Source organism: Homo sapiens, chromosome 7 (genome assembly GCF_000001405.40).
Source record: "Homo sapiens chromosome 7, GRCh38.p14 Primary Assembly".
In the NCBI taxonomy this organism is placed as follows: Eukaryota; Metazoa; Chordata; class Mammalia; order Primates; family Hominidae; genus Homo; species Homo sapiens.
The window spans coordinates 5,433,450-5,859,434 of record NC_000007.14 but is presented as its reverse complement, the minus strand read 5'-3'; the positions used below and the strand labels follow the sequence as shown (position 1 = coordinate 5,859,434).

At 50.1% G+C, this 425,985-nt stretch overlaps 4 protein-coding genes, 2 long non-coding RNA genes, 3 other non-coding genes and 2 pseudogenes across 24 annotated transcripts, besides 103 other annotated features; 6 read left to right on the top strand and 5 right to left on the bottom strand.

The window, feature by feature from the left end:
- Positions 1–4,999: 4,999 nt before the first annotated feature.
- ZNF815P (zinc finger protein 815, pseudogene) lies at positions 5,000–36,275 on the bottom strand (annotated as a pseudogene). Its single transcript, NR_023382.1, is given in 7 exon segments — positions 5,000–5,328; positions 9,919–10,871; positions 11,834–12,669; positions 18,579–18,745; positions 19,360–19,486; positions 25,867–25,908; positions 35,909–36,275. The product of NR_023382.1 is annotated as a zinc finger protein 815, pseudogene (transcript).
- Positions 27,515–28,015: an enhancer, noted in NCBI's record as "H3K4me1 hESC enhancer chr7:5871051-5871551 (GRCh37/hg19 assembly coordinates)". NCBI's record gives its function as "activates a minimal SCP1, AML or CMV promoter by ChIP-STARR-seq in naive H9 embryonic stem cells {active_cell/tissue: H9 hESC(naive)}" and the evidence as "EXISTENCE:reporter gene assay evidence [ECO:0000049][PMID:30033119]".
- Positions 36,407–36,686: an enhancer, noted in NCBI's record as "active region_25612". NCBI's record gives its function as "activates an Ori minimal core promoter by ATAC-STARR-seq in GM12878 lymphoblastoid cells {active_cell/tissue: GM12878}" and the evidence as "EXISTENCE:reporter gene assay evidence [ECO:0000049][PMID:35858748]".
- Positions 77,772–239,388, top strand: RNF216 (ring finger protein 216). Of its 10 annotated transcripts, XM_005249785.3 has the most exons (19): positions 78,560–79,450; positions 81,807–81,948; positions 92,496–92,540; positions 98,297–98,432; positions 106,456–106,589; positions 117,620–118,462; positions 120,083–120,159; positions 128,618–128,720; positions 129,839–130,003; positions 133,997–134,111; positions 138,263–138,402; positions 142,669–142,719; positions 144,245–144,382; positions 146,572–146,720; positions 147,596–147,674; positions 206,925–207,022; positions 218,059–218,281; positions 235,310–235,379; positions 236,256–239,388. In XM_005249785.3, exons 4-19 carry the CDS (start codon positions 98,366–98,368, stop codon positions 236,573–236,575), a joined length of 2,772 nt encoding a protein of 923 aa, XP_005249842.1. In that variant the 5' UTR covers positions 78,560–79,450; positions 81,807–81,948; positions 92,496–92,540; positions 98,297–98,365; the 3' UTR covers positions 236,576–239,388. The 10 variants fall into 10 exon arrangements, with proteins under 10 accessions (NP_001364085.1, NP_996999.1, NP_996994.1 ...); NM_001377156.1 differs by lacking the exons at positions 78,560–79,450; positions 81,807–81,948 and adding an exon at positions 77,772–77,894 and having other exon boundaries at positions 117,791–118,462; NM_207116.3 differs by lacking the exons at positions 78,560–79,450; positions 81,807–81,948; positions 92,496–92,540 and adding an exon at positions 77,772–77,894 and having other exon boundaries at positions 117,791–118,462.
- Positions 77,974–78,363: a silencer, noted in NCBI's record as "silent region_17930". NCBI's record gives its function as "represses an Ori minimal core promoter by ATAC-STARR-seq in GM12878 lymphoblastoid cells {active_cell/tissue: GM12878}" and the evidence as "EXISTENCE:reporter gene assay evidence [ECO:0000049][PMID:35858748]".
- Positions 122,564–123,063: an enhancer, noted in NCBI's record as "H3K4me1 hESC enhancer chr7:5776003-5776502 (GRCh37/hg19 assembly coordinates)". NCBI's record gives its function as "activates a minimal SCP1, AML or CMV promoter by ChIP-STARR-seq in primed H9 embryonic stem cells {active_cell/tissue: H9 hESC(primed)}" and the evidence as "EXISTENCE:reporter gene assay evidence [ECO:0000049][PMID:30033119]".
- Positions 123,064–123,565: an enhancer, noted in NCBI's record as "H3K4me1 hESC enhancer chr7:5775501-5776002 (GRCh37/hg19 assembly coordinates)". NCBI's record gives its function as "activates a minimal SCP1, AML or CMV promoter by ChIP-STARR-seq in primed H9 embryonic stem cells {active_cell/tissue: H9 hESC(primed)}" and the evidence as "EXISTENCE:reporter gene assay evidence [ECO:0000049][PMID:30033119]".
- On the top strand, positions 147,525–147,595 carry MIR6874 (microRNA 6874). Its single transcript, NR_106934.1, has one exon. It is a non-coding gene; the product is annotated as a microRNA 6874 (primary transcript).
- Positions 150,729–150,798: an enhancer, noted in NCBI's record as "active region_25611". NCBI's record gives its function as "activates an Ori minimal core promoter by ATAC-STARR-seq in GM12878 lymphoblastoid cells {active_cell/tissue: GM12878}" and the evidence as "EXISTENCE:reporter gene assay evidence [ECO:0000049][PMID:35858748]".
- Positions 156,286–157,485: an enhancer, noted in NCBI's record as "BRD4-independent group 4 enhancer chr7:5741581-5742780 (GRCh37/hg19 assembly coordinates)". NCBI's record gives its function as "activates an origin of replication core promoter dependent on BRD2, P300/CBP, MED14 and CDK7 cofactors, and independent of BRD4, by STARR-seq in HCT116 cells {active_cell/tissue: HCT116}" and the evidence as "EXISTENCE:reporter gene assay evidence [ECO:0000049][PMID:35650434]".
- Positions 157,949–158,228: an enhancer, noted in NCBI's record as "active region_25610". NCBI's record gives its function as "activates an Ori minimal core promoter by ATAC-STARR-seq in GM12878 lymphoblastoid cells {active_cell/tissue: GM12878}" and the evidence as "EXISTENCE:reporter gene assay evidence [ECO:0000049][PMID:35858748]".
- Positions 162,349–162,849: an enhancer, noted in NCBI's record as "H3K4me1 hESC enhancer chr7:5736217-5736717 (GRCh37/hg19 assembly coordinates)". NCBI's record gives its function as "activates a minimal SCP1, AML or CMV promoter by ChIP-STARR-seq in naive H9 embryonic stem cells {active_cell/tissue: H9 hESC(naive)}" and the evidence as "EXISTENCE:reporter gene assay evidence [ECO:0000049][PMID:30033119]".
- Positions 162,850–163,350: an enhancer, noted in NCBI's record as "H3K4me1 hESC enhancer chr7:5735716-5736216 (GRCh37/hg19 assembly coordinates)". NCBI's record gives its function as "activates a minimal SCP1, AML or CMV promoter by ChIP-STARR-seq in naive H9 embryonic stem cells {active_cell/tissue: H9 hESC(naive)}" and the evidence as "EXISTENCE:reporter gene assay evidence [ECO:0000049][PMID:30033119]".
- Positions 163,980–164,219: an enhancer, noted in NCBI's record as "active region_25609". NCBI's record gives its function as "activates an Ori minimal core promoter by ATAC-STARR-seq in GM12878 lymphoblastoid cells {active_cell/tissue: GM12878}" and the evidence as "EXISTENCE:reporter gene assay evidence [ECO:0000049][PMID:35858748]".
- Positions 173,728–173,807: a silencer, noted in NCBI's record as "silent region_17929". NCBI's record gives its function as "represses an Ori minimal core promoter by ATAC-STARR-seq in GM12878 lymphoblastoid cells {active_cell/tissue: GM12878}" and the evidence as "EXISTENCE:reporter gene assay evidence [ECO:0000049][PMID:35858748]".
- Positions 176,730–176,779: an enhancer, noted in NCBI's record as "active region_25608". NCBI's record gives its function as "activates an Ori minimal core promoter by ATAC-STARR-seq in GM12878 lymphoblastoid cells {active_cell/tissue: GM12878}" and the evidence as "EXISTENCE:reporter gene assay evidence [ECO:0000049][PMID:35858748]".
- Positions 176,910–176,959: an enhancer, noted in NCBI's record as "active region_25607". NCBI's record gives its function as "activates an Ori minimal core promoter by ATAC-STARR-seq in GM12878 lymphoblastoid cells {active_cell/tissue: GM12878}" and the evidence as "EXISTENCE:reporter gene assay evidence [ECO:0000049][PMID:35858748]".
- Positions 178,913–178,972: an enhancer, noted in NCBI's record as "active region_25606". NCBI's record gives its function as "activates an Ori minimal core promoter by ATAC-STARR-seq in GM12878 lymphoblastoid cells {active_cell/tissue: GM12878}" and the evidence as "EXISTENCE:reporter gene assay evidence [ECO:0000049][PMID:35858748]".
- Positions 178,974–197,003, top strand: RNF216-IT1 (RNF216 intronic transcript 1). The gene is made up of 3 exons (NR_046834.1): positions 178,974–179,081; positions 192,731–192,825; positions 196,870–197,003. It is a non-coding gene; the product is annotated as an RNF216 intronic transcript 1 (long non-coding RNA).
- Positions 179,073–179,172: an enhancer, noted in NCBI's record as "active region_25605". NCBI's record gives its function as "activates an Ori minimal core promoter by ATAC-STARR-seq in GM12878 lymphoblastoid cells {active_cell/tissue: GM12878}" and the evidence as "EXISTENCE:reporter gene assay evidence [ECO:0000049][PMID:35858748]".
- Positions 219,210–220,074: an enhancer, noted in NCBI's record as "H3K27ac hESC enhancer chr7:5678992-5679856 (GRCh37/hg19 assembly coordinates)". NCBI's record gives its function as "activates a minimal SCP1, AML or CMV promoter by ChIP-STARR-seq in naive H9 embryonic stem cells {active_cell/tissue: H9 hESC(naive)}" and the evidence as "EXISTENCE:reporter gene assay evidence [ECO:0000049][PMID:30033119]".
- Positions 222,522–227,148: an enhancer, noted in NCBI's record as "VISTA enhancer hs1623". NCBI's record gives its function as "enhancer in: midbrain (mesencephalon)[4/5] | branchial arch[5/5] | facial mesenchyme[5/5] | other[4/5]" and the evidence as "EXISTENCE:transgenic organism evidence [ECO:0001131][PMID:17130149]".
- Positions 224,180–225,099: an enhancer, noted in NCBI's record as "H3K27ac-H3K4me1 hESC enhancer chr7:5673967-5674886 (GRCh37/hg19 assembly coordinates)". NCBI's record gives its function as "activates a minimal SCP1, AML or CMV promoter by ChIP-STARR-seq in naive H9 embryonic stem cells {active_cell/tissue: H9 hESC(naive)}" and the evidence as "EXISTENCE:reporter gene assay evidence [ECO:0000049][PMID:30033119]".
- Positions 231,566–232,237: an enhancer, noted in NCBI's record as "H3K4me1 hESC enhancer chr7:5666829-5667500 (GRCh37/hg19 assembly coordinates)". NCBI's record gives its function as "activates a minimal SCP1, AML or CMV promoter by ChIP-STARR-seq in primed H9 embryonic stem cells {active_cell/tissue: H9 hESC(primed)}" and the evidence as "EXISTENCE:reporter gene assay evidence [ECO:0000049][PMID:30033119]".
- Positions 242,934–243,673: an enhancer, noted in NCBI's record as "H3K4me1 hESC enhancer chr7:5655393-5656132 (GRCh37/hg19 assembly coordinates)". NCBI's record gives its function as "activates a minimal SCP1, AML or CMV promoter by ChIP-STARR-seq in primed H9 embryonic stem cells {active_cell/tissue: H9 hESC(primed)}" and the evidence as "EXISTENCE:reporter gene assay evidence [ECO:0000049][PMID:30033119]".
- Positions 250,434–250,987: an enhancer, noted in NCBI's record as "H3K4me1 hESC enhancer chr7:5648079-5648632 (GRCh37/hg19 assembly coordinates)". NCBI's record gives its function as "activates a minimal SCP1, AML or CMV promoter by ChIP-STARR-seq in naive H9 embryonic stem cells {active_cell/tissue: H9 hESC(naive)}" and the evidence as "EXISTENCE:reporter gene assay evidence [ECO:0000049][PMID:30033119]".
- Positions 251,563–251,857: an enhancer, noted in NCBI's record as "tiled region #1133; HepG2 Activating non-DNase unmatched - State 18:Pol2, and K562 Activating non-DNase unmatched - State 14:Gen5'". NCBI's record gives its function as "activates a minimal TATA promoter and a strong SV40 promoter by Sharpr-MPRA in HepG2 and K562 cells {active_cell/tissue: HepG2 | K562}" and the evidence as "EXISTENCE:reporter gene assay evidence [ECO:0000049][PMID:27701403]".
- FSCN1 (fascin actin-bundling protein 1) lies at positions 252,780–266,619 on the bottom strand. The gene is made up of 5 exons (NM_003088.4): positions 265,667–266,619; positions 256,022–256,178; positions 255,818–255,939; positions 255,405–255,572; positions 252,780–254,163 (listed from the first exon to the last, which is right to left on the bottom strand). Exons 1-5 carry the CDS (start codon positions 266,496–266,498, stop codon positions 253,961–253,963), a joined length of 1,482 nt encoding a protein of 493 aa, NP_003079.1. The 5' UTR covers positions 266,499–266,619; the 3' UTR covers positions 252,780–253,960.
- Positions 254,970–255,822: an enhancer, noted in NCBI's record as "H3K4me1 hESC enhancer chr7:5643244-5644096 (GRCh37/hg19 assembly coordinates)". NCBI's record gives its function as "activates a minimal SCP1, AML or CMV promoter by ChIP-STARR-seq in primed H9 embryonic stem cells {active_cell/tissue: H9 hESC(primed)}" and the evidence as "EXISTENCE:reporter gene assay evidence [ECO:0000049][PMID:30033119]".
- Positions 255,823–256,676: an enhancer, noted in NCBI's record as "H3K4me1 hESC enhancer chr7:5642390-5643243 (GRCh37/hg19 assembly coordinates)". NCBI's record gives its function as "activates a minimal SCP1, AML or CMV promoter by ChIP-STARR-seq in naive H9 embryonic stem cells {active_cell/tissue: H9 hESC(naive)}" and the evidence as "EXISTENCE:reporter gene assay evidence [ECO:0000049][PMID:30033119]".
- Positions 261,886–262,101: a silencer, noted in NCBI's record as "fragment chr7:5636965-5637180 (GRCh37/hg19 assembly coordinates)". NCBI's record gives its function as "represses an EF-1alpha promoter that drives an FKBP-Casp9 reporter gene in an ReSE screen in K562 erythroleukemia cells {active_cell/tissue: K562}" and the evidence as "EXISTENCE:reporter gene assay evidence [ECO:0000049][PMID:32094911]".
- Positions 263,721–264,296: an enhancer, noted in NCBI's record as "H3K27ac hESC enhancer chr7:5634770-5635345 (GRCh37/hg19 assembly coordinates)". NCBI's record gives its function as "activates a minimal SCP1, AML or CMV promoter by ChIP-STARR-seq in naive H9 embryonic stem cells {active_cell/tissue: H9 hESC(naive)}" and the evidence as "EXISTENCE:reporter gene assay evidence [ECO:0000049][PMID:30033119]".
- Positions 264,671–264,830: a silencer, noted in NCBI's record as "silent region_17928". NCBI's record gives its function as "represses an Ori minimal core promoter by ATAC-STARR-seq in GM12878 lymphoblastoid cells {active_cell/tissue: GM12878}" and the evidence as "EXISTENCE:reporter gene assay evidence [ECO:0000049][PMID:35858748]".
- Positions 264,874–265,449: an enhancer, noted in NCBI's record as "H3K27ac hESC enhancer chr7:5633617-5634192 (GRCh37/hg19 assembly coordinates)". NCBI's record gives its function as "activates a minimal SCP1, AML or CMV promoter by ChIP-STARR-seq in naive H9 embryonic stem cells {active_cell/tissue: H9 hESC(naive)}" and the evidence as "EXISTENCE:reporter gene assay evidence [ECO:0000049][PMID:30033119]".
- Positions 265,011–265,100: a silencer, noted in NCBI's record as "silent region_17927". NCBI's record gives its function as "represses an Ori minimal core promoter by ATAC-STARR-seq in GM12878 lymphoblastoid cells {active_cell/tissue: GM12878}" and the evidence as "EXISTENCE:reporter gene assay evidence [ECO:0000049][PMID:35858748]".
- Positions 265,561–265,640: a silencer, noted in NCBI's record as "silent region_17926". NCBI's record gives its function as "represses an Ori minimal core promoter by ATAC-STARR-seq in GM12878 lymphoblastoid cells {active_cell/tissue: GM12878}" and the evidence as "EXISTENCE:reporter gene assay evidence [ECO:0000049][PMID:35858748]".
- Positions 266,351–266,910: a silencer, noted in NCBI's record as "silent region_17925". NCBI's record gives its function as "represses an Ori minimal core promoter by ATAC-STARR-seq in GM12878 lymphoblastoid cells {active_cell/tissue: GM12878}" and the evidence as "EXISTENCE:reporter gene assay evidence [ECO:0000049][PMID:35858748]".
- Positions 267,151–267,230: an enhancer, noted in NCBI's record as "active region_25604". NCBI's record gives its function as "activates an Ori minimal core promoter by ATAC-STARR-seq in GM12878 lymphoblastoid cells {active_cell/tissue: GM12878}" and the evidence as "EXISTENCE:reporter gene assay evidence [ECO:0000049][PMID:35858748]".
- Positions 267,461–267,510: an enhancer, noted in NCBI's record as "active region_25603". NCBI's record gives its function as "activates an Ori minimal core promoter by ATAC-STARR-seq in GM12878 lymphoblastoid cells {active_cell/tissue: GM12878}" and the evidence as "EXISTENCE:reporter gene assay evidence [ECO:0000049][PMID:35858748]".
- Positions 272,186–272,685: an enhancer, noted in NCBI's record as "H3K4me1 hESC enhancer chr7:5626381-5626880 (GRCh37/hg19 assembly coordinates)". NCBI's record gives its function as "activates a minimal SCP1, AML or CMV promoter by ChIP-STARR-seq in naive H9 embryonic stem cells {active_cell/tissue: H9 hESC(naive)}" and the evidence as "EXISTENCE:reporter gene assay evidence [ECO:0000049][PMID:30033119]".
- Positions 275,064–275,153: a silencer, noted in NCBI's record as "silent region_17924". NCBI's record gives its function as "represses an Ori minimal core promoter by ATAC-STARR-seq in GM12878 lymphoblastoid cells {active_cell/tissue: GM12878}" and the evidence as "EXISTENCE:reporter gene assay evidence [ECO:0000049][PMID:35858748]".
- Positions 276,545–276,704: an enhancer, noted in NCBI's record as "active region_25602". NCBI's record gives its function as "activates an Ori minimal core promoter by ATAC-STARR-seq in GM12878 lymphoblastoid cells {active_cell/tissue: GM12878}" and the evidence as "EXISTENCE:reporter gene assay evidence [ECO:0000049][PMID:35858748]".
- Positions 284,137–285,248: a transcriptional cis regulatory region, noted in NCBI's record as "candidate enhancer chr7.769 targeted for multiplex CRISPR interference". NCBI's record gives its function as "positively regulates FSCN1 gene expression with high confidence in K562 cells {active_cell/tissue: K562}" and the evidence as "EXISTENCE:mutant phenotype evidence [ECO:0000015][PMID:30612741]".
- Positions 284,198–284,765: an enhancer, noted in NCBI's record as "NANOG-H3K27ac-H3K4me1 hESC enhancer chr7:5614301-5614868 (GRCh37/hg19 assembly coordinates)". NCBI's record gives its function as "activates a minimal SCP1, AML or CMV promoter by ChIP-STARR-seq in naive H9 embryonic stem cells {active_cell/tissue: H9 hESC(naive)}" and the evidence as "EXISTENCE:reporter gene assay evidence [ECO:0000049][PMID:30033119]".
- Positions 288,904–289,892: an enhancer, noted in NCBI's record as "H3K27ac-H3K4me1 hESC enhancer chr7:5609174-5610162 (GRCh37/hg19 assembly coordinates)". NCBI's record gives its function as "activates a minimal SCP1, AML or CMV promoter by ChIP-STARR-seq in naive H9 embryonic stem cells {active_cell/tissue: H9 hESC(naive)}" and the evidence as "EXISTENCE:reporter gene assay evidence [ECO:0000049][PMID:30033119]".
- Positions 295,999–296,524: an enhancer, noted in NCBI's record as "H3K27ac-H3K4me1 hESC enhancer chr7:5602542-5603067 (GRCh37/hg19 assembly coordinates)". NCBI's record gives its function as "activates a minimal SCP1, AML or CMV promoter by ChIP-STARR-seq in primed H9 embryonic stem cells {active_cell/tissue: H9 hESC(primed)}" and the evidence as "EXISTENCE:reporter gene assay evidence [ECO:0000049][PMID:30033119]".
- Positions 296,525–297,049: an enhancer, noted in NCBI's record as "H3K27ac-H3K4me1 hESC enhancer chr7:5602017-5602541 (GRCh37/hg19 assembly coordinates)". NCBI's record gives its function as "activates a minimal SCP1, AML or CMV promoter by ChIP-STARR-seq in naive and primed H9 embryonic stem cells {active_cell/tissue: H9 hESC(naive and primed)}" and the evidence as "EXISTENCE:reporter gene assay evidence [ECO:0000049][PMID:30033119]".
- Positions 297,050–297,576: an enhancer, noted in NCBI's record as "H3K27ac-H3K4me1 hESC enhancer chr7:5601490-5602016 (GRCh37/hg19 assembly coordinates)". NCBI's record gives its function as "activates a minimal SCP1, AML or CMV promoter by ChIP-STARR-seq in primed H9 embryonic stem cells {active_cell/tissue: H9 hESC(primed)}" and the evidence as "EXISTENCE:reporter gene assay evidence [ECO:0000049][PMID:30033119]".
- Positions 297,183–297,477: an enhancer, noted in NCBI's record as "tiled region #4030; HepG2 Activating DNase unmatched - State 1:Tss, and K562 Activating DNase matched - State 1:Tss". NCBI's record gives its function as "activates a minimal TATA promoter and a strong SV40 promoter by Sharpr-MPRA in HepG2 and K562 cells {active_cell/tissue: HepG2 | K562}" and the evidence as "EXISTENCE:reporter gene assay evidence [ECO:0000049][PMID:27701403]".
- Positions 298,217–298,718, bottom strand: LOC100288712 (S100 calcium binding protein A11 pseudogene; annotated as a pseudogene).
- Positions 300,817–301,365: an enhancer, noted in NCBI's record as "H3K27ac-H3K4me1 hESC enhancer chr7:5597701-5598249 (GRCh37/hg19 assembly coordinates)". NCBI's record gives its function as "activates a minimal SCP1, AML or CMV promoter by ChIP-STARR-seq in naive H9 embryonic stem cells {active_cell/tissue: H9 hESC(naive)}" and the evidence as "EXISTENCE:reporter gene assay evidence [ECO:0000049][PMID:30033119]".
- Positions 300,896–300,965: an enhancer, noted in NCBI's record as "active region_25601". NCBI's record gives its function as "activates an Ori minimal core promoter by ATAC-STARR-seq in GM12878 lymphoblastoid cells {active_cell/tissue: GM12878}" and the evidence as "EXISTENCE:reporter gene assay evidence [ECO:0000049][PMID:35858748]".
- Positions 301,046–301,275: an enhancer, noted in NCBI's record as "active region_25600". NCBI's record gives its function as "activates an Ori minimal core promoter by ATAC-STARR-seq in GM12878 lymphoblastoid cells {active_cell/tissue: GM12878}" and the evidence as "EXISTENCE:reporter gene assay evidence [ECO:0000049][PMID:35858748]".
- Positions 301,336–301,655: an enhancer, noted in NCBI's record as "active region_25599". NCBI's record gives its function as "activates an Ori minimal core promoter by ATAC-STARR-seq in GM12878 lymphoblastoid cells {active_cell/tissue: GM12878}" and the evidence as "EXISTENCE:reporter gene assay evidence [ECO:0000049][PMID:35858748]".
- Positions 302,636–302,895: a silencer, noted in NCBI's record as "silent region_17923". NCBI's record gives its function as "represses an Ori minimal core promoter by ATAC-STARR-seq in GM12878 lymphoblastoid cells {active_cell/tissue: GM12878}" and the evidence as "EXISTENCE:reporter gene assay evidence [ECO:0000049][PMID:35858748]".
- Positions 302,636–303,527: a biological region, named in NCBI's record as "H3K27ac-H3K4me1 hESC enhancer GRCh37_chr7:5595539-5596384".
- Positions 302,682–303,527: an enhancer, noted in NCBI's record as "H3K27ac-H3K4me1 hESC enhancer chr7:5595539-5596384 (GRCh37/hg19 assembly coordinates)". NCBI's record gives its function as "activates a minimal SCP1, AML or CMV promoter by ChIP-STARR-seq in naive H9 embryonic stem cells {active_cell/tissue: H9 hESC(naive)}" and the evidence as "EXISTENCE:reporter gene assay evidence [ECO:0000049][PMID:30033119]".
- Positions 303,006–303,295: a silencer, noted in NCBI's record as "silent region_17922". NCBI's record gives its function as "represses an Ori minimal core promoter by ATAC-STARR-seq in GM12878 lymphoblastoid cells {active_cell/tissue: GM12878}" and the evidence as "EXISTENCE:reporter gene assay evidence [ECO:0000049][PMID:35858748]".
- Positions 303,446–303,615: a silencer, noted in NCBI's record as "silent region_17921". NCBI's record gives its function as "represses an Ori minimal core promoter by ATAC-STARR-seq in GM12878 lymphoblastoid cells {active_cell/tissue: GM12878}" and the evidence as "EXISTENCE:reporter gene assay evidence [ECO:0000049][PMID:35858748]".
- Positions 303,446–304,373: a biological region, named in NCBI's record as "H3K27ac-H3K4me1 hESC enhancer GRCh37_chr7:5594693-5595538".
- Positions 303,528–304,373: an enhancer, noted in NCBI's record as "H3K27ac-H3K4me1 hESC enhancer chr7:5594693-5595538 (GRCh37/hg19 assembly coordinates)". NCBI's record gives its function as "activates a minimal SCP1, AML or CMV promoter by ChIP-STARR-seq in naive H9 embryonic stem cells {active_cell/tissue: H9 hESC(naive)}" and the evidence as "EXISTENCE:reporter gene assay evidence [ECO:0000049][PMID:30033119]".
- Positions 303,896–304,255: a silencer, noted in NCBI's record as "silent region_17920". NCBI's record gives its function as "represses an Ori minimal core promoter by ATAC-STARR-seq in GM12878 lymphoblastoid cells {active_cell/tissue: GM12878}" and the evidence as "EXISTENCE:reporter gene assay evidence [ECO:0000049][PMID:35858748]".
- Positions 305,220–306,065: an enhancer, noted in NCBI's record as "H3K27ac-H3K4me1 hESC enhancer chr7:5593001-5593846 (GRCh37/hg19 assembly coordinates)". NCBI's record gives its function as "activates a minimal SCP1, AML or CMV promoter by ChIP-STARR-seq in primed H9 embryonic stem cells {active_cell/tissue: H9 hESC(primed)}" and the evidence as "EXISTENCE:reporter gene assay evidence [ECO:0000049][PMID:30033119]".
- Positions 312,168–312,667: an enhancer, noted in NCBI's record as "H3K4me1 hESC enhancer chr7:5586399-5586898 (GRCh37/hg19 assembly coordinates)". NCBI's record gives its function as "activates a minimal SCP1, AML or CMV promoter by ChIP-STARR-seq in naive H9 embryonic stem cells {active_cell/tissue: H9 hESC(naive)}" and the evidence as "EXISTENCE:reporter gene assay evidence [ECO:0000049][PMID:30033119]".
- Positions 317,472–317,521: an enhancer, noted in NCBI's record as "active region_25598". NCBI's record gives its function as "activates an Ori minimal core promoter by ATAC-STARR-seq in GM12878 lymphoblastoid cells {active_cell/tissue: GM12878}" and the evidence as "EXISTENCE:reporter gene assay evidence [ECO:0000049][PMID:35858748]".
- Positions 317,612–317,661: an enhancer, noted in NCBI's record as "active region_25597". NCBI's record gives its function as "activates an Ori minimal core promoter by ATAC-STARR-seq in GM12878 lymphoblastoid cells {active_cell/tissue: GM12878}" and the evidence as "EXISTENCE:reporter gene assay evidence [ECO:0000049][PMID:35858748]".
- Positions 324,988–325,857: an enhancer, noted in NCBI's record as "H3K27ac-H3K4me1 hESC enhancer chr7:5573209-5574078 (GRCh37/hg19 assembly coordinates)". NCBI's record gives its function as "activates a minimal SCP1, AML or CMV promoter by ChIP-STARR-seq in naive H9 embryonic stem cells {active_cell/tissue: H9 hESC(naive)}" and the evidence as "EXISTENCE:reporter gene assay evidence [ECO:0000049][PMID:30033119]".
- Positions 326,067–326,116: an enhancer, noted in NCBI's record as "active region_25596". NCBI's record gives its function as "activates an Ori minimal core promoter by ATAC-STARR-seq in GM12878 lymphoblastoid cells {active_cell/tissue: GM12878}" and the evidence as "EXISTENCE:reporter gene assay evidence [ECO:0000049][PMID:35858748]".
- Positions 326,377–326,456: an enhancer, noted in NCBI's record as "active region_25595". NCBI's record gives its function as "activates an Ori minimal core promoter by ATAC-STARR-seq in GM12878 lymphoblastoid cells {active_cell/tissue: GM12878}" and the evidence as "EXISTENCE:reporter gene assay evidence [ECO:0000049][PMID:35858748]".
- Positions 327,417–327,696: an enhancer, noted in NCBI's record as "active region_25594". NCBI's record gives its function as "activates an Ori minimal core promoter by ATAC-STARR-seq in GM12878 lymphoblastoid cells {active_cell/tissue: GM12878}" and the evidence as "EXISTENCE:reporter gene assay evidence [ECO:0000049][PMID:35858748]".
- Positions 328,457–328,786: a silencer, noted in NCBI's record as "silent region_17919". NCBI's record gives its function as "represses an Ori minimal core promoter by ATAC-STARR-seq in GM12878 lymphoblastoid cells {active_cell/tissue: GM12878}" and the evidence as "EXISTENCE:reporter gene assay evidence [ECO:0000049][PMID:35858748]".
- Positions 328,834–332,287, top strand: ACTB (actin beta). Its single transcript, NM_001101.5, has 6 exons — positions 328,834–328,911; positions 329,772–329,900; positions 330,035–330,274; positions 330,716–331,154; positions 331,250–331,431; positions 331,544–332,287. Exons 2-6 carry the CDS (start codon positions 329,778–329,780, stop codon positions 331,685–331,687), a joined length of 1,128 nt encoding a protein of 375 aa, NP_001092.1. The 5' UTR covers positions 328,834–328,911; positions 329,772–329,777; the 3' UTR covers positions 331,688–332,287.
- Positions 328,887–329,796: a silencer, noted in NCBI's record as "silent region_17918". NCBI's record gives its function as "represses an Ori minimal core promoter by ATAC-STARR-seq in GM12878 lymphoblastoid cells {active_cell/tissue: GM12878}" and the evidence as "EXISTENCE:reporter gene assay evidence [ECO:0000049][PMID:35858748]".
- Positions 328,887–330,207: a biological region, named in NCBI's record as "NANOG-H3K27ac-H3K4me1 hESC enhancer GRCh37_chr7:5568859-5569728".
- Positions 329,183–329,880: a silencer, noted in NCBI's record as "fragment chr7:5569186-5569883 (GRCh37/hg19 assembly coordinates)". NCBI's record gives its function as "represses an EF-1alpha promoter that drives an FKBP-Casp9 reporter gene in an ReSE screen in phorbol 12-myristate 13-acetate-treated (for megakaryocytic differentiation) K562 erythroleukemia cells {active_cell/tissue: K562(+PMA)}" and the evidence as "EXISTENCE:reporter gene assay evidence [ECO:0000049][PMID:32094911]".
- Positions 329,338–330,207: an enhancer, noted in NCBI's record as "NANOG-H3K27ac-H3K4me1 hESC enhancer chr7:5568859-5569728 (GRCh37/hg19 assembly coordinates)". NCBI's record gives its function as "activates a minimal SCP1, AML or CMV promoter by ChIP-STARR-seq in primed H9 embryonic stem cells {active_cell/tissue: H9 hESC(primed)}" and the evidence as "EXISTENCE:reporter gene assay evidence [ECO:0000049][PMID:30033119]".
- Positions 329,847–330,056: a silencer, noted in NCBI's record as "silent region_17917". NCBI's record gives its function as "represses an Ori minimal core promoter by ATAC-STARR-seq in GM12878 lymphoblastoid cells {active_cell/tissue: GM12878}" and the evidence as "EXISTENCE:reporter gene assay evidence [ECO:0000049][PMID:35858748]".
- Positions 330,208–331,077: an enhancer, noted in NCBI's record as "NANOG-H3K27ac-H3K4me1 hESC enhancer chr7:5567989-5568858 (GRCh37/hg19 assembly coordinates)". NCBI's record gives its function as "activates a minimal SCP1, AML or CMV promoter by ChIP-STARR-seq in naive and primed H9 embryonic stem cells {active_cell/tissue: H9 hESC(naive and primed)}" and the evidence as "EXISTENCE:reporter gene assay evidence [ECO:0000049][PMID:30033119]".
- Positions 330,208–331,126: a biological region, named in NCBI's record as "NANOG-H3K27ac-H3K4me1 hESC enhancer GRCh37_chr7:5567989-5568858".
- Positions 330,857–331,126: an enhancer, noted in NCBI's record as "active region_25593". NCBI's record gives its function as "activates an Ori minimal core promoter by ATAC-STARR-seq in GM12878 lymphoblastoid cells {active_cell/tissue: GM12878}" and the evidence as "EXISTENCE:reporter gene assay evidence [ECO:0000049][PMID:35858748]".
- Positions 331,078–331,948: an enhancer, noted in NCBI's record as "H3K27ac-H3K4me1 hESC enhancer chr7:5567118-5567988 (GRCh37/hg19 assembly coordinates)". NCBI's record gives its function as "activates a minimal SCP1, AML or CMV promoter by ChIP-STARR-seq in naive H9 embryonic stem cells {active_cell/tissue: H9 hESC(naive)}" and the evidence as "EXISTENCE:reporter gene assay evidence [ECO:0000049][PMID:30033119]".
- Positions 331,287–331,336: an enhancer, noted in NCBI's record as "active region_25592". NCBI's record gives its function as "activates an Ori minimal core promoter by ATAC-STARR-seq in GM12878 lymphoblastoid cells {active_cell/tissue: GM12878}" and the evidence as "EXISTENCE:reporter gene assay evidence [ECO:0000049][PMID:35858748]".
- Positions 331,347–331,406: an enhancer, noted in NCBI's record as "active region_25591". NCBI's record gives its function as "activates an Ori minimal core promoter by ATAC-STARR-seq in GM12878 lymphoblastoid cells {active_cell/tissue: GM12878}" and the evidence as "EXISTENCE:reporter gene assay evidence [ECO:0000049][PMID:35858748]".
- Positions 333,096–333,405: an enhancer, noted in NCBI's record as "active region_25590". NCBI's record gives its function as "activates an Ori minimal core promoter by ATAC-STARR-seq in GM12878 lymphoblastoid cells {active_cell/tissue: GM12878}" and the evidence as "EXISTENCE:reporter gene assay evidence [ECO:0000049][PMID:35858748]".
- LOC221946 (uncharacterized) lies at positions 333,890–345,581 on the bottom strand. The gene is made up of 4 exons (NR_126168.1): positions 345,237–345,581; positions 337,806–337,950; positions 337,589–337,721; positions 333,890–335,092 (listed from the first exon to the last, which is right to left on the bottom strand). It is a non-coding gene; the product is annotated as an uncharacterized LOC221946 (long non-coding RNA).
- Positions 334,056–334,105: an enhancer, noted in NCBI's record as "active region_25589". NCBI's record gives its function as "activates an Ori minimal core promoter by ATAC-STARR-seq in GM12878 lymphoblastoid cells {active_cell/tissue: GM12878}" and the evidence as "EXISTENCE:reporter gene assay evidence [ECO:0000049][PMID:35858748]".
- Positions 334,426–334,485: an enhancer, noted in NCBI's record as "active region_25588". NCBI's record gives its function as "activates an Ori minimal core promoter by ATAC-STARR-seq in GM12878 lymphoblastoid cells {active_cell/tissue: GM12878}" and the evidence as "EXISTENCE:reporter gene assay evidence [ECO:0000049][PMID:35858748]".
- Positions 335,296–335,345: an enhancer, noted in NCBI's record as "active region_25587". NCBI's record gives its function as "activates an Ori minimal core promoter by ATAC-STARR-seq in GM12878 lymphoblastoid cells {active_cell/tissue: GM12878}" and the evidence as "EXISTENCE:reporter gene assay evidence [ECO:0000049][PMID:35858748]".
- Positions 335,456–335,555: an enhancer, noted in NCBI's record as "active region_25586". NCBI's record gives its function as "activates an Ori minimal core promoter by ATAC-STARR-seq in GM12878 lymphoblastoid cells {active_cell/tissue: GM12878}" and the evidence as "EXISTENCE:reporter gene assay evidence [ECO:0000049][PMID:35858748]".
- Positions 335,746–335,915: an enhancer, noted in NCBI's record as "active region_25585". NCBI's record gives its function as "activates an Ori minimal core promoter by ATAC-STARR-seq in GM12878 lymphoblastoid cells {active_cell/tissue: GM12878}" and the evidence as "EXISTENCE:reporter gene assay evidence [ECO:0000049][PMID:35858748]".
- Positions 335,986–336,425: an enhancer, noted in NCBI's record as "active region_25584". NCBI's record gives its function as "activates an Ori minimal core promoter by ATAC-STARR-seq in GM12878 lymphoblastoid cells {active_cell/tissue: GM12878}" and the evidence as "EXISTENCE:reporter gene assay evidence [ECO:0000049][PMID:35858748]".
- Positions 344,410–344,995: an enhancer, noted in NCBI's record as "H3K27ac-H3K4me1 hESC enhancer chr7:5554071-5554656 (GRCh37/hg19 assembly coordinates)". NCBI's record gives its function as "activates a minimal SCP1, AML or CMV promoter by ChIP-STARR-seq in primed H9 embryonic stem cells {active_cell/tissue: H9 hESC(primed)}" and the evidence as "EXISTENCE:reporter gene assay evidence [ECO:0000049][PMID:30033119]".
- Positions 344,996–345,582: an enhancer, noted in NCBI's record as "H3K27ac-H3K4me1 hESC enhancer chr7:5553484-5554070 (GRCh37/hg19 assembly coordinates)". NCBI's record gives its function as "activates a minimal SCP1, AML or CMV promoter by ChIP-STARR-seq in primed H9 embryonic stem cells {active_cell/tissue: H9 hESC(primed)}" and the evidence as "EXISTENCE:reporter gene assay evidence [ECO:0000049][PMID:30033119]".
- Positions 344,996–345,629: a biological region, named in NCBI's record as "H3K27ac-H3K4me1 hESC enhancer GRCh37_chr7:5553484-5554070".
- Positions 345,460–345,629: an enhancer, noted in NCBI's record as "active region_25583". NCBI's record gives its function as "activates an Ori minimal core promoter by ATAC-STARR-seq in GM12878 lymphoblastoid cells {active_cell/tissue: GM12878}" and the evidence as "EXISTENCE:reporter gene assay evidence [ECO:0000049][PMID:35858748]".
- Positions 345,583–346,169: an enhancer, noted in NCBI's record as "H3K27ac hESC enhancer chr7:5552897-5553483 (GRCh37/hg19 assembly coordinates)". NCBI's record gives its function as "activates a minimal SCP1, AML or CMV promoter by ChIP-STARR-seq in primed H9 embryonic stem cells {active_cell/tissue: H9 hESC(primed)}" and the evidence as "EXISTENCE:reporter gene assay evidence [ECO:0000049][PMID:30033119]".
- Positions 345,626–405,010, top strand: FBXL18 (F-box and leucine rich repeat protein 18). Of its 6 annotated transcripts, none has more exons than NM_001363441.2 (5): positions 345,626–345,778; positions 353,805–354,023; positions 357,404–358,947; positions 367,986–368,204; positions 404,848–405,010. In NM_001363441.2, the coding sequence occupies exons 1-5, from the start codon at positions 345,761–345,763 to the stop codon at positions 404,933–404,935; spliced, it is 2,088 nt and encodes a 695-aa protein (NP_001350370.1). In that variant the 5' UTR covers positions 345,626–345,760; the 3' UTR covers positions 404,936–405,010. The 6 variants fall into 6 exon arrangements, with proteins under 6 accessions (NP_001350370.1, NP_001354710.1, NP_001354709.1 ...); NM_001367781.1 differs by lacking the exon at positions 404,848–405,010 and adding an exon at positions 377,504–383,638 and having other exon boundaries at positions 353,921–354,023; NM_001367780.1 differs by lacking the exon at positions 404,848–405,010 and adding an exon at positions 377,504–383,638 and having other exon boundaries at positions 357,409–358,947.
- Positions 345,640–345,699: an enhancer, noted in NCBI's record as "active region_25582". NCBI's record gives its function as "activates an Ori minimal core promoter by ATAC-STARR-seq in GM12878 lymphoblastoid cells {active_cell/tissue: GM12878}" and the evidence as "EXISTENCE:reporter gene assay evidence [ECO:0000049][PMID:35858748]".
- Positions 347,270–347,329: a silencer, noted in NCBI's record as "silent region_17916". NCBI's record gives its function as "represses an Ori minimal core promoter by ATAC-STARR-seq in GM12878 lymphoblastoid cells {active_cell/tissue: GM12878}" and the evidence as "EXISTENCE:reporter gene assay evidence [ECO:0000049][PMID:35858748]".
- Positions 348,261–349,199: an enhancer, noted in NCBI's record as "H3K27ac-H3K4me1 hESC enhancer chr7:5549867-5550805 (GRCh37/hg19 assembly coordinates)". NCBI's record gives its function as "activates a minimal SCP1, AML or CMV promoter by ChIP-STARR-seq in primed H9 embryonic stem cells {active_cell/tissue: H9 hESC(primed)}" and the evidence as "EXISTENCE:reporter gene assay evidence [ECO:0000049][PMID:30033119]".
- Positions 363,518–363,616, top strand: MIR589 (microRNA 589). Its single transcript, NR_030318.1, has one exon. It is a non-coding gene; the product is annotated as a microRNA 589 (primary transcript).
- Positions 364,175–364,224: an enhancer, noted in NCBI's record as "active region_25581". NCBI's record gives its function as "activates an Ori minimal core promoter by ATAC-STARR-seq in GM12878 lymphoblastoid cells {active_cell/tissue: GM12878}" and the evidence as "EXISTENCE:reporter gene assay evidence [ECO:0000049][PMID:35858748]".
- Positions 364,295–364,374: an enhancer, noted in NCBI's record as "active region_25580". NCBI's record gives its function as "activates an Ori minimal core promoter by ATAC-STARR-seq in GM12878 lymphoblastoid cells {active_cell/tissue: GM12878}" and the evidence as "EXISTENCE:reporter gene assay evidence [ECO:0000049][PMID:35858748]".
- Positions 370,270–370,991: an enhancer, noted in NCBI's record as "H3K4me1 hESC enhancer chr7:5528075-5528796 (GRCh37/hg19 assembly coordinates)". NCBI's record gives its function as "activates a minimal SCP1, AML or CMV promoter by ChIP-STARR-seq in primed H9 embryonic stem cells {active_cell/tissue: H9 hESC(primed)}" and the evidence as "EXISTENCE:reporter gene assay evidence [ECO:0000049][PMID:30033119]".
- Positions 371,714–372,435: an enhancer, noted in NCBI's record as "H3K4me1 hESC enhancer chr7:5526631-5527352 (GRCh37/hg19 assembly coordinates)". NCBI's record gives its function as "activates a minimal SCP1, AML or CMV promoter by ChIP-STARR-seq in naive H9 embryonic stem cells {active_cell/tissue: H9 hESC(naive)}" and the evidence as "EXISTENCE:reporter gene assay evidence [ECO:0000049][PMID:30033119]".
- Positions 371,714–372,436: a biological region, named in NCBI's record as "H3K4me1 hESC enhancer GRCh37_chr7:5526631-5527352".
- Positions 371,737–371,826: an enhancer, noted in NCBI's record as "active region_25579". NCBI's record gives its function as "activates an Ori minimal core promoter by ATAC-STARR-seq in GM12878 lymphoblastoid cells {active_cell/tissue: GM12878}" and the evidence as "EXISTENCE:reporter gene assay evidence [ECO:0000049][PMID:35858748]".
- Positions 372,097–372,186: an enhancer, noted in NCBI's record as "active region_25578". NCBI's record gives its function as "activates an Ori minimal core promoter by ATAC-STARR-seq in GM12878 lymphoblastoid cells {active_cell/tissue: GM12878}" and the evidence as "EXISTENCE:reporter gene assay evidence [ECO:0000049][PMID:35858748]".
- Positions 372,207–372,256: an enhancer, noted in NCBI's record as "active region_25577". NCBI's record gives its function as "activates an Ori minimal core promoter by ATAC-STARR-seq in GM12878 lymphoblastoid cells {active_cell/tissue: GM12878}" and the evidence as "EXISTENCE:reporter gene assay evidence [ECO:0000049][PMID:35858748]".
- Positions 372,317–372,436: a silencer, noted in NCBI's record as "silent region_17915". NCBI's record gives its function as "represses an Ori minimal core promoter by ATAC-STARR-seq in GM12878 lymphoblastoid cells {active_cell/tissue: GM12878}" and the evidence as "EXISTENCE:reporter gene assay evidence [ECO:0000049][PMID:35858748]".
- LOC124901847 (small nucleolar RNA U13) lies at positions 373,934–374,040 on the bottom strand. Its single transcript, XR_007060681.1, has one exon. It is a non-coding gene; the product is annotated as a small nucleolar RNA U13 (small nucleolar RNA).
- Positions 403,230–403,730: an enhancer, noted in NCBI's record as "H3K4me1 hESC enhancer chr7:5495336-5495836 (GRCh37/hg19 assembly coordinates)". NCBI's record gives its function as "activates a minimal SCP1, AML or CMV promoter by ChIP-STARR-seq in naive H9 embryonic stem cells {active_cell/tissue: H9 hESC(naive)}" and the evidence as "EXISTENCE:reporter gene assay evidence [ECO:0000049][PMID:30033119]".
- Positions 407,099–407,804: an enhancer, noted in NCBI's record as "H3K4me1 hESC enhancer chr7:5491262-5491967 (GRCh37/hg19 assembly coordinates)". NCBI's record gives its function as "activates a minimal SCP1, AML or CMV promoter by ChIP-STARR-seq in naive H9 embryonic stem cells {active_cell/tissue: H9 hESC(naive)}" and the evidence as "EXISTENCE:reporter gene assay evidence [ECO:0000049][PMID:30033119]".
- Positions 412,892–413,724: an enhancer, noted in NCBI's record as "H3K4me1 hESC enhancer chr7:5485342-5486174 (GRCh37/hg19 assembly coordinates)". NCBI's record gives its function as "activates a minimal SCP1, AML or CMV promoter by ChIP-STARR-seq in primed H9 embryonic stem cells {active_cell/tissue: H9 hESC(primed)}" and the evidence as "EXISTENCE:reporter gene assay evidence [ECO:0000049][PMID:30033119]".

Below are 425,985 nucleotides of genomic sequence, written 5' to 3'. Positions count from 1 at the left end.
ATGTAAAAAGTTAGCGAGGCATGGTAGCGCGTGCCTGCAGTTGCAGCTACTTGGGAGGCCGAGGTGGGAGGATTGCTTGAGCCCAGGAATTCATGACTGCAGTGAGATAGTTGTACCGCTGCACTCCAGCCTGGGTGACAGAGCGAGAACCTGTCTCTAAAAAATAATAATTAAAAAAAAACCCTCATGTTCTTATCTAGATATGACCTTGAATGGATAGAAAGAAGCTCAGGAGACAGGAGATCCCATCCTATCTTGGGCTTTTCTAGCTGTCTGCCCTTGGGAAATTCACTTAATCTCTCAGAACATCAGTTTTCTTCTTTTTATTTGATTTATTTTTTGAGGGACAGAGAGTCTTGCTCTGTGCCCCAGGCTGGAGTGCGGTGGTGCCATCTTGGCTCACTGCAACCTCCACCTCCTGGGTGCAAGCAATTCTCGTGCCTCAGCCACCCGAGTAGGTGGGATCACAGGCCCATACCACCATGCCCAGCTAATTTTTGTATTTTTAGCAGTGATGGGGTTACACCATCGCTACATTTCTCCTGGCCATCGTTGGCCAGGCTGGTCTTGAACTGCTGACCTCAAGTGATCCACCCACCTTGGCCTCTCCAAGTGCTGGGATTACAGATGTGAGCCGCCATGCCCAGCCTGATGTCAGCAAATTCTTTTTACCAACCCTCCAATCAACCACTTCCTGGTGCTGGGGCTCTGACACCTTGCTCACCTCAAGTGATCCACCTGCCTCAGACTCCGGAAGTGCTGAGATTACAAGTGTGAGCCACCACGCCCAGCGAGTTTTCTTTTCTCTTTCTTTTTTTCTTTTGAGATGGAGTTTCCCTCTTGTTGCCCAGGCTGGAGTGCAATGGCGCAATATTGGCTCACTGCAACCTCCGCCCTCCGGGTTCAAGAGATTCTCCTGCCTCAGCCTCCTGAGTAGCTGGGATTACAGGCGTGCAACACCACGCCCAGCTAATTTTAGTATTTTTAGTAGAAACGGGGTTTCACCTTGTTGGTCAGGCTGGTCTCAAACTCCTGACCTCATGATTCGCCCGCCTCAGCCTCCCAAAGTGCTGGGATTACAGGTGTGAGCCATCATACTTACCCATAACATGCTCATATTTTCATTTACCTTCTTGAACATACCAAATAGTTGTAGTAAGTGTTTTAATCTCTTTATTAGTTCTATCTTTGTCATTTCATTTCATTGATTTTTCTCCTCTTCCTGGGATATAATCCTTGCTTCTTGGCATACCTGATGATTATTTTTTTTCAGAGACAGGATCTTGCTGTGTCACCCAGGCTGGAGGGCAGCGGCACCACCATACCTCACTGCAGCCTCAACCTCCTGGGCTTCAGCAATCCTCCCACCTCAGCCTCTCAACTGACTGGGCTTACAGGTGTGCACCACCACACCTGGCTAATTTTTTAGTTTTACTTTTGTAGAGATGAGATCTCGCTATGTTGCCCAGTCTGGATCTTGAACTCCTGGCCTCAAGCAATCCTCCTGCCTCACCCTCCCAAAGTGCTGGGATTATAAGTGTGAGCCAACACTTCCTGCCATGCCTGGTGATTTTTTACTGGGCACCAGATATTGTGAATTTTACCTGGTTGGGTGCTGAATATTCTTGTTTAAAAAATATATTCTTGAGCTTATTCTGGGACATGGTTAAGTGACTTGGAAATAGCGTAATCTTTTTTTTTTTTTTTTTTTTTGAGAGTGAGACTCGGTTTGTCACCCAGGTTGGAGTGCAGTGACACAATCTCAACTCACTGCAACCTCTGCCCCTTGGGTTCAAGCGATCCACCCACCTCAGCCTCCCTAGTAGCTGGGACTACAGGTGCGCACAACCGCGCCCAGCTAATTTTTGTATTTTTAGTAGAGACGGGGATTTCACCATGTTGGCCAGGCTGGTCTTGAACTCCTGACCTCAGGTGATCCACCCGCCTCGGCCTCCCAAAGTACTGGGATCACAGGCGTGAACCTCCGCACCCAGATGCGTGGTCCTTTTGAGACTTGCAGAACTAGACCAACCCTTAGTCTAGGGCCAATTCTGCCGCACCACGAAGGCAACGCCCCTCTGAACACTTGATTCAATGCCCCAGGTATTATGAGGTTTTTCACTTTGCCTGCTGGAAACACGAACGGTTCCCAGCTTTTTGTGGACTTTGGAATTATTCTGCCTGTTTCTATTGTGTGATTCCTTCCCCTAGTCTTGCTCGGGTAATTTCCTCCATGTGTGAGGTGATCCCACTCAGCTTCAGAGTCAAGAGGTTTCCTTTGCAAAGCTGCAGAATTTGGGTTTTTTTGCATATCTCTCCCGCAGGATTCCATCCTGCAAATTCCAGCTGCTTTGGCCTGCTCAAACTTTTTTTTTTTTTTTTTTTAGAGACAGAGTCTCGCTTTCTGGCCCAGGCTGGAGGGCAGTGGCGCGATCTCGGCTCACTGCAACCTCCACCTCCCAGGTTCAAGTGATTCTCATGCTTCAGCCGCCTGACTAGCTGGGATTACAAGCATGCACCACCACGCCCAGCTAAATTTTTTGTATTTTTAGTAGAGACAGGGTTTCACCATGTTGGCCAGGCTGGTCTCGAACTCCTGACCTCAAGTGACCCACCCACCTCGGCCTCCCAAAGTGCTAGGATTATAGGCGTGAACCACCGCACCTGGCCAGGCCTGCTCACACTTTCAGCTCTGTCTCCTGCACTCAGGGAGAACACTGGGCTCTGCCCGGCTGCCCTCCTCCCGCGGCAGCTGGAAACACTTTGCCTCATTGGTTTCTCCCCTAACGGAGATCATGGTCTTTAGTGCCACCTATTGACCGGTGTCTAAAAACTGCCTTTGCGTATGTGTTGTACGGTTTTCTAGGTATTTAAGGCAAGAGGGTTAATCCATCTTGGCCATAAGTTGGGGAAGTCTCCACAATTTTTACAACATTTTGGGAGTCTGAAGGGGGAAGACTGCTTGAGACCAGGAGTTCGAACCCAGCTCGGGCAACACAGCAAGACCCCAATCTCTCCAAGAAAATAAAAATACTAAAAGTAGCCGAGCATGACAATGTGCGCCTATAGTCTCAGCTACTCGGGAGGCTGAGGTGGGAGGACTGCCTGAGCCCAGGAGATCCAGGCTGCAGTGAGCCATGTTGGCACCACTGCACTCCAGTCTGGGTGACACAGTGAGACCTTGTCTCAAGAAAAAAATAAAACATTTTAAGTTCCTGGAAGGGTGAGTTAGAGGCTATATAAAGAATTAAAGCTTTTTTAAAATCACATTCCCAAATTATTGGTCAAAAGGGAGCAGTGGGCCGGGTGTGGTGGCTCATACCTGTTATCCCAGCACTTTGGGAGGCCGAGGTGGGCGGATCACCTGAGGTCAGGACTTTGAGACCAGCCTGGCCAACACGGCAAAACCCCATCTGTACTAAAAATACAAAAATGAGCCAGGCGTGGTGGTGAGCACCTGTAATCCCAGCTACTTGGGAGGCTGAAGCAGGAGAATCACTTGAACTGGGGAGGCAGAAGTTGCAGTGAGCCGAGACAGTGCCTCTGTACTCCAGCCTGGGTGACAGAGCAAGACTCCATCTCAAAAAAAAAAAAGAATTAAAGCTTTTGGTGGCTCACACCTGTAATCCCGGTACTTTGGGAGGCTGAGGTGAGCAGATGGCTTGAGCTCAGGAGTTCAAGACCAGCCTGGGCAATGCGGTGAAACCCCATCTCTACAAAAATTATAAAAATTAGCCAGCCATGCTGGCTCACACCTGTAGTTCCAGCTACTCAGGAGGCAGAGGTGGGAGGATCGCTTGAGCCTGGGAAGTTGAGGCTGCAATGAGCCCTGATTTTGCCACTGTACTCCAGCCTATACAACAGAGCAAGACCCTTCTCAAAAACGAAAAGAAACTGCTGTTTCCTATGTTTTGTACAGTTGTAGGTATTTAAGGCAAGAAGGGTTATCCATCTTGGCCATAAGAAGGGGAGATCTCCACAATTTCTGTAAACATTTTAAGTTCATGGAAGGGGAATTGTGGGTTAGAGGCTATATAAAGTATTAGGATTTTTGATAATAAGAAAATATGGGCTAAGCATCGTGGCTGTAATCCCAGCACTTTGGGAGGCCGAGGTGGGTGCATCACTTGAGGTCAGGAGTTCGAGACCAGCCTGGCCAACATGGTGAAACCCCCATCTCTATTAAAAATGCAAAAAAAATTAGCCAGGCATGGTGGCGGGTGCCTGTAATCCCAGCTACTCAGGAGACTGACACAGGAGAATTGCTTGAACCCAGGAGGAGGAGATAACAGTGAGCCAAGATCATGCCATTGCACTCCAGCCTGGACAACAAGAGCAAAACTCCATCTCAAAAAAAGAAAAGGGCACATATGTGTGCGTGCAACAGAATACAGAATATTTATTTCCAGAGGAACCCTGACTTCTCCAGGCTCCTCGGTTTGTCCTTCTTTGTGGGCATGATTTATGCAGCTGCCTATAGATGTCACCACAGGAAGGCACGTCAGAGGTAATAAAAATCCCAGAGTGAGAACTGCGGCACCACGGCAGAGGGCCAGAGCACGAGTGCAAAGGCCCCGTGTCAAACACAGAAGAGGTTTTTGTTTTAAATCACGACATCTAATGGCTCACACCTGCAACCCTAGCATTTTGGGAGTCTGAGGTGGGAAGATGGCTTGAGCCTAGGAGTTAGAGACCAGCCGAGGCAACATAGCAAGACCCTGTCTTTACCAAAAATAAAAAAAAAAAAAAATAGTTGGGCGTGGTGGCATGCATCTGTGGTTCCAGCTCCTCGGGAGGCTGAGGCAGGAGGACCACTTGATCCCAGGAGTTTGAGGCTGCAGTGAGCTGTGATCACACCACTGCACTCCAGCCTGGGTAACAGAGTGAGATCCTGTCTCAAGTAAAACATAAAATAAAATAACATAAATAAAATTAAAATTAAAATAAATAAAATGAAATAACAAAATAAAATAACATCAGTCCACAGAACCCAAATCTTCGCCCAAGATAGAGTGACAGCCTTTACTAAAACAAATATGATCACCAGCAACCAAATTAAACACGGTCCACGTGAAGAGTGAATGAGGAAAGATTTTGGTTATGCTCAGGCATTTGGACCAGTTTAACTGAGGTCAAATTTTTTCAGATTTTTCTTTTCAAAAGCTGGTTGTGGAGTGGAGTTCAGGAGCATGTTCTTCATAAAGTGGCTCTTTGTGGGTCGGCCCTGGTGGGCGGGATTTCATCAATCTCACCAACCTCATTATCTAACATGCTGAATATGTAGCATCGATCAACGAACGAGATCCTCGGTCTCATGAAGTCAGCTTTCTGGGGAGGAGAAAAGAAACACAAATAAACAAGGAAATAAACGCCCAAGGTGGAAATAAGACAGCGTGAGGGTCAGGTTCCTTGAACTCACGTTTTTTTTTTTTTTTCTGAGATGGAGTTTCACTCTGTCGCCCAGGCTGGAGTGCAATGGCGCTATGTCGGCTCACTGCAACCTCCGCCCCCCAGGTTCAAGTGATTCTCCTGCCTCAGCTTCCTGAGTAGCTGGGATTACAGGCACCTGCCATCGTGCCTGGCTTTGTATTTTTAGTAGAGATGGGGTTTTACCATGTTAGCCAGACTGGCCTCGAACTCCTGACCTCCAGTGACCCACCCACCTTGGCCTCCCAAAGTGCTGAGATTAGAGGCATGAGCCACCACACCTGGCCGAGCTCATGTTCTTGAGTCACCCTCTGTCCTTTATAGAGAAGCAGTTTGGAGATTTCGTCCTACGTGTCTGAGGCCGGGTGCTATGGCTCATGCCTGTAATCCCAGTAATCCCAGCACTTTGGGAGGCTGAGACGGGAGCATTGCTTGAGCCCAAGAATTCGAGACCAGACTGGACAACATAGTGAGGCTCTATCTCTTCAAAAAATAAAAAATTAGCCAGGTGCGGTGGTGCATGCCTGTGGTCCCAGCTACTCAGGAGGCTGAGGCAGGAGGATCACTTGAGCCCAGGAGGTCGAGGCTGCAGTGAGCCATGATTGCATCACTGCACTCAGCCTGGGCAACAGAACAAGACAGTGTCTCAAAAAAAATTGTGTGAATCTCTTTTTGGCAAAGCAATCTGACATGTTTCTTGTTTCAGAGACTCAGCTTATTTTCAACCTAAAAGCCAACTAACTCTCACAGGGGAATACTGTACACAGTGATTACTGCAGTGTGTTTGTGTGTTAAAGACTGCTTTGTCATGCAGACTACAGCTCCAGCCTCACCTCGCTGTAATTTACTGTGGATATTTTGCATTATGTAGGCAGCACCTTATACCCGACAGAAGAGTTGAGGGCGGGGGGTCGGTGGGGGGGTGGGGGGGTGGGGTCCAGTCCCAACTCAGGTGTGCTATAAACTGGCTGACCTCAGATGAACCTTATTATATTGCTGAGCCCAGGTTTTCTCAACTACAACCATAATAATAAGACTTTGCCTCTAAGTTTAACATGGGGAATAATGACCGTATGAAAATATAGACTCAGCCTGGGCAACATCGTGCGACACCCATCTCTGCTACAAATTTAAAAATTAGCCAGGTGCAGTGGCTCACGCCTGTAATCCCACTGCTTGGGGAGGTAGAGGCAAGAGGAATGCTTGAGGCAAGGAGTTTGAGACCAGCCTGGGTAACAGAGCGAGACCCCATCTCTATGAAAAAGTTAAAAAGTTAGTGAGGCGTGATAGCATGTGCCCGTAGTCCCAGCTACTTGGGAGGATAAGGCAGGAGGATCGCTGGAGCCCCAGAAGTTCAAGGCTGCAGTGAGCTATAATCGCACCACTGCACTCCAGCCTGGGTGACAGAGCAAGACTATGTTGCCTCTGCTGGTCTCGAGAGACCCTTGTAGTCTGCTGCCTACTCCATGTAGGATGTAGTTACATTGATAATCTTGTTTTACAGATGAGGAAACTGAGGCTTGAATGATTTACCCAAAGTTAGCAAATGGTAGAGCTGAGACTTGAAGCAAGCTGACTCTAGCATGTTCATCTTAACTCCCTGGAGACAAGGAGCTCAGAACCCAGTGGCCTGGGTGTCTCCAGGAGTGAGGAACGGGAAAAAAAACTGCAACCTGGCTAACTCTTCTGTCTCCAGTGGCAAGAAAGAGACAGAAACGGTTATTTCAAGATGTTGTGATTATTGTTATTGAGGCAGCATCTCACTCTGTCTCCCAGGCTGGAGTGCCGTGGCGCAATCTTGGCTCACCACAACCTCCACTTCCCAGGCTCAAGCGATCCTCCCATCTCAGCCTCCTGAGTAGCTGGGACTGCAGGCACATGCTACCACGTCCGGCTAATTTTTTTTGTAGAGACAGGGTTTCACCATGTTGCGCAGGCTGGTCTCAAACTCCTGAGCTCAAGTGATCTGCCTGTCTCGGCCTCCCAAAGTGCTGGGATTACAGGCGTGAACCACCGTGCCCAGCCAAGACATTATTCTTTTGTAAAGTAAACATAGTTGCTCTTAGCATATGGTTCTCAATTGATGGGCGTGTGTGTGTGTGTGTGTTCTCTCTGGAAAAGTTTTCTCTGGGAGAAAATTCTAGATTTCACTGTTTTACATTTCAAAGTTGCCAGTTTGTTAAAAAAATCAGGCTGAGAAGAAACATGTTAGGACAAAAATGTGAAAGACTGTCATTAAAGCAAGCAAGACCAAGGACGGAGTTTTACAGACTTTGCACAGAATTCTTGGATCAACCCATGGACGCGGTGGTTGATTTTAACAGGAGCTGCAGAGTCTAATCCCTTTCATCACAAATGCATCTGGGACCAGAGCCCGATTTCCTGCTGCCCTTGGGGGACTTTTTAACCATTTTTTTTCCCCAAGCTTAGAGTATACATCAAATCCCAGGTCCACACTGACCCCCACTCTGGGCTGGAAGGGCCTGACCTCTCCCAAGAGAGTGGGGGTGGAAGAGAAGCTGTGAAATACAAAGTCATTTGATGGATGTGACACTGGGCACAGGTTGACCATCAAGCCAGGGAGGAGGCCTTTATGCCCGAAAACCCCTGAGCCTGTTCCAGGGATGCAGTGAACCACTCCTGTACCCACCCAGGCTTGCCTAGGTGTGTTGTGTGCCAAGGAAGCTTCAGGGAAGAGAGAGGACAGAGAGAGGTTGGATGTCTAAGTGTTGTTCAGTAAAGTGAACAGAAAGCAAATGTTCCAGTCTGGGAAAGTAAAATCACATATAAGAGGAAAGCGGATTGTCATAGAAGGTCCGAGGCCCGGGCTAGGGAAGGGAAAAACCACACGCTCAAAGTCCTGGTCAAGGCGTGTCCACGTTAATGGGAGAGAAGCACCTTCCTCCACTGTGGGGCCAGGGCAGGGCCAGAGCACCAGCTGGGAGTGGATCCTACACTTTTTTTTTTTTAATTGTGGTAAAATATGCGTAACATAAAATTTGCCATTTTCGCTATTTTTGAGGGTACAATTCAGTGGCATTTATTACATCAAAAATATTGTGCAACCAGGCTGGGCATGGTGGCTCACGCCTATAACACCAGCACTTTGGGAGGCCAAGGCGGGCAGGAGGTCAGGAGTTCAAGACCAGCCTGGCCAACGTGGCAAAACCCCATCTCTACTAAAAATACAAAAATTAGCTGGACATGGTGGTGTGCACCTATAATCCCAGCTACTCAGGAGGCTGAGGCAGGAGAATTTCTTGAACCCGGGAAGTGGAGGTTGCGGTGAGCCGAGATTGCACCACTGCACTCCAGTTGGGGCGACAGAGCGAGACTCCATCTCAAAAAAAAAAAAAAGAGAAAAACAAAATATTGTACAACCATCACCATCATCCATCTCCAGCACTTTTCCATCTTCCCAAACTGAAACTGTCCCCATTAACCCTCACTCTCCATCCCCCTTACCCCCAAGCTCTGATAACCAACGTTTTACTTTTTTTCTGTCTCTTATCAGTTTGACTATTCTAGGTACCTTATATAAGTGGACTCATGCTGTGTCTACCTTTTTTTCTTAACAAGAGTTTTGCTTGTTGCCCAAACCGGAGTGCAGTGGTGCGATCTCGGCTCACTGCAACCTCTGCCTCCCAGGTTCGAGCGAAGTCTCCTGCCTCAGCCTCCCGAGTAGCTGGGACTACAGGCGTCTGCCATCACGCCCAGCTTTTTGTATTTGTAGTAGAGATGGGGTTTCACCATGTTGGGCAGGCTGGTCTCAAACTCTTGACCTCGGGTGATTCACCCTCCTCAGCCTCCCAGAATGCTGGGATTACAGCCACTGCACCCGGCCTGATTGTTCAGTTTCTCAATTGGAACATGAGTAGGGCAAGTTCAAATTCTAACTTAGATGACATGCAGGCCAGTGCACATGGACTCATCCAGGTAAAATCTTGCCCTACCCAGAGCCCAAGGACAGACAGGCAAGCTTTCTGTCTCCAGTCTGCCGTCTCCCTTGATGTACAGCCTGTGGAAAGTTCTGCGCATCTGAGTTATTTCAAGGCCAGTTCTGTCTTGTGTAGCCCCCAAGTTCTTGTTTCTTACCCTTCTATACCATTTAACATTCAAGTTCCAAGTAAACAAAAACCCATAGAACAGCTACAGCATCAACTCACAGACTTTGTTTTTCAGTACCTTCTACATAGCTGGCACCTGGATACTTATTTTCCTGAGAGCTGAATTATGTATCTAAAAGGATGTCAGCGGTTGTTGTCCGTCATGTCCAGTTGTTTTCAGTGGGTTTTCACTTCATTTCTATTGAGAGAGGGTCTCACTGTCACCCAGGCTGGTGCGCAGTGGCACGACCATGGCTCACTGTAGCCTCAAACTCCTGGGCTCAAGGGATTCTCCCACCTCAGCCTCCCAAGTACCTGGTCCTACAGGCACGTGCCACCACGCCCAGCTAATATATATATGTATTTGGTACAGACAGGGTCTCACCGTGTTGCCCAGGCTGGTCTTGAACTCCTGGGGTCAAGTGACCTGTCCACCTTGACTTTCCCAAGTGCTGAGATCACAGGCACGAGCCACTGCCCCGGTGATTTTCACTTTAGACGGTCCACCGTATTGCCAGAAAATGGAGTCCTAATATAGAAATATAACTTGTTTTGAGACAGAGTCTTGCTCTGTCGCCCAGGCTGGAATGAAGTGGCACAATCTCAGCTCACTGCAACCTCTGCCTGCTGGGCTCAAGCAATTCTCGTGCCTGAGCCTCCCAAGTAGCTGGGATTACTGGGATTACAGAAAATCACCAGCATGCTCAGCTAATTTTTATATTTTTCAGTGACGGGGTTTCACCGTGTTGGCCAGGCTGGTCTCAAACTCCTGACCTCATGTGATCTGCCTGCCTCAGCCTCCCAAAGTGTTGGGTTTACAGGTGTGAGCGACCGAGCCCAGCCAAAAATATAACTTATAAACTAGTTGACTGTGAGTTATCAGATGTCATGAAATTGTTAGCTTCCAAGTTCAGGGGCTCTGTAATACGTGATGACAAACAGAAGAAATGGTATGTGCTGCTGCAGTGGGCCTCTCTGCTTTAATAATATATTCATCTTATTCCAGTTCTATATCACAAACACAGAAGGGTATAATTTAGCATAGAAAGTATCCATAGATCTTCTATATATTATGGTATGTATGTCTACAGATTCACAATTATGTTCTGTTCACCAGTGCAACACAAAAATAAAAATTATCTGTCTGTAGCACACTTGGAACACACCCCTGCGTCCCTCTGGGATGTTCTCACGCTTTTTAGATCTGTTAGTCGTAATGATTTCATTTCTTCCCATAGCCTGGGCAACAAGAGTAAAACTTCATCTCAAAAGAAAAAAAAACTTCATATCCACAGTTGTCTTTATAATTAAGTATATCCTGGCTAAAGTGGCTCACGCCTGTAATCCCAGCACTTTGGGAAGCTGAGGTGGGCAGATCATGAGGTCAGGAGTTCGAGAACAGCCTGACCAACATGGTGAAACTCCATCTCTACTAAAAACACAAAAAATTGGCCCGGCACGCTGGCAGGCACCTGTAATACCAGCTACTCGGGAGGCTGAAACAAGAGAATCACATGAACCCGGGAGGCAGAGGCTGCAGTGAGCCGAGATGGCACCACTGCCCTCCAGACTGGGCGATAGAACGAGGACTCCGTCTCAAAAAAAAAAAGTACACCTACGAAAATAGATCACTCTAGCATACCATTACCCTTCCGTCGTTAGTTTTAACAGACCATGCTTTTTTGTTGTTTGTTTTTGAGACTGAGTCTCACTCTGTCACCCAAGCTGGAGTGCAGTGGTGCGACCTCGACTCACTGCAATCTCCGCCTCCCAGGTTCAACCGATTCTCCTGCCTCAGCCTCCCGAGTAGCTGGAATTACAGGCGCCTGCCACAATTCCCGGCTAATTTTTTGTACTTTTAGTAGAGCCGAGCTTTCACCATGTTGGCCAGACTGGTCTTGAACTCCTGACCTCAGGTGATCCACTCGCCTCGGCGTCCCAAAGCGCTGGGATTACAGGCGTGAGCCACAGCGCCCAGCTGACCATGCCTTCCTTAAGCCACCAAAGTGGCCGAATTTCACCCCGATATGGGACCTCTGCCTAGGGTGGCGTCGTAGTTTTGGTTGAGGGCTGTTTCCCTGGCGATGTCCCTCCTAGAGGTTCGGCGACCTCGTGATGTGACTTTGTGACGATCCCACGGTCTCTTCACCCATGCAGCTTCTCCCTCGTGTGGATCCCGTGGTGGCGGATGAGGTTCGCCTTCCGGGAGGTCTTCCCGCAGTCGGAGCACTCGTACGGTTTCTTCCCCGCGAGTCCGCCTGTGGGTCAGGAGGCAGGAGTCCTGGGAGCAGCTTTCCCGCACTCCGCGCAGTCGCAGGGCTTCTCCCCCGTGTGAGTCCTCTGACGCAGGATGAGGTGTGACTTCTGGAAAAAGGCCTTTCCGCATTCCCTGCAGCCGCAGGGCTTCTCCCCCGTGTGGGAGCGAAGGTGCTCGATGAGGCGCGACTTGTGGGAGGTTTTCTCACACTCCCAACACTTGTAAGGCTTCGCTCCGGCGTGAACTGTGCCCGGGACACACAGGCGTGTCTTCCGGAAGATCGTTTTACCACTTCTGCTGTCTCTAGCGGGTTTCTCCTTTGTGTGAGTTCCCTGTTTGTCAGGGCAAAGCTTCTCCCTGAAACCACTCCCCCGTTCACTGCACGCAGAGGACTTCTCCCCCGCGTGGACCCCGTGATGTACCCTGAGGTCCGATCTGCAGCACAAGGCTTTCCCACACTTCGTGCATTCGTGGGGTTTCTCACTACTGGCTCCCTGAGCTGCAGGAACTCCCTCGTCACAGCTTAAAGCACTTCCACACTGGTGACCTCCGCGTGGATTCGCTCCTGAAGGTGGAGTTTCAAGTTTCGAACAGAGAAGAAGTTTCCGTGGCCGTCGCACTGAAATCTCCTCCTCGCCAGGTAGGCGTTAGGAGTGAAGTCCAGGTTACACATCAAACTCTTTCTGCACAAGTCACGTGTGCGGACCTGCTGTTTTGATGGAAGGAGGTTTGGGTTCTGATGGAGTTTTTTTCCAAGTTCGTTACATTCATGAAGCTCATTTCCGGTCCAGTCTTTCTTGTCTAGAAACGTATGGCTCAAATGTTGGTCTTCGTGTTGCTGTTGGCTATCTGGCTGGGTAGCAACTTGCCAAACTTCTTCTAGAAAAAATAACACAAACTTGTGGGGATTTTTTTTTTTTTTTTTTTTTTTTTGAGACGGAGTCTCACTCCGTTGCCCAAGCTGGAGTGTACTGGAGTGATCTTGGCTCACTCCAACTTCTGCCTCTCAGGTTCAAGTTATTCTCCTGCCTCAGCTTCCTGAGTAGCTGGGATTACAGGTGCCAGCCACCGTACCCAGCTAATTTTTGTATTTTTAGTAGAGACGGGGTTTCACCATGTTGGCCAGGCTGGTCTTGAACTCCTGACCTCAGGTGATCTGCTGGCCTTGGCCTCCCGAAGTGCAGGGATTACAGGCGTGAGCCACTGCGCCTGGCCGTAAGTTTGTTAATCTTGGAGTACTGTATCACAAAACTATTGCAGAAAAGCTTGAAGGGAGCATTCATTTTGTGGTTTTAAGCCTAATTGCCTGTAATCCCAGCTACTCAGGAGGCTGAGGTGGGAAGGTCGCTTGAGCCTGGGAGGTTGAAGCTGTACTGAGCCATGATCACACCACGGCACTCCAGCCTGGGTGATGGAGGGAAACTCTGTCCCAAAAAGTAGTAAAACCAAGTGCCCGGTCCCTTTCTTGAGGCCTAGGTTACACAGAGGCCTTCACTATCCACCCTTCCCATGTTCTCCCGACCTATGCTCCCTTTCATTCTGTGTACCAACTGGATTTTCTCAAAGCATGAGGTCCTTTTTGTTGTTGTTGAGATGGAGTCTCACTCTTTCACCAGGCTGGAGTGCAGTGGCACAATCTCGGCTCACTGCAACCTCAGCCTCCTGGGTTCAAGCAATTCTCCTGCCTCAGCCTCTCGAGCAGCTGGGATTACAGGCACCCACCACCACGCCCAGCTAATTTTTTGTATTTTTAGTAGAGACAGGGTTCCACCATGTTCGTCAGGCTGGTCTTGAACTCCTGGTCTCAGGTGATCCGCCTGCCTCGACACTCCAAAGTGCTGGGATTACAGGCGTGAGCCACTGCACCCAGCCATGAGCTCTTTATTGTTAAAGGAATTATCTTAGAGCTAGCGGCATTTTCTGCAGTGACTTATTCTCACATGGACCTATGGATCTTTATGATGTCCAACAGAAGAATACTAGAGTACACACAAGCCACCCTGGCCTCAGAGTCAGATTCCCTGCTGTCTCGTGATGCCTGTATTACCACTTTGTTGTTTTTGTTTTGGTGACAGGGTCTCCGTCACTCAGGTTGGAGCACGGTAGTGCAATCATGGCTCACTGCAGCCTCAAATTTCCGGGCTCCGGCAATCCTCCCACCTCAGCCTCTCAAGTAGCTGGGACTACAGGTGCATGCCACCATGTCCAGCTAGTTTTTAAAATTGTTTTTGTAGATATGGGGGTCTCACTATGTTGCCCAGGCTTGTCTTGAGCTTCTGGCCTCAGGCGATCCTCCTGCCTTGGCCTCCCAATCAGCTGGGATTATAAAAATTAGCCAGACACAGTGGCTCATGCCTAGTTTCTTTTTTTGTAGAGATGGAGTTTTGCTATGTTGCCCAGGCTAGTCCCGAACTCCTGGCCTCAAGCAATTCTTTTGCCTCAGCCTCTCCAAATGCTAAGATTACAGGCATGAGCCACCACACCTGGTGTATCTTTATTGACATTTTAAACTAAAGACGCTACCTGCTGCCTCACCTCTGAGGCTTATGTCTGACTCAAGGATGTCAGTCCTCTGTTTAGAAGTTCCTGGCTGGGTACAGTGGCTCACGCCTGTAATCCCAGCACTTTTGGGAGGCCGAGGCAGGCGGATCACCTGAGGTCGGGAGTTTGAGACCAGCCTGACCAACATGGTGAAACCCCCGTCTCTACTGAAAGTACAAAATTAGCTAAGCGTGGTGGCACATGCCTATAATCCCAGCTACTTGGGAGGCTGAGACAAGAGAATCACTTGAACCGAAGAGGCAGAGGTTGCAGTGAGCCGAGATCATGCCATTGTGTACTCCAGCCTGGGCAACAAGAGCGAAACACTGTCTCAAAAAAATAAAAGGAGAAAAGAAAAAAAAAAAAGTTCCTGGCTGGGTGCAGTGGCTCACACCTGTAATCCCAGCACCTTGGGAGGCCAAGGTGGGCAGATCACCTGGGGTCAGGAGTCTGAGACCAGCCTGGTCAACATGGTGAAACCCTGTCTCTACTAAAAATAGAAAAATTAGCCAGGCACAGTGGCGCGTGCCTGTAATCCCAGCTACTTGGGAGACTAAGGCAGGAGGACTGCTTGATCCTAGGAGGCGGAGGTTGCAGTGACTGTGCCACTGCACTCCAGCCTGGGTGACAGAGAAAGGCTCTCTCTCAAAAAAAAAAAAAAAGTTCCTGGCCAGGTGCGGTGGCTCACACCTGTAATCCCAGCACTTTGGGAGTCCGAGGCAGGCGGATCACCTGAGGTCAGGAGTTTGAGACCAGCCTGACCAACATGCAGAAACCCCCCTCTCTACTAAAAATACAAGAAATTAGCGAGGTGCGGTGGCACATGCCTATAATCCCAGCTACTCGGGAGGCTGAGGCAGGAGAATCGCTTGAACCTGCGAGGCACAGGTTGTGGTGAGCTGAGATCGTGCCATTGCATCCAGCCTGGGCTACAAGAGTGAAACTCCGTCTCAAAAAAAAAAAAAAGAAAAAAGAAAGAAGTTCCTGAGCTGAACTGCTGAATTTCTGAGAGGTAAAGACCACCTGTTCATCTCCCCCGTCAGATTTCTAGGGTGAGATTCAGCCAGGGATATTTTTGAAGTTCCCCACGTGATTTTGGTGTGGATCATCAATTAATTAGCAGCGTCCCGAACAAACGCGTGACAAAGAATTCTTGTCCTGATCCAAAGAGGGATTTAAAGGAGTGTCCCCCAGAGCTTCTTGCAGAAACACAGACAAATGAAATAATAGCTCTTCTCCCCATGGGGTTATACTGAGTACAGCCCATTAGGCAGAATGGAGCCATATTACATGGTTTTGAAAGAAGAATTTAAAAGTCATATAAAAGGTAATGTACTGGGCTGGACAGTAGAGTAACCAGATGCGTGAAGTAGACAAAGTTGACATTAACCTCTAAGATCGGCCAGGCACAGTGACTCACACTTGTAATCCCAGCACTTTAAGAGGCCGGGGTGGGAGGATCGCTTGAGCCCAGGAGTTCAACACAATCCTGGGCAACATCGTGAGACCCCATCTCTACAAAAAAACCTTCAAGATGAGCCAAGTTTTTCTTTTCTTTTCTTTTTTTTTTTTTTTTTTTTAAGAAACAGGGTCTCGCGTGATCATAGCTCACTGCAACCTCGACCTCCTGGACTCAAGCGATCCTCCAGCCTCAGCCTCCCAAAGTGCTGGGACTACAGGTGACAGCTGCCATGCCTGGAGGGTTTAATTACTTCTGATTCCATTACTGGTGCCAGCTGATGTTCGATTTTTGTTTTTTTGAGATGCGGTCAAGCTCTGTTGCCCAGGCTGGAGGAACCACAGCTTATTGCAGCCTCAACCTCCTGGGCTCAAGTGATCCTCTCCCCTCAGTCCCCTGATTAGATGACACTATAGGCACATGCCACCATACCCAGCTAATTTTTCTATTTTTAGTAGAAATGGCTTTTCACCACGTTGGCTAGACTGCTCTCAAACTCCTAAACCCATGTGATCTGCCTGCCTCAGCCTCTCAAACTGTTGGGATTACAGGCGTGAGCCACCATGCCTGGCCCCTAAATGAGCATTTAATAGAAAAGATGGTGCCAGCTCCAAATAACCCAGCCCCTTCGTTTTCTGCAGCAGAAACTTGGTGATCAGCATCAATCAATGCCACACGAAGGTGAGCTGGGAGGGAGACAGCAGTGATTTAACCTCATCAAGTTGGCCGGGCGCAGTGGCTCACGCCTGTAATCCCAGCACTTTAGGAGGCTGAGGCGGGCGGATCACGAGGTCAGGAGATCGAGACCATCCTGGCCAACATGGTGAAACGGTATCTCTACTAAAAATACAAAAATTAGCCAGGCATGGTGGTGCGCACCTGTAGGCCCAGCTACTCGGGAGGCAGAGGTTGCAGTGAGCCGAGATCATGCCACTACACTCCAGTGTGGGCAACACTGGATTATTTATTCAAAAACAAATAAATAAAGTCATTAAGTACACTAAAGGACAGCAATGGCTTTCACCAGTTTGTGGGTGTGAAGAAGAGAGAGGCGACTAAATTATACGTGTAGAAAATATGTTTTTGAGGCATTTCACAGTAAAAGAAAACGATGAAAAGAAGAACAAATAGCACAAAATAACAGCTATTTTAACATAGGGCAGATCAATGAATCTCTGAACACAGGAGAAAACCTGTTTTATAACCACAGGGAAAATACTGAAGATTCTACAGGAAGACTTGGCAATCGAGGTCTTAGTGGGGGACAGCAGAGCAGAATCAAAGGACAAATGAAAATAGATGGTCAGGCATATGGCTCATGCCTGTAGTCCCAGCTACTTGGGAGGCTAAGGCAGGAGGATCGCTTGAGCCTAGGAGTTTGAGACCATCCTGGACGACATAGGGAGACCCCATCTCTACAAAAATGAAAAAAAAAATGAGCTCAGTGGCTCAGTGTGATGGCATGTGCCTGAAGTAGCAGCTACTAAGGAGGCTGAAGTAAGAGGATCACTTGAGCCCAGGAGTTGGAGGCTGCAGTGAGCTACCATCACTCCACTGCACTCCAGTCTGGGTGAAAAAGCAAGACAGTCTCTCAAAACAAGAAAAAAGAGGGCCAGGCGTGGTGGCTCACGCCTGTAATCCCAGCACCTTGGGAGGCAGAGGTGGGAGGGTCATCTGAGGTCAGAAGTTCAAGACCAGCCTGGCCAGCCAACATAGCAAAACCCCATCTCTACTGAAAAAAAAAAAAAAAAAAAAAAAATTTAGCCGAGCATGGTGGTGGCACGTGCTTGTAATCCCAGCTACTCAGGAGGCTGAAGCAGGAGAATCACTTCAACCTGGGAGGCGGAGGTTGCAGTGAGCCAAGATCGTACCACTGTACTCGAGCCTGGGCAACAGCCAGACTGTCTCAAAAAAAAAAAAAACAAAAAAAAGAAAAAAAAAAGAAAAAAATAGACTATGCCTTTCTCTAAAATCCAGAGACAGGAAAGGAATCGTGTAGTGATGTGTGCAGGTGGCAGGATCACTAAGGCATCTCAAGGTTTAAGGCCAAATGTCCACAGCTGCTTGCAAAGATCCAGGGTTTTTTTTTTTTTTTTTTTTTGAGATGAGTCTCGCTCTGTCACCCAGGCTGGAGCACAGTGGCACAATCTCGGCTCACTGCAACCTCTGCTTCCCAGGTTCAAGCGATTCTCCTGCCTCAGCCTCCTGAGTAGCTGCAACTACAGGTGCGTGCCACCACACCCAGCTAATTTTTAGTAGAGACGGGGTTTCACCGTGTTAGCCAGATGGTCTTGATCTCCTGACCTCATGATCCACCCACCTTGGCCTCCCAAAGTGCTGGGATTACAGGTGTGAGCGACCATGCCCAGCCAAGATCCCAAGCTTTTAAGAACAGTTGCCTGAAACAAGAGGACATCCGGCTAGGCGCCATGGGTCACGCCTGTAATCCCAGCACTTTGGGAGGCCAAGGCAGGTGGATCACCTGAGTTCAGGAGTTTGAAACCAGCCTGACCAACATGGTGAAACCCAGTCTCTACCAAAAATACAAAATAAGTCACACATGGTGGCGGGCACCTGTAATCCCTGCTACTCAGGAGGCTGAGGCAGGAGAATGGCTTGAACCTGGGAGGTGGAGGTTGCAATGAGCTGACATCGCACCACTGCACTCCAGCCTGGGCAACTGAGCGAGACTCCATCTCAAAAAACAAAACAAGACAACATCCATGGGTTCTGCTTTGCAGACTTCCAGGAGCCTCATCCCCCGGCCCCCTGCAGGCCACCTGCTCACCTGGGAAGCTCCACGTCCTTATCTCTTCCTCCTCCATCCATGGCTCCTTCCCCTGCTCCAAACTGGAGATCACAGCTGGTTTGCTGACTTGACACCCTCTTGGGGAGAAACGGTTAAAGGATTTGTGCTGAGCCAGCTGGGCCTTCCAAGCAAGCAGACAGTTCAGCCTGCAAAACAAAAGGTGGACATCTCAGCCACAGAGAGCTGTTTCGCTTGGCAGGTAACTTCACGAGGACTCCAAGTGGGATCGAGACTCTGACCACTGAAACCCAAGGCCAAGCACTTTTATTTTTCACACAGGGTCTTGCTCTGTTGCCCAGGCTGGAGTGAAGTGGCACAATCACAGCTCACTGCAGCCTCAACCTCCTGCACTCAAGTGATCCTCCCATCTCAGCCTCCCGAGTAGCTGGGACTACAGGCAGGCATCACCACCCTCAACTAATTTTTTAATGTTTTGGTAGAGATGGGGTTTTGCCATGTTGCCCAGGCAAGTCTTGAACTTGGGCCTCAAGGGATCCTTCCATTTGAGACTCGCAAGTAGCTGGGACTGCAGGCACATGCCACCATGCCTGGCTAATTTTTTATTTTTCGTTTGTATAGATCGGGTCTTGCACCTGTGGCTCAAGCAATCCTCCCACCTCGGCCTCCTGAAGTGCTGGGATCACAGGCATGAGCCACCATGCCCAGCTTAGCACTTTCAGTGCGTGAGCAGTTTCCCAGTTTTATACAACTAAGAAAAAGAGTTCATGTAACCCGAGGACCACGGGGAAGTCTTCCTCACCCACAGAGAGCAGGTGGCTGTAGTTCTCCAGCATCACATCCTGGTACAGGGTCCTCTGCTCCAGGTCCAGCTGCTGCCACTCTTTCCGGGTGAAGCCCACAGCCACGTCCCCGAATGACAGTGACCCCTGGAACAGCACATGGCTGATTAATGTGGAGTGGTTGGCACTGGGTACCATGGCAAAGGCGTAGAGGAGATTGATCTTACCCCCTTCCGAGGTCAGCTTTCCCCATATTAGGTTACATAGAAAGCTGAGCACACCCCTAACTTTGTACTACACTTTGTGGAAGAGAAAAAAAAAATTGTTAGAAAAAATATCAACCGGGTGCAGTGGCTCACGCCTGTAATCCCAGCACTTTGAGGGGCTGAGACAGGTGGATTGCTTGAGGTTAGGAGTTTGAGACCAGCGTGGCCAACATGGTGAAACCCCATCTCTACAAAAAATATATTAGATGGACGTGCTGGTGGGTGCCTGTAATCCCAGCTACCAGGGAGGCTCAGGCAGGAGAATTGCTTCAACCCAGGAGGCGTAGCTTGCAGTGAGCTGAGATCCCGCCCTTGCACCCCAGGCTGTACAACAGAGTGAGACTCCATCTCAAAAATAAATAAATAAATCTCACTACTGGATCTCCATTCATTCCTTCAATGATCAAGTGTCTTTCAGGGACCTCGCACACTGCTGGTGTTCTACCAGGCGCTTGGGGTCGAGGGCTGAACACAAAATTGTTCCTGTTCTGAAGGTAGTTAGGAGTGTTGCTGCCAGATGAACACAGGAAGACAGCTGTACCGTAAGATTACACTATAGGCGGTGGTAGACATGTAGTTACATACAGAATGGGCACGAGGAAGACAGCAGCCAGATCCAACGTACTGTCAAGTGAAGCTTCCTAGGAGATCACAGGGGAGTAGAATCACGAAAGATAAACAGAATGATCTGATGTCTGAAGGATATTCCTAGCAAGAGGCCTGGCATGGGCAAAGGAGGCACAGAAAAGTCTCGTAGAAACTACAAAGAGAATGAAAATGCCGGGTGTAAGGCGTGTGTGGGAGAGGGAGAGAGCGTACCAGCCACGGGTAGAAGTGATTTTTTTTTTCCCTGTAGGAAATGCAGACTCCCACCTCACGGTATTTACGGAGGGGAACTACAGATGATCTGATGTGGAAAAAAGGTGGGAGCCACCGGAAGGGAGGATAGCAGGAGCTAAATTATCACATGATTCTAATCCTCAATGTAAGCTAGTGCTCAAAATTAAAACAGCAAGAGAAATGCAGAGAAGGGGTTCCACAGATGCAGAACAGGGCTTGGCCTCCTTCACCCATCCCATCCCCTCTCTCAATGAATTAAAGACCCCCATTTAAACATCTTCAATTTATACCTATTAGAAAATATGAGGATGTATATAAAATATATATATAACATATAGATATTATCTATTTATATATTATATAGAGATATATATAGAGAGAAAGAGAGATTTTCTATTTTGGAGAGGGTGTTCCACTCTTGTCACGCAGGCTGGAGTGCAATGGTGCCACCTTGGCTCACCGCAACCTCTGCCTGCTGGGTTCAAGCAATTCTCTTGCCTCAGCCTCCTGAGTAGCTGGGATTACAGGCTTGTGCCACCACACCTGGCTAATTTTGTATTTTTAGTAGAGACAGGGTTTCTCCACGTTGGTCAGGCTGGTCTCGAACTCCTGACCTCAGGTGATCCACCTGTCTCAGCCTCCCAAAGTGCTGGGATTACAGGTGTGAGCCACTGCCCCTGGCCTTAGATCTTCTCTTTTTGGGACAGGGTCTCTCTCTGTCCAGGCTGGAGTGCAGTGGTGTGATCATGGCTCGCTGCAGCCTCTACCTCCTGGGTTTAAGTGATCCTCTCGCCTCAGCCTCCCGAGTAGCTGGGATTACAGGCATAGGCCAGCTGGTTTTATTTAAATTTTTTGTAGAGTTGGGGTCTCACTATGTTGTTTAATCAAAGTTTAAATAATTTGAAGGAGATCAGACAGGGTGGCTCACGTCTGTAATCCCAGCACTTTGGGAAGCCGAGGCAGGTGGATCACTTGAGGGCAAGAGTTCAAGACCAGCCTGGCCAACATGGTAAAACCCCATCTCTACTAAACATACAAAAAAAAAAAAAATTAGCTGGGCATGGTGCCAGGCACCTGTAATCCCAGCTACTCGGGAGGCAGGAGAAACACTTGAACCCAGGAGGCGGAGCTTACAGTGAGCCGAGATCGTGCCACTGCACTCCAGCCTGGGTGACAGAGCAAGAGTCTGTCTCAAAAAAAAAAAAAAAAAAAAAAAAAAAAGTATGTGAGAGTCGGGGGGCTTTCATCACTGTGGCAGAGGTCAAGGGGGGATGCTGGGTATAAAGAGCTGTGGTGGGCCCCCTGGACACATGCTGCTGGGGTGATGACGGATGTTCATAGGCAAATGGGCGACCCAAATTGTCCCCAGTGGTGAGACAAGCGCGTGCAGAGGAGGGGCAACAAGCAGGGCACAGCCCGGGGGCAGCAGCAGGGACCGGGAGCTATGTGGGAGTGGGGAGAGGCAATCCACAAAGAAGCCCAGAGCCCCAATCACCCTACAGAGCCTGGGTTCTCTTCCAGACCACACTCTGATCTCTAGAAAAACTTATGACCAAGGGCTAAAGGCTGCTGAAGCCAGTGACTTTTTTTTTGAGATAGGGTCTCACTGTGTTGCCCAGGCTGGAGTGCAATGTACAATATCGGCTCACTGCAACCTCCGCCTCCTGGGTTCAAGTGATTCTCCTGCCTCAGCCACCTGAGTACCTCAGATTACAGGCACACACCCAGCTAATTTATGTATTTTTAGTAGAAACGGGTTTCACCATGTGGCCAGGCTGGTCTCGAACTCCTGACCTCAGGTGGTCCGCCTACCTCAGCCTCCCAAAGTTCTGGAATTACAAGCGTGAGCTATCACGAGTCTATGTAGTGTATGTATATGTATATACATTATATATATATATATATATATATATATATATATAGTCTATGTAGTTTACATACATGTCTAGTATATATATAGACAGTCTATGTAGTTTTTATACATACACATACAATGTCTACATAATGTCTTAATTTCTATGTAATTTATTCATATCTAATTTCTATATAAACATAAAATTTCCATGTAAATATATAATTTCTATAGATATGCCTCTCATGGGTTTATTCATGATATAACATATGAAAAGCAGAGAGACCACGGAGTGCTGGACAGACAGCATTTAACCCAGTCATTGTCATCTTTAGTACAGATTCCCCTAACAGGGAGTCATTCCCAGTGGGACTCGGCTTTCTACAAAACAGTGGCTTCTGGCCGGGCGCGGTGGCTCACGCCTGTACTCCCAGCACTTTGGGAGGCCGAGGCGGGTGGATCACGAGGTCAGAAGATCCAGACCATCCTGGCTAACACGGTGAAACCCCATCTCTACTAAAAATACAAAAAAGTTAGCTGGGCGTGGTGGCGGGCGCCTGTACTCCCAGCTTTTCAGGAGGCTGAGGCAGGAGCATGACGTGAACCCGGGAGGCAGAGGTTGCAGGGAGCTGAGATCGCGCCACTGCACTCCAGCCTGAGTGACACAGCGAGACTCACTCTCCAAAAAACAAAAAACAAAAAACAGTGGCTTCCGACAAAGACAACAAGGGAAACCTCCAGCTTCACAGACAGGGTGGGTGTGGCTCGCCACCTTGTTGTAGCCTCTCCTACTGCTCTGAGACATTTCTGGTGTGAAACACCTAGACATCCCTGGCTTCACAAAGCACAAAGAAACCCAGGCTCTGTGAACGTTTTCCTTCCTGGAGTGGACAGTGGTAATGTTCACGAGGCCTCATCTTCCTCTGGGACCAGCCCCTTCCTGCCCCTGTGCACAGCTGCCTGGTCAGAGGGCCTAATACACCTGAGCTAGGCTGGACCAACAGAATCCTCCCCGAAAAGCTTTCAAAATTGGATCACTGAAGGGAGATTCAGTCCCTCACCGTGGCAGAACTTGCAGCTGTGAGGAGAGGAGCTGGGGCTACACTATTTCTGGGCACACTGACAAAGTCAGCATGAGAAGAAAGTCACAGAAGCGCCGGGTGCAGTGGCTCATGCCTGTAATCCCAGCACTTTGGGAGGCTGAGGTGAGCGGATCACAAGGTCAGGAGATTGAGACCATCCTGGCTAACATGATGAAACCCCATCTCTACTAAAAATAGAAAAAATTAGCCAGGCGTGGTGGCGGGTGCCTATAGTCCCAGCTACTGGGGAGGCTGAGGCAGGAGAATGGTGTGAACCCGGGAGGGGGAGCTTGCAGTGAGCTGAGATTGCGCCGCTGCACTCCAGCCTGGGCAACAGAGCGCGACTCCGTCTCAAAAAAAAAAAAAAAAAAAAAGTCACAGAAGCACAGACCAGGGAAGAAAGATTCCTGGCGATACCTGGTTTGCCGGATGCCTCTGGAGCCTGACTGCACACCTGCTCTTCCCAGGACTCGCATGCTGCCTTATAGATTTTTTTTTTTTTTTTTTTTGAGACAGGCTCTCCCTCTGTTGCCCAGGCTAGAGTCCAAAGGCACGATCACAGCTCATTGCAGCCTGGACCTCCTAGGCTCAAGTGATCCTCCCACCTTAGCCTCCCCTGCAGCTGGGAGTACAGGCATGTGCCACTACACCTGGATAATTTTTCTATTTTTTGTAGAGATGGGCTCTTGCCACATTACCCAGGCTGGTCTTGAACTCCTGGCCTCAAGCAATCCTCCTGCCTCACCTTCCCAAAGTTCTAGAATTACTTTTTTTTTTTTTAATCCTAACCTACTTCTAGTTGGATTTCTGGCTCTTCCAACTTCAAGGATTAGAACTTCTAACCAGTGCACTCCACACTCACACATTCCTAGAACCCGGGGTTCAGAGCAGGAGGAGGAGAATGCTTCCAGGCTGATGGAAAACACTGATGTCACTCACATGCAAAGAGAGCTAACAGCCAAGTGGGCGGATCACCTGAGGTCAGGAGTTCGAGACCAGCTTGGCTAATATGATGAAACTCCATCTCTAAAAATACAAAAATTAGTCGGGCATGGTGGCACATGCCTATATTCCCAGCTACTCCGGAGGCTGAGGCAGGAGAATCACTTGAACCCGGGAGGCAGAGATTGCAGTGAACCAAGATAGTGCCACTGCACTCCAGCCTGGGCGACAGAGCAAGACTCCATCTCAAAAAAATTTTTTAATTAAAAAAATAAAACCCATTATGGCAAGCAATTTCAGACAAGATCAGGCACGTTCAGGGTGGTGTGGCGGTACACATGGCAGGCTGTTTCAAGAACACGCAGTTCATTCATTCGTTCCTCTAGATAATGCAGTGTTACATCCAGGTCACTTGGCACCACACAAGGCTGTCTCTGTAGACCTGAGTGTTCGGCATCCCCAAACAACCAGAATCACAGACGGCTGCTTTGGCATAATATCTGCTGTTTATACAGAGAGGAAGAAAAGTCACAAGAGATTTCCTGTTGTGTTTCTTTCAAGGTGGTTGTTATTGAGGAACGGGTCTGCCACATCTTACATACAAAGATCAAATACATCTTTAAATCTTGAAAGAGCTGTATTCCCCCCGAGAATTAGACACGGTTGTCCAAAACAGACAACACAAGTCATATATTAGATGGAATCTGCCTGCCTTTTTTAAGTGACAGGAATGTCAGATATAAATTTACAAGGCATCGGGCTGGGCACAGTGGCTCACGCCTGTAATCCCAGTACTTTGGGAGGCCGAGGTGGGCAGATCACTTGAAGCCAGGAGTTTGAGACCAGCCTGGCCAACGTGGTGAAACCTCATCTTTACTAAAAATACAAAAATTAGCTGTGTGTGGTAGCAGGTGCCTGTAAGCAGGTGCCTGTAAGGAGGCTGAGGCAGGAGAATTGCTTGAACCCAGGAGGCAGAGGTTGCAGTGGGCCGAGATTATGCCACTGCACTCCAGCCTAGATGATAGAGCCAGACTCTGTCTCAAAAAAGAATTTACAAGGCATCTCACAACTGCAGCAGCCTCTACAGTCTCTCCACCCTGTCCTTCCCACAGCCGTGACCTTCCATTCTCTTCCTGTTTTCACTGATCCTGACTTCTGTTTGCATTTTATCAGATTTTTTTTTTTTTTTTGAGACAGAGTCTCACTCTGTCACCCAGGCTGAAGTGCAGTGGTATGATCTCAGCTCACTGCAATCTCCACCTCCCAGGTTCAAGTGGTTCTCCTGCCTCAGCCTCCCAAGTAGCTGGGATTACAGGCACCCACCACCACACCCATCTAATTTTGTATTTTTAGTAGAGACAAGGTTTCACCACATTGGCCAGGTTGGTCTCAAACTCCTGACCTCAAGTGATCCACCCGCTTTGGCTTCCCACAGTGCTGGGATTACCAGTGTGAGCCACCACACCCAGCCTTTATTAGTCATGTTCTTATGAGCATCCAAAATCCCTGCTGAAAAAGTGCAGTAGAAAGAAATGCCACACTCACCTGGGCCATGGTTCTTCCTTGCTGTTGTGGGAAAGCAGGTATCTGTGAAGGCAGACATCAGAGTGGGGAGAGAGGATATGAGAGGCCACGCTTGCCCGTGGGCTCCCGATCAACTGCTGAGACCACCCCCACCCCCCGCCTCGCGGGCACAGGTGGGAGAAAGCCTTCTCTGAAGGATCCCCATTATCAGAGCAAAGCCCTCACCTTGGAAATGTCATAGGGACTCAATCTCATGAGGCCTGACTTGGATTTTTGTTTTGTTTTTTGAGACAGGGTTTCACTCTGTCACCCAGGCTGGAATGCAGCGATGCAATCAGAACTCAATGCAGCCCTGGACTCCCAGGCTCCAGCGATCCTCCCACCTCAGCCTCCCGAGAAGCTGGGACTATAGGTGTGTCACACGCCCAGCTAATTTTTAAATTTTTTGGTAGAGAAGGCGGTCTCACTGTATTGCACAGGCTGGTCTCAAACTCCTGGGTTCAAGCAATCTGCCCATCTCAGCCTCCCAAAACCTTGGGATTACAGGGGTGAACCACCACGACTGACTGGAGTTTTTCTTAATGAATATGTGTATCTATGTCTCAGTAACCAATGTGCAATTTACTACAATCCCCACCCATTACCCAAAAATGTAATTATTAGAAATCTATTCTGAAGAAACAGGCCAGATGCAGAGGCTCACGCCTGTAATCACCACACTTTGGGAGGCCGAGGCAGGTGCATCACCTAAGGTCAGGAGTTCAAGACCCGCTTGGCCAATATGGTGAAACCCCATCTCTACTAAAATACAAAAATCAGCCAGGTGTGGTGGCACATGCCTGTAATCCCAGCTACTCAAGAGGCTGAGGCAGGAGAATCTCTTGAACTTGGGAGGCAGAGATCACAGGGAGCCGAGATTGTGCTGTACCACTGCACTCCAGCCTGGGCAACAAAGCGAGCTTGCATCCCCCCAAAAAATGATAAGAAAACTTTTTGGGGGATGGGGTCTGGCTCTGTTGCCCAGGCTAGAGTGCAGTGGTACGGCACAATCTTGGCTTCCTGTGACTTGTCCCTGTAATCCTAGCTACTTGGGAGGCTGAGGCAGGAGAATCGCTTGAGCCTCGGAGGTGGAGGTGGCAGTGAGCTGTGATTGCGCCACTATACTCCAGCCTGGGCAACAGAGTGAGACTCCGTCTAAAAACTCAAAACATATATATATATATATGCTTTTTGTAGAGTCAGGGTCCCGCTATGTTGCTCAGGCTGGTCTCGAACTCCTGGCCTCAAGAGATCCTCCCGCCTTGGCCTCCCAAAGTGCTGGGATTACAAGCATGCATCACTGTGCCTGGCCTGTTTCTTGTCTGTATACATCGACTACAAACTACAGCACATGTAATAAGTTTGTAAACATACATCTATAAAGAAAAAATTCTGGGCCAGGCACAGTGGCTCAAGCCTGTAATCCCAGCACTTTGGGAGGCCAAGGTGAGTGGATCACTTGAGGTCAGGAGTTCGAGACCAGCCTGGCTAACATGGCAAAACCCTGTCTCTACTAAAAATACCAAAATTAGCTGGGTGTGGTGGTGCATGCCTGTAATCCCAGCTACTCAGGAGACTGAGGCAGGAGAATTGCTTGAACCCAGGGGGTGGAGGCTGCAGTGAGCCGAGATCACACCACTGCACTCCAGCCTGGGTAAGAGCGAGATTCCATATCAAAAAAAACAAACATAAAAATAAACTGATTAATACAAATGCTCTCTGGGTGCTCACGAGAAAGATCGGGGCTGGGCAGAAGACCAGAGAGACTTCCTTGGGAGTGAAGGTCTGGAGGAGGGATGCGGCTGCCGTGGAGGGAAACATGCGAAGCCCCCTCCCGAACTTTCTCTTCTGAGGAACAAAAGCCTCAAGCTGCCAGGGGAATGGCAGTCAACCCTGTTGCCACCAGAACACAGGCAAGACCTTGTGCCTTCCTCCTTGAACCAGGGACAGGAATATATCCTGGGCTCAGGCTTAAAGGTCTCCTGACACGAGGGGAGGGACAGGATCACTGTGACTCAGAGACCCAGGGCCCACCCTGGACTGAGAAGACAAAGAGAACCCCTCCACCCACAGGCCTGGAGATGCAAGCAGCAGCCGTCAACACAAGGAGGGGATCAAGAGCGGAAGGTCCCATTCGCAGCACAAAGCGATGCTACGGAATTGTGAAGCTAGTGGCCCACTGCGGTAACCATGGTGACCAGCCCACCGCCCACTCAACTCCTGGCTGGACACGGTTCAACCACCCTCCAGCGCTCCCTGCTCCTTACACAGTAACAGCTCAGCAGAACTGGCTCATGTCCTCGTGTCTGCTCTCCTACGCAAGTCTAGCCTTCAAGACTAGCCAGAGATGGAAACGGAAAAAACAACCCACTGAAAAGAAGCAAAGCAACAAACAGATATTAATTCCATCTCAGCAACAAACAGATATTAATTCCATCTCAGGTCAGCATCAGCAAGTGTATGTCACGGAGATGCGCTGCAAACGAACACAAAATCCAAAACCAAAAAGACAAAAGGAAGAGAAACCAATACATCTTCCATCACAGTAAAAGATTTTTTTCTTTTTTTGAGACAGTGTCACCCAGGCTGCAGTGCAGTGGCGTGATCTCAGCTCACTGCAACCTCCACCTCCTGGGTTCAAGTGATTCTCCTGCCTCAGCCTCCCAAGTAGCTGGAATTACAGGCACGTGCCACTACGCCCAGCTAATTTTTGTATTTTTAGTAGAGATGGGGTTTCACTATGTTGGCCACGCTGGTCTTGAACTCCTGACCTCAGGTGATCTTGCTGCCTCGGCCTCCCGAAGTGCTGGGATTGCAGGCGTGAGCCCCCGCGCCTGGCCATCTTCCTCCCTTCTTTTTAAATTTCTGCTCATTCTCTTTTACCTTTGGGGTTTTGCTCTTTTTTTCTCTTTTTTAAATATCTTTTTCTGGAAGACACAGACTGGACAATGGGGGTAGATGCTCCCTATTCTTTTTTCTGTGGAAGCCACCTGAGCTAAATGTCATTAAGTTTCACTCCTTGTATTTAACATATGTATTAGGACTAGCCGGGTGCAGTGGCTCACTCCTGTAATCCCAGCACTTTGGGAGTCCGAGGTGGGCGGATCATGAGGTCAGGAGATCGAGACCATCCTGGCTAACATGGTGAAACCTAGTCTCTACTAAAAACACACACACACACACACACACAAAAATTAGCCAGGCTTGGTGGCAGGCACTGGCAATCCCAGCTATGCGGGAGGCTGAGGCAGGAGAATGGCATGAACCCGGAAGGCGGAGCTTGCAGTGAGCCGAGATCATGCCACTGCACTCCAGCCTGCGCGACAGAGCGAGACTCCATCTCAAAAAAAAAAAAAAAAAAAAAAAAAAAAAGGTATTAGGACTTTAATAATACATTAAAAAGAAAAAACTAAAATCAATTCTTGGAAAGGTTTGATTAAACCTAATAAAGTAATTGGTTTGTATTTAAGATTAATAAAATTGACCGGAAGCCAGGCACAATTGAGTAAGAGAAGGCAAAGATAAACCATTTGTGCACATGAAAAAGACAATTTCAGATACGGTCGAGGTTTATAATTGTAAGATCAGTATAAACAATTGCCATAAATTCAAAATTAAATGGGATACTTTTCTAGAAAATATAAATTACTAAAATTGACTGACAAACAGAAAACCAGAATAAACCACTCAACATTAAATGAAATGGATTCATCTTAAAAAATATAGCCATTGGGGAAACACCAGGAATTTTACCACATTCTACTCAAGATTTTTGCAGTGTTCATAAGACAAAGTGAATTTATATATAAAATATATGCTAAAAATAAATGAGAAAGACAACCCCTAAAGAAATATAGGCAAAGGTGATAAACATACAAAGCAATCTTATACACTGTTCATGGCTACACTCCTGTCTAGTAAATAAACAAAAACATAGATATATAGCAATTTTGGCCAGACACAGTGGCTCACGCCTATAATCCCTGCACTTTGGGAGGCCAGGGTGGGTGGATCACTTGAGGCCAGGAATTCAAGACCAGCATGGCCAACATGGGGAAAACCCTGTCTCTACTAAAAATACAAAAATTAGCCAGGTGTGGTGGTGGGTGCCTGTAATACCAGCTACTTGGGAGGCTGAGGCGTGAGAATCACTTGAACTCAGGAGGCAGAGGTTGCAGTGAGCCGGGATTGTACTGCTGCACTCCAGCCTGGGTGACAGAGTGAAACTCCATCTCAAAAAAAAAAAAAAAAAAAAAAAAAGGCAAGCATCAAAAGCAATCCTGAATACTAAAAGAAAAATACATACATTCCATAGATCCCACTGACTCAAAAAATAAAATTAGAAAATAAAAAGAATGCAAAAAAATATTTAAACCACTAAATACACTAAATATGAAATGAATCCATACTCAAAAGTATTCCCAAAGAAATACCAAGCCTGTATGTTTTTTAGGAATTTTATCAAACTCTCTTCAAGACTTTTGCGACATGTGTAAGTGGTTTATTTGGGTTTTGTATATGTCAGTCAATTTTAGCAATTTACAATTTTCTACAAATGTGTCTTAATTTCAGATTTATGCCATTAAATGATTTATAGTAACATCTCACTTTTTATAAACATCTACTGACCAGGTGCGGTGGCTCACACCTGTCATACCAGCACTTTGGGAGGCCAAGGTGGGTGGATCACCTCAGGTCAAGAGTTTGAGACCAGCCTCGTCAACATGGTAAAACCTTGTCTCTACTAAAACTACAAAAAAAAAAATTAGCTGGACATGGTGGCGCATGCCTGTAGCCCCAGCTACTCGGGGAGGCTGAGGCAGGAGAATCGCTTCAACCCAGGAGGTGGAGATTGCAGTGAGCCAAGATCATGCCACTGCACTCCAGCCTGGGCGACAGAGGGAGACTCCATCTCAAAAAACAAACAAACAAACAAAAGGCCAGGCATGGTGGCTCATGCTGTAATCCCAGCACTTTGGGAGGCTGAGGCAGGCGGATTGCCTGAAGTCATGAGGCTGAGGTGGGTGGATTGCCTGAGGTCAGGAGTTTGAGACCAGGCTGGCCAACATAGTGAAACCCCATCTCTACTAAAAATACAAAAAAATTAGCCGGGCATGGTGGCGTGCGCCTGCAATCCCAGCTACTCCAGAGGGTGAGGTAGGGGAATTGCTTGAACCAGGGAGATGGAGGTTGCGGTGGAGCCAAGATCACGCCACTGCACTCCGGCCTGGGCGACAGAGCAAGACTCCGTCTCAAAAAAAAAAAAAAAAAATCTATCTACTGTATCTGAAATCATCTCTTCCATTCTAAAATAGCCGATTTCTATTCTCCCTCGACCAGTGCAGACTGAAGTTTGTCTAAATTTATTCATTTTAAATACAACCAAATTTTTGTTTGTTTTTAACAAATCCTTTCCAATAAGTAATTTTAGCTTTTTCTTTTTAACTTTTTACTTGAGTGACTTGAGACTCAAAAGAAAGTCTCAAGAATAGTATGAAGAATTTCCAAATACCCTTCTCATCTACATCTCCCAAATATTAACATTTTACCACATTTATGCAGGCGGCTGATGAAAAAGGTCCCACCACAAGGTGGCAGAGTACACACCTGGGCGAGGCTTTGTGCAGGCAGGAAGGCCCTCAGGTTAGAGGCCATCCCAGGGCTGTGGCATGGGGGCCATTACCCAGAAGGAGAGGGGGCAGGGACAGCTCCTGGGTATCTCTGAGAGCCTTAGGGTCTTTTTTTTTTTTTTTTTTTTTGATATGGAATCTTGCTCTGTCACCCAGTCTGGAGTGCAGTGACACGATCTCCAACCTCCGCCTCCCGGGTTCAAGCAATTCACCTGCCTCAGCCTCCCGAGTAGCTGGGATTACAGGCCCCTGCCATCATGTCTAGCTAATTTTTGAATTTTTGTAGAGACGGGGTTTCCCCATGTTGGCCAAGCTGGTCGTGAACTCCTCACCTCAGGGGATCCGCCTGCCTCAGCCTCCCAATGTGCTGGGGTTAAAGGCATGAGCCACCGTGCCCAGCTAGCCTTGGGGTCTTGAAAGCCACATGGTTTGTCTTATACATGGCCAGCAGATGTTGGGTGCAGTTTCCCAGGTATGTACAGCAAGAGATCTCTAAATCACTACAAATCTGCATGTACTTCGGCTATGATTCAAACAACTGGGGCCAGGCATAATGGCTCACACCTGTAATCCCAGCACTCAGGGAGGCCAAGGTGAGAGGATCCCTTGAGCCCAGGAGTTCAAGGCCAGCCTGGGCAACATAGCGAGACTCCTGTCTCTATTAGAAAATAAAACAGGCCAGGCGTGGTGGCTCACGCCTGTAATCCCAGCACTTTGGGAGGCCAAGGCGGGTGGATCACCTGAGATTAGGAGTTCAAGACCACCCTGGCCAACATGGTGAAACCCTGTCCCTACTGAAACTACAAAAATTAGCCAGGTGTGGTGGTGGGTGACTGTAATACCAGCTACTGGGGAGGCTTAGGCAGGAGAATCACTTGAACCCGGGGGGCAGAGGTTGCAGTGAGCCGAGATCACACCACTGCACTCCAGCCTGGGCAACAGAGCAACTGTCTCAAAAAGAAAAAAAAAATAAATTATTCAATTTAGGTTTAATGTCTCATGATTAGATTCAGGTGATACGTTGTGGCAGAAATTTTTTTTGTTTTAACTTGCTCTATTTTTTTAAGTGGGAAAACACTTAATTCCATAAAACAGAGTATATGTTCGTCTCTTCCTTTTAATTTCTCCTCATATGCTTTTACTTTCGGGGGTTTGAGCTTGTTTTTTCTTTTTTTTTTTTGAGAGGGAGTCTCGCTCTGTCGCGCCGGCTAGAGTGCAGTGGCACAATCTCGGCTCACTGCCAGCTCTGCCTCCCGGGTTCACGCCATTCTCCTGCCTCAGCCTCCCGAGTAGCTGGGACTACAGGTGCCTGCCACCACACGCGGCTAATTTTTTGTACTTTTAGTAGAGATGCGGTTTCACCGTGTTAGCCACGACGGTCTCGATCTCCTGACCTCGTGATCCGCCTGCCTCAGCCTCCCAAATTGCTGGGATTACAGGCATGAGCCACCATGCCCAGCCCCTATTCTCTTTTCTATGCTAACCACCTGAGCTGAATGTCATTAAGTTTCATTCTTTTTATTTAACACATATATTAGGACTACAGTAATAAGTTAAAAAGAAAAAAAATCAATTTTTGGAAAGGTCTTATTAAAACTAATAAAATAACTGGTTTGTATTTAAAATTAATAAAATCGACCAGATTCCAGGCACAATTGAGCAAGAGAAGGCATGAAAAAGACAATTTCAGATATGGTCAAGGTTTGATTTTTTTTTTTTTTTTTTTGAGATAGGGTCTCACTCTGTCGCGCAGACAAGAGTGCAGTGGCGTGATCTCGGCTCACTGCAACCTCCGCCTCCCAGGCTCACGCGATTCTCTTGCCTCTGCCTCTTGAGTAGCTGGGATTACAGGCGTGTGCCACTACTGCCCAGCTAATTTTTTTTTTGGTATTTTTAGTAGACACGGGGTTTCACCATGTTGGCCCGGCTGGTATCCAACTCCTGACCTCATGTGATACACCCGCCTTGACCTCCCAAAGTGCTGCAATTACAGGTGTGAGCCACAGCGCCCAGCCATGGTCGAGGTTTATAAGATTACTCTAAATAATTGCCATAAATTCAAAATTAAATGGGACACTTTCCTAGAAAATATAAATTACTAAAATTGACTGGCAAACAGAAAACCAGAATAAGCCACTCAACATTAAGTGGATCCATCCTAAAAAATACAGCCATCGGGGAAACACCAGGAATTCATTACATTCTACTCAAGATTTTTGCAATGTCTGTAACTCAAAGTGAATTTATATCTAAAAAATATGAAAAAAATGCTAAAAATAAGAAAAAGACAACCCTGAAGGAAATACAGGCAAAGGTGATGAACATACAAAGCAATCTTATACTGTTTATGGCTACACTCCTGTCTAGTAAATAAACAAAAACACGTATCAATTTTGGCCAGGTGCAGTGGCTCACGCCTGTGATCCCAGCACTCTGGGAAGCCAAGGTGGGTGGATCACTTGAGGTCAGGAGTTTAACACCAGCCTGCCCGACATGGGGAAACCCGTCTCTACCAAAAATACAAAAATTAGCCAGGTGTGGTCGTGGGCGCCTGTGATCCCACCTACTCGGGAGACAGAGGTTGCCGTGAGCCCAGATCCAGCCACTGCACTCCAGCCTGGGCGACAAGAGACTCAACCCCCCAAAATAAAAGATATATAGCAATTTTAAGTTTAATCTCAGTGAGGGAGAGTACAAAGGGTCGTCAACAGTATTTAGGAGGTTTTAGTTCTGTAAGAAAATCTGAACCCAGCATACTTTTTTTTTCACATCCATTCGGCTCAGAATGAAGTAAACTTTTGACATCTGCTCAATTTGGATCATGAGTACAAAGGCTCCATTTTCTTTTACTTTGCTATGTATTTAGATCTCTTCCAATATTACTAATCAAAAATAGCAAAAAAGAATTATGGACATGTCATAGGAAAAGCTCCTTCAGGCCGGGCAAGGTGGCTCATGCCTGTAATCCGAGCACTTTGGGAGGCCGAGGCGGGCGGATCACGAGGTCAGGAGTTCGAGACCAGCCTGACCAACATGGTGAAACCGTCTCTACTAAAAATACAAAAATCAGCCAGGCGTGGTGGCGCCCGCCTGTAATCCCAGCTATTTAGGAGGCTGAGGCAGGAGAATTCGCTTGAACCGGGGAGTTGGAGGTTGCAGTGAGCTGAGATTGTGCCACTGCACTCCAGCCTGGGCGACAGAGTGAGACTCAGTCTCAAAAAAAAAAAAAAAAAAGAAAAGAAAAACCTCTTTCAGTAAGACCCAAGTGCAAGTCGTGATAGAAAAACCACCACCACGAAAACATTTGCTCCTATCACGATTTAAAACCATAGTACCAGTTTCATTCTCTCCCCAACTCAAGTGAGTTTCATCTTAAAAAAAAAAAAAAAAACATCAAAGACAGACATCCTCTGCTAACTCCATCACATCACACCACCCCAAGTGTTGCTCACCTTTCTTCACCAAGGGCTGGAAAAGAACAGTCTACACAGAACTGCGGCAGCCGCCTCCTTCTCCTCACCCGTCTACAACAGAGGTGCTCACACTGTACGCCTTCATCTGGTGTCTCCCTACTCAATTGTCTCACACCCTCAGTCCAACCCTCATAACTCTACTTCCTGCAGGGATACTTTGACCAACACCCAAATATGATCATGCCTCTGCCTTGAAGTACTGCATTTGCAGCTGGAGCAAGAGGGAGACCCCAGCCTCGGACCTTGCTGGTCAGCCCCCCACCCCGCCCCCAGCCTCACGGCCCTGGGCGCCTCCCCTGTGCTGAGTCCTCAGTACCACCCATCATTACCCCTCAGGGATGCTCCTCCCTGGTCCTCAAAGACCCTATTGCCATTTCATCTGCAACATCTTATTTAAGTCTGACCTGAAGTCACTCCTTCCCCAGTTGAAACTGATCCTCCCTCCCCTGGGTGTCCATGCATCCTGATAGTTGAGGTAACTAACAGGGCGGCTACCCCTGGATCGCCCCCACATGTTAACGTGACCAACACCTCTGTAGGACTGCATCCAACAAGGGACCCCAGCTCCGTGCTCCCCCAGATCGGACCCAGGCACTCAGAAGATGTTTTGAATGAGCCCAGACGCCTGAAATAACCCCCCTCCACACCCTGCCTTCGTTTCCCTCCTAGCTCAGTGCCCACCACTGGCTGCGATCGGGGGTCTGCATGAGCCAAGTAGGAGAGAAAAAAGGGGGTTACCCTCTGCAAGAGACGGGGACATTCCCCAACAGCCCCCTTCTTCCCCCTAGAGACCCAGGCACCGCAGGGTAGTGGACTTCAGGGGCCTGGATGGGCAGAGAAGCTCCAGGGGAAGGGACGGCAACAAACCCACTCTTGGGGAAGAGCGGGATCCCCTGTGCAGAGAACAAGCCCCTAGCTCACCTGCGTCCAGGTGGTCACAGTGGCAGGTGCCCTGCACAAGCTTCCAGAGGACGGTGGGGTCCGAGGAAGGGCAGTGAGATGAGGGGCCAGCCGCTGCTCCGGACCCACTACCTGTAGCGTCCCCCAACCCAACTCGGCAGCACCCGACAACCCGCAGAGACGTCTGGAGGAGCCGCCCCCAAGAACCCCAGTGCAGTGCCGGCTCTGCAGCAAGTGGGTGCCGGCCACGCTCGCGCTGGGCACAGCCCCGGAGCCAGAGCGCCGCCCCCCACAACGCGTGTCTGAGGTGTCAGTCGCCGTAGGAAGAGTCTGGGGTCCGGAAGTGCGGGCATTGCAGTCCTGCACCTCAAAACACTGCGTAAAAGCAGCTCCCCCAGGGACTACAACTCCCAGAACCCCCCACGACGCCATGCTTCCGGTTAGGCTACCCTGCACTTCCAGCCACAGCCACGGCTGCAGTCACGTGGGAGGTGGCCATGGGCTGGCAGGGTGTGGCGCCGGGCTTCTGGTTGACACAGAGCTGGGGGTGAATGACACCATGCCCAGCCGGCTTTTCCTTTTGTTTCTACAAAAAGATTTTGTCTCTTTGTAAAAGGTTTTTTGTCTGGTTTCCTGGATCAGGTTTGCACATCAGGAATTGGAGTCCTTTGCACATTCAACTACGTAGATTTCCACCCTGTGGTAGATTCTACCTGTGGTTTCTACCGCGTGGTTCTAGAGTGAATTATAAACAGTAGGCCAGGCGCGGTGGCTCTTGCCTGTAATCCCAGCACTTCGGGAGGCTAAGGCGGGCAGATCACGAGGTCAGGAGTTCGAGACCATCCTGGCTAACACGGTGAAACCCTGGCTCTACTAAAAATACAAAAAATTAGCTCGGTGTCATGGTGTACACCTTTAATCCCAGCTACTCAGGAGGCTGAGGCAGGAGAATGGTGTGAACCCAGCAGGCGAAGGTTGCAGTGAGCCGAGATCGCACCATTGCACTCCAGCCCTGAGCGACAGTGTGTGACTCCGTCAAAAAAAAAAAAAAAAAAAAAAAACAAAACAAAACCAAAATAAACAGTAGAAATCATCTCCATAAAAATGATTCATTTACAAATCTTGTGGGTGTAGACTCTTTTTAGAATAATCCTTTTGGGGTTGGGCGCGGTGGCTCATGCCTGTAAACCCAGCACTTTGGAAGGTCAAGCTAGGTGGATCACCTGAGGTCAGGAGTTTGAGACCAGCCTGACCAACACGGTGAAACCCCCTCTCTACTAAAAATACAAAAATTGGCCAGGTGCAGTGGCTCACGCCTGTAATCCTAGCACTTTGGGAGGCCAAGATGGGCAATCACCTGAGGTCGGGAGTTCGAGATCAGCCTGACCAACATGGCGAAACCCCGTCTCTACTAAAAATACAAAAAAAAAAATTAGCCAGGTGTGGTGGCGCATGCCTGTAATCTGAGCTACTTGGGAGGCTGAGGCAGGAGAATCGCTTGAACCCAAGAGGCGGAGGTTGCAGTGAGCCAAGATTGCACCATTGCACTCCAGCCTGGGCAAAAAGAACTAAACTTCATCTCAAAAATAAAAATAAAAATAAATAAATAAAAACATTAGCTGGGCATGGTGGTGGACACCTGTAATCCCAGCTACTCAGGAGGCTGAGGCACAATTGTTTGAATCACTTGAACCCGGGAGGCAGAGGTTGCAGTAAGCCGAGATCACACCATGGCACTCCAGCCTGGGCGACAGAGCAAGACTGTCTCAAAATATATATATATATATATATATATATATATATATATATATATATATATATATATATATGTGTGTGTGTGTGTGTGTGTGTGTGTGTGTGTGTGTGTGTACACACACACACACACACACACACATATATATAAAAAAGGAATAATCCTTTTGGGGTTTTATGTCATTTGTTCCTTTCTTCCTATTTAGGTCATTTTTGTTATACATTTTTTTTCCAAATTGTCCTTTAATCAGGACATATTTTTAACTCAGATATTTGTTATGCCTATTACTTTTTCAAGATTTCTCTATAAATTTGCATTTTAGATCAGTGAGGGAAAAATACACCACGTAGACCCTCAAACACCATGGGTTTGAACTTCGAAGGTCCACTTATATGCAGGTTTTTTCCAACCGAACTCAGAAAATACAGTATTTGAGGGATGTGAAACTCAAACATATAGAAGCCCAACTTTTCATGTACACAGTTCCACAAGGCCAACTGTGGGACTTGAGTATGGCAGATTTGGGTATGAGGGTGATTATGGTTTGGGTCATGTTAAATTATAATACCCAGCTGGCCACGGTGGCTCACGCCTGTAATCCCAGCACTTTGGGAGGCCAAGGCAGGTGGATCACCTGAGGTCAGGAGTTCGAGACCACCCTGGCCAACATGATGAAACCCCGTCTCTACTAAAAATACAAAAATTAGCTGGGCATGGTGGTACATGCCTGTAATCCGAGCTACCTGGGAGGATGAGGCAGGAGAACTGCTTGAAGCCAGGAGGCAGAGGCTGCAGTGAGCTGAGATTGCACCACTGCACTACAGCCTGGGCGACAAAGCAAGACGCCATCTCAGGAAAAAAAAAAAAAAAAATTATAATCCCCAGTGTTGGAGGTGCATCTGGTGGGAGGCGATTGGATCATGGGGGTAGGTTTCCCCTTTCGTGCTGTACTCGTGAGAGTGAGTGACTTATCATGAGAGCTGGTTGTTTAAAAGTGTGCAGCACCTCCCGTCTTTCTCTCTCTTCCTCCTGCTCTGGCCATGTAAGACATTCCTGCTTCCCCTTTGCCTTCCGCCATGACTGTCAGTTTCCTGAGGCCTCCCCAGCCACGCTTCCTGTACAGGCTGCAGAACTGTGAGTCAATTAGACCTCTTTTCTTTATAAACTACCCAGTCTCAGATAGTTCTTTATAGCAGTATGAGAATGAACTAATACAAACGGGTTGTGTCCTGGAACCAATCCCCTCCAAATATGAAGGGCTGACTTTATTTTATTATGGTACAAAGGCTAGTACAGTGGCTCCCACCTGTAATCCAGCACTTTGGGAGGCCAAGGTACGAGGATCGCTTGAACCTGGGAGCTTGAGGCTGCAGTGAGCTATGATCACGCCACTGCACTCCAACCTGACCAACAGAGCAAAACCCTGTCTCAAAAAAAAAAAAGTAACAATAGGCTGGGGAAGGGGGCTCATGCCTGTAATCCCAGGACTTTGAGAGGCCAAGGCGGGCAGATCACAAGGTCAGGAGTTCAAGACCAGCCTGGCCAACATGGTGAAACCCTGTCTCTACTAAAATACAAAAATTAGCTGGGTGTGGTGGCAGGCATCTGTAATCCCAGCTACTAGGAAAGCTGAGGCAGGAGAATTGCTTGAACCCAGCAGGCAGAGGTTGCAGTGAGCGGAGATGGCGCCACTGCCCTCCAGCTTGAGCAACAAATCGAGACCCCCTCTCAAAAAAAAAAAAAAAGAAAAAAAAAAATGGTTGAAAATGTTTTTCTTCCCAATAAATTCATGGTTGCTATGAAACTATGAAACAGTAACACAAAAAAAATTAAATTCCTAGATCTATTTCTACAGAGTTTTCCAACAATGTTTCTCTTTTATATTGATTAGTGTCACCAGAGATTTGTCTATCACTTGTTCATTTTTCCAAAGATAAAATTTGTTTATTATTTTTTCCTCTCTTCCCTAGTAAGAGAGAAAATAAAACTCTTACAGCTATCATCTTCTAATATCAAGATAACATGAAAACTCCTATAAAATGAAAGGGAAGGTGAACATTGTAATTCTAATTACAAAATGAGAGCTAAAAATATATGCAACTATGTAATTTAGGACATGGATAAAACTGCTGTAATAGAGTTCCCAAAATAAAAGTGCCCTAAAAATTACTGATAAAGCCGAACGTGGTGGCTCATATCTGTAATCCCAGCATTTTGGAAGGTTGACGTGGGCGGATCACTTGAGGCCAGGAGTTCGAGACCAGCCTGGGCAACATGGCAAAACCCTGTCTCTACTAAAAAATACAAAAATGGCCTGTAGTGGTGGCTCATGCTTGTAATCCCAGCACTTTGGGAGGCCAAGGCAGGTGGATCCTGAGGTCAAGAGATCAAGACCATCATGGCCGACATGGTGAAATCCCGTCTCTACTAAAAATGCAAAAATTAGCTGGGCAGGGTGGTGCGCACCTGTAGTCCCAGCTACTCGGGAGGCTGAGGCAGGAGAATCGCTTGAACCCAGGAGGCAGAGGTTGCAGTGAGCCAAGAATGCACTACTGCACTCCAGCCTGGCAACAGAGCAAGATTCTGTCTCAAAAAAAAAAAAAAAATTTGCCAGGTGTGGTGGTACACACCTGTAGTCCTAGCTACTTGGAAGGCTAAGGCAGGAGGACTGCTTGAACCCAGAAGGTAGAAGTTGCAGTAAGCCAAGATCATGCCACTAATCCCCAGCCTGGGCAACAGAGTGAGACTATCTCAAAAAAATAAAAAAGAAATCACCAGTGATTATTTCTCATAAAAAAAAATCCATGTGGCTCCAAAGAAGTCAGAAAACTAGACTCCCAAATGAGTGCTCTAGCTGGGCCTGGTGGTTCATACCTGTAATCCCAGCACTTTGGGAGGCTACAGTGGGAGGATTGATTGAGCCCAGTTCAAGATCAGCCTGGGCAACATGGCAAGACATCATCTCTAAAAAACGTTTTTCTCATGCCTGTAATCCCAGCACTTTGGGAGGCTGAGACGGGCAGCTCACGAGGTCAGGAGATCGAGACCATCCTGGCTAACATGGTCAAACCCCGTCTCTAATAAAAATACAAAAAATTAGTCAGGCGTGGTGGCAGGCGCCTATAGCCCCAGCTACTCGGGAGGCTGAGGCAGAAAAATGGCGTAAACCTGGAAGGCGGAGCTTGCAGTGAGCCGAGTTCGTGCCCCTGCACTCCAGCCTGGGCGACAGAGCAAGATTCCGTATCAAAATTTTTTTAAAATTAGCCGGGCATGCTGGCATGCACCTGTACTCCCAGCTACTGCAGAGGCTGAGATGGGAGGACTGCTTGAGACTAGGACGTCAAAGCACTACAACGAGCCATGATCATGTCACTGCGCTCCAGTCTGGGTAACAGAGCAAGACACTGTCTCAAAACAAAACAAAACAAAACAAAAAAACTGCTCTACCATCCCTAGAGCAGGTATGGTTCAAGATGGCCAGGTCTGTATTTCAGCCAGCAGTAAGAGGGGAAAAGGAAGGGACAGAATGCCCCCCACCCCAATTTTTTTTTTTTTTTTTTTGAGATGGAGTCTCGCTCTGTCGCCCAGTCTAGAATGCAGTGGTGGGATCTCCACTCACTGCAACCTCCACCTCCTGGGGTCAAGCAATTCTCCTGCTTCAGCCTCCTGAGTAGCTGGGATTACAAGCACCTGCCACCATGTCTGGCTGATTTTTGTATTTTTAAGCAGAAACAGGGTTTCACCATGTTGGCCAGGCTGGACTCGAACTCCTGACCTCAAGTGATCTGCCCCCCTTAGCTTCACAAAGTGCTGGGATTACAGACATGAGCCACCATACCCGGCCCAAATGCCCTTTCTTTTAAGAGCTTGATTCAGAAAAGGCACAAGTCACTTCTGCTCATATCCCATTGAACAGATCTCAGTTACGTGGCCACCTCCATCTACAAAGAAGGCTGGAAAATGGAGTCTCCATTCTGGGAGGGCAACTCCTAGCTAAAAATTGAAGGCTCTATTGCATTAGAAGGAGAGAACAGATATTGGGAAATAACCAGCGGTCTCCACCACAGGGAAAAGATAGGACGCAGGGAACGCCGGGGGGACAGGTGAAACAGACAAGTGATATTAACCAGGAGTTCCCTCCCACCTGAGTTAAACTACGCATAGTGTTGAAGTTAATGTTTTCATTTTCTCCCATTTCACCAAAGGATAAACCTTTGCTGTTCTAGGGATAGGAAAAGAAATAATAAGCAGTAATAGCTGCCTGGATATGCCGCATAGGGCTGGAGACAAAGGACTCTAATTGCCCTGCTTATTGGCTGGGCACGGTGGCTCACGCCTGTAATCCCAACACATTGGGAGGCTGACGCAGACCTCACTTGAGGTCAAGAGTTCAAAAACCAGCCTGGCCAACATGGTGAAACCTTGTCTCTACCAAAAACAAAGAAAAATAAGCCAAGTGTGGTGGCAGACACCTGTAACCCCACCTACTTGGGAGGCCAAGACAGGAGAATTGCTTGAACCTGGGAGGTACAGGTTGCACAGTGAGCCAAGATTGTGCCACTGCACTGCAGCCTGGGTGACAGAGCAAGACTTCATCTCAAAAAAAATAAATAATAAATAAATAATAAAAATACAAAAGTTAGTGGGGCGTGGTGGTGCATGCCTGTTGTCCCAGCTACTCAGGAGGCTGAGGCAGGAGAATTGCTTGAACCCAGGAGGCGGAGGTTACAGTGAGTCAAGATCGCACCACTGCAGTCCACAGAGTGAGACTCTGCCTCAAAAAAAAAAAAAAAAAAAAAAAAAAAAAAATATATATATATATATATATATATATCCCTGCTTATAGATGTTCATTTTTTCCATTTATTTGAAAAGCAGAATAAACGTATGTTGTAACAAATCAATGTAAACATAAAGTATCATCCTGCTACTATCAATCATATAAAGTCATACTAAGACATTCACATGCAATATGATTATTAATATCGTTGGTCCCACCTACTGGGGAGGCTGAGGCAGGAGAATCACTTGAACTTGGGAGGCGGAGGATGCAGTGAGCTGAGATTGTGCCACTGCACTCCAGCTGGAGTGACAGAGCGAGACTCCATCTCAAAAACAAACAAAAACACCCTTAGGTAATGATCACCAATGACTGCTGACATCTTTTTGAAAAAAATAAGAAAACCAGACACCCTGTCCATCTACATGGCTGTATACAACATCACCTATAAGTAATCCTGGAAAAAAAAAAGAACTTGAGTCTAAGCCTCTTGATCTAATTAACAAATTACAGGACATACAAGGCAGTAGAAAAATGTCAAATGACACCACAATGAGACAATCTGCAAAATCCAGGGTGTAACAAATTCTACACTTTTTTCTACAAATAAAATGCCAACAGAGAGAGGGAGGGAGGAAAGGAAGAGAGGGAGAAGGAATCTATGGATCACAAGAGAATGAAGGAAAATATCACTAGTGATATATGGATCCTATTATCTAAACAAGAGCTCACTGAACTTTCCAATTCATGTGCTTCCTCTTGTTAACCGCACTGGCTCATTCCGCGTCTTCTGTGCCATCCTGTTTCCACGTCTCCACTGGGAAAAAAATAACAGGAAAAATGGCATTTTATCAGGGGCATGTACTAGGAAGATGCTTAACATTGTCTCCATGGTTTGATATTTTATATTATATATAACGAATATATATATATTTATAATATAAAATATATTTGTATGTAAAATATAAAAATATAGATATATAAAATATAAATATAAAATAGGTCAGGCACGGTGGCTCACACCTGTAATCTCAGCACTTTGAGAGGCCAAGGTGGGTGGATCACCTGAGATCAGGAGTTCGAGACCAGCCTGGCCAACATGGTGAAACCCCCGTCTCTACTAAAAATACAAAATTTACCTGGGTGTGGTGGCAGGTGCCTATAATCCCAGCTACTCTGGAGGCTGAGGCAGGAGAATCGCTTGACTCAGGAGGTGGAGGCTGCAGCAAGCTGAGATAGCGCCATTGCACTCTAGCCTGGGTGACAGAGTTAAGACTCTGCCTCAGAAAAAAAAAATTATATATGTAATGTAAAATGTTATTTATATGTAATATATTGCATAATATATTTTATATGTAATATAAATGTTTATATATATTACATATATTGGCTCACTGCAACCTCTGCCTCCCAGGTTGTAGTGATTCTCCTGCCTCAGCCTCCCAAGTAGCTGGGACTACAGGCACACACCACCACACCCAGCAGATTTTCATATTTATATAAAAACATATAAATACAAAGCTATTTATATATAAATTACAAAATATATTTTATATGATATCGTTTGTATTATATATTTTATATAATATGGTTTGTATTATATACTATAATACTGTATATTATATAAAATGTTTTATATTATAAAGATCTTTACATCATAGTTCATATTATAAATATATAGTTTATGTCATATGTAATATGTAACGGATAATATCTTTTTTTTTTTTTGAGACAGTCTTGCTGTCACCCAGGCTAGAGTACAGTGGCGCAGTCTCCGCTCACTGCAAGCTCCGCCTCCCGGGTTCACACCATTCTCCTGCCTCAGCCTCCTGAGTAGCTGGGACTACAGGCACCCACCACCACCCCTGGCTAATTTTTTGTATTTTTAGTAGCGACGGGGCTGCACCGTTTAGCCAGGATGGTCTTGATCTGACCTCGTGATCTGCCTGCCTCGGCCTCCTAAAGTGCTGGGATTACAGGTAGAAGCCACTGTGCCCAGCCACATTTTTTTTTTTTTTTGAGAGTCTTGCTCTGTCACCCAGGCTGGAGTAAAGTGGGGCAATCTGGGCTCCCTGCAGCCTCTGCCTCCCAGGTTCAAGTGATCTCCCCACCTCAGCCTCCCAAATAGCTAGCATTACAGACATGTATCACCATGCCTGGCTAATTTTTTTTGTTTGAGACAGAGTCTCGCTCTGTCACCCAGGCTGGAGTGCAGTGGGGCGATCTTGGCTCATTGCAACCTCTGCCTCCCAGGTTCTAGTGATTCTCCTGCCTCAGCCTCCCGAGTATCTGGGACTATAGGTGCACATCACCACATCCAGCTAATTTTTGTATTTTTAGTAGAGATGAGGTTTCACCATGTTGGCCAGGATGGTCTCCATCTCTTGACCTGGCAATCTGCCCGCCTCGGCCTCCCGAAGTACTGGGATTACAAGCGTGAGCCACTGTGCCTGGCCATTTTTTTTGTATTTTTAGTAGGGAAGGGGTTTCACCATGTTGTCCAGGCTGGTCTTGAACTCCTGACCTCGAGTGATCTGTGTACCTCAGCCTCGCAAAATGCTAGGATTACAGGTGTGAGCCATCGCACTGGGCCTAAAATACATATTATATATTACATATAAATAATACATTTTTATATTCCAGTGTTTTCCTTTTCACTTTTTAGAAGCAGGGTCTCACTCTGTTGCTGAGGCTGGAGTGCAGTGGCGCGATCATAGCTCACTGCACCCTCGACTTTCTGGACTCAAGAGATCCTCCCACCTCAGCCTACCAAGTATATCTGGGACTACAGGCGCACACCACCATGCCTGGCTAATTTTTGTATCTTTTGTAGAGGCAAGGTTTCACTCTGTTGCCCAGGCTGGTCTTACACTCCAGGCTTCAAGCGATCCTCCTGCCTCAGACTCCCGAAGTGCTAGGACTGCGGGTGTGAGCCACCAAGATGAATTTCTTGATTCCTCCAAAAATATAAGCCATGGAGGCTCCTGACTGCCTGGTGGCTGCCAATGTTTTTTCAACAACCCCCTGCCCTTTTTTTTTTTTTTTTTTTAATCATAAGGCAGCCTCCTGTCTCCTCTGCAGAGCACCTGTTTCACCTCTGTATACAGGACACCTCCAGTGAGCTTTGTCCCCTCATGGTAGCCCTGAGAGAGCAACTAACCCTGTTCTGCACCTGGGGAAACTGTAGCCCAGATTGTTTAGCCAATGTTCAGTAAGTTAGTGGCCAGGTAGTATATTAGTCCGTTCTCGCACTGCTATAAAGAAATACCCTTCGGCCAGGCACAGTGGCTTACGCCTGTAATCCCAGCACTTCGGGAGGCCGAGGCAGGTGGATCACGAGGTCAGGAGAGAGAGACCATCCTGGTTAACGCAGTGAAACCCCGTCTCCACTAAAAATACAAAAAAATTAGCCGGGCGTGGTGGTGGGCACCTGTAGTCCCCAGCTACTCAGGAGGCTGAGGCAGGTGAATGGCATGAACCTGGGAGTCGGAGCTTGCAGTGAGCTGAGATCGCGCCACTGCACTCCAGCCTGGGCAACAGAGCAAGACTCAGTCTCAAAAAAGAAAGAAATACTCAGTGGCTGACGGCTATAATCCCAGCACTTTGGGAGGCCAAGTCAGGCAGATCACTTGAGGTCAGGGGTTCGAGACCAGCCTGGCTAACATGGTGAAACCCCATCTCTACTACAAATACAAAAATTAGCCAGACATGGTGGCAAGTACCTGTGGTCCCAGCTACTCTGGAGGCTGAGGCAAGAGACTCGCTTGAACCCAGGAGGCGGAGGTTGCAGTGAGCTGAGATCACACCACTGCACTCCAGCCTAGGCAACAGAGTGAGACTCGGACTCAAAAACAAAAACAAAAAAGAATAAATAAACAAACCCAAGACTGGGTAATTTATGAAGGAAAGAGGTTTAATTGACTCACAGTTCCACATTGCTGGGAAGGCCTCAGGAAAATTACTGTCATGGTGAAAGGCAAAGGAGAAGCAGGCACCTTCTCAGGAAGCAGGATGGAGTGAGTGCAAGCAGGGGAAATACCAGTGCATATAAAACCATCGGACACCTCAAGACTCACTATCACGAGAGCAGAATGGGGGAAACTGCCCCCACGATCCGTTTACCTCCACCTGTCCCACTCTTGACACGTGGGGATTATGGGATTACAATTCAAGATGAGATTCTAGGTGGGGACCCAAACCCTAACCATACCAGGTAGGGACTAGAAATCTGCTTCCCAAACTCCTACTCCAATGCTATGCTCTCTGGACACTGTGTCCCAGTCCTGGAAGGAAAGAGAACAAGAAACTCAGATGGCCTGGACTGAGGGCAAAGGAGGGTGAGGCTGGCACTGACATCCTCAGAGGCTCCTGCAGGGTCGTGTGTATGAAACCCAAGCCCAAGCTTCATGCCCTGCCCCCCAAAAGCAGGGAATGCACACTGTAGCAAATGCTAAGCCAGCTCTCTAGCACGTGAAACAGTCTTGTTCAGAGACAGGAGAGGCTGCTCTCCAGTGGTTCTTCAAGGCTGCTTTCTCCCTGCCTAGTCTGAAGGATTGCTTTCTCTTTTCTGCATTTAGTATTTTTGGACTGCGGTTGACCTCGGCTAACTGACTGTTAGTAAGAGGGGAAACCACTGTAGTTCAAAACTCCAGTCTTGGTGGGGCGCTGTGGCTCAGGCCTGCAATCCCAGCACTTTGGGAGGCTGAGGTGGGAGGAGCACTTGAAGCCAGGAGTTCCAGACCAGCCTGTGCAACACAGCGACATCCCATCTCTACAAAAAATGTAAAGATTAGCCAGGCATGGTGATGTATGCCTGTTGTCCCAGCTGATTGGGAGGCTGAGGTGGGAGGATTGCTTGAGCAAACCTCCTCTAAACCATGAGTTCAAGACTGCGGTCAGCTATGATTGCACCACTGCACTCCAGCCTGTGCAACAGAGTGAGACTCTGTCTTAAAAGTAAATAGGCTGGGCATGGTGGCTCACGCCTGTAATCCTAGCAGTTTGGGAGGCTGAGGCAGGAAGATCATCACATTCCCACTTCTGTCCTCATCGCCCATCCCTCACCTCCCTTCTCATCCTAGAAGAGCTAAAGGATTGCTTTTATTGATGAACTGTACATTGTATGCGAACACACAGGACCTCAGCGTGCAGTTTGATGGGTTTAGACACCCATGTAAATGAAACACAATCAGGATACAGCAGTGTCCATGCTCCCAGAAAGCTCCTTCATGTCTCTTTTCACTCAATCCCCTTCCCCTTGGACTGCAAATAGGAAAGGTTCTGATACGTCCCAGAGCACTCAAACTTTCTGGGTCTCTCTGCCAGCCAGCGGTTCTGGGCAAGCCATCTACCCATCAGACCATCAGGCCCCTGCGAAACAGCAGTCACCGGCCACTTCCCTGAAGACACAAGTAATCATGCTGTCCACTCTGCTAGCTGTCACCATGAGGTCGCCCAGGTCAAGCAGCAAGTATACTTTTTTTTAAAAAAACTTCCTCTGGCCGGGTGCGATGGTTCACGCCCGTAATCCCGGCACTTTGGGAGGCTGAGGCAGGTGGATCACCTGAGGTCAGGAGTTCCAGCACTGGCCAACATGGTGAAAATAAAAAAAATTAGCTGGGCTTGGTGGCACACGCCTGTAATCCCAGCTACTTGGGAGACTGAGGCAGGAGAATCGCTTCAACCTGGGAGCCAGAGGCTGCAGGGAGCTGAGATCACGCCATTGTACTCCAGTCTGGACAACAGAGTGAGACTCCATCTGAAAAAAAAAAAGAGAAAGAAAGAAAGAAAGAAAAGGCAAACTTCCTCTGAAACTTTTCACACAAAGCTTATTCTTCCTTCTCTGTCTGCACCCAAGACCTCACGCTCAGTTTATCCATGGCTAAAATCTATGGCAAAGCCAGCCCTGATCAAGAGGGTGAGGATGCCTGTAATTACCTTAGCAACAGAACATGCTGTGCATTTGAATCACATCATCTCATCCCCATAGCAACACAGAATCGTAGAATCATGGTGCTCTGGAGCCAAGTGGCAACAGCGCTGAGTCCAACCTCTTAGATTAAAACAAAACCCAACAGAAACAAAGTCGTTGACAACTCAGATAGATTTCATAGCCTTGTACCTATTTTTTTTGTCATTTGGACATACAATGGAACTTTGATACCAATAAGATAGCAAGGAACATCCACTTGGGCTGCTGGGTTTTTGGCTGATTTAATCAGAGGCTCTGTCCTATGTTATTAGAAACAAAAAAGAATTTTTTGATTGATGGAGGTAGAGCGAGTCGGCCAGGGATGAACGTAGAGATGTTGATATCAGACACCACAGAGCTGTGGCAAGAATTCCTCATTCATTTATTAAACACGTCTTCATGAGATTGCATCCTTCTCTGCTTCTGAGGTCGGCGTGCAAAGAACGACCTTCTCTTTTATCAGCTGGGGACTGTAAAAGGGAAATATTTGCCGGGCGTGGTGGCTCACGCCTGTAATCCCAACACTTTGAGAGGCCGAGATGAGTGGATCACGAGGTCAGGAGATCGACACAATCCTGACTAATGCAGTGAAACCCCGTCTCCACTAAAAATACAAAAAAATAGCCGAGCGCCTGTAGTCCCAGCTACTCGGGAGGCTGAAACAGGAGAATGGCGTGACCCGGGGTGGCGGAGCTTGCAGTGAGCCGGTATCATGCCACCGCACTCCAGCCTGGGCAACAGAGCAAGACTCCATCTCAAAAAAAAAAAAAAAAAAAAAAAGGGAAATAAATATTTTCTCTGCAGTCTCCTGACACTAACTCCTGGCCTCAAGGAAGTTCTCCAGGGCAGAGGGTAACAATATGAAATGTAAACATGGGATGTGGGGGGGGGGGGGGGGTTGGATACCTCATCCTGATATCAGCTCTACCTTTTGGCTATGTCTTGGTCTAATTCAAAACCATGAACTCTGGAGCAGGGGATATCTCAGTAGCCTCCTTAGGAACATGCTACAAGCTGAGATCAACAGAGCAGGGGGCATTGGAGGTTGCACTTCAAAGATGAATGGGGGCCAGGAGCGGAGGCTGATGCGTGTAATCCCAGCACTCTGGGAGGCCCAGGTAGGTGGATCACTTGAGGCCAGGAGTTCAAGGCCAACATGGTGAAACCCTGTCTCTACTAAAAATACAAAAAAATTAGGAGAGCATGGGATGGCACACACCTGTGGTCTCAGCTACTTAGGAGGCTGAGGCACAAGAATCACTTGAACCTGGGAGGCGGAGGTTGCAGTGAGCCGAGATAGTGCCACTGAACTCCAGCCTGGGCAACAAAGCAAAACTCCATCTCAAAAAAATAAAAAAGATGAATGAATCCTCTCCAAGCAAGAAATGTCCTGGGGGCAGAAAAGCATCCATTTCTGCATCCTCAGCATCTAGCAGTTTCCAGCATATATCAGGTGCTGAAAAAAACTCTTTAAAAGTCCAGGCACAGTGGCTCACGCCTGTAATCCCAGCACTTTGGGAGGCCGAGGCAGGAGGATCGCTTGAGCCCAGAAGTTTGAGACCCATCTGGCACAACATGGTGAAACCCTGTCTCTACAAAAAATTAGCCAGGCATGGTGGCACATGCCTGTACTCCCAGATACCCAGGAGGCTGAGATGGGAGGATAACCTGAGCCTGGGAGGTCCAGGCTATAGTGAGTCGTAATTGAGCCACTGCACTCCAGCCTGGACGAGTGAGACCTTGTCTCAAAAACAGAACAAAACAAAACAAAAATCTTGAAAAAATAGACTGGGGGCCATGCGTGGTAGCTCATGCCTGTAAACTCAGCACTTTGGGTGGTCAGGGCCAGCGGATCACCTGAGGTCAGGAGTTCAAGACCAGCCTAGCCAACACGGCGAAACCTTGTCTCTACTAAAAATACCAAAAAATTAGCTGGGCGTGGTGGCACGCGCCTGAAGTCCCGGCTCCTCAGGAGGCTGAGGCACAAGAATCGCTTGAATCTGGGTGGTGGAGGTTGCAGTGAGCTGAGATCTGGCCACTGCACTCCAGCTTGGGTGACAGAGCAAAAGTCTATCTCAATTAAAAAAAAAAATATATATATATATATATATATATACAAACACACACACACAAATTAGCTGGGCATGGTGGCGGGCGCCTGTAATCCCAGCTACTTCGGAGCCTGAGACGGGAGAATAGCTTGAACTCGGGAGGCGGAGGTTGCAGTGAGCCGAAATAGCGCCAGTGCACTCCAGCCTGGGCAACAGAGCAAGATTCTATCTCAAAAAACAAAAAGACTGGGTTTGCCATATTGCCCACACTGGTCTCAAGCTCCTGGCCTCAAGTGATCCTCCTTGCTCGGCCTTCCAAAGTGCTGGATTACAGGCTGGAGCCACCATATCTGGGCCTGAAAAAACTATGTCCTCCTGTTACAGGAGCATATTTGACAGGCTCATTTAAATATCCCCACTTCCATCAAGAACTGACCAAAGCTACCAAGGGTCATGGGGGAGAAATCCACCAGCCTTATCAAACCCCTACAACCCTACGGTTTCACATATGGGTGGACCAAGTGCCTACAAACAGCCAGATAGGACTTGCAGTTTGGCACAGAAGGATCTTGGAAGTCACCACACTGAGCTCACAAGTAAAAAGCTGTACAAACTGAAAAGTCAACAACTCCTCTGAAATCCATCCGTGGAGGGAGGTCACAGGGCAAACTCCCCGCCGCAAAACTGGAGAGACAGGCGGATACAGAGAATTAAAACTTACCTGCTTAGAAACCCACGGGCAGAAGCCCCACACCGGACCCAGTGAAGAGGGGTGGGAAGAGCAGAAGGCTGAGGAGCTGAATTGCTGTGCCCGGCTGAAGAAGTCTGAGACAGAAACTCCCAGCAGGGCCGGGCGCGGTGGCTCACGCCTGTAATCCCAGCACTTGGGGAGGCCAAGGCGGGGGATCACGAGGTCAGGAGTTCTAGACCATCCCGGCTAACACGGTGAAACCCCGTCTCTACTAAAAATACACAAAATTAGCCAGGCGTAGTGGCAGGCGCCTGTAGTCCCAGCTACTGGGGAGGCCGAGGCAGGAGAATCGCTTGAACCCGGGAGGCGGAGCTTGCAGTGAGCAGAGATCACGCCATTGCACTCCAGCCTGGGCGACGGAGCGAAACTCCGTCACAAAACAAAACAAACCTCCGAGCGGACCCAGACAGGGCGCCCTGTGCTCTTCTGAGTTTTACCTACAGAGGCTCAACCAGGTTCTCAGAGTGAATATTAGAGAAAAATCCCCTCGTGCCTCCAGCAGGGGGAGGGGAAAAGAGACAAGCCCGGGCTTTCTGTTCTTAACAAGGCCAACCCTCAGGAGAAACTACTTAACCACAGCTGAACCTGCTGGGGCTTCATCAGTGCCTACCTGACCTGGGGGAAGAAAAATACCCAACTCCAGCTGGCCCTAGCCTTCCACCTGGAGAAAAGGAAAAACCCAACCCCAGTCCCCAGGAGCCGTCCTGTCCCGCCTCAGCGGGTGACTTGGGGTGTTAATAAGCACTTATGAAGTCCAGTCCAGAGGCACAGGCTCACTAAAGGATTAAGATCTGGCCGGGCACAGCCGGGCGCGGTGGCTCACCCCTGTAACTCCAGCACTTTGGGAGGCCGAGGCAGGCGCATCACGAGGTCAGGAGATCAAGACCATCCTGGCTCACACGGTGAAACCCTGTCTCTACTAAAAATACAAAAAATTAGCCTGGCGTGGTGGCGGGCGCCTGTGGTCCCAGCTACTCAGGAGGCTGAGGCAGGAGAATGGCGTGAACCTGGGAGAAGGAGCTTGCAGTGAGCTGAGATAGCCACACTGCACTCCAGCCTGGGCGACAAAGTGAGACTCCGTCTCAAGAAAAAAAGATCTGGCTGTGCACAATGGCTCATGCTCAGAATCCCAGTATTTTGGGAGGTTGAGGTGGAAGGATTGCTTGAGCTCAAGAGTTTAAGACCAGCCTGAGCAATATAGTGAGACCTCATCTTTTTTAAAAAATAGTAATTTAAAACAAAGATTAAAACCTGCTCAGAGGAGCATTATAGAAGGCTTCTCCTCCCACCACACCTTACCACCACTCTCCCCCAGGTCTATCTATAGCAGCTCCTTTTACCCAATAAATTATGTCCAGTTATCGGGAAAAAAATTACAAGGCATAATAAAATGGAAAAAACATCCAGAAGCTTTGTAGATGATGTTTTTCTAAAAAGTCAGCCGGGCACGGTGGCTCACGCCTCTCATCTCAGCACTTTGGGAGGCCAAGGCAGGCGGATCACCTGAGGTCGGGAGTTCGAAACCAGCCTGGCCAACATGGTGAAACCCGTCTCTACTAAAAAAATACAAAAATTAGTCAGGCATGGCGGTGTGCACCTGTGGTCCCAGCTACTCGGGAGGCTGAGGCAGGAGAATCATTTGAACCCAGGAGGCGGAGGTTGCAGTGAGCAAAGATGGCACCACTGCACTCCAGCCTGGGTGACAGAGCGAGATGCCGTCTCTGAATAAATAAATAAATAAAGAGGTGGAGAAAGCCATACTGTGATAATACTAAACAAAGCAGACTTCAAAGCAAAGAAAGTTGTCAGAGCTTAAGAGGCATTACAGCCAGGTGTTCCATTCACATCGATAATCCCAGCACTTTAGGAAACCAAGGTGGTTGGGGGGATTGCTTGAGCCCAGGAGTTTGTGATCAACCTGGGCAACATAGCAAGACCCTGTCTCTACAATAAATAATAATAAAAAAAATCAGCTGGTCATGGTGGTGCATACCTGTAGTCCCAGCTACTTAGGAGACCAAAACTGGAGGATCACTTGATCCTGAGAGCTCCAGACTTCAGTGAGTCATGGTCACACCACTGTACTCCAGCCTGGGTGACAGAATGAGACCCTGTGTCCAAAAAAAAAGGGGGGGGCATTACAGAATGATAAAGGAGTCAATTCTCCAAAAACACATAATTAATCCCTAATGTGTATGCACCTAACAGAAGCATCAAAATACATGAGGTTAGAAGTGCTGGAACTAGGCCGGGCACAGTGGCTCACGCCTGGAATCCCAGCACTTTGGGAGGCCGAGAAGGGTGGATCACCTGAGGGCAGGAGTTCAAGACCAGCCTGGCCAACATGGTGAAACCCCATCTCTACTAAAAATACAAAAAATTAGCCGGGAGTGGTGGCAGGCACCTGTAATCCCAGCTACTTGGAAGGCTGAGGCAGGAGAATCGCTTCAACCAGGGAGGTGGAAGTTGCAGTGAGCTGAGATTGCACCATCGTACTCCAGCCAGGGCAACGAATGAAATTCTGTCTCAAAAAAAAAAAAAAAAGGGTGGAATGGCACAGAGAAATTGATAAAGTATGATGGTACTTCAAGACTTACTGTAAAGCTACGGTAATCAGGACAGTGTGATATTAGTGAAAAAATAGATAAATAGATCAATGAGCCAGGTGCAGTGTCTCACGCCTGTAATCCCAGCACTTTGGGAGGCCAAGGCAGGTGGTTCACTTAAGGTCAGGAGAATGAGACCACCCTGGACAACATGGCGAAACACTGTCTCTTAAAAAACAAAATAGATCAATTGAATAGAACAGAGATCTCAGAAACAGACCCACATAAATAGAGTCAAATGACCTTTGACAGAAGAGCAAAGGCAATACAATGAGCAAAGACAAAGACGGTCTTTTTAACAAATGTTGCTGAACAACTGGATGGACATCCACATGCAAACAACTGAGTCCAGACTCTGACCTTACACACTTCACAGAATTAATTCAGATGGATCAGAGACCTAAATGTAAAGTTCAAAACCATAAAACTTTTAGAAGGTAACACAGGAGAAAATCTAGATAACTTCAGGTTTGGCAATGACTTTTTAGATACAACGCCAAAGGTGGGATTCATGAAAGAAAGAATTGGGCTGCACGCAGTGGCTCACGCCTGTCATCCGAGCACTTTGGGAGGCTGAGGTGGACAGATAACCAGGGGTCGGGGGTTCGAGACCAGCCTGACCAACAAGGAGAAACCCCATCTCTACTAAAAATACAAAATTAGCCAGGTGTGCCGGAACATGCCTGTAATCCCAGCTACTCGGGAGGCTGAGGCAGAAGAATCGCTTAAACCTGGGAACGGAGGTTGCAGTGAGCGGAGATAGTGCCATTGCACTCCAGCCTGGGAAATGAGTGAAATTCCATCTCAAAAAAAAAAAAAAAAAAAAAAAAAAAAGAATTGCTAAGTTGGACTTCATTGAATTAAAAAATTTCTTCTTTCTGAAAGATGTTGTCAAGAGAATGAAAAGACAAGCCACAGACTGGGAGAAAATATTTGCTAAAGACATAGCTGATAAAGAAGGACTGTTAACCAAAATATACAAAGAACTCTTAAAACTCAACAACAGGAAAACAACCTGATTTTTAAATGGGCCAAAAAACCTTAAGAGACATCTTTCCAAAGATACACAGGTGGCAAACATGCATATGAGAAGATGCTTCATTTCGTATGTCATTGGGAAAATGCAAATTAAAACAATGATATCACTACAAACCTATTAGGATGACAAAAATCCAGAACATGGCAGGGCATGGTGGCTCATGCCTGTAATCCCAGCACTTTGGGAGGCCGAGGCGGACGGATCACCTGAGGTCAGGAGTTTGAGACCAGCCTGGCCAACATGGTGAAACCCCATCTCTACTAAACATACAAAAATTAGCTGGGCATGGTGGCAGGCGCCTGTAATCCCACTACTTGGGAGGCTGAGGCAGGAGAATTGCTTGAATCCGGAAGGCAGAGGTTGCAGTGAGCCGAGATCGCGCCATTGCACTCCAGCCTGGGGGATAAGAGTGAGACTTCGTCTCAAAAAAAAAAAAAATCCAGGACACTTGGCTGGGCGTGGTGACGCATACCCATAGTCCCAGCTCCTCAGAAGGCTGAGGCGGGAGGATCAATTGAGCCCAGGACGTTAGGGCTGCAGTGAGCTATGATGGCACCACTGCTCTCCAGCCTGGGTGACAGAGCGAGACTGTCTCAGTGGAAAAAAAAAATTAATGCTGTATGATTCCAACTATATTACATTCAGAAAAGGCCCAACTATGGAGACAGTAAAAGGATCCGTTGCTAGGGTCTGGAAACAAAAGGTTGCCAGGGACAACCTTTTGTCCCTGGGACGGATGCATGAAGGGAGGGATGCATGAAGAGGCAGAGCACGGAGGATTTTTCGGGCAGGGAAACGCCTCTGAGAGAGCTCTAAGAGTGGATGCATGTTCTGACACATTTATCCAAGCCCATGACATGCACCACACCAAGAGGGACCCTAATGCAAACTGTGGACTTTGGGTGAAAATGATGTCAATATAGGTTCCCTGATTGTAACAAATGTACCACTTTGGTGGAAGATGATAATGGGAGAGGCTATTAGCACGGGCAGGGAACATGTGAGAACTCTCTGTACCTTTCGCTCAATGTTGCTACGAATCTAAAACTGGCCTAAAAAAGTCAAGTCTATTAAAAAAAAAAAGACGCAGTGAGCATTGGGAAGAAAGGGACAGAGCACATGCCTTCCTCATGGAAATCATGCAAACATATATTAAAAAAAAAAGACACAGTGAGCATTGGGAAGAAAGGGACAGAGCACATGCCTTCCTCATGGAAATCATGCAAACATATATTAAAAAAAAAAAGACACAGTGAGCATTGGGAAGAAAGGGACAGAGCACATGCCTTCCTCATGGAAATCATGCAAACATATATTAAAAAAAAAAAGACGCAGTGAGCATTGGGAAGAAAGGGACAGAGCACATGCCTTCCTCATGGAAATCATGCAAACATATCTTCTGAAGAAGACCCCCCCTTTTTTTTTTTTTTTTTTGAGATGGAGTTTTGCTCTTTCACCCAGACTGGAGTGCAGTGGCATCATCTTGACTCACTGCAACCTTCAACCCCCAGGTTCAAGCTATTCTCCAGCCTCAGCCTCCCGAGTAGATGGGGTTATAGGCGCCCACCACTACGCCTGGCTAATTTTGATATTTTTTAGTAGAGACAGGGTTTCGCCACATTGGTCAGGCTGTTCTTGAACTCCTGACCTCAGGTGATCCCACCTGCCTCAGCCTCCCAAAGTGCTGGGATTACAAGCGTGAGCCACCGCAGCTGGCCAGACCCTACTTTTGAGTGGGGTCTTCTGCAGATGAGCCTGAGAAGGCCAGCAGGATTAGGTGACAAGGAAGAAGAGAGATCTTTGCATCTTCAGATGTAGGGGAGCACCGCCCATGGCAAATCTGAACATCAGCAGCTCCGGGCACCATAAAGTGGGCACAGGAAGATCAAAAGAGACTGAAGAATCTTTTTTTTTTTTTTTTTGAGATGGAGTCTAGTTCTGTCGCCCGGGCTGGAATAGAGTGACATGCTCTCAGCTCACTGCAACCTCCACCTCCCGAGTTCAAGCAATTCTCCTGTCTCAGCCTCCTGAACAGCTGGGATTACAGGCATGCATCACCACACCGGCTAATTTCTGTATTTTTAGTAGAGATGGGGTTTCACAATGTTGGCCAGGTTGGTCTCAAACTCCTGGCCTCAAGTGATCAGCCTGCCACAGCCTCCCAGAGTGCTGGGATTACAAGCTTGAGCGACCATGCCCAGCCCAAAAGAGGCTGAAGAATCTTAACTTCTAAATTTTATTGATTTAATTACTGTTTGAGTCAGGGTCTCACTCTGTCTCCCAGGCTAGAGTGCAGTGGTGCAATCATAGCTCACTGTAGCCTCCAACTCCTGACCTCAATCAATCCTCCTGCCTTAGCCTCCCAAAGTGCTGCACTTACAAGTGTGAACCACTGTGCCCAGCCCTTAATTTTTTAAAAAAGCTTATAAATCTCAGAAAATATTTCTTTCCGGCCAGGCGTGGTGGCTCACACTTGTAAGCCCAGTACTTTGGGAGGTGGAGGCGGGCGGATCACCAGAGGTCAGGAGTTCAAGACCGGCCTGGCCAACATGGCAAAACCCCGTCTCTACTAAAAACATACAAAAAAATTAGCCGGGCATGGTGGTGGGCACCTGTAATCCCAGCTACCTGGGAGGCTGAGGCACGAGAATCGCTTGAACCCGGGAGGCAGAGGTTGCAGTGAGCCAAGATCGCATCATTGCACTCCAGCCTGGGCAACAAGAGCGAAACTCCATCTCCAAAAAAAAAAAAAAAAAGGAAATTATTTATTTCCAACAGGAGAGAGCCTAGCACTTATAGCAAAGTGTTGAGCATGGATTCGATTACATAGCATTGGATCATGGCGGGTAACTACAAGAGAAGCAACTACAGGGTTGTGAGGGGATGAAAGAGCCAGAAGGAACCGATCTCAAGATGCGTATGAGAGCCTTAATCCACCGGGCACGGTGACTCATGGCTGTAATCCCAGTACTTTGGGTGGCTGCGGCAGACAGCTCACCTGAGGTCAGGAGTTCAAGATCAGCATGGCCAACATGGTAAAACCCCATCTCTACTAAAAACTACGTTGGGAGGCCAAAGCAGGCGGATCACAAGGTCACGAAATCAAGACCATCCTGGCCAACATGGTGAAACCCCATCTCTACTAAAAATACAAAAATTAGCTGGGCGTGGTAGCACACACTGTAGTCCCAGCTACTTGGGAGGCTAAGGAGGGAGAATCACTTGAACCCGGGAGGTGGAGGTTGCACTGAGCCGAGACGGCGCCACTGCACTCCAGCCTGGCAAAAAAACTACTCTATCTCAAAAACAAAACAAAACAAAACTACAAAAATTAGCTGGGCGTGGTGGCATGCACCTGTAATCCCAGCTACTCAGGAGGCTGAGGCAGGAGAATCGCTTGACCCCAGGAGCCGGAGGTTGCCGTGAGCTGAGATCACGCCACTACACTCCAGCCTGAGCAACAAGAGCGAAACTCTGTCTCCAAAAAAAAAAAAAAAAAAAAAAAAAAAGGAGCTTAAAACCAATAGCCAAGGGAGTTACAGTCACCAGATATTTAGTTCTCTATAGAAATTAAAGATAACATCTTGGGCCTGGTACGGTGGCACACACCTGTATCTCCATCACTTTAGGAGGCCGAGGCGAGCGGACCGCTTGAGCTCAGGGGTTTGAGACCAGCCTGGAAAACATAGCAAGACCCCTGCCTGCACTAAAAATACAAAAAATTAGCCAGGCGTGGTGGCACATGCATGTGGTCTCAGCTACTCGGGAGGCTGAAGTGGGACAATCACCTGAGTCCAGGAAGTGGAGGCTGCAGTGGGCAGATTGTGCCACTGCACTCCAGCAGCTGGGAGAAGAGAGTGAGACCCCATCCCCCAAAAAAAAAAAAAAAAAATCAATGAGAGGAAACAAGGACCGACTTTCATGGGGTCCAGATGCCTGGCACAGTGAGGCCAACCACCCACACCAAGGTTTGCAGTGAGAAAAAAGAGGGCATTTATTTGCAGGGCGCCACGCAAGGAGAGTCGAGCAGCTCATGTTTACATCCAGAACTCCCTGCTGGCTTGCAGGTAGGCGTCTTTAAAGGTAAGGAGGCAGAGGCAGGGCGCAGTGGCTCACGCCTGTAATCCCAGCACTCGAGGCGGGTGGATCACAAGGTCAGGAGATCAAGACCACAGTGAAACCCCGTATCTACTTAAAAAAAAAAAAAATACAAAAAATTAGCCAGGCATGGTGGCGTGCGCCTGTAGTACCAGCTACTCGGGAGGCTGAGGCAGGAGAATAGCGTGAATCCAGGAGGCGGAGCTTGCAGTGAGCCGAGATCACGCCACCGCACTCCAGTCTGGGTGATAGAGTAAAACTCTGTCTCAAAAAAAAAAAAAAAAAAAAAACAGAAGATAAGGAGGCAGAGGTTACGGCAAAGTCATAAATCAGTATGGAGGCTATACGTTGGTTTGGCCCTAAAAGGTGGGGTATCTTAAAGTGGGGGCTTACAGGTCATAGGTAGATTCAAAGATTTTTTTTTTTTCTAATTGGTTAAGGAAGAGAAGCTTTGTTTAAAAATGTGGAGTTGGCGGGCGCAATGGCTCACACCTGTAATCCCAGCACTTTACGAAGCCAAGGGGGGGCGCAGACCACCTGAGGTCAGGAGTTCAGGACCAGCCTGGCAACATGATAAAACCCCATCTCTACTAAAAGTACAAGAATTAGGTAGGATGCGGTGGCGGGTACCTGTAATCTCAGCTACTTGGGAGGCTGAGGCAGGAGAAAAGCTAGAACCTGGGAGGCAGAAGTTGCAGTGGGTCAAGATCACAGCACAGCACTCCAGCCTGGGCGACACAGCAAGACTCTGTCTCAAAAAAACAAAACAAAACAAAAGGACAGCACTCGGAGAGCTTCAATGCTGAACATGTGGAGATGCCGGGAGGGTGGTGTACCCAGAGAGGGCATGGAAGCTCCACCCCTTCCCACAAAACTTGCCCCTTCGGCCTCGGCATCTGGCCATTCCTCTGCATTTTTCGTAATGCCCCTTATAGTAAACTGGTAAACAGGCCGGCCATGGTGGCTCACGCCTATAATCCCAGCACGTTGGGAGGCTGAGGCGGGCGGATTACTTGAGGCCAGGAGTTCAAGACAAACCTGGCCAACATAGCAAAACCCCGTCTCTACTAAAAATACAAAAATTAGCCAGGCGTGGTAGCAGGTGCCTGTAATCCCAGCTACTTGGGAGGCTGAGGCAGGAGAATCGCTGGAGCCCAGGAGGTTGGTTGCAGTGAACCGAGATCACACCTCTGCACTCCAGCCTGGGCGACAGAGCAAGACTCCGTCTCAAAAAAAAACCACAAAAATTGCTTTGTGTTAAGTATAGAGTGGTGTGAGAGTAGAAAACACACTTTGGTCTTATTTTATTTTTATTTCAGAGACAGGGTCTGGTTCTGCCACCTGGTATGATCATAGCTCACTATAGCCCTGAACTCCTGGGTGCAAAGCATCTTCTCACCTCAGCCTCCCTAGTAGCTGGGACAAGTGCACACCATCATGCCTGGCTTTTTTTTTTTTTTTTTTTTTTTTTTTTTTGTAGAGAATGAGGATCTCACTGTGTTGCCCAGGCTGGTCTCAAACTCCTGGCCTAAAGTGATCCTCTTGCCTCAGCCTCCCAAAGTACTGGGATTACAGCCATGAGCTACCACACGCTTCCTATTTATTATAAAAAAATTTTTTTGGCCAGGCATGGTGGCTCACACCTGTAATCCCAGCACTTTGGAAGGCTGAGGTGGGTGGATCACTCGAGGCCAGGAGTTCAAGACCAGCCTGGCCGACATGGCAAAACCCCGTCTCTACTAAAAATACAAACATTAGCTGGGTGTGGCAGCACATGCCTGTAATCCCAGCTACTCGGGAGGCTGAGGCACGAGAATCACTTGAGACTGGTTGGCAGAGACTGCAGTGAGCCGAAATCATGCTGCTGCACTCCAGCCTGGGCAACACAGAGAGACTCTGTCTCCAAAACAAAAGTATTTTTTATAGAGAACGAGGTGTCACTTTGTGCCCAGGCTGGTCTCAAACTCCTGGTCTCAAGTGATCCTCTCACCTCAGCCTCCCACTGGGATTACATTCATGTCACTGTACGGGGCCTATTTTTTTTTTAATTTTAATTTTTTTTTGTAGAGACAGGTTCTTGCGATGTTGTCCAGGCTGGTCTCAAACTGCTAGTCTCAAGCAATCCTCCCATCTCAGCCCCTCAAAGCACTGGGATTATAGGTGTAGGCCACTGTGCCTGGCCTTGTTTTATCTTTTTTTTTTTTTTCTTTTGGAGACAGTCTTGCTCTGTTGCCAGGCTGGAGTGCAATGGCGCGATCTCAGCTCACTGCAACCTCCGCCTCCAGGGTTCAAGTTATTCTCCTGCCTCAGCCTCCCCGGTAGCTGGGATTACAGGCACGCACCACCACGCCCAGCTAATTTTTGTATTTTTAATAAAGACGGAATTTCACCACGTTGGCCAGAATGGTCTTGAACTCCTGACCTCAAGTGATCCACCCACCTTGGCCTCCCAAAGTGTGGGATTCCAGCCATGAGCCACCACGCCCAGCCAAATCTTATATAGTGCTGAAGGCTTTTAAGTATCATTTTCCATCTTCCCCTGTGACTGACATCTGGGGAAGTTGATAAAAACCCTCAGTGCTCCCTCCTTTGCCACCAATGGGAGCTTTAAACCACACAAGCCCGAGTGCACAAACCCTCACCCAGCCACACCCACCAACCACCATAAAAACCCCAAGCCAGCCTCCTTTGCCTGTTCTCCAAAGACATTTTATTATTTTTTTTGAGATGGAGCCTCACTATCACCAGGCTGGAGTGCAGTCGTGTGATCTTGGCTCACTGCAACCTCCGCCTCCCGGATTCAAGCAATTCTCTTGGCTCCACTTCCAGAGTAGCTGGAATTTACAGGTGCCCACCACCACGCCCGGGTAATTTTTGTATTTTTAGTAGAGATGGGGTTTCGCCATGTTGGCCAGGCTGGTCTCGACCTCAAATGATCTGCCCACATTGGCCTCCCAAAGTGCTGGGATTACAAGCAGAAGCCACCACGATACATCAGTTTTATTTATTATTATTATTTTTCTTTAAACTTCTAGTTCAGCAGAAAGTTTTAAAAAAATAGAGATAGGGTCTCGCTATATTGGCCAGGCTGGCCTTGAATTCCTGGCCTCACGCAATCCATCAGCCTTGACCTTCCAAAGTACAGGGATGAGAGGTGTAAACCACCATGCCCGGCCCCAGATGGCATTTGTTTTTTTTTTGTGACAGAGTCTTGCACTGTCACCCAGACTGGAGTACAGTGGCTTGATCTTGGCTCACTGCAACCTCTGCCTCCCAGGTTCAAGCGATTCTCCTGCCTCAAGACTCCCAAGTAGCTGGGATTACAGGAGCATACCACCACACCAGGCTAATTTTTTGTATTTTTAGTAGAGACAGGGGTTTCACCACATTGGCCAGGCTGGTCTTGAACTCCTGACTTCAGGTGATCCCCCCGCCTCGGCTTCCCAAAGTGCTGGGATTAGAGGAGTTAGCCACCATGCCCAGCCTAGGATGTCATTTTTTGTTGTTCCCTTGATTGAGAGAGAGTTCTGCAGCAGGTTCTGGTGTGCTCCAGCTGGCCCTGCTGCGTAAAGCCACGTTATATGGTATATCCCAGGGTACCACATATACCAACGGAAGATGTCATGGTGCTAAAGGTAACAATGGTAGGTGGAGTCTCTGGCGAGCACTAATAGAAAAGCTGCAGCTCTGCGCACGGTGGCTCACGCCTGTTATCCAGCACTTTGGGAGGCTGAGATGAGAGAACAGCTTGAGCCTAGGAGTTCAAGATCTGCCTGGGCAACACAGGAAAATCCCTTCTCTACAAAAAATACAAAAAATTAGCTGGGTGTGGTGGCATGTGCCTGCAGTCCCAGCTACTTGGGAGGCTGAGGTGAGAGGATCACCTAAACCCAGGAAGTGGAGGCTGCAGTGAACCATGATTTTACCACTGCACTCCAGCCTGGGGGTTGGACTGAGGCCCTGTCTCGAAAGAAAGACAGAAAGAGAAAAAAGCGGAAGGAGGGACGGAAGGAAGGGAGGAATTAGGGAAGGCAGGAAGGCAGGGAGGGAGGGAAGGAAGGACAGAAGGAAGGGAGGGAGGGAGGATGGAAGGAAGGGAGGGAGGGAGGATGGAAGGAAGGAAGCAAGGGAGGAGGGTAGGAGAGGGGAGGAAAGGGAAGGGAAAGAAAAGAAAGGCTGTTGCCACAGTGGAGATACCGAGGATTATAGAACAAAGCCCCATTCTTTAGCACATTTATGATTCAAATTGCAGCTCTTTGGCCGGGCGCGGTGGCTCACGCCTGTAATCCCAACACTTTGGCAGGCTGAGGTGGGCAGATCACGAGGTCAGAAGATCGAGACCATCCTGTCTAACAAGGTGAAACCCCATCTCTACCTAAAAATACAAAAAATTAGCCGGGCAGGGAAGATATAGACCCCACCCCCTTTGGGAGGCATACCAAAGTCACATTGGAAATTGCATAGATACAGGGAAGGCATGATGGGGGAGTCCTTATTTCAACAACTTACTGCTGTTGTCTCTGTTTGCACAGCTGAGTCCACTCTAAGAACCGGCAGAAGACTCTTACCATCCTCATGGTCTAGGCCACTGTGCAGTTCTGAACTTCTGCTCCAACTAGTGCTGATACGTGTCAGCTAGACCCAGAAAATTTTTTTCCTTACAGGCAGGGTCTCGCTCTGTGGCTGGAGTTCACTGGTGCCATCTCGGCTCACTGCAACCTCCGCCTCCCGGGTTGAAGTGATTCTCCTGGCTCAGCCTCCAGAGTAGCTGAGACTACAGTCGTGTGCCACCATGCCCAGCTAATTTTTGCAACTTTTTTTTTTTTTAAACTAGAGACAGGATTTTGCCATGTTTACTAGGCTGGTCTCAAACTCCTGGCCTCAAGGGGTCTACCCGCTTTGGCCTCTCAAACTCTTGGGATTACAGATGTGAGCCACTGCACCCCAGCTTAGGTAATTTTTTTCTGATTTTTATGTATTTATTTTTTGAAATGGAGTCTCACTCTGTCACCCAGGCTGGAGAGGAGTAGCGCAGTCTCGGTTCATTGCAACCTCTGCCTCCCGGGTTCAAGTGAGTCTCCTGCCCCAGCCTCCCAAATAGCTGGGATCACAGGGACCCGCCACCATGCTCCGTTATATTTAATTTTTCCAGAGGGAGTCTCACTGTCGCCCAGGCTGAAGTGCAGTGGCGCAACCTTGGCTCACTGCAACTTCTGCCTCGGGGGGTTCAAGCAATTCTCCTGCCTCAGTTTCCTAAGTGGATAGTACTACAGGCATGCAGCACCACACCCAACTAATCTGTATTTTTAGCAGAGATGAGATTTCCCCATGTTAGCCAGGAGAGTCTCAATCTCCTGACCTCGGGATCCACCCACGTTGGCCTCTCAAAGTGCTGGTATTACAGACGTGAGCCACCGCGCCCGGCCTATTTTTAAATAGAGACGAAGTTTCACCAGTTGACCAGGTTGGTCTCCAACTCCTGACCTCAGGTCATCCACCCACCTCACCATCCCAAAGTGCTAGGTTTACAGTAGTGAGCCACTGTGCCTAGCCTATTTCATGTTTTATTTTAAATTTTATTGATATTAATAGAGATTGGGGTGGTTCTTACTGTGTCCGGAATTCGTGGGCTCTTCGTCTGACTTGAAGAATGAAGCCACGGACCCTCACGGTGAATATCACAGTTCTTAAAGGCGGCGTGGCCGGAGTTTGCTCCTTTTGATGTTGTGTTCGGAGTTTCATCCTTCTGGTGGGTTCGTGATCTCGCTAGCTCAAGGAGGGAACCTGGAGATCCTCGCGAGGAGTGTTACAAGTCTTAAGGAAGCGCGTCTGGAGGCGTTCATTCTTTCTGGAGTGTTCGCAGTCTCGGTGGCTTACAGGAGTGAAGCTGCAGACCTTTGCTGTGAAAGCAACCTAAACCCAAAAAGCAACACCACCACCACAAAAACAAAAACAAAACAGAACAAACACACCCACCCCCACCCCCACAAAAAAACTCCAACACAACGGAATAAAACCCCAGCACGTTGCTACTACTACCTCAGCAGCCTGCTTTTATTCTCTTTTCTTGCCCCACCCACATCCTGCTGATTGGTCCATTTTACAGAGAGCCGATTGGTCTTTTTTACAGAGAGCTGATTGGTCCGTTTTGACAGGGTGCTGATTGGTGCATTTACAATCCCTGAGTGAGACAAAAGTTCTTTACATCCCCACTGGATTAGCTAGATACAGAGTGCTGATTGGTCTATTTACAAACCCTGAGCTAGGTGCAGAGTGCTGATTGATGCATTTACAAACCTTGAGCTGGATACAGAGTGCTGATTGGTGTATTCACAATCCCTTAGCTAGACATAAAGATTCTCCAAGTCCCCACCAGATTAGCTAGATACAGACTGCCCATTGGTGCATCCACAAACCCTGAGCTAGACACAGGGTGCTGATTGGTGTGTTTACAAACCTTGAGCTAGATACAGAGTGCTGATTGGTGTATTTACAATCCTTTAGCTAGACATAAAGTTTCTCCAGGTCCCCACTAGACTCAGGAACCCAGCTGGCTTCACCCAGTGGATCCCGCACTGGGGCCGCAGGTGGAGCCGCCTGCCAGTCCCGTGCTGTGCGCCTGCACTCCTCAGCCCTTGGGCGGTCAATGGGATCCGGCGCCGAGGAGCAGGGGACGGCACTCGTCGGGGAGGCTCAGGCTGCGCAGGAGCCCACAGTGCCGGTGGGCCGGCACTGCTGGGGTTCCCGGCACACCCTCCTTAGCTGCTAGCCCGGGTGCTAAGCCCCTCACTGTCTGGGGCCCGCGGGGTCGGCAGACCGCTCGGAGTGCAGAGCCGCCAAGCCCACGCCCACCCGGAACTCTAGCTAGCCCGCAAGCGCTGCACGCAGCCGGGGTTCCCACCCGTGCCACTCCCTCCACACCTCCCCGCAGGCTGAGTGAGGGAGCCAGCTCTGGCCTCGGCCATCCCAGGAAGGGGCTCCCACAGTGCAGCGGAGGGCTGAAGGGCTCCTCAAGCGCAGCCAGAGTGGGCGCCGAGGGCCAGGAGGTGCCAAGAGCCAGCCAGGGCTGCCAGCACGCTGTCACCTCTCATCACTATGTTGGCCGGGTTGTACTTGAATTCCGGGCTTCAAGCAATCCTCCCGCTTTGGCCTCCCAAAGTGCTGAGATTACATGCATTCTTTTATTTATTTGTTTATTTATTTTTGCAGTTGCAAGATTGAATAGAGTGAAAACAGAGCTGCTGCCGCCTTTTATTTTTTGTAGAGAGAGGGTCTCGCTCTGTCACCCAGCCTGGAGTGCGGTGGCACCATCATAGCTCACAGCAATATCTGGGTAAACCACCACCCCCCGCCTCAGCACCTTGGCATATTCACCAGCTCAGAAGCTCTCTGAATTCCGTGCCCCTCAATTTTTTTTTTTTTCTTATGGTGGCTTCATTTCCTGGGCAAGATTGGTTAAATCACTGGGGCATTTGTGATTAGCCCAACCTCAAGCCCTCTAATGACGTGACTGGGTCCCCTGGCAATCAGCATAACCTCAAATATGGTTGGAAGGGGCTTGTTATAAATAACAAAAGACACTAATTTCACCTTCATCTCCCTGGAGCTATTTCTTTTCTTTTCTTTTTTTCTTTTTTCTTTTTCTTTTTTTTTTTTTTTTGTGAGACAGAGTCTTGCTCTGTGGCCCAATCTGGAACACAGTCTCAGCTCACTGCAGCCTCTGCCTCTTGGGTTAAAACGATTCTCCTGCCTCAGCCTCCCGAGTAGCTGGGATTACAGGTGCATGCCACCATGCCCGGCTAATTTTTGTATTTTTAGTAAAGGCAGGGTTTCACCGTGTTGGCCAGGATAGTCTTGAACTCCTGACCTCAAGTGATATGCTAGCTTCAGCCTTCCAAAGTGCTGAGATTACAGGCATGAGCCACTGCACCTGGCCCTCCCTGGAGCTATTGCAAGATCCTGGGACAAAAACCAAATTTACGATGAAAGATGATCCTATCGCTCTTATCACTTAGCAAATTACCCGTGTTTTAGGAGCTCTGGCCTGGAGTAAAGACCAAAATACATATTTCTTATTATATCACAAGATCACAGCAGCTTTTTCAAATGTTGATGGATTTCATAAAATCAGAAAATCATGTTCATTACTATCACCACCCGTCACACCAGAAAAGTTTTCCAGTAATGGGAAACTGTGAAGCTCCCAGTGGCAGATATAAACCGTCTAAAATTCTAATCTTCTCTTGAAAGCTCAAATGTTATCATCGGCAGCAAATACACAGTTATTTTCCTTGAAGTGATAGTTTCAGTTTCTTCAGTTTTGAGAAAGTGTCTGCAAAGTCCCCAAATCTGAATTATCCCAGTTTGTCAGTCAGTCATTCTCTCAAGATGATGTCCTAGAAAGAAAGTGGACAGTCCAGCCCCAAACATGAATAATCGCACCAGGCCCATCTCATCATTCAGACTATTTAAGACAGGTACTCACAGATATAGATTGAATAAAATTAAGAAATTTTACTGCTGATTGGGGTACATTCATTGTTTTTTTGTTTTTTGTTGTTGGTTTTTTTTTTTTTTTTTTGAGACGGAGTCTCGCTCTGTCGCCCAGGCTGGGGTGCAGTGGCGCCATCTCGGCTCACTGCAAGCTCCGCCTCCCGGGTTCACGCCTTTCTGCCTCAGCCTCCCGAGTAACTGGGGTTACAGGCGCGCGTCACCATGCCCTGATAAGTTTTGTATTTTTAGTAGAGACGGGGTTTCACCATGTTGGCCAGGCTGGTCTTGAACCCCCGACCTCAGGTGATCCACCCGCCTCAGCTTCCCAAAGTGCTGGCATTACAGGCGTGAGCCACCGTGCCCGGCCCATTTCAGTAATTATCTATTTTCACAGGAATGCAACTAATACAAGTATCACATAAAGTGCGTTATTTTAAAAACACTATCGCTCAGGAGAAGCTACGACCACTTTGGAAAACAGTTTGGTCCTCACTATATGATCCAGCAATTCTACTTATTTAACCACTATTGCTTAAGTAACAGTGTTGGGCCTTCCTCTTCCTATATTGGTGGAGTAATAAGAACCAGAATTTGGCTGGGTGCAGTGGCTCACGCCTGTAATCCCAGCACTTTGGGAGGCCAAGGAGGGCGGATCACTGGAGGTCAGGAGTTCTAGACCAGCCTGGCCAACGTGGTGAAACCCCATCTCTACTAAAAATAAAAAAATTAGCTGGGCGTGGTGGCACACGCCTGTAATCCCAGCTACTCAGGAGGCTGAGACAGGAGAATTGCTTGAACGTGGGAAGTGGACGTTACAGTGAGCCAAGATTGTGCCATTGCACTCCAGCCTGGGCGACAGAGCAAGACTCTGTCTAAACAAAAATAAAAAAAAAAAATGGGCAAAATATTTGAATACACATTTCTTAAAAGAAGACATACAAATGAGCAACAGGTTTAAGAAAAGGTATGCAGCATCATCGATCATCAGAGAAATGCAAATCAAAACTACAATGAGAGATCATCTGACCACAGTTAAAATGGCTTCTATCCAAAGACAGGTAATAACAAACGCTGGCGAGGTTGTGGAGAAAACGGAGCCTTCAGACACTGTTAGTAGAAATGTAACTTAGTACAACCAGCATGGAGAACAGTTTGAAGGTTCCTCAAAAAACTAAACGTAGAGCTACCATAAGATCCAGTAATCGCAATGCTGGGTATATAACCAAAAGAAAGGAAATCAGTATATCAAAGAGATATCTTCATTTCCATATTTATTGCAGTGCTATTTACAATAGTCAAGATTTGGAAGCAACCTAAGTGTTCATCAATGATCAGTGGATAAAGAAAACGTGCTGCATATACACAATGGAGTACTATTCAGTCATGAAAAAGATTGAGATCCTGTCATTTGCAACAACATGGATGGAACTGGAGATTATTATGTTAAGTGAAATAAGCCAGGCACATCCCAGCTACTCGGGACGCTGAGGCAGGAGAATGGCGTCAACCTGGGAGGCAGAGCTTGCAGTGAGCCGAGATCACCCCACTGCACTCCAGCCTGGGCGACAGAGCGAGACTAACACTGAATGTTCTCACTTATTGGTGGGACCTAAAAATCAAAACAATTGACCTTATGGGCATAGAGAGTAGAAGGACAGTTATCACAGGCTGGGAAGCGTAGTGCGAGGATGGGTGGGGGAGGTGGGGATGGTTAAAGGGTACAAAAAAATAGAAAGAATGAATAAGACCTAGTATTTGAAAGCACAACTGGGTGACTATAGTCAATAATAACTTTTTTTTGAGGCGTAGTCTTGCTCTGTCACCCAGGCTGGAGTGCAGTGGTGCAATCTCGGCTCCCTGCAACCTCCGCCTCCCTGGTTCAAGTAATTCTCCTGCCTCAGCCTCCCAAGTAGCTGGGATTACAGACACATGCCACCACGTGGCTAATTTTTGTATTTTTAGTAGAGACAGGATTTCACCATGTTCGCCAGGCTGGTCTCGAACTCCTGACCTCAGGTGATCTACCCATCTCAGCCTCCCAAAATGCTGGGATTACAGACATGAGCCACCACGCCTAGCCTCTTTTATTTATTTATTTATTGGGAGACGGAGTCTCACCCTGTGGCCTAGGCTGGAGTGCAATGGTGTGATCTCGGCTCACTGCAACCTCTGCCTCACGGGTTCAAGAGATTCTCCTGCCCCAGCCTCCCGAGTAGCTGGGATTACAGGCACCCTCCACCCGCCACCCCGCCTTGCTAGTTTTTTGTATCTTTAGTAGAGACGAGAGTTCACCATGTTGGCCAGGCTGGTCTCAAACTCCTGACCTTGTGATCTGCCCACCTCGGCTTCCCAAAGTGCTGGGATTACAGGCATGAGCCACCGTGCCCAGCCTCTTTTAGTTATTTTTAAAGGTACAATTCGGCCGGGCGCGGTGGCTCACGCCTGTAACCCCAGTACTCACTATGTTGCTCTCATCAAGATCAAGAGACTCCATCTCTACCAAAAATACAAAAATTAACTGGGTGTGGTGGTGCGTGCCTCTGGTTCCAGCTACTTGAGAGGCCTAGGTGGGAGGATTACTTGAGCCCGGGAGGGTGAGGATGTGGTGAGTCGAGATTGCACACTGCACTCCAGCCTGGGCAACAGAATGAGACCATGTCTCAAAAAAAAAAAAAAAAGAAAGAAAAGAAAACGGTGGCATAAGACAGCCTCGGAAAATAAAAAATAAAAAACAAAATTAAAAAAGGAAATGAAAAGCCAGAGACAAAGAGGAAATGTATGCAATACTAAAATCTTATATCCATACTATAGAAAGATCTCTTACAAGTCAACTGAGAAGGCAAAAAAAAAAAAAAATCCCATTTTTAAAATGGGATTTAAAAAATTTGAACAGAAATTTCACAAAAGAAAATATACAAAAGGCCAGGGCTGGGCACAGCGGCTCACACTTGTAATCCTAGTGTTTTAGGAGGTCAAGGTGGGAGGATCACTTGAGGCCAGAAGTTCAAGACCAGCCTGGGCAACATAGCGAGACCCCATCTCTAAAAAAAAAAAAAATCATATAAATTAGCCAGGAGTGGTGGCATGTGCCTGTAGGCCCAGCTACTAAGGAGGCTGAGGTGGGAGGATCGCTTGAGCCCACGAATTCAAGGCTGCAGTGAGCTATGATCATGCCGCTGCCGTCCAGCCTAGACAATGCTGTGTCTAAAAAAAAAAAAAAAAGAAAGATATTCAAAAGGCCAATTAGCACAAGAAAAGATGCTCAACATATTAGCCACCCGGGAAATGCAAATCAAAACCACAGTGATAGACCATTACCTGTCCATTACAACAGCTGAAATTAAAGACTAGTGATACCAAGAATGGCAACTGGACCTCTCCGTCAGTGCCAGTGGGAAAGTAAAATGATGTACCAGTTTGGGAAACAGTTTGGTTCTTACTATATGATTTAGCAATTCCACACTTAGAGAATGAACATGTATTCACCCAACAACTTTTACACCAATGTGCATAGCAGTTTTATTCATAATTGCCCCAAAATAAAAGAAACTCAATGTGCACCGGCTGGTGAATGGATGAGTGAATTGTGTCATATCTTTGTGGTCGAATACTACTCAGCAGTAAAAAGGAATGAACTACTGATACATGTAACATAGAAGAATCTCAGAAACATGCGGAGGCCAGGCACGGGGGCTCACGCCTGTAATCCCAGCACTTTGGGAGGCTGAGGTGGGAGAATCACTTGAGCTCAGGAGGTCGAGACCAGACTGGGCAAACATAGCAAGACCTCGTCCCTATTAAAAATCAAAACAATGCCGGGCGCGGTGGCTCACGCCTGTAATCCCAGCACTTTGGGAGGCCGAGGTGGGTGGATCACAAGGTCAGGAGATCAAGACCATCCTGGCTAACACGGTGAAACCCCATCTCTACTAAAAATACAAAAAATTAGCTGGGTGAGGTGGCGGGCGCCTGTGGTCCCAGCTACTCAGGAGGCTGAGGCAGGAGAACGGCGTGAACCCAGGGGGCGGAGCCTGCAGTGAGCCAGGATCGCGCCACTGCACTCCAGCCTGGGCGACAGAGCGAGACTCCGTCTCAGAAAAAAAAAAAAAAATCGAAAAAATTATCCAGGCATGGTGATGTGTGCCTGTAGTCTCAGCTCCTCAGTAGGCTGAGGCAGGAAGATGGCTTCAGTCTGGGAGACCAAGGCTGCAGTGAGCTAAGATCATACCACTGCACTCCAGCCTGGGCAACAGAGTGAGACCCTGTCTCAAAAAACAAAAAACATGCTGAGCAAAAGAAACCAGACACAAGAGTACATGCCATATGATCCCATGTATGTGAAACTACAGAAAGATAAATTCTAGTCTAAAATGAGATAAAGGGCTGGGTGCGGTAGCTCAAGCCTGTAATCCCAGCACTTTGGGAGGCCAAGGCAGGCGGATCACCTGAGGTCAGGAGTTCGAGACCACCCTGGCCAACTTTAGTTGGCCATGTTTTTAGTAGAGATGGCAAAAGCTCATCTCTACTGAAAATACAAAAATTAGCTGGACGTGGTGGTGGATGTCTGTAATCCCAGCTACTCGAGAGGATGAGGCAAGAGAATCGCTTGGACCTGGGAGGCGGAGGTTGCAGTGAGCCAAAATCACGCCACTGCACTCCAGCCTGGGCGACAGAGTGAGACTCCATAACAAAAATAAAATAAAATAAAAATACAAAGAATTAGGTGGGTGTGGTGGTGGGGGGTGGGGCCTGTAATCCCAGCTACTCAGGAGGCTGAGGCAGAAGAATCCCTTGAACCCGGGAGGCAGAGGTTGCGGTGAGCCGAGATTGCACCAGTGCACTCCAGCCTGGGTGACAGAGCAAGACTCCATCTCAAAATAAATAAATAAGTGACAAACAGCAAGTGCCCAAAAGCAGGTGGTTGCCTAGCGCCAGGGATGAGGGTTATGGATAGACTGGAAGGAACAGAAGGGAATAGTTTGGGGTGATGGAAATGATCTCTATCTTGATTGTGGGGGGGTTACGAGAGTGTATAAATTTGTCAAAACTGATAGAAAGGTACACTTAAACGGGGTGCCTTGTACCACGTATAAATTACACCTCAGTACCATTGATTTTTTTTTTTTTACAAGTAATGGGCCAAAATGGCAGGAAATTACTGCTTCTGAAAGCAGACTGAGTTTGGGAATAATGTCCTCTATGACAACACCAGCACACCTTCATGTAGATACGGCTGATGACAGTTCTTGGGAACAAAATGACGATGGACAAATTGTGAATAATGGCGGTCCTCCACTGCTGTCAATGATTTCACAGGTCAGATGCACATTAAACTAACTGTAATCAGAAAATGCAATGAAGCCGTGCCGTGATGACTCATGGGGTGGGGGAGTTACAGCCTCGGCTCTCTGGCAGGCTCATGGGGTGAGTGCAGGTTGCACGCCTTTGGCCGTAACTGCATGGAATTACAGCCAGCACAGATGATACGGATTTTCATAGACAGAACTTCCATGCTTCTTCCCAGGAAAACAGCAAAACATCACTTGTTGACAATAGTTTAGTCTGCAGGTAGCTATCTTGCCCTTTCTGATTCTTGGTGCTGGTTAACATTAAGACAAAGAAAACAGGCCAGGTGTGGTGGCTCACACCTGTAATCCCAGCACTTTGGGAGGCCAAGGCGGGCGGATCACCTGAGGTCGGGAGTTCGAGATCAGCCTGAACAACATTGAGAAACCCTGTCTCTACTAAAAATAGAAAATTAGCCGGGAGTGGTGGCATATGCCTGTAATCCCAGCTACTCGGGAGGCCGAGGCAGGAGAATTGCTTGAAACTGGGAGGCAGAGGTTGCAGTGAGCCAAGATCACACCATTGCACTCCAGCCTGGGAAACAAGAGCAAAACTCCTTTCAAACAAACAAACAAACAGACAAAAATAGGACAGGTGCGGTGTGGCTCAAGCCTATAATCTCAGCACTTTGGGAGGCCGAGGCAGGAGGATCACTTGAGGCCAGGAGTTTGAGACCAGCCTGAGAAACACAGCGAGACCCCATCTATACAAAAAAATTAAAAAATTAGTCGGGCGTGGTGGCACACACCTGTAGTCCCAGCTACTCAGGAGGCAGGGGTGGGAGGGTCACTTGAGCCTGGGAGGTCAAGGCTGCAGTGAACTATGATTGACTGAGTCACTGCACTCTAGCCTCGGTGACAGAGTGAGACCCCCAACCCCACCCCACCCCCCTCCAAAAAAAAACAGGGCCGGGCACAGTGGCTCACGCCTGTGATGCCAACACTTTGGAAGGCCGAAGCAGGCAGATCACCTGAGGTCAGGAGTTCAAGACTAGCTTGGCCAACGTGGTGAAACCCTGCCTCTACTGAAAATACAAAAATTAGGCGGATGTGGTGGCGGGCACCTGTAATCTCAGCTACTTGGGCTGAGACTCGAGAATCACTTGAATCCGGGAGGCAGAGTTTGCAGTGAGCCAAGATCATGCCATTGCACTCCAGCATGAGCGACAAGAGTGAAACTCCGTCTCCAAAAAAAAAAAAAAAAAAAAAAGGCCAGAGGCTTCAAAAGTAACCAGAATGATTCCAGTTCAAAAGTAACCAGAATGATTCCAGTTCAAAAGTAACCAGAATGATTCCAGACAACCTAGAAGGAGGGAGTAGCTTCCTCTCGCCCTCACTGGGAAAAATGCAGAGATATGATAGTTGTCTTTATGACTCCGAAAATGCTTAAGACAAGAAGAGCATGTAAACAAATAACTCCTATGAGAGCTTCTCAATTCACACATGATCCCATTTCATCCTTGCAAGAACACCGGGCAATAGATAATATCTTAAAATTCCCATTTTACAAATAAAAAATTCCCCGCCAGACATGGCAGTTCACATCTGCCATCCCACCACTTTAGGAGGGCAAGATGGAAGGATCACTTAGAGCCAGGAGTTCGAGACCACCCTGGGCAACAAAGCGAGACTCTGTTTCTATAATTTTTTTTTTTTTTTGAGGCGAAGTCTTGCTGTGTTACCTAGGCTGGGGTGCAGTGGCGCAACCTCGGCTCACTGCAACCTCTGCCTCCTGGGTTAAAGTGATTCTCCTGCCTCAGCCTCCTGTGTAGCTGGGACTAGAGGCATGTGTCACCACACCTGGCTATCTATTAATGTTTTTTTAAATTAAACTTCAAAATAAAGGCCTGGCATGGTGGCTTACACCTGTAATCCCAGCACTTTGGGCTGAGACAGGCAGATCACCTGAGGTGAGGAGTTTGAGACCAGCATGGCCAACATGGTGAAACCCCGTCTCTACAAAAAATATTTTAAAAATTAGCCGGGTGTGATGGTGGGTGCCTGTAGTCCCAGCTACTTGGGAGACTGAGCCAGGAGAATCGCTTGAACCTGGGAGGCAGAGGTTCCAGTGAGGCAAGATCGTGCCACTGCACTCCAGCCTGGGCGATGGAAGGAGACACCGTCTCAAAAATAAATAAATAAAGACAAAAATAAAGTCTCTCTTCTCATTGCCATCACGTCTGAGTCAGAGTCTCCAAAAAGCCTGAACAAATAAAAAATTCCAGACTCAGGCCAGGTGCGGTGGCTCATGCCTGTAATTCCAGCACTTTGGGAGGCCAAGGCGGGTGGATCACGAGGTCAGGAGATCGAGACCATCCTGGCTAACACGGCGAAACCCCATCTCTACTAAAAATACAAAAAAAAATTAGCCCTTGGTGGCGGGCGCCTGTAGTCCCAGCTACTCGGGAGGCTGAGGCAGGAGAACGGCGTGAGCCCAGGAGGCGGAGCTTGCAGTGAACCAAGATCGCGCCACCGCACTCCAGACTGGGTGGCACAGCAAGACTTCATCTCAAAAAAAAAAAAAAAAAAAGCTAGACTCAGAGAGGTTACTCGATCGCACCTGCCTTGGGTGTGACACCAACCACAGAGGGGTTCAGTGGTCCGGAAAGAACCTTGCACTCCTGCTAAGATCACCAAGCTCTCCTTCCAATACTGCTTTCTTCCAACATCTCAAAGGGCTTATGAGGACCATCCTAAGAAGAAGGCTGTAACTGACAGCGATTATCCACCTCCCCCAAGAGGACCAGCATGGAGGATAAGCTCATCAAGGCCAATGCCTTTGTTTTACCTTCCAGGTGATTCCAGGATCTCATCTCAGGTAAGTATCTATCTTAAACTCTCTCTCCTGTTCACCCTCTAATGTCTCCCATGCACTGCACCCTCTAACTCAGGGCCTGACATCTGTAAGATCCCTAGATCCTCGTCCTGTTCTGTAAGCAGCCCTTCAATTTCTACTTCACTGAAACATGACTATTCCCTCAGGACACTGTTCCCCAAAGCACTATGAGTAGTGGTCTTTTTCTGTCCCATGCAAGCCCCCATAAGCCACACTCTACTGTCTTAGAGAAGGAACACTCATTGCCGCATCAAGACTATTGTTCCTCTCATTTCCCTGTTTTGTTTTTGTTTGCTTCTTTTGAGACAGGCTGTTGTTCTGTCATCCAGGCTGGAGTGCAGCAGTGCAATCATAGCTCACAGCAGCCTCGGACTCCTGGGCTCAAACAATCCTCTGGCCGGGTTTAGTGGCTCGCTCCTGTAATTCCAGCACTTTGGTAGGCCGAGGTGGGTAGATTACCTGAGGTCAGGAGTTCAAGACCAGCCTGGCCAACATGGTGAAACCCTGTCTCTACTGAAAATACGAAAATTAGCCGGGCGTGGTGGCACATGCTTGTAATCCCAGCTACTCAGGAGGCTGAGGCAGGAGAATCGCTTGAGCCCAGAAGGTGGAGGTTGCAGTGAGCCAAGATCGTGCCACCGCACTCCAGCCTGGCTGACAGAGTGAGATTCTGTCCAAAAAAACAAAACAAACAAAACAAAACAAAACAAAAAAATCCTCCCACCTCAGTCTCCTGAGTAGCTGGGACTATAGGTGCGCACCACCATGCCCGGCTAATTTTTATTTTTGTAAAGATGGGGTCTTACTCTATTGCCCAGGATCGTCTCAAACTCCTGGCTTCAAGCCATCCTCCCACCTCCATTTCCCAAAATGTTCGGATTCCAGGTATAAGCCACTATGCCCAGCCCAGACTCATTTATCTAATTACTGACTTGATATCTCTACTTGAAGGTGTACTTGGCAATTTTTTTTTTTTTGAGACACAGTCTCACTCTGTTACCCAGGCTGAAGTGCAGTGGCATAATCACTGCACTACAACCTCCCCCTCCTCGGTTCAAGCAATTCTTGTGCCTCGGCCTCCCGAGTAGCTCGGATTACAGGCACGCACCACCATGCCCAGCTAATTTTTGTATTTTTAGTAGAGACGGGGTTTCACCATGGTGGCCAGGCTGGTCTCGAACTCCTGACCTCAAGTGATCTGCCTGCCTCGGCCTCCCAATGTGCTGGGATTACAGGCGTGAACCACCACGCCTGGCCAGCAATTATTTTAAGAGTTGGGGTCTTGCTATTTTGCTAAGGCTGGTCTTGAACTCCTGGCCTCAAGCGATCCTCCTGCCTTGGCCTTCCAAAGCGCGGGGATTATGGACATGAGCCACTGTGCCCAGCAGGAGCAGTATTTTAGTCAGTTATTCACTTGCTCACTAAAACCTAAACTTCCTGAGGCCAGGAACACATTTTACTTTTTTTTTTTTTCGAGATGGAGGGTTGCTCTGTTGCCCAGGCTGGAGTGCAGGGGCGCCATGTTGGCTCACTACAACCTCCGCCTCCCAGGTTCAAGTGATTTTCCCGCCTCAGCCTCCTGAGTAGCTGGGATTACAGGCATCCGCCACCATGCCTGGCTAATTTTTTTATTTTTGGTAGAGACGGGTTTCACCATGTTGGCCAGGCTGGTCTCCAACGTCTGACCTCAAGTGATCCACCCGCCTTGGCCTCCCAAAGTGCTGGGATTACAGGCGTGAGCCACTGTGCCCAGCCATGGGACCCACTTTACTCTTAATTTCCCCAATTCCTAGAACAGTGTGTGGCCCACAGGAAATCCGCAGAATATATTTGCAGAATGAATGAATGACTTGCCAAACGAATTAGGGCAAATCAGTAGATATCGAGTAAACATCCACAACCACCTGCCCCATACCCTTTTCAGCTCTGGGGAGATGGTGGCTCCTTGTGGGGTCGGATATGGGGGTCTCCTTTCCTTTCACCCTCCTGCCTCGTGGGGGAGTCAAGTCTCCGCAGGCGGAGAGCCCGGATGCAGGCGCGACTAGGCGGCCCTCTCTATGGTGAGCCCCCCGGTCCCTCCTCCGCAGTACCCGGAGTGCCTCTATGGTTCTTCCTGTCCTTAGTCGGGAGGGGGCGCTGTGCGCAGGCGCGAGGTGACGCCGCGGCAGGGCCGGAAGGAGTGCAGCGGCTGCCACGGAGCTCGCAGCTGCGGCTTCTGAGGAGTAAGCGGCGCGGTAGCGAAGGCCGCCGAACCTGCCTGGCTAGCCGGCGACTTGAGTGACGAGTGAGTGTCGGCTGCGGGGCGCGCTCGAGCTCCTGGGCGGGTCTGTGAGGCGACGCGGCCTCTCTGAGGGGCGCCTCTGTGGAGCTCCGGGGGTGGGGGCGGGGGCGCGGGCCGTGAGGGCCGCCGAGCTGAGGGGCGCGGGCCGAGGCCCGGGCGGGATCGGGCCAAGGGGCTGGGCTGGGCGTCTCGAGCCCGGTGCGGTGGCGAGGCTGGAGCGACAAAGGCGCTGAGCGGCCGGGTGGCCCCCTCTCGCCACTTCGCGAAGTTTCGCGGGCCGGCCCCTCGGGTCTGCTGCGCGAGGGCAACAGCCCGGGAGACCGCGCTTCCCTCCCCCGGGCCCGAGGCCGCCGCGGAGGCGGTGTCCGTGCACCCGAGCGCGGCCTGGAGGAGCGGCGGGAGGCGGGCCGTGCCTGTGAACCCCAGCCCAGGCGGGCGGCGTTTTTCCTCCTCTTCCCTCACATCTGGAGCGCGTGTTCCGCGAAAGTTGGCGACTGTCACCCGGCACTCGCGAGGGCGCCGCAAGTGCGTCAAACCCTTCTGCGGGGCGCTGGGGGCTGGCCCGGCTCGGGTGTCCGGGCGCTGGGCAGCGAGCGAGGCCGCTGTCCCCGCGTCGAGGTGGTTCTGCTCCCGGTGGAACAGGACCAGGGATCCAAGACTCTGGGCCACTTGCAACCAACCCTGGAGCGTGCGCGGCGTGCGGGTTACAGAAATTTCTGACAAATCCGACAGGGCTCTGTAAATCCCTAAGGGCCTGGGTAGCAGCTGTCCTAGGTACTTAGATCGTGCAAAGAGAACGTTCTTTTTTCTTTTACTTTTTTTTTTTTCTCCTTTTCTTTGAGACGGAGTCTTGCTCTGTTGCCCAGGCTGGAGTGCAGTGGCGCGATCCCGGCTCACTGCAAGCTCTGCCTCCCGGATTCAAGCGATTTTCCTGCCTCAGCCTCACAGGGATTGCCTCAGCTGGGATTACAGGCATTTGCCACCACGTCCAGCTAATTTTTGTATTTTTAGTAGAGACGGGATTTCTCCGTGTTGGCCAGGCTGGTCTCTAACGTCTGACCTCAGGTGATCCCTCCGCCTCGGCCTCCCAAAGTGCTACAGTCTTTTCAAAAGACGTTTCAGATATGTTCTCCGGGACCCTCGGGCCCTTCAGTAAGAAGCGCCCTGGCTGAAAACCCACACGTTCACCTACAGAAGAAGCACTGTGACGTAGAGGGTGAGCAGAGCAGAGGGCCTCACAGTGGCCCTCACATGCACCTGGCTCCAGCCTGGCCAGGTCATTTTGCCCTGGTGGGCCTGTGCCTCAAAAATGGGGTTTCTTCCCTTGTGAGGAAGACCCATGAATTAGTAACGGAATTGCCAGGAATGCTAAAAACTATCTAAATGCCATGTATTGTTTTCAAGCTGTTACTCCTGGAAGGGGCTGGGTTGGCATTGTTTTAGAGGTTAGGAGCCAAACATCAGCTCATCTATTCTCCAGCTGTTGTTTGTCCTCCATCTTCCTGCAATAGTCAGGCACAGGGTCTTATAAAAATGGGTTTGTGCTGCTGTATGTTTCGGTGGGTACCTTTGTTTACTGAATGGGATGTAGGTGGGGGACCAGAGCATATCCGCGTCCCTCGGAAACAGTGGCGTTTTAGATGTAGTATGTCCCGTCAGCTCCTCTCTGCCCCACCCACCCCAGCCCATTCATTGAGCATTTTTTTTTTTTTTTTGAGGCGGAGTCTGGCTGTATTTCCCAGGCTAAAGTGCAGTGGTGCCATCTCTGCCCACTGCACCCTCCGCCTGCCAGCTTCAAGTAATTCTCCTGCCTCAGCCTCCCGAGTAGCTGGAATTACAGGCGCGCACCACCACGCTCGGCTAACTTTTTTTTTTTTTTTTTTTTTTAAGAGACGGAGTCTAGCTGTGCTGCCCAACTCCTGGGTTTAAGTGACCCTCAGCCTCCCAAAGCACAAGAATTACAGGCTTTAGCCACCGTGCTCTGCCAGAACATTCTTTACGCGCTGAGAAGGGAGAGAAGCGGGAAGATTCTATGAAACATCTCAATTTAGTCGGCTTGCTTTAAGGAAGAAGGCTAATACATGGCCTGGCTTTGCCTTGGTTTTGTATTTCATAATTTATTGCGCCTGGGGTGTGGGGAGTAGTGGTGGATTTGAGGAAATGCCTGGAGAGTCTGGGCCAGATTTTGGACCCCCTGGCAAACCTCATTCGAGGCTTTAGATTTTTACCCTGATTAGAGCAGCAGCAGCTAATAAAAGAGAACTCCTGAAGCCCCTGTGGAGAAATCTGATAAAGAAGGGTTAGGTGTGAGTGAGGCAGATCGAAAGTTGATGAATAGGATAGTTGAGAGAGCTGGTATTTGCTGATTCTACTACCAGCTACTATTTAATGTGTTTACAAAATTCTAGGCATTGCTATATTCTAGCTCTTTAGAGACATAATTCATTCTCATACCTGATATCATTATATTTGCATTATTGTTAAAGATAATAGAACATAGTTGGGAATGGTGTGGCTCACGCCCGTAATCCCAGCACTTTGGGAGGCCGAGGCGGGCAGATCACCTAAGGTCAGGAGTTCGAGACCAGCCTGGCCAACATGGTGAAACCCCGTCTCTACTAAAAATACAAAAATTAGCCAGGTGTGATGGCGTGCGCCTGTAATCCCAGCTACTGGGGAGGCTGAGGCAGGAGAATCACATGAACTCGGGAGGCGGAGGTTGCAGTGATCCGAGATTGTGCCACTGCACTCCAGCCTGGGTGACAGAGCGAGACTCCGTCTCAAAAATAATAATAATTTTAAAAAAAGAAACTGAGGTGCTGAAAAATATCTAGTCCCAAAACTTGTAAGGGTCAGCGTGGAACTTGAACTCAGTTTGGACCCAGAGTTCATGCCACTAATTATCCTTCTATAATTAGTGAGTGCTATTTATTCTGAAAGTACATCTACTATTGAAGATCATCTACTGTGCCATCCGATATGCTATGTCCTGGGGCTTTGGGATCAAGTGACACTTTGGTTCTGCCTTCTTGGAACTTAAGTTTTAGCAGAGGAGACCAAAATTACACATAGTTTCCTAAATAAGTATATTAAAGTATTGTTGGAAGTACTTTGAAGAAATGAGGTACGTTGTGTGATTGAACCAGGGAGGAACATCTAGGGGATAATCAGGAACAATTTTTCTCTGAGGAGAAAGCAAAGAACCGAACAATGAATAGAGTTAATTTGGTCCAAGAGGCAGTGAAGAAGAGTAGTTTAGCTGGGGAAGAGCCTGCAGTGGAAGGAAGGAGCAAGTCATGGAACTGAACCATTGTTACTACTGAATGGTGAATGCGGGGGGAAAAGGTATGAGGTAAGGCCCGCTATGTCAGCAAGGTCAGGTGATGGTAGCGTTTTGTAGGCCATGGTAAGGATTTCGGTTTCACCATGGTGAGATTTGTGGTTTAAAAGAAATAACTCAAATGCCGTATGAAAACATGTCAAGGGATGGAGCCTGCAAGGCAGTACTTGGGCTAGAAGCAGAAGCATGTCCTTTGGTCACAGAAGATTCAGTTCTAAAAAGATCGTTGAAAACGTTGATTTTACCCTCCACACATGAGGATGTACTTACTTATCTGTCCTAGTTTCTAAACTAATTTTCATTGGACAGTTGAAGAAAATCTTGATGTTTTATGTTAAATTGTTTAGCCCGCCCACTGAAGATTTTGAGTTTAATTTTTGATTTAAAACCTTTCCTATTGTAAAAATACACAGATAATAGGATTCTTAGAGCTGTTAAACTCTAGACTAATTGTTTGCATATTTATATCCATAATGATGGATGTTATTTTACCATATTTTGTCCACATATTAAAGTTAACACAATTTTCGTTTTCTTTCTCTGAACTCATCATCTGCTTTGTTCTTCCTTAATAGCATCACCATCCTGTGGTCACCTGATCTCAGCGTCTAGGTCAACTTTGATTCCTTTCTTCTTGCCCTGATGGCCAGTGACATACACAGATCCCATCGACTCTAACTCTGCAGTCAGTGTCTTGTATTCTTCTCCTCCCCCTAGGTACTGTTGGCTCTTGTTTCCTGGCACCGGTTGTCTCCTACATGCCATCTTACACATTGCAGCCAGGTTGATTTTTCTAAAGCACAGCTGTCATTGCATTGCTTCCCATTGGCTAGAAAATAAAATCTGAGCTCTGTTTCAGTTATCTGTTGATGTATAACAAACCACCCTAATACTTACTGCTTCATAGAATAATTTTGTTTGTTGACAGTTTTATGAATCAGGAGAATTGAGAAGTGCTCACCTGGGCCATTTTTCTCTGGTCGACATGTTGTCAGCAGAGGTGGCCAGTGCTGGAGCATCCGCTTCCACAATGTCTTCTTCGTTCACATGCCTTGTCAAAGACTGCTGGAAGGCCGGGCTCCACTGGCTCTTTCCCTCCACGTGTAGTGTCAGGTCTTTCTGTGTGATCTCTCAGCAGGGTATTCAGACTTTTTACCTGATGACTCTGGGCCCAGGAGCCCTAAGTGAAAGCTGTTGTGCTCACTCGCTCTTTCTCTTCCTTTCTTTCACTTTCTTTTTCTTTCTTTCTTTCTTTTTTTCTCTCTCTCTCTCTTTTTCTCTCTCTCTTTTTTTTTTTTTTTTTTGGACAGAGTCTCCCTCTGTCGCACAGGCTGGAGTGCAGTGGCACAATATCAGCTCACTGCAACCTCCTCCTCCCAGGTTCAAGCCATTCTTGTGCCTCAGCCTCCAGAGTAACAGGGATTACAGGCATGAGCCACCACACCCAGCTAATTTTTGTATTTTTTTAGTAGAGTCAGGGGCTGCTGTGCTTTTAAAGGATAAACCCAGATCTGACACGTCTCTCACTTTAGCTTGATATGGCTATTCCTGTGAAACCTTCACTGACTACCTGCCCTTCCCCTATAGTCTTTTTTTTTTTTTTTTTTTTGAGACGGAGTCTTGCTCTGTCGCCCAGGCTAGAGTGCAGTGGCCCGATCTTAGCTCACTGCAAGCTCCGCCTCCCGGGTTCTCGCCATTCTCCTGCCTCAGCCTCCTGAGTAGCTAGGACTACAGGCGCCCGCCACCACGCCTGGCTAATTTTTTTGTGCTTTTTTTTTTTTTTAAGTAGAGACGGGGTTTCACCGTGTTAGCCAGGATGGTCTCCGTCTCCTGACCTCGTGATCCGCCCGCCTTGGCCTCCCAAAGTGCTGGGATTACAGGCTTGAGCCACCGTGCCCGGCTATAGTCTCTTTATTACACTAGTGACTTTATTCTCTGATTGATGGGACTCTGAGTTCTTTGAGACAAAATCCATTTGAGAGTTTGTTTTGATGTATTCCCGATGATGCATAACCAATTCTTGTTACATAAAATGCTGTAGCAGTACAGTCAGCTCTCCATATCCACAGCTTTCACATATGGATATGGAGAGCTAACAGTAAACTTTTTCTGTATTGATTTAATATTAATTGTATTAGTACAGACTTACAAAAGGATGGATATCCAAAGAATGGTTAGGATGAGCAACTGGTATTTGAATGAAAAACAATCGTTTATAGACATTTTTAAAAACATGCTGGGAAGAGGTATTGTGGAGGCCTGGTGTGACACGGGCATGTCATCTTCTTCCAGCCTGTGCCTAGCTCTGCTTTGCCCACTTTTTCTTTTTTTTTTTGAGATGGAATCTCGCTCTGTCACCCAGGCAGGAGTGCAGTGGCGCATTCTAGGCTCACTGCAAGCTTTGCATCCCGGGTTCAAGCATTTCTCCTGCCTCAGCCTCCCGAGTAGCTGGGACTACAGGTGCCTGCAACCACGCCTGGCTAGTTTTTGTATTTTTAGTAGAGACAGGTTTTACCGTGTTGGCCAGGCTGGTCTTGAACTCCTGACCTCAAATAATCCACTCACCTCGGCCTCTCAAAGTTTTGGGATTACAGGTGTGAGCCACTGCACCTGGCCTGCTTTGCCCACTTTTTGCTGGGAAGTCAAAGGGATTAACTCATTAAATTTGAAAGTCTTTAGTGACCCCCAAATCTGTTGCAGAAGTGGCAGGCATATTTACAGGAAGTATTCTGGAGAGCCAGGGGCACTACAGAGCCCTAGGATCATACAGTAGTAGTTTAGGAGCATATACATAAGGAAAAATGGAGAAGCAGCATGAATAGAACAAGGAGAAAAAAATGATTTGTAGAAGACAGCCTCAAGCATTCTGGTCACGAGGAAGTGAAGGTGAGATTTTGAAAACCAGAAAATTGGGTGAGAGAACCGTGAGCGATTCTCTTTTCTTCCTGACTTCCTTTGTTTCCCATATTTTCTGTAATGGGCAATACTTGATAACTGAAGAAAATCCTAATTGTTGTTGCCTAGGCCATGTTTCCTGACTCTGGTTCTATGGCCATGGTGAATAACAGCTCCAGTCTTTGACAGAGGAAGAAGTTTTTGGAGCCACTCGTTCAACAACTGTGCTAGGCATTGGAAATACAACTATAAGTAAGAAAAGAGGCCAGGCACAGTGACTTACGACTGTAATCTCACCACTTTGGTGAGTGTCGGGGGGGTGGATCACCTGAGGTCGGCATTTCAAGACCAACCTAAGATGGCGAAACCTCATCTCTACTAAAAATATAAAATTAGCTGGGCATGGTGGCAACATGCCTGTAACTTGGGAGGCTGAGACAGGAGAATCACTTGAACTCTGGAGGGGATGTTGCAGTGAACTGAGATTGCACCATTGCACTCCAGCCTGGGCAACAAGAGCAAAACTTCGTCTCAATAAAAAAAAAAAAAGTAACTTGGAATGGGAAAATAAAGATTTTTTCCCCCCTTGAACTGTATTTTATTAATAAGCACTGCATTTCCTGTGTACTTGTGATTACAATGCAGCTATTTTGATGGTATTTACCATATACAAAGTGGCTTCTCATTTTTCAACATAGCCTTGTAATGTAAGAATAGCTATTTTGATTTTTCTGTTTCGCAGGTAACAGTTAATAAAAATAGCACAATGTCACACTTAGTATATATCAGGCACTGTGCTAAAACTTCATGTAATTCAACTGATTTAGTTTTTAAAAAGTTTTTATTTTTTAAAATTAATGAATTTTTTTGGAGGTAGGTTCTCCCTCTGCCGCCTATGCTGGAGTGCAATGGTGCTATCATAGCTTACTTGCAGCATTGAACTCCTGGGCTCAAAGGATTCTCTTGCTTCAGCAACCACAGTAAAGCTGGGACTTGGGCACATGCCACTCTACCTACCCGCAACTAATTTTAAAACAACTGTATTCTCATTTTACAAATGAGGAAATTGGCCTAGGAGATTGAACAATTTATCTGGAGCCACCGATTGACTAAATGGGAAACCAAGATTTAAACATAGGCAGTATTATCCGAAGCCCAGATTAAAAGACTTGAGTGTCAGAGAGTTAAATGACCTGATACAGAGACTTACATTTAGTTAAGAGTAGAAATTCCATCATCAGAATTCTTTTCTTCTCACAGGTTGGGGCCACTGGTGTGCCACTCATGAGGAATTTTTTGAACCGTTACTAGCAGTCTGCTTAACTACAAGCCTGACATTTCAACTAAATTAGCTGTAAAAATGACTCACATCTCCCTTTGATTTTCAGTGTAAAATTGAAGGAAGCCAGTTGTGGTCAAAGAAAAAATAAGAAATTTGGCTTGGGGCCAGGCACGGTGACTCGCCTGTTATCCCAGGACTTTGGGAGGCTGAGGCAGGCAGATCACTGAAGTCAGGAGTTCAAGATCAGCCTGGCCAACATGACAAAACCACTTCTCTACTAAAAATACAAAAATTAACCAGCATGGTGGCACGCATGTGTCGTCCCAGCTACTCAGGGAGGCTGAGGCAGGAGAATCGCTTGAACCTGGGAGACGGAGGTTGCAGTGAGCTGAGATCGTGCCACTGCACTCCAGCCTGGGTGACAAAGCAAGATTCCGTCTCAAAATTTGGCTTGAAAATAGTGTTCAAAATACTTTTTAAAAATCTGGCTGGGTGTGGTGGCTCACTCCTGTAATCTCAGCACTTTGGGAGACCAAGGCGGGGAAATCACGAGGTCAGGAGTTTGAAACCAGCCTGGCCAACATGGTGAAACATTGTCTCTACTAAAAATACAAAAAACTAGCTTGTTTGGTGGCGGGCACCCTTAATCCCAGCTATTCTGGAGGTTGAGGCAGAAGAATCGCTTGAACCCAGGAGGTGGAGGTTGCAGTGAGCTGAGATTGCACCACTGCACTCCAGCCCAGGTGACAGTGGGAGACTCTGTCTCAAAAAAAAAAAAAATCTTATTTGGGGAAAAAAAAGGACTTGATTAGATGCAGTTCAAATTTGATACCAGAGCTGTTCTTTTAAATACCATGCTACTTATTAATAACATCAATATCATTATTTCAAATGAGAGACCCAAACTTACGCTGATATATGTCAGTTTTAAAAGTGGGAATACCTGGGGCCAGGCATGGTGGCTCATGCCTGTAATCCCACCACTGTGGGAGGCTGAGGCGTGTGGATCACCAGAGGTCAGTAGTTCGAGACTAGCCTGGCCAACATGGTGAAACCCTGTGTCTACTAAAAAATACAAAAATTAGCCAGACATGGTGGCGCATGCCTGTAATCCCAGCTACTCGGGAGGGTGAGGCAGGAGAATTGCTTGAACCCGGGATGCAGAGGGTTGCAGTGAGCCGAGATCGTGCCATTGCACTCTAGCCTGGATGACAAGAGCGAAACTCTGTCTCAAAAAAAAAAAAAAAAAAAGGAATATCTTTTTTCAGTTATCAATGCTAGAAATTTCTGTTGTAAAACTTTGCTAACCTGGTTTTGATATCTGTATATTTTGATAGTATCTATAACTTCACATTCTATAAGTTGAGAAAATGCTGATATTATTTGACTATTAACTCTTTGTAGACATTTAATGAGAAGCCCCGATCTGGGGCTTACTGCCTCTGAGGCACAGTGGTTTCTCCCAGGAAGGCAAAGAAAATTGAGATTTTCTCAGAGAGGAAGGAAAGGATTGAATCGCTTAAACCTGGGAGATGGAAGTTGCAGTAAGCCGAGATCGCACCACTGCACTCCAGCCTGGGTGACACAGCAAGAAGCACATTTAAATCTTGTGTTTATAGTAATTTGGTGTTTGTGGAGATTCTTTCTTGTCTAGTTTTTTTGTAACTGTTGTCCATGGAATTTTTTCTGTTACTATGTAAGAATTTGAGGAGATTCAAAGACTATTCTGCTGTTACTACTACTGTCTTCCCAGAATTTCCTTGTGGTTTTATTTTATTTTACTTTATTTTATTGGGACGGAGTTTCACTCTTGTTGCCCAGGCTGGAGTGCAATGGCTTGATCTCGGCTCACCGCAACCTCCACCTCCCGGGTTCAAACGATTCTCCTGCCTCAGCGTCCTGAGTAGCTGGGATTACAGGCATGGGCCACCATGCCCAGCTAATTTTGTATTTTTAGTAGAGACAGGGTTTCTCCATGTTGGTCAGGCTGGTCTCGAACTCCTGAGCTCAGGTGATCCACCCGCCTCGGCCTTCCAAAGTGCTGGGATTACAGGCGTGAGCCACCACGCCCGGCCCCTTGTGGTTTTAGTTTACATTTCTCTGATGTCTCATAATGTTGGACACTTTTTCATTTATTTATTGGCCTTTTGCGTTTCCTCGGGGTACTCAGCCGTTGTTAATTCAAATTGTTTGCCCCATTTTTCCTTTGGGCAGATGTTTTTTGGTGGGGGGACAGGGTTTCACTCCCATTGCCCAGGCTGGAATGCAGTGGCGGGATCACAGCCTACTGCAACCTCCACCTCTCGAGCTCAAGAGATCTTCCCACCTCAGCCTCCTGAGTAGCTGGGACTAGGTGCCCGCTACTGCGCCTGGCTAAATTTTTTTGCTTTTTTTGTAGAAATGGGTTTTGCCATGTTGTCCAGGCTGGTCTCAGACTCCTGAGCTCAAGTGATCTGCCTGCCTTGGCCTTCCAAAGTGCAGGGATTACAGGCATGAGCCACTGCACCCCGCCGGGATTCTTTTTCTTTTCAGTTAACATGCAAGAGTTTTTATATTTTCTCCTGGTGGCTTGCCTTTTCATTCTGAATTTCTTTGGTGAGTAGACATGCTTAATTTTAATGTATAGTGTTTCAGTTTTTTCTTTTATGGATAGTACTGTTTATGTCCTGTTTAGGGTATCTTTTGCACCTCTAAGATTGTGGAGATTTTGTGTTATCTTCTAGAAACTTATTTTACCTTTCTGTTTAAATGTGTAGTTATCTAAAATTGTTTTTGTGTAAGGCATGAGGAAGGGGTTGTTACCCCCTACTCCCACCCCATATATGGCTTTTGAGTACAGCATCATATAGTAGAAAGGTCATGTTTTCCACTGCTCTGCAATGCTACTTTTGTCATAAACATTCATATAAGACTGAATCTGGGGCCAGGTGTGGTGGCTCACGCCTGTAATCCCAGCACTTTGGGAGGCCAAGGTGGGCGAATCACAAGGTCAAGAGTTCGAGACCAGCCTGGCCAACATGGTGAAACCCTGTCTCTACTAACAATACAAAAATTAGCCGGGCGTGGTGGTGCATGCCTGTAATTCCAGCAACTCTGGAGGCTGAAGCAGGAGAATCGCTTGAACCCAGGAGGCGGAGGTTGCAGTGAGCCGAGATCACACCACTGCACTCCGGCCTGGGCGACAGAGCAAGACACTGTTTCGGGGGGAAAGAAAAAAAAAAAAAGAATCTGTTCTGCACTCTGTTCCATTGGTCTGTTTTTCTTTTGTCAATACAATATTGTCTTAATTAGTGTAACTTAATAGTAATACAATATCTCCTACTGTAAATCCTCCTTTTGTTTTTCTCCATGAATGCTTTGGTTATTCTTGGCTGTTTTCCTGTAAATTCTAAAGTCATCTAGTATATATCTATTCTTAAAACCTGATAAAGGTTGTATTAAATCTACACATCAATTTAGAGTGAAAGGACATCTTTGCAAAATTGAACTTTCCCACCCGTGAATATGGTATGTCTCTACATTTATTTGATATTTAATTTCTCCCAGTAATCTTTTTTTTTTTTTTGAGACGGAGTTTTGCTCTCGTTGCCCAGGCTGGAGTGCATTGGCATGATCTCGGCTCACCACAACCTCCGCCTCCCAGGTTCAAGTGATTCTCCTGCCTCAGCCTCCTGAGTAGCTGGGATTACAGGCATGTGCCACCACGCCTGGTGAATTTTGTATTTTTAGTAGGGATGGGGTTTCTCCATGTTGGTCAGGCTGGTCTCAAACTCCCCACCTCAGGCGATCCGCCCACCTTGGCCTCCGAAAGTGCTGGGGTTACAGATGTGAGCCACGGCGCCCAGCCCAAGTAATCTTGTTTGATGGGGTTTCGCTGGCCTTAAACTTCTGTGCTCAAGCAATCTGCTTGCCTCAGCCTCCCAAAGTGGTGGGACTACAGGCGTGAGCCACCACGCCCAGCCGATTTTCAGTCTTTTTTTTTTTTTTTTTTTTTTTTTTTTTGAGATGGGTCTCACTCTGTCAGCCAGGTTGGAGTACAGTGGCACAATCTCAGCTCACTGCAACTTGGCCTCCTGGGTTCAAGTGATTCCTCTGTCTCAGCCTCCTGGCTACAAGCACTCGCCACCAAGCCTGGCTAATTTTTGTATTTTTAATAGAGACAGGTTTTCACCATGTTGGCCAGGCTGGTCTCAAACTCCTGACCTCAAGTGATCCGTCTATCTTGGCCTCCCAAAGTGCTGGGATTATAGGCGTGAGTCACCACGCCTGGCCGATTTTCAGTCTTTTTTCTTTTTTTCTTTTTTTTGAGACAGCTCTCACTGTCTCCCAGGTTGGAGTACAGTGGTGTGATCTTAGCTTACTGCAACTTCTGCCTCTTAGGCTCAAGCAGTCCTCCCTCCCCGGCCTCCCATGTAGCTGGTACCACAGGTGCATGCCACCATGCCCATCTAATTTGTTTGTTTGTTGGTAGAGACAGCGTTTCACCATGTTGCCCAGGCTGGTCTTGAACTCCTGAGCTCAAGCAGTCCGCCCACCTCAGACTCCCAAAGTGCTGGGATTACAGGCATGAGCCACCACGCCCAGCCTCTTTGTTTAAAATAAGGCATTTGCGGCCAGGCGCGGTGGCTCACGCCTGTAATCCCAACACTTCGGGAGGCCAAGGCCAGCAGATCACAGGGTCAAGAGATTGAGACCATCCTGGCCAACATGGTGAAACCCCTTCTCTACTAAAAATACAAAAATTAGCTGGGCGTGGTGGCGCACGCCTGTAGTCCCAGCTACTCGGGAGGCTGAGGCAGGAGAATCACTTGAACACAGGAGGCAGAGGCTGCAGTGAGCTGAGATTGTGCCACTGCACTCCAGTCTGGCAACAGAGGGGAACTCCGTCAAAAAAAAAAAAAAAAAGGCATTTGGAACTGTAAATTGTGTCTAATAAACTATTTTACCTCCTTCACATAAATTTTGATATATTTTGTTTTCATTATCTTTCAGTTTATTTAGTCAAAATAGTTAACTAATTTTCATTGTAATTTCTTCGTTAATGTGTGGATTTTAAAAGTTGCTTTGGCCGGGCACAGTGGCTCATGCCTGTAATCCCAGCACTTTGGGAGGTCGAGGCGGGTGGATCACGAGGTCAGGAGATCAAGACCATCCTGGCTAACATGGTGAAACCCTGTCTCTACTAAAAATACAAAAAAATAGCCGGGCGTGGTGGTGGGCGCCTGTAGTCTTAGTTACTCGGGAGGGTGAGGCAGGAGAATGGCGTAAACCCGGGAGGCGGAGCTTGCAGTGAGCCAAGATCGAGCCACTGCACTCCAGCCTGGGCGACAGAGCAAGACTCTGTCCCAAAAAAAAAAAAAACAAAGTTGCTTCATTTCTCACATTTCAGAATTACCTAATTATCTTTTATTGACTGTTGTCAGAGAACATGCTGTGTGATTTCAAGCCTTCAAAATTTGTTACGGCATGGCATACAGTCTGTTTTGTGAATGTTCTCATACACTTGAAAAGAATGTGTATTCTGCAGTTACTGGATAAAGTGTCAGTTAGGTCAAGCTCTTTGATAGTACTGTTCAAGTCTATCCAGCTATAAGTGGGTTCATCTTGCTTCCTTAAGGTCTGTCAATTTAAGCTGTGTGTGTGTGTGTGTGTGTGTGTGTGTGTGTGTGTGTGTGTGTGTATTTGCCTGCCTCGGCCTCCCACTACTGGACCCAGCCTTTTTTTTTTTTTTTCCCCCTAATAGCGACAAGATCTCACTATGTTTCCCAGGCTGGTCTTAAACTCCTGGGCTCAAGTGATCCTCCTGCTTCAGCCTCCCAAAGTGCTAGGATTACAGGCATGAGCTACCGCACCTGGTAATTTTTTTTTTAATCAAAGTCTGGACATTATGAATGAAAAAACTGGAAGTTCCAAATGATACTCCTCCATTGTGGTTTAAGTTTTTTAGGTGTGCAAATTAGAGTACCGGCAAATCATCTTGATCCTGTCATGGTTTGCTCTTTATTAAGTCTGTTTTCATTTTGCTCTTAACCCTTAAGATTTGGCTCTCCTAGGATCTTAGATGAAAGCTCAGTGTTTACCAGCATTCCTCTACTTTGGTTGGGCTTGACCTTTAATCTCTCTCAACAGGCTGGGAGTTGTGGCTCATGCCTGTAATCCCAGTACTTTGGGAGGCCAAAGCAAATGCATCACCTGAGGTCAGGAATTCGAGACCACCCTGGCCAACATAACAAAGTCTCCTCTTTACTAAAAATACAAAAATTAGCTGGGCATGGTGGCGTGTGCCTGTAGTCCCCACTACTCAGGAGGCTGAGGCAGGAAAATGGCTTGAACCCAGGAGGCAGAGGTTGCAGTGAGCCAAGATCGCACCATTACTTCAGCCTGGGTGGCAGAGCAAAACTCCATCTCAAAAAAAAAAAAAAAATCCCTCTCAACAATACATGTTTGCTGAGATTTCTGCTCAGCTCTTTAGCTTCTCTGCTGTTGGATTTTGGGGAGTCTAGTCCTGCATGTATGTGGCATAGGTTAACAACTTGGTGGGGGGTGAGGAGGTTATTCTGGTTTTTGGAGAGTTCTTTCTCAGTGGATTCTTCCTTGCTGGAATTTTGTCCCTTAAGTCTCAGCTACTTTGGCAGCCCCAAACTCTGACCTTCAACTCCTCAGCCCATTGAAATTGCTGCTTCTGCCTCAGGTCCATTTTTTCACACTTAAGATTTGGCATATGCCTTCAGGAGACAAAAAATATAGGATGAATGTGTCATCTCCTGATGTGCTTCTCATTTTTCATGGATCAGAGCCCCTGAAATCCTGCCAGCTGGTTTTTCACCATTGCCTTCAAAGATGTGTTTTATATATTCGTCCTTTCTGTAGTGGATTTATAAGAAGAGGCAAAGGGTTGGTCTACTATAGGCTATTAATACTTTGTCATGGCCAGAGCCAAAGTCTCTGTAAAATAAGGTTAATAAACATGCCAGGATTATAGGGTTCTTGTTAGGATTAGCTGTGTTATGCATGTAAAGTGATAAGAAAAATGGTTCATACATAGTAGCATCCTCATTTTGGCTTGTAATTTTATTCTCTCTTTTAGCCTCTGGAACAGGACCCAAGGACATTATCATTATACAGCTATCTGGTGAATATCAGTCTCTAAACATACACACGCACCCTTTATAGTTGTATAGAATTTTAGTTTCACCTTTTAAACATTTTTAAAAAGTTGTGCCACAGACATTTGTTACTTGAAATTAAGACCCTGTTTCATTATTTTCTGTGCTATATGTGTTGTTTCTGTAATTCCACCTGTATTAGTCAGCTCAAGCTGACTGATACCATAGACTAACAAAATAGCATCAGCTGGGTGACATTTAAAACAAATTTATTTTCTCACAGTTCTGGAATTTGGAAGTCTGAGAATAGAGTTTCAGCATTGTTGGATTCTGGTTAGTTCTCTCTTCCTGGATCTCAGACAACTGCCTTCTCCCTGTGTTCTCACATGATGGAGAGAAAAAGCAAGCTCTCTAGATCTCTTCTTCTCAGAGTGCCCAGCCATCATGAGGGCCCAACCTCCATGACTTCATCTAATTCTAATCACCTCCCACAGACTCCATCTCCAAATACCATTATATTGGAGGTCAGAGCTTCAATATAGGAATTTGGAGGCCAGGCGTGACACACTTTAGAGCATCACTCATCCTCTAGACTCAAGGATTTTTTTGTTTGTTTTTGTTTTAGTTTTTTGAGGCAGTGTCTCACTCTGTCACCCAGGCTGGAGTGCAGTGGCACACTCATGGCTCACTGCAACATCAAACTCCTGGGTTCAGGAGATCCTCCTGCTTCAGACTCCTGGGTAGCTAAAACTATAGGTACATGCCACCCCGCGCAGCTAGTTTTTTAATTTTTATTTTTCGTAGAGACAGGGTCTAGCTATATTGCCCAGGCTGGTCTTGAACCCCTAGCGTCAAGTGATTCTCCCACCTTGGTCTCCCAAGGATTGGTTTCCTGGATTACAAGTGTGAGCCATTGTGCCCAGCCTGGATTCATGTTTCTATTTCTTTCTTTCTTTTTTTTTTTTTTTGAGACAGAGTCTCACTCTGTCGCTCAGGCTGGACTGCAGTGGTGCAATCTGGGCTCACTGCAACCTCTGCCTCCCGGGTTCAAGCAATTCTGCCTCAGCCTCCTGAGTAGCTGGGATTACAGGCACATACTGCCACGCCTGGCTAATTTTTTTTTTTTTTTTTTTGTATTTTAGTAGAGACGGGGTTTCACTGTGTTGCCCAGGCTGGTGGCAAACTCCTGAGCTCAGGCAGTCTGCCCGCCTCAGCCGCCCGAAGTACTGGGATTACAGGTGTGAGCCACCATGCCAGCCCCATGTTTCTTTTTCATGCTTTTTGTTTGTTTCAGAGGCAGGGTCTCGCTCTCACCCTGGCTGGAGTGCAGTGGCATGATGGTGGCACACTGCAGTGTCGAACTCCTGGGCTCAAGCAGTCCTCCTGCTTCAGCTTCCTGAGTAGCTGGGACTACGGGCATGCACCACCATGCCTTATTTTTTATTTTTTTATTTTTTGAGATGGAGTCTCACCCTGTTGCCTAGGCTGGAGTGCAGTGGCACAATCTCAGCTCACTGCAACCTCCACCTTCCAAGCTGAAGCAATTCTCTTACCTCAGCCTCCCAAGTAGCTGGGATTACAGATTCCCACCTGCTACCACACCCAGCTAATTTTTGTATTTTCAGTATAGATAGTCCTCACTGTGTTGCCCAGGCTGGTCTCAACTCCTGACCTTAAGCAATCCACTGGCCTCGACCTCCCGAAGTCCTGGGATTAAAGGCGTGAGCCACCATGCCCGGTCTTGAAGTTCATTTTTTTAATAGCTCTTTGAGTATCTGTGGGAGGTAAACTCTCTTAGTCTTTGAATGTGTAAAAATTGTTTTATCCCATCCTTACTTTTTTTTTTTTTTTTAAGAGAGTCTTGCTTTGTTTCCTAGGCTGGAGTGCAGTGGGTTGGTCATAGCTTACTGTAAACTTGGAACTCATGGGCTCAAGCAATCCTCTAGCCTCAGCCTCAGGAGTAGCTGGGATCACAGATGTGTGCCACCATGCCCAACTAATTTTTTTCAGTTTTTTGTAGAGATGGGGTCTCACCAAGTTTGCTCAGGCTGGTCTCGAATTTCTGACCTCCAGTGATTGTCCCGCTTTGGCTTCCCAAAGTGGTGGGATTATAGGCATGAGCCACTGCACCCAGCCGCTACCCTTACTCTTGAAAAAGAATTTAAGGGATCATAGAATTTGAAGTTTACAATTATTTTTTCTCTACTACCTAAAGATCATATTTTATTACTTTAGTGTTAATTGCTTCTTATGAAGAGTCTTTTTTTTTTTTTGAGACGGTGTCTTGCTCTGTTGCCCAGGCTGGAGTGTAGTGGCACAATCTTGGCCTACTGCAACCTCCGCCTCCCGGGTTCAAGCGATTCTCTCGCCTCAACCTCCTGAATAGCTGGGATTACAGGTGCATGCCACCACACCAAGCTGATTTTTGTATTTTTAGTAGAGACGGCGTTTTGCCATGTTGACCAGGCTGGTCTCGAACTCCTGACTTCAAGTGATCCGCTCTCCTCAGCCTCCCAGAGTGCTGGGATTACAGGTGTGAGCCACCAAGCCCAGCCTGAAGAGTCTATTTTTATCTTTGTTTTACCTCTGGTAGTTCTACCTTATGACATTTTTATGTGTGGTTTTATTTTTACTACTGTCCAATAGCCTGTATAGTTTCACCACACCATTGCTGGTTTGAATGGATACTTATCTGTTTTTTTTTTTTTTTAATTAGTTTATTCTTTTGAGATAGAGTTTTGCTCTTGTCTCCCAACCTGGAGTGCAATGGCGTGATCTCAGCTTACTCTACAACCTCTGCCTCCCTGGTTGAAGCAATTCTCCTGCCTCAGCCTCCCAAGTAGCTGGGATTACAGGCACCTGCCACCACATCTGGATAATTTCTTGTATTTTTAGTAGAAGCAGGGTTTCGCCCATGTTGGCCAGGCTGGTCTCAAACTCCTGACCTCGAGTGATCCGCCTGCCTCGGCCTCCCAAGGTGCTTAGATTACAGCCATGAGCTGTCGTGCCCTGCCGTCTGTTTTATTTTTTAAAATCTTTATTGATACAGGCTGGGCTTGGTGGTTCACACCTGTAATCGCAGCACTTTGGGAAGCCAAGGCAGAAGGAATGCTTGAGACCGGGATATCCAAACCAGCCTGGGCAGCATAGTGAGACCCTGTCTCTACAAAAAAATTTTAAAAATTCAGCTAGGCATGGTGGTGCATGCCTGTGGTCCCAGCTACTCTGAGGCTGAGGCAGGAGGATTGCTTGAGCCCAGGGGTTCAAGGCTGTAGTGAGCCGTGATCGTGTAGCTGCTCTCCAGCCAGGATGACAGAGAGAGACTGGCTCAAAAAGAAATAAAAAAGACTACAACCTCCTCCTACTGGGTTCAAGTTATTCTCCTGCCTCAGCCTTCCAAGTACCTGGGATTACAGGTGCCTGCCACCACGCCTGGCTAATTTTTATATTTTTAGTAGAAATGGGTTTCACCACGTTGGCCCGGCTAGTATCAAACTCCTGACCTCAAATGATCTGCCCTCCTCAGCCTCTCAAAGTGCTGGGATTACAGGTGTGAGCCATCGCTCCTAGCCCTCAAAGAAATCTTTATTGATATATAATTAAAATAAAATCCATCCATTTTAGTATATAGTTCAGTGAGTTTTGACAAATGCATATACCCAGGTGACTACCACCACAATCAATATGTGGAGTGTGACTTAACCCGGAAAGGTTCCCTCATGTCACTTAACAGTTAATCTACCCACTCCCTCATTGGTACCCACCTTTTCTCCTTCCATAATAGACATGGGTTGTTGTTTTTTTTGTCCCCATTACTCTCATATGAGTCCATTTCCCAAATATTTCTCTGTTTCCTATCCCCAGAGTTCAGTAGTTCTGCTGCTTTGGCCCCATCAATAACTTCTGTGTTTCTGTTCCATTGCTGGTCCATGGAGATGTAATGTCTTGGCTTTAACACCATGATACTTCTTTTTAAAGGAAGAGAGGGATGGATTACAAAAATACAAGTCTACTACCCCACTCTGCTACCCAGATTTAACATATGTTCATGTTTTGTCTTGTTTGCTTTAAATATCTTTAAAAGAAAGAAAAAAGATGTTATATGTAACTCAAGTTCAAGTTCCTTTTCATTCTCCCTTACCCAGAAATAGTCACTGTCCTGAAGTTGCTGAGGTCATTCTTACGCATACTGTATTTTTAATTTTTTTTTTGTTTGTTTGTTTGTTTTCGAGACAGAGTCTCGCTCTGTCATGCAAGCTGGAGTGCAGTGGTGTGATCTCGGCTCACTGCAACCTCTGCCTCCCGGGTTCATGCCATTCTCCTGCCTTAGCTTCCTGACTAGCTGGGATATCAGGTGCCCGTCACCACACCCTGCTAATTTTTGTATTTTTATTATTTATTTATTTATTATTATTTTTTAAATTTTTAGTAGAGATGGGGTTTCACCGTGTTGGCCAGGATGGTCTCAATCTCCTGACCTCATGATCCGCCTATCTCAGCCTCCCAAAGTGCTGGGATTACAGGCTTGAGCCACCGCACCCAGCCTGTGTGTGTGTTTTTAATAGAGATGGGGTTTCACCATGTTGGCCAGGCTGGTCTCAAACTCCTCACCTTAGGTGATCCATCCACCTCAGCCTCCCTAAGAGCTGGGATTACAGGTGTGAGCCACCACGCCTGGCTGTATTTTTTAATTTAATATTTAAATTTAATGTATTTTAAATTTTTGTATTAACTTACATAAATGGTATCACACTTATTTTCATTTAACATTAGTTAATTTAACTGTGTTGTATCATATGAATTTTATTTATTCCTTTACTGATGTCCAATAAGGTCATTTCCAATTGCTTTTATTACATATTTGCTATAATGACCATCCCTGTCCGTATATTCTATTATGCGTATTTCTTGGAGAACACACAGAGGTTTCTTTAGCTGATATACCTGGAAGTGGAATTGCTAAGTCACAGGGAATGTACATTTGTAATTTAGGGCGTATTGCTAATTGCTATTCAGAATATCTTTTCCAAGTTACTCTTCAAACCAGCAATGTATAAGATGATTTCCCATGTCTTACATACTTGCCTTTTTTGCCACCCCAGTGGTTTGAAACATAATTCCTTTTTTTTTTTTTTGTGACGGAGTCTCACTCTGTTGCCCAGGCTGGAGTGCAGTGCCACGATCTTGGCTCACTGCAACTTCAGCCTCCCGGGTTCAAGCGATTCTCCTGCCTCAGTGTCCAGAGTAGCTGGGATTACAGGCACGTGCCACCACGCCCAGCTAATTTTTGTATTTTTAGTAGAGTTGGCATTTCACCATGTTGGTCAGACTGGTCTCAAACTCCTAACCTCATGACCTGCCCGCCTCGGCCTCCCAAAGTGCTGGGATTGTAGGCGTGAGCCACTGCGTCTGGCTGAAACATAATTCATTTTCTGATTTGCCTTTCCCTGATTATTAGTGAGGTTGAGCATCTTCTGTGTTTTCTTTTTTGTGAATTGAATTGCCTGTTAATACCCTTAGCCCATTTCTTTGTTAGCATATTTGTATCAAGATGTCATTTCTCTGTCAGTACTTTGTCTCTTTAATATGTGTATTTTAAAAATATGTTTTAATGTCATAGGTTTTGAGTTTGTGTGGTTTTTTTTTTTTTTGACCCACCTCCTTGGATATGTTTTCTTAAGGAATGTTTTCAGCATAAGCTTCAGATGTTCCCCTGACCAGATACATGGCAAGAGTTTTGATACTCCCTCATTCTTACTGTTACTCTTTGCTTCCTTTTCAGTTCTTTTGAAACAGATGGTCACCATGTTTAGATATTAGCAGTCCCATATATGCATGTCTGCATTTGAAAATGGAAGAGGGAAACAACAATGAAGAGGTAATTCACTTGAACAACTTTCACTGCCATCGGGGACAAGGTAAGTTGTTTGTTCTCACTTCATCCCTTTCCCTGTGGCTTTTTCTTTTAGTATCACAGCTGTATCTTTTGAAATGAACCTATTTTGTACCATTTAGAATCCAGGGACATTTCGTTTTTGACAAAAAGACTAGTTAGACTAGAATTATATCAGATAATGATATTGCTGGCATGAATGAAGTGTAAGACTCATTCATTACAAATGGATTAATAAGCTATTAATTTGCTGGCAAGACGCTGTTAATATGCAGTCATTGAGTCTTAAGAGACAGTGTCAGCATCAGTTTTTGAAGGCGTGGTGATTATAAAGGAGTGCTCCACTAGGCCTTTATGTTCTGAAATACTGCAGGTGTTGCTGAACCAGTCTTGTCTTCCCATGATGCTTAATTTCTTTTTTGCCAGAAGATTCTGGCTTAGCCTTGAGGGGAATTTTGGAACATGTATTTTTTTGTTCTACAGTTTTGTTTTGTTTTTTTTTTTTCTTTTTTTGAGATGGAATTTTACTCATTGCCCAGGCCAGAGTGCAATGGCGTAATCTCGACTCACCACGAGCTCCGCCTCCTGGGTTCAAATGATTCTCCGGTCTGAGCCTCCTGAGTAGCTGGGATTACAGGCATGTGCCACTACGCCCTGCTAATTTTGTATTTTTAGTAGAGATGGGGTTTCTCCACGTTGTTCAGGCTAGTCTTGATCTCTCCACCTCAGGTGATCCGCCCGCCTCAGCCTGCCAAAGTGCTGGGATTACAGGCGTGAGCCACTGCACCCAGACTGTTCTACAGTTTTTAAAGTTTTGGGGAATTTTATTGATTTGTAAAGGGAATAGTGCTTGCATTTCTGTAACATTCTTACATGTTTGTGAAATTTCCTGTTAAATTCGAATTCACATTTACACTTGGGCTAAAAGGAAAAAAATCATGCTGAGGTGTAGAATCCTTACGTTCATTTTTTGCAATTATAAATTCCATGGAAGAGGTTATACTGGTTTTCTCCCATTGATAATATTTTGTGTTTACAAAGATGATTTTTCTAGTAGAGAGTAAATTACATTTGACCTTACAAAAATGACTCCCCCAGGCCAGGCGTGGTGGCTCACTCCTGTAATCCCAGCACTTTGGGAGACCGAGGCGGGTGGATCACGAGGTCAGGAGTTCGAGACCAGCCTGACCAACATGGTGAAATCCCATCTCTACTAAAAAATACAAAAATTAGCTGGGCGTGGTGGTGCATGCCTGTAGTCCCAGCTACTTGGGAGGCTGAGGCAGGAGAATCACTTGAACCTGGGAGGCAGAGGTTGTAGTGAGCTGAGATTGTGCCACTGCACTCCAGCCTGGGCGACAGGGCAAGACTCCGTCTCAAAAAAAAAAAAAAAAGAAGAAAAATGACTCCACCAAAACTTAAGTACGAATAGCCTACTGTTGACTGGAAGCCTTACTGATAACATAAACAGTCAACACATGCGTTATATATTGTATGTTTTGTATACTGTATTCTTACAATAAAGTGAGCTACAGAAAAGAAGTGTGATTAAGAAAATCATAAGGAAGAGAAAGAAAATATATTTACTGTTCCTTAAGTGGAAGTGGACCATTCTAAAGGTCTTCATCTTCATCATCCTCACATTGAGTAGGCTGAAGAGGAGGAGGAAGAAGAGGGGTTGGTCATTGTATTAGTTCGTTCTCCACTGGCTGTAAAGAAATGCCCAAGACTGGGTAATTTGTAAAGAAAGAAAAGAGGTTTAATTGGTTCACAATTCTGTAGGCTGTATAGGAAACATAGCGGCCTCTGCTTCTGGGGGAGGCCTTAGGAAACTTACAATCATGACAGAAGGAAAAGGGGAAGCACGCTTGTCTCACATGGCTGGAGCAGGAACAAGAGGGGTTGGGGAAGAGGTGCCACACACTTTTAAACAACCAGATCTCACAAGAACTCACTGTTGCAACCAGAACGGATTGTGCTAAATCATTTATGAAATACCACCCCCATGATCCAATTACCTCCCACCAGGCCGCATCTCCAACATTGGGGTTTACAGTTGAATATGAAATTTGGGCAGGGACACAGATCCAAACCATACTATTCCACCCCAGCCCCTCCCAAGTCTCTTGTCCTTCTCACATTGCTAAATACAATTGCGTCTTCCCAACAGTCCCCAAAGTCTTAACTCATTCTAGCATTAACTCAAAAGTCCAGTCTTATCTGTGACAAGTCTAGTCCCTTCCACCTATGAGCCTGTAAAGTCAAAAACAAGTTAATTATTCCCAAGATACTATGGGGGTACATGCATTGCGTATATACTCCTGTTCCAAAAGGGAGAAATTGGCCAAAAGAAAGACGCAAGAGGTCCCACACAAGTCCAAAACCCAGCAGGGCGGTCATTAAATCTTAAAGGTCCAAAATAACCTCCTTTGACTCCACATCTCACATTCATGGCACACTGGTGCAAGGGATAGGCTCCTGAAAGTCTCGTGCAGTCCTGCTGTCTCAGGAGTGACACAAGTGGAAGAAAATCTGCAAATAAGGGGACCCACACTGTTGAAATCAGTGTTGCTCAAGAGTCAACTGTGTATTTGGCTTTCAGAGCATTTAAAATTGAGCAAATTTTATTAGGTCAAATCAAGAGTAATAAAATTGCTCAAGCTATGCACATTATGAGTGCAAAAGGAGGACTCATTTTTAGGATTTTATTAATAATGTATTCTAACTTGGTAGTGATTGTAGCCATAATTTATTGGATTCAGGCAATTTTAAATCTTAGTTATAACTTGTATTTACGATCATTTCAAAATTTTCTGTACATGTATATCCAATTAATTTTATAGTTGTTTTTTAATTGGATCTTAAATATACTTGAACAGTTTCTTTAAGAACAACTAATTCATTTTGGAAAATTACTGACTTTGGAGATATATTTTGTTAGACGAGTATGTATACTCTGCACCCATCATGAGAACTTTTTTCAGGTATATAGAGTTTTGTTTTTATTAGCTGCATTAATTTTTTTTTCTTTAATCAAGAGAGGGTCTCACTATGTTGCCTGGCAAGGCTGGTCTTGAACTGCTGGGCTCAAGTGATCCAATTGCCTCTGCCTCACGAAGTGCTAGGATTACAGGTGTGAGCCACTGCTCCTGGCCAACATTAATAATTTTTTATTATGCATCAACCTCTGTAGTTTTGTTAAAAGTGTATAAAATGAATATACCACCTGAATTATGATATGGAACATTTTCTATCACTCCAAAAAGATTCCCTTGTGCCTCTTTGCAGTTAGTCCTTACCTCACTCCAGGCCTAAGGAAACCACTAATCTGCTTTTTTTGACTCTGTCATTTCATATAAATGGAATTATACATACTGTATATATTCTTTGTACTGGAATTCTTTTGTGAAAGGTAATGTTTTTGAGATTCATCCCTGTTGTTGCATATATCAGTAACTCATTCCTTTTTAATTGCTAAATAGTGTTTTTACCTACTCATCTACGATTCTGTACCTAGTGAAAATAGGCTTAAAAATGAAGGTAAAATAAAGATTTAAAAAAATTTTGTTAGGAAGGAAAAAAGGTACATCATGCAGATAGCCACACACACACACAAAAAGAGCTGATATATCTGTGTAATATCAAATACAACTGATAGAAACTCCAGCCAGAAGCATTGATAGAGTTCATAATGATAAAAGATTCAGTGCACTGAGAAGATAAGCTAATCCCTGTATACTTAGTAACATGATAGGAAAATATACAAAGCAAAAATTGGCAGATCTAAAAACAGAATTGGACAAATCCACCATTATAGTGGGGATTTTTAAGACTTGTTTCAGTAACTGAAAGAACAAGCACATACACACACTTGTATGAATATAGAAGATTGGAAGAACATGGTCAACAAATGTAATAAACATAGGTGGGATTCTGCACCCAGTGTGAGAAGAAATCACAATGAAAATTAGAAGATATTTTGAATTACATGATAATGAAAATGTAGCCTATTACATTTATGAGATACATGTAATGCCATGTTTTGAGGAAAACTTATGGCCTAAAATACATTAGACAAGAAGTAAAAAGCTCAGCCAGGCGCAGTGGCTCATGCTTGTAATGCCAGCACTTTGGAAGGCCAAAGTGGGAGGATAACTTGAGCCTAGGATTTCGAGGCCAGCCTGGGCGACATGGTGAGATTCTCATGTCTGCAAAAAATTAAATATAAAAAATTTAGCTGGGTATGGTGGTCTTGGGTTTACCAGGTCCCAGGTACTTGGGATACCAAGATGGGAGGGTCACTTGAACCCAGTAGTAGGTCAAGGCTGCAGAGAACTTGTGTTCATGCTATTGTACTCTAGCCTGGGCAACAGAGAGCGACCCTGTCGCAAAAACAAAAAACAAAACAAAAACAAACCCAGCCTAGCCAACATGGGGAAACCCCATCTCTACTAAAAATACAAAAATTAGCCGGGCATGGTGTTGGAAGCCTGTAATCCCAGCTACTCAGGAGGCTGAGGCCTGAGAATCGCTTGAACCCAGGAGGTGGAGGTTGCAGGGAACCAAGATAACTAGGGCTCAGCAAATTTGAAGAGCTAAGTAGTTAATATTTTAGCCTCGCGGGCCATATGGTTTCTGTTGCAACTATTCAGCTATACCATTGTAGCATGAAAGCAACTGTATTAGTCTGCTTTCACACTGCTAGGAAGAAATGCCTGAGACTGGGTAATTTATGACGGAAAGAGGTTTAATTGACTCACAGTTCCATATTGCTGGGAAGGCCTCAGGAAAATTACTGTCATGGCGAAAGGCAAAGGAGAAGCAGGCACCTTCTCAGGAGGCAGGATGGAGTGAGTGCAAGCAGGGGAAATGCCAGTGCATATAAAACCATCGGACACCTCAAGACTCACTCACTATCACGAGAGCAGAATGGGGGAAACTGCCCCCATGATCCGATTACCTCCACCTGTCCCGCTCGTGACTTGTGGGGATTATGGGATTACAATTCAAGATGAGATTTTTGGTGGGGACACAGCCAAACCATATCAATCTATAGACAGTATATAAATGAATGAGCATGATTGTGTTCCCATAAGGACGTGAAGCAACGTACTATCCTACACTGCAGATGGGAGTGTAAATTGGTACAATTTGGAAAATTTGTTTAGTGTTATCTGCCAAAATGGAGCATATGCTTACCCCATGACTCAGCATTTCCACTCCTAGAATGTATCCAGCTAAAATGAGTACACCAAAGACTTGCACAAGAATGTTCACAATAGCACTATCCACAGTAGCCTAAACTGCCACATACTCAAATGTCTATCAACAGAAGAAGGAATAATTTTATGTTATATTCATATAGTGGATTATATACAAGAAAGAATTATAACAGCATGCAGTATGGATGTATCTCAAACATTATTTGCAAGAAAGAGAAGAATATATACTCAAAAACATGCAAAACTTATCTGCGCAATTAGAAATCCTCCCTTTGAGGACGAAGGAGAGCAGAAATTGGGAGAAAGCACAAGGGGGCTACTAATGTGCTAGAAATATTTCCTGACCTTGTGGTGGTGATTATACACAGATGGCCCTTTGTATTAATTCATAGAGCTTGTACACTTGATTTATAGACCATGCTGTGTTATTCTTTCAATTTTTTTTTAAGTATACTTTGAAAAGCTAATTGGAACCTTACATGTGGTGTGTTGTGTGGTATCTTGTCAAACACTGGACTTTATTATAAGGTGATAGGTTCCTTCCTTCCTTCCTTCCTTCCTTCCTTTCATCCTTCCCTCCCTTCCTTCCTTTCTTCCTTCCCTCCCTTCCTTCCTTCCTTCTTCCTTTCCTCTCTTTCCTTCCTTTCTCCTTCCTTCTTTCCTTCCTCCCTCCCTCTTTCCTTTCCTTCCTTTCCTTCCTTTCCTCCTCTCTTCTCCTTTCCTTCCTTTCCTTCAGTTCCCTCCCTCCCTCCCTTGTTTCCTTTTTTTTTTTTAGCCTGAGATAGGGTCTTGCTCTAGCACCCAGGCTGGAGTGCAGTGGCATGATCTTGGCTTACTGCAGCCTCCATCTCCCAGGTTAAAGCGATTCTCCTGCCTCAGTCTCCCAGGTAGCTGGGATTACAGTTGCATGCCACCACACCCGGCTAATTTTTGTATTTGTAGTAGAGATGGGGTTTTACCATGTTGGCCAGGCTCGTCTCGAACTCCTGGCCTCAAGTGATCTGCCTGTCTAGGCCTCCCAAAGTTCTGGGATTACAGGCGTGAGCCACCGTGCCCAGCCTAAACCAACTTTTTCATTGGGTACACCAAGATTGTGTGTCTTTTTCTTGGGTCAGTTCTTCAAGAGAGGAATCTACAATTTCCTGCGGGTGCAGGGGTCTTATTCACTATGGCCATTTTCAGTGGTGTACATTTTCTCTCTTGACTCCTGTGCCTCATGTACCAATGGCTAGAGCTTTTCTTTGCTCAGTATCTCTTCAGAATGATCCCCCATAGCGTGTGTCTTCTGAAATGGCTAAGTGAGGAGCTTGGCAACTCCTCATCCTTAAAAATCCACAATTAAGTCAGGCATGGTGGCTCATGCCTGTCATCCCAGTGACTTCTTGGGAGGCCGAGGTGGGAGGAGCACTTGAGGCCAGGAGTTCAAGGCCAGCATAGGAACATAGTGAGACTCCATCTCTACAAAAAAAAATTTTTTTTTTAAGTAACTGTTCAAAGTAGTGTGCACCTGTTGTCCTAGCTACTTGGGAAGCTGACATGGGAGGATTGCTTGAGCCTAGGAGGTTGAAGCTGCAGTGAGCTATGATCGCACCATTGTACTGCAGTCTGGGCAATAGAGCAAGACCCTGTCCCAGACAAATGCGCACACACACACACACACACACACACACACACACACACACACACCACACAAAAGAAAAACATTACAGCTTTAATGGAAGAATTTCAAAAATTGCAGTGATGAGGTGCGTCATTTCGTTTCTTTCTTCTTCTCTTCTTTTAGGTCACTTAATGCATTTTTTTTAAAATTTGAGATGGGGTCTCACTCTGTCACCCAGGCTAGAGTGCAGTGTTGCGATCTCAGCTCACTGCAACCTCTGCCTCCCGAGTTCAAACGATTCTCCTGCCTCAGCCTCCTGAATAGCTGGGATTACAGGCATGCGCCACCACGCATGGCTAATTTTTGTATTTTTAGTAGAGACGGTGTTTCACCGTGTTCGTCTGGCTGGTCTCAAACTCCTGACCTCATGATCCACCCACCTCGGCCTCCCAAAGTGCTGGGATTACAGGCGTGAGCCACTGCTCCCGGCCAATGCTTTTTTTTAAAATTGTCCCTCTTAACCTTTGATATTCCCATGGAACTAGACAGGAAAAAATACCAGTTTGTGTTACCCAGTAATTCATATCAAACATGGCCTGTTTTCAAATTGATAAAAGGAAGTAAAAACCTTGAATAGAATTACTACATTTAGATGGTTAGATTATATATATTTTAAAGGAAACTTGGAAAGTTAAATTGCTGACTGTCATAGATGCTAAATGGGTGCTTGACTAAAGCATTGACATAGGTTTGCTTAAATGATTCTTAAAGTTTGTGTTTAAGATGAGCAAATTTCAATATTTTAAACAATTAAAATTTTACTATTTTTTGAATGATAATTTTTTCAGACCAAACAATTTAAATAAAATAGACATTTATTCCCAGGAGGAATAGAGATGGATTGGGAGACCATTATTTCACTTTAAAGAAATTGGCAGTCAAGAAAATTTTGTAAACAGATTTCTCCAACCTAGTATGAGAAAAAGTTGATAATCTTGAGCATAGTAATTGTTAGATGTTCTCTAGCAGTTCCCAAAATGTGTTATTGGCAAAAGTCAGCATAGAAACATGGCTCTTAATGCTTAAGTGCACGGGCTGCTTGAGGAGGTACGTTACACTAGTAGCCATGAAGTTGGCTTTAGGCTGTACCCCTGTCAGGAAAAACTTAAAGAGTTGGATGTGATAGTGCCAACCTCCCAGTAACAGTGTTCTCTGCTTTCCTGTAGAGTGGATCAATCTCCGAGATGGGCCCATCACCATATCTGACTCCTCAGATGAGGAAAGGATTCCAATGCTGGTCACCCCAGCTCCTCAGCAGCATGAAGAAGAGGACCTGGATGATGATGTCATCCTGACAGAAGTGAGTTTTCTTTAAACTTACAATGAGACATTATTGCAAGTTGGTGATCTGATTTTTCAGCCACTCTTGTGGGCCTTGTTGTAGAACAGCACCTCTTGTACTCGTTCTGAGAACAGCCCCTTTTCCATTCTACCTCGTGTACTCTTAGATTTAGAAGCTGTATGTTTCAGTCTGTTTCTGGATTGAATATCTGCACCATTGTTCCATCTGACTATTAACGCACCAAATTCCACTGTTGTCATTGCTACAACATTATAGTGTATCTTACTGTTGGATTGGCCTTATATTTTCCATATTATCCCACATTTTTTCAGAATCATCCTGGATATTCTTGCACTTAAATTTTTATATGGATTTTACAATCAACTTCTTTAGTTCCAAAATATAAAGATATATATATAATCAGTTTGCGTAATCCAAAACAAATCTTCCTGTTATATTTATAGAGCAATTTTTATGATACTACTCTTTCTAACCAAGAACAAATTTTGTCTTTTCATATAGTCAAGGCTACTTTAATATTCCTCAGCCAGAAAGCATTTTGAATTTTTCTTAATATAGATCTTAAGCATTTTTTGTTTTTCTTGGTTATTTTATATTTTCTGTTGCTTTTGTGACTGACATCTTTTCTTTCATTGTACTTTCATTTTTTTTATTTTTTTGAGACGGAGTTTTGCTCTTTTCCCAGACTGGAGTGCAGTGGCGCGATCTTGGCTCACTGCAACCTCCGCCTTCTGGTTTCAAGCAATTCTCCTGCCTCAGCCTCCTGAGTAGCTGGGATTACAGGCGCCCGCCACCAGGCCTGGCTAATTTTTGTATTTTTAGCAGAGATAGGTTTAACTATCTTGGCCAGGCTGGTCTTGAACTCCTGACCTCGTGATCCGCCCCCCTCAGCCTCCCAAAGTGCTGAGATTATAGGCGTGAGCCACTATGCCTGGCCCTTTCATTGTACTTTTTAAACTGTTTTTTTTAAACTACAAATCTGTTGCTTTTTTTTTTTTTTTTTTTTTTTTTTTTTAGTTTAAAGATCCCAGTTGGCTTTATTGTGGTTCTAGGACCAAGGAACACTTCCTTCCATAAAATTCAGTAGGTGTTCCACTGAGCTGAGGAGAAGTGGTTGGCTTTATAGACAAAGAAGGGCTGAAGAGAGCAGAAGCAAAGTCCTTTCAAAGTTACTTTTCTTGTCAGGCTGGGACAGGGAGACAGAAAAGAGAAAAATAACTGATGAGTTAACATCAGGCTGCTTCAGGCCACCTTTCCTGTGTAAGAATTAAAGCAGAGGGAAATTCATTATGATTCCCAATGAAGATTTAAACTGCCCTGTTTAAGAAACTGGTTGTTCACTCTTTCTTTCAATTTCTAGGAAGATCAAATGAACTTCCCAGGTTTAGGTTTGGTAGTATGAAACTTACATGGATGCTTCCGTTTTGAGTTTTAGTCTGGTCTTTTGGGGTCTAGTGCACACACTTAGTCCAAAACAGTGGCCTCCTATAATTTTTATTTAACAATTCCTCCCTTTTTGTTAGGCTTTCACCCAGGACCTGACCAAACCTTCGGGCATCAGTGCCACTCTCAGTTACCATCATTTTGGGTTTCTGGTCCCAGCATATACTTTATAGGTTCTGGTGTCCTCATTATCACACTTTTTTTTGTTGTTGTTGTTCCAGCTGGAGAAAGACCATTTGGCATTTGACAGGTAGCTGTATGGAAACATTTAAAACTTTCTGAGGGTGCACAGCACACCAAGGAGACTGCCGTTAGGACTCTAAGGAGGGTAATACCCAGAGTTTGGGTGGAGGCTGCTCCTCGGCTAGGGCCCCAACTAAAACCAAATAGCTAGACAAGGAGTCTACCTTGTTTTAACCAAGTAGTCTGCTCTGCAATACTTGCTGTGTTTTATCTGTGTGCAAGCAAGAAGCGCCATCAACTGCACAGAATCTTCTCTGTTGAGTTAGTAGGTAATCTCGCATCCCATGACTGGGTTAAATTAAAGCGGGGAGTGCAGGTTATCTGCAGAGGCTACTACTGATGGTGAAATTTTCACTGCAACGTTGTCCTGCCACGTGAGAGGCATAAGTAAGGAAAGATTAAGGAGAGTAAGAGTCTCACATTTATGAGGGGGAGTCTTGCTCCAATGTGGTTTGCTGTTGTGAATGTCTCTGGTTGTGGCATTGGCCATCCTAGTGAACTCTGTGTGGCCCATGCATTAGGCATGAGACTTATTCCTTGCGATTTGCGTAGATTTGTCCAGCTTCAGCTTATAGGGCTTCAGGAACTAAGCAGGTTCCTGCTATCTAACAGGTAGATAATAAAAACTCAGTGAACAGTGCTGCAATCTAAATAACAGGCATACTGGAGTTTTCTTTTGAAATGTAATTTTCCTCTCTAAGTCACTCCCATTTCTACCAAAGATAATCACAGTAAGACCAGTTTGCCTGACTAACCACATATTTGAAAGCACATATTTAAATTTGCTTTGCTGGAAATTTTGATGAGGAATCTCAAATTGGTCTTTAAAAAATGTCTCTGCTAGGAAACCAAACCAGGGCAGACATTAGTCTTTGTGTGCTGTATCCAGCATCTGGAGGTTCCTGAGCCTGCCAGGAAGAGACAGATTTACTCACTGTAAGACAGGGAATGCTTAAAGCCAGGCATTGTTTGCACATTTTGAAATATGGCATTCCAGTCAAAGCCTTGGTAACATAACCAGTTTCCAGTTGTGTCCTTTTATTAAAAGGACAGATATGCAAATAATGATATTGCCATAAAAATAAGAATACTCATGAATAGTTTGCAAATTCTGGAGGGATCCTGTTGGGAGGAAAAGCAAATATTTTTATTTTTATTATAAAAGTATACCAAATTGCTATAAGCTATAATAACCTTAAAAGAAAAAAGTTTCCTTAAATCTGGAAAACAAAACATTAAAAGAACCAGCAGTGTTTCAAATAAAGAAGCCATAAAAACCCATGATTCTTCTTTTATCAATTCAGTCTCATGTAATTAATTTTTGCTGTTTGATCTTGGTTAGCAGTTACACAAATCCATTAGTTTCTTCATTAGAATTTTGGATATTTAGTCCGATAGTACGAACTCAAACTTGTATTTGTCAGAGTTCGTTTCATTTTTCGCATATACATCTTTGAACACACAGCACTTTAGGATTATAATTGCTTGCAAAGAGCTTTCAGAAAGTGTCAGAACAAAATAACTGTGGACAGCAAGACTTAAAATGGCTGTGGTTAAAAACCTGATGAGAGTTCATTATAATGACACAGTTGACAAGGAAATTTAGTTATTTCTGAACCAAAATTATGACTGATAGCATTTATACCAAGACATATCAGATTTCTAGGAACTTTATCTAATCTTGGAATATAAAAAACATCCATATAGGCCCGACGTGGTGGCTCACGCCTGTAATCCCAGCACTTTGGGAGGCCGAGGCGAGTGGATTACTTGAGGTCAGGAGTTCGAGACCAGCCTGGCCAACATGGTGAAACCTCGTCTCTACTAAAAATACAAAAATTAACCAGGCATGGTGGCACGTGCCTGTAATTCCAGCTACTCAGGAGGCTGAGGCAGTAGAATCGCTTAAACCCAGGAGATGGAGGTTGCAGTGAGCCAAGATCACGCCACTGCACTCTAGCCTGTATGACAGAGGGAGACCCTGTCTCAAAAAAAAAAAAAAAAAAATACATGGGCATTTTTGCTGATCAGAACACAGCTGTTTTCCAAATGGTCTTACTTACCAAAAATACCTAAGTCACGTGAACTAAAAGGCATTGGAGTTAGGTCCTGTTTTTCTGATAAAAGATTGAAGTGCTTCCTTTTTCCTTAAACCGATTATCAGAGTTCTCTCATATATTTTGGTAGAGAAATACCACACACACATAACGCATATATAGACACGGAGACACAGAGAAGCAGATCTTATAGCCTTCGTTAAAATTCTTTATTTGCCAGTTTTCAAATACAGTTTACACTTGAACAACATGGTGGTTAGGGGTGCCAACCCCTGTGCAGTTTAAAATCTGCATATAACTTTTGACTCCCCAAAAACTTAAGTACTAATAGCATACTGTTGACCAAAGCCTTAACTACTTAGTACTACTTAATAACTACTTAACTACTAATAGCATACTGTTGACCAATAACATGGTTAACATGCTTTAGTTAGTATATTATGTGTGTGTGTGTGTGTGTGTGTGTGTGTGTGTGTGTGTGTGTGTGTATGTATATAAAAAATATACTGCATTCTTATAATAAAGTAAGCTGAGGAAAGGTTAAGAAAATCATAAAGAAACTGGACACGGTGGCTCACGCCTATAATCCCAGCACTTTGGGAGGCCAAGGCCAAGAGTTCAAGACCAGTCTGGCCAAGATGGTGAAACCCCGTCTCTACTAAAAATACAAAAATTAGCTGGGCATGGTGGTGAGCACCTATAATCCCAGCTACTTGGAATTTAGCTTGTTTCTTAATGAGTTACTGACTTCAGGACTGCCAAAGACTAACCAGAGCTTCCCTGGGGTAGAGTTTCAGCATTAAAATGAGGTGGAATTTGGCTTTTTCCTTCAAAAGGTGAACTGTAGGGCACAAAGACAGTTTGTGTGCAGCCTCTATAAGCTGGCAGAAACTGGTTTAAGATCTATATGTAGTAGTTCATCAGAAAACGATGTTTGTAAGGCCAGTCCTCTGTCTGTGTTAAGAGTTGTAGTGGGTTTCTGGGTTGTAAATCAGAGTTAGGGAGGGGTCTGATATTTGCCTGATACCGCCTATTGGTATGGAGCTTAGCAACAGTTTGATTTTTCTTGGAGCATAGGAATTTAGGGAGTTGCTATACCAGTCACCCTGAACCCTGACCTCATAGGTGATTTTTGTTTCCTTAACCTTAAGGGTCAGGGCAGACACAGTGGCTCAAAACCTGTAATCTCAGTCCTTTGAGAGGCCTAGCAGGAGGATCACTTGAGCTCAGGAATTCAAGGCTGTAGTGAGCTATGATTGTGCCACTATACTTCAGCCTGGGACCTTGTATCTAGTTATTATTTATTTTTTCTTTTTTTTTCCCCTTTTTTTTTTTTTTTTTTTTTTTTTTTTTGAGATGGAGTCTCCTGTTGCCCAGGCCAGGATGCAGTGGTGCAATCTTGACTCACTGCAACATGCACGTCCCAGGTTTAGTGATTCTTGTGCCTCAGCCTCCAGAGTAGCTAGGATTACAGGTGTGTGCCACCGTGCATGACCTTTGTCTCTAATTTTTAAAAAACAGACAAAACCTTAGGATCTGTCTTAGTTTATAAAGGGGCATCTATTTTGCTTTCAGATAACACCGTAGAGCTGAAACATTTTGGAAATGGCTTTCTAAGGGTCACGTCTGATATTTCAGGCTTTGCCTGGCCCATAAGTAGACTGGATAGTACTTGTCAGGTCCTGAATATCATCCTCAGGAAAATAATATTCTGCTTCTGCTGCTTTTATCCGTTTTTACTCCCTCTCCTTCCCCTGGTCCCACCATGTGTTAGCTGGTAATAAGTCAGGTATCCTAGGATCATAAGTTATAATTAAGACTCTGAATTCTTTAAAAAATGTCTGAAAGTCTTCCCCAGGTTTAGGACATTTTTAAACTATGACCTGTTTTTATCCGTAGCATGTAAGTCAGGAATTTCATGCTACATTTTCAGGTTGTTCTGTTTTATAAGGAAACAGTTGAACTGTTCTTTTCAGAGAAGAAAGGCAACTCAGAGTTAGTAGACTGTGAATATTCAGGAGTAGATGCAGTATTCAGGTAAAATGGGAGCAGTAGGAGTTACATTAGTTTATCTGTCTTTGGTGTGGGAGGTAATCTTGCGTTTCTAGTTTTTCATTAGCTTTTTGCAGTTAATCTTTCAAAAAAGCTATTTTAGAATTCTGTTGTCTCTTTGAGGCTTCTGAATGCCAGTAAGAATCTCGTTCTCTCCGTGTAATTTGGAGTCTTAGGATTCAAGTGAATTTCTTGGATGAACACTCTTTTTCATCTGGAACATTCCACATCATGGTCATCATAATTCTGAATTATTTTTGGTAAAGTTTTGCCACTTGTGTAACTATTTGTAGCTTCTGGAGCCAGAAGTTTTATACATGAAAAGGCAAGACTACCAGAAGGCAGAGTACTCCAATTTTTAGAAATTAGGGATGCTGTTTTTATGTTGGACCTTGTATATCTCAGGACCGGGATGACGTTGGCTCCAAGATGTCCTACCTAGCCAATCACTTTGCAGTTTCCATCTGACTCAGTCAAGACACCTGAGGCCTCCCTCACCTAAGCCTGCAAGAAAAGGAATCCACATACCCACAGATTCCAAAAGCCTGAGTTTATACCCTCCCTGCACTCAACACAGCTGGTATCAGTTAGCTTTAAAACTGCACCCCTGTATGCTAGCAGCAAATGGAGTTGCACCCACATTTCTGTCTGGCCATAATCTTGGGGGCTTGACTCAAGCCGTAAAGACCTCTGCAAAGAGGGAGCAAAAAATACAGTTATTGCCAGTGATTTGTGAGCCCCCACATTCCCAAAAGTCCTGTGCCCTGCCATAGCCCAGATTAACCCTAGGTACTGCAAAGTCAAATGCTCTCTCACAGTGCAGCCTAACCTTGGTACCCTCAAAGTCAAAGAGACCAGGTGCTAAAAAGACAGCAGAGCTCAGACCTGAGAAGGACTTCCGACACTTGCAGCTCCATGAGGAAAACGTTACTTCCCAAAAAAGGGAGTTAGCCGTTTTTCCTGTGTTCCTTGAGTTACCTCAAGATATCAACAGTCTCTGTCCCTTTGGGTTGCCAGACCTGTCAAAGGACAAAATTACAACAAATTTAGTGTAAGGATCTCAACTGTCTTTATTGTGAGTCTAGCATCAGGCAATGCTTCATTCCAAAATGGAGAGTAAGTGTTCTCGTTGCTCTTTTTTTTTTTTTTTTTTTAAGACAGTCTCAATCTATCACCCAGGCTGGAGTGCAGTGGCCTGATCTCGGCTCACTGCAACATCCCGAGTTTAAGCAATTATCCTGCCTCAGCCTCCCGAGAGTAGCTGGGATTACAGGTGTGTGCCACCACACCCGGCTGATTTTTGTGTTTTTAGTAGAGATGGGGTTTCACCATGTTGGTCAGGCTGGTCTCTAACTCTTGACCTCAAGTTATCCACCCACCTCAGCCTCCCAAAGTGCTGAGATTACAGGCGTGAGCCACCGTGCCCTGCCCTTGTTGCTTTTTACATTAATTTTATACTCAATCACCTTACCATTATTATCTGTAGTGATTTTTCAGTTGACTCTTAATTTCTTGAAAACGTGCATCTGATCTGTCTTTCCAATTTTTATGCTTCTTTCACGTGTCTAATTATATTACGGTACTTCCTCAAAAATTTTAATAGTGTTGATAGAGAAGAGCACGAATGGCCACAGACATAAATGGGAATACTTAATGTTTCTTCATTAAATGTGATGGTGCCTTTTTGCTTTAGATACCATTTCTTTAGTTATGTTAAGGAACTAGTCATTTACTTTGACTTAAAAAAATTTTTTTAGAAGTGAATGTAGGATTCTGTTACATTCAATTTCAGCATCTTACAGAGATTGTCATGTGGTTTTTCTTCCTTGACCTCTTAGTTGGTAAGTTATTGTCTTTGAAAAGACTCCCCTTGGTTGTGGCATTGTAATGTAGTAGTAATGTGCTGCTGGGGATTCCATTTGCTAATATTAGTGTTTTCTCCGTAGATCTTACAGGTGGAGATTGGCCCGTAGGTTTGTGTGTACGTATGATATCCTTGACATGTTTATTTTTTTATAAGCATGATTCTGACTTCATAAAAAGTTTAGAAGTTTTCTTTTTTTTTTTTCTTTTTGGAGATGGGAGTTTTGCTCTGTCACCCAGGCTGGAGTGCAATGGCGCGATCTTGGCTCACTGCAACCTCTGCCTCCCAGGTTCAAGTGATTCTGCTGCCTCAGCCTCCCAAATAACTGGGATTACAGGCATGCGCTACCACTCCCAGCTAATTTTGTAGTTTTAGTAGAGATGGGGTTTCACCATGTTGGTCAGGCTGGTCTCAAACTTCTGACCTCAGGTGATCCATCTGCCTCAGGCTCCCAAAGTGCTGGGATTATAGGCATAAGCCAACCGTGCCTAGCCAGAAGTTTTCTTTATTTCTTCGAGGGTTGTTTTTTGTTTGTTTGTTTGTTTTGTAGAGTCTTCAGAACCAATGTATTCTTTGAGGTTTTGAATATATTCTATAGAATTAAACAAAACAGACTGTTGTTCTACTTTGTCTTAATCTGTGACTCCTTATGTTTTTTCCCTTATTTAGTTCGAATGGTTATTTGAACTAACCATTATGTGTCCCCCTCCTTCCCTTCCCTCCCTTGTTTTCCTTCCTCCTCCTCTACCAAAGAAACAGCTTCTTCTCTTCTACAACTCCAGTTATGTGTTTTGAAGACCTTTTTGTTCTTGACGTGTTCTCTTATCTAATGTTGCATTTTGTCTATGCCTTACTATGGCTATTCTGACCTGGCTTTCAATGCACTAATTTCTCTCTTCAACTGTATTTACTTAAAATGCTATATATCCATATGTAGCATTAGTTATTGTATTTTTAGTTTTTGTATTAGTTATTGTATTTTTCCATTCTGGAATTTGCGTTCGATTCTTCTTCTTCTTGGCTGCAGTTCTCAATCTAGTCTTTGATTTCCCTAAACATGCTGTTACTTTAGAATTCATGTTGTTAATTTCACTGTGTGAAACCCTTGTATATTTGTTTCTGTTGTCTGTTACTTCTCTTGTTTTGATTTTCTGTTGCTGCATTAAGTTCTTGTATGCCTAGTTATTTTTGATTGAGTGTAAGTCATTGTATATGAAAATTTTGGGATTCTGTATGATGTTGTTTCTCTATAGAGGATCTTAATTGGTTTCTTGAAGAAGAGTAAGAGCACCAGCACCTCACATTCAGGGAGTTAAACTCTCCACGCTGCGATTCAGTTCCTGGGAGGTCCAGGGTATTTCCAGCTTGGCCCTTACTTCAGTGGCATAGTCCTCAGGGACCCACCCTAAAGCCTGAGATTCACCATCTCCTTTCTTCTAGGGACTTCCCAGAGGAACTGTTGTTACCAGTTTAGCATGTATCCTTCCAGGTCTTTTCTTTGAATTTGTATGTATCCATGTGTATATACATGTGGGTACATATACATACTTTTAGAAATGATTTTGTTTGTGTCTTATTGACATATTTTAAGTAAATGGAATCATTCTGTGTATGATTTTGCAGCTTGCTTTTCTTCACTTAATGGCATTTCTTAGTGAAGCTTCCCATTTCAGTACAGACTGAGCTACCTCTTTTTTTGGTAGGGGTCAGTTGTAGAGTATTTTGTAGAACAAATAAGTAATAGTTTATTTAACCATTCACTCAGGGACAAACTTCACAATGTCTCTAGGCTTTTTTCTGTTTATGCTGAATATTCTTGTATATGCCCTTTTTCGATAGAGTTTATAGAACAGTATGAAAAAATGATGACAGACATACATTTTTTATTTATATTTATGTATTTGTGTATTTATTTATTTATTTGAGACAGAGTCTTGCTCTGTCTCCAGGCTGGAGTGCTGTGGTACCATCTTGGCTCACTGCAACCTCTTGACTCCCTGGTTCAAGCAATTCTGCTCCGTCAGCCTCCCGAGTAGCTGGGATTGCAGGCACACGCCACCATGTCCAGCTGATGTTTGTATTTTTAGTAGAGACGGATTTTCACCATGTTGGCCAGGATGGTCTCGATCTCCTGACCTCGTGATCCGCCTGCCTTGGCCTCCCTGAATGCTGGGATTACAGGCATGAGCCACCACGCCTGGCCTACGTTTTTTATTTTAATAAATAGTGCCAAATTTCTCTCCTAAATTCACCAGCAGTAAATGATAGTATAAGAATTTTCACACATCGGCCAAGCGCGGTGCCCCACACCTGTAATCCCAGCACTTTGGGAGGCTGAGGTGGGCCAGTCATCTGAGGTCAGGAGTTCAAGACCAGCCTGGCCAACATGGCAAAACCCTGTCTCTAACAAAAATAGAAAAATTAGCTGGATGTAGAGGTGTGCGCCTATAATCCCAGCTACTCGGGAGGCTGTGGCAGGATAATTGCTTGAACCTGGGAGGCAGAAGTTGGAGTGAGCTGAGATCATGCCATTGCACTCCAGCCTGGGCAATAGAGCGAGACTCTGTCTCAAAAAAAAAAAAAAAAAAAAAAAAAAAGATTTTTCACCATCCTCACCAATGCTTGGTATTATCTAATTTAAAAGTTTGCCGGTCTTACAGGGAAAAAAATACTGTCTTGTTTTAATTTTTCATTTTGCTAGTTACTAATGAGATTTAGATTTTTTTATATGTTTTTTGAACATTTCTTATTCTTCTGATGTGTTAGCATTCTTTCATTGTTGTATCTGCTGTGGAGTTATTTTTGTTTTAGTAGTCTCAGGTTAAATTATAATTCAGGGCTGGGTTCAGTGGCTCATGCCTGTAATCCCAGCACTTTGGGAGGCTGAGGGAGGCGGATCACTTGAGGCCAGGAGTTTGAGACGAGCGTGGCCAACATGGCAAAACCCCATCTCTCTTAGAAACACAAAAATTAGCTGGACATGTTGGCACATTTTTGTAATCCCAGCTACTTGGGAGGCTGAGGCACAAGAGTTGCTTGAGCCCGGGAGGCAGAGGTTGCAGTGAGCCGAGATCGCACCATTGCACTCCAGCCTGGGTAGCAGAGGAAAACTGTGTCTCAAAAATAAAAATAAATTATAATTCAAACTATATCTCAAGCTTTAATCTATGAATGACTACTTTGATTCTTACAGATAGTATATAGTGTAATCAAATTTCAGTGTTAAGATAAATGTAAAGAATAGGTATTGTTAAGGGAGATGGTGTTTTTGTTTCTTTCCTGTCCTATCTCGGAAGCTCAATATAAGTACATAAGGAGGGATAGGCATAGGAAAGAAATTGAATTATTAAAATTTCATTTTTTCTTAGACAAATAAACCTCAGAGATCACGACCCAATCTCATCAAACCAGCTGCCCAGTGGCAAGATCTGAAAAGGTTGGGAGAAGAAAGGCCTAAAAAGTCTAGAGCAGCATTTGAATCAGATAAGAGCAGCTATTTTTCAGTGTGTAACAACCCATTGTTTGATTCTGGGGCACAGGATGATTCTGAGGATGACTACGGTGAATTTCTGGATCTTGGGCCTCCTGGAATCTCTGAATTCACTAAGCCAAGTGGCCAAACAGAAAGAGAACCCAAGCCTGGACCGAGTCATAACCAAGCAGCAAATGACATTGTCAACCCCAGATCAGAGCAGAAAGTCATCATCTTGGAAGAAGGTAGCCTTCTTTACACAGAAAGCGATCCTTTGGAAACTCAGAACCAGTCATCCGAAGACTCAGAGACAGAGCTGTTATCAAATCTAGGAGAGTCAGCTGCTCTAGCAGATGATCAGGCCATCGAAGAAGACTGCTGGTTAGATCATCCTTACTTCCAGTCTCTGAACCAACAGCCCCGTGAAATAACAAACCAGGTCGTTCCTCAGGAACGGCAGCCTGAAGCAGAACTGGGCCGCTTGTTGTTTCAGCATGAATTCCCAGGGCCCGCTTTTCCAAGGCCGGAACCCCAGCAAGGTGGGATTTCAGGCCCCTCTTCTCCTCAGCCTGCCCATCCTCTAGGAGAGTTTGAAGACCAGCAGTTAGCAAGTGATGATGAAGAGCCAGGTCCAGCCTTTCCAATGCAAGAATCTCAAGAGCCCAATTTGGAAAACATTTGGGGGCAAGAAGCTGCAGAGGTAGATCAAGAGCTCGTTGAACTACTAGTGAAAGAAACGGTAAGTTTTATTTTATCAAGTAAATGTAGACACTACATATACTGAGTTTTTTTCTTTTTTTTTTTTCATTGCAAAAAAAAAAGTTGTTGGTATGCGTGGACTTCATTTTCCTAAGAAGTATATATCTAGATGTACAGAATAGAAGAGACACTCTGAAGACATGAAAATGGAATCAGGGTTCCTTTACTATACTTAACCTTCAGGAAGCTCTCTGGGATTCTAACTGCATATCATGGTGGCCTGGTGCTGTCATACCTGCAGTCCCTTGTTTTTTTCAAATTCCTTGAGTTCACTCCAAATGGAAACCCTTAAAGCAGTTTTATTGAATTACCTAGACCTATGCTGTCCAATATGGCACTTACTAGCTCCTTGTGGCTGTTTACATTTAAATGTCTTACAGTTAAATAAAATTTTCCAGTGGCATCAGTCACATCTTAACCTTAGTAGCCACATGAGGCTAACAGCTTACCTCATCATCAAGCATGGAGGACAGTGTTTCTGTCATCCAACAAAGTTCTATTAGTGGTGATATTAAGAGTAACACAAGGGCTGGGCGTGCTGGCTCACACCTGTAATCCCAGCACTTTGGGAGGCCAAGGTGGGTGGATCACAAGATCAGGATATCAAGACCATCCTGGCTAACACGGTGAAACCCTGTCTCTACTAAAAAAATTAAAAATTAGCCGGGCGTGGTGGCGGGCGCCTGTAGTCCCAACTTCTTGGGAGGCTGAGGCAGGAGAATGGTGTGAACCCAGGAGGCAGAGCTTGCAGTGAGTCAGGATCGTGCCACTGCACTCCAGCCTGGGCGACAGAGTGAGACTCTATCTCACAAAAAAAAAAAAAAAAAAAAAAAAAAAAAAAAAAAAAAGGTGTTACATCTGGTAGCCACTATTTGCCTTCAAACAAGTCCGTTAACCCTACTTTACCCAGGCGGGTTTTTTTTGTTTTGTTTTTGGTTTGTTTTTTTTTTGAGACCGAGTCTCACTCTGTCACCCAGGCTGGGGTACAGTGGTGCGATCTCAGCTCACTGCAACCTCCGCCTCCTGGGTTCAAGCGATTCTTCTGTCTCTGCCTCCCGAGTAGCTGGGATCACAGGCACATACCACCACGTCTGGCTAATTTTTGTATTTTTTTAGTAGAGACGGGGTTTCACCATGTTGGCCAGGCTGGTTTTGAACTCCTGACCTCAGGTGATCCGCCTGCCTCGACCTCCCAAAGTGCTTCGATTATAGGCATGAGCCACTGCACCCGGCCACCCAGGTGTTTTTATCTAGGCACTAGGTTGTGTGCTGCTTGAGGGCTGGCATGAGATTGTAACTTATTTGTGTTTGGATTCCCTTTGTCTAGACAGAGATGCTCAATATTTGTTGAAGCAATGAAGAATGGATCTGTAAAATGGGGACAGAGAACCAGATCTCTCAAGACCTTTCTAGACCTCATCTTCTATGTAGACAGATGAATCTGGGAACTAGTGTTGAATTTGAAGACACACACAGACCTGCTTCACAGCCCTTTTCTAGTCTTTAGTCATTTTATTATACTTTTTGCCATCTGTCTTGTATTGCCATTTGAAACCATTCTAGTGAATGAAATATAAATTATGTTCTTATTTGTTTCTAGGAAGCAAGATTTCCAGATGTAGCAAATGGGTTTATTGAGGAAATAATTCATTTTAAGAATTATTATGATCTGAATGTGTAAGTATACTACCATGCTTTTTTTGTGGTGGTGGTGGTGGTGGTAAAATATATGTAATAAAAAATTTACCATTTTAATCATTTTTAAATATACAATTTGGTGTTGTTAAGTAAATTCACATTATTATGCAACTATCACCACCATCCATCTTCAGAACTCTTTCATCTTCTCAAACTGAAACTCTGTCCGCATTAAACACTCACTCCCCATCCCCTTCCCAAGCCAGTGGCACCCACCATCCTACTTTCTTTCTATATGGATTTGGCTACTATCAGGGACCTCATGTGTTTGTTCTTTTCTGACTGGCTTATTTCACTTGGCATTATGTCTTTTTTAATGACCTTGTTCGTTCTGACATTAGTGATACACAGACTGTTTTCTGGATTTTATGGAATACTGCATGGTTATAGAATTATGATAACTGAGTTGTTTCTAAGCGTTGATACTACCTGTGTTTTAGTCAAGATGTTAAGACATTTTCTTCCCTACGATTGTAACAAAATGTTCTGCAACCACTCTGTTTGGAGAAATACATGGAAGCATTTTTTTTTTTTTTTTTTTTTTTTTGAGACGGAGTCTCACTCTGTCTCCCAGACTGGAGTCCAGTGGTGCGATCTCGGCTCACTGCAAGCTCCGCCTCCCAGGTTCAGGCCATTCTCCTGCCTCAGCCTCCCGAGTAGCTGGGACTACAGGCGCCTGCCAGCACGCCTGGCTAATTTTGTGTATTTTTAGTAGAGATGGGGTTTCACCATGTTAGCCAGGATGGTCTCGATCTCCTGACCTCGTGATCCACCCGCCTCGGCCTCCCAAAGTGCTGGGATTACAGGTGTGAGCCACCGCTCCCAGCCATATTTCTTAATTTTCATTATAAAAGGGATAAATACGGGCCAGACATATGGTTCACACCTTTAATTCTGGCACTTTGGGAGGCTGAGGCAAGAGGATTGCCTGAGTCCAGGAATTCAAGGCTGCAGTGAGCTGTGTTACGCTACTGCACTCCAGCCTGGGAGCCAGAGTGGGACCTTGTCTCTTATTTTAAAAAAATTTTTTATAAGTGGTAAATATGCTTTTTTAAAAAATAAGTTTTCCTGAAGAATATAAAATGAAAAATATACTCTTTCCCCTCCTTCTAATCTGCAGAGGTGAAATAATTGTAATTTTTTTTTTTTTTTTTTTTTTTTTTTTTTGGAGACAGTCTTATTCTGTTGCCCAGGCTAGAGTGCAGTGGTGCGATCTTGGCTTAAACAGCAGTCTCCACCTCCCAGGTTCAAGCAGTTCTCCTGCTCAGTCTCCTGAGTAGCTGGCATTACAGGCGTACTCCACCCTGTCCGGCTAATTTTTGTATTTTTAGTAGAGACAGGGTTTCATCATGTTGGTCAGGCTGGTCTTGAAACCCTGACCTCATGATCTGCTCACCTCCACCTCTCAAAGTGCTGGGATTACAGCCATAAGCCACCGTGCTCAGCCTGGTGGTAAATTTAAACAAAATAGTTCACTAAACACCTTTCCCCAAAGTTCCTATCTTATACTGTAGTTCTCAGTCAAGGTTGCAGGTGAGTTTCTTCCCTGCCAAGGCTGAGAAGGAAGGGCCCCTTTCCAGGTGCTTAGCCCAATGTAGGTACTTTTTTCTAATTTGTACAATGACACTGTTGGAGCCATTAGTGGCCTTGTCTGATCCCACCTCTGTACAGAGGCAACCACTGTCATCAGATTTATATTTATTTATTTATTATTATTATTATTATTATTATTTTTAATTGATCATTCTTGGTTGTTTCTCGCAGAGGGGGATTAGGCAGGGTCACAGGACAATAGTGGAGGGAAGGTCAGCAGATAAACAAGTGAACAAAGGTCTCTGGTTTTCCTAGGCAGAGGACCCTGGGGTCTTCCGCAGTGTTTGTGTCCCTGGGTACTTGAGATTAGGGAGTGGTGATGACTCTTAACAAGCATGCTGCCTTCAAGCATGTGTTTAACACAGCACATCTTGCACCGCCCTTATTCCATTTAACCCTGAGTGGACACAGCACATGTTTCAGAGAGCACTGGGTTGGGGGTAAGGTAATAGATCAACAGCATCCCAAGGCGGAAGAATTTTTCTTAGTACAGAACAAAATGGAGTCTCCTATGTCTACTTCTTTCTACACAGACACAGCAACAATCTGATTTCTCTATCTTTTCCCCACATTTCCCCCTTTTCTATTCGACACAGCTGTCATCGTCATCATGGCCCGTTCTCAATAAGCTGTTGGGAACACCTCCCAGACGGGGTGGCGGCCGGGCAGAGGGGCTCCTCACTTCCCAGAAGGGGCAGCCGGGCAGAGGTGCTCCCCACCTCCCGGACGGGGCGGCTGCCGGGCGGAGGGGCTCCTCACTTCCCGGACGGGGCGGCTGCCGGGCGGAGGGGCTCCTCACTTCTCAGATGGGGTGGCTGCGGGGCGGAGGGGCTCCTCACTTCTCAGACGGGGCGGCCGGGCAGAGACGCTGCTCACCTCCCAGATGGGGTCGCAGCCTGGCAGAGGCGCTCCTCACATCCCAGATGGGGCGGCGGGGCAGAGGCGCTCCCCACGTCTCAGATGATGGGTGGCCCGGCAGAGACGCTCCTCACTTCCTAGAAGGGATGGTGGCCGGGAAGAGGCGCTCCTCACTTCCCAGACTGGGCAGCCGGGCAGAGGGGCTCCTCATATCCCAGACGATGGGCGGCCAGGCAGAGACGCTCCTCACTTCCCAGACGGGGTGGCGGCCGGGCAGAGGCTGAAATCTCGGCACTTTGGGAGGCCAAGGCAGGCGGCTGGGAGGTGGAGGTTGTAGCGAGCCGAGATCGCGCCACTGCACTGCAGCCTGGGCAACACTGAGCACTGAGTGAACGAGACTCCATCTGCAATCCCGGCACCTCGGGAGGCCGAGGCTGGCAGATCAGTCCCGGTTAGGAGCTGGAGACCAGCCCGGCCAACACAGCGAAACCCCATCTCCACCAAAAAAAAATACGAAAACCAGTCAGGCGTGGCGGCGCGCACCTGCAATCACAGGCACTCGGCAGGCTGAGGCAGGAGAATCAGGCAGGGAGGTTGCAGTGAGCAGAGATGGCAGCAGTACAGTCCAGCTTCGGCTGGGCATCAGAGGGAGACTGTGGGGAGAGGGACAGGGACAGGGACAGGGAGAGGGAGAGCTATTTATTTATTTTTGAGACGGAGTCTCACTCTGTCACCTAGGCTAGAGTGCAGTGGTGTGATCTCAGCTCACTGCAGCCTCCATCTCCCAGGTTCAAGTGATTCTCCTGCCTCAGCCTCCCAAGTAGCTGGGATTACAGGCATGCGCCATCATGTCTGGCTAATTTTTGTGTTTTTAGTAGAGACAGTTTCCCTATGTTGGCCAGGCTGGTCTTGAACTCCTGACCTCAGGTGATCCATCTGCCTCGGCCTCCCAAAGTGCTGGGATTACAGGTGTGACCCACTGCACCTGGCCTTCCCTTAATCTTTATCAATTTTACTTAACATGCTTGTCAGTAAGGCAAAACCGTTAAGAGTGTACACTACCAGGCCATAGATTGGTGGTGTTGGTCAGTTCTGGAAATTTTGTAGCTGTTTCCTGTCTTCTGTAACTCTTCTCCCACAATCTCCATGTCTCTAAGTCCACCTCTTTGTCTCTGAGATGCGTTCTGGATGATTTCTTCAGGGGTGTTCTTTTAGCCCACAAATTTCTCTTCAGTAGAGTGTAATCTCCTTTTAACTCATCTACCGTGTTACTGGTTTTCAGTTATGAAATTTTAGCTTTTAATTGTCTTGGTTATTTTCCTAGAGTTTTGCTCTTTGCCTATATTTTTAATCTTTTTTTAATTTCTTTAACCAATAAACATAGCTTCTCTGTGAGTTTGATTGTTCTGATATGTTAAGTTCTTGGGAATCATATTCTGTTCTTCCTGCTGGCTCCCATGGTGCCTAGTTTTCTTGTGTATTTTCTAAATTTGACTCTAAGCTCATATCTTGAGTTCTTGATAGAGTTGGTTTCTTTAGAGATTATTGCTTTTGCTTCTTTCAAGTCCCCAAGGGCAGTGTCAGTTTGAAACGACTTTAGACTCCTGTCTTGAAGTTTTTGGATTACACAAACTCTTTTTTATTTATTTATTTTTTTTGAGACGAAGTCTCACTCTCTTGCCCAGGCTGGAGTGCAGTGGCGTGATCCTGGCTCACTGCAACCTCCGTCTTCTGGGTTCGAGCGATTCTTCTGCCTCAGCCTCCTGAGTAGCTTGGATTACAGGTGCCCACCGCCCAGCTAGTTTTTGTATTTTTAGTAGAGATAGGGTTTCACCATGTTGGCCAGGCTGGTCTCGAACTCCTGACCTCAAGTTATCCCACTGTCTCAGCCTCCCAAAGTGCTGGGAGACGTGAGCCACCATGCCCTGCAAACCTTTTATTTATTTATTTATTTATTTATTTATTTATTTATTTATTTTGAGAGAGAGTTTTGCCCTTGTCGCCCAAGCTGGAGTGCAGTGGCATGATTTCAGCTCACTGCAACCTTCGCCTCCCAGGTTCAGGTGATTCTCCTGCCTCAGTCTCCCGAATAGCTGGGATTACAGGCATGTGTTACCTCACCTGGCTTGGATTACCCAAACTCTTAAAGCATTTTTTATTTTTCAACGACAGACTCTACCTGGGTATTTAACCTTGAAAGCCATTTGGTTATTTACATGCCAGTTACTCACTCTTCTGAAGCCTTTCCACATATTCTTTATTGTGTATAGTTTTTAAACTTGGTTATTATAGAATATAATATACATAAAGAAAAATGAACAAAGTAAAGATGCACAGCTCAATAATTTATCACAAACCAAACATTTGTGTAACCACAACCCAGAAATCTTCAAGAAATAGAACGTTGCTATCCTTTTTGAACACTACATAAAGATTTTGTATAGTCTATAGTCTTTTGAGTCTGATTTCTTTTCACTCAGCATTATGTTAAGTTTATTCATGTAGGGTAGAACCACAGTTTATATATTTTCCATTGCTAAATGGTATTCCATTTATACCACTTAGCAATGAAATTTTCCATCTACTTTTGATAGGCATTTGAGTTCTGACTGTCACAAATAATGTAGCTGTGAACATTCTCCTGCTTGTCTCCTGAACTCTACTTGCCCCACACCCTGGCATCCACCTTCCTATTGGCTATGTTTGTGTCTTCCAGCAGAATTGTTTGTTGGAGATTTTTTTCCCCTCCTAAGCTTTTAAAATACTTTCTTTTTGGGTTTCTAAGTGGCATGATAATAACTACATTTTTTTAAATTACTAAGCTTTATTTTTTTAGAGCAGTTTTAGGTTTATAGGAAAATTGAGCAGCAATGACTACATTTTTACAATGAAAACTTTCTTGTAGGCTTCTACTCATCTAAAAAGCAACTTATATGTGTGAATTGCTTTAACAACTCTTCGACAATACTGAGTTATGATGTTATTTTTTGTAGTTAACTAGAGTAGGCATGAAGTAGCATAAGTGACATTTCTTTGCTAATTGGCTGTGTTTTTCAAATATTTGTTTACTAATTGTATTTCCCTTGCGTGTGAATTGTTTACTTCTCTCTTCTCTTTGAATTCCTTTTTTTTTTTTTTTTGGTTAATGTTTTCCTGGTTATGAAATGTAATACAGGTTTGTTCATTACAGAAAATGTAAATGATAGAGAAAAGTATAAACTTAGCTCATTTATAGAACAATGATTTGAATACCAGATACCATGTTTTAGTATTTTTTAACAGTTTAACCTCATAGAAATTGAGTATATTCAATGTTTTTCTCTCCTTCTGCAAATGAACATCATGTTTAAATATATCTTCAAGATTGTCTAGAAAAATCACTAAAACGTAATCAAATTGATACCTTCTCTTACAGTTCTGTTCTCCTACTTCCTGAGTCTCACACGTGTACTTATTTTTAGGGACTTGCTGACCCTCTGTGCTTTTTGTGTCACTCAGAAACAAACACTGATCCTTAAACACATTAAAATTCTCGTGAAATCCAAAAAGCAAGGGAATGTACAGTCATTGTATTGCATCTTTTCAAGCCAGTCTTGTTTTCCTGACACTGCTTTCCTTTCCATTATTCTCTGGACTCCTAGGACAGTGTTAACTCCACAACTAAACTAAAATGTTAATGGAAACTGGAAATAAGGCCCAAAGCTGAGTTGAGCAGGCTGGGATTTTGTTGTAGCTCAGTCTCAGTTGCTTTATGTGCATCTTTAAATGGCCTTCAGATGGAACCGTCTGGCCATTTTAAGCAGGAAGCCTATTCATTAGAGAACCACATGGCAGGTAATCTACTTTGGCTGGTTAACTTAGACCTTTCACTCACACGTGGTCAGCTTCAGTTGGATGAAGGCAGCAACAACTATCTAAGGGTTGAAAGGTTGGAGTACTAGCCTGGCTTACTTTGCAGGAGTGACTTCTCTAGAACTGCTAGCATGTCAGATCAGCTCAAACATGAGGTCATATGAAGAGGTGGGCAGATTGAAGTCCGACAGGCTTCCCCACTGCTTTTGCCCCAGGGTGCAGATATTAGAACAGAGGCTACCACTTGTTTCTGTAGAAGAAAAACTTTGTCCTTCATTTTCTGTGCCTCCAAATGTCACTTAACCTCCAGAAGAGTTGTGTTGGTAAACATAATGAAGGGATTAAACTAGAAATGAATTTTGACAGTTTATAGTGAGAGCTTCTGATTTCTGTCATGTGGAACTTCATGTCTGTAGCATTTCAGTATTTGAAGTTCTTAATATTGTTGCAAATATAAAATGAATTGGGGAGAGATGAACCTCTCAAACATGTTTTGTTTTTTCAAGAAATCATATCTACTGTTCCATCTGTATTTCATGTAGAGGTGTATTTATGTATCATTTACTTGAGAAAACACGTAAAAACAGACCATTTTAAAGCTAGTCCGTGTCTGGTTTGTCGCCACATCAAATATGCACATGTAATGAGTTGTCTGGAACTCAGGCCTTTCCCTACAGACGCGATTTTTGCTGGTGGCTAATTCTCAGGTCAGCCTTCAAAGGTTTGCATAACCTCAGTGCACACCAGTGAATTCTAGGATGGAGAATTACCACTGATGACAATGGTTTTATAGGAAAATGTACTCTGAATTCTTGTCGCCCTCTGTAATAGGAGGAGTTTGCTGCTTTTTTTCCTCTCTTTGGGCCTCAGGCGTTGTGTTCCGTGGACTGGGCAGGCTGTGGTGGTAGGGAAGCGGGGAGCTTAGAGATGAAGAGTATATGGGACTCCTGAAGTAACGGCAAAGGGAAATGCATTGAGATGTCAGGATGAGGGAGAAGGCTTTGACGTGGGTCCCCGGCGGGGGCTGCAGAATCAATGAACCTCTCCAAACCGGTCCCCAAACACTGGCACCTGGATGAGAAAAGGAGCAGAGCTGAGCACTTTTTCTCTACCCTCTTTCTGCCAGACCTCCTGTTCTACTATTACAGGCCTTACTATTGACATCTGGCAAAAGAGAACCAGTAGAAAGGGAAGTGTGTGAGAACTGCAGGTATAGCACCTAGGAGGTCATCTTAGAAATCTACTGGAGCAAGAGAAAGAACAGAGAAAAGGGGAAGTCCCCATTACCCTCCGAGCAAAGAAGCTTCCTTGCTACTGAATGTGGCTAGAGCTGTACCCCACCCACTCTGTCTGCACTACTGTGCAGTTGTTCCAAGGTGGTTGTCTGATTTGACTGTGAAGAGCCTGGATAGTTAACATGTGTTGGGTCTGGGTGGTGATACATCAGTGTGTGTTATCTCACTCTATATAGCCTTACTTTGGAAGTATTTCATGGTGATAATAGACAAAGCTAGTGGGTTTTGTGTGAAGAGAGTCTGTTCATAGGAAAACATGATCTGTTCATCAGTCTAGCTTGGCAGCTAGCTAAATAAACCACGTGTAACTCAATGGCTCATAGAGCTTTATTATTACCATAGAGATTTATGTTACCACAGGGGTATAAAAAGTATTAATGAATTAACAGAAGGTCTTTTATATTTCATTTATTACATCTCTTAGCAGACTGTTTTTTACTGTAAATGTGAACACACAGTTTTCCACTTCTTACTTGTTCATAGTTTTCTCGACAAAGAGTAGCTGCTTTTCTTAAAATTTTCCAGTTTTGTAGTTTAACCAATAATAGTTTCAGTGACTTCATTACATTAACACCCAATTGATACATAAACTTCAGAGGAGTTTGCCTTAATCAGTATGTTCATTGCTTTTTAAATTTTTTTGTCTTTCACAAAGATAGAAATTCAGTGCAGTTGTTTGTTTATTGGTTTAGTTTTTCTGGGCTACAAACATCTTAATTTCTTGATAGGCCAGTTGTAATGTGTGACTAAGGACTATATTCTTCAACCATTGCATTTGAAGCAATGGGCAGGTGTGGGATTTGGAAGCAGTATGAAAGTAACATCATTTGTTTCTGCAGACTTTGTAATTTTCTTCTGGAAAACCCAGATTATCCAAAGAGAGAAGACAGAATCATTATAAATCCCAGTAGCAGTCTGCTGGCCAGCCAAGATGAGACAAAGGCAAGTGTCATGTTCATGTTTTGCAGTCACTGCCTGGAAATGCTGTGCTTTGTTGTTGTTGTTGTTGTTGTTATCTCTGTGGGAAGAAAGTGCTTTGTTGGGACAAGTTTTTAAAGACTAGCCGAGGGACATAGGATTTCAGAATATATCTATACTTCAGTGCGATCTCCCAGTCTGAGCCACTTTGAATTCTGTCTGTCTTTAACTTCTATCTTTCCTTGTAATTCTTATCTTCCTTTTCCCACAAAGAATTGAACGAATTCTCCATATCTTTAATCCTACAAAGCAAATTCCTAAAGCAAAACAAGAATTGGCCAAAACTCTTAACATTTTATTATGAAAATTTTCAAACCTACAGAAAAATTGAAATATTTTACGTTGATCATTTATATACCTACCACTGGTACTAGTTAACAGTTTACTGTATCCTCTTTATCATACATATGTCCTCTGTCTGTCCATCAGCACAACTTTGTTATGTTTCATTTCATGATAATGCATTTCAAAGTAAATTGCAAAAACATGAGTACACTTCCCTCTAAGTACTTCAGCATGCAGGTCATTACCCAGAGTGGAATATCTTTTTTCTTTTGATGTGAGATTTGTATACAGCGTATACTATACATCTGTTTAACCAGATCTCATATCAAGATGTAAACAGTTTGGTTTTTAAAAACTTCAATCATTGTCATTATTTGTGATCTAAACTGGCATTTAGTGTGTTATATGGTCAAGTATGGTTGAGAACTAACTTTATTAAGATCTGTTGCTTGATCTTCCAACTCCCCATAGATTCTTTGACTGTCTCTCTTACGTATTCTGTAATAGAAAAAAAATAGTTGTTCGTAAATATGGTATGGAAAGAAGATGGCTGTAAGATTGGTTTAAATCCCCAACTATACTTCTTTAGTAGTAAAACTAGTCTGTCGGCTCCAGACAGGTTTGTTTAACCTCTCTGAGCCACCGTTTTCTCATCTGTCTTATAGGGCTGGTAACTTCCTTATAGAGTAATTAGAACAAATGTTATTCTTTTCTACACATGTAATTCTTAAAATGATTTCCCCTGTATGGGAAATGTACTGCCTGGCCTCTGATTTTATGCTTCTCTCTCATTTCAGTTGCCTAAAATAGACTTTTTTGACTATTCTAAATTGACCCCTCTTGACCAGCGCTGCTTCATCCAAGCTGCTGACCTCCTCATGGCCGACTTCAAAGTGCTCAGTAGTCAGGACATCAAGTGGGCCCTGCACGAGCTCAAAGGACACTATGCAATCACCCGAAAGGTACTCTACTTGGTCTTCCTGTTGGGGTCACACCTCTTGACTACATCTTCCCATGGTAACAGAATGAACAGTTCAGCTTGTGGAAATTGGGATGGTTTATGATTGCTAAGGAATTTATTAGGGTGAAGATAAATAGATGGGTATTTGCTCATCGTGACGGACTAAATGAAAAGAAATAATAGATAGATGAGAAGCAGAGAAGTTCTGCTTTGACCGTAAAAACATGGAGTGTAATACCTTCTACTGTGGAATGCAGGAGTGTGAAAGATGCATTCTAATGCTGCTCCTTCCTGATTTGCTTTCCAACTTGGGACAGGTCACACGACCATCCATCCCCCAGGTGGCTCAGTTACCAGTGATAGGACGTAAGGTCTGTAGAGAGTCCGGGAACACAGCAGTGCCCCCTCAGAAGAGAGTGGGCAGCTACTGACAGCTCCCAGCGTTCTCCCCGCAGGATCCTAAAATAGATGGCACTTAAAGGCCTTGGTTGAGGGTGAGGAGGGTGCTGGTTTGTGGTGGGTAACACAGGCGTCTTCCATGAAGGACAGCACACAGTGCCTGCTTTGTAGCTGTGGCCAGAACAGGAGCGCACGCACCAGCAGAGACCTTGGCTTACTCCTCTTGGTCGCTCTTACTGCCGTTAAATTGTATTCTACTGAAATTCTTGTGATTCTCAGCAAACACAGTGATGTTTCTTTTGTCCAAAGGACAAACGTGGAGTTATCGTAGTGGTTAAAATACTCATTGGGTCTTACCTGTAGGAAGGGAAGAACCAAGCCAAGGACTGTGGCTCATGCTAAGGTCTAGGCCAAGCCCCTTCCACCTTTTCTTTTTCTTTTTCTTTTTCTTTTTTTTTTTGAGACGGAGTCTCACTCTGTTGCCCAGGCTGGAGTGCAGTGGCCTAATCTCGGCTCACTGCAGCCTCTGCCTCCCCAGTTCAAGCAATTCTTCTGTCTCAGCCTCCTGAGTAGCTGGGACTGTAGGTGCTCACCACCGCGCCTGGTTGGTATTTTTAGTAAAGATGGGGTTTCACCATTTCGGCCAAGCTGGTCAGCAACTCCTGACCTCAGATGATCTGCCCACCTCAGCCTCCCACAGTGCTGGGATTACCTACATGAGCCACCGTGCCTGGCCAAAAAAAAAGACTGAAAGAAAAATAGAGGGGCTTTGAAAGGGTAAAACGGGAGGCAACCTAAGGTAGACCAAGGGTCTCCAGAAGGGCCACCCTGAGGAAGGGACATTTAATCACAGACCCACATAGGAGTTTGGTGAAAGGGGTCGTGGAAGATGTTAGTATCATTTATTGGGGTGAGAACTAGTATAAACATCTGCTTTGGAGAGAAATAATCACGAATTCAGTCTGGGAAACGTTGGTTGCCAATGTGCTGAGAAGGGCCTGTGAGACATCTGAGTAAAAATAATTCATTGGGAGGTTGAATGGACTAGAAAGTTTGGAAAATACAGACTGTAGATAGGATTTTTTTTTTTAATCTCCTTGGGTTTTATGGTGATAGGACTTTGAGAGTCATCAGCATATGGAAAATCTCACCAGCCAGGATGAGGTACCCAGAGATACCAGGTGAGAAGAGAGGACTCCTGACATGCAAAGACCAAGCGGAGGAGGCAGGCAGACAGGAAGGAGGAAGTTGAGAGACTGGAGCAGTCTGTATTATTATCATCATCATCATGGTTATTCTTGTTTAGAAACAGGGTCTCTCTCTCTCACCCAGGCTGGAGTACAGTGGCCCAATCGTGGCTTATTGCAACCTTGACCTGGGCTCAAGCCATCCTCCTGCCTCAGCCTCCCATGTAGCTAGGACTACAGGTGCACGCCACCACACCTGGATGATCTTTTTATTTCATTTTTTGTAGAAATGGGGTCTTGCTAGATTGTGCAGGCTGGTCTTGAACTCCTGGCCTCAGGCTATCCTCCCACCTCCACCTCCTAAAGCACTGGGTTGCCACCATGCCCAGCCTATGTTATTAAATGCTGCTAAGAGTTTGTGCAAGATGAGGACTAAAATGTAGATGGTAGACTTATAGACTTGGCCACTCAATAATAAGCATAGATTAGTAAGTGCAAAGGCAGGATAGATGCCAAATTAGAGACAGCTGGAAAGCTTGTGGTCATAAGGGTGAGGTGGTGAAACAGCAGATAAACAGCTCCTTTGATAAGTTTCTCTACAAAGAGGGGAAGAAGAAAGAGGGGCTGGCATTGAAAGAGAGATGAGATCACCTTCTCAACACCGCCACACTGGGGATTAAGTTTCAGCAGGAGTTTCAGGCAAACACTGCATCATAGCCACCCCGCTTCTCATTGCTGCCCAGACTGGGACCCCAGCCTGCCCTGCACCCTAACAGCGTAGCCACAGGACATGAGCCCCAAGGCCTCCTATCCCCTGCCACAGTCAGGAGTCCCACCCAGTCTTCCTGAAAGGCTCCCACTCTTCCTTCTTCTCTTGCAGGCGGAATGGCCTTACCTCACACACCCTTCCTTCCGTTTCAAATCAGGTACCCCTTCTCCCTCCTGTTTTTAGGATGGCAAAGACTTGAGCACTTTTTTTTTTTTTTTTTAAGACAGAGTCACGCTCTGTCGCCTAGGCTGGAGTGCAGTGGCGCGATCTCAGCTCACTGCAACCTCCGCTTTCCAGGTTCACTGATTCTCATGCCTTAGCCCCCCAAGTAGCTGGGATTACAGGCGCTTGCTACCACGTCCAGCTAATTTTTTGTATTTTTACTAGAGACGGGGTTTTGCCATGTTGTCCAGGCTGGTCTTGAACACCTGACCTCAGGTGATCCACCTGCCTCGGCCTCCCAAAGTGCTGGGATTACAGGCGTGAGCCACCGCGCCCACCCTGATTTGAACACATTTAAATCCTGATAAGGGAAATCTAACAGAGAGAAGCTGAAGGTAGGAAAGAAAAGGGATCCTCACCAGTGGAAGGATTTTGAACTCCAGCATCCTGTTACAGGGTGGGGTGGATATAGGTGCACACAGAGAAGAGTGTGGGGGAAGCAGGTTAGGGGAGAGTAAAGAGGAGCATTGACCAGAGAAACAACATGGAAGATTTGCCTACAGAATGGGACTCACCAGCCCATTGTCATGTGATTTTACCTGTACTTATTCAAGGACAGCTTGGACAGTTTTGTTTTGTTTGAGACAGGGTCTCCTGTGTTACCCAGGATGGAGTGCAGTGGCGCAATCATGGCTCACTGCAACCCTGCCTCTCAGGCTCAAGTGATTGTCCTATCTTAGCCTCCGAGTACCTGGGACCACAGCTGTGGACCACCACGCCCAGCTATTTTTTTGTATTTTTAGTAGAGACGGGGTGTCCCCATGTTGCCCGGGCAAGCCTTGAACACCTAAGCTCAAGTGATCCACCCCCGTCATCCTCCCACAGTGCTAGGATTACAGGTGTGAGCCACTGCACCCAGCCAACAGTTTTTCTTTTCCCTAGTTACTCTTTAATCTGTCAGTAAGTGTTTTGCTTCCACCACCGTACCAGTTTATGAAAGTCAGAGAAAATGAAAATAAAGAAATGCTGCCTATTTATTTTACCACTGCCTATTCCTTTTTTTTTTTTTTTTTTGCCCAGGCTGGAGTGCAGTGGTGCAGTGCAGTGGTGCAGTCTCGGCTCACTGCGACCTCCGCCTCCTGGGTTCAAGCGATTCTCCTGCCGCAGCCTCCTGAGTAGCTGGGATTACAGGCGTGCGCCACCATGCCCGGCTAATTTTTGTATTTTTAGTACAGACAGGGTTTCACCATGTTGGCCAGACTGGTGTCGAACTCCTGACCTCAAGGGATCTGCCCACTTGGCCTCCCAAAGTGTTGGGATTACAGGCGTCAGCCACCGCACCCAGCTGCCACTACCAATTGTTAGCCATGCTGGGTAGACAGCTGAAACTGTGTTAAAATGGCATTCAGGGATTGCCTGTCTCGTGTATTCTTATTTTCTATTTACAGAAGGAACCTTTCCTTTTCTCAATTTTTAGGCCTTGTCTGATGCCATTAAAAAATGGCAGGAGCTGTCACCAGAAACCAGTGGAAAAAGGAAGAAGAGAAAACAAATGAACCAGTATTCTTACATTGATTTCAAGTTTGAACAAGGTAATGCAAACTGTGTTGGTGGCAGTGTGTAGCTGCAACACTGTACCTTTTCTTCTTCACAGTCAGTGAAGGAAGCCGTGCTACAGGTGTCTGCTGAGCATCTGGACAGGCCAGTCCAAGGAGTGACTGACAGGAACTATTTTCTCAGCACATCAAAATTTTTAGGAAGTGGCTGCACTTGTTGGCTTCCTTCTTCCTACTTAAGATAAACTGTGAGAGGAAAATTTTGTGTGGTGTTAGAAAATTCATGTGTGAGAAGGTATTTGAGTGTGCTGTTAAGCTTGGGGGGAAAAACTGGTCTCAAAGGTTTGATGCGAATTGGCTGTGTTATTAGGTAAAAACTACCCAGACTTATGAATGAGGGCTTACTGCAGAGGGTCACTTATGCAACTGAGAGAATGGCTAATAGCCACGTTTCTCCAAAATTCTGTCATTCTTATTGATGAAATAACTGCTGAAAACCCTTTTGAAGAGGTTATTTAGGTCTGATCCCCAAAAATGTAAACTTGAGTGTTATAACAACTCAGATTTTATCTGAGTTGCTTCCACCCAGTAAAGGCGTTTACTACAACTTTTCTAGAGATCATCCCTTTCTGTTACATGTGTACTTAATTACCACACTTGATTTCAGGTATGACTAAGTGGAAACTCAGGTAACTATAAAGCTGGAAAGTATTTGTATTTACTATGAACTTTTCAGGCTCTAAAAGAAAATCCCTTAGGCTGTGACTCCTGAGGTTCCTAAGCCAGTCTGTGGAGCAGTGGCTCTGCTGACATGACATTCGCCCTGGCCTGTGGCAGAATGTAGAACTAGGGACAGTGTGCAGGTGGTTTTTCATTCAGCCAAATTTAGCCAGAGTTCAGAACAGGCATCCTTGTACATAGCCATACAGTATTTGTTTCTGACTTCAGTGGTGGAGAAAGTGCTATTTTGCAAGATAGTTGACTTCCTTGTTGGTCAGCTCTGTCTTTTAGACAGTTCTTCCTTTATATTTGTCAGCATGTACTTCCTGAAATGTCCTGCCATGGTTGTAGTTCTTGGCTGTGGAGAGAGATTCTGACTGTTGTCCCTTCATCAGCCTGACTGCCCTTCTCCTCTTCCCTGTGTGCCCTTCTCTAGCTTGTCAGGGTCTCTTTGAAAGTTGGGGTATAGAAGACTGCACATCATACTCCACATGAGGTCTGCTCACATTCAGCCTTGCTCTTTTCACCCACATTGCTGTCAGGTCATAAACCTGTCTCAGTTTTGCTGCATCTCACATTTTCCCATTAACTTCATTTCATTTGATTCAGTTTCTTGTTTTAGGTATAGCACTTTAATTTAGGTGCTGATTCTTTAATTTTACTTATCAGATAATCTTGAAGGACCCTGGAAGTATAAGATAGAAATTACACTTGATTTACATTAGTAGTTTAATGTTTATGACTCACACTTAGCCTTTTTTGACAGCTTTTTATAAGGACACAGGCTAAGAATCCCTCATCTGTTCCAGGGATCCCATTTTTCTCCTTTTCAGTTTGTTTTCCGTCTAAACACTGCTCTTTGGGCTATAATTGCTTGACTCAAAGAGTGAGACACGGTTCTCCCTCCTCTGTCCTTTTTATGGTCATGCAGGAAAATACATTAGAGGGAAGTTTGTAGACTTAATTGCATTTATTTATTTATTTTTTTTTTTTGAGACGGAGTCTTGCTCTGTCGCCCAGGCTGGAGTGCAGTGGCGCAATCTCGGCTCACTGCAAACTCCGCCTCCTGGGTTCACGCCATTCTCCTACCTCAGCCTCCCGAGTAGCTGGGACTACAGGTGCCCGCCACCGAGTCCGGCTAATTTTTTGTGTTTTTAGTAGAGACGGGGTTTCACCATGTTAGCCAGGATGGTCTCGATCTCCTGACCTCGTGATCCGCCCGCCTCGGCCTCCCAAAGTGCGAGATTACAGGCTTGAGCCACCGCACCCGGCCAATTGCATTTATTTTTTAAAATAAAGGACTGAAAATAAATCTTATTACTTTAACATGATAAACTACAAAAAGAACTGAGTAAAGACGAAAGAAATAATAGGTGAAAATTTTTTTAATTTGTAGCATTGATAATTACAGTAATTAACATTGAGCACTTAATATGTACCAGTCACTTTTCTAAGTGCTTTAATGGATTAATTCATTTATGTTTCAAATAGCCTTATGAGATGTATGTGCCATTATTATCATTTTATAGAAAAAAAGTGAAGCACAGAGAGGTTAAGTAACTTGGCAGATGTTACACAGCTAGCGAGTAGCCCAGCTGGGAATCTGGCTTCAAAGCTTACTGTCTAACCACGTGCTTTTCTATTCTCATAATACCAAAAACTGATTTTTTTTGTTGCTGTTGTTTTTTTTAATTTTAAGACGGAGTCCACTTCCCAAGCTCAAGCGATTCTCCTGCCTCAGCCTCGCAAGTAGCTGGAATTAATTACAGGTGTGCGCCATCATGCCTGGGGGGTTTCACCATGTTGGACAGGTTGGTCTCGAACTCCTAACCTTAGATGATGTGCCCTCCTTGGCCTCCCAAAGTGCTGGGATTACAGGCGTGAGTCACTGCGCCTGGCCCCAAAAACTGGTTTTCTGAAGAAAAGGTTTGAATTTAAAAAAACATGAGAGGCTGGGCGCGGTGGCTCATGCCTGTAATCCTGGCACTTTGGGAGGCCGAGGCAGGCGGATCACGAGGTCGGGAGATCAAGACCATCCTGGCTAACACAGTGAAACCCCGTCTTTACTAAAAATACAAAAAATTAGCCGGGCATGGTGGCGGGCGCCTGTAGTCCCAGCTACTCGGGAGGCTGAGGCAGGAGAATGGCGTGAACCCCGGGGGGCGGAGCTGACAGTGAGCCGAGATCGCACCACTGCACCCTTGCCTGGGCAACAGAGTGAGACTCTGTCTCAAAAAAAAACAAAACAAACAAACAAACAAAAAAAAAAACATGAGAATGAGCAAGAGAAAAGGAGAATCAAAATAAAATGTATTAGGAACCAGATAGTAAATATTAAAATCAAGAGATTACCAAGAACAGACAAGAGTAAATTGAAAATCTGAATGAGATAAAGTTTTCTAGAAAAACATAAATTGGCCAGGCGTTGTGGCTCACACCTGTAATCCCAGCACTTTGGGAGGCCAAGGCTGGTGGATCATTTAGCCCAGGACTTCAAGACCAGCCTGGACAACATGGCAAAATCCCATCTCTAAAAAAATACAAAAAAATTAGCTGGGTGTGGTGGCATCTGCCTGTATAGTCCCAGCTCCTCAGGAGGCTGAGGCGGGAGGATTGCCTGAGCCCAGGAGTTGAGGCTGCAGTGATCTGTGAATGTGCCACTGCACTCCAGCGTGAGCAGCAGAGCAAGGCTCTGTCTCCAAAAAGAAAATCATAAATTGCCAAATCAGTGAAACAAGTACAAAACCTAAACAGATCATTTACGTGTCTAATATTTGTTATTCTGCTCTCTTTTATTCTCATGTTATAATATATTGTGGTGAATCTAGGTACTGTTCCTTCAGCCCCTTGTATATTTGAATGCTTTGAAAATAAAAATGGTTGAAAATCATACAGCACATTTGCACCCACCAGAATGGCTAAAATTAAAAACCGATGATAGGTGTTGGTAAGGACATGGAGAGACTGGAACTCACATGCATTGCTGATGGAGGAAGGGTGTAAACTGGTACAACCACTTTGGAAAACTGGCATTATTTTCTGAAGCTGGAAGTAAGCCTATCCCATGATCTAGCAATTCGCAGGTAAATTGCGGACATACATTCACCAACAAATGGCTATAAGCAGCGCTATTCAGATTAACCCAAAACAGCAAACCCAAATGTCCTCAGTAGTGAAATAGATAATAAATTGTGGTATATTCACATAGTACACTAGTGACAGGATAGGAGATGCCTTCCAATTGGAGCATAAACAGAGGGAAAGAATCAGAAAGGTCAAAAAATGGATGGTAGGTTGGCTAATGGTAAGAAGCCCAGTCTTCCCAAATGGTAGAATGTGATAGAAAAGTCATGAAACGTACCATCAGAGAGAAGGTGGAGGATGAGGCCGGGAAGAATGGACATGGCTGGCCCAGGTTCCTAACACATAGTTGTCTGCATGCTTTTGCATTGTCGTATATCTTCTAGGTGACATAAAAATAGAAAAGAGGATGTTCTTTCTTGAAAATAAGCGACGACATTGTAGGTCCTATGACCGACGTGCTCTCCTTCCAGCTGTGCAACAAGAGCAGGAGTTCTATGAGCAGAAAATCAAAGAGATGGCAGAGGTAGGAAGATGTGCTCTGGTCTTGGGGTGTGTTTCTGGGATTCTGGTTTGCTCTTAGGGTTTAGTTAGTACAAAACTGTCTTTTAAGATTTCCCTTTTCTTCAGACTGTTAAATTTGGATATATGCAAAGTTTTTAAAAGAAAAAACCTGGATTTTGTCATAATACTTATGTTTGTGGTTTCATAAATCAGATTCATGTTAGAAAATTTTAATTGGAGCTTAGTGTATCTATTTTACCTCCTCCCTCAGCCTCGGTTCCATTTCGCTCTTTAATTTTTCTAAATATAGTATCAAATGTGCAAGTCAGCTGGAATGTATATATTGGTTGTTTAATAAGTATCTTCTAAACCAGTGGCTCTCAAAGTGTGACCCAGAGATCCCTGGGTTTCCCAAGACTCTCTTGGGGGTCTGCGAGGTCAAACCTCTTATAACTATGCTAAGACATTACAGTGACCCTTGAACAACATGAAAGTTAGGAGTGCTTCCCCCTGTGCAGCTGAAAGTCAGCATATAATGTTTGACTGCCCCAAAACTTCACTGTGAACAGCCTACCGTTGACAGGAAGCCTTACCCATAATAGTCGATGAGCACGTTTGGTATGTTTTGTGTATTACATGCTGTATTCTTAGAATAAGGTAAGCTAGAGAAAACGTTATTAAGAAAATGAGAAGGAAAATATATTTCATATTCATTAAATGGAAGTGTGGATCAGCATGAGAAGGTCTTTATCTTCATGGTCTTCACGTTGAGTAGGCTGAGGAGGAGGGGTGTGTTGGTTTTGCTGTCTCAGGGTGGCAGAAGCAGAAGAAAATCAGCACATAAGTGGGTCCCCACAGTTCACATCTCTGTTGATCAAGCTCAGCTATATTTGCTTTTTCACCATATTGAGTTTGTACCAGCAGAACAAAAGCAGTGGTGCCTTGGCATGAATCAGGCCAGTGTCGTAGAGCCATCGTCACAATCATTGTTTTCTTCACCACCATGCACTTACATTTTTAAGACACACCAGTTTCACCTGAAAATGTCTTTGATAAAGCAGTAAAAATTACTTTACCAAGTTTTGACCGTTGGAAACATCTTTTCAATATTCTGTGTAATAAAATGAAGTCTTCATAAAGTGCTTCTGCCACATCCCAGGATATGAAGCTTGTCTTATATCCAGGTATGAGGAAAGCACTTATGCAACTGAGCCACAAAGCAGCTGCATTGGCCACTTTTTACTTGGAAAAAAGTGACAGAAAAACTATGATTATTCAAAATAGGTATTTGGCAGGCATTTTCTCAAAAATGAATGAAGTGATTATTTTTGACCAAAATTCTAGATTTTAAGCAGAAATTAGAATTTATTGTTTTGATCCATCTGTTATAGAATGACATTCATTGATATCACCAATCTTATCAGATAAGTATTTAAAGTATTGGCAAATTGATGAATGTAGTTCATTGTAGTCTTTTATTCTTGGTGATATTCACATTGTCCCATCTCTGACTATTGGCTGCCCCTTCAAGTTAGTCTCTCTTAACCCGACCCCTGTAGTCTCTGACAACATCTTTGCTTTTGGGCACAGCCAAATGACCCCGTTTCAGCTTCTGCTTTCTCAGACCTGGACTCAACAATTTTCCAAAGTACCTTCTTTGCTTTTTTCTTTTCTTTTTTGACAGAGGAGCTCCATGTGTTACTTAGGCTGGAGTGCAGTGATGCAATCATGGCTTACTGCTTCAACCTACCTCCTGGGCTCAAGCAGTCCTTCCATCTCAACCTCCTGAGTAATTGGGACTGCAGGTGTGCACCACCACACCTGGCTAACTTTTTTTGTAGAGCCTGGGTTTCCCCATGCTGTCCAGGCTGGTCTCGAACTTCTGGCCTCAAGCCGTCCTCCCAACTCAGCCGCCCAAATTGTTGGGGTTACAGGCATGCACCACCATGCCCTGCCAACTTTCTTTTCTCTGATGCTAAAAGTCTTGGTTCTTAATAATATTAATAACATTATTCAATATTTAAAATATTTTAAAGTCACTTGAAATAAATCTCGGTGCTTATACCATTAACTTGATAAACAAGTTTATTCGTTTCTGGCCAGGCACAGTGGCTTATGCATGTAATCCCAGCACTTTGGGAGGCCAAGGCAGGCAATCACTTGAGGCCAGGAGTTCAAGACTAAAAAAACTTAAGTTTGGCCGGGTGGGATGGCTCATGCCTGTAATCCCAGCATGATTACATGCTTTGGAAGGCCGAGGTGGGCAGATCACCTGAGATCAGGAGTTACAGACCAGCCTGACCAACATGGCAAAACTCTGTCTCTACTAAAAATAAATTAGCTGGGCATGGTGGCACACACCTGTAATCCCAGCTACTTGGGAGGATGAGGCACGAGAATTGCTTGAACATGGGAGGTCGAGGTTGGTTGCAGTGAGCCAAAATCATGCCACTGCACTCCAGCCTGGGCAACAAAGCAAGACTCAGTTTCAAAAAAAAAAAAAAGGGTGGGTTATTTCTTTCTGTTTGTTTTGAACTTTTAGAGAATTGGTTTTGTTTTTTTGTCTAAGGTTGTAAAAATTTTAGTTCTGAAATAAAAACTATAAAACAAGGAATATTCAGAAATATCTAGCTTTTGTGCTGTCCCTTTCTCGCATTTTGTTTGTTTGTTTTTTGAGACGGAGTCTCGCTTTGTCACCCAGGCTGGAGTGCAGTGGCAGGATCTCGGCTCACTGCAACGTCTGACTCCTGGGTTCAAGGGCTTCTCCTGCCTCAGCCACCTTAGTAGCTGGGATTACAGGTGCGCCCCACCATGCCTGGCTAATTTTTGTATTTTTAGTAGAGACAGGGTTTCGCCATGTTGACCAGGCTGGTGTCAAACTCCTGACCTTAAGCAATCCCCCCACCTTGGCCTCCCAAAGTGCTGGGATTATAGGCGTGAGCCACTGCACCTGGCCCCCTGCTTTGTTTATATATAACCATTATTGTTAGTCTTTGGTTTACCTTTCCTTATTTTATGGAAAAGCAAATAAGTATACGTATTTTTATTTACCCGTCTTTCTTATCCAGATAGTAGCAGACCAAGTAGCTGGGATTACAGGTGTGTGCCACCATGTGTACTAGCTCACACCTGTAGTCCCAGCTACTCGGGAAGCTGAGGTGGGAGGATCTCTTGAGCCTGGGAGGTCGAGGCTGCAGTGAGCTGAGATTGCACCACTGCACTCCAGCCTGGGCGACAAAGTGAGACTCTGTCTCATAAATAATTTAATGTAATCCCAAATGTTGGCAGACTCTTCTGCGACTGCATTTTTCATTTAACCATGCATCCTGGCAGTCACTCTGCAGCAATTCATAGGGATTTTTCTCTTTCCTTTTTGAAACTGGCTGGTATACCATTTTATGTAATACCACAGTTTATTCAGTCATTCCCCTATTGATGGATGTTTAGGGTTGTTTCCAGGTTTTTGCTATTATAAATAGTGCCATGATAAGTTTGTGCATACATCATTCCCTGTTTCTGCCCAGTTGCATCTTTGGGCTAGACTCTTGGAAGTGGCATTGATGACTCTGTGCCAGTGCCCCACCAGTGTGGTTGTCTTGTTTTGCATTCTCACCAGTAATGTGTGGGGGTGCCCACTACCACACAGCCTCGCCAGCGAAGTCTGTTGTTAAACTTAGTTTTTGTATGTTTGTTTGTTTTTTGAGATGGAGTTTCACTCTTGTTGCCCGGGCTAGAGTGCAATGGTGCGATTTCGGCTCACTGCAACCTCTGCCTCCCAGGTTCAAGTAATCTTCCTGCTTCAGCCTCCCAAGTAGCTGGGATTACAGGTGCACGCCACCATGCCCAGCTAATTTTGTATTTTTAGTAGAGATGGGGTTTTTCCATGTTGGTCAGGCTGGTCTCGAACTCCTGATCTCAGGTGATCTGCCCACCTCGGCCTTCCAAAGTGCTGGGATTACAGGCATGAGCCATCCCACCCGGCCAAACTTAGTTTTTATTTGTTCAGTTTGTTTTTGTTGATGCTATTCTTTGCTGTTCAAAGTGTTTTATGTGTCAGCCTTTTCCCTTATTTATTCTACATTTTGAGTCATACTTAAGAAATATTGTCCTGTATTTTCTAGCTCTCTGATCCACTTAAAATTTATTCACAGGTAACCTTTTTGAACTGCTAAACTGTGTAATTGAAGAGATCGCAATACTGGAGTTATGTTTATGGAAATAAATACTAAATGGTTAGTGTCATTTTTACTAAATTTGTGTCTGAATGTGTGCCTTTTTTGTTCTTCAGCATGAAGACTTTTTGCTTGCCCTACAGATGAATGAAGAACAGTATCAAAAGGTAGTTTGAAATCTCACCTTGTTTATTCTGGGCATTTTCATGGGCTGTTTTCTCTTACCATGTTTTGTCAGCATTTTTGATGGCAAATTTGTTTTTGGATAACCTCCTGTTTGGTGAGTTTGCAGTTCAGCCAAGTTATAGTCAGATACGTGATCTAGTATAGTCACTCTTATACCACACTGAATCAGAATTGAAGGGAAGATAATAGATGTTCCTGTTAAAAATCATTACCTGACATTCATCAGATACACTCATAAAGGAAAGTTTACAACTTAGATATCACTTTAGAGTTAACGAGGTATGTCTAACCTCAGGGCAAGATGGGTTTCTGTATGTAAAAAAAATGCCCAGCTAATTTTTGTATTTTTAGTAGAGACGGGGTTTCACCATGTTGGCCAGGCTGGTCTTGAACTCCTGACCTCAGGTGATCCACCCATCTCAACCTCCCAAAGTGCTGGGAACAGGTGTGAGCCACTACACCTGGCTACTGACCCTTTCTAATGTGGTATTAAGAATGGGTTGGTGGCCGGGCACCGTGGCTCGTGCCTGTAATTCCAGCACTTTGAGAGGCCAAAATGGGAGGATTGCTTGAGCCCAGGAGTTTGAGACTAACCTGGTCAACATAGCAGCACCCCATTTCTAATAAAAATTAAAAATAAATAAATAAAAGAATGGGGCTGGATGCAGTGGCTCACTCCTGTAATCCCAGCACTTCGGAAGGCCAAGGCAGGCACATCACGAGGTCAGGGGTTTGAGACCAGCCTGGTCAACGTGGTGAAACCCCGTCTCTACTAAAAATACAAAAAATTAGCTGGGCATAGTGGCGGGTGCCTGTAATCCCCACTACTCGGGAGGCTGAAGCAGGAGAATCGCTTGAACCTGGGAGGTGGAGGTTGCAGTGAGCCAAGATCGTGCCACTGCACTCCAGTTCGGGCAACAGAGTGAGACTCCATCTCAAAAAAAAAAAAAAAAAAAAAAAGAATGAGTTGGTGATTGGATCCGTTGCTATAGTTAATAAAAGGAGTCAATAGCCTGGTACATTACTTGAGGTTGCTGCTTTAGTTATAGCTTCAATAGTCCCTTAAAATAAAGCGCAGACCTCGATAGACCCATTCACACTCCTTATGACAAGAACAAAATTCAACTTTTGAAAGTTTTTTGGGTAACATCTCTCATACTCCTTATCCTTGCTGTTTATAATCACATTAGCATCTGAGTACAGATGTTCTAGTTCCCTTTGCACCATGGGATTGAATATGATAACTTTATATAAAGAATTACTCTAAAGAATACCAGAAAAAAAACACGAAAACCTCGCTGTTTTAGGTATGGATTAATACTGTGTTAGTATCTTGAGCTAGATTTATATAGCACGAAACAGCATATCATTGTTTTATGGCCCCTAAAATGGGTTGCTTTACCTCAGAATTTGTGTGGGGGGTGGCAGAGAGATGAGGATGGGAGACAAGGCTCCCCCTCTCCTTAAGTGCAGGACATTTCATGTGTGTTTCTTGACTGCCTGCAGGATGGCCAGCTGATTGAGTGTCGCTGCTGCTATGGGGAATTTCCATTCGAGGAGCTGACGCAGTGCGCAGATGCTCACTTGTTCTGCAAAGAGTGTCTCATCAGATATGCCCAAGAGGCAGTCTTTGGATCTGGAAAGGTAAGAACTGTGTAATATGTCCCATGTATATAGGACACATTCCTGGAGTCTAAGGAGACCATGTTGATAGATAAGTGTAAGTGCCTCTTTGAGGGTGAGGTGGAGTTCTGCTGGTATGCTTATGTGTACATTACCTGATGTATGTGATTATGTGGGTTCTCTGAGCACAGCAGATTTCTTTTCAGGGCACAGTAGAATTCTTCCACACTCCCACGCCTAGCCGCAGAGGAGCACCTCCTTCGTTCATCATCTTATTTGTATTCAGAGGGAAGGTTACCTCAGAAAGAGAGAACCTTGCAGCCTATTGGATTAAATATATATTAAAATAACATAACTTACTTTACACAAGATCATATTTCTCTCTCCAAAGTGAGTTTCTCTGGACACCAGCATAACAAACACAGTATGGGAATTTTACATTGTTTTACACCACCGAGTTTGTGGTATTTTGTTCCAGCAGCAATAGAAAACTAACACAGTGATTAAGAAGATGACTTTTTGCCCGGGTGGCTCACGCCTGTAATCCCAGCACTTTGGGAGGCCGAGGTAGGCGGATCACCTGAGGTCAGGAGTTCAAGACCAGCCTGACCAACATGGAGAAACCCCATCTCTACTAAAAATACAAGATTAGCCAGACCTGGTGGCGCATGCCTATAATCTCAGCTACTGGGGAGGCTGAGGCAGGAGAATTGGTTGAATCTGGGAGGCAGAGGTTGTGGTGAGTTGAGATCGTGCCATTGCACTCCAGCCTGGGCAACAAGAGTGAAACTCCATCTCTAAAAAAGAAAAATAGGCCAGGCGCTGTGGCTTATGCCTGTAATCCCAGCACTTTGGGAGGCTAAGTTGGGTGGATCACAAGATTAGGAGTTCGAGACTAGCCTGGCCAACATGGTGAAACCCCATCTCTGCTAAAAATACAAAAATTAGCCAGGTGTGGTGGTGGGTGCCTGTAATCCAGCTACTCGGGAGGCTTAGTGAGCTGAGATCGCACCACTGCACTCCAGCCTTGGTGACAGGGCGAGACTCTGTCTCAGAAAAATAAATAAATAAAGTTTATGTTTTTTCAAAGAGCGTGACCTTTGGAGTCAAGCAGAATGCATTGGGCCATGCCCCCATCAGCCATACTAGCCCTGTGATCTTGAGCAATTTAAATTCCTTAAGCCACTGTTTCTTCCTCTGTAAAATGGAAATAATCATAGCATTGTTTTGAAAGCTAAATGAGGTGATGAGTTTAATGAACTTATTGTTTGACACATGGTAAATGCCTCATAAATTTTAGCTAGTTATTTTTAAAATGTCGTCTTTTTCCATTTGTTTTCTTTGGTGTTTGTCTTTCATGTGGGAAGCATTCCTCATGTCTGACACTTTTTGTTCATGTTAAAGAGCTGTTTGAAAGCTGTGTGAGTAGTGGGGCTTATAGACCAGTGAGTTTGACTCTAGGTGCATAGGAGCCAGTTAGCTTTTATATTATGAACCTGAATGGCTCTGAAGTCTCTTACCTGGGGTGATTCAGTCTGCCTCCTGCCTGGTGGGTGTGAGCCCATTTTCCAACATTCTGAAACTGAGGGGGAGGAAAGGTCTGGAGAGTTCTCTGTTCATTATGCAGACTCCATTTCAGACTCTGACTTCAGGCCACCCCTCAGCTCTGCTCTCCTCTATGAGTGGTTTCCAGTCCAGAGCCGTGTGGTCCAGCTGTTCAGGAGATCTTCCTCATTTCTCTCAGAGTCAGCCAATTCCTTCTGAAGCGGGTAGGAACTAGAGGCTCCACCCATGTCCCTGTTTTCAGTTTATTACTTTGAGTCCCTGCCCCTCCCCACCACTCAGCTCTGCTTTCCAGAGGTTCTCCAGCTTTCTAATATCTGTAGAGGGGAACAACTTCTCCCCAGCATCTCCTTTTCAGACCCTAAGCTATGGGCTTCTGTGTGTGGTCTGCTAAGCCATTTGCCCTTCCGCCACTTTCAGTCTTTGTGGATTGTGATTTGGGCTAATAGAGGTCCTTTAGTGATATCAAAGATGTACTGGATTTTTGTTTCATGGTTTCCATGATTTAAGTGTGATTTCTCAGAGATGAACAGGCAGAGAGATCCTTGCTATGTTGTCTCAGGATCTATGTTTTTAACCACTGACGCTTTTTATTTTTCTATAAATGGTATTGATTTTTTTTTCTTTGCCTTTTCGCCTTTTTCTAGTTGGAGCTCAGCTGCATGGAAGGCAGCTGCACGTGTTCGTTCCCAACCAGTGAGCTGGAGAAGGTGCTCCCCCAGACCATCCTGTATAAGTACTATGAGCGAAAAGCCGAGGAGGAGGTTGCGGCAGCCTACGCCGACGAGCTTGTCAGGTTCGTTCTCAGGCAGAGCGTGCCATCTGCCAACTCTTCCCCATTGTGAAAACTACCTGGGCACTTGCATCAGATGATGAAAATTGTGTTTATCTTCCAGGTTTTTTGACATTTCTTGCTGAGAAATAAGATTATCAATAATTTTACTTATTTATTTTTATTTTTTACGCCTCAGAACCATTGAGTAACCAGTAATTCTATTAATGGAAAAATCTGCCCCTCAAACTTCTTTTTTTTTTTTTGAGGTGGATTCTCGCTCTGTCGCCCAGGCTGGAGTACAGTGGTGCAATCTTGGCTCACTACAACCTCCGCCTCCTGAGTTCAAGCAATTCTCATGCCTCAGCCTCCTGAGTAGCCTGGATTACAGGCGTGCACCACCACATTCCAGCTTATTTTTAGTAGAGACGAGGTTTTGCCATGTTGGCCAGGCTGGTCTCCAACTCCTGACCTCAAATGATCCACCCACCTCAGCCTCCCAAAGTGCTGGGACTACAGGCGTGAGCCACCGCGCCCAGACTGTAGCTCAAACTTCTGTCTACATATCTTGGCACCCCCAAATCTTCTGGCCCGTAGATACAATCATGGTGCCCTGGGCTGGAGGGAAATCGGTATATGCAAGGAGTTCTCATTAAGGTTGGGACGTGTTTATTGAGTGGTTTATATTCAGTCAGGACCTCATGTGGTGCTTATGTTTCCTGATAAGAGCCAGCACAAAGAAGAGGTTCAATCTGTGTTTTTAAGGAAAACTAAGGAGTATAAAGGGGATGTGAATGTCCAGCTCAAAACTCCATCTTCATATGAACAGCCACATGGAGCTGGAACCAGATCAGGCTTTAATGTTTGAAGTAATGTCAGTTCTGCTGTTCTGACTCTAGGTGCCCGTCCTGTAGCTTTCCGGCTCTGTTGGACAGTGATGTGAAGAGGTTCAGCTGTCCTAATCCTCACTGCCGAAAGGTAGGGAGGCACATTTTTTTCTAGATGTATATTGAATTATGGTATTATGGGCTGCCCTCATGGCCCAAATATCTGCTGTTTACCTGACTGCTGATGTATAAGAAGGATTTGAGTGCTTTCCTTTTCATAAGCAAATGAGGACGAGTACTTTGTGAGTAACGGTTGACATGGTTACTGAGATGGCAGCCACTCTTGCCACTCCAGTTACAAAGCTCTGGATTCCTATTTTATATCATCTTCTTTAGGACAGATACTATAATGTAAAGTGGGAAGTGTTTAGTTTTTCTTCCACTGTGTCAACATTTTTCTTGCTTGCTCTCTTCACCACCTGTGCTCAAATAGCCCCTGCTACCCCTCCCTCCCCACACACACACCTTTTGCCATTTTCAAAGTCCAAACGACGCTTCTTTGATTGAGGAACTGGGCATCTTAGTGGCATCTCCATCACATCTGGTAGGTTATTTATTTGACTGTTTCTCCTCATGAGAACTGACTATATTACGTGGGAGCAGAGCTGTCTAGGTGCATTACTGTTGCAGATCTTTGTTCCCTTTAACTTGGCGCCCTGTGAACTAAGAATGTCTTAAAATCTTTCAGCTATTTAGAAGCCACTTAGAGTTTTTAGTGAATATTAGCATCCACCTAGACAAATACGCTCTAAGCCATTTTTCTAAAATTGCATGATTAGAGTTGAACACTGCAATATCTTTGCCTTGGGGAGAGTAAAGAAATTAAGGTAGAGATTAGAAAAGGAAGAATAAACTAAACTAATGGATCAAAACTTTATTTCTTTTGTTTTCAGCATTAATATTTCTGGCCATTTTATATGTTCGCACCCCAGGCTGTTGCTATAACAATTGTCACAACAGTCGCTGGCATCTTGCAGCTCTTAAGAAAGCAGAGTGCTAGCGTGTCCCTTGTGTGCTTCCAGTGGGTCAGGTGTTGGACTGCCTGGGGAGGTGATGCCTACGCTAAGATGCAGCAGATAAGGAGGAAGTAGCCAAAGGATGGAAAGGGTGGGAGTGGAGTGGAGATGGAGAAATGTTCTAGGCCCCGGGAGTGGCAGCAATGTGGACGCTTACTGGTGCTAGGAGTGTGAAGGAGGCTCATAAGCTGAGTAGGGGCAGGCCCATGCAGCACACTGTCCTGAGGTGGGGAGAGATAAAATATAAGGAAAGTCTACTTGCCTATTGAGTAGTCCAGGTGAGAAATGTACAGCACTGCACAGCCTCTTGGGTCTTCATGAGTTGCTTAGAAGGAGCTGGGAACTACATTTCCTGGTAAGGTTTCAAAGAAGGTCTGCCAGTGAAAGTGCTTATGTACAATTGGGAAGGCCAAAGAAGAGGAGAGACCATTATTCTCTGAGGACGTTTTTTGTTTTTGTTTTTGTTTTTAAGTTTTGAGGCAGGGTCTCACTCTGTTGCCCAGGCTGGAGTGCAGTGGCACGATCTCAGCTCACTGCAACCTCCGCCTCCTGGCTTCAAGCAGTTCTCCTGCCTCAGCCTCCCAAGTAGCTGGGATCACAGGTATGCGCCACCACGCCTGACTGATTTTTATATTTTTAGTAGAGATGAGGTTTCACCATGTTGGCCAGGCTGGTCCTGAACTCCTGGCCTCCAGTGATCCGCCCACCTCAGCCTTCCAAAGTGCTGGTATTACAGGTGTAAGCCACCACCCCCAGCCTGAAGACATTTAAAAGCAGCTGCATTGGTTGCCCAGTGGCTCATGCCTGTAATCCCAGCACTTTGAGAGGCTGAGGCAGGAGGATCTCTTGAGACTAGGAGTCCGAGACCAGCCTGAGCAACATAGACCCTATCTCTACAAAAAAAATTTTAAAACTCAGCTAGGCATGGTGGTGTGTGCCCATAGTCCTAGCTACTTAAGAGACTGAGGCAGGACAATCAGTTGAGCCCAGGAGATTGAGGCTGCACTGAGCCATGATTGCGCCACTGCACTCTAGCCTGGACAACAGACTAAGACTCTGTCTTTAAAAGAAAAAAATTTAAAAAATAAAAGCCTGAGGGCACACATGAGTCTGGAACAGCATCTAGTGAGTATCAACTTGGCATGTTGGTGGGAGCTTCCCAGGGGCTCTTAAGATCCCAAATAGGAACACCACATATGTTTTTGTTTGTCTATGGGAGGAATATACATGGCCTGCTGAACTTGAAGGTAGCCATGTAGCTTCTTGTGGTCAGTGAAACATGTGAGTAGTTAGATCACTTGCAGAAAAAGCCGTAAAGGCATGTGGTGTGGGGTAGTGTCAAGATGACAGAAGAGAAAGCTCCAGACCCTCTTTTTCCCATAGAGAGAACAGTTCAACAACAACGGAAGGACCATTTCTCTCTGTGAGAAATCCAGAAACCAGTTGCATCAAAGGCTGGGGAATTTGTGACGCTGGCTCTCCAGAGTTCCTCCCCCTGGCACAGCACCATGTGATTGGGAGGAAGCTCCCAACTCCTGGCATCTTTCTGGGGAGGAAAAAGAAGACTGGAACATATATCTAATATTCAGACCTTTCAGGAGGCTGCTCAAGGGACTGGTTTCTGTCTTGTCTCACAGGAAAGGGCACCAGGTTGGGGACCTCTGAGGACAAATGGGATGGTGAAACTAGCACGTACTGACTCCTCATTGCCCTCTCCCTGCTCTTCTCGGGAGGGAAGGAGTTGGAGCATGAGTCCAGCATTCTAGGTTTTCTGGAGTCTGCCCAAGACTCTCGTTCCTGTCTCACTCGATGAAGCACTGATGGGACCTGGCATGGTCTAGGTCCCTGGGGGCTGCTGAGAACAAGAGAAAGCTGGGTGGTTTGTACTGCGCCAGAGGACCCACGGTACAGTAGGCAGAGTCCAGTGCACCTCGAAGGCTGCTTTTTGGGTCCAGGGGAAGAGTAGAGCATGTGTTCAGCATTTGGGCTTCTCAAGGGGCTGCCTGAGGGACTGGCTTCTGTCTCACCCAACTCACTGCTGGCAGAACCCAACCTACTCTAGATGCCTTGGAGCTGCTGAGGCCAAAAAAGAGCTGGGCAGCTTACAGCAGCTCCAGAGGGCCTGTGATACCTCAGACAGGCACCAGAAGAAGCAAGAGCTTGCAAGCTCCTGAAAAAAGGAAAACAAAAGCCTGAGCACTTATATTAGCCTACGATTTAGCAAAATCTTCTTGCAGGAAGCCTATTTTAGAATAAAGTATGAGTATCTCATGTAATTTATTGAGTACTGTACTGAAAGTGAAAAAGAGAATGATTGTATGGGTACTTGAATTACAGTTTCTACTGAATGTGTATCACTTTCACACCACAGTAAAGTCAAAAAGTGTAAAACCATTGTAAGTTGGAGACCATCTGTATATGCACCCGACATCAGTGCACCCAAATATGTGAAGCAAATATTGACAGCCGAAGGGAAAAATAACACAAAAATAGTAGGAGATTGCAATACCTCACTTTCAATCATTGTTAGCACCACCAGGCAGAAGATTAGTAAGGAAACAGCTGACTTGAACAACACTATAGACCTAACAGACACATACAAAATATTCTAGCCAACAGGCACAGAAAACACTTTTTCTCCTCTGTTGCGCATGGAACATTTTCCAGGATGGAGAATATTAGATCATAATACAGGTCTTAACAAATTTAAGATCAAAATCATACCAAGTATCTTTTCCAGCCACAAGGCGATACACTTAGAAATCACAAACAGCAAGAAAATTCACAAAGTATGAGAACTAAACACACTGTCCGGGCATGGTGGCTCCCACCTGTCATCCTGGCACTGTGGGAGGCCGAGGCAAGTGGATCACCTGAATTCTGGAGTTCGAGACCAGCCTGGCCAACATGGCAAAACTCTGTCTCTACTAAAAATACAAAAATTTAGCTGGGTGTGGTTGCGTGCGCCTGTAATCGCAGCTACTTGGGAGGCTGAGGCAGGAGAGAATCGCTTGAACCAGGGAGGTGGAGGTTGCGGTGAGCAGAGATTGTGCCGCTGTACTCCAGCCTGGGCGACAGAGTGAGACTCTGTCACAAAAAAAAAAAAAAAAAAAAAAACCACACACACACACTGAAAAGCTTTTTTTTACTAAGATCAGGAACAAGGCAAGGATATCACTGTCACCACTTCCATGCTATATAACACTGGAAGCCCTAGCTAGAGCTATTTGGCAGGAAAAAGCAAAAGCATCTATATCCGTGCAAGTTCACAGATAACATGATCTTATACATAGAAAAATCTGCAATTTCCACAAAAAAACTTGTTAGAATTAATATATTCAGTAAAGGTGCAGGATACAAAATTAGCACATAAAAATCAGTTGCGTTCCTGTACACTAACAAACACTCCAAAAAGAGAAATTAAGAAAATCTAATTTATAATACATCAAAAAAGTTGGAATACTTAGGAACAACTTAACCAAGGAGTGGGTAAAGACTTATACACTGAAAACTATAAAAAACTGCTGAAATAATTAAAGAAGACATAAATAAATGGAAAGACATCCCTAAAATGCATATGGAACCACAAAGGATCCCAAATATCCTAGACAGTCTTAAGAAAGAAGAACAAAGCTGGAAGCCTCACACTTCCTGACTTCAAAACTTATTACAAAGCTACAGTAATTTAAACAGGCAGACATGTAGACCAATGGAACATAATACAGTGCTCAGAAATAAATCCACACATTTATGATCAGCTGATCTTCAACAAGGGTGCAAAGAACACCCACCGGGGGAAAAGGTAGTCTCTGATTAATGGTGCTCTGTAAACTGAATATCCACATGCAAAAGAATGAACTTAGACGCTGATACCATATCTCATATCATAACACAAAAATCAACTCTTTAAATGGATTAAAGACTTAAGTGTAAGACCTGAAACTATAAAAACTAGAAGAAAACGTAGGTGGAAAGCTTCATGACATCAGTCTTGGCAATGATTTCCTGGGTATAATACCAAAAACAAGGTGACAAAAGCAAAAAACAGGCAAGTGACTACTAAGATGCTTTCAGCAAAGGAAACCATCAACAGAGTGAAAAGGCAGCCGGTGGAAAGGAATTGAAATCCTTTGGGAAAGGATCTCAGCATGTTCCTGTGTTCATTGCAGCATTATTCACAGTAGCCACAAGATGGAAACCACTTACTGACATGTTCGTCAACAGATGAATGGTTAAAATTTGGTATATTATGCAGCCTTTGAAAAGAAGGAACTCCTGGCACATACTAACAACACAGATAAACCACCTTGAGGGACATTGTGTTCAGTGCAATTAGCCAGTCATAGAAGGACAGATACTGCACGATTCCACTTAAATGCAGGATCTAAAGTAGTCAGACTCATAGAAACACAAAGTAGAACCCTGGGTGCCAGAGGCTGGGAGAAGGCAAAGTGGGGAGTCACTGTGCAGTGGGAAGTTTCAGTCATGCCAGATTAAGTTGTTTAGAGATCAGCTGTACAACATTTTGCTAACAGACCCTGTACACTTAAAAATGTGTTAATTGGGTAGTTTTTGTATTGTGTGTTTTCACCACAATTTTTTTTTTTTTTTTTTTTGAGATGGAGTGTCGCTGTGTTGCTCAGGCTGGAGTGCAGTGGTGCAATCTCAGCTCACTGCAACCTCCACCTTCCGGGTGCAAGCGATTCTCCTGCCTCAGCCTCCTGAATAGCTGGGACTACAGGCACATGCCACCATGCCCGGCTAATTTTTTGCATTTTTAGTAGAGACGGGGTTTCACCATGTTAGCCAGGATGATCTTGATCTCCTGACCTCGTAATCCTCCACCTGCTTCGGCCTCCCAGAGTGGTGTTTTGTTTTGTTTTGTTTTGTTTTGTTTTGTTTTGTTTTGTTTTGTTTTAGTTTTTGTTGAGATGGAGTTTCGCTCTTCTTGCCCAGGCTGGAGTGCAATGGTATGATCTTGGCTCACCATAACCTCCGCCTCCCAGGTTCAAGCAATTCTCCTGCCCCAGCCTCCCGAGTAGCTGTGATTACCTGCATGTGCCACCACGCCCGGCTAATGTTGTATTTTTGTAGAGGCGGGGTTTCTCCATGTTGGTCCGTCTGGTCTCGAACTCCTGACCTCAGGTGATCTGCCTGCCTTGGCCTCCCAAAGTGCTGGGATTACAGGGTGAGCCACCGTGCCCAGCCTACCGCAGTTTTTTTTAAAGGGCATATGGTTCATTTTTTCCCTCTGCCAAGAGGGATGTGCAGCATGAGTGAGAACAAAGTCTGTTTTGAACTACTGAGGTTTGAGTTTGTTCCAGCAGCATAACCTAGCACATCCTGACTGATAAGGATCATAAGGACCATAACTGCCCTTGGAGTTGGAGAACAGGAGCAGATTTGAGAGGTAGAGGATTAGAAGGTGATATGTTGCATGTGAAGGTGGGGAGAAAGCCAGAGGTCTCACAGGCGTGTCTGGTTTGGACCACTATGTAGTTGATGATGCTGTTTACAAAACTGGAAATGGAATCCAAAAGATTCAGGAGAGATTACTTTTGTTTTGGACATGTTGAGTTTTTAGGGGAGACATCCAGTGTGTACGTGTTTTTACAATGCCTGGCACATAGTAGGTGCTCCATAAATCAGTGACCCTAGATCAGTGATCCGGGTCAGTAACACAGGGAGAGATCTAGGCTGGAAAAAGATTTTGGAGTCTGAAATGAGCAGCAAAAGGAGGAAAGAGGAGGAGAGGGGTAAGGTGCCCATCAGGGAGATTATTATTAGCTTAGAAATGCTGGGCCATGCTAAGTTTAAAGTATGTTTTTTCATTTATTCACATCTTTTTATGCCCCTCAGCAACGTTTTGCAGTGGAGAGAATGTGTGTTATGATTACATGATGGATTACAGTATGTTTCAGAACTTGACTTTCACCTATGGATAACAGCATTCACATTTTAGTTTCTAATGTTAGGGTAAGGATTGTAGGTGTTTGGCCCATCATGGAAAATAAAGTGAAAAATGTTATATGGGGACCTGAGGCAGTGACGGCCTGGTGGAGCTGGCTCAGTGACCACCAGAGGAATGAGAGAAGTCCCCACCTTGTCCTTTGGATGAGAAAGGAGAGTTTATGCCTAATCTTCTGTCCTTATTTGTGGGCTGTGGAACGAGTTGCCACTAGGTGGCACAGATGCTCCATGAGGAAAGGGTTTTCTTCCTCTTGGGTGTTTGAAAAGTATGTGTCAGCAAAACACTGTTTTGTAAGCAGAATTGACACAGTTCTTTTGGGCTCAGTACCAAAGCAAATCGCTACGTGCATTTAGACTTTATCTAAGAAGTCCATGTTATTAGCGCATACGCTTTTACCTTTCTCAGTTGTGCAAATTCTCCTTATGCCATTCTTTGTAGCAAGATGGCTAAAGCAGTCGCTAATCCTTGAGGATTCCTGATATTTAAGACATGAGCCACAAGCTAATTTTGACCCGTGTGAGACTAAGGGCACCTGCTTTCTCATTGCAGTGTCTTTGCCAGTAATATAAATTCCAGTTGGCTTTTCAGGAACTTGTCGCTCTGAAATGAGGCGTTTATATTAATACGGCATTAATATAAACGTATTAATATAAGACGGCCTCTGGAGGAGGACTTGAATGGCTGGAATCAGTCCTCTGGAATCCCTGAAGAATAAGACACTGTATCTTTGATGAAATGGAGAGAGTCTTTGTTTCATTGATATGATGGAATGCTTTTGTCAAGGCTCTCAGCTCCCTTGTGTGTTCTCAGATAAAGAATTCATTAGTTTGTTTTCAGTGTGCTGCTTTTAGGAATGAATTGGGTGTGTTTGGTGTGAGACTGAAGAGTGTTACATAAAAGGAGATTTGAAGGTGATGCTTCTGGAATATGTATTCTTAGGGTCAGAAGTTTCACTGTTGAGTCTTTTCTGCCTTGCCACAGCCATAACTTTGCTTTATAAACTCAGAGCTGTGTAAGTCAAGTTTTCCAGAAACTTAGGGCCACAAGGTGGAGGTTTAGGCACACTCATGAAGCAAGCGCTAACGACGAGAGACCATCAGGTGGTGAGAGTTTAATCAGAGTAACTGAAGAACATCTGGTGTAGTCTTTTCGTGGAAACTGCAAATGTGTGTGTGGTTGTGTAACCACCCATCTTTTCCCAATGTCACTTGTATTTATTTATCTTTTCTCACCTGCCAGCTTTCTTCCCTGCTTGTTTTTCTGCCCTTTCTAGGTTCCCATCCTATTCTTTGTAGCATTTGCTGTTTTTAACTTTACAGCCGTGAAGTACAACCAAAATTCACATCTGCAGTGAACCAGTTTGTTGGTTAAAAAACAGGCATCTGCAGCCTCCTACAGTAGCTGCATGGCTGCGTGAAGAGAATGTAAATGAGTGTGGACCAGCTATCAATGCCAGGGCAGCTCCAGCTGTGATGGCGGGTGGTTGGCACTTATTAACAGCACTCTAATTTGGGGCCCAGCCAGTCAGCTGACTCCTGTGCTGAGCACGGCCTTCACATTTATCTAGAGATGAATGAAGCTTGGGCCACTTGTTCCTACTATCAGGGAAGACCTTTATTCAGGAAGTAGCGTTGACAAGAACCAAATAGCTGGGTAACAAAAAGATTTTTAAGCCCACAAATGAGGACTCATTTACTGGAGTGGAAGTCCATGCTGCATGATGTGAGTCAAATATGAAGGAGGGTGGTGTGAGAATTTCTCATCATGGAATGTGACCTGCCCTTGCTCCTCCAAGGTGAGTCACTTTCTTCAGAGCCCAGCATGGGTCCCTCTGAAGAGCTTCAGGTTCAGGCCGCAGAAGGACGCTCCCTTACAGGTATATCATGTAGGGTGCCTGGCAGAGCTCTCAGCTCATATTGGTCCCCACAGCAGCCCTACAAAATAGACACTGGCTTAAAGTCAGGTGATGGTAAATGGCAGAGCTGAGTGGGTCGCAGACACCATCCCTGTGAGCCTCCCTTCCGTCACGTACTGAGCAGGGCTGGCGTCATAGCAAGGAGGCTTCAGGATTTTTAACTCTACTTGTGTCTGAGTACTTCTGTCAGTTTTCACTTTTTAAAATTTCACTTTTTAAAATTTAAAAGCATAGTGAATCTATTCATCACAGACTTCTTGATCCTGGGAAGGTTTTGGTTAATTACACACGCAAGCACATCCTCTTCCCTTACCTGCTATTGAAGCACAGTAAATACAGCATAGAGTAGATGTGTTTGTTAGATTCTTTTAAAGAAGAAGAAAAATAATAAAAGGCAAATGTTGCTTGCCTCCCTTCCCACCCTGCCTTCCCATTAAGAGTCAAATACCATGCTTGCTGTTTCAGTGATTATTCAGAAGGGAGAGAGCTGACAACCCGAAATAGGGAAAGGTAAAAATACATACGCATTATAACAAAACGCCAATATGAATAAAAATTTTATTTTTGTTTCTGCTTGGCCCTGTGGAAATAGTTTTTTACCCCTGTATTTCAGCTACTTTATCCCTCATGTCAGATGCTAATGGTAGAAGCACCTGCCTCTCCCCTTGGCCCGCCTTGGAGGAGGCTGGGAGCTGTGAGTGAACATGGACTATGCTGCCACTCCCACTCCCTCTGCAGGGCTGCTGCAGCCCCTCAGGTTTCTCCCCTCGAAACTCGCAGAGGCAACTGCTGACCCCCCGGCAGGTGGCAGAGCCCACACCCACCTGCATTTCAGAGCCAAGGAAGTCTAGAGTCAGCGTGGGCTCCGAGAACCCGGCAGCGACCTGGGGCCTCAGATGTCGCCGACCTCCCTGATCCCTAGGAAATGGGCCTGGCTCTTCCTTGTCCCAGACAACATCCTGGTGCTCCCTTCTGGTCCTGAGCTGCCTTCCTGGGTTAGTGTTTCCACCTTCTCAGGAGACCAGTCACGAACCTCCTGTTCCATTCACATGAAGAGGCATTGTTTGGGACACGTCTTTTGCTGGGCTTTCATAGTAAGTTGTCTGTTTCAACAGTTCTTTTGAAGCCCTTACGTGAGAAGTGTTGATTGATGTGCAGCTCTGCACAGCACTGGGTGCTGTGAGGCCATGAATGGCAGTGAAATGCGTGGCTGTTGCTGCATCACAGTGAGGGAAACGGTATAGCTCAGTGGTTAAGACAAGGGATTTTGATATTAAACCCACTTATGCTTTAATTCTAGCTCCTCCACTCACTAGCTTTGTGACATAGGGTGAATACTTGATCTCCCTAAGCCACATTTCCTTTCCGTGTACAATAAGAACGGTTGCACCTACCTCGTAGAGCTTTTGTGCAAAACCAATGGAAACAGCGTGGGTAAAGTGTCAAGTGCAGTGCCTGGCACTTTGTGTCACGAAGTAATAGCTGCCCAGTGAGGATGGTGTGTGCAGATGTGCGGCCTCAGGAGATGAACGGAGATCCTAGAAAGGGGGAACTGCCTCCAGTTTTGTGAACCTGCTGCCACAAGAGCATGGAGTTCCCCTAAAGTGGGCAGGTGGAAAATCCCATCAGGGAACAGAAGATGACTCATCACTCACCACTCAACTCATTTCTACCAGCTCCCCAGTGTTCTGCCATGTAAAGGGGTAGATTTTTCAACCTGATTTTTTTGCTAACTGATACATTCTATAAGAAATGACAGCTCTCCTTTAGTCCACGTTATTCAAGTTCAGAGAAGGGCCCTGTGCAACCTGGGGAGAGCCACGTGCTGGGGGAGGCTGTCGTGTGTGTGCTCCCACTCTCAGGGTCTGCACTCTCTGTCCACAGCACTGCTGTGCTCCTTCTCTCAGGTTTCATGTTGATTTCTTACTCCTACTCAGAAGGTTTAGAATCTCAGGGATGACATTCAGAAGAAATGAGTACAGGAGGGGCCTAGAAACAAAGACGGCGATACGCTATACTAGAGAACTCCAAATTAGTTGCAGTGGAGAGATGGAAATCCAGGGTTTGTCTTCTTGGTGCATTGGGCATGAGTTTTTGTCCTACTGGGAGGGCACTGGTCATCCTGCCCACCCATGGCAGCGGGCAGGCTTGGATGCCAGGGCTGCTCACCTTGGACTGTCCTTGTGGAAGGACACACCTACTTGTCTCTTTGTTGTTGTTATTTTTGGTCTCTACTAAAACACACTGTCTGTAGTACTCACAGAAAAAGATTCTCTGTGGATTTTTAACGAGTTTCTATGGGTACTTAATTAAAATTTAGTGGCTCTTTTTGTGGTTTTGTGTACTAGTTAGCTATTGCTTCTCAGGCTTGTCACAGCCTGTGGGGATCAGAAGCTTGGAGTGGCCCTCTTTCTAGAAACCACACACCACCTATTAAGTTCCTTTGTATATTTTACTAAAATAATTTAATGACATTTTTCTGTGTCTGTGGCCTCATCAAGGGAGAGATGCATGTTAGAAATTTCACAATAAAAATCCCTCAAGAATTGATACCTACAAAATACCTTTTTATAAGAAATGTTTTACCTCCTTTTTGTCATTGCACTGATTTTGTGTTGTTAGGTGTCAGCATCCTGATTTGTTGTCATGATCTCATTGTGATGTCCTTGAGAAGGGGCTGTGTGTGAGTGCACGTGTGCGGCTTGTGGTGTGTGCTGAGGTGGAAAGTGATAGTGTTCCCTCTTTGCATTCTCAGCACAGAGCACTGCAGGGTTTCCAGCCTTCCAGGTAGAAGAGAAATTGTTGCTATGGTAATACCGCAAGCATGAAAACACCCCCTGTCCCCGTGGGTGTCTGTGTCAGGGCGGGGAATGTGGAGAAGGGGAACAGTAGCAAAGAGGAGTGTTTAGGGCATCGAGCAAGATGAGAGCAAAGCCTAAGCTGAAGCTGCTGTTGGGTGGAATTTCTTGTGTTTATCCTTGAATTCAAGGTCAGATTCCAGTTGCAATGTGGTAGCTGAGAACGTAAAAGGCCTTTTATTCCTCAGTGTCTTCCCTGACTTTGAGACAAAGATAAAGAATACAGAGGGTCTCTGTCACATCTCCAGTTCCCAGAGGCCACATGGCCTTCCCACAGACCACAGTTAGAAAATGTGCGTCTGTATCTGTGGCCAGTACATCACTGCAAGTGGAATCAACCACCCAGCCCCAGAAAGCCTGCTGCCCTTCATGTCCAGTGTAACAGGCTAAGGCAGCAGTCCCTGCCATCTCTTCTGAAACTAAATAACAGTTCGTGCTCTGTTTCTGTACAATTCCCCTGGGAAGATGGACTGTGAATATCCTTGGTAATGCAGAGCCGTGATGAGAAACGAAATCCAATCTGCTGAGGTAGTGGGTGAAGAACACAACAAAAAGCTAGTGTTCAATTCTGTCAGATCATCAGGGCCAGTATGGGAAGAATAGCTTGAGCAGGGAGTTTGGCATCATAGTTAAAACAGGCTGAGGTCTAGGTATTTGCTAATAAAACTCTTCCTGGGTTTTAGGGGCTTTTTACTCCTTATCTGCTCAAAGTCACACAGCTAGTAAGTGACAGCATCAGGAGTCAAATCCAGGGTTTCTCATTGTTATTTGTGTTTTTAGGTGTAATTTTGATATGCTGCATTAGTTTCAAGAGTCTTTATCTTTTGCAGATACAAACTGAAATATTTATAAATGAAAAGATTTGTAATCTGGGATTTGCTTCAAAATTATACTGAAGGAGGAGGGATGAGTGAACAGGTAGGGTATAGATAAGCTCAGATTGGTTATGAGTCGATCATTATTAAACACGATAATGGGTGCATAGGGTTCATTACATCCTCTGCTTTTGTATATGTTTAAAATTTTCTACAATAAAAAGTTAGTTTTAAAAAAAACAAGTCAAAAACTCTAGCTGTCTTCAGTGTTAGCTTTATCTGTGCTCTCATTGTTTTGGTTTGCTTTGCTGCTTTCCAGTTCACTCTTGGGGACTGGAAAGACCCTTATTCGAATGTCCTGTTTTGTGGCTTGTTCAGTTTTTTAAGAGATGAGAAAATGTGCAACATAACAGGAAAATGTTAACAGCTTTTTGTGAGAAGGTTAAAGAGCTCTTCATCCTAGAGGAGGGAAGGTTTCCTGTGTAGTTTCTCTGCACAAGATTCTTCTATATAAGTGGTAGGGACCTGGTGTTTTCCAGCTTCTCTGGGAAAACAGACTTAAACTACCTATGAAGAATCCAAGAGGCCGGAGCGGTGGCTCATGCCTATAATTCCAGCACTTTGGGAGAATGAGGCAGGAGGATTGCTTGAGGTTATGAGTTCAAGACCAGCCTGGGCAACAAAGCACAACCTCGTCTCTACACAAAATAGAAAAAAATTTAATAAGGCATGGGTGCTGTGCATCTGTAGTCCCAGCTACTCGGGAGGCTGAGGCGGGAAGATCACCTGAGCCCAGAAGATCGAGGCCGCTGTGAACCATGATCATGCCACTGTACTCCAGCATGCATGCGTGTGTGTGTATGTGTGTGTGTGTGTGTGTGTGTGTGTGTGTATAAAAGAATCTAAGACAGCTCACTGGACTTCATTGTAACCGATGAATTGGGTTCCCAGGAAGCCTGGGGTTCTGTGTTGAGAGCATTGTATAGCCTGTAACAGACCCTCCTTGCTCCAGTACAACTGCTTACATGCAGTCCAGCTGCAACCAGAAGAAAGCCCACATGACCTTTTGAGTGTCCCTCTAGCCCAAACACTGATTTCTAGAAAACCGAGGATTTTAAAACTAGGATTGGCATTTGCTTTTCAAAAATAAACAGGCTAAGAGAGTTTCTCAGATGAAATCCCCATAGCCTCATAAAAGTACTTTTTTTTCAGTTTTATTTCCCGTCAGAAGCTTGTATGAAAAGCATTTGAAGTTTCAAAAGCTGCCTATGTCTGAGAAGCTGATCCAGATTCTAGCCCAAAGAGGGTGAAATAGATCACAATTTCTTCCGCTCTTATCTTTGACTACAGCTTGTCCTTTTGCCCTTCTCTCCCCTGCTCTGTTAGACTTCGCTGCTAAAAACATCTCGTGTTCCCACAGCCCTCTTAGCTTCAAGGCCTTCTTGCCTCCCATAAAAACCTACTTTTCACCCTCAAGGCCAGCACCTACTACTCTGACCTAACCTGTTGTGCTCCTAGCTTCTGTCTTCTCCAGGCGAGCACCCTTGCATCCTAAGCACCTCAAATTGCTTGTAAAGATTCTTCCCTTCCCCACCTTCTGTCTCTGGACTCCATCAAAACCTTTCCCCAGGCTGGGAGTGGTGGTGCGCACTTGTAGTCCCAGCTGCACAGGAGGCTGAGGCCAGCCTGGACAACATAGCAAGACCTCATCTCTTTAAACAAACAAAAGAATAAAAAAGCCTTAGCCCAGCCATGGTACAGAAGAGGCCAATGAGGGTTTGGCCCCTCACCTTGCCTGACACTTCATCTTCTCCTCTAAACACGATCATTACCAGCTGCCTGTCATCTGCCTATATGGAGACATGTGGGCTGATTTCTGCTTTGGTTGAAGTCTGGTCGTTCGTTCAGCAGATATGTATTGAGCATTTCTGTGCCAAAGGGAGTAAGAAAGAGAAAGGGCAACCACGGCCCTAACTGACCATCAGTGGGATGAGAGAGTGATGGTGACTGCTGTGAGGAACATGCGGCTCTGCATGAGCGACATGGGTCTGGGCCTGACCAGGCCGTGGTGGGGTCTTATTGGCGGAGATGGGGAGAACTTTACTCCAGGCCCAGAGAATGACACGAGCAAAGCTGGGTGAAGGGTCAGCAAGTAGACAGGTGTGTCCAGAGCAGAAGGAAGCAGGACTTTGAAGATAAATAGACCCTGTTGAGGGCTTTGCAATGCAGAACAAAACAAGGAGGGTGGATTTTATTTTGGAGACTTCCCCTACCCCCGTCCCTGGAGCTGTTGCTGGCGTAATGGAGGGACACAGTGGGATCACATGCTGCTTGTGGGAGGGTGAATTTTGTAGATCCTTGAAAGGGAGTGGGAGGGAGGGAGAGATCAGATATAGAATATCAAGGGAATTGGAACACCTTGCCAATGTAGTCACTATGGCAAGTCATTTCTAGTAACCTGGGGACATGCCGTCCTCCTACAGCCCTCCCAGAGCCCGTTCGTACAATGTTGCAGGTATTTGCTGTGATTACTTTTCCCATTTTCCAGAAGACCTAGGTGGGATTTGGCCTGAAGGAACCTGGTTCTAAGGGCAGGTTGGGGGCAAGAGGGGAGACGTGGGGCAGTAGTCAAAAGCGAGGATGGCAGCAGCCAAGGAAGAGGCTTTGGTGAAGAGCGGCCGAAGCGAGACCATAGGACACGATCTTGGGCACGCGTGTCTAGGAGGCTGCCCCGGCCTGCTCCTCCTTCCTGTGGTGTGTGTGGGTGCCCTGGAGTAGATCATTGGGCAGTTGCTGCTTTGCTGCATTCCCACCGGCCAGTGAATTTGTTTTAGTCCTCAGGTGCTTTACATAAGGAGGAAACCATGTAACCTTCACAAGTTTTTTCCCAGTCATTTAAAAAGGCTTGTTTTCCAGCCGAAGGCATGTCGAATAAGCTTAATTTCTCTCACTCAGATCAGCTTAATTTCTCTGTGATGTGCATACAGAGAATTGCTTAATTCTCCTTTTGCAACATGTTTTCCCAGCTGCTGAGAGCCCTGCTTTTTTTCCATGGGCCTCCTGACAGAAATACAAACAATTTAAAGCCATGCGGTACCAACTGCTCTTCGTCACCACATGGACTGTGGATGTCAGTGTGTTTCCCCTTGGGCTGGATTTGTCTGGAGCTGGTGGCTGCTTTCTTGTCCTTCCGTGCCTCCTGGGAGTCAGGGATCAAGGCCGTGCTGGGTTGTGCTGAGAGCCACAGCCCCTCCTTCAAGTGGGGTACCCTCCCTTCCCAGCCTAGTCCTACATCCTTGTTGTGTGAGGAAATGAAGTCTGTTCCTTGGATGCGTTCTGACGGGAAACATGTTTTCTGTGGCACCTCTGCTTAGTCTTTCAGTGCAACACAAACAGCCTTTTGATACCTTGTTTTGTAAAAAGTACATTTCCACAATGGGGCTTGACACTGTTCATAAATAAACACATCCGTTTACAGGCAAAGCAAGGGAAGAACACATAAGGGAACAGTTTGACCAGGGGTTTTGCTTTTCCCTCTGTGAATGCCTGGTGTGCACCATCCATCCGAGGATGACTAGGGGAGAACACTATTCTGTGGCTGCCAAAACCACAACAAATGACAACTTTCCATTCTGTCATCTCTCTCGGCACCACTGCTAGCAAGCAATTCATTTTTCTACCATAAAAGGGCAATAGAACTTGTCTATAGCTGCGGTGTCTTCTGCTCTGCAGAGAGAGAGCAGGAGACCGGCAGGGAGAGGCACTCTCAGCAGTAGGCGCAACCGTGCTCACCCCGTGCCTAACAGCCTTGCTTAGTCCGGGCTCCGAGGCAGCAGCAGCCATAAGAAAAAACAGGAGAGGAAGGCGATGTGGCGCTTCTGCCGGGCCCTCAGACTGGGGAGTGTGAGGTCAGGACAGGCTGGCGTGTCGTTTTCGTCTCTGTGGCTGCTGGACGTGTGAATGTGTGGTTCAAACCTTGGTACAAGTTGCTGCACTGGGTCTGCGCAGGTGGTTTTGTATATTGGTATTTGGTACTCTTGACTTGCAGTTGTAGATGTTAGATTTATAAGCCGGACCCAGGAGGTCATATAACCCAGACATGCTTGTTGTACAGATGAAGAACCGTGGATAGGTTAAGTGCTAACTTCGTGTAGCTTGAAGTCATTGAACTTCTTGGCTATATATGAACTTTGGGTTCAGGGGTAGTTCCCTAACCCATCTGTGTCCCCATTGGCCCATTAGTGTATTTTTTGGCTCAGTTAAAGTTGAGCCACAGAAGCCTTAACTAATAGAAATACAGTTCTTAGTTGGTGGATTTGTATGTCAGTTAACCAGGGTCTTTGGAAAGTATATTGTCTTTTCTATAAAATGCTTGGGTCCTTTAGATGATTATAAATAAATGTTCAAAATCAAAACAGGAGTAGTTAGTAGACAAATGCTTAGCTATTTTGACAACACCTAGAACACTTTGAGAGAGTGGCTGTAAAATTTCTGCCCAGTGCACCCTGGCAGACCAGGAGACCAGCCCAACACAAGCTACGCAGCTACAGAGAATGTACTTTCCATAGGCTGAAGGGCATGGCCACCATACACATCTCTGCTCCAGGGCAGGCAGGTCCTCAAATTGCGCCACAAGTGGGCCTCATCCTTTGGCTTGGAGCCCTTGAAGGTTTTCCTATAAACAAGAACTGAGATTTGTTTTGTCGTTTAAACTTACCTTAATTCTGACTGTCTGATCTCATAGCAGATGTTGGAACTGAACTAAGCACATTGCCAAGGGAATAAAAATTGTGTCCAAGAATCTTGCTGATCTGGAAGTTTTGGAGGAAAGCAGGGATTTCAAGGTCAAATGTTATTACCCAGATAGTGCTCGTGGTCAGAATAGATTCTGAGCTCATTGGATCTGAATCAAAAGTTAACTCAGAAGTCATTCCTTAAAGAGAATATCATTGAGTAGCAGTGGCGGAAGCAAGCTCAGTGTGAATGATTCAAGTACTGCATACCTAGACCTTGTTTTGAAGCTGAAAGACTTGTTTGAAAACTGTTCCAGCAAATAAAGAAATTGAGTAGGCCGTCCTAAAATGGAAAGTTTACAAAATGCCCTTTTTAGTAAGACCTTTCTGGATTCTTCTTTTCTCAATAGTGTAAAACTGACTATCTTGATCTATCAAAGAGCTAAGTGGTATAATTTCCTTGGCACTTTCCAAGACCTTTACTGCCTTTGGAATAAACCCATGATGCCTGGGAGCATTCGTCTCACTGTGCTTCTCTCATGTTCTTTGCTTGTGGAAATGTTGGAAGCCTTTGTTTTTTTGGTCAACAACAGCAAGTGAATTCCATCTTATAGAACAGTTATTAATTTTCGTTGTGTCATTTTTAAGGCTGATTTCTTAAGCAAATAGCATCTCCTTGTTGGCCAGAGAGTCTCTACCCGCGTCCATCTCTGTCTTTGCATGCCTGGGCTGCCTGGCCATGGGTGACCAGCTTTAGAGACATCAGCCTTCTTGCTTCCTAATTTGGTCACAGTATGCTTCAGGCAGTCTTGCCTAACTTTAGAACAACACAAGCACAGGGAGCAGCTTTGATATAGCAAAGGGGAATTTCCTCTTATCAAAAGACCTACAGTTCCCTTCTTACTTCCTCTAAAAAGAGGAATTGACACTTGGGGAGGTTGTAGCTTGCTCTGAAGTTCCCTCTTTAAGCTTGGCTTCTTCATGCCGGCTTCTTCCTAGCTAGTTCCTGCTCTTTCCTTCCTCAAATGTCTTGGAGCTTCTTAGCATTAAAGGAGTTTAATTTTATTCTTAAGGAAATCCAATGCAATACCCATCAGCAGGGAACAATTTCAGTACATTTTGGTACCTCAGTACAGTGGAGGTCCATACCGGGGGGTCAGCATCCATACTGAGGTTCAGCAGACTTTTTCTGTAAACATCCATACCAGGGGTCAGCAGACTTTTTCTGTAAAAGGCAAGGTAGTAAATATTTCAGGCTTTGCGGACCATATGGTATCTATCCCAGCTACCTAACTCTGCCTTTATAGCGTGAAAGTAACCACAGACAATATGTAAACAAATGAATGTGGCTGTGTCCCAGTATAATTATATTTACAAAAATTGGCAGAGGGCCAGATTGGCCAGTGAGCTGTAGTTTGCCAACCCGTAGCATATACCATAGCGTTTAAAAGAATGACGTGGAATCCCGTTGTGCAAATATGGAGCTGTCTCCAAGATATTAAGTGAAAAAAGCAAGACGTAGAACAATGGGTGCAATATGCCCACAATTGTGTCTTAAATGGGAGGAGGAAGAGATGCTTGCTGACACAGACATAAAATCTATTTGGAAGGATAGATAAGAAATGGGTAGCAGTGAATCGCTTTTGAGGATGCTCACCAAGGGTTAAGGGAGGAGTGTGCATGTGTCACATTGTATACCCATTGTCATTAACTTAGTCATGTCTGAACATGAGCAAAAGAATTTTTGTTTTGTTTGTATTAAGAGAACTTGAAAAATAGAAATGTGATTATTAAAATATGCTTGTGTATTTTCAAACTCCAAGCTATTTCTTCTGGTGTGTTGGAAGGCTTATTTTACCACCTAAAAAGGAGTGCCTTGCCTCGGGCTGGAGGCGAGGGATGGCGTTTTGTGGTGTGTGGAAGGAGCTGGAACTGAGCAGCTCTGCCTTTCTCCTCGCTCGCCTTCTGCACGGGCTCTGCTTGCAGCACAAGCTCTGGCACTGTCGGACAGGATACAGCCAGTGAGAAACCTTGGACCAGAAGTCAGGGCCCCGCGGGAATTAGTATGGCTTTTAGTAGTTAGAATTCAAGACTGTTTCCAACTGCTGCCTTTTCCCACAGAGTATGTCTGACTAACAAGGATGGGTTCTGATTCACCCGGCGTTGCTATGACCGCTTTTTAAAAATGTCTGCTTTGGGTTGTGAAATCAGCAAATAAAGTTGTTACTTTCCTAGTATGTGTAACAGTTAGCTTTTGGTATGTGAGGAACAAGTAAAAGGCTTAGTGGCAAATCCTTGTCTGCTTAGAAGGCAGTGTACATATAAACAACTAAAAAATTCCCATTTGGCTGCCAGCCTCGATTCATAGTTCCCTCTTCCAGCTCCCAAGCAAATATTTTTCAAATAGCCGTGCTAAGCCTTTTCCAGGCATGATTTGCGGGCTTACTTGCTGTCATTCTATTTTTCAGCAAAACTCTGGGTAGGAATGTCGGAAATTATACCTTTTGAAATCCCTCCTTGAAAACATGGAGATTTGTAGGTATGCAGAGGCAATTGTAACAATATAAAGTATTGTATCTCTTCCACTAGAGTAGGAGGGCCTGACTGTCGGCCCCTGGGGTCTGTCTTTCATTACTTGTCTTGACTTCCGCTGTAAAAGCATTAAGTGGGAAGGTAGCAGTTCTGCTGAACAAGCAGACATTGCCTTCTGTAAGAGAAGTTATTTAAAACATCGAAAATATGTTTGAAAGATATTGGTGTAGTTTCCTCTGACCTCAATTTCATACACTAGTAACTCTCCGGTGTCTAGAGTTAGTACTGATGGACTCCCTGCCGGGTGGCCAGAACCATGTGTCCATGCCAGATAGAAGATTCTACTTCACTTGATTGAGGACGCTAAGAAGTTGTGCTTTGCCATACATGTTGCCCCTAAGGAGAAGCTGGGCATTTTAAAGAATAGACTTAAAACTAACACACATACTCTGTTTTTCTCACACACACATTCCCCCTCTCCCCTTCTCTTCTACACACACCAGCACTGCCTTCCCCACCCCCACCATAGCTCTCTCCATTACTGCCTTTAACCTTGAAACCTCTCTTGTACACTTACGCATTCATCTGTTCCTGCTCTTGTATCATTAATGGGCCTGGAGCAATCCAGCCAGGAGCAATCCAGCCAGAACAGGAACACTGACATTACTAATTACTGCTTATAACTGAGAAGTAAGGAGCAGTGAGTAAAGTGGGTCACAAGACAGTGTCCTAGCAGTCAAATGCTGCCGTCGGCCCGAGTGGCGAGGTGTCAGGTGGCTTGTCTCCCCTTCACCATGGGTAGACCTGGCAGAGCACCCTGTTGGCATGAGCAGAAGTGCTGTCACGTTGATCACCCAGGCTCACCGTCTACACACACGGTTAGAGAAATGGGTGTGCTTCTGTCGGAACTTAAAAACATGGCAGATCAACCCGTGAGAACAGAGTTCTTTGCACGGCTGTGTGAGCTGGGAAGAGACGACAGGCAGAAAAGGTGCTGCAGGGGGTGTGTGGAGGTGGAGCTTCAGCCTCTCCTGGCTGTGTGCTGGATAAGCCCTGAACCACAGGGTCCAAGTTGACTCATCTGTAGGTTGTCTTCAGCCCCCAAATCGCAATTCCATGATGAATGTGTACATTTTACACATGTGCGTATGTGTTATTAAGTGTCAGGCTGGTGTGGCAGAGCTGTCCTGGCAGAACATGCGTGTGTACATCCCTGCAGGCTGTCGGGGCATGAGCTCTAGTGTGGGCTGTATTGCAGGAGCATCAGCAGAGAAGGGCGAGATCTTCACTCTACCTCTCACTAGCCCTGGGCACTTCCCACTGCCTTTGTGGACTTCTGTTTGCTCTTCTGTAGAATGGGATAACAGTGCCAGTCCTGCTTACTATTTAGGGTTATGTGATGCTTGCAGATGTACAGGGAAAGCACTGCTGATGGGAGCTGCTGAAGTTTCTAGGGGAGGTGAAGGTGGCGCCTCCTCCCCTGGTCTAAGTGGTAGATGGTGCAGGGAGAGGAGAATTTCATTCTGTGGCAGCAGCTGATAGATTCCAGGTCTTTAATACTACCTGGGAAACCTTAACAAAGCAGTCAGTCACCAAAACTGACCTAGCTTCTGAGCATTGCTAACCATGCTTTTAGAGAAACAGGAAGTAAAAAGGATCTTTAAAATCTTTTTTTTTTTTTTTTGAGATGGAATTTCACTCTTGTTGCCCAGGCTAGAGTGCAATGGCGCGATCTTGGCTCACTGCAACCTCCGCTTCCTGTGTGCAAGAGATTCTCCTGCCTCAGCCTCCCAAGTAGCTGGGATTACAGGTGTGCACCACCATGCCTGGCTAATTTTTTGTATTTTTAGTAGAGACAGGGTTTCACCATGGCCAGGCTGGTCTTAAACTCCTGACCTCAGGTGATCCGCCCGCCTAAGCCTCCCAGAGTGCTGGGATTACAGGCATGAGCCACCCACCGCGCCTGGCCATAAAACCTTTAAAGATGTAAGTAAAATATAATACAGGTGAACTCGGCAAATAAGGGGGGTTACCTGCCCTCCTCTTCTCTTCTCTTTTCTGTTCTTTTTTTTTTTTTGTTTGAGACAGAGTCACCCAGGCTGGAATGCAGTGGCGCAATCTTGGCTCACTGCAACCCCCCGCCTCCTGGATTCAAGTGATTCTCCTGCCTCAGCCTCCCAAGTGGCTGGAATAACACCCAGCTAATTTTTTTGCATTTTTAGTAGAGACGGAATTTTGCCACGCAGGCCAGGCTTGTCTTGAACTCCTAACCTTAGGTGATCCACCTGCCTCGGCCTCCCCAAAGTGCTAGGATTACAGGCGTGAGCCACCATGCCTGGCCTTTGTACTATTTATTAAACTCTGCATATCTAAATGATTTTACTCAAGTCTATCATGTAATTACAGCCCTAAAACTACATTTCTTATGCTTTAAAAACTTGTAGGAAGTCCAAGAGAAAAGGAAAACTACTTGACTACAAGCCTAGGGTTTTTTGTTTTTTGTTTTTTTTTAGAAAATGGCCTCCAGAAAGTGGGAAATTATTGATCACTTGACAACAGAAGGGATGTGGGTTTCTAGGCGCCCTGCCTCCTCGGCTTTGGATGTTTTGCCTTTCACTTTTCTTCTTCTTTCTTTTTTTTTTTTTTTTTAATACTACAAATATGGTTATTGTTGAGAAAGTCTTGGAGTGAGTCATGGTTACAAAAACTGAGCGTAACTTCTGTCACTTTTCCTATACCTCACAAACTAGCCAAAATGCTGCCATATCAGCTTCTGGAGCCAGGCCTGCCCTTTGCCCCCGTCAAGCATCCACCTCCCCAGACCCTTAGCGCTGCACTCCAGGACCCCCTTCCACCTCCCTCCTGTGCTTTTGGTTCTGCATATTGGCTCACAAGGCACTGATGGTGGTGCCATATAATAGGATATCATTTTGTTTCACAGAATCGGCAGCCTGTTCTTTTATGAGAGAGGAAGCCACAGCAGAACCAAGTAAGATGCCAGGCTTCTCAGATCCACTTGAAGAAAAAGGAGTATTTCCTTTACCTAGTTTTGTGAATATTTTTCCCGCTTCTCTCATTCAGTCAACATTTGAGTTCAGACTTAAACTTTATATTGAAGAACACAGTGCTTTGCACAGTAATGTTAGTAGCTGTTATCATCATTTGGGAATTCGTATCATATTATTAAGAGCAACTCTTTCACTAATAAGAAAGCTAAATAAACTGAGAATTGCCCAATCCTAAGTCACCCACAGTTTTACAGATATCCCAGTCCAAAAAAAAATAAGACAAGCCTGATAATAAGTATGGATAAGGAAGTCTCCAGAAGATACACTGTCAGATGTGTAAAGCAAGGTAAGGTGCGCAGAGTGAGCCTTCTGCTCACTTTGTATAAATGTAAAGGATAAAGCTGGTAAATACATGCGCCTTTAACTTTTTTCTTCAAAACCTAAGCATGAAACACAAACTGCTACAGGAAGGCTTGACAAGAGGGGAGTTTTTGCTTTTTGTTTATAATAACTTCTGTATTTCTTAGCACATTCAGTATGTGTTCTTCTTTTCACTAGTGTCAACAGAGATACGAACATTTAAATTTTTTTAAAAAGCTTTAGGATAGAAAAGAGGTGTAGCTGGGCAATTTCCTTTGACATGCGGTTTGTCTGAAATAGAGCAGCCCCTTGTTTATGATTTCCAGATATGTGAGTCTGTTTTTTTATGTACAGGTTTTACCTTGGCTCAATTTACTGTCTAGTTACATTTTAACAGCTTTCTACTCTGCTTTTTCTCTCAATATAAAAGTAATCGAAAGAAGACTAATCATTTTTGAAATGCTTTCAGTTTTACACAGTTCTGTGCGTGAAAGCCTGGTGTCCCCACCAGCCAACTGTGGGAATCCAGGACATAGAGCAGGAATAGCTGCTGCTTATTTACTGCTCTAATTACCTCTTCGGTTCCATTTGCGGTCGCTAGTTCCTTCCATCAAGCAAAGTGAAAATTGTCAAAACGGCTGTTTTTCCCTCCTGGAAAACAGAAAAAAGAATATGGCAAGATGTTAACTGTGGCATGACAGTCCGGGATTCTGGACACGACCTACATAATCTTCCTTGTATCTCTTTGTGACTTGGTTTCCTCATCTGTAAAATGGTGAGATCATGATCTCTGCCTCACCCACTGGGTTGTCTGAAGATTAAAGGAGGGGATGTTTGCAAAACTCTTAGCACCTTTAAACTTAGGTCCTTGGAAATGCTAGTGGATTCACTTATCTTCTCCTTCCTTAGATGCTTGGAAAGTAAGACACTGGCATTTCTGTCATTCTTGATTTCCTGGTCATTTGGGGGCACTTAATTTCTCTGTGTTGGTTTCCTCCTCTGTAATGAGATCTGTTAATCTCAGGATTTCACAAGGGGCAGGCAGAGAGGCTTGTCACAGCCTTTTAGAACTAGAAGAAACTTAAGATGTCATTTAGGTCCACAAGTGCCAATATGAGAGTCTTTCTACAGTATCTTTGTCCAAAAGTAGATGTGAGTGGACTCTTTGGTTTCTGAAAATCCCACATCATGTCCCCTTAATTTCTTTTCTTTCTTTTCTTTTCTTTTTCTTTTTTTTTTTTTTTTTTTTGAGGTGGAGTTTCACTCTTGTTGCCCAGGATGGAGCAGTGACGCAGTCTCAGCTCACTGCAACCTCCGCCTCCCAGGTTCAAGTGATTCTCCCTCCTCAGCCTCCCAAGTAGCTGAGATTACAGGCGCCCGCCACCATGCCCAGTTTATTTTTGTATTTTTAGTAGAGATGGGGTTTCACCATGTTGGCCAGGCTGGCCTCAAACTCCTGACCTCAGGTGATCTGCCCACCTCAACCTCCCAGAGTGCTGGGATTACAGGCATGAGCCACCGTACCTGGTCTTCCTTTAATTTCTAGATTTTGATTTTGAACCTGGTGTTTCTATAACATTCACTTGACTGTGGTGATGAATCCAATTAGAATAATCAGGGCTCTGCTTTTATCTTTTAAGATAGGGATCCCCAGTCCCCATCCCCAGGCCACACAGGAGGTGAGCACTGGGCCAGTGAGTGAGCATTACGACCTGAGCTCTGCCTCCTGTCAGATCAGCAGCAGCATTAGAGTCTCAGGAGCGTGAACCCTGTTGTGAACTGCTCATGCAAGGGATCTGAGTTGCACACTCCTTATGAGAGTCTAATGCCTGAAGCCATCTCTCCACGCCCTGTCCGTGGAAAAATAGTCTTCCACGAAACTGGTTCCTAGGACCAAAAATGTTGGGGACCGCTGTTTTAAGATCTTCTGTAGGTAATATGTCATTGCCGCAAATAGCGCTACCTTTGAAAGCTTGTTTGACAAATCTTCCAAACCCAGCTCACATGTATTTAAAGAAATAGTTGACAAGTGCAGTTCTAAGTGAGCCTCACAATTTAGAACATCAGTTTAGGAACACTGGCGTGCATTGTACAGATTTGGCTTCCCTGCCTCAGCTTTCCTAAAGGCACTGATGGTTAAGCAGCACTTAACCAGAGAACAGATAACATTCAGACTCTTAAGCCACCACTGTGTGACTGTCCGCACATCATTTACTCTGACTTTCCTCATCAGAGAAATGGGGATCCTGTTTTCTGTCCCAGCCCCCTTCAGGGTGGTTGTGAGAAGCAAATGAGGCCGCAACAGGTAAGGGCTCTTTGACAGAGGTGTCAGAAGCCCCCACAGAAACCACGTGGCAGCAGTGGTGTTCTTGAGAGTTTGGAGAAGCACGCTCCATTTTTTTTTTTTTTTTTTTTTTTTAATAACAGAGTCATACTCTGTCAACCCAGGCTGGAGTGCAGCAGCATGATCTCGGCTCACTGCAACCTCTGCCTTCTGGATTCAAGCGATTCTCCTGCCTCAGCCTCCCGAATAGCTGGGATTACAGACGTGCATCACCACGCCTGGCTAATTTTTGCATTTTTAGTAGAGACAGGGTTTCACCATGTTGGCCATGCTAGTCTCGAACTCCTCACCTCAGATGATCCGTCCGCCTCAGCCTCCCAAACTGCTGGGATTACAGGTGTGAGCCACCGCGCCCGGCCGGAATTTTTTACATCGTTTTCTACAAGGTCAGTACATAGAAATGCATTATAGTGCTCCAAATATAAAGAATTCACATACTGAAAATGTTTTGCTTTTGTCCAGCCTTCTTAACATACATATTTAATTACAAGGCATGAGGATTAATGGGGCTTTGAATATTTAAAGCTCTTTTCCCAAGATGAATTTGATTTAGCTACTGAGATGGGCATCTGCAGTGCTGGTGACTTGCCATGTGGCTGGGAGTTTGAGAGCAGAGGAGGTGAGACCAGGACTGATGTCAGGTTGGCTTCTGGTGTTTTACTTCCTTTTCCACTATGCCCCCTCCCCTCTCACTTTTAGCTCACCGCTTTGTCTTTTCAGTTTGCTGAGGAAAGAGGAAAAAGTAATAGAATTTGCCTTGATGTAGTTCACCGTGTAGCTTGCTGTTTTCAAAGTTGTAATGTTTAGTGTGCATCCCTTAGTGTCTTGGAAAGTAACAGAACAATTTCTATAGCCCTGCCCTCCCAACAATCCTCCCTTACACCCTGGCTTCCATCCCAGGGCTTCTGTGGGGAGGAGGAGAGAACACAGGCCAACAGAGCATGGACCCAGAAAGGGGCCTCCTGACATTAATCACGTTTTATTCATGGAATTCTGAAGATGGAGGAGATCAAGAGGCTCTGGAGCAAAAAGGAGGAGATGGTTTTGTTCGTGCTCACTGTCTCCAGCTACCACAGCCAGGGGAGCTACCTCCATGCCCACCCATCCGTGGTGGACATTGTACATGGGCAGCCCAATCACTGGAGGCCATGAGCCTCCAGTGAGGTAGAGAGGCAGAATAAAGAGTGAGCCACCAGGACCCAAGATGGCGGCTTGAGGGCAGGCAAGACGCTGCCTTCATCCAGAGCGTGGCTCACCATCAGCAAGAATCCTGGGCACTCTCTTCACCCCTCCACCTATGCTGTGTAAAGACTGCTCAAATCTGATACCCCCTGCACATCCTGAAGCCTGTGGGGTGACAAAGCTACAGACTAACACCCCACCCCACCCCCAGCCCCCCATGCAGGACTCCCAAGCACCCTTTCCTTCTTGGGGAAAATTTTACTGACCTCTCTTTTCATCACCTTAAAAATGTGAGGCATGTCATTTGGTTTACTAGAGGAAAGAACTCTGTAAAGGTAAAGTTTTGTTTTTCCTAACTATATGTGAGGTGCCTTGAAGAAGACATTGCTTGAACACCCACTGGAATTGCTGCTAGGGTGTTGTTCAGGTATCAGTCAAGTTCCTTTTTCTCACTAGCAAGGGACAGCCACCACAGCCTGAGTGGAACTGGGAAAGCTACGTGGCTACATGGGATGGGCTTTACTGCCCCTGACATCAGCCAGACTTGATTTCCAGCAACCCCAGGGAACATCGAACTGCATGGGGCCAGGCCCAGGAGAAGCCAGCAGCTGGTGCTTCCTGGAATAGGCCAGGGCTGACAAACTCCAAGAGGAGCCTAAAGATCAGCATTTGTTTTAATGCAGAGGCTCGGCTTAGAAGGCCCAGCTTGTGGGCCAGGCGCAGTGGCTCGCACCTGTAATCCCAGGACTTTGGGAGGCCAAGGCAGGTGGGTCACGAGGTCAGGAGATCGAGACCATCCTGGCTAACACAGTGAAACCCCGTCTCTACTAAAAATACAAAAACAAAAATTAGCTGGGCGTGGTGGCGGGTGCCTGTAGTCCTAACTACTCCGGAGGCTGAGGTGGGAGAATGGCGTGAACCTGGAAGGTGGAGCTTGCAGTGAGCCAAGATCACGCCACTGCACTCCAGCCTGGGTGACAGAGCGAGACTCCATCTCAAAAAAAAAAAAAAAAAAAAAAAAAAGAAGGCCCAGCTTGTGGAAACACTGGTCCCACCATCACAGACCAGTACCTGATACTGCCAGACCAAATCAACTTGCTGCTGCCTTGGTCTTCACACATCCCGCCACAAGACCCCTACTGGATCTTGCCCTTAACTTAGCAGTAGCCAGCCTTCTCACCAGACACAAGTGATGCCCGTCCCTATTCTCTGTGCAGGCTGGAGAATTCATGTGGTGTTTATCTTTTTTCTGTAATGATGGCCATAGCAACTAGGCTGTAAATTCTGCTGGGCTTATCTTGCACTTTTAACAGGTTTTATCCATAGACACTGATGATAATTGTATGGCTCATTGATTATCTACTGCTGTGCTGAGCACTTTAAAAACAGTTGTAATTCCTAATCCTCACAGTAACCCTGAGAGGAAGGTGCTGACATTGTCCTCATTCTCCTTGATGAGGACACTGAGGCTCCAGGTTAAGTGTGCACTCAAAGGGGTAGAGCCAGGATTGCAACTGGCACCTCTCTCCCATCACAAAACTTGGAGAACATCTTACCTGTTCAGAGAGTTCTGATGAGGTGGTTAAGTCATGATGCTATGTGCCTGTGGCCTTGGTCTCTCCACATGGAGGATGGGGGTGATACGGGACCCACCTCAGGATGTGGTGAGCAGTCTGGCAGCACCACTTAGATATAGACACCTCTGGGCACTGTTGCAGGAAAATAGAGTTGGAAGCTGCAGTGAGCCTCCAACTTGTGGATTGTACCACTGCACTCCAGCCTGGGTGACAAGAGACCCTGTCTCTTTAAAAATAAAACAAAATCCAGCAAGGTCTTTTGTTTCCCCTTTTTTTTTAATGAATAAACAAAGAGGCCAGGAGCTGCTAAGGGCTACATAGATTCCACTGGCCCTGTCTTCATTCCTTCTACCATGTGATGCTGCATTTCTAGCTTGTGGTCTGGTGTCTGTTTTTTGTTTGTTTGTTTGTTTTTACCATATAATTATAATCATTGCATACATACAGTGTTGTGCCCTGCGGTTTTGTTTTTTGTTTTTTAACTTAGCATGACATAGCACTTTCTGCATTCTTAAGGAGTTTGTGACCCCGTCATGGGAGGTTGTCATTCCATCACACAGATTTATGTTGGTTTACCTATGCTTGCTCCTGAGTTGGAAATGTAGAATTTTTTTCTGGTTTTGATGCTACATTAACGCAATGCAAAGCTTTATATGTAAAGCTTTTTCTTTTTTAGAATTATTCCTTAGAATAGATCCCTAGAGTAGGACTCTTGATTCCAAGAGAATCCATTTGCTTAAGACTCTTGGAGCACAGTTTCAAATTTCTTTCCAAAAGTGTTGCACATGATTATTCTAACTCTATTACATGCTACTTATTTAAAAGTAAAAATGTCAGCCGAGCGCAGAGGCTCACGCCGATATCCCAGCCCTTTGGGAGGCTGAGGTGGGTGGATCATTTGAGGTCAGGAGTTCAAGATCAGCCTGGCCAAAATGTTGAAACCCTGTCTCTACTAAAAATACAAAAATAGCCCGGCATGGTGGTGGGCACCTGTAGTCCCAGCTACTCGGGTGGCTGAGGCAGGAGAATCGCTTGAACCCAGGAAGCAGGGGTTGCAGTAAGACAAGACCGCGCCACTGCACTGCAGCCTGGGCAACAGAGTGAGACTGTCTCAAAAAAAAAAAAAAAGAAAAAAAATGAAAGTAAAACTGTCATCTCTCCTTTAGGCCAGAGATTGGCTGCTCCAAGCTAAGTAGTAACATGTGCTCCATGGCTGCCCTTTTAGAGGGACGGGTGTGAGGGTAACCTGGTCAAGTAGCCTCTGAGGTGATTCCAAAGGATTTCAGAACAAGATAGGGATTTTTGGAGTCTAGATTTGAGAAAAAGTCAGTGTGGGCTGGCACGTAGGTACAGAATCTGCCAACTTTGCAATTTAGAAAAGGGGAAAGAAAGCCAACGGTTTTTCCTAGCAGCGTGGGCCCGCATGGCCTCAGGTGCCTGTGTCTGCTGAGTGGACAGGTCTGCAAGCATTTCTCCATCATCCCCACCCTGAGAAGAGGCAGCAGCCGGCCACAGAAGTGGCACACACAGAGCCAGAGTGCCAGTGGGCTGTGACCCATTGTCTAAGGTTGCTGTGGCACAGGGAGATGGTCATCTTTGTAGCATTCTTTAGAAAACCACTGGGGGTTACCACCCTTAGGGGCTACACAGATCCCGTCTTCATGTTGAACTTGCTTTTGAATTTGGCCTTTTCACCTCCTATCCTCCTTTTCTGGGTGTTTCCCGTTTATGTAGTCAGGATTGAGGGATGGCTGTTGATGAGATGCCATGGCCAGTCAGTAAGCCGGAGTGTTGAAGCTGAGCAGTGTGGTTTCGCAGTGTGGTCTGGTAAGTTGCAACCAGTGAGGCTTGGGCCAACATACCAGACAGAAAACTATCCCCAGTTGAGGAATGGGACTCGTCCTTGACACTTCCTAAGCAAGAACAACATTGAAAGGTTGTCAGTGTGGTCAGTGGGTAGGGTTAATCAAGGAGGAGGAAGACACTGTCCTTGGTGCTACAGGTCCTGCCTAGCCCTAGAGGCTTGAGAACACCCCTTGGAATAAACTAGAGAGGGAGGCACACTGGGTCAGGGCTACAGATTTCCTCCCAGAAGCTTAGAAGCTGCTGGGGACTTGGTAATCCACAGTTGTTTCTGTGTAGCTATAAAATGTGACGTGTTTGGGGCCAAGGATGACTTTTCTCTTTCAGAATAAAGTTTGTATTTTTTCCTAAAACAGGTAAATGATGGGAGATGAAACCAGATGATAATTCAGATTCTGGCCCTAGGTAATTGCTTGGATTTCCTGAGGTAGGGAGGTTCCTACATTAGGCATAGTATGAGAAACATTTAGGGTGCTGCTAAAGGCCCAGGTGGCTCTTCAGTGTCTCTGAAGAACCACAAACGATTCAGGACTTGTCCAAATTATAAGCAAGAGGCTAGGCGTTCAAAGAGCCAGGGACAAGCTGTTGAGGTAAGAACACAGGAGCTGAGACCCCAGTGTGGGAAGGGTCTGGGGTATCTGCGGGGTATGGCTGGAGGCAGCAGCATGAGAGGGAGTGAGGGGTGGGATGGCCTGAAGTCCAGGCTCTCCGCCATGGCCCAGCCAGAGGGGATCTAGGCTGGGTTTTGGACCCAGATAGGAGTGGGTTAGATGTGAGGTGCATTTTGGAGGCGGAACAGAAAGGACAAGCTGGAATGAGTGGGGGTAAAGAGAAAGGAGGAATTGGGTTTTGTTGCATGAGCAGCCAGTGGGTGGCTGTGTCCTTCAGGGATACAGGGGAGCCCAGGGGCCAGAAGTGGTGCTTCAGACATCTTTTGTCTGGGGTGCCTTTTAGATATCCAAGTAGAAGTGTTGAGTGCTGGGCGCGGTGGCTCACACCTGTAATCCCAGCACTTTGGGAGGCCGAGTCGGGCAGATCACAAGGTCAGGAGATCGAGACCATCCTGGCCAACATGGTGAAACCCCGTCTCTAGTAAAATACAAAAAAAATTAGCTGAGCATGGTGGTGCGCGCCTGTAGTCCCAGCTACTCAGGAGGCTGAAGCAGGGGAATCGCTTGAACCCGGGAGGTAGAGATTGCAGTGAGCCGAGATCGCACCACTGCTCTCCAGGCTGGCGACAGGGCAAGACTCCGTCTCAACAACAACAAAAAAAGAAGTGTTGAGTAACCAGTGAGCTGACAAGCCCACCACGTGGAGGACTCGGGTAGGAGACTTGGGCTTGGGGGAGTGGATCGCATTCTATGATGACAGAGCTAGCTGGGGGCAGGGCGGGGGACAAAGGAACCACTTCCCTGTTGGACCTTGAAGGCTGCATTAGAGCATGAAGAGACTTCCGGAAGAGGACACAGAGTGTTAAAGTAGAGGGGAGCGTGTGTTTCCAGGGCGAGCTCTGAGGAGGCTGGAAGCTTCAGGGCCAGCTCGTGGGGGAGATGTCCCTTGTGTGAAGAACGTGGACTTCTTCCTGATTGCAGCAGGAAGTCTATCCATGGTCATTAAACAGGGTAGTGAAATGATCAGATTTAGCTTGTCACATGATTATTCTGGTAGCAGAGGACTGAGGATGTAATGATCCCAGCAAGAGACTCCCAGGACCCTAAGGGACTCGCTGTGCATACAGGGTCCCTATTGTGTTTCTTAAAGCCGACTGTGGAGCCGCCTGGCTCACCTGCCCAGGGACTCTGGCCGCTTAGCAGAAAGGCGGGTGAGGGACCTGGAGGAGCATGATAGTCTCTCCTGCTGAGGGTCTAAAGATGCTCATTCCCACAGGGCCAGTTGTTAGAAATGCAGGCACTCACACAGATACGCTCTTCTCTCAGTGGTGCCTGCCTTTCTTTTTTTGTTTAATTGTTCCTTGCAGTAGCACATTCCATGGGAGATTCCATGACAGGGCTATTCTCTCGATTTCAGTGGTTTTGATTTTGTGTCTGTTGTCATAGCGCCTGGAGCTAAGCCTTATCAAATAATTGCACATCTGGTGATCACTTAGGCTTCCAGAAATGTGAGGCAGGGAGGACCCTCAAGGGACTCTGGTCAGCACTCCTACTGCTGAGAGGCTTCACCGCATTCCCCCAGACTCACCAACAGCCTCGTTACACTTGTTACGGTGTGTGTGCACCAGTGCGCTCAGCGCCTGCATCCTCACAACCCAGCCCCTTGTGAGGCTGGCCGGACCACAGCTTGCCCTGTTCTGCACCATTCTAGGGCTGAAGGATTTGCCCAAAATATGTCACTAGATGGTGACAAACAGGCCCTTAGTCCAGTGCCTTTAGCAGGGGCTGGCTGGAGCAGCATGGCCATGTTCAGATGCCTGTCCCACCACTTGTTAGCTGTGTGCACCGCCCCCCCGCCACCGCACCACCACCACCCCTACCCGAGGGTGACAGGATCCTCCTGAAAAGTCTGTTAGGAGGATTAAATGACTTGATAACTAAGATGTTTCATCCATAAGCACTCAATAAATGGTAGCTGCTGCTGTTATTCATTCCACTGTATCTAATCTCTGTACTCTTAAATTTTACAACTTTACTCAATAACTTTTAAAATATTCTACACTTGTGGCTCCCATAAATTTCCTCTTTGCTCTATTGAGGCCATTTCTAGTCCCTGTGTGATCAGGGTTATTGGAGAGCAACTGATAAACCAGCCATGCTCCCCACTTCCTCTCTAGGAGCTCGGCCTCCTCAGCTTGTCTGCAGACCTTTGCCTCTTAATTTATCCAGTCCAGCTCTCATGTCTTCCCTGATGAAGTGGAGTCGAGAAATCTGCTCCGTCACCTTCTGTGTGAGGAGCAGCCTCTGCAGCTTGTCCCACTGCTGTAGCTCTCACAGTGCAGGGTTTCCTGGAAGCGTGCTTGGAGGGTAGCAGGCCCAGGAGGCACAGTTGTGACTGGAGCCATGGCAGAGCAGCAGTTGATATTTGTCACTACGAGTGCCGGCCTCCTTATAAGCACTCCTTTTATAGATAGGGAAGCTGAAGCTGGGAGAGGTGAGGTCACTCACCTGAGGTCACTTTAGTAAGTAGCCATGGTGGACTACTCAGGCGGGCCCAGAGCCATTTTCCTGACCACCAGGTCATGTGGGGACGCCAGGTGGCATGAATCTCTGAATCTCATTTTTCTCTGCGCTTGGGGAGGTGGTAACGTAGGTCAGTCCTTGGCGATGGTTAGTTCCCTGCCCAGGGCCTGTCAGCCTTAACATTCTTCTGATCCTGTTTATGAAACGCAGGTAATATATTGACATTGCAGAAGCTCAGAGAACATAATTGAAAGTCTTGTAGATGGCAGTAAAATGGGAAGATTTTTCAGACTGGTTTTCTTATTGGTCTGGTGAGGAGCTAAAAGTTACAGCAGGCGGTCAGCAGAGGGCCCCAGAGCCTCAGAAGTAAACCTAGATTTGGGCACATGCCTGAGTATTGGCAAATTTATGTAGCCGGGGCCCTTTGGCTCCACAGTGGGGCGTCAGGCATTGGAGTGCACATCTCTGAACTGGGAGGAAACCTCAGTACCACCAAGACGAAGACAGGTGTGTAGGAGAAGGTAGAATACCAAGAACAGTCGCAAAATCTGGTTACCCCCTGGAAAGATCACTGTGGTCTTACTGCTCCAGTTAAGAGTGTGGGTGTGTAATAACAGGGCTGGGGCTGTGTATGTAAACCAGGAACCTGGAAGAGAGCAAAGAGCTGTTTTTCTAGCTCCCTTACATTCCAGTATCCTCCTTCCCCTGATTCTACTGGATTCTGATTTAGTTACTCTAATGGTCTCTGCATAGACAACCCTTCCCCTTGGGCAGACTCTGATTCCTAGGATTTCCTGAGCAACACTCCCAGGACTCTGCACAGGAAGTGGAGAATGAGGTCAGGCCAGGACTGGAAGGGGATTCACCTACTCTCATAGCGATTGAATGGTAATTCCAGACCTGTTCTTAGTCAGTTCTTTCCAATCTGAGGATGCTAACACAAATATAAAAGACAGACAAATGGTTAAGCCCAAAGTGCTTAGGATGGTCCCTTTGTAAGGGTTTGCCATTATTATAATTTACCAGAAGCCATATAAGTGGCCTTTCGATATGGCTTGGATCTTTTATTTCATTTTTTCTTCTAGTTTTCCTTTTTGTTTTCCTTTTATAGAGGAAAGCCTGAGAAAATGGCAAGAAAACCAAAAGAATATGGTTCTGTGATTAGTAGTCCAGTCTTACAATGGAGATAATTTACCTAGTGCCCACCTTTAGTGAACGCAGATGGCATTGCCCAGACCACCCATACAGTAGAGCATGTAACATCCAGAAGCAAAAGACAACAGCAGATAGCGACTCCTTGGCTGATGTTGCAGAAGCACGTGCTGAGCAGTCTCTAAATCACATGTGTTTGCTCTAAAATTAACACCTGGACAAATTAGAATTAATGCCATTAGAAAATGAAATCACTTCTGTTTTCCACACTATGTAAACCATACGTCAGAGTGCCCTAAAAACAAGGGAGATGTATGTGGTCTGTAGTGGTATTTCTCTTAGGTCAGGCCACTAGTTAGTTCTCTTACGAGGTTCGTTTCATGTGGTTGGTGGGTTTTGGTTTGGTTTGGCTTTTAAGGAACAATAACCCTTCCCTATGGGAAATAATGGGCCTTGGATGAGGTTATGTCCAGTGTTCACTGGTCCCATTTTGAAGTGCCCCAGCTGGATGCACACCTGGTCATAGACCCAGGGCCAGCCTTGAATCTAGCCTGGGACAATGACCAGAGAGGAAGTGCTTGGAACCTGAGTCCAGTGGCTTTTCTGTGTCGTGGCTCAGGTTGCACTGTATGTTTAGGAGTTTTCTTTCTCTCCCAGTTGTTAGGCCGGAAATGCCATTATTCCTTAAGAATAGGGGCATAGGGGGCCCAGACTTTTCAGCCGGAAGCTGCTCCTCCCAATTGTGTGTGTATTCCCCTGTGGTGCCCCTCTAATGTCCAGGTATCTTTTGTGTGCCAGGAGCCCCATGAGAGCTGTGTTGGTCACACAGCCAGGCAGACAGGACGGACGGGAGACTGTGAGGAAGCAGAGGCCACTGGCTTGGCCTGAGTACTCAATGCAGGTGCAGCTCGGTGGGGTTCCCCAGCGACAGTTCTCACAGATGGGGCTTGACTTGGTTCAGAATCATACTTTTTGCAACTGCCGTCAGCACTTTTAAGGGCAGCTTTGTTTTGTGTTAAAAGTTTGCATAAAATTATAAGGTATATAGCTGGAGAGAAAGAAATTTCTTTGGCATGGAAAGAACTTGAGGCTGGCCGCGGTGGTCAATGCCTCCCACTTTGGGAGGCCAAGGCGGGCCGATCACTTGAGACCAGGAGTTCAAGATCAGCCTGACCAACATGGCAAAACCCTATCTCTCCTAAAAATACAAAAAAATTAGCCGGGCCTGGTGGCATATGCCTGTAGTCCCAGCTACTTGGAAGGCTGAGACGAGAATCACTTGAACCTGGGAGACGAAGGTTACAGTGAGCCGAGATCGCGTTGCACTCTAGCCTGGGCAACAGAGCAAGACTCTGTCTCAAAAAAAAAAAGAAAAAAGAAGAGGGCCAGGCGCAGTAGCTCACGCCTGTAATCCCAGCACTTTGGAAGGCTGAGGTGGGCGGATCATCTGAGGTCAGGAGTTCAAGACCAGCCTGACCAACATAGAGAAACCCCGTCTCTACTAAAAATACAAAATTAGCCAGGCATGGTGGTGCATGCCTGTAATCCCAGCTACTCAGGAGGCTGAGGCAGGAGAATCTCTTGAACCCAGGAGGCGGAGGTTTCAGTGAGCTGAGATCGCACCATTGCGTTACAGCCTGGGCAACAAGAGCGAAACTCCACCTCAAAAAAAAAAAAGAATTTGAATAGAGTTAGCGCTATAGGCTTCATGACCTTGCTCCTTTGTTCGTTTGTTTGTTTGTTTGTTTGTTTTGAGAGGGTCTTGCTCTGTCACCCAGGCTGGAGCGCAGTGATGTGATCCTAGCTCACTGCAGCCCGACCTCCTGGGCTCAAGCAATCCCCCTGCCTCAGCCTCCTGAGTAGCTGGGACTGTAAGTGGGCACCACTACACTCAGCTAATTTTTTTAAATTTATTTTTCGTAGAGGGTGTCTTGCTTTGTTGTCCAGGCTTGTCTCAAACTCCTGGCCTCAAGTGATCTTCCTGCCTCAGTGTTCCAAAGTGCTGGGATTTACAGGCATGAGCCACTACACCATGCCAAAGTCACACCTCCCCTGTCCCCTGGGATATGGCCCAGGAAAGCCTGTCCCCTCTGGGGCTTCTAATTCTTGTCTGTGCAGAACCTAGCGTGTGTGCAGAGGGATAAGAATTGAATGAGGTGATGTCTGTGAAGTGCCCAGCATAGTAACTAGCATACAACAGACTGTTAGTAGTTGGTACCTTATTTGAGCGTTCCAGAATCACTACATTGTTCCCTGCCATTATTTAAAATAAAAAATTCACCTTTTAAATTGTGGGAGCTCTGCTTTAGTTACATATGAAGCTGGCTTTTCAGCAGTTGCCATTCTGTACCGACATTTGCTTTATATATATATATTGTTTGTTTGTTTGTTTTTTGAGACAGAGTCTCTCTCTGTCGCCCAGGCTGGAGTGCAGTGGCGCGATCTCAGCTCACTGCAACCTCCACCTCCCTGGTTCAAGCAATTCTCTTGCCTCAGCCTCCCGAGTAGCTGGGATTACAGGTGCGTGCCACTATGCCCAGCTAATTTTTGTATTTTTTAGTAGAGATGGGGTTTTGCCATGTTGGTCAGGCTGGTCTTGAACTCCTGATCTCAGGTGATCTGCCAACCTCGGCCTCCTAGAGCCACATTTGCTTTAAAGACCCCCCGCTTTGCACAACTATAAATGAGTGAGTGTCACCTCTTTTTGGACTAGTCTCCCCAGGAATTCCCAGCTGACTTTTTTCATTTGTTTTGTTTTGTTTAGTTTTGAAACAGAGTCTCTGTTGCCCAGGCTGGAGTGCAGTGGTGCGATCATAGGTCACTGCAGCCTCGACCTCCTGGGCTTAAGTGATCCTCCCACCTTGGCCTCCCGATTAGCTGGGACTACAGGTGTGTGCCACCACACCTGGCCTTTTTTTTTTTTTAAGAGATGTAGGGCTGGGTGCAGTGGCTCACTCCTGTAATCCTAGCACTTTGGGAGGCTGAGGCAGGCGGATCATGAGGTCAGGAGTTTGAGACTAGCATGGCCAATGTGGTGAAATCCCATCTGTACTAAAAATTTGAAAATTAGGCACAGTGGCTTACGCTTGTAATCCCAACACTTTGGGAGGCAGAGGTGGGTGGATCATGAGGTCAGGAGTGTGAGACCAGCCTGACCAACATGGTGAAACCCCGTCTCTACTAAAAATACAAAAATTAGCTGGGCGTGGTGGTGGGTGCCTATAATCCCAGCTATTCAGGAGGCTGAGGCAGGAGAATCGTTTGAACCCAGGAGGCGGAGGTTGCAGTGAGCCGAGATAACGCCATTGCACTCCAGCCTGGGCGACAAGGCAAGACTCCGTCGTAAAAAAAAAAAAAATTGAAAATTATCCAGGCATGGTGGTGCACACCTGTAATCTCAGCCACTCAGAGGCTGAGGCAGGAGAATTACTTGAGCCCAAGAGGCAGATGTTGCAGTGAGCAGAGATCATGCCAGTGCACACCAGCCTGGGCGATAGAGCAAGACTCTGTCTCAAAAAAAAAAAAAAAAAAATGAGAGAAAGAGAGAGATGGAGGTCTCTCTATCTTTCCTAGGCTGGTCTCAAACTCCTGGGTTCAGGTGATCCTCCTGCCTCAGCCTCCCAAAATGCTGGAATTACAGGTGCGCACCACTGCACCCAGCTAATTTTTTAATTTTTTTGTAGAGACAAGGTCATGCTGTGTTGCTCAGGCTTAATATTTTTATTTGCTGTGATGATATGGGGTGTTTTATTCTCCAGATCTAGCCAAATGGAGAAATTCCTTGCAGACCCTCATTCTGGGCTGTGGTCTTGGCCTCCTGCACTTGATCCTGCAACTTGCTCTCTTCCCTGCATACTGCCCCACGTGACAGGTCAGCTTTGCTGTTCTTCACATCACCCCCAGTTGGAACCTGCAGTGGCTTCTAGAGCCTTTGTCACTCTTGTTAGTCTGGCCCCTTCTTCTCTTCTCGCAAACCAGGCCAGTCCCCCACCTGCCTGCCTGTTCTTGTAGATGCTTTCTCCCACAGAGCTATCTCCAGCCCACTCCATTCTGTCGAGCCTGTTCTTGAACAGCAGCTCCACTGACAGGGCCACGCTAATTACCGTAAGCAGGCAGGGTAGATAGGTGGGCGGGGAGAGGCCATGCTGTACACCTTGTGGCTTCATAGAAGAATCTCAATAACCACTGACTTCCCCCGCTTGGGGTGGTGCTGGTGACCAGTGCGGTACTGCCCGCAGGTGGGGCATTTGGTGTTGTAGAGGACACATTGGTCTCCGGAGGTCCAGAGAGTGGTGGGAATGCCCACACCGTGCACATAGGCCCCCACCACCCTGAGTCGATGGAGAGATGGATACACCCTGCCCCTGCCCCGTGTCTCTTGTTAAGACACAATACATCTATAAACCGCAGATCCTGAGCTGTAGCCAGGACATCTCAGTACTTTTTTTGTACATTTTCCAATTTCAAGACATCCCCCTTGGTCAAACGATAGAATCCAGTAGGGCTCCTCAGCATTATCCTGGGAGTGTGCTGCCTGTGTCCCTGTGTCCTAGAAAGCCCCAGCTCCTCGCCTCCCAGTGCTCTACAGCATCCTATCTTGAGTCCTCCCTCATATCCATCCTCTACCTTGCGCTGCTCACCAGGAAGACCACAGCAGCCTCCTCACTGGCCTTCTCTGTTCCAGACTCATGCTCCATACCAGCACCAGTGTGCTTATGTGATCACATAAGTATTTATGCGATGAGTCTTTATCGTCGGGTACCAGCAAGAGAATGTATGTAAGTGGATAAAAATGTAATTCAACATGTGTTTTATGAATTCTGGAAACCTCTTTTTATTCTCAGAACATCAATTCAAAGTCCATCTCCTGTTGAAATTCATCAGTGGGTTAAACTCCGAATTGTCTTGATGCTACAAGCACTACATCATGTGTGTGTAGTTTCATTCTAAAGTCTGGTTGCTTCACTTCTTGTTATTAAATTTAACAAACATAACTCTCCAACTTGGCGTTTTTGCAGAGTGGGATCCTTTTATATAAACATTAGTAAAGACCAAAGTAACTGATATAACTACAAGATTATCATTCCCCCAAAGTAAACATGTATTTAGGGGCAGCTGCTTCCAGGAAGCCATGTGCTCTTCTGGATGGAAAATAAATCGGTGGCATTCTTGGTTTTCTGGGACTTAGTCCCAGTCTCTACAGCCTGCTTTCCATCTGTCTCCCAGAATCAGGACTTAACGTCTCCAACATGTATGAAGAAGATCAGAGGGCACAGCGTGTGCACAAAGGGGCGGGAACTTCTCTGATCCACTGCCATCTACTCCTTGATAGTCATCAATGGCCACTGTCTTGGTCAGCTCGGCTGCCTTAGCAAAATACCAGACTAGGGGCTTATATATGCTGTCAGTTTTCCTACAGTTTTGGAGCTAGAAATCTGAAATGAAGTTGTCAGCAGATTTCGTTTCTTGTGAGGCCCCTCTCCTTGGCTTGCAGAGGACTGTCTTCGTGCTGTGTCCTCACATGGTCTTTTCTGTGCACTCCTCTGGTGTCTCTCTCTGTCCTTTTTTTTTTTTTTTTTTTTTTTTGAGACGGAGTTTTGGTCTCTTTGCTCAGGCTAGAGTGCAGTGGCACAATCTCGGCTCACTGCAACCTCCGCCTTCCAGTTTGAAGAGATTCTCCTGCCTCAGCCTTCCAAATAGCTGGGATTACAGGTGCCCGCCACCGCGCCCAGCTGATTTTTTTGTATTTTTAGTAGAGACGGTGTTTCACCATGTTGGTCAGGCTGGTCTCGAACTGCTGACCTCTTGATCCGCCCGCCTTGGCCTCCCAAAGTACTGGGATTACAGGCGTGAGCCACCGTGCCCGGCTCTCTCTGTCCTTCTTATAAGGCTATCAGATTGGAATAGCGCTCACCCCATCAGCCTCATTTAATATAATCACCTCTTTAAAGTCCCTGTCTCCAAATACAGTCATTGTCCAAGGTGTCAGAGTTGAGGGCTTCACATATGCATTTGAGGGAGACACAGTTCAGTTCATAACAGCCACAGATAAATGATGTGTCTTTTTAGCACGTGTGATTCAGTTGGGAAAACAATAGAAAGCAGGAACAGTTACCACTGGGCTTAGAGATGAGCCAAAGGCAAGTCTATTCAGGCATGAGCAGCTGGGTCCCCTCTGTGTTCATCAGGATTTCCAGCCTTCACATGGGCACATGGAGCAGTTGCTGAGCCTAACTAGAGCACAGCTTAGGGAGCCTGGCAAAAGGCATATTGCCTCTGGTGAGGTTTTATCCTGTTGTCCATCTGTGTTATTTAGAGCAGTTTCTGTAAAGAAAAAAGTATCGTTTGTTGCTATAACAAATGATATTAGCAACATCAGAGCAGGCTGCCACTCCGGCAGCTCCCCCGGAACCAAGCAGTTCACAGAAAACACTCTAGGCCTCCTAGGGAAGGGAGAGGCATGGTGGTTCGTCTTGGGAAGACCTTGAGTCCTGCCTTCCCAGGGTGGACCCTCACCCCTGAAAAAGGCTACAGACGGCCTCCTTATATGGCCACCACTACAAGTTCCTCCCGGGTAGGCCACATAACTGGAACTGAGAATTTGGGCTATGGATTAAGGCTGAAAACACAACTCAACAAAGATGAGAGGGAAGTCACATTTCAACATACTGTGTTACGAGACCCAGTTACACCACCTTAGCTGTACTTTTGCTTCCAAAGGTCACCTTAGGTTGTCGGACATGAAGAAACTAATGAAGCAGTAGGGGTGGAGATTAAGCATGCTTTGGGGTCAGAATGGTGAGGGGCATACCATTAATTTCTTGCTCATAAACATTTCTGTGAAATGATGGAATCTCCTAAGGTTTGTTTCATACATGATTAACTGTACCAAAAATTTAAATCCAAGAATAAGCAAAAAGAGGAAGTAAAAGACTTTTTTTACCCAACCACCAGTTCAGCACTCTCCTCTAGTTCTGGGTGTCTCCTTTTGGCAGCCCCTCTATGCACATCAGAGGAGCCCACTATCACATGGCTGGGTCCTCTGCAGTCGGGCAGCAGCACTGTGGTCAGGCATGTGTCATCTCAGGGGAGCAGTGCATGTGCAGGAAATGGATCCTGAAAGTCTCACATCCAGGTTGTTTATGAAAGTGATTTCCAGGGCAGGCACGGTAGCTCACGCCTGTAATTCCAGCACTTTGGGAGGCCGAGGCGGGTGCCTCACTTGAGGTCAGGAGTTTGAGACCAGCCTGGCCAACATGGTGAAGCCCCGTCTCTACTAAAAATAAATAAATAAATAAATAGCTGGGCATGGTGGTGCGTGCCTGTAATCCCAGCTAATCGGGAGGCTGAGACAGGAGAATTGCTCGAACTTGGGAGGCAGAGGTTGCAGTGAGCCAAGATCGCGCCACTGCACTCCAGCATGGGTGGCAGAGCGAGACTCCATCTCAAAAAAAAAAAAAGGATTTCCAAACGCACCATCCACAATCTCACTTACTTTCTTTTTTTTTGAGATGGAGTCTTGCCCAGGCTGGAGTGCAGTGGTGCGATCTCAGCTCGATGTTATCTCCACCTCCCAGATTCTAGCAATTCTCCTACCTCGGCCTCCCGAGTAGCTTGGATCACAAGTGCACAACACCATGTCGGACTAATTTTTGTATTTTTAGTAGATGGGGTTTTGCCATGTTGGCCAGGCTGGTCTCAAAACTCCTGACCTCAAGTGATCCGCCCACCTTGGCCTCCCAAAGTGCTGGGATTACAGGCGTGAACCACTGCACCTGGCCAACACAGTCTCAGTTTCAACAGTGATATCTGGCAGATTTGATACAAAGTTTAGGTCTTGATTTAGAAGCATGAACAGACCCCTCACCTCACTCTCTAGCATCTTTTGGTCTCTTACTGCTAAATCTGTCAATATAATCTTTCACTTGAGGCAAGATGGAGTGATGATTTCATAAGCATTGAGTAAACTCTGCCAGTCTTTTCAGCCACACTGAAAAGAATGGATAATGAGTGTGTCAGCCTCCCTGTGATTGCCAGTGGCAAAGATTGGTCTTCTAAAGATCTCATCATTTCTTTTCTAAATAGAGGTATCAGAGGATCAGCAAAACCAAGACCTGGATCAAAAGAGGTCAGAGCTTCTCAACTTTACTATGTGTCGGAATCAGAGATCTTGTCAGATGCAACTCTGCTTAGTAGGTATAGCTGGAGCCCGACCGCCCATATTCCTCTCAGGCTGGCAGGTGCAGACAGTCCTGCCCATCCTGCATAGCACGGGACTGGGTGGGATAGTTTCCACCAAGGGGGGCCATCTGTAGCCACCTGCCTGCGTTGAAATACTCTCTAATGCTCTTTATAATATTAGGTCCACAGAACTAAAAATCACTTATGCTCCTGCTCATATTCCTGGGGGAGATGACTAGATTTCGGCTGGATAAGAGCCCTGTGGGGATGAGTGAAGGTGTGAAAGTAGTCACATCTAGAGGCATCAGGTGGATAGTATGCTAACTAGATAGTGTTTTACTATTTCCCGTAGTAAAGATATGGGGAAGATACACCGTGACTAGAACGCCCAAATCTTGTGAACCAGGAGAATGAAGGGCATGAAGCCCTGGAAGGGCAGGCAACAGCAGACCCCGGCTACTTCCTAACAGCGTTCTTCCTCGGGACTGGGATCTCTGGCCCTGCTTCTGAGCCCTCCACTCTGGGTGTCTCCCACCTATACTTTTTATCATTCTTCTGTGTCGAGTTGACCCTTTTTTCCTCCCTCCTTTGACCCTCATCCTCAGTTCATATCTCCTGTCCCCATGAGAGGCTTCCCTTTTTGTCACATTTCACTAGCAAGGAGGGAAAGATTAAAAGTCCGCTTTGTGGCCTGGCACGGTGGCTCACATCTGTAATCCCAGCACTTTGGGAGGCCGAGGCGGGCAGATCACGAGGTCAGGAAATCAAGACCATCCTGGCTAACACGGTGAAACCCCGTCTCTACTAAAAATACAAAACATTAGCCGGGCGTGGTGGTGGGTGCCTATAGTCCCAACTACTCGGGAGGCTGAGGCAGGAGAATGGTGTGAACCTGGGAGGCGGAGCTTGCAGTGAGCCAAGATTGCGCCACTGCACTCCAGCCGGGGCCAACGGAGCGAGACTCCATCTCAAAAAAAAAAAAAAAAGTCCGCTTTGCTATTTACTCTGAGAAGGGATTTGATTTTTATGAGAATGTGAAAAACTACCAGGGGCAGCCGCTTTTCTATGCCTGCTATATAAACAGTACCTTGCAAGATGTCCTGTCTGATATCCACAAAGGGGTATTGTCAACCCCAAGTTCAGACAGCTTTGTATTCTTCTGTCCCTGGATACATGAATTACTGCCATCTTTACACAGCGCCCTAAAATACCAACGCGAAGTTACCTGCTCAGCTTGAAGCTGCGCTGTACCCTGGAACCAGCACTTCTGCTGAATGACTCAGGATGAAGCCTCGACTTCCTCCTTCCCATCCCATGCCCAGACCCCAGTGGCTCCTTTCCCCAATCTGATCCAGTGACTTTAAGTCCAGCTGTTGTCAGCCTGGGCATGAGGAGGAGTGTCAAGATGGTCTTTGTCCTACCTGGAAGGAGGCTTCCTGGAATCTGCAGCCTCTCTTCCAGGGCATGCTGACAGTGGAGTTCCAGCAGGCAGGAGCTGGTTTTGCTGGCTGTTCCTGCCAGGCCAAGATTCCCAGCAAAACCCTGGGAAGCCCAGAGGTAGCCCAAGCAGTGAGCAAAGACAAGGTCAGCCTGGCTTGTTTCTGCCCAAGTGATAACAGTGTTTCTATTTGACAGTTTGAAATGATTAGATCTGCTTCCTATGCATGGCCCTGCTCCTGCAGGATGGAGAAGGCTGGGGGGTTCCCCTGGTTCCCGGGCATTGTTCCTTATCAGCAGAGTCACCTCCAGGGTAACTAGAGATGGGGCTGGTTTTCAGTTCCTGGCAGTGATCCTTGGGACTTCCTATTGTGAGAATGAGCCTTTTGGTGCCTTTTTAAAGAAACTTTAATTCTGAATGAATTCTAAATTAATGGCTTTTAAACTTTTTTGTTTGTGACCTATAGTAAGAAATATAAATTACCATAAGCTTCATCCAAACATAAATAAATATAGGTGGAACAGAAACAGTTTTATAAAACAAATACTTGACACATGGAATGTGCCCTAGTATTTTTGTTCTAACTTTAAATCCACTAGTCATAATCTACTGAAGTGACTTTACAACCCACCATAGGGCCACAGTTTATAGTTTAAAAGTCATGGCTGGCCAGGCACAGTGCCTCACAACTGTAATCCCAGCATATGGGAGGCCGAGGCGGGTGCATCCTTTGAGCCCAGGAGTTTGAGACCAGTCTGAGCAACATAGCAAGACCTGGTCTGTACAAAAAATTAGCCAGGTATGGTGGCATGTGCCTGTGGTCACAGCTACTCTGGGCACTGAGGGGGCAGGATCACTTGAGCCCAGGCTTGAGCCCAGTGAGCTATGATGGCACCACTGACTGCACCCCAGCCTGGGTGACAGAATGAGACCCTGTCTCAAAAAAAAAAAAAAAAAAGTCATTGCTGTAGTAACTTCGGTTCCACAACCTGTATTGTATGGAGCATCTATGGGGAGCAAATCCTTTGGAAGGGGCTTAGTCACAGCCTCCCCTCCTGCCCTTTCCAGGCTGTGAGAAGCTCGGCAGGAAGGCGGGAGAGGCCCCACCTTCAGAGGCGCAGCTCAGAAGGCTTGAGAGCTCCCCGTGAAAGGGATCCCTGCAGGTGGGGTTCTTTGGGAATCAACCTCATGCACAGCCATTGCAGAGGCTCTTCTTCAGCATCTGTTTACTCTGGGCTCAGGCCCCAGGCAGCCTGCAAACCCAACCCTCCTCTCCACCTTACAGCTCTGCCCACCCTGCTCCTCCCTGTTCCTGGTGCCTGGAATTCTTTCCCCCAGATAGCACCAGACTCTCTCCCTCGCCTTTCTTAAGTCTTCACTTACATGCACCTTCGCAGAGAGGCCTTCCCTGACCACCAGTTTATAATCGTGAACTATTTCCCCCTCTCCACCCCAGTGCATTCTTCCTTTATTTTTTTCTCCTCAGCACTTACAATCATGTCTTAACTGTATATTACACTTAATGTGTGTCCCCACTGCAGAGCAGGACCCATAGTCCTTAGTAGGAGCTCACATACTGGTTTCGGATTTTTTTTTTTTTTTTTTTTGAGACGGAGTCTCACTCTGTCGCCCAGGCTGGAGTGCAGTGGCGTGATCTCCACTCACTGCAAGCTCTGCCTCCCAGGTTCACGCCATTCTCCTGCCTCAGCCTCCCGAGTAGCTGGGACTACAGGCGCCCGCCACCACGCCCGGCTAATTTTTTTGTATTTTTAGTAGAAACGGGGTTTCACCGTGTTAGCCAGGATCGTCTCGATCTCCTGACCTCGGGATCCGCCTGTCTCGGCCTCCCAAAGTGCTGGGATTACAGATGTGAGCTACCGCGCCCGGCCTTGGTCTTGGAATTTTTATATAAATGTCCACATGATGCCATTGCCTAGGCGTTGCTGATATAGTCTCGGTGATTCTGTTAAACAGCCATTCGAGAGAAACAGTCGTCTGTATTTGAGTAACTAAGGGAATTGGTAGTTTTGTTTGTAGTTACTATGATAAAGATAAAATTGAACTTTGATTTATTCCAGAAAGACTTTACCCTCCCACTCTGTCCTCGAAGCCCTGGTCCCCATAGTATAGTAAAAAGCCGGCAGCTATGTGTGGTCTCTCCCAGAGCAGTCAAGCTGGTGTCTCGGTGCCTTGTAACTTTCCATCCCTAGGGGGCAGCATTAGCACAGAAACCACATATAAAGCTTCTATTCCAATTTGTCACCTAATCCTGGTGGCTCAGGGAAAGAACTTTTCTAATCCACAGAAATAACACTTCAAGATTTCTTTTTTCAAAGCCTGGTTCTGTACATAGAAATGGTAGGTGAGGTGTGTATGAAAACAAAAAATATTTAAGAACAACATGAAATCTTCCCCAAAGAAGCCCTTTCCTCAGGACTAGGGAGTGAGGTGGGGGAGGCTTTGTAATGGTTCCCAGAGCTCTCACTTGGCCACTCCCAGATTTGAATTTCTGCATTTGGAAATGTAAAGGTTCTCCTTCCTTTGAGAGATGATTTACTGTACTTTGAGGATAGAGAGGAATCCCCTGCATGGTGAGCTTGGCTTCTTAGATGTGACATAATCAGATCATTACAAGACACTGTTAGAAGAATTCATGTTAGAATTTTGTGTGTCCTGGCTGGGTGCGGTGGTTCGTGCCTGTAATCGCAGCACTTTGGGAGGCCGAGGCGGGCAGATCACCTGAGGTCAGGAGTTCAAGACCAGCCTGGCCAACGTGGTGAAACCCAGTCTCTCCTAAAAAATACAAAAATTAGCCAGGCCTGGTGGCGGGCGCCTGTAATCCCAGCTACTTGGGAGGCTGTGGCAGGAAGAATTGCTTGAACCTGGGAGGTGGAGGTTGCGGTGAGCCAAGATTGTGCCATTGCACTCCAGCCTGGGCAACAAGAGCAAAACTTCATCTCAAGAAAAAAGAAAAAAAAGAATTTTGTGTGTCCTTTAAGAACTGGACCCAGGCAGTTTGGATTATCTTGTTTCTGGGAGTGCAGAGGAGAATGCTGGCCAGTGGGGGAAGCGTGCAGCCTACCCTTGGGCGGCAACTGGCCTTCCACAGCCCCTGGGGGTGTTGGGGAGAGCCAGGCTGGGACACAGGCAGAATGCGCATTTCCAGTCCTGACCCCTCTAAACCAGAAGTTCTCTTGGGCACACATTTTCAGGGTCTACTGTTTGTGAGCTCCTTTTATCCTGATTGAAGAGAGATCAACTTCCATGTCTTGAAACTACAGGAGAAAATCAACAAAGAACATCCTAATTGAAACATATGCAGTACTTTCTCACACCATCTGCAAGCATTTGGTCATTAGCTGCTTGGTAATAACTGCTGTTTGTAGTTTAACTCATTAAATTGGGGAAAGACATTAGGGAGCAAAGAAAGGAAGGACAGTAACTCATCCTTAAGGCTGAAGCTGTAATGAATTAACCTGAAAGGGTCGTATATATTAATAATTTCATTTTCTCATAAAATACTTGGCATAATTATAAATAAGACCCAATAGGGAGGAAATAATGTTCTTTCAGAGAGGAGATAGATACGCTTTTTTTGCCCATGGAAAGTACAAAAAAACAACTCTCTGCATGGAGAAGATGTGCTTTGTCTTGCCAGCCTCCAGCTCAGACATTCAGCACCTTGTGCCGCTCAAATCTAGTGCTAGGCCCTAGAAATCCAAAGATACCTGAGATGTACGGTGGTTGATTACGAGCCCCTCCAGGTCAGGAATTCTCCAGGCTTCATCTCCATCGCATCTCCATGTGGCACAGAATAGGCACTCAAGTGAACTTTTTTTTTGTTTTGGGGTTTTTTTGTTTTGTTTTGTTTTTTTGAGACGGACTCCCTCTCTGTCGCCCAGGCTGGAGTACAGTGGCAGGATCTCGGCTCATTGCACCCTCTGCCTTCTGGGTTCAAGTGATTCTTCTGTCTCAGCCTCCTGAGTAGCTGGGACTACAGGCGTGCGCCACCACACCCGGCTAATTTTTGTATTTTTAGTAGAGACAGGGTTCACTATGTTGGCCAGGCTGGTCTCGAACTCCTGACCTCGTGACCTGCCCGCCTCAGCCTCCCAAAGTGCTGCGATTACAGGCACGAACCACTGTGCCCGGCCTCAAGTGAACTTTTTTTTTTTTTTTTTTTTTTCCTGAGGTGGAGTCTCGCTGTGTCGCCCAGACTGGAGTGCAGTGGCGCAATCTCAGCTCACTGCAAGCTCCGCCTCCCGGGTTCAGGCCATTCTCCTGCCTCAGCCTCCCGAGTAGCTGGGACTACAGGCGAACGCCACCACACCTGGCTAATTTGTTTTTGTGTTTTTAGTAGAGACGGGGGTTTCACCGTGTTAGCCAGGATGGTCTCGATCTCCTGACGTCATGATCCACCTGCCTCGGCCTCCCAAAGTGCTGGGATTACAGGCGTAAGCCACCATGCCTGGCCAAGTGAACTTTTTTTTATTGGATGAATTGAGCCCTCCATGCCAAGCCTGTCCATAGTGACCAGCAGGACGTCATCTTTGCCGCAAGGAGCGCCTGGCATTTGGAAAAGATGTGACATAATCAGATAATTACAAGACGCCACTAAAAGTGCAGTAACAACGCATAAGCTAAGTGCTGTGGGAGCCCAGTGAGCAAGTGCCAGCTCTTCCCGGGTCATTTGGGTTTCCCAAGCCACTGGTATTTGAAAGGAGAACTGGTGAGTAGGTGTTGCCAGAGGAGAAGAGATATTCTTAGGCAAAATGTTGTGCCATTGAGGGCATAGGGGGTGTGGGTGCTGGATTCTCTGAGCGCTCTGTCCTGTCCCAGCTCCGTCTACTGTCCTGCTTGCATTCCCTGTACCTGGAACGCTTCTCTACCAGATAGCCTTCAGGCTCAAGCAGAAGTGCCAGCTCTACACAAGCCTTCCCTGACAAACCAGTGTCAGATGGCACCCTCCCTGTTCACACTGCCTGCCCCCTACCTGGCTTTAGTTTCCTCTGAGGTACTCACCATCTTCCTCAGAGTATACAGTTATCTGTTTGTGAGTAGACTCTAAGAGGACAAGGGCTTCGTTTTATACCGATCCCTCTCTCTGGCACTGATGGAAGGCTCTCAGCGGCACTGATGGAAGGCTCTCAGTGGCACTGGTGGAAGGGGCAAGGGTGGGAACATGAGAGTGTCTTCATTCCTTTCAGTGCAGAAACTGTCTCTGTTACCTGCATTGCTCTGAACAAAACCGACCCAGAGCAGTTTCAGTGATGGTGATAATCTCAAGCAATGCCATTACCAAATCTTAATGCCCTGATCCTGGCCACCTTTGAGGAGGTAAGTGGCAAGTATTTACAAGTAAGCGTCCAGGGGCTGGTTGAGGGAGTGACTATGGAACACTTTCATGGAGCCTATCTCTGTTTATGCGGTAATGGAAATCTAAAAATGGACTTCCTTTTGCTATACCGCCAGACATGCAACTGCCCAAAGGTGGCAGGAACAGCTACTTCCTCACACGTGTCCAGTCTGAGATCACCCTGTGATTAGCAGGTTCCTATCGTTACCAGTAAGAAAGGGTATCCTCAGGTCTGATTCCATCCCATCCTGCCTCTTACTGAGCCATTCGCAGCTCTCCAGGAAGCAGACATCCTGCACAGCTGCAGCTGCACGGCCATGCCTTTGATGCCCTGATGCTCACACCCAGATTTGCTGATTGTTCCTCTGTGGTCTTCTCACACAAGATGCCATTGTAACCTCAGCTTGTCTCATAGCCACGTGCCCTTGGGTTCTCCAGTAAACAGTGACCTGCTTTCGCTAGCAAACGCCATGTGGGCACACAGTGGGACTAGAGTAAGAGCAAGTGGATTTGGGATCAGACAGACTCATGTCTAAAGCTCTGTGACCTCGACCAAATTAATTGGACCCTCTGAGCCTTCTTTTTCTCTTACCTTTTTTGTTTTTGTTTTTGTTTGAGCAGAGTCTCATTGTCTCGCCCAGGCTGGAGTGTAGTGGCACAATCTCAGCTCACTGCAACCTCTGCCTCCCAGGTTCGAACGATTCTCATGCCTCAGCCTCCCAAGTAGCTGGGATTATAGACTTGCACCACCACGCCTGGCTAATTTTTGTATTTTTTGTAGAGACGAGATGTCACCATGTTGGCCAGGCTGGTCTCAAACTCCTGACCTTAAGTGATCCACCCTACTCGGCCTCCCAAAATGCTTGGATTACAAGAGTGAACCACCATGCCCAGCCGTATTTACTTTTTTAAAAATGGGAATAATTCTCCAGTACTTCCCTGTAGAGTTGCTGTGAAGATTGAGATGTGTATGCAAAGCACCCTTTGTGAAGATGTGTAAGTTTTCAGTCCTAGCAGGTCTCATTTATTTCTTTAACAAAAAACCTAAGCCTACAAGCTGGGCATGGTGGCGCACACCTGTAAGTTCAGGCTACTGAGGAGACCGCCATGAGCTATGCTGGCGCCACTGACTGGGCAATAGAGTGAGACCCAATCCCTTCGAAAAACAGCCTGCAGGGGCTGGGCGCAGTGGCTCATGCCTGTAATCCCAGCACTTTGGGAGGCCGAGGTGGGCAGATCACTTGAGGCCAGGAATTCAAGACCAGCCTGGTCAATGTGGCGAAACCCTGTCTTTACTAAAAATACAAAAATTAGCCGGGCATGGTGGTGCATACCTGTAATTCCAGCTACTTGGGAGACTGAGGCATGAGAATCTTGAACCCTGGAGGCGGAGGTTGCAGTGAGTCGGAATTTACTCCAGCCTGGGTGACAAAGCGAGATGCTGTTTCAAAAAAAAAAAAAAAAAAAAAAAAACCTAAGGCTTCAGGAGCATGGAGCTAGTACTGTGAAAAGCAGGAGTTTTAGACCTCTGTTAAAGATGTTCCCCAGGCCAGGCATGGTGGCTCACATCAGTAATCCCAGCACTTTGGGAGGCTGAAGCTTGCGGATTGCTTGACTCCAGGAGTTTGAGACCAGCCTGGGCAACATGGCAAGACCCCATCTCTACAAAAAATTAGCCAGGCATGGTGGTGCACACCTGTGGTCCCAGCTACTTGGGAGGCTGAGGTGGGAGGATCGCTTGAGCCAGGGAGGTCGCGACTGCAGTGAGCCAAGATTGTGCCACTACACTCCAACCTGGGTGACACAGTGAGACCCTGTCTCAGTCAATCATTAAAACAGGGCTCCATGCCTGTAATCCCACCACTTTGGGAGGCCGAGATGGGTGGATCACCAGGTCAAGAGATGGAGACCATCCTGGCCGACATGGTGAAACCCTGTCTCTACTAAAAATAGAAAAATTAGCCAGGTGTGGTCGCGGGCGCCTGTATTCCCATCTACTCGAGAGGCTGAGGTGGGAGAATCACTTGAACCCAAGAGGCAGAGCTTGCAGTGAGCCGAGATTGCGCCACTGCACTCTAGCCTGGTGACAAAGCGAGACTCCATCTCAAAAAAAAAAAAAAAAAAAAAAAAAAAAAAAAAAAAAAAAAAAAAGAATTTAAAACAGGGCCGGGCTCTGTGGCTCATATTTATAATCCCAACAGTTTGGGAGGCCATGGTGGGCAGATCGCTTGAGCCCAGAAATTTGAGAGCACCCTGGGAAACATAGCAATACCTGTCTGTACAAATAAAATAACAAAATTTAGCTGTGGTGGCACGTGTTCATAGTCCGAGCTACTCGGAAGATAGAGGCGGGAGAATTGCTTGCACCCAGGAGGTCAAGGTTATAGTGAGCTATAATGGCACCACTGCACTCCAGCCTGGGCAACAGAGCAAGACCTTGTCTCTAAAAAAAAAAAAAAAAAAATTAATGAATGTAATTAAAATATTAAGAAGAATAGTAATAAAGTCCCTTTCTGAAGCCATATCAGAAAATGTGGTTCTCTTCTTCTTAACAAAAAAAGTACAGGTGTGCTGCTATTGCCCCATCGCAGGTTAGCCTTTCCTGCCCCTGCCAGGCTTGGTGTTGGCACACCTTGTTTCAGGAAGTAAGCTGTGCCCTTATTTATGGAGGACTGTTGAGGAAATCTAAGCAAGAATCAAATCCACACTCCGAGCCTGTTCCCCTAGAAGTTATTTACTTGGCCTTAGTTTAGAAAGGGGGTGCTGCAAGGTCCTACAACCCCAGCAAACCATCCCTTTAACAGTAGCAGCCAGAAGAATCTTTTGAAATGTCAACCAGATGCTTGCATTTCCCACCTGGTCAGCCTAGCTTTCCAAACTCCTTCCTATAGCCTCAGTCCTACTGGGTGACCATGGTCCATTCTCCACTCTCCCCCACTGGGCTCCAGCCATACTGACTTTCTCAGCATGAGACGGACCCTCTCCTGCCCTGAAGCCTTCACCCTTGCTCTTCCCTCTGTACCCATACCTGGCCGACTCCTCCTTTAGGACTCAGCTTAAATGTCGCATCCTCTGACTAGGCCCCTAGTGTCAGTTAATATCTGTGTTTTTCAGTAAAACGTAAATGTCATGAAGATAGAAACTGAGCCTAACTTGTTTATTGCTGTATCTCCGGTGTCTCATACAAATGACAGAAATTCAGCAGATACTGGAAGAGCACATAAATGAGTGAATAAGTAAGCTGGTCTGGAACTAAACTCGCCTCTGCCTCCCACCGTCACTCAGATCTTATTCTGCACCACTTGATCTAAGTTCATGTTTCCACCAATCTCGCTAGTGTCCTACATCAGAAGCCTAGAAGTCTTTCTAGGCTTCTCTCTCACCCTCATCTCTTTCATAGACTCTTCCAGTTGCTTCTCAACCATCTTTCTGTCTTTGGTCTCAAGCTCACTAATTAATGGAAGTATTCTGAAACATAACTCCGACACATTGCTGCACTCTCCAGGCCTCCTCCATGGCGCTTCAGTATTGAGAGCGGCAGATGTACAATTTTATTGCTTGCCGTATCAGAAAAATTGTGCAGAGGACACCCCCAGCGTATGTGTTTATTTGTACGTTACATGTGTGCTACTGTTGTAACATAACATGGCAAAACATACACAGATACAGAAAATTTAAAAGGGTGTAATGAAATAAATCATACTTTAAAATATACTGCTTTATTCAAGTCAGTTAAAAAAATTTTTTTTTTTTTTTTTTTTTGAGACAGTCTCTCTCTGTCACCCAGACTGGAGTGCAGTAGCTTGATCATAGCTCACTGCAACCTCCACCTCCCAGGCTCAAGAAATCCTCCCCCTCAGCCTCCCAAGTAGCTGAGACTACAGGCACATACCACCACAGCCAGCTATATTTTTGTATTTTTTGTAGAGATGGGGTCTCACTATGTTTGCCAGGCTGGTCTCAAACTCCTGGGCTTACGTGATCTGCCCACATCGGCTTCCCAGAGTGCTGAGACTACAGGCATGAGCCACTGTGCCCGGCCCAAAATAATTTTATTTAATGAGATGAAAACTTTGTGCTTATTAAAATAGGAATCTTTTGAACTATGTTTCATTGTTGGAATGTTTGGTTTGAGCATCTGGTTCTGAGGTTCAGATACTTGGCTTTAATGGCTGTCATTGCTGGAAAAGCGTTTCACTAAGACGTAGATCCCAGTAGGAGAAGCACTTTATTGGTTGCATGGAGGTTCTGATTACTCATGGCACTTACTGTAGTCAATCCCATGAAGATGTCAGCTCCGCAAAGAATCCTTGTCTGACTCACCTCTTTCTCCTCTGCATGCACATGCATGCTCCCCTGCCGTGTGTGCGTGCACATTACACTGAACCCCCATTATGCTGTGCTTGATTTGCCCCGATATGTAACTCTCTCAGTAGAGTGCACTCCTTGAGGGCAAGGACCAAGCCTTCTTCGGCTGTTATGTGCATTCTTGACCTAGGAAAAATAGAGGTTCTTGGATTCCCTTAGTAAAAGGAAAGAAAGTTCACTGAATCTACCTGAGCTTTGACTTTGCTGAACTTTATTGATTCTCAGGGGTTGCAGCATAAACTCCTGAGATTTAAGGGGTTCCATCTTAAAATCAGTGTCTTTCTGGCCTTCTGTATGTCATTTGGGCGTATGGGTGGGGAGGACCAGCATCTTTGACAACTAGAAGACACAGATGGCCTGGAAGCCCACGGTCCTGTGGTCCCTGGCTGAGCATTTGCGAATAGTCAAGTGTGTGGGCCTTTTACCTCAAGAGTGCTGGAGATTTATAGTCTCACCATTTTATTTTATTATTTTTTTTTTTTAGACAGAATTTCACTCTTGTTGCCCAGGCTGGAGTGCAATGGCAAGATTTCGGCTCACCGCAACCACTACCTCCTGGGTTCAAGCTATTCTCCTGCCTCAGCCTCCTGAGTAGCTGGGATTATAGGCATGCGCCACCACGCCCAGCTAATTTTGTATTTTTAGTAGAGATGGGGTTTCTCCCTGTTGGTCAGGCTGGTCTCGAACTCCCAACCTCAGGTGATCCACCTGCCTCCACCTCCCAAAGTGCTGGGATTACAGGTGTGAGCCACTGCACCCGGCCCAGTCTCACCATTTTTTGAGGTGACAGAACAGAGAGCTGAAATTTCTGAAGCTACTTCTGGATTGGCAACAGCGTAATGCCCTGTGGCATGTCAGTGACTTCTCTCCCCCTAGAGAGTGAGTTGACAGGTTTCACTGTAGGAACCATTTAAAAGTAAGGGAGCAGTTTGTACTTTGTTCTGCTTCTGAGACAAGGCTGGATGGAAGTCAGCAACTGAAATCTAGCACGCATGGGGACGGACACCTTCCAGGTGGCTTTGCAAGGAAGGCAAGGAAACAAACACAGAACCCGGTGACTTTGGCCTGTGGGCTCAGATTTTCTTTTGGATTCTTTGCCAACAGACCCAAAGGTCTCAAGATTATTATCACACTTGCTGGGCTTGGAGGAGGTGGTGGCCGGATACATTTGTCTACTGGTTCTTGAGAAAGCTGTTTATGTGAAGAAATTTCAGCTCCCATCATGATAGGGTCATCTGGAATTGAATTTAATCTTCTGCTTTATTCATTAATCATTATTCAGGCAGCAGAAAATGAATAAAGGAAGACGGAAGTGCTTTCTTTATATTGCAAAGTGAAGACCTCATGAACAGCCAAAACACCTTAATGTATTTTGAGGACAAAAGGGCATCATAAACTTAACCAGCAACCTCCATGATGACGTGAAGAACGTGGCCTGGCGGGCTACTTGTTAACAAACTACCCAGCATGCATGCTCCTTCCCCCCTGAGAGGGCGGGAGCTGCTTGCCTGCTTACTGTATTTGGGATGACGGTGAACTCCGTGGTTTCCCCCAGTCGGAAAGGCACAAGGGGATAGAAAGTGTGGTCCCGCGCGATGGCCACGATACCCTGTTCTTCATGTTTTGAGGTTACTCGTCAAAGTGTACTTTGCCTTCCAAAATGGCCCTTTGGGGCTTTCTTGTAAACCACAGATTGAAGAATGTGGTTATCATGTTAAACATGCAAGAGTCTGGGCGCAGTGGCTCACACCTGTAATCCCAGCACTTTGTTTGTTTGTTTGTGACTGAATCTTGCTCTGCCGCCCAGGCTGGAGTGCAGTGGCACCATCTCAGCTCAATGCAACCTCCACCTCCTGGGTTCAAGCAATTCTCCTGTCTCAGCTTCCAGAGTAGCTGGGATTACAGAAGCCCGCCACCATGCCCGGCTAATTTTTGTATTTTTAGTAGAGATGGGGTTTGACCATGTTGCCCAGGCTGGTCTCAAACTCCTGACCTCAGGTAATCCGCTCCCCTCAGCCTTCCAAAGTGCTGGGATTACAGGCATGATCACTGGTAGTCTCAGCTACCCAGGAGGCTGAGGTGGGAGATCGCTTGAGCCCAGGAGGTGGAGGTTGCAGTAAGCCGAGATCACACTACAGCACTCCAGCCAGGGTGACAGAGTGAGACCCTGGCTCAAAAAAAAACCATTCAAGAGCGTTTCTTCGTAATATGCGTAAGCATTTGCTGAGTTTAGGAGCAAAGCCTAGCTGTGCCTGAGAGGAGAAAATTACAATTTAGTAAAATTTACACTGTTTAGAAGAGAGAGTACATTTTAAAGACACTACACAGAGAGAGCTCCAAATGTTAAACTCCCCAGCCTGGTGTTTGCTTGCCTTATTTTAATTGTGGGTTTCATATCTAGCTACATGGTCTGGTCTTGTCTTTTTTTGTCCCCCCTTTTTTTGAGATGGAGTCTTGCTCTGTTGCCCAGGCTGGAGTGCAGTGGTGCGATCTCTGCTCACTGCAACCTCCGCCCCCCAGGTTCAAGCAATTCTCCTGCCTCAGCCTCACAGGGATTGCCTCAGCTGGGATTACAGGCATTTGCCACCACGTCCAGCTAATTTTTGTATTTTTAGTAGAGATGGGGTTTCTCCGTGTTGGCCAGGCTGGTCTCTAATGTCTGACCTCAGGTGATCCCTCCGCCTCGGCCTCCCAAAGTGCTACAGTCTTTTCAAAAGACGTTTCAGATATGTTCTCCGGGACCCTCGGGCCCTTCAGTAAGAAGCGCCCTGGCTGAAAACCCACACGTTCACCTACAGAAGAAGCACTGTGACGTAGAGGGTGAGCAGAGCAGAGGGCCTCACAGTGGCCCTCACATGCACCTGGCTCCAGCCTGGCCAGGTCATTTTGCCCTGGTGGGCCTGTGCCTCATCTCAAAAATGGGGTTTCTTCCCTTATGAGGAAGACCCATGAATTAATAACGGAATTGCCAGGAATGCTAAAAAGTATCTAAATGCCATGTATTGTTTTCAAGCTGTTACTCCTGGAAGGGGCTGGGTTGGCATTGTTTTAGAGGTTAGGAGCCAAACATCAGCTCATCTATTCTCCAGCTGTTGTTTGTCCTCCAGCTTCCTGCAATAGTCAGGCACAGGGTTTGTTTCTTATAAAAATGGGTTTGTGCTGCTGTATGTTTCGGTGGGTAATAGTTAGGCACCCTAATATATATCACCTTTGTTTACTGAATGGGATGTAGGTGAGGGAACAGAGCATATCCGCATCCCTCGGAAGCAGTGCGTTTAAATGTATGTCCTGTCAGCTCCTCTCTGCCCCACCCACCCTAGCCCATTGATTGAGCCTTTTTTTTTTTTTTTTTTTTTTTTTTTGAGGCGGAGTCTGGCTGTATTTCCCAGGCTAAAGTGCAGTGGTGCCATCTCTGCCCACTGCAGCCTCCACCTGCCAGGTTCAAGTGATTCTCCTGCCTCAGCCTCCCAAGTAGCTGGGATTACAGTCACCAGCTACCACGCCCAACTAATTTTTGTATTTTTATTAGAGGTGGGGTTTCGCCATGTTAGCCAGGCTGGTCTCGAACTTCTGACCTCAAATGATTTGCCTGCCTTGGCCTCCCAAAGTGCTGGAATGAGGCACCTGTAGGTGTGAGCCACCATGCCCACCCTGATTGAGGCTTTTTACGACATCCCACCAGAAGGGTCAGGTTCTCAGCTCCCTCAGCATTCTGTTCCATTTTTCTCCCTTTTTAAATTCTTTTTATTAGATAGTACACATATAGTATAAAATTCAGAATGTACAAAAGGGCCAGGCACGGCGACTCATCTCTACACCCACCAGTCTTACTTCCTCCCTTGCTCTCAAGTCAGTCCCCTTTTCTACCTGTCCTTGCCCACCACCCTTGTCTGGGCCTTCATGGCCTCTCTCCTGAGTGGCTTTACTAGCTTCTGTCTTTTGCACGTTCACTCTTTCCTCCCTCCAGTGTTTTCCACCCAGAATGATTTTTTTTAAAAGACATACCTGATCGTGTTACTTCCGTACTTGGCACCTTTTGGGGGCTTCCTAGTGCTCATAGGATAAAGAAAAAACTGCTCATCATGCCCTTCAAGGCCTTGCCTGGTCTGGTGCGTGCAGGCCTCCAGGGCCATGCTTACTGTCTGCAGTCCAGCCATAGGAACTGAACATGCCCGGCTTTGCCTGCCAGAGTCTTCTCTTGCTGCCCATTGTCTGGAGTGTTGATCTGTTTTCGCCGCCCTATTCATCGTTGACTCGTCCTTTGGATCTCAGGCCTCACTTCCTCAAGCCTTCACTGTCTCCCCAGACTAGATCAGGGCCCCACTTAAAACTGACAACACTATGTTTTCCTTCACTGTAACCTATTAGGGTTATAATTTCCATTTAATGCCTGTGATCATTGGATTAACATTTTTTTTTAATTCTTTTTTTTTTTTTTTTTTTTTTTTGAGACAGAGTCTTGCTCTGTCGCCCAGGCTGGAGTGCAGTGGCGCGATCTCGGCTCACTGCAAGCTCCGCCTCCCGGGTTCACGCCTTTCTCCTGCTTCAGCCTCCTGAGTGGCTGGGACTACAGGCGCCTGCCACCACGCCCAGCTAATTTTTTTTTGTATTTTTAGTAGAGACAGGGTTTCACCGTGTTAGCCAGGATGGTTTCAATCTCCTGACCTCATGACCTCGTGATCCGCCCACCTCGGCCTCCCAAATTCCTGGGATTACAGGTGTGAGCCACCGCGCCTGGCTCTTTAAATTATTCTTACTGATGTGGGATAGTTTCTGGCACATATGAAAGCATTTTATAAACTATGAAGGATCCTAGAATAAAGGTGGTGATTATTTAAGATGCATGTTTATATATGAAGTGAAACTTTTAAGGGTGACATCCATGCCGATGAGTGATGAGCAACGGAGGAAAGTCTCCCTTAGGAGCCCCTGGTGAACTGAAGTAGGCCATTCTTCAATCCAGTAGAAGCGAGTTTTGGACGCCAGCTTGTGGGCACAGGGATTTTGCAGAGATTAACGAGATCCAAACAGGCCCTGCCAAGCAGCTCGTGCTACTGTGTTTTAAAAACCCAAGATTACCCAAGATCCGTCTCCTTTGGTTTTTTCAGATGGCCCAGAGCATTTTAGAAAGGCTTATGCAAATTAAGTGATGGGAGCAACACTTCCTTTTGATCTAGGGAGAGAAATTTTTCCTTGTGCGTCCTTCTAATGATTCTTACCACTCCCCTCTCCTCCCCCAACTCTTTGTCTTTTTTTTAAGGGACAGGGTCTCACTCTGTTGCCCAGGCTGGTCTCAAACTCCTGGCCTGCCACAGCCTTCCAAAGTGCTGGTACTACAGGCGTCAGCCACCTAGCCCTACCACCTCTTAACCTCTTCTATTAAAAGATGTCTTTAGAAATATCCCCCCTGAAAAGGAGAGGCATCCTCTGAAAGAATTCAAGCCAAGTAAAGCTCATTTCATATCCCTTTTGTTGAACAGGAACTTCTGTGGTGTCCACTCACCAGGAGTTGTCTTTGTGTCTGTCCTTTATCCCCAGGAAACCTGTAGGAAGTGTCAGGGACTCTGGAAAGAACATAATGGCCTCACCTGTGAAGAGCTGGCTGAAAAAGACGACATCAAGTACCGTACCTCTATGTGAGTAACAGAATTCAGAGGGGCTATGGGCTGATTCTCAACTTCCCCATTAACCTGCTTTTTGGTAGAGAGGGCATACTGTTGTCGGAAGAACACGCTTGAGCCACCCCAGTCTGGAGTGATCTTGGGGAAGTAATCTAACCCTTGAGCCTCTGTTTCCTCATCTCTGCAGCCTCATGGAGTTATTTCAGAAGACAAACTAACATATAAATGCCTGGCACCTGTGAATTCAATAAATGATGGTCCCCCTTTTCCTTATTTTCTAAATAAGCAAGTAACGCGTTTTAATTAACTTAGACTGCACTAGTGTTGCTTATGTCTGTGTTATAGGAAACTGTTGGCCTGAGACCTAAGTAGAATTGCCCACCTCCAGAATACAAAATGATACGCCTGTGATAATAATAACCATTACTTGTATAGTACTGTGTGGCTGAGCACATTACAAATACTCACTTATTAAAATGCAGGCCAGGCGCAGTGGCTCACGCCTGTAATCCCAGCACTTTGGGAGGCCGAGGCTGGCGGATCACGAGGTCAGGAGATTGAGACCATCCTGGCCAACATGGTGAAACCCCATCTCTACTAAAAGTACAAAAATTAGCTGGGTATGGTGGCGCTTGCCTGTAATCCCAGCTACTCGGGAGGCTGAGGCAGGATAATTAGTTGAACCCGGGAGGCGGAGGTTGCAGTGAGCCAAGATTGCGCCAGTGCACTCCAGCCTGCCAACAGAGCGAGACTCCGTCTCAAAAAAAAAAAGAAAAAAAGAATGCAATGACCGAAGTAATACTGAAATCTCTTTCTCTTCTCTCATAACAATCTAGCCTTACCATGCAGCTGAGGGTGCATATCTATCTCCTGACGTTATTCAGAGATTGTCTCACAGCCGGGCAGGGTAGCTCAGGCCTGTAATCCTGGCATTTTGGGAGGCTAAGGCAGGTAGATCGCTTGAGCTCACGAATTTGAGACCAGCCTGGGCAATATGGTAAAACCTCATCTCTACAAAAAATAAAAAATAAAATTATCCAGGAGTGGTGGGCACGCACCTGTAGTCCCAGCTACTTGGGAGGCTAAGGCAAGAGAATTGCTTGAACCAGGGAGGCAGAGGTTGCAGTGAGCCAAAATCGCACCACTACAACACTACAGCCTGGGCGACAGAGCGAGACTCCAACTCAAAAAAAAAAAAGAGAAGATTGTCTAACTGCTTCACCCTTCCCTGAAGGTGATATTCTCTTCTGCATGATTGTAACTAGATTGTGGCCACATTTACACTCAAACCCAAAGAAAGTGGGAAATAGACAACTTGCCAAGCAGGCAGCTTTTCTTTATGTTATAAGTGATACAGGAATTATATACATATATCTCACTTCCGCTCGTATCGCATTGGTCTAGATTGTCACGTGGGCAAGGCAAGCACCGTATGTAGCCTGTAGTTGGGTGACTTTATGTCCAGTTTAAATATGAAGGATATGGAAGGAGTTTGGTACTCAGAAAATGAAGTGGGCAATGGCAATTTGGGCAGTTTCCCAAGTATGCAGCACAGGTGGGTACCATTATTCTCTTACAGATGAGGCGGCTGAGGCCCATGTGATTTGCCCTTGGTTGTATGGTTAAGGACCTTGAGATGGGGAGGTTATCTGGATTATCCGAGTAGACCCAGTCTAATTACAAATCCTTAAAAGCAGAAAGTCCTTAGTGTGGGACGAAGAGTCAAACAAACGTGAGAAGGACTTGACCCCCCTGTTGCTGGCTTTGAAGATGGATGAAGGTGGCCATGAGCCAAGGATTGAGGTAGCCTGTAGAAGTTGGGAAAACCCTCAGCTGACAGCCACCAAGAAAATAGAGACCCCGGTCCTACAACCTCAACTGAATTCTGCAGACAACCCAAATGAGCAGCAAACATACTCTCTCCTCAGGCCTCCAGGAGGGAATGCAGCCCTGTGATAAGGCATCTGGACTACTACAGGACTCAGTAGCAGGCTGTGAGATGTTTCTTGGAAGGAGAATTACTTACAAAGCACAGCCTTCATTCTGATTGTCCTATCGGTTCCTGGCACTGGTTCCGCTCAGCGTCTTGGTCTGCCACACATAGCCCACCACTGGGTCCTATTTAAACCTGGCAGCCTTTTAGATCAGCAGTAAGTGGATAAGAGCAGAACATCCAAATGTGATATATGTTGATTCCAAAAATCAAAAACAGCCTCCCAAATGTTGGGCTTCTTCCTTAGTGATAGAGGATGCTTCTGTCATGAGCCTAGCTTTGGAAGGGATATCATGATATACATGCCTGACCTCCAGACCACCAGAACTTCATAGAGATGACACATTCCTACATTCAAGGGATTTCTCTCTCTAACCTTCTGGCATTCATGTAGCATATTAATACATACTACCATAACTGCTACTTCCTGTTCACCAGGTTCTATCTGCATGTCGTTCAAGTAGAACGGTGTGTTATCCTATTGAACGACATAATCAAGGTCCTCACTGGCTGCTGGTGTTCTCTGATTATCGAACAGACAGGAAAAGCATTTTCCAAATCATTCGCAGCATACCAGTTGCCAGGGGCTGTTTGTTCTGGTGAGAGATGACATCTAAAACAGCAGCCACATTTAGTCAGCATCTGTTGAGGCTTAAAGTAATACACTGTCCTCCAAGAGCCATTCTTCTGTACAAGCCAAATGAGAAGTAAAAAGAGATGTGAAAGAATCATCGCCTCTGCATCTTAGAAGTCTTTGATGGTGGTGCCAGTCTAGAAGATGCCCAAAGGAATCTGGTGATGTGTTTTTTTTTTTAGAGAGAGGGTGCTCCACGGGCTTCAACTTGCCTTTCCTTATCATATAGCCCCTCTGGGACCAAAGAGCAACAGAATCCTGCCAGATGTCAAAACGTTTTTTTTCTCGCCTTGAGACAGTGTCTTATTCTGTCATCCAGGCTGGAATACAATGGCACAATCACAGCTAACCTTAGCCTTGACCTCCTGAGCTTGAGTGATCCTCCCTCCCTTTCTTTCTGTCTTTTTTTTTTTTCCTTTGGAGACGGAGTCTCCGTCTGTCACCTAGGTTAGAGTGCCTCGGGTCATTGCGACCTCCGCCTCCCAGGTTCAAGCGACTCTACTGCCTCAGCCTCCCGAGTAGCTGGGATTACAGGCGCCTGCTACCACGCCCAGCTAATTTTTGGATTTTTAGTAGAGATGGGGTTTTACTTTGTCGGCCGTGGTTGGCCAAGCTGGTCTCGAACTCCTGACCTCAAGTGATCCCCCCACCTCAGCCTCCCAAAGTACTGGGATTACAGGCGTGAGCCACCGCGCCCGCCCGGCCGTCACTTTCTTGTTTTTAAACTGCTATAGTGTTTTCAAGCAAATCCAAATCCCTGACAGCATGTCATTTCACCCATAAAACCTTTTTTTCTTATATAGCACTTACCTTTATGACCACTAACAAAACTAAAATTGAAATTTTAAGTCTTTGATATCTCATACCAACTTCACAGTTCCACTAATTATCTCAAATTAGCTTTACATGTGTACTGCAGTTAGTTTGTTCAGGTTAGGATCCAAATGAGATTCATTGCATTTGATAATTGGCCTGTAGAATGTCTTCTAGAGTTGGCTGGTTTCTCGTGGTATCATTTAACTTGTTCTTCTGTCCCCTGCGTTTTCTTTTTTTCTTTTCTTTTTTTTTTTTTTGAGACAGAGTCTCACTCTGTCACCCAGGCTGGAATGCAGTGGCGCTATCTCGGCTCACTGCAAGCTCTGCCTCCCAGGTTCACACCGTTCTCCTGCCTCAGCCTCCCGAGTAGCTGGGACTATGAGTGCCCGCCACCATGCCTGGCTAATTTTTTTTTGTATTTTTAGTAGAGACGGGGTTTCACCGTGTTAACCAGGATGGTCTCGATCTCCTGACCTCATGATCCGCCTGCCTTGGCCTCCCACAGTGCTGGGATTACAGGTGTGAGCCACCGTGCCTGGCCTGTCCCTTCAATTTTCTATAAATTAAAATTTAGATCTAATCAGGCACAGTGGCTCACGCCTGTAACCCCAGCACTTTGGGAGGCTGAGGCAGGCGGATCACCTGAGGTCGGGAGTTCGAGACTAGCCTGACCAACATGGAGAAACCTCTGTCTCTACTAAAAATACAAAATTACCCAGGCATGGTGGTGCATGCCTGTAATGCCAGCTACTCAGGAGGCTGAGGCAAGAGAATCACTTGAACCTATGGGGCAGAGGTTATGGTGAGCCGAGATCACGCCATTGCACTCCAGCCTGAGCAAGAAGAGCAAAACTCCATCTCAAGAAAAAAAAAAAATAGAGCTAAAGGCTTGATTAGGTTCTCACTCAAAGGTTTTTGGTGAGAACATTTCACAGGTGGCTCTGTGCATCTCAAATTACAAAACACCCAGAGCTATGCAGTGTCTGGGTGGCCCACCATGAAATACTTCTAAGCAAATGAATGTCATGGCCTAAGTTACATGATTTTGGTGGCTACAGGGCAAGTAGCTTTAAAGAAAGCAAGACTTGAATAAAGGAGAAAATTTAGAAGGCCATTACAGTAGTCTAAGCCACTCTATCATAGGGCTCCAATATAGGTTTGTAGTATTATAAATGGAGAAGAGGGGATAAATTTAAGAAATATTTAAGATGTAAAATCAACAGGTCTTGGTAGCTGATAGATACGGGAAGTAAGAGCGGAAGGAGTCTAGAATGATTCTCAGGCTTCTAGCTTGGGTGATAAAACTATACGAGCTAACCCAAAGAACCAGGAGTGGGAGAGATTAAGTATAGGAAAATGAATGGCTGCCACACCGGTAATCCCAGCACTTTGGGAGGCCAAGGCGGAAGGATTGCTTGAACCCAGGAGTTGAAGACCAGCCTGGGCAACAAAGTGAGACCCTCTCTGTACAGAAAATCTAAAAATTAGCCAGGCATGGTGGCACGTGCCTGTAGTCCCAGCTACTTGGGAGGCTGAGGCAGGAGGATCCCTTGAACCCAGGAGTTCGAGGCCGCAGTAAGCCATGATTGTACAAGTGTACTCCAGCCTGAACAACAGAGCAAGACCCTATCTCAAAAAAAAAAAAAAAAAAAAAAAGAAAGAAAGAAAATGAAGGTTTCAGATGTGGACATGGCAAGTCAGCTGCATTGTTCACCAAACTTTAGTTCTTCTCAAAAAATACACTCAAGGGAGTGACATTACAAAAACATGACAGTGTAGGGAATTCCAAAAACTCCTATCTCCCACCAGAGCAAGAATTAACCTGGCAAAAACTGCCAGAGGCAACTTTTTCCCTTTTTTTTTTTCACCTTTCACAACTTCCTCAGGGCTGAAACAGCCTCCCAGTGGATTGTGTTGAAAGCATTTGGAGGCATGTACCAGCTGCAGCTGCCTGAGGCAATGAGTAACACATGGGCAAGCCAAGACAGATCTAGAAGACTACGTACATGTCTAGGGCTCAACACATGCTCAGAAAAACCCAAGACCCTAGGCTTTCACCTCACACTGAGCTTTAGGTTCTGTATTAACAGGAACTCAAAAACTAAGAAAGTTACAGATGACCTGGCTGAGTCAACTCAGAGTACTCCAACTGCAAAGATCAGGATGGGAGGATTGGTTCTTTCATTTTTTTTTTTTCCTGGCATTGACCACTAAGCTAATACAACAGAGACTTCAGTGACCACACATAACAAGGAATAGTCTTTACAAAAATAACTTTCTTTTTTTTTTTTTTAAGATGGAGTCTCGCTCTGTCGCCAGGCTGGAGTGCAGTGGTGCAATCTTGGCTCACTGCAACCTCCGCCTCCCAGGTTCAAGCGATTCTCCTGCCTCAGCCTCCTGAGTGGCTGGGACTACAGTTGTGTGCCACCACACCCAGCTAATTTTTTGTATTTTTAGCATAGATGGGGTTTCACCGTGTTAGCCAGGATAGTCTCGATCTCCGGACCTCATTATCTGCCCGCCTCTGCCTCCCAAGGTGCTGGGATTACAGGTGTGAGCCACGGCACCTGGCCCCCTTTTTTTTTCCTTTTGTTTTGTTTTGTTTTGTTTTGGGATGGAGTCTCGCCTTGTCACCCCGTCTGGAGTGCAGTGGCAATGATGCGATCTCAGCTCACTGCAACCTCCACCTCTGGGCCCAAGCGATTCTCATGCCTCAGCCTCACGAGTTGCTGGGACTACAAGCATGCACCACCATGCCCGGCTAATTTACAAAAATAATTTTTAAAAGTCACTAAACAATCTCAAACCATACAAAAAGCAACCTGATTTCTAGACTCTTCTCAGTATAATATTCAAAACACCCAGTTTTCAACAATAATTTATAAAGCAAACAGGAAAGTATGGCCCATTCACAGGGAAAAAAGTAGTTGATAGAAACCATCTCTGAGGACACATTGGGCATACTAAACAAATGCTTTGAATCAGCTGTCTTAAATATGCTCAGAAAGCCAGGTGAAACCATGGGCAAAGAACTAAAGGAAACCAGGAGCACAGTGTATGAACAAGTAGAGAGTATAGATAGAAATTAAGAAACCAGCCAGGCGCAGTGGCTCACGCCTGTAATCCCAGCACTTTGGGAGGCTGACGTGGGCGGATCACTTGAGGTCAGGAGTTCAAGACCAGCCTGGCCAACATGGTGAAACCTTTCTCTACTAAAAACACAAAAATTAGCTGGATGTGGTGGCGGGCGCCTGTAGTCCCAGCTACTTGGAAGGCTGAAGCAGGAGAATCATTTGAACCCGGCAGATGGAGGTTGCAGTGAGCTGAGACTGCACCACTGCACACCAGCGTGGGGACAGAGCAAGACTCTGTTGCAAAAAAAAAAAAGAAAAATTAAGAAACCAACAGAAATTCTGTACCCCAAAATTACAATAGCTGAGATGAAAAATACACTAGAAGAATTCAATAGCAGATTTGAGCAGGCAGAAGAATCAGAGATCTTGAAGATACGGCTGTTGAAATTATGCAGTTGGAGGAGGAGCAGAAAGAAAAATGAATGAAGAAAAGTGAATAGAGCCTAAGGGACCTGTAGAACATCATCTGATGTACCAATATTCACATTAAGGGGAAGCCCAAAGAAGAGCAGAGAGCAAAATGAACAGAAAGAATATTGAAGAAATAATGGCTGAAAACTTCCCAAATCTGATGAAGAACAAGAGTCTATACATCCAAGAAGCTGAATGAATTCCAAGTAGGATGAACTCAAAGAAGTCCACACCACGACACATCAGAGTCAAACTGTTCAAGACCAAAGACATAGAAAATCTTGAAAGCAGTAAGAGAACAGCCTAATCAGAAAATAGGCAAACAGGCGGGGCACGGTGGCTCATGCCTGTAATCCCAGTACTTTGGGAGGCTGAGGCAGGTGGATCACGAGATCAGGAGTTCGAGATGACCCTGGCCAATATGATGAAACGCCTAAAAATGCAAAAATTAGCCAGGCGTGGTGGCACGTGCCTGTAGTCCCAGCTGCTCAGGAGGCTAAGGCTGGAGAATCTCTTGAACCCAGGAGGTGGAGGTTGCAGTGAGCCAAGATCACACCACTGCACTCCAGCCTGGGCAACAGAGCAAGACTCCGTTTCAAAAAAAAAAAAAAAGAAAAAAAGAAAATAGGCAAACAGCCAGGCACAGTGGCTCATGCATGTAATCCCAACACTTTGAGAGGCCAAGGTCGGGCAGATAGCTTAAGCCCAGGAGTTTAAGACCAGCCTGGACAACATGGTGAAACCCAGTCTCTACAAAAAATTTAAAAATTAACTGGGCATGGTGGTGTAAGCCTGTATTTCCAGCTACTCAGGAGGCTGAGGTGGGAAATCACTTGAGCCCAGGAGGCGGAAGTTGCAGTGAGCTGATATTACACTACTGCACTCCAGCCTGGATGACAGAGTGAGACTCTGTCTCAAAAAAAAAAAATGGGCAAACAATATCAATTGATATTTCTCCAGAAAGATGTACAAATGACCAACAAGCACATGAAAGCATGCTGAACGTCATTAGTCATTACAGAAATACAAATCAGAACTATAATAAGATACCGCTTCACACCTATTAGGATGACTATAATGAAAGCGATGGAAAATAACAAGTCTTGACAGAGATATAGAAAAAATGACACCAGTATACATTGAGGTGGGAATAGAAATAGTGTAGCCGCCATAGTTAACAGTTGGCTTTCCCCAATAAGTTAAACATAGAATTACCATATGACCCAGCAGTTCCGCTCTCAGGTACTCACCCAACATAAGTGAAAACAAGTGTCCATATAAAACTTGTGCAAGAATGTTCATTTAACCACAATTCACACCAGCCAAAAAGCAAAAAAAACTCAATCCATCAACTCATGAATAAACTAATATGATATATTCATACAATGGAATATTATCCAACCATAAAAAGGAATGAAGTATCGATACATGCTACAACATAGGTGAACCTAGAAAACAACACACTAAGTGAAAAAAGGCACAAAAACACACGTGTGATTTCCATTCCTATGAAATATCAGAGGCATATGGGCATTTGCCTAGCCTCAGAATGGCAATCTGTAGAGCCCAAAAGCACGCTGTGGGTTGCAGGGCAAGGAGGAATGGGGAATGCCTGCTTAGTGGGTACAGGGTTTCCTTTTGGGGTTATAAAAGTCTCTTGGAACTAGATAGTGATGTTGATTGTATAACATCGTGAATACTCAAAATATCCCTGAATTGTATACGTTAGAGTGGTTTAAAAAGTCAATTTTATGTGCATTTTACCACAGCAAAAGAATGCATACACACATGCATCTTCACGCTCACAAAGGGGACGGGCTGAGATCTGAAGGGCATGGCTTATGCCACCATCAGAATATGGCTCCCAGAGAGGAGTTACCCACACACTGGCTGGTGGTGAGCACAGATAACTACAGGAGTCTGGGCTGTCGCTGGCTGCATAGAAGAGGCCCTGAGCCTTCCTGTGTGAGCGCAAGGTCAGCAACCACAGTCACAGCTCCGGCTTCTCTTCCTGTCCTGCCCCGGGAGCACATCCTGCGGGGCTGTGTTTCCTGCCTGGTTGAGAATCTAGTTGCCAAACCACCTTTCCTCTGAAGGAATCAACCATGATTTTTCCCCATTTTTCACTTTTATATTACTGGCTAGGTAGTCACCACATCCCATAATAAAACTCCATTCTGGCCCTATCCAGTACTACTCTTACAAATGCAGAAGCAAAGGACTTGAGTGGACATTTGTGCAATATTGAATAGCTGTTTAACATTTCAGCAATATTGAATAGCTGTTTAACATTTCAGCAATGTTGAGTTGCAGGCATGCTTTATGTATTCCTCTGTCCATTTTAGGAGAGCCTTTTTTTCTCCCTCCATACCCATTATTATTTCATGTCAGTGCCAGACAGATCGGATGAGCAAGCAAATAGACCCTCTTTCCAAGCCTTCATGAAAAGACTGTAACCTTAATTCTTTACAGCCTCTTCTCTCCTTGAGCAGCTTCCCAGGGAAAGTCAGCCAGCCCCAGGCAACTGGAGTGCCACACCTTAAAGCCGCACCTCAGCCTCAGGGTGCTCTTACAGAGAAGGTTTGTGCTGTAGAAAATTGCAGTTGTGTTTGGGCACATAGCTTTTCAAATTGAAAAGTTTTTCATTAGAACCTTGAGTCTAGCTGGGCGCAGTGGCTCACGCTTGTAATCTCAGCACTTTGGGAGGCTGAGGCAGGCGGATCACTTGAGGTTAGGAGTTTGAGACCAGCCTGGCCAACATGGTGAAACCTCATCTCTACTAAAAATACAAAAAATGGCCGGGCATGAAAGCCAGGTGTGGTGATGTGGTGGCACACACCTGTGATGCCAGCTACTTGGGAAGCTGAGACATGTGAACCGTTTGAACCCAGGAAATGGAGGTTGCAGTGAGTCTCAAAAAAAATAGGCCAGGCACAGTGGCTCACACTTGTAATCCCAGCACTTTTGGGAGGCCGAGGCAGGTGGATCACCTGAGGTCGGGAGTTCCAGACCAGCCTGGCCAACATGGTGAAACCCCATTTCTACTAAAAATACAAAACTTAGCTGGGCATGGTGGTGGGCGCCTGTAATCCCAGCTACTTGGGAGACTGAAGTGGGAGAATCTCTTGAACCCGGGGAGGCGGAGGTTGCAGTGAGCTGAGATGGAGCCACTGTGCCCCAGGCTAGGTGACAGAGCAAGACTCTGTCTCAAAAAAAAAAAAACAAAACAGAACCTTGAGTTGTAGAACGTTGAGTAGTGTCTTCACAGTTGCTGAGTAACTAAAATCATAAACGGATGTACTACAGAGGTGACTCATTAAGGTAATAGTACTAAATGCACTTTATCTAAACCTCATCTCCTTGACAATGTTTTCTTTCTTTCTTTTTTTTTTTCTTTTTTTTTTTTTAAGATAGAGTCTCACTCTGTTACATAGGCTGGGGTGCAGTGACACGGTCTCAGCTCACTGCAGCCTTCACCTCCCGGGTTTAAGCGATTCTCCTGCCTCAACCTCCCAAGTAGCTGGGATTACAGGTGTGCACTACCACGCCTGGCAAATTTTTGTATTTTTAGTAGAGACAGTTTCACCATGTTGGTCAGGCTGGTCTCAAACTCCTGAGCTCAAATGATCTTCCTGCTTTGGCCTCTCAAAGTTCTGGGATTACAGGCGTGCACCACCATGCTCAGCCTGTTCTCTCCATTTTAAGCCTACAGGGATTCCTATAACAAATAGAGCAGTCCTTTTCTAAATGCTGAGTACTGGGCACTATGCCAGGGTACTTTATATTTTGTCTGTAATTCTCAAAACACCATGAGAAAGTTGTGTTTTCACAGTTTAAAAATGAGGAAACTGAGTCTCCAGGCAGGTGAGTAATTTACTGAAGGTCATACAATTAAAACTTTGAAGCAGTTCTCAGACTCCAAAACCTAGGCTCTTTTCACTGTTTAATGTCACAAAAAAGCCATAAGTGATCATTTTATGTGAAAATAAATAAATGCTTAATGGCCATATTTTTTTCCTCCTCATCTTCCCTCCCAGCTCCAAATTATGTTTTCTTATTTCAGTGAAGAAAAAATGACTGCTGCCCGCATTAGAAAATGCCACAAGTGTGGGACTGGCCTCATCAAATCTGAAGGCTGCAACCGCATGTCTTGCCGCTGTGGTGCCCAGATGTGCTACCTCTGTCGAGTTTCTATTAATGGATATGACCATTTCTGCCAACATCCCCGCTCACCAGGAGCCCCTTGCCAGGAGTGTTCAAGATGCTCTCTCTGGACCGATCCCACTGTAAGTAGACACATGGCTGCCTATTGCTTTATAGGGAGAAAATAGAAATATATTTTTATGACAAATATTTTGAATATACGTAACAAAATTTGACTTAGGAGAAGAATATAGGAAATTACATAGACTGATAACCAAAGAAAAAATTTGAGAAACTAATTATCAGCTACTCCTCATGCTGCTCAAAGCAGCATGCCCTAACAGTTTTATAGGCAAATTCTTTTAATTCTTCAGGAAATAAAACTCTGTGCCCTCTGAAATATTCCAGAGCAAAGTAAGGAAACTTACACATGTATCTGTTCAAAGCCAGCATAACGCTGATTCCAAAGCCTGACGGAGATAGCCCTAACAAAGAAAACTACAGATTTTCTTATGAGACTCACTTATAATCTAGATTTTAAATTATGTAAATAAAATATTAGCAAATAGAAAGCATGACCAAGTGAGTTTGTTCTAGAAATGCAATGATGGTTTAATATTAACAATTCTATTAACGTAAATCATTATATGGTATCTGTAGATGGTGAGAAGACATTTAAGAAATCAAATCAAATATTTCTTCTTGATTTAAGCTTTAAAAATACAGTATTTTAGAGGAGGAGCAAGGCTGGCAAGGAAATTAAACACATAGGGTCTGTTTGGGGATCGGAAAGAAAGCAGGTGAGGTTTGCAGGTGGAGAGAGCCACAGGGAGGTGACAGCGATTGGCCCAGGGGCCGGCCTCAGATCTGGAGTGTGATGAGAGCCATTTCAGGGCATTGTAGGGGCTATGTTTCCCAGGTCACACTAGCTACTACGCTGGGGAGAGAGAGGACAGCATGAAGGGAATGACTTTTATAATCTTGGAGAAGATAAGGTTTTTCTTGCATTACATCAAGGCCAGACTAAAAAATAATAAATTCTCACTGGCAAATGACATCATAAACAAAGATTAGGGATACATGAAAAACTGGGGGAGAGGGTCAGGCACAGTAGCTCACGCCTGTGATGCCAGCACTTTTGAAGGCCAAGGTGGGCGGATCGCTGGAGCCGAGGAGTTCAAGACAAGCCTGGTTAACATAGTGAGACCCCCATCTCATTAAAAAAAAAAAAAAAAATTGGCCGGGCGCGGTGGCTCACGCCTGTAATCCCAGCACTTTGGGAGGCTGAGGCGGGTGGATCACAAGGTCAGGAGATCGAGACCATCCTGGCTAACATGGCGAAACCCCGTCTCTACTAAAAATACAAAAAATTAGCCGGGCGTGGTGGCAGGCGCCTGTAGTCCCAGCTACTCAGGAGGTTGAGGCAGGAGAATGGCGTGAACCCAGGAGGCAGAGCTTGCAGTGAGCTGAGATCATGCCACTGCACTCCAGCCTGGGCGACAGAGCGAGACTCCGTCTCAAAAAAAAAAAAAATTAAGGCTAGGCACGGTGTCACATGCCTATAATCCTAGCACTTTGGGAAACCAAGGCGGGTGGATCACCTGAGGTCAGGAGTTCAAGACCAGCCTGACCAATATGGTGAAACCTGTCTCTAATAAAAATATAAATATTAGCCGGGCATGGTGTTGGATGCCTGTAATACCAGCTACTCAGGAGACTGAGAAAGAATTGCTTGAACCCAGGAGGCGGAGGTTGCAGTGAGCTGAGATCGTGCCACTATACTCCAGCCTGGGTGACAATGTGAGACTCTGTCTCAAAAAAAAAAATGTGGAGCCATGTGTGGTGGCTCATGGGTGTAATCCCGGCACTTTGGGTTCTCAAAAAAAAAGGAAAACAGAAGTGTGTTTCTCCTCTATGTGTAAGTACAGAGATGAACAGCCCAGGGGTGGGCTAGCAGCTCTTATCTGGGATCCAGTTGCTTCCAGCATTCTACTCTGCCACCCCTAGATCATAGCCAAGGATCACATGAGGTCATTGTCTGAAAAGGAGCTCTGGCTGATAAATCCACATTCCAAGCAGCAAAGGGGCTGCAGTGAGGCTAAAGAGCCTGCTTCCCTATCTCTTAAGGAATGTTAGGCTTCCAGAAGCTGCAACAGGTCACTTCTGCTTCAGTCCCATCAGCCAGAACTTAATGACATTCTTCCTCAACTGCAAGTGAGACGGGAAGAAGTAGCCATCACAGACCCAGCCAGAATGTCTGTGGAGGAAGATGTTATACTGAGGAGTCTCCCTATGGTCTATTCACCTCAACTCAAAAATGGACAGAGGAAGTTTAAAAAAATTATAAGTAGGGAAAAAAGCTGCTTGCTGGCCAGGTGCAGTGGCTCATGTCTGTAAGCTTTGGGAGGTCAAGGCAGGAGCATCACTTGCATCCTGGAGTTTAAGAACAGCCTGGGCAACATAGTGAGACCCCCATCTTTACAAAATATCAAAAATTAGCCAGATGTGGTGCTCACCTGTAGTCATAGCTACTTGGGAGGCTGAGGCAGGAGGATCATTTGAGCCTGGGAGGTCAAGGCTGCAGTGAGCCATGTTCTTGCCACTGCACTGTAGCCTGGGTGACAGAGCAAGACCCTGTCTCCCCCCCAAAAAAAAAAAAAAAATGCTTGCTTTTCTACCTGGCCACAATCTGTTGGAGTTGGCTAACAGCCACCCCTAATAATCAAATAAATGGAAATGAAAATAGTACCTGGCTGCTGGTAGGTAGTTTTCAGATTTGTTGGCATCTGCTACACTGTAATTGGGCATAGTGGGCAGTTACTGTGTACAGATCCGAAGATGTAGTGCGTGTACTTGATCTGGGAGTTCCTCTTAATTAGAAAAGGTTATCCGCAGGAGACAGTTGGACAAGTTCACAAAGTTCTGTCTGCAACACTGTTCACTGAGTTGTTTAAAGTTGTACAAATTTAGAAACACCATTTAAATATCCCAAAAAACAGGAGATATGTCAAATTTTATATATGCTTACATTAGAATTGTACAAAAAGTAATTCTATATATATCTACACTTTAAAACATGGAAGAAAAGAAACAGGAAGATTTTCACATCGAAAACAAACAGTATGGATTGCTGGGGTCACAGACCCAAGTTACCACAGGGGCAGGTGGTAGCAGAAATGATGTCTGGATGGAGCATCCAGACGTCTGGGTCTAGGAGGCAGGAAGGCATAGTGGGGACTGCGGCAAAGGAGAGGGTGTGGGGCCCATCCAAGGGGGCTGCTGCGCAGCCACTACAGGTTGTTGCGGGGAGGGCCTCCCAGCTGCTCGGGAGCCTGAGGCACAAGAATCACTTGAACCTGGGAAGCAGAGATTGCAGTGAGCCAAGATCGCGCCACCGCACTCCACCCAGGACAACAGAACAAGACTTGATCTTAAAGAAAAAGAAATGCGTAATTTGGCCTGGTGCAGTGGCTCATGCCTGTAATCCCAGCACTTCGAGAGCCCAAGGCGGGCAGATCTCTTGAGTCTCAGGAGTTCAAGACCAGCTTTGGAAACATGGCAAAACTCCATCTCTACAAAAAATCCCAAAGTTATCCAGGGGTGGTGGTGCGTGCACACCTGTGTTCCCAGCTCCTTCCAGGGCGATTGCTTTAGCCCGGGACGTTAGGGATGCAGTGAGCCCTGACTGCGCCACTACACTTCTGCCTGGGTGACAGAGTGAGACCATGTCTCAAAAAAAGGGAAAGAAATGTATAATCCTGAGAGCTACTCATGGTTTTGAAAAGATGTGAGTCCTCTGTGGTAACCAGGTGTTCTCTATTTCAGGAATGTTCTATCACGGAACAAGCTCCTAACTGGGTGGGAAGCTGGGATAAGAGACCCCTAAAAATCACTCAGATTACAAAGCTTATGACCCAGTGAAACCCTTAGCTAGCCTGCCCTCCTGTCACTAAGGAGATGTGTGGAAGAAAAGGAGGCTTTTTGTACATAGAAAGCCAAGCCCGAGTCATCCTTCTTTTGCTGGGTGATCGGGAGGTGCAGCCCACAGTGGGAAGTGCTCACAAGGCAGGCCGTGCCCCTGTGTGACAGACATTCCCAGGCACAGCCCTTCTGCTGACTCACCTCCTCAGCCCCCTGGCAGCTAGCACAGTGGGAGGCAACCATCTCTAGGAACTTCATGAATCTTGAAAAAATAGATTTTTTTTTTCAGCTGGAGCTATGAAGAGCTCCACAGGCAGTATTTCATCTCTAGAGACAAAGGGCAGAGTGGGAGTTAGCGTGAGGGTGGGTGTTAACAGTCTGGCCTATTCTCAGCACTTTTTTCTTTCTTCTCCTCCTCGTTCTGTGTCTTCTGCTGCCTCCTCCCGTTGCTTCCCATGCCTGGGATTGATGGTGTGGGTTTCTCATGTGCTTTTTCCTTGTTTGGGTGCCATAGCATGCACTGCCTTGTTGTTTTCTTGTTGGATCGTCATCTTCTAACCTGAGAAAGTTTCTAGATTTGCTCAAAATAAAGTTTGAAAGGAAGGTCAGGCAAATACAAATCCCTCCAATTTCCTCTGATAGCCACAGCCGGAGATTCTGTTCCGTTTGTCCCGTTCCCATCAAAACAGCGATCAGCCCCGTTTCCTTGATTCTCACCAGGAGACCGATCGAATTCCAACCCAGCATCTGTTGGGGCTTCTGAGAACACAAAGCCATTCAGAAGTTCAGTGAAACAAAGCATGCACTGTCACACAAGCCTGTTCTCTGGCTTAATTAACCAGCAGGGCCAGGAAGAATCTCTTATTTGTCAGCGAGGGAGTTGTCCCATCATGGTTTTGGAGGGAAGTTGAGTTTTCATCCTTAATGACTAGGGATTGCTTGGGAACCTGAACTACCACTCCACAGTAAGAGCTCAAGTGGTGAACAGTAACTTTCTTTCTCTGTTAGTTATCAAAATGAAGCCAAAAGCATTCAACTAAGAGTCTTATAAAGAAGGTGTCTTCTTTAGGAAGCAAAAAACCAGAAGCGAACAGTCACAGCATACCACAGTTTTCTGGATTAGGGAGCAGAGTGGAAAGCCAGCTCTTGACACATAAGTGAACAGACGTTATTTTGCAGTAGGGGAAGAGTGATCCTGGAACTTTACTGAACGTGAATATACTGACTGGTCCTTGCATGGCCACAGGAGTGGTAGCTGAGGTGGGGAGCAAATTGTGAGAGGAACAGGCACCTGGCAGTCTGGATTTGAGAGTATGGCAAAACTTAAAACAGCATGTTCTCTTTCAATACAAAACAAAGTCCGTGTTTGTCTTGGGTTTTGGCTACGAGAAACTACAGAGAATTGTTTTCTACAGTGTCTTTGTCTTTTGAATGTAAGAGTTTGAAACCTGTCCAGTTCAAATAAAACCCTAGGGCTTTTACAGCCAGTTTAATTTGGTACAATTATCGCCTAGCCATTTGGTTAAGAGACACTCATTTTTCCAAACCAGCAGTGGACTGAGCCTAACATTTATAGATGTTAATACATTCAGTTCTGTAGCAGTGCTCGAAGGCAGATGTATCATCCTGGTTTTACTTGCTTAAGACTGTGGCCAGTAAATGGTAGCCTGGGTTTCCACCCGGGTCATTTGTCCTCGGAGTATTCCCAGGCCTGCCTTCTCCCCTCAGGCCAGCGCAGCATCTCCCTGGTGGATCAGGCATGCAGAAAGTCCTGGGGACCTTTGGGACCCTGGCTTAAGCGGCAGGGGAAAGGACATGATGTTGTTGGAATTAGGGAGGAAGGCTGTGAAAGGGAGGATTGATGAGGAAACGCAGAAACCTGGTAAGGAAAGGTATTTTAGACTTTTAGGTTGGAAACTGATTTTTGGCTTCAGAATTTTTTCCTTAACCTTAAAAATTTATTCTACAAAAGAGTAAAGTGAGCCCCCAGATTGTCCCATCACCCAGCTTCCACAGCTGGCTTTGGCGTGTTATTTCTCATCACTGTCATAAATATCATTGTGTGTTAAAAAAAAAAAAAAAAAAGTGAAGTTAGTGGGGTGGGTGTGATCATTGATCTGTCATCAAAACTGACCTCGGTTTCTTCATCTTCCTCTTAATAGCCACACAGCCAACACCATGTGAGCGTGCTATGCAGTGTGATTTTTACTGCATGGGACTGGGAGGCAGTGCTTTCCTATTTTGCAGATGAGGGAGATGATGTGTAGGTCACTAGCCCAGGATCCCTAGCTTGGTGAGACCAGGATGTGAGCCCAGGTCTTCCAACCAGTGTCTGGCTCCTGCCACAAATACATGGTCGTTAGGTGCCCATAGGGTCCCTGAGCCCCATGAACCAGGTAGCCCTTGCAGAGGGGTGGGGACCTCGCCAGACTCTTTCCCCATGGATGAATGAAGCTGCAAATAGTAGAAAGGGGCCCTGGCAGTTTTGCTACCCCAGCAGTGTCCCAGACAGGGTTTCGATGTCACTGAGGGCTTTCCCAAGCAGGGCAGCACAGTCCAGTACACACGGCCTGTTGGTGCTTGTTGCTACATGTCTTCAGCAGATCCCACCAGGCCCCTGGGTGAGCACTTGACCCTGACGGGACGCAAAACATGGCCACATTCTGCCCCCATCTCCAGGTCCTTGTGGGGGAAGTGCTCCAGATAGTGGTATTTGGGTGCTGGGCTTGTCTGACCTGAGGAGGTGGCTGCAGAAGCCAGGGCCAGCCCTGAGCCCGTGAAGTCTCTGCTCCTCCCCAGCACACTGTCCTGCCTCCCTGCCCTTCCCAGCCACAGCTGCGCAGCATGTGCCACTCCAAGCTCTGCTGCTCCCTCCCCCAACTTCCTGTTGCTGGGGACAGCAAGGGGTGGGGGCTAAGGGTCTGCCGTTGCTCAGGCGATCTGTGGCTAATCTGGGAATAATTTGAAACTAAATCTTAAGCTCTTTGGAAGCCTCTCATGAAATCATTGCAAGTTTATTAACAACAGCTGTGGCCACACATGACCTGGATCCCAGCCCCAACCCACCCCCAGAATCTCAGAGGGGAAGCACCAGTCGACTTGCAATTCCCAGTCAGCTTTCTAAGGGGAGGAAAAGTGCAATGAAGAAGAAAAGCCACCCGTTCTTCCCCCATGGTCACAGGAGGCTGGCCAGCAGGCACGTGGACAGCCAGCCCTGGGGACCAGAAGTGTTGGAAAAAAAGTCTCAAAAGGACCGTAAAGGCTTTGGCAAAAATAGTTTTGTGCCAAGCGCTCAAATGGTTATTTTGGGAACAGTCAGCCTGTGGCTGCTGATTACTGTTCATATCTGATTTGTGAAAATAAATTGAATCTTTTCCCCTTTTTAATCACTCATAGTTTCTCTTTCTTCGTTTTCTCCTGTCTATACCCTGCTGCGTGGACAGAACTGTGGGGCATATTTGTGGAGGGACAAGCTAAGGGAGGATGTTTGTGTATGTTTTGTTTCTCTCTTCTTAATTAAAACCTCTCTGGTAAATTCTACCTCACTTGCCGTCTTCAAGTGCAGCACGTTTCTGGAAAGGCCGGGTGCTTGCCATCCCCACAAGCTCTTGCTGCGTCTTCCTCCCACCCACCCTACCTGCATGCAGCAGGCAGCAAGCCAGAGTCTTCTGTGTCAGGCTGAGTTCTTTCTGCGCCCTGCTGAGCTCAAAGGAATTCAAGGAAAGGAAACAAATCTCCCTCCCTGTTAAAATGCAATCCGCTTATTTCCTTGTTTTTGTTTTGTTTTGTTTTGTTTTGTTTGAGAGGGAGTCTCCCTCTGTCGCCCAGGCTGGAGTGCAGTGATGTGATCTCGGCTCACTGCAGCCTGAACCTACTGGGTTCAAGTGATTCTCCTGCCTCACCCTCCTGAGTAGCTGGGATTACAGGTGCACGCCACCAGGCCCAGCTAATTTTCGTATTTTAGTAGAGACGGGGTTTCACCGTGTTGATCAGACTGGTCTCAAACTCCTGACCTCAAATGATCCACCTGCCTAGGCCTCCCAAATTGCTGGGATTACAGGCATGAGCCACCGCACCCGGCCTTACTTCCAGCTCTTCCAGCTGGGCGCAGTGGCTCACACCTGTAAGCCCAGCACTTCGGGAGGCCAAGGCGGGTGGATCACAAGGTCAGGAGTTCGAGACCAGCCTGGCCAATATGGTGAAACCCCGTCTCTACTAAAACTACAAAAATTAGCTGGGCATGGGGCGGACGCCTGTACTCCCAGCTGCTTGGGAGGCTGAGGCAGGAGAATCACTTGAACCCGGGAGGCGGAGGTTGCAGTGAGCAGAGATCGCACCACTGCACTCCAGCCTGGGCGATAGAGCACGACTCTGTCTCAAAAAAAACAGAAAGTGCTCTTCCAGTTCCGCTGGGTGGGTGAGACTCCCGTTTCACTCTCTGCTTTGACCCTTTGTCCTTGACACTGCATTTGGGGTGCACTGCCCACTGTGGTGCCATTCGTGTGCTTCGTCATGGTACTCATTGGATCCCACTGTGATCCATAGGTACACCTTCTGGAGTAGCGATGGGGCACTGGAGGGCTTCGTTTTGTTTTTTGGAGATGGAGTTTTGCTCTTGTCGCCCAGGCTGGAATGCAGTCGCGTGATCTTGGCTCACTGCAACCTGTGCCTCCCGGGTTCAAGCGATTCTGCTGCCTCAGCCTCCCAAGTAGCTGGAATTACAGGCACCCACCACCACGCCTGGCTAATTTTTGTATTTTTAGTAGAGATGGGGTTTCGCCATGTTGGCCAGGCTGGTCTCGAACCCCTGACATCAGGTGATTGGAGGGCTAACTTCTACCCTGGCCTGACACATCATTACGCTTGTTCTTTTGAGCCCTTGCTGATCCAGGGACACCTTGGTCGCTGATCAGCATCCACTCCCTCTCACCTCAGCCTGGCCTTGCTCATCAGAAAGGAGCTGTGCTGAGAATTCATTTGAAAGTTTTCACTGGGATTAGGAGGGGCCAGAAGGAGAGCAGAGACAGAACTCATTCAGGCCAGCTGGGTCCTTCTTAAGGCCTGTGCCAGAAACCAAGGATGAGGCACAGAGACTGCAGCCCTCGAGGGGATGCACCATGGTCTGTCATGGATCTGTGGCAGCGAGTAAAGATGCAGCCAGCAGCCCCTCCTGCCCCCACTGGCCAGGGCAAATGGCATGAACAGGAACTCAGATCTCAAATAGGTTCAGGTGAACCTCTATAGACCGCTGTCCAGGGTGAGCCCAGCAACCCAGCCTGAGCCATGCAGAGTTGAGAACTGCCGGCCATCCTTGGAACCTACAAGTCCAGACCTCCTGCCCTGGCCTCAGCACACTGCCCACCTTGGTGGTCCAGCCACTCTCTGCATCTTCTGAGCCTCAGGGTCCTCTTATGAAATCCTTGCCAGCCTCCCGTGGCGTGGAGAAGGGGGTGTGAGCTAAGCAATCCGTACAAGGCAGCAGGACCTCGTGGGGGCAGAGCGTGACCTTCTACAATGGAATCTGAGTGGGCTTGACAGTGAAGTGTGGATATAAAAGCAGCCAATGGAAAAGATATCAGAATGTTCCCAGGATTGATCTCTGGTGAGGAATTACGGCTGATTTTAGCTGTGTTGTTTTGTTCAATGTTTCCCAAGATTGTTTTAATCAATATGTATAAGGAAAAGAAATAATGGCATTTTTTTTTTTATGTTGATGAGAACCAAATCCCTGAGTTTTTTGTGACGAGAAGAGGCCAGAAAGAGAAAATGTCATGGGACCCCCATGGGATTCAAGTAACTTGGTAGTGTCAGGAGAAAACATGTCAGGCAAGGAAATCTTGAAGCATTCGCTTCTGCCTTTGAGATGGACCAAAACCAGTGAGCTGAGAACAGCACCTGGTCAGAGGCCACTGGAGACCAGTGACCCAGGGAGGCACTACAGCCTCTCACCTCAGTGCTGGGCCCCCATGTGCAGCTTAGATTTCTGGCTCAAGAGATGAGGGTTATGAGCTTTCCCAAGCTCCCCACTCCCACTCTGGGCAAGAGGAATCTACTGGCTTTCATCCCAAAGGACAAGTGCCAGGGACCAGAGGCCGACAAGTGGGCTGTTTCAGGGGATGGCACATGCACTTCTGGGTAAGCTGAGCCTGAGAAAAGGAGGATTGTTCCCTAAAAATTTCCAAAACACAGCCCCTTGCTCTGCGTTTTGGCTGTTTGTTTCCTTGAGTAGAAGTGTTTTGTTTTGTTTTGTCCTGTTACGTCTTGTAAGGGGAGAAAGGAGGTTTCAGAATTCTGCTCTTCTCAGAAGGAACCCTCTTGTGTTTCTGCACTCTTTATAGAATAAAGCACACCTTAGAACAGTTGCCTCTGACACACGCTCCCAGCCCGACAGCAGTGTTCTCAGGCCCCCAGTCAGGTTTGCCAGAAGTTCCGATTCAGAAACCTGAGGGGTTATGTGGTTAACAGCTCAGGCTTTGAGACGAGATTGCCTGGGTCACAACCTCGCTGTGCCAGGGTTTCCTCATCTGCAGCGTGGCAATCAGTTCATAGTGCCTGACTCAGGGAGCTGTGGTGAAACTGAGGTCCATGTGAGGTGTGTAGACAGGGGCTGGTGCATAGTAATCTCTCAGTGCATGTTAACTACTGTTGTTGTCACTGTGCTTGGCGCTTTATAAGAGTGATCAGACCAGGTGCAGTGGCTCACACCTGTAATCCCTGCACTTTGGGAGGCGGAGGTGGGAGGATGGCTTGAGGCCAGGAGTTTGAGACCTGCCTGGACAACACAGTGAGAACTCCCCCTCCACCACCATCTCTATAAGAAAAATTAAAAATTAGCTGGGCATGGTGATACACACCTGTAGTCCCACCTACTCGGGGAGCCTAAGGTGAGAAGATCACTTGAGCCCAGGAGTTCAAGGCTGCAGTGAGCTATAATCACGCCATTTTACTCCACCCTGGGCTGAGCAAGACCCTGTCTAGAGGGAAAAAAAAAGGTACGAGATGATTGGCTTCTCACCCTAACCTGTTTTGGAAAGGAGTGGGTTCCAGGTTAGGTAGTGGGGGTAGAGCTGCATATGCACTCAAGCCAGGTCTGGAGCCCCAGAGTTGTAGTTCTTCCCGTGACGCCAGCAGCCTCTCTTGAAGAAGCCAGCACTGCTTTAAAATGAGTTCACCCTGCCATCCAGGCAGCTCTACCACCAGGGTTTCCTGTTTGTGACTCAGCCCCGAGACAGCAGGACAGTTGTGCTGTGATCCAGCTCAGCCCCTGGCTCCTCCTCATCCTCTTTCCTTCTATTTTTCCCCTCTCCCAGCAGCCTAGGTGTGTCCTAGATTTGTAGCGTGGCCTTTTTCCAAGTGTCCTCTTCACAGGATGGTGATGCTCATATGCCTGGAATGTTTCCTGAGGGACTTGACTCCAGAATGGACTCAATACCCCATCTGTCACTTATCCCAAGTCCAAGAAGTATCTTATGAGGGACTAGGCCTCATGTTTAACCTCAAAATCAATCCTAAACCCTCCCTCCCTCTTTTTTTTTTTTTTTTTTTTTTTGAGACAGAGTCTTGCTCTGTTGCCCAGGCTGGAGTGCAGTGGCACCATCTCGGCTAACTGCAGCCTCTGCCTCCCAGATTCAAGTGATTCTCCTGCCTCAGCCTCCCGAGTAGTTGAGATTACAGACGCCTGCCACTGCACCTAGCTAATTTTTGTATTTTTAGTAGAGATGAGGTTTCACCATATTGGCCAGGCCTGTCTCAAACTCCTGACGTCGTGATCCGCCCGCCTCGGCCTCCCAAAGTGCTGGGATTACAGGCGCAAGACGCCGCTTCTGGCCCCTCCCTCTTTTTAATTGTGGTGAAGCATAAGATAAAATTTGCCATTTTTAAGTTTACAATTCAGTTATCTTCACTTTTTTTTTTCTGAGACAGGATCTTCCCCTGTTGTGCCAGTACAATGGCACAATCATAGCTCACTGCAGCCTCAACCTCCTTGGGCTCTAGTGATCCTCCCACCTCAGCCCCACAAATAGCCCCCCAGTAGCCACACCTGGCTAATTTTTAAAATTTTGTAGAGCTGGGTTCTCACTGTGTTGCCCTTGCTGGTCTGAAAATCCTGGCCTCAAGCGATCCTGCTGCCTCAGCCTCCCAAAGCACTGGAATTGTCTTCACTTTTTTTTTTTTTTTTTTGAGACAGAGTCTTGCTCTGTCACCCAAGCTGGAGTGCAGTGGCGCCATCTCTGCTCATTGCAATCTCCACCTGCAGCTTCAAGCAATTCTGCCTCAGCTTCCAGAGTAGCTGGGATTACAGGCACACGCCACCACACCTGGCTAATTTTTTGTATTTTTAGTAGAGATGGGGTTTCACCGTGTTAGCCACACTGGTCTCTTAACTCCTGGCCTCAAGTCATCCACCCACCTCGAACTCCCAAAGTGCTGGGATTACAGGCATGAGCCAACTGCACCTGGCCTGTCTTCACTCTTGACTTGAGGAATTTCAAATGCTTCAGAGAAACTGATTGTGGAAGGAACTTCCTCCCCAAATTAAGAAAGAAATCTTCCAGCTGGGTGTGATGGCTCATGCCTGTAATCCCAACATTTTGGGGAGACCAAGGTTGGGTGCATCGCTTGAGCCCAGGAGTTCAAGACTAGCCTGAGCAACATGGTGAAACCCCATTTCTACAAAAAAAAAAAAAAAAGTCAGATATGGTGGTGGGCGCCTGTAGTCTGAGCTACCAAGAGGCTAGGGCAGGAAGATCTCTTGAGCCCAGGAGGTGGAGGCTGCAGTGATCTATGATGGTGCCACTGCACCCCAGCCTGGACAGCAGAGCAAGACACTGTCTCAAAGAAAAGGAAAGAAATCTTCCCTTTAGAGTCTAACATATTAGCTAAAAGCGTAATTTTTTTATTTTAAAAAAGAAAAAAAACTTTTAAGTTGTATTAAAGTTATTAAGCACAGTGTCCTGTGACTCTAGCCAGTTGGAGACAGTTGAAATCTGAAACACCTAACCCTATATCTAGGTATAACTGACAGTTGGCTCATGATTTATGATAAAATTGTAGGTCATTGTAGCTGAGTGCCGTCATTTTGGGTGAAATACAAACCAGACTGTCTTTAGACTCCTAAGGGCGTGACTCCCAAGACAGGACTCAAGGGCAAATGGTCTTGATTCCACTTGCCAATCAGGAGAGTGATCAGAGCAGAGGGAGGGATTGGAAGAAAGGCTCTGGGGTGGCTGTCTTCGGAGGGTGAGGATGCGACACTTTTATTCCCTTGGGACTCTGAGGCTCCCTCTTCCTCTCCAGGAAGAACTCTGAATGGCAGGCTGGGAAGGTTCTATCTGCAGTGTCCTCCAGACCCCGCCGATCTGTATCAGAAACCTGGGCTCGCGCTCCTATGCAGGTGCCTCAGACCCTTCTGAGGGAGTTCTGAAATAGGATTTATTCAGGAGCACTGGGATTTATCACGGAAGCTTAGTGATAAAAATCAGGCAGTGGCCTGCATGCTCTCAGCCTCAGCAGTGCCACAGGGGGCCAGAGCTCTTCTCCCCAAAAGAGAGCCTCTCTTGTCCCTCGTGTTTTATCAGGGGAGAGTCTGAGGGAAAAAAGGGGGTTAGTGGCTAGTCTTTTTTTTTTTTTTAGACAGAGTCTCCCTCTGTCGCCAGGCTGGAGTGCAGTGGCGCGATCTCGGCTCACTGCAACCTCCACCTCCCAGGTTCAAGCCATTCTCCTGCCTCAGCCTCCCGAGTAGCTGGGATTATAGGCGTGTACCACCACGCTCAGCTAATTTTTTGTATTGTTAGTAGAGACAGGGTTTCACCGTGTTAGCCAGGATGATCTCTATCTCCTGACCTCGTGGTCCGCCTGCCTCAGCCTCCCAAAGTGCTGGGGTTACAGGCGTGAACCACCGAGTGTCTAGTCTTTAATGCTATGAAATTGCCCCTTCTATCCATGTGGAATTTCAGAGAGAGGTGCCCGTTGGAACGTTGCTCATAGCAGAGACGTGAGGCCCTCACAAGGAGGGCCAAGGCTGCCACACTCCTCACTGTGTCTGCAGCGTCCAGCACGGTCCTGACTGGTGTGGCTGCTGTGTATGGGGCAGGGACACCTTCAGGATATCTTTTCTGTGGATTTCCTCCAGGAGGACCATTGAGTGGCCCGGTGTGTGTGTTTGTCCCAGTTTACCGCCAACTAGCCGTAACATTGAACAAGGTACTTTCTCAGGGACCTCAGTTTCTGTGCTACAGAGGTTGGAATGAATGATTCCTGAGGTACCCCCTTGTGCCATCGAAGGCCATAAGTGTCCCTTGGGGACTGATGGTGTAACTGCATCGAGGAGATGCGGCAGAGGTTGAGGTGAGGCAGAGTGGTGGTTGTGCAGTCCTGTTGGTTGTGATTAGTAACGGACCAGAGTGAGGACCCCTGAAAGAAATACTGTGGGTGTCTCCCAGTGTGCACCACTTCTTCATGAAACTTCTCTACCTGTCATTTTTCAGTGTTCCTGTGTCCTAATCATGAGCATTTACTTTGGGCTACATCCTTTACATACTTGAGCTCATTCAGTCCTTAACAAAGCAGCCCATTTACAGATGAGCTTCCTGGACGCAGGGATACTCAGGAACCTGCCGAGCTCACTTAGCTAAGAGGTGTAGGCCCACGGCCCTCCTGCTGCACAACTTTCTTTCTTTTTTCTTTCTTCCTTTTTTTTTTTTTTAACACAAGTTTCACTCTGTCGCCCAGGGTGGAGGGTGGAGTGCAGTAGCACGATCACTGCCAAGTAGCTGGGACTACAGGCTCACACCACCATGCCTGGCTAAATTTTGTATTTTTTGTAGAGATAGGATCTCACTTTGTTGCCCAGGCTGGTCTCAAACTCCTGGGCCCAAGTGATCCTCCCACCAGTTTTCTGGATCAGTTCGCTTAATTTGTTGGGGTTTTTTGGTTCATTTCTTTTTTTCTTTTTTTTTTTTTTAGTCTTTTTTCTTAGGCCTGCCACTGGCTCCAAAATGAAGAGGCTTGCCAGCTCCCAGTCTAGAGAGTTGATAGCATCTACCTTGATATTCACATGGAGGCCTTCAAACTGCCCACCCAACCCTCTTGAGTTACTGCAGTCCTTCATGTTGACTCACTTAGTGATTATGTTGAAGGTAGTAAGTTCCCCCTTGTGGAGTGTTCACAAAGAGGCTAGATGACCTCATCTGGGGGTTTTGATAGAGAATTCTTATGTGTTAACCCTGGAGAGAGACAGCTCCCTCAGGATTCCTTCCAGACATAGGATTCTGTGGTGTGCTTGGGCACTTTGCAACTCTTGAAATGCATGATGGGAACTTGACCTTTGTCACCTCTCCTCTCTTCATGCCTTGCTCAGAACACGTGGCCAGGCAGCAGCAAGGAGGCTCCTTTTGCTGAAAACAGACTTGAGTATCTTAAGAATGTCCAAGTGTCAGAGTTGGAAAGAAGCTTATGAGACCTTTTAGTCCAAACCCATCACTTGGCATCTGAGGCCTAGAGAATGTAGGAGAATTTAATAGTGTCATCCACTGTTGCAGATAGAACCAATCTCCAGGGAGTTTATTCTAAGAATCTTTCATCTACCAAACCAAGGGAATGTGTTATCTAATTACTTACTCAGTCCATCTGCCTTTCTGTTTCATTGTTGATCTGAAGTTTAATCAGCAAACTTAGAACAGTGTCTAGCACAGAGTAGGCATGCAGTGCACGTTTAGTGAAGGAAATTCCTAACTCCAGAATCCTTGCGGTTCACAAACAATTGTGTGGGGAAATCACTCATTTCTGTCTTGGCTGTGACATTAATAACCTAGTAAGTAAACCTGCAAACTGTCCGTTGGTTAGCCCTCGATGGGGCTGCCCATCTTCTACTGGGCCAAGGATTGTCTTCCTTCCAGTTGCTGCTCTGGGTGTCATCAGATCGGCATGAAAAAATCCAAACTGATCATTATTAATATTCCAACCCACAGCAAAGAAATTGGCCAGATATTTAGGCTCTGACGCCGTGTCTAGGAAAATAAATGTGCTTTCATTAGACTGCTTGCATTGTTGGGACTTGCTAATCCTCTCACGATATCAGGGACCACCATCCCTCCCCATCCTTCTCCCCAGCTCGGCTGCTCTCAACTCCTGGAGGACCTCAGGGAACAGAGCCCTCCTATAGTCAGCTATCTCTTTCCTGCTTGCTGAGCCGGCAGTTGGCGTGTTTGGGTTTGCCACGGTGTTGCCACTCTGCTGCTTGTGAGCCTCAGCCCCCTCGGGCCCACACCTTAGCCCCTTGGCCCTGCAGCCAGCCAGGAAAGATGGGCACCCACTTGGCGGGTTTTTTCAATCCAGTTAATCGTCTTTCAGTCCCACAAACTGCACAGCTGTTTTGTGGGTCACTGAGGAGGGGGGTTAAGGTAAGCGCCACTCATGAAGCAGGCATCACGGGTGGTCTGTCCTGAGGCAGCAGCCCGGTCCTCCCACCATGGTGTCTGCTGGCAGGTGGGGGTGTGGGAGCTGCATGTGGCAAAAACCCAACCTCTGGGGCTTGCCCAGTGTGGCCCCTGAGTTTCCCAGCACAGCTCCCACATCTGCCTGCACTCACAGTGCCTCTTCGGTTCGTGTCTGAGGCTTGGATAACCCAAGTGTGAATTGTGTTTGTTATTTCAGGCCTACCAAGCATGGGGTTTGGGAGAAGAGACGGCAAGGTCCGAGGGGGACCATCCTCACTGTCGCACCTTCCTCCTCTCCCCGAGGCCTGGCCCAGGAGCCAAGGCCAGCCTTGGGGGCTAAGCAGGGCCCGACTGGACATTTGTCCATCTCAGTTGAGGACATCTGCAAGACTTTTCCAGGCTCTGCAGACAGGCTGCCATGCCGAGCGCTTGTGGACTTGGGATCTGAAACTTTTCAGGCTGTGCCCACTCAGACCCAGCCCTCTCCAAACCCTTCTCATATCCACCACTTGCACGCAGCTCAGTGCATGGAGGCCCTCCATCCCCCCACCTCACCAGGCAGCTGCCTGCCATGCTCAGACCCCTCTGCCCAGCCTTGTGGATGGCCTCCTTGTGGAACGCCATCAGGCTGATGAAGGAAGGAGGCCTTCGGGGAAATAGGAAGGAACGGTGTGCAGCCCAGGCCCCACTGGCCAGCAGCAGGCTTCGGGCTTGTTCCATGGCCATAAGCAACAAGCGGCCTCCTCACTGTCCCACGGGGCCTCAGCACTGCATGAAGCTACAGGTTCATCCTTCTCATTGCTTGCGTTTTAGGAAGATGATGAGAAGCTTATTGAGGAAATCCAGAAGGAGGCTGAAGAGGAACAGAAAAGAAAGAATGGAGGCAAGTGCCCCTCCCCAGGCCCCCAGGACAGAGCAGCAGCCAGGCCATGCAGGCTTCTGCTGGCCTCCCTGAGTGTCCTGGCACTCAACCCAGCACAGGAGAGGAGGGGGTGCTGTCCCTCAGGTGGCTATAGACCTGACTTCACCCACGCGGCCACATCTCAGGCTTATGGAAAGGCCTTCAACGCCTTGAATATAGTTTTGGCATCTCCTTGATGGTGAGGAAGTCCCAAGGGGTGGGTTTGAGCTCAGGAATCAATCAAGCCACACCTGGCTAAAGAAAAGTAGACCCAGCTGATCCTTCTGAGGCTGAAAAGCAGTGAAGCCAGGTGTGTTGGCACACATCTGCGATCCCAGCTCCTCAGGAGGCAGAGGTGGGAGCATCACTGGATCCCAGGAGGTTGGGGCTAGCCTGGGCAAAATAGCAAGACCCCATCTGTTTTTCTTTAAAAAAAAGAGGCTAAGTGCAGTGGCTCACATCTGCAATCCCAGCACTCGGGAGGGTGAGGCAGGTGGATCAGTTGAGCCCAGGAGTTTGAGACCAGCCCGGGCAACATGGCAAAACCCCATCTATTAAAAAAAAAAAAAAAAGTAACTGAGTCACTGAGGTGGCCCATCAAGGCCCTGGCTCTGAAGGATGTCTGGCTGGGTGGGTGGACGTGCCACCTTCCAAGGTGCCACTGTGGAGCAAGACACTGGTGGAAGTACAGATTTGTTCTTGGTTTCTTGCAGTGGCATTTGGGAGGTGTCCACGTTTTGTGCTTTGATCAGCATGTGGAGCCACTCCCGTGTCCAGAGGTCGCTGCCCTGGTCCCAGGCTAGATTCCATTGAGGTTGGTTTAATGTTTTTCTCCACTAATCCCCACATCCCTTTCAGAGAACACCTTCAAACGCATTGGACCCCCGCTGGAGAAGCCTGTGGAGAAGGTGCAGAGGGTGGAGGCCCTCCCGAGGCCCGTTCCGCAGAACCTGCCACAGCCACAGATGCCACCCTATGCCTTCGCGCACCCACCCTTCCCCCTGCCTCCCGTGCGGCCTGTGTTCAACAACTTCCCACTCAACATGGGGCCTATCCCAGCCCCGTACGTGCCCCCTCTGCCCAACGTGCGGGTCAACTATGACTTCGGTCCCATCCACATGCCCCTGGAGCACAACCTGCCCATGCACTTTGGCCCCCAGCCGCGGCATCGCTTCTGATGGCCCCGAATCCCCATTGAGCAGCACAAAGCCCGTTTGGGGTAGGAGTGTGGATGGAGAACCCTCCCCCAAGGCTGGTGTCTGTACCATTGCATCCTAAGTCAGCTTGAAGGGTAGGCTGGTTTTCTTCCCACCCCTTTCCTAGAAGGGCTACTGCTCCTGGAAGAGTGGACGGATCCATAATAAAGACGTCCCAAATGGTGGAGTTCGGAGAGAGCTGCGATGTGAACTGCCCCTCCCCTCGCATCCCCCAGGCCACCAACGGCAGTCCTTCTGCCTTGTCCATGGCATAGGCCATAGACCAGGTCCCTGCTGCTCACACCTGGGCCTCTCCTCGGAGCCGACCCCTGGGTAGCAAGGCAGCCGAGAGCATCTCCCTGGAGGGGCCCACGGTTGGGCCAAGGGCAGAGGGGGCTGCACCTGCGGGCCTGGGAAGCATTGCTCAGGGTGGGGGGCTGGGACCATGGCCCGCAGAGGCACTGCCACAGCTGTGAGGGCCAAGATGCTGTCCCCCCATCCAAAACCCGTGCGCCACTGCAGTGAGTGTTGAGGGCACCTCTCCTCCCCTCTTACACCTACTCAGATGAGGCAGCAGCAGACCCATCTCGCGGCGGGGGTTTTGTTCTGTTGCCGCCTAACTTTCTCATCCTCGGTCTCTGGAAAGTCAGGCTGAGAAATCCTTTCCCAGGCCAGGCCGCTGCGGTACACTGGATGGTTCTGAAGCTGGCCCATTGAAAGAGCCTCTTAAGGCAGCTGGGACAGAGGCCTGGTGGCCCTGCTGGGCAGCCCAACTGCTGGGGGAGACGTTTCTGCCACCCTGGGTGATGAGCAGCTTTTCCCCCCTGGCTTTCTGGGGGAGGAGTGGGCCTCCTTAGGGAGACAGGTGACCCTGGGTGCCACCCCTGCCCCGTGTGTGCCCCGGGTGTTCTCAGTGGTTGCTGAAGGCAGGTAGAGGGTGCTGTCCAGTATCCCCCATGTGAAGGTCACTTCCCTTCTCATGGAGTCAGCTGAGCATCAGCTCAGCCCTGCCATGTCCCCACTCACCCTCCTCGCCTCCTGTCCGGCCCTGGGTTTCTAGCGGTGCCTGAGGCATCACTCTGGCCCATTGACAGATGAGAGGTCTGAAGCCTTCCTGGCCACAGGCATCACTTTCTCCTCCTCCTCATGCCCTGCCTTGTCCTTGTCGTGTTGCCATGGGGTTCTGAGAGGCTGGGAGTTCACAGACCTCAGACACAGCTGAGTCCGACAACCATTGGGGTGGGGCTGCATCAGTCTCCGGAGTGGCCCGCCACCTCCTGAAGCAGGGCCTGGCCCACCCAAGGTGCCTGGGGCAGGCGGGCACCGTCATTCGCTGCCATTGGCTTCTCAGATGTATTTCAAGGACTAAAGTGGGCTCTAAGATCTAAGATGGCCCGGCGCGGTGGCTCCCGCCTGTAATCCCAGCACTTTGGGAGGCCGAGGCGGGCGGATGAGTTGAGGTCGGGAGTTTGAGTCCCCGTCTCTACTAAAAATACAAAATTAGCCGGACAAGGTGGCGCATGCCTATAATCCCAGGTACTCAGGAGGCTGAGGCAGGAGAATCACTTGAACCTGGGAGGCAGAGGTTGCAGTGAGCCAAGATTGTGCCACTGCACTCCAGCCTGAGCAACAAAAGCAAAACTCTATCTTTAAAAAAAAAAAAAAAAAAACTAAGATACCCATTCTTTCTGCCTTTGCCCAGGATGGAGGCTTTGAAGACAGGTGGTCACCTGGACCTGGGGTAAGGGTGCGCAGGGAGGCCGGGCTTGGGGGCAGCCTGCTGCTATGTCCTTGCTGGCGCCCATACCTGTTGGACTGCCTGAACTTTGCTACTAGCCTGAACGACAGTGCCTTGGAAAGGCAGGCTCCATGCGGCAGCAACAGGATTGTCTTCGGTACCTTAAATATGCTCCCTGTGCTTCCCCAGGGAGGATCTCTGGGAGCAGAGGGCGGCTGTAGACATCACAGCTGAAGAGGTGACCTCAGGCCCTGGGAGCCTCAGCTCCCTCTGCCCTGTACCCTAGGCACGTGGCTCCAGCAAGAGCCCCAGGCAGGACAAAGGGAGCAGGCAGCAGCTGCAGAAACAGCCCTAGACAGGTGCTGGCCTCAACCCTGGCAGGGGAGGGGGAGCCCAGAGTGATGTTTCTCCTAAGGCCAAACCCCAGGGGTGGGTCATTTGAGAGGAGTTCCAGCTGTTCTGGCCACACTGGGCTGGTGGGGAAGGAGCGGCGGCCTCTTTCCTTGGAGGGTCCCTGATTCCTGAGGATCCTCCCCGAGCCAGGCACGGGGGACCACAGGGCTGCCGTGAGCACCCACCCTGGTTCTCCAGGCCCCTCTGTCCAGAGGCAGGGCCTGAACCTCGGGCTCCTGCCTGGACCAGTGACAGCATTGGGGAGAGAAGCACTGGGGGTCTTCAGACCAGCCAGCAAGGGGCCGTGCCAGTGCCCAGAGAGCAGGTCAGACAACAGGCAACCCTGAGGCAGCTGGCTCCCTCTCTCTGCCCTGCAGGGCTTGCCGCAGGGCGTGAGGCTCCCCAGCCACAGCCCCCTCTTACTTGCCTTAAAACTGGAGAGAGGAATCTAGTATTTGCACTTAGCAAAATATTTAAAAACTGAAAAAAATGTGCATGATCTGTCACTTTGTATAAAAACAAGAAACGATTAGTTCATTAAACTTTTTCTTTACCTTCTGGTAGTAAAAATAGATAAAATAATTCCGTTTCAACTACTGTGTGTAAAAAGCCTGTATCATATGTAACTGGGACTTTTGTAAATAAATGTTTGTGCGCTCTGCTCCCTCCAGCTTCGTCTCTCCACCCCGCCATCCGGCAAGTTACAGGGGCCGCCGACAGATTCGTCCAAGTGATTGGGTCTAAACCAGCATCCTCACCTCCCCGACTGGGTCCTGGCAGGAGCAGGCCCGGAAGGCCCAGTAGTAAGATCCCCACCACTCCCCTGCCAGGGAGGAAGATCAGGTGATCTGCTAGGCAAATCCCGCTAGGGCGGCTACCAAGGCCCACATTGGGCACAAAGGGTCTATCTGTTTTTGGCACAGAATCCCCTGCAAGAAAGGTGCAGTCGGTTTCTTTTGCAGGCCCCTTCCCCAGTCTGCCCACCTAAAGGTCAAGTAAACCAGGAGAAGCCTCGCCCAGCTGAGGAGGGGACAAGGTTCCAAGGACAGGAAGTGCCTGGGCTGAGAGGCCATGGCATTTGAGTCCCTTCCCTGACTGGTGAGACACTGCAGTGCCAGGGCCCTGCTACCCTCGCTGTTGGCACAGCCTCTTCTCCTCCGGAGTCCTTCCTGCCATGTACCAGGCCAGGCAGGAATCTGGACCCTAGATCTGAAGGGGGCCCTGGGCACAGGGGAAGCTGTGAACTCCAAATGCAGATGGACTACAGCTCGCTTTAATAAAACAGGGTCTCCTGCCGTATGCAACTTTCTATGGAACAATTACCTGTCTTTCTCATGTCTGAGAAAAAGTATACTAAAAGCTTCAAGAGAAAAGTTACATCCCCCAAAAGGTTACCCACATTCCCAGCTTCTAAATGTGGTTTTGGTTTTTTCTGAAAGGGAGTCTCGCTCTATCACCCAGGCTGGAGTAGAGTGGCACGATCTCGGCTCACTGCAACCTCTGCCTCCCAGGTGATTCTCCTGCCTCAGCCTCCTGAGTAGCTGGGATTACAGGCATCTGCCACCACACCCCGCTAATTTTTTTTGTAGCTTTAGTAGAGATGGGGTTTCACCATGTTGGCAAGGCTGGTCTCGAACTCCTGACATCAGGTAACCTGAACACCTTGGCCTCCCAAAGTGCTGGGATTACAGGCGTGAGCCACCGCACCCGGCCCAATCTGTGTTTATTTTTAATTTGTTCATGGCATGCAGTCCTTGTTCCTGTTCCTCCTCTATATTTGCAACAATATCATAAAATTTTCTGCAATTTCAGTAAATAAGTAAAAGCTATGTATCCGTTCTGCTGCTATCCTTTTTCCATCCAAAGTGACCAGGGTGGTGGTATTCATCCCACCTTCCCCAGGCGCTGGCCAGCACATTGCAACACACCTGATCAGGACTTGGGGGCCTTTGGTTTTAAAGAAGTTAGTACCTTGCTTTTCTCCCTTAACAGTCACGTACTGGCCTCCAGGTCTATAGCTCTGTCTGCATCCAACTTGTTCTTTTTATGTCTTCCATCATACATTTTTTTTTTTTTTTGAGACAGAGTCTTGCTCTGTTGCCCAGGCTGGAGTGCAGTGGCACAATCTCGGCTCACTGCAACCTCTGCCTCCCAAGTTCAAGCGATCCTCCTGCCTCAGCCTCCCGAGTAGCTGGGATTACAGGCGTGTACCACCACGCCTGGCTAATTTTTTGTACCTTTAGTAGAGACAGGGTTTCACCATGTTGGCGAGGCTGGTCTCAAACTCCTGACCTTGTGATCTGCCCGTCTCGGCCTCCCAAAGTGCTGGGATTACAGGCGTGAGGCACCGTGCCCAGCCAGTTGTATTTTTAGTAGAGACAGGATTTCACCCTGTTGGCCAGGCTGGTCTTGAACTCCTGACTTGAAGTGATCCACTCCTGCCTCGACCTCTCAAAATGCTGGGATTATAGGTGTAAGCCACTGCACCTGGCCTTTTTTCCATCTTTCTGAGATGAGATCTCACTCTGTCTTAGAAAAAGATCTAAGACTGCACTCCCAGGCTATAGTGCAGAGTGCAGTCACGGCTCACTACAACCTCAACCTCCCAGCTCAAGCGATCACACCTCAGCCTCCCAAGTAGCCGGGACTACAGGCGTGGGCCACCATGCCCAGCTAATTTTTGTGTTTTTTGTAAAGAAGGGGACTCAACAGCTGGGCGAGGTGTCTCACTCCTGTAATCCTAGCACTTTGGGAGGTCGAGGCAGGCGCATCACCTGAGGTCAGTATTTCAAGACCAGCCTGGCCAACATGGTGAAACCTTGTCTCTACTAAAGTACAAAAATTAGCTGGGCATGATGGCGGGTGCCTGTAATCCCAGCTACTCGGGAGGCTGAGACAGGAGAATCACTTGAACCCGGGAGACAGTGGTTGCAGTGAGGTGAGATCGCACCACTGCACTCCAGCCTGGGCAGCTAAGCGAGACTCCGTCTCAAAAAAAAAAGGAGGTTCTCACCATGTTACCCAGGCTGGTCTTGAACTCTTGGGCTCAAGCAGTCGGCCCACCCCAACCTCCCAAAGTGCTTGGATTACAGGTGTGAGCCACCTCCTTTATTTTTCCATCCTTAAAAAGTGTCTTTTTTGGCTGGGCGTGGTGGCTCACGTCTATAATTCCAGTATTTTGGAGGTCAAGGCGGGTGGATCACGAGCCCAGGAGTTCAAGACCAGCCTGGCCAAGATGGTGAAACCCCATCTCTACTAAAAATACAAAATGGAGCTGGGCATGGTGGTGGGTGCCTATAATCCCAGCTACTCGGGAGACTGAGGCAGAGAATTGTTTGAACCCGGGAGGTAGAGGTTGCAGTGAGCCGAGATTGCACCACTGCACTCCAGCCTGGGCAACAGAGTGAGACTCCATCTCCAAAAAAAAAGTAATAATAAAAAGTGTCTTTTTTATGGAGGTTGCAGCGAACCAAGATCACGCCATTGCACTCCAACCTGTGTGACAGAGTGAGACTCTGTCTCGAAAAAAAAAAGTATCTTAAAAAATACATTTGCCAGCCAGTCGCGGTGGCTCATGCCTATAATCCCAGCACTTTGGGAGGCCGAGGTGGGCGGATCTCCTGAAGTCAGGAGTTCGAGACCAGCCTGGCCAACATGGTGAAACCCTGTCTCTACAAAAATATAAAAATTACCTGGGTGTGATAGCGGGTGCCTATAGTCCCAGCTACTCGGGAGGCTGAGGCGGGAGAATCAGTTGAACCTGGGAGGCAGAGGTTGCAGTGAGCTGAGATCATGCCACTGCACACTCCAGCCTGGGCAACAGAGTGAGACTCCCTCTAAACACAAAATACATTTACCAATCAAAAGTGTACAAAAAATAGAAAATGTATATGCAAAGTAGGAAAATCTTGAAAACAAAAATATAAAGCAAAAATAGACATGCTTTGTAACCCAAAGATAACTGCTGATCACATCTCAATGTACTTCTGCAAGGTGTGATCTTTTACTGTGATATATACAGTACTCATGAAACTAGTGAACCAGACATGAAGGTTTTCTTTTTTTTTTTTTTTTTGAAACAGAGTCTCACTGTCGCCCAGGCTGGAGTGCAGTGGCACGATCTTGGCTCACTGCAAACTCCGTCTCCCGGGTTCATGCCATCCTCCTGCCTCAGCCTCCCGAGTAGCTGGGACTACAGGCGCCCGCCACCACGCCCAGCTAATTTTTTATATTTTTAGTAGAGATGGGGTTTCACTGTGTTAGCCAGGATGGTCTCGATCTCCTAACCTCATGATCCTCCCACCTCGGCCTCCCAAAGTGCTGGGATTACAGGCGTGAGCCACCGCACCCAGCTGACATGAAGGTTTGCATTCTGCTTTTCCTTTCTGGAGCATTTACAAGACAGGAGCAAGTGCTTCTGAAACAGACTTTTTAATTAGCTCTTTGCCTTTGAGAACCTCTCACAGCACGTTCCATCTGCCTTCTCTTTGAATTTCTTGCAGTCATCTAGGCTGGTGTGAAGCTAACGCAGGCCAGGCCACGAGCTCTGTTCTCAGGACCCCTGCGGGGGGACGTGGTCACTTCTGCAGTCACTGGCTGTGTGTGCCTCTTGGTCAGGATGAAGTCCAATCATCAGTTCCACTCATCGTCGCTTCCTGTCCCTTCGTCTGCACACATGTCTGGAGGAGACGGCCCAGGACCTCTGGCTTTGCTTCTCCCCAGGAGAAGGTGCCAGTTAAACCCGCAGGAGAGGGACTCAGGTGAGCACCAGCTTCTGAGTCAGGTCCCACGCTCCCCATCTTGCTGGGTGTGAGTCACCCAAGGTGGGGTGGTGAGAGCCCTGACAGCAGTATGGCATACCTGGGCCTGGCATTAGCCGTAAAGTGGGAATCGCCGCAGCATCTTCCTCGGGCTGTGAGAACTGGGGAGGGGAGACAGGAAAAGTGCTTGGCCGAGGACGGCAGGGAGGGCAGAGCGGCTGTGATGGTGGTGGTTGCGCCGTCCCACAGAGCTGTGCTGTCCCTTCCCACGTTTCCAGTGATTTCTTGCGGATAAAAGCCTAATCCTTTGACCAGACCAACCTCTCAGGGTCATCTGAGACTGTCAGCCCCACCTGGGACCCCCGGGAGCACCTAGTCCACACCCACACCTGGCAGGTGCCTGCGTGCCCGGCTGCTCACCTGTGCACGTGCCCTGAGTGTAGCTGGGTGCAGACCTGGACGGCGCTGCTCAGCTGGGCAGTCCCGGGGCACTCGGCCCCTAGTAGGTGCCACAGAGAAACCGGCACCAGGTGGCAGGGAACAGGCTGAGTCTGTGGAGGGGACCCACTGGAGTGGCCCAGGAGGCTGGGAAGGCTTCCAGGAGAAGCCCCGCCTGCTGCTCATCCTCATTGCCTGACCCTTGTCCAAGTGCAGACCGCAGGGCCGGGGATGCTGACTGGCCAGTTCCAGGTGTTCCTGAGAACCAGATCTTAAATCAGCTCCTCGGGATGCAGTCACGCGTTGGCCTTGGTGGAGACTTCCCCCACGGCAGGAGTCCTGGAGGACGCTGCCAAATGGCCTCTGGGTGAAAGGGTACAGTTGGGGGTACATCTGAGAGAGGCTCAGAAGACAGTCCAAGGAGACTGGGCACCAATGGGGGTCCACGAACAGGGAGAATCCACAGGGATGGCCAGGCCCTGTCCTGGGAGCTGAAGGAACTGGTCCCAGGGGCAGTTCGGGGCAGGGGTGGGGAGGCCATGGCACCACAGGGTGGGGCTGAGCACGGCCACCCCAGGCAGTGAGGCCCGAAGGCCTGGGAATAGCAGCAGGGAGCGGGTGGGACATAGGGCTGAGCAGGCCAGGCCCCAAGGAGCACGTGCTTTTCTGGACAGGCAGAGGGACAGTGCCCTGTGTTCCAGGACACACAGATGCATGAGGAGGAGGAGGCCAGCCAGCAGCAAGGAGGAGAGCCAGGGCACCGAGCACCGGGAGGCAGCCCTCCCTCCCGCAAGCTCTCAGACCGCCGATGCCCTCAGACCTAGGAGCAGCGCCCGTACCCCGCCAGGCCCCATCTCCTCCCCTCCCTCAAAGCCTCACTTCTCCAGGGTCCAGCCCTGATATCTCTTTCCCAGGCCTTCCAGGAGCTGTCTGCCCTCCTGTCCCCCTGTCGGATCCCCCTGCCCTGTATATTCCCCTAGGTCCCGCTTCTCACCCATCTCAGTCATCTATGGCCACATAAAACCACACCCCAAGGCCAGCACAGTGGCTCACGCCTGTAATCCCAGCACTTTGGGAGGCCAAAGCAGGAGGATCACTTGAGCCCAGGAGTTACAGACCAGCCTGGGCAACCTAGCAAGACCCCCATCTCTATCAAAACAAAAAACAAGCGAGGCATGGTGGTATGCACCTATAGTCCTAGCTACTCAGGAGGCCAAGACACAAGGATCACTTGAGCCTGGGGGGTCAAGGCTGCAGTGAGCTATGATTACACCACTGGACTCTAGCCTGGGTGACAGAGCAAGACCCTGTCTCTAAAAAATAAACCACAGCTCAGCCCACTACTCACAACATCCCTGAGTTGCTATTTTCCACAAGGCTTCCCTTTGCCGAGGCTCAGCCAGGCAGCTGTGCCATATCTGAGGACCCCGGGGTGGCTGCCATCAGCTGCCAGCTGGGGTTTGGCCGAGACCACAACCCCTGCCCATGGGCTCTCAGCCCTCATCGGTCTGGCCCCGGCTTCTCTCCATCACAGTGGTGGCCTTCCTCTCTCCATCACAGTGGTGGCCTTCCAAGAGGCCAGGCATGGACACAAGCACCTCTCCCTCCACATGGTAGCAGCCAAAGCAAACCACAGGCCAGCACAGCTCCAGGCAAGAGATGAGGACAAGCCACCAACCCGGCCTGCTCCAAACGCCAAGCCCTGCTGTGACCCATGTGTGCAGTGTGCAGTCACAGCCCCGCAGGGGTGAGGGGACACTTCAGCCCAGGACGTCTCAGCAGGGAGACAGCTGAGTTGAGACATTCTCAACTCTGAGCTGAGTTCTCTTCTTGCTGAGAACTCTCCTGTCTCTATCTGAATGTGGTGCTCTCTCTCTCTCTCAATCTCTCTCTCTCTCTTTCCATCCTAACTTTATTTCTGGAAAGCTGTGGTAAGAAAATGAGCAGGGCCACGCACAGTGGCTCACGCCTGTAATCCCAGCAGTTTGGGAGGCCAAGGCGGGCAGAGCACAAGGTCAGGAGTTTGAGACCAGCCTGGCCAACATGGTGAAACCCCGTCTCTACTAAAACTACAAAAATAGCCGGGCGTGGTGGCGGGCACCTGTAATGCCAGCTACTCAGGAGGCTGAGGCAAGAGAATTGCTTAAACCCAGGAGGAGGAGGAGGTCGCAGTGAGCCGAGATCATGCCACTGCACTCCAGCCTAGGTGACAGAGCAAGACTCTGTCTCGGAAAAAAAAAAAAAAAAAAAAAAGGAAAAAAAAGAAAAAAAAGTGAGCAGCGCCTAGGATGAGGCCTCTGAGGTGTGCTGCCGGTGGGGTGCCCTGGCCACCATAGGCACAGTCCTTAGTGTGACTTTCACCTTCACAGAGCCCCAGTGAGGATGCACAGGGGTGTAAGGTCAGAAAGGGCCAGTGCTGTGGAAACCTGCCCACAGCCCAAAGGACGGGCACTAGGGGGCCTGAGCTGAAGACCCCCAGCCCAGGTACCCTAGGACTGGTGCCCAAGGGACATCTCAGTCTACCCTCAGTCACTGCCCTGGGATGGCCTTAGGCCCAAGCAGGGCTTTGAAGCCACACCCTCAGAGGATCGGGCAGAGCCTGGAACTAAGTCCAGGAGGCTCCACAGTGGGCAGCAAGCCATGTCTGGGGCTCCCCAGCCTGCCCAACCTCAGAACCGGGGACACTGGCACATCCCACAGACAATTCACTCTTCCCTTCTGATGGGGAGGACAAGGACGAGGACTGTCGGAGCTGGTGGGGGGCAGCAGGAGGCACCAGGCGCTCAGTGCCCCCTCAACCCACCAGTTCTGCTGCATCTGGCTCTGAGGCATGCACAGTCCCTCGGCTCCTTTTTCTCATTGGAGGGACTGACTGTCTTGGGTTAATACCCTGCTTGTGGCATGTTTCCCAGAGTGCCTGCAAAGACCTCCATGCTGCAGTCCCCAGCCACAGTTCAGAGTCTGGGATGCGCTGGCAATGTTTGTTCTAGAAGAAATGTGAGAAATAAACATTAAGGTATCCCTCAGGGTCGGGCATGGTGGCTCACACCTGTAATCCCAGCATTTTGGGAGGCTGAAGCAGGAGGATCACTGAGCCCAGAAGGTGATGGAGACCAGCCTGGGCAACATATCAAGACCCTGTCTACACACAAAAAAGTTAAAAACTAGCCAGGTGTTCTGACATGCACCTGTAGTGCCAGTTACTCCAGGGGCTGAGGCAGGAAGATCACCTGAGCCCAGGAGTTTGAGGTTGCAGTGAGCCTAGATCACCCCATTGTACTCCAGCCTGGGTGACAGAGCAAGACCCCATCTCCAAAAACAAAAATTTTTTTTTGAGACACAGTTTCAGTCTGTCACCCACGCTGGAGTGCAGTGGCTCGATCTTGGTTCACTGAAACCTCTGCCTCCCCAGTTCAAGGGATTCTCCTGCCTCAGCCTCCCAAGTAGCTGGCATTGCAGGAGCATGCCACTGTGCCCGGCTAATTTTTTGTATTTTTAGTAGAGTCAGGGTTTCACCATGTGAGCCAGGCTGGTCTCAAACTCCTGGCCTCAAGTGATCCACCCGCCTCAGCCTCCCAAAGTGTTGGGATTACAGGCGTGAGCCACCACGCCTGGCTGAATAATTTCTTAAAAATATATTTTCTTAGTGTTGCTTTCCTTAGAAGTCTATAAAAAAAAAAAAAAAAAAAAACAAGAGGCCGGGCGCGGTGGCTCACGCCTGTAATCCCAGCACTTCGGGAGGCCGAGGCAGGAGGATCACAAGGTCAGGAGATCGAGACCATCCTGGCTAACATGGTGAAACCCCTGTCTCTACTAAAAATACAAAAAAATAGCCGGGTGTGGTGGTGGGCGCCTGTAGTCCCAGCTACTCGGGAGGCTGAGGCGGGAGAATGGCGTGAACCCGGGAGGTGGAGTTTGCAGTGAGTCACGATCATGCCACTGCACTCCAGCCTGGGCGACAGAGCGAGACTCCGTCTAAAAAAAAAAAAAAAAAAAGGGAGATCGAGACCATCCTGGCGAACACAGTGAAACCCCATCTCTATTAAAAAATAAATACAAAAAATTAGCCGGGCGTGGTGGCTGGAGCCTGTAGTCCCACCCACTCAGGAGGCTGAGGCAGGAGAATGGCGTGAACCCGGGAGGCAGAGCTTGCAAGTGAGCCGAGATTGCGCCACTGCACTCCCGCCTGGGCGACAGAGCAAGACTCCAGCTCAAAAAAAAAAAAAAAAAAAAAAAAAATTAGCCGGGCATGGTGGTGCGCCCCTGTAGTCCCAGCTACTCAGGCGGTTGAGGCAGGAGAATCGTTTTAACCCGGGATGTGGAAGTTGCAGTGAGCCGAGATCACGCTACTGCGCTGCATGGGCGACAGAGCCAGACTCCTTCCCAAAAAAAAAAAAAAAAAAAAAAAAAAAAAAAAAATTCCAGAGGGGTGTAAAAAACCATTAACACAGTTACCTCCAAAGGAAAGAGGGCTGGGGCCGGGTTAGCTGTGGATTTTTGTTTATATCTGTGGGTACCCTTTGATTTTATACCGTATTTATTTATTAGCTTAGTTTCTTCAAATAATATTAGTAAAGCCTTTTAGAGCACTTGCCTGGTGCCTGGCACTATCTGGGGGTTCCCTGGAAGGTGGGTTCCCCCCTTGCTCACCTCCTCCCCTCCTGAGGGTCAGACCTGGGTCCTGGGATGAGGAGGGGAGCACAGTGAAGGCTTCTGTGTTAATTATTTGCACATCACAGAGGCCCCTCCTCCCGGTTTAAGCTAGGGCCCCGTTAAGGGGCTTGGGTTTCACGCCAAATGCCCTGCCCCGCCCCACCCCTCCAGGCCTCTCTGCCTGGGAGACCCCATCTGTTCCCTTCTCCCTCTGCTGCCCCCAAGGGTCTCAGAGCCCCTCCCCCATCCAGACAACCTTGTTGCCCACAGCCCGTTCAGGGAGACCAGGCACCCAGCCAACCATTGCTCAGGGGTCTTCAGGGAAGCCGGGGTCCCAAGGGAGCCGAAATGGGCACTGCCGGGCCCCCTTTCCATCTTCACGCACCTTATGAGCCCCAAAAGCCGTCGTTTGAAAGAAAAGTTTTAGACTTTTTATTTTATTTTATTTATTTTTGAGAGAGAGTCTTGCTCTGCGGCCCAGGCTGGACTGCAGTGGTGGAATCACAGCTCACTGCAGTCTCAACCTTCCAGGATCAAACCATCCTCCCACCTCAGCCTCCTGAGCAGCTGGGACGACAGACACGCACCACCATGCCTGACTAATTTTCGTAGTTTTTACAGAGACAGGAGTCTCACCATGTTGCCCAGGCTGGTCTCAAACTCCTGAGCTCAAGCAGTTCTCCTGCCTCAGCCTCCCAAAGTGCTGGGATTTCAAGCACCAAGTATTTGACTTTTTTAAAAGAGTGAAGTCAAGGCCGGGCATGGTGGCTCATGCCTGTAATCCCAGCACTTTGGGAGGCTAATATGGTGAAGCCCCATCTCTACTAAAAAATACAAAAATTAGTTAGGTGTGGTGGCACGTACCTGTAGTCCCAGCTACTCAGGAGGCTGAGGCAGGAGAATCGCTTGAACGTGGGAGGTGGAGATTGCAGTGAGCCGAGATCACGCCACTGCGCTCCAGCCTGGGCGAGAGTGAGACTCCGTCTCAAAAAAAAAAAAAAAAAAAAAAAGCGACAGAGTGAGAGTCCGTCTCAAAAAAAAAAAAGAGTGAGATCAGCCCCCATCCTCGTGACTGTGGGAGAGGCCACTGTGGCCCTGGAGGAAATGGGGCCCAGCTGGGTCTGGGGCTTCCTGTCCCCTCCCCCACCCCCTGATAATGAATTGGAAGAGGCTGAGCTGGGGCAGAAGGTCTGGAGGGGGGGTGTCCCGTGGAGACACACTGGGAAGCTCAGAGGCCTCGACCACCAGAGGGACTTGCCTGAGTCCTCCTGGGGCTGGTGACAGCTCCACAGCCCCCCGCAGGACTCAGGGTCCCTCCCAATGAGGCCTCCTGAGGAGGTCACAGCAGACAGCAGTGGGGGCACCCAGGGCTGGGACCCTGAGACACCGAGTATGCCCCACTGTCCCCCAGACTGCCCACATGCCTGGACTGGGCAATATAGCTCAGTCTCTCCTTTCTTTCTTTCTTTTTTCTTTTTATTTTATTATTATTATTATTATTATTTGGAGACAGAGTCTCACTCTGTCGCCCAGGCTGGAGTGCAGTGGTGTAATCTCGGCTCACACAACCTCCGCCTCCTGGGTTCAAGCGATTCTCCTGCCCCAGCCTCCCAAGTAGCTGAGATTACAGGCACCCACCACCATGTCTGGCTAATTTTCTTATTTTTAGTAGATTACAGGTGTGAGCCACTGTGCCCGGCCTCTTTTTCCTTTTTTTTTTTTTTTTTTTTTTTTTTTGAGACAGGGTCTTGCTTTGTCACCCAGGCTGGAGTGCAGTGGGTGGTGCCATCATAGCTCACTGCAGCCTCAGCCTCCTGGACTCAAGCAATCCTCACACCTGGGCCTCCTGAGTAGCTGAACTATATAGGCGTTAGCCACTGCTCCCAGCCCAGTCTCTCCTTTCTTTGCTCTAACAAGTTTAATTGAATGTTTTCCCTTAAGTCGTGATCTTTGGGGATCACAGTGAATCCCAACAAGGATCTTGGAGCCCTGGCTGCACTTGCCTTGACTCACTGGGGACTCTCAAGTGGGAGGTGGGACTCTCACTCCCAACCCCATGGCAGGCTTAATGGAGGAGCCACCCTCGGGGTATGGGGTCCCTAGTGGCCCCCGACCCACCTGGGAGAACTGCCGGGAATGGGGGTGCACGGGACAGAGGCTGGTACCCTGAGTGCTGAATCCCTGTAGGCTGGAGACAGATTCCTGGGAGTTGGTCTGCCTGCATCTGTGCGTGTCTGTGTGCACGCCTACATGCACGTGTACCTGCCTGTGCATGGGGCTCTTTGCACAGGTCCATATGTGTGTGTGCGTGCAAGTTCACAAGTGTGTGAGTGCGTGTGATGGGCCACGCCCTTGTGAATGAAGAATCGCTGAGAAAGCGAAGGTGACTCAGGCAGGAGCGGAAACTGCACCCTCTGCCCTGGCTCCCTGCCCCGGCGAGCCCCAGAACCTGTCCTGACAGGAGGGAACTGAAGGTAGGAAAAGGTCAGGAGATGGGGAGCCTGAGCGCCCCAGAGTCTGCCGGTCCGCGCAGTGCCCGCTCCTCCAGAAGACGCTCGTGGCCTCCACGCGAGTCTGGAGAACCGTGGCCTGGCTCCCTCGACCCGCATCTCACCTGGGACCCCAGAGATGCCCCCGGCCCCTGGCCTGGCTTCCCCCCAGAGGGCAGGGCCTGGGCAGGTCCCTCGCCCCGGGTTATTCCCCCGTCCCTTTCAGTTGGGCAGCTCCTACCGATTCCTCCCGAGAGATCTCGTGAACGGCCCTTCCAGCCTCCCCCATCGGACTATGCTGCTCATTGGCTGCAGCCTCGGGAATCTCGGCCACGTGGTAGGCGCCAAATTTTGCAGAATGAATGGAATTCGGAATCAGCTGGTGGCTCCGGGGACCTTAGGGTCATTCTAGGTCAGCTCCATGGGTGGAAATGAGCCAGGCTCCCCCCAATCCCCCTTCCCAGTGCCTCCCACCCTCCTCCCCAGGTCTCAAAGAGTTTGGTTCCGGAGGATTAATCTGTCCCTTCCAGTCACTGGGATTTTTCTGGCTTCCAGCCTGGCTTTCATGGGGGAGGGGAGAGGGGTGGCCGCCGGAACCTCGCTGAGGTGACCCCGACTTCCCTCTGCAGCAGCCACCTGCCCCTGCCAATCTCAAGACTTGCGCCCCACGCCCCCGAGGGACCACCTATCACAGCGCAGCCCTCCCAGTTGCGTCATCAGCAGCCAATCAGCGCTTGCTCTGCTGCCGACGGCGGGGAGGATGCGGGGGAACAGGGGGCTCCGGCCTGCAGTGCCCTGGCTGCCCCCGGGACGCCCCGCGTGTCCCAAATTCCGTCGCCATCACCGCCTTCCCAGCGCACAATGACTGGACGCCAGGTCCCTCCGCTCCAGGCTGCGCCTTACTGCTCCTCCCCTCAGTCTTCTCGCAGCTGCTATCCTTAGGGGCACCTGGGAGTGAATGAAGCTGCACGAGGTCCGCGAGCCTCTGCCCAGCCCCTGTCCCTGCAGCCTAGGATGCAAAGGGAGGCTCAGAACCCAGGTCGCCCTGACTGTGGCCTTGGTAAAGTCTGGAAACAGTCCTCAGCCTCTGATATGCCAGATATCCCCAGGGCTGCTGGTTCCGATGTAGGGACCTGCCCAGGGTCTGCACGCTCGGCCCGGTCCATCCTACCACGGCCGCCCCCTGAGGGGCCCAGGGCAGCATCTCCCAGCCCCAGGGGCACCCCAACCTGCTGTGTCTGGGGAAGTGGAAGGCCCGGATCCTCGCAGTATGGGGGCGGAGCTGCCCCTACCACCAAGTCCCCTAGTCGAAGGGCACATGTCAACTAGAGGATAATGTGGGGTCTCCTGGTTTGAGTGTTCCCTGGGCTGCGCCTTCTCAACATCCAGCGTGCCACCGCCAGACACCCCCGAGGTCCCCCGCATGGTGGACGTAGCCTACGAGGAGCCACAGCCACTTCTCACCACAGAACTCCTCCTAATGGCTCTGGGGGTCGCATGGGCCACAGTCCACCCCCTCCCAGCGCTCCATCCCCCGCTTAAGGAGGTGTGCTGGGCCCACGAGCTCCGGAGCACCCACTGGAGCCACGGCCTCCCTCCCACTGCACACTCCCAGCACTGAGCTGGGGAGCCAGGGCGCCTACCTGTCCCGCCAGCCCTCCCACCCACCTCAGCCCCCCCACCCACCTCAGCCCCAAGACACACACAGGCCGGCCTGGGGCTGCAGACTGAGTTATTTTATTTCGCTATTTCCAGTTTGAAGCTACTATCATGGGCGTTTAGAGTTATACAAATGACACTTACAAAAAATAAAAGACCAAGACACCCAGAGTGAGATGCATGTTGGGGACGGGGGAGGCTGGCAGCAGGGGGGCCCCGGCGGCTCACCCCAGGGCTCCCGGAGGGGGCGACGCCTGGCTTCATCCACCCGGGAGGCCCAGGGAGCACCAATCACAGCAGGGGCTCTGGCCCAGGTGTCGGCAGCCCAGGCCCAGGGCTGGGGCTGGACGGGAAGGACGGAAAGAGGGGGCTGAGATGCACCCCCTGGGGAGGGTGCTGAGACGCCCCCCGCCAGATCACTCGCTACTACAGCCAGGCTTGCCTGGGACGCCTCCAGCAATAATATTTCATTAAAAAAAATACTGATTTGGTCATTTTCTGCTTCCAGTCAGGCTAGGGTGAAAGGAAAGAGACAGGAGGAAGACGGCCCCCACACCCCTACCCGCCCGCCACCACCACCTTGGCAGAACGTGCAGCGGGCAGACCCTGTGGCCGTCACGCCCTGCCGCTCCAGGGAAGGGAGCCAGGCTGAGCCTCTGCCACGTGGGAGAGGGGCTGTTTCCAGCCACCACCCAAAAAAACACCACAAGGGTCAGTCCTAGCCCACCCGACAGCTTCCCTTCCCAAGCAGGGGTTTCGGGGACAGTGCACCAGGGAGGGCCACTGACAGGCTTGGGACATGTGCCCAGCTCTCCTGGGGGGCTGGGAGGAGGTGGCTGGGAGAGGCAAAAGATTCCAGTTACACTACACGCCCAGGGCTCCCAGCCCCCAACCGTCCCTTAGCCGCTTCCAGAGAAATAAGGCTCAGAGCCGTCTGAGGTCAGAAGAAAGAGGTGCCAGACTCGCCCCGTGGCAGACAAGAGGGCAGGGGCATCTGAAATCCCTCCCAGGGCCAGGCCGCAGCCGCTGACCCGAGGGGAGTAGGGAACCCGGGCGGAGGGGAGAGTGGGGAGTCCATAGGGGCGACAGGTGGGGGCACCGTTTTCTCTGGGGTTTCCAGTTTGAAAGGCAAGGGGGCTTGCCTCCCGCCCTGGAGCCCACCTGGCGGAGAAGGGGTTAGCAGGGAGGGTTGGCAGGAGCCGCCATGTGGGCAGGGGCGGGGAAGGACGGGCCGGCCCTAGTACTCCCAGAGCGAGGCGGGGTCCACGGTTTCCGCCGAGGCCTTCAGGACGCCTGCGTGGTCGCCCTTCAGGTAGCGCCCGCCCACCTTGATGGCCACCTTGTTATAGTCGCAGAACTCGAAGAAGAAGTCCACAGGAGTGTCGCCGCTGCTGGTGACCGCGGAGTCACTGCCCACCGTCCAGTATTTGCCTGTGGAGTCTGGGGAGGGGACTTTATCAAGTGGGGCCCAAAGCCTGGCTCCCCACCCCTACCCTGGGCAGCGGAGGGTGGGCACGGGTGTTCCCAAGGGTGACGCCCCACCCTCCAGTCCCGGCTCCGGAATGAGCCAGGGTCCCTATGGCCCGCACGTCCTCCTGTCCATGATGGACACATGAACAAGGGTCCTAGAACGTGTTCTGCTCGGCCGCAGTGGCTCACGCCTGTAATCCCAGCACTTTGGGAGGCTGAGGTGGGCGGATCACTTGAGGTCAGGAGTTCGAGCCAGCCTTGCCAACATAGTGAAGCTCCGTCTCTACTAAAAATACAAAACAATTAGCCGGGTGTGGTGGCTCACACCTATAAACCCAGCACTGTGGGAGGCTGAGGTGGGCGGATCACTTGAGGCCACGAATTCAAGACCAGCCTGGACAACATGGTGAAACCCGTCTCTATGAAAAATACAAAAAAATTAGCCAGGCATGGTGGCTCCCACACATAGTCCCAGCTACTCGGGAGGCTGAGGCAGGAGAATCGCTTGAACCCAGGAGGCAGAGGTTGCAGAGAGCCGAGATAACGCCACTGCACTCCAGACTGGGTCTCAAAATAAATAAATAATAAATTTTAAAAATATAAAAATTAGCCAGGCGTGGTGGTGCACACCTGTAATCCCAGCTACTTGGGAGGCTGAGGCAGGAGAATCACTTGAACCCAGGAGGCAGAGGTTGCAGTGAGCCGAGATAACGCCACTGCAGTCCAGCCAGGGTGAGGGAGTGAGTCTCAAAAAAACAAACAAAAAAACCATGTTCTGAATCCTAACAGGCACCTCTGGATTGTTGGGGGTCCTCCTGGGAAGGGGCTCCAGTCCCATAACCGAGGCGCGTCCTCCCCTGCACACCCTTTCCAGAACCTCCCCACCCCTGCTCTCCTCTCCTTCCCGGCTCTCCCCTCCCCTGCTCTCCTCCCTCCCCTTCCCTGCTCTCCTTCCCCTCCCTGCTCTCCCCTCCACACACCTCTCTGTCAGGTGGGCAAGGTAAGTCCCCCCAACCACACAGACAAGAGGGAAAGGGGCTGCTTGCATCCCAGAGCCCCTGGTGGCCATCAGACACCTGTCCCTTTAGGGCCTGGAATGGCCCTGAGCCAAGCCAGGGTCCAGTGTGGATGCAGAGGGCGCTCCCCGCAGCACTGACCCCAGCCCCGACCGAGGGGTTCCCTGCCCAGCAGCTGCCCACAGGAGAACCTGCCTTTGATGTTGTAGGCGCCATCGTTGAACTCCAGCTGGAAGACGTCATAGCTGGAGCGGTTGGCGTCCAGGGTGCCCGTGACCTTGCGGCAGCCGATGAAGCCATGCTCCCCGCGGAACACGATGATGGGGCGGTTGATGAGCTTCATGAGGAAGAGCTCTGAGTCCCCTGTCCCAGAAAGAGGGGAGTCAGTGAGCCTCCTGGCAGGGAGTGGGGTGGAGGCTGGGGTGACCAGAGAGGGAGGGCCAGGAGCTGGGGTCACACAGCAGTCCCCAGGGTAGGACAGTGCGGGGCCAGTCCGGGGGGATGCCCAGCACAGAGCAGGCCTTGGCTGGGGCTACCAAGTGACCACGGCATGGCCAGACCCTCCAGGACTCCAGGACGGCTCCAGGGAACTGGGGCTTTAGTGTTACCTGCTGTCTCCACCGAGGCGGCCAGCTGCCCATTCTTCTTGGAGGTCACAAACTTGCCATTGGACGCCCTCAGTGTGATGCGCCGGTCACGCCACTCGATGTCAAAGTAGCAGCTGGCATTCCTGGGGGATGGCGGGACAGGGTCAGGCGGGGTAGCCCAGGCAAGGTGGTGGGGGCGGTGACAGGTGGGAGCGAGGCACTCACTTGCTGGAGGCGGTGGACTGCACGCCCCCGGTGGCCGTCAGCGTCCAGTACTTGCCCGTGTGGGTACGGAAGGCACACTTTTTGGTGTCGCGGTCGATCTCCAGCTGGAAGGTCTCCTGGTCGGTCTCCTCGTCCTGATTGGCAGACAGGTCCATACCTGCAGAGAGGAGGCCTTGGGCTGGTACTGGGGCCCCACGCCCCCTAGTTCTGGCAGACCATAGCCCTGAGCTCACAGAACTACACACGCAAGGTAACACCACGGGGTGGGGTGGGCGGCCGAGTCCCCACAGTGGCACACATGAGAAGCAGCAGAGAGCACCCAGGAACGCAGGCAGGGCCGGTCAGAGGCCAAGGCAAGCTACATCTGTTCCCACATGACTTTCCCCAGTTAGAGAAATAATAGGGGCCAGGGACAGGGGCTCATGCCTGTGATCGCAACACTTTGGGAGGCCAAGGCAGGAGGATTGTTTGAGTCTAGGAGTTTGAGACCAGCCTGGGCAACATAGCAAGACCCCCACCCCACCCCCGTCTCTACAAATTACTTTTTTTAATTAGCTGGGAGTGGTGGTGCAAACCTGTGGTCCCAGCTACTTGGGAGGCTGAGGCAGGAGGATCGCTGAGGCAGGAGGCTGAGGCTGCAGTGAGCCGTGATTGCACCACTGCACTCCAGCCTGGGTGACACAGTGAGACCCTGTCTCAAAAAAAACAAAAAGAATCAAGAAACCAACTGCACAAAAGACATTCTTGAGCCAATCAGGAGGGTCTTAACGTGGCCCAGAATTAGATGTTAAGCATTGATTACTGTTGATCACGTTGTGGTTACATAAGAAAATGGCCTCGTTTTTTTAGAAACACAGATGGAAGTATTTTGGGATGAAATGCCCTGATGTCAGGGATTTGCTTCAAATACAACCAAAAATGGTATAGAAAAGGACAAATGGGGCTGCAGCACAGCGGAACAGCGCATCTTGGGGGGCCGTGTCTGGGGGTTCATGCTATTGTTCCTGCTTCTATGTAAAAATTAAAATAAAACACGATGGTACATGTTCCTTTCCTTTAGAAAACTTATAAAAGGGCCGGGTGCGGTGGCTCATATCTCCTGCAATCCCAGCCTTTTGGGAGGCCAAGTCAGGAGGATCATTTGAGACCAGGAGTTCAAGACCAGCCTGGACAACTTAGCAAGACCCTACTTAAAAAAAAAAAAAAGGGGCCAGGCACAGTGGCTCACACCTGTAATCCCAGCAGTTTGGGAGGCCAAGGCAGGCAGATCACCCGAGGTCGGGAGTTTGAGACCAGCCTGACCAACATGGAGTCACCCCGTCTCTACTAAAAATACAAAATTGCCTGAGGCTGAGGCAGGAGAATCACTTCAACCTGGGAGGCGGAGATGGCAGTGAGCCGAGATCACTCCAGCCTGGGCAACAAGAATGAAATTCCGCCTCAAAAAAAAAAAAAAAATTTTTTTTTAAGCCCTGTCTCTAAAACAAAAAAAAGGAAACTATGAAGTCCTACACGTCCCCTTCCCACCCCACTGCAGAACACCCCTGTGTTGGCAAATACATCTCTTTCTTTTTGATTCAGGGTCTTGCTCTGTTGCCCAGGTTGGAGTGCAGTGGCACAATCATAGCTCACTGTAGCCTCGACTTCCTGGGCTCAAGTGATCCTCCCACCTCAGCCTCCCAAATAGCTGAGACTACAGGCACACACCACCACATCAAGTTAATTTTTTTTTCTATTTGGTACAGACAGGGTCTGGCTATGTTGCCTAGGATGGTCTTGAACTCCCGGCCTCACATGATCCTCCTAACTCAGCCTCCCAAAGTGCTGAGGTTACAGACACAAGCCACCATGTGCCCAGCCAGTGAACCCACAACTTTCTAGCTGTTTTTTTCTTATACATAAGAAGCATGCGGGTTGCCACGGCGGCTCACGCCTGTAATCCCAGCACTTTGGGAAGCTGAGGCGGGTGGATCACCTGAGGTCATGAGTTCAAGACCAGCCTTGCCAACATGGTGAAACCCCGCCTCTACTAAAAATACAAAAATTAGCTGGGCATGGTGGGGCATGCCTGTAATCCCAGCTACTTGGAAGTCTGAGGCAGGAGAATCACTTGAACCTGGGAGGCAGAGGTTGCAGTGAGCTGAGATTGCACCACTGCACTCCAGCCTGGGCGACAGAGCAAGAATCCATCTCAAAAAAAAAAAAAAAAAAAAAAAGGAAGAAAGAAAGAAACATGCACAGATGTCCTCTGTCTCTGGATTTGCATACTGTTTTCTGTATGGCATCTTTACATGATTCCATGTCCCTAAAAAGTAGAATGGGACTGGCCGGGCACAGTGGCCCACACCTGTAATCCCAGCACTTTGGGAGGCCGAGGCGGGCGGATCATGAGGTCAGGAGTTTGAGACCAGCCTGGCCAACATGGTGAAACCTCATCTCTACTAAAAATACAAAAAAAAGGACCAGGCAAGGTGGCTCATGCCTGTAATCCCAGCACTTTGGGAGGCCGAGGCAGGCGGATCACGAGGTCAGGAGATCGAGATCATCCTAACACGGTGAAACCCGTCTCTATTAATAATACAAAAAAAAAAAATTAGCCGGGCACGGTGGCGGGCGCCTGTAGTCCCTGCTACTCGGGAGGCTGAGGCAGGAGAATGGCGTGAACCCGGGAGGTGGAGCTTGCAGTGAGCCAAGATCGCGCCACTGCACTCCAGCCTGGGCGACAATGCGAGACTCTGTCTCAAAAAAAAAAAAATTAGCTGGGGGTGGTGCCGGGCGCCTGTAATCCCAGCTGCTCGGGAGGCTGACGCAGGAGAATTGCTTGAACCCAGGAGGCGGAGGCTGCAGTGAGCTGAGATCCGCCACTGCACTCCAGCCTGGGCGACAGAGCAAGACTCTGTCTCAGAATAGGACCCCAGGGATCTCTATCTTCGGGAAACTTAAGGTGGCTTTCGGGTTTTGCTCCCCTAAGCTATAGCAAAGCTGCTATTCTTTTTTTGAGAAAGAGAGTCTCGCTGTGTCTCCCGGGCTGGAGTGCAATGGCACGATCTCGCCTCACTGAAACCTCTGCCTCCTGGGTTCAAGTGATTCTCCTGCCTCAGCCTCCTGAGTAGCTGGGATTACAGGCACCCGCCACTATGCCCGGCTAATTTTTTTGTATTTTTAGTAGAGACGGAGTTTCATTATGTTGGCCAGGCCGGTCTCAAACTCCTGACCTCAGGTGATCCACCCACCTCAGCCTCCCAAAGTGCTGGGATTACAGGTATGAGCCACTGCGCCCAGCCCACAATTGCTATTCATTATAACTACATTGCTTTGCATATCCACATGGATTCCTCCAGCTAAAACCTGGAGGTGGGATGTTTGGCTCCAGCAGCACAAATTCACATTCCCCACGCGCTCTGGATTCTAAGAACTGCAGCAGCAGAGGCGTCTGCCGGGCTCTGTATGGGTGCCTGGCTCAGAGCTGGAGAGTGTCTTCGTTTGGGCACCTTGATGCTGCAGGGACCTCAGCGGTGGGTGGCAGGCAGCACCCACAGGAGAGGGAGGCTGGTGGGTGGTAGAGCCCACACCCAGAGGACACATCCTCAATTCCATTTTTTTTTTAGAGATAGGGTCTTGCTCTGTTGCCCAGGCTGGAGTGCAAGTGGCCCAAGCATGGCTCTCTACAGCCTCCACCTCCTGGGCTCAAAGGATCCTCTTGCCTCAGTCTCCCCAGTAGGTGGGACCACAGGCACTCACCACTACACCTGGCTAACTTTAACATTATTTTGTAGAGATGGGGGTGGTCTCGCTATGTTGCCCAAACTCCAGGACTCAAGCAGTCCTCCCACCTTTGCCTCCCAAAGTGCTGGGATTACAGGGGTAAGCCACCACGCCCGGCCTCCCCATCCTGTTCCATCCTGACCCAACCATGCAGCCCCACATCTGCTCCACAGGTGGGGATCTTCATCCTACTTCACAAAGAGGGAGACTAAGGCCGGTGGTGGCATGTCCTTGCCTAAGGTCACACAGCAAGAGAAAGTAAGGGTCTGGCTGGCTCTCTGGACCGGAGGTGGGTGGCCCTCTTGCCACGCCCTTTCCCTGCCCCACCCTCTTGTCTATGGGTTCCTGGCCCCGCCCCTTCTTGGAACCCCTTGGGCTCCACCCCCCAGGTTCCCTGGGGCCCCTTAAGCCGGTAGCCCACCCTCTGCCCTCCGACGAGCATCCACCGCACTGGGTGGGCTGGCTCAGCCACCACACCCCAGCCAAGCACGGGAGGAGGATAAGGTGAGCAGGGGCTGGGTCCCAGGGTGCCGGGACCATCCTAAGGCCACACCCCAGGGAACACGAGGGCTGGGGCCTCTGCTCACTCAGCCCTCCACCAGCCAAGAGGCCCTGCAAAGGTCTGGCCCGCCCCACCCCCACTGCACAGAAGCCGCAGGGCTGCAGGGAGCCGTCAGGCCAGCCACACCCGCACAGCTGCCCTCACCGCCCCCTCATTCTGCTCAGAAGGGCCTGCATGTCTACCTACAGGCAGGGGCCGCACCCTGGGCCCTGGCCTGTGCCGGCCACAGAGCACCACCTGTCCAATGCGCTGGGGCTCCGCTGAAGCCCCGCTGATCGGAGGGAAGTTAGGGACCAGGTAAGAGGACAGCCTCCTGCAGGCCCACCCCAGCAGCAGAAAGGATGGAGGGAGAGGTTCTAGGTCCACCCCAGCAGCAGGAAAAAACAGAGGGCATCAGGGGCTCCAGGTTCCCCAGAAAGAGGGGCAAAAGGAGAAGGGGAGACAGTGGAACAGAAACCACATTAGCACAGCCTCGTCCTAGGGTTTACAGGGCTCGTCCTCACACAGCCTTGCAAATAAGCAGGGCGCTTACCAGCCCGCCTGGAACAAATGCAGGAAGCCGGGAGGCTCCTTCTCAATGAGACTTCCAATGGCTGCGCAGGGCTTAACTGGCGGCAGCCACGGGGCCACGTGTGAATGCACGTCGGCCTTAATCCTCCTGGCAACTCCATGAAATTTACACTAACCTCATCCCCCAAGCCAGAGAAGAAAGGGAGCTTCCCAGCCATTCCTGGGCCCAGGGCCACACAACTGCCGCCATCTGTACCACGACTCAGTCCCCATCAGCCTGTTGCGTTCAATCCTGGAACTGGTTTGATGCAAAGGTTTAGGCCAGCCAGTGAGGCACCCACCGCGGGGGGCCAGGCACCCTTGGATGAGTGCCTTCCCTGCAACCTTCCTCAGTTTCCCCACCTGTCAAAAGGGCCCAGCCTCTCCGCTCCGCCAGGATGTTGAAAGGATTTAGGGGCCTGGTGCCACGTAGACATCAGGCCACACCCCAGCAGGGAGGGATAGGGGAAAGGGGTGTCGTCCCCCCAGTAGAGCAGGGCCCCTCCTGGCTCCAAGGCCCTCGCTTGGCCTTGGAGTCTCTAATTAGAGCTGTGTTACTATGGGAACAGTGTTTTCTTCAGGATTTTTCTTTTCATCAACAGAGGCACAGAAATCCTGAGTCACAGGCCCACAGAAGCCCCCGGGAGCCAGGAGATTAAGAGTCTCCTGTGCCGGGCCCACGGGTACCTCTCCCTCCTCCTTCCAGAGAGGTCTAGCCCTGCCTGTCCTCCCCTCACAGTGGCCTTCCCTGTTTCCAGCCTTTGAGCCATCCTCTCTTTTTTTTTTTTTTAACTTTTTTCTTTTAATTATTTTAATTACAGTTTTTTGTTTGTTTGTTTTGGTTGTTTTTTTTGTTTTGTTTTGTTTTTTGAGATGGAGTTTCACTCTTGTTGCCCAGGCTGGAGTGCAATGGTGCGATCTCGGCTCACTGCAACTTCCGCCTCCCGGGTTCAAGGGATTCTCCTGCCTCAGCCTCCAGAGTAGCTGGGATTACAGGCATGCGCCACCACGCCCGGCTAATTTTTGTGTTTTTAGTAGAGATGGGGTTTCTCCATGTTGGTCAGACTGGTCTCAAACTCCCGACCTCCAGGTGATCCACCCACCTTGGACTCCCAAAGTGCTGGCATTACAGGCGTGAGCCACCGCACCAGGCCAAAAAAAATTTTTTTAAGACAGGGTCTCGTTCTGTTGCCCAGGCTGGAGTGCAGTGGCACGATCTCGGCTCACTGCAGCCTCAAACTCCCCGGCTCAAGTGATCCTCCCATCTAAGCCTCCTGAGTAGCTGGGACGACAGGCGTGCATCACCATGCCTGGCTAATTTTTTGTATTTTTTGTAGACAGAGGTTTTGCCATGTTTTCCAGGCTGGCCTTGAACTCCTGGGCTGAAGCCATCTTCCCTCCTTGGCCGAAGCCATCTTCCCTCCTTGGCCTCCCAAAGTGCTTGGATTACAGGCGAGAGCCAGTGTGCCTGGCCTTCTGAACCATTCTGTCTGTGGTGGCTCAGAGGGGCACCCCCTGGTTGCCTCACACCCTCCAGTCCCCATCACCACCCCCAGGCCTTAACGGTCCCCAGATGCCCCTGGCTTGTTCAAAACAGGCACTCCTTCCATCTCATTTAGGGGAGGGGGCCTGGAATGTTCTATGGCTTCACCTTACCACCCCGGTTTCCAGTCGATTCCTGCAACTACTTGGCCATTTCAAATGCCTCTGCATCCTTATACAAGCCATTCCCTGGGCTCAGAATGCCCTGCGCCTCGTGGGGAGAACTCTTACACATCCTGCAAAGCCCAGCTTGACGAGCCCTTCCTCAGTCAGCCCTCCTCAGAGTGGCTGGGAGAGGGCATGTCCCAAGCCAGCAGGGAGGACAGGTCCTATCCCTGGCATGGATCCCCAGATGCAAGCACAGGCTGGCGGGAGAGGACTCCCAGATGTGAGAGATGTGAGAGAAGACAGGAAGTGTGGTGAGGCATGGCCCAGGGTCGGGGCCAGGGTAGGTGTGGATCCTGGGGAGCAGGGAGGAGCCTGGGGCATGGCGGGAGGACAAAGGAGCACTCACTCAGCTGACCCAGCCTCTGGTGTGAAGGGCTGAAAGCCCCTGCCCAGGGCAGCTCTGGGCCAGCCCAAGGAGGCCTGGAATGCACACTTTACAGATGGGGAAACTGAGGCTGAAGAGCAGGGCGCAGCGTTTTTCAAAGGGGAGCACCCTGCCCCCACCGGGCCCGCCCGTGCAGGCCTGCAGAGATGATTCACATCCCCCCTGCCAGCTAAGTCCGGATCCTCCCCTTCCTGGCTGGCGTTCCCCAGCATGTGTGTCGGAAGCAGACGCCTCCCCCTTGCCACGCAGGCCCGTCCAAAATGGCCTCTGCAGACACGCCCCCCACGCCCACCCCTGCAGACTCCAGTTCCCAAAAGCCCCCCGGGAGTTGGCTGACATAGAAACGAGATAAGGACCCCAAGATCTGAGGCCAGAGGAGCCCCAACCTCGGCCCCCAAGTACCCCCACCCCCGCGCCGTCCCACATCCCTTTCAACTCCAAGCTGAGCCATCACCACCACCTCTCCTGGCTGCAATTTCTGGTTCCTCCCACCCTATCAGCCTGAATCACACACCAGACGCCCCCAGCAAGCTTCTCAGGAGAGGGGAGTTATCTGCCCAGGCTCGCCAAAAACACCCTCAGGCTCTCTGCAACTTCCTGGCCCCCAGGGCCAAGGCCACCTACTTCTGCGACTTCTTCCCCACGGGAGGCTGTGGCTGCAACCCCAAGGCAAGGACCATAGCCCTGCACTAAGCTCTCACCCAAGGTCCCGTGGCCCAGACCTCACAAGCTTCCTCCCAGCCACACTGGGCTTTCTCTGTACCTTCCTGCCATAAGACCTTTGCACAGGAGACACCCACAGCCTACAACGCTGGTCCACACAGCACCCCCCCCATACCTGCCACCTTCTATTCATCCTTCAGGCCAGCTCAAATGTCCTGCTCAGAAAGGACTCAGCCATCTAATAACCTGTACCCGCTGCCTTTTCCTTGACACTTCGTAATGTCCCCAAGAGAACGTGAACCCCACTGGTTCACTCATGGCTCAGCAGGTCCCCTTAGTAGGGCTCAATGCCTGCTGATCAGGTGAGGAGCTCTGCCCGCCATGCGCTGTGGGAAACAGGAAACGGGGTTTCTGGAGCCAAATGCACCCACTTCTGCATGCTGCTTCCTTGTGGTCACTTGCTGTGTGACCCATGACAAGCAGCTTCACCTCTCTGGGACTTAAGGTAGCAAACTTCAGGCACAAAATGGCCATTACCCCACCCAGGCCTCCACCCTCACCCCCACTGCCATGGGGGGTCTTTCCCCCTCCTGCAGAGCCCACAGCCAAGAGGGGGGCCGTCAGGAGGGCTCCTTCCAAGAGGAGGGATGAGGACACAAACTGGGCTCCCGTCCAGCCATCTCCAAGGCCTGGGGTCCGACTTCCTATCCAGGGAAAAAGATCCCCCCACGCCCCTCCCTCCAGCGGGGCCTCTGTCTGCAAGCAAGGAACAGCTTCTCCGCCAGGAGTGGAAGAGGACGCCAAAAGGAAGAGAAAGCCCCTCGGGGAGAATCTGAGAAAGAAGGGAAAGAGTGGCGCACAGGCCGGTCGCAAATAGCCGTGCCTGCAGGAGGCCCCGGAGGGGACGGATCGAGTTGCAGTCAATTGTTCCCGGCGAGCGCCCTAGGGGATGGGTTCACCAGAGGGTAGGGGCTTCCCGAGGGAGCTGGCCTGGGGTCTCCCGGCTCGCGCTGAAGCCGCCCTCGGTCGCCCGCGGAGCGGAGCTCAGCGCACCGGCCTGGAGACGCGCGCGGCGGGCGAAGGGCGGGGTGCCTGGAGGGCCGCCATCCGCGCCACGCCGTTCCCGGGCCGCGGCGCGAGGAGGGAGACCGCCTCCTGGGGAACCTCGGGACCCGAGCCCTGGGCCCGGGGGCGGCGCGGGGGGCTCCTCTGCAGGGGTGAACCGCAAAAGCCGATCCCCTCCCCCGCCCCGCCGCATCTGGTTTTCCCATCTGCAGAGATGGAGCAGGACAAAGGGGGCGAGGGAGGACCCAGTCGAGGCGACCCGCCCCCCTGCTCACAAAGGCCGCGGCCTCGAGCGCGGGGCAGACGCGGGAGGAGGGGCTGGGGGGAAGGGCTGACACCCCGCGCCCCCCCCCACCAGCGGAGGCCGACCCCGCCCGGCAGCGGGAGGAGGTGGAGGAAGGCCGGGCAGACGGGGAGGTGGAGGCGCGCCCCGCCGGGATCAAAGGCCTGGCTAACCTCCCCCATCTCGCCCGCGAAAGGCTGCCGGTGGGGGTGGAGGCGCGCCCTTGCGGGTGGCGACCCTTGCCTCGGACCCCCGAGCTCCAGGACAGCCGGCGGGGGGAGGGGCACGAGGAAATGGGTGAGGGGCTCCCACTCCGCAAGAGCTGGGACAGCTGATCCGAGGGATCAGCGCGCGTGGGGAGAGCCAAGATTGGGCGGGGGGGGGGGTTAGGAGGGTGCACGTACGGTTGCGACTCCGCGGGGCCTAGGGGAGCCCATGATCCCAGCCCGGGGTGGGAGGTGGGCAGCGGCACCCGAGGATGGGCAAAGCCCCACTCCTCGCCCCCTCCAGGCGGGGTAGCCCGCGTGCCTAGCGGGGGCGCAATGGGCAGTGCTCCGGACCGCAGCGGCGCCGCGAGCGAGAAAGGGCGGGAGGCTGGAGGGGCGCGGGTGGGGTGCGCTTTGTGCACGGACCAGGAGAGGCGGGGGCAGCGTCCCCACTCACCCTGGCGCGTGGACACGTTCCTCTCGTTGGCCGCCTGCAGCACGACCTGGGCGCAGCTCTGCTCCAGAGCAAAGAGCTCGTCCTTGCCCACCTTGGTGGCCTTGCCCGCCTTGAGCGTGCCGCTGGGCCCCGACGGCGCCAGGTAACGGCCCTCGCAGTCGCGGAAGGCCACCTTGCCGGAGCGGAACTCCAGCGTGTAGCCAGTGGCCGGCTCGGGGCGCGCCACCAGGCGCCCGTCGTGGCGCAGGAAGCGGTGGTCGGCGGTCTGCACGCTGTAGCGCTGGTCCTGGAAGGCGAGGGTGATGAGCGAGTCGACGCCCCAGGGCACGTCGCGGTCCACGGCGATCTCGTCGGCCGGCCGCGCGCTCAGGTGCGCGTAGCGCTTACGGGTGACGCTGTAGATGTTGACCTGAGGGTGCATGGCGATGTGCACGCTCCACTTCTCGGCGGGGGACACCGTCTGCGCGAAGCAGGACAGGCGGTCCTCGGTGCCGCCGAAGTAGCGCCGGTGCGCCTCGGACTGCAGCGACCAGCGACCGTCGTCGTGCGCCACGATGAGGAAACGGCAGTCGGGACCGGGCACCTCGCGCTCGCAGGTCACGTTGCCGTCCTTGTCCGCCGCCAGGTAGCGGCCCAGGTGGCTGCGCAGGCACACGGCCGCGCTGCCCGCCTCGTCAGGGGGCTGCTCCAGCGTCCAGATCTGCTTCTTCTTCAGGCTGCTGGCGGACGCGTTCACCTTGAACCCGAACGCCTCGGCCGTCAGGTACTTGTTGCCGCAGTTGATGAGGCCGAACTGGATCTGCACCGCCTCGGCTGTGCCGTTGGCGGTCATGGTGGCAGTAGACGAGAGGCCGCTGCGCGGCCCCGGGAGGTGGGTGGCGGGTCCCTGCGGCGGCGCCCCTGCTCCTTTGTTCGGCTGCCGCGGCCCGCACGCACCCTCCGCAGCGCTCCACAAAGCCCAGCTAGCGGCGCCCCGGACATTTTATAGGCGAGGTGACGTCAGCGCCACCAGGCCACGCCCCCCTGTCCCGCCCCTGGCTCCGCGCGGGAGGGGCCCCGGGCCGAGGGACCCGGCGCTGCGGCCCCCGCTGCTGCCCCGCCGGTGCTCTCACCCCACCGGTGTCCTCGCCGCACCCCGCAGCGCCGCCGCCTGAGGACATCACCCCTCACAACCCCGGCTCCCCGCGCCAGCCACCTAACCCCCCCGGATGTCCCCCACCTCGGACACCCCGACCCCAAGCCTCGCTAGGAGCAAGGACGAGCGAGGTTTGAGGTCACGATGGAGACTTCAGAGACCACGGTGCAGATCGGTACTGGGCGAAGGTGGGGGTCTGAGGGCTGCCTGGAGGAGGTGGCCTTGGAGCACATAGCCTTACAGAAGCCCAGAGGCAGACGAGGGAAAGAGGCTGGGAGCTGACAGCGCGGTGGGGACCCGGTGAGGCCAGGACCTGGGACCCACAGACCCCAACACGCCCAACTAGGTTGTCTCCGAGGCCCTGCAGCCTGGCCCTCCTATGCAGAGATGTGGTTCCTTGAGGCTTCAGCCCCACAGCCGCTGCCCTGAAGACCACCAGGACCCCTCCGTGTGGCCCAGGCACCCGCCTCGGGTGGCCCAAATAGGTCTCCGGGAGAGTGGTTGAGTCAGTGGCCGACATTCCCAATGCTGGCGATGCCAGGGTTCAGGTCCCACCTGGTGGTGAGTGGGCAGGACAGGAATTGGTGTTCTCGTTTTTTGACACGGATCACAGAGGTCCAGCAACTGTGAGCCAGACCAGCCCAGGTCTCTGGTTCCCAGGCCAGTGTCCCTTCCCCTCCCAAGCCCCAATTTCATGGGACTCTGAGCTGGTCACACAGGAGGGACATGGTGCTGGCTACAGCCCCCCCCCCCATCCTCAGAATCCCAACCCTCCATCCTCCTCCCCCAAAGGGGACATTCCCTGCAGACACCACCTCCCACGCCCTCACCCACCCCCTCTAGGGACACTTCCCTTTTCTGCGCCTCACCGAAGGCTGAGGCTTTTCCTGGACATTCCCCACATGCCAAAAGGCCCCTGGAATGCCAGCATGACCACAGGCTGCCCACAAGGTCTCAGGCCGGGCACTGAGATAACTCCGGGCCCTCAGCCGGCTCGCTGATAAACTGGGATTGCTGGGGCTGGTCCGAGCCTGTGTCTGCCCCAGGCAATCCCAGCCAGGGGCTTTCAGTGCGCGGGGGAAGATGGTGTCACCTTCTTGCCATCCTGCTTCAAATGGGTTTACCGGCAGGGCCTTGAGCCCCAGAACCCGCACGCCCCTGGCAACCCCTCCCACAGACACTGACGTTGTGGCTGTTAATTTTGGGCTTTGGCCAGAACCCCCTCCCATCAGCCCTCAACCGCAAGCCAACATGTTTTTGTGCTTCTTTGCTCTGCCCTGAGCCATATACTATGGAAAAAATCAAGGTTTAGCTGGGTGTGATGGTGCATGCCTGTGGTCCCAGCTACTCAGGAGGCTGAGGAAAGAGGATTCCTTGAGCCCAGGAGGTGGAGGCTGCAGTGAGCTATGACAGTGCCACTGCACTCCAGCCAGGTACAGTGGTTCACACCTGAAATCCCAACACTTTGGGAGGCTGAAGCAGGAGGATCGCTTGAGGCCAGGAGTTCAACCTGGGCAACATAGCAAGATCTCATCTAGATAGATAGATAGATAGATAGATAGATAGATAGATAGATAGATAAATAGACGATAGAAAATGCCTTGGCTTGAATGCCTCTGGTGATGGGGCTGCCACTGTCCTCTGTCCATTGCCAGTGCAGGTGATAGGTGTTTGTCCTGCTCTAGATTGGGTACAGATGTGAGTGAGTGAGCCCTGGTCCACAGCTGCTGCCAGGAAATGTGTCCTTGTGGACAGAACGAGCTCCAGATGGCCATAGAGCTCCGGACGGGGGAAAAGAGAATCTCGGGGTTTTGTTTGTTTGTTTTTCAGACGGAGTCTTTCTCTGTCGCCCAGGTCGGAGTGCAGTGGTGCAATCTCGGCTCATTGCAACCTTCACCTCCAGGGTTCAAGCGATTCTCCTGCCTCAGCCTCCTGAGTAGCTGGGATTACAGGCATCCACCACCACGCCCGGGTAGTTTTTTGTATTTTCAGTAGAGAAGGGGTTTCACCATGTTGGCCAGGCTGGTCTTGAACTCCTGACCTCATGATCTGCCCGCCTGGGCCTCCCAAAGTACTGGGATTACAGGAGTGAGCCACCGTGCCCGACCACAGAGTAGCATTTTCGAAAATCATTCCTGCTCGGCACCATGCCCTGTCCTCACCTTGCCTGCATCTCGCTTACGATGGGCACCTCTGTGTCCGGGGCAGGACAAGCTGCCCTTGAACAAGTCACATGATCCTTCCTGCAGGCCCCACCCCAAGTCCCTCCGGGGAAGGATGGGGACATGGACGCTGTGTTCCTGGGCCCTTCGGGAACCCAGGTGCCATCTGAGCCACCTTGGTACGAGGGCGTGGCACGAGGTGAGGCCAGTCCTGAGCTCCTCCCAGGCTGGCCACTGGACACCATGCAGCAGGCTCTGCAGGGGAAAGTGAGGCCACCAGGAAGGGCTGCTCAGCTCACCCTGGACTCAGTTCCCTGAGTGAGGACTCGGACCCTGTCCTACCCAACCAGACTGCCACTTACAAAGCAGGAGTCAACAACCAAAGGCTGCGGGCTGCTCCTTCTGGCTGCACAACCTCCCTCTCCCAGGCACTTCCCTGGGGCTTCCTGCTGCGCCCTCCCTGGGGACCCCCTTCTCACCGCAACGTTGCAGCCTCACACCCTCCTCAACAGCTTTTTTTTAGGCCTGAGCCCTGTGCTAGGTCTTGACTGTAGTCCAAAGACCAGGATTTGGGGCCTGGGGGCAAAATATACCCCTTCTAGAAGCTTCGGTTCTTCATCTGTGCAAGGACAGGGGTGGGAAAGCCCTGAGTTGTTTTTTTTTTTTTGCGGGGGATAGGGAGAGACGGGGTCTCACTCTGTCACCCAGGCTGGAGTGCAGTGGTGCCATCACAGCTCACTCCCGCCTCAAACTCCTGGGCTTAAGCAATCCTCCCACCTCAGCTTCCCAAATTGCTGGGGGTACAGACATGCACCACCATGCCCGGCTAAATTTTTTTTTTTTTTTTTGAGATAGAGTCTCGCTCTGTTGCCCAGGCTTTAGTGCAGTGGCGCGATCTCGGCTCACTGCAAGCTCCGCCTCCCGGGTTCACGCCATTCTCCTACCTCAGCCTCCCGAGTAGCTGGGACTACAGGCGCCCGCCACCACGCCCGGCTAATTTTTTTTTTTTTTTTTGAGACGGAGTCTCACTCTGTCTCCCAGACTGGAGTGCAGTAGTGCGATCTCGGCTCACCGCAACCTCCACCTCGATGGTTCAAGCGATTCTCCTGCCTCAGCCTCCTGAGTAGCTGGGACTACAGGCGCGTGTCACCACGCCCGGCTAATTTTTGTATTTTTAGTAGAGACAGGGTTTCGTCATGTTTGTCAGGCTGATCTCGAACTCCTGACCTCGTGATCCGCCGGCCTCAGCCTCCCAAAGTGCTGGGATTACAGGCATGAGCCACCACGCCCGGCCTATTTTTTGTATTTTTAGTAGAGACGGGGTTTCACCGTGTTAGCCAGGATGGTCTCAATCTCCTGACCTCGTGATCCACCCGCCTCAGCCTCCCAAAGTGCTGGGATTACAGGCGTGAGTCACCGCGACCGGCCTATTTTTTTTTTTTTTAGAGATGGGTTCTCACTATATTCCCCAGGCTGGCCTTGAGCTCCTGGGCTCGAGTGATCCTTGCACCTCTGCCTCCCAAAGGGCTGGGATGACAAGTGTGAGCCACCATGCCCAGCCTGCCCTGAGTCTCTGTTGCCATCCTGGGAGCTTCCTGCCCAGGGTCATCATTAAAGTTGTGTGACCCCAAGCCAATCCCTCATTCCCTCCCGAGCCTCGTTTCCCTTCTCTCAAGGGGAGATAAATGTGGCTGGCCCAGGCGTCTGTATGGGACCAGAAATGCTGTCCATGTTACAAACGCACAGATGTCAGCGGCTCAGCCCTCTGTAAATGAGCGGCCTCGTGGCCGAGAGCCTGTGAATGGCGTCTCTGTTGCTGTGCAGCCGCTGGCTCTGTGGCACCCGCGAGGAGGCCTGGTACGGCCAGCGCCCTGCATGGGACCCTGGGGAGTGGGAGGAGCTGATTCTAGGGCAGGAGTCCTGCCAGGCCTGGCTTCCCGGCTGACCACAGGGCCACAGGACAGCTGTGCCCTCCAGGGCCCTGAGCCACACTACAGCATGGTCAGCCAGAGCCCGGGAGGACAGGACCAGGCTGTCACTCCCACTGTCCTGCCTCTACCAACATCTCTACCAATTATTATTATTATTATTATTATTATTATTATTATTATTATTTGAGATGGAGTTTCACTCTTTTTGCCCAGGCTGGAGTGGAATGGTGCAATCTCGGCTCACCACAAGCTCTGCTTCCCAGGTCCAAGTGATTCTCCTGCCTCAGCCTCCCAAGTAGCTGGGATTACAGGTGTGCGCCACCACGCCCTGCTAATTTTGTATTTTTAGTAGAGACGGGGTTTCTGCATGTTGGTCAGGCTGGTCTCGAACTCCCGATCTCAGGTGATCTGCCCTCCTCGGCCTCCCAAAGTGCTGGGATTACAGGCGTGAGCCACCGCACTGGACCTGATTAATTTTTTTAAAACAGGGTCTCGGCCAGGCCCGGTGGCTCATGCCTATAATCCCAGCAATTTAGGAGGCCAAGGGGGCATGGATCACCTAAGGTCAGGAGTTCAAGTCCAGCCTGGCAAACATGGTGAAACCCTGTCTCTACTAAAAACACAAAAAATTAGCCAGGCGTGGTGGCACACGCCTGTAATCCCAGCTACTTGGGAGGCTGAGGCGGGAGAATCTCTTGAAGCCGGGAAGCAGAGGTTGCAGTGAACCGACATTGCACCACTGCACTCCAGCCTGGGTGACAGAGTGAGACTCCATCTCAAAATAAATAAAAATAAAATAAAATAAAACAAGGTCTCATTCTCTTACCCAGGCTGGAGTGCAGTGGTACAATCAGAGCTCACCCCAGCCACAAACTCCTGGACTCAAGTGATCCTCCCACCTCAGCCTCCCTTGAATAGCTAGGACTACAAGTGTATGCCTCCAGGCCTGGCTAATTGTTTTTAATTTTTTGGTAGAGGCAGGGATCTCATTGTATTGCCCAGGCTGGGGTCCCAAACTCCTGATCACAAGTGAACCTCCTGCCTCAGCCTCTGAAAGTGCTGGGATTACAGGCATGAGCCACCGTGCCCAGCTCCCTGACAATTTCTGGCTGCATGGACTTCTGGTTACAAGCAGGGAAACTGAGGCCTGGATACAGCAAACAGGATCTGGCCCAGCTTTAAGTGGGGAACATGCAGTTTGGGGGACCCAGGCTCATAGTTCCCATGGGATTTGCAAAGAGGGATGTGGGTGGAGGTGTGACCTCCCCACCACTGCTCCAGGACCTAAACTGTAACCCTTCAAAGACAGGAACTCACCTGTGGATCCATACATGAGCTGCCCTGTGCAGGGGAGGCTCCAGAGTTAACTGTGCAGTCCAGGAGGGCCTTCAGGAGGAGGTGATGCCTACACTGGGTGAATAAGAGTTCAAGGGGGCAGAGCCAGGCAAGGCAGGAGCAAAGGAAAATAGGTGGGGGACCTGGAATCTGGCCCTGAAAACGTGTTCCTTGATATCTTTTCTGTTTCTGTCACTCTTCTGTTGATGATGACCAGAGGTCGGGGCCTGGATTGGCTTCAGTGGGGACTCAGAGGCCGCACCTTCTGGCCATGGTACTCACCTGGCCATCCCCCCTACTCACCCGGTGGCCGATGCTGGTCCTGCTCCAAACCCAAGTGCGTTCTGCAAAGTGAGGCCGCAGCGGCAAGTGCTTGGCAAGTGCCTGGCTAATTAAGAGGACATTAGCGCCCTGGGCAGAGCCCGGCTCCTGCCAAGATGTCCCTGCCAGGAGAGGGGCTGCCGGCTGCTGCCAGGCCTTGGCCTCCCTGCTTGGCCGCCACCTCATCCTGCTTTCACTGAGGGCCGGGGCCCGGCATGCCAGGGCTCTCCCCGGCCCCGGCACCAGTGCCCAAGACACCTCAGTCTTGAACGGTCCTCCTGCCTCTGGCCTCAGGCCCCACCTGCCACTCACTCCTCCCTGAGCCTGCACCATCTGCCACTCACTCCTCCCTGAACCACCTCTGCTGTAAACACCCACCGGGCCAGGCGTGGTGGCTCATAGTGACGTCACCGTCAGCCGGGAGGACCCAGGCACCTGTTCTTCTCCAATTCAGCAAGGTGAATTGGAGCACTGGTTTTGGTTTGTTCTTTTTTGTTTGTTTTGAGACAGAGTCTCACTCTGTTACCCAGGCTGGAGGGGCGGTGGTACAATCTTGGCTCACTGCACTCCGCCTCCCAGGGAGGCCTCAGCCTCTGGAGTAGCTGGATTACAGGCATGCACCACTACACCCAGCTAATTTTTGTGTTTTTAGTAGAGACGGGGTTTTGCCATGTTGGCCAGGCTGGTCTCAAACTCCTGACCTCAGGTGATCCGCCCGCCTCGGCCTCCCAAAGTGCTGGGATTCCAGGCGTGAGCCACCACGCCCAGCCCGAGCACTGTTCTGACCGATTTCTGAGGCTCACGGGGGCAAAAATCAGAATAAGCATCGCTCTCAGTGACAATGCTACGACCTCCACCTTCATCACCTCCATCCCACCCACCCGGGCAGCCAAGGTAGGTTCCTGAAGGTGGTCAAATCCAGGGCGCCCCTCTCCACCCCACACTTCTCCCGTGGCTCCCCAGTGCCCCAAGAGGGCCCAAAGCCCTGAAGGCTCTGGGCTCCTGGGGGGCCTCTGCCCATCTCTCCTGCCACCCTCCCTTCTCTTCTCCCCGCCAGTCCACCTCTCCAACCTCGATGCCATTGCACCTGCTGTGCCTGTTGCCTGCCCAACAAAGCTGCCTGCCAAAGCCCTGCTCATCCCAAAGACTCTGGCTCAGACATCACCCACCTCCTCTGGGGTGGCGCCTGCCTCCACGCTTGTAATCCCAGCTCCCGGCCCCTTCCGTGAGCACCCCCAGATGGGAGCTTGGCACTTTCACCAGGTTTGGGTGTCCCAGGGCTTGGGGCAGGCATCTGGCCCAGCGCCGTCCAATAGAACATTCTGCAATAATGGAAATGTTCTTTTTTCTTTATTTGATTTTTTTTGAGACAGAGTCTCCCTCTGTTGCCCAGGCTGAAATGCAGTGGTGCGATCACAGCTCACTGCAACCTCCGCCTCCCAGGCTCAAGCGATTCTCCCACCTCAGCCTCCCGAGTAGCTGGGACCACAAGTGTGCACCACCGAGCCCAGCTAATTTAAAAAAAAAATGTTTTTGTAGAAACTGGGTTCTTGCCATGTGGCCTATGCTGGTCTCAAACTCCTGGCCTCAAGTGATCCTCCCACCTCAATCTCCCAAAGTGCTGGGACTTACAGGTGTGAGCCACTGTGCCTGGCCTGGAAATGTTCTTTTTTTTTTTTTTCTTTTTGAGATGGAGTTTCGCTCTTGTCCCCCAGACATGAACAACCGCGCCAGCCCTGGAAAGGTTCTATAAGCTTCTCTGCCCGTTAACAAGAGCTGTCCTTGACACATGTGGCTTTTGAGCAATAGTGAGAAACAAACAAAAAAACCCTTTGCCCTTTGATGTGAGAAATGCCAGCCCCCTTAAATTATCAGGCCCAGAAAGGCATTTAAAATGTAACAGCAGTCAATGAAACAAGTCATACCAAAAAGCCACATTGCTCTCTCCTAAGCCCCAACCCCACTCCATTCCTGTGGCCAGTGGTCCAAACAGAAAATAACTGGAGAAGACAAGGAGGTCAAAGGATCAGGGAACTAAGCATTATGTGAGTTCACCAGCAAGATGTATAGAATGCTGGTGTTTACATTGCTTTTATGGAACTAGCAGAATAAAAATGATTAAAAAAAAAAAAGTAACAGCAGTTAAAAGGCCGGGCGTGGTGGCTCATGCCTGTAATCCTAGCACCTTGAGAGGCCGAGGCCGGTGGATGACAAGGTCAGGAGTTCGAGACCATCCTGGCTAACATAGTGAAACCCTGTCTCTACTAAAAATACAAAAATTAGCCGGGCTTGGTGGCACACGCCTGTAATCCCAGCTACTCGGGAGGCTGAGGCAGGAGAATCACTTGAACCTGGGAGACAGAGGTTGCAGTGAGCCGAGATCGCGCCATTGCACTCCAGCTTGGGCAACAAGAGTGAAACTCCGTCTCAAAAAAAAAAAAAAGTAACAGCAGTCACATCTCACTTTCTATTGAGCTAAATAATTACGTCCTGAAGCTACTTGCTACATGGACTCTGGGCTCTGGACCAGCTAATGCCCAAGTGGCCACAGACGCCATCCACCCTGTGGGTCTGTCTACAACATATAACCAATCACTAGCCAAAGTTATTTCTGTAAGCCAATGAGAATTCCGAATGAACAGAGCTTGTAATTGTCTCCTGTCCTGATTCGTCCTTTTCTTCTTTAAAAAGTTGAGCCTCCACTCCTGTTATCGCAGCACTTTGGGAGGCCAAGGTGGGCGGATCACCTGAGGACAGGAGTTTGAGATCAGCCTGGCCAACATGGTGAAACCCCGTCTCTACTAAAAGTACAAAAATTAGCTGGGCGTGAGCCACTGCGCCTGGCCTCTTTTCTTTTTTTGGTGGGGTCTTGCTCTGTCACCCAGGCTGGAGTGCAGTGGCGTGAATTTGGCTTACTGCAACCTCTGCCTCCTAGACTCTGTAGCAGGATGAGCCGCAGACAAAACTCAGACACCGAGTTAAAGAAGGAAGGGGTTTATTTGGCCAGGGGCATCAGCAAGACTCCTGTCTCAAGAGCCAAGCTCCCCGAGTGAGCAATTCCTGTCCCTTTTAAGGGCTCACAACTCTAAGGGGGTGCACGTGAGAGGGTCGTGATTGAGCAAGCAGGGGGTACGTGACTGGGGGCTGCATGCACCGGTAATTAGATCAGAACAAAACCAGATAGGGATTTTCACAGTGCATTTCTATACAATGTCTGTAGTCTATAGATAACATCACCGATTAGATCAGGGGTCGATCTTTAACTACGAGGCCCAGGGTGTGGCGCTGGGCTGTCTGCCTGTGGTTTTCATTTCTGCCTTTTAGTTTTTACTTTTTCTTTCTTTGGAGGCAGAAATTGGGCATAAGACAATATGAGGGGTGGTCTCCTCCCTTAACTCAAGTGATCCTTCCACCTCAACCTCCTAAGTAGCTGGGACTAAAGGAATGCAACACCATGCCCAGATAGGTTTTTGTATTTTTTTGTAAAGACAAGGTCTCACCATGTTGTCCAACCTGGTCTCAAACTCCTGGCTGTAAGCAATCCTCCCACCTCAGCCTCCCAAAGTGCTGGGATTACAGGTATGAGCCACCACACCTGGCCCACTTTTTTTCTTTTTCTTTCTTTCTTTTCTTTTTTTTTTTTTTTTTTTTTTTGAGACAAAGTCTCACTCTGTCACCCAGGCTGGAGTGCAGTGGCATGACCTCGGCTCACTGCAACCTCCACCTCCCAGGTTCAAGCGATTCTTCTGCCTCAGCCTCCTGAGTAGCTGGGACTACAGATGTGTGCCACCAAGCCCAGCTAATTTTTGTATTTTTAGTAGAGATGGGGTTTCACCATGTTGGCCAGGCTGGTTTCGAACTCCTGACCTCATGATCTGCCCACTCAGCCTCCCAAAATGCTGGGATTACAGGTGTGAGCCACCACGCCTGGCCCACTTTTTCTAATTCATACATGGGCACTGTCGGGGCAGTGGAGTCTCACCTCACCCCTATTTCCCTGGGCCATTCCCAGACCCCTTCGGGAACTCCCTCTTGCAGTCATGGTAGCTTCAAATGCAAGAAAGAGAAAACTCTAACTCAACTGGCTAACCAGCAAGATGTTTCATTATAGCAAGAAACAAGAAGCCCCAAAGAGGGGAGTTTCCAGGGTTGGTTCACTGTAACAGAGCTGGAAAGGACCCTGGAACTTCCCCCACTTCTCACTCTGCCTTCCCTGTCAGGTGAACTCTGCCTTCAGGCTCAGGTCCTCAGAATCTCAAGGCAGCTGCCAGGGCTCCAGACATCACATCTCCCCAGCACTATCTAAAACAGACTTTTGAGAAATTATGAACCTTCTCACAGTATCAAGTTTTTAAATGCACAAGATAAAATGCATATGAATATAAAGAAAGCCAGTTATGACCAGGTGTGGTCGTGGTCGATCTCAGCACTTTGGGAGGCCAAAATGGACAGATTGAATGAGTCTAGGAGTTCAAGACAAGGCTGGGCAACATAGCAAGACCCTGTCTCTGCAAAAAGTAATTGCCTCAGCCAGGCATGGTGGCTCATGCCTGTAATCCCAGCACTTTGGGAGACCAAGGCCAGCGGATTATCTGAGATCAGGAGTTCGAGACCAACATGGTGAAACCCCATCTCTACTTAAAAAAATACAAAAATTAGCTGGGCGTGGTGGTGGGCGCCTGTAATCCCAGCTACTTGGGCAGCTGAGGCAGAAGAATCACTTGAACCCAGGAGGCGGAGGTTTCAGTGAGCCAAGATTTTGCAACTGCATTCCAGCCTGGGTGACAGAGCAAGACTCCATCTCAAAAGAAAAAAAAAGAGTATTATGATTTTTTTTTTTTTTTTGAGACAGAGTTTCGCTCTTGTCGCCCCAGGCTGGAGTGCAATGGTGCGATCTCGGCTCACTACAACCTCCACTTCCCAGGCTCAAGTGATTCTCCTACCTCAGCCTCCCAAGTAGCTGGGATTACAGGCACATGCCACCATGCTCGGCTAATTTTTGTATTATTAGTAGAGACCAGGTTTCACCATGTTGCCCAGGCTGGTCTCGAACTCCTGACCTCAGGCGATCCGCCCGCCTCGGCCTCTCCCAAAGTGCTGGGATTACAGGCGTGAGCCACCATGCCTGGCCTAGAGTATTAATTTTTTAAAAAATCGCCTCAACTTCCCAGGTTCAAGTGATTCTCCCACCTCATCCTCCCGACTAGGTGGGACTACAGGCATGCACCACCACACCGGGCTAAATTTTGTATTTTTGGTAGAGACGGGGTCTCACCATGTTGCCCAGGCTGGTCTCGAACCCCTGAGCTCACCTGATCCTCCCACCTCAGCCTCCCAAAGTGCTGGGGTTAAAGGAATGAGCTACCATGCCGGGTCATGCTATGCATATTTTACAACAATTAATTTTTTATTTTAAAGCCATGCCTTGTCCTAAAACCATGCCCCTCCCTGCAAGAAGCCGGGGACCTGGTGCCTGCATTAGACCAATTAATGTCTACACTGGCGGCCATGGCGAGACGTCTCCACTAAAACCCCAAACCAGGTTTCTGTTGGAAGGAGGAGGAGGAAGTTAGGGGCGTCTGCTGCTTTTCCCTCACTCCCTCTCCAGGCCACTCCTTGCATCCCTGGCGCCTCCAGGAAATCTCTGGCTTCCTCTCCAGGGCGCTTCCTCTGTGCTTCCCTGGCTGCACTCCGAAGACCTGGGTAGCCCATTAAATTGAAAATCCAGAGCACTGGGTCCCTTCCTCCCTGCAAGGAGGGCTTAATTTCCAAACTTTCCTGGCAGGTGAAGAGAAACATCTGCCTCCGTCCCGGCCCCGCTGGAGTAGCCAGGAAAACAAGACTTTTGTTTCCATAGTGAAACAGCTGGGCCACCCCCATCCTGCCCTGCTGGGATTTTCCAAGGCTTCATATCCATTTCCAGTTTCCAGACTGAAAACCACGTGGGCCCAGGTGCGGGAGACCTGGGTGCTGACCTTGCTGGTGCCCTCGACTTGCTGTGTGCCCTTGGGTAAGTCTCTTGCCCTCTCTGAGCTGTGAGTCAGTGAAGGGGTTGAATGGGATGACCTCTGAGGTGCCTCCCAGCACCAGTGCCTCACTGATGTGGTCACTACAGGCTATAAATCCACCAGCTCCCTAACGATTGACACGATTGACTCCTTTTTTTTTGGAGATGGAGTCTCACTCTGTTCTGTTGCCCAGGTTGCAGTGCAGTGGCACGATCTCGGCTCACTGCAACCTCTGCCTCCCGGGTTCAAGCAATTCTCCTGCCTCAGCCTCCCAAGTAGCTCGAGTACAGGTGCACACCGTGACACTCAGCTTATTTTTTGTATTTTAGCAGAGACAGGGTTTCACCGTGTTGCCCAGGCTGGTCTCGAACTCCTGAGCTCAGGCAATTCACCTGCCTCAGCCTCCCAAAGTGCTGGGATTACAGGCGTGAGCCACCGTGCCCGACTGACTTCTTTTTTTTTTTTTGAGACAGACTCTTGTTCTGTTACCCAGGCTGGAGTGCAGAGGTACAATCTCAGCTCACTGCAACCTCCACCTCCTGGATTCAAGAGATTCTCCTGCCTCAGCCTCCCCAGTAGGTGGGATTACAGACATGCACCACCATGCCCAGCTAATATTTGTGGGTTTTTTTTGTTTGTTTTTTTTTTGAGACAGAGTCTTGCTTCTGTCGCCCAGGCTGGAGCGCAGTGGTGCGATCTCGGCTCACTGCAAGTTCCGCCTCCCGGGTTCACGCCATTTTCCTGCCTCAGCCTCCTGAGTAGCTGGGACTATAGGCACCCGCCACCATGCCCGGCTAATTTTTGTATTTTTAGTAGAGACAGGGTTTCACCATGTTAGCCAGGATGGTCTCGATCTCCTGACCTTGTGATCCGCCCGCCTCGGCCTCCCAAAGTGCTGGGATTACAAGCGTGAGCCACCGCGCCCGGCCATATTTGTGTTTTTAGTAGAGATGGGGTTTCAACATGTTGCCCAGATTGGTCTTGAACTCCTGACCTCAGGTGATCTGCCTTCTTCGGCCTCCCAAAGTGCTGGGACTACAGGCGTGAGCCACTGCACCAGCCTGAAGCTTGACTTATTTTAATCCAGGATCAACCCGTCATGGCCTGGACTAGCCGTCAAGGAACCTCCTGTCCCCCTGCCAGGGCAGAAAGTGTATCGTGGGTGACAAGAGGGAGGCTTTGAATGCAGTTAACACCATCTTCATCCCCCAGAGGCCGGGCCTGAGGTGCCATTCCACACAAAAGGTTCAGGTAGAGGACAGGGACATAGGACAGGGAAGGGACAGATCCCAGAGGGTGCATTATCAAGCCAGTTACCATGAGGAATCCCACTGAACGTTCATTCCGCCAGGGACATGTGGGAGACTCCAGGTGCCGTGCCTCCCAGTCAGCCCATGCTAGGGCCAAAGGATCTGGAGGACTCCTGCCTCAACCCAAGAGCCATTTGTTGACAGCTGCTCCTGGCCACGTGTGTGGGCACGGGGACACTGGAGGTCAGCTGGATCTCCCCAAGAGCTGGAGGATGTTACCTGGGTACAGATAACAGCGGCTGCACGTGTAGACGCTCCCGGTGGGAACTTGGGCTTCCTCGGCTGGAATATGGGCACAGAAAATTTCATTTTTGGCTGGGCATGGTGGCTCACGCCTGTAATCCCGGCACTATGGGCGGCCAAGGCAGATCACTTGAGGCCAGGAGTTCGAGACCAGCCTGGCCAACATGGCGAAGCCCCATCTCTACTAAGAATACAAAAAAATTAGCCGGGTGTGGTGGCGGGCACCTGAAGTCCCAACTACTCCTGAGGCTGAGGCAGGAGAATCGCTTGAACCCAGGAGGTGGAGGTTGTGGCGAGCTGCGATCGCGCCACCGCACTCCAGCCTGGTGACAGAGTGAGACTCCATCTCAAAAAAACAAAAAAAGAAAAGAAAAGAAACAAAGAAACAAAGGCGTTCCTCACTTCCACTGGAGATCAAATGAAACATGGATCCTGCGTACAGAATTTACTGGAGGCCGTCCAGTGACCAGGCCTTGACTTTTATCAAAATTCTCAGACATTCAAGGTTAGACGCTATGGAAGCTAGAGGGAACAACCCTGCTGATAATACTGCTACGAAGGCTGCCGTTAATCAACTCCGTGTAATCAAATCTCTCTTGCGGCCCCACTCAAAGAAACTTCAAAAGATGAACCACAAATAATTACCAAAGATGGGGCACCAGAGGCCAAAAAAGAAAACTGGAAAGATCATGGCTGCTGATGTGACGATAAAAGAGAGCTGTGGTTTGGATCTGATAACAAACCAGTTCTTTGAAATTCAGTGAAATACTCAGTTAACCGCGGAACACAGTTTGACTCATCGGGTAACCAACAAATTGATTTCTTTTATAAGACAATATTGGTGGGCAGCATTTAAAAGCTGCAAAAAAAAATGAAACAAAAAAAGAAGAAAAAAGAAAAAAGCTGCAAAAAATGCTTATTTGACCAGTGGCCCCTGCCCTAAGTTTATTTCAGGAAAACCTGTAAGTACTGATTCTGGCTTGTGTGTGTTGGTGTGTGTGTTTGTGTGTGACTGGGTCTCACTCTGTCACCCGGGCTGGAGTGCAGTGGCACGATCTTGGCTCACTGCAACCTATTTTGGCCAGTTTCACATAATTTCCATTTTAGTTACCATTCTCAATCTTCTGACCTAATAGAGCAAACAGATGGAACTGTAAAAACCCACTTGGCTTTTGGAGGCCGAGGCGGGCAAATAACGAGATCAGGAGTTCGAGACCAGCCTGGTCAAAATGGTGAAACCCCATCTTTACTAAAAATACAAAAATTAACCGGCTGGGTGCGGTGGCTCACGCCTGTAATCCCAGCACTTTGGGATACTGAGGCGGGTGGATCACGAGGTCAGGAGATCAAGACCATCCTGGCTAACACGGTGAAACCCTGTCTCTATTAAAAATACGAAAAATTAGCCGGGCGTGGTGGCGGGTGCCTGTAGTCCCAGCTACTTGGGAGGCTGAGGCAGGAGAATGGCGTGAACCTGGGAGGCGGAGCTTGCAGTGAGCCGAGATCGCGCCACTGCACTCCAGCCTGGGCAACAGAGGAAGACTCCGTCTCAAAATAAAATAAAATAAAATAAAATAAAATAAATAAAAATACAAAAATTAGCCAGGCATGATGGCACGCGCCTGTAGTCCCAGCTACCCGGGAGGCTGAGGCAGGAGAATCACTTTGAATCTGAGAGGCAGAGGTTGCAGTGAGCCAAAATCAAGCCACTGCACTTCAGCCTGGCGACAAAGAGACTCCATCTCAAAAAACAAAACAAAACAAAACAAAAAAAACAACCTAATTGGGGCCGGGCACAGTGGCTTATGTGGGCCTCCCACTTGGGAGGCCAAGGTGAGTGGATCACTTGAGGTCAGGAGTTTGAGACCAGCCTGGCCAACATGGCAAAACGACATCTCTACTAAAAATACGAAAATTAGCTGGGCATGGTGGCACATGCCTGTAATCCCAGCTACTCGAGAGGCTGAGGCACAAGAATTGCTGGAACTCAGGAGGTGGAGGCTTCAGTGAGCCGAGATCGTGCCACTGCACTCTAGCCTGGGTGACAGAGCAAAACTTCATCTTAAAAAAAAGAACAAGAGCTCGCCATGGTGGCTCACACCTGTAGTCCCAACACTTTGGGAGACCGAGGAGGGAGAATCATCTGAGAGGAGTTCGAGACCAGCCTGCCCAACATGGTGAAACCCCATCCAGTTAATTTTTGTGTTTTTAATAGAGACAGGGTTTCACCATGTTAGCCAGGCTGGTCTCGAACTCCTGCCCACAAGTGATGCACCTGCCTCGGCCTCCCAAAGTGCTGTTATTACAGGTGTGAGCCACCAAGCCCAGCCTAAAAGTTAAAAAAATTTTTAAGTAAAGATAAACAAGTGACATCAAATTTCTTTCTTTTTTTTTTGAGATGGAGTCTCGCTCCGTCGCCCAGGCTGGAGTGCAGTGGCGCGATCTCGACTCACTGCAAGCTCCGCCTCCTGGGTTCACTTCATTCTCCTGCCTCAGCCTCCCGAGTAGCTGGGACTAGGGCGTCCGCCACCACACCCAGCTAATTTTTTTTGTATTTTTAGTAGAGACGGGGTTTCACCGTGTTAGCCAGGATGGTCTCGATCTCCTGACCTCGTGATCCGCCCACCTCGGCCTCCCAAAGTGCTGGGATTACAGGTATGAGCTACCGCGCCCGGCCCAAATTTCTTAATGTATGTTATTTAACTCCTATATCCCAAATACTATCATTTCAATATGTAATTAACATGAAACTTATGAGAAATTTTAGGTCCTTTTCTTCCCCCGATACTACGACATCAGGTTCATCCCCACTTGGCAGGGCTACACTTTCTAACCACTGGGGCCGGAGCTGTCCCCCTGGGCTTCCACAGGCTGCGATTCGGACCTAGACACCCATAACCATGCCAGGAGATGTACTGCAGGTTTATGTACTTTGAGTGTGGTAAGTTTTTGTTTTTTTTTTTTGAGACAGGGTCTTGCTCTGTCACCCAGGCGCTGGAGCGCAGTGGTGCAATCTCGGCTCACTATAACCTCCGCCTCCCAGGTACAAGCGATTCTCCTGCCTCAACCTCTCAAGTAGCTGGGACTACAAGCGTGCCCCGCTAATTTTTATTTTTGTTGTTGTTGTTTTGAGATGGAATCTCGCTCTGTCACCCAGGCTGGAGTGCAATGGCACGATCTCAGCTCACTGCAACCTCTGCCTCCCGGGTTCAAGTGATTCTCCTGCCTCAGACTCCTGAGTAGCTGGGATTACAGACGGGTGCCACCACACCTGGCTAATTTTTTGTGTTTTTAGTAGAGACAGGGTTTCACCATGTTAGCCAGGATGGTCTCGATCTCCTGACCTCGTGATTCGCCTGCCTTGGCCTCCCAAAGTGCTGGGATTACAGGCGTGAGCCATCGCGCCCAGCCAAATTTTTCTATTTTTAGTACAGATGGGATTTCGCCATGTTGGCCGGGCTGGAAAGTAACATAAGTTACTTCACATAAATTTAATCTTAAACTGAACACAGTGGGTCACACCTGTAATCCCAGCGCTTTCAGAGGCCCAGGAGGGAGGAATTTTTTTTTTTTTTTTTTTTTTTTTTTTGAGACGGAGTCTCTCTCTGTCGCCCAGGCTGGAGTGCAGTGGCGCAATCTCGGCTCACTGCAAGCTCCGCCTCCCGGGTTCACGCCATTCTCCGGCCTCAGCCTCTCGAGTAGCTGGGACTACAGGTGCCCGCTACTATGCCCGGCTAATTTTTTTGTGTTTTTAGTAGAGACGGGGTTTCACCGTGTTAGCCAGGATGGGGGAGGATTACTTCAGTCCAGGAGTTCCAGACCAGCCTGGGCAACATAGTGAGACTCCATCTCTCAAAAGAAATAAAAAAATCAGCCGAGCCTGGTGGTGCACATCCATAGTCCCAGCTACTCAGGCTGAGGCACAAGGATCACTTGAGCTGGGGAAGTCAAGGCTGCAGCGAGACATGATCACACCACTGCGCTCCAGCCAGGGTGATGAAATGAGACCCTATCTCAAAAGAAAAAATAATAAAAAAGAATAAAGAAACAAAAAGACAACAATTATCTTTGTGCGACTGTGTCCTGGAGCCAGGGGAGGTGTCTCGGCCTGGGAAAGGGCCTCCCCAGACGCCAAGCTCACAGCCAGCCTCCTGGTGACCCTGGGGCATGGCTCTGAGGACCTCGCTCTCAGGAAGGTACAATGAAAGGAGATCTCACTTGAGGCGGCGGGGCTTGGTGGGGGTGGTTTGGCCAGGTCTGCGAGGAAGGGACCTTCCCCAGCAGGCAGTCGGCCGGCGGCTGTGATCCCAGCCCTGACAAGACTCCTTATCTCTGCGGCAGCCGCCAGCCCATTGTCCAGGGAAGGAAGACGACAGGAGGCCGGCCAGCCCCGTCCACCTTCCCCCACCCGTCTTCCCCCTCCCCCACCCCTCCCTGTCCTTCCCAGCCTGCCAGGCCCCCTCTCTGACCAGACACAGCCCCCGGATAACCAGGCAGCAATTTTACCAGAAGTTGTATAGTGAAAACGCTGTATCACGTTAAAACAAAAGGAAGTGTGTTCTAGACTGAAGTGCACACGGGGCATGAATTTTTAAGCTAAAACAAGAACCGGAGAAAGCCTCCTTCCTTCTCTTCCCTTAGTTCCTTCCCCTTTCCGTTTCCTTCCAGAATAATCAGTCCCGGAGCCATTTGCTGGAGCAGAGCCAGGTGGGCGTCCCAGTGGGGTGGGGGAGGGTGGTGGCTCTGAGCAGCGTCAATGGGGTGGAGAGGGCTCGGGGGTGGTGGGGTAGGAGAGAGCTGGCTGCTTGGTGGACAGTCAAAATGGGGGAGGATGAGATCTCATTGAGGGTAGGGAGCTCAATTAGGCGGGGCCGGTGACCTGGGAGGGGTGACTAAGCTGTCCTGGGGCTAGGAGATATCCCTGCCAAAGGACAGCAAGGCTGGAGGACAGGTCTACAAGGTGAAAGGTGACAGTGCCCAGGAGACACGTGCTACACCCGGAGGGGTTGACAAAAGAAGCAGATGTGGCCAGGCATGGTGGCTCCCGCTTGTAATCCCAGCACTTTGGGAGGCCAAGGCGGGCGGATCACCTGAGGTCAGGAGTTCGAGATCAGCCTGGCCAACATGGTGGATCCTCATCTCTACTAAAAATACAAACAATTAGCTGCGTGTGGTGGCCCGTGCCTGTGATCCCAGCTCCTCAGAAGGCTGGTGCACGAGAACCGCTTCAATCCGGGAGGCTGAGATTGCAGTGAGCCGAGATCACACCACTGCACTGCAGCCTGGGCGACAGAGTGAGACTCCAACTCAAAAAAAAGAAGCAGATACGGTCAGGCATGGTGGCTCCCGCCTGTAATCCCAGCACTTTGGGAGGCCGAGGTGGGCAGATCACCCGAGGTCAGGAGTTCGAGACCAACCTGGAAGACATGGCAAAACCCCATTGCTACTAAAAACACAAAATTAGGCCGGGCATGGGGGCTGACGCCTGTAATCACAGCACTTTGGAAGGCTGAGATGGGCAGATCACGAGGTCAGGAGATCGAGACCATCCTGGCTAACACAGTGAAACCCCATCTCTACTAAAAATACAAAAAATTAGCCGCGTATGGTGGCGGGCACTTGTAGTCCCAGCTACTCGGGAGGCTGAGGCAGGAGAATGGCATGAACCTGGGAGGCGGAGCTTGCAGTGAGCCGAGATCGTGCCACTGCACTCCAGCCTGGGCGACAGAGGGAGACTCCATCTCAAAAAGAAAAAAAAAAATACAAAAGTTAGCCAGGCATGGTGGCGGGCACCTGTAATCGCAGCTACTTGGGAGGCAGGAGAATCGCTTGAACCCAGGAGGTGGAGGTTGCAGCCGGCCAAGATCGCACCACTGCACTCAAGCCTGGGCGACAGAGTGAAACTCTGTCTCAAAAAAAAAAAAAAAAAGAAGCAGATGTATCACAATAATCGTAGCCAGGTTCTCAAAGGCAGAGAAGGGAGTTGTAAACTGGAGTGCACCCCAGGATCTATCAATGTAAACTCTTGGCTTTCAATATACATAAGAGGTATAGGAATTCATACAGATGCACCTAAATACATTTTCCTAGCCGGGCATGGTGGTGGATGCCTGTAATCCCAGCTACTCGGAAGGCTGAGGCAGGAGAATCGCTTGAATCCAGGAGGTAGAAGTTGCAGTAAGCCGAGATCTTGCCATTGCACTCCAGCCTGGGCAACAAAAGTGAAACTCCGTCTCAACAATAAATAAATGAAATAAAATAAAATAGTCCAGGTGCAGTGACTCATTTCTGTAATCCCAGCACCTTGAGAGGCTGAGGCAGGCAGATCACCTGAGGTCGGGAGTTTGAGACCATCCTGGCCAACATAGTGAAATCCCAGCTCTACTAAAAATACAAAACAATGCCTGGGTGCAGTTGCTCACGCCTGTAATCCCAGCACTTTGGGAGGCTGTGGCGGGTGGATCATGAGGTCAGGAGTTCGAGATCAGCCTGACCAACATGGTGAAACCCCATCTCTATTGAAAATACAAAAATTAGTCAGTTGTGGTGGTGGGCGCTTGTAATCCCAGCTACTCCAAAGGCTGTGGCGGGAGGATTGCTTGAACCCGGGCGGCAGAGGTTGCAGTGAGCGAGCCAAGATCGCACCACTGCATCATTCCTGCCTGGGCGACAGAGTGATTCAGTCTCAAAAAAAAAAAAAAAAGAGTCAACGTTATGAAAGCCAAACACAGACTGAGAAGTGTTCCATCCCGAAGGAAATTAAAGGTATGCAAGAACGAAATAACACATGGGCTGGATTTTTCTGCTGCAAGGACATTCTGGGGACATCTTCAGGAACTCAAATGGGTCTGAGGTTTAGATGGCAGTGATGTATCATATGTTGGCCGACACAGTGGCTCACACCTGTAATCCCAGCACTTTGGGAGGCTGAGGCCGACTGATCGCTTGAGGTTAGGAGTTCGAGACCAGCCTGGGCAACATGGCGAAACCCCGTCTCTACCAAAAATATGAAAAATTAGCTGGGCTTGGTTGTGAGCACCTGTGGTCGCAGCTACTCAGAAGGCTGAGGCAGGTGGATCGATTGCACCCGGGAGGCAGAGTTTGCAGTGAACGGAGATTGCACCACTGCACTCCAGGCTGGGTGACAGTGAGACTTCATCTCAAAAAACTAACAGGCTGGGCGCGGTGGCTCACGCCTGTAATCCCAACACTTTGGAAGGCCGAGGCGGGCGGATCACGAGGTCAGGAGATCGAGACCATCCTGGCTAGCAGGTGAAACCCCGTCTCCACTAAAAAAATACAAAAAATTAGCCGGGCGTGGTGGTGGGCACGTGTAGTCCCAGCTACTCAGGAGGCTGAGGCAGGAGAATGGCACATGAACCCGGGAGGCGGAGCTTGCAGTGAGCGGAGATCGTGTGACTGCATTCCAGCCTGGATGACAGAGTGAGATTCCGTCTCAAAAAAAAAAAAACAAAAAAAACCCCAAAAGTAATGTATTAACTTCCTGGCCATTTATATAGCAGAATAACCCTGTTTGAAGGAAATACAAGGGGTGATTGTGGCATCAGGCTAGTAACTTATTTTCAGTTTTTTTCTAGGAAAAAAATTAGTTTGTTTTTTATTTTGTTTTTATTTCAGAGATAGGGTGTGACTCTGTCACCCAGGTTGGAGTGCAGTAGATTGATCATAGCTCACCCACCTTGACCTCCTGGGCTCAAGCAATCCTCCCATCTCAGCCTCTCCAATAGCTGGGACTGCAGGCACAGGCCACCACACCTGGCTGAAAAAAATTTCGCACTGTATTTGTAGCTTTAAGTGTGTGATTGTTTCAAAATTTTTCAAAATTTTGAAAGAAATTGGCCGGGCACAGTGACTCACGCCTATAATCCTAGTATTTTGGGAGGCCAAGGTGGGCAGATCATCTGAGGTCAGGAGTTTGAGACCAGCCTGGCCAACATGGTGAAACCCCATCTCTACTAAAAATACAAAAATTAGCCGGGCGTGCTGGCGGGCACCTGTAATCCCAGCTACTCGAGAGGCTGAGGCAGGAGAATCCCTTGAACCCAAGAGGTGGAGGTTGCAGTGAACCGAGATAGCGCCACTGTACTCCAGCCTGGGCGACAGCGTGAGACTCCTTAAAAAAAAAAAAAAAAAAAAAAAAAAAGGCCGGGCACGGTGGCTCACGCCTGTAATCCCAGCACTTTGGGAGACCGAGGAGGCGGGCAGATCACAAGGTCAGGAGTTCGAGACCAGCCTGGCCAATATGGTGAAACCCCGTCTCTATTAAATATAAAAATTAGCCAGGTGTGGTGGTGGGCGCTTGTAGTCCCAGCTACTCGGGAGGCTGAGGCAGGAGAATCGCTTGAACCCAGGAGGCGGAGATTGCAGTGAGCCGAGATCGCGCCACTGCACTCCAGCCTGTGCGACAGAAGGGATTCCGTCTCAAAAAAAAAAAAAAAAAAAAATCCGTCAGCCTGCAGGCTTGATGTGTGCTCAGGGAGCCCTCCCTGGCTTAGCTCATAACTGTGTATCAGGGGTGGGGAGGAGTGGGATGTAGAGGATTACACCAGCCACAGCTTCTCCCTTTCCTTCCCATCCCTCAGTATTATTTCTGGGCTCCCCCCGACTGCTGTATGACTCGGGGTAGTTTACCCTCTCTGAGCTACAGTTTTCTTAACTGTAACAGTTCCGTTACCTAATAAGTCCACCATCCCCCTCCCCTGGGCAGGGAGAGAAAATAGGGAAGGTCTGGGAACAAGGGGGCGGGGGTCAGTCCCTGGGAGGGATTAGAGCCCCGGGGCTGGGGGCTGGGTAGACAGGCTCCGAATTTTCCCCTCTCAGGTGGGATCCGAGGCTATGGCAGCGCGACAGGCCCTAAGCCAGCGCCTTCCTCAAGTGCTCGAGTTCGGTGCTCACAGCCACCATGGTCGCAGTCACTACTACGACCCCCCCGTGGCGGCCGCGGCTCATCCGCGCCTCCAGGGGCTAGGAGCACGCGGAGTTGGGGCGGGCTGTGCTGGTCCGGCTCTTTGTGCCGACCAGGAGGCGTGGCCTCGCGGAAATGGACCAATCATAGGAGGTCTTTGCTCTGGGAAGCCAATGGTGGGGTGGCGGGCGGGGAGTAGGCGGTGCTGGCAAGAGATGGGCAGCTGGGCTCAAGCGGGCTGCGGTGGCTGAGGGTCGTGCGCGGCCTCAGTGGTGCGGTGGGACACCCGAGAGAGGCGTCCCGGGGGAGCAAGGCCTGGGGTCCTGCAGTGGAGGTCAGCCCCCAATTGTGGGCGCAGCTGGAGAGGGGGCGCCCTGGGGTTCACGAGGCCTTGAAGAGCGCACACCCTTGGCCACGCCCTGCCTGCCGACCCCTCCCGGTTGTTTCCCTCTCCGGTGAATCTGGATCACAGCCCTCACCGCCCCTCCACTGGTTTCCTGCTGGCAAAGGCAGAGGGGCGCTCAGCAGGAGCTCTGGGGTGGGGGATGGGGGATGGGGGATGCAGAGGTTTCTGGCCTAGATCCCGATGGCTTCCTGGAGAGTCTGCGAAATCCCTGGGTGCAGGCTCCCTTCCCTAAGGTCTCCTGCCACACCCACATCCCATGCTCCTGCCACCCTCCCTGTGTCTTCCGCTGCGCCCGACAGCGCCCGCCCCTCCAACCCCCGCCCCGAGCCACATCCTCTACCAAGCCCTCTCTGACTGCCTAGGGATTTCCTTGTAAATCTCTCTTTCCCCCCCACGCTGTGCACTGCCACACATTTCAGGACAGCTGAGATCTTCATTCTGGTGCCTAGGGGGCCACCCTCTTCCCACGCAGTCATCGCTCTAGGGATGGGCATGTGAACCTGAATTGCCCCATCAGCAGCGATCTCAGGGCTGTTGCTTGGAACTGCTGCCGCAGAACCCTGCTCTGTAGGAAACACCTGGAGTCACCAGGACCTCAAGCAGGCATGTGGCCACCTATGAATACAGACAAAGCTGACCCATGGGAAAGACACTGCTAAGGAAGTCACAGGGATATGCAGCTGGAGCCTTCATCATACATACCTGAAGTCCTGTCACCTCTACACAGTTACAGAAGCCCTTACGACAGTTCTAGCCAGGATGCACTGGTATTTTCCACTTCTTATCCTTTTTTTTTTTTTTTTTTTTTTGAGACAGGGTCTTCCTCTCTCACCCAGGCTAGGGTAGTGCAGTGGTGCAATTATGGCTCACTGCAGCCTCCACTGCCTGGGCTCAACCGATCCTCCCACCTCAGCCTCCTGTGCCACTGCTCTCAGGTAATTTTTTTTTTTTGAGAAGGAGTCTCGCTCTCTTGCCCAAGCTGGAGTGCAGTGGCGAGATCTGGGCTCACTGCAACCTCCACCTCCTGGGTTCAAGTGATTCTCCTGACTCAGCCTCCTGAGTAGCTGGGACTACAGGTGTGGGCCACCATGCCCAGCGAATTTTTGTATTTTTAGTAGAGACAGGGTTTCACCATGTTGGCCAGGATGGTCTCAATCTCCTGACCTTGTGATCCGCCTGCCTCGGCCTCCCAAAGTGCTGGGATTACAGGCGTGAGCCACCGCGCCCGGCCGCTCTCAGCTAATTTTTAACTTTTTGTTTGGGGTTTTTTTTTTTTAGAGTCTCATTCTGTCACCCAGGCTGGAGTTTAGTAGCTTGAGCGTGGCTCACTGCAACTTCCGCCTCCTGGGTTCAGGCGATTCTTGTGCCTCAGCCTCCCGAGTAGCTGGGATTTCAGGCACGCACCACCACGCCCGGCTAACTTTTTATATTTTTAGTAGAGACAGGGTTTCACCATGTTGGCCAGGTGGGTCTCGAACTTCTGACCTCAGGTGATCTGCCTGCCTCAGCCTCCCAAAGTGCTGGGATTACAGGTGTGAGCCACTACACCTGGCTTGCTAATTTTTAATTTTTTAATTTTTGGTGGAGACGAGGTCTCAGTATGTTGCCCAGCCTGGTCTCAAACTCCTGGGCTCAAGTGATCCTCCTGCCTTGACCTATCAAAGTCCTTGGATTACAGGCATGAGCCACAGCACCCATCGTATTTTCTATTTCTTGCAACACGAAGATCCTAACTGACAATATGTTCACTGCATCTTCAAATCAACCCTGGGAAGATTATGTCTTACTTTAGAGTTTAGGAAACCAAGGCTCTAAGGAGCTAATTTATTCAGGATACCTCAGAAAGGCAGTGGTAAATTGGGACCAGAGTCTGGGCTTTCCTGACTCTCTACTAGGTGCTGTATTTACTAGACCAAGGTGGTAACAACATACACAGCTGAATCTCAATTTTGCACCATGGCAGACATTACCAATCAACTACCGAATGATTTCCCCTGTAACCCACAAAAGGAGTCTGACTTCCTGTCCTCTTAGGAGATCAGATCTGTTTCCAAGCCATTAAGAGTTCATCCTGGCTCCCCTTCCCACAACCTCATTCCATCTGGACTGAATGCAATCCAGTAGAATCAAGGGAAAAGAGGATTCCCAAACTCCCAAATCCAAGGGCCTCTGCTCAGCTGCAAGCTGTATGGGGGCAGCCACAATCTCCCCTCCTCCCCAGAGTCTCCAACTGGAGACAAGACATAGAGACCCAGAGAGGGGCCAAGATTTCCTGGAATCACACAAAACCCGGGGGGCAGAGCTCAAAAGTGTGGCTGCTCCAATTCCTTCTTTAAAAAAAATTAGAGGGGTCAGGCATGGTGGCTCATGCCTGTAATCCCAGCACTTTGGGAGGCCGAGGTGGGCAGATTGCTTGAACTCAGGAGTTGAAGACTAGCCTGGGCAACATGTCAAAACCCCATCTCTACTAAAACTACAAAAACTAACTGGGCAAGGTGGCACGCGCCTGTAGTCCCAGCTACTGGGGAGGCTGAGGTAGGAGGATCACTTGAGGCCGGGCACAGTGGCTCATGCCTGTAATCCCAGCACTTCGGGAGGCCGAGGCGGGCGGATCACGAGGTTAGGAGATCGAGACCACAGTGAAACCCCGTCTCTACTGAAAATACAAAAAATTAGCTGGGCGTGGTGGTGGGTGCCTGTAGTCCCAGCTGCTCGGGAGGCTGAGGCAGGAGAACGGCGTGAACCCAGGAGGCGGAGCTTGCAGTGAGCTGAGATCACACCACTGCACTCCAGCCTAGGCGACAGAGCGAGACTCTATCTCAAAAAAAAAAAAAGAGGATCACTTGAACCTAGGAGGTTGAGGCTGCAGCGAGCTGTGATCATGCTACTGCATGCCAGCCTGGGTGACAGAATGAGACCCTGTCTCAAAAAATAAAACTATTAAAATAAGTTAGCTGCAGCCAGACACAGTGGCTCACATCCGTAATCCCAGCAATTTGGGAGGCCAAGGCCGGGGTGGGTATCACTTGAGGTCAGAAGTGTTTGAGACCAGCCTGGCCAACATGGTGAAACCTTGTCTTTAGTAAAAATACAAAAATTAGGCCAGGTGCAGTGGCTCAGGCCTGTAATCCCAGCACTTTGGGAGGCCGAGGAGGGTGGATCATTTGAGGTCAGGAGTTCAACACCAGTCTGGTCAACATGGTGAAACCCCATCTCTACTAAAAATACAAAGATTAGGCCGGGCGGAGTGGCTCATGCCTGTAATCTCAGCACTTTGGGAGGCCGAGGTGGGCGGATCACAAGGTCAGGAGTTCAAGTCCAGCCTGACCAACATGGTGAAACCCCGTCGCTACTAAAAAAATACAAAAATTGCCGGGCGTGGTGGCTCACGCCTGTAATCCCAGCACTTTGGGAGGCTGAGGTGGGCAGATCACAAGGTCAAGAAATTGAGACCATCCTGGCCAACATGTTGAAACCCCCTCTCTACTAAAAATACAAAAATTAGCTGGGCATGATGGTGCACACCTGTAATCCCAGCACTCGGGAAGGTGAGGCAGGAGAATCGGTTTAACCCAGGAGGCCAAGAGCGCGCCACTGCACTCCAGCCTGGCAACAGAGCAAGACTCCATCAAAAAAAAAAAAAAAAAAAAATTAGCCGGGCATAGTGGCGCACGCCTGTAATCCCAACTACTCAGGAGGCTGAGGCAGGAGAATCACTTGAACCCGGGAGGCAGAGGTTGCAGTGAGCCCAGATCATGCCACTGCACTCCACCCTGGGTGACAGAGCAAGACTCCGTCTCAAAAAAACAACAACAACAACAAAAACAAAGATTAGCCAGGTGGTAGTGGCACACGCCTATAATCCCAGCTGCTCAGGAGGCCGAGGCAGGAGACTCGCTTGAGCCTGAGAGGTTAAGGCTGTGGTGAGGCCAGATCATGTCATCATGTCACTGCACTCCAGCCCGGGCAACAAGAGTGAGACTCCGTCTCAAAAAAAAAAAAGGCCGGGCACAGTGGTTCACGCCTATAATCCCAGCACTTTAGGAGGCCGAGGTGGGTGGATCACGAGGTCAGGATTTTGAAACCAGTCTGACCAACATGGTGAAACGCCATCTCTACTAAAAAAAAAATACAAAAATTAGCCAGGCTTGGTGGTGCGCATCTGTAATCTCAGCTACTCGGGAGGCTGAGGCAGGATAATTGCTTGAACCCGGGAGGCGGAGGTTGCAGTGAGTGGAGATCTTGCCACTGCACTCCAGCCTAGGTGACAGAGTGAGACTCCATGTCAAAAAAAAAAAAAAAATTAGCCGGGCGTGCTGGTGTGTGCCTATAGTCCCAGCTACACAGGAGGCTGAGGTGGGAGGATGGCTTGAGCCTGGGAGGTGGAGGTTGCAGTGAGCCAAGATCATGCCACTGCACTCTAGCCTGGGCACAGAGCGAGACCTGTCATATATAAATAAATAAAGTAAATAAATAAATAAAAGAAAACAACATTCGAATATTGGACAGGAGGCCAAGGGGAGGGCTGCTTTGCATAAGGAGCCCGCCTAAGGATTATTTAATTCTTTCCAGGAAACTTTGATTTGACTTTACTATCTGCTTTTGATTAAGGGCTGAGGCTCAGTGAAGTTAACAGGTTAACTTGTGGATTTGTATCTGAGACAAAAGATAACACAAAAAGTTACTCTTGATTGCAGAAAGGACATTAGTCAGGTTGTTGGGTTTTGTGTTTCTGAATTGAATTTAGGAATCTTCCTTCCTTCATTCCCTTCCTTCCTTCCTCCCTCCTTTCCTTTCTTTTTTTCTTTCTACCTTCCTTCCTTCCTTTCTCTCTTTCTTTCTTTCTAAGATGGGGGTCTCACTATATTGCCCAGGCTGGAGTGCAGTAATGCAATCATAGCTCACTGCAGCCTCGAATTCCTGGGCTTAAGTGATCCCTCTGGCCTCAGCCTCTCCAGTGGCTGGGACTACAGTCATGTGCCTCCACGCTCAGCTAATTGTTTGTTTGTTTGTTTTTGAGACAGAGTTTCACTCTTGTTGTCAAGGCTACAGTGCAATGGCACGATCTCGGCTCACTGCAAGCTCCAGCTCCCGGGTTCACGCCATTCTCCTGCCTCAGCCTCCTGAGTAGCTGGGACTATAGGCGCCCGCCACCACGCCCGGCTAATTTTTTGTATTTTTAGTAGAGACGGGGTTTCACCGTGTTAGCCAGGATGGTCTCGATCTCCTGACCTCGTGATCCACCCGTCTCGGCCTCCCAAAGTGCTGGGATTACAGGCGTGAGCCACTGCACTCCGTCGACTGGACTCTTATTTTGCATTTTTGAACCCAGTACCTTTTCTCCACTTCAAAGGGCTTTCTTTTTTTTTTTTTTTTTTTTTTTTTTTTTGAGAAGGAGTCTCACTCTGTCGCCCAGGCTGCAGTGCAGTGGCGTGATCTTGGCTCACTGCAAGCTCTGCCTCCCGGGTTCAAGTGATTCTCCTGCCTCAGCCTCCTGAGTAGCTGGGGCTACAGGCACCCGCCACCATGCACGGATAACATTTTTTTTTTTTTTTTTTTTTTGAGACGGAGTCTTGCTCTGTCGCCCAGGCTGGAGTGCAGTGGCGCGATCTCGGCTCACTGCAAGCTCCGCCTCCTGGGTTCACTCCATTCTCCTGCCTCAGCCTCCTGAGTAGCTGGGACTACAGGCGCCCGCCACCACGCCCTGCTAATTTTTTGTATTTTTAGCAGAGACAGGGTTTCACCGTGTTAGCCAGGATGGTCTCGATCTCCTGACATCGTGATCCGCCCCCCTCGGCCTCCCAAAGTGCTGGGATTACAGACGTGAGCCACCGCGCCCGGCCCAAAGGACTTTTAAATGTGTCTGGCTGCCGGGCGCGGTGGCTTCACGCCTGTAATCTCAGCACTTTGGGAGGCCGAGGCAGGCGGATCACCTGAGGTCGGGAGTTCGAGACCAGCCTGGCCAACATGGAGAAACCCCGTCTCTACTAAAAATACAAAATTAGCTGGGCGTGGTGGCACATGCCTGTAATCCCAGCTACTCGAAAGGCTGAGTCAGGGGAATCACTTGCACCCGGGAGGCGGAGGCTGCAGTCAGCCGAGATCGCGCCATTGCACTCCAGCCTGGGCAACAAGAGTGAAACTCTGAAAAAAAAATGTGTCTGGCTGCCCAAAGGGCCCCATCACCGGACGAGTCCAGCCCCACCCAGCTTGGCGCGGCAGGCGCGTCGGTTGCGCCACCTGGCGGTCGCCTGGAACCCCACAACCCAACCAACCAGGTAGGGGAGATGGTGCGAGGGAGGGCGCGCGGGTTGCTGGGGTCTAGGATGGGGCTGTACCTGCTCCAGCTCTTAGGAAGGAACAGATCCAGGGCCGCCCCGCTGCATCGTTTGTTCCGGCTTCCCTAAGGAAGGCGATTTGGGGATGGGCCCTCAGGACGCTGTTACTTCGCCCTCGGTCCAGCACCCCACCTCTCCCAGGTGCAGGGGCCAGAGAGCGGTTCTTGCCCTGAATTAGGTGAATTAGGCGGACAGCGCGCAGCTTGCCAGTAACTCCAGCAAGCCTCATTCTTGGGACAGTTATGCCCATTGTATGCATGGGAAAACGGGCTGAGCTTTTAGATTGGGGCTGAGGCTGCTGCTCGGGTCCAGCGCTTGGACCTTCACTCCAGCCTGCCCCAGCCTGAGGTGGAGGGCTGCCCTCTCCCTCTCTCCCAACACACACATGCCCCATCAGCCACCAGGGAAGGGATCACTCTGGAGGGCCTGTTTTATCTCCGCGGACCCACTCCAGGCTGCTGGGTGAAAGATTCCCTTTATTTAGAGGAAGAGAGTTAGTCCCGGAGAGGGCCAGGACTGGGCTGAGTCACTCCGGGGGCCCGGACAGGGCCAACCCTGCCTGCTCCAAGCCAAGAGCCTTGAGCCCCGTTTTGAGGGCAGACTCAGCCCCCACCCCATCCCCACCCTAAAATCGGTTGCAGGGACGGAGGTTCCGAGAGGATGGGGCCGTCCCACCCTAAGTCTTCCAGCATCATCCCCGCCTCGTCGCCGCTGGTGCCTGTAGATGTCTGGGCGGAGGGGAGAACGCGAGAGTGGGCGAGCTCCGCGGTCCGCAGGAGCTGGGAGGAGGGGCTAGCGCGCGGGCAACGCCCCCTCCCCCAGCCCGTCTGGAGTAAGCCTCGCCCCCACCCCAACTCCCAGGAATTCTGCTGAGTCACTTCGGAGGCCACAGCTGCAACCTTGGGAACAATACGAGTCATTCAATTCACTAGGCAGCGTCCCAGCGCTCACCTGGGGGACTTGGCCACGGTCTCTTGTTAGAAGCCTCTTCATGGACAACGTGGCCAACCCCACCTCACCCCTATCGTCTCCCCCGGCCACACCCTGGGCCAATCGGGCTCCCACGTCAGGGTCTTTGCAGTAACTTGTGTTGCATGCCTGATACCTCCTTCCCGCCGGGGCACCTGTAGCCTGTACATCCTCCCACCCTCACTGCGAAGGCCCCTGCTCCCGCTGAGGCTGCGTCAGGGAAGAGCGAGCGAGCGTCTGCGAGCCTGATCCGCAGGCGGCTCGGATTGGCACTTAGATTGGCAACGGTGTCCAGGTACAAACTGCAGACCTGGAGCGCCCACAGGCTGGATGGTACTAGGGGACAGGTGTGCGCCCAGGTCTGTGTGGCCGTGCGCGAGACTGCTCGTGGGCAGCGTGGGAATAGGGGCACCGAGTGTGCCTTTCACAATTTCCCTGCTGAGCTGGATGTCGGCCACAGAACTATTGTGTGCCAGCTCCGAGCCCACCCATCACAGCGGGCGCGTGACTCCGGCATGGGGGCTGCACACTACATTTCCCAGAATTCATGGCTGCCAGCTTCCTGCTAGGCTGGACCAATAGGAAGTACCAGGGCTGTAAGCTTTCAGGGGCGTGGACGCGATTAGCATTTGATGACGCTTAGGGACCCCTTCTCAGAATCAAGGTTAAAAAAAATTGTAGTAAAAGATACATAACATAAAGTTTACCATTGTAACATTTTTTTTTTTTTTTTAGATGGAGTCTCCCTCTGTCGCCCAGGCTGGAGTGCAGTGGTGTGATCTCGGTTCACTGCAACCTCTGCCTCCCGGGTTCCAGTGATTCTCCTGCCTCAGCCTCCCGAGTAGCTGGGATTACAGGTGCAGGCCACCACACCCGGCTAGTTTTTCGTATTTTTAGTAGAGGAGGTTTTCGTTATGTTGGCCATTCTGGTCTCAAACTGCTGACCTCAAGTGATCCACCTGCCCCCTCTTTTCTTTCTTTAATGAGGATCATGTCAGTGTGGCAGAGGGGGCTCAGGTACAGGCTGATCCACCCACAAACTCTGTATTTTGGTGGCACATCTTGGGGGCTTGGTTTACACACATGAGTAAAACAACCAGAGTTTCTACTTAAACCTTTACATCAGCATACTCTTGGCATTTTGTTTATTTGTTTATTTTTTTGGAGATGGAGTCTTGCTCTGTTGCCCAGGCTGGAGTGCAGTGGTGCTGTCTCGGCTCCCTGCAGCCTCTGCCTCCCGTGTTCAAGCGATTCTCCTGCCTCAGCCTCCCAAGTAGCTGGGATTACAGGTGCCCACCACGCTCAGCTAATTTTTGTATTTTTAGTAGAGACAGGGTTTCACCATGTTGGCCAGGCTGGTCTTGAACTCCTAACCCCAGGCGATGCGCCCGCCTCGGCCTCCCAAAGTGCTGGGATTACAGGCATGAGCCACTAGTTCTGGCCTGTCTTTTTAAAAAAATTTTTTTTTCATGTTTTAAAAAAGTGACATTGTTGTATTACCATCCGCAGGTGGGACCTGCATGAGGTGGTTGGTGTGCTGGGCTCAGGGGATGTGTGGGCTGTGGAGATGATGACAGAAAGGTTGGAAGAAAAGGGGGTGGGTTTGAAGGCTAGGCCCAAGGGGTCCTCAGGTCCGCTTCTGGGAAGGGACAGCCTTGAGGAAGGAGTCATGGCAAGCCATAGCTAGGCCGCCAATCAGATTAAGAAATTCTGAGAAATCTAGCTGCCCGTCATTGTTGGTGCCCAGTTTCTTCATCATGCGGTGAAGGACCCCGGGGTCCTTCTGGTTCTTTGTGAAGGCAGCCAGTTCTGCATTCATGAAGCTTAGGAACTCCGTCTTGGAGAGAGTGCAGTTATAACCACCCTTTCCCACATACTTCTGGAAAAGAGAAATCAGGGACTCGATGCTCAGTCTCTGCAGGGCTGGAGATTTTTGCAGGGCTGGAGCTGAGCAAGGCGTGGGAGCCTTAATCAAAGTTTCCTGGCTGGGTGCAGTGCCTCACACCTGTAACCTCAGCACTTCGGGAGGCCGAGGTAAAAGGATTGCTTGAGCTGGGGAGTCTGAGACCAGTCTGGACAACATGACAAGACTCTGTCTCATGGCTGGGCGTGGTGGCTCACACCTGTAATCCCAGCACTTTGGGAGGCCGAGGCGGGTGGATTGCCTGAGCTTGAGAGTTCGAGACCAGCCTGGCCAACATGGCGAAACCCCATCTCTACTAAAAATCCAAAAAATTAGCCAGGCGTGGTGGCGGGCGCCTGTAGTCCCAGCTACTTGGGAGACTGAGGTAGGAGAATCGCTTAAACTCGGGAAGTGGTGGTTGCGGTGAGCCGATATCGTGCCACTGCACTCCAGCCTGGGTGACAGAGTGAGGCTCTGTCTCAAAAAAAAAACCAAAAAAAAAACCCCGTCTCTTATTTAGTTTAATTTTATTAATTTATGTGTTTTTGGGGGACACAGTCTCACTCTGTTTCCCAGGCTAGAGTGCAGTGGTACAATCATAGCTCACTGCAGCCTCAGCCTCCTGGCTTCAAGCAGTCCTGCATCAACCTCCCAAGCTACTGGTATTACAAGCGTGAGCCACCACACCCAGCCCACAGACTCCTGTTGATGGAGATTGCTTCCTTTGCCATGCTTCAGCTGTACAGTATAAGCTATTTCCTTCCAGGCTAACCTCGGAAATCTGAAATCTGCATTTAGGTAAGGGGTGGAGGTCACAGCAGAGGCGGAACCTGCAGGACAGGGCGTTACCATGACCGGGTCTTCCAGCCAGGGAAAGCTGGATTCCTCAGACGCAGGATGGGGTGCCGGCTCTCTGCTTCGTCTGTGTACCCCAGAGCCACCCCGATGTGGAGACTCAGGGTGCCTAGTTGCACAGGAATGACGATGCGGCAGGCTCAGGGGTGGCGGGGCAGGGTGTGCGATTGTGTGCCTGCATGCTGTCTGTGTCCCCTGGGCTGCTTGGGGATAGGCTTGGATCCCATGGAAACTCCCCAGCTTGGCGACTTGTCGGCCACGACCCTGGACAAGTGCTGCCGCCCCTCTAGACCTCAGTTTCCTCATCTGTGTTTTATTGTTGTTGTTGTTTGAGACAGAGTCTCGCTCTGTCGTCCAGGCTGGAGTGCAATGGTGCCATCTTGGCTCACTGCAACCTCCATCATCTCCTGGGTTCAAGCAGTTCTTCTGCCTCAGCTTCCTGAGTAGCTGGGGTTAGAGGCTCCTGCCACCACGCCGGGCTCCTTTTTGTAATTTTAATAGAGATGGAGTTTCACTGTGTTAGCCAGTCTGGTCTCGAACTCCTGACCTCAGGTGATCCACCCGCTTCAGCCTCCCAAAGTGCTGGGATTACAGGCATGAGCCACCGTGCCCAACCAGTTTCCTCATCTGTGTAAAGGGGAAAGCAATACCTCCCAGGGTCCCTGGACCATTTAGTGGATGGGTGATGGCAGAACCCTGGGGCAGCTGAGGATGCTTTCCATGGCCACTTGTCCATCAAAGCCTGGGGGGACGCGACCCGAGCCTGGGGGTGGTGAGGGATGATTGGGATGGGGATGCCCATGGTGGGCGGGGCATCCGGTGGGGACGTCACAGGTCCATCTCTCCAGGGATGACAGTAAAGAAGGTTCCCACTAGGTGGCACCCAAGAGCAGTCTCCGTCTAGTCTGTCCTGGCAGCAGTCCCAACTCTCCAGCTGTCATTGGCTTCTCTGCACCCTGGCCCTTCCCTGGGCCTTCCCCAGAAATGAGGCCCTTCCCTGGGCCTTCCCCAGAAATGAGGCCCTTCCCTCCACCCCTCATTCCTGCTTCTTTGGGCACCCATTCCCGGCAGCTGCTTCCTACCCCCTCCCGAGGGCTTGCAAGTCCCCCCAGCCATGTGTCTGTCAATCTCTCTTTTTCTCTCCCTGGGTCCCAGCTTCCCCTGACTGCCCTTCTCAGCTGGTCACCTTGGTCAAGCTGCTTGACCTTGCTGTATTTGGGAGTCTTTTCTTTTTTTGGAGACGGGGTCTCACTGTGTTGCCCAGGTTGGAAGTGCGGTGGCACAATCACCGCTCACTGTAGCCTTGACCTCCTGGACTCAAGTGATCCTCCTGTTGTAGCCTCCCTAGTAGCTGGGACTACAGATGTGCACCACCATGCTTGGCTAATTTTTAAATTTTTTTGTAGAGATGGGGTCTTGCTACATTACCAAGGCTGGTCTCAAACTCCCAGCTTCAAGCAATCCTCCTGCCTTGACCTCCCAAAGTGCTGAGATTACAGGCACACGCCACTGTGCCTTGCCTTGGGGTCTTAATTCCCCTATCAGGGTCATGGGGGACTTTTCTCAGAGAGCCTGGGTGCAGGGCTCAATACCCACAGGTGTTCAAAAATAACATCAGGAAAAGTAGCTGTTCTCCTTTTACTTTCTCTTTTCTCGTCCTTCCCCTAACCCCACCCTCTCCTGCCCTCCTCCCAGGCCGGCTCTGGCCGCCCACAGCCTTCTGGGGCTCTCTGGGCTAAGATCCCGCAACAGTGCTCCGGCCAGGGCTCTAGGCCTGACCGGCTGGCACCTGCCACCCCAGTGTCCTCACTGCCCAGACAGGCTGCCTGAAGATCCGGCCGCCTGGAATCGGAGGTCTGGTGACCTGCCTGCCTGTGTCCCGTTGGGTACACTGGCTCTGAGTCTCACCCGGAGTGACCCTGGCCCCGGGGACAAGACAGGACAGGATGGAACAGCACAGGCAGGGCCTGGGATTGGCTGGCCCCATTTGTCAGAAACACAAGCCTTCCCAACCAGGCCAGGTCGGGCCAGGCAGGAGCTGGGTGCAGAGAGCTGTGGGCAGAGAACCTTCCCATCCAGGACCCTCACCCCAGCAAGTCCTCCCCTTCCCCCGGGGAGAAAGGGCAGCCCCTCACCAGACGCCTTTGCTGAGCACCTACTCTATGCCCAAGCCTCGTACTTAGCACTTTGCCTGCATTATCGCATATCATTTTAATTACCCCCAAAGAGATTATTGCCCCATGAGTATAGAAGAAGAAACTGAGGGTCACAGTGGTTGACCACCATGTCCAACTCTGAGCCTTTGTCCTTTCGCTTTCTTCCCTTTTTTGGAAAGTGTGAAATCTTTTTTTTTTTTTTTTGAGACGGAGTTTTGCTCTTGTTGTCCAGGCTGGAGTGCAATGGCCTGTTCTCGGCTCACCACAACCTCTGCCTCCCAGGTTCAAGCGATTCTCCTGCCTCAGCCTCCGAGTAGGTGGGATTACAGGCATGCGCCGCCACGCCCGGCTAATTGGTTTCTCCATGTCAGTCAGGGTGGTCTCGAACTTTCGACCTCAGGTGATCCGCTCACCTTGGCCTCCCAAAGTGCTGGGATTACAGGCAGGAGCCACCGCGCCCAGCCGAAATATTTCAAAGATACAGAAAAGTACAGAAGGTACTATAATACACCCCGAATGAAGCAATTATTATTTTGCTATGTTTTATTCAGTTGTTTTCTCAAAGAAATATAGGATCTCAGAATCAGTGGATGCCCCCCTCCACCCCCAGCTCATGCTCTTCTCTGTGCCCCCTCCCATAAATACCTGCCCCTACATCTATAAATAATGCCACCTGTTTGCTGTCACCAGAAAATGTGGGGCTTGTTCTAGAACTTCACATAAGTGGGGCCAGACAGTAGGAACCCGTCTGTGTCTGGGGAACACTGAGGTAGACCCCCGTTGTCCACCATGGCCCTAGTCCCTGCCTTGGCGCAGTGACTGATCCCCTGTTGGTCCCACCCACCCTCCTCCCTGCAGGAACGGGTTCTGGGTGGTTTCGGCCTGGGCGTTTTTCACATTTTACAGACTGGACGTCACCGCCTTGCACTTTTCTCCCAAGGAGGCCTCGCTGAGATTTCTCGGAGCAGGCACTTGGGCCTCCCTCGCCGGCGTCTTCCGGGAGGCCACTCCCTGCTGGACCCAGGGACGCCCCGACCCCGGCCGGAGCCCAGCCCCTTCCCCCGCTCCCGGCAGCTCAGGGGTTAAGGAGCCGCGGGATCATTCCGGAGGGCGGGGCAGGGCGGGGGAGATCCCCTCCCCCACCCGGCCGATACCCCCTTCCCCCCATGGCTCCGAGGGCGCCCCCTCCGCCGCCCCTTCGGAGAAGCAGCCGGGCATTTCGAAAGTCGCGGCCACACCTCGGACCCCCTCCGGGCCCCGCTCCGAAAACGGGAAGCCCGCGGAGGAAGTCGCTGCGGCTGCCGGCGGGCCGGATGACTAAGTTTGGCAGAGCGACCCGCGCCGTTTGCCTTTTATGGCGGACTCGTGGGCCGCGGACGTGGCCGGCTCAGGGCCCACCCTGCCTCTGAGCCACAGGGGCCGCGGGCCGGGGGCGGGAGGGGGCGCGCTCCCCCGAGGGACCCCCGGGCTCCCCGCTGCCCGGCTCCTCGCCGCCCTCCTCCCCCTAGGGGGTCAGGCCCGGCCCTGGCCTGCAGCAGGCAGAGGGGAAACTGAGGCCCAGAGAGAGGCGAGACCTGCCCCGGCCCCAGAGCCAGGCGGGTGGAGCCACATGAGAGCCAAGGCTCGGCTTCCCAGCCTCGCCTGGACCGAGCTGACTCACGCTCCCCAGTGGGGTGGGGCGGGAGGGCGCAGCTGCATTTATGGAGCACCCGGTGTTTGCTTGATGGTGTGCCTTATGTCTAAGTCTCACTGCAGTCTCGCCGGGGCGGGCTTAGGTCCGATCCGTCTCACCCTAAATGCAGGTTCTTCTGAGAGGGGTGTGCGGCAGGGCGGGGGCTGGGGGTGCGCCGGGCCCCGCCCTTGCCCCATTCCTCCTGTTCCCCTGCACTGACCCTTGGCTGGGTGTTGTACTTTGCACAACCCGTTGTGCAAACCCGGCAGATGCAAACCTCCCCCCATTTAACAGACAGGGAAACTGAGGCTGTGAGTAAAAGTATCGTGTGCCCAGGGTCACGTAAGAGCTAAGTGGCAGCGCTGCGGGGAGGGGGGATTCTAGTCTAAGTGCGGGGGAGGGCCCCCCATCCCTGAGGCCCCCAATCCCTATAGGTGTAAATATACACATGCACCCCACTTGCAGAAGGGTTCGTGTGCGTCTATGAGGAGCTGGCTTGCCACCTGGAGGCACGTGTGGCGTTTCCGGCCGTTCAGTCCCCAACCCCGTGGCCCCAGCCGGGCTACGCACGCTGCGGGCCTCAATTTCTTCAATCGCAAAATGGGGACAGAGCGCGGGACTCGCGGGGACCGGCGGGGGGTGCTGTGGGCCCGATCCGGAGTGGGGACTGGGGTCAGGGTCGTGGTCTACGGGCCCGGCGTGGGGGTCGCGGCAGGGGGGCTGGGCTGCACCCCCGGGCCGGCGAGGGCTCGCAGTGAGGGAGGGGAACACGGTGGGCGGGGGCGGCCCGTGGACCCAACGCCCCCTCCCCGGGCGCTCCCAAACCTCGCCTTTTATGGAGAGGAACTCGGGCCAAGTGGGCCGGGCCGGCCGAGGGGCGGGGTGGGGGCCGGTGAGGGGCGGGCTGGGGGCCGGCCGGGTCCGCGCTGGACTCGCACGGGGCCTGGCTTATCTCCCGGAGCGCCTCGCGGCCCTGGGACGCGGGAGGCGCCGCGAGCTGCGGCCCACGTGAGCCGCGCGGGCCTGGGAGCTCCCGATAACAACTATCCACCCAGCCCGGGCAGAGTCGGCCCCCGCACCCCAAGCTGAGACTCTAGCCCTGGCCCCGGGTTCGAACCCCAACCATGCCAGAAGGCCCGTCTGGGGAAGGGGGCGAAACAGTCTCTTCTCGGGCAGCAGAGAGATCTGAGGGATCACCGACTTGGGGGCAGATGGGGCCAACACCTCTAATTAGCTCTGAACGAGCACCCCCCCCAGTGCACTTGTGTGTACACACACACACACACACACACACACACACACACACACAGCTCTGGGACTCCAGAAGGACTCTTGTCTGGGGCCAGGGACTCCCAGTAGGGAAATCTTGCTCCAAATGCCACCCGCTCCGCCCCACCCAGGTTGTCCAGCGTCCACCTAGGGCCCTAGGAGGCCGTTGGCTCCATTATACAGATGGGCACTTTGAGGCCAGACACGGCAGGGCTAACCCTGGATGAGGCAAAAGTTCTGATCTCCTGCTGCTGGGCCGTAAGGACTGACTAGACAGCTCCAGACACCAGGAATGTTGTTCTAGATATTCCCAAGGAGGGTCCCCATGAGCCGCCTGACAGGCTGTGATTTATTGGTTTTCTTTTCTTGCTTTTTTCTTCTTTTGAGACAGGGTCTCACTCTCTCACCCAGGCTGGAGTGCAGTGGTCTGATCACGGCTCATGTAGCCTTCACCTCCCAGGCTCAAATGATCCTCCCACCTCAGCCTCCCTAGTAGCTGGGACCACAGGCGAGTGCCACCACACCCAGCTAATTTTTAGATTTTTAGATTTTCTATAGAGAGAGGGTCTCGCTTTGTGGCCCAGGCTGGTTTCAAACTCTTGGGCTCAAGTGATCCTCCTACCTTGACCTCCCAAAGTGCTGGGATTACAGGTGTGAGCCACCACGTGCATGTAATTTTTAATTTTTTTTGGTAGAGATGGGGTCTCGCTATATTGCCTAGGCTGGTCTTAAACTACTGGGTTCAAGTGATCTTCCCACCTTAGCCTCCTGAGTAGCTGGGACTACAGGCGTCTGACACCACATCAGGCTAATTTTTGTTTGTTTGTTTTTGTTTGGTTTTTTTAGAGACAGGATCTTGCTCTGTCACCCAGGCTAGAGTGCAGTGGTGTGATCATGGCTCACTGCAGCCTCAACTTCACGGGCTCAGGTGTTTCTCCCACCTCAGCCTCCCGAGTAGCTGGGACTACAGGCACGTGCCACCACACCCAGCTAATTTTTGTATTTTTTTTGTAGAGATGGGGTCTCACCATGTTGCCCAGGCTGGTCTCAAACTCCTGGGTTCAAGTGATCCTCCTGCCTCAGCTTCCCAAATTGCTGGGATTACAGGCTCAAGTGACCCTCCTGCCTCACCTTCCCGAAGTGCTGGGATTACAGGCCTGAGCCACCGTGCCCGGCCTCAGGCTGTGACTTCTTATGACCCACCCAGAAATGTCCAGTGTCAGGGTGTCAGGGCTGTGGCTGGGCGTGGCCTCTGGTTCAGCTCCCCAAGGAAGGAATGCACTGTGGCATTTTGACACCTCCCTCTTCTGGGAGCCTCCGGGCCTCCATTTCTGGACAGTAACATATCTGCTCCCTGCCCCCAGGCTGAGGGTGATGGTTCAGTGGGCAGGTGGGGGCAGAGGGGGCCTGCTTGCAAAAGCTCAGAGATAGAGGGCCCGCACCCCACCCGGTGCACCCTTAGGGAAGGATGGCTGTCATGATTAAGCCTAGATAGGCGAGGCACAGTGGCTGTAATCCCACCACTTTGGGAGGCCGAGACAGGCGGATCACAAGGTCAGGAGATCAAGACCATCCTGGCTAACACGGTGAAACCCCGTCTCTACTAAAAATACAAAAAAGTAGCCGGGCATGGTGGCGGGCGCCTGTAGTCCCAGCCACTCCGGAGGCTGAGGCAGGAGAATGGCATGAACCTGGGAGGGAGAGCTTGCAGTGAGCCGAGATCGCGCCACTGTACTCCAGCCTGGGCGCCAGAGCGAGACTCCGTCTCAAAAAAAACCTAGATAATGCCCGGAGTGGCCCCTGGATGACAGGGAGAGGCCAGACTCCAGACCCTGCCTTTTGCCTTTTGCCCTTTGTCCTCTGCGCTGGACTCAGGTCGCTGGGTGTGAGCTAAGGCATGGCCAGGAAGCTCAGCCTCCATCCGATCCTTGAACACTCTGCTCCTTCTCTCTGTACCTCCCCTGCCCTCCTTCCCTGGAACCCACAGAGAGGCCAGTGGCTCCTGATTCCTCCCTCCCCGGGCACGTAAGCAGTAATGACAGCTAACGTTTTACTAACACGGGAGCTGCGGGCAGCGCTGGTCTGATTCCTGGACACGCTGGCGTTGTCCTCCCAGGAACTCCATACAGCAGGTTTCCACCCCATTTTATTTTATTTTATTTTATTTTATTTTATTTTTTGAGACAGAGTCTCATTCTGTCGCCCAGGCTGCAGTCCAGTGGCGTGATCTCGGCTCACTGCAACCTCCGCCTCCTGGGTTCAAGCGATTCTCCTGTCTCAGCCTCCCAAGTAGCTGGGATTACAGGCGCGTGCCACCGTGCCTGGCTAATTTTTTTGTATTTTTAGTAGAGACAGGATTTCACCATGTTGACCAGGTGGTCTTGAACTCCTGAACTCTAGTGATCCACCCACCTCAGCCTCCCAAAGAGCTGGGATTACAGGCATGAGCCACTGCGCTCGGCCCACCCCATTTTACAGATGAGAAAACAGGGGCCTGTGCCTCTGTTGGGAATTGACAGGGACAGAGCAGGACAGGGCCTGGCTCCTGATGACCTTTGAAGGATGTCTGGGCCAGAGGGGACAGGGGGTCTTAGGCAGGGGCTCACCACCTCCCCTCATCCAGGTGGGCAACGCCCTGATGGAAGGCGTGGGAGCTGCACACACCGACTGCAACTACTGGCCCAGGGACCCGCAGCTATAAAATGACGTGATGACTTTGGGAGGCTGAGGTGGGAGGATTGCTTGGGGCCAGGAGTTCAAGACCAGCGTGGCCAACATAGTGAGACTCCCCCTAGCCATCTCTATAAAAATAGAATAAAATAAAATATAAAATAAACTGGTGTGATGACAGCTGCCCTGCCTACATCTCGGAGTTGCCATGGGGGCAAAATCAAATTATAAAGCATCAAAAAACGGAAAAAGCAACACAGACACACAGGTTGTTAGTATTATTATTATTATTTTTTTTTTTTTTTTTTGAGATGGAGTTTCACTGTGTTGCCCAGGCTGGAGTGCAATGGCACCATCTTGGCTCACCACAACCTCTGCCTCCCGGGTTCAAGCGATTCTCCTGCCTCAGCCTCCGGAGTAGCTAGGATTATAGGCATGTGCCATCACCCCTGGCTAATTTTGTATTTTTAGTAGAGATGGGGTTTTGCCATGTTGGCCAGGCTGGTCTTGAACTCTTGACCTCAAGTGATCTGTCCTCCTCGGCCTCCCAAAATGCCGGGATTACAGGCGTGAGCCACTGCACCCAACCTATTATTACAACTTCTTTTTTTTTTTTTTTTTTTTATTTGAGACGGAGTCTTGCTCTATTGGCAGGCTGGAGTGCAGTGGCGCAATCTCAGCTCATTGCAACCTCTACCTCCCGGATTCAAACAATTCTCCTGCCTCAGCCTCCTGAGTAACTGGGACTAGAGGTATGCGCCACCATGCCTGGCTAATTTTTGTATTTTTAGTAGAGACGGGGTTTCACCAAGTTGGCCAGGATGGTCTCTATCTCTTGACCTCGTGATCCACATGCCTTGGCCTCCCAAAGTACTGGGATTACAGGTGTGAGCCACCACGCCCGGCCCATGATTACAACTTCTAACACAAACTTTTACTTGGCCAGAGGCGGACAGAAATCTGAAATCCAAGGTCACAGGGTCTGTGTTGGACTCCTCTTGGGTCCTTTATAATGTAGAGCCACCTCCTGAAACATCTTTTGCTTCTCTCCTGCTCTCATACCCTCCATGGCTCCCCATTGCCCTTAGGGAACAAAGCCGAAGCTCCTGAGCCCATGCCCAGCCCTGCGGTCCTCCTCTGAGGACACTCCTGCCCCACGCATTCCAGACACCGGCTAATCTCTAGATTCCAAGGCCCTCTCCCACCTCTTAGCTGAGTTCCAGTGCCACATTCTTGCTGTGTGACCTTGCAAGCTCTGTTTTCTTCTCTGGGCCAGGGCTGAGGGGGAGGAAAAGCTCACCTTCCCCCAGCTTTGGGGGAAGGAAGCCCAGAGGTCCCGCGGCTGTTAGCTGGGAGGCCTGATCCAGAGTTCTAGTACCTACTTTCTGCTAAGTTTTTTGGCAGGTCTTCCAGTGCCCCAGCGCTGGGCCCAGAAGCTGGCCCAGTCAACTTGCCTCTATGTGGAGCCTAACTCCAGGGGAGCCTGTCTCTTGCCTTCATGGGCTCCAGAACCCAAGCTGAGCTTAGGTGTGTAAGCGTGGGCTCTGTCCCTGCCCACCTCAGTCTTCCCATCTGTACAATGGGTCCGGTCCATTGCTTCGAGCACCCAGGGTCCCCTCTGACTTCTTGTCCCACGCTGTGTCTTGGGATGGATCAGGGCAGAGAGAAAGGGGTAGGCAGTGCTAAGAGGGCTCACCCAGCGCCCATGCCCCCACAAGCCTCCTCATCCAACTAGACTTTCTCAATGGAGTTTGTCCAACTAGACTTTCTCACTCCAGATCTCCCCAACACCTTTTTTTTTTTTTTTTTGAGTCGGAGTCTCGCTCTGTCACCCAGGCTGGAGTGCAGAGGCGCGATCTCGGCTCACTGCAAGCTCCGCCTCCTGGGTTCACGCCATTCTCCTGCCTCAGCCTGCCGAGTAGCTGGGACTACAGGCGCCCGCCACCATGCCCGGCTAATTTTTTGTATTTTTAGTAGAGACGGGGTTTCACTGTGTTAGCCAGGATGGTCTCGATCCCCTGACCCCGTGATCCGCCCGCCTCGGCCTCCCAAAGTGGTGGGATTACAGGTGTGAGCCACGGCACCCAGCCTTTTTTTTTTTTTTTTTTTTTTTTTTTTTTTGAGACAGAGTCTTGCTCTGCTGCCCAGGCTGGAGTGCTGGAGTGCAGTAGTGCGAACTTGGCTCACTGCAACCTCGGCCTCCCGGGTTGGAGCAATTCTCCTGCCTCAGCCTCCCAAATAGCTGGGATTACAGGCGTGAGCCACCGCGCCCGGCCTCTTCACTTACTTTGCTGGGTACTGGCCAGGATAGAAATGGTGTCCAGTCCAGACCTCCCCACCAAAGTCTCTCCAGACGCTTCCCAAAGAGCCCAGGCACATCAGATACTTGCAGTTTCCCCAACATCCCCCCGTGTCAACCCCTCCCTAAATTGTCTCTTTGGTGGACTCCTATTCAGACTTCAAGGCCCAGCCCAAAAGACCCTTCCTCAGGAAAGCCTTGCCAGTTCCTCAAGCTGGGTTAGCTGCCTCCTCCAGGTCAGCCTCTAACACACATTCAGGATATCAGACAGTCATTGATTCATTCCCCTGGGGGCCTCTGGAGAACAGGCTGCAGTCTGGCGTCTGAGTATTAATATTATCAGAGTCCCGGTGAGTCAGTTACAGCCCAGAGACCCAGGCACTTCCTGTGACACACCCTCCTCTCTGACATCCTTGGAAGGTGTGAGCCCGAAGCCGGCCCAGCCCTTTCCTCCCTAGCGCTATTCCTCAACAGCTCTGGCAGTCCCGGGACACCATTCCTGCCAAGGGTGTGCCCACACCCTCCTGGGACACACTCCTGGGACAGGATGCTCACTCACTTGACAGATAACACATCCCTTCCGGATGTTACTTCTGTCCCTTCTGACATAGAACGGGGTCTGCCCTCTCTCCCTCTCTCCTCTCCTTTCCTTTCCTCTCCTTCCCTCTCCTTCTTCCCTCTCTCCCTCCCTTCCTCCTTCCTTCTTCCCTTCCTTCCCTCCCTCCTTCCTTCCCTCCCTCCCTTCCTTCCCTCCCTCCCTTCCTTCCCTCCCTCCCTTCCTTCCCTCCCTCCTTCCTTCCCTCCCTCCCTTCCTTCCCTCCCTCCCTTCCTTCCCTCCCTCCTTCCTTCCCTCCCTCCTTCCTTCCCTCCCTCCCTTCCTTCCCTCCCTCCTTCCTTCCCTCCCTCCTTCCTTCCCTCCCTCCTTCCTTCCCTCCCTCCTTCCTTCCCTCCCTCCCTTCCTTCCCTCCCTCCCTTCCTTCCCTCTCTCCTTCCTTCCTTTATTCCTTCCTTCCTCCCTCCCTCCTTCTTTCCTTCCTTTATTCCTTCCCTCCTCCCTCCTCCCTCCTTCCCTTCCTTCCTTCCCTTCCTCCTTCCTTCCTTCCTTTCTTCCTATTTGCAAGTAGGAGCTGAGTTTACTGAGTCCTAACTACATGCCATGATCCCAAAGTGATCAAAACAGGTATCAAGGCCAGATGTGGTGGCTTGTACCTGTAATCCCAGACTTTGGGAGGCTGAGGCAGGGGGATTGCTTGAGCCCAGGAGTTTGAGACCAGCCTGGACAACAAGGGAAGGCCCCATCTCTACAAAAAGTACAAGAAATTTGGCCGGGCGTGGTGGCTAACACCTGTAATCCCAGCACTTTGGGAGGCTGAGGCGGGTGGATCACAAGGTCAGGAGTTCGAGACCAGCCTGGCCAACATTGTGAAACCCTGTCTCATAGTTGAGACAAAAATTAGCCAGGCCTAGTGATGCACGCCTGTAGTCCCAGCTATTCAGGAGGCTGAGGCAGGAGAATTGCCCTGAACCTTGGAGGTGGAGGTTGCAGTGAGCCAAAGATTACACCACTGCACTCCAGCCTGGGCGACAGGGCAAGACTCCATCTCAAAAAAAAAAAAAAAAAAAAAAAAAAGAAATTAGCCAGGTGTGGTGTTGTATACTTGTAGTCCTAGCTACTCCGGAGGCTGAGGTGGGAGGATCACCTGAGCCCCGGAGTTTGAGGCTGCAGTGAGCTATGATTGAACCACTGCACTCCAGCCTGGGCCAAGAGTGAGACCCTGTCTCAAAAAAGAAACAAACAAATGTCATTCCTGCCTGTGGAGCAGCGAGGCAGAGCATAAACCCATCATCACACAGATACACTTAGTTATCCACTGTGACCAGTATGACAAAAAATACTACAAGAGTCCCGACCCAGTCTAGGGATCAGGGAAGACTTGCTGTAGGAGGTGATGCTGACACTGAGCCCTGAAGGATAAGTAAGAAAGAGCTAAAAAAGCTCTGTGTGGTAGAACTGGCAAGGCTTTCCAGAGAGGGAGGGGTCTTTTGGGCTGGGCCTTGAAGTCTGAATAGGAGTCCACCAAGGAGACAATTTAGGGAGAGCCTGACAGGAGGGTATGTCGGGGGCACAGCAAGTGCAAAGGCCCTGTGGCAGGCAGGAGTTTGGTGCTCCAAGGACTAGAGACGACCAGGCACAGTGGCTCACGCCTGTAATCCCAGCACTTTGGGAGGCCCAGGCTGGAGTATCACCTGAGACCAGCCTGGACAACACAGCAAGATCCCATCTTTACAAAAAATAAAACAGTCAGACATAGTGGTGTGTACCTGTAGTCTCAGCGACTTGGGATGCTGAGGCAGGGAGATTGCTTGAACCCAGGAGGTCAAGGCTGAGGTCAAACCCAGGAGGTCAGTGAGCTGAGATCATACCACTGCGCTCCAGCCTGGGCAACACAGCCAGAGAGCCAGACTTTGTCTAAATGGATGGATGGATGGATGGATGAATGGATCGATGGATGGATGGATGTAGGCTGGGTGTGGTGATTCATGCCTGTAATCTCAGCACTTTGAGAGGCCAAGGCAGGTGGACTGCTTGAGCCCAGGAGTGCCACACTAGCCTGGGCAACAGACCCCCGATCCGTCTCTACTAAAAATACAAAAAATTAGCCGGGCATGGTGTCATGAGCCTGTAATCCCAGCTACTCGGGAGGCTGCGGCAGGAGAATTGCCTGAACCCAGGAGGCAGAGGTTGCAGTGAGCCAAGATCATACCACTGCACTCCAGCCTGGGTGACAGAGTGAGATTCTGTTTCAAAAAAAAAAAAAAAAAGAGTAGGACATCTATTAAGAAGTGCCCTTGGGGTCAACAGAAGTTGAGCTTCAATGCAGGCCCAGGGACACCATGATGGCCAGGGACACCCCGGCCCATCCCGCAGGAGCTCTGTAGCCGGAAGGCCCTTCAGAGGTGCCTGGCATTGGGCAGAGATGGCCAGGGCTCGCAATCCTGTGGCCAGCAGCTGATGGATGTGGGCACCCTGCCACCACAGTGACCTTGGTCCAGGTGGCTCTGCAGCTCAGGGCCTGGCAACAGGTCTTGCATGTATTAGGCATGCCAGTGGCTCACCACAGCAGCCATCGCACACCCTCAAAACCCCTCTGACCCTGCCCGACCACCGGCGCTCCCTTGCTGGGCTCCACAGTTTGAATATCCAGAGCGCCGGGCGCTATCATGAGGTTCTGTCACCGCATGGGATGGGTCCTGTCCCGGTGCACATTCAGGAGTTTTTCTTCCCCTTTGGGGCGCCCAGGAATGGGCACAGCAGCCTTGGGAGGTGCAGACCTCAGTGATCAGCCCTAAATGCTGATGCCCCAGGGCAGATGCCATCAGTGGACTTCCTGGGTTGTGACACCTGTTTCTTCGAATCAGAGAAACCCTGGCTCCGGAGAGAAATTGGGAACGGGGGGTCTTGTCCCTTAATGCTTCCCTCCTTCACCTCCCCAAAGTGGCCCAGGATGGAGGGCACGAACCACCCAAAAGGTGTCTCCAGGACCCATGAGCACCACCTCTCTGTCCCTTCTTGGAGCCCTCAACAGAGGCTCCTCCTCTCCTCTAGCCCCCAACCCCAGCAACCCTGTGACAGCGACGAGGTGTCGCTGCCTTCATGTCACAGAAATGCGGTGTGCCCAGCCCAAGATTGCTTCCTGGGGCTGCGCCAGACTTGATTTTTTTTTTTTTTTTTTTTTTTGAGATGGAGTCTTGCTTTGTTACCCAGGCAGGAGTGCAGTGGCTCGCTCTCGGCTCACTGCAACCTCCACCTCCCGGGTTCAAGCGATTCTCCTGCCTCAGCTGGGATTACAGGCGCCTGCCACCATGCCTGGCCAATTTTTGTATTTTTAGTAGAGACGGGGTTTCACCATGATGGCCAGGCTCGTCTCGAACTCCTGACCTCGCGATCTGCCTGGCTCGGCCTCCCAAAGTGCTGGGATTACAGGCGTGAACCACCGCACCTGGCCTTGGACCTGATCTCTTTATCCCTCCCTACAGATCTTCAAGGTGGGCAAGGAACTGGGCCAAGAGGCTCAGTCACTGGCCCCAGGCCGCCAAGACACGCTGACCGGGCTGTGTCCTCAGCAGGGGAGATGACAGGTCTGCTCCTCCTGACTTCCCATGCACGCCTACTACAGCCACGGTGCCTGCTGTGTGCTGGAACCACAATATCCAAGTCAGAGCCCAGCCTCACGGAGTCCCAGTCTGCAGGGTGGGGGCAGCAGGGGCCTTGGGATCTGGGAGGGGATCAGGGAGGCCCCCAGCCTCTGAAAGCTCTGTGAGGAAGGAGCTGGGTGGGGCCCGTTCTCCCCTGAGTCCCCTGCACACAGCCCAGGGCTCTGGAGAGCCCAGCACCTACAGGGAGGATTTGCAGGTTGAATACCTGACATCAGGGGCTGAGATGACGGAGGGCTTCTCCAAGGAGACGGTGGCAGTTATCCAGCATCCATGGTGACCCGTGAGCAGTGTGGCAGGGAATGGAACGGAAGGTGCAAATTTGCAGAAACAAGATGGAGCCTGGCCCTGTGTGGGACCTGCAGGGCCCTCAGACTCAGGGAGGGCTGAGGGATGGGGCTGGGCAGGTTGGCAGGCCAAGGAATGCAGCTCAGGTTGCCTTCATTCATTCATTCATTCATTCATTTAGTTAGTTAAGGGGTCTCCCTTTGTTGCCCAGGCTGGAGTGCAGTGTCACAATCATAGCTCACAGCAGCCTTGACCTCCTGGGCTTGAGCAATCCTCCCACCTCAGTTTCCCAAGTGGCTGGGACCACAGGCATGCACCACCACACCCGGCTTCGGGGTCCTGCATCCCCCCTGGACAGACCAGCCTGGCCCAGCAGAAGATTCAAATTGCGGCCGGGCTTGGTGGCTCACACCTGTAATCCCAGCCCTTTGGGAGGCCGAGGTGGGCAGATCACCTGAGGTCAGGAGTTCAAGAGCAGCCTGGCCAACATGGTGAAACCCCATCTCTACTAAAAATACAAAAATTAGCTGGGCATGGTGGCAGGCGTCTGTAGTCCCAGCTACTCGGGAGGCTGAGGCAGGAGAATCAGTTGAACCCGGGAGGTAGAGGTTGCAGTGAGCTGAGATGGTGCCACTGCACTCCAGCCTGGGCGACAGAGCGACTCTGTTATCAATAAATAAATAAATAAAAATAAAAAAAGAAGATTCAAATTGTCCTCAATATCCCAGCGGCATGCAAGGTGCATCCCCCTACCCGGCCCTCCAGGCCTGGGCTCTGGCTCGCCACGTGTGCTGTGTGATTCTGGCTGAGACTTCGATCATCTCTGAGCCTGGTTTCCCCCACCTTTTTTTTTTTTTTTTTGAGACGGAGTTTCACTCTGTCGCCCAGCCTGGAGTGTAGTGGCGCAATCTCGGCTCACTGCAAGCTCCACCTCCCAGGTTCACGCCATTCTCCTGCCTCAGCCTCCCGAGTAGCTGGGACTATAGGCGCCCGCCACCATGCCCGGCTAATTTTTTATATTTTAGTAGAGACGGGGTTTCACCGTGTTAGCCAGGAGGGTCTCGATCTTCTGACCTCGTGATCCGCCCGCCTCGGCCTCCCAAAGTGCTGGGATTACAGGCGTGAGCCACCGCGCCCGGCCCTCCCCTTTTTTTAATTTGAGACAGTCTCGCTCTGTCGCCCAGGCTGGAGTGCAGTGGCGTGATCTTGGCTCACTGCAACCTCCGCCTCCTGGGTTCAAGCGATTCTCCTGCCTCAGCCTCCCTAATAGCTGGGATTACAGGCATGCGCCACTGTGCCCAGCTACTTTTTGCATTTTCAGTAGAGATGGAGTTTCACCATGTTGGCCAGGATGGTCTTGAACTCCTGACCTTAAGTGATCCACCTGCCTTGGCCCCCCAAAGTGTTGGGGTTACAGGCAAGAGCCACCAAGCCTGGCCTGGTTTCCTCATTTTGTGTCCAGCTTCTAGAGGGTCTGTGACAAGTCCCTGAAAGGCCTGGAAGCCCCGCCTCCCCAGTCAGTGTCATACACATGGGGTCATGTTTTTTTGTCTTTTTTTGTTTTTGTAGAGACAGGGGTCTTGCCATGTTTACCACGCTAGTCTCTAACTCCTGGCCTCAAGCGATCCTCCTGCCTCAGCCTCCTGAGTAGCTGGGGCCATAGGCACATGTTATCACACACAGCTAACTTTTAAAATTTTTTCTGTAGAAATGGGGTCTCACTATGTTGCCCAGGCTAGTCTCAAATTCCTGGCCTCAAGCGAACCTCCCAACTCAGCCTCCCAAAGGACTGGGATTAGAGGCATGAGCCGCTGCACCTGACCCACACAGGGCCTTGCTGAGGCTTGTGGGCTTGAAGAGGCTGAGTCACTTTCCAAGGACATCCAGTGTGTGAGTGGCATGGCTGAACCCTACTTAATATAAAGCCTGAAAGTGGCTCCGAGTAGGAAAGATCAGGTTCCTCAAAAGACTATTCTGGGGGTCTCGCAGCGTGGGAAGGATGCTATGCCTATTTCTGTAGAGCCCCACCGGATCTGGGGCGCTCTTCACTGTGGCTTTTTTTTTTTTTTTTTTTGAGACAGAGTTTCGCTCTTGTTGCCCAGGCTGGAGTGCAATGGTGCAATCTTGGCTCACCGAAACCTCCGCCTCCCAGGTTCAAGCAATTCTTCTGCCTCAGCCTCTGGAATAGCTGGGATTACAGGCATGTGCCACCAAGCCCGGCTAATTTTTTTGTATTTTTAGTAGAGACGAGGTTTCTCCATGTTGGTCAGGCTGGTCTTGAACTCCCAATCTCGGGTGATCTGCCTGCCTCGGCCTCCCAAAGTGCTGGGATTACAGATGTGAGCCACCGCGCCCGGCTTCATTCCGGCTTTGCTGAGCTAAGAGGGCCCAACGCTTAGCACCCTGGCCTGTGCACAGCTGGCTCACTGCTAAGTCCCACCTGAGCCTGGACCAGCCCTCCAGCCTTACATGTCCCGGGTCACAGCCTCAGGGACATCTGTGTGCCTTTCTCCACTGTCACCCCCAATGCTACATGTCTGTGCAGCCCAGGTGGCCCCAGGGACAAAGGTATGGAGGTCCCAACATTGGGCCTTGGTCATCTCTGGCCTTGATGGCCCTTGGCTATCGGAGAGCCCACGTGACATTATTATTATTATTATTTGAGACGGTGTCTCTACTGTTGCCCAGGCTGGAGTGCAGTGGTGTGATCTCAGCTCACTGCAACCTCCACCTCCCCATTTCAAGCAATTCTCATGCCTCAGCCTCCTGAGTAGTTGGGATTATAGACATGTGCCACCACACCCTGCTAATTTTTATATTTTTAGTAGAGATGGGATTTCGCCATGTTGGCCAGGCTGGTCTTGAACTTCTGGCCTTATGTGAACTGCCCGCCTAGGCCTTCCAAAGTGCTAGGATTACAGGCATGAGCCACCGTGCCAGACAAGGTGACTTAAGTAGCAAAAATTACCGCCTAGAGGCCGGGCGCAGTGGCTCAAGCCTGTAATCCCAGCACTTTGGGAGGCCGAGGCGGGCAGATCACGAGGTCAGGAGATCGAGACCATCCTGGTTAACATGGTGAAACCCCATCTCTACTAAAAATACAAAAAAAAGTTAGCCGGGCGTGGTGGCGGGCACCTATAGGCTACTCGGAAGGCTGAGGCAGGAGAATGGCGTGAACCCGGGAGGCGGAGCTTACAGTGAGCCTAGATCGCGCCACTGCACTCCAGCCTGGGTGACAGAGCGAGACTCCGTCTAAAAAAAAAAATTACCCCCTAGAGACCTGGGAAACGGAGCGGCGGGGCTTCCTCAGGGAGGTCAGGGAGCCCTGCCTGTGCCTTGTCCCCAGCAGAAGCCGAAGTCCCAAGAGAAACCCCAAACCCCTTCTTGCCTGAGCCGGCAAAATCGAAGACCAGGAGGCCTCTGGGACTCTCCCTGCACTGAGGCTGGGTCTGGGGCTTTCCCTGGGTTTGCACAGGACCAGTCTCATGGGATCAGGGCTGGCCAGCTCTGTGCCCCTGTCCCCAGTGGACAGTGCATGCCAGGGAGGTCCCCTCCTGTCCCCAGCACCTGGCACGGGGCAGCGTATGGGAGACACCTCAGGAAGCCCAGACAGCTGGGCCTGTCCCCCACGGGCCGGCTCAGGTTCCTGGCAAGCCCAGCAGTGGCAGAGATTTCTGGCTGAGGAGGGCCTGGTGATGCTGCGCGGTGGCTGTGATCGGATTTCCCCTTGGGCAGGCAGGCCCCGGGACTGCAGGAGCCCACGCCAGCTCAGGAGCACCAAGTGAACCCTGAATGCGCCCCACGGCAGGGCAGCGAGGCCAACTGCAGCCACCGAGCCTGGCTCTGCCTCTTCCCACTGGCCACTCCAAACCTCAGTTTACCCATCTGAAACATGGGGCTGAGAACAACAACCACATAGAGGCTGAAGGACTTGGTGGGCCCTTGGAAGCTCGCCATGAATGGTGGCCCTGGGCCAGGACCTGGATAATCATGTTCCAGAACATCCTGGTAATAGCCAAACCGTGTTAACTATAGGGCCAAGTCTCTCACTTTCCCTGGCCTCGGTTTACTCATCTGAGAAATGGGAGAGTCCCACTTGGCCGACAGGGGTGTGGGGTGCTTTTGATGAGGTGACGTGGGCACCACCCTGACACGCGCCCAGCACACAGTAGGCCCTTGGGGCCTCTGTCTTCCCTTCTCCTCTCTGGACTGGGGGTGGCCAGGAGGACAGGCTGAGCCCCAAGGCAGGTGAGCCAGTGGCCTCCTCAGTCAGCAGCTGCCCCGTCCGCCTGCACCTCCCAACACCTCCCTTTTCTCTCCTTCTCCACCCCTCCAAGGGGGCCTCACCCATACCGCCACTGCCCCACCTCCAAGGGACATTTTTTTAAATTTTTAAATAAAAAAGTGTGTGTGTGTGTGTGTGGTGGAGTCTTGCTCTGTTGCCTAGGCTGGAGTGCAGTGGTGTGATCTCAGCTCACTGCAACCTCCACCTCCTGGGTTCAAGCGATTCTCCTGCCTCAGCCTCCCGAGTAGCTGGGATTACAGGCACCTGCCACCATACCTGGGTAATTTTTGTATTTTTTTAGTAGAGATGGAGTTTCAACATGTTGTCCAGGCTGGTCTTGAACTCGTGACCACAAGTGATCCACCCACCATGGCCTCCCAAAGTGCTGGGATTACAGGTAGGAGCCAGTGCCCCAGACTATTTTATTTATTTTAAAACTTATTTTTTAGAGAAAGGGTCTCGCTTTGTCTCCCAGGCTGATGTGCAGAGGTACGATCATGGCTCACTGCAGCCTCAAACTGCTGGGCTCAGGCAATCATCCCTTTTTTTCTTTTCTTTTCTTTTTTTTTTTGAGATGGAGTTTTGCTCTTGTTGCCCAGGCTGGAGTGCAATGGCGCTATGTCGGCTCACTGCAACCTCTGCCTCCTGGGTCCAAGCAATTCTCCCACCTTAGCCTCCCGAGTAGCTGGGATTACTGGCATGTGCCGCCACGCCCAGCTAATTTTTGTATTTAGCCACCTACCTGCTTGCTGGGATTACAGGCGTGAGCCACTGTGCTTCGGCCTCCGTTCTTAGTTCTTCAGGCACCCCGAGGGGCTGAAGGATGTGAGCTCCATCCCAGCCCAATCACGTGTCCCCCATATCAGAACCACGGGTGGGAATCTTCACCCCACCTCAGAACAAGGGAGACTGAGGCTGAGAGGTGCCTGGCCTCCCAAGGGGCCTGCTTGCCTGCCTGCCTTCCTTCCTTCCTTCTCTCTCTCTCTTTTTTTTTTTGAGATGGAATTTCGCTCTTTGTCGCCCAGGCTGGAGTGCAATGGCGCGATCTCGGCTCACTGCAACCTCCACCTCCCGGGTTCAAGGGATTCTCCTGCCTCAGCTTCCCGAGTAGCTGGGATTACAGGTGCCCGCCACCACACGCAGCTAATTTTTGTATTTTTAGTAGAGATGGGGTATCACCCTGTTGGCCAGGCTGGTCTCGAACTCCTGACCTCAGGCGATCCTGCCCGCCTCAGCCTCCCAAAGTGCTGGGATTACAGGTGTGAGCCACCGTGCCCAGCCTCTCTTTCTCTCTTTGTCTCTTTCTTTCTTTTTCTTTAAGACTGAGTTTTGCTCTTCTCGCCCAGGCTGGAGTGCAATGGCGTGATCTCGATCTCAGCTGGCTGCAACCTCCACCTCCTGGGTTCAACTGATTCTCCTGCCTCCGCCTCCCGAGTAGCTGGGAATACAGGTGCCCGCCACCACACCCAGCTAATTTTTTGTATTTTTGGTAGAGATGGGGTTTCACCATGTTGCCCAGACTGGTCTTGAACTCCTGACCTCAGGTGATCTGCCCGCCTCAGCCTTCCAAAGTGCTGGGATTATAGGCATGAGCCACTATGCCCAGCTCCAAGGGGCATTTCTGAGGTCCCAGGCCAGGCAGGAGAGCGTCAGGGATAAGCCCAGCCAGCCAGGAAGGGGCGAGTCCCTCGCACTGACCCTGGGCCTGGACTGCAGACCCCGCCTCACTGGCCCCTCTCAGGGGCCACCTGGGAGCTAGGTAACCCCCTGCCCCTTTTCACAGCTGAGGGCAAGAGGCCCAGGGCAGGGAAGCCACTGCCTGGGACAGTCCTTAGCATGGGAAGGACCCACCCTTGGCCTGTGCAGCACCCCAAGAGGGTGTCAGAGCCAGGGCCTCGGGAACCCCACTTGACCTGAACTTGAACTTGCTACTGACCCCCATCTCTCCTGGCCCAACTTGTCACCCAGCTTCTGAGGCCCCACTCGGGACAACCAGAAGGGTCCTGAGTCCCAAGGGCTACCTTGGCCTCTAGGAGAGTGGTTGTGAGTCCCGGGGAGGATGAGGGTGCCCGCAGCCTCCCCCTCCAAGCGCCCACAGCCTAGGCCTGCAGGCCCCAAAGGATCCAGTTCCTCTCTGCACATGTGGTCTCTTTCTCATCTGGAGAAGGGGGAGAGCTGGCCCTACAGCAGATGGGTCCAGAGAAAGCAAAAAGCGTTCAGTGTGTGTGTGTGGTGTGTGTGTGGTGTGTGGGTGTGGGGTGTGTGTGTGGTGTGTGTGTGTGTGGTGTGTGTGTGGGATGTGTGTGTGTGGGGTGTGTGTGGTGTGTGTGTGTGGTGTGTGTGGGGTGTGTGTGTGTGGGGTGTGTGTGTGGTGTGGTGTGTGTGTGTGTGTGTGTGTGTGTAAGGGGGAAGCCCAGGAAACCGCATTTTCTTTTTCTGAATAATTCAATCAAATAAGCAAGTCCAGGAACTCCCTAGGAAGGCTGGAAGGGTTTCTCCGGGTACCCTGCGGGCTGGAGACAGAGGGTAGTTTTTAAGGATTTTTTAAAACTCTCCCAAGAAGTGTTAGAAGTTCCCACTTCCTCTGGGGCAGGGATTCCCCTTAGCCTGGTGCCTCTGCCAAGGAGCTGCAGAGGCCCAGGGCAGAGCTACTGAAGGCAGCCAAGTGACCACCCCAGGCTATGTCTGGAGGCCAGGTGTATGTGGGGACCAAGGCTCTGCTGGTCACCTCCTCTGAGGAGCCCTCCCTGACTGCTTTTCTTTTTTTTTTTTAGATGGAGTCTTGCTCTGTCGCCCAGGCTGGAGTGCAGTGGCACGATCTCGTCTCACCGCAAACTCCACCTCCCAAGTTCATGCCATTCTCCTGCCTCAGCCTCCCAAGTAGCTGGGACTACAGGTGCCCGCTACCATGCCTGGCTAATTTTTTATATTTTTAGTAGAGACGGGGTTTCACCGTGTTAGCCAGGATGGTCTGGATCTCCTGACCTCGTGATCCACCCTCCTCAGCCTCCCAAAGTGCTGAGATTACAGGCGTGAGCCACCACGCCTGGCCCCCTGACTGCTTTCTAAGCAGCACTCTCTGCTGCGTGCAGTGGCTCATGCCTGTAATCCCAGCACTTTGGGAGGCTGAGGCAGGTGGATTGCTTTAACCCAGGAGTTGGAGGCCAGCCTGGGCAAATGGCAAAACTTTGTCTCTACAAAACATTAGCTGGGCATGGTGGTACACACCTGTAGTACCAGTAAGTCAGGAGGCTGAGGTAGGAGGATCAATGGAGGCCAAAAGGTTGAGCCTGGAGTGAGCTGAGATTCCACCACTGCACTCCAGCCTGGTGACAAAGTGAGACCCTGACTCGAAAAATAAAAAAAAGCACCTTCCTTTTTTTTTTTTTTTTTTTTAAATATAGAGACAAGGTCTTGCTATGTTGCCCAGGCTGGTCTTGAACTCCTGGACTCAAGTGATCCTCCTACCTTGTCTTCCCAAAGTGTTGGGATTATGGGCGTGAGCCACCACACTCGGCCCAACACCCTCCTTTTTTTTTTTTTTTTTTTTTTTTTTTTTGAGACAGAGTCTCGCTCTATAGCCCAGGCTGGAGTGCGGTGGCACGATCTTGGCTCACTGAAACCTCCGCCTCCCAGGTTCAAGCGATTCTCCTGCCCCAGCCTCCCGAGTAGCTGGGACTATAGGTGTGCACCACCATACTCGGTTAATTTTTGTACTTTTAGTAGAGGTGGGGTTTCATTATGTTGGCCAGGCTGGTCTTAAACTCTTGACCTCGTGATCTGCCTGCCTCAGCCTCCCAAAGTGCTGGGATTACAGGCATGAGCCACTACACCCAGCACCCCCTAATACCTCATTCTGAAGGAAACCTGTTGCTTTTCCTCCTGATGCCATTAAACTTGTTGTTCTCTTGCTCTCTCTCTCATTTAAGATCTGTCTTAGGAATTGTGCTTGCTTTCTTCAGGGTGCTTTTCTCATTTCTCAAAACAGTGCCAGTTAACTCTGGAAGCATGTCCGGCTGGTCAGTGACGGTGTGCTGCATGCAGGAGCAGTGTGATCCAGGAGCTGCTCCAGGCAAAAGGCCCTTCAGCTCCTGGCTGTGCCCTTACTGGGTGATCCTGGCTGGGTCACTGCCCCTTTCTGAGCAGGAAACCTTCTGCTGTTAGAGTAGAAGAGGGAGGAAGTCATGGCAGGCTTCCTGGAGAAGGCAGCCTGAAGCTGGCCCTTAAGGCTGAGAAGGTGGCCAGGAGGCAGAGAGACCCCACTCTGTTTTATTTTAAAAAATAAAATAGGCTGGGCACGGTGGCTCATGCCTGTAATCCCAGCACTTTGGGAGGCTGAGGCGGGCGGATCACAAGGTCAGGAGATGGAGACGGAGACCATCCTGGCCAACATGGTGAAACCCCGTCTCTACTAAAATACAAACAAAATTAGCTGGGCGTGGTGGCACGCGCCTGTAGTCCCAGCTACTCAGTAGGCTGAGGCAGGGGAATCGCTTGAACTCGGGAGGTGGAGGTTGCAGTGAGCTGAGATGGCACCATTGCACTCCAGCCTGGTGACAGAGGGCGAGACGCCATCTCAAAATAAATAAATAAATAAATAAATAAATAAATAAATAAATAAATAAAGGCCGGGTGTGGTGGCTTACACCTGTAATCCCACCACTTTGGGAGGCCAAGGCAGACGGATCACCTGAGGTCGGGAGTTTGAGACCAGCCTGGCCAACATGGTGAAACCCCATCTCTACTAAAAATACAAAATTACCTGGGTGGGGTGGTGGGTGCCTGTAATCCCAGCTACTCAGGAGGCTGAGGCAGGAGAATCGCTTGAACCCGGGAGGCAGAGGTTGCAGTGAGCCAAGATGGCGCCATTGCACTCCAGCCTGGGCGACAGAGCAAGACTCTGTCTCAAAAAAGGAAAAAATAGGCCACGCACGGTGGCTCACGCCTGTAATCCCAGCACTTTGGGAGGCCGAGGCGGTCGGATCACAAGGTCAGGAGATCGAGACCATCCTGGCTAACACAGTGAAACCCCGTCTCTACTGAAAATACAAAAAATTAGCCGGGCGTGGTGGCGGGCGCCTGTAGTCCCAGCTACTGGGGAGGCTGAGGCAGGAGAATGGCGCGAACCCAGGGGGGTGGAGCTTGCAGTGAGCGGAGATCGTGCCACTGCACTCCAGCCTGGGTGACAGAGCAAGACTCCAGCTCAAAAAAAAAAAAAAAAGGAAAATAAATAAATAAATAAATAAACTATCCAGGCATGGTGGCTCACACCTGTAATCTCAGCACTTTGGGAGGCTAAGGTGGGCAGATCAGCTGAAGTTAGGAGTTTGAGACCAGCCTGGCCAACATGGTGAAACTCCATCTCTACTAAAAATACAAAAAAAAAAAAAACTAGCTGGGCGTGGTGGTGCGAGCCAGTAGTCCCAGCTACTCAGGAGGCTGAGGCAGGAGAATCGCTTGAACCCTGAACCCGGGAGGCAGAGGTTGCAGTGAGCTGAGATTGTGCCACTGCAGTCCAGCCTGGGCGACAGAGCAAGACTCCATCTCAAAACAACAACAACTAAAAACGAACAACAACAACAACAAAAAACTGAGGCCAGGTGCAGTGGCTCACACCTCTAATCCCAGCAATTTGGGAGGCTGAGGTGAGAGGATCACTTCAGCTCAGCAGTTCGAGACCAGCCCAGGCAACACAGGGAGACAGACCCTGTTATATTGCAGAGAGACCCCATCTCCACAAAATATAAAAATATTAGTCAGATGTGGTGGCATCCCTGCCGTCCCAGCTACTCAGGAGGCTGAGACAGGAGGATCGCTTGAGCCCAGGAGGTCAAGGCTGCAGTGAGCTGTGATCATGCCACTGCACTCCAGCCTGGGCCACAGAGCTAGACCCTGTCTCTAAAATTTTTAGAGACCTTATCTCTAAAAATAAATTAAATAAATAAACCGGGAGCACCTACTTTTTCTTTTTCTTTTACTTTTTTTTTTTTTTTTTGGAGACAGGGTCTCTATCACCCAGGCTGGAGTGCGGTGGCATGATCTTGGTTCACTGCAGCCTCGACCCCTCAGGCTCAGGCAGTTCTCCCACCTTAGCCTCCCCAGTAGCTGGGACTACAGGCACATGCCACCATGCCCGGCTAATTTTGTCTTTTTTTTTTTTTTTGGTAGAGACAGGGTCTCACCATGCTCCTCAAAACTCCTGGACTCGAGAGATCCTCCTGCCTCGGCCTCCCAAAATGCTGGGATTACGGTGTGAGCCGCTGTGCCCGGCTATTTTATTTTTAAATGAATAAAAGCTGGAGCACCCAACTTTTTTGTTGTTGTTTTTCTGAGACAGAGTTTTGCTCGTCACCCAGGCTGGAGTGCAGCGGCGCAATCTCGGCCCACTGCAACCTCTGCCTCCCGGGTTCAAGCGATTCTCCTGCCTCAGCCTCCTGAGTAGCTGGGATTACAGGCACGCGCCACTATGCCCAGCTAATATTTTGTATTTTTAGTAGAGACAAGGTTTCATCATGTTTGCCAGGCTGATCTTGAATTTTTGACCTCAGGTGATCCACCCGCCTTGACCTCCCAAAGTGCAGGGATTACAGGCGTGAGCCACCACGCCCAGCCTGGAGCACCTAATTTTTAAATTTAATTTTTCTTTTCTTTTTTTTTTTTTTTTGAGACAGGGTCTTCCTCTGTCATCCAAGCTGGAATGCAGTGACTTGATCATAGCTCACTATAACCTTGACCTTCCACGCTGAAGCAATGCTCCTGCCCCAGCCTCCCAATTAGCTGGGAGTACAGGCACGTGCCACAACACCCAGCTGATTTTGTAGAGATAGGATCTCCCGTGTTGCCCAAGCTTGTCTCCAACTCCTGGGCTCGAGCGATCTTCCCTCCTCGGCCTCCCAAAATGCTGGGATTACAGGTACAAGCCATCACACCCCAGTGGGAGAGACCCCACTTGCTGCCACGTGACCATGGGCTGATGGTGTCCTCTCTGGGCCTCAGGTGATAAATTCTGAGGAGGGAGGTAGGGCCCAGGAATTCCGACTTTCAAACAGCCTTTGGACTCAGGCCTTGGGGACATTCCAGGGGACCCTTTACCAGGGAGGGGCAGTGTGAGGCAGGAGGCAGGGCTGCCGCCTCAGGGACCCTGAGGCTAGAGTCCTTCCCACCGCATTTGGGGACTTGAGCACTTCACCAGTCCTGACTCAGTTTCCTAGTCTGTGAATGGGGGTGTGTCTCCTGGAATGTTGCCCCCCCTCATTCATTCATTCTCCTCTCACTGAGCACCTACCGTGTTCAGGGTCCCTGTCCTCCTAGAGCTAACTCAAGTCTTGGAGGGAAGCTCTGTCTCAGTTCCTTCCTCTACAAAATGGAGCTTGAGGACGGGCACGGTGGCTCATGCCTGTAATCCCAGGACTTTGGGAGGCTGAGGTGGGAGGATCGCTTGAGCCCCCCGGAGCTGGAGACCAGCCTGGGCAACATGGTGAGAAGCCATACCTCTACAGATAATTTAAAAATTAGCCAGGCTTGGAAGTGTGTGCCTATAGTCCCAGCTACTCGTGAAGGCTTTGAGCCCAGGAGGTCGAGGCTGCAGTGAGCTGTGATCGCACTCCAGCCTGGGCATCACAGCAAGACCTTGTATCAAAAATAGTAATAATAATAAAAAGGAGGTTGGATTCCCTCCTGGCAGGATAGGGAGGGCGCTGCAGTGCCCAGGGCAAGGTGGCTGGGTGGTTGTTTTGCGGGAGGGCCAAGGAGTGGTCCCTGGGTCTGCGCTGTAAGAGTTGGTTGCCTGGAGGCCTTGCAGGGTGGGGGTGTCACCAAAGCAAAGGCTTGGAGGGGAAAAAACAAAAGTCCCAGCCAGGCAGGTGGAGTCCCCTTGGCTGAGTTCAACCGAGGGTTCTCCGGGGGCTGCGTGCGTGCCCCAGTGACAGCTCCGAAAGCTCCCTTACAGGGCAAAGTTCCCAAGCACAGAAGAGAACCTGTTCACTTCTCCCCTGCTCGGCCCGCCCCCTGGCCAGGCACCTCTACTTCCTCTTTTCCTGCTCCGCTGCTTGCTTTCTCTCTTCAGCTCCTCCCTGCCCCTCACCCCAGGCTGCTCGGCCACCTCCAACCTGCCACCTGAGGACACCCAGGCAGTCACTCATTCAACAGCGAGGAGCCCTGGGGTGGGTGTAGTGGGAAGGAGTGGGGGTGACGGAGACCCTGGGAGGGCTCGCAGCCTGGTGGCTGAGGCCCAGTTCTAAATGCCAGCTGCAAGCCTTGGTCTGAGGTAGGGAGGAAGGCGTGGCTGCAGAGGCTAAAACGCTTCCCCAAAGAGGGGCTTTCTGGGATGGGACTTGAAGGGTGCATAGGAGAGCACTAGGAAGTGGCCGCTGCAGACAGAGGGAACCACAAGCCAGGAGGACAGGCCAGGAATGCTGCAGCCCGGGGCGGGGTGGGGCTGGAGCTCCTGTCTCTTGGCCAGCTGAATGGAGGCCCAGTGGCAACACAGGTCCTGCCTGGGGATCAGGTCTGCTCTGCACCCCACCTTGCTGCCTGGAGCCGCCCACCTGACAACCTCTCATCCCTGCTCTGCAGATCCGGTCCCATCCCCACTGCCCACCCCACCCCCCCAGCACTCCACCCAGTTCAACGTTCCACGAACCCCCAGAACCAGCCCTCATCAACAGGCAGCAAGAAGGGCCCCCCGCCCATCGCCCCACAACGCCAGCCGGGTGAACGTTGGCAGGTCCTGAGGCAGCTGGCAAGACGCCTGCAGCTGAAAGATACAAGGCCAGGGACAGGACAGTCCCATCCCCAGGAGGCAGGGAGTATACAGGCTGGGGAAGTTTGCCCTTGCGTGGGGTGGTGATGGAGGAGGCTCAGCAAGTCTTCTGGACTGTGAACCTGTGTCTGCCACTGTGTGCTGGGTGGTGGTCATCTTTCCCACCAGGCTGTGGCCTCTGCAACCTTCAAGGGAGGAGCAGGTCCCATTGGCTGAGCACAGCCTTGTACCGTGAACTGGAACAAGCAGCCTCCTTCCTGGCCACAGGTTCCATGTCCTTATATGGACTCATCTTTGCCTATTGCGACACACACTCAGTGAACACCTACTACGCGCTGCAAAGAGCCCCGCAGGCCTGAGGTGCCCCCACCTCACCACTCTTCCTATTTTTGTGTAAAAATCCAGCTTCTTGTCACCACCTCCAAGGAGGGGGAGGAGGAGGAAGGCAGGTTCCTCTAGGCTGAGCCGAATGCCCCTCTGTGGTCCCACGCCACTGATCGCTGCATGCCCACCACCTGGGTACACACAGTCTGTGATTCCCGGAGCAGAACGGACCCTGCCCACCCGGTCTTGTGTGCTACTCAGTGGACAGACCCAAGGCAAGAAAGGGTGACAAGGACAGGGTCTTCCCAGGCTGGCTTTGAGTTCCTAGCACCGCCCCGCCCCCAATCCTCTGTGGCACATGGAGTCTTGGTCCCCAGAGTCCCCCAGCGGCCTCCAGATGGTCTGGGAGGGCAGTTCAGCTGTGGCTGCGCATAGCAGACATACAACGGACGGTGGGCCCAGACCCAGGCTGTGTAGACCCAGCCCCCCCGCCCCGCAGTGCCTAGGTCACCCACTAACGCCCCAGGCCTTGTCTTGGCTGGGCGTGACTGTTACCCTCAAAAGCAGGCAGCTCCAGGGTAAAAGGTGCCCTGCCCTGTAGAGCCCACCTTCCTTCCCAGGGCTGCGGCTGGGTAGGTTTGTAGCCTTCATCACGGGCCACCTCCAGCCACTGGACCGCTGGCCCCTGCCCTGTCCTGGGGAGTGTGGTCCTGCGACTTCTAAGTGGCCGCAAGCCACCTGACTCCCCCAACACCACACTCTACCTCTCAAGCCCAGGTCTCTCCCTAGTGACCCACCCAGCACATTTAGCTAGCTGAGCCCCACAGCCAGAGGTCCTCAGGCCCTGCTTTCAGGGCAGTTGCTCTGAAGTCGGCAAGGGGGAGTGACTGCCTGGCCACTCCATGCCCTCCAAGAGCTCCTTCTGCAGGAGCGTACAGAACCCAGGGCCCTGGCACCCGTGCAGACCCTGGCCCACCCCACCTGGGCGCTCAGTGCCCAAGAGATGTCCACACCTAGGATGTCCCGCGGTGGGTGGGGGGCCCGAGAGACGGGCAGGCCGGGGGCAGGCCTGGCCATGCGGGGCCGAACCGGGCACTGCCCAGCGTGGGGCGCGGGGGCCACGGCGCGCGCCCCCAGCCCCCGGGCCCAGCACCCCAAGGCGGCCAACGCCAAAACTCTCCCTCCTCCTCTTCCTCAATCTCGCTCTCGCTCTTTTTTTTTTTCGCAAAAGGAGGGGAGAGGGGGTAAAAAAATGCTGCACTGTGCGGCGAAGCCGGTGAGTGAGCGGCGCGGGGCCAATCAGCGTGCGCCGTTCCGAAAGTTGCCTTTTATGGCTCGAGCGGCCGCGGCGGCGCCCTATAAAACCCAGCGGCGCGACGCGCCACCACCGCCGAGACCGCGTCCGCCCCGCGAGCACAGAGCCTCGCCTTTGCCGATCCGCCGCCCGTCCACACCCGCCGCCAGGTAAGCCCGGCCAGCCGACCGGGGCAGGCGGCTCACGGCCCGGCCGCAGGCGGCCGCGGCCCCTTCGCCCGTGCAGAGCCGCCGTCTGGGCCGCAGCGGGGGGCGCATGGGGGGGGAACCGGACCGCCGTGGGGGGCGCGGGAGAAGCCCCTGGGCCTCCGGAGATGGGGGACACCCCACGCCAGTTCGGAGGCGCGAGGCCGCGCTCGGGAGGCGCGCTCCGGGGGTGCCGCTCTCGGGGCGGGGGCAACCGGCGGGGTCTTTGTCTGAGCCGGGCTCTTGCCAATGGGGATCGCAGGGTGGGCGCGGCGGAGCCCCCGCCAGGCCCGGTGGGGGCTGGGGCGCCATTGCGCGTGCGCGCTGGTCCTTTGGGCGCTAACTGCGTGCGCGCTGGGAATTGGCGCTAATTGCGCGTGCGCGCTGGGACTCAAGGCGCTAACTGCGCGTGCGTTCTGGGGCCCGGGGTGCCGCGGCCTGGGCTGGGGCGAAGGCGGGCTCGGCCGGAAGGGGTGGGGTCGCCGCGGCTCCCGGGCGCTTGCGCGCACTTCCTGCCCGAGCCGCTGGCCGCCCGAGGGTGTGGCCGCTGCGTGCGCGCGCGCCGACCCGGCGCTGTTTGAACCGGGCGGAGGCGGGGCTGGCGCCCGGTTGGGAGGGGGTTGGGGCCTGGCTTCCTGCCGCGCGCCGCGGGGACGCCTCCGACCAGTGTTTGCCTTTTATGGTAATAACGCGGCCGGCCCGGCTTCCTTTGTCCCCAATCTGGGCGCGCGCCGGCGCCCCCTGGCGGCCTAAGGACTCGGCGCGCCGGAAGTGGCCAGGGCGGGGGCGACCTCGGCTCACAGCGCGCCCGGCTATTCTCGCAGCTCACCATGGATGATGATATCGCCGCGCTCGTCGTCGACAACGGCTCCGGCATGTGCAAGGCCGGCTTCGCGGGCGACGATGCCCCCCGGGCCGTCTTCCCCTCCATCGTGGGGCGCCCCAGGCACCAGGTAGGGGAGCTGGCTGGGTGGGGCAGCCCCGGGAGCGGGCGGGAGGCAAGGGCGCTTTCTCTGCACAGGAGCCTCCCGGTTTCCGGGGTGGGGGCTGCGCCCGTGCTCAGGGCTTCTTGTCCTTTCCTTCCCAGGGCGTGATGGTGGGCATGGGTCAGAAGGATTCCTATGTGGGCGACGAGGCCCAGAGCAAGAGAGGCATCCTCACCCTGAAGTACCCCATCGAGCACGGCATCGTCACCAACTGGGACGACATGGAGAAAATCTGGCACCACACCTTCTACAATGAGCTGCGTGTGGCTCCCGAGGAGCACCCCGTGCTGCTGACCGAGGCCCCCCTGAACCCCAAGGCCAACCGCGAGAAGATGACCCAGGTGAGTGGCCCGCTACCTCTTCTGGTGGCCGCCTCCCTCCTTCCTGGCCTCCCGGAGCTGCGCCCTTTCTCACTGGTTCTCTCTTCTGCCGTTTTCCGTAGGACTCTCTTCTCTGACCTGAGTCTCCTTTGGAACTCTGCAGGTTCTATTTGCTTTTTCCCAGATGAGCTCTTTTTCTGGTGTTTGTCTCTCTGACTAGGTGTCTAAGACAGTGTTGTGGGTGTAGGTACTAACACTGGCTCGTGTGACAAGGCCATGAGGCTGGTGTAAAGCGGCCTTGGAGTGTGTATTAAGTAGGTGCACAGTAGGTCTGAACAGACTCCCCATCCCAAGACCCCAGCACACTTAGCCGTGTTCTTTGCACTTTCTGCATGTCCCCCGTCTGGCCTGGCTGTCCCCAGTGGCTTCCCCAGTGTGACATGGTGTATCTCTGCCTTACAGATCATGTTTGAGACCTTCAACACCCCAGCCATGTACGTTGCTATCCAGGCTGTGCTATCCCTGTACGCCTCTGGCCGTACCACTGGCATCGTGATGGACTCCGGTGACGGGGTCACCCACACTGTGCCCATCTACGAGGGGTATGCCCTCCCCCATGCCATCCTGCGTCTGGACCTGGCTGGCCGGGACCTGACTGACTACCTCATGAAGATCCTCACCGAGCGCGGCTACAGCTTCACCACCACGGCCGAGCGGGAAATCGTGCGTGACATTAAGGAGAAGCTGTGCTACGTCGCCCTGGACTTCGAGCAAGAGATGGCCACGGCTGCTTCCAGCTCCTCCCTGGAGAAGAGCTACGAGCTGCCTGACGGCCAGGTCATCACCATTGGCAATGAGCGGTTCCGCTGCCCTGAGGCACTCTTCCAGCCTTCCTTCCTGGGTGAGTGGAGACTGTCTCCCGGCTCTGCCTGACATGAGGGTTACCCCTCGGGGCTGTGCTGTGGAAGCTAAGTCCTGCCCTCATTTCCCTCTCAGGCATGGAGTCCTGTGGCATCCACGAAACTACCTTCAACTCCATCATGAAGTGTGACGTGGACATCCGCAAAGACCTGTACGCCAACACAGTGCTGTCTGGCGGCACCACCATGTACCCTGGCATTGCCGACAGGATGCAGAAGGAGATCACTGCCCTGGCACCCAGCACAATGAAGATCAAGGTGGGTGTCTTTCCTGCCTGAGCTGACCTGGGCAGGTCGGCTGTGGGGTCCTGTGGTGTGTGGGGAGCTGTCACATCCAGGGTCCTCACTGCCTGTCCCCTTCCCTCCTCAGATCATTGCTCCTCCTGAGCGCAAGTACTCCGTGTGGATCGGCGGCTCCATCCTGGCCTCGCTGTCCACCTTCCAGCAGATGTGGATCAGCAAGCAGGAGTATGACGAGTCCGGCCCCTCCATCGTCCACCGCAAATGCTTCTAGGCGGACTATGACTTAGTTGCGTTACACCCTTTCTTGACAAAACCTAACTTGCGCAGAAAACAAGATGAGATTGGCATGGCTTTATTTGTTTTTTTTGTTTTGTTTTGGTTTTTTTTTTTTTTTTGGCTTGACTCAGGATTTAAAAACTGGAACGGTGAAGGTGACAGCAGTCGGTTGGAGCGAGCATCCCCCAAAGTTCACAATGTGGCCGAGGACTTTGATTGCACATTGTTGTTTTTTTAATAGTCATTCCAAATATGAGATGCGTTGTTACAGGAAGTCCCTTGCCATCCTAAAAGCCACCCCACTTCTCTCTAAGGAGAATGGCCCAGTCCTCTCCCAAGTCCACACAGGGGAGGTGATAGCATTGCTTTCGTGTAAATTATGTAATGCAAAATTTTTTTAATCTTCGCCTTAATACTTTTTTATTTTGTTTTATTTTGAATGATGAGCCTTCGTGCCCCCCCTTCCCCCTTTTTTGTCCCCCAACTTGAGATGTATGAAGGCTTTTGGTCTCCCTGGGAGTGGGTGGAGGCAGCCAGGGCTTACCTGTACACTGACTTGAGACCAGTTGAATAAAAGTGCACACCTTAAAAATGAGGCCAAGTGTGACTTTGTGGTGTGGCTGGGTTGGGGGCAGCAGAGGGTGAACCCTGCAGGAGGGTGAACCCTGCAAAAGGGTGGGGCAGTGGGGGCCAACTTGTCCTTACCCAGAGTGCAGGTGTGTGGAGATCCCTCCTGCCTTGACATTGAGCAGCCTTAGAGGGTGGGGGAGGCTCAGGGGTCAGGTCTCTGTTCCTGCTTATTGGGGAGTTCCTGGCCTGGCCCTTCTATGTCTCCCCAGGTACCCCAGTTTTTCTGGGTTCACCCAGAGTGCAGATGCTTGAGGAGGTGGGAAGGGACTATTTGGGGGTGTCTGGCTCAGGTGCCATGCCTCACTGGGGCTGGTTGGCACCTGCATTTCCTGGGAGTGGGGCTGTCTCAGGGTAGCTGGGCACGGTGTTCCCTTGAGTGGGGGTGTAGTGGGTGTTCCTAGCTGCCACGCCTTTGCCTTCACCTATGGGATCGTGGCTGTCAGCCTTGAGGGTCAGCCTGGCCCAGGCTCCCATAGGCTTAGGAGAGGCCGCAATTCCTACCTGTTCATCCAGACAGAGGGGGACCTGGAATCAAAGTCAAGTTGGGGTAGGGGGTCCATGGGGCCATATCTGGCCTGCAGACAGCTCTGGTTAGCTATGGGCTGAGGTCTGGATTCTGCCTTGTGACTGGAGACTGGGCGCCATCCCGTGGCCTCTGAGGGCCCAGTTTGTTCGTGACCCATGCTGCAGAGGGAGATACCCAGGCTCCTGGACCTCAGGGCCTGCCTGGCACTGCAGGCCAGGTTCTCTTTTTATTTCTGAGACGGGGTCTTGTGTTGCCCAGGCTGGAGTGTAATGGCACAACCATGGCTCACTGCAGCCTCAACTTTGGGCTCAAGCAATTCTCCTGCCTCAGCCTCCCAAGTAGCTGAAACTACACAGGCATGCCCCAGCACGCCCAGCTAGTTGCAGGTCAGATTCTCATTGTTCTACAGGGCCCTGAGTTAAATACTCTCGCAAGAAGAAACCAAGCCTGGCCTGCCTTCCCTCTGCTAGAAGCTGTGATTGACACCAGCAGAGAATGAAGGAAGAAAAGGGGGTGAGGATCCCTTGCAGGGATGCCGTTTACCCCAAACACCACCTGGTGCATAGCAGTTGTTCTGGAAATGATCCGGTCCCCCCAGGAGGCCTGGACTCTCAACTGTGCACAGTGGCCTACTGGCAGAGAGGAAGGTGGTACCCTTCCTCCTGTGTTATCTTGGAGGTCCCCTGAAGGGCTCTCTGGGGTGGTTCTAGCTCTTTTGGTCTGATTTCTGCAGTGGTGAGCCCTGGGCCACCTTGGGCCACTTAATCATTCAACCCCCATTCATTGAGTGACCACTCTACGGTGGGGGAGGCTACTGAGATGACCTGGACAAGGACCCTGCCCTGGAGGAGCTGTCAGTCTGGAAGTGAGGATTTAATTCATTTGCCCATTCATTCATTCATTCATTCATTCATTGAGGACTTAATTCATTTGCTCATTCATTCATTCATTTGCTCATTCATCCATTCATTCATCCATCCATCCATCCATCCAATCACTATTTGTGCCAGATAGTGCGGGTATAGAGGAGAACCAACCAGATGTGTTCCGTGTCCTCACCAGGCACCCAGTTTAATGGGGAAGACATCACAAGCACGAAGGCAAACAAATGAGTGTACAGTGACATGCTGTGATCATAGGAAGAGAGAGCAGAGACTTTGATGAACACGAGCATCGGGTGATGTTCATTATGTCGATTGTGGTGGTGGTCTTGCAGGTGTAGACATACTTCAAACCTTATCTAATTGGGCCTGCTGTGGTGACGCATGCTTGTAATCCCAGCATTTTGGGAAGCTGAGGTGGGAGGATCACTTGAGCCCAGGAGCTCAAGGCTGCAGTGAGCTATGATTGCACCACTGCACTCCAGCCTGGGTGACAGAACAAGACCGTGACTCTTAAAAATTAAAATAGGCCAGGCAGGCGTGGTGGCTCGCGCCTGTAATCGCAGCACTTTGGGAGGCTGAGGCAGGTGGGTCATTTGAGCCCAAATGCAGCCTAGGCAGCATAGTGAGATCCTGTCTCAATTTTTTTCTTTTTTTTGAGATGGAGTCTTGTTCTGTCACCCAGGCTGGAGTGCAGTGGTGTGGTGTGATCTTGGCTCACTGCAACTTTTGCCTCCTGGGTTCAAGCGATTCTCCTGTCTCAGTCTCCTGAGTTGCTGGGATTACAGGCATGTGTCACCACGCCTGGTTAGTTTTTGTATTTTTCACAGATACAGGGTTTTGCCATGTTGGCCAGGCTGGTCTTAAACTCCTGACCTCAGGTGATCCACCCGCCTTGGCCTCCCAAAATGCTGGGATTACAGGCGTGAGCCACCACGCCCGGCGGTTGTGCACTCCTTATGAGCATCTAATGCCTGATGATCTGTCACTGTCTCCCATCAGCCCCAGATGCGACTATCTAGTTGCAGGGAAAGAAGCTCAGGGCTCTCATTGATCCTATATCATGATGAGTTGTAGAATTATTTTATCATATATTAGAATGTAATAATAGAGATGGTGTACGCAATAAGCGTAATGTGCTTGAATCATCCCAAAACCATCCCCCTGCCCCCATTCATGGGAAAATTATCTTCCACGAAACTGGTCCCTGGTGTCAAAAAGACGGGACTGCTGACATTGGTGATGCACAGCTGGGACAGCTTCACCCATAGGTTGACCAGCAACTTCAGCAGCTCCTGCTTCTTGCCAAGGAAGTCCCAGCCTTAATCTTGCGTATAGCTGCACAAGCGTCTGCTGCCACCACCTACTCCAAGAGAAAGAGGAAGAGGGCCAGAAACACAGATTTTAAAAAGCAAAGGGAGACCAGCCTGACCAACATGGTGAGACCTCATCTCTACTAAAAACACAAAAGTTAGCCGGGCAGGGTGGCGTGCACCTGTAATCCTAGCTACTCGGGAGGCTGAGGCAGAAGAATCACTTGAATCTAGGAGGCAGAGGTTGCATTGAGCCAAGATTGTGTCACTGCACTCCAGCCTGGGAGACAGAGTGAGACTCTGTCCCCTCCCCCCAAAAAACAAAGGAGCCAGGTGCAGTGTCTCATGCCCGTCATCCTAGCACTTTGGGAGACTGAGGCAGTCGGATCACGTGAGGTCAAGAGTTCATCCCAGCACTTTGGGAGACCGAGGCAGTCGGATCACATGAGGTCAGGAGTTCGAGACCAGCCTGGCCATCGTGGTGAAACCCCATCTCTACTGAAAATACAAAAAATTATCTGGGCATAGTGGTGCACACCTGTAATCCCAGCTACTCAGGAGGCTGAGGCGGGAGAATCGCTTGAACTTGGGAGGTGGAGGTTGCAGTGAGCTGAGATCGCACCACTGCACTCTAGCCTGGGCAACACAGTGAGACTCCATTTCAAAAAAAAAAAAAGCAAAGGATCACTGAACATGGGCAGACATGGGGGTAGGGAGAGAGGAGCTGTCACTCTTTTTCTGTTGTTTTATTTTTTGTAGAGATGGGGTCTTGCTATATTGCCCAGGCTGGTCTTGAACTCCTGGCCTCAAGCCATCCACTCGTCTTGGCTCCCCAAAGTGCTGGGTTTGCAGGCGTGAGCCATCACGTCCAGCCTATTTCATTTTTTACAATCAGAGTCTCACTCTGTCACCCAGGCTGGAGTGCAGCACTGTGATCATAGTTTACTGTAACCTCCAACTCCTGGACTCACACAATCCTCCCGCCTCGACCTCCCACGTAGCTGGGACTACAGGTGTGGACCACCATGCCTGGCTAATTGGGCCGTCACTCTTGAGTAGGCTTCCCCAGAGGGCTTCCTGGAGGAAGAATGCTTGAGCTGGCTCCGGAGGCCAGAGGAGTCCCCTGGGGAGGTGGTGTGTCTCAGAGGCATGGATTGACTGGGGACACAGGCCCAAAGAGGAGATACAACCTCCAAGACAGAATGGAGCATTGGTTGATTGTCAGACACGTTGTCTATGTGGCTTTGGGAAGTCACATCACTGCCCATATCCCCATTTGAGAATTGGGCATATCAGTAACAACTGGAAGGTGACTGTAGCGGGTGCACTCCATCAGTACTTTCATTTTATTTTATTCTTGTTATTTTTTTGAGACAGAGTCTCACTCTGTCACCCAGGCTGGAGTGCAGTGGTGCGATCTCGGCTCACTGCAACCTCTACCTCTTGGGTTTAAGCAATTCTCTTGTCTCATCCTCCCTTGTAGCTGGGACTACAGGCGCGTGCCACCATGCCTGGCTAATTTTTGTGTTTTTAGTAGACACAGGGTTTCGTTATATTGTACAGGCTGGTCTCAAACTCCTGACCTCAGGTGATCCGCCCACCTTGGCCTCCCGAAGTGCTGGGATTACAGGCATGAGGCCCTTTTATTTTATTTATTTATTTTTTTAGATGGAGTTTCACTCTTGTCACCCAGGCTAGAGTGCAATGGCGTGTTCTCGGCTCACTGCAACCTCTGCCTCTTGGGTTCAAGCGATTCTCCTGTCTCAGCCTCTTGAGTAGCTGGGATTTCAGGCACACGCCATCACACCAGGCTAATTTCTTTTGTATTTTTAGTAGAGATGGGGTTTCACTATGCTGGCCAGGCTGGTCTCGAACTACTAACCTCAGGTGATCCACCTCCCTCGGCCTCCTGAAGTTCTGGGATTACAGGTGTGAGCCACTACGCCTGGCTATTTTATTTTTATTTTTAGAGATGTGATCTTGTTCTGTTGCCCAGGCTTAGTGCAGTGGTGTAATCGTCGCTCACTGCAGCCTCGAACTCCTGGCCTCAAGTGATCCTTCTATCTGTTGGTCTCCTAGAGGGCTGGGATTACCAGCATGAGCCACTGCGCCTGGCCAAGACTTTCCTTTTTTTTTTTTTTTTGAGACAGAGTCTTGCTCTGTCGCCCAGGCTGGAGTGCAGTGGGGCAATCTCGGCTCACTGCAGCCTCCGCCTCCCGGGTTCACACCATTCTCCTGCCTCAGCCTCCCAAGTAGCTGGGAGTACAGGCACCTGCCACCACGCTCGGCTAATTTTTTGTATTTTTAGTAGAGACGGGGTTTCACCGTGTTAGCCAGGATGGTCTCGATCTCCTGTCCTCGTGATCCGCCCGCCTCGGCCTCCCAAAGTGTTGGGATTACAGGCGTGAGCCACCAGGCCCAGCCTAGAGATGGAGTTTCACCATGTTGGCCAGGCTGGTCTCGAACTCCTGACCTCAAATGATCCGCCCACCTCAGCCTCCCAAAGTGCTGGGATTACAGGCGTGAGCCGCCGCACCCGGCCTCACCTGGCTAATTTTTAAAAATCTTTTGTAGAGATGGAGGTCTTGCTATATTGCTTGGGCTGATCTGAAACTCCTGGCCTCAAGCAGTCCTCTTGCCTCCACCTTCCAAAGTACTGGGATTACACGTATGAGCCACCTGTAATTAAATGCAGATATTTAATTAATCAAATATGACTAATTACTTAAATATTTAATTAATTAAAAATGCATATTTAATTACCCACGATGATGGAACACTTGATCTTAGCCAAAACGCTGAGTAGTGGTAACTATCCACAGTGATAAATGCCATCTAGGAATATTCCGAGGGACAATGGCAGAGGATGCGACGGAATCGTGACATGGTCTAGGGAAGGGTAGGGGTTCTGCAGAAGGGATGTGAGGAAGATGAAGAGAAATTAGCCATAGTTGGGGTGAGGGCCACTCACCAAGGTGAGTAGCTCATGCAACGGCCCTGAGGCCATTAGGTATGAGTGGGAGGATCCCCAGGAGTGAGAAGGCCAGATATGCAGTTCAAGCCTGGCCCAGTGGCTCACACCTGTAATCCCAGCACTTTGGGAGGCTGAGACGGGTGGATCACTTGAGGTCAGGAGTTCAAGAGCAGCTTGGCCAAATGGCGAAACCCTGTCCCTACTACAAATACAAAAATTAGCTGGGCATGGTGACACGTGCCTACAATCCCAGCTAGTCAGGAGGCTGAGGCAGGAGAATCACTTGAACCCGGGAGGTGAAGGTTTCAGTGAGCTAAAATCACGCCATTGCACTCCGGCCTGGGTGACAGAGTTAGACTCCGTCTTGGGGAAAAAAAAAAATTAGCTGGGTGTGGTAGCACATGCCTGTAATCCCAGCTACTCAGGAGGCAATGCTGGAGAATTGCTTGAACCTGGGAGGCAGAGGTTGCAGTGAGCTGAGATTGCACCATTGCACTCCAGCCTGGGCGACATGAGCAAAACTCCGTCTCAAAAAAAAAACAAAAACGCAGTTCCAAAAAAATTAATAGACTTTATTTTTTAGAGCAGTTTTAGGTTCCCAACAAAACTGAATGGTGAGTGCAGAGTTCCCAGGTACCCGCTGTCCCCAGACACCCACAGACTCCCCCTCTATCCACACGCCCACCAGAGGGTTACATGTTACAGTTGATGAAACTGCGTTGACACGGTATCACCCAGAGTCCACGGTTTACACTAGAATTCATACTTTTTTTTTTTTTTTTTGAGACAGAGTCTCGCCCTGTCACCCAGGCCGGAGTGCAATGTCACCATCTCGGCTCACTGCAACCTCCGCCCCCTGAGTTCAAGCAATTCTCCTGCCTCAGCTTGCCGAGTAGCTGGGATTATAGGGGTGTGCCACCACACCAGGCTAATTTTTGTATTTTTAGTACAGACAGGGTTTCACCATGTTGACCAGGCTGGTCTCGAACTCCTGACCTCATGATCCACCTGCCTCGGCCTCCCAGAGTGCTGGGATTACAGGCGTGAGCCACAGCGCCCAGCCTAGAATTCATTCTTGAGTTTAGAGACTAGCCTGGGCAACACAGTGGGACTCTTTCTCTATTTAAGAAAGAGAGAAAGAAAAAGAAAAGGAAAGAAAGATAGATGATGGCGACCAGGCGCAGTGGCTCACACCTGTAATCCCAGCACTTTGGGAGGCCAAGGCGGTTGGATCACCTGAGGTCAGGAGTTGGGGACCAGCCTGGCCAATGTGGCGAAACCCCGTCTCTACTAAAAATACAAAAAAATGAGCTGGGTATGGTGGCAGGTGCCTGTAATCCCAGCTACTTGGGAGGCTGAGGCAGGAGAATCACTTGAAACCAGGGGGCAAAAGTTGCAGTGAGCTAAGATCATGCCATTGCACTCCAGCTTGGGAAACAAGAATGAAACTCCATCTCAAAAAAAAAAAAAAGAAAGAAAAGAAAGATAGATGGTAGCATTGCAACCATCCTGGCTAATTTTTGTCGTAATGGGGTTTCGCCAGTTGGCCCAGGCTGGTCTCGAACTCCTGCACTCAAGGAATCTTCCCACCTCTGCCTCCCAAAGTGCTGGGATTACAGCCACTGCGCCTGGCTTCGGACCCCACTGTGGATGAATTGAAAAGGAGTGGAGAGTGGGGCGGTCACAGACCACTACCATAGCCTGCCTCATTTCTGGGTCCTGTGCCAGGGTCTCAGTGAACTCACAGGGCCTAGTGCTCTGTCCTGGCCTCAGGGTCCCACTGCCCACCACAGTCAGCCAGGCGCTCCAGGGGGCTCTCACACCATGAGCTGTGGGGACACTGTGAGGAACTGTCACCCAGATCCGGCCTCTCCAATCCCAGAAAGGCCTGTGTGAGAATAAGAGCAGCCAGGTGCTGGCACCGACTCTGCCCCTGGGGTCTTTGCACCCAACACTCACTGGTTTCCATCTTTCTTTTTTTTCAAGATGGAGTCTCTCTCTGTCACCCAGGCTGGAGTGCAGTGGCGCAATCTCGGCTCACTGCAACCTCCGCCTCCTGGGTTCAAGTGTTTCTTACGTCTCACCCTCTCCAGTAGCTGGGATTACAGGTGCTCGCCATTACACCGGGCGAATTTTTGTATTTTTAGTAGAGACTAAAGTGCTGAGATTACAGGTGTGAGCCACTGCACCCAGCCTCATTGGTTTTCATGTTGAATGTTCCTGAAACTTGGGGACACCCATGCAATGTGGGAGTCCTTCCTTACTAGAATTCATAACAGTATTAGTGGTTATAGTTTCTGTTGATTGAATCACTCCTCTGCACTGGACACGAGATGCATCATCTCATTCAATTCACCATTTATTTGGCAAACATTGATCAAGGGCCTGCTACTGCCAAGCACTGTTCTAGTGGAGGACAGAAAATAAACAGGTCAGGCTGGGCAGAGTGGCTCATGCCTGTAATCCCAGCACTTTGGGAGGTGGGAGGATCGCTTCAGCCCAGGAGTTTGAGATCAGCCTGGGCAACAAAGTGAGACCCTGTCAGTACAAAAAATAAACAAAATTAGCTGGACATTGTGGTGCATGCCTGTGGTCCCAGCTCTCCCTTGGGAGGCTGAGGTGGGAGGACTGCTTCAGTCCAGGAGTTGAGGCTGCAGAGAGCTGTGATTGTGCCATTGCGCTCCAGCCTGGATAACAGAGCAAGATCCTATCTAGGAAAGGAAAAAAAGGGAGTGGGGGGAGGAGAAGGGGAAGGGGAGGGAAAGGGGAAGGGAAGGACTGCTGCAATGAAAAACGTATCTTGTGGCCAGGAGCGGTGGCTCATGCCTGTAATCCCAGCACTTTGGGAGGCCGAGGTGGGCAGATCACCTGAGGTCAGGAACTCGAGACCAGCCTCAACATGGAGAAACCCCGTCTCTACTAAAAATACAAAATTCGCCGGGCGCGGTGGCTCACGCCTGTAATGCCAGCACTTTGGGAGGCAGAGGCGGGCGGATCACGAGGTCAGGAGATCGAGACCACAGTGAAACCCCGTCTCTACTAAAAATACAAAAAATTAGCTGGGCGCAGTGGCGGGCACCTGTAGTCCCGGCTACTCGGGAGGCTGAGGCAGGAGAATGGCGTGAACCCGGAAGGCGGAGCTTGCAGTGAGCCGAGATCCTGCCACTGCACTCCAGCCTGGGCGACAGAGCGAGACTCTGTCTCAAAAAAAAAAAAAAAAAAACAAAATTAGCCAGGCATGCCTGTAATCCCAGCTACTCGGGAGGCTGAGGCAGGAGAATTGCTTGAACCTGAGAGGCAGAGGTTGTGGTGAGCCAAGATCGTGCCGTTGCACTCCAGCCTGGGCAACGAGAGCGAAACTCCATCTCAAAAAAGAAAAGACAAAACAAAAAAAAAAGAAAAGCACATCTTGTAACAGATTATAGGGAAAAAAGGAGGAATGGGTCAGAGAGGCTGGGAAAGAGAATTCCAGGGAAGACGTGCTAGGAAGATGCAACATTTGAGTTATGGCCAGAACCAGCAAGACCAGGGGGAAAGTATTTTCCCCAGAGAAGGGACCCTTGCAGTGCGTAGATGAGACCTTGAGTGTTTCACACATCATGGACCAGAGTGGCTGAGCAGAGGAGAAAGGAGGAGGACAGGCAGGTGGCAGGAGGCCTGGAGGAGAGAAACTTCAGGGTTCTGTGAAACTCTCCCAGATGCTTGCCTGGGCCAGAATTAGGCCCCAATAGCAAACAATGGGAACTATCATTAACACTATTTTTTTTTTTTTGAGGCAGAGTTTCGCTCTTATCCCCCAGGCTGGAGTGCGGTGGCGTGATCTTGGCTCACTGCAACCTCTGCCTCCCAGGTTCAAGAGATTCTCCTGTCTCAGCCTCCCGAGTAGCTGGGATTACAGGCGCCCGCCACCATGCCTGGCTAATTTTTGTATGTTTAGTAGTGACGAGGTTTTGAATGTTGGCCAGACTGGTCTTGAACTCCTGACCTCAGGTGATCTGTCCTCCTCGGCCTCCCAAAGTTCTGGGATTACAGGTGTGAGCCACTGCACCCGCCCCAACACTCATTTTTGTGATACCTAAAGTTGTACTTTACTGTGGACGAAACCATGAGCTCTTTGGGGGCAAGGACTGTCCCTCTGTTCCCCAGCCACCCCCGTGATCCACAATTGGAGCTCACCAGAGACCTCTTCATACTAATAAGTGGATCAAGCCTATGAAGTTGGAGGGGGAAAGAGGCCTGGGGGTTATGAGATGAAACTCAATGTGCTAGGGTAAACAGTGTCCCCCAGATATTCATGTCCACCTGGAACCTCAGAATATGGCCTTATTTATTTATTTATTTATTTATTTATTTATTTTTTGAGACGGAGTCTTGCTCGTCGCCCAGGCTGGAGTGCAGTGGCGCGATCTCCGCTGATTGCAAGCTCCGCCTCGCAGGTTCATGCCATTCTCCTGCCTCAGCCTCGTGAGTAGCTGGGACTACAGGCGCCCGCCACCATGCCCAGCTAATTTTTTGTATTTTTAGTAGAGATGGGTTTCACCGTGTTAGCCAGGATGGTCTCCATCTCCTGACCTCGTGATCTGCCTGCCTCGGCGTCCCAAAGTGCTGGGATTACAGGCATGAGCCACGGCCCCCGGCCTAGAATATGGCCTTATTTGTAATGGGGTCTTTGCAGATGTAATTAGTTAAGGTGAAATCATGTTGGATTGCAATTAGTTAAGGTGAAATCATGCTGGATTAAGATGAGCCCTGGCCGGGTGCGGTGGCTCACGCCTGTAATCCTAGCACTTTGGGAGGCCGAGGCGGGCGGATCACAAGGTCAAGAGACCGAAACCATCCTGGCCAAAGTGGTGAGACCCCGTATCTACTAAAAATACAAAAATGAGCTGGGTGTGGTGGCACGTGCCTGTAATCCCAGCTACTCGGGAGGCTGAGGCAGGAGAATCGCTTGAACCCGGGAGGCGGAGGTTGCAGTGAGCCAAGATCGTGCCATTGCACTCCAGCCTGGGCGACAGAGCCAGACTCCGTCTCAAAAAAAAAAAAAAAAAAAAAAGACGAGCCCTTAAATCCAACATGACTGGTGTCAGAAGACGAGGAGAGGACACATAGAGAGACAGTGGAGAGACGGCCACCTGAAGACCGAGGAAGAAATTGTAGTAATGAGCTGCAGGCCGAGGGACTCCAAGGATTTCAGGGAACCACCCAAGCTACGAAAAATGTTGGCATGGTGGTTCACACCTGTAATCCCAGCACTTTGGGAGGCTGAGGCAGGAGGATCACTTGAACCCAGGAGTTCAAGACCAGACTGGGTAACACAACAAGACCCTGTCTCTATTAAAAAATATATGAAATTGGCCGGGCGTGGTGGCTCACGCCTGTAGTCCCAGCACTTTAGGAGGCCGAGGTGGGCAGATCACGAGGTCAGGAGATCGAGACCATCCTGGCTAACACAGTGAAACCCCGTCTCTACTAAAAATACAAAAAATTAGCTGGGCGTGGTGGCAGGCGCCTGTAGTCCCAGCTACTCGGGAGGCTGAGGCAGGAGAATGGCGTGAATCCGGGAGGTGGAGCTTGCAGTGAGCTGAGATCACGCCACTGTACTCCAGCCTGGGCGACAGAGCGAGACTCCATCTCAACAAAAAAATATGTATATATGTATATTTATATATGTGTATATATATATAAAATTAAAAGGAAAAAGCAAGGGAGGATCCTCTAGAGCCTTTGAAGGGAGCATGATCCACTATCATCTTTATTTACGATTTCTGGCCTCTGGAACTGTGAGAGAAGACATTTCTGCTGTTTACGCTACCCCGTTTGTGAAACTTTGTTAGGCCAGCCCTAGAAAATGAATACACTTGCTTAGGGTCACCCAGAATTAGTTCCAGTATTCAAACCCAGTTCTTTTTTCTTTCTTTCTTCTTCTTTTTTTTTTTCATGATTTTAAGATTTTATTTTTTTGAAATGGAGTCTCGCTCTGTTGCCCAGGTTGGAGGTACCATCTTGGCTCACTGCAACCTCCATCTCCTGGGTTCAAGCAATTCTGCTGCCTGAGCCTCCCAAGTAGCTGGGATTACAGGTGCACACCACCACGCCTGGCTAATTTTTGTATTTATTTTTTTAGTAGAGACGGGGTCAGGCTAGTCTCGAACTCCTGACCTCAGGTGATTCACCTGCCTCGGCCTCCCAAAGTGCTGGGATTACAGGCATGAGCCACTGCGCCTGGCCTTTTTTTTTTTTCTTTCTTCGTCTTATTTTTTTGTAGAAAGAAGTCTTGCTGTGTTGCCCAGGCTGGTCTCAAACTCCTGGGCTCAAGCGATCCTCCTGCCTCAGCCTCCCAAAGTGCTGGGATTACAGGCGTGAGCCACTGTGCTTGGCCTCAAACCCAGTTCTTTTGATTCCAGAGAATGAACTTTCCCCAGGGATTTTTATTAGTAAAATATTTTTATGTATTTATTTGTTGAGGAGACAAGAGTCTTGCTCTGTCATCCAGGCTGGAGTGGAGTGGCGCAATCTCAGCTCACTGCAGCCTGGAACTCCTGGGCTCAAGCGATCCTCCCCCTCAGTCTCCAGGAAATGTTTATTTTTTGTAGAGGGCCTGGGGGTTCTTGCTGTGTTGCCCAGGCTGGTCTGGAACGACTGGCCTCAAGGGATCCTCCCGCTTGGGCCTCCTGAAATGCTGGAATTACAGGCGTGAGCCATCCTGTCGGCTCTAAGTATGTATGTATGTATGTATGTATGTATGTATGTATGTATGTATTTATTTTGAGACGGAGTCTCACTCTGTTGCTCCATCTGGAGTGCAGTGGCCAGATCTCAGCTACTGCAACCTCCGTCTCCCGGGTTCAAGCACTTCTCCTGCCTCAGCCTCCCGAATAGCTGGGACTACAGGCGTGCGCCACCACGCCCAGCAATTTTTGTATTTTTAGTAGAGACGGGGTTTTACCATGTTGGCCGGGCTAGTCTCAAACTCCTGACCTCAGGCGATCCGCCCGCCTCGGCCTCCCAAAGTGCTGGGGTTACTGGCATGAGCCACCAAGCCCGGCCGGGTCTAATTATTTTAAAACGCAAACGCTTAAGTATGAGGGTGCATACATTCATGTTTACTTAGCAAATATGTATTCAGTCAGTGTCTATCACATTCCAGGGATAGTTTCAGGTATTGGGAAATCCTGTCCCTGCTTACAGTTTATTAGAGGAGGATAAAAAAAAAAAGATACCGTCGGTCAGATGGTGCAAAAATCTATAGAGACACAGGATGAGAGGCAAGTTTCGGGGCGTGTGTGAAGGTAGAGAGGAGGCGACGCTATTCCATGAGGGGTGCGGTGCGCAGGACCTGTGGCGTTTGCACACGAAAGACAGTGGGAAGGGCAGATGCAAAAGCCTGGCGCGAGGAACGTGCTAGGCCGGCATCGGGAGGCCGGGTGGCTGGAAAGGAGCGTGCAGACGGCAGAGGGGCCTAAGAACGAGCTCAGAGAAGAGGCAGAGGTCCTTGGAGCCCTTCTTGGCTCCCTCGTACTCCAGCAGCTCCCCGGGCGGAGCCACATTCAACATGGCGGCCGCCTAGGGCCCGCCTGCGGACGAACGGAAGTGCGTGTAGGCGGGCGCCGGAAGTGACGAGAGCCCGCTCCTTGCCGGGGTCTCGGTTGAGCGGTGGACGCGCCGGCTTCGAGCATCCCTAGCCGGGCAGGTGGGAGGCACGGGGTTGCGGATCCCGCGGCCGCGGTTCGGACCCGCCGGCGACATGGCCAGCTCCGGAGAGGTACTGTCCGCGACTGTCTCCGCTCTGCTTCTGCCTCGGCGGCCTCGGTCTCCCTGGGTTCTTCCATCCCGACCCGGGTTCCCTTGCATCCTTTCTATCCCGACCCCTACCCCGCCCCGTCCTTCCCATCCTGACCCTGGCCTTGCCCCTGCTCCCGTCCTTCCCGCATCCTGTCCCCAAGACTCCTACCCTGTCTCGGAAGGCACAAGCTGTCTCCCCCTTCGCTCGTGCATTCCTGATCGCCAGAGTTGTCCCCGTCTCTCCGTCCCCTGAGGGTCCAGGCTCCTCCGAGACCCCTTTCTCAGTGCCCCGGTTCCTTGGCTGGGCCCCTGCAGCCCTGGGACATTCCCCCTCCGTGCCCACGTCCCACTCCATCTTCTATCTCTGGATGCTCAGTTTCAGCCCCAGCCCACTTCTCCCTGGAGCCTGCTTGCTGAATGACGTGGGGGGTGGGTGATGGAGGAAAAGCCATTTCACCTGAGGGACTTACGACGTACCCTGGAATTCTTTCCCAACACTCCCCAAATCTGGGTCCGATGGAGAAGCCCGCCGCGTCCCTGTAATGTGGTGCAAAGTATTGTCTCTGCAGAAAGGGGTGCAGCGGGGACTCTAGACTCTGACTAGTGGCTTCCCGTTGATGCTTCCTGCCTATCTGTATGGGCACCTGGGTTGGTATCTGTCACCTTTCAGGTCTCAGATCGTTGGGTGCACTTCGCAGATTTAGGAGCTTGCCTGGGTTCTAGGGAGCAAGAGTGAGAGGCTCAAGTGTCTTCCTCAGAGTGATGGGGCAGGGTCTCTGGAGATGGCTGGGGGTCGCTGTGCTCACCGCCCTTCTACATTTGAAGTGAATGCGGCCTAGAAATGACCCCAGTGGCTTCTTGATTGACAAGGAACGGTGTGTGGCTCAACTGCAGATTGATAAGATTGAAATGAAGATTCCAGTTAGCTGTGTGTGCTTGGGGTCAGGGAAGAAGGGGGGTCCTGGTACCTTGGTCTTACAGAATTACAGCTTAAAGCCCCCTCTGTTCCTTGTTTGTTTGTTCTTTGTTTTTGAGACAGAGTCTCGCTCTGTCGCCCAGGCTGTAGTGCAGCGGTGTGATCTGCAACCTCCGCCTCCCCTGCTCAAGCGATTCCCCTTCTCAGCCTTCCAAGTAGCTGGGGTTACACGTGTGCATCACCACACCTGGCTAATTTTTGTATTTTCAGTAGAGACAGGGTTTCGCCATGTTGGCCAGGCTGTTCTCGAACTCCTGACCTCAGGTGATCCACCCGCCTTGGCTTCCCAAAGTGTTGGGATTACAGGCGTGAGCCACAGCACCCAGCTGGACTCTGCTTTTTTTTTTTTTTTTTTTTTTTTTTAAATAACACTTCACATGGTTCAGTGCCTCTTTTTCTTTTTCTTTTTTTTTTTTGAGACGGAGTCTCGCTCTGTTGCCCAGGGTGGAGTGCAGTGGCGTGATCTCGGCTCATTGCAAGCTCCGCCTCCCGGGTTCATGCCATTCTTCTGCCTCAGCCTCCCGAGTAGCTGGGACTACGGGCGCCCGCCACCACGCCCAGCTAATTTTTTGGTTTTTTTTTTTTTTTTACTAGAGACGGGGTTTCACCGTGTTAGCCAGGATGGTCTCAATCTCCTGACCTCGTGATCCACCCTCTTCGGCCTCCCAAAGTGCTGAGATTACAGGCGTGAGCCACTGTGCCCGGCCCATTCTTTATTTTTATTTCTCTTTTTAAAATTTTTTTAGAGATGAGGTGTGACTGTGTTGCTCAGGCTGGCCTCCCAAATTGCTGGGATTACAGGTGTGAGCCCCTGCGCCCAGCCCAGGTTAGGGTTCTAGGTAGGAGATGTTTTTTGGCAGGTAATAAGATTTCAGATCCTTTTTTTTTTTTTTGAGATGGAGTCTCGCTCTGTCGCCCAGGTTGGAGTGCAGTGGCGCGATCTCGGCTCACTGCAAGCTCCACCTCTCAGGTTCACACCATTCTTCTGCCTCGGCCTCTCAAGTAGCTGGGACTACAGGCGCCCACCACCACACCTGGCTGATTTTTTTTTTTTTGAGACGGAGTTTCACCTTTTTGCCCAGGCTGGAGTGCCATGGCACGATCTCGGCTCACTGCAACCTCTGCTTCCCAGGTTCAAGCGATTCTCCTGCCTCAGCCTCCCAAGTAGCTGGGATTACAGGCGCGTGCCACTACGTCCGCATTTGTATTTTTGTAAAAAAAATACATTTTTTTTTTGTATTTTTAGTAGAGACGGGGTTTCTCCATGTTGGTCAGGCCAGTCTTGAACTACTGACCTCAGGTGATCCGCCCACCTTGGCCTCCCATAGTGCTGAGATTACAGGCGTGAGCCACTGCGCCCGGCCCCTGGCTAATTTTTTTGTATTTTTAGTAGAGACGGGGTTTCACCGTGTTAGCCAGGATGGTCTCGATCTCCTGACTTCATAATCCACCTGCCTTGGCTTCCCAGAGTGCTGGGATTACAGGCGTGAGCCACCATGCCCAGCCAAGATTTCAGATCTTACTTTTGCTTCACTTTTGAAAAAAACTAGGCCAGGCACAGATCACTTGAGCTCAGGAGTTTGAGACCAGCCTGGGCAACATGGCAAAACTCCATCTCTACAAAGGAAGGGTTTTGAAAAAACTGTGAAATGTTACATATTCTGAAAAGTACATAAAACACAGAGTTTAGCGAATAACTAAACTCTTTAAACCACTTTCAAGTTGTCATTATAGCCGGTGGTTCCTAGTGTGCCTGGTAAGCACATTCCAGGGCCTGCCACTCACACCAGAATTGGAATTTCAGGAGACCCCAGGAATGAGGTGCCTGGTTGGGACCTGTCTGGAAGCCTCAGCTGCCCTTTCCTGGTGGTGGAGGGAAGGGAGGTTCTGGGCTTAGGAGTCCAGGCCCTGTGGGAGGCATTACTTGGCCTTTGACCTCCAGCCAGTTACCTAGATTTTTTTTTTTTTTTTTTTGGAGACAGGATCTCACTCTGTTGCCCAGGCTGGAGTGCAGTGGCGCGATCATGGCTCACTGAAGCCACCACTTCCCGGGTTCAGGTGATCCTCCCACTTCTGCCTCTTGAATAGCTGGGACTGACTATAGGCACGTGCCACCATGCCTGGCTAATTTTTGTATTTTTAGTGGAAACGGGGTTTCACCGTGTTGGTCAGGCTGGTCTCGAACTCCTGACCTCGTGATCTGCCTGCTTTGGCCTCCCAAAGTGCTGGGATTACAGGCGTGAGCCACCGTGCCTGGCTCAACTAATTTTTTAATTTTTTTGTAGAGACGAGGTTTTGCCACATTGCCCAGGCTGCAACTTGGGTTTTTTTTTCTTTTCTTTTTTTTTTTTTTTTTTTGAGACAGAGTCTTACTCTTTCGCCCAGGCTGGAGTGCAGTGGTGCGATCTTGGCTCACTGCAACCTCCACCTCCTCGGTTCAAGCAATTCTCCTTGCCTCAGCCTCCTGAGTAGATGGCATTACAGGCGCCTGCCACCACGCCCAGCTAATTTTTGTATTTTTAGTCGAGATGGGGTTTCACCATGTTGGCCAGGCTAGTCTCGAACTCCTGACGTCAAGTGATCTGCCTGCCTCAGCCTCCCAAAGTGCTGGAATTACACGCATGAGCTACCGCGCCCTTCCTGCACCCTGGTTTTTGTTTCCTCTCCAGAGCTTGCCACCTTTTTTGGTGCAAGGTGCCTTAACTTAACAAAGTTGTCTCCGGAAGCTAAGTTCCAGGGAAATGACTCAACTCGCCCGCCCAGCAGCTGCCTCCTAGGGTCCTCTGGCCGGAGATGGAGAGTGGGGGTGGGGGCCCATTCGAGCTGCTTCCTGGGCCAGTTTCTCGTCTTGTCTGGGCATCACCCCTCAGATACCTGCCCCACCAGGTTGGGTGCTGGCCCCACAATTGCATCAGGGGTCTGGCCTGAGATGAAACTTCTCTTTTTTTTTTTTTTTTTTGAGATGGAATCTCACTCTGTCACCCAGGCTGGAGTGCAGTGGCACAATCTGAGCTCACTGCAAACTCCACCTCCCAGGTTCAAGCGATTCTTCTGCCTCAGCCCCCCGAGTTGCTGGATAGTTGCTGTGGACAGTAGCCCACCACCACGCCTGGCTAATTTTTGTGTTTTTAGTAGACATGGGGTTTCACCATATTGGCCAGGCTGGTCTCGAACTCCTGACCTCGTGATCCACCCGCTTTGGCCTCCCAAAGTGCTGGGGATTACGGGCGTGAGCCACCGCGCCTGTCCAAAATTTCTGTTTTATTTGGAGCACAGCATGTGGAAAAAATGATGTTGTGGAATTTGCTGTGGCTGGATGGAGAGAGCTGGAACTTAATTCCTGGCCTGCTGTCTCTCCCTCTCTTTTTAAAAAAAATTATTGTAATTTCTATGAGGTTTTAAGAAAAATTCAGTGTGGTCGTGTAACTGTGGAATCTATATGATGCTGGATTTTTTTTTTTTTTTTTTGAGACAGAGTCTCACTCTGTCACCCAGGCTGGAGTGCAGTGGTGCGATCTCGGCTCACTGCAACCTTCACCTCCCGGGTTCAAGCGATTCTTCTGCCTCAGCCTCCTGAGTAGCTGGGACTATAGGCGTGTGCCACCACACCCGGCTAAGTTTTGTATTTTTAGTGGAGATGGGGTTTCATCATGTTGCCGAGGCCTGTCTCAAACTCCTGACCTCAGGTGATCCACCCATCTCAGCCTCTGAATGTGCTGGTTTTACAGGCGTGAGCACAGCATTACAGCGTCTGGCCCAGTGCTGGAGTTTTTAATAGTGTTTTGCCCTAAGTTCTCATTCTTACCACGTGAGCTCTGTGATGGCATTCTTTCATAAATCTGCAAACTGGGAATTGGGAGGGGTACAGTTCATTCCTTGATAAGGACTGTCCCTGGTTCTGATAAAGATTGTCTCTGATTCTGATCAAGTTTGTCTCTGGTTCTGATAAAGGTTGTCCCTGATTTGGGAGTCTGTCTTTTGGGATTGGGCCCCACAAGTCTGGGGTGGGTTCCAGGAATCTGATTTTTATTTATTTATCTTTTTTTTTTTTTGAGACAAGGTCTCTCTCTGTCATCCAGGCTGGAGTGCAGTGGCAAGATCCTAGCTCACTGCAGCCTCAACCTCCTGAGCTGAAGCGATCCTCCCACCTCAGCCTCTTGAGTAGCTGGGACAACAGGCACATGCCACTGTGTCCCACTAATTTTTTTTTTTTTTTTTTTAGACAAAGTCTCGCTCTGTTGCCCAGGCTGGATGCAATGGTGCGATCTCGGCTTACCGCAACCTCTGCCTCCTGGGTTCAAGTAATTCTGCTCAGCCTCCTGAGTAGCTGGGATTACAGGTGCCCGCCACCAGGCCCAGATAATTTTTGTATTTTTTTCTTTCTTTTTTTTTTTTTGAGATGGAGTCTTGCTCTGTCACCAGGCTGGAGTGCAGTGGCGCGATCTCAGCTCACTGCAACCTCCACATCCCGGTTTCAAGTGATTCTTCTGCCTTGGCCTCCCGAGTAGCTGGGACTATAGGCATATGCCACCACGCCTGGCTAGTTTTTGTATTTTTAGTAGAGATGGGGTTTCACTATGTTGGCCAGGCTAGTCTCGAGAACTGACTTCGTGATCCGCCTGCCTTGGCCTCCCAAAGTGCTGGGATTACAGGCGTGAGCCACCACGTCTGGCCTAATTTTTGTATTTTTAGTAGAGACAGGGTTTCACCATGTTGGCCAGGCTGGTCTCGAGAACTGACCTCGTGATCTGCCCTCCTCAGCCTCCCAAAATGCTGGGATTACAGGTGTGAGCCACTGTGCCCAGCCTGTCTTGCTAATTTTCTTTTGAGACAGTGTCTTGCTCTGTTGCCCAGGCTGGAGTGCAGTGGTGTGATCTTGGCTCCCTGCAATCTCTGCCTCCGGGGTTCAAGCGATTCTCCTGCCTCAGCCTCCTGAGTAGCTGGGACTACAAGCGCCTGCCACCATGCCCCGGTAATTTTTGTATTTTTAGTAGAGACGGGGTTTCACCATGTTGGCCAGGCTGGTCTCGATCTCTTGACCTTGTGATTTCCCCGCCTCGGCCTCCCAAACTGCTGGGATTACAGGTGTGGGTCACCATGCCCGGCCTTGTTCTGCTAATTATTAAAATATTAGGAGGGAAGGTAGAAGTAAGTGTCTAACCTCTGACCCTCATGAGCCTCATGGGTCCTTACGGGCCATGTCCTTTGGTTTCCGTGTGGCTTTCTCTTTTGGAGGATGGAGGGTACTTCTTTGTTCCCAGGGAAGAAAGGTGGGACACATTCCAGCACACCTGTCTAGGGCCTGGCGAGGGCTTAGCAGGATGGGAATCCTGTCTGGAGAGGGTGAAAGGACTGTCGCAGTCAGAGTTCCCAGGAAACCTCCGATACCCGTGTGGGGTGTGCAGATAGGCTCTTCCTCCATGGCCTTCACGGTTGCCATGGTAGCAGCCTGGCTTTGCAAAACTCAGAGCTTCCATCCAGGCAAATATGTACAGGAAGCAGGAGCAGGCTGGAGCCAGAGGGTCGTGTAGACACAGTCCCCAGAAAGATGATGTAGTGGAGATGATTCCGGGCACTCTCTCCTCGGCGTGGTCTTTACAGAGATCAGCTGCTCTGAGAGGCTCCCCTTGGTAAAGCCTTCTGCCTTCCTTTGTCCCCGATCTGGGGACTTCATGTCTCATTAGGTCCAGCTCTTCTCCCTCTTCATCGTATAAACCAAAAAGGCATCAGGCATTTTGACTCAGGCCCACATTAGGGAAGAACACCTTGTAATTTGCCAGATATGAACTACAGCAATGGAAAAGGAAGTGTGCATGGCCAGGTGCAGGGCTCTTGCCTGAAAGGCTAGCGTTGTGGAGGGCAGATCACTCGAAGCCAGGAGTTCAAGACCAGCCTGACCAACAGGGCAAAACCCCGTCTTTACTAAAAACACAAAAATTAGCTGGGCACGGTGGCACATGCCTTTAATCCCAGGTACTCAGGAGGCTGAGGCACGAAAATCTCCTGAACCTGCGAGGTGGAGGTTGCAGTGAACCAAGATCGCACCATTGCACTCCAGCCTGGGCCACAGAGTGAGACTCTTTCTCCAAAAGAAAAAAAAAAAAAAAGCCGGGCATGGTGGCTCACACCTGCAATCCCAACACTTTGGGAGACTGAGGCGGATGAATCACTTGAGGTCAGGAATTTGCAACCTGATTGGCCAACATGGTGAAACCCCGTCTCTACTAAAAATACAAAAATTAGCCGGGCGTGGGCGTGGTGGCAGTCGCCTGTAATCCCACGTACTTGGGAGGCTGAGCCAGGAGAACTGCTTCAACCCGGGAGGCGGAGGTTGCAGTGAACCGAGATTGCGCCACTGCACTCCACCCTGGGTGACAAAGCAAGACCTTGTCTAAAAAAAAAAAGAAAAAAAAAAGAGGCCGGGCATGGTGGCTCACACCTGCCATCCCAGCCCTTTGGGAGGCTGGAGCCCAGGAGTTCAAGACCAGCCTGGGCAGCATAGCAAGACCCTGTCTCTATTATAACAAAACACCCTTTGGGAGGCCAAGGCAGGAGGATCACTTGCCCAGGAGTTTGAAATCAGCCTGAGCAACATAGGGAAACCCCGTCTCTACAAAAAACCAAAAAAATTAGCTGGACAAAGTGGCATGCGTCTGTAGTCCCAGCTGCTTGGGAGGCTGAGGCAGGAGAATCTCTTGAGCCTGGGAGGCGGAGGTTGCAGTGAGCCGAGATCACGCCATTGACTCCAGCCTGGACAACAATAGTGAAACTTCTGTCTCACAACAAAAGAAATAAACACATGATGATCTTTTTTTGTAATCTTTCATTTTTGAAGGGAGACCCTGGCTTACAGCTCTATAATGGAGTTTTGAAGGATTTCGTGAATTCTTTGTCATTCAGTTGAGAGTTTTAGTAAAAACACCTTCTTTCCCATGGATAAGGGCTTCTCTTTGCTTCTCTGCCTAGCTGCAGGCTAGGCTGACAGCCATCCTTGGGGATCCTGTGGGAATGGTGTCCCCCTTATTTTCAGGACATATCCAATGATGATGATGACATGCACCCTGCAGCAGCCGGGATGGCAGACGGGGTCCACCTCCTAGGGTTCTCTGATGAGATCCTCCTTCACATCCTGAGTCACGTCCCCAGCACAGATCTGATTCTGAACGTCCGGCGTACCTGTCGGAAGCTTGCAGCCCTGTGCCTTGACAAGAGCCTCATCCACACCGTGTTGCTGCAAAAGGACTATCAGGTGAGCAGGCGTGGGGGCAGGAGATGAGAAACAAGCTAGATCTCAGTCTTTGAGGACTGGGCACAGCCCTGCAGTGGAACCCTGTGTGCTGATATAAAGGTGGCAGGAACTCCAAGTCCTGACTGGCGCCGTCTGCAGGATGCATTGAGGGACAGAAGCAAGGGGCAGAAAAGCATGGGTGGTGTGCTGCCTGGGGAGGAGGGTGCAGATGTATGTGGACATGGTTCTGGGAGGGAACCTAGGGCCTTGGGAGTGGGGGAGAGGGGTTGGAGATGTGCTTTCTTGTGGATCGCTAGGAGTGGAATTGCTGGGTCTTGTTTGTTGTAAAGTTAAATATGTGGCTCTCCAGTGGTGCAGTGGGAGGGCACCATTTTGCACCCCCCAGCAGGGTGCAGGAGTTCCAATTGCTCTGCAGCCTTGTCAACACTTGGTACTGTCAGTTTTTTAAGTTTTAGCCATTCTTTTTTTTTTTTTTTTTTTTTTTTTTTTTTTTTTTGAGATGGAGTCTCGTTCTTTTGCCCAGGCTAGAGTGCAGTGGCATGATCTCGGCTCACTGCAAGCTCTGCCTCCCGGGTTCACACCATTCTCCTGCCTCAGCCTCCCGAGTACCTGGGACTACAGGCGCCCGCCACCACGCCGGGCTAATTTTTTTGTATTTTTAGTAGAGACGGGGTTTCACTGTGTTAGCCAGGATGGTCTCGATCTCCTGACCTCGTGATCTGCCCGCCTCGACATCCCAAAGTGCTGGGATTACAGGCGTGAACCACCACACCCGGCCTGGTAATGAATCTTAAAGATAAAAATAAGGCCAGGTGCGGTGGTTCACGCCTGTAATCCCAGCACTTTGGGAGGCTGAGGTGGGTGGATCACCTGAGGTCAGTAGTTCGAGACCAGCCTGGCCAACATGGTGAAACCCTGTCTCTACAAAAAATACAAAAAATTAGCTGGGCATGGTGGTGGGAGCCTGTAATCCCAGCTACTTAGGAGGCTGAGGCACGAGAATCCCCAGGCTGGAGTGCAGTGGCACGATCCCGGCTCACTGCAACTTCTGTCTCCCAGATTTAAATGATTCTCCTGGGTCAGCCTCCTAAGTAGCTGGGATTACAGGTGCCCACCACCATGCCCAGCTAATTTTTGTATTTTTAGCAGAGGCAGGGTTTCATCATGTTGGCCAGGCTGGTCTTGAACTCCTGACCTCAAGTGATCCACCCAACTCGGCCTCACAAAGTGCTGGGATTACAGGTGTGACCCATTGTGCCTGGCAAGCTTTAGCTCTTTCTGCTGGAGGGTCTTCAGTGGATGAGGGAGCTGAGTGTGCTCCCTGCAACGCTGGTATCAGGCCTCCAGGCCTCCTCTCCATGAAGCTTTGTTCTCTGCAGAGGAAGGGCTCGGCGCCTCTAGCCAGTGCCTCTCGGTGTACATCCAGAGCATTTTTTTTTTTTTTTGAAACGAGGTCTCACTCTGTTGCCCAGGCTAGAGTGCAGTGGTACTATCTCAGCTCACTGCAACCTCCACCTCCTGGGTTCAAGCGTTTTTCCTGCCCCAGCCTTCTGAGTAGCTGGGATTACAGGCGCCTGCCACCACATCTGGCTAATTTTTGTATTTCTAGTAGAGACGAGGTTTCACCATGTTGATCAGGCTGGTCTCAAACTCCTGACCTCGTGATCCGCCCATTTCAGCCTCCCAAAGTGCTGGGATTACAGGCATGAGCCACTGTGCCTGGCCTGGAGCATTTTTTTAATTTAATTTTTTGGCCGGGTCTGGTGGCTCATGCCTATAATGCCAGCATTTTGGGAGGCTGAGGCAGGTGGATCACATGAACTCAGGATTTCAAGACCCGCCTGGACAACTTGGTGAAACTCCATCTGTACAAAAAAAAAAAAGAGAAAAATGAGCATGGCATGGTGGCACATGTCTGTAGTTCCAGCTACTCAGGAGGCTGAGGTGGGAGGATCTCTTGAACCCCGGGACATCAAGGCTGCAGTAAGCTATTGTTGTACCACTGTGCTCCAGCCTGGACAACAGAATGAGACCTTGTCTCAAAAAACAGAAACAGGCTGGGCGTGGTGGCTCGATGATAGCTCACTGCAACGTCCACCTCCCAGGCTCAAGCCATCCTCCTGCCTCAGCCTCCCAAGTAGATGGGACCACAGGTGTGCGCCACTACGCCTGGCTAATATATTTTTTCTTTTTGGTAGATATGGGGTCTCGCTATGTTTCCCAAGCTGGTCTCCATCCCTTGAGATTAACTGATCTGTCTGCCTTGGCCTTCCAAAGTGCGGGATTACAGGCATGCGCTGAAGCGCCCGGCCTCCCTTCCCCTTTGTGGCTGGATCACATTTCCCCGTGTGGACAGTTGGCATCTGATTCATCCATCCACCTGTTGATGGACACTGGGGCTGTTTGTACCTGTGGCTTCTTGTGAATCTGTTGCAGTGAACAGGCACAGAGTAGGGAGGCTGAGTCTCAGTTTTCAGTTCCTTTGGGTCTGTCCCTAGGAGTGAAGTTGCTGGCTCATGTGGTAGCCCTATGTTTAGCTTTTTGAGGAACCACCACCAAACCGTTTTTTTTTTTTTTTCTTTTTTGAGATGGAGTCTTGCTCTGTCACCAGGTTGGAGTGCAATGGTGCCATCTTGGCTCACTGCAACCTCTGCCTCCCAGGTTCAAGCGATTCTCCTGCCTCCTCCCCAGTAGCTTGGCTTACAGGTGCCTGCCACCACACCCAGCTAATTTTTGTATTTTTAGTAGAGATGAGGTTTCACCATGTTGGCCAGGATGGTCTCGACCTCCTGACCTCAGGTGATCTGCCTTCGTTGGCCTCCCAAAGTGCTGGGATTCCAGGCGTGAGCCACCGGGCCCGGCCTTTTTTTTCTTTTTGAGACAGAGTCTCTTTCTGTTGCCCAGGCTGGAGTGTAGTGGCAAGATCTTGGCTAATTGCAACCTCCACCTCCCAGGTTCAAGCGATTCTTCTGCCTTCGCCTCTGGAGTAGCTGGGATAAAAGGCGCACACCACCATGCCTGACTAGTTTTTGTATTTTCAGTTGAGATCGGGCTTCACCATGTTGGCCAGGCTGGTCTCGAACTCCTGACCTCAGGTGATCCATCTGCCTTGGCTTCCCCAAGTGCTGGGATGACAGGCATGAGCCACCGTGCCCACCTGCCAAACCGTTTTCTACCGTGGCTGCACCCCTCTACCAGTCCCACTTAGCTGGGGACTCTTGGCTCCAGGTCAGAGTGCGGGCAGGTAGGCAGCGAGAGGTGGGGAGCTTCCCTCCCGGTGGAGCAGCTGCTGCAAGGGGGAGTGTGCGCACTGAGGGTTGGAGACCCGTAGGTGCCTTCAGCCCTTTCCTTCCTCTCCCCACCCTGCCTCTGTCCCGCAGGCGAGCGAGGACAAAGTGAGGCAGCTGGTGAAGGAGATCGGCCGGGAGATCCAGCAGCTGAGCATGGCTGGCTGCTACTGGCTGCCTGGCTCCACCGTGGAACACGTGGCCCGCTGCCGCAGCCTGGTGAAGGTGAACCTCTCGGGCTGCCACCTCACTTCCCTGCGCCTCTCCAAGATGCTCTCGGCCCTGCAGCACCTGCGCTCGCTGGCCATCGACGTGAGCCCCGGCTTCGACGCCAGCCAGCTGAGCAGCGAGTGCAAGGCCACCCTGAGCCGCGTGCGGGAGCTCAAGCAGACGCTGTTCACTCCCTCCTACGGCGTGGTGCCCTGCTGCACCAGCCTAGAGAAGCTGCTGCTCTACTTCGAGATTCTGGACCGCACGCGCGAGGGCGCCATCCTCTCGGGCCAGCTTATGGTGGGCCAGAGCAACGTGCCGCACTACCAGAACCTGCGGGTCTTCTATGCGCGCCTGGCCCCCGGCTACATCAACCAGGAGGTGGTGCGGCTCTACCTGGCTGTGCTTAGCGACCGCACTCCTCAGAACCTCCACGCCTTCCTCATCTCCGTCCCTGGCAGCTTCGCGGAGAGCGGCGCCACCAAGAACCTCCTGGACTCCATGGCGCGCAATGTCGTGCTGGATGCCCTGCAGCTGCCCAAGTCCTGGCTGAACGGCTCTTCCCTCCTGCAGCACATGAAATTCAACAACCCGTTCTACTTCAGTTTCAGCCGCTGTACCCTGTCAGGCGGCCATCTGATCCAGCAGGTCATCAACGGCGGGAAGGACCTGCGGAGCCTGGCCAGCTTGAACCTCAGCGGCTGCGTCCACTGCCTGTCCCCAGACTCGCTGCTCCGCAAGGCGGAGGACGACATCGACAGCAGCATCCTGGAGACTCTGGTGGCGTCCTGCTGCAACCTGCGCCACCTGAACCTCTCGGCCGCCCACCACCACAGCTCGGAGGGCCTGGGCCGCCACCTCTGCCAGCTCCTGGCCCGGCTGCGTCACCTGCGCTCCCTCTCCCTGCCTGTCTGCTCTGTCGCTGACTCCGCGCCGCGCGCCGACCGCGCGCCCGCCCAGCCGGCCATGCACGCAGTGCCGCGCGGCTTTGGCAAGAAAGTGCGTGTGGGCGTGCAGTCCTGTCCCAGCCCCTTCTCGGGCCAGGCGTGCCCCCAGCCCTCCTCCGTGTTCTGGTCTCTGCTGAAGAACCTGCCCTTCCTGGAACACCTCGAGCTGATTGGGTCCAACTTCTCCTCCGCCATGCCCCGCAACGAGCCCGCCATCCGCAACTCGCTCCCACCCTGCAGCCGCGCACAGAGTGTCGGGGACTCGGAGGTGGCCGCCATCGGCCAGCTGGCCTTCCTGCGGCACCTGACGCTCGCACAGCTGCCCAGCGTCCTTACGGGCTCCGGGCTGGTCAATATCGGCCTGCAGTGCCAGCAGTTGCGGTCCCTGTCGCTGGCCAACCTGGGCATGATGGGGAAGGTGGTGTACATGCCCGCGCTCTCAGACATGTTGAAGCACTGCAAGCGGCTGAGGGACCTCAGGTGAGGGGGCCGCGGGGACCTCTCGGGCCTCTGCTGGAAGCTGGCGGAGGGAACTGGGGCGTTCGCGTGGAGTTCGGTGGCTGGCCTGCCCTCCAGGAGTGCAGAGGCTGGGGCGGGGCCTCGCAGCGTGCCACGTCGGTCTCGGGGCTCTGGGGAGAGCGGCATCTAGAGGAGCTGGGGGTGCAGGAGGCGGATGTCTGAGCTTAGTGTCTTTATTCCTGATAGTGTTTGAGTGACTGCCTGGCCCTACTATGAGTCATCCTGTGAAATCGTCTCAGGACCCTGCCAGGTGCATCATTGTTGCCACTCAGCAGAGCCAGTAGGTGGGGGAGGCAGGATTCGAACCCAGGCCTTTCTGACCTGACTTTGCAATGCAATTCCTTTTTTTTTTTTAATTTAAATTTTATTTATTTATTTATTTTTGAGACAGGGTCTCGCTCTGTCATCCAAGCTGGAGTGCAGTGGTGCCATCATAGCTCACTTCATCCTCAATCTCCTGGGCTCAATTAATCCTCCTACCTCAGCCTATCAAGTAGCTGGGACTACAGGCATATGCCATCATGCCTGGCTATATATATATTTTTAAAATTGTGTACAGACAAGGTCTCACTATGTTGCCCAGACTGGTCTTGAACTCCTGGGCTTAAGTGATCCTCCATCTCGGCCTCCCAAAGTGCTGGTGCTGGGATTACAGGTGTGAGCCACCACCCTTGGCCTCCATCTTTGCTTTTTTTTTTTTTTTCTTTTTTTTTTTTTGAGACAGAGTCTCATTCTACACACCCAGGCTGGAGTGCAGTGGCGCGATCTTGGTTCATTGCAACCCCTGCCTCCTGGGTTCAAGCGATTCTCCCACCTCAGCCTCCCGAGCAGCTGGGACTACAGGTGTGCACCACCACACCTGGCTAATTTTTTTGTATTTTTAGTAGAGACGGGGTTTTGCAGTATTGGCCAGGCTGGTCTTGAACTCCTGACCTCAGGTGATTCACCTGCCTCAGCCTCCCGAAGTTCTGGGATTACAAGGCATAAGTCACCACGCCTGGCAAGGCAGATGCTTTCTGGGTCAGTAAGTACCATGTGAAGAAACCCCAGAGACTTGGAAGTATGTCAGAGAGCAGTCGGTTCAGAGAGCAGTCGTTTCAGAGAGCAGTCGGTTCAGAGGGTCCAGGGCACAATGGGAGGTGGGAGGGAGTAGGGAAGATGGGGCAGACAAGGAAGGTGGGCAACAGTGCCGAGGGGTTTCACCCGGGAGAGGGAGCAGCCTCCCTGGGCATCCCAGATGGACTTCAGGGCACAGGATGGAGGAGACAGGAGAGGTCGGCTCAGGAGGGGGACCACAGACTCCTGGGAGGTGATGGTCCTTGGGACTAGGAGCAGGACCCATCCCAGAGCGGGGAGGAGGTGGAACAACAGGCCTGGGAGAGCTCCACACCAGACAGTGTCCAGGGCCCATGGCATTTCCAGAGCCAAGCACAACATGAATTTATGCTGAATTGTGCTGTGGAGTGAACGGTGTTCTTGTCCGTTCCTAGTATTTAAGGAATAAGAATTCGTTAACTTGAGATGAATTTGAAAATCTTGGCCAATAAATCTGATCTTGAAAAATTACCCAAAATGGGTTTGGGCATGGTGGCTCACTCCTGTAATCCCAGCAGTTTGGGAGGCCAAGGTGTGCGGATCATCTAAGGTCAGGAGTTGGAAACCAGTCTGGCCAACATGGTAAAACTCTGTTTCTACCAAAAACATACAGAAATTAGCGGGGCGTGGGAGCAGGCACCTGTAGTCCCAGCTACTCAGGAGGCTGAGGCAGGAGAATTGCTCTTTACCCGGGAGGCAGAGGTTGCAGTGAGCCAGATCACACCACTGCACTCCAGCCTGGGTGACAGAGTGAGACTCTCAAAAAGAAAAGCAAAGAAAAGAAAAATTACCCCAAATGGGCCGGGCGTGGCGGCTCACGCCTGTAATCCCAGCACTTTGCCAGGGAGGCCAGAACACGCGAAGAGCCCTGAATAGGTGGGGTCTGTACCTGGAGTTGACTGAGCGTGTGAAGCCCCCTGGCCTTTGTCCATGTGGCGAGCCTTTAAAGTAAAAATCAAAATGGCCTCGGCCGGGCGCCGTGGCTCACGCCTGTAATCCCAGCACTTTGGGAGGCCGAGGCGGGTGGATCATAAGGTCAGGAGATCGAGACCATCCTGGCTAACACGGTGAAACCCGTCTCTACTAAAAATACAAAAAATTAGCTGGGCGTGGTGGTGGGCGCCTGTAGTCCCAGCTGCTTAGGAGGCTGAGGCAGGAGAATGGCATGAACCCGGGAGGCGGATCTTGCAGTGAGCCGAGATCGCGCCACTGGCCGCTGCACTCCAGCATGGGTGACAGAGTGAGACTCGGTCTCAAAAAAAAAAAAAAAAAAGTAAAAAGAAAAAAGAAAAAAAATTACCCAAAAGGTAGTGAAGGCCTTGAGCCTCAGTACTACCAGGGACTGGGTGGGGGAGAAAGTGGAGGCAGGGCTTAGATGAGTGAGCTGGTGTCTCTGTGAGTCCTTAGCTGGTGGGGTGGGTTGCGGGTACATGAAGTCATGCTCCAGCCTAAGGGGCACGTGGGCACGTGTCATTGTCCCCAGAATAGTTAGCATTCACCTTGTGCCTTTGCTGAGAGCCATGCACTGAGCCCATCCTCCCTGCCATAATCTGCTGCGATTGCAGCCTTGATCATTCCCATTTCCCAGATGAGGCTGTGGGAGCTCAGGGGGAGCTGAGTCTCTCGCAAACACCGGTGCTTGACCTTGGCCCTGGAGCCATGCAGAGTAGAGATAAGGGCGCCCCTTGTAAATCTCCCCTCTCCCGCAGAAGGCATGGCAGGAAGTGGCCGGGTCTGCTCGGGAGCAGCCGAGCTGGAGGCTCACACCCTGGAGTCCCCCGGCCATGCAGCCAGCTTGGCGCCACCCTCCCTCTCGACCTCCTCCCACTGCAGACCTGTTAGTGTTGGGTTGAGAAGCGCAGGATCAAACCCAGGACTTTCAAATGGCAGAGCAGATTGCTAGAAGCCTCTGTATTTCCTGTCTGGTGGAGTCACCAGGCCCTGGATCGGCCGCTTTGATTCTCAGCTCGAGCCACTGCGAGGCTCCGTGCGTGGGGAGCGGGGTGGTTATTCATGCTCTGACCCAGGCATCCTGGAGAACCAGGACGGGCGACTGCTTTGAGAACCAGACGGGCGACTTTTCAGAATCTCCCTGCTTTAGAAATTTGACGCAAAATGCATGTAAAATTTGGGCTTTCCCACTTTTTTTTTTTAAAAATGGTCTCATTCTGTCTCCCAGACCGGAGTGCAGTGGCATGATCACAGCTCACTGCAGCCTCGACCTTCTCTGGCTCAGGTGATCCTCCCACCTCAGCCTCCCGAGTAGCTGGGACTATAGGCACATGCGACCATGCCCGGCTAGTTTTTTTTTTTTTTTTTTTTTGAGACAGAGTCTCACTCTGTCACCCAGGCTTGAGTACAATGGCATGATCTCAGCTCACTGCAACCTCTGCCTCCTGGATTCAAGCGATTCTCCTGTCTCAGCCTCCAGAGTAGCTGGGATTACAGGTGCCCACCACCATACTCGGCTAATTTTTTTTTTGTATTTTTAGTAGAGACGGGGTTTCACCATGTTGGCCAGGCTGGTCTCGAACTCCTGACCTCAGGTGATCCGCCCACCTCGGCCTCCCAAAGTGGTGGGATTACAGGCGTAAGCCACTGTGCCCGGCCGCCTGGCTAGTTTTTTGTATTTTTTGTAGAGACGGGGTCTTGCTGTGTTGCCCGGGCTGGTCTTGAACTCCTGGGCTCAAGTGATCCTCTTGCCTGGGCCGCCCAAAGGGCTGGGATCACAGGTGTGAGCCACTGTGCCCGGTCCGGAGAGTCTGTTAAGTGTGGCCTCCTAGTTGATGGGCCTAAGCCAAGCCCTGAGTCCAGGCTGAGGTCTGGCCTGGGAGAGTTGCTTTGGCGTCCTCAGCTCATAGGTGGCCTTTAGCCACCTATGGATCCAGGTGAGCCCACGGATTGGGCTGGGGCACACGTGACAAGGATTGGCCAGGAAGAGGAAGAAGAATGTGGAAGGGAGACCGAGCAGAGGCTGTCAGCAAGGGAGGCACTGGCCGGAGGGAGGGGGTGTTCCGGAAGCAAGAGGCAGAGGTGACGGCAGCCACCGCGGGTGGAGGGGACCTTTGGGCTCATGTGACCTCTGCCAGGTGCTTTTCATGGGTGTACAGGTCTTGACCCCTTTGATATTCTCAACAACCTCTGAGTGTCGACACAGTTGTACCCACTTAATGGATGAAGAAAGTAAGGCCCAGAGAGTGCATGAACTTGCCTAGGTCACATGGCTGCTTGTCTCCGGCCTCCCGAGGTCAGCGTGATTTCATGGTCCCCGATGGCCTCCGGAGTCTGGGACGGAATCCCCGTGGCCAAGGGCCTTCCTCAGGAGCAGGGCCATGGAGAAGGCGCGGAGAGGCCTGCGGGTTCTGTGGGTTTTGTGGGTTTTGTGGGCCAGCCTGAGAGACCGACCCTGCTCATAATGCCATCTCTGTGGACAAACTCCAGCCTGTGCCCAGCAGCCCCTGAGAACCACGTCTGCTCTGAGCTGGGTACTGCCTGTTCAGAACAAATGCCGGTTCCCAGACGCTGCCAGCTGGCCCCGTTCCTCTGGATTCCTGCCTTCTGCGGCAAGGGAGCCCGGACGCTGCAGTGGAAGGAGCAGGTGGCACTCGCTTGCCCGTGGGCAGGAGCTGTGCAGAGGAAACGGCGCTGGGATCCCTGGAGGCTGGCACGATGCTCCGAGGCCGCATCCTGGGGCGGCCGGAGTCTCTTTGGTGGCAGAGCTTGGAATCCCACGCCAGCCACCTGCTGCCACTGGCAGCCCCCACACCGTGACCCCCAGCTTTGTGCTTGCTGGGGCTCCTGGCAGGGAGGGGGTGGTGCAGGAAGGAGTCGCTCTGGCTGGGACTTGGACACACCTCAGTAGTAAGGGGATTACAAATTGGGCAGAAAAGACACCTTCTTTCCCTAGACCAGCTAAGCCCTGCTTGCGGTGGAGGGCGGGGGAGCGTGTCACCCTGAGTCACCCGGGCTGCTGTGAGCGTGACCAGGGCAGCGTCTGGGCAGAAGCGGGCCATCCTTTTCAGAGCCAGGCCCCGGAGCCACCCTAGGGACACCTCGGAGGCCTGGGTGCTGCTCTCACGGCCCGTGCAGTGGGTGGCCAGATGGGAGCCCCCGCACTGTGAGCTCAGCACCTTTCATGCCCACAGAGTCACCAGGAGACCCAGGTGCCCCCTCAGGGAGCAGAATGGGGAGGCTGGATCCTCACTCAAAGGTGAGGCCCGGCGCAGTGGGAGCCTTTTCCTCGTCCCCATCCTCCCTGCAGACGCTGCCGGTCACTCGAGTCAGGTCAGCTCTGCCACCGTCCTGGGTGCCGTGCCCCAGGCGGCGTGCTGTGGGAGCCTAGGAAGCTTTAGACGTGCCAGGCCCGCTGCCTGACCAGTCACTCCCGTGGGCCTGCCACATCCTGAACACCTGTGACAGGTGACTTCCTCCGGGGCGGAAGAATGTGGATGTGGTTATCTCGTGGAAAAAAGGTTTTTTTTCCACGCTCTGCAGACTTGGTTTTTAACCCCAGAGGCTCGGGGCGATCTGGGGCGGGTAGCACGGAGCCGCATCGCCACCTAGTGACCACACGACGGCACCGTCCTTGCCCAACGCCCCGTTTCCATCTCCTGCTGTCTGGAGCCTCCTGCTTTTGCTTTGGAGAGAAATCCAGAGGTGACTTTGCAGCTCAGCAGGTGCGGCGCCTGCACCGTCTTTTTTACCCCTTCCCGTTTCCCACCTTCCGGTCTGCAAAGGGTTGTTTACTTTAGGATTTTTTTAGGGAGAGGTGGTATTTAAAATATACGTAATGAAAACATTTTATTACTATCTTTAAATAAAAACAATCTGAATAGCTTAACAAAACAAATATAGAAAAATAAAGACAATTTGGATGTTTTATTTTATTATTTATTTAATTTTATTTATTTATTTTTTTGTGTGAGACAGAGTCTCGCTCTGTCACCTAGGCTGGAGTGCAGTGGTGTGATCTCAGCTCACTGCATCCTCTGCCTCCAAGCAATTCTCCTGCCTTCGCCTCCCCAGTAGCTGGGATAATGGGCATGCCCCGCCACGCCCAGCTAATTTTTTTTTTTTTTTTTGAGATGGAGTTTCACTCTTGTTGCCCAGGCTGGAGTGCAATGGTGCCATCTTGGCTCACCGCAACCTCTGCCTCCCAGGTAGAAACGATTTTCCTGCCTCAGCCTCCCGAGTAGCTGGGATTACAGGTGTGTGCCACCACGACCAGCTAATTTTGTATTTTTAGTAGAGATGGGGTTTTTCCATGTTGGTCAGGCTGGTCTCAAACTCCCGATTTCAGGTGATCTGCCCTCTTCGGCCTCCCAAAGTGCTGGGATTACAGGCATGAGCCACCGTGCCCGGCCTGCCTGGCTAATTTTTGTATTTTTAGTAGTGACAGGGTTTTGCCATGTTGGCCAGTGTCGAACTCCTGACCTCAGGTGATCCGCCTGCCTCAGCCTCCCAAGGTGCTGGGATTATAGACGTGAGCCACCGCACCTGGCTGAGAATTTCTGCTTAAATCAATTAAAAGAAAATTAACTACCAGGCATGGTGGCTCACGCCTATAATCCTAGCACTTTGGGAGGCTGAGGCAGGAGGATTGCTTGAGCTCAGGAGTTGGAGACCAGCCTGGGCAACATAGTGAGACCCCTGTCTCCACACACACACACGCACGCACGCACGCACGCACACACACACAAAAGTAAATAACCAGTCTCTCATGAGCCACACTTCCTTTATTCTTTTAAAAAAAAAATTTTGGCCAGGTGCAGTGGCCCACGCCTGTAATCCCAGCACTTTGGGAGGCTGAGGCGGGTGGAGCAAGTGGTCAGGAGATTGAGACCATCCTGGCTAACACGGTGAAACCCCATCTCTACTAAAAATACAAAAAATTAGCTGGGTGCGGTGGCAGGCGCCTGTAGTCCCAGCTACTCGGGAGGCTGAGGCAGGAGAATGGCGTGAACCCGGGAGCTTGCAATGAGCTGAGATCACGCCACTGCACTCCAGCCTGGGCAACAGATCGAGACTGTCTTGCTCTGTCATCCAGCTTGGAGTGCAGTGGCACGATCCTAGCTCACTGCAGCCTCGAAGTCCTGGGCTCAAGCGATCCTCCCACCTCAGCTTCCCGAGTAGCTGGGAGTACAGGTGCGTGCCACCATGGCTGGATAATTTTTGTACTTTTTGTAGAGCTGGGCTCTCACTATGTCGCCCAGGCTCTTCTCAAACTCCTGGGCTCAAGTGATCCTCCTGCCTTGGCCTCCTGAAGGGCTGGGATTATAAGTGTGAGCCACCATGCCCGCCGTGACTTGGTCTTTTTGTGTCACCTACCAGGGAAGAATCTCCATGCCTGTGGCGCCTTCTGCTGTGGCTGCCCTCAGCATCTGTGCTAGGATCCTGGGGCTGCCAGGACAATTGATCACAAACTGAGTGGCTTCATGCAACAGGCATTTATTGTCTCACGATTCTGGAGCCCAGAGGCCCCAAATCAGGCTATGGGCAGGGATGGTTCATTCCTTCTGAGGATGGTGAGGAGGAACTCGGGCGCCTGCCAGCCACGCCTGGCACTGCTTGGCTGGTGGACACGTGGCCCCAGTCTCTGCCTCTGTTGTGACCTGGCCGCCTTCTGTCTGTGTCTGGGTATCTCTGTGCCTTCACCTGGCCTTATAAGGAACCAGTCATTAGATTTAGAGTCCCCATCATGCAGGATGCATCCTCCTCTTAACTCCCTTGCATCCGCAACAAACCTGCCTCCAAATAAGGCCACACCCTCAGGTCCCAAGGTGAGGACTCCTGCATAGTGTGTGTGTGGGGGGGCGTCGCAGCTCAGTCCACACTAGCCCCTCCCCATTCGCCTCAGCCCGTCCCTCCAGCGGCTCCTCCCCCCACCCCGGGAGTTCCTGGCAGCCCCTGAAGTCACGTGAGTTCCCCTCCAGCCTCTCTGCTCCCTCTTGATTCTTATCTCAGGGGCTCGCTGCACCCCACAACCTGCCACAGTCCAGGTCTTGCCCAGTCCCACAGCCTGGTTCTCCAAGGGCCCCCCGGGCCTGTCCTCAGCAGCGCCACATCCCCACATCTGCCACTGTACTTCGAGACATGGCCTGTCCTTCTGCTTTCTGTCTGCATGGACAGACTCCCCAGGAAGGATCTAGAATGTCGTCCCCTACTTCCCTTTCCCAAGTCCTCCCCTTTCCCCTGGGTTCTCCCGTCTTGGTCTCTGTCACTGTAGCCTTGGTGCGGACTTGGGCCTCCCCCCTGCCCTGGCTGCCAACCTCTTAGCTTGGCCCCACTCCCCTCGGCCTCCTCCTTTGGCCCTGCAGCCATCCAGCGCTGTCCTCCCATCTGTCGTGGCTGAAGTGGCCCCCATCTGGCTGAAGTTCCTGCCCACCTTACCCCCTGCCTCCCAGATTCTCGCCCTCTCCCTCCCCCACACCAGCCTCCCGGATTACCGCCCTCTCTCATGGTGTTCAGTCCTTATCTGCCTCCCTGTCCAGCTGAGCTTCCCAAGGGCAGGGGCCATGTGTGGGGTCCTCTTTGCATCCGCTGCCCAGCACACCAGCGTTTGAGGAAGATAGGGTGCCTGGGGGTCATTGGGGTGCACCAGGCAGGCTGCGGACACAGATGCTGATGGCCTCGGCTGGTGACTTGAAGCCGGGCTCTGTAGACACTGGCTGGCTGCTTGCATCAGGCCCACCGGGTCGCCTCCAAATCAGATCTCCAAGGGGGACCCTGGGGGCCTGAGTCGGCACCCAGTACTCCAAGGGATAGTGGTATTGGTGGGAGGTGGCGGGAACAGCTGGGCTGGGCCCCAGGCCAGGAAGCTTCCACTGGCAGCACCTCCAGACGCCCAGCTGGCCTGGCCTGCGAGCCCCTCCCTCGGACCTCACAGCTGCCCTCTCTCCCCGCAGGCTGGAGCAGCCCTACTTCAGCGCCAACGCCCAGTTCTTCCAGGCGCTGAGCCAGTGCCCCTCGCTGCAGCGCCTGTGCCTGGTCTCTCGCAGCGGCACCCTCCAGCCCGATGCCGTGCTGGCCTTCATGGCTCGCTGCCTGCAGGTTGTCATGTGCCACCTGTTCACCGGGGAGTCCCTCGCCACCTGCAAGAGCCTGCAGCAGTCGCTTCTCCGCAGGTGAGTGATGTGGGTTGCGTACAGCTTCAGGGGCCGCAGAAATCACCAGCATCCCGTGACCTGGTCCCCAGCCTTCACCGAGTGCCTACCAGTGGTTTCTTGGAATTGACGAGCACCAGGCAGTGACAGGGTGAAAGCAAGGGGTTTGGTCTCCCACGGCCCAGCCTCTGCTCCTTGAGCATTCCCTAGCCACATGGTAAATTTTCTAGATAGTTCAAGCTCTCCTCTCCCACAAGTACAAAAGTCTTCTTCTTATTATTATTATTACTTTTGAGACGGAGTCTCACTGTGTTGCCCAGGCTGGAGTGTAGTGGCGAAATCTCGGCTCACTGCGACCTTCGCCTTCCGGGTTCAAGCGATTCTCCTGCCTTGGCTTCCTGAGTAGCTGGGATTACAGGCCTGCGCCACCAGCATGTATTTTGTATTTTAGTAAAGATAGGGTTTCACCATGTTGGTCAGGCTGGTCTCGAACTCCCGACCTCAGGTGATCCGCCTGCCTCGGCCTCCCAAAGTGCTGGGATTACAGGCATGAGCCACCGCACCCAGCCTGCAACCATCTTTAACTCTGGATTTTTCACATCTCTGCCCGTTGTTTGGATCTAGAAGCAGTGCTTACTTGGGCAGTTGTGGGTAAAGGCGGTAGATTGAACAGAGAACCTTTCCTTCTCCCTCTCCCTCGCCACCTGCTGTCAGGCCCTTTCTGGAAGGCCCACATAGTCTGGCCCCTCTTCCCTTAGCTAGCTAGCATCTCCGCTTCCCCTCGTGACAGGGCATCCTGGAGTTTGATGCTCTGCTGCTGCGCAGGAAGTCAGGTGAGCACCTAGAATTGAACACAAATTAGGAGGAGGCGATTCCTGGAGAGAGCTGGAGCTTGGTAGGCGATGTGGGGAGTGACGCATTTCAAGACCTCTCAGGAGGACGGGCTGACTGCTGGAGTGATCAGGGCTCCTGAGAGAGGCGTGCGCCCGGCCAAGGGGGCAGCAGGACATGAACGCCCTGAGTGTTCGTGTCCCTGCAGGTGGGGAGAGGTGACAGGAAGGAGGCCCCAGCTGTTCACAGAGTTGCGAGAAGAGCCATCAGCCAGGACGTCTCGAGCCACTGGGCGCCGACAACCCTGCTTGCCAGACTCTGGGGTAGTCTGTTGTCCTTGCGGTCGGCCGCTGGCTGTCTCAGGAATAATCCTGGTTGGGGTTTCCCCCTCTCTGGTTGTAAAAACAACTTGTGTTTATAGAGTACTTTTTAAAAATTTAGACTATGCATCAATCTTTTTTCTTGTTTGTTTGTTTGAGACAGAGTCTCACTCTGTCGTCCAGGCTGGAGTGCAGTGGCGGGATCTCAGCTCACTGCAACCTCTGCTTTCTGGGTTGCAACCTCAGCCTCCTGAGCAGCTGGGATTACAAGTGTGCACCACTATACCTGGCTAATTTTTGTATTTTTCTTTTTTTCTTTTTTGAGACAGAGTCTCGCTCTGTCGCCCAGGCTGGAGTGCAGTGGCGTGATCTCGGCTCGCTGCAAGCTCTGCCTCCCGGGTTCACGACATTCTCCTGCCTCAACCTCCCAAGTAGCTGGGACTACAGGCGCCCGCCACCACACCTGGCTAATTTTTTGTATTTTTTTTTTTTTTAGTAGAGACGGGGTTTCACTGTGTTGGCCAGGATGGTCTCGATCTCCTGACCTCATGATCTGCCCACCTCGGCCTCCCAAAGTGCTGGGATTACAGGCGTGAGCCACCGCGCCCGGCCTAATTTTTGTATTTTTAGTAGAGACGGGGTTTCATCATGTTGCCCAGGCTGGTCTCTAACTCCTGACCTCAGGTGATCCGCTTACCTCAGCCTCCCAAAGTGCTGGGATTACAGGCGTGAGCCACAACGCCTGGCCAACATCAACCTATTTTTAAGTGAAGGTTTCCCAACAGTGAATGCTGCCAACTTTCCCTGGAGAATGAACTGGAGATAGGGTTCTCATATTGTTTTGTAATCTGATTTTTAAAAATGTAACACTACACCGTGGAGTCCTCTTGTGTCAGTAAATAAAGCCCTAAGTGATTATTCTCAGTGCTGTCCTCACGGCTCTCATCTGGGTGTCGTGGTCCGCCCTGGTTCATGGCGGTTTTAAAAACACGGTCACTGTGTCCTCGACTTTGCTTTGGATCTTGACTTCGCCTGCGGTGGAACCAGGGGGGCAGCCTGGGTGGCAGCTGGAATGTTCCAGCTCAGCCCCTTGGCTCTGCTTCCCCACATCTTAGCATCCTTGTGCTGTGAGCTGGATGTGACACCTGCTGATGTACCCCATTTTAGGAGGGCTGAGTGGGTCACAGGCTCCAAAGGGCTTAGTCGAGTGGGCTTGGGAACAGGCGGTAGCTGTTGGGGGAAGGGGTGCACTGTGCTCTGTGAGGCTGTGGTACCGAGAGGCTAAAGCTGGGTTTTCTCAGGTGTGGCGGATGCAGGCAGCTCCGCCCTAGCTCTGTCCTGTCAGATGTGGGAAGAGCCTCGGGCCTTCGCCCCCCATACGCTTGCGCTTGCGGCTGGGCTCCACTCACAGGCCCTCCAGCCAGTGGGAGGCTGCGACTGTGCACCTAGAGCTGCCACCTCCTGCGTGGGTGTTTTGTTGAAGGGACTTGGGAGTGGGCGTTGCCTCTCTTCTGTTGCCTGTGAGTCTGGGGCCCTCAGACCCATCCCATGCGGGACGGTCTCAGCTCCGCAGGGCTGGGGCGACTTCCTGTGGCGATGGGGGCCGGCTCTGGGAGTTGTCTGTTTCCTTGCTGCAGCGGAGAACGTCCACGATCCCCAAGCAGTTCAGGACGGCTGTGCTCATGACGGGGCAGCCCCCCGCCCCACCCTCGAAGGCCTCCTGCTCCGATGAGCCTGCTTTTCCTTCTGGTCCTCAGAATCCTCTCTGCATGGCGCTACAGGCGGGTCGGTTGGACGTGGCACCGGATGCCAGCCCCTGCTCTGAGCTGCTCTCCTCCATTCACCTGCTGCCTGTGGCCGGCTCCATGCCGCCCCTTGCAGGCCGGGAGCTTGCCCTCTGGCCTCCTGGGGTGACCTGCACCTTCGTGGTTTTTAGGCAAGTCTGATGATCTAAGGTGGATGCAGTAAGCTCTTTGCGTTCCCCGGTTGGACGGTGCGTTTTTTGAAGGCTGGTGCTCCACAGCTCTTTGGTGTTTTGTGTCCTCAGGCACAAGCTGAGCCCGGCGCTGAGCTCGCAGGTGGCCCCAGAGGGCGCTGGTTACACGCAGGTGCCTGGGAGAGCCCTTGATCACCCATGCTTGCTGCGTGGTGTTGGAGAGCAGCCTCAGGACTTCCTCGGCAGAAGCCGTGCCCATCCCTCTGTGCCAGTCCCTCTGTGACCCCACCCACCCCTCCCCCTCCGATGTCCCGCACCTGGTGCAGCACCCAGGCCTGTGGTGGGACCCACGGCGCACTTGCTGCCAACCGAGTGGGATGCGGGTGTTGAGGCGTCCGTGTTCGCAGTGTGCCTCCCGTGTGTGCCCCTCCAGGGCGCCTGCCTGGGGCCCCCATGGTGCCTCTCTCTGCTCCAGGCACTGCATCTTGCCTCTTGTTCAAGCCTCACAGAAGCCCTGTGAGGTCAGTGCTATCAGCCCCAGCTTACAGATGGAGAAACAGTCTTCGAGAGCTGCCCTGAGCAATGAGGCAGGGAGTGAGTGCTGGAGGGATGGGAGTTCACGCCTGGAAGAGGAGAGGGGCCGTGTCGGGGACTGTGCAGGGCCATCCAGGGCTGAGGGGACCTCTGTGGGGACCTCCAGGCTCTGTGCTGGGCAGGCTGTGTCAGGATCTTCTGCAGATGAGAGGGTCACAGCATTGCAGGGACCTCTGTGCTCACATAAGCTGGATTCCCCCAGGGCTGCTGAAAGCCTTTCTCTTCCCACCCTGCTGGCAGTCAGATACCACCCCAAAGCCAGGTGGGAGAGGCCCCGTCCACGGACACCTGTACCACAGCTTCCTCGTGGCATCAGTGCCTGTGCCTGGCTCCACGCCGGCCCCGGTCACGGCAGTGTGGCCCGAGCCGCAGGTCCCAGCTGACCTGCAGACAGGGTCTGACCGGCCTTCCCTGGGCTTTCCAGCCCAGGGCACCTGTGTGGGCCTAGGGGTCAGTGTCAGCCCTGCAGCTCTGGCCTTTGCAGCTGCGCCCAAGGCCCAGCAGGTGGCGCTGGGGCTCCCGGGAACCGGCCGCAGGCCCCGCCCCCTGCTTTGCGCCCTGGGCGCGGAAGGAGGAGGAGGAGCAGCGGTTTGCTCTCGCTTTTCCTGACGCTTTTCTCTTTCTCGTCTTTTTTCCTGCCTGGAGGATTTATGGAGCCAGAGGGAGGACCTGGCCCCGGGCTGTTGTGCGGCTCACCCGTCCTCTCCCTGGGTGGCCTGGGGTCTCAACCGTCTCTCTGTGTCTCAGCCTGCAGGGCCGGCCGGTGTCGTGGCTGCTGACCTGTCGCCGGTGACCTGTTGCTGGTGACCGCGCTGCCTTTTTTGATGGCCATCACCCTCCTGTCTCTGACAGACTCACCTTCACACACGACTGGGTATCGGCCGCCGTCTCTTCTTTTTCTTTCTTTTTCTTTTTTTAGAGACAGGGTCTCTCTCTGTTGCCCAGGCTGGAGTGCAATGGTGCAATCACAGCTCACTGCAGCCTTGACCTCCCAGACTCAAGTGATCCTCCTGCTTCAGCCTCCTCAGTACCTGGGACTACAGGTGCACGCCACCACTCCCGGCTAATTTTTACATTTTTTTATAGAGATGGAGTCTCCCTATGTTGCCCAGGCTGGCTTTGTTTTCTTTGTTGTTGTTTTTTGTTTTTTTTTGAAACAGAGTTTCGCTCGTTTCCCAGGCTGGAGTGCAGTGGCACGATCTTGGCTCACTGCAGCCTCCACCTCCCAGGTTCAATAGATTCTCCTGCCTCTGCCTCTGGAGTAGCTGGGATTAGAGGCATGTGCCACCACAACCAGCTCATTTTTTTTTTTTTTTTTTGAGATGGAGTTTTGCTCTTTTTGCCCAGGCTGGAGTGCAATGGTACCATCTCGGTTCACTGCAACCTCTGCCTTCCAGGTTCAAGCAATTCTGCCTCAGCCTCCCGAGTAGCTGGGATTACAGGCATGCGCCAGCACGCCCAGCTAAATTTTTATTTATTTATTTATTTATTTATTTATTTATTTATTTTTTTGAGACAGAGTCTTGCTCTGTTGGCCAGGCTGGAGTGCAGTGGCACAATCTCGGCTCACTGCAACCTCCGCTTCCTGGGCTCAAGCAATTCTCCTGCCTCAGCCTCCTGAGTAGCTGGGATTACAGGCGTGTGCCACCACGCCCGGCTAATTTTTTTGTGTTTTTTTTAGTAGAGATGGGGTTTCACCATGTTGACCAGGCTGGTCTCGAACTCCTGACCTCTCAGGTAATCCGCCCACCTCAGCCTCCCAAAGTTCTGGGATTAGAGGCTTGAGCCACCGCGCCCGGCCACACCCGGCTAATTTTGAATTTTTAGTAGAGACAGGGTTTCTCCATGTTGGTCAGGCTGGTCTCGAACTCCCGACCTCAGATGATCTGCCCGCCTCGGCCTCCCAAAGTACTGGGATTATAGGTGTGAGCCACCATGCCTAGCCCCCGGGGTGGTCTTGAACTCCTGGACTCAAGTGATCTTCCCACCTCAGCTTCCCAGAGTGCTGGGATTACAGGCGTGAGCCACTGCGCCTGGCCTCCCTTTTTTATTTATTTATTTTTTTTGCACATCTGATGGGTAATGTGTCTGCAGCATCTGAACAAGGTTTGAGAGAGGCACATCTCGCCAATGAGTGTGAACACCCAGTCATCACATTGAGGAACTATAGGAGGATCTTAACTTTTCCCAAACTCAGTCTTTTTGAGCCTCATTATGTACGTAGCAGACTATGAAGCCGCACAGGAGTGCCCTCTGACTGCCAAGAAGGGCTGGCCTTTCTGTCCCAATCCACAGAGACTCCCCCTCTGCCCCAGGTGTCCCCTCCACACACTACTCTAGAGTGGCACCTTCTCACATCACCCAGGGACATCCAAAGCAGGCTGCTCCTTCCTGGCCGCAGAGACAGATGCAGCCTGTGACCCCCTCAGGGTGTGTGGAAGAGCAGGCCCCCCTGCTTCATTCCTTGCTTGTGGCGAGAAACGAATCCTGGCTGGGTGCCATGGCTCACACCTGTCATCGCAGTGCTTTGGGAGGCCAAGGGGGGAGGATTGTTTGAGCCCAGGAGTTTGAGACCAGGCTGGGCAACATGGTGAGATCCTGTCTCTACAAAAAATAAAAAATAAAAAATAATGGCCGGGTATGGTGGCTCACACCTGTAATCCCAGCACTTTGGGAGGCTGAGGCGGGTGGATCACTTGAGGTCAGGAGTTCGAGACCAGCCTGGTCAACATGGTGACACCCTGTCTCTACTAAAGATACAAAAATTAGCCAGGCATGGTGGCGGGCACCTGTAATCCTGGCTGCTTGGGAGGCTGAGACGGGAAAATCGTTTAAGCTCGGGAGGCGGAGGTTGCATTGAGCCAAGATCACGCGATTGCACTCCAGCCGGGGCGACAGAGTAAGACTGCGTCTCAAAAAAAAAAAAAAAAATTAGCTGGTCAGTGTGGTGATGTGTGCCTGTGGTCCCAGCTACTGGCTTCAGTGAGCTATGATTGTGCCACTGCACTCCAGTCTGGGAGATAGAGCAAGACCCTGTCTCGAAAAAAAAAGAAAAATCACCTTCCATGTCCCGACAGCAGCTCTTTTTTTTTTTTTTTTTTGAGACAGAGTCTCCCTCTGTCGCCCAGGCTGGAGTGCAGTGGCGCAATCTCTGCTCACTGCAAGCTCACCTTCCAGGTTCATGCCATTCTCCTGCCGCAGCCTTCCGAATAGCTGGGACTACAGGCGCCCACCACCACGCCCGGCTAATTTTTTTTTTGTATTTTTAGTAGAGACGGGGTTTCACCGTGTTAGCCAGGATGGTCTTGATCTCCTGACCTCGTGATCCACCCGCCTTGGCCTCCCAAAGTGCTGGGATTACAGGCGTGAGCCACCACGGCCAGCCGACAGCAGCTCCTTAACAGCCTCACGAGCTGGAGCCAGAGGGGGTGGAGTTTGATGCAAATCAAGTACATGGCATGACGGTTTCACAGGCCAGGATGCGTCTGCCACATGACCCGTGGTGTTCACGGTCATGGACATTGCTGCCCACGAGATTACTGTGTGGAAAGAGGTGTGTGATGGCGTCTTTATTGCCGAAACCTCTGCTTTTGTGAGTGCCTTTCTGCTATTGACTCTGTGTGTCGTGAGTCCAGCACCACCTCAGGCAGGGTCACAGCGAGAGGCTGGACCCCGTCGTCCTCTTCCCTTTAAGTGGCCGCTGTGGCCGGGGGGACTTGACTTAGTGTTGGCAAACGGTGAGGTTCTTTGTCGTGGGTAACTCCCTGCCTTGCACCCACTGAGACTCTGGGCAGAAGTTTCTGGATTTTTTTTTTGTCTTTTTTTTGAGACGGAGTTTTGCTCTTGTTGCCCAGGCTGGAGTGCAGTGGCGCAATCTCGGCTCACTGCAACCTCCGCCTCCCAGGTTCAAGTGATTCTCCTGCCTCAGCCTTCCAAGTAGCTGGGATTACAGGCATGCACCACCATGCCCGGCTAATTTTGTATTATTAGTAGAGATGGGGTTTCTCCATGTTGGTCAGGCTGGTCTCGAACTCCCGACCTCAGGTGATCTGCCCACCTCGGCCTCCCAAAGTGCTGGGATTACAGGCATGAGCCACTGCGCTCAGCCTCGATTTTTTTTTTCTTTTTTTGAGATGGAGTCTCGCTCTGTTGCCCAGGCTGGAGTGCAGTGGCACGATCTCGGCTCACTGGAAACTCCACCTCCTGGGTTCAAGGGATTCTCCTGCCTCAGCCTCCTGAGTAGCTGGGACTACAGGCACCCGCCATCCTGCCTTGCTAATTTTTGTATTTTTAGTAGAGACGGGGTTTCACCATGTTGGCCAGGCTGGTCTCAAACCCCTGACCTCAGGTGATCCATCTGCCTCTGCCTCCCAAAGTGCTGGGGTTATAGGTGTGAGTCACTGCGCCCGTCCTGGATGTTTTTGTCTTCCTCTCTGGGGCACTGCTATGTTTTTCCTTCTGCCTGGAGCTCCCGGGCTGGCACTTGGGTCGTCTTTGTATTTTCTTTTCTTCTTCTTTTTCTTTTTTTTTTTTGAGACAGGGTCTTACTGTGTTGCCCAGGCTGGAGTACAGTGGCGTGATCTTAGCTCACTGCCGCCTCTACCTCCTGGGCTCAAGTGGTCCTCCTGCCTCAGCCTCCCAAGTAGCTGAGGTGACAGGCATGCACCACCATGCCTGACTCATTTTTTAAAATTTTTTATAGAGACAAAGTCTCCCTATGTTGCCCAGGCTGTTCTGGGACTCCTGGCCTCAAACAATCCTCCCACCTCAGCCTCCCAGGTGTTGGGATTACAGGGGCAAGCCACAAATGCACTTGCATTGCATTTTGGCCTAGGAGGGCCAGTAGGGCTGTGCTGGTGGCCTGCTCTGACTGTGGAGGGGTCCCTGTTCTGCTTCATGGCCCGCTGGGGGACTGTGGTTGGTTGTAGGGTTGTGGGGAAGGCAAAATGAGGTCATGTCTGTCGAGCTCAATGCAGCGTCTGGCACTCGGTGGGCACCCCGTGGCAATTGTGCATGAGTTTTCGTGCACAGCGTGGCGGGGGCTGGTCGCCTGGGGGTGGGGGCATTGGGGGGGGGTCGCCTACCTGCCATTTGTCATGCGGTCAAACGTGTGCTTTTCCTGAGTGGCCACCTGGGTATCTGCTCCTCCCAGCGACTGCTGCTGCCTCACTGACTTGGCAGTCGCACCCCCTTGAGGTGGCCCACCTGCGGCTGTGGGGTGTGGGCACCTGTCCCTTCTCTCTGTCCTGGCCGTGGGGCTTCCGTGGGCCAGGGGCCTCGGATCTGCCACTCCTGCAGTGGGGTCCCTCTGCTGCCCTGGGGCCCAGCAGCACGTCTGCAGAGCAGGGTTGGCCTCCGGGGCCTCTGATCCTCGTGGCTGGCATGGAGCGGGTGCCCCCTGAGCCTGGAGAGAAGCGTGTGGCCTGTTCCCGGCTGCCGTGCTCCTCCCCAGCTCTGTCTGCCACGTACAGGGCCCTTGAGGCACTTAGAGGGTGACTCTGGCAGGCATGGTCTGTCTGGGAGCCCCAGGTGAGCCCGGGACGGGGAGGCAGGTGTGAGTGCCTCCTGGGCTTCCCCAGCAGGCTCCGCCCCCTCCGTGGCCACCCATGTAATCCGCTGACCGCCTGTCTCTGGTTCAGCTTCCAGGCCGAGCGGCCCGCGTTAAACGTCGTCATCTTCCCTCTGCTCCACGAGGGCCTGACCGACGTCATCCGGGACGTCCCCCTGGTGCACCTGGATGAGATCACCTTATTTAAGAGCAGAGTGGCCGAGGAACCGCCGAACCTGTGGTGGTGAGAGGCGGAGCCGCCGCCCATCGGTCTCAGTCACCTCGAGAAGCTGCAGGAGCCTGGGACGCCAGGGACCCTTGGTTTGTCACAAGAGGAAGGGGGCCTCTCTCCCGGCCAGCCACGCCCCACCTGGCTCCTGGGGCTCCCGGCGTCTCCACGGCTCTCTCATGGGGACTGTTGCTCTGTGAAGTTTAGGTCGAGGGGATGCGTTCTGGGTGACATGAGGGGGCTCGGGGGACGGTCGATGTGGGGGGCTGGCTGAACCAGGCTGACCCTTGGGGCCTGGCTGGGGGGTTTGTATACTGAGCCGCAATCCCTGGGGGCCCTGTCCACGGGCCTGGAGGGCCCGAACCCCCTGCCACTTCCGACCGGGAAGCGTGTCCCTTGGCTGTTGTGTTTGTGGTCACCTGCCACCGGGGCCCCGTGGATGGGCGGCCACATGCTGTCCCCCTGAAGTCCAGTCGGCCGGGCTGGTCACCGTGTATCTGAGTGTCCCCTTGCATGGTCAAGTGTGACATGGGGAAGGGCCTGCCAGTTTAGTGGCTGCAGACTTGGGACTCTCCATCCCATTAGGACACACTTGAGCCCACTCATGTCTCTGGGGCTTTTCTAGCCAGATGATGCCTGTGGCCCCAGAGAGGTCCCCTGAGGTTGGGACTGCTGGTTGGAGCCTCTCCTGTGACTTTTCAGCCCAACCAGCAGGGCCCGTTTCTAACGAGAGAGGCCTCCTCCCCCTCCCACCCACCCCACGGCCTTCAGCTTCCCTGGGAAGGTCCATGCGCGTTCCTGGGGAAATCGATACACATTCGGCTTTGTTAGAATAACGCGAAACATTAAAACCCAGAAAGGATTCTTAAGGCTGGAGTAGCAATCACATGACCCCATTTCAAATGACTTCATTTAAGACTTTAAAAATACTCAGCTGGGCGCGATGGCTCACGCCTGTAATCCCGGCACTTTGGGAGGCTGAGGTGGGTGGATCACGAGGTCAGGAGTTCAAGACCAGCCTGGCCAACATGGTGAAACCCCATCTCTACTAAAAATACAAAAATTAGCTGGGCGTGGTGGCGGGCGCCTGTAATCCTAGCTACTCAGGAGGCTGAGGCAGGAGAATCGTTTGAACCTGGGAGGCGGAGGTTGCAGTGAGCCGAGATCACACCATTGCACTCCAGCCTGGACAACAGGGTGAGACTCCGCCTCAAAAAAAAAAAAAAAAAAAAAAAAAAAAAAAAATATATATATATATATATATATTCAACACACTTTGGGAGGATCACTTGAGCCCAGGAGTTTGAGATCAGCCTGGGCAACACAGGGATACCCCATCTCTGAAAAAGAAAGAGAAAAAAACAAAGTTATTCCAAAAATGAGGACATCCTCCTGGCATCTGAGTCCTCACCCCATGTGCCACGGTGGCCGCTTCTGCCGTCCTCCACCTCCAGGCGCTCCTAGAGCTGTCCCTGGGCCAGTGGCTTCCAAAGGGGGCTGTAGTTGGGCCCTGCTAGCCTGGACCGCCGCCCTGGCCGCTCTTGGTGAAGGGCCCCTTGTCCAGCCCGCCTTCCTCCTCCTGGGTTTCCGTGTGACAGATGCCCCGTCCTGTGGGGTGGTGTCTCACATTTGCTTTGCTGTTAAAAAATGGGGTACACCATCCCCAGGCCTCCAATCACCGGCCCTGCCCCTGAGTGGGGATGGTTTTCAGCAGCTCCTTGCTCTGGGGGCCAAGCTCCTTGTCCAGGAGGCCTTTGGAGAACTGGGGTCAGAGCTGTGGGGAGGTACAGCCCTCCTGTGCAGGCTGCCTCCCAGCTCTCCACCTGGCAGTCTTGACCCCACCCTGGCGCCTCTGCTCACTGGCACAGGTGGATCTGGGGTTTGAGGTCTCCTCCCACTTCACCCTGACTTTCTTGTATGTATGGGGTCATCGCCTCCTCTCTGAAGCCCACGGGTCCTCTCCCAGCCCCAGGCTGCACCCAGTGCAGAACCTTTGCCTCCTGGCCAGAGGGACCCTTCTGCAGGCTGATTCCAGCAGTGCCCGATGGTGGGACCCACACCAGACCAAGCCTTCGCCTCCCAGAGGCCTCCTGGCCCTCCTGTCATGGCCTGTGAGAGCCACACCCCTAGGCCCCGTCTCCTAGTCTGCAGGCCGCAGGACCAGCTGCCCACGGCCCCAGGGGGCAGGGGCTGTAGATGAGGGTCTCAGAGGTGGTGGGAGCACCCCCCCCACCCACAGTTCCTGGGCATTTCTTTAGAGCTTTAAAATGGCACCTGGAGACCACCAGGCGCGGCGATCAGATCGGGTGGTGTGGTGCCTCCTGGGACTGACCACTTCTTGCTCTCCGACCAGGCAGGGGCGAGTGGCCTGGGAGGTTCCCGGACCCTCAGGGGGCCTGTGTCTCTGGGCACCGCAGCTCCGCCCCACTCCTTCCTCCAGAACATTCCCCACTCGGGCTAGAGAATTGCGTCTGCTCCAGGAATGCATCCTAGCGTGTGTACGATCGCGCCTGGGTGTCCTGTTCTCATGAGCAAGCGGTTTTAACCAGCAGCATAATTTATACTCATAGACAGGACTGGGGGAAGGGCTGTTCCTGAGGCTGGGGTGCAGTGCCTTGGAAAGCACCCCTGAAACAGTGGACCTTGTATTTTTAGTGTCCCCTGCAACCATCCTCTGACTTAGAGCAAGAATTTCCGCTGCTGCTACCCCCGAGATGGGCTTCACCAGATGTTAATAACGTGCTTATTTTCTCTAAGTGCTATTTTGGCACCAGCGTTAGTTGCAATTTATATTCTGCAGCATTTGATGCTGGGAAAAGAACCCACCCTAATGGTCCCCAATTGGCAGAGCTCGGCTGTTAAGCAGCAGACCATATGCTGCCTGCTGGAGGAGCGTGGTCAGCACTTGTCCCCGTGCCTGCGTGCGTGTGCCTGCGTGCACGTGTGCCTGCGGGTACCTGTGCCCTGTGTGTGCACATGTGCCTGCATGCGTGTGCCTGCGTGCACGTGTGCCTGTGTGTACATGTGCCTGCGTGTACCTGTGCCCTGTGTGTGCACGTGTGCCTTCGTGTACCTGTGCCCTGTGTGTGCATGTGTGTGTGAGTCACGTCTTCCGTGTGTGTATGTGAGGGAGAGACTGTGGGGTTGGAGGGAGGGAGGAGGGGAAAGGGTATGTATCCCTTTGTTCTTTAAAAGGGAGAGCCCCAACCTCTCTGGCTGCCCCCTCCTGCCTGTGCTCCCAGCTCACCCCACACCTAGCTGCTATTTATTCTCCTGACCCCCTTCCCGGCCCTGCAGCCCCGTGTCCCGCAGCCTCCGCCCCGCCTCCTGCTCCACGTCACCAGGCAACACTCGGCTCCACCAGGCTTCCGAAGGTGGCCCAGAGCAGGCACTTGAGCCTGATGACCCAGAGCAAAGCTGCCTTTCTGGGCCTTGAGTACTCCTTTCTGCTATGGAAGGCTTTTCTTGTTTTCAACGGCCCGTCCAGCCCAGGGGGGCTGGGTGAGGGCCGCTTCCTTCTGCAGCAGAGGGGGCGGGCTCTATCCTTGCCATCTGCTGCCCCCAGAGGCCCTGCCAGGACATGGGCCTGAGCGGTTTCTTCTCCAAGAGGCCCTCCTGGGACCTGTCTGTGCACAGGGCGGGAAGACACTTGCTGCTTCGACCCAGGACGGCAGCCAGGACGGGCTGAGCTCCTCTTGCGCTGCAAACACACAAGGGTTGCCTGCCAGCTCAGCAGCGCCCTCCCTCAACCACACCCTGGGTCCGGACCCAGAGCCACAGGCCGTTGGACCCAGGGGACCGGGGCTGGGCTCAGGCGTGGGCCTGGAGGGCTTGTGGAGGGGCCAGACCTAGAGCCGTAGGGCTCCAACAGCTGAGGGCTGGGCCCCTGCCGGCCAATGAAGCTCCAGACCAGTGCTCCGGCCTTGGCGGTGCCAGCAGTGCTCCTGCAGGGATGGAGGGTGCTGGAGGCCTGGATGCGGGGACCTTGATCCCCCAGCAGGCAGCGCTGTGGCAGCCTCCCACCTCCTCTTCCCCTGTTATCTGCTCCTTTTAGGATCTGAAAATTACAGAGCCTTTTTTTTTTTTTTGAGAGGGAGTCTTGCTTTGTCCCCCAGGCTGGAGTGCAGTGGCACGATCTCAGCTCACTCACTACAACCTCCACCTCACAGGTTCAAGCGATTCTCCCACATCAGCCTCCTGAGTAGCTGGGATTACAGGCACCTGCCATCATGACCGGCTAATTTTTGTATTTTTGCAGAGATGGGGTTGCACCATGTTGGTCAGGCTGGCCTTGAACTCCTGACCTCAAGTGATTCTCCTGCCTCGGCCTCCCAAAGTGCTAGGATAACAGGTGTGAGCCACCGTGCCTGGCGCATTACAGAGCTCTTGTAAGAAAACGTGTGAAATTCATGGACAAAGTGAGGTGATGAAGTGTGGGGCCACTAAACCAAAGGCAGAGGAGACGTCGGCCACTTCCTGTGGACGTGGGCAGAGCGCTGCTGCCAGTTCCTGGTAGCCTTGACCACGACGCTGGGGGGTCTTTGTGATGGTCATGGGTCTCATTTGCACTTGGGGGTGTGGGATTCAAGTTAGAAGTTTCTAGATCTGGCCGGGCGCAGTGGCTCACGCCTGTAATCCCAGCACTTTAGGAGGCTGAGGCAGGCGGATCATGAGGTCAGGAGATCGAGACCGTCCTGGCTAACACAGTGAAACCCCGTCTCTACTAAAAATACAAAAAAGTAGTCGGGTGTGGTGGCGGGCGCCTGTGGTCCCAGCCACTCAGGAGGCTGAGGCAGGAGAATGGCATGAACCTGGGAGGCGGAGCTTGCAGTGAGCTGAGATCGCACCACTGCATTCCAGCCTGGGCGACAGAGTGAGACTCCGTCTCAAAAAAAAAAAAAACAAAAGAAGTTTCTAGATCTACTGGGCATGATGAACACAAACCCCACAGACACTGAGGAACCCAGTGGTGGCAGTGACTCGGGCTCCTCTGCTCTCTAAAGCTCCTTTGAGAAACATGGGAGGGGCCGGGCGTGGTGGTTCACGCCTGTCATCCCAGCACTTTGGGAGGCTGGGGCAGGAGGATCGCTTGAGCCCAGGAGTTCGAGACCAGCCTGGGCAACATAGTGAGACTGTATCGCTACATAAAATAAAAAAAAAAGTTAGCTGGGCATTGTACATGTGCCTGTGGTCCCAGCTACTCAGGAGGCTGAGGCAGGAGGATTGCTTGAGCCCAGGAGTTGGATGTTGCAGTGAGCCAAGATCGCACCATTGCCCTCCACTCTGGGCCACGGAGCAATACCCTGTCTCAGAAAACAAACAACAAAAAGCAGAAACGCTGAAGGGGTCGGTTTACGGGAAAACCGCCTGTCAGAACACTTGGCTACTCCTACCCCAGATCAGTGGACCTGGGAATGAGGGTTGGTCCCGGGAGGCTTTTCTCCAAGCTGTTGCCACCAGACCCGCCATGGGAACCCTGGCCACAGAAGCCTCCCGGGGAGTGAGCCAGAGCCTGGACCGCTGTGCTGATGTGTCTGGGGTGGAGGGAGGGTGGGGAGTGTGCAAGGGTGTGTGTGTGCCCGGGGGGTGTTCATGGGCAAGCATGTGCGTGCCTGTGTGTGTGCGTGCCCCTCCCCTGCAGCCGTCGGTGGTATCTCCCTCCAGCCCCTTCGCCACCTTCTGAGCATTGTCTGTCCACGTGAGACTGCCCAGAGACAGCAGAGCTCCACGTGGTTTTAAGGGGAGACCTTTCCCTGGACCTGGGGGTCTCGCCGTATCTCATGACCAGGTGCTAAATGACACGACATGCATCACCTGCCTTTCGATGACCAACCTCCCTGTCCCCGTCCCGCTGACCTGCCCCCGTGGCGTCTCACGGTGATGCCTGCTCCTGACATTGGTGTTCACTGTAGCAAACTACATTCTGGATGGGAATTTTCATGTACATGTGTGGCATGTGGAAAATTTCAAATAAAATGGACTTGATTTAGAAAGCCAGGCGGCTGTGTGGTCCTTCCAGCACGGATACTTTGACCTCTTGCCTACAACCCCTTCCTTGGGTCCGAGGCTGGTAGCTTTGTTCACTTCCGATGGTTGGGGGCGGGTGCCGTGCTTGGGGAGGCGGGTTGTCTGAAACAGAGGTGTGTGGATGGAGACACAAGACCCAAAGCGGGGGGCAGACACTCCCCAGGGGGCATCAGGAGGTGACAGCTGAGACAGCCTTGGGCTGGGGAGGCCAAAGGTGAAAGAGGAGGCTGCGTAGGTCAGGATGGGCCTGGCAGGGAGCAGTGCAGGTACACTGGCACGGTTGTGCAGGCTACACACTGCAAAAGCCTCCCTGTGGTCTGGTGGCAGCTCAGACAGCAAAAGTGGTGGCTGGCTGAAGGCAGGCAGGGCCGAGTCAGCTTAGGCTTTCCCTCAGGGCTGTGGAAACAGCCTCAGCATTGTTCATTTTATTTTATTATTATTTTTTGAGATAGAATCTTGCTCTGTCGCCCAGGCTGGAGGGCAGTAGTGTGATCTCAGCTCACTGCTACCTCCGCCTCCTGGGTTCAAGCGATTCTCCTGCCTCAGCCTCCGGAGTAGCTGGGATTACAGGCACCCACCACCACGCCCAGCTAATTTTTAAAATATTTTCAGTAGAGACGGGGTTTCGCCATGTTGACCAGGCTGGTCTCGAACTCCTGACCTCAAGTGATCCACCCGCCTCGGCCTCCCAAAGTGCTGGGATGACAGGCGTGAGCCACCAGGCCTGGACCATCTTAACCATTTTAAAGTGCATAATTTGGCCAGGCGCGGTGGCTCACGCCTGTCATCCCAGCACTTTGGGAGGCCGAGGCGGGCGGATCACGAGGTCAGGAGATCAAGACCACCCTGGCGAACACGGTGAAACCCCGTCTCTACTGAAAATACAAAAATATTAGCTGGGCGTGGTGGCGGGCGCCTGTAGTCCCAGCTGCTCGGGAGGCTGAGGCAGGAGAATGGCCTGAACCCGGGAGGCGGAGCTTGCAGTGAGCCGAGATCGCGCCACTGCACTCCAGCCTGGGTGACAGAGCGAGACTCTGTCTCAAATAAATAAATAAATAAATAAATAAATAAATAAATAAAAAATAAAGTGCATAATTTGCCAGCGGAGGATTTTTTTGAAGAAAAAAAAGTAAAATAAAGTGCATAGTTCAAGCTGGGGGCGGTGGCTCATGCTTGTAATCCCAGCACTTTGGGAGATCGAGGCAGAAACAACACTTGTGCCCAGGAGTTTGAGAGCAGCCTGGGCAACGTAGTCAGACCTTGTCTCTACAAAAAGTACAAATATTAGCCGGGCATGGCGGCACACACCTGTCTGTGGTCCCAGCTACTTAGGGGGAGGCTGAGGCAGAAGGATCGCTTGAGCCTGGGAGGTCACTGTTGCAGTGAGCCGTGATTGCACCACTGCACTCCAGCCTGGGTGACAGAGCGAGACCCTGTCTCAGAAAAAAAAAAAAAACGAACTGCACAGTTCGGTGGCATTAAGCACATCACAGTGTTGTGCAGCCATCATCACCATCCGCTTCTAGAACTTTCTCATCTTTCCCAACTGAAACTCTGTCCCCATTAAACATTCACTCCCCAGCCCCCTCCCTCAGCCCCAGGCACCCACCATTCTACTTCCTGTCCCTATGAGTTTGACTCCTCTGGGTGCCCCATAGAAGTGGAATCTGGGCCAGGCACAATGGCTCACGCCTGTAATCCCAGCAGTTGGAGAGGCCAAGGCTGGTGGATCACCTGAGGTCAGGAGTTTGAGACCAGCCTGACCAACATGGTGAAACCCCATCTCTACAAAAAGTACAAAAATTAGCCGGGCATGGTGTGGCGCACGCCTGTAGTCCCAGCTACTTAGGAGGCTGAGGGAGGAGAATCACTTGAACCTGGGAGGTGGGGGCTGCAGTGAGCCAAGGCCGCACTATTACCCTCCAGCAGCCTGGGCAACAGAGTGAGACTCCACCTAAAAAAAGAGTGAAATCTGCAGTGCATGTGCTTTTTTTTTTTTTTTTTTTGAGATGGAGTCCCATTCTGTCGCCCAGGCTGGAGTGCAGTGGCACAATCTCGGCTCACTGCAACCTCTGCCTCCCGAGTTCAAGCAATTCTCCTGCCTCAGCCTCCTGAGTAGCTGGGTAAGAGGCATGTGCCACCATGCCCAGCTGTTTTTTGTATTTTTAGTAGAGACGGGGTTTCACCATGTTGGCCAGGCTGGTCTCGAACTCCTGACCTCAGGTGATCCACCCACCTTGGCCTCCCAAAGTGTTGGGATTACAGGCATGAACCACCGCACCCGGCACTTGTGCTCTTGAGGCTGGTGTATTTGCAGTGTCAGTTTGGGGCAGAGACCTCCTTTACCTGTCCTGGGCTCTGGGAAGAGGCTCGGCCCAAATGTGGCAGGAGGTGGGAGGAGGCACCAGGATCCGGATGGGGACAGGGCTGCCGGCAGAGGGTGGGCTCCAGGGCTGCTGCAGAACGGAGCGGCCAGGGTGGGGCCCCTCACATGAGCCAGGGACTCAGCAATGCCTCCTTCTGGCTTGGTTCTTGAGGTGATGGTGTTTCTCTGGCAGAAATGGCGACATAGGGCCAGGAGCCTCCCATCCTGCCCAACATTGTCTGAGCCGTTGCCTGCAGCTTGACATGTACACACCGTCCCCTGGTGATGTCTTGTGTCTGGCTGGAGGGAAATCAGCGGTCGGTGCTGGGGAATTGGGCAGTGGGTGGGGGCTGATACTCTGTGCTGCCGACGCCAATGGCTGCAGCAGGGGAGAGAGGATGGGAATGTGTGCAGCGAGGAAGCCCAGGAGCCCTTCCTTCAGAGGAACATGTGAGACTGTCATTACAGTGACAGGCAAGCGGGGGAGAGGAGCGCCAAGGCTGAGCAATAGCCAGAAACATTCTGTCTTGTACATAACAAGGCACTCCCAAGTTCAGGGTCCAGAACGGCCACTGTGGGGTGCTCACGGCTTCTCCAGGGCAGGTATTTGCACAGGGGATGGCACTACGAGTTATCTGTTCCATGGTGTCTGGAGCCTCCACCACAGTGACTCAGCAGTTGGGGACTGAAGTCTCCTGGAAGCATCTTCACTCGCAGGTCTGGTGGTCAATGCTGGTGTTGACCTGGACCTCAGTGGGGCCTGTGGCCAGAACACCTCCATGTGGCCTCGTGTGGCCTCTCCATGAGACCTCTCCATGTGGCCTTGTCACGTGGCCTCTCCATGTGGCCCCTCCATGTGGTCTCTCCATGTGGTCTAAGTGGCCTCTCCATGTGGTCTCTCTACATAGGCTAGTTGGGCTTCCTCACAGCGTGGCAGCTGGGTCCCAAGAGCAAGCGTCTCCAGAAAACCAGAAGGACGGGCCCTGGCTTTGGCTGTCACATGGCATCACTTCCACACCCTGTTGACCAAGGCAGTCCCAGAAGCTGCCACAGTCAAGAGACGGGGCACAGACCCCCCACTTGCCAGGATGAGTGATGAGCTGTCATTGCAGAAGACCTCTTGGGGTGGGAGGTCATGTTGTGGCCATTTTTAGAAAGTGCGTCTTAGTGCACTGGGCCTGTTGGTGTTGGCCTTGGCCTTGCTGAGGGGCGTGCTGGGGGTGTAGTGGGGGCAGCGGCTTCAGCCCAGGTCTGGGGGAACTTGTGTTTTCCCACACACCTCCTGAGCTGATGCTCCTGCTTCATTTTTGTTTTGAGATAGGGTCTTGCTCTGTCACCCAGGCTGGAGTGCAGTGGCGTCATCCTGCTTCACTGCAGCCTCGACCTCCTGGGCTTGAGTGATCTTCCTGCCCCAGCCTCCCGAGGAGGTGGGACTGTAGGTGCGCCCCACCACACCACACAGGGTCTTACTGTGTTGCCCAGGCTGGTCTCAAACTCCTGGGCTCAAGAAATCCTCCCGCCTCAGCCTCCCAAAATGCTGGGATTACAGGCGTGAGCCACCGCGCCTGGCCATGATGCCCCTGTTTTGTGGGGGGCACTACGCCAGGGAGGCCAGAACATGCGAAGAGCCCTGAAAAGGTCAGGGGTCTGTACCTGGAGTCGACTGAGTGTGTGAAGCCGCCTGGCCTTTGTCCATGTGGCGAGCCTTTAAAGTAAAAATGAAAAGCACTTTGGGAGGCCGAGGAGGGCAGATCATGAGGTCAGGAGATCGAGACCATCCTGGCTAACACGGTGAAGCCCCGTCTCTACTAAAAATACAAAAAATTAGCCGGGCGTGATGGCGGGCTCCTGTAGTCCCAGCACTTTGGGAGGCCGAGGCAGGCGGATCACGAGGTCAGGAGATTGAGACCATCCTGGCTAACATGGTGAAGCCCCGTCTCTACTAAAAATACAAAAAATTAACTGGGTGTGGTGGCGGGCGCCTGTAGTCCCAGCTACTTGGGAGGCTGAGGCAGGAGAATGGCGTGAACCCGGGAGGCGGAGGTTGTAGTGAGCCGAGATCGCGCCACTGCACTCCAGCCTGGGCGACAGAGCGAAAAAGCCCCGGCCCGTGTGTTCCGAGGGTTTGCACTGGAAGCCTCGGGAGTCGTGGCTGGAGGAGGGCGGAAGAGCCAGCTCGAGAGGCTTTGGCTGCCCCCAGGAGCCCTGCACAGCGGCTGATTTATTGCGGGCGTTGAACTTGCAGGATAGTGGAGATGGCGTGACGGAATCCTAGCTTCGGAGCCATGGTTTGCCGTGACCCTTGCTTTGCAGATGAAGTCGGGGCGCCCGGGGGTCAGCTGCCTGCTTAAGGCCACGCAGCTAGTGGTGGTTAGCGTGTCGCACAGTCACAGAGCCCGGGTGAGATGCTGCACGCTGGGCCTCTGCTCTGCACGGATGAGGGAGGGGAGTCCCTACTCAGATACCATTGGCAAGGACACAGGGACGCCTCTGCGTGGCTGGAGCAGCCTGGGAACCCGGCCAGCCTTTCTCAGCCACCGCCATCTCCAGGCCTTGGGTGAAGGAGGAGAGCTCCCAGCCGGCCGCGCTGGGAGAGCAAAGGATGTCACCTGTGTCCCTTCACAGGTGCCGGGGGCCACTCTGCTGTGTTCCAAGCTCAGGAAGTGGACATCTCCCCCCCGGGAAGGGGACATCTCCCCCCCGGGAAGGGGAGGGGGCAGCCTCTGGGCCGGGGGTCGGAGAAGCCTCTGCGGAAGGGGCCTGGGGGTCTCCCCTTCCTTTTGTGTGTTGTGTCTTGTGTCTGCCTGCCCTGTGGAAGGCTGGCCGTGGTGACACTCAGGAGCCGGGAATGGTGACTTGCTGGCCAGGCCCTTCCTGCGGTTTCTCTGGGCAGCTCAGAACTGCGGGTTTCCCAGAGTTCCTGGCTCTCGGGTTTCGTGGCAGCTCAGGCTCCCGCGGGCACGGGTGTCTTGGGAACTCTGATGTGGAGGGTCCAGGAGCTGGGGCAGCTGCCCGGGCCTGCGCTGGGTACCCGCCTTGGGGGCAGGGTGGAGGGGTGGATGTGTGAGGGGTAGGGAGGGGCACGCCTTGGTCACGGGGCCCCTGAGGGTGGCGCTGTGTCCCCTGCCATGATGCCAGACCCCTGCTGTCCCTCTGGGGATCGGCCTCTGTGTGCCAGGCCCCCTCGGCCAGCATGCAGCTGAGCCTTGCAGAGCCTGGGGAAGATGATGGCTGGCAGGGGAGGTGCCCCAGCGTCACTGCCCGAGGCTGATCTCTAGCCCCTGCTGGGAAGGCACACGCTCCATCAGTCCCTCACCCACGCCCGCAGACTGGCACACGCACACGCATGTGCACTCACTCGTCCAACGGCCCCACGCCCACGCCCGTTCATACCCGTACACTTCAGACACTCTGACAATCACATGCCACATCCCACACTCTGACATTCACACACGGACGTTTACTCGCACACTCCGCATTCACACACACCACACCCACACACATGCCCTCGCACACACACCTGCACACTCACACTCAGGCTCATAAACCCTCTCCCGTGTCACACCCATATCACACACACACAGTTCCAGCAGTGCTCACACTTCCACATGTCCACAAACACCGCCTGAGTCCACACCTCCACCCCAGCCACACAGACACACCTCTGCTCACCCCACACGCACTCTACTTACACGGACACCCCATGCTTTCCACGGCACGCTCCCACGCTCACATCCACACACGGAGCTTCCTATATGCACACCCTTGCACGCTCACACTCACACCCACACCACACACGTTCTCATCTCCACGCAGCACCTGTGTGGATTTGCACGTACACCCCCCCCACACACACCCACACACTGATAGCTCACACATTCACACTCACGTGCACAAGTACAGATGTGCTCATTTACACACACATGCCCGTGTTCACTCATGTAGCACACACATGCTCACATAACTCACATTCTTTTAAAAAAATTTTTTTTGAGACAGTCTTGCCCTGTTACCCAGGCTGGAGTGCAGTGGCACGATCTCAGCTCACTGCAACCTCCACCTCCGGAGTTCAAGCGATTCTTCTGCCTCAGCCTCCCGAGTAGCTGGGATTACAGGTGCACGCCACCATGCCTGGCTGATTTTTGTATTTTTAGTAGAAACGGGGTTTCACCATGTTGGCCAGTCTGGTCTCGAACTCCTGACCTCAGGTGATCCACCCACTTCGGCCTCCCAAAGTGCTGGGATTACAGGCGTGAGCCACAGAGTCCACTCATAACTCATTCTTACACACATTCTTCATACATAGTCACTCAGACATGTCCACACAGATGCAGACACACACACAACCCCCACTGCTCACGCACAGTCTCCTATGTCTCATCACACCCGCACACCACACACTCTCAATTCACACACACATTCACACACCAAAACAAAGGGACTGGATTAATTTTATACACCTAGTAGTGAACACAGCCAGTTTGATTAGAGGTGAACTTAGGCCCTGGCATGTTGGCTCATGCCTGTAATCCCAGTACTTTGGGAGGCTGAGATGGGAGGATCACTTGAGGCCAGGAATTTGAGATCAGCCTGGGCAACATAGTGAGATCCTTGTCTCTACAAAAACTAAAAAGTTAGCCCGTCGTGGTGGTGCGCGTCTGTAGTCTCAGCTACTTGAGAGGCTGAGGTGGGAGGATCGTTTGAGCCCAGGAGTTGTTGTCTGCAGAGAGCCAAGATCACCACTGCACTCCAGCCTGGGCAACAGAGTAAGACGCTGTCTCAATAACTAACTAAATAAATATAAAAAGAGGTAAACTTAGTTCTATTATGTTCCTTTTCTAGAAAATGTGAAAATTTCCGAAAAGTAGAACAGAGGGAAAAGATAGTTCACACCCACGTTCTCACCCGCCTGGCAGTGCATCCGTTAATATTTCAGTTAACGTCTTTCCAGCCTTTGTTCTAGGCTCTTAAAAAATGTCTGAGGTGGCTGGGCGTGGTGGCTCACGCCTGTAATCCCAGCACTTTGGGAGGCCAAGGCGGGCAGATCATGAGGTCAGGAGATCGAGGCCATCCTGGCTGACACAGTGAAATCCCGTTTCTACTAAAAATACAAAAACAGGGCTCGGCGCAGTGGGTCATGCCTGTAATCCCAGCACTTTGGGAGGCCGAGGCGGGCGGATCACGAGGTCAGGAGATCGAGACCATCCTGGCTAACACGGTGAAACCCCGTCTCTACTAAAAATACAGAAAAATTAGCTGGGTGTGGTGGCGGGCGCCTGTAGTCCCAGCTACTCGGGAGACTGAGGCAGGAGAATTGCTTGAACCCGGGAGGCAGAGCTTGCAGTGAGCCGAGATCGTGCCACTGCACTCCAGCCTGGGCGACAGAGCGAGATTCCATCTCCAAAAAAAAAAAAAAAAAGTTCGAGGCTGCAATCATTGGATTTCGGGTCCTGCTTTTCTGCTCACACACGCAGTGCAGCCTCTTGGGTTCCTCCATCATTTTAATGACAGGGCTTTGCTGTCACAAGCTCTTTCTGCTGTCAGACAATTAGGTTGTCTCCAATGAGTCAGTCTCCTAAGGAAAGCAGCTCCCATCTCCTTAGGCTGCTGTTTCTCTATCTTTAGGATTGTTTCTTTAGAAGAGACTCTCCTTAGTGAAACGGCTGGAGCGGAGGATTAATATTTTTTGACGGGGAGGAACTTTGAGGACCCCAGAGGCGGAGCTGTGTATCAGGTGTGGCCTTAGTGTCTTTCCCTGGCGTGATCTGGCCCTCGAAACGGGAAGGACAGCTCTCAGCTGCTGCCCAAAAGGGTATTTTTATTTGCAAAGTTCCCTGATTTCTTTTTTTTTTTTTGGAGACGGAGTCTCACTCTGCCTCCCAGGCTGGGGTGCGGTGGTGTGATCTCGGCTCACTGCAACCTCCGCCTCCCAGGTTCAAGTGATTCTCCTGCCTCAGCCTCCCGAGTCACTGGGATTATAGGTGCCCACCACCACACCCAGCTAATTTTTTATTTTTATTTATTATTTATTATTTATTATTATTATTTTTTAAGACGGAGTCTCGCTCTGTCACCCAGGCTGGAGTGCAGTGGCGCAATCTCGGCTCACTGCAAGCTCCGCCTCCCAGGTTCAGGCCATTCTTCTGCCTCAGCCTCCCGAGCAGCTGGGACTACAGGCGCTCGCCACCGCGCCTGGCTAATTTTTTGTATTTTTAGTAGAGACGGGGTTTCACTGTGTAAGCCAGGATGGTCTCGATCTCCTGAACTCGTGATCCGCCCGCCTTCGCCTCCCAAAGTGCTGGGATTACAGGCGTGAGCCACTGTGCCCGGCCAATTTTTAAATTTTTAATCGAGACAGGGTTTCGCCGTGATGGCCAGGCTGGTCTTGAACTCCTGACGTCAGGTGATCCGCCTGCCTCGGCCTCCCAAAGTGCTGGGATTACAGGAGTGAGCCACTGCCTGTACATTTAAATTGATGTAAATTCTGTTGCGCATTCGTTCCCCACAAGCCCACTGAGTTTGCTTTTGTGTCCCGAGATGGGGCGACCTCCAGCTGGCTGCCTCCGGGATTGAGGATCAGGGTGATAGCTGCAAACTTTGTCACCCCCAGGAGTCCCGGGCTCCTGCCTCCCTCCTGCCTCCTGCCCAGGCCTTGGCTGGGTCGTGGCACGGCGGTGCTGTGACCGGCTGTGGAGGCAGAATAATGAGCCCCAGAGATGTCCATGCCCCAGTCCCCAGATCCCATGATTGCGGGTTCTGTGGCAGAGGGGAACGGAAGTTGCGGATCAGCGGACCTTGAGATGTGGAGAGGCTCTGGGATTATCCTGGTGGCCCAGTCCAATCACCAGGGCCGTGGAGGCAGGAGAGGAAGAGCCGAGGGCTGGTGAGGGAGAAACACGGGCAGTTGCTGGAGGGAGGACCTCTAGCAACTCTGTGTGCTGGAGAGGCCGCACTGTGTGTGAGGTCCTCCCTCCAGCCAAGGAGTGCAGGCAGATTCTAGAAGCTGGCAAAGGCCAGGAAAGGGGATCATCCCCCAGCACCTCCAGGAGGAGCACGGCCTGCACTTGACCTGAGCCCAGGGAGACCTATCTCGGACTTCTGACCCTCCAAGACTGTAAGAGATTTAACCTGCATTTCTTTAAGGCACTGTGTGGTAATTAACACCGTTTCTTCCAGATGGAAGGGTTTCTGGTGACCTCTTTTTTTTTTCTTTTCTTTTCTTTTTTTTTTTTAAATTCTCTGATGTCTTTTACCAGACTTGTTTTTTAAAAATAGATTCAGGAGGGCCAGGTGCGGTAGCTCACGCCTATAATCCCAGCATTTTGGGAGGCCGAGGCAGGCAGATCACCTGAGGTTAGGAGTTCAAGACCAGCCTGCCCAACATGGTGAAACCTTGTCTCTACTAAAAATACAAAAATTAGCTGGGCATAGTGGCTGGCGCCTGTAATCCCAGCTACTCGGGAGGCTGAGGCAGGAGAATCGCTTGAACCTGGGAGGCAGAGGTTGCAGTGAGCTGAGATTGTGCCCCTGCACTCCAGACTGGGCGACAGACTAAGACTCCATTTCCAAAAAAAAAAAAAAATTTAGGAGGTACCTGTGCAGCTTTTGTACATGGGTGTATTGTATAATCTGGGGTTTGGGCTTCCAGTGAACTCATCACCCAAATAGCGAACATAGTACCCAATAGGTAGTTTTTCCACCATTTCTCCCCTCCCTCCCTCTCTCCCCCTTTTTCCAGATTTTATTTTTGTTTATTTTTATTTTTGAGACACAGTCTTGCTCTGTTGCCCGAGCTGGAGTGCAGTGGTGTGAGGTGGGAGGACTGTTTGAGTCCAGGAGTTCAAAGCTGCCGTGAGCTATGATCGCACCACTGCACTCCAGCCTGGGCAACAGAGTGAGACTGTCTCAATCAATCAATCAGTCAATCAATCAGTCCACTTTGAGAGGCTGAGGTGAGTGGATCACTTGAGGTCAGGCGTTCCAGAAGAGCCTGACCAACATGGTGAAACCCCGTCTCGACTAAACATACAAAAATTACCTGTGTGTGGTGGTGTGCGCCTGTAGTCCCAGTTACTTGGGAGGCTGGGGCAGGAGAATCACTCAAACCAGGGAGGCGGAGGTTGCAGTAAGCTGAGATCATGCCACTGCACTGCAGCCTGGGCGACAGAGCACGACCGTCTCAAAAAAAATAATCAATAAAATCGTACCTATCATAGATCTGGTAAACAAAAAATAGTTCACAGTCTATTGATCCCAGAGAGAAGTTGCAGAAACTAGATACGATATGATCTTTTATTTTGATTGTAAGAAAGTTGTTTATTTTATTAGTATTGTTTGTTGAGATGGAGCTTCGTTCTGTCGCCCAGGCTGGAGTGCAATGGCACAGTCTCGGCTCACTGCAACCTCCATCTCCTGGGTTCAAGTGACTCTCCTGCCTCAGCCTCCCGAGTAGCTGAGATTACAGGCGCGCACCACCACAACCGGCTAATTTTTATATTTTTAGTAGGACGGGGTTTCACCGTGTTGTCCAGGCTGGTCTCAAACTCCTAACCTCTGGTGATTTGCCCACCTCGGCCTCCCAAAGTGCTGGGATTACAGGTGTGAGCCACCACGCCCAGCCACTGGTAGTTTTTTTTTTTTTAATATCCAAACAAATGTGAATATATGTTCCATGCTCCCACCCACTTTTTTTTTTTTTTTTAATTAACCATCTTAGTGTTTTTTTTTTTTTTTTTTTTGAGATAAGAGTTTTGCTCATTGGCCCAGGCTAGAGTTCAGTGGTGTCATCTCGGGTCACTGCAACATTCGTCTCCTGGGTTGAAGCAATTCTTCTGCCCCAGCCTCCCAAGTAGCTGGAACCACAGGCACCTGCCACAACGCCCAGCTGATTTTTGTATTCTTATTTTATTTTATTTTATTTTCGAGATGGAGTCTTGCTCTGTCTCCTGGGCTGGAGTCCAGTGGCGTGATCTCGGCTCACTGCAACCTCTGCCTCCTGGGTTCAAGCAATTCTCCCTGCCTCAGCCTCCCGAATAGCTGGGATTACAGATGTGCGCCACCATGCCTGGCTAATTTTTGTATTTTTAGTAGAGACAGGGTTTTGTCATGTTGACCAGGCTGGTCTTGAACTCCTGACCTCAGGTGATCCGCCTGCCTCGGCCTCCCAAAGTGCTGGGATTACAGGCATGAGCCACCATGCCCAGTTAATATTTGTATTTTTAGTAGATACAGGGTTTCACCATGTTGGCCAGGCTGGTCTTGAACTCCTGGCCTCGTGATCCGCCCACCTTGGCCTCCCAAAGTGCTCCGATTACAGGCCTGAGTCACCGCGCCCGGCCAGTTATTTAAAAATGTATAGTTCAGGCCAGGTGCGCGGTGGCTCACACCTTAATCCCAGCACGTTGGGAGGCTGAGGTGGGTGGATCATGAGGTCAGTAGTTCGAGACCAGACTGACCAACATGGCGAAACCCCGTCTCTACTAAAAATATGAAAATTAGCTGGGTGTGGTGGCGCACGCCTGTAATCCCAGCTACTCAGGAAGCTGAGGCAGGAGAATCGCTTGAACCTGGGAGGCAGAGGTTGTAGTGAGCCGAGACTGCACTACTGCACTCAAGCCTGGGCGACAGAGCGAGACTCCGTCTCAAAAAAAAAAAAAAAAAAAAAAAAAAAAAATAAATAAATAAATAAATAAATAAATATATATATAGTTCAGGGGCATGAAGCACATTTATGTTGTGCAATCATCACCACCATCCATTCCAAAACTTTTTTTTTTCTGTTTTGACACAGGGTCTCACCCTGTCACCCAGGAGGGAGTGCCGTGGCACAATCGTGGTTCACTACAGCCTTGACCTCCTGGGCTCAAGCAATCCTCCTGCCTCAGCCTCCCAAGTAGCTGGGACTGCAAGCATGCACCACCACACCCATCTAATTTTAAATATTTTGTGGAGATGAGGTCTTGTTATGTTGCCCAGGCTGATGTGGAGCTCCTGGCCTCAAGTGATCCTCCTGCCTTGACCTCCCAAGGCGCTGGAATTACAGGCCTGAGCCACTGCCCCAGCCCTCATGGCCAAATTCTTAGGTGGACGTGTTTTCAATTCTCTTGGATATATACTAGAAGTAAAATTGCTAAGTCATACGGCAACATTTTCAGGAAATGCCAACCTGTTCTCCTCAGCAGCTGCACCATTTTATATTCCCACCAGCAATATTTGAGGGTTCCAATATCTTCATGTGCTTGCCAACACTTGCTGTTTTCTGTCTGTTTGATTACAGGCATCTTAGTAGATGTGAGGTGGTAGTATCTCATGATACTTTTGATTTGTATTTCCCTGATGGTTAATAAGGTTGGGCTTCTTTGCATGTGCTCACTGGTCATTTATGCATGTGTGTGTGTATATATATTATATATATATATATATATATATATATTTTTTTTTTTTTTTTTTTTGAGACCAAGTCTCACTCTGTCGCCCAGGCTGGAGTGCAGTGGCGCGATCTTGGCTCACTGCAAGCTCCGCCTCCTGGGTTCACACCATTCTCCTGCCTCAGCCTCCCGAGTAGCTGGGACTATAGGCGCCCGCCACCACACCTGGCTAATTTTTTGTATTTTTAGTAGAGATAGGGTTTCACCATGTTAGCCAGGGTGGTCTGAATCTCCTGACCTCGTGATCCATCCGCCTCGGCCTCCCAAAGTGCTGGGATTACAGGCATGAGCCACTGCATCTGGCAAAATTATTTTCATATTGTTATTAAGATGTCATTTGCGGCTGGGTCCCCAGTAAGAGAGTGGAGATTCCTGAGAGCAAGCATTTGAGAGCTGCAGGTGAAAACATCGTCTCTCAACCTCATTTGGCCACAATCCATGGCGAGCTGGGTACTGCCTGCAACGCCTGACCCAGCCCGGGGCCTCCCTCTGCCATGGCTTGTGACATAGTGACTGATTCTGTTTTATGTAATTTTATGTAAAAAGGAAATGCGTGCCAACAGGAGATGAATTCATCTCCCAACGTACCAGTGGGTACCCACAGTGGGGTAGGTAATGCCTGGCTTCCTGTACCGGCCTCGGGCAAGTGAATACTTTCATTTTTTCTCTGTAAAATGAGATAATGATGGATGGGCCCACCTCACGGCGTTCTGTGAGGATTTTGTTTCTTTTCTTTTATCTTTTTTGGAGACAGAGTCTCACTCTGTTGCCCAGGCTGGAGTGCAGTGGTGCGATCTTGGGTCACTGCAGCCTCCACCTCCTGGGTTCAAGCCATTCTCCTGCCTCAGCCTCCTGAGTAGCTAGGATTACAGGTGTGTGCTACCATGCCAGCTAATTTTAGTAGACGGGGCTTCACTGTGTTGGCCAGGCTAGTCTCGAACTCGACCTCAGGTGATTCAGTCCCTCATAGTGCTGGGATTACAGGAGTGAACCACTGTGCCCAGCTGATTTTGTTTCTTTTTTTTCTTTCTTTTGAGACGGAGTCTTGCACTGTCTCCCAGGCTGGAGTGCAGTGGCATGATCTCGGCTCACTGCAACCTCTGCCTCCCAAGCTCAAGTGATTCTCCTGCCTCAGCCTCTCGAGTAGCTGGGACTACAGGCGCCCGCCATCATGCCTGGCCAATTTTTGTATTTTTAGTAGAGACAGGGTTTCACCATATTGGCCAGGCTGGTCTCAAACTCCTGACCTCAGGTGATCTGCCCGCCTTGGCCTCCCAAAGTGCTGGGATTACAGGCATGAGCCACTGCGCCTGGCCAATTTTGTTTCTTTTAGAGACAGAGTTTTGCTCTGTTGCCCAGGCCAGAGTGTAGTGGCACGATCATAACTCACTGCAGCCTTGACCTCCTGGGTGTAAGCAATCCTCCCACTTCAGCCTCCCAAGTAGCTTGGACTACAGGCACTCACCACCACACCTGGTAATTTAAATTTGTAGGGATGGCGTCTTGTAATTAGGTTGGTGCAAAAGTAAAGGTGGTTCTTGCCATTACTTTTAATGGCAAAAATCACAATTACTTTTGTATCAACCGAGTATGTTGCCCAGGCTGGTCTGGAACTCCTGGGCTCAAGCGATCCTCTGGCCTCAGCCTGCCAAAGCGCTGGGATTACAGGTAGAAGCCACCGTGCCTGGCTGGAAGGAAGAAAATGCAGCCGATTAAGGAAGTGCCCAGTGCAGTGCCCAGCACATAGTAGGTGCTCAATAAATGTGAACTCCTGCCCTTGTTATTCCCTGACCTATCCCTGAGCTGCTGAGCTGGGCTCAGGTCCGGCTGTGTTTGCAGCCACCTGCCACCCCGAGAGTGCAGGACTGGAGCCCTTCGGGGAGGGTTGGGCACCAGGACACCAGGAGAAAGGCTGGCGGGGACCTAATGCAGAAGGCAATTTATGGTGCAAACACAGCACTTGTGCGTGGAAGGAAAAGATTTTCTTTGAACAAACGAGACTCTCAGCCCTGTTTCCCAGTAGCACGATTACTTCAGAACTGTGCAGCTTCCACAAAACAAAAAAATATGGTGAGGGATGAAGGGAGGTGAGAACGCCCTTGCAGCTGGTGGAACAAATGTTTCGGGGCTGCAGAGGGGCGGCAATGTGCAGATAGCGAGGCCGGGCTTGGGATGGAGGCCCGGGTGCACGTCCCAAGCCTCTGCCATCAGATTAGGCCTGAGTCTGGGCATGGTGGCTCACGGCTGTAATCCCAGGGCTTTGGGAGGCCGAGGTGGGCAGATCGCTTGGGGTCAGGAGTTCAAGACCAGCCTGGCCAACATGGTGAAACCCCATCTCTACTAAAAATACAAAAATTAGCTGGTGTCGTGGCACATGCCGGTAACCCCAGCTGCTCGGGAGGTTGAGGCATGAGAATCACTTGAACCCAGAAGGCAGAGGTTGCGGTGAGCGGAGATCGCACCATTGCACTCCAGCCTGGGTGACAGAGCGAGAACCTGTCTCAAAAAACAAAATAACAAAGTTATGAATTGAGGCATTATTTGAGGGAGGGGGAGGAAGGGGCGTGGTAATGACAGACTCATGGTATCTCTGTGTCTTCAACTATTGGCCTTTGTATTTGCAGAGTGTTTCATGATTATATTAAATTTCACAATGTCTAACAATTAATAGTAGCCCTATTTCACTATGTGTCAGGCACTGTCTTTTTGTTTGTTTGTTTTTTTGGAGACCGAGTCTCACTCACTCTGTCGCCCAGGCTGAAGTGCGATCTTGGCTCACTGCAACCTCCACCTCCCAGGTTCAAGTGATTCTCCTGCCTCAGCCTCCCAAGTATGTGATATTACAGGCATGCACCACAACACTTGGCTTATTTTTTTTGTAGAGATGGGGTCTCACTATGTTGCCTAGGCTGGTCTTGAACTCCTGGCCTCAAGCAAGCCTTCCGCCTCAGCCTCCCAAAGTGTTGGGATTACAGGCACGAGCCACTGTGCCTGGCCAAAAGGCTGCGTGACTCATCAGGTGACTGCTATGCCCTTGTGCCATTTATTTATTTATTTATTTAGAGACAGAGTCTCACTCTGCTGCCCAGGCTGGAGTACGACAGCGTGATCTCAGCTCACGGCAGCCTCTGCCTCCTGGGCCCAAGTGATTCTCCTGCCTCATCCTCCCGAGTAGCTGGGATTACAGGTGCACACCACCATGCCCAGCTAATTTTTTGTATTTTTTTTTTTTTTTGAGATGGAGTCTCACTCTGTTGCCCAGGCTGGAGTGCAGTGGCACAATCTCTGCTCACTGCAAGCTCTGCCTCCCAGGTTCACGCCATTCTCCTGCCTCAGCCTCCTGAGTAGCTGGGACTACAGGCGCCTGCTACCACGCCTGGCTAATTTTTTGTATTTTTAGTAGAGACGGGGTTTCACCATGTTAGCCAGGATGGTCTTGATCTCCTGACCTCGTGTTCCACCTGCCTCGGCCGCCCAGTGTGCTGGGATTACAGGTGTGAGCCACCGTGCCCAGCCAGCATTTTTTGTGTTTTTAATAGAGATGGAGTTTCACCATGTTGGTCAGGCTGATCTCAAACTCCTGACCTCGGGTGATCCACCCGCCTTGGCCTCCCAAAGTGCTGGGCTTGCAGGCATGAACCACCACGCCCGGCCCCCTTGTGCTATTTATTGATTACTTACTGTACTGGGGCTGAGCCAAGGCCAGGGCCCTGTGGTCCATCTCTGCAGACCTGTGTCTGGTAAAATCCTACCGCCGGCCTGAGTTCTGGAGTAGGTCACACGTTTGTTTTCTTTTCTTCTCTTTCTGTTTTTTTCTTTCTTGAGACAGTGTCTTGCTCTATCATCCAGACTGGAGTGCAATGGCATGATCATGTCTCACTGCAGCCTCGACTTCCTGGCCTCAGGCAGTCCTCTACCCTCAGCTTCCTCAGTAGCTGTGACTATAGGTACATACCACCATGCCCAGTTAATTTTTTGTAGAGATGGGCTGTGGGTGGAGGGGTCTTACTATGTTGCCCAGGCTGGTCTCAAACTCCTGGGCTCAACCAATCCTCCCAACTTGGCTTCCCAAAGTGCTGGGATTACAGCTGTCAGCCACCACATCCAGCCCACACTTGCTTTCAAAATGCCCTGCCAACCCAGCAGCCAGCGTTGACATTTCTGCTCTGTTAAGACATTGTTTGCCTCCGGGTTCAAGTGATTCTCATGCCTCAGCCTCCAAAGTAGCTGGGACTATAGGCATGTGCCACCACGCCCAGCTAATTTTTTTTTTTTTGGGGGACGGAGTCTCGCTGTGTTGCCCAGGCTGGAGTGCAGTGGCGCAATCTTGGCTCACTGCAACCTCTGCCTCCCGAGTTAAGCGATACTCCTGCCTCAGCCTCTTGAGTAGCTCGGATTACAGGTGGACGCCACAATGCCTGGCTAATTTTTGTATTTTTAGTAGAGACGGAGTTTCATCATGTAGATCAGGCTGGTCTCGAACTCGTGATCTCGTGATCCGCCCGCCGCAGCCTCCCAAAGTGCTGGGATTACAGGCATCAGCCACCACGCCCGGCCAATTTTTGTATTTTTAGTAGAGACGGGGTTTCACCATGTTGGCCAGGTTGGTCTCGAACTCCTGACCTCAAGCGATCCACTCGCCTTGGCCTCCCAAAATGCTGGGATTACAGGCGTGAGCCACTGTGGGTGGCCAGAAACCTCTCTATACAGAGCAAGGCCTTGGGGGGTGGTTTTATTGACGGACAGTGTGGACCCGTCTCCCTGCCCGTTCGCTGCTGTGTTGCCCAGAAACAACTGACTGTCCCTTATCAGCTCTGAGACAAACTTCAGCCAAATCCTGAAACGGTCCCACCTGCTTTTCAGTTTGTGGTTTAAGGTTTTGGGGTTGTTTTTTTTTTTTAAGGAAGTGAAATGAACAATTCTCCTCTGGAAGAGAAAGATAAGGCTTGAATCCGCCGGAGCAATGTCTGCTGGAAAGAAATATTTTTTAACTTGTGGGCAGTTCTCCAGCTGGGCTGTGTGAGTGAGGAAGCTGGCAGCGCTCTCGCTGAGAGAATTGAATAGTTGCTCCGTCGTGGCAGGGGTTCCTTTCCCCGGCGAGGCAGGCTGTGGGCCCAGGCCAGCCAGGCACAGCGATAGGGATGGCCTTCCGCCATAACGTGGCCTGGAGATCTGGTGAACTGGGAGGCCTGGACCCATTCCCCAGGCCAGCCACCTCCTCCCTCCAAAACACCCACTCCTGGCTGATGGGGGCCACTTGGGGCACCACAGACCTTTGCTATCTAAAAGCTGCATTTCCCAAGCCTTCCGTTGCTTTTTAAAATACAGCTTGACCCTCCCTGACACTGCAGAGTCATTCTCTAGCTTGCTGCCCTCTGGAGACTGCTGTGTATGGCTTCCGAGGTGGCCTTAATGCTCCATTGAGTTTCTGCAGGAACTCACTCCCACCACCTGTTGCAGGATGTGTTTGGTAGCAAATAATAAAAAACCTAGCTCGAAACAGCTTCACAATGCAGGGAATTTGGTGTGATGGAAAATGTGCAGTGGTAGGGTAGGCTTCAGGTCGAGCTTGATCCAGCAGCTTACATCTCTAAGGACTCAGTTTAGGATAGCTGCCAGCCAGCTGGGCTGTGGGATTCCTTGTTTATTCCTACTACTGAACCAATTGCTCTGACCAGGGGAATGAGAGCACCTTGATTTGCTTAGAGTAGTCACCCATTCTGTGGCACCCACACCACACAGCTGCCACAGAATGGGACAGATCGAATTTTGTGGTGCTCACAGAGTCCCCCCAATCCCTTTGTAAAATGTAGTATAGTGACTCCTGTGGAACTGACCTGAGCTGAGCTCATCTGAGCTGTCCTCTGACCATCACCCACAAGTCTGTGTGTTCTTAGAGGGGACAGCCCTAGGCCAGGTGCAGTGGCTCACGTCTGTAATCCCAGCACTTTGGGATGCCAAGGCAGGTGGATCACTTGAGGACAGGAGTTTGAGACCAGCCTGGCCAACATGGTGAATTTCAATCTCTACTAAAAACACAAAAATTAGCTAGGCATGGTGGCGTGCACCTGTAATCCCAGCTACTTGGGAGGCTGAGGTGGGAGAATCACTTGAACCAAGGAGATGGAGGTTGCAGTGAGCCGAGATTGCACCACTGCACTCCAACCTGGATGACAGAACAAGACTCTGTCTCAAACAAACAAAAAAAGGGGACTGGCCCATTCTGTTCTGAGTCTCAGCACCCAGGGCCATCCCTTCTCACCTCCCAACCTCCCTTCTCTGTTCTCTGCTCCTAGCCATGCTGGCCTCCTTTCCATGCCTTTTTTTTTTTTTTTCCATACCTTAAGTTCTCTGCCCTTGGCCTGCCCCAGGGCCTTTGCACAAGCTGTTCCCTCTGCCTGGAGCCCCCCCACCTTGCTGAGTTTGCTGCTTCTGCTTATTCTTCAGGATTCAGAGAATCTGCCCTCAGGCTCTGCCTCCCTGCTCTCAGGGCCCCTTGGGCCTCGCCTGTCCCCACTTCCCAGGGTTTGTAATTGACCGCGTGAGATGAGGGGTTTCTGTGCGAGCACATCGTGATGAGTTTGAGATCCCCCTTGGTTTGTCCTCCCACTGATTCGAGCTGCCCCCAAGCTCACTGCCTTGGGAAGGGGTGAAGTGGAAACTGAGGGATGGCTGGCTTTGCCTCCTGAGAGCCCAGGGCAGGCTGACTGGTGCAGGGGGAGCACTGTCCCGAGAGAGCAGATGCCATGGGCCTAAAGGACCAGGGATGGGAGCAGGCAGCGGGTTCCTGGGCAGAGCTGAGCCTCGGGGAGGACAGCAGTGGGGACTGGTCTGCTTTTAGGTCCCATGATGACGTTAGGTGGGAGCAGGAGTTGCCAGTTTCGGTGGGGTGACCGGGCCAGTGCAGAACGGAGGTTGGGTCGTTCAGGAAGCAGATGCTGAGAAGGACTGCGGAGGGCAAACGGGTTCTTGGGGTTTGAAGGAGGAGTGACACTGGGGAAGGAGCACAGAGGGAACGAAATGCGGCAGGGAGCTGTTAGACTGCGATGCTGGAGCCAGCACGGCCCATGAGAGAGTCCCGCATGGGGCAGAGATGGCCAGGTCTCGCCCGCTCATTGGCTGGGGTCATATGGAGAAGAGTGTGATCTTGCTGAAGGACCAAACTCTCTCCTGGCGCCATGGAAGTGGTGTGTGTGTGTGTGTGTGTGTGTTTGTGTGTGTGTAGTGGGGGTGGGGGGGAGGCACCATCTAGGGACATCCAAAAAGTTCTGTTTCCCACTTCCCCGAATTCACAGCCTGGGTTTGAGCCCCCCTGCGGGGAAGTGGATGGTCAGCAATCCCGGAGGATCTTCTCAGGACCGACTTGGCGCCATGGGAATGCAAACCCATAATAGGAGCCCATTCCCACCGAGGGGATGGCACTGTCCTGTGGGGAATCAGGGAGGACAGGAGGGGCTGGGCTTGTGGAATTGCTTCTGACGCCAGTGAAGCCAGTGGCGAGCAAGGAGACTAAGGTAGTGCTCCCACGAGAGTGCTCCTTGATGCTACTCCCCAGATAGGCTCCCCAAGAGTACTCCCTAGAGTACTTCCCTGAGGGTGCTCCCCAAGTATGTGGCCTGAGAATGTTCAAGTATGTGCCCTGAGTGCTCCTTGAGAGTGCTACCCAAGCATATGCCCGAGAATACTCCCTGCAGGTGCTCCCGATACTGCTCCCCAGATATGTTCCCCCCCAAGAGTGCTCCCCAGATATGCTCCCAAAGAGTACTCCTTGGAGTGCTCCTCTGAGAGTGCTCTCAAGATAATCCCCAAGAGTCCTCCCCAGTAGTGCCAGGGTTGCTCCCTGAGCAAGAGGATAGGAAGCCAGCCTCGAGTTTGCTGATGAGGCTAACCTCACAGCAAACTCCTAAAGTGACGGCGTGGAAGGTGGCACTCGGAGTGCCAGTGTGACTGGGATCACTCTTAGAGCACCACCCTCCAGGCTCTGGTTTCCCCAACTGTAGGGGTGAGGGCGGCATTGGTAAGCAAACTCTACCCTTTAGGATTCGAGAGATAGAAAATCCCAAACAACAGCGGCTTAGCCAAGCAGCGCGTCCTCTCTCACTGGCAGCTCGGGTGGCCATCTGCGCTGATGGGCAGTGGGGGAGGCGTCTTATGCCCTGGGGACGCCTTCTCCTCCGTGAGTCCCCACTCTGCAACCTGGGTGCTGATGGGGCCCTGCAGGCTGGAGGGTGTCCCTGTCCTCGGCTCCCAGGCTCTGTTGCTCCCTCGCTGTGTGCCCTGGGGCAGCTTCCTGAACCTCTCTGAGCCTCACTCAGGGCCCCATCTGTAAAATGAGGTTCTTTCTTTTCACTCATTGAGGAACTCATTTCTTTCCTCCTGCTTCTCAGAAATCAGTCTGGATGGGTAACAAGACATCAAACTGATACTAATCCAGTGGCCTCTGGAGTGGATGCACAAGATCATTTACTCACGTGAGAAAAAAAAAATAACACTTTCTTTTTAAGTTATTCTTTTCTATAAAATAAGAATAAAACAGCCGAGGCAGGAGGATCACTTGTGGCCAGGAAGAGTTCAAGACCAGCCAGGGCAACATAGTGAGACCCCATCTCTACAATAATCAGAAATCTTAAAAAATTAGCCGGATGTGGCTCGGCACCGTGGCTCACACCAGTAATCCCAGCACTTTGGGAGGCGGAGGCAGGTGGATCATGAGGTCAGGAGTTCGAGACCAGCCTGGCCAACACGGTGAAACCCCATCTTTAATAGTAATACAAAAATTAGCCAGGTTTGGTGGCAGGCACCTGTAATCCCAGCTACTCAGGAGGCTGAGGCAGGAGAATCGCTTGAACCTGGAAGGCAGAGGTTGCAGTGAGCTGAGATTGTGCCACTGCACTCCAGCCTGGGCAAAAGAGCAAAACTCCGTCTCAAAAAAAATAAATAAATAAATAAATTAGCCGGGTGTAGTGGTGCATGCCTGCAGTCCCAGCTACTTGGGAGGCTGAGGCAGAAGGATCGCTTGAGCCCAGGAAGTGGAGGCTGCAGTGAATCATGATTGTGCCACTGTTCTCCAGCCTGGGTGACAAAGCAAGACTCTCAAACCAAACAAACAAAAACTTTGCAGGCCAGTAGCAGTGGCTCATGCCTGTAATCCCAGCACTTTGGAGGCTGAGGCAGGAGGATCACTTGAGCTCGAGTTCAAGACTAGCCTGGGCAACACAGTGAGACCCTCTCTCTAAAAAACAACCAACCAACCAACCAAACTTTGCTAACATTGAATGTACAGATTTGCCTGACTTGTGCTGGTAGGGATCTGGAGCAATCACATTTATCTGAGGCCCCGGCTGTATGGCTCTGTGCAAGCTGCCCCTTTCCTGAGGCCTCAGTTTCCCCCTCCTCCTTTGGGAGGAGACACAGAACAGTCCATGAGATGCTTGGAACAGTGCCTAGAAGGGAGCCGCCGAAAGTCGTAGCTGTCCCTGTCCCATGGGAGAGGTGGATCCTCCCAGGGGAGGAGGGCCGGCCCGAGGTGCTCTGCTCACCCTTTGACTTCGTGTTTGGGACACTCGGAGGCTGGCGTGCGGCCGAATAAGTGGATCTATAGATTAACAAAACTAATCCTAATGAGATGGGTGTATGGCTTAAGAAGATTCTTGCTAAAAAAAAAAAAAACAAAACCTTCCCCCCACGCAAACCCACAAAATCCATCTCAGATTAGAGAGGAATGGTGCAAGCCTCTTGCTCCTTGGAACCCGAGGAGACAGTGGGGGTGACAGTGACGTCATCACATGCTGGCCTGTTGCTATTGGCTGGATGGCCAAGAAGTACCACCCAGTGACCCCCAGCAGGAAGAGGCCCAAATCCATGACATCATCCAGAAGATCCTTTCAAAAAGGGATTTGTCCCCAGTGCCCTTCACAGTCACTGCTGGGAGGAAGAGAGGGGTTTAGAGATGTTTCTTGGCTGGGCACGGTGGTTCACACCTGTAATCCCAGCACTTAGGGAGCCCAAGGCTGGAGGATCACTGGAGCCCAGGAGTTGAAGACCAGCCTGGGCAACACAGCAAGACTCTGTCTCTATATAAAAGAAAATTTTAAAAATAAAGAGAGAGAGAGATGGAGAGACAGAGACAGACAAATAGGCAGAGACAGAGAGAGAGGCAGATGGAGACAGAGATAGCAAGGCAGAGACAGAGATCGAGACAGACTGAGACAGAGATAGAGAGACAAACAAGACAGAGACAGATGGAACTGACAGATTAACCGGAGCGGGGAGAGGAGGCGGGAGGGCCGGGAAGCTGAGCCTGGCGGGCAGGACCTGGAGGCTGACCAGGCCTGGGGCCTCCCCGGGCTGATGCGTGGCCACTATTTCCAAGGCGTGGCCAGACTGGCCCAAGCTCCCCTGATGTTCCGGCCTCTCTGGGCAGAGCGGGGCGGGGCAGGGCACTCAGTGTGCCCTCTGTGTGGGGACAGGGTGGGTCTGCACCTTGGAGGGGAGGAGAGGGGGGCAGGTTCCAGCCCTCTTTCCCCCATGGGGTCAGCTGAGGTTTGGGGATTTCAGGGACATTCCAGGTGCGGGTGCAGCAGCTGCCACCAGACTGCGGGGTGTGGGGCCAGGGACAGGCATAGACCAGGCCCCCAGGAGCGGCTGGGCTCTGAGCCGTCCCTAGGGTGTGGTGGGCATCAGGGGCAGGGCTGGCCACCCCCTCGGCCCCTGCAGTGTGGCCAGGCATTGCCAAGCCATGGGGTCAAGTGTGCCCACCCGCTCCAGTGCAGATGGGGAGACTGAGGCCCCGAGAGGTGGTGGCCAGCCCAGGACCACAGGCCACCCTGGGGCAGGCAGGAGGACCAAGGCTCTGTCTCTTGAGCTCGGCCTCTCCACACAGCCTCCCTCCAGGTGGTTCAACGTCCATGACCAGCCCCCGTCACTCGAGGAGCCACTTGGGGGTCTCCAGGGAGGTCCCTTAAGCCCTCTCCTGTGCACTGCGTCCCTGGCTGTGCCACGCTGGGTACGTGGGCTCAGGTTGTGCCCCAGGACTGCCTCTGGGCAAAGTGGTGGCCCAGCTGCTCCCTGCAGACCCTGGGAGGAGGGGAGAGTGGGGATGGGGAGGACCCTCCTGGGGTGGGACTGGGGCCTGGAGTGGGAGGGTCAAGAGGATCAGGGCAGCAGACACCTCCTAGGTCGGCCCTGGGCTCAGCCCTGGACACGTGGGGATCCTGAAATCATGGCAGCACCACGGAGGAGGCCTGGCTGGGATGGGACAGTCCCCAGGCCATGACAGTGTGAGGAACACAGAGCAGGGTTTGGGGAGGTCACAGCCGGCGGAATGTTCTGGAAGGCTTGGCTGAATCACTGTTAGCAAGACTGAGGAAGCTGGAAAAAGCATTCTGGGGAGGGAGCCGCAGGTGCAGAGCCCCCGGGTGGGAACCGCAGGGCCGTTTATGGGGCTGGCAGTGCAGCTTGGTGGGACCTGCGCCTCTCCCTGAGGCACAGCGCGGGCAGGACAGGTGTCTGTGTGTCTGCGAAAGCCTGCTGAGTCTGTGGGGGCCACAGAGAAGCTGGGGATGGGGCTGAGCTGTGACAGCGCCAAGGTGACAGGTGACTGTCCGGGTGACGGGAGATAGGCTCCGTTCAGGGCATGGTGAAGGACTTGGGGTGAAGTGGACACAGGCCAGGGGGACTGAGCAGAGGGACCCAGAGGAGCTGGAGGGGGGTGGCGGGAGGTGGGGCCCCTCTGAGCTGAGGCCTGGGGCCCCACACAGTGGGGGTGGAGTCGTTGTGTCTGAGATGGGAACCTTGAAGGCCTGCGGGGAGGTGATGTCTCAGCTGGAGTCACTGACTGGGGGCTGGGTGAGAACTCCAAGCTCTCGGAGCCGTTGGACAGGAGAAGGGGAGAGAGTAGGAGGGGACCTAAGCCGGGCACAGGAGTTTCCTGGGGCTGAGAGTTTCCCATGAGGAAAGAAGATGGTGGGTCAGGCGGGTGTGCTCCGCCCCCAGTGCCTCCACACCCCCCACCCTCCAGCCTGGGTGAACCCACCCATCCCAGCCTTGCTGGGGGCTGAGAGGCCCAGCCTGGGTTGCTATGGTGATGGGATGCGTGGCCAGCAGGTGTCACCAGAGCCTGCAGAATCTGGAAGGAGCAGGCGCGGACTGGTGGGGGGCGCCTGTGGGACCCTCTCCTGGGGCCCCCTCCAGCCAGACCAGGCCCAGAGAGGTGCCCTCAGAGCCACCTAGGCCAGGAGCCGGAGACACAGCCCCGCCATTGGGGACACAGCCCAGGACAGCAAGGAGCTCTGGTTGGGATCACGGGAGGGGGATGTTGGCTCAGGGGGAACCCTGTGAGGAGTTTCCAGTCGGCAGGCCTGTGAGAAGCCGGTTCTACCACCGTGGGATCCTGGGCCTCATTTTCCCCGTCTGTAAAATTGTGCCCAGGCCTTGCCCAGAGCAGGGAACCAGTAAGACTTAGAAGTGGCCAGGTGCAGTGGCTCATGCCTATAAACCCAACCTTTTATTTTGTTTTATTTTTTTGAGACGGAGGCTCGCTCTGTCGCCCAGGCTAGAGTACAGTGGCACGATCTTGGCTCACTGCAACCTCCGCCTCCCAGGTTCAAGCAATTCTCCTACCTCAGCCTCCCGAGTAGCTGGGATTACAGGCGCACACCACCATGCCTGGCTATTTTTTGTATTTTTAGTAGAGACAGGGTTTCACCATGTTGGCCAGGCTGGCCCCAAACTCCTGACCTCAAGTGATCTGCCTGCCTTGGCCTCCCAAAGTGCTGGGATTACAGGCGTGAGCCACCGTGCCTCGCCTAAACCCAGCTTTTTGGGAGGCCAAGGTGGGAAGACTGCTTGAGGCCAGGAGTTCAGGACTAGCCTGTGCAACATAGCCAGACTCTATCTCTAGAAAAAATTTAAAAATTAGCTGGGGATGGTGGTGCACATCTGCAGTCCCAGATACCTGGGAGGCTGAGGCAGAAGGTTGCTTCAGGCCAGGAGTTCAAGACCAGCCTGGGCAACATAGCCAGACTCTGTCTCTAGAAAAAATTTAAAAATTAGCCAGGTGTGGTGACGCACGCTTTCGATCCCAGCTACTTGCGAGGCTGAGGCAGGAGGATTGCCTGAATCTAGGAGTTTGAGGCTGCAGTGAGCTGTGATCGCGCCACTGCACTCCAGCCTGGGTGACAGAGCAAGACCCTCTCTCTAAAAAAAAAAAAAAAAAAAAAAGGAACTTCAAAGTATCTCTGGATCAGAAGCCACTTTGACCCAGGAAGCAAGGCACACGCACATGCACACGCCTTTGCACACACGTGTCCGCGGCGTATACAGAGGCACAAGTCTGAATTTCACTGCATTTCACTTCTTGGTTTGAATCTCCTGACAGGGCCTCTGAGGTCAGAGCCCCAGGCCTAGAACACGAATTCCACTGTCTAGAACCATCTACTGAGGCCCCAGGGAGGAAGCTTGGGCCAGGCAGGTCCTGGCTTTTAAAAAATTTGTATATATATACATATATACACACGTATATATATACACGTATATATATACACGTATATATATACACACGTATATATATACACGTATATATATACACACGTATATATATACACGTATATATATACACACGTATATATATACACGTATATATATACACACGTATATATATACACGTATATATATACACACGTATATATATACACGTATATATATACACACGTATATATATACACGTATATATATACACACGTATATATATATACGTGTGTATATATATGTACTTTTTTTTTTTTTTTGGCAGAGACAGAGGTCTCACCATGTTGGTCTTGAACTCCTGGCTTCAAGCGATCCTCCTGCCTCTGTCTCTCTAAGTGCTGGGATCACAGGTGTGAGCCACCGTGCCCAGTCCTGGCTTTACTGCTCCTGCTACGCACCCCTCTCTGAGCCTCAGAGGGGTCCCTGGCCTTGACATCTCCCCCCGGCTGGGCCATAGGACAAGGCCTGGTGACTGATGAATGAGGAAACTAGGTGGGGCCTCTGGAGAATGATGGAGGGCACGGTGGCTGGCGAGCAATTCCACCCTGGAATTAGGTGAATCTGCGGGCTCCCTCTAGCCCAGTCTCCCTCCCCTCCCCAGCCTTCCCCTCCTCTCCTCCCAGGAATGCTGCCAATGCTAGGGATATGCCGAGGCCTGCTCTTCTCCTAAATGAAGTCTCCGCTGCCGGCATTAGCTTACTTTCTGCAGAAAGCAAATTAAAGGGGCTGCTGAGGAAGGTATTTGGATCCTTGGGGCCGCTCCCAGAGTCCTTGCACCTGTCCAGGGGTGGATCTGGCCTGGGGGGCCACCATGGTTCCAGGGCCCCAGTCCCAGGCCCCTTCCTGGAATTCCCCTTCCCAACCCCTGCTCCTGCACGTCCAGCTTTCTTTTCAAAGTCTCGCCGGCCAAAGTGGGGAGGGGGGACTTGCCTGCTTCGTGCCTGGGGCCCTAGCATCAAAATGGCCAGTCGCCTGTCCCTCTGCGGGCTGTTTTGGCCTCTCAAGGTTACAGACCGTGTCTTTAAGTCTCACTGTATATTTTTTCTGATTATAAAAGCAATCAATTTTACCATAGAAATGTCAGGAAATAAGGCTGGGGGTGGTGGCTCATGCCTGTAATCCCCAAGATTTGGGAGGCTGAGGAGGATCACTGGAGGCCAGGAGTTCAAGATCAGCCTGGGCAACAGAGTGAGACCCCATCTGTACAAAAAATACAAAAATTGGCCAAGCATGGTGATGCATGCCTGTCGTCCCAGCTACTTTGGAGGCTGAGGCAGGATCACTTGAGCCCAGTAGTTGGAGGCTGTGGTGAGCTATGATGGCGCCCTGCACTCCAGCCTGAACAAGAGTGAGACCCTGTCTACAAAAGAAAAAAGGCAGTGCCTGCGTCTACCCCCTGCCTCTCTTCGGTCCATTTTTCTCCCTTTGTCTTAGGAGTCTGAGGCTCTGGCCCACCCCTCCCCACCTTCAGTGTGTTTCCTTCCACGGGGTGAGGTACAAAGAGGGAGGGCTGGGGTCAGGGCTGGGCACAGGGCGGGATGAGGTGGGTGAGGGTACCCGTGAGCTTCTCGCCAGGTCTCCTGCCCCACCCACAACTCCCCCAGCCGCTGAGGAGCCCCCAGCAGAGCTGGGGTTGAAGAGGCAGCTTGTCCCCCGACCTTCAGGAATGGCAGCCTGCAGCAACTGGAACAAGGCCCCACCGTAAAGCTCTGTGTGTCCCAGGTAAGGCTGAGAGAGAGAAAAAAGACCCCGACAGCTTTTGTCTGTTTCCTGGCAGGGATGGGGTTCTAAGCTCTCTTTGTCTAGCTGGGGAAGTGGCTTGTAGACCAGGTCAAGGGACAGAAAGCACGAATTCATCCATCCATTAGCCTATCTGTCTGTCTGTTTATCTATCTATCTATCTATCTATCTATCTATCCATCCATCCATTCACCCATCCACCCACTCTTCCGTTCACCTACCCACCCACCCACCCACCTGTCCATCCATCTACCCACCCATCCACCTATCCATTCACTCATCTATCCACTTCTCCATCCATCCATCCATCCATCCATCCACACACTCATCCATCCATCCATCCATCCACTCACCCATCTACTCATTCACCCACCGATCCACCTACCCACCCACCCACCCATCCACCCATCTACTCATCCATCCAAACACCCAATGTGGTAGCGTGTGCCTGTGGTCCCAGCTACTCAGGAGGCTGAGGTGGGAGAATCGCTTGAGCCCGGGAGTTTGAGGCTGCAGTGAGCTATGATTGTGCCACTGGACTCCAGCCTCAGTGACAGAGCAAGAGCCTGTCCCTTAAAAACTAAAAGAAAGTGGCAGTTTTGGAGAGCAAATGCAGCCAGGCCAGTGGCTGGAGAGGCCCCAAGTGGTACTAGAGCAGGTGGCTGTGGGATTGGGTGTTCTGTGTGGGCCTCCCTTGGCCATTCCTGGTCAGCAGTGGTTCGTGAGTTCTGGGCCACCAACCCTCCCTGTATCCTCTTTAGCAAAGTGGAGGGGCCTACAGGGTCACCAGCCCCCTGGGATATGCTGAGGGGGCAACTCTGGGCCAGGAACCCCTCACTGGGTGGGCACGCAGGGCAGGTGCCCTGGAGACCTGTCCCCCAGAATAGCCCCCTGGTATGCCCCTTCCTGGCCAGGCCCCGTTGGGTAAAGGGGGGCATGGTGGAGAAGGTGGGAGGGAATCAGGAAGGACCCCACCTCGGAGCACCAAGTCCTGTCCACCCGGCCCCACCACACTTTGATCTCAGAGCCCCCAGGGGTGGGAAGGAACCCATTTTCAGAATCCATTTCCTCCCTGTCAGTTACAGGGAAATCAGAAGAGAGAGACAATGCCAGAAAAAAACAAACAAAACAAAACAGAAAACCCTCCACAAACCATTAAAACATCCCCTCTCCCCGGCACTCCACCCTGGCCTCAGCATTGTTTTCCAGAGATTTCTTGGGTGAGAAGAATGAAATTCAGTTCAAAGAAATGTTTATGGAAAACAGTGTCCAGTGTCCAGTGCTGGCGGGGCAGTGGGGTCCTCTCCTGGGAGGAGCCTCGGCCTGTCGGGGGGACGGCTCTGAGAGTCCCCTCCTGTGTCCCCCATGGGGTGGGGCGCTGCAGGGAGCACTGCAGGTCGAGGGAGCAACGCTCAAGGTCAGTGCCCAGCAAGCTGAGGTAGGAGGCTCCGGGTATCCAAGAGCAGCCAGACCTCCTAGGGAGATGGGCGGGTGGCCACAGCCTAGGTTGCTTCTAATGACAGGAGTTTGCTCTTGCACAGTGCTGGAGGCCAGCAGTCCGAACTCAAGGTGTGGGCAGGGCTGGCTGCTTCTGGAGGCCGTCGGGGAGGCTCCGTTCCAGCCCTCCCTGCAGCTTCCCGAGGCTCCAGAAATCCTCGGTGTTCCCAGGCCTGTAGCTGCATCGCTCCCATCTGTCTCCGTCGTCACATGGCCTTCTCTGTGCCTGTGTCCCCTCCTTTTCTTTTCTTTTTTCTTTGTTTTTTTTTTGAGATGGAGTTTCTCTCTGTCACCTAGGCTGGAGTGCAATGGAATGATCTCAGCTCACTGCAACCTCCACCTCCCAGGTTCAAGTGATTCTCCTGCCTCAGCCTCCCGAGTAGCTGGGACTACAGGCACCCGCCACCACGCCTGGCTAATTTTTTGTGTTTTTAGTAGAGACGGGGTTTCACCATGTTAGCCAGGATGGTCTCGATCTCCTGACCTCATGATCCGCCCGCCTTGGCCTCCCAAAGCGGTGGGATTACAGGTGTGAACCAGCCCGCCCGGCGCCCCTCCTTTTCTTGGAAGGACACCGGTCACTGGATTTAGGGCCCATCCTAAGCCCAGGATGATCTCCTCTTGAGATACTTAACCAATGACACCTGCAAAGATCCTGTTTCCAAATAAGGTCACATTCTGAGGTCACAGGTGGACAGGAAGTTTTGGGGGAACATCATCCAACCCCCTGCAATGGGAAAATTGACATGCAACTATTTGTTGTTGTTGTTGTTGTTTTTGTTTTGAGAAGGAGTCTCCCTCTGTTGCTCTGTCGCCCAGGCTGGAGTGCAATGGCACAATCTCGGCTCACTGAAGCCTCCATCTCCCGGGTTCAAGAGATTCTCCTGCCTCAGCCTCCCGAGTAGCTGGGACTAAAGGTGTCTGCCATCACGCCTGGGTAATTTTTGTTTTTGTTTTTTGAGATGGAACCTCGCTCTGTCACCCAGGGTGGAGTGCAATGGTGTGATCTTGGCTCACTGCAGCCGCTGCCTCCCGAGTTCAAGCGATTCTTCTGCCTCAGCCTCCCAAGTAGCTGGGATTACAGGCGTCCACCACCATGCCCAGCTAATTTTTTTACTTTTAGTAGAGATGGGGTTTCACCATGTTGGCCAGGCTGGTCTTGAGCTACTGACCTCAAATGATCTGCCTGCCTCGGCCTTCCATAGTGCTGGGATTACGAGCATGAGCCACCGTGCCTAGCCAAATTTTTGTATTTTTAGCAGAGACAGGGTTTCACCATGTTGGCCAAGCTGTCTCAAACTCCTGACCTCAAGTGATGCACCCGCCTCAGCCTCCCAAAGTGCTGGAATTACAGGCGTGAGCCAATGTGCCCAGCATTTTTTTTTTCTTTTTTGAGACCGAGTCTTGCTCTGTCGCCCAGCCTGGAGTGCAGTGGCGCGATCTCGGCCCACTGCAAGGTCCGCCTCCTGGGTTCACGCCATTCTCCTGCCTCAGCCTCCTGAGTAGCGGGACTATAGGTGCCCGCCACCACGCCCAGCTAATTTTTTTGTATTTTTAGTAGAGACGGGGTTTCACCATGTTAGCCAGGATGGTCTCGATCTCCTGACCTTGTGATCTGCCTGCCTCGGCCTCCCAAAGTGCTGGGATTACAGGCGTGAGCCACCGTGCCCGGCCTTTTTTTTTTTTAAAGACAGGGTCTCACTGTGTCTCCCAGACTGGAGTACAGTGGCACAATCAAGGCTCACTGCAGCCTTGAACTCCAAGGCTCAAGAGATCCTCCTGCCTGAGCCTCCTCAGTAGCTGGGATTGCAGGTGCATGCCACCACACCCAGCTAGTTTTTAAATATTTTGTAAAGAAGGGGTCTTGCTATGTTGCCCAAGCTGGTCTCCAACTCCTGAGCTCCAGTGCTCCTCCCACCTCATCCTCCAGAGTAGCTGGGACTACAGGTGTGCACCACCACACCTGGCTAATTTTTCAATATTATGTAGAAATGGGGTCTCGCCGTGTTGCCTAGGCTGGTCTTGAACTCCTGGCTTCAAGTGATCCTCCTGTCTCGGCCTCCCAAAGTGCTGGGGTTACAGGTGTGAGTCACTGTGCCTGGCCCACCTACTGTGTTCATTCCCTAGTGCCGCGGTTACAAATGCCCACACGCTGGGTGGCTTCAGCAGCAGAAACCTATTGTCTTACAGCTCTGGAGGCCAGAAGTCCCAGATCAAGGTGCAGGCAGGGTTGGCTCCTTCTCTAGTCTCTCACGGAGAATCCTTCCCAGGCCTCTCTCCAGCCTCTGGTGGCTGCGGGCCACGCTTGGCGCTCCTGGGCCCGTTGCTGCTTCTCTGCAGTCTCTGTCCCGGCCGTCAGGCACTCGTTACGTGGGAGTGCGCTCTGTGTCTCTTAAGGACGGGAGTCATTGGATTTAGGGCTCACTCTAATCAGGCACGCTTATCTCGAGAGCCTTACCTTAATTCCATCTGCAGAGTCCGTTATTCCCAGTGAGAGCCTATCTGAGGTTCCAGTGGACATGTCTTTTCGGGGGACACCCTCCAACCCCCTACCGTGCTTATCTGTGGGTGGCTGGGTGACCCACCGTCCCAGGGATGAGAGGGTGCCTGGATGGAAGGTGTTCAGTGAGAAAACTGGGGCATTCCCGGGCACGCCGGGTCGGTCGGTCCTAGGGGCATTGAGTAGGGACTGGCATGTGGGTTTTGTAGCCTCGGTGGTAGGCAACACTTCCGGATGGAAGGGGGGGGCTCTGGGTGGGAGGAGGGGGACCTGCTGCCCACCAAGGGCCCCTCAAGGACACAGGCTCTGAGCTCAGGTCTGCCTTGGGCAACTCCCTTTTACTTCTAGAGCTGAAAGCCCCACCCATAGAAGGGGCAGCTGGTGTGGGTGCTGGGGGCTCCGAGATGAGGGTAGGGAGCTCCTGGTATAGGGTGGGCACACGTCACCCCTGTGGGCCCCGAGGGAGATGCCTGGGGGGTTTTCGGAAGCCTCCCGGTGAGGGCTAAAAATGGTCCCAATTAAAATGGGAAGCTGGCAGAGCCTGGGGCCAGAAGCTCACGTCTTCCTTGGCAAGTTTGATTCTTTTAAATCCCCAGAAGGGATTAGGTCTCCAGGGACAGCCTGGTTCCAGGATGATGGCAACCAAATTAAACCGCACAAGGTGCCCTCTCCAGGTGGACGGATCGCTGCAGGGGTGAAGCCAGTCTGGCCTCCACACCCATGTGGCCCACCCAGGAGTGAAGGTCGAAGGTGCCCTCTCGGGGCATCCTGGGGGGCAGAGGCAGTGGCGCAGCATGACTCGAGGGCGGGTGGTGAGGAGGGGTGTCAGCTCCGGAACGTGTCCCTGGAACAGAGGCAGCTCAGGTACGAGGCTATGGTTGCCAGTGATACTTTGCATGGGACGCAGTTGGACTGCGGGGCCGTGGGGACATCACTGTGGCAGCGGAGCAAAGTACCCACGCAGATCCCCAAAGATCCCCCTCCCTTTTATTTTTCATTTAAAAAATGATGGTAAAATAGGCCGGGTGCAGTGGCTCAGGCCTGTAATCCAGCACTTTGGGAGGCTGAAGCTGGCAGATCTTGAGCCCAGGAGTTTGAGACCAGTTTGGTCAACATGGTGAAAATCCATCTCTACTAAAAATAAAAAAATTAGCCCGGTGTGATAGCAGGTGTCTGTAGTCCCAGCTGCTTGGGAGGCTTGGGCCGGAGGATTGTTTGAGGCCAGGAGTATCGAGACCTTGTCTCTATAAAAAGATCAAAAATTAGTTGGGTGTGGCGGTGCATGCCTGTAGTCCCAGCTACTCAGGAGGATGAGACAGGAGGATGGCTTGAGCCCGGGAGGTTGAGGCTGCAGTGAGCTATGATTGCACCACTATACTCCAGCCTGGGTGACAGAGGGAGACCCTGTCTCTAAAAATAGTAATAATAAAAAGGAAGAAAAGAAAGAAAAAAAAGGAAGCAAGCCTTTAGCATCAGCCGAGTCATGGTGGCTGCTGTTTTCCAAGCCAGACCCTGTGCTGAACATGTTTTCCTGTCTTCCCAAATTTCCCTGGCAGGCTGGGAGGCGCTCTGTCTGTGGGGAGGAAATGGGGTTCAGAGGAGCTGGGGGTCCACTCTGGGTCACACTGCAAGCTGGGGGCTGAGCTGGGATGGGAAACCCTTAGGCAGATGTTGGCCCCAGGCCACTTGCAGGCAGTCGCCTATGACAGCTGCTGCCTGACAGATCACACAGCAGAGCACAGCTGCCCAGAGCCCGCGGGAGAGGGTCTTACCTGCCCAACCCAGGGAGGGCTTCTCTGGGGAGGTGTCCCTCATGCTGGGCCTTTCGGGATGACAAGAGAAGTCAGGGTGGGCGACGGGAAGGGTTTTCCAGGAAGAGGCAATGGCAGGAAGGGAGTTCCAGGAGGCCGGGACGTGGGATGTGCCGGGGACCAGTGCTGCCCAAGCTTTGGCTGTGGGGGCAGGGAGGGGGGTGGCAGAGGAAGGAGAGGCTGGGCTGGGGTAGGGAGACCTGGTGGAGGGTCGGCCAGTGTTGGTAGCAACCCTGGGGGAAAGAGGGGCCGCTATGGAGCTGTGGGGACCACCACCCACTCTGGGAGGGTCTGGAAGATAGGGCAGGTGTGTACGAGGAAGGCCTCTGAGACCCTCTTAGCCCCATTTCCAGCGGCCAGGCCTTGGTTTCCTGTTCCCAACAGTGAGGGCTCACCACTGCTGAGGGCTGCGCCTTTTTTTTTTTCGTAATTGATGTAAAATTCCCATGACATAAAATTCACAGGCTGGTGAGGTGGCTCAGGCCTGTAATCCAAGCACTTTGGGAGGCCAAGGAGGGAAAATCGCTTGAGCCCAGGAGTTTTGAGACCAGCTTGGGTAACATGGCAAAACCCTGTCTCTATAAAAAAATACACAAAATTAGCCAGGCATGGTGGTGCACGCCTGTAGTCCCAGCTACGCGGGAGGCTGAGGTGGGAGGATCTCTTGAGCCCAGGAGTTTGAGGTTGCAGTGAGCCAAGATCACACCACTACCGCACTCCAGCCTGGGTGACAGAGCAAGACCTCAAAAAATAAAATTCCCCATTTCAAAGCGAACAAATCAGTGGCAGGTAGCACATTCACAGTGCTGTGCACGCACCACCTCTATCTAGTTCTAAGACGTTTCCATTGCCCCCAAAGGAACCCCGTATCTGTTAAACACTCACTCCCACAGGCCCCTCGCAACCCCCAGTCAGCTTCTGTTATTTGCCCATTCTGGACATTTCATATAAATGGGATCATTTTATAGGTGACCTTCTGTGTCTGGCTGGAATGTTTTCGAGGTACACCCATGGCATAGCACAGATCAGGACTTTGCTCCTTTTTAAGGCTGAATCATATTCCCAAGTATGAAAATACCACAACTGGGCCGGGCGCGGTGGCTCACACCTGTAATCCCAGCACTTTGAGAGGCCAAGGCAGGTGGATCACCTGAGGTCAGGAGTTTGAGACCAGCTTGGCCAACATGGTGAAATCCCGTCTCTACTAAAAATACAAAAATTAGCTGGGTGTGGTGGTACACACCTGTAATCCCAGCTACTTGGGAGGCTGAGGCAGGAGAATTGCTTGAACCCGGGAGGTGGAGGTTGCAGTGAGCCGAGATCGAGCCACTACACTCCGGCTTGGGTGACAGAGAGACTCCATCTCAAAAAAAAAATAAACCACAACTGATCCATCCCTCTGTTGCTGGACGTTGGGCTGCCCCATGTGCCACTACTGAGCAGTTCTTATTGCCAGGACGTTCTTTTGTCGTAGAGGGCAGCCCAGCCTCCCTCCGACACCTCCCTATCTGTTCCTGTGACTGGGGTGGTGTCTAGGGTTTTGAGAGGTGAATGGGGTTCTCTCCCGATCAGATCTTAGCCTTTAAGCCCAATGCCACTTCTGCCACCATGTTGGGGTGCACCTACTGGGCATAGCACCCACTGTGTGCCAGTCAGGGGTGGAACCCATGCAGGGTGGGGATGGCAGTGCCCGCACAGGTGGGTGAGCGGGGCTTCTCGTGAAGCAAGCATGACGGTGCCACCTTCTCAGGACCATGCACCCACAGCCCACACTCCTTTCTGGTTTGAGGCTAAGTCCAGGGCCATGGGTGGGGCGCGCTGCTGGACGCCTGTCACGTCCTCACTCTGGCCCTTCAGGTGCTGTTGACTCCTTGGGCCCCTCTGTTCCCCACCCCCGAGCCATCATCCCCTGCACCTGTGGGAATTCCAGGGCCCCAGCCCTGCCCTTGAGCCCTAGGGCCCCGATGGCTCTGATGACCGTGGGGTCATAAGTGGGTCAGTGAAGGCCTGCCCGTTCCCAGCTCTGCGCCAGCCCAGCTCACCCAGCACCCAGGTCCTACCCCAAAGGGGTCTCAGTCTGGGGGGAGGAAGACAGCTGAGGAAGTGGACCCCAGGAGCCCCAGGAAGGGCTGAGGGGCTGGAGACAGTGAAGACTTCCCAAGCAGGGGAAGCCATGCTCCCAGCACAGGGGTCAGACAGGCAAACACCTGCTGGATCCATGGCGGGGAGAGGGGCAGGGGGGCCTCAGCTCAGGGAGGGCAGTTCCCGGCAGAACCCGCCTGGCCCAGCTAGACTTCCCGGCAGCCAGGCGGGGGCGGGGCAGGGGGGGTTCTCTGCAACCTGGGGTGTGGGTACAGGGCCCAGGGCACTATCAGAGGGATGAGAGCGGAACCAGCAGTGCCCACCCCAGTCCCTGCTGGCTGTTGCCCCTTGTACCAGACATGCCTTGTCCCCCCAAGACACTAAGGGCTGGGGCTCTGGGGGTCAGAGGTGGCCACATCCCATTCCTGGCCTCTCACCCTCTTACTCTGCCAGATGGAGTTGTTTTTTGTGTGTGTGGGGTTTTTTTTTTTTTTTTCTCCTAGAGACAAGGTCTCAAGAGGCCAGGCATGATGGCTCACGCCTGTAACCCCAGCACTTTGGGAGGCTGAGGTGGGAGGATTGCTTGAAGCCTGGAGTTTGAGACGAACATAGTGAGACCCCCATCTCTACAAAAAAAAAATAAAAAAAAAAATTAGCTGGGCGTGGTCATGGGTGCCTGCAGTCCCAGATACTTGAGAGACTGAGGTGGGAGGATGGCTTGAGCCTGGGAAGTTGAGGCTGCAGTGAGCTGTGATTGCACCACTGCAATCATAGCTGTTATTTTTATTTTTTGGGATAGGGTCTTGCTCTGTCACCCAGGCTGGAGTATAGTAGTGCAAATATAGCTCACTTTGGTAGAGACAGGGTTTTGCCGTGTTGGCCAGGCTGGTCTCGAACTCCTGTCCTCAAGTGATCCGCCCGCCTCGGCCTCCCAAAGTGCTGGGATTCCAGGTGTGAGCCACTGGCCCTGGCCTTTATTTTTAAAAAAGAAGAAAAACAACAGAGGAATGCTAAGGATGACTGGCACCACGAGAAGCCGGGAAGAGACAAGGAGAGAGTCCACCCAGAGACTTGGAAGGCCACGGCCCTGCCAACACCCTGATCTCAGAATTCTGACTTCCAGGAGACAGTAAATTTCTGATTTTTTTTTCTTTTTTTTGAGATAGGGTCTTCCTGTCACCCAGGCTGGAGTACAGTAGCGTGATCACAGCTCACTGCAGCCTTGACCTCCCGGGCTCAAGACATCCTCCTGCCTCAGCCTCCTGAGTAGCTGGGACTGCAGTTGTAAGCCACCGTGTCCAGCCAGTTTCTGTTGTTTGAAGCCCCCAGTGAGTGCAGGTTTGTTACGGCAGCCACAGGACACTAACACAGATCTGGAGGGGGACCTGGGCAGAGGTGGGGGACAGCTCTGGAGCCTGAGGCTACCTCCTCTGGCTTCTCAGGGGAGCAGGTGAGCATGCAAGTGTGTGCATGCATGTATGTATGTGCCCGAGTGTGGGTTTCTGATGTGCTTGGGGAAGGTTCAGGTTCCCAGAAGAGGCTTAAATACCAACATCAAAGCAGGAGCTAGACCGGCAGAGCTGCATTGCAGACAAAACAAAGGACTGGTGCTGCTATTTTAAACCAGGGCCCCTGGCCAGCCCTGTCCTGGCCTCTTCACCCTGTGTCTGAGGCGGTGTGGGGCTGGGCGGGTATTTAGTGTGGCAGGAGTCAGCATGGCACGGAGGTGGGCAACTTGCCCACAAATCCCCCTGGCTCCTGCTAAAGCCCTGTGGGGGCTTTCTGTCCCAGGAGCAGTGGCCACTGAGGCCCATGAGAGACCCTTCCAGAGGGCTGTCAGCCTTGTCACTGGCTTTTTCTCACGATGTTAGCAGGGCTGGAGCACGTCAGACTGGCATGGATTCTCCCAGTCAGGCGTAGGTGAAAGGTGCTCTGGCCTGGTTCGGCCCCTCCACCCTTTTAAGCATCATCCCACACTGGACTCAGTGGCCCCACTAGTGACTAGTGCTGTGCTTCAAATTGCTACAAAATGTAGCAGTCTAGAACCATCCCCTTATTTTGCTCACAATTTTGCAGGTCAGAAAGTCAGGATGGGCTCAGCTGGGTGGTTTTCTCCTGGGGGTTACTCATGCAGTGAAAGCCAGCACCGCCGGATGCTACAGTTATCTGTGGTGGAAATGCTACATAAGTGAGCGACTACACATCTCTTCCCAAGTCTGAGTTCAGTGACATCACGTTGGTAGCTTGAAGCTGGGAGAATTTACACCACAGACATTGGCAGAGGCTACACATCAGGTTCTCTCCTTATCCCCCACCCCACCTCAGGCTGAAGCCACCTGAGAACTTGTTAAACATTGATCAGTGTCTCATTGCTGTGGTCCCCACATGGGCAGGTCTGGAAAATGTGTGAAACCGGGTTCTGCACCTGTTGGAGTTTTTTTTGTTTTTTGACAGTCTCACTCTGTGGCCCAGGCTGCAGTGCAGTGGCATGATCTTGGCTCACTGCACTGCAACCTCCAACTCCTGGGTTCAAGCAATTCTCCTGTCTCAACCTCCCGAGTAGCTGGGACTACAGGCACATGCCACCAGGCCTAGCTAATTTTTGTATTTTTAGTAGAGACAGGGTTTCACCATGTTGGTCAAGCTGGTCTCGAATTCCTGACCTCAGGTGATCCACCTGCCTCAGCCTCCCAAAGTGCTGGGATTACAGGCGTGAGCCACCACGCCTGGCCTGCACCTGTTGGAGTTTTATGAAGCATAGCCTTAGATATCCTTTTCTGCCAAACCCTGTGTTCTAGCTATTTTTTTTATTTTTTAGAGAGTCTCACTCTGTTGCCCAGGCCAGAGTATAGTGGTGCAATCATAGCTTGCTGCAGCCTCCAATGCTTGGGCTCAAGTGGTCCTCCTGCCTTAGCCTCCCGAGTAGCTGGACTACAGGTGTGAGCTGCCACACCCAGCTGATTCTTTTTGTTTGTTTTTGTGGAGACAAGGTCTTGCTATGTTGTCCTGGCTGGTCTCAAACTTCTAGCCTCAAGCTATCCTCCTACCTTGGCCTCAAAGAATGCTGGGTTTACAGGTGTGAACCACTGTGCCCAGCTGACCACACCTTTTTCTTTTTCTTTTTTTTTAAAGATAATGTCTTGCTCTGTCACCTAGGCTGGAGTGCAGTGGCATGATCATGGCTCACTGCAGCCTCGAACTCTGGGCACAAGAGAGCCTCCTGAGTAGCTAGGACTACAGGAGTGCACCACCATACCTGGCTAATTTTTTTTTTGTATAGATGGGATCTTGCTATGTTGCCCAGGCTGATCTCAAATTCCTGGGCTGAAAGGATCCCTCTGCCTTGGCCTGGCAAAGCGCTGGGATTACAGGCATGAACCACTGTGCCCAGATGACCCCATCTTTCAATAGGAGGAACTTTTTAGGGCTGTGTTCTCATGCCACCACAACCCAGGGGGCCAGATTAGCTGAGGACGTGTCCTCTAAGCCCTTCTGTGTCCCTTCTGTTTTCAGTTTCTCTTCTCTATGAGTATCTCTGTCTCCTTTCCTTGGAGGTGACAGAGGGCACCCATGTGCCCAGGCTCACCCAGGCAGTGGGTGACACCAGTGGGTGACAATGTGGATGGCCCGCCATGCCAGACACTCACTCCAATGCCCATTTTACAGATGAGAAGACTGAGTACTGAGTGGCCAGGTAGACTGAGCAGGATCGCAGAGGGAGGATTTGTTCCTGGGCCAATCCCCTTGTTTCCCATCCATGTTCCCTATCCTTGGCAACTTGGGGGACAAAGACCTATTCAGGCCCCACCACCTCCAGCCAGACCCATCTTCCAGAGCAGCTGAGCCTCGGTGGCTTGGGGCTGGGTCACAGCCCCTGACTGATGGTGAACTGGCCTGACAGGTAATTTGTACCTTGCATAGGAAGATGCGGTCATTGCCAGAAGAGAACCGAAACCGGCTATGAATAATTCCTGCACTTTCAACAAAAACACCAATACAATGAAAGTTAAATAAATACGCTCAAGCCACCCAGGCGTGAAGGGTAAAAGACATAGCGAAAATCATCTGAGCCAGCTCCTGTGAGCAGAGGCACTGGGGTCCTGGTCCTTGTGGAGGTTGGCTGGGCTCCAGCTCATGGGGAGCAGGTTGGCTGGCCTCTGCGGACTGAGAGGGGCCACAGCTCTCTTCCCTGCCCCAGGTCTGGCATGTGACCTGTGAGACAGAGAGCCCCGCTGGGAGGCTTCCAGGCCTTGGCCTAGGCTGTTCTTTAAGCCTGGAATGCCCTCTGTGCCTTCTCTGCCTAGCAAACTCCTATTCATCCTTGAAAACCCTACCGAGATGACATCACTTCATTCATTCATTGAATGGACATTCACTGAGGTCTGATGGGCCAGGCATGGGGGAGAGAGTGATAGAATAAAGTGAGGGACACGCCTGTCATCACAGCACTTTTGAAGGCCAAGGCAGGAAGATCGCTTGAGGCCAGGAGTTTGAGACCAGCCTGGGCAACTTAGTAAGACCCTGTCTCTCCAAAAAATAAAAAATTAGCTGGGTGTGGTGGCACACGCCTGTAGTCCCAGCTACCCAGGAGGCTGAGGAGGGAGGATCGCTTGAGCCCAGGAGATTGGGGCTGCAGTGAGCTGTGATTGTACCACTGCACCCCAGCCTGGGTGACAAGTGAGACCCTGTCTCAAAAAGTAAAATAAAACAATAAAATGAAGAGCCTCTGATATAGGCTGAATTATGTCCCTCGCAAATTCATATGTTGAAGTCCTAACCCCTAATTCCTCTGAGTGTGACTGTATTTGGAAATACGGTCTTTAAAAGAGACGATTAAATTAAAATGAAGTTATTAGGTTGGGCCCTAATCCAATATGCCTGATGTCCTTATAAGAAGAGGAGATTAGGACACAGACACGCACAGAGGGACGACCATGTGAGGACGTAGGGAGAAGACGGCATCTACAAGCTAAGGAGAGAGGCCTCAGGAGGAACCAGCCCTTCCCACTCCTTGATCTCGAACTCCAGTCTCCAGAACTGTAAGGCAATTAAGTTTCAGTTGTGTAAACCACCCAGTTTTTATTCTGGGGACCCTGGGAAGCTCACACAGCCTCACAGGCTTGTAGAGGTGACAAGCATGTTGGGAATATCAGAATATTATTCAGCCCCGAAGAGGAAGGAAATTCTGCCAGCCGCTGTGATATGGACAAACCCTGAGGACATTATGCTGAGTGAATAAGCCAGACTAAAGGACAGATATTGTATGATTCCACTCATACGGGGTTCCTAGGGTAATTAAATTCATAGAGACAGAAAGTACAATAGCCAGGGGCTGGGAGAGGGGAATCGGGAGTGTTTAAAGGGGACAGGGTTTCAGTTTGGGAAGACAGAAAACAGCTCTGGAGATGGATGCTGGTGATGGCTGCACAACAAGGCGAATGTGCTTGAACCACTGACCTGTGCACTTAAAAAGGGTTAAGGTGGTGGCCGGGCGCGGTGGCGCACACCTGCAACCCCAGCACTTTGGGAGGCCGAGGTGGGTGGATCACCTGAGGTCAGGAGTTTGAGACCAGCCTGGCCAACATAGCGAAATCCCATCTCTACTGAAAATACAAAAAATTAGCCGGGCATGGTGGCGGGTGCCTGTAATCCCAGCTACTTGGGAGGCTGAGGCAGGAGAATCACTTGAACCTGGGAGGCAGAGGTTGCAGTGAGCCGAGATTTCACCACCAAAGACTCCATCTAAAAAAAAGGGGGCGGGGGCCGAGCGTGGTGGCTCATGTCTGTAATCCCAGCACTTTGGGAGGCCAAGGCAGGCGGATCATGAGGTCAGGAGATCGAGACCATCCTGGCTAACACGGTGAAACCCCGTCTCTACTAAAAATACAAAAAAATTAGCCGGGCATGGTGGCGGGCGCCTGTAGTCCCAGCTACTCGGGAGGCTGAGGCAGGAGAATGGCGGGAACCTGGGAGGCGGAGCTCGCAGTGAGCCGAGATAGTGCCACTGCACTCCAGCCTGGGCGACAAGAGTGAGACTCTGTCTCAAAAAAAAAAAAAAAAAAAAAAGGATCGGGGGGACCATTAAGATGGGTAAATGTGATGTGTATTTTACCACAATTTTAAAAGAAGTGCCAAAGTTAGCAGCTCAGGAGATGTGGCTTTGCAAGTGTGGCCAACATTGTCTAAACTCACCAATACCTGTTTTTTCTCCGCTTCCCGGGCACAGCAAGACTCTCCTCTCCAGCACCCCTCAGCTAAGTGTGATCGTGTGGGGTGTGAGCACCAGGGACATGGGAGTCTGTGCATGCCCCATGGTGACCTCACATGGAGGTGGACAACTCATGAACTCTAACTGGCTCAGGCTGGCC

Coding starts and splice junctions, on each gene's coding strand:
- ACTB (NM_001101.5), top strand. CDS start 329,778: ATGGATGATGATATCGCCGCGCTCGTCGTCGACAACGGCTCCGGCATG. Junction 331,155..331,249: donor CTTCCAGCCTTCCTTCCTGG/GTGAGTGGAGAC, acceptor TTTCCCTCTCAG/GCATGGAGTCCTGTGGCATC. Junction 331,432..331,543: donor CCAGCACAATGAAGATCAAG/GTGGGTGTCTTT, acceptor TTCCCTCCTCAG/ATCATTGCTCCTCCTGAGCG.
- FBXL18 (NM_001321213.2), top strand. Junction 354,024..357,403: donor TGCTGCAAAAGGACTATCAG/GTGAGCAGGCGT, acceptor TCTGTCCCGCAG/GCGAGCGAGGACAAAGTGAG. Junction 358,948..367,985: donor AAGCGGCTGAGGGACCTCAG/GTGAGGGGGCCG, acceptor CTCTCCCCGCAG/GCTGGAGCAGCCCTACTTCA.
- RNF216 (NM_207111.4), top strand. CDS start 98,366: ATGGAAGAGGGAAACAACAATGAAGAGGTAATTCACTTGAACAACTTT. Junction 120,160..128,617: donor AATTATTATGATCTGAATGT/GTAAGTATACTA, acceptor TTGTTTCTGCAG/ACTTTGTAATTTTCTTCTGG. Junction 138,403..142,668: donor AAATCAAAGAGATGGCAGAG/GTAGGAAGATGT, acceptor TTTGTTCTTCAG/CATGAAGACTTTTTGCTTGC.
- FSCN1 (NM_003088.4), bottom strand. CDS start 266,498: ATGACCGCCAACGGCACAGCCGAGGCGGTGCAGATCCAGTTCGGCCTC. Junction 256,179..265,666: donor GAACGTGTCCACGCGCCAGG/GTGAGTGGGGAC, acceptor TCCTCTCTGCAG/GTATGGACCTGTCTGCCAAT. Junction 255,940..256,021: donor CAGTCCACCGCCTCCAGCAA/GTGAGTGCCTCG, acceptor GCCATCCCCCAG/GAATGCCAGCTGCTACTTTG.